General features: G+C 44.2%; 6 protein-coding genes and 1 long non-coding RNA gene across 8 annotated transcripts; 2 read left to right on the forward strand and 5 right to left on the reverse strand.

The window, feature by feature from the left end:
* The first annotated feature begins 4,369 nt into the window (after positions 1–4,369).
* TBCEL (tubulin folding cofactor E like) lies at positions 4,370–58,245 on the forward strand. Of its 2 annotated transcripts, none has more exons than XM_040425233.1 (8): positions 4,370–4,498; positions 32,525–32,666; positions 38,964–39,103; positions 44,544–44,725; positions 46,939–47,195; positions 48,543–48,669; positions 51,216–51,332; positions 56,701–58,245. In XM_040425233.1, exons 2-8 carry the CDS (start codon positions 32,534–32,536, stop codon positions 57,017–57,019), a joined length of 1,275 nt encoding a protein of 424 aa, XP_040281167.1. In that variant the 5' UTR covers positions 4,370–4,498; positions 32,525–32,533; the 3' UTR covers positions 57,020–58,245. The 2 variants fall into 2 exon arrangements, with proteins under 2 accessions (XP_040281167.1, XP_040281160.1); XM_040425226.1 differs by lacking the exon at positions 4,370–4,498 and adding an exon at positions 27,197–27,419.
* A 9,485-nt stretch (positions 58,246–67,730) lies between these two features.
* On the forward strand, positions 67,731–294,347 carry TECTA (tectorin alpha). Its single transcript, XM_040416053.1, has 23 exons — positions 67,731–67,881; positions 125,720–125,853; positions 128,257–128,544; positions 131,319–131,456; positions 133,791–133,956; positions 137,139–137,551; positions 146,897–147,467; positions 211,010–211,602; positions 234,166–234,739; positions 236,606–237,207; positions 242,316–242,877; positions 244,204–244,403; positions 246,240–246,623; positions 261,997–262,283; positions 266,562–266,842; positions 268,532–268,642; positions 272,059–272,261; positions 275,156–275,319; positions 279,316–279,564; positions 281,444–281,606; positions 283,316–283,403; positions 284,540–284,656; positions 294,213–294,347. The coding sequence occupies exons 1-23, from the start codon at positions 67,731–67,733 to the stop codon at positions 294,293–294,295; spliced, it is 6,522 nt and encodes a 2,173-aa protein (XP_040271987.1). The 3' UTR covers positions 294,296–294,347.
* LOC120995806 lies at positions 175,609–188,963 on the reverse strand. The gene is made up of 3 exons (XR_005777675.1): positions 188,951–188,963; positions 184,623–184,625; positions 175,609–175,714 (listed from the first exon to the last, which is right to left on the reverse strand). It is a non-coding gene; the product is annotated as an uncharacterized LOC120995806 (long non-coding RNA).
* Positions 294,348–303,546: 9,199 nt separating the features above from the next.
* LOC120995813 (nicotinamide N-methyltransferase-like) lies at positions 303,547–325,072 on the reverse strand. Its single transcript, XM_040425248.1, has 3 exons — positions 324,810–325,072; positions 314,779–314,986; positions 303,547–304,305 (listed from the first exon to the last, which is right to left on the reverse strand). The coding sequence occupies exons 1-3, from the start codon at positions 324,955–324,957 to the stop codon at positions 303,879–303,881; spliced, it is 783 nt and encodes a 260-aa protein (XP_040281182.1). The 5' UTR covers positions 324,958–325,072; the 3' UTR covers positions 303,547–303,878.
* Positions 325,073–333,219: 8,147 nt separating this feature from the next.
* Positions 333,220–356,957, reverse strand: REXO2 (RNA exonuclease 2). Its single transcript, XM_040425260.1, has 7 exons — positions 356,740–356,957; positions 351,694–351,777; positions 350,117–350,194; positions 345,655–345,766; positions 343,452–343,560; positions 334,781–334,834; positions 333,220–333,470 (listed from the first exon to the last, which is right to left on the reverse strand). Exons 1-7 carry the CDS (start codon positions 356,860–356,862, stop codon positions 333,383–333,385), a joined length of 648 nt encoding a protein of 215 aa, XP_040281194.1. The 5' UTR covers positions 356,863–356,957; the 3' UTR covers positions 333,220–333,382.
* Positions 356,958–373,463: 16,506 nt separating this feature from the next.
* On the reverse strand, positions 373,464–423,774 carry TREH (trehalase). Its single transcript, XM_040425271.1, has 15 exons — positions 423,310–423,774; positions 398,930–399,030; positions 395,990–396,137; positions 395,581–395,668; positions 395,380–395,480; positions 393,756–393,848; positions 392,277–392,393; positions 392,082–392,204; positions 391,355–391,404; positions 391,084–391,272; positions 387,622–387,839; positions 385,599–385,710; positions 383,858–383,970; positions 380,581–380,634; positions 373,464–373,809 (listed from the first exon to the last, which is right to left on the reverse strand). The coding sequence occupies exons 1-15, from the start codon at positions 423,402–423,404 to the stop codon at positions 373,669–373,671; spliced, it is 1,743 nt and encodes a 580-aa protein (XP_040281205.1). The 5' UTR covers positions 423,405–423,774; the 3' UTR covers positions 373,464–373,668.
* Positions 423,775–496,665: 72,891 nt separating this feature from the next.
* DDX6 (DEAD-box helicase 6) lies at positions 496,666–533,604 on the reverse strand. The gene is made up of 14 exons (XM_040425285.1): positions 533,394–533,604; positions 523,443–523,914; positions 517,879–517,942; positions 517,502–517,606; positions 517,287–517,416; positions 516,734–516,880; positions 515,324–515,418; positions 514,112–514,234; positions 512,138–512,266; positions 504,815–504,931; positions 502,765–502,828; positions 502,578–502,679; positions 501,095–501,274; positions 496,666–500,172 (listed from the first exon to the last, which is right to left on the reverse strand). Exons 2-13 carry the CDS (start codon positions 523,637–523,639, stop codon positions 501,102–501,104), a joined length of 1,446 nt encoding a protein of 481 aa, XP_040281219.1. The 5' UTR covers positions 523,640–523,914; positions 533,394–533,604; the 3' UTR covers positions 496,666–500,172; positions 501,095–501,101.
* Between the last annotated feature and the right edge of the window lie 43,112 nt (positions 533,605–576,716).

Consider the following 576,716-nt stretch of genomic DNA (forward strand, 5'->3'; position numbering starts at 1 on the left):
TCACACACTGGGCTCCATGCACATTACACACACAGCTCTGCTGCAGATACATCACACACTGGGCTCCATGCACATTACACACACAGCTCTGCTGCAGATACATCACACACTGGGCTCCATGCACATTACACACACAGCTCTGCTGCAGATACATCACACACTGGGCTCCATGCACATTACACACACAGCTCTGCTGCAGATACATCACACACTGGGCTCCATGCACATTACACACACAGCTCTGCTGCAGATACATCACACACTGGGCTCCATGCACATTACACACACAGCTCTGCTCCATATACATTACACACACAGCTCTGCTCCATATACATTACACACACAGCTCTGCTCCATATACATTACACACACAGCTCTGCTCCATATACATTACACACACAGCTCTGCTGCAGATACATTACACACACAGCTCTGCTGCAGATACATTACACACACAGCTCTGCTGCAGATACATCACACACTGGGCTCCATGCACATTACACACACAGCTCTGCTCCATATACATTACACACACAGCTCTGCTGCAGATACATCACACACTGGGCTCCATGCACATTACACACACAGCTCTGCTGCAGGTACATCACACACTGGGCTCCATGCACATTACACACACAGCTCTGCTGCAGATACATCACACACTGGGCTCCATGCACATTACACACACAGCTCTGCTGCAGATACATCACACACTGGGCTCCATGCACATTACACACACAGCTCTGCTGCAGGTACATCACACACTGGGCTCCATGCACATTACACACACAGCTCTGCTCCATATACATTACACACACAGCTCTGCTCCATATACATTACACACACAGCTCTGCTCCATATACATTACACACACAGCTCTGCTCCATATACATTACACACACAGCTCTGCTGCAGATACATCACACACTGGGCTCCATGCACATTACACACACAGCTCTGCTCCATGTACATTACACACACAGCTCTGCTCCATATACATTACACACACAGCTCTGCTGCAGGTACATCACACACTGGGCTCCATGCACATTACACACACAGCTCTGCTGCAGATACATCACACACAGCTCTGCTGCAGATACATCACACACTGGGCTCCATGCACATTACACACACAGCTCTGCTGCAGATACATCACACACTGGGCTCCATGCACATTACACACACAGCTCTGCTCCATATACATTACACACACAGCTCTGCTCCATATACATTACACACACAGCTCTGCTCCATATACATTACACACACAGCTCTGCTCCATATACATTACACACACAGCTCTGCTGCAGATACATCACACACTGGGCTCCATGCACATTACACACACAGCTCTGCTGCAGATACATCACACACTGGGCTCCATGCACATTACACACACAGCTTTGCTGCAGATACATCACACACTGGGCTCCATGCACATTACACACACAGCTCTGCTGCAGGTACATCACACACTGGGCTCCATGCACATTACACACACAGCTCTGCTGCAGATACATCACACACTGGGCTCCATGCACATTACACACACAGCTCTGCTGCAGGTACATCACACACTGGGCTCCATGCACATTACACACACAGCTCTGCTGCAGGTACATCACACACTGGGCTCCATGCACATTACACACACAGCTCTGCTGCAGGTACATCACACACTGGGCTCCATGCACATTACACACACAGCTCTGCTGCAGATACATCACACACTGGGCTCCATGCACATTACACACACAGCTCTGCTGCAGATACATCACACACTGGGCTCCATGCACATTACACACACAGCTCTGCTGCAGGTACATCACACACTGGGCTCCATGCACATTACACACACAGCTCTGCTGCAGATACATCACACACTGGGCTCCATGCACATTACACACACAGCTCTGCTGCAGGTACATCACACACTGGGCTCCATGCACATTACACACACAGCTCTGCTCCATATACATTACACACACAGCTCTGCTCCATATACATTACACACACAGCTCTGCTCCATATACATTACACACACAGCTCTGCTCCATATACATTACACACACAGCTCTGCTGCAGATACATCACACACTGGGCTCCATGCACATTACACAAACAGCTCTGCTCCATATACATTACACACACAGCTCTGCTGCAGATACATCACACACTGGGCTCCATGCACATTACACACACAGCTCTGCTCCATGTACATTACACACACAGCTCTGCTCCATATACATTACACACACAGCTCTGCTGCAGATACATCACACACTGGGCTCCATGCACATTACACACACAGCTCTGCTGCAGATACATCACACACAGCTCTGCTGCAGATACATCACACACTGGGCTCCATGCACATTACACACACAGCTCTGCTGCAGGTACATCACACACTGGGCTCCATGCACATTACACACACAGCTCTGCTGCAGATACATCACACACAGCTCTGCTGCAGATACATCACACACTGGGCTCCATGCACATTACACACACAGCTCTGCTGCAGATACATCACACACTGGGCTCCATGCACATTACACACACAGCTCTGCTCCATATACATTACACACACAGCTCTGCTCCATATACATTACACACACAGCTCTGCTCCATATACATTACACACACAGCTCTGCTCCATATACATTACACACACAGCTCTGCTCCATATACATTACACACACAGCTCTGCTGCAGATACATCACACACTGGGCTCCATGCACATTACACACACAGCTCTGCTGCAGATACATCACACACTGGGCTCCATGCACATTACACACACAGCTTTGCTGCAGATACATCACACACTGGGCTCCATGCACATTACACACACAGCTCTGCTGCAGGTACATCACACACTGGGCTCCATGCACATTACACACACAGCTCTGCTGCAGATACATCACACACTGGGCTCCATGCACATTACACACACAGCTCTGCTGCAGGTACATCACACACTGGGCTCCATGCACATTACACACACAGCTCTGCTGCAGATACATCACACACTGGGCTCCATGCACATTACACACACAGCTCTGCTGCAGGTACATCACACACTGGGCTCCATGCACATTACACACACAGCTCTGCTGCAGATACATCACACACTGGGCTCCATGTAGATTACACACACAGCTCTGCTCCAGGTACATCACACACTGCGCTCCATGCACATTACACACACAGCTCTGCTGCAGATACATCACACACTGGGCTCCATGCACATTACACACACAGCTCTGCTGCAGGTACATCACACACTGGGCTCCATGCACATTACACACACAGCTCTGCTCCATATACATTACACACACAGCTCTGCTCCATATACATTACACACACAGCTCTGCTCCATATACATTACACACACAGCTCTGCTCCATATACATTACACACACAGCTCTGCTGCAGATACATCACACACTGGGCTCCATGCACATTACACAAACAGCTCTGCTCCATATACATTACACACACAGCTCTGCTGCAGATACATCACACACTGGGCTCCATGCACATTACACACACAGCTCTGCTCCATGTACATTACACACACAGCTCTGCTCCATATACATTACACACACAGCTCTGCTCCATATACATTACACACACAGCTCTGCTGCAGATACATCACACACTGGGCTCCATGCACATTACACACACAGCTCTGCTGCAGATACATCACACACAGCTCTGCTGCAGATACATCACACACTGGGCTCCATGCACATTACACACACAGCTCTGCTGCAGATACATCACACACTGGGCTCCATGCACATTACACACACAGCTCTGCTGCAGATACATCACACACTGGGCTCCATGCACATTACACACACAGCTCTGCTCCATATACATTACACACACAGCTCTGCTCCATATACATTACACACACAGCTCTGCTCCATATACATTACACACACAGCTCTGCTCCATATACATTACACACACAGCTCTGCTGCAGATACATCACACACTGGGCTCCATGCACATTACACACACAGCTCTGCTGCAGGTACATCACACACTGGGCTCCATGCACATTACACACACAGCTCTGCTGCAGGTACATCACACACTGGGCTCCATGCACATTACACACACAGCTCTGCTGCAGGTACATCACACACTGGGCTCCATGCACATTACACACACAGCTCTGCTGCAGGTACATCACACACTGGGCTCCATGCACATTACACACACAGCTCTGCTGCAGCATGGCTTCAGTACATGTATGTTACACAGCGCAGCACTCAGGCTCCTTCCCCTCGTGCCCTGTATGGTCACATGATCCTGACTCCTCCTGAGCATGTGACTAATCACATGACCCTGACGTCATCCCAGGTCCTGGAGCCTCCAGCTTCTCTTCGCTGCTTTTATGTTGCACTTTCCTTCCTCTGTGTGTGACACAGGAGCGGGCAGGATCTGTCACAGCGGCGCCGGCGGCAGTAGTGCAGTGTGAGTACCGCTTCCTCCTCAGTCCAGCCGCCTCCTCCTCCTCCTGCTGCACACAATGCACTGCACGGGCCCAGGGGCTGCTGTCATTGTGTATGCCCCAGAGACACCTACCGACACATCCTAATACCTACCTACCCCTGTGTGCAAATACAGACACATACATGTATACAGTACAGACACATACAGAACATACATGTATACAGTACAGACACATACAGAACATACATGTATACAGTACATATACACATAAAGAACACATGTATACAGTACATACACATAAAGAACACATGTATACAGTACATACACATACAGAACATCCATGTATACAGTACAGACACACATACAGAACATACATGTATACAGTACATACAGAACATACATGTATACAGTACATATACACATAAAGAACATACATGTATACAACACATACAGAACATACATGTATACAACACATACAGAACATACATGTATACAACACATACAGAACATACATGTATACAACACATACAGAACATACATGTATACAACACATACAGAACATACATGTATACAGTACATACAGAACATACATTATACAGTACATACATGTATACAGTACATACATACAGTACATACAGAACATACATGTATACAATAGACACAGATACAGAACATACATGTATACAACACATACAGAACATACATGTATACAGTACATACAGAACATACATGTATACAGTACATATACACATAAAGAACACATGTATACAGTACATACACATACAGAACATACATGTATACAATAGACACAGATACAGGACACACACATAAAGAACATACATGTATACAATACAGACAGAAACACAAATACACGTACATAACGACACATACTAATACATGTACATAGACACACAGAGACCTCCATATATACACACACGCTACATTCAGATACTGTACATACATATACATACATACATGCAGACACATACAAACGTGGCTGTAGAATGCGGACCCCGGACCCACTGAAGTCATTACGTCTGCAAAACATTCGGATGCAACAGGGACGGTTATTTTGTGGATCTACAATTTGCGGACCACGAAATCCATAGGGCAGTGGGACTGGGGCCTAAGTGCGTATTTCTACAGTAAGGGGGTCATTTTTGACAGCTCCTTTAGAAAATAAAAGGTGGGATCTGATTGGTTGCTATGGGCAACTAAGCCACTTCTACTTACTGTAGAAATACGCACTTAGGCCCCGTCCCACCGCCCTATGGATTTCGTGGTCCGCAAATTGTAGATCCACAAAATACAGACACCGTCCCTGTTGCATCCAAATGTTTTGCAGACCTAATGACTTCAGTGGGTCCGGGGTCCGCATTCTGCAGCCACGTATAGGACATGTTCTATCTTTCTGCGGATGCCGCGAGCACATGGATCATCCTTGCGTCTTCCACATCCATATGTCCGTTCTACAGAAGAGAAGTTATTCCCCTTTTATATGTACACTAATATGCCTGCCACATTAGTACAAATCGTGAAGAGCTGTCCCTTTATGTCGCCCCTGTGTGTGGCACGGCACCAGCTTTAGTTGGAGGATAGACTCAGTGCGCGGCTAGACTCACTTGTCTGACTTTATTCCATCCGTTGGTCGCAGCGACCAGTGGACCACACTGGGTTCTGTTGGGTTTCGTCCAGCATTTTGAGAAAAATGATGTAATCTGCGACAGAGGCTACAAAGGGTGTGAACATAGCCTTACCTAGCAATCAACTGCCGCACTGTACGAGGGGAGAGGACCAGGGCTTTCTCATTGCCAGTTAGAGCATACCCATACTATACCTTACTGGGTTCCTGTGCATTGTGCTATCCACAGACACAGTGGGGGAACTTTATCACAAGGGAAATTTTTAAAGGGAATCTGTCAGCAGTTTTGTACCTATGACACCGGCTGACCTGTTACATGTGCACTCGGCAGCTGAAGACGTCTGTGTTGGTCCCATGTTCATATGTGCCTGCATTACAAAAAAAATAATTGTTTAAATATATGCAAATGAGCCTCTAGCAGCAACGGGGGCGTTACCGGTACACCTAGAGGCTCAGCTCTCTCTGCAACTGCCGCGTCCTCTGCACTTTGATTGGCAGAACCAGGCGTGATCACATTTACACTGCCTGGCCCTGTCAATGAAAGTGCCGAGTGCAGCAGTTGCAGAGAGAGCAGAGCCTCTAGGTGTACTGGTAACGCCCCCGTTGCTCCTAGAGCCTCATTTGCATATAATAAAACATCATGTTTCTCAGCAATGCGGGCACACATGAACATGGGACCAACACAGACGCCTTCAGCTGCCAAGCGCACATGTAACAGGTCAGCCAGTTTCAGAACAAGAACACATTCATGCATAGCTTTTAGTAGACATTTTTTGACACCTTTGCATTTTTTGTTGTTTTTTGCTCCAGTGTTTATAAAATAAAAAAAAACGCCATAGCAAAATTCATATGTGTAAGGACCCTCATACTGATCCTGTCTTATTTACGCTTGAGGATCTCCCTACGGCAGTGTCTAATAGGCCATCTATGGAGGCCCACGGCAGTGTCTAATAGGCCATCTATGGAGGCCCACGGCAGTGTCTAATAGGCCATCTATGGAGGCCTACGGCAGTGTCTAATAGGCCATCTATGGAGGCCTACGGCAGTGTCTAATATGCTATCTATGGAGGCCTACGGCAGTGTCTAATATGCTATCTATGGAGGCCCACGGCAGTGTCTAATAGGCCATCTATGGAGGCCTACGGCAGTGTCTAATAGGCCATCTATGGAGGCCTACGGCAGTGTCTAATAGGCCATCTATGGAAGCCCACGGCAGTGTCTAATAGGCCATCTATGGAGGCCCACGGCAGTGTCTAATATGCTATCTATGGAGGCCCACGGCAGTGTCTAATAGGCCATCTATGAAAGCCCACGGCAGTGTCTTATAGGCCATCTATGGAGGCCTACGGCAGTGTCTAATAGGCCATCTATGGAGGCCTACTGCAGTGTCTAATAGGCCATCTATGGAGGCCTACGGCAGTGTCTGATAGGCCATCTATGGAGGCCTACGGCAGTATCTAATAGGCCATCTATGGAGGCCTACGGCAGTGTCTGATAGGCCATCTATGGAGGCCTACAGCAGTGTCTAATAGGCCATCTATGGAGGCCTACTGCAGTGTCTAATAGGCCATCTATGGAGGCCTACGGCAGTGTCTAATAGGCCATCTATGGAGGCCTACGGCAGTGTCTAATAGGCCATCTATGGAGGCCTACGGCAGTGTGTAATAGGCCATCTATGGAAGCCCACGGCAGTGTCTAATAGGCCATCTATGGAGGCCTACGGCAGTGTCTAATAGGCCATCTATGGAGGCCCACGGCAGTGTCTAATAGGCCATCTATGGAGGCCCACGGCAGTGTCTAATAGGCCATCTATGGAGGCCCACGGCAGTGTCTAATAGGCCATCTATGGAGGCCCACGGCAGTGTCTAATAGGCCATCTATGGAGGCCCACGGCAGTGTCTAATAGGCCATCTATGGAGGCCCACGGTAGTGTCTAATAGGCCATCTATGGAGGACTACTGCAGTGTCTAATAGGCCATCTATGGTGGACTACGGCAGTGTCTGATAGGCCATCTATGGAGGCCCACGGCAGTGTCTGATAGGCCATCTATGGAGGCCCACGGCAGTGTCTGATAGGCCATTTATGGAGGCCCACGGCAGTGTCTAATAGGCCATCTATGGAGGACTACTGCAGTGTCTAATAGGCCATCTATGGAGGCCTACGGCAGTGTCTGATAGGCCATCTATGGAGGACTACTGCAGTGTCTAATAGGCCATCTATGGAGGCCCACGGCAGTGTCTAATAGGCCAATTATGGAGGCCCACGGCAGTGTCTAATAGGCCATCTATGGAGGCCCACGGCAGTGTCTAATAGGCCATCTATGGAGGCCCACGGCAGTGTCTAATAGGCCAATTATGGAGGCCCACGGCAGTGTCTAATAGGCCATCTATGGAGGCCTACGGCAGTGTCTGATAGGCCATCTATGGAGGCCTACGGCAGTGTCTGATAGGCCATCTATGGAGGCCTACGGCAGTGTCTGATAGGCTACCTGTCAGTGTGAAACTGAAAGTTATAAAGCAATCAAAAACTGCATGCATCCAAAAAAAAAACAACAGAATTAAAGGGTTATTCATCTAGTGTATTGTTAAAAGGTATGCCCTATCCACAGGATAGGATATAACTATTAGATTGGTGGGGGTCCTACCGCTGGGACACCCAACAATCACAAGAACAGGTACACTGTACCTCTCCGGGCCCCTCTGCGGAGCGGCTGGATGGGCATGCGCTCAGCCACTCCATTCGTCTCTATGGAAATAGCTGAGTGCTGTACTTTGCTGTCTCCGGGGACTGCCGTACAAATCAATGGAGAGGCAGTGCTCATGCCCGACCTGCGGCTCCGTTCATTTTGGGGGCTCTGAGAGGTACCCATTCTTCTGATTGGCTGTTGTAGGACACCCACCAATCTAATAGTTATCCCCAATCTAGTGGATCTGTGTGAGGGGCCCGGGTATATTTGGGGCTGGGGGGGGGGGGGGGGCATTATAGGCTTTGGATGACCCCTTTAATATCAGATCCGGGGGTCTGACAACCAGCACCCGGGACCCCCACTGATCTGATATTGATGACCCATGCGGTGGATAGATCATCACCGTGGGGAAAGCAGAAAACCTTTTTAACTACCAGCGCTCTGTGTATGTTACTGAGCAGAGAGGGGTTAAAGTAGCATCTGGCAGCATAAAAAATGCAGCAAACACCAAAAAAGACAATGGGTCAGATTTATGAACGTGTCTAACAGTAAAATCTGTCTTTGTTGCCCATATCAACTAATCACAGTGCAGCTTTCATTTCTATTTGTGCTCCGAAAAAATGAATGCTGCGCTGTGATAGGTTGGTACGGACAATAAAGACAGATTTTTTCAAAAATCTCCCCCTATGTGTAAAAACCAGCCTGATGGGCCAGGACCTCTGTATTACACGGCCAGTCAGCAGCATCAACCCTTCTATAAAACTGAGCTCCTCACATAGAGGTCGTCAGTCTACAGGCGTCTAAACCTCCCAAAAGAGCGGGAGATCGGCTCTGAGGCTGCACCGCAAACTGGTTTTACCTGCCGCTGCGCATTTCATCAGGAACATGAATGGTCCGGGCGGGGGGCACTTACTGTCGATGAATTTTAAACAATGGAGACAAACTGTAGCTGAGCCCCATCCTGGAGACACAGCACGTGTGTAATATAACGGACGATGGTACAGAGATAAGCGGTACCACATAGGCGCTGCTCTTCTCCTGTCACACATCACATTACTACAAATCTGCTTTTTCTGTGCCAACCACTGACGGACTCTCATTTAGTATTCCTTCACTTTTAGGCTACTTTCACACTTGCGGCAGAGAGATCCGGCAAGCAGTTCCGTCGCCGGAACTGCCTGCCGGATCAGGCAAAATGTATGCTAACTGATGGCATTAGTAAGACTGATCAGGATCCTGATCAGTCTTAAAAATGCCTGATCAGTCGAAAAAATGCATTGAAATGCCGGATCCGTCTTTCCGGTGTCATCCGGCAAAAACGGATCCGGCATTTATTTTTTCACCTTTTTTTCAGTCTGCGCATGCGCATACCGGAAGGACGGATCCGGCACTAATACATTCCTATGGGAAAAAATGCCTGATCCGGCATTCAGACAAGTCTTCAGTTTTTTTAGCCGGAGATAAAACCGTAGCATGCTACGGTTTTCTCTTTTGCCTGATCAGTCAAAACGACTGAACTGAAGACATCCTGATGCAAACTGAACGGATTACTCTCCATTCAGAATGCATGGGGATAAAACTGATCAGTTCTTTTCCGGTATAGAGCCCCTGTGACGGAACTCTATGCCGGAAAAGAACAACACAAGTGTGAAAGTAGCTTTAAGAAGAGATTCTTCAGCAGCTGCAGCGTTTAATACCGAGTGCTGTGCCCCATATACCTGTATACACAGTGCTGTGCCCCATATACCTGTATACACAGTGCTGTGCCCCATATACCTGTATACACTGTGCTGTGCCCCATATACCTGTATACACAGTGCTGTGCCCCATCTACCTGTATACACAGTGCTGTGCCCCATCTACCTGTATACACAGTGCTGTGCCCCATCTACCTGTATACACAGTGCTGTGCCCCATATACCTGTATACACTGTGCTGTGCCCCATATACCTGTATACCCAGTGCTGTGCCCCATATACCTGTATACACTGTGCTGTGCCCCATATACCTGTATACACAGTGCTGTGCCCCATCTACCTGTATACACAGTGCTGTGCCCCAAATACCTGTATACACTGTGCTGTGCTCCATATACCTGTATACACAGTGCTGTGCCCCATCTACCTGTATACCCAGTGCTGTGCCCCATATACCTGTATACCCAGTGCTGTGCCCCATATACCTGTATACACTGTGCTGTGCCCCATATACCTGTATACACAGTGCTGTGCCCCATATACCTGTATACACTGTGCTGTGCCCCATATACCTCTATACACAGTGCTGTGCCCCATCTACCTGTATACCCAGTGCTGTGCCCCATATACCTGTATACCCAGTGCTGTGCCCCATATACCTGTATACACTGTGCTGTGCCCCATATACCTGTATACACAGTGCTGTGCCCCATCTACCTGTATACACAGTGCTGTGCCCCATCTACCTGTATACACTGTGCTGTGCCCCATATACCTGTATACACAGTGCTGTGCCCCATCTACCTGTATACACAGTGCTGTGCTCCATCTACCTGTATACACAGTGCTGTGCCCCATCTACCTGTATACACAGTGCTGTGCCCCATCTACCTGTATACACAGTGCTGTGCCCCATCTACCTGTATACACAGTGCTGTGCCCCATCTACACAGTGCTGTGCCCCATCTACCTGTATACACAGTGCTGTGCCCCATCTACCTGTATACACAGTGCTGTGCCCCATCTACCTGTATACACAGTGCTGTGCCCCATCTACCTGTATACACAGTGCTGTGCCCCATCTACACAGTGCTGTGCCCCATCTACCTGTATACACAGTGCTGTGCCCCATCTACCTGTATACACAGTGCTGTGCCCCATCTACCTGTATACACAGTGCTGTGCCCCATCTACCTGTATACACAGTGCTGTGCCCCATATACCTGTATACCCAGTGCTGTGCCCCATATACCTGTATACACAGTGCTGTGCCCCATATACCTGTATACCCAGTGCTGTGCCCCATCTACCTGTATACACAGTGCTGTGCCCCATATACCTGTATACACAGTGCTGTGCCCCATATACCTGTATACCCAGTGTTGTGCCCCATATACCTGTATACCCAGTGCTGTGCCCCATATACCTGTATACCCAGTGCTGTGCCCCATATACCTGTATACACTGTGCTGTGCCCCATATACCTGTATACCCAGTGCTGTGCCCCATATACCTGTATACCCAGTGCTGTGCCCCATATACCTGTATACCCAGTGCTGTGCCCCATATACCTGTATACACAGTGCTGTGCCCCATCTACCTGTATACACAGTGCTGTGCCCCATCTACCTGTATACACAGTGCTGTGCCCCATCTACCTGTATACACAGTGCTGTGCCCCATATACCTGTATACACAGTGCTGTGCCCCATATACTTGTATTCACAGTGCTGTGCCCCATATACCTGTATACACAGTGCTGTGCCCCATATACCTGTATACACTGACCCTACACCTCGTATACACAGTGCTGTGCCCCATATACCTGTATACCCAGTGCTGTGCCCCATATACCTGTATACCCAGTGCTGTGGACCATATACCTGTATACACAGTGCTGTGCCCCATATACCTGTATACACTGTGCTGTGCCCCATATACCTGTATACACAGTGCTGTGCCCCATATACCTGTATACCCAGTGATGTGCCCCATATACCTGTATACCCAGTGCTGTTCCCCATATACCTGTATACTCAGTGCTGTGCCCCATATACCTGTATACACAGTGCTGTGCCCCATATACCTGTATACCCAGTGCTGTTCCCCATATACCTGTATACACTGTGCTGTGCCCCATATACCTGTATACACAGTGCTGTGCCCCATATACCTGTATACACTGACCCTACACCTCGTATACACAGTGCTGTGCCCCATATACCTGTATACTCAGTGCTGTGCCCCATATACCTGTATACCCAGTGATGTGCCCCATATACCTGTATACCCAGTGCTGTTCCCCATATACCTGTATACTCAGTGCTGTGCCCCATATACCTGTATACACAGTGCTGTGCCCCATATACCTGTATACCCAGTGCTGTTCCCCATATACCTGTATACACTGTGCTGTGCCCCATATACCTGTATACACAGTGCTGTGCCCCATATACCTGTATACACTGACCCTACACCTCGTATACACAGTGCTGTGCCCCATATACCTGTATACCCAGTGCTGTTCCCCATATACCTGTATACACTGTGCTGTGCCCCATATACCTGTATACACTGACCCTACACCTCGTATACACAGTGCTGTGCCCCATATACCTGTATACTCAGTGCTGTGCCCCATATACCTGTATACCCAGTGATGTGCCCCATATACCTGTATACACAGTGCTGTGCCCCATATACCTGTATACACAGTGCTGTGCCCCATATACCTGTATACCCAGTGCTGTGCCCTATATACCTGTATACCCAGTGCTGTGGACCATATACCTGTATACACAGTGCTGTGCCCCATATACCTGTATACACTGTGCTGTGCCCCATATACCTGTATACACTGACCCTACACCTCGTATACACAGTGCTGTGCCCCATATACCTGTATACCCAGTGCTGTTCCCCATATACCTGTATACACAGTGCTGTGCCCCATATACCTGTATACACAGTGCTGTGCCCCATATAACTGTATACACAGTGCTGTGCCCCATATACCTGTATACACAGTGCTGTGCCCCATATACCTGTATACACAGTGCTGTGCCCCATATACCTGTATACACAGTGCTGTGCCCCATATACCTGTATACACTGACCCTGCACCCTGTATACACTGTGCTGTACCCCATATACCTGTATACACTGACCCTGCACCCTGTATACACTGTGCTGTACCCCATATACCTGTATACACTGACCCTGCACCCTTTATACCCAGTGCTGTGCCCCATATACCTGTATACACTGACCCTACACCTCGTATACCCAGTGCTGTGCCCCAAATACCTGTATACCCAGTGATGTGCCCCATATACCTGTATACTCAGTGCTGTGCCCCATATACCTGTATACCCAGTGATGTGCCCCATATACCTGTATACACAGTGCTGTGCCCCATATACCTGTATACACTGTGCTGTGCCCCATATACCTGTATACACTGACCCTACACCTCGTATACACAGTGCTGTGCCCCATATACCTGTATACCCAGTGCTGTGCCCCATATACCTGTATACACTGACCCTACACCTCGTATACACAGTGCTGTGCCCCATATACCTGTATACACAGTGCTGTGCCCCATATACCTGTATACACAGTGCTGTGCCCCATATACCTGTATACACAGTGCTGTGCCCCATATACCTGTACACACAGTGCTGTGCCCCATATACCTGTATACACTGACCCTGCACCCTGTATACACTGTGCTGTACCCCATATACCTGTATACACTGACCCTGCACCCTTTATACCCAGTGCTGTGCCCCATATACCTGTATACACTGACCCTACACCTCGTATACACAGTGCTGTGCCCCAAATACCTGTATACCCAGTGCTGTGCCCCATATACCTGTATACACAGTGCTGTGCCCCATATACCTGTATACCCAGTGCTGTGCCCCATATACCTGTATACACAGTGCTGAGCCCCATATACCTGTATACCCAGTGCTGTGCCCCATATACCTGTATACCCAGTGCTGTGCCCCATATACCTGTATACACTGTGCTGTGCCCCATATACCTGTATACCCAGTGCTGTGCCCCATATACCTGTATACACAGTGCTGTGCCCCATATACCTGTATACACAGTGCTGTGCCCCATATACCTGTATACACAGTGCTGTGCCCCATATACCTGTATACACTGACCCTGCACCCTGTATACACTGTGCTGTACCCCATATACCTGTATACACTGACCCTGCACCCTTTATACCCAGTGCTGTGCCCCATATACCTGTATACACTGACCCTACACCTCGTATACACAGTGCTGTGCCCCAAATACCTGTATACCCAGTGCTGTGCCCCATATACCTGTATACACAGTGCTGTGCCCCATATACCTGTATACCCAGTGCTGTGCCCCATATACCTGTATACACAGTGCTGAGCCCCATATACCTGTATACCCAGTGCTGTGCCCCATATACCTGTATACCCAGTGCTGTGCCCCATATACCTGTATACACTGTGCTGTGCCCCATATACCTGTATACCCAGTGCTGTGCCCCATATACCTGTATACCCAGTGCTGTGCCCCATATACCTGTATACACAGTGCTGTGCCCCATATACCTGTATACCCAGTGCTGTGCCCCATCTACACAGTGCTGTGCCCCATCTACCTGTATACACAGTGCTGTGCCCCATATACCTCGTATACACTGTGCTGTACCCCATATACCTGTATACACTGACCCTGCACCCTGTATACACAGTGCTGTGCCCCATATACCTGTATACCCAGTGCTGTGCCCCATATACCTGTATACACTGACCCTGCACCCTGTGTACACTGTGCTGTACCCCATATACCTGTATACACTGACCCTGCACCCTGTATATACTGTGCTGTACCCCATATACCTGTATACACTAAGCACCAAAAAAGACAATGGGTCAGATTTATGAACGTGTCTAACAGTAAAATCTGTCTTTGTTGTCCATATCAACCAATCACGGTGCAGCTTTCATTTCTAATTGTGCTCCGAAAAAATGAATGCTGCGCTGTGATAGGTTGGTACGGACAACAAAGACAGATTTTTTCAAAAATCTCCCCCTATGTGTAAAAACCATCCTGATGGGCCAGGACCTCTGTATTACACGGCCAGTCAGCAGCATCAACCCTTCTATAAAACTGAGCTCCTCACATAGAGGTCGTCAGTCTACAGGCGTCTAAACCTCCCAAAAGAGCGGGAGATCGGCTCTGAGGCTGCACCGCAAACTGGTTTTACCTGCCGCTGCGCATTTCATCAGGAACCTGAATGGTCCGGGCGGGGGGCACTTACTATCGATGAATTTTAAACAATGGAGACAAACTGTAGCTGAGCCCCATCCTGGAGACACAGCACGTGTGTAATATAACGGACGATGGTACAGAGATAAGCGGTACCACATAGGCGCTGCTCTTCTCCTGTCACACATCACATTACTACAAATCTGCTTTTTCTGTGCCAACCACTGACGGACTCTCATTTAGTATTCCTTCACTTTTAAGAAGAGATTCTTGAGCAGCTGCAGCGTTTAATACCGAGTGCTGTGCCCCATATACCTGTATACACAGTGCTGTGCCCCATATACCTGTATACACTGTGCTGTGCCCCATATACCTGTATACACAGTGCTGTGCCCCATATACCTGTATACACAGTGCTGTGCCCCATATACCTGTATACACAGTGCTGTGCCCCATATACCTGTATACACTGTGCTGTGCCCCATATACCTGTATACACAGTGCTGTGCCCCATATACCTGTATACACTGTGCTGTGCCCCATATACCTGTATACCCAGTGCTGTGCCCCATATACCTGTATACCCAGTGCTGTGCCCCATATACCTGTATACACTGTGCTGTGCCCCATATACCTGTATACCCAGTGCTGTGCCCCATATACCTGTATACATTGACCCTACACCCCGTATACACAGTGCTGTACCCCATATACCTGTATACACTGACCCTGCACCCCGTATACACATTGCTGTGCCCCATCTACCTGTATACACAGTGCTGTGCCCCATCTACCTGTATACCCAGTGCTGTGCCCCATATACCTGTATACACTGTGCTGTGCCCCATATACCTGTATACACAGTACTGTGCCCCATCTACCTGTATACACAGTGCTGTGCCCCATCTACCTGTATACACAGTGCTGTGCCCCATCTACCTGTATACACAGTGCTGTGCCCCATCTACCTGTATACACAGTGCTGTGCCCCATATACCTGTATACACAGTGCTGTGCCCCATATACCTGTATACACAGTGCTGTGCCCCATATACCTGTATACACTGTGCTGTGCCCCATATACCTGTATACACTGTGCTGTGCCCCATATACCTGTATACACAGTGCTGTGCCCCATCTACCTGTATACACAGTACTGTGCCCCATCTACCTGTATACACAGTGCTGTGCCCCATCTACCTGTATACACAGTGCTGTGCCCCATCTACCTGTATACACAGTGCTGTGCCCCATCTACCTGTATACACAGTGCTGTGCCCCATCTACCTGTATACACTGTGCTGTGCCCCATATACCTGTATACACAGTGTTGTGCCCCATCTACCTGTATACACTGTGCTGTGCCCCATCTACCTGTATACACAGTGCTGTGCCCCATCTACCTGTATACACAGTGCTGTGCCCCATCTACCTGTATACCCAGTGCTGTGCCCCATATACCTGTATACCCAGTGCTGTGCCCCATATACATCTACCTGTATACCCAGTGCTGTGCCCCATATACCTGTATACCCAGTGCTGTGCCCCATATACCTGTATACACAGTGCTGTGCCCCATATACCTGTATACCCAGTGCTGTGCCCCATATACCTGTATACACTGACCCTACACCTCGTATACACAGTGCTGTGCCCCATATACCTGTATACACAGTGCTGTGCCCCATATATCTGTATACACAGTGCTGTGCCCCATATACCTGTATACACAGTGTTGTGCCCCATCTACCTGTATACCCAGTGCTGAGCCCCATATACCTGTATACACAGTGCTGTGCCCCATATACCTGTATACACAGTGCTGTGCCCCATATACCTGTATACACAGTGCTGTGCCCCATATACCTGTATACACAGTGCTGTGCCCCATATACCTGTATACACAGTGCTGTGCCCCATATACCTGTATACACAGTGCTGAGCCCCATATACCTGTATACACTGTGCTGTGCCCCATATACCTGTATACACTGACCCTACACCTCGTATACACAGTGCTGTGCCCCATATACCTGTATACACTGACCCTGCACCCTGTATACACTGTGCTGTACCCCATATACCTGTATACACTGTGCTGTACCCCATATACCTGTATACACTGACCCTGCACCCTGTATACACTGTGCTGTACCCCATATACCTGTATACACTGTGCTGTACCCCATATACCTGTATACACTGACCCTGCACCCTGTATACACTGTGCTGTACCCCATATACCTGTATACACTGACCCTGCACCCTGTATATACTGTGCTGTACCCCATATACCTGTATACACTGACCCTGCACCCTGTATACACTGTGCTGTACCCCATATACCTGTATACACTGACCCTGCACCCTGTATACACTGTGCTGTACCCCATATACCTGTATACACTGACCCTGCACCCTGTATACACTGTGCTGTACCCCATATACCTGTATACACTGACCCTGCACCCTGTATACACTGTGCTGTACCCCATATACCTGTATACACTGACCCTGCACCCTGTATACACTGTGCTGTACCCCATATACCTGTATACACTGACCCTGCACCCTGTATACACTGTGCTGTAGATGCTGGTGAGTGAAAGCCCTGTTCACCGCTCACTCCCCGGCCCGGGCCTCATTACATGGTGTGGGACTGTGGGGCCACAAGGAGGCATTACCATAATGTGTGGGGGCAGCACGGAGACATTATACTGTACAAGCCCCATCCAGTTTAATGTCTCTTCGTAGCCTTTATAGGACAGACAGGGCAGTGGAAGTTGAAGGAGGCTGTCACCAAATTTCCAGCATGTTTTCAGTGTTTTTTCCTTCTCAATTGGGTATTTATGGCAAATATATATATATACCGTTATTATGATAAATTTCTTAATATCGTTATCGTGGGAGTATTTTTGATTTCGCCCAACCCTAGGTGGGCACTGGCTCCGCTATTTTCAGAAGTCCCATAGCAGTGGATAGAAAAAATGCCATGAATGAGCAGTGGGCTCTTAAAGGGGTTGTCTCCCCTCAAAATGCCACCAAGATCAGATAGGAGCAAGTCCCACCCCAGGGACTCTCGCCCTCTATAGATTTGAGCCTCCAATATTCAAGGGAGTGCTCCTCGCATGCATGGTCGTCTTCCATTTATTTCTACTGGAGCGGTGAAAAGAGCTGAACGGCGCAATCTGCAATTTTCGTAAGTCCCATATAAATGAATGGAGAGAGCACAGCGCATGCGTAGCCAGCGCTCCACTTGCTTCTATGGAATCGCCGGAAGTAGACGACTATTTTTGGCTCTCCCATAGAAATGAATAGAGGCCGGCCGCGCATGTGCGGTGCTCTCTTGTTCTCTATGGGATCTTTATCCTAGAAATAGGTGCCAGTCCCAGAGGTTGGACCTGCACCTATCTGACATTGGTGGCATATTCTTGCGGTATGCCAGCGATGAGGGGAGACGACCCATTTAAAGGGAATGACCTATTTTTTTAAATCAGGTTTTGATATTAAACAGATTTTTTTTATCAGTCTTTGTAATTGTTTATTGTTTAATTTTGTAAATTTTTTATTTTTTATTTTGCCATGTCACTATCTATATTTAAATAAAAATCCTAAAATCCTGCAATTTTCACACTGACCACTAGGCCTAAAATATAGATTTATCTCATTAGCCAGACTACGTCATCTGTGGGAGGCTGCCCCCACCGGTGTGGAAGCGCCCACCTGCCGTATAATTGATAGGGCTGGACATCCCACCCGACCCCTTTAATCTCCTGCCTGTTCAAATTCGGCATCGGGGGCAGCTATTGTGTATATGCTGCTACACGTCCTTGTGCAACCTCACCCATTCATTTCTGTGGCGCCATGCACACATTGGTATGTTTTGTGGATCGTGTGGCCATTCCGCAGATTATAGAACCAGATTGCGGAGCAGAGTAGTCCTTTCGATTGACAAAAATAAGAATGCACACAGAAGGTGTCTGTATTTTGCAGGTCTGTGATTTGCGGTCAAATATACGGACACGGTCATGGGCATGTAAACAAACTGAAGTGGGCATACCTTGGCCCACATCACCTGGCTATCCCAGTCACCAGTAACCACGGAGAACCGCACATGGTTGCATTCAAGATATTGAAAATCTCTGATTCAATTTGATCATACATTTGATGTGTTTTTTGGCCTTTTTTGCTTCTGCCATTGATATGGTGAAACTGAGCATGTGCGGCCATCTCAGTGAGCAGGACAAGGAAATAAGAAAATCAAACAAACACTAGGTGGCGCTATACAGATACATTTTATTGAATAGCTCAGTGGCTATGCGAAATGTTTAATTACATGAAATTACAAAAGTATTCAGATCCAGGGGGCTGGTTTGAAAACTGTAGAATATTTTTCATGGGACAACCCCTTTAAGGTTTTTATTGTTCGGAGTGCGAAGACCCCCATGATCGCTCGAATGAGACAAGAGAAGCGCTCACATGGAGGACTCTTTCTTGTCGCTGTAGAGGAACTGAAAACGGGCTGATAGACTATTTCTATTGATCCCATCTCCAGCAGCCGCTTCTTTCTCCTCGTTTTAGTGATTGCTGGAGGTCTCAGCACTCGGAATTTAGTTAAACGTACAGGAACACTTTCAGTACAGTATTATATGAATAGTACTCCTCCCACTGACTCCAGATCAGTCATCTGGCTGCCCGCAAATTGACAGTGGAATACATTGGGAGGTCTTCTTCTGGAGTCCTTGCCATAATGTACGCATGCTCATAAGCCCCCTCATTGTCCACTGCCGGTTTGTGGATGCACAACAGGTGAACAGGCCTGAGTATCGACATATAATTTGTGATCAGTGCCCGATACATGCCTGTCAATGGATGGTAGTATTCTTCTTTCACTGTATGGTTCTGTATGAAGTACTATTCTGTCAATGTTTGGTAGTATTATTCTGGCATGGTATGGCAGTACTATTTATTGTCACTGTGTGATAGTATCATTCTGTTACTGTTCGGTAGTATTATTCTGGCATTGTATTGGAATCCTATTCTGTCAATGTACGCTAGTAATATTCTGTCAATGTATACTAGTATTCTGTCACTGTATGGTAGTATATGGGACCCACTCCTATCGCCAGAATGCCCCCCCCCCCCCCCTCGAAGTGAAGATAGAGCAGCGTGCACGGCCATCCTCAGTTCACCACTATGGGAGATCCCAAATTTTCAAAACTCCTACAGCAGTGAATGGAGAGCACGCTGCAAAATCATACATTTATCACCGATCCACAGGACCTCCACCAATCACAAGAACCACGGGGACCCCGACCATGTTCTGCATTTGAATGGAGTGGTGGTCATGCATGCGTCCTGCTGCTCCATTCAAAGCCTGTGGGACTGTTAGACATAGCTCTCTCCATGAGTCTTAGGCTCCATTCACACATCCGCAATTCCATTCCGCATTTTGCGGAACTTCCGGGTCCGCAATTCCGATCCTGAAAAAAATAGAACATGTCCTATTCTTGTCCGCAATAGCGGACAAGAATAGGCATATTCTCTTAGTGCCGGCAATGTGCGGTCCGCAAAATGCGGAACGCACATTGCCGCTGTCCGTGTTTGGCGGATCCGTGGATCCGCAAAACACACACGGATGTGTGAATGGACCCTTATAGGGATTGAATATTGCTGTAGAAGGCGTGCATGACGACCGTTTAGACGGGGACACAGGACTCCCACTTCTTGTGATCTCTGCGATCATAAATTCATCAATATCTTGTGGATTGGAAATGTCTTATTTTTCATGGGTCAGAAGGAAAAAAATGGCAGCGGCGTTCTGTCCATCGCAGGAAAACACTGAAGTTGCTGTGGCAAGGGACACCAGGATGAGGAGGCCTGTCTGGTGTTTGTGTGGCCTTGCAACTTCGATTATAGAAGAAATCTCTTCTAAGGACCTATTCACACGTCGACAAAATTCTGGCGGCAGCCACATGTTGGCGGCCACCCATTGTTTTCATTGGGAGGCAGCACGGCCGTTCACACGGCTGGCAGTTTAAAGCCGCAACTGCGCCAATAGGGGGCATGTCCCTTCTTGAGATGTTGTCCACTCATGGTTTAACTCCATTCAGTGGGGCTAAACCAGGTGCAAGCCTACATAAACTGCGACGGAGTAAGCGGTGGATTTTCATAGTGTGAATGTACCGTAAATGGTATGTGCACACGGCAGTGTAGTTTATATGGATTTTCATGCAGATTTCGCTGCATTTCCGCACCAAAATCCGCACGTGTCGCTTGTGGATTTTGCCACAGAGATCTCACCCTTTGCCATGCAATCTGCCCTGAAAAGCCACACAAACAATTGACATGCTTCAGATTTCGAAATCCGACAAGGGGCATGGCTTAGCAGAAAGGGGGCAAAACTTTACAGGAAAGCAGCGTGCCTAAAATGCGCCATATTGCGCCACAATTCTGCCATAGAAATCTGTCTCACAGGAAGCCGACCATCGGCTGGTATAGAGTCAGAGAAAAGTGTCTGTCCCTGCACCAGACTTCTCCTCCAGCCTGAGCCCCTGAGATAAATCCGCCGCTGGTCTAGACGCCGGTCTAAGATTACGCCATCTACAGGATTAGTAAATTTGGGCTACCGTACTTTGTACTTGAGATTTGGGGTTATGCTATGATGTAAAAAATTAAAATCAGATACCATATAGTACCTGACTGTACCACACATGGATCCAGAGATCTCCACATTCCCTTTAGCCCAAGTTCACACTTCAGTTACTTGGTCAGTTATTTCCATCAGTTATTGTGAGCCAAAACTCCCGTGCGCACGATGTATGCCGCTCCGGGACATATGGTCCGCTCACGGAGCGTATGTCTCAGAGGACATACGGTCGCGTGCAAGAGGCCTGAGACCGGACGGCCCATATTGCAGGCTGCAGACAGCGGGTCCACAATATGCAGGCACTGGCCACGTGCTCACCACATTACTGATGCAGACCCGTTCACTTGAATGGCTCCGCAATCCAGAAGGTGCAGTGTGGAGCGGAGGCACGGAAGCACTACGGAGTGCTTCTGTGGAGTTTCTCTCCGTGCCTCCGCACCGCAAAAAAATAGACCATGTTCTTTTTTTTGCGGTGCGGACAGATCACGGACCCATTTAAGTGGAATGGTTCTGGAGCAGTGGCCGCAGCCACACGGATACTGCTTGTATGAGGTACCCAATGCACGGAACGGCCGTGTACATGAGGACTTATTCTGCTAGATTTACTTCAGGCTGGCAACCCCGGGGGCATGTCGTTTTTCAGGAAGTGTGTCCTTTCTACCGCAATTCTCTCCCTGTAACTGCCACAGAAGACACGGCTGGCGGCAGTTACATTTAGGCCTCATGCACATGACCGTAGTTTCGATCCGCATTTTTCATTTCAGCACCATGACGGCAAGAAAGTAGAGATTGACCCCTGACCTCTGTAGGGGCAGGAATAGAGAAAGGTTAAATTGCCCCCTCCCACCACCGTTCACCAGTGTGTTCCTGCCCCTACAGTGGCCAGGACAGAAGAAGTCTTCTCTGCCAGTCAGCGAGGTGAAGTGGATTTGAAACGTCTTTTGTTATTTTCTACCTGGGCTCTGCATCGGGGGTTTGTACTTCCCTTGCAGTAGATCCGGTGCCCGGGTATGTCCCCTGTCCTCCTCCAGCGGTTTATTCCAACGCTGGCAGGGAGACGGCAGGGTCACGCTCCCTGTTAATCAGGAGCCTACCCTGATGCTGCCGCGGCCTCCTGTCTCCAAGTGAAATCAGCTGGCTTAGGCCTCATGCACACGGTTGTTGTTTTGGTCCGCATCCGAGCCGGATGCGGACCCATTCACTTCACAGGGGCCGCAAAAGATGCGGACAGCACTCCGTGTTCTGTCCGCACCCGTTGCTCCGTTCCGTGGCCCCCGCAATTTTTTTTTAACATGTCCTTTTCTTGTCTGCGCTTTGCTGACAAGAATAGGCAGTTATATTAAAGGCTGTCCGTGCCGTTCCGCAAATTGCGGAACGCGCACGGACGCCATCCGTGTTTTGCGGCTACGCGATTTGCGGACCGCAAAACACACCACGGTCGTGTGCATAAGGCCTTAGACGCAGGAACCGCACTGAGGCTTGGTGTGCTGGAGGATGTCGGACCCTGAGATTCAGCCGCCTAGAAAGCTGGATGCTCCGACGCAGCAAACTGCGAGTTCCCCCATGCGGGGATACATTGGCAGAAGGCTCAGTAGTAGTATGTCGGGGACCATACTTTTGTACATAAGGCTACAACTCTTTTATTACTTAAGGGAACAGGATGGGTATTCCTCTATGTATGGTACCTCTATATACTCTCCTTTACTGAGTCCTTATGTCCTTGGGAGCATATATGTATACAAAGAATCCTGCACTGATAGAGCTGCTCTCTTACCATAGGTCTCTAAACAGGCTTTGAAGAAGCCGAGGAGGAGTACGAATCAAATTCAATGCTATGTTAAGCTTCCTGATCAATAATCTAAAAAAAACTCGGTAAAGAGTGTATTACCAAAATTGTAAGAGACGAACAGCCGTCTATCATGCAGGAATTCAAATCTATGATCCACGAAGAAGTTAAATCTTCACTGACATCATTCTGCGAGAAGAGCCTTGGCCTGCAACCGCCCAAACGCCAAATTGACGAGAAATTCCTCCTCAGACTCTGATGGTCTGGAAGATGAAGCTTCCTCGTCAAAAAGATGGGATGACGAAAATCCCTTATCAGAAGGGGTAGTAGTGGAAGAATCGGAAAGAAAAAAATAATTCCACTGAGAAAATGAACTACCTTTTCAAAGCGGTCAGGGGGATAGAAGATGTACAAAAACCCCATTCTATACAGGAGGAGATGTTTGGAGGTTTAAAGACCAAACACTCTAGAGTCTTTCTCATAAATGAGAACATCAAGGAGATGATTATGGATGAATGGGTGGATCCAGAAAAGAGATTGGGAATCTCTAGGGAATTTAAAAAGAGACTGTCATTTGATCCTACTGAGTCTAAAGTTTTGAAGATATACCTAAGATCGATGTACAGGTAGCGAAAGTTAATAAAAAGACCTCTCTACCCTTTGAAGACGCCACTCAGTTAGACCCCATGAAGAGAAAGGCTGATAGCCTTCTACGAAAGTCCTGGGAGGTGGCCATGTATAGTCTTAAAACCAATATTGCAGTAACATCAGTGGCCAGGTCGATGTACCTTTGGTTGAATGTGTACTATCATGTTCTGATCAGAACTCAGTCACAAAGATACCTAAGATTCGCCAATAAAAGTCCTATGGGAAATATAGTACATTTTCAATTTGTCGCTCTTCCCTTCGGAATTTCATCTGCACCCAGGGTCTTCACCAAGCTGGTAGTGGCGTTGATAGCTTTCCTGAGAACAGAAGGGTTAACAATAGTCCCCTATCTGGATGATTTTCTCATAGTATCAGACTCAGAACATCAAATAGAAACAGATTTAAACAGGTTTTGTCATCTTTTAGAAAGTCTAGGGTGGGGTGGGTGATAAACCAAGGCAAATCGTGCCTACTACCGAAAACAAGGGTGAAATTCCTCGGTATTCTCCTAGACTCTGCAAAACAAACATCATTTCTTCCAGCAGAAAGAATAGAAACTATACAAAGAACGACCAGGGAGTTTCTGAAAAGAAGATCTTACTCCATCAGAGAAGCCATGAGTCTTTTAGGTCAAATGACATCCTGCATTATGGCGGTTCCCTGGTGTTAGACCCACTACAGAACTCTCCAAGCCTGGTTACTGAGGAAGTGGGACAAATGCCAGACATCACTGGACCAGAAAATTCTGATTCTGGAACATGTAAAAAAAACTCTTCCCTCTGGTGGCTCCGTAGTGATCCACACCGATGCAAGCGGTACAGGATGGGGAGCAAAGGTCAACGAAAGTCTCTATCAGGGGGTCTGGTCAGCAGAGATAGCAGTCCAGTCATCGAATTATCGAGAGCTCAGAGCAGTCTGAGAGACCTTAAAAGCAGCCTCGGAAGAATTAAAGGGCCAACACATAAAAATGTGACGACGGTATCCTACCTCAGACATCAGGTAGGAACAAGGTCAGTAAGACTAGGAAATCTGTCAGGGAAAATATTTTCCTGGGCAGAAAGTACGGTGAAATCCGTCTCAGCTGTACATCTAAAAGGGAGAAAAAATTTGGTAGCGGATCCTAAGCAGGAAGAAAATAGATCAAGGAGAATGGTCCTTAAACAGGCAGATATTCGACATGATAGTAAAAAGATGGGGTCGACCATCTATAGACCTGTTTGCCTCGAAAGAAAACACATTTAACCTTTCTCTGTTCCTGCCCCTACAGAGGTCAGGGGTCGATCTTTACTTGGTTGCCGTCATGGTACATTCATGGAAGCTGAATTACCAGTAAGACTAATGCCTCACTCACACGTCAGTGTTTTTGGTAAGTGATTTCCATCAGTGATTTTGAGCCAAAACCAGGTGTGGATCTAAACACAAAGCAGGTGCAGATCTTTCCCTTATACCTTATGTCTGTGGAGGCTCCAGTCCTGGTTTTGGCTCACAATCACTGATGGTAATCACTGACCAAAACACTGACGTGTGAATGAGGTGTAGTTCTGTTTTTTTGCAGATCGGATGCGGAACCATTCATTTCAATGGGGCCGCTCCAAAAAAAGTAGAACATGTCCTATTTTTCTCTGTTTTGCAGACAAGAATAGGCATTTCTAACAAAGGGGAGGATGTGAGGATCCACGCGTTTTGCGGATCTGTTATTTGTGGACCGCAAGAACTATACGATGCAGTCGTGTGCATGAGGCCTTATACTGAGTGCGTGCAAACACCTGAGCGAGGTGGACTGAGAAAGAAATAAAAGAACAAACAGCAGGTGGCGCTATAGAGATACATTTTATTGAATAACTCATTGGCTATACTAAGTTTTTAATTACATGCAATTACAAAAGTATCCAGATCCAGGTGCTGGTTTGAAAAATGTAGAATATTTTTCGTGGGACAACCCCTTTAACTTTAGCTGCCTGTACTGTATTGTGCTGCACGAAAATCCATGAGAAAAAAATGTGTGTAAAACACATCATGTGCATATACCCTAATGGGGGGGCGACTGGGGCTGATAACTGGTCCGTCCACTATTTGGGCTGTCAGATGAGTTTCCATATTTACATCTTCCTCGTGAGCCGTTGAATTCAATGCTGAAATTCCATCCTGAAAGGTGATCCAGATACATGCTGTAGGTGTGTGAGCAGCTTTGTGTGGCGCTTTTATTTTATTATTTTTTGCATTTGCTGGTCTTTCCTGTTTTATTAGTCTTTATAGCAGGAAGGTCATCGATCCGCACTTTGGTCTGCACCGGTATGAGTGATCTTCATGATCAGCGCAGACCCTTGTGTCCCGTTCAGGGGGGCAGCTGCAGGCAGTATATGCTCTTTGTGCAGGGAGGGGACGGCTGCAGGAGGCTGAAGGGAGCGTGACGTCATTGTTTTGGCTTCTCCATGGTAACCACAGATCCTTATTTACTCTGCATGAGCTTCAACTGCCAAATTCAGATACATGAATATGTGGCCGGGAGCTCTCACGCACACAATGTGGTCCTGGTTAGAAGTCCTGTCCTGGAATATGGTAAGTCACAAGAGCTTGCACTCACTTCTCGGGAGACATTCTCTCGTAACACACGAGTAAACACTCGGGGAAAGTGACTGCTGCCATTTTTTGCAACTAGATCCGTCATTTCCTTGGACCGGTTTACTGTTTGTGTAGTGGAGGGTAGAAGGGTCACTCGCTGATCCGATCACATATTCTACGCTAGTTCTGTTAGGGCCCCTTCACACACAAATTTGCTGTGGCTTTTTTTTTTTTTTTTTTTTTACCAATGCAATAAAAAGTGCTTGCATTTTTTAAAAATTTTTCCAGATCAAATGCATTTTTAGTGGTGTTGTCGTCTTAAGGCTGCGTTCCCATAGGCAAAACCGGAAAAGTCACTGATTCAGTAGCGAAAAATAGGCACATTCCATACGGCATCACCAGATTACAAATGACTTCAATGTAAAACAAAAAAGGCAGCAATGGGCATATAGTGGTGTGTTGTTGTTTTTTTTTTTTTTTTTTTACGTACTGTACCTGAAATGGCATGTCACCACTTGCAAGCATTTGATGGTAGTTTTCCGTAGTAGTCAGGTAAAATTCAGGAGGTGTATGTAGAGTGTAATTGGCGCTGTTTATGCCACCAACAAGACCGTTTTTCAGCCACTGCATGCTCTACTCATCAGTCGCTGATTCTACTGTGGATTTTGCCATGTGAACCTAGACTAACGCATTTTAGAGTGTTGTGTTTTTAATTTTTTTATCAGCGATTTTTTTGCTTTACAGAGAAGGGACCAAAAAAGGCAGAAAAAAACTTGCTTCAACATACTAGATAAAAAAAAAGCCAGTAGCAAGAAAACACTTGTGTGTCCTACTCCAGCTGCTGTGAAACTACAGCTCCCAGCATGCACACTTACTAGGTTGTTCTTGTAAGGCCTCATGCACACGACCGTTGTTTTGGTCCACATCCGAGCCACAGTTTTGGCGGCTCAGATGCGGACACATTCACTTCAATGGGGCTGCAAAAGATGCGGACAGCACTCCATGTGCTGTCCGCATCCGTTGCTCCGTTCCGCGACCCCGCCAAAAAAATATAACACGTCCTATTCTTGTCCGCGCTTTGCGGACAAGAATAGGCAGTTATATTAAAGGCTGTCCGTGCCGTTCCGCAAATTGCGGAACGTGCACGGACGCCATCCGTGTTTTGCGGATCCGCGATTTGCGGACCGCCAAACACACCACAGTCGTGTGCATGAGGCCTAACTCCCATAGAAGTGAAAGGAGGATTCTGGGAGTTGTAGTTTCAGAACAGCTGGAGCGCCAGAGGTTGCTGATCCCTGACATAGACTTTCAGCTGACCTCAGGAGCTGCCGTTTATTTCAGCAAAAAAATATGCAAGTGGAAAAAAAGCCTCAAAAACCACAAAATTGCTGAAAAGTGCCCTAAAAAAAACTATGTATGAACAGATTCTTAGACCTTGTTCACATTTTTCACATTTCCGTTTTTCACTGACTGTTGTCTGCATTTTTAGCAGACAGTACACATGCCATTGATTTTAATGTGTTTGTTCACGCATCAGTGGTGTTTTCCACTGACCATGTCAGTAAGAAAATCACAGAGACATGCAGTACTTTGGTCCGTGATGTGGGCCAAACACGCCCAATATAATCTATGTGTCCGTGTGTTACATCCGTGTTTGGTCTGTTTTTCACTGACCACTGATAGGAGATGCTTTGGAAATTGATGTTCCTCTGAGCATAGTCCATGGAATACAGATGACACACAGAGGGCCAAACACGGACATCTACATGGATGCAACCCCTTTAACCCCTTAAGGAACGGGCTCCTTTTCACCTTACGGGCCAGGCCATTTTTTGCAAATCTGACCAGTGTCACTTTGTGTGAATAACTTTAAAACTCTTTCACTTATCCAGGCCATTCTGAGATTGTTTTTTTCGTCACATATTGTACTTCATGACACTGGTAAAATGGAGTAAAGAAAAAATCATTTTTATTTATAAAAAAATACCAAATTTACCAAAAATTTAGAAAAATTTGCAAATTTCCAAGTTTTCATTTCTCTACTTCTATAATGCATAGTAATACCTCCAAAAATAGTTATTAATTTACATTCCCCATATGTCTACATGTTTGGATCATTTTGGGAATTTTCCAAAACCCACTTTTTAAGGACCAGTTCAGGTCTGAAGTCACTTTGTGAGGCTTACATAATAGAAACCACCCAAAAATGACCCCATTCTAGAAACTACACCCCTCAAGGTATTCAAAACTGATTTTTACAAGCTTTGTTAACCCTTTAGGTATTCCACAACAGTTAATGGCAATTGGAGATAAAATTTTAGAATTTCCATTTTTTGGCAAATTTTCCATTTTAATCCATTTTTTCCAGTAACAAAGCAAGGGTTAACAGCCAAACAAAACTCAATATTTATTGCCCTGATTCTTTAGTTTGCAGAAACACCCCATATGTGGTCGTAAACTGCTGTACGGGCACACGGCAGGGCACAGAAGGAAGGTTTTTGGAAGGCAGATTTTGCTTGACTGGTTTATTTACACCATGTCCCATTTGAAGCCCCCCTGATGCACCCCTACAGTAGAAACTCCAAAAAAGTGACCCCATTTTGCGGGATGAGATGTCGGTTTGATTGGCACATTTTGGTCGCTTGCTATTACACTTTTTGTGATGTAAGGTGACAAAAATGGCTTTTGACACCGTATTTATATTGTTTTGCTGTGTTCACCTGAGGGGTTAGGTCGTGTGTTATTTTTATAGAGCAGGTTTTTACAGACGTGGCGATACCTAATATGTATACTTTTTTTTATTTATTTTACTTAAACACAATAACAGCATTTTAGAAAAATAAAAAAAATCATGTTGTCTCCATAGTCTGAGAGCCATATTTTTTTAACTTTTTGGGCGATTGTCTCATGTAGGGGCTAATTTTTTGCGGGATGGGGTGCCGATTTGATTGGTACCATTTTGGCATACATACGACTTTTTTGATCACTTTTATTACCTTTTTTGGGGAGTAAGGTGGGCAAAATTTCAATTTCATCATAGTTTTTATTTTAATTTTTTTATGGCGTTCACCGTGCGGGGAAAGTAACATGACCGTTTCATAGATCAGGTCATTACGGACGCGGTGATGTCAAACATGTGTAGTGCATTTTTTTTATATTTTTTTTTTATAAATGTGTTTATAAGATTTTCCAGATATCACAAGACACCTTCACTGGTCTTGTAGAGTTCTCCTCCTTGTCCGGTCTGGTCTGGGGGCACAAGGGGGACCTTAAAGGGAACCTCACCTCCAAAAACCATCCCAAGCCGCCAGCAGTACCAGACAGTAGCCAGCAGCATGTTTCCGATGATAATTTTCTTCCTGAAGGCCGATGCGGCTAAACGTTTTTTTATTCTCTGCCGGCGCGCTTCTCTAGTCATGCTGGAAGTCAATGGGGCAGCGGCCTCCTTGCTTCAAGTCAAGATAACCACGCCCCCTTCCCTGTGACTGACAGCAATTACGCAGAGAGTTTGGCAAAGCCAGCCGAACTGCCGGCTGTCTGTCACAGCGAAGGGGCAGGGAAGGGGGCGTGGTTATCTTGAGGCCGCTGCCCCCTTGACTTCCAGCATGACTAGAGAAGCGCGCCGGCAGGGGATAAAAGAACGTTTTCTGAGCTTTAGCCGCATCGGCCTTCAGGAAGAAAATTATCGTCGGAAACACGCTGCTGACTACTGTCAGGTACTGCTGTCGGCTTGGGATGGTTTTTGGAGGTGACAGGTTCCCTTTAACAGTATTCGGCAGGTGGTTTTTATGTTATGGCAGATCAGTGTACGGCATTGGCTTGTACTATATCTGTTTCCATATACAAGTAAAGCTTTTCCATTTCAGTGCACACCGATGTTTATTTGCAGATGAGCTTTGTCTCAGATGTTCTCTTTACAGCAAGAGAAAAATCAATGAAGCAAACAAGACATACCACATCCCCCATTAGTTCTCTGCTACTGACATCCCTGAACATGGAGGAGGAAGGTAGAAATAGCATATAACCGCCCAATGGCATCCTCCCTCACAGTATTTCTGCTTGACTGTAAGGGCTCCTGCACAGGACGGTATTTCTCTTCCTTGTGTTAAAGGAGTTATCCGATATCTAAAATATTCCCCCCAATGCCCGGGCCTCTTGTATGGATTATACTTACCTGCTCCTCTGCAGCCACGTTCCTCCGGATCCCTGCATGGCCGCCGCTGCATCTCCCTGTCTCTCGGATCAAAACATCTGGTGACAGGGGAAGCAGCCAATAGCAGGCTGCGACGGGGATGAGTCTCTTTTTGCTCATTCATTGGGTAATCCGCAGCATCTTTATACCGCCAGATAATCGCTAACGAGCTTTCCTATGAACGCTCGTTAGCAATTATCTGGCGGATTCACGGCCTGTGTAAAGGGGCCTTTACCCGTTTTTAAAACAGCACATTGACCCATACAGGTCAATAAAGCTATTCACACAGTAAATCCATGTAGCCGATCCAAGAAACTCACTGTAGGCCCTACTTATATCTGATTTTGTGGATGAGAATAGCCCTTCCTGTTGGTGAGAGTGAGAAAACAAAATGCGCACAGACAGGGGGGAGGAAGTACAGAGAGACAGAGACACATGCTGCCCATAGACATCTATTGACAGGGGAGGGGTGAGAAGAAGGTTGGAAATGCAGAGAGACACACACACACACAGACATGCTGCCCTTTGATGTCTATGGAGAAGGGAGTGGTGAGGAGGAGGAAGTGCACACAGACACAAAGAGACATGCTGCCCATAGAAATCTATAGAGAGGGGAGGAGGGAGGAAGTGTGCAAAGAAGCAAACACATGCTGCCCAAAGAAGTATATAGAGAGGGGAGGATTAGGGAGCTGCTAGAGGGAGAAATTGCATTTTTCTGCTAAGATATGTTACAAAGTTTCTTATATTCACCTGTACTATTAAGTTGTGCAAAGTTTGTTGAAACTACACTGACCATTTAAGCAACATCACTGGGGCAGTTTATGCCACACATTGTGTCATGGAAAAGTCAAGGTGCAGAACGTTTAGTTTTAAGCATAGTCTGTAATACTATGTACCATTGTTCTTCTAGGAAACAGAGATGGAACCACCTTGTGGACGGAGTTTCATGCAGATGCTGTGTGAGAAGTACAGCCCAGAAAACTTCCCATACAGGAGGGGTCCAGGTGCTGGAGTGCATGTTCCCCCGGGGCCACAAGTGTCACCTATGAAAGGTAACAGATGATGTTGCAGTGACCCAATGGATCACTGCTAAAAGGGTTAATGCTATAATGCTATGGTTCACCGCTAAAGTAATGTTATGCATCACTGTTAATGCTGTTAAAATCTTTACTGAGTTGATCTGTGCACTATGTTTCCCAAATGTCTATGTATGGGTGGGGGATAACTATCAGATCGGTGGGGGTCCTACTACTAGGACCCCACCAATCACTAAAATGGTAGCCCTGTACTTTGTGGAGCCCCCTGAGATGAACAGAGCGCCGGCTTGGACATGCACAGCGTTGCTCCAGTCATTTATATGGGAAAGCCGAAGATAGCCATGTACAGCTCTCCCATAGCAATTATCCTCTGAGGTAAGGAAGCACTGGATATTTACAGAAGGTTCAGGACCAATTTAAACCCGTGCTGGACTACGACAGTAAAAAAGGTAACACACGCATATGGCTTCAGACTTTACTGCACGTGGTTATGGTTAATTGCTTCAGCCGCCACGCCACACTTATGAGGACTGCCCATTCGATCTAGGACTGCACCCTATAGTTAGGCACTGCAGAAAGTTTGAGAGAATGCACACATTTGGTCAATTTGGGGAGATTGCTAGTACTTATACAAAGAGACTAAGGGATGACAACCATCATTAAGGCCTCCTCTTATATACAAGCAAAAGGGAAAAGCAGGCCTGGTTATTGCCTCCACCATCTGCCGGCCTTTTGCCTACCCTCCTGCCTTGCACCCTGCTACACATCCACCTAACGTCAAGCCACCACTAGGCAGGAGCCTTAAAAGTCCAGGGTGTGCCTCAAAGGGAAGAAGGGTTGCACCCCTCCGACCATTGCACATGCGGCCTGGTGAAGCGCTGGAGAGAGGGATTAGCAAACATGAAGATTACAACCACCCTCGCCGCCACCACTCCTAACCTCCTCTCCAACACTCCACCTCCACGCCTCCCCTGCAGTCCAATGTGCGGCAGTGTGATTAAATATTAATCTGCATTTTTCCTATTTATCTTTTCCAATTTTCTGTGTAACAAAAGGTGCACTGCAGCTGCCAAGCTACAGAACAAATGACTGTATTATATACAGTTAGGTCCATATATATTTGGACACTGACACAAATGTTGTTTTTATTACCTGTTTACTAAAACATATTCAAGTTATAGTTATATAATGGACATAAAGTCCAGACTTTTAGCTTTCATTTTAGGGTATCCATATTAAAATTGGATGAAGGGTTTAGAAGTTTCTGCTTCTTTACACGTGGCACCCTGTTTTTAAAGGGGCCAAAAATAATTGGACAAATGACTCAAAGGCTGTTTCGTGGGCAGATGTGGGCAATTCCTTCATTATTTCATTTTTAATTAAGCACATAAAAGGCTTGGAGTTGATTTGAGCTGTGGTGCTTGCATTTTGAAGATTTTGCTGAGAAGTAAACATGCGGTCAAAGGAGCTCTCCATGCAGGTGAAACAAGCCATGCTTCATCGGCGAAAACAGAAAAAACCCATCCGAGAAATTGCTACATTATAAGGAGTGGCAAAATCTACAGTTTGGTACATCCTGAGAAAGAAAGAAAGCACTGGTGACCTCAACAATGCAAAAAGACCTGGATGCCCACGGAAGACAACAGTGGTGGATAATGGCAGAATAATTACCATGGGCAAGAGAAACCCCTTCACAACAGCCAACCAAGTGAACAACACTCTCCAGGATATAGGCGTAGCAATATCCAAATCTACCATAAAGAGAAAACTGCATGAAAGTAAATACAGAGGGTTCACTGCACGATGCAAGCCACTCATCAGCCTCAAGAATAAGAAGCCTAGATTGGACTTTGTTAAAAAAAAATCTTAAAAAAACAGAACACTTCTGGCAGAACATTCTTTGGACAGATGAAACCAAGATCAACCTCTACCAGAATGATGGAAAGAAAAAAGTATGGCGAAGGCATGGCATAGCTCATGATCCAAAGCATACCACATCATCTGTTAAACACGGCGGAGGCAGTGTGATGGCGTGGGCATGTATGGCTGTCAGTGGCACTGGGCCCCTAGTGTTTATTGATGATGTGGCACAGGACAGAAGCAGCCGGATGAATTCTGGGGTTTATAGAGACATACCGTGTGCTCAAATCCAGCCAAACTGATTGGTCGGCGTTTTGTAATACAGATGGACAATGACCCAAAACATAGTCAAAGCAACCCAGGAGTTAATTAAGGGTCCATTCACACGTCCGAAGTGTTTTGCGGATCCGCAAAACTCCAGGCCGGCACCCCAATAGAAATGTCTATTCTTGTCTGCAGCTGCTGACAAGAATAGGACATGTTCTATTTTTTTCCGGAGCTGCGGACCGGAAGTTCGGGGCCGCGCTCCAGAAATGCGGATGCAGACAGCACACTGTGTGCTGTCCACATCTTTTCCGGCCCCATTAAAAATGAATGGGTCCGCACCCGTTCCGCATAATTCAACGGATGTGTTAATGGGCACTAAAGCCAAGAAGTGGAATATTCTTGAATGGCCGAGTCAGTCACCGGATCTGAACCCAATAGAGCATTTCACTTGTTAAAGACTAAACTTCAGACAGAAAGGCCACAAACAAACAGCAACTGAAAACCGCGGCAGTAAAGGCCTGGCACAGCATTAAAGAGGAGGGAACACAGCGTCTGGTGATGTCCATGAGCTCAAGACTTCAGGCAGTCATTGCCAAGAAAGGGTTTTCAGCCAAGTATTAGAAATGAACATTTCATTTACAATTATGTAATTTGTCCAATTACTTTTGAGCCCCTGAAGTGAAGGGATTGAGTTTAAAAAATGCTTTCGTTCCTCACATTTTTATGCAATCATTTTGTTCAACCCACTGACTTAAAGCTGAAAGTCTGAACTTCAACTGCATCTGAATTGTTTTGTTCAAAATCCATTGTGGTAATGTACAGAACAAAAATTAGGAAACGGTTGTCTCTGTCCAAATATATATGGACCTAACTGTCTATCCTATGAACTGTGTGGTCCTTAGAGATAGTACTGTGCAAGCAGATAACTGAACCCAACCAGTTAAAGGGGTTTTCAAATCTTTACAAATTATATTCAAGTGGTTTACATGCACTAAGATTAGTTACGTAGAAACTATAGCTGAGATGCCTCGGTCATACATGCAGTCACATCACCATGCTCCTGGTGTTTATCATCTACTTGTGTGACCTCTCGTACTCAGAACTCATGGTTATCTCCCTTCTCCCACTCCCTATAGCATGAGACATCACATATCACATGCCTCTTATCTCCACTGCTCCCTGCGTTTATCCCTGTCTCTCTGTCTTTGGCCTCATGCACACGACCGTTCTTGTGTTCCGTTCCGCAAAATGGGGTTCCGTTGTTCCGTAATCCGTTTCCGTGTGTCTTCCTTTTTTTTTTGGAGGATCACCAGACATGATGGAAAGTAAAAAACAAGTCTAAGTCAAGTTTGAAATTCAATGGGTCCGCAGAAAATCACGAAAAACGGAACAACGGACACGAAACACAACAACGGTCGTGTGCATGAGGCCTTTGGATGGGGAATGCATTACATGCTGGACAGCACATTGCACAATGTTCATTGAGCGGCAGAGCAGATCTGTGTTTTATGTGAAGCTAATGAGTAATTTCAGCACTATTTTGTACCCTGTGATGGAGGGACATGCAGCCAACTGCAAAGAGAGTCAATGTTTGTGAGAAAGGAGCGCAATCATGGGAAATATAGTCCTTCACATTGGTAATCCCACCAAAAGCAAGCCCTGGCAGTATCAAAACAAAGGTGCAGTAATGAACTAGGCTAGATAATGAAAATGAAAAAATAACTACTTCTGATCTATGTGGCATCATCTGGTGAGTCTTCAGATACATACAGGTACTTTTCTATAGTTGTAGATGCTCAGAAACCCTTTTAATTTACTGGCTGTTCTGGCAGAGGAATAGCTTGTCAGAGTTCATCATATTTGGCATAGCTGGATAATGCCAGAGCACCAATGGACCCCATTGACTAGAATGGGATCCAGCTGGTTTCTGCCATGGGTGGCGGGATTTGGCTGGACAAAAAACTATTGCTGCTCCTAGTTTTTGTCCTACCGAATCCCAGCACTCATCCTGGGAACCGGGTGGATCCCCGCCGGGACCCATTATATTCAATGAGCTCTGGTGGTGAACGGCAGTATCCGGTCATCTTTGGCAGGCTGTTCCAGCAGAGGCTTTAACGCGTATGTGAACGTAGCCTAATAGTCCCAATATGGGTACATTCAATTGTGCAGGCTGCATTTTAGAGGGCTGCAAGGTCGCATCATGTATAGTCACAGTGCAAGATGGAGTCGGTGCATTCTCTAATATACATGGGTTCTTGCAGACAGTATAAGAATTGATTGTGTTGTATTTTTTACTGCACAGTGTAATATTAAATAACCAGTAGGGGGCAGCATTATATCATCTATGGAAGGATGCCTTGTGGTACAATGTAACCGGGGCTTGCTTATAGCATTGCACTCACATATATTGTCTATATTTAATTACCATCCCTTCTAACACTTCTTCAAGAGGGGGAATTGATCATTTCATTATAATTCATGGGAGCTTTGCTGAAGAGGCCCCCCCTTTTAGGTTGATGGGAGATGTTGCTGCAATCTTAACTTTAATGGAACATTGGAGGCAAAACATACAGATTCCAAGAACATCACCAATGAGAAACTGTCATGGGTTCTTCACCCCAGGCCTTGCACTAGGTATTAAAGGGCTATCCGTTTTGCCTGGAGTGTTCCTTTAAATGCTAAAATGTATGGGTATGTCCAAGACCAGTTGGAATACTTAAAGGGATTCTGTCACCTCTTTTTACCCTATAGAGATGCGGACATGCACGGCTAGATCGCCGATTGCATGTCCGCAATATACCTGTCTGCAATATACCTGTCCCATAGCTCTGTGTGGTTTTATTGAGTGTAAAAAATGATTTTATATATATATATAAATCAGCCTGGTAAGGAGCCCAAGGGGCTGCACTAACCGTTCTGGAGCCCATCCACGCCCCCTGTGAAGGAGCCCAGCACCGCCTGCATCCAGGAATATCCTCCTTGCTCACAAAGTCAGATCGCCATAATCTCGCGGTTCAGTTCCTTCCCTGAGGCTGATGCCAGCACAGTTAAGGAACACTATGCCGGCACTGCGCATGTGCGAGATTACGGCAATCTAACTGTGAGCTAGGAGGAGATTCGGAGGACTCGGGCATGGATAGGCTCCAGAACGGTTAGTGCAGTCCCTTGGGCTCCTTACCAGGCTGATTTACATATATATAAAATAATTTTTTACACTCAATAAAACCACTTAGAGATATGGGACAGGTATATTGCGGACATGTTAGCGGCGATCTAGCCGTGCATGTCCGCATCTCTATAGGGTAAAAAGAGGTGACGGAATCCCTTTAAACCACAGATCTTGCCGCAAGTCTGTCACCCCTGCGACATTGAAAAAGGTGAAATCCACGACAAATCCGCCACAGAATGAGCATGATGTGGATTTGAAAATGCATAAAAAATATCAGCAGCCCGTGGCTGTTCCACCATTGTTTCATGTTGTAGAGCTCTTTTTGCAGGTCGTACTTAAAAGGGTTGTCCATATGTTTAGTATTGATTCCTTAGGGTAGGTCATCAATATCAGATCGGTCGGGGTCCGAATCCTGTCACCATCGCCGATGATTTTTTTGAGGAGAACGGTGAACACTGTGTCCTCCTCGCAGCTTACCATGCACAGCGCCATCCATTGTATAGTGGCTGTTCTTTGTATTGCAGATCAGCCCTTTTCACTGTGTGACTGATGAACGAGACATCACAGGACTAGGAAGAGGCTGCAGCACTTATGTAGTGCCGCTGTCTCTTCAAACAGCTGATCGGCGGGGGTGGCAGGAGTCGGACCTCCGCCATTTTGATATAGATGACCTATCATGAGGATATGCCATCGAAATGAAAATCTTAGAAACCCCTTTAAAGAGTAACTAAACCTGTGTTAAAAACACAAAGGCGCAGACACACTGCTCAAAGAATTTCCTCTGCTCAGCTTTTCGAGTGAGCGAAGTATGGATCCATACTCCACATGCTTTGGAGAGCCGAGCAGAGGCAACGAAAGCCGAAGGGCATGACTTGTGCCCCTTCATTTTTTTTGGCAAAGGTTTAGGTACTCTATAGTAGATATAATCACTACTTTATGTTATTTTATGCCCTTGATTATAATCACTACATTACTCTATTGATCCAGAGAGTTTACCTGTATAATCTTTGTTTTAGATCGCCTGAATCTTCCAAATATCCTGGTATTGACCGGCTGTGGTATCAGCCATGCTGGCGACGAGAGTGAGATCGCTGCGTTTTGTTCCCACGTTTGGGAATTGGACTTGTCTGGTAACAAGCTTGAAGACTGGCAGGAGGTAAGACAAGTGATCTTCTACATCATGTTTGCTGAGGACATTAACCAACAACTGCAGGCTAGCCAAACACAATAGATGGATGTCGGACGGACCCACCAATTTCAGCACAACCATCTAATGTGTATGGGGGCTTCCCAACGTGCCTCTAATGGCTGATGATGGGGAAGAGAAAGATCAAGCTGTTAGATTTCAGCAAACTGGACCCTCATGTTCTCTGGCGGAGGCTTGTTCCATACAACGTAAAAAGTGACATTTCTATTTAGCAGTTTGCAACTTTTTAATGCCAAAAAAACTAGTGCAAGTATCTTGGCATTTCATACACCAATCAGAAGCAGGTCTTTCTAATAAATTTGGTCCATCTTCTAGCAGTCCATGGTCCAGTAAAGAAAATCTGTACTATGATTTACAGTAGTTTCTGGTTTAAACTATAGTAAATGTGTCGGGCCACAAACTTTTTTTGAAAAGTGGCCAGGGTGGCGTAAAAATTTAAAAAGGCCTCTGCTTGTGCAAAAATTTGTGACTTTAGTGTGCCAAAAACCTGCTTACATCCTTTGATTAAGGCCTAGTTCACACAAACGTTTTTTTTGCGAGTGTACGGGCCGTTTTTTTGTGTTCCGTATACGGAACCATTCATTTCGTTTCCGTATTTCCGTTTTTCCGTTCCGTTGAAAGATAGAACATGTCCTATTATTGCCCGCAAATCACGTTCCATGGCTCTATTCAAGTCAATGGGTCCGCAAAAAAAACGGAACACATACGGAAATGCATCCGTATGTCTTATGTATCCGTTCCGTTTTTGCTGAACCATCTATTGAAAATTTTATACCTAGCCCAATTTTTTCTATGTAATTACTGTATACTGTATATGCCATACGGAAAAACGGAAACACAACGAAACTGAAAAACGGAACAACGGATCCGTGAAAACTATAAAAGCCATACTTTCGTGTGAACTAGGCCTAATTCCTCTTTGGGTGTTAGGCTACTTTTACACTAGCATTTTGGTTTCCGTTTGTGAGATCCGTTCAGGGCTCTCACAAGCGGTCCACAACGGATCAGTTTTGCCCTAATGCATTCTGAATGGATAAGGATCCGCTCAGAATAAATCAGTTTGCTTCAGTTCCATTTCCATTCTGCTTTGGAGGCGGACACAAAAAGCTGCTTGCAGCGTTTTGGTGTCCGTCTGACGAAACTGAGCCAAACTAATCCGTTCTGACACACAATGTAAGTCAATGGGGACGGATCAGTTTTCTATGACACAATAGAAAACGGATCCGTCCTCCATTGACTTTCATTGGTGTTTAAGGAGGATCCGTCTTGGCTATGTTAAAGATAATACAAACGGAACCGTTCTGAACGGATGCAGACGTTTGCATTATCTGAACGGATCCGTCTGTGCAAATCCATGACGGATCCGCACTAAACGCGAGTGTGAAAGTAGCCTTAAAGGGTATCCTGGTCAGGAGCAATTATCACCTGTCCAAGTCTATGGCACTGGCCAAACACTAGCAGTTCTTGCCTTTCCAGTGGACAGGAGATAATTACTTTTGGTGGACTATCCCTTTAGGGTACGGCCACACGGTCAGGTTTCTGCATGCAGTTTTGGAAGCCAAAATCAGGAGTGAATTAAAAAAAGAGGAGACATCAAATCTGTCCTTTTAGGCTCCTTTCACACGGGCGAGTATTCCGCGCAGATGCGATGCTTGAGGTGCACTGAATCCGGACCCATTCATTTCTATGGGGCTGTGCACACGAGCAGTGATTTTCATGAGCAGTGACTTGTGCGTTGCGTGAAAATCGCAGCATGCTCCTCTTTGTGCGTTTTCCACGCAACGCAGGCCCCATAGAAGTGAATGGGGCTGCGTGAAAATCGCAAGCATCCGCAAGCAAGTGCGGATGTGGTGCGATTTTCACGCACGGTTGCTAGGAGACGATTGGGATGGGGACCCGATCATTATTATTTTCCCTTATGACATGGTTATAAGGGAAAATAATAGCATTCTGAATACAGAATGCATAGTAAAACAGCGCTGGAGGGGTTAAAAAAAATATATAAAAATGTAACTCACCTTAATCCACTTGCTCGCGCAGCCCGGCTTCTCTTCTGTCTTCTTCTTTGCTGTGCACAGGAATAGGACCTGTGGTGACGTCACTGCGCTCATCACATGGTCCGTCACATGATCCATCACCATGGTAAAAAGATCATGTGATGGACCATGTGATGAGCGCAGTGATGTCATCAAAGGTCCTATTCCTCTGCACAGCAAAGATGAAAACAGAAGAGATGCCGGCTGCGCGAGCAAGTGGATTAAGGTGAGTTAAATTATTTATTTATTTATTTTTTAACCCCTCCAGCTCTTTTTTACTATGCATAATGTATTCAGAATGCTATTATTTTCCATTATAACCATATTATAAGGGAAAATAATAAAATCTACACAACACCTAACCCAAACCCGAACTTCTGTGAAGAAGTCTGGGTTCGGGTTTGGGTACCAAACATGCCGATTTTTCCTCACGCGCGTGCAAAACGCATTACAATGTTTTGCACTCGCGCGAAAAAAAAAATGGCGCATTTTCCCGCAACGCACCCACATCTTATCCGGGCCAAAAACATGACGCCCGTGTGAAAGAGGCCTTACAGTTTATCTCCTTTTAAGATTCACATCTGAATTTGGCCTGACCGCATGGCCATATTCTTACATCATTTTTTTTTTTTAGTCCACTTGAAAACCCCCCAGCATTGTGCCTCTTTTTAGAGGATATTGTTGCTTTTTTGTGGCATTTTATTACATCTAGTGTGCTTTACTACTAGCATTTTTCTTTTCAAGCCAGCATGTTTTAAAACGGGAAACAATGTACCCCCTTCTAATGTGACTTCCCTTGTAGATGCCACAAAAAAGTTTTTTTTTAAGCAGGGGCAAAAAGAAAAAACTAAACAAAAACAATGGATGTCTTTGGCACACAAAAAAACTCAATATTACTTCATTTTTCTTACTGACACACAACATGGACCTCTGTGTCGAATTATGTTTGAGAAAGAAGCTGGAGAATTTCTTCTATACCGGCCCTGTGATGTTTTATTGTTTTATTAGTTTATTTTGTCCGCCCGGGTTACATTCCTAGACCCGTCCCTGCTCAGTGGTGGAGTATCCCTAGCACTTGTCTATTGTCCTTGTTGTGCTGCAGTTTACCATTTCAATGAACCAATACCTGCAGTACAAAGGCTCTGTGTTTCTTTGTTTTATTCTCTCACTGCATTGGTTCGTGCTGCTTTCTCTTGTGTGTTTGCCGTCTTTTATTGTATGTAAATCCTGTATAAATAGAGGACATTCTCTGAGATCAATTTCTTCCCGTCTCCTGGTCTTTTACATATCTTTTAATCCAGCGTACAGTAGTTGCCATATTGAATTATCAGGCTGCCGTTAAGGATCGCTTAGATTTACAAATGTTTATCTCTGCTTTGGCCACATCCGTATCTAGATCAGGATATTTCGGTACTCCGTTTCGGCAGAGGAGCAGAATACCTGAGTTGCATAGATTAGGTTATACAGGTTGTCCGGGTTCAGAGCTGAACCCGGACATATCCCTTTCTTCCCCCCCGATTATGAGCATTGGAGCATTTCATGCTCCGATGCTCTCCCTTGCCCTGCACTCAATCGCGCAGGCAAGGGCTGTTTATTTTTTTTACTCTGCTAGGCGGAGGCTTCCGCCTAGCAGTGTTCCTGTTGACATCACTGGCTCTGATGGGCGGGCTTTAGTGCTGCCCTAGCCGTTTTACAGGCTAGGGCAGCGCTAAAGCCAACCCATCAGTGCAGGGTGACATCATCGGGCTCACTGCTAGGCGGAACCCTTCGCCTAGCTTTACCCATGAAGAGCCCGGCAAAAAAAGCCTTTGCTTTGCGAGATTCAGCATTAAAAATCTGTCTGTTTACAGAGTATCAGTTCTCAGTCCTGTCAGCTGACAGCTCATGTGAAGCCTTATCTCTGATCTCCTGAACTCACATACACTCATTTAAGCCATATTCTTCTCAGGTTGATAAGGGTACGGCGACATTGGTCGTGGCCAGGATTGCAGAGGAGCGGTAATCTTATGGAAATGACTAGGATTGCAGCGCGAGTCACAATAAAATCCACTCTAAGGCCCCTTTCACATGGGCGTCACGGACTTTGTCCGGATGCGTTGCGGGAAACCCACGCCAGTTTTGTCTGCGATTGCGTGGCGTTTTTTCGGCGTGAGTGCAAAGCGTTTTAATGCGTTTTGCACACGCGTGATAAAAAACTGAATGTTGTACCCAGACCCGGACTTCTTCACTGAAGTTCGGGTTTGGGTTCGGTTTTCTGTAGATTTTATTATTTTCTATTATAACATGGTTATAATGGAAAATAATAGCATTCTTTAATACAGTAAAATGTTCCTTGAGGGTTAAAAAATAATACAAAAATTACTCACCTCATCCACTTGATCGCGCAGCCGTTATCGCCTTCTTTCTTCTTCTTGCAGGACCTGCAAAAGGACCTGCACTGACATCACCACGCTCAGCACGTGGTGAGCGCAAATCCTTTTGCAGGTCCTGCAAGAAGAAGAAAGAAGACGATAACAGCTGCGCGATCAAGTGGATGAGGTGAGTCATTTTATTATTATTTTTTAACCCTCAAGGGACATTTTACTGTATTAAAGAATGCTATTATTTTCCATTATAACCATGTTATAATGGAAAATAATAAAGTGAATGGACCTCATCCCTATTTATTATGACCTCCTTAGCAACCATCCGTGAAAATCGCATTTCATCCGCACTTGCTTGTGGATGCAATGTGATTTTTACGTAGCCCCATTCACTTCTATGGGGCCAGGGCTGCGTGAAAAATGCAGAATATAGAACATGCTGTGATTTTTCACGCAACGCACAAGTGATGCGTGAAAAACATCGCTCCTGTACACAGCCCCATTGAAATGAATGGGTCCGGATTCAGTGCGGGTGCAATGCGTTCACATCACGCATTGCACCCGGGCAGAAAACTCACCTGTGTGAAAGTGAGATAAGCCTTCACTTGAGCCGTCAGCTGATAGGACTGAGAAGTGATAATCGGCAATCGGACTGATTGAAACAAAAATGGCTTAAAATTTTTAATAAAGACCAATTGAAAAGATGATTTTTAGCCCAAAATGAGTAAAATGTCATCATAAAAAAAAAAATTGCCCCGAAAGTATCCGTAGCCTTTAACTTCCATGAGGATCATGTAGATTGTAAGCTCTCGCGGCAGGGTCCTCTCTCTTAGTTTATTGTATTTGTATACATTATGTATGTGTATCCCCCTCTTGACGTACAGAATTATTGGCACTTTCTAATAAATAATAATAAACTGATACTAAATTGTGTCTTCTCAAAATATCAGTGCGTTACATCGAGTGCTTTCTTTTCTAAATTTGCAAAAGGTCAGCAAGATTGTGTCTAACGTGCCTCAGCTGGAGTTCCTGAACCTCAGCTCTAACCCTCTGCATGCATCCGTCCTGGAAAGGCAGTGTGCTGGAACCTTCTCTGGCGTCCGCAAGCTAGTCCTCAATAACTGTAAAGTGTCCTGGGAGACAGTGCACACATTGCTGCTGGAATTACCGTAGTAAGTATTTTGTCATCTCTCATGCCGCTGTCCTGTCCTGACAAGCACACTCGGAGAGTAGACCAAGTCGTACCTAAGCCTGGTTCACACAGCGAGGTTTAGTGCAGCGTTTCAGTGGATTCTAATACTGCTCTTTTATGTCCTTGATTTGACCCAAAAAAAAAAACTAAAAAACTGCACCTTGTGAATTTGCCTGTTAACATTTTTTTCCCTGGCTTGGCAAATTGCTCTCCTTTTGTATAGGCTGTAGGAAAATGACAGGGTTCGTAGCAGAGGCAGCACACACGGCACAGGTGGATGTAGCTGCTGTCAGTGAGGCTTTTAATACAGTGGGCTATGTTCACACTGCATTCGGTGTGTGCGTTTATCGTATATGGTAAGAAATGTGCAGCCACCCGGACTGCAAGGGGAGTCGTGGGGCAGAAAGAATAGGAGTTGTGGTTACTCGCGGTGGCAGTCCCTCTTCAGCACTCCCTGGGACTGAGTGTTGAGTGGTTGGAGGGCGCACACCTTTCTTCACACCCTGGATTTGGGGGCGTTTCATGCCTGGTGGTGGTTCGGGTTCCCTTGGTGTTGGTGGTGTATTGCAGGGTGCAAGGCAGGGTCCCAGTGCAGAGCAAAGCAATGTGGTACTGTAGCAATGGAGGTGCTGGTGCATGCAGTGATGAGGCCGGATTTGCAATAAACAACATTTGCAATAACCTGACAGTAGTTGTCAAAGTTCAGATGGTGCGTGGACTGGCAGATCTTACACAGGTTGCAATTTTCCTCAGTTCTATAGGCTGCAAAGATGGTAGACAGGCCCAGATGTTTCTTCTCTGAGTCAGTCTCCCTGTATCTGTACTTTGTTTCTGTGATTCAGCTAACAAAGGTGCAATATAGATTTTCTCTTTCCCTCTTTCTATCTCTCTCATTAGAATGCAGCACTACAGTGCCAAGCAAAGTCCCTTGGCAAATGGCTAGTCTTTGTATAAAGCAGGTCTGGGTGCTTGAGCTCACAATTATTCCATGGAGTCTAGAAGCTGTATGCAGGTTATCTCCACAGACTTCTTAGCACGCACCTCCTCTCAATGGCTGACACACTCCAATATAGTCTCAGTTGCTTCCTCCGAGGCTGATTTAAGGCTCTCAAGCTGGCTGGCTATTCTATCCAGGAATGCTTCTAGCTGGCCCTTTCCTCACTGTCTCAGCTCCAACTGATTAGGGGCCCTCATGGCTTTGGATGTGGCAAAAAAACCGCATGCAGTTTTTGCAACGACATACCTGTGGTTATGGTGCTTTTTCTTCTAACAAAGGGAAAGAAGAAAATCTCTTACCAAAACCAAATTACATCAATTACACAATAGTTATATTATTGTAATTTAAGTCTGCTGTGTGTATTCCCTTACTGGAAGAAAAAGCACCATAACTGGAGTGTTGTTGCAAAAAACAAATGTTTTTTAATGCGTTTTTTTTGCCGCATCCAAAATGCAGCACATCGGCAAAGTACGGCAGCACTAAGCCACTGCCTATGAGGAAGGTGTAACAGCCCCACCTAGCAACTGAGTCTCTAAGGCCAATTAACCCTTTTGCAGCTTATAGAAAGGAAGGAAACTTGTGCAAGAATATCCTAAATCCCACATTTTAACCCCTTTAGCAGTGCAGTATGGCGCAGCAGTGGGACACTGCAAATGCTTCTAGTCTACTCTCCAAATGTATCCTTAGTGCATAATGGACAGGAGTGTCTCTTTGGCATACGTGTGGTCTGTGTATGTCAGTATATTTCCTTTTTTTTTTCAGCTGTATAAGGGCTATATGTCTGATATATTATGTGATAGCTGGAACCGGCAGCAATGAGTGATAAAGTTTGAACAGTAATGGGGTTATACAGTAAACTCGGTCCTAACGACCACCTCTTTGAGAAGACCAACCCCTTATCCAGACCAGATTTAAATTCTCTTTTCATTCTTTATAATTTATATGCCGTAAAGACAAATTCCACCATAAAAGTGGATGCAGTAAACATATCTGCATAAATATTTGTCACTAAATAGATATTTCATTGGCGCCCTTGGGGTGGCTCCAGGAGATCCGTTCTCCTTCACCGTGGGAAGGGACAACTGATCTCTTGCAGGCACCATATACCTGTTCCTTTACCTAGTCAAAGAGCCATATATTCTATATCTTACCGTACGAGCACAGTGTAATATAATGACATCTTCCGTTTTTTTCAGCTTGGAGGAACTATTCTTGTGCCTTAACGACTATGACACCATAGTGAGCTCTCCGGAGTGTTTCCGTTCCCTAAAGCTTCTCCATATAACGGACAACAACCTCAAGGACTGGTCAGATGTCTGTAAATTGGGCACAATGTTTCCTTGTCTCCATACCCTCGTGCTCGCCAATAACAACATTTTGGCTATTGACGATTCGGGCGGATCACTACCCCGCCTGTTTCCAAATCTGCGCTCGATAAGCCTTCATAAATCAGGTAAGATCTCCTACATTTAGGTTTATTGTACTTTTGTGCAACCATATAATAGCAGATGGCAACAATAGGAAGCATTTGGCTTCCTGAAATTCGAGCTAAAGGCAGCATAGTGTGCGTCCGAAAATGCTGCCCTATATGTGACCTAATAGAATAGGTTTAAAAACGCTTGCATCGAAGAGGCGAATCTTCTCGCATTGGCAGCGCAAATTTTATTGTTATCGGTTTTTGTTTTTCATGCATGTGTACCACATCCATGAGATCATGCAAGTGGTTCTAGTATGTTTTGAGTTGATCCAAGCATATTATTCAGCCATTTTTTGTGTTCTTTTATTTTAAGCAGTTGTAGGGATTGTCCAAAATTTTAACACCCCTTTTAAGATTGAAGTTGGTGAGTATCAAGTTGCTAGTCTTTGCGCAACAATGGCGTGTGCCAGTCATCTGCAACTTTTTACAAGAGTTTACTGATTACTCAATCTGCCCCAACCTTCTAAGCAAAGGGCTGTTCAAGTCAGGGACAGCTTAGGCTATTGTGACATATTTTCAGTGACAGAAATCTCTAAGTAGTGTCAAAGGGACCTTCTATAGAGCCTTTTCAAATCAGTAACAATCCGAAATCACAGGCTCCACTATTGTCATTTTCTGGCCTATATACCGTAATATTTCCAAAAATCTTTTTCACTGGATTTAAAGGGTCCCAGTCTAAAAACAGTGTAAAATAATCAGTAAAATAATTCATACTCACCTTATCGCTCCTCCGATTCTAATCCTTCCCAGGTCTCACGCCAATCTCCATTTCCTGGTCCCTCTTGACACAGGAAACGTGACCGCTCGGTAAATCGGCAGCCGCCGTGGTGATCTGCCTTGGCCAATGATTGGCTGAATGGTTACATTTCTAGTAGAGACTGTCGGGGGGGGGGGGGGGGGCTGGGAAGCGTTGAATTGGTAATGATAGGGACCTGTAAGTGTGATTTATTTTTACTTTTTTGGGGGGGGGTTTTAAATTTGCTTGGCCGGAGAAGCCCTAAAAATTGCTCTCCTGTGGAATGAATGTGAAAAGGGCTACTTTTGTACATTTTATAAATGGCAATGGGCTCCGCTAAAGAATAATTGACACTGGCTGCAGAACACACAATAGGGCTCAGTTCTCTGCCGTGTAAGAGATGCACACGGTAGCGTCATGTTTATTTCATAAGGGAAATGGTGATGACAGGTTGTCTTTGAGTCCGTCGTCGCAGCCCATTACAGCTTTGTATGACGGGGATCGCCCTTATTAGGCGCAGATGACAGCTATGTCGCCTCGTGCGGCGCACAGATGTGAGCTATGAATATTTATCTCTGTTTCTTCAGGTATAAACTCCTGGGAAGACATTGAGAAACTGAACACTTTGCCCGTGCTGGAAGAAATCCGATTACTAGGTATACCTCTGGTGGAGCCCTACAGCACAGAGGAGCGTAGAAAATTAGTAATTGCAAGGTAATTGTTATATTTATACAAAATTTAATATTAAAGGCAATTTCCCCACATATGAACTATTTAAGGCTACTTTCACATCTGCGTATTTGCTGGTTCTGTCATAGATCAGCAAAAACGCTTCCGTCACGATAATACAACCGGCTGCATCCGTTATGAACGGATCCGGTTGTATTATCTCTAAAATAGGCACGACGGATCCGTCTCTAAAACCATTGTTGTCTTTTGTGTCTGAGAAAACAGATCCACCACCATTGACTTACATTGGAACCGTCTTGCTCCGCATCCCATGACACACTCAACAACGCTGCTTGCAGCAGTTTTGTGTCCGTCATGGGAATGCAATGAAACGGAACGGAATTCATTCTGGTGCACTCCGTTCCCTTCAGTTCAGTTTTGTCCCCATTGACAATGAATGGGAACAAAACTGAAGCGTTTTCTTCCGGTTTTGAGATCCTATGACGGAAAGGGAAAGCGTAGATGTGAAAGTAGCCTAATCCCAGTGTCCTCTAGTTGACATACAATGTATCCCAAGAATACCTTTATTTCCTTTTCTTGACTTTTATCGCCTCTGAAAAACGACTTTTGATCCCTTTGCAAATTAGAACAAGAAAACCCAAGGGTCAGTAGCCATCGCTGATGGACTCCAGGCGCTCCTCCCCTCTGCATCCTTTCTCCACCTCCCTCCACTCCGGACATCATCAAGCCACCTCTCGAAATCTGTGGCAGGCGTACAACCATTCTCTGTTCGGGCCTGTACGCTTCTGTGGTCAATGGTAACATCAAGTGTACTGCGCATACGCATGGCCAGAAGTCTGTGCAACACAGGCAGTCCAGAAGAGGAGATCCAGTGGCTCGAGATTTAAAGCGGTGCATTGATGACGTCTGGAATGGAGGGCGGAGGGGAGGAATGAGGCTCAAATCAAATAGGAGCGGCTAGGGTCCATCAGCGATGGCTACTGCCACTTGGGCTCTTTTCTTTTAATTTTCATAGGGATCAAAACTTGTTTTTCGGAGGCTATAAAAATCAAGAAAAGGAAATAAAGGTATGTTTGGGGTATGTGGTATGTCAACTACAGGGCACTGGGAATGGATTAAAATGTTATATATGGTGACATATGCAAATATGTAAAAGGAAATATCGAGACGGTTAAACTTTTTCTAAAAAGGTCTGATTGGCTTAAATTTTTTTTGAAAAGTGCACAAGGCTAGGTTCACATCTGCTGCAAAAAAAAGCTGAATAAAGTACTGCTGCTTGCAGAAGTTTTCCCTCCAGCAAAATCAAGGAAACCATAACTGAATCCCAACAGACCTGATTACAGCCAAGGGGTCCAGAAGTCCCTCAGGGGCTGTTGATGTCTGGGGAAGGCCGGATCTGATACTTCAGTTTTTTTTCTGTATATTTCTGTTCCCATGACGGAAAAGAAAAGCAGAAAATGAGGCTCATATGATTGTGAACCTAGCCCAACTCTACCTGCAACCTGAGTTCCCAAAGTGCCATTCTGCGTTACAGAAGTTATTAGACTGTATATCACTAGGGGGTTATGACAGCACCACTGGGCATGATGGGAGCCGCTCGAAAGGAAGTTTGGACCCAATGCAATGTTTTAATTTTTTAAACATTTTTAATTAGTTATATTCAGGTTTTTTCTATTTTGGCGGAGGAGGGCTTATGGTTTTTCATTCAAAAAAACCTAATGATAGCTCCTCTCTTAGAGGCTTGTCCCATGAGGAGGGCGTATTGGGTGTGTATATTATTATGAAAAAACAATAGCCCCCCCCCCCCCCCCCCAAAAAAAAAAAATTTTCAAAAATATAACGATTTAAAAAAAAAAAATCTGCAAATGGGGAGAGCAGCTCCCATCTTACCCGGAGGTATAAAATATTGCTGTACATAGTATTTATATAGCATTATATCGGGAACAGAGCTGCACCCCCGAAAGTTCAGTCCCAACTTCTTCAAAGTGTCAGCGTGCCCTAAAGCCCTTTTTTTCTTTTACATTTTTTTGGGGAGGAGCTATTGTTTTTGTAATAAAATACAGACCTGCACCCCCATGCTAGGTCACTTTAAGGGATACACTGACATTCGTGAAACCCCTGGTGATCCCCTAGCAGAGTACTAACATCTATGGCATATATATATAGTATAGCAAAAATTCTATACGGCCTTAGATGGTGCTGACTGAAGCTGGTGCACAGATTCTTATAGACTGGAGCTTTTTCCATTATCATTCATTCTGAAACTGACAGTCTTATCTCTTTCCGAAAAATCTCGAGACTCCAGTGATAACCGCATTCGTTTGCCAGAAGAGTCCCACAATCGCTCTGGAATTTTGGAGATGACCTGGATGATATTCATACTTTCTAAAGTTTCTTGCACGCAGTATTTCTATGGGGTCACTCTAGTGCATTTAAGTCTTTTGGCAGCGAGATCCCGGGAGTGAAAGCATATTGATTACATGGAAGACAGATCAGGGCATTCTCCTCTCCAGTTTTAATGCAGCGGAGTGATGGTCTCGCTAATCTTTCCCTCTCATATGAACTCCTAGATTGCCGTCTGTTTCCAAACTGAATGGCAGTGTTGTCACAGAAGGTGAAAGAGAAGACTCCGAGAGATTCTTCCTCCGTTACTATATGAATGTCCCAAAGGAAGAAGTTCCATTACGGTAAGACTATAGACAATGGGAAATAAAAAAGGGGTAATAAGACGGACACAATTTACTTTTCTTGTAGGGAAGCCTGAACACTAAATATTTGCTCCTGGGGCATAATGACCACCATTGTCCTCCTTAACTTATCTTCAGCTTTTGTCTAGGAACTTGTCACATCTAGTAAATGTGTTTCCCGGTGTACGTAAACGGGATAGCATTCAGGCGAGTGTATCAGTGTAGACTCCATTGCCCTACAAAGCCATCAGCAGAATACAGGCTGCCATTTAGCAGAGCGCAGTGACGTATTTCCCATACACGCAGATCATGTGATTGCTGCAGGTCCCAGCGCTAAACTCCTTCTTCTGTTCCCAACTTGAAAACACTGCATTTTCGTGCTTCCGCCACTAGGAGGAGACGAGTGCAGAGAGATTTTTACAGCTTCCTGTATTAATTCCTATGCAATGAGCTCCCCCTAATGGTGGCTGCAGGCAGCCAGTTTTGAAATATATATCATGTCTTTGGATGGGATTTATCAACGTAATTATGCCAACTGATCGCTATGGGGCCCAGGGGAGGGAGGGTGCCCAGTGCTAAACTCCTTCTTCTGTTCCCAGAAAATGCAGAAAACACTGCATTTTCATGCATCCGCCACTAGGAGGAGACGAGTGCAGAGAGATTTTTACAGCTTCCTTTACATTCAATTGTAACTGTATCAGTTCCTATGCAATGAGCTCCCCCTAATGGTGGCTGCAGGCAGCCAGTTTTTAAATATATTACGTGTTTGGGTGAGATTTATCAACGTATTTATGCCAGTTGACCGCTATGGGGCACAGGGGAGGGAGGGTTCCCAGCGCTAAACTCCTTCTTCTGTTCCCAGCTTGAAAACACAGAATTTTCATGCAGCCACCACTAGGGGGAGCCCTGTGTGAATAGATTTTTACAGCTTCCATTGCAGTCATTAGTAACTGTATAAATTCCTAGTGGTTGCAGGCAGCCACGTTTTGTAATATGTGTAAGGGGGAGATTTGTGAGTGTATTTGTGCCAGTTTTCTGGTTTAAATACATTGGAAATTATGTTCACCAAAAGCTCCATATTTTTGAAAAACTTAAAAGTTGGATAAAATGGATGAGACTGAGGCTATATTCACACAATGGTGGTGCTGCTGCTGTGCATGTGTTGCTGGTCCGCCAAACACAGGCACTTTCTGTGTGATCTCCACATCACTGTTTGCGGTCCACAACATGGGCACAATGGCACCACAGCCACGTGAATGTACCTGCTTTTTTTTTTTCATTAGTAACAATTTCTTGTAGATCAACACATACAGGGTGTATATTAGACGAGGAAGGGGATGGACCAGCGCGCCCGTCTCAGCCATCATTTTCTGCGCCTGTTTTAGGCATAGAAAATGGTCTAAATGTAAGACGGCTCATAAGCTGTCTTACATTTAGAACTGGCGCTGGATGTGCTGCAGTTATGTGGAGGCCGGCGCTTCTTTATAACTTTGGCGGATCCAGCGCAAAGGCTTATTAAGACTGGCGTTTGAAACACCAATCTTAATAAATGACCCCCATAATGTTCATTCTCGTGCTAAGTCCTTTGTAGCACCGACCTATTTGGTACGGTACAGAAATGTTCACACCTTTGGACTTCTGTCTGAATTTCTGCATCAGAAGAACAGACCGGCACTCACTTGTCGATGCTATCATGTATTCTCTATTGTCACTTTTCTTTTCTGTGACGCGTTTCGGCTTAGACTTAGCCTTCTTCAGACGTATTACAATCACCAATAAACAGGACATTTAAATAGCCCGCCCGACGTCACACTTGGGTTCCGGGTGGACTATTTAAATGTCCTGTTTATTGCATCGACAAGTGAGTGCTGGTCTGTTCCTCATATGCAAGCGGAGTGCCTCTCCTAGACGCGAGCCGCCCATTCTATTTGTACCGGAATGCCGACCTACATACACTATCTAAATTTCTGCATCAGTCAGCACTTTTTACATGGGCATAATTGGGATTGTGAGAAGCTAATTGCACAACATGCGGGTATAGGGGAGGTCCACCTTCACTACTAGTTTTATGGTAATTCCTTGTTCAATATATCGTAAAAGAGTAATGAAGCCATTTTGCAGCTTCTGTGCAGGATTATATGTTTCCATTGGAACAAATTACAAACAATCTGATGTAGTCTGAAGCCATGGCCGTCCATCTGAGCCTTTTACCAAAGGTAAAATGGCAAGAACTAGAGAGCAGATGATAGAGAGTTTGATTGCTAGATGAAACTACTCAGGTTTTGTAGCATAGGAACTGTAGACCCAAGCTAATGTCCCATAGGAGCAAAAGGATCAGGCATGTTGAGAACCAGCTGCTCAATCCATACATGACACCTCCATACTTGACTGGGTTCGGGTGACACTAATCTAATATGTAAGGCCATCTGTACTGTGGTGGGGCATAACAGGGCTATAGTCGAGGTAGACCTGAGGGCTACATAGGCCTCTTTGGTCACAATGGAAAATACATTAAAAAAGTATAATATTCTAATCACACTTGGCAACTTTGTAAAAAAAAAAAGTTTCTGTGTGTGGCCACGCCCATTTTGGAAGACTGCCCTTTTCAGGACTAGGCCACACCCTTTTGTGATGTCACTTCCCTTTCTGCGATGCATTAAGCGCCCCTGAGAGAACATATGGGTGTCAGGACTGAGTCTGATGACATAGCGTCCTGGCACCACACACAGGCAGAGCTTATGGTGGGCTCTTCATACGCTGTGCAGGAGAGTCACCAGATCCGTTTAATTCCGGTATTCAGATCTCAATATCGGAATTTATAATGCAAGTGTGAAAGTCGCTGTAACAGAATCGCTGTTATTGCCTGGACCAATGTGATTGGTTATTATGTTTGTATACTGTGGGAGGTCCTCTTGCAGGGAGACTTCCATAAAAGCCAGCGTGGCATCAATAAAGCTGGCTGCTACACCCTTCATCGTGTTTCGGCTGGTGCTTGGGTAACTGATCGCTACTTGGGACAATCTCAGCTACAGCATTTCACTTCTTTTGGATTAAACTGGCGGAGAAGCGAACAGTGGGCTATAATCACTCCGGCTCTCAGCCGTTTGGCTCAAAACCTACGAACCCCCTAGCTAACCACTTCCGGGTTCGTTACAGTCGCCTTAGCTGGTTTATGTAGTATGTGTATTTCAGCATATGGGTAGCATTCACTTCTTGGAAGAGATGCTGCAATAGCAATTCGGATTTCTTCTTTTCCTCACTGTTTGTTTCATAAAATAAGACATCACTTACAAATAGCATGCTACTTCAAATCCTGAGAGTCCGTGCAGAGTCCAAGCTCACTGCCGTCAATGAGGCCTTTGTCCCAGGCCCTCCATCTGTGCAATGTGAAAAAGAGACACCAATAGGTCTTGTGCAGTGATTAATGGCTGAGTCTTTCCAGTTCATAGAGCCAGTGTGCTATTCCAAACTGCCTGCCTCTCGGGTTGCAAGTGGCTGGGTCATGCTCCCCTGTGAATCCTCATGTTACTGGCCTACACAGCACGGGATCCCTCACATTTGTGAAATTTACTGTGAAGTTTCCCTTTATGCTGGAAATCTCGGCCCGTACCTCCAGGTTTCTTCACTTTCTGAGATATGAAAGGAGAAATTGGGATCTAAGAAGCATAAAGATTACAGTTCTGTAGAGTTTAATGAGGTAATCCGGCCAAACTGCAGTGTCCTTTGTGGACCTCCAAAAAGGTTCCCTGTAAAGTGGCACCCCTGGCCACTAACTGTGCGGGAAGCTGCAGCACAGCCCCATTCTCAGGATCAATGGAGGTCCTGGCATGTTTCCACTCATTACCAACAGGATTCAGCAGCCACAGGAACGTCAGCGTCAGAGGACCCCATTCCAGATATAAGTGCAGGTTCCAGAGGTCTGACTCACATCTATCAGAAATGTATGGCATATCCTGTGGATAAAGTCTAAGATCGGAATAACCCTTTAAAGGGGTCTGGGATTTTAGTATTGATGACCTATCCTCAGGATAGGTCATCAATATCAGATCAGCGGGGGTCCGACACCCTGCCCCCTTACCGATACACTTGTTTCCTATACAAGTGTATACTACAGAGCCGTCCCATAGAAGTGAATGGGACGTCTTGTAATTACACATGCACGCCGCTGTGATGTAGACGGCGAGCAGGTAAACGATGAAGGGAAGGGAGCGCTCACATGAGCGTGGCTTTCTCTTTAAACAGCTGATCGGCCGGGGTGCTGGGAGTCGGACGCCTGCCGATCTGATACTGATGACCTATCCTGAGGATAGGTCATCAATATTACAATCCCAGAAAACCCCTTTAAATATGTCGTAAGGTGCACCTGCCTCATGACAGATACCTGTTAACCCCTTAAAGAGGATCTTTCAGCAGGATCAACTCTAACAAACCAGGTGCACAGCCTGGTAGGGTTGACCCTGCTAATTCAAACGATACCTGTGCGGTTAAAATTGGTTATGCCGTTCAAGAGAAAAAAGTGTTTTTATTGTATATGCAAACAAAGACTTCAGTGCACCGAAGAGCAGGCACTCCATGCATGACGTAGTTTAAAGGGGTTTTCTGAGACTTATGATGACCTATCCTCTTGATAGGTCATCAATATCTGATTGGTGGGTGTCCGACGCCTAGGATCCCCACCAATCACCTGTTTGAGAAGGCCTTTTCTCTGCTTTTTTCCCAGCTGATCGGTGGGGGTTCCGGTCGTCGGACCCCCACCGATCAGATACTGATGACCTGTCCAGAGGATAGGTCATCAGTTTATGAGTCTCAGAAAAACCTTTTAACTAGTGTGTTATCTATGTTCAATGGCTTGTTGATATTGCAGCAGTGCCATATACTCTTTTTTCTGGCAATTAAAAAAAATATATATTATTTATTTTAATAAAAATTTATTTAATTTTACTAAACTTATCTAGCTTCTTTTATGCTTTGGAAGGCTTAGGTAGCTAAAGCTTTATTGCCTTTTTAGTGTCCTTGCCTGTCCACAATACTAGCTAGCACTATATATAAAATACACTAAAGGTGACCCTACACATCAGATTGATGTTGGCCAGACACCGATTACACCAGGATCCGCCAACCTTTTCATTTGTATAGGGTTGCCCCGACTTACCCCCAATGGCAGATGTCAGAGGAGGAGAGGAAGAGAAGGATCCTGCTTCTACATGTCCGATCCTTTTGGTTTTAGAGAGACAAGCCTTCGTCAGAGGTGTCTAGCAGCGGCGTATTCATTTCTCCCCATTCAGAACGCCCCGCCAAGCATGCATGTGTATGGGGGGGATTTACCAGTGTAATATCATATGTCTTAATGCTTTTTGTCTTCCACTAGTTATCAACAGCTGGTAAGGAAGTATGGCAAGTTGGAACCTCTGGCTGAGGTTGATCTCCGACCTCAGAATCAAGCTTGTGTTGACATTCACTATGATGAAAAAGTCCAGAAGATAAGTGTCCGACTCGATCAGACCGTGGCCGAATTCAAGAAGCAGCTTAAGACTGTAGTACAATTGTCCACAAACAACATGCGGGTTTATTACTTGGACCACGAGACCCCTTTTGGGCTGGAGGAGATGAAATTCAGCACACGGGCTTTACACTCGTATAATGTCCGCGATGGAGTCAAATTTTACGTAGAGCCAAAAATCAAATGACCTTTAAGTATTGTATGCACAGGTATAGCGATATATATGTGACCTATGTACAAATTATTTTTATTGTTTGTCTTTGTAAAGTTTTATTTCTTATCCCCCGTTATGCTTGCACAGCTATGCACTGTTGTCTCTCAGTTGGAGTCCTGCCTTTCATTTAGAATTCAAAGAGTTTTCCTGTTTTGTAAAGAGAGTCTGTCATCTCCAAAATCTATTTCAAAGTCAACGCCAGACGGGGTCAGTGCCCCAGAACATTACCAAACCTTTCTTTTGAAAATCCAGTCTTCTAGTCCTGAGAAATGACTCTTTTTATTTTTATGGGTTGGGACACCCCGCGCCACCCATTTCTTGTTTGATTGACAATTCCTGAGATTTCCGAGCTGGAAGCTTTCACCCAGGGGAACCTAGGAGTACAGAGGTGAATGGAGAGGTCCCGCCTATGGGGCACCGAAAACCTTATCTGCATTTAAAAAAAAAATATCAGCATTTCTCAAGATTAGAGGACCGGATCACCACAAAAAAGTTATGGTTATGTTTCAGGTCACCTACCCTAATGATTTGGAAGTTCACAGACTCCCTTTAAAGGGGTTATGCAGGCGTATTCCTCCTCCTGATCTAAAATCGGAGAAGCGCCACTGCACACTGGGCCGAGGCAACCATCCGATACCCAGTGAGGGTCCAATTCTAATTGTGCACAGGACTTGCTGGGCATCCCCCAATTGCTTGGCAACTGTCTCCCCCAGCAGTCAGTTGCATTTCTCCCTACTTAGGTGGGAGAGTGCACCATTACAAACCCTTTCATCATTATTAAATGGAAAGTATCTCTTTTAATCCCTAGACACTTTAAAAATCTCCGCTTGCAGTCAGTGAATGGAAAAAATCTCGTTCCCAGCCAAAGCCTAAAAACTGGCACTGGAGTAAGGCTTATTAAGCTATCAGAGCGTTCTCTTGCAATGTGTGCCACCCCCGTCATTTGGACATGACCAGGACAGGTTTTTTATTCACAAACAACAAGCAAAAATATTAAAAACTGTGAGGAACTGAAACACAAAGTTGAAGAATGTTATATTAGCTTTATGATTTACCGTGGTTTCACAGACATCTTTTTTGGAAAATGCTGCTGCAAATGTGTTTTTTAGAGCCCTAAATCAGAAATGGGTCCAACATGAAGGAGACTTGTTCTCCCTTTTGTATTTTCTATTCCTTTATAACCCACTTCTGCTTTTGCTCAAAAAACTGCACAAGTGGCATTTTTTCAAAAAATTGCTGCGTGAAATAACCCATAAAGAGGTTGTCCATTACGGTATTTTACAAGTGATTGCCTATCTTTAGGATAAGTCCTCACTACCTGATTGGAGGAGGTCCGACACGCTGTACCCCCGCAGAAGTTGGCACCAGAGCTCCACAGCTCCACCCATTACTGCAGCGCAGCTCCGATTAAAGTGAGTGCTGAAGTGACCACTGCACAACCGTCGGAGCTGTGTAGTTACGGCACTGACTTTTTGCAGAACAGCTAATCTGTGTAAGGTGTGGGGCCTCCGCCAATCAGATAGCGATGCCTTGTCCTGAGGATAGGTCATCACTTGTAAAAGTGTGGACAAACCCTTTAAGTTGCCATCTCTAGAGCACTTACAGTGGGGGAAATAATTATTTGACCCCTCACTGATTTTGTAAGTTTGTCCAATGACAAAGAAATGAAAAGTCTCAGAACAGTATCATTTCAATGGTAGGTTTATTGTAACAGTGGCAGATAGCACATCAAAAGGAAAATCGAAAAAATAACTTTAAATAAAAGATAGCAACTGATTTGCATTTCATTGAGTGAAATAAGTATTTGAACCCTCTAACAAAAAAAGACTTAATACTTGGTGGAAAAACCCTTGTTTGCAAGCACAGAGGTCAAACGTTTCTTGTAATTGATGACCAAGTTTGCGCACATTTTAGGAGGAATGTTGGTCCACTCCTCTTTGCAGATCATCTCTAAATCCCTAAGGTTTCGAGGCTGTCTCTGTGCAACTCTGAGCTTGAGCTCCCTCCATAGGTTTTCGATTGGATTAAGGTCCGGAGACTGACTAGGCCACTCCATGACCTTAATGTGCTTCTTCTTGAGCCACTCCTTTGTTGCCTTTGCTGTATGTTTTGGGTCATTGTCGTGCTGGAACACCCATCCACGACCCATTTTCAGTTTCCTGGCAGAGGGAAGGAGGTTGTCGCTCAGGATTTCACGATACATGGCTCCGTCCATTTTCCCGTTTATGCGAATAAGTTGTCCTGTGCCCTTAGCAGAAAAACACCCCCAAAGCAAAATGTTTCCACCCCCATGCTTGACGGTGGGGACGGTGTTTTGGGGGTCATAGGCAGCATTTTTCTTCCTCCAAACACAGCGAGTTGAGTTAATGCCAAAGAGCTCTATTTTGGTCTCATCAGACCACAGCACCTTCTCCCAGTCACTCTCTGAATCATTCAGGTGTTCATTGGCAAACTTCAGACGGGCATGCACATGTGCCTTCCTGAGCAGGGGGACCTTGCGAGCCCTGCAGGATTTTAATCCATTGCGGTGTAATGTGTTTCCAATGGTTTTCTTGGTGACTGTGGTCCCTGCTAATTTGAGGTCATTAACTAACTCCTCCCGTGTAGTTCTAGGATGCTTTTTCACCTTTCTCAGAACCATTGACACCCCACGAGGTGAGATCTTGCGTGGAGCCCCAGAGCGAGGTCGATTGATGGTCATTTTGTGCTCCTTCCATTTTCGAACAATCGCACCAACAGTTGTCACCTTCTCTCCCAGCTTCTTGCTAATGGTTTTGTAGCCCATTCCAGCCTTGTGCAGGTCTACAATTTTGTCTCTGACATCCTTGGACAGCTCTTTGGTCTTTCCCATGTTGGAGAGTTTGGAGTCTGCTTGATTGATTGATTCTGTGGACAGGTGTCTTTTATACAGGTGACTAGTTAAGACAGGTGTCCTTAATGAGGGTGACTAATTGAGTAGAAGTGTCTAACCACTCTGTGGGAGCCAGAACTCTTAATGGTTGGTAGGGGTTCAAATACTTATTTCACTCAATGAAATGCAAATCAGTTGCTATCTTTTATTTAAAGTTATTTTTTCAATTTTCCTTTTGATGTGCTATCTGCCACTGTTACAATAAACCTACCATTGAAATGATACTGTTCTGAGACTTTTCATTTCTTTGTCATTGGACAAACTTACAAAATCAGTGAGGGGTCAAATAATTATTTCCCCCACTGTATGAGGTCATTAAAAGTGATGGTAAGATCCAGCTGACTGTCTTGAGTGGGTAAAACCTTGGCACAGTTCTTTGACCTAAAACCAGGGCTGGATTCAGAAGAAAACTGCATGTGTGTTTCCAGCCTGAAGAAAGATTTTATGTTGTAAGGTTTTAAGCAAAAAGCTTCACCCTTTTTAGGCTAGAAGTGCGGAGTATGCAACTGATCACGCATGAATGGGTCACCAGTCACTTCATTGTTAAACCTCTGCCAGGGTTTGCAGTGCATTTCAGTATTTGCATTCTATATTTTTTTTATCTGTGCAGATTGCACCAGTAGAACCACCGCAGATCAGTCAGGTTGAAAAACGAGGTCAGATGGCAAAATTTTAGAATCTGTTTATGGCTACTAGTACACTATGGTGAGCCACAGTATGTTCAATTCAGCAGATCAACATGGGGTCAAGGTTCAGTTGCAGTCATAAGACTGACCCTAAAATGGCCTTAAAGGCTATGGACACCTTCAGACCATTTTTTTGTGACTGCATTTTACTCATTTTGGGCTAAAAAATCATTTTTTCAACTGGTCTTTTATAAAAAAAAAATAATAATAATGTTCAGCGGTTTCTGAGTTATAGGGGTTAAAAATCAGTCTGTTTGCAAGCTGTAACAGTCTGTTTTGAATTCCATGATCTGACAGTTCATTTGTAGCTCTATTATAGCTCAGTTCTTAACAAACTGAATAGAATATGGCTCAAATAAGTGTTTATGTAGTCAGGAGATCAGAGATAAGAACTACACATGAGTCGCTAGATGACGTGTTTCAAAGAAAACAAACTGACAGGTTGCAAATAGTGTTGAGCGAACTTCTGTTTTAAGTTCGGCGTCTAAAGTTCGGCTTCCGGTTAGCGGAGAATCCCGATATGGATTCCGAATTCCGTTGTGGTCCGTGGTAGCGGAATCAATAATGGCCGATTATTGATTCCGCTACCACGGACCACAACGGAATTCGGAATCCATATCGGGATCCTCCGCTAACCGGAAGCCGAACTTTAGACGCTGAACTTAAAACAGAAGTTTGCTCAACACTAGTTGCAAACAGACTGATTTTTAACCCTTCTATCTCAGAAATAGCAGAACATTTTTAATAAAGACCAATATTAGTAAGATGCACATAAAAAAGCTCTCGAAGGTGTACATAGCCTTTAAGAGAATAAATGTTGGTTGCAGTTCACTTGTTATTTTTTCTTGTTTTTGCTATAGACGTCCTTCATTAAAGTTTTTTCTTTGAGGTGGGGGCTCATATGCTGGAACCGCAAAAGTGAAATCCTCATCCTTGTGGCTTGTGCTCCTTCAGATTCTCAATGCACACATTGAGGGATAATAGCTCGGGTTGTTGCAAGACAATTCTGATAACTATACTGTCAAGAGCCCAGTACCTTTGTGTCCATCACATGACAGGAACAGATTTTTTTTCTACTCACTGTAAACAATGACTGCTCCTCGTAAATGACTGCAAGCAGTGATCTTGAAAACTGCAAGGAAGTGATGCAGAAAGTGTATTTGTTAAATGTAAATATTTTGTTAAAGAGGACCCTCCTCCTGTCCTGACATGTCTAATTGTATTCTTCACGAAATTACAATTCTTTTAACTCTTTTCTTTTAACTCTGCCTTGTGCCAGGAATAAATTGACAAATAAATGCTACCAGTTTGGGGGACAGTCTGATACGGTCTGCCATCCTAGCCCTAACTGATAACACCCAGATGTCAATACAGTCGAAAATTTCTGGGAGGAATAATAGAGGAACGGCACAATGCAGAATTTTAAGAAAAGATGCTTGGGGAATGCAAGTGTTTCCTAAAATGGACATGTCGGGAGAGGAGATAAATTATCCTTATCCTTTAGTTTGTCTTCAAATATGTAAAATAAATAATAATTATAATATTCTTTTATCTAAGATGGTTATATATGACATATATCATTTATTTATGCAGATTCCAAGAACTGGTTTTAGCCTCTTGTTTTTCCTCGCAGTCATTCTTTACGTTGCCTTATGCCGTATTCTCTCATAGATCTCTCTAGAAAAAGTTCTTTCGTTGACCTTTCCTTCAGTCTGAAAGCTTGAAAGTACAGTATCCGAGGCGACCCTCGCCCGAATCCCCGGGATCCCTCCCCAACCTATAGTCCCGCTTTCTTCTTTTACCTGCCAGCAGAGAACCTTTATCAGATTTTAATTAAACTCTCGTTGAGTTACCTCCATATGATTTCCTCTGCGGATTTCTTTCTTCTTCCCCTTTCTTCGACATTCCCGGTATATTTTTTTTACCTTCTTTCTGTGATGCACATGAAGCCTCTCTCTCTCTCTTTGACAGTGTTTGGAGGATTTTATTTCGTTCCTATTAAGTGAATATAACAAGGAACAATGTAAATTGTGAAGCTTCCTTCCCAGAGGCATTGCTCCAACTCATATTTCACTCAAAGGGGTCACATAAAAAAGAACTATTTAACAGAGAGAGACTTGCATAGGACAATAAGTACAAAGAAATATAAGAAATTGACGCAACGCTAATATTAGCTACAGCTCGATAGATCCTTCTACCTGCTTATGGATATATCCAAAATAAGAAATCGTTTGACCCCCACATTCTTTATGGAATATTGTCAATGACATACTTTTTACAATGGGGTAACATCCTGGAAAATATGTCAATGTTTGCTAAACTGAAATGAATAAAGGAACCTGAGCAACCAGTATGTGAATCAGTGGTTTTCTTTAGCTTCGAGCAGAATTTTCCTTCTCAATGTATCACCTTGAATGTTATTTTACTGCAGCCACATGGGCCATAGGAACCTGTAATTTGGAGATGACTCACTAAGGGCTCATGCACACGAATGTATCCGTTTTTGCAGGCTGCAAATCGCAGATACCGGCCATGTGCGTTCTGCATTTTGCGGAAGTCCAGCCCTCTATAGGACTGTCCTCTCCTTGTCCGTAATAGACATAGAATAGGACATGTTCTAGATTTTTGCGGGTGCCACAGAACAGACATACAGATGCTGACAGTACACAGTGTTGCTGTCCGCATATATCCCCATTGAAGTGAATGGGTATGCATCCAACACTCAGAAAAATGCAGATCTGATGCGGACAAAAAATACATTTGTGTGCATGACCGCTAACTTCTATGAGGAAGTGTTGTGCAGAGAAAGCTCTAAGACCTTTGCAGAAATCATTTTGCAGGGAGGGGGAGTGGATAAGCTGTGATCACCACTTATTGGGAATGGTGGATCCTGTGGTATCTTTCATTGTAATCCTGCCTGTCATGTTGAGATGACTACTAAAACATTTTCTACATAGGAACAGGACACGTTTAACTTTAATGGCTATGTACACCTTTGGGCAAAATGTTTTTTTTTTATTATTGCATTGTACTTATTTTGAGCTAAAAAAGAATTTTTTCAATTGGTCTTTATTAAAAATATGGAATCCTTCTTTCTGTACAGAGATGAGCTGCAATAGCAGCAGCCTGTGAATTTTCTGTCTTTTCCGTCATTTGGGGAGCTGATGGACTCCTTATCTCTGCTCTCTGACATTATAAAGACTCATAGCTCAATCCTTATCTTACTGATAAGAATGTGGCTTAAATAAGTGTTTATGACCTCTCAGTAGTTTAGAGATAAGGGTTATTAGATGACCGGCACAAAGTAAAAGTACTAGTCACACAGCTAGAAAAACAGTTAACCCTTTGTAACAGAACGGCTCAATATTTTTAATAAAGGCCAATTGAAAATATGATTTTTAGCAAAAAAAATTGTAAAATGCAGTCATAAACAAAAATTGCCTCCAAAGGTGTACATAGCCTTTAACTTTTAACCTCTATTTTTATTTAGCATTTTTTCACCACCTTCCAAAAGGCATAACTTTTTTTACATTTTTCTTTAAACATATGCAAATGAGGTGTTTTTTAGTTTTTTGCAGGACATTTTGTTTTTCACAATGGCATTTAGCTTTCTATAGGAAGTACTGAAAAAAGTGTGTAACAAATTAATTGTGTGGTGATATAAAAAGAAACTGTGCGACTGCGCCATTGTTTGTGTTTAGTTTTTATGTTTTTCACTGTGCACTATAAATAACTACATTGCTGATAGTATTGTCATATATCACCCGGCCAGTGGCTTCCACAACTGAGTGAAAAAGAAAAGAGCCATCAGTCATTCCACTTTTTATTAGATCATACCCAGGCACAACAAATGCCTTGTTGCTTAGTTCAGGATGTCCTAGAAAGTTCGGCCTGAGAGCCGAATGCAAGATAAGAAGTCTCCAAGGCTTTATTTACGCCTCCTTGTTTCTGATGACATCCATGACAAGATAGTGAATGTTTCATCTGTGACAATGACCTTGAACTGTCCATGTGTCTGGGTTTTTGTCCTCCGTGTCTCATCCGTTTTCCGTGTGTATTGCTAGGCCAAAAAAGGGGACTTCCAGAGCATCTCCTATTAATGGTCAGCGAAAACTGCTGACAGCTACACTTCATACAATACATCACAGTGGGGACTCAGATACAATTGAAACCATTGTTTTTTTAACTTCGCTTTTCCGGGTTCAAAGCTGAGCCCAGACATATTTCCCTACCCCATGGTACGAAAATGTTTTGGTATTTGATACTATACTCTACCTAGCGCAGCTCTTGATTACGCAGGCCAAGGGATTTAGAGGCTATGCATTAGTATTGTTCACTGTGACTTCACCGCCTCCTATGGTCAGGCTTTACCCCTATCTCGACCATTAGAGACGTTGACTTCACTGTAAGCAATGCTAGCCAGAAACATACGTCTATCATTCTCCATGGAGAGCCCGTTCCATCACTGTATTTCCCAAAAATGTCCTTTGCCCTTTGTGAATGACCACAGAACAAAGGAAAGCATTTGAGCATTTAATGGTGGTTTGTCCAGTTTAATGTATCAAACAAGGCAAACTAAATTATATAGTTTGTTTCTGGCAACAGGAGAAATTTGACGTCCCTCCATTATCAGTTTCGTCTTGGAATATCCACAATTTCCTTGATTGTTAAGGATACGCACCGTGCTTTGTGGGAGCAGTTGCATGCAGAATTTATACCACATCCAAGTAGGCAACAGTGGATCGAAATATCTGAAAAAGTTTGGGAGGTGTGCCAGTTTCCTAACTGTCTTGGGGCAGTGGACGGGAAACATATACGTATTATCAAGCCCCAAGGCACTAGTTCAGAGTACTATAACTACAAAAAAAAAATTTCAATTATATTAATGGCCATCACTGATGCCCAGTACCGTTTTGTGGCATTCGATGTTGGGGCTTATGGCCCAAACAATGATTCCATAGTCTTTAAAAATTCTGACATGGGGCGAAGGCTATACAATAGACAATTTGATTTTCCACCACCTCAACCTCTACCAGGTACTAAAGCTTCTCCCATGCCCTTCGTGTTGGTTGCTGGTGAAGCGTTTCAGATGTGTGGCAATATACTTAAACCTTATTGCAACCGCGGATTAAACAGGAGCAAACGCATATTCAACTACTGCCTGACTAGGGCACGAGTTACCGGTGACACAAAACTCTCAATGGTGGCACTAAACTTCAGATAGAGCGGCATGACGTAGGTTAGCCGCGCTCCTCCTCCGGCTGCCGTCTCCGCTCTCGCTCACCTCTCTCTGCCTCGCCTAGCTCTGCTCTGCTCCCTGATGCGCATGGAACGCCCCCTGGCCAGGCCTGGCTAGTCGATTACCGATGGAAGCCTGAGCTACCTGCCTGTTGCCTGCTGGGATCCGCCGTGGCCTCCGGGCTGATTGTTCCTGGCCCGTCGTCCGAGCCCGCTTGCCTGCAGGTACCTGCAGCATGATGATCTGTTTCCTCTCCTGCGGAGGTGCCGAGTGCTGGTGTTTGATCTTCTGCTCCCGCTCCTGCTCCTGCTGAGGTGCCGTGTGCCGGCCGGCGGTGGTAAGCCTCTGACATGCTGGATTGGGCTCCTGTTATATCTTGCCCTTTGCTGCCTCTTCAGTCGTTTGCAGTGCCCAGCTTCCTACTGTACAGCGCCCCCCTTGCTACGTCATTGTGTGCCCGAATACCGATGCCCGCTCCCAGCCGTGTCTTGTTGCGACCTGTTTCATGTCACCCTGCTGCCTGGGGGGTGTTAGGAGTTGGAGCTGGAAAAGTTAGGGGGTAAACCAGGTTGCTGCCCGCGTGGGAGAAGCAGGGGCTTGATCTCAGGCACCCCGCTGGTTAATTGGTTGATGTGACCCCAATACGGAGTGCTGAGGAGTTTGCTGATCCCCGGTGCGGCCGGGCAACGGTGGTGGTGTGGAATTCTCAGCCTTCTGTGTCAGCGCTCCTGTCCCCGTTGGTGAGCCTCGCGGATTGCGGTGGCTGGTTGCGGGACCTGGGGCTGATCGCTAGGGTCTGGGGCTGCAATATTAGTGCAACTGATGAATGTAAAGGCCCATAAAGCCTGAGCGGAACAAGTGGAACTAACTAAGAGGAACAGTAAAGTCCCATAAAGCTCCTCTTTAACTTTCAGACTCCCGGTCTTCAACCGTGGCTTTCCTGGATGGATTGGCGTCCCCTGGTAAACCCAGTCGCTAAGGGCAATTTGATTCCGTAACGGTATATTTGAAAAGCCAAACTCTGACCTTTCCATCTTAAACATAAGAAGGCTCCCCCCTACTGGGTACCCTCCTCCTGCACATTGTTTATGGGACATATTCCTTAAAACCGGCTCTGATATTTCGCTTCGCTTGGATACTTTGTTGTACTCTGATTTATGTTAACTTGATAATATTATGACCGTTATATAACTGCTGATCACCTCTTCTCAGCCGGCTAGTGGCTTATCTCGCCTAACCTCACTAGATAAAATTCAGGGCAACTTTATCAAGATGTTTAATTGGGAGTGGTAGCCAGTCAACTTGCACATACCTTGGGCTTGTGGCAACCACACCTAATTAGTGACTGCTTTATTCCCTGATATTATATGTGCATATTTGTCTGGTATTTGCCCCCTTTTTCTATATGCCAGCCTAACATAGATGGGTGCCCTGTACATATTTGTATATGAGTTATAGTCGTCTGGGAACTGTGTTCATAGTCGCAATATATTGGACCCCATAAAAATGCCGCCAAAATATCGTAAATCAGGAGGTCTATCCCCGCCAAAAAGTGGAACAGGGGGGAGCCCACAAGCTCGGTTAGATAAATTTCTGAAATCACCACCCCCCAAAACTAGAGGAGGGGTTCAGAGGTCTGCTCTTCAGGCTGAGATAGGACCTGACAATGCGGAGCGGTCAGAGCAGGGGCTATTAAAGACCAGCTCATCCCATAGTGAAGGTTTTGACAGTATTAACAAAAAATTGCAGGATATACTGGGAGTAGTAAATGCTACCAGTACTTCGGTTGCAGAGTTGGCCTCTTCCCTTGCAGTAGTACAAGGGGACGTCAATATAATAAGAGATGAAATGTCGAAGCTCAGATTAAAGGTGAACGAATTGGAAACTACAGTTAATTGTGTCAGTGTAGAGAATGGTATACTAAAGAACAGACTTAAAGAAGTAGACGAAGATCGTATATGGTTAAGAAGGAAAGTGGTAGAACTGGAGGATAGATCACGTAGGTACAACCTGCGATTAGTTGGGTTTCCAGAGGGGGCGGAACAGGATGATACGCCGAAATTTATCCAGAAGTGGCTGGTAGAAAATCTGGGGCCAGAGCATGATATGTCTACCTTCTGTGTGGAAAGGGCCCATAGGATTCCTTTTAAAAAACCGCCCCCAGGTGCCCCTCCTAGGGCAATTTTAGCTAAATTTGTCTGCTCAAAGGATCGGGATTGGGTCTGCAAACGTAAAAGAGAAGTATTAGAAACATATTTTGATAATAACCTGATATCGATATTCCCTGACTTTTCTCGAGAGACGCAAAATCAAAGAAGATCTTTCTTTGAGGTTAAGAAAAGATTGATCTCAGCTAACATTAAATATTCAATGTTATACCCCGCTAAATTAAGAGTGGTAGACAAAGATACTGTCCGATTCTTCTCTAGACATGAGGAGGTGGCACATTGGTTGGATTCCAGGGGTCTATGAATTACTATGAAGATGAGGTGGGGAGGGGTGTGGGTGAGGGGTGGTGGCGGGGGGGAGGTTTGGTGGAAGGTGAGAGGTTGATGGGTATTGTAAAACGCCTTGTCAACCACATAGGGGGGTTTCTGGGGGGGGGGTTTTAGGGAGGGATTGGCTGCCGTTCTCCGTCTCGTGGTTATGCGTGCCTCTCCGCTGAGATTGTAGATAATCTTACTCATACGCATGCCATGTAACATTTTATGTTGGAATGTGAGAGGGTTGGGAGACAGAGTGAAGAGGACTGTAGTATTTGACCTGGTGACCCGTCATTTGCCTGCGATTGTTGCATTATTAGAGACTCACGTAACAGAAGATAGGATTTACACACTGAAAAAGAAATGGGCCTCTCTGGAGTACCACGCTTGCTTTTCATCTTACTCAAGAGGTGTCAGTGTATACATACATAGAGGGACAGAGTTCCAACCGCTAGACAGTGCCATAGATAAAGAGGGACGATATGTATTTCTTCATGGGTTCTGGAAGGGGCAGGAGGTGATACTGGCTTTTATATATATCCCCCCTCCATATAAATCAAATGTTATGTCACACTTAGCTCAATATATTTCTACTAAAAATCAATGTGCCTTATTGGTGGCAGGCGATTTTAATGCGGTACCAGACCCTGAGCTGGATCGGTTCTCTGCACTCTCTGGGCGCGGTCGCAGCGGGTCCCCTTTGACTGCCGTGTGCCAGGAGCTGGCGCTGGTTGATATCTGGCGCCACCTCTATGGCAATAAAAAAAAATTCTCATGCTTTAGCCAGTCATACGGGTCTATGTCCCGTATTGATCTGGCATTTGCTTGTCGGGATCTGTGCGGACGTGTCCGGAGGATGAGGTACGAGCCTCATGGAATCTCTGATCACTCCCCCATGTTGATTGTGTTTGTGGAGGCTCCAACTTTAAGTAGAGCCTTTAAATTGAACTCACACTGGTTTGAGGTGATAGGGGAGCAGTCCGGTGTAGATCATGATATTCAGGAATTCTGGGGCTTCAACGTAGGCTCAACACACATCCATTATGTGTGGGACGCGCTGAAGGCACATATTAGGGGTCTGTACTTTAATAAAATTCATAGATTTAGAACGGAAATACGCCGTAGGGAAAAACAGTTGACAGACTCAATAAGGAGTTTGCGTGCCGCATTAATTAATTGCCATGAGGAGCAACTTGTTGCTCAATTAAAGGAGGCCAATTCTCAGCTTTAGACAATTTTATATAAAAAAGCACAACATAAGCTCTTCTTTCAAGGTCAGAACCGATTTTGTGAGTCTGGTAAAACAGGTAGATTTTTGGCCCGTTTGGTGGCCAACCAGAGAGAGGTCACTACTATAAAAGAAATCAGGAACTCCCAAGGAATTGGGGTGAGATCCGTAGAGGAGATAAGAGAGGAATTTGTGAAATATTACTCTACCCTCTATAAATCTGACTCTATGTTTAGACGCACGGATATGGATCAATATCTCCAACAATTGGCGCTCCCCCAGCTATCTACCCAGGAGAGAGCGATGTTGGACTCCCCTATTCTTTTGGAGGAACTCCAAGCGACTCTTTCGTATTAAAATTTAGTTCTTCCCCCGGTCCAGATGGGCTACCGTTTGAAACTTATAGATACCATGCCAAATCTCTTTTGCCAATTTTACTTTAAGTCTTTAATGAATCCTGCGCATTTGGCTCTTTACCATCATCATTCAGAGAGGCAGTAATTATCTTGGTCCTGAAAAAGGACAAGGACCCCTGCGATGTGGGGTCATATAGACCCATATCGCTCTTAAATACGGACTATAAGATCTTTGCAAAAATTCTGGCTAATCGCTTGAAGAGGGTTATAGCCGGTCTGGTCCACCCTGACCAGACGGGCTTTATCCCGGGTCGCCAAATTCAGACGAGCATATATAGGGTCTATCTGAATTTGTCTGTTGGGGGTGGTGTAGACCACTCCATCCTGTCATTAGACGCCGCAAAGGCGTTTGACAGGATGGAGTGGTCTTTTCTCTGGGCTACGATGTCCCATTTCGGCTTTGGAAATCCATTTTTGGAAATGACTCAGATGTTATATGCACAGCCAGTTGCACGTATTAGTGTCAATGGTATGAGCTCCTCTCCTGTGTCGATGCTGAGAGGGATGAGACAGGGTTGTCCTCTGTCTCCCCTTCTTTTCGCTCTCTTTATCGAACCATTGGCTTGTCGGATTCGCTTGGAGAATCGTATAGAAGGCTTCGGGGTGGCGGGAGTGAGCGATAAAATAAGTCTATATGCAGATGATGTGATTCTGTTCCTGGATCAGGGATGGAAAATCCTTCCTTATGTCATAGAGGTAATAGAATCTTACGGTAAATTATCAGGATATATGATCAACTGGACAAAGTCATCGCTCCTCCCGCTGAACCGGAAAGCTGTAGATGTGGGGAGCCGAGTCTGTATTTTGGCCCCTAATGATTCCTTGAACTATCTGGGGGTTAAGATCGGGGTTCCAATAAGTAGATTCTATGACTTGAATCTTGCCCCAGTTTTGAATAAAGTTAGAACTAAAGTTGGCGCTTGGCGGAAGCTAATATTGGCACAGACAGACCGAATCGCATTGATCAGGATGATTATTCTACCTATGGTCTTGTTCCCGATGTGTGCCTCCCCTATTTGGATTGACGACATCTTTTTTCATAGATTGGAGACTCTGATTAATGACCTAATCTGGGGTAGGAAGAGGGTTCGTATAAAGCAGAGATATCTATGGTTGTCGGAGGCAGATGGTGGGCTGTCACTACCCTTCTTTCAAGGTTATTATTTTTGTGCACAGATTCAGCGGTGTTGCCATTGGAAAGAGAGTTTATTATCACGATACTTGAATAAAGTTATTGACACACCAATAGAGGACATTTTTGTATGTTTGGAAACTGGTACTATGGGAATGAAGAGGTCCTTGCTGGTCCCTTACTCACTGCAGAGGGTGTGGAACAGGCTGAAGGAGATTCTTAAAGTCTCCGGTCCGCTTGGTTTCACTCCTCTGTGGGGGAACGGGGCGCTGGAGGAGTTCTTCAAAATTACAGATTTTGGTTATTGGACACGCAATGGCATCTACACGGTGTCTCACCTTTTTTACTTAGGTCGATTTAAATCACTTTCGGAATTTGGATTTAATTATTGTTCACCATTGGATGTATTTATGTATACACGTTTGAAACACTTATTTGAAGCCTCTAGGAATAGGGGTCGTATTTTCCCACGAGAGAATATATTTCTTGATTACTGTTATGCCTAGAAGGATGAGAAGGTGAAAATATCTAGATTATACTCTAAACTCCGAATGGCACTGGTGGCTGTAACACCTTTCAGAAGCCCAAGTAAATGGGAGCAAGAGTTGAATTGCCCCCCTTTACACTGGTCTACTATTTACAGGAACGTGAGAAGGGCGACAGTTTCCAGTGCACATAGACTAATACAATTCAAGATCCTCCATAGGCTGTATTATACGCCCCAAATTCAAGGAAAATTTCCCCAAAATAGGGGCCGGGACTGTTGTTGTCCTAAATGTGGACATGTTAACGCGAACTTTGTCCATTTGCTCTGGAGTTGCAATAAAATTAGAAAATATTGGGATGAGGTTTTCTCTGCTCTACAAAAAGAATCCTCAATGAAATATAACCCGGGGATATTGACAGTGATCTTAGGAGATTATGGTTCTGAAACAGAAGTCCCCCCCCAGGTTAGACGGATTTGGATGAGGGGTTTGATGGTGGCGAAAGCTATATTGGTGAAGTACTGGGGCTCAGCCTCCCAGCCCTCATCAAGGGAGTGGGATCTATACCTTTAACAAATTAAAATTTATGAGGATATGGAAAGGAAGCGGAGAGTAGCACGCAGAGCCACGTAGATATCTCTAAATGTATTTACTGTTTTGTTGTATCTGAAGAATTGAGGGGAACGACAGCCAATGAAGGGGGGGGGGGATATAAGGATATGTATGTCTGTTTTATTATATATACTGATTTATCTTAAATTGGTTTATGTATTAACTTTATGTACTTTCAAAATAAAAATATAAAGAATTTAAAAAATATATATAAAAAAAAAGAATCGTGGAGTGCGCATTCGGCATTCTGGTGGCTAAATGGCGGATTTTCAGAAAACCCATTCAACTGAAAATAGAAACTGTGGATGAGGTAGTATAGGCATGTGTGGTGTTACACAACTACCTCCTCATAAAAGAACTGCTACATGTCCAGGAGATTCCTGAAGACAGCGATTTGGCCAGTATGGAAAGTTTTGGACCAAGGACCACTGTATCAGTTTCCCTGATGAGAGACTCCTTTGCTGAATATTTCTGCTCCACTGCAGGAAGAGTGGACTGGCAGGACCAAAATATATAAAAAAATAAAATAAAAATTTTCATAAAAAATGTATGTCATTTGAATATATTCTAGATGCAGTTTGGTTGCGTAGTTATGTGGCTGGATACAGTGTGTTTATTGATTTTTCAAAACCTGTTTTGTAAAATTAGTTTCAGTTTATTAAACTTTTTTTTACACCATATACTGAATCTTTATGCATATATTGATCTCCCCACGCTGGAGGAGCAACAAATACTTGTGTCACTCCGCTAGCGTTGGGAGATTATGTCAGGCCTCTCTTCTCCACACTATTCTTCAACATACTCTCTCCACGCTGAAGGAGCGGCACATACTTGTGTTGCTCCGCCAGCGTTGGGAGAATATGTGAGCACTAAAGCCCTCCATGTCCCAACACTGGAGGAGCGACAAATACTTGAATATGTGAGCACTAGAGCCCTCCATCTTCCTTACACTGTGGAGTGACAAATACTTGTGTCGCTCCGCCAGTGCAAGGGAAATTTAAGGGTTCCAAAAGAATGCATTTTTTTATCCCCAACTTAAAAAAAACATAAAAAAAAAATGACAAATAGATTTTCAAAAACAAATAACATTTATTAAAATTTTTTAAAGAAATATTAATAAATAAAAACCATATTAAAACGTATTTACAATTGCCTAAAAACAGGCCTGGGGGAACTAGAAGACTGGGGGTGGAGGGCAGTGCGCGGGTTGGGACCCCTCAGTCCTGTTGCTCTTCTGCCACTGTAGACAAATAAGTACACGTTGGGTTAAGTACAACAGTGGGAGTATTTAACGTGGAGGATTAGGCAGGAGATGGAATTTGACGAGCTATGGAAGATGGAGTGGTGAAAGAGGTTGGAGGATAGTAATGAGGAGAAGAAGAAAAGTGGTGAGAAAATAGCTCGGGTGTTTGGGGATAGCGCTGGGAAGGGGGATGGGTGTGGGGCGGGGGATAGGTGTGGGGTGGGGGATAGGGCTGGGGCGGAGAATAGGGCTGGGCGGTGTTGCACTTGCCACAAGGCGCAGTCCACTAGTCTTCTGGCCTCAAACAATTGGTCAGGCGTAAACTGTTCCATCACGGGGACTAACGAATTCAGATAAAGTTGCACAGGACTCATTTGCAACATCAACACTGCCCCCTCCTGAAGACGACGCAAATTATCCTCCAATCTGGCAACTCTATTTATGAATTCCATCAAGGACTCATAAACGAGCCTTGTGAGATCCTCGTAGTCTGCCTGACGGCTCCTACCTGCCCTCTGGTGACAAATGATAGCCTCAAATAATGGGGCTAATTGGGCCATCGTTTTGTTGCCAGGGGGCAGAGGTAGGATGAGAGGGACCAGTGGTGGCCAACTCATCAGGGACCGCCTCCTGAGGAACTTCGGGCGCCCGAGTACTGCTTGATGTTCTGTAAAGCAAAGAAAAAAAAAACACAATTAGCAATTGGATTTTGGTGGAAAACCTCTGGAATAGAGATGAGCAAAGCGACTTCTGATGCTACATAGGAAGTTGCATCGCAAAAATTTTTTGGACAAATACTGTACATAGAGCACATACATTGTATTAGTGTACAGAAAAGTTTCTATGTACAGTATGAAATTTTTTTGTGAAAGCAACTTCACATGTATAATCTGAAGCATGCTTCGCTCATCTCTACTCCATAAAATACTATGTGGATGTCCAAGACAGAGTGCCAAATGACAGTCTGTCTGGGCCATAAACATAGATTGGATAACATAATTCAGAATCTCTATAAACCTAATCTCTTACCTTCACAGCTCTAGGGTTCTTCGTAGGAACCCCAAGGCGGAATCATAGCGATATTCCCTCCTTGAGGTTCCTCCAGATCCACTCTGGGCCTGAAGTTCCGCGTTGTAGTCTTTCTTGTAGCGGTCCCAGATGGACCGCCACCAAACCATGATTGTCGCCCCAGGAAAAAAAAATAAAAAATGGTTTACTATATAATTGATCTAGCCACAACAACACTGAAAATTCATTTGTTAAACTATCGGTGGCAGTGACCCACATCAACTAGACGGTAAACCACTTCTGAGCAATAAAACATGTGTATGCAATCTACAAATGAAATACTACACTGCGTGCAGAATTATTAGGCAAATTAGTATTTTGACCACATCATCCTCTTTATGCATGTTGTCTTACTCCAAGTTGTATAGGCTCGAAAGCCTACTACCAATTAAGCATATTAGGTGAAGTGCATCTCTGTAATGAGAAGGGGTGTGGTCTAATGACATCAACACCCTATATTAGGTGTGCATAATTATTAGGCAACTTCCTTTCCTTTGGCAAAATGGGTCAAAAGAAGGTCTTGACAGGCTCAGAAAAGTCAAAAATAGTGAGATATCTTGCAGAGGGATGCAGCACTCTTAAAATTGCAAAGCTTCTGAAGCGTGATCATCGAACAATCAAGCGTTTCATTCAAAATAGTCAACAGGGTCGCAAGAAGCGTGTGGAAAAACTAAGGCGCAAAATAACTGCCCATGAACTGAGAAAAGTCAAGCGTGCAGCTGCCAAGATGCCACTTGCCACCAGTTTGGCCATATTTCAGAGCTGTAACATCACTGGAGTGCCCAAAAGCACAAGGTGTGCAATACTCAGAGACATGGCCAAGGTAAGAAAGGCTGAAAGATGACCACCACTGAACACACAAGCTGAAACGTCAAGACTGGGCCAAGAAATATCTCAAGACTGATTTTTCTAAGGTTTTATGGACTGATGAAATGAGAGTGAGTCTTGATGGGCCAGATGGATGGGCCCGTGGCTGGATTGGTAAAGGGCAGAGAGCTCCAGTCCGACTCAGACGCCAGCAAGGTGGAGGTGGAGTACTGGTTTGGGCTGGTATCATCAAAAATGAGCTTGTGGGGCCTTTTCGGGTTGAGGATGGAGTCAAGCTCAACTCCCAGTCCTACTGCCAGTTTCTGGAAGACACCTTCTTCAAGCAGTGGTACAGGAAGAAGTCTGCATCCTTCAAGAAAAACATGATTTTCATGCAGGACAATGCTCCATCACACGCGTCCAAGTACTCCACAGCGTGGCTGGCAAGAAAGGGTATAAAAGAAGAAAATCTAATGACATGGCCTCCTTGTTCACCTGATCTGAACCCCATTGAGAACCTGTGGTCCATCATCAAATGTGAGATTTACAAGGAGGGAAAACAGTACACCTCTCTGAACAGTGTCTGGGAGGCTGTGGTTGCTGCTGCACGCAATGTTGATGGTGAACAAATCGAAACACTGACAGAATCCATGGATGGCAGGCTTTTGAGTGTCCTTGCAAAGAAAGGTGGCTATATTGGTCACTGATTTGTTTTTGTTTTGTTTTTGAATGTCAGAAATGTATATTTGTGAATGTTGAGATGTTATATTGGTTTCACTGGTAAAAATAAATAATTGAAATGGGTATATATTTGTTTTTTGTTAAGTTGCCTAATAATTATGCACAGTAATAGTCACCTGCACACACAGATATCCCCCTAAAATAGCTAAAACTAAAAACAAACTAAAAACTACTTCCAAGTTTTTTGGGTTCATTGAGAACATGGTTGTTGTTCAATAATAAAATTAATCCTCAAAAAAACAACTTGCCTAATAATTCTGCACTCCCTGTATATACAGGGAAGGTGTTATCTGTGATTGATAGCATTCTCTGTGTAAGGGCTCATGCACACAATTGTTGGGTGTTTTGCTGTCTACAAACTGCGGATCTGCAAAACATAATTACCGGCCACGTGCATTCCGCATTTTGCAAAACGAAAGAGCCAGGCCCCTAATAGAACAGTCCTATCCTTGTCTGTGATGCGGACAATAGTAGGACATGTTCTATTTTTTTGCAGAACAGCCATGTGGACATACGGACATGGAATGAACGCTGAGTGAGTTCCATTTTTTCTTGCCGCTCCATTGAAATGAATTGTACCGCAAAAAAAAAGGTAGAACGGACAAGGAAAAAATATACGTTTGTGTGCATGAGCCTCAGCTGATCGGCGGGGGTGCTGGGACTTGGACTCCTGCTTATGTGATAATGATGACCTATCCTTTCCCGGATAAGACCAGAGGTTTAAATGTCTAAATGACAAGTTAACTTTTGCTGAATCTTTTGACACAATACTGGGAATGGCTAGGATCAGACTTTGTGCTGTTTAAATTTAGGACCGCTAAACTAATGTCTTGAAAATTGTGAACAACTGAAATACAAAGAAGAATTTATCAAGGCTGGACTCGAAATCTATTTTACTCTTTTCCTTTTTTTTTTATCACATTGACCGAGTAGAATGCAAATTGCGAGTCGGAGATACCAAATACATGTAGTTTATTTATTTATTTTTAATTCATAGCTAGGGATGAGCGTTATCGACTTCAGATGAAACATCCGAAGTCGATTCGCATAAAACTTAGTTTCAATACTGTACGGAGCGAGAGCTTCGTACAGTATTATAATGTATTTGGCTCAGATAAGCCGAAGTTATTAATTCGCAAGACTTCACGTAATAACTTCATAAATTGATTTCCACTGTAATAAACCATTTCCCAAACTCAGGTTCATCCCTATTCATTGCCATTTTAGCCATATTAAAGGGAACCTGTCATCAACTTTATGCTGTGCAGCAGTATAACGTAGAGACAGGCGAGTTGATTTCAGCGGTCTGTCATTGAAAAGTTAAAAGTAAGTGGTTGCCGAGAACCAACATCACAATCATTGCAGACTGGGCCTAGAAAAGAGTCACGGCCATCTGAGAAGAGTCCTGGTTATTCATGAATTCCTGCTCTCCTGCCCACCTGCTGACGACTGACAGTCTTCTACCTAGCTGTCTCCTTTTCTATCTAGGAGAGAACTGCCAATCATCAGCAGATGGGCGAGAGAGCAGGAGATTAGGAATAACCAGGACTCTTCTCAGGTAGATTTGACTCTTCTCAGGGCCTGGGCTGCAATGATTATGATGCTGGTTCTTGGCAACCACTTACTTTTAGCTTATGAGTGACACAGCGCTGACATCAGCATTTCTGTCACTATTTTATGCTGCCCTCAGTGAGGTCAGTATAAAGTTGATGACAGGTTCCCTAAGATACTTTATATGGAAAAAGACATTCTGCGTGTTTTTTTTTTTTCCAAAAGACTTTGGCCCTGATTTATCAAGGCTGGCGTTTGCTATGTTGGCCTTGATGAGGACTGCACTGCTGGAGAAGACATGTACTTTACAAGGCGCAAACCTCGTCATAAACTACCTGCCTCCTCCAGCTTTCTGTGAGCCAGAATGAAATCGGAGCGGCCGTTGATTTTAGTTATAATTTACACAAGCTTCTGGTGTAAATAATGATGAATTAGCTGGGGCCGATGGCCTCACCCTCACTCCGCTCTTACCATACCCCCTTTTCATAGACTTGATGAGGGCAGCATAAAAGGCTTCTATACTACACTGCAATATTTTATGTATTATAGTGTATTATGCCTGTCAGTGAAATGGGCAGACATCCTATTATGGCCCTGCCCCTGGCTGCCAGTAATATAAATAAATTGACGCAGGAGTGGAACGGAATTAAACAAACTGATGTTTTTCCAAACCACGTCGGTGCAAAGTACGATTTTTAGCTATGTTGTCCAGAGGAGAACGAACAGGAGACAAGCGAGTCTGTGAGGGTTTACAAGAGCAGTATGACAGTATGGCCATGTTCACACATGATTTATTTGTTGGAGATTTAGGGCTCATACACATGACCATGTTTTTTTGTACGCTCCGATCCACATTTTTTGCCGGTCTGTCTGCATCCGTATGTCCGTTCCGTGGCCCTGCAAAGAAATATAACATGCCCTATTGGACAGGACTGTTCTATAGACGGCAGGATTTTTTATTATGCAAAATGGGGAACGCACATGGGTCGGTATCCGTGGTCTGCCGACTGCAAAAACAGCAACGGCCGTGAGCCCTTAGGATGTAGATTTCACAGTGCAGTACAATGCATATAAATTGACTTGTTTCCCTATTTACGATCTGCAGACATTTATCTGCGCAGATTTGAGGGCAGGTCTTATTGCACCCATTGGAACCCGAATCTTCTGCTCCAGATCTTTTCCTCAGTGGAAGTTTTCTGCTGAATACCCAAATGACCTAAATTATTTCTTCACAGAAGAGATTCCTAACAAGAATTTGCATCTTGGAGGTGAAGTCAGGATTCCAAACCATGAGATTGATGGAATTTTTCTCTTGTATTATGGGGTATTCGCTTTTCATAAAATGATGACGTTTATCACTTTATCAGATAGGAATAACCCTTTAAAGTGGGTTCTCTGAGACCAGGAACCACTTTTGATTTTGACAGGCAGGAGGCAGGTACTGAAAAGAAAAACCTACCCTGTCCCTGGTGCTCCGGTTTCAACATAGAGCATCCTTCTCCTCTGCTTCCAGTCCCCGGTGGACCGGAAGTGTGACCTGCAGTCTACAAGTACTTTACCACCTATGGCAAGTCACTGTCTTCAGATATGAAGTGTGCAGGGACCCCACGTGACCCCTGTTACCACTGAGGTCAGTGATTGGTCATCCTTAGTGATTTGTGTGTAGGCCAAACTGCATGTAGACTGAACATCCGATTCAGCGCGGGTGTTCAAACTGGAGCACCTGCACCCTGCCTGGCAATATCAAAAGGGGTCTCAGAGAATCCCTTTAAGTTTTATCATACAATAATTCACTTTTTATTGGAGCAGCCATGCTACCCAAATAGCACAAAAATATATATATATTTTTTTATAGATGTGAGGTAAAGTTATCCGGCAGGTTGTTCTGGCACAAGAACAGCCTGCCGGAGTTCACTGTATCCAGCCTAGCAGGATAGGGGTGTGCGCCATCAGAGCCCATGGAGTATAATGGGATCACCAGTTTTTGTCTGGCCAAAACCCTGCTCTGATGCCGGAAACCAGCCGAATCCCTTCCGGATCCCCTATTGTCTATGGGCTCCGGTGGTACATGGCCGTATCTGGCTAGGATAGCTTTACCGCAGGTGTGGAACTAGCCTTACCTCTCTAGGGATACTACTGTAATTACAGTCAGTTTTTTCTTACTAGTAACAGTGTAGTGTTTATTATAAGTATTCCATACAGGGTTCTACACCGGCCAAGTTCACACAGTGCAGTATTTTGGACGTGAGTTGTCTCTTTACAGAACTGTTGTCTGGGTCCTGAATGGCAATGCATGGAGGCCACGTGGCTTCATTTAGAGAACCGTATGGTCTATGAGCACTGCTGTGTATCTGGAGAACATTATGCCTTTCTCACTAATATAACCTTAATGAAATAATATTATAACGTAACTAAAACTTGCACTCCGCATCGGTTTTCAGAAACACTGTTAAATCTGCCATCTAGTGACCAAATCTGATAAGCACTAGAAAGCAATGTTTGACTGCGGCAGAAGAAGTAGTGAGAGGTGAAGGAGCAGCAGGAATTTGACTTATTTCACTATAAAATCATTACTGAATTGAACACATTCTGGGATAAAGAGGTTAAAGTAAATTGTGCAATAATTTGGATAGATTTCTGTAGTGTCTATTGCATTTTTTGGGAGAAAAACAAAAGAGTTGAAAGAGTGAACATGTAACTATAATTTCATATACACACAATGCTTTTTTTTATGGTTATTTCCGTGTGGTTTTGACCCTTTTTTTGTTTTCAAATTTGATATGGCATGAAAAAGAGCAACGTGTTTTTTGTGACTCTGCTGGTCGCTGCTCAGAATACATGGTCACAAAAAACTAAAATCTATAAACCGGTCTCTCAAGTCCAAAATGCCTTGATAGGAAAGGTGGGCCACAGAACTCCACTGTCAAGACTATGAGCAGTACCAAAAAATCTAGGGCACGTCGTATGGTGCCACAGCCGATTTGACCCACGCTGGAAACCAGAAGATAGACTCTTCAGATGTGATTCTGATTTGCAATGTCAGAAGTTCATGTTGACTATTGTTTCCTCCTTTAGTCTAAATATTGCGCGAGATTTGAGAAAAATGTGTTGATGTACAATTAAACTTCTTTGAGATGACCACCCAAAATTGCATTGAAAGTTGCCTTCTACGTAGGTGGTCTTCTCAAAGAAGATGACCAGTATGTAAAATAGAGTTTTTGGTGAAATTAAAATAATGTTCACAGGAAATCTGTTCTTAATAAGGAGGTGGTCCTGGGGAAAGGCTTCACAGTTTGATTTAAATAAGGATTTACAGGACAGGTTTCTCCAAGTCTACAATGAGCTATGTTTGAGCCATCAAAAATAATAATGCTCCTCCAATTCTTGAAAGTTATAAAGAGATTAATGTTTCCCCATGAGTTTAACCACCATAAACATAGAGTTCATGGTGGAAGAACCAGAAGAAAGCAAATTCCAATGATAGAGATGAGCGAATTGAAGTTGACGAAGGGGAATTCGATCTGCACCAAATCCAAATTTCCCCACTGTTAAAGGGGATATTAATTATTGATATTTATGTAAATCTCACTAATTAATATTCATAAATAGGCGTGAGTCATCTAGTGATGTCTCCGCTTATTTATGCCTATATCAACAACAAATCACTATTGATTGCCTTACGCTAATCACTAAACTAGCTGCATGCGCCTTAGTAACTACCGCTAGTAACCACACGTTACACAATAGATATAAATAACACAGTATTTATTAATCCTTACAGAACATAACACACGTAATGCACTAATAATACAGTACCAACAATACACTACAACTATTGCTGCGGCGCCTTGCTACTACAAAGGAATATATATATATTTATAACTATATATATCTATACCAAGGGAATAGATATATATATTTATAGCAGCACACAGCAATATAAGTACACACACTAATACGGTTCTGACTACGCTAACACAGTCCCAATTCCTCCCCACACTCTAGCTGTACAATACACATACATACATTCCTTAGAAGCCCACCCAAAACACACACTCAGCTGCTACTGGGGTAAGCAGGCAGCAGTGAAGGGGTAAGATTACAGGGCAGCTACAGGAGGAATGAGTTGGTGGCAGGGAAGGGGTGAATCAGGGCAGGTGTATTAGGGGTCTGGAGGGAAAGGGTTATTCAGCAATCTTCAGGGCCATGTGGCTTCTCTTCCTTTAGGGAGCAGTTCCCATGTGTCTCTGATTGTAGTCCAGGTTCCAAGAGGCCGCACCTCTGTCCGGCTTGGGCTAATATAGCCCAAAAGCAGGCCTTCCTCCTTCTTCAACAGGAGGGTGATGACATCATCGTGGGGGCGTGTGACGGAATGCTAGAACTGAAACAAAGGACTTCCTGCCCAAGCTGTAAGCCTCCCCCCCAGCTGCTACAACATAACATCACACACTCCCACGTCATAAACGAACCAGGCTGATCAATATATATATATATGTACCCATATACACACTACACAACCTGGGGATCATATATATCCACCCAACCTGGGGGCACTTAGGTATATACATCCATATAGATGTTTGGGGCACATCTACATTCATGTACATATACACAATATCATAAATGGGCAGTAATAAGCCCACCTGCATATGGATATATTATACATAGAGATGTATGCTGACAAGGGGGCATACATACATCTCCATGTATACATCCATACCACCTGGACCGGCCCATGCAAAAGGGCCAATATACATGCATATATGTAAGGGCATATATACATATGTATTTAAATCCAGCACTTCCCTCAACACCCACGCTTCATAGTAACGAATCAAATTTTTACCTTAAAATGGCTGCTGCACATGTTAGGACATGGAGCAAGGAACTCTGGGAAAGAGGGATCACCCACAATGCCATGCATGCAGCCAATCAGCAGCCAGCCAGCCTTGTGATGTCACAGCCCTATAAATAGCCTCAGCCATCTTAGAGTCAGCTATTTTCCAGTGTACTTAGTGCAGGGAGAAACGTCAGCAGGCGCTAGGGACAGTGGAAGGAAAGGCTTTAAAACTTTTATTTTGCTGTATAGAAGTTCAGGGAAAGTATAGGGAGGAATCATTGCACAGTATTGAAGCAGAACAGAGTTCAGTAGGGGAGGTTACAGCCTGGGTAATAGGAACAATCCTATTACACATAGCTGCACTGACTGTGGATCCAAATTGCCATTATACAGCTCTGTAATTCCAGCAAATCGTTCTTGTTATTGGTATGCAAGTGCTGTATAACGGTCACATCCACACACACACAGGGGGAAGGATAGTGACCACTGCGCTCCACCCTCACCCCTGGCCCTGCCTACTTGCCTCATGAGTCCTGATGACAGGGGACAACTGGATGACAGTCTTTTACTTAGGATATGTGCAGGGAAGACAGACAAGACAAAATACGGAACGTGAACGGACCAGGTCAGAACCAAGAGAGCTACGCAGTACAAAGGGTTAAGCAAAGAATGGTCAGGAGAAGCCAGGGTAAAATACCAGGAGAGTAGAGAAGTACCAGAGGAGTCCGCAAAGAGCAGTCAGGTGGGAGCCGAGGTCACAATACCAGGAGGGATGCGCAGTACAGGAGGAGCAGGCAAAGGATCGTCAGGGAACAGGATCAGGTAGTATTCAGTAGTGGCCAGGAGGCTGCCTGTATTTATAGTGGAGTCTGAGGGTCATGTGACGTGGCCAGCGTCACATGACCGACAGACAAGTCGAGCACCGAGTGATCAGCTTGGCGCTCAAGGCAGACCTAGGAGCAGGGAGCCTCCCAGCTAGCAAAGCCGCCCTGGGAATGAGGCCAAACACAGATCCTCGCTCCCGAAGCTAAGCAGCAGGTCTGCGGCTGATGGGAGACCGAGTGCGCCTTTGGCGCCCCGTGACAGTACCCCCCCTTTTACGAGGGGCCACCGGACCCAAGACTTCAGGCGATGGCCTTTCAGGGTGTTCTAAATGAAATTTTCGAACAAGTCTAGGAGCATGAACCTCCCTGGCGGGTACCCAAGATCTCTCTTCGGGTCCATACCCCATCAGGTACTGTAAGGAATTACGCACTCTCCTGACATCCACTATCTTAGACACCACATACTCGACAGCATCACTAACAAGAACCGGCGGAGGCGAGGCTTTCAACGGTACAACAGGTTCAAAATACTTTTTAAGTAGAGATTTATGAAATACATTATGAATGTGGAACGACTCGGGCAGCTCCAACTTAAACGATACTGGATTAATCACCTCCGTGATCTTATACGGTCCAATAAAACGAGGAGCAAATTTTCTAGAAGCTACCTTGAGAGATAGATTCTTGGAGGACAACCATACTTTATCCCCAACCTGAAAGTTCACCCCCCTTGAACGTCTCCTATCGGCCTTGAGTTTTTGAGAACTTTGAGCCTTTTCTAGGTTCGATTGAACCCGGGCCCAAACTGTGCACAGTTCGGAGGAAAGTTTATCCGCTTCAGGGTTAGAGGAGGAGACGGACGACCCAGAATGAAAACGGGGATGAAAACCATGGTTACAAAAGAAAGGGGAGACCCCAGCAGAAGAATTGACACGGTTATTCAAAGCAAATTCAGCCAACGGAAGGAATTTGACCCATAATTGCTGGTCATCAGCAACATACAACCTCAAGAATTGTTCCACAGACTGATTAAGGCGTTCAGTCTGCCCATTACTCTCAGGATGGTAGGCGAAAGAAAAAGACAATGAAATTTTACATCTTTGACAGAAGGCCCTCCAGAATTTGGACACAAACTGCACACCCCTGTCAGAAACAATATTTTCCGGGATGCCATGTAAACAAACAATCTCTCTCACAAAAATAGACGCCAGGGTTTTTGCATTCGGAAGTTTAGACAGGGGAATGAAATGAACCATCTTGCTAAACCTATCGGTAGGTCAGTTATAAAGTCCATTGAGATATGGGACCAGGGTCTACTGGGAATGGGTAGGGGTCGTAGGTTACCAGCAGGGCGAGTCCTAGGTGTCTTAGACCTGGCACAAACCTCACAGGCTGACACGTAGGACTTGACATCCCTGGTCAGAGTGGGCCACCAATAAGATCTAGAAACCAGATCCTTAGTGCCCTCAAAACCCGGATGTCAACAAAAGGCAGAATCGTGACACTCCCCCAACAGCTGGAGACAAAATTGTACGGGAACAAACAACTTATCTGTTGGGGTGGATGCGGGTGCCAGATGTTGTTCAGCCTTATTGCGAGCCGAGATATCCTGGTTTAGAGCCGCTAAGAAGATGTTTGCTGGTAGGATGGATTCAGGCGGTGCCTCAGTGGGTTGAAAAGCATGGAAGCTCCGAGATAATGCGTCTGCCTTCACATTTTTACTTCCCGGCCTGAATGTAATGGATAAATCAAAATGGGTAAAAAACAGAGCCCATCGGGCTTGCCGGGGATTCAACCTCTTAGCAGACTCGAGAAACATTAGGTTTCTATGGTCAGTGACAACAGTTACCCGATGCCTTGCCCCCTCCAAAAAATGCCTCCACTCCTCAAATGCCCATTTAATAGCCAGCAGTTCCCTATTCCCTATGTCGTTGTTTCTCTCCGTGGGAGAGAATTTCCTCGAGAAGAAAGCACACGGTCTCAGGTTAGTGAGGCTAGAAGGACCTTGTGAAAGGACTGCTCCTGTGCCGTCCTCGGACGCATCCACCTCCACAATAAAGGGTCTCTCCTGATCAGGCTGGATCAGAATGGGAGCGCTACTAAATGCCTTTTTTAATGTTTCAAATGAAGAAATGGCCTTGGTAGACCAATTCTCCAAATCCGCCCCTTTCTTAGTAAGGTCGGTCAATGGTTTAGCAATTACAGAAAAATTAATGATAAATTTACGATAGTAATTAGCAAAACCCAAAAACCGTTGTAAGGCCTTTAAGGATGAAGGCCTTACCCATTCCTTAATTGCCAAAACCTTACCAGGATCCATCTTAAAGGCGTGAGGACTCGGAGTCAGAACATGCCCTAGAAACAGTATCTCCTGTACACCAAAGACACATTTCTCTTGCTTAGCGGATAGCTGGTTCTCCCTCAACACCTCTAATACTTGTTTGACATGAGACACATGAGACTCGAAATCAGGAGAGAATATCAAAATGTCGTCAAGATAGACAATAATAAATTTACCTAAGAACTCCCTAAGAATATCGTTCATTAAGTTTTGGAACACAGCTGGGGCATTGCTGAGTCCAAAAGGCATCACCTGATATTCAAAGTGTCCTATCGGAGTATTGAACGCTGTCTTCCATTCGTCTCCCTCCTTGATTCGGATTAGATTGTATGCCCCTTTCAGGCCAATCTTGGAAAACCAAGTTGCCCCCAGAACCTGGTTAAATAAATCCGGAATCAATGGGAGAGAGTATCTATTTTAGACAGTGATTTTATTTAATCTCCGGTAATCAATACAAGGCCTAAGACCACCATCCTTCTTAACAAAGAAAAACCCTGCTCCCATTGGAGAGACTGAAGGTCTAATATGCCCTTTAGCAAGGCTCTCCTTAATATAATCTTCCAAAGCCTTGCGTTCGGGCTTAGAAATATTATAAATTCGCCCTTTAGGAAATTTGGCACCCTCTATTAGCTCTATGGCGCAATCATTAGGTCTATGGGGGGGGGGGGTAGAACCTCTGGAGTAGGGGATGAGAATACATCAGAATATGTCTTAATAACTGAGGGTAATGTATTAGACCTTACTGAAACCCCAGCCTGGACCACGGACAAGCATGAGTCACACTTAGGTCCCAATTTCACCAACTCTCCTTTGGACCAATCTATTGTGGGGTTATGTAAACGGAGCCAAGGCAACCCTAGTACCACCTCAACCGGTAGGTTCTCCAGGACTAAAAGAGAACATCTCTCAGAGTTGCACACACCCACGGTTAGAGAAATTTCAGAGGTACATGACCTCACCGTACCACCAATCAGGGGAGTAGCATCAATAGCCATGACATGGATAGGTGTAGGTAAAGCAAACATTGGAATACCCAATTTACTAGCATATTCAAAGTCAATAAAGCTGGCCGCTGAACCGGAATCAATAAAGGCCTTACCCGGCCACTTATTAACCCCCAGAGAAATTGTTATGGGTACCAAAAGCTTACCTTTAGAAAAATCAGGGTGTACCTGGTCTTTAGGTTGTCTTGCCTTAGGAGACTTGTCAGAGAGGACCCTCTTAGGACCCTTGTTGATCCAATGGCCAGGATCTCCACAGTAGAAGCACTCTCCGCGTCTGCGACGAAGATTACCCTGGGTCATGCCAACCTGCATGGGTTCCTCGGTGGAGACCTCAGTGTTGTCCCTGGAAAAAGCCTCTGGCTAGACCACCATCTGAGAACAGAACTGTCGTTCTTGTCGTCTCTCTCTAACTCGTCGGTTAAGTCGGACAACTAGGGACATCATCTCCTCTAAGGTCTCTGGAATTTGATAACTGACTAATAGATCTTTTAAATTATCAGACAGACCAGACCTAAACTGACTCTTCAGGGATGGTTCATTCCATCCTGAGGGGACACACCACCGTCTGAATTGGGTGCAATACTCCTTCGCAGGGAGATGGCCCTGAACCAGTGCCCTAAGAGCCGTCTCGGCTACCAGGGCCCTGTCTGGTTCATCATAGAGGGTACCCAGGGCCTGAAAGAAAAACTCCACAGAAGTTAGACAACTGGCCCCAGGAGGTAACGAGAATGCCCAGTCCTGGGGATCACCCTGTAGTAGAGAAATGATAATACCCACGCGTTGGCTCTCGGGACCGGAGGACACGGGGCGCAAACGGAAGTAGAGTTTGCAACTCTCCTTAACCACCTCAGCCCCCAGTGCTTAAACACCCTGAAAGACCAGGCCACTTTTTACACTTCTGACCTACACTACTTTCACCGTTTATTGCTCGGTCATGCAACTTACCACCCAAATGAATTTTACCTCCTTTTCTTCTCACTAATAGAGCTTTCATTTGGTGGTATTTTATTGCTGCTGACATTTTTACTTTTTTTGTTATTAATCAAAATTTAACGATTTTTTTGCAAAAAAATGACATTTTTCACTTTCAGTTGTAAAATTTTGCAAAAAAAACGACATCCATATATAAATTTTGCTCTAAATTTATTGTTCTACATGTCTTTGATAAAAAAAAAATGTTTGGGTAAAAAAAAAATGGTTTGGGTAAAAGTTATAGCGTTTACAAAATATGGTACAAAAATGTGAATTTCCGCTTTTTGAAGCAGCTCTGACTTTCTGAGCACCTGTCATGTTTCCTGAGGTTCTACAATGCCCAGACAGTACAAACACCCCACAAATGACCCCATTTCGGAAAGTACACACCCTAAGGTATTCGCTGATGGGCATAGTGAGTTCATAGAACTTTTTATTTTTTGTCACAAGTTAGCGGAAAATGATGATTTTTTTTTTATTTATTTTTTTCTTACAAAGTCTCATATTCCACTAACTTGTGACAAAAAATAAAAACTTCTATGAACTCACTATGCCCATCACGAAATACCTTGGGGTCTCTTCTTTCCAAAATGGGGTCACTTGTGGGGTGGTTATACTGCCCTGGCATTCTAGGGGCCCAAATGTGTGGTAAGGAGTTTGAAATCAAATTCTGTAAAAAATGACCTGTGAAATCCGAAAGGTGCTCTTTGTAATATGGGCCCCTTTGCCCACCTAGGCTGCAAAAAAGTGTCACACATGTGGTATCTCCGTACTCAGGAGAAGGTGGGGAATGTGTTTTGGGGTGTCATTTTATATATACCCATGCTGGGTGAGAGAAATATCTTGGTCAAATGCCAACTTTGTATAAAAAAATTGGAAAAGTTGTCTTTTGCCAAGATATTTCTCTCACCCAGCATGGGTATATGTAAAATGACACCCCAAAACACATTCCCCAACTTCTCCTGAGTACGGAGATACCAGATGTGTGACACTTTTTTGCAGCCTAGGTGGGCAAAGGGGCCCATATTCCAAAGAGCACCTTTCGGATTTCACAGGTCATTTTTTACAGAATTTGATTTAAAACTCCTTACCACACATTTGGGCCCCTAGAATGCCAGGGCAGTATAACTTCCCCACAAGTGACCCCATTTTGGAAAGAAGACACCCCAAGGTATTCCGTGAGGGGCATGGCAAGTTCCTAGAATTTTTTATTTTTTGTCACAAGTTAGTGGAAAATGATGATTTTTTTTTTTTTTGTTTTTTTCATACAAAGTCTCATATTCCACTAACTTGTGACAAAAAATAAAAACTTCCATGAACTCACTATGCCCATCAGCGAATACCTTGGGGTCTCTTCTTTCCAAAATGGGGTCACTTGTGGGGTAGTTATACTGCCCTGGCATTCTAGGGGCCCAAATGTGTGGTAAGGAGTTTGAAATCAAATTCTGTAAAAAATGACCTGTGAAATCCGAAAGGTGCTCTTTGGAATATGGGCCCCTTTGCCCACCTAGGCTGCAAAAAAGTGTCACACATCTGGTATCTCCGTACTCAGGAGAAGTTAGGGAATGTGTTTTGGGGTGTCATTTTACATATACCCATGCTGGGTGAGAGAAATATCTTGGCAAAAGACAACTTTTCCCATTTTTTTATACAAAGTTGGCATTTGACCAAGATATTTATCTCACCCAGCATGGGTATATGTAAAAAGACACCCCAAAACACATTCCCCAACTTCTCCTGAATACAGAGATACCAGATGTGTGACACTTTTTTGCAGCCTAGGTGGGCAAAGGGGCCCATATTCCAAAGAGCACCTTTCGGATTTCACAGGTCATTTTTTACAGAATTTGATTTCAAACTCCTTACCACACATTTGGGCCCCTAGAATGCCAGGGCAGTATAACTACCCCACAAGTGACCCCATTTTGGAAAGAAGAGACCCCAAGGTATTCGCTGATGGGCATAGTGAGTTCATGGAAGTTTTTATTTTTTGTCACAAGTTAGTGGAATATGAGACTTTGTATGAAAAAAAAAAAAAAAATCAGCATTTTCCACTAACTTGTGACAAAAAATAAAAAATTCTAGGAACTCGCCATGCCCCTCACGGAATACCTTGGGGTGTCTTCTTTCCAAAATGGGGTCACTTGTGGGGTAGTTATACTGCCCTGGCATTTTCCAGGGGCCCTAATGTGTGGTAAGTAGGTAAATGACCTGTGAAATCCTAAAGGTGCTCTTTGGAATATGGGCCCCTTTGCCCACCTAGGCTGCAAAAAAGTGTCACACATGTGGTATCGCCGTATTCAGGAGAAGTTGGGGAATGTGTTTTGGGGTGTCATTTTACATATACCCTTGCTGGGTGAGAGAAATATCTTGACAAAAGACAACTTTTCCCATTTTTTTATACAAAGTTGGCATTTGACCAAGATATTTCTCTCACCCAGCATGGGTATATGTAAAATGACACCCCAAAACACATTCCCCAACTTCTCCTGAATACGGCGATACCAGATGTGTGACACTTTTTTGCAGCCTAGATGCGCAAAGGTGCCCAAATTCCTTTTAGGAGGGCATTTTTAGACATTTGGATACCAGACTTCTTCTCACGCTTTGGGGCCCCTAGAATGCCAGGGCAGTATAAATACCCCACATGTGACCCCATTTTGGAAAGAAGACACCCCAAGGTATTCAATGAGGGGCATGGCGAGTTCATAGAAATTTTTTTTTTTTGGCACAAGTTAGCGGAAATTGATATTTTTAATTTTTTTCTCACAAAGTCTCCCGTTCCGCTAACTTGGGACAAAAATTTCAATCTTTCATGGACTCAATATGCCCCTCACGGAATACCTGGGGGTGTCTTCTTTCCGAAATGGGGTCACATGTGGGGTATTTATACTGCCCTGGCATTCTAGGGGCCCTAAAGCGTGGGAAGAAGTCTGGAATATAAATGTCTAAAAAATTTTACGCATTTGGATTCCGTGAGGGGTATGGTGAGTTCATGTGAGATTTTATTTTTTGACACAAGTTAGTGGAATATGAGACTTTGTAAGAAAAAAAAAAAATAATTCCGCTAACTTGGGCCAAAAAAATGTCTGAATGAAGCCTTACAGAGGGGTGATCAATGACAGGGGGGTGATCAATGACAGGGGTGTGATCAATGACAGGGGGGTGATCAATGACAGGGGGGTGATCAGGGAGTCTATATGGGGTGATCACCACAGTCATTGATCATGCCCCTGTAAGGCTTCATTCAGACGTCCGGATGCGTTTTGCGGATCCGATCCATCTATCAGTGGATCCGTAAAAATCATGCGGACATCTGAATGGAGCTTTACAGGGGGGTAATCAATGACAGGGGGGTAATCAATGACAGGGGGGTGATCAGGGAGTCTATATGGGGTGATCACCACAGTCATTGATCACGCCCCTGTAAGGCTTCATTCAGACGTCCGGATGCGTTTTGCGGATCCGATCCATCTATCAGTGGATCCGTAAAAATCATGCGGACGTCTGAATGGAGCTTTACAGGGGGGTGATCAATGACAGGGGGGTAATCAATGACAGGGGGGTGATCAGGGAGTCTATATGGGGTGATCAGGGGTGATTAGGGGTGATCAGGGGCTAATAAGGGGTTAATAAGTGACGGGGGGGGGGGTGTAGTGTAGTGTAGTGGTGCTTGGTGCTACTTTACTGAGCTACCTGTGTCCTCTGGTGGTCGATCCAAACAAAGGGGACCACCAGAGGACCAGGTAGCAGGTATATTAGACACTGTTATCAAAACAGCGTCTAATATACCTGTTAGGGGTTAAAAAAAACACATCTCCAGCCTGCCAGCGAACGATCGCCGCTGGCAGGCTGGAGATCAACTCTCTTACCTTCCGTTCCTGTGAGCGCACGCGCCTGTGTGCGCGCGTTCACAGGAAATCTCGCGTCTCGCGAGAGGACGCGCCGGCGCGTCCAGGAGGAATGAATCAACCACCTCCAGGACGCGTCTGTGCGTACAGCGGTCCGGAGGTGGTTAAAGGAGAGAAACCTCTTCCGGTCTCCTGAAAAGGGTTCTGGGAGCTTGATCTGGGGCTCAAAATGTGGACTGGAGGGCTGAGGAGTGGAAGAACCTTGCCCTAACTCAAAAGAACAGAGTTTCTCTCCTAGCTCCTGCACCATCTGTGTCAGGTTAGAGACATGGTCAATCAGGGTCACAAGAGGATTCATGATACAGTGGTTATTAGGCCTGTTAATCTGTAACGGTCACGTCCACACACACACAGGGGGAAGGATAGTGACCACTGCGCTCCACCCTCACCCCTGGCCCTGCCTACTTGCCTCACGAGTCCTGATGACAGGGGACAACTGGACAACAGTCCCTTACTTAGGATATGTGCAGGGAAGACAGACAAGACAAAATACGGAACGTGAACGGACCGGGTCAGAACCAAGAGAGCTACGCAGTACAAAGGGTTAAGCAAAGAATGGTCAGGAGAAGCCAGGGTAAAATACCAGGAGAGTAGAGAAGTACCAGAGGAGTCCGCAAAGAGTAGTCAGGTGGGAGCCGAGGTCACAATACCAAGAGAGAAGCGCAGTACAGGAGGAGCAGGCAAAGGATTGTCAGAGAACAGGATCAGGTAAGTATTCAGTAGTCCAACAAATAGCCAGGAACCTAGAATTAACAGGCAACCTGTGGCCAGCAGGCTGCCTGTATTTATAGTGGGGTCTGAGGGTCATGTGACATGGCCAGCGTCACATGACCGACAGACAGACAAGTCGAGCACCGAGTGATCAGCTCAGTGCTCAAGGCAGACCTAGGAGCAGGGAGCCTCCCAGCTAGCAAAGCCACCCTGGGAACGAGGCCAAACACAGATCCTCGCTCCCGAAGTTAAGCAGCAGGTCTGCGGCTGATGGGAGACCGAGTGCGCCTTTTGGCGCCCCGTGACATGCTGTTTGATACAGCCATTAACAGGATTTATTATAAGGAAATATTTATATGTCTTATTTGCCCTTGTGCGGTGCAGTTATATGTTTTAAAGCATTTTTTGGCTTGTATTAGTGGGAAAAAAAGGGCTTATACCCGTTGTGTGGTGAAGTGAGAAAATTACAGCCCTTTTTGGCGTGTATAAGCGGCACAAAAATATATATTATTTGCCGTTCAGCGGTGCAGTTATATGTTCTAAAGCCCTTTTTTGCGTGTATTAGTGGCACAAAAAAAAGTATTTGCTGTTGTGTGGTGAAGTGAGAAAATTACAGCCCTTTTTGTCATTTATTAGTGGCAAAAAAAATATATATTTGCTGTTCAGTGGTGCAGTTATATGTTCTAAAGCACTTTTTGGCATGTATTATTGCCCAAAAAATATATATTATTTGCAGTTCAGTGCTGCAGTTATATGTTCTAAAACCCTTTTTGGCGTGTATTAATGGCACAAAAAAAAAGTATTTGCCATTGTGTGGTGAAGTGAGAAAATGACACCCCTTTTTGGCGCGTGTTAGTCGCAAAAAATATATATTTGACGTTCAGTGGTGCAGTTATATGTTCTAAAGGCCTTTTTGTTGTGTATTAGTAGCAAAAAAATATATATTATTTGCCGTTCAGTGGTGCAGTTATATGTTCTAATGCCCTTTTTGGCGTGTATTAGTAGCAAAAAAATATATACTGTATTATTTGCCGTTCAGTGGTGCAGTTATATGTTCTAAAGCCTGTAGGAAGGCGCAAGGGCCAGTCATTGACGGAAGGTACGTGTCACCGAGGTTCCTTGCCTCGTGAGATAGGAACCGGTAATTTTGTGTGTCAGCGGCAGCTAGTGCTCGCTGACACAGTTTTTACTTAGTGTGGCTGTAAAGCCGATCCGGGCCAGTTCTTATTGGGAGCAGCCAAAGAGCAGTGTGGGTGGCTGTTCCCCACGTTCCAGGCCAGGTTTTGGGCTGGGATTTAAAAACCCAGCCAGCAGCTCAGCTGGGTGTGGAATGATCCTCCAGGTGATAGTGGAGCTGTGGAAGCTCTGTGTTTGGGAGCTGAGGAGTTCCGCCATGCTGCAAGACTGAGAGCCGCCTGCTGGGAGTCAGGCGTCCTAAAGCCTGCTGTGGCCTGCCAGGTGACATGTTTTTGTCACGGCTGAGGATGGGGAAAACCCTCAGCCGTGCGGTATCAGCAGATGGAGTCGCTGCAAGGCCAGGACAGAGAATTAGGGAGCTGGTCACCTCCTACACATCCCTAACTCTGACCCTGTCTCCTATCCGTATGAGCCAACCCTGAAGGTAGGAGGGCTCATACTCCGGAACCTGATATTCCTGCTCGTCCTCAGGTTGGCCCTGCACTAGGAGCAAGACGACCCGTTCCTCCTAGACACGGAGCAACAGGAGTCTCACTGGCCAAGCTACATAGAAAGGGAGAACATAAACAGACATATGGCAATGACAGGTAAGTGAGACTAATTCCACACTTACCTGCCACAGACACACAACCTGGAACCCACGTGCAAGTGCTGCTGTCAACAACCAACATAAAGGACACAGCACACAACAGACATCACACGGGAACCCAGTAAACCATATGCTGCAATAACAGATAAACCATAAACTAACACCAGACATAACGTTTATGACAACCAGGGTGGCCCTCACTGGCAGATGGTAAATAAGCAGGAGGATGTCTCCAGCAAGCATGGCTGAAGCACCCTACTGACTACTGCTATTCACTGAGGCTTTATAGGGCCAAGTAGCCACACCCACAGTCAGACACACCCAGTGCACACACACACTAGGAAGGAAGTTAACCCTTCCAACACCAGGGAAGGGAAAACAACAACTTAAAGGGGAAGTGCACACAACACGTATAACACCCCGTGCACACCGATAAAAGGCACACCTATAAAGAGAGGTTGCCAGGTGCAACCGCATGCCTACTGCAGCAAGCTGCCTAGCACCGCTCAGGCTGCTCTGCTGCCACATACACAATGTTGCCAGCGGCAACCACAGGTGAGGCAACATACTATAGCCCTCACCTGTGATTGACAACAACACCAAGACCGCAGGCAACTGCATGCGGTGACAGGAATCACAACCATGACCAAGGGTCATGACAGTTTTGTTCTGTGGACTCTTGCTGTGTGAATTAACACCAGGACCATGTAAAGTATTGTTTTTCTTTTATGGCTTTTTGTGTGAATAAACAATGAACTGTGGATTTTCAACCATGGTCTTGCCTCTATATTGCGTCCGCTTACCCTGCCTACCAGAGCAAATCCCTACAAGCCCTTTTTGGCATGTATTAGTGGCACAAAAAAAAGTATTTGCCGTTGTGTGGTGAAGTGAGAACATTACAGACCTTTTTGGCGTGTATTAGTGGCAAAAAATATATATATTTGCCGTTTAGCGGTGCAGTTATTTGTTCTAAAGCTCTCTTTGGCGTGTATTAGTGGGGAAAAAGGGCTTATTAGCCATTGTGTGGTGAAGTGAGAAAATTACAGCCCTTTTTGGGGTGTTTTAATTTCCTTTTTATTTATTTATTTGATCTAACAGTATGTCAGACAGAGAAGTGCCAGGCCCTGCACAGGGGAGTGGCAGAGGCCTAAATGTTTCTGGCGCAGGCACAGGTCGTAGCAGAGTAAGGGGGCATGGCAGCAGGAGTCGCAGCGAGAGGCCTGAGCTCCCGGTGTCATCTAGCTGTGGTGTCTTGACCAGCAACCCAGTGGTTCTTGAATGGTTGACTCGGTCATCCACTTCGTCCCAAGTGACATCAAGCACCCCCAGCCAAGAGTCGGTGGGTTCGTCAGACACAACCCTTAGTTGGCATGACCCGGGAGTAGGCCCTGTGCCCTCACCTGTCCTCAACCTGCCTCTGTCCTTTTCTGTTCCCTCAGACAGAGAAGTATTATATGCTGTGGGCTTAGCTTCACTATACAGCGAGGACGAGTTACTAGAGGACAGTCAGCAGCTACTGGCCAGCCAAAATGTGGAGGAGACATCTGCCGCTTCCTCCGGTAGGCAGGCAAGTAGTGATGAGGAGAATGGTGTGGGAGCTGGTTTTGCGAGCGGTCAGAGACCGTTGAGGAGGACATTAGTGATGTGCAGACAGTACTCGATGATTATGATGTAGCTGATTGCACTTGGGAGCCGGGTGAATTAGGGGCTTCATCATCGGGAGAAAAGGGTGGCAGCTTGCTCGTGAGGCAGCAGCGGAGCCAGCAAGTCGCTAGCGTGGCTGGGAGTCAGCAGGGGGCAGCAGTGGGAGGTCGGGAGCCAAACGTACCCGGGGTAGACCACCCGCTTCGAAGGAGCCTACCTGCCCAGAAAGTAGTGGTGCAGGGGTTCACGTAAGCAGCGCGGTAGCAGTCAGTCAGTGCGGAGTGTTGGTGGTAAAATCACCTACTCAGTGTGTAGTGTCCCACTAGTAAGGGTGGGCACTACACAAGGGTTAACATGTCTATTGCATTAATGTGATGTTTAATGTTCATTTCCCTGTGTTATCTGGGTGTCAGGCCTGTTAGGGTGTAGTTCAGCCTCCTAGACGTTAGAGGGAGCTAGAGAGCCCTGAGTATATATAGGTAGGCCCAGACAGGGAAGGGTCAGTGTAGTCCAGGTGGCTAGAAGTGCAACCTAGTCAGCCTGAAGTTCCTGAGTCTAAGCTTAGCTCAGAAGAAGTCACCTCAGTAGAAGAGAATTTGCCTCCTTGGAGAAACCTGCTGTACCCTCAAGCCAAGCAAGGCCAGTGTATCCAGCTAAGACAAGTAAGCTGATGGGCAGAAGAATTATAAAGTTAGTGCAAGGATAAATACGGGAGGAAGATCATTTGCCAAGGATAAAAGCCAGCATTTAGGCATACGGGCCTTGGGATACAGCCAGCCAGAATATCTGTGAAGTAGTGCAGCCTGGTCTGAGAAGCATTGGTCGTTTATCCTCTGAGTATCTTGCAAGGAATATACCTGCCATTATTGAAATAAGCCTGCTTGTGAAGCACTTGATGCAAGGGACTGTATTATCATCTTATTGTACAAAGTTGGACTGTTATCCAGTAAAGCAAAGTTTGGTTCACCATACCATCTGTGTACCTCAATTACTACTGCTATAAAATCGGTGTGCCACTGTTACAGGCACTGGCGTCACGATTCTTAAAGGGACCTTGCCTCAGGCACTCAAAACACCTGCAACATCCAGGGCACCTCATCCACCATCAGGCCTGGTCTCTACATACAGAGTGTGCCCCAGAGGAACTTTGTGTCAGCCTCTCCTTCACTGTCGCATGCCTGCCCAGGGTCTCCTATGAACAGTGAGTAACCCTCGATTGCCCATAACCGTGACCTCACTTCGCAATACCCTGCAGGTCTGGCGTGCTGCAAGTGGTGTAGCAGTTTTTTGTTAAGCCACCGGAGGAGGTGAACATGTACATTTGTAGAATCTGTGGGCAGAAGGTGAATCAATTTTTGCACCACGGCCCTGCGTCAACATATGCAGCATCACCATAAAGTGGCCTGGGAGAACCGTGGCTCCAATGTGGTGGTCCAGCCTGCATCACCTAGTGCCACGCACCAGATTTCAGGCAGTCAAGGCTCCACCACCTCAGCAGAAGGGAGCTGTCTGTCCTTCCCATTATCTGCTGATACTCATGCTCCTGCTCCTCCTCCTACTCCTCGTCAGTCATTCCATCAGCAATAGATCACCAAGGTGATTTCCAAGAGACAAGAGTATGCATGCACTCATCCAACGGCACAGAAGCTGAATTTGCTCCTGTCCAATTTGCTGGTGCTGCAGTCCCTCCCTTTCCAAGTGGTGGACTCTGCACATTTCAGAGAACGGATGGCTTGTGCTGAGCCGAGGTGGAGAGTCCCAAGCCGTCATTTCTTTGCCAAAAAGGCAGTACCAGCCCTGCACACGTATGTAGAACAGAAGGTGGGCCAGTCCTTGAGCCTGTCGGTGTCTGCCAAAGTGCACGTCCAGCGCCGACGTGTGGAACTGTAACTACGGTCAGGGACAATACATGTCTTTTATGGCCCACTGGGTAAATGTGGTTCCTGCACAGCCACACCAGCAACTTGGCCAGGTGATGCCGCTTCCGCCCTCACGTTCTCACGCCGTTGGTCCTGCAACAATGTCCGCCTCTGCCTCCTCATCCTCCACCGTTTCCTCAGCTTTCACAGTGCCCTCCAGCACCACATGTGCAGGGCTCGGCGGTGTCACGCTGTTCTGCACCTCTTTTGCCTGGGTGAACAGAGTCACACAGAGGAGGAACTGCTCCATGTCCTTAATCAAGAAATCGAATCCCGGGTTTATCCGCGACAACTCAAAATCGTATCCATGGTGACCGACAGCAGGAAGAACATGGTGTCCGTGCTGCGCCAAGGAGGGCTGAGCCATGCGCCCTGCATGGCACATGTGTTCAATCAGGTTGTCAAGAGGTTCCTGAAGTCTTCCACCCATCTGCAAGACATCCTAAAAATGGCCAGGAAACTTTGCATGCACTTCAGTCACTCGTACACCGCAAAGCACACCCTTCTTGAGCTGCATCGGCAAAACGGCAGGCCCAACATAGGCTGATATGCGACGTTTCCACCCGTTGGAATTCCACCCTCCATATGATGGACCGACTATGCGAACAGAGAAAGGCCATAAACTATTTCTTGATGATCCAAGTAGACAGGAGTACTCCCCTGTGTAACTTCGATGTCAGCCAGTGGTAGCTCATGCATTACACCTGCTCAGGCCCTTTGAGGAGGCCATGTTATTTGTCAGTCGTCAGGACTACGGGATGAACAACATCATTCCACGGCTTCATGTCCTGGAACAGATGATGGTAAATCTGGCTGGTCAGGGGACTGGTGACGTGGCACCTAGATCTCACGGCCACATGAGCCCTGTGGGGGCTTAACAGGAGGAGGAGGAGGACATTGGAGGACAAGTAATGTGTAGCGAAATGGGTGGTTTTTCTACACAGGTGACAGGAGAGGAGGAGCAGGAGCAGCCAGAGGAGCTACAGGGCGATGAGGAAGACGAGGCAGAGGACCCAGACAGTATGGAGTAAATGCAGTGGAGGCAGGGAGTCCCTCCAAGTCACTTGCACAAATGGCCCGATGCATGCTCACTTACTTGCGTAGTGACAGCGGAATTGTCACCATTCGGCAGAGGGATGACTTCTGGGTCTCCACCTTTTTGGACCCTCACTACCGGTCCAAAAAGGGGGCCTTTTTTACACCCGCTGAGAGGAAGGACAAACTGAACTACTATAAGACATCCTATGTAGTCAGTTGGCCGCTGCCTATCTCCACCATCGTCCATCCTCTTGCAGGTCTGACCGGGAGGGCCCTCTGCGCTCACTTTCCTCTGCCATAGCTGCTGTGGCAGGGTGGGGACTAGGAGCAGTTCCAGCTCCATTAGCAGCAACTTAAGTCTAGAGTCGCTGATGAGCAGCTTTCTTCACCGGCCTAGTGAAGAAACTACTCACCAGCAGCAGCTAGACCTGGAGAAGGATCTGAACCAGCATTTGGTGGCATACTTGGACAGCACCCTGCCACCCCACATTGAAGATCCGCTGGACTACTGGGCAGCCAAACTGGATTTGTGGTCGCAACTGGCAGAGTTTGCCCTGGAAAAGCTGTCCTGCCCGGCCAGTAGTGTGGCATCAGAGTGGGTGTTTAGTGCGGCGGAGGCCATAGTTACCTCAAGAAGAACTCGCCTGTCCACCCAAAATGTGGAGAGACTGACCTTTGTCAAGATGAATCAGGCGTGGATCAGCCAGGATTTCTACCCACCAATGCCTGATGCATAAGACTAGATCATCCATGGTGCCACACCAACACTTTGACAAAAGAGACTGGTTTCTTCTGGCTACCTGCCTCAGCTACTATTTTGATGCTGCCACCCGCCTGATGCCAAGTGCTCCTTCTTTCACCCACCATCTTCAGCTGTGACTGGTATTGCCACCCACCTCCCCACTCTGTCACCGGGTCACTCTGTGGTCTCCTGATGCTGCTGCCACCTCCACACTATGTCACCTTGCCACTCTGTGGTTTCATGCTGCGGCCACCTCCACACTATGTCACCTTACCACTCTTTGGTCTCCTGATGCTTCTGCCACCTGCACACTATGTCACCTTGCCACTCTGTGGTCTCCTGGTGCTGCTGCTACCTCCACACTGTCATTGTGCCACCATGTGGCCTCCTCCTGATGCTGCTGCCGCCACCTCCACCCTCTGTCATTGTGTTACCTTGTGGCCTCCTGATGATGATGCTGCTGCTGCCACCTCCACACTCTGTCATTGTGCCTCTCTGTGGTCTCCTGATGCTGCCACCTCCACACTGTCATTGTGCCACCCTGTGGCCTCCTCCTGATGCTGGTGCTGCTGCCGTCACCTCCACACTCTGTCATTGTGCCACTCTGTGGTCTCCTGAAGCTGCTGCCACCTCCACACTCTTTTATTGTGCCAACCTGTTGCCTCCTCCTGATGCTGCTGCCGCCACCTCCACACTGTCATTGTGCCACTCTGTGGCCTCCTAATGCTGCTGCTGCCACCTCCACACTGTCATTGTGCCACTCTGTGGTCGCCTCATGCTGCTTACATCTCACCACTATGTCATAGGGCCACTCTGTGGACTTCTCATGCTGTTCCCACCCTCCCACTTCATGACTGGGCCACTATTTTGCCTTTCGGCCTGGCTGACATCATCATTTATTTGACCCTTCTTCTGATCTGTCAGAAGAAAGGAAAAAATGAGACGCACAACAGATCCTGTTTATGTAACAGCTGTAAGGCCTGCATGACATGGTCCCTATTTTGCGTCAGAATTGGCTTATGATTTGGTAGCCAAAAGCAGGAGTGGGTACAAAACACAGAAGACATACAAATATTCCATCCACGTGTCATCCACTCCTGTTTTTTTTTACTTTAGCAATACTGGTTGATTAGTGACCGAATGCTGACCGATTGAAGGCGGATGCTCAACAGACAGTATCCATTTTTTGGGGGGTTATTGTTCTGACGGATCAGAGGAAGGGCAAAATAATCAGTGACGTGAACACAAACTTACTCTATGGGGAATCAGCTGACGACGGTGTAAAAGGAGTGCACTTCTTCTTGACGCTAACATCGACCTGTAAGGCTGAGTTCACACTTGAGTTAGTTGGTCAGTTTTGGCCCCGTAACTTCCCAAATTAGTGAAGTGTGCAGTGATTCTAAAAGCGACGCCTGTCATCTGCATGTCATACTGACTCACAGTATTGTTTGACTACCACAGCAGACTCCCTATGTGTGTAACTGCAAGGCACAGTTCTACACCACTATGAAGGCTCTCTGCAGCCAGGAAATAGTCATTTTTTAATGCGATTCGCCACGAATAAATTCAGATCGAACCAAATTGTTTCGAAAAATTCAGCGAACCGGCAGAATCAAATTTTGGAGAAATTCGCTCATCTCTAGTACCCAACATAGAATCCTGTCCTATCCATCTTCATCCTCAACCTCATCACTAGTACTTTCAGAACCTGAGTCTTCAGTAACAGGTAGTATTTACTGTTAGGACCTGTCTAACAAAGATCGCCTTGACGTACAGCAGACGGGCTCAGATGGTTTTGTACAAAATGCATTGGCCAAGCATCTCACTTTATAAATAAGCGTAGCATTAGTACTATAATTTTTGTGACTATGGCATTGTTGTACTTTATCTGATTTGCAGGGTGCTGCTGCATTGTCTCTTTTTTCCTCTAGGTCTTTGCCATGGCAGCGTGCACCTGCACACTGGGAGGTGCTGACTAACCCCCTTTTTTTGCAATGAACGTGACATCACTGGCCTAGGGTAAGCTGTGAGAAGGCCATGGTGCTGTCACGGACGTTCCTGCGACAGGTGGCAGGATATCGGTGAGACTGGCAACACGTGGTTTGATTTGACATGTTTTCCGTTTGGATCAAATGACTTCTGTGTTGTTTATGGTGCTTGCCACACCTTCTTTCTCCAGGTGTGGCTAATAGGGTCATTTAACCTTTTCTATTTATAGTTGCTTCTCCCACAATGCTGTGTGGTTTATAGCTTCTGTTTGGACCTTTTGGATAGATTGTGGTTGGATCTCGGCTGAGTTCCTGGTGCTTCCATTGCTCTTTTGAAGTTGTCTTTTCTTTCCCTTTTGTATTTTGTTTGGGTTCTGTGTGTTGCATTTCCCTATTGTTTGTAGGAGGCCTGAAGGAGACTCCTGTTCGTCCTTCCTTAAGGAGGAACAAGTAGTCTTGTCCCTGCCATTAGTACCAGGGTCCTATAGGGTTTGATAGGATTCTAGGTATTCCTGCGTATGAACTCACCTACCTTTGGTGTCTGTCCATACTGGTAGTCAATAGGAATGAAACCACGCACTCTCAAAGTAGTATGCAAAGGTAGATTTAATTTAATGCTCCTTAATACCGACTAGGTATATATCTCAGGAATGCAATCAAGAAAAAATAATTTTGAAATAAAAAAAAATTCAAAAATATTTTTTTTTCTAAATAATGAACAAATCTCCATATGTATTATAGATGAAGCAATTAGTATTGCGATTGCTTGGGGAGACGTTTCGGTCCGTAAGACCTTTATCAACTCATCGTTGCAAAGATAGTACAAACTGGATTCTAAAAATGTTGGGACACTATACAAATCGTGAATAAAAACTGAATGCAATATTTTATTCAGAATAGAACATAAATCACGGAACAAAAGTTTAAACTGAGAAAATGTACCATTTTAAGGGAAAAATATGTTGAATTAGAATTTCATGGTGTCAACAAATCCCCAAAAAGTTGGGACAAGGCCATTTTCACCACTGTGTGGCATCTCCCCTTCTTACAACACTCAACAGACGTCTGGGGACCGAGGAGACCAGTTTCTCAAGTTTAGAAATAGGAATGCTCTCCCATTCTTGTCTAATACAGGCCTCTAACTGTTCAATCGTCTTGGGCCTTCTTTGTTGCACATTCCTCCTGCCAAATGTTCTCTATAGGTGAAAGATCTGGACTGCAGACTGGCCATTTCAGTATCCGGATCCTTCTCTCACGCAGCCATGATGTTGTGATTGATGCAGAATGTGGTCTGGCATTATCTTGTTGAAAAATGCAGGGTCTTCCCTGAAAGAGATGACGTCTGGATGGGAGCATATGTTGTTCTAGAACCTGAATATATTTTTCTGCATTGATGGTGCCTTTCCAGACATGCAAGCTGCCCATGCCACACGCACTCATGCAACCCCATACCATCAGAGATGCAGGCTTCTGAACTGAGCGTTGATAACAACTTGGGTTGTCCTTGTCCTCTTTGGTCCGGGTGACATGGCGTCCCAGATTTCCAAAAAGAACTTCGAATCGTGACTCGTCTGACCACAGAGCAGTCTTCCATTTTGCCACACTCCATTTTAAATGATCCCTGGCCCAGTGAAAACGCCTGAGCTTGTGGATCTTGCTTAGAAATGGCTTCTTCTTTCAGCTGGCAACGGCGGATGGCACGGTGGATTGTGTTCACTGACAATGGTTTCTGGAAGTATTCCTGAGCCCATTCTGTGATTTCCTTTACAGTAGCATTCCTGTTTGTGGTGCAGTGTCGTTTAAGGGCCCGGAGATCACGGGCATCCAGTATGGTTTTACGGCCTTGACCCTTACGCACAGAGATTGTTCCAGATTCTCTGAATCTTCGGATGATGTTATGCAGAGTTGATGATGATAGATGCAAAGTCTTTGCAATTTTTCGCTGGGTAACACCTTTCTGATATTGCTCCACTATCTTTCTGCGCAACATTGTGGGAATTGGTGATCCTCTACCCATCTTGGCTTCTGAGAGACACTGCCACTCTGAGAAGCTCTTTTTATACCCAATCATGTTGCCAATTGACCTAATTAGTGTTAATTGGTCTTCCAGCTCTTCGTTATGCTCAAATTTACTTTTCCAGCCTCTTATTGCTACTTGTCCCAACTTTTTTGGGATTTGTTGACACCGTGAAAATTGGAATCAACGTATTTTTCCTTTAAAATGATACATTTACTCGGATTAAACGTTTGATCTGTCATCTACGTTCTATTACAAATAAAATATTGACATTTGCCATCTCCACATCATTGCATTCAGTTTTTATTCACAATTTGTTTAGTGTCCCAACTTTTTTGGAATCCGGTTTGTACAAATAAAAGCGTAATGGTGGAAAAAAAGAAAAGAAAAGAAAACTCAATAGTAAACTAAATCAGAGAGATCGTATAAGTGAGCTATAGTTCCAGGAAGCTAAGAAACAAGGTCCGTACGACACAATTGAGTAAAGGTAATATATAGCTAGAGGGCTGAATTAATGTCACAGGGCATAAGATATGCGTACAGGAGTAGAGGTGAAACAGAGAGGAAATACAGGGCTAGATCCAGTGGTAGACTGAGATACAGGGGTAGTGTATATTGTACAAGGAATTGATAGGAAGATCAGTAAGGTTAACAGTGTGGCAGAGGGAAAATGCGATTGCATCGCACTGGTGTATGTCGGTACTAACATGGGGCCTGTCAGGCATAAGGCTGTAGTCTTACCTTAAATGGGTGAGGTGGATTTGTAGATGGTGGCATCCCATGTGAAGGACGCTAAACCGGGAGAAGAATGCAGGAGGGGAGAGATGCGGGGAGATAAGTGCTCTCCAGACCGGATTTCCGGCTGCTGAGTGGGGACGGCGCGTGTGCGATGTAGTTGTGTAGTTGCGGTGGCCATCTTGGAAGTGGGCGCAGGAGTAATGGGGAGGTGCAGTGGCTACGGATCGGAGAAGTGGCCATGTTAAGAATGGGCAAGTGTGTGTCGGAATGTGTGACATGGTACTGACGGAACAGTAAGAGGGGAAAAAGTATAAACGATGCAGAGGGAAAGAGGACACCAAAGGGGAAAATATGTAAATGTGGAAATGATGTAGAGGGGGGAAATGGTACATAGAGGGAAGTAGGAAAAAAGGGCAGGAATGGGGTAATAAGAAAGAGAACTAAGGTACACAATAAGATGTAAGGGATATGTAGAAGTGAATAGTAATAGATTGGGGAAAAGGGCGGGTAGAGGAGAATGTAAGAGAGTAGAATGTGTATGAGAAAGGATAGGGAAAAATAGAGAAAAGAGGATGGGGGGAGGGAGGTGTTTAAGAATAATATATGGAGAATGTGTAAATGAGGATGTGGTGAAGATGTATAGGAAAAGAGGGGAGGTGTGTGTAGAAGGATATTAGAGGTGGAAGAGGGCTAAGTCAAGCGGCGACCATACCTCAGATGTATGTGCTGTGTAGCGAGTAGTGCTATGTATACTAGGATGAAAAAGGTGAAAGTAATAGAATAATGGGAGTGAAAATGAAGCATAGAAAATAGAACCAGAGAAAACGAGGGAAAAGAAAGAAAGAAAAAGAGAAAAAAAAGAAACAGGGACCTCATTTTTCTTTTCCTTTTTTTTTTCATGGGAAATAATCTCAATAAAAACATGTTGATAAAAAAACATTAAAGCTCATCGACATTATATAGGGTGGGATATGAAAAACAGACCCCTGATTTCCTTGTGTGGTTTGTACAAGGTGATGGATAATGGAAGACTTGCATACTGACCCATTACAGGAGATGCAGGTCTTATCATGTTCATCTTTTGCAATTTGCTGTTTTGGTTTGGCCACTGTCTGGGTATTAGCTTCATAAATCCTACTCTTCAGATAACCCCATAGATATTATGTCTTGTGACCATGGAGGCCACAAACCTTTGTTCACCATAGGTTTCTCTGTGAGTGACTCATGAACTTGGCAGATGGGCCCTTGTGACGTACGGCAAGTCAACTATCTTACTGTGCATAAAAATTGTTCCAAGATGTCCATGTAAGTGGCTGTGTTTACATTTTCATCCAAAAAAGTTAGACCCACAATCTGAGTGTGTGTGCAGGTACCTATTGTTCGGTGAATTAACACACCCGGTTAGACAGAACCCCGCTTCACTGTACATGATGTATTGCAACTGGTCCAAGTGTTCATCTTCAAACATATCTAATAGCCAAACACAATATTCCTGCACAAATGACCCTTTTATTATGTGATAAATTCTCAGGATGACTTCTTTTAAACCATTTTTTGACAAAACTGTTCTGATCTGCTGTCCACCTCATCACTGAAGGTGCCTATATACTGTACATTAGATGTCGGTTTCGCCAAAATCTCTTTCGACTCCCATGGGAGAGAGGAGAGAACTGCTACCAGACACCTCTGGCCACGGCCAGGGGTGTGCACAGATATCATAGGGCCCCATAGAAAAACTTATTAAGGGCCTCCCCAGTGAGATTTCTGATAAGCTTACAATTTTGATAAGTGGAGGAATAATTGTTATTTTTAAAAATCACACTCCACTTTACCCAACTTTTATGCTGGCATTCATTCTGAACACTATTTCTCAATGTAAATAGACATAACTGACATAAGCACATTAATAAATCTCCTCCATACAGCAATATGTCTCTTCAGTACATGATAAAACTGCAGCCACCACTAGGGGAAGCTCAGTACATAGGAAGTTATACAATTACCATTGAATTCAATTGCAGTTGTAGAAATCTCTTTGCATTAAGCTCTGTCTAGTAGCGGTTGAAGAAAAATGCCATGGTTCGATGTTGGGATATTGAAAAAGGAGTCCAGCACCAGTCCCCCTGTTACCATAGGCCACATATTAGTTGAAGGGCTTGCCTTCACAGTAGGTACTCCACTGGCAGCTGCTTATCTCCATGGAAAACAAAATGATTAAGCATTGAAATTCATCCATATAAGAAAAGTCAGGAGCATCTCACTCACATTAGGCTATTGGTCAGCCCTGCAGAAAATGGTGAGTTCTGCTCATAATAGTCTAATGTGTATGGGGGGCAAAACTATTTTTCTTACTCTCAAGAGTTGGCTGTATGGCAACATTGTTCTAGGGTGATTGCTACTAAATTGTAGGAGATTGTCTCTTTATTAAAGAGAACAGTAATAGACTTGGCATCTACAGGCTGTCTCTTGATGTCCAAGAAATGTAGGGAAGGATTAGAGTGTGCCATGGAAATTTTTATCTCAGGGTACATTGAGGTTCAGAAATTGAAAAATGCATGTAGCTCAGCAATTTCACCAGTCCAAATGAGGAAGTCATCATCTATATACCACCCTTACTATTTGAAAACTGTCTTAGAATTGTTAGACATTGCACCCTGTATTTACTGTTACAGTATGATTTCTACATTGCAACAGCTAGACACTATCGCCAATACACATTTTCTCCCACCTCAATAAAGCAGTCAATGGTTTTCCCTAGACAAGAGACTGCATTTAGTCACAAGACAGCTGCTACTTAAGTTGGCCATGCACTGTAAATTTTGGTGGGATCAGGCAACAATATGTGAAATGCTCCACTCTGCCTGGTAGTGGCTTACTCCTCTCTCCCCATTCAGAACATGTGGATGCTTGGTGGAAACGGGTGTGTATAGGTAATTGTTAGGAATAGGTTTCATTCAAAAAGCATCAACTAAAAAGGCATTTATAGATTTTTGAAATCTGATCGTCACTGATTCTTTAAAGGGAACCTGTCACCAGTTTTATGCTGCCCTCACTTTTAAATCCTAACAGCTCTAGCACATGCCAATGAGTCCTCATATTCATGGGATCACGGCTCTCCCCGCCCACCTGCCTCTTATTGACAGGAGAGGGAGGCGGGGAGAGCCATGAGCTCATGAATATGGGGACTTATTGGCATGTGCTCAAGCTGTTCAAGATTTTGGCAAAACGGCTGGGTCAATTAAAGAAAGTGACTCAGCATTTTGCTAAGGAGACTTGTCAATAGTTTATGTTGCCCTTATTTGGGACACCATACAACTGGCGACAGATTCCCTTTAAGAGTCTCATCTGTTTAAAATGATGTAATGGCTGGAGAATTCCTTTAAAGGGGATGTCTGTGATTAGAAAAATGTGTATTATTTCCATAAACAGCACCACTGGTATTACAGCTCAATTTCTTTGACTTAAAGGGGTTGTCTCACTTCAGCACACAGCATTTATCACGTAGAGGAAGTTAATACAAGGCACTTACTAATGTATTGTGATTATCCATATTGCTTTCTTTGCTGGCTGGATTCATTTTTCCATCACATTATACACTGCTCATTTCCATGGTTGCGACCACCCTGCAATCCATCAGTGGTGGCTGTGCTTGCACACTATAGGAAGTAATACTAAGTACTCCTATACAGCAGAAGTCTCTATTTTATTTTATTTGTTTAGTAACTGGCCATGCAGCTCTATAGCGTAGTGGTTAACATTCTTGGCTGTAATGTAGAAGGTTGTAAGTTTGAATCCCATCAGAAATAGAGGCTAAATTTAATTTAAACATATACTGTATATACATTTTTAGCCAGAATATACACTCACCTAAAGAATTATTAGGAACACCATACTAATACGGTGTTGGACCCCCTTTTGCCTTCAGAACTGCCTTAATTCTACGTGGCATTGATTCAACAAGGTGCTGATAGCATTCTTTAGAAATGTTGTCCCATATTGATAGGATAGCATCTTGCAGTTGATGGAGATTTGAGGGATGCACATCCAGTGCACGAAGCTCCCGTTCCCTCACATCCCAAAGATGCTCTATTGGGTTGAGATCTGGTGACTGTGGGGGCCATTTTAGTACAGTGAACTCATTGTCATGTTCAAGAAACCAATTTGAAATGATTCGAGCTTTGTGACATGGTGCATTATCCTGCTGGAAGTAGCCATCAGAGGATGGGTACATGGTGGTCATGAAGGGATGGACATGGTCAGAAACAATGCTCAGGTAGCCCGTGGCATTTAAACGATGCCCAATTGGCACTAAGGGGCCTAAAGTGTGCCCAGAAAACATCCCCCACACCATTACACCACCACCACCAGCTTGCATAGTGGTAACAAGGCATGATGGATACATGTTCTCATTCTGTTTACGCCAAATTCGGACTCTACCATTTGAATGTCTCTACAGAAATCGAGACTCATCAGACCAGGCAACATTTTTCCAGTCTTCAACAGTCCAATTTTGGTGAGCTCGTGCAAATTGTAGCCTCTTTTTCCTATTTGTAGTGGAGATGAGTGGTACCCGGTGGGGTCTTCTGCTGTCGTAGCCCATCCGTCTCAAGGTTGTGCGTGTTGTGGCTTCACAAATGCTTTGCTGCATACCTCGGTTGTAACGAGTGGTTATTTCAGTCAACGTTGCTCTTCTATCAGCTTGAATCAGTCGGCCCATTCTCCTCTGACCTCTAGCATCCACAAGGCATTTTCGCCCACAGGACTGCCGCATACTGGATGTTTTTCCCTTTTCACACCATTCTTTGTAAACCCTAGAAATGGTTGTGCGTGAAAATCCCAGTAACTGAGCAGATTGTGAAATACTCAGACCGGCCCGTCTGGCACCAACAACCATGCCACGCTCAAAATTGCTTAAATCACCTTTCTTTCCCATTCTGACATTCAGTTTGGAGTTCAGGAGATTGTCGGTGAGTGTATATAGTAGTGTTTGCAGGTCGGCACTGTTGCTGAGATTGCGGTGCACGTGTCTATGGGATGGCGTTCCCAAGAAAATACTGAAGAAAAGACCGGCACTCGCTGTAGATGATTATTCTTCTTAAAAAAATAATAATAATATGAGACTTCTGCTGTATAGGAATACTTACTACTAGTAAGTGTTCCTATACAACAGAGGTCTCATTTTTTTATAAATATTTTTTTTAAAGTAACTGACCATGCAGCTCTATAGTGTAGTGGTTAACATTCTTGGCTGTAATGTAGAAGGTTGTGAGTTTGAATCCCGCCAAAACTTTTCAGAAATAGAGGCTAAATTAGATTTAAATACACTGACTCGAGCATTGCACTCGAGCACACGCGATATTCGGCTGAGCATAGCGATGCTCGAGCCAAACTGGTGTTTGGCTAAGCATGTTCGCCCAACACTAGTCATAACCATGGAAACAAGCAGTGTATAATGTGATGAAAAATTAATAAAGAAAGCAATATGGACAATCACTATACGTTAGTAAGTGGCTTGTATTAACTTTCTCTGCATGAAAAAATGCCACTTGCTGAAGTGATTAAAGTATAATACCAGATATACAGTAGGCATGGGCAGTAGTGCAATAGTTTCTGGGGAAAAAAAACAGACCTTTTGTTTTCTAATCTCAGACAACCCCTTTTTAATGCCTTGCAAATGAGACAAAATGGATGTGGCTGTGTGACTATAGTCTTACATGCCAAGTTCCCACTTTATTCATTTCCTTTCTGTGGAAGATGAGAGAATAAAGAAGAAGACATTTCAGAAAATAAATGCAGCTGTCTATTTCAGGGTCCTATACTCTACTTTTTATTAAGGAAGGAGAAAATACAGATAAAATCAATTTGCTAAATTGTTCATGAACAAAAAGACCTCTATGCAAAGCTACCTTACTCATTTAAATGCAAACTTGGCTTCTTTTGTATGGTGTTTTAGACAAATGCAAATTCTGTAATTTAATAGCCAAGTTGTTTTTTTTTTGGAAAGGTGAAAGGGTTTTTCTCTGTTGTGTTCTTTAGATGAAAGTATTTCTGGTCAGGAAGATTAAACTAGTCCAAGGAGTTGACATTTTCATCTGACTTCTTTTTTTTAAGCAGGTAAGATTTCAGGGAAAGAACCCACTCTAATTTCACAGCCCAAAAAAAAGAAGAAAAAAACCCCTCCACAATAGTAGAAGCAACGTAATCAACAGCAATAGACGAGGGTCTTTGCTCTTCTCTCTGTGCCTTCGTATATCATCATACACACACACACAACGTATCATCTTCGAGCATAGGCCATAGGAATTACTTTTATTTTCACAAACAGGTGAAAAGGAGCCAGGAGCCGTGAGACTGGTGAAGTCCTACTCTTTAACCTGACCAGGTATGCAGTATTTTTTAAATCATTACTATGGTGCCATCACCTAGGAATTTGTAATGTATGGATGTATGCACCTATATGTATGTACTGAGAGTAATGTCTTGTGTTTAACAGCAAAGTAAAGGCATTCCCTTGTTTGCTTGCAGATGCTGTTTGTCACCAAGACAGTCAGGACTCTATTCCCTGTATTACACTGATTTGGCTACTGAAGTATGTATGGTTTATTTTTTTTAATTTTTTTACTAATGTGGAGTATTTAAAGGCTTAAGGAGATGTATCCTGCATACCTACTGTATATACGTACTGCCTATACATTGCATCTACTCTTTAGCAGTTTTAAAAGTGTCATTTCATTACTGTAAGATCTAGGCCTTTGTATTGGCTATGGAATGTAAGAAAAACAATTTGCAATTTCATTTATAGATATATTTCATTTCAATAATAATAATAATATATATAAGTACTGTACCTGCTGTAGGTAGTTAATATTTTACCTAGAAGTAAGCAAACTTTCATTCTTAACCAGTTTGTTTAATGTTATAAATAGTTAATAGATTGTCATACAATTATAGTTCACTTCACTGGAAACAGCAGTTAAGCAAAGTTTGGGATTTTTTAAGGACGGGAGATAGATCTATTAACTTCCCATAAAGATAAATGGCAAAATTTAAAATTTAGATTTTGAGTCATCCTCTGTATATTTATGGAGAATGGGGTTGAACATGATTTCTATCTCCACTGAATAATAGCAACTGGGAGATATATGGTCCATGTGGAACAAGAATATCTCTAAAGTATAAGAACTTAAGGTAATTGCAGAAAGTTAAGTGGTTGGTATTAAGTATATATTCTTACTTACTACAAGTTAATATTGGTGCAATAGAAATGACATACCAGTATACATTTTCTAGAAACCACTCAACTACTTTTTCCATTTTGGAAGCCATTAGCTATGTGTGTTTTAAAGATATTATTTAGGCTGGAATCACACATGTAGTTTTTGTGACAGTTTTTCATACATTTTTGACCAAATGGTTGAGTGCATTCAAACGTATTAGGAAATATAAAAAAAGAAATTATAATCCTCCTTCTAGCTGGATCCACTTCTAATGTTGGCTCAAAAGACTTCATCATATAATGTACAAAAACTGCATGTGTTTTTGTAGCCTTAAAAAGTCATATGGAAAGTTTCATTTGACATACTGTATATCTATAAGGTTATAACCATCCGGTTGTCAGTTGGTGAGAGGAAACTATGAAGACATACCATGATTGTATTTAAAAGCTATGTTATTATATTTGGCATTATATGGCTTTGTCATTTATCATTGGATTTGTATTGGACTTTGTTCTAGTTTGATCATTGTGCTTTCTATATGACAATTGTGTTTCTGTAGTTTAGGAGTTCTTAAGCTTGGAATCACACAGTAACGTAGTACTGTCAGCTTTTGGACCAAACACTGGGGTGAATACTGAATACAAGAAAGAGATTTATTAGTCTTTCTTTTATATGTTGCCTACTTTTAACATTCATCTATGGCTTAGGCTCAAAAACTGCATCAAGCTATCCTAAAGAAAACTGCATGTGTATTTTCTCTTGTTACTTAGGTTTTGGTTGCTATTCATTATCCCCATGATCATGATTTTTTTTGCAAATGGTGTAATGCTTCCTTTTAAATATATATCCCAGTTATGATAATAAGACTATGATTTAAATACTAAGAAATAATACTAAAATAATAAGACTATTACTCAAATACTTTAAAGGGGTTCTGCACTTTGTTTTAACTGATGATCTATCCTCTGGATAGATCATCAGCTTCTGATCGGCGGGGGTCTGACACCCGGGACCCCTGCCGATCAGCTATTTGAGAAAGTAGCGGCGATGGCAGTAGCGCCACGGCCTTCTCACTGATTACCGCTTGCCCAGTGACGTCACGAGTAGTATCAACTAGTGTGGGCGGGGTTAAGCTCTGTTCACTTGAATGGAGCTTAGCCCCGCCCACGCTAGTTGATACTAGTCGTGACATCACTGGGCCGGCGGTAAACAGTGAGAAGGCCGCGGCGCTACTGCCAGCGCCGCTGCCTTCTCAAACAGCTGATCGGCAGGGGTCCCGGGTGTCGGACCCCCGCAGATCAGAAGCTGATGATCCATCCAGAGGATAGATCATCAGTTGAAACAAAGTGCAGAACCCATTTAAAGGAAAATAATCTTCCCCCTTGTCTGCATGCTAGCTATACCATAATGGAGTTGAACTTTTGTATTGTATTACCGATGCAACCAACAAAATGGCTGCTTTCACTTTTGTCAGCATATATGACAGTTACACTTTAGGGAGATTTGGTTAGTGTTTTATGGATGATAACTCTCCAAGTAAGAAAAGGGAAAGCTCTATAAGACGCACCTAATCATAAGACACACCTAAGTTTTAGAGGAGAAAAATAAGAAGAAAATATTTTTTTTCGATTATGTTTAACATAAAATCGTGATTTCAACAATAGGTCATTTTCTAATGACACATTCCCTTTAAGCCAGTCAAGATAATGTCAGCTACATCTGTAACTGTATTTGTTTAGCAGAACTGCATGAGGACATTCCTAAAGGAGAGCAGATAGGTCCCCTTCAGCTATATGGACAGAAATAACCAAATTCAAAGGTCTTCTTTACTCCCTACCTGAATATAGTTACCATATCCAAGACACAATCAGGTTGTTTCACAAAATAATTTTGCCCCGGAGCTTTATTAGCCACTCTATGGATGTATACAGACCCCCTGCAAACCCATGTAGTGTGCACACTTCTGGACATACCTGTCACATGTGGATGACCCCTTAGATGACAGCCTGTGTACAGATAGTGCTTAATGATGGTCCCAGGAGGGTTGCTATAGCGGTCGGCCTATCAGTGATCCTGAACACCTAGCCAATGGCATCCAGTTGAGCTAGGCTAGGGCTTTAAGACAGGCATTTACTGTTCAAATCTGTGTTTTCATTTGACTCCTGGCTCTAGTTTGTTCTCTGTTCTCTGAGCAGTAGTGCCTTCCTGTTGGACCTTCCTGTGTTTTAGATATTGACCTGTCTCTGGATTTACCCATTGTCTTTGATTTGGATTCCACCTACTCTTCTGGCTTTGACCTCTTGGTTGGTTGTTTTCTGATTTTGCTTTTTTTTTACTCTCCTGGCTTGCACTACTTTTCTGCTTCTCTTAGGCATCTGATAGGTATGCCACCCATGCGCTTGCACCCATTTTCTGTTATCTACTCCGCAGATGTAACCTGGGTTCCTTGCAGTCAACTTCTGCCTTGCAGCAGACTCTGGTGAATACCTTAGATGTACTAACCGAAGTGGTGTAAAAAGATAGGTAGCCTGTTCACAATAGTGCTGCCCCCTTAGTGCCCCTTCATGGTAGTGTTATGTCCTCTTAGTGCCCCACACAAAAGTGCTGCCCCTTTAGTGCTCTTTCACAATAGTTCTGCCCCTTGCAAAAGTGCTGCCACTTTAGTTCCCCTTCACAGTTGTGCTGCCTCCTTTGTGCCCCTTCACACTAGTGCTGCCCTATTAGAGCCCCTTTACAATAGAGTTGCCCCTTAGTGCCCCTTTACAAAAGTGCTGCCTGCTTAGTGTCCCATTACACAAGTGCCACCCCTGTAGTTTAAAATATTAAAAAAAGACTACTCACCTAGCCCTCTTCCCCTGATGAACAGAGAACATCATCCCTAGACTGTGCTGTTCTCAGCAGGCACAATGTCACTTCATCACGCCTGATGCTGGGTAGTGGACAGGCCCAACTGTACCTACATCCTCAGGACACAGATACAGCGGGGCATTCCTCAGCCCTCGCAAAACAGTGGCCAAAATCTGGGGCTATCCGACCAGTACTGGGACGGTTGAGAGGTATTTGCAGAAATCCATGCACATGCTACAGAAACAACCCATTAACCCTAATATAAAATGTTTATAAAAAGCCATACTCCCCCTGACTAATCCTCCTGGTGCTGCTGTTCCAATGTTCCTGATCCCTGGTGACCACACAGAAAATGCAAGGTGATTGGCTGAGTGGGCCTTTCCCTCTGTTTTCAGATTTTCAAGCTTGGACCAGGAAGTGGAGAGCAGCATCAGAACAGCAGTGGGAGTAGATTGGCGAGTATGAGTATAGCTTCTTTTTTATTTTTATTCCACTGTTAGCCATATATAAAAATAATAAAATAATAATACTACTGAACATCCCTTTTCATATTAATAATATTTTAAAAACGCTATCCCTGGTTGGCCATTTTAGCCTGACATGTTGCTGAAGGGATTGTTCGTATAAACTTTCATCGCCTTGACTTTAGAAAGGGAGAAAACAGAATTCCTGAAGAATATATACAGGGTGGCTGATGAAAAAGTAGCCTGCCTCCAGGGATAGTATAACAAGATGATTGAGCAAGTATTTTTTTTTTTAATAACCCACAAGGCACAAAAGATACTGAAAGTGGTTCCCGTTCACGTCTATGTATCTTTGGGCACGTCGGATTATGTTGGGTGATACCATTTGCAGCTTTTCACCAGTGACGTCGCAGAAGAAAAAATGTCCTGATTTTCCAACAAAATGGGGCAACATGCCACACCCCACAGAACTCACTGGCACGGGTTCATGAACTGTTTATGGAGGAGCGAACTGGGAGCAAGAGATTATAGCCATCATGTTTCCCAGACTTATCCACGTGCGATTTTTATCTGTGGGTAAATTTAAAGCAGAAAATGTCCCCTAACAATCCACATCCCCTGAAGGAACTCAAGGAGAAGATCACAGACACTATCTGCAGCATCACAAGTAGTATCAGCCAACATCATCCGACGTGCCCAAAGAAGCATGGACGTGAACGGGGACCACGTGACTTGGGGGTAATAAAAAAAAAAAAACACTTGCTTGTTTATCTTGTCATACTATCGCCGAAGCCGGGCTACTTTTTTGTCAGCCATCCTGTATTACTAAGTTCTCTATGTCCCAATTACCCACTTTCCTATACTAACTATATATGTGAGGTGGCCAACTACTTGTATACTCATTTTATTAAATGCTCATCTTGTATAGCCTTTTGATCTGACTTTTCAAAAACATATTTTAGCCTTGTCTATAAGCGCACTATAAAATCAATCAATCAGATCATCAAGAGCACAAGTTCAATTACTAAAATCTAAATTCCATACAATATTTAGCCCTCATTTAGGATATATTGATAGGAAAAGCTTACGCATTTGAGATGGCAACAGATATAAAATTCTTGTGCTAATGTCAAAGCTCAAGTTACAGCAAAAAGATATAAACCTGCATATACATAATTTTCACAAAGTCTAGTGTTTTTGCCAAAATCATGATTTTAAGATTGCTTTAGATGGATCTGTAAAGGTAAGATCGGGTGACATACCTGTACAGTTCCAAATCCAAAGGGTCATTATTTTCTGGGACATTAGAAGAAGGCTGCAAGGCATTTACCAGAAGTATAGTTAAGGTGTAAGGTTCTGTTCACACTACAATTAATTGCCTCCATTGAGGGTTCTGTGGTGAAAATCGGAACTGGATTGGGTGGCGTTATAGGTGGAGACAGCAGTTGGTTCTCTCCTCTGGGCAATGTCGCTCATGGCTTTCCCGCTCCCCAGTGAGCTACCACAGTAAAAAACAGAGGTTGTGTACCCGGCAGTACTGTTTCCCAGCTGGTATTTTGATGTTGTACAGTGCAATCCCCAAATGAGTGTCCATAGAACAAAAGAGACACTCACAGAGAGGGAACAGGTTCAACTCTTGTTTTTTTTCCTTGAAATATCGGTTACACTTCTGTTACACAGAGGTTTTGACTGGCTTTTCTCCGTTTCACACAGTGTTTCAGTACCATACAACAGGTTACAACATGGTGGCCGTGGATCCTTTCCTATTTAGGCCTTGGTCTTGGCTTCTCTTGAATTTTCTGGCAAACGACAAGACATAGGGCCAGATTTATCATGACTCTGACAGCTCACTCCACTTTAACATATGGCAAAAGTCAGTTTTAGCCAAGTCAGATTTATGATCGGCCCTTTAAGACTGTAATAAATCTGGTTTGACGGTAGCAGTTTATCCGTCAGTAAGCAGCTTTACAAAAGTCGCACGTTTTTATGAAAAAGTCGCACGTTTTTATGAAAAAGTCGCATGTTCTATTAAAAAGTCTCATAAGATAAGCATGGTCCTCACTGGAGTGAAATTGCGACTTTTTTGCGACTTTTTAAATAGTCCCAATAGTAAATCTGTCTAGAGATTCATTTACATAAGAAAACACGCCCACTTTCAGAAAACTGGCGAGCATAGTGCAGAGCAGAAAAAAGTCGCAAATTTGTGCGCAGTTTTAGCGTTTGGGACTTTTTTTGGGACTTTTTCACTCCATTATTCTGACCTGAGCTAATGATAAATCTGGCCCAATGTCTTTTCTGCCCCTCAGGCTGCATATCATGGCTTGTCATTAGAAGCTCTGTCATTATCTGTCAGTTTCTACAGATAATGGCACCCTTACGCCGCATTCAGGTGACCATGGGTGGTACACAACATGGGCATGGTCCTACCACGGTTGTGTGAATGTGGCCTTAGTAGGACTCAATCTCATATACACTTTGCTTTTCCGTTCTGTGCAGAAATTTATCTGCCGCATGGATTTTGAACTCTGCAGCATGTCAATTCTTCGTGCAGTTCTTTTGTGTGGATTTCATCCTTTTCATTGCAAGGGTTAGAACGAAATCACATCAAATCTGCAATAAAATGCAAGAAACTCATGTGGTTTTTGATGCAGATTTTGTGCAGAAGCAGAGTTAGTCAGCCGGCCCCCGTTTCCAGGGAGCCTAAATCTGAATGCGTTATCTGTGTGCTTTGCGATGGACTTTTTTCTCAAATGTTCCTCTATTGCATTGCACAATATAATATCCAAGGTCGGTATGTGATCACACTTCCATGACACAATGGGCATGTAAGATATTCTGTGGATAGGAGTTTAGAAGTTTAAAGTGAAATATATCCATATATTTATATATAATACTAATCATTTCTCATTGAAATAGTTTTTCATCATAGACCTCCCGTTGCTTGCAAAAGAAGTTATTATGGAGAGGTGATAAATGTTTGATCACTAGGGATCCCCATCAGTCACTAAATCAGGAGTTCCTAGCCCCCGGTTGAAGAGGAGTTTGAATGGATCGGTGATCATATATCCTGCGACTCCAATCCACGTGTACCTTTGTCAGTTTTATAAACTTTGAATGGAGCAACAGCGCACATGCATGACCACTGCTCCATTCAAACTCCTCCAGAATGGGGCTTGGGACTCCAGTCTGGTGATCAGTGGAGGTCCCAGTGGTTGGGCCCCAGTCAGGACCAGATTATAGCAGGCCCCACTCTTTTGCTTACTCAAGGATGGCCCTGGGCCAGATGGAAAAGATTACTGTCCATCAGAAAAATACATTTTCGCTTACTGCCAGTTACCATAAACAATCCTTTTCAATTAGTGCAAAATAAGGTAATATGGCAAACCTGGTCAAATTGGGCTCTTGCATAGGGCTTCATGATTCAGGGGTAGCACTGAAATATGTTCTTATGTATTTTCTTGGATTTGTTTTATTTGCTGTTCTATAGGAACTTATTTAATAACAACTGTTCAAACATGACACCCTTGCATCATTTTTGGCTGCTTCTTACTTTAAAAACTAAGGGTACTTTCACATTTGCGTTTTTCTTTTCCGGCATAGAGTTCCGTCACAAGGGCTCTATACCGGAAAAGAACTGATCAGTTTTATCCCCATGCATTCTGAATTGAGAGTAATCCGTTCAGGATGCATCAGGATGTCTTCAGTTCAGTCGTTTTGACTGTTCAGGCAAAAGAGAAAACCGCAGCATCTGCCGCAAGTGTGAAAGTACCCTAAATATGAACAAACCATTGGTGTCAATTGTGAAATATCACCGTATATTTATGTACTGAACTTGGTTATGGAGCTGTATTTGTTAGATAAATGTTAATGGTGATGTATTTATGTTAGGTTTATACTTGTATTTATGTTATGAGCTTGGCTCTGGTCTTGTAGTTATGTACTAAACTTGGTTCTCCAGCAGATTTATGTACTGAGCTTGGTTCTAGTGTTGTATTTATGTCAATAGATTGGTTCTGATACTGTATTTAAATTATGAGCTTGTGGTACTATATTTATATAGTGAGATTGGTTCTGGCACTATATTCTGTTAGGACTACTCCTAAGGGCATTAGCTAAGTGCCCGCCTGATCTTCACCCTATACAGGGATCTGAACTCCACTACAGGGGAACCACCAGGCCGATACCTCTTGGAATGGTCTCAGTTCAGTAAACTGCTGACCCATGGGGGTCAAGAGACACTGATGCAGAACACCGAGGGTTCAAGCAAAACTCTAGTAATGAACAAGCAATCTAAAGTCAGTCCAAAGGTTAGGGCAAGCAGCTCAGGGTCAGTATGGAGATCAGATGGATGTCAGATCAGGCAGCAATGGCTCAAATACAGAGATTTTCATAATTTGGTAAACTGGAGAGTGAATCAAGACAGATAGTGCACCTTTGGAGGAAACTAGGGAACTTATTGCTTAGGCACCCTCCCACAGGGAAGGTGCCTTAACTACCCTAGGGAGGTCGGCATAGGCTGGAACTTATTGCTGAGTGTGTGCACTGGCCCTTCAAGAATTGAGAGAGGGTGTTAATGCACTCTACAGGCAGGAGAAGGCACATCAGCTAGAAGTAGGACACAGTCTATGTGGAGTGTAGCAGCGCTACTCCGGTGGCTGAGCCCATCCAAGCAGGAGAAGAGGGATGCCAGCGGGTCTGAACCACCAAAAACATAGAGCAGGAGAACAGATGAGAGATACGTGGCTGTACCCACCTAGAAATGAGCAGGTTGGTGACGGGCACAGACCACTACTATTATACTTACCTTGGTTCTGGTGCTGTATTTATATACTGAGCTTACTTCTAGTATTGTATTTATATTTTGAACTTGGTTCTGGTGCTGTATTTATGTTATAAGCTTGGTTCTGGTGCTGCTATTCTGTTATGAGCTTGTTTTAGGTCTGTATTTATACACTATGCTTAGTTTCCGGAATTTGAATTCCGTGTTTATGTGTTATATTTGGATCTGATAATATACCATATCTGGATACTTATATCTGTACACTTATATATACGGGGTGAAAAACAAATGCTGGGAGATTTGCCATGCATCCCATATATCTCTTACCCTCTTTTCGCAGTCTATATTCTGAAGAGATGTTCACGCCTACATTTATGAGCAAATTCTGTAGGAGTAAGTGAATAATTTGATGAGTGTAATGTAGTGAGTGCCGGTGGATAGGTATGTATGTAGATGTTAATATATCTATAGTATGGTGCATGCTGCAATAAAACTTCCTCCTGAAAGATCTTCATTTTGCTACCTTAGGCGTATGAATAATTACCATGAACAATCAGCCTAATGATAAATACATCTTTAGATTCACAAAACATATTCTATCCCTTCGATTTAGAGACTGAACCCCTTAGGCCTCTTTTACACATCAGTGAATCACAGACGTGTGCTACCCGTGTTGACACATGGGCAGCACACATACCTATTGACTTTAATGTGTGTATTCACACATCAGTGGTTTTCCATGGACTGTGGGCGGAAGCATGCCCTATTTTGTCTGTGATTATGGATCCCTCATGCCTATTATACTCCGTAGGGCCGTGAAAACCATGAACACAACATAGATGCCATCCATGTTTGGTCCATGGTCTTCATGGACCATTGGTAGGAGATGCTTTGGAAACTATGCTCTGGAAACTGGAATCAGCCTAGCAGTGAAATACAAATGACACATGGAGGGCAAAAAACGGACACACGGACCAAACACGGATTCTTCATGGACATCTCCACGGATGAACCACTGACCATCTTGGCACAGATGTCCTCACGGACAAGGACGTGTGAAAGAGGCCTCAGGATAGAGAACTCTTGGATCACTATAAATGGTATAATCAGTCTTGGAGATTAACATTTCCAAAAATGTGAAATTATCCTCAAACAAACCAACCAATGTGCTTCATTACTGCTTGTTTGCTGAAACACTCAATTTACCTATTGACGGTAACATAGGAAATGTTATACACTGGCAATTTACTTAATTACCCAATCATTGTGCCATTCATTGTGAGGACATCGATCACATTTGCAATGAATCAACGAACACTAAAGGCAATAGAAACATAAACTTCACTGAGTTATTTGTGAATTTGTTCTAATTAGTCCTGTGAAAGCCTGACAGTAATTAATGTTTCTTGTTCTAGAATGAATTATTCATCTCTGCTGGGATTGTGGTCTGCGCTTTGCTTGCTACAAGGTTAGCATACTGCTTAAAATAAAAGATATTATGTAATATTGGTAGGAATATAGCAAAATTCAGTAATTAAATGTAAAATGTGTTAAAAAAGTATGTTAAAAGGGTTGTCCAGCCTAGGAGTCAACAACCCTAATGGTGGCACCTATGGCCAATAAAATAAAATAAAAAACTCAGCTCGCTGCTGCCCCATTCTCAGCTGCTTCCAATCCCCACCGAACCAGAAGTGGTCCTATGAACACTGCTGCCAGTCAGTTCACTGGTCTCAGTAGTCATGTGCTAGAATGGCATGTCACTGCTAGTGATGTAATAGTGATGTGCCATTCTAACAAATGTGACCACTGAGACCAGTGATTGGCCGCATTAGTATAGGGCCAAGCCACTTCTGGAGTGGAACCAGAAGTGATCAGAAATGAGGCAGCAGGCTACAACCAGTTGAGATGTCAGCTCCTAGGCCAGACTAGCCCTTTAAGTAAATGGCTTGGAATACTTCAGTTATGGTTATTCTACATGTTCTGTTTAACTGCATCAAAACATCATTTGTCAAAGTACCCTTATGACTTAAAATCTGGTTTAATCCGTGGGTGCAGCCATAACCATTGCGAACAGTTGTCTAACATCTAGCATGCAGAACACATTCTCTATGGACAGCCAATTGCTTTAAATATGAAATAGAAATGTCTAAGGCTGGTCAAATACCAAGTAGTAGGTCACATAAACTCTCAAAACAGGCCCAATCGCCACAATTACCTACCATGGATGGCTACCCTTTTTTTTTTTTTTTTTTTACAACACCATCTTTTTCCTGACATTGTCACAGTGCCATGGTGAATGAAACACAACATCCACAAAAGACAAACACCTCTAACCATAGCAGTAACTAAATCCGGCTAGCCTAAAGATGGCCATACACCTTTAATAGCTGTGAACCCAAAAATTGTTTGGTAAACAGCTATTCCTCCTGATTCTCCCATACCCATGTATGCTTGGTTCAGATGAGCGTACATGTATCCTTAATACGAAGAATGGAAGAAGTCATGACCAGACACCTCTCATGGCTGCTTAGCTCTCATGGAAGAATGGATCGGGCAACAGTTGGCGCAACCCATACACATAATATAGTTGGTCAGCCCCAATAAAATCGATCAGTTTTTCTGACTTGGCTCTTGCCTCCTTAAAGAAGGCCGCTACCTACCAACAAACCCAAGCAGCCCATATTGGGACAGAAAAGGTAAAATGGGGACTGCTTGCACTGTAGGAGAATGGTACCTGCATTGACCTTTTTTCCCATCAATGTTCATACTGTCGTTAACTCCTCATCACTTCTTCCAACTTACATTCTTTTTGCCTCTTTGCCAACTTCTTGCCTGTTATCCAATCCCGACTCATTCCCACTGCATCCTACTTTTTTGCTGCCTCTTTTTGTGATGAATTATAATGCTAAATGCAAACCTACATCTTCACCCACCACCACTGCCCAATTTAATCGACCTCTGCAGCCATGTTCCAAAATTGAGTTGAACCCCTCAGCAGGGAAGGCAAGATAGTAGTGCAACAAGGAAGAGACCAGTGAACTCCCGTTTAAATTAAAAATCAATACAGGTTTTAGGACTTCTTCTTAATGAAATCACCTAGTTGTGGGTATTTATTTTAGTTAGGTAGTTACTATTTAAAGCTTTGGGTTTTGTACTATATAGATATGAGATACAAATATATCACATTAATAGATACGAAAGCTACGAAAGTGCCCAGTTCCCATTTATATCCAGCCTACCGGGTCAATATTGTGTTTTTCAAAAACATAAAGGTCAGTCATCATCCTTTACTTGACATCCTGAAACGTATAGTTGAGGCACAATACTATATCCACATACCACCCACCTTTAAAAAGGACTCATCATTGAGTATAAGTCATGTCTCAGTAATGATTGATACTGCACATAAAAGTGGCCTCATTTTATAAACTGAACTCTACATGTACACCCATAAGTTATAATCACCTACCTAATAATAGGTACAATAGGTCCTTCTCATACTGGCAAAACAGCTCTGGTCTTCAAGACATGGACTCTCCAAGACCTCTGGTGTCCTCTGGTATCCGAATCCAAGATGTTGCAGCAGATCCTTTAAAGGTTATGGACACATTTTTGTGCATTTTTTTGCGCAGTTTTAATAAAAATGTTTAACCGTTTGGCCCTTTGCAGCTTCTATGTATCACAGTATATAGCAAGCTGCAGAATGCAGTTTATAGTGAAATTCATCAAAGGGTGTTCTGATGGCCCCCTCTCCTAAATTACTTCTAAAGGTGAATTTACACTGCCCGATAATCAGTGAGCCGGTGATTAGAGATGGCCCGAACTATCCGACGGCGAACAGTTCCCGGCGAACATAGCTTGTTCGCGTTCGCCTCTGCCCGGCGAACACATGCGATGTTCGGTCCGCCCCCTATACATCATCATTGAGCAAACTTTGACCCTGTACCTCACAGTCAGCAGACACATTCCAGCCAATCAGCAGCATACCCTCCCTCCCAGACCCTCCCACCTCCTGCACAGCATCCATTTTAGATTCATTCTGAAGCTGCAGTCTTAGTGAGAGGAGGGAGACTGTAACTGCTGCTGATTTAATTGGGAAATCGATAGCTAGGCTAGTGAATTCAGTGTCCACTCCAGTCCTGAAAGACTCATCTGATCTCTGCTGTAAGGACAGCGTCCTGACAGCACCCCAAAAAGCCCTTTTTAGGGCTGCAACATTAGTCTGCTTTTTTTTTTTCCTTTATATACATATTGCAGTTGCCTGGCCTGCCTGTGTGTGAGGAGCTGCAGGCCCACAGACTGTAGTGTGCCCACTGCCAGTGCTCACCCCTGTCATTCCGTGTGGCACAGGACTTTGCTTAAAAAAAGGCACTTAATTTTTACACTTTAATCTAAGGTTAGTTGCCTGCCAGTGTGTGTCAGGCTGACTTCCACTGACTGTAGTGTGCCCACTGCCAGTGCCCACCACTCATACCGGCTGGCACAGGACTTTGCATAAAAAAGGCATTTAATTTTTACACTTTAGTGTAATTTCAGCTGCTTGCCTGCTGCTAGTGTGTGTCAGGCCGACTTCAACTGACTGTAGTGTGCCCACTGCCAGTGCCCACCCCTGTCATCCCGTGTGGCACAGGACTTTGCTTAAAAAAAAGGCACTTAATTTTTACACTTTAATCTAAGGTTAGTTGCCTGCCAGTGTGTGTCAGGCTGACTTCCACTGACTGTAGTGTGCCCACTGCCAGTGCCCACCACTCATACCGGCTGGCACAGGACTTTGCATAAAAAAGGCATTTAATTTTTACACTTTAGTGTAATTTCAGCTGCTTGCCTGCTGCTAGTGTGTGTCAGGCCGACTTCAACTGACTGTAGTGTGCCCACTGCCAGTGCCAACCACTGATACCGGGTGGCACAGTAGCTTGCCGATAAATAAGGCATTTAATTTTTAGACAGTAGTCTAAATTCAGTTGCTTGCCTGCTGCCAGTGTGTGTCAGGCCCGCTTCCACTGACTGTAGTGTGCCCACTGCCAGTGCCAACCACTGATACCGGGTGGCACAGTAGCTTGCCGATAAATAAGGCATTTAATTTTTAGACAGTAGTCTAAATTCAGTTGCTTGCCTGCTGCCAGTGTGTGTCAGGCCCTCTTCCACTGACTGTAGTGTGCCCACTGCCAGTGCCAACCACTCATACCGGGTGGCACAGTAGCTTGCCGATAAATAAGGCATTTAATTTTTACACTTTAGTGTAATTTCAGTTGCTTGCCTGCTGCCAGTGTGTGTCAGGCCCGCTTCCACTGACTGTAGTGTGCCCACTGCCAGTGCCAACCACTGATACCGGGTGGCACAGTAGCTTGCCGATAAATAAGGCATTTAATTTTTAGACAGTAGTCTAAATTCAGTTGCTTGCCTGCTGCCAGTCAGTGTGTCAGGCCCTCTTCCACTGACTGTAGTGTGCCCACTGCCAGTGCCAACATCATACCTGATCGTATACACACACTGGATGTTTTAAAGCACGTTATTCCAAACAATTTAGGAATGTTAGTTGATTTATGCCCTTTATGGATTAAAACCCGACTCTGCGTCCACTACGTAATTTTCCATGGGAGTTTTGCCATAGATCCCCCTCCGGCATGCCACAGTCCAGGTGTTAGACCCCTTGAAACAACTTTCTCATCACTATTGTGGCCAGAAAGAGTCCCTGTGGGTTTTAAAATTCGCCTGTCTATTGAAGTCTATGGCGGTTCGCCCGGTTCGCCAGTTCGCGAACATTTGCGGAAGCTCGCGTTCGCTGTTCGCGAACTGAAAATTTTATGTTCGCGACATCACTACCGGTGATGTCACCGAACACACTGCTGGGCGGAAGCCTCTGCCCGGCAGTGTGTTATTGTAACTAAAAAAAGGCCTTGCCCTGTGCGATCCTGGAGAGCATCGGAACATGAAATGCTCCAATGCTAACATCAGAAGGCTGCCTGGGTGAAAATATGGGTATGTCCGGGTTCAGCTTTGAATACGAACAACCACTTTAAGCTATCACATCACCCTGAAGAACTGATTGTTCACTTGCTTCCCCTTGAAGATGCCATTGTTACGAGATAATCAATGTTATTCATTCGTTAATGTTTTACCGTTATGGCTGATTGGTGTATATTCTCTTATTGCTTGTTAAGTTACCAAGACAGATCATATACATGAGGCCAAAATCAGTAACCTCTAAAATTATCTATTTAGATGTTTGGCTTTATCGCTTTATCTTCTGTGCATGCCCATGATAAATTGTTTTTGAATTTGTTACAGCTCAGTCAAAGACGATATTATATCCCTTCTGGCAGAATGACACTAAAACACCAAAGGTGGATGATGGGAGTTCTCCTGAAATTAAATTATCCCTTCCTTTTATATTTTTTGGCGTTCCATACAAAGCACTTTATGTAAGTATCTAAAAATGTGCAACTTGCCACCAAAAATTCAACAGTGCTGAACTTTTAGCTACTGCTGTGTTGGGCTGGTGTATGGACATGGGTCGAAATGTGACCCCATTGACAATAATTAGATATGATGCAATTTTCATGTTATGCAACACTTCATGGAGCTTGTTTGCTCTAGTTTCCTATGACAAAACCTCCGTACCTTGTGTGAACCTATATCAATGCACACATAATAACTGCTACTGTAAAAGAGGTTTTCTGGGATCCGTGGGTCCCACAAACCCACTTTAAAATTTACCATTGCAAAGTTTCGTGAATCAGCCTCACTGGAACCCAGACGTGACGCTTCTCTTCTGAAAATTCAGCTTCCACCAATGTCATGTCCTTTACCAGTGCTTTTTTTTTAGTCTGGGCTATAGACACGATGTTCTGCTGTGGGTGAGGCCAAAACTGGCGCATGCGCAGCTGAGGTGGATTCAGGAGTTTGTACATGTGATAGAGAGAGGAATAGTTCTGGCTCTGTCCACAATGGAAGTAATGTCCTGTCCAAAGACCAGGCTGAAAACCTGGTAAAGGACATGACTTGAGCTTTTCGGAAGAGTAGCGTAACGTGACCGGGTTCCCAAGACGCCAAGCCACGCAACTTTGGAACTAATACTCTGAAAGTATATTACCAACTGAGGTGTTATTAAGTTGGGCTTGTAGGTGGGTCATTTAAAACCCCTTTAAAACAGAAGAGGCCAGCATTCCTGACATGTCTGTTTTAGACAATTCTTGTATTCCTCATAAAATAACAATTCTGGAGCATCTATTGTTATATTAATAAAATAACTGGGCACCACCTCTCACCTTGTCAGTAGGTTGTTTCACTGTACAGTCTGATACAGTCAGCACTGGTTGAGCAGCACCTGGGTATATAGGTACAACCCTGCGAGAGCTACGTTCTCTTCACTGTTTACCTGCTCGCCCTCGGTATTGCAGCTAAATCACTTGAATGGAAGGAGCAGTTGTAGTTACACTCCGTCCATTCAAGGGAATGGGATGGAGGAGCTGTAATAACACCTGCTCAGCACCGACGGCAAACAGGTAAACAGTGAAGAGATATGATAGGTCATCATTACCAGAAACTGGACAACCCCTTTAAACTTACCAGCCTGTAGTTTCTGGGCTCACTTTTTGCAATACAATAGACATTAAAGGGGTTATTCAACCCCTATAATGACCCCCCTATTGCCCGGGCCCCTCAGATAGGTTATACTTTTACCCCAATCCCCGGCACCTGCGCCACCCCTTCTCCCCGAACTGCCGCCATGGCATCTCCCTGTTGCGCAGATCAAAACATCCAGTGATGGGGAAGGGGGCAGCCAATAGCAGACTGTGATGGGAACGAAACTCCCTAGCATCGGCAGCCGTGCGGGCATCAGGAGCAACATGGGTGCCGGGGACCAGGGTAAGTATAACGTAAATGAGGGGCCGGGCATTAAGGGGGTCATTATAGGGGTTGGATAACCCGTTTAATATCAATATTGCTGGGATATGCCATCAATGTACCTGTCTACATGCTGTGACTCCCACCAGAACAAAGTGGCAGCAGTCCTAGGAATGCGCCATGTCACTTTCTTTGTTGAGCGTGAATTTACGAATTGCACTTCGAGAATTCGTGAATATTTAGAATATAGTGCTATATATTCATATTTGCGAATAGTGTTGATCACAAATTTTTTGCGAATATCGGCACTTAGCAACATCCCTAGCAACCAATAGGAAAGTTGCCTACCCTTTAGTGTTGATCGCAAATATTCTAATCGCCAATTTTTATTGCGAAAATATTACATTGCCGATTTTCGCAATCAGGTAAATAATTACTGGAAATCACGAATTCTCGAATTTGCGAATTTATGGCAAATATTTGTCTAAAAATTCACGAAATATCGCTAATTAGAATATTGCCTATGCCGCTCATCACTACTGCACAGCTTTCTCTAGATGACCGCCTGGTGGGCCATTGACTGACAATGTACCAACAGCTATGCCGAGACAACCTCTTTCAGGATAACTCTAGACAGAGTTCATTTATGACAAGCTCTTTTTGCAGCCAAAAGCTGGCAAACATTTCTTGCTTTCAAAGTATCATATTGCCAGTGGTTTAGTGGCCAATAGTTTATAGACCCTTGACCTGCTTTTCTAGTGGTTTAGTGCCTCCAATTCTGGTGTTCTTGTTTCTTGTGAGCCTTCACCATATTCTCCAAGTCTCTAAAGCTGTCCTGTAGCTCAGTGCTATAGTTCCTTGTACTATAGTTCGTAGTAAATATGAGTTCCCCCCCTAATTATGTTTGCGTCTACAATTTTCAACTGGATCTTATGAATTTATGACGCTTGATTAATAACTTTCTTATTTTTCCCTAGGTCAACAACAATGGAGTAATCTCCTTCAATGTTCTTGTCAGCCAGTTTACTCCTGAAGCTTTTCCACTTGCCGATGGGCGTGCTTTCATTGCTCCTTTTTGGGCAGATGTCCATAATGGAATACGGGGAGAAATCTACTACCGGGAGACCACAGATCCTGTTATCCTGAAGAAAGTATCTAAGGAAATTAGAAAGCATTTCAGAAATCTTTCCTCCTTCTCTGCCACTTGGGTCTTCCTGGTCACCTGGGATGAGGTCACCTTCTATGGAGGAAGTAGCACCACTCCTGTAATACTATAAATCATATTATTGTTCAGTATATTAAAATATTTGTTATATTTTCAACACAGGTGAAACAAACCTCTAGGGCAGGCATGCTCAACCTGCGGCCCTCCAGCTGTTTTGCAACAGCTGGAGGGCCGCAAGTTGAGCATGTCTGCTCTAGGGCATTTGATTAGGGCCACGAGCCATGGCCTACAGAAGCCAGCTGTTAAAACCAAATGGGATAAATCATTGTGTTGACTTGGGTACATGGTCATAACTTGGAGCTTCTGGACCCCTGTGCAAAATGTGTAACAGGGCCCAAATGCACCTAAGCCCGGGTGCAAATGATATCTCTGCAACCCTATAGATATTCCCCTGCTAGGATACCTTATTGCCAAACCTATTCCTATTTCCCTATTTTTCAACTACATCAATTACAATATAGCATTAACTTAGATACTCCTGGAGTGCGGAACATCACCATTAAAGTCTTATTGTTTTTATAATATTCCTGATCATTTTTGGGACAAAATAATTTTTTTGAGAGATGAGCAAATTTATTCATCCCCATCCAATTTAAAGGGAATGTGTCATCAAAAAATGATCTAATTTTAAATGATTATGTTTAACATATTTTTAAATAATTTTTTATGTTTTTTTTTAATTTTCCATGTCAATATCTATATTTAAACAAAATCCATAAAATTCAGCAGTTTTCACACTGGCCAGTAACCCAAATAAAAGGCACCACTTCTTGGTCTGTACAGATCACTTTACTGCAGTTACCTGCTTATCTGTCATTCTAATCCTGCCTGTAATGATATCTCCTCTGTGTATAGATAAGAAATGATCCACCATTCACAATAGATGATTGTCGAGGCTTATCTATTTTTTTCTTGTACAATGACCTCTGCACAGGTCACAGAGCATGCCCAGAAAACTCTCCCATAGAAGTCAATGAGGCCCCATCCTGACGATTGTGTCAATGGACCATGTGGCTGCTGTAAAGAAATTTTCTTAATGCTTTCTAAATTATGTTAAAAACAACTTGGGAAAGATGGTCGCCCCATAATCATGTTCAGGAAATAGAATAAAAAAATCTGTAATCAGAAAATAAAAACAGATTACAAAAAAATGTTTGTGTTGCTATCTGATTTTAACTGGCAGATACAATTTTTGGTGACACATTTCCTTTAAGTGTTGTCATTTTACCTGATTTGCAAAGTTTGAAACTTACTTCTCACAAAATGATGAAAGTAAAACAGGTGGATCAGTTTAGCTTACTGACCCCACAGCCCTGTTCTGCACTACTGTTAAACAATGATCAATGTTTGTTAGCGAGAATCTGACATTCAACAGAATAAAGGGGCTGGAGTAGTTCTGTGTTCTATACCTGGCACAAATAAAATTTGTTACGAATTTACCAAAAATTCTAATTTTGGCAAATCAGAAACTTTTGGGATTCATCCGGCACAAATAGCTCAAAATGGCAGCCACCATTTTACAGTTCAGAAGACAGAGAAGACATTTTTGAATAGTTTTTTGACTTAGAAATAAATCTAACAGCAGAATACTTCCTTAGTGCTTTCACAGAATAGTACGTCCCCTAGTGCCCCTACACAGTATAATGCCCCTTTAGTGCTCCCATAGAACAGTAGTTATGCCCTCTTAGTGCCTCTTTCAGAGTAGTTATGCCCTCTTGGTGCCTCCACACAGTAGCTATGCCCTGTTAGTGCCCCCACACAGTAGACTGCCCTCTTAGTTCCTCCTGCACATTAGATATGCCCCCTTAGTGCCCCCACACAGTAGTTTTGCCACTTTAGTCTCCTCACACAGTAGTTATGCCACCTTAGCGCCCCATTCACAGTAGTTATGCCCCCTTAGTGCCCCCACTCAGTAGTTATGCCACCTTAGTGTCCCCACACAGTATTTATGCCACCTTAGCGCCCCATTCACACTAGTTATGCCCCCTTAGTGCCCCTACGCAGTAGTTATGCCACCTTAGTGCCCCATTCACTGTAGTTATGCCCTTTTAGTGCCTACACACAGCAGTTGTGCCCCAATGTCTACTTCACAGCAGTTATGCCTCCTTAGTGTCCTCACATAGTAAAATGCCCCCTTAGTGCCCAGGTTATGGCTGCTTCAGTGGTAGTTCTGCCCCTGAAAATAATCCATCACTGACAGCACCAGAGATTCCACTATAGCACTATAGTATGTAATGCCCCCTTCCAAATTACTTCCTCTGCTGTATAGAGAGAGATACAGCTATATGTTTCTATGAATTTGGAAGTAGGGACAAATAAATGAAATGTATCTGGTGACTGGTTGACTTCTCTATGAGATCACCATGCTGGTACCAAGGATGGACAGAGCAGGGAAGCTACTGAGCATGTGTGTCCACTGTCCACCAATGAATGCAGGTAAAGGTGGACCAAATTTTTGTCCACCAGATAAACAGTATAAGGTGCTATTAGAGAGTAAAATATAATGTACATAAAAAACAATATCTTTATTGCATGTATATCACAATAATTCTTCATTTGAAATGCTGTAAATGCATAGTAATATTTTTTATAGGATAACCCCTAATAGACTGCTAGCCATGTATACTGCTTTATATTAGCTCTGTATAGGCTGAGATGCATACGATAAAGACCCTAGATTTGAAGAAGCCCTTTGTCAAAGTAATAAGATGATCTCATTGTTCCACGGTCCTTATGTTTCAATGTTACCTGCCAATCTGCAAGAGACGACAAGGAAAGCTAAAGCTCTTCACGTTTCTTTCATTACGTTGACAGGTTAATACATTTCAAGCTCTGCTGATTTCGGATGGCACATCAAGCTTTGCAATGTTCAATTATGAGGAGATTACATGGACCACAGGGACCGCCAGTGGAGGAGACCCTCTTACAGGCTTGGGAGGTGTTATGGCTCAAGTAAGAAAATAAATGTGATTCAACTTCAAAGTTATACCATCCTTATACATGTCAAACTTGTAAACTTTAAGAAATAGCCAATTTCCCATTGAAAAATATGAGTTTAGATTTCTGCACTGCAGATTTGTTGAAGAACTTTTTGCACCTAGAAACCTGTTTCATACATCTGAGTGGGGTTGTTTCGGCGGCAAGCACATGGATTTCTGCAAACTTCATTCAGCCACAGACGTTGCTACAATGTGTCTGTGAATTCACTTTAAGGCTGGGTTCACACCTGAGCGTATTCGCTAAGCGCTTTTTACAGGCGTTTTTATTGGGCGTTTGTATCGGCCGTTTTTAATGGGCGGAAACAAGCAAACGCCCATTTAGGCGCGTTCCCGCTGAAGTCTATGGGCGGGAACGCCCCAAAGAAGCTCCTGTACTTCTTGGGGCGTAGGGCGTTTTACAGCGCGTTCGTACACGCTGTAAAACGCTCAGGTGAGAACCATGCCTATAGGGAAACATTGGTTTTTGCCTGTTGAGCGTTTTACAGCGCGTAGGAATGCGCTGTAAAACGCTCAGGTGTGAACCTAGCCTAAAGGGTCACTGAGTTTAAAAAAAAATATTTGATATGTCATAGAGACACGATCCCTAAAATGAGGGGAGATTCTAGGCCTTCTAACATTCTAAAAAAATAAGATGACATTTATAAATTGACTATATAAAGTAGACCAGTGGTGAATGCTAATTAATAACTATTTTGTGAGGTGTCATTATCTATCTTAAAATCAGAGAAATTTAAATTTAGAAAATTTCTATTTTTTTCAAAATTTCTGTAAATTTTCAATTTTTTATCTGAAATCCCTCCATGCAGTACCCGCCTATAGATTGTATAGCATCTTTCTGCTCAGCTTCATTGGAGTCAACATGAATGGGCTGCAATAACCCATACGGCCAGGTGAGGCACTGTTTATGGAACAAAACAGCCATGTGTACAGCCCCTATAAAAGGGGTTTTCTGGTAGTCATTTTTAAAAACTTCTTTCAGTGCAATGTTGAGCATCTTTATAAATGACTGGTACACTTTATAAAAAATTGTTGGTCTTGCCAAGATGCCCCATTCTCACCACATGACCCCCACCAGCTCTCTAGCTCTGCCGCCTGATCATGTGCCATTCATTTATTGGGCTAGCGTGTATACTCCCAAAATACACGTGTTGTCAATACTGATGTCACGTTCAATGACTAAAACACACATATACGGTAGGTACAAATTTATCTTTAGTTATTACTAGCATTTTGTCACGGCTGAGGATGGGAAAGACCCTCAGCCATGCGAAGGCAGAAGATGTTGGTCGCTGCAAGGCCAGGACAGAGATCAGCGAGCAGGTCACCTCCTATCATATTCCTAACTCTGACCCTGTCTCCTAGCCGTATGAGCCGACCCTGATGGTAGGAGGGCTCATACACCGGAAACCTAAGATTCCTACTAGCCCTCAGGGTGGCCCTCAACTAGGAGCAGGGTAAGACGACCTGTTCCTCCTAGGAACGGAGGAACAGGAGTCTCACTGGGCAAGCTACAAGAAAAGAGGGACATAAACAACTTATGGCAATGGCAGGAAAATGCAACAAGTATAGCACCTACCTGCCACAGACACAAAGCCTGGAACCCATGCAGAAGCGCTGCTGTCCACAAGAACACAAACGGACACAGCACACACCACACATCACACAGGAACCCAGGACCATAAGCTGCAATAAACAAGCATACCAAAAACACACCTTCATAACATCATGTATGACATAAACTTATGACCACAAGGGTGGCCCTCACTGGCAGATGGTAAATAACCAGGAGGATGACTCCAGCAACCATGGTTGAAGTACCCCTCAGCATCAGGTCTCCAGAAAGGCTTTATAGCCCAAAGTAGCCACACCCACACTCAGACACACCCAGTGTTCACAAACAAAGAAGGGAGTTAACCCTTCCAAAACCAGACAAGGGAAGACAGCAACTTAAAGGGGAAGTGTACACACAAATAACACAAGTTGCCTGAGACAACCGCCTGCTATGACAGCGAGCAGCCTAGCAAACAGCTCCAGCTGCTCTACTGCCACATACCTTATGTTGCCAGCGGCAACCACAAGTGAGGCAACAAACTAGCTGCCCTCACCTGTGATTGAACAACCAAACCAGACCGCAGGCAACAGCCTGCGGTTCAGGAGTCACGACCATAACCATGGTCGTGACACATTTCCAATGTTTTTGACATTGTTATGCTGAAATCTTTACATCAATGATGCCATTAGACGCCAAGTGAAAATACAAAAATAATGTTGTCTTATTTTGTTTCAGGCTGGATTTAATGGTGGAAATACTACAAATTTTTTCAGTGTACCTTGGTCCCGGTCACCTGAGATTGTCAATATTGAGGACAGTACAAATGTGAACATCCCAGGACGCTGGCTATTCAAAATAGATGGAAAGGAGATTGATCCGGCTAATGGCTGCAGCCTAAAAGGTATGCAGCTCTACGTGAAATCCAAAATGCAAAGCAATAACTTATGAAATGTATTATCACGAGTTTGCAAATAATTTCTCCATGGAAAAACTGTACAACTGGGTAAATGCCTCCTTTCATTCTTAAAGGCTATGAACCTTTGAGATGGAGAAAATAATTTGTACTCATGTTTGTGGTTATTTGCATCAAAGAGATTGTCCGAGATTTTGATATTGATGGGCTATCCTCAGGATAGGTACAGATTGATGTGGAATAGCCACTTGGCAACTGGACGGTGAACAGTAAATTGTAACTGTCCTATTAATGTATGTGGGACTGGTTTAAAAAAGAGTAAAGTCTTAGATACAGATGAGCGAAGTTTTGGAAAATTTTATTTGGCCAAAAAATTCGCTTTGTGACTAATTACATTTTTTTGTAAATAGTGGGTGCAATAATAGGGAGCTGCGATAGAGCTGCTTCCCATCATTGTACCCCTTAGATGCCGCGTTCATACATGATCGCTGTATCTGAGAGTAATAATACAGTGAAAAAAAATGAAATCATACTTACCGCCGCCATTTGCTCGTGACGGGCTGGCCGCTGCCATCTTGCTTGAAGATCTTGCACAAAATGCCACCCGGCCTGAGATGACGTCATCCAACCGGCCAGGATGGTGATGTCATACGTCACCGCGCACGGGATTTCGGCCTAGATCTTCAATCAAGATGGCGGCAGCTGGTCGTCGCAAGCAAAGGGAGGCGGAAAGTATAATTTTTTACACTATTTCAGGTTACATCGATTCTCTACCACGAAGCACGAGGAAATTCGCTCATCTCTAGTCTTGGACAATCCTTTTAAGGGATTGCTAATAGAATTTCCTAATACGTTATAAAGTGTGCCTATCTTCCAAGTAAATTGTACCAATACGTGGTTGGTTGAAAAAATACCTAAGTCCATCAAGTTCAACCATCTAAAGGGACGATTCTATCAAAAAAAAATTATCACATATTAACAGCCTATATGTGAATATTTTAATTATAAAAAAGGTGGATTTTTTTTTTTTTTTTTAAAGGTGGATTTTTGGTATATGATTTTTTAAGTCACTTTATGTATTCTACTTCTTGTCCTGGCTCTTTAGTTTCCTCTTAGTTTTTTTTATTATTATTTATTTCGCGCTTAAGCACTTTTAACACCATTTTTATAAAACATATTACAAAGGATTTACACCTTCCTCCCCCCCCCCTCCCCTCACGCACGCTATGGACGCCAGCTGGAAAAAAACGGAGAGATCTCCCTGTACTGGCTCAATCAGAACATTACTAATTACACTACTCAATGCTCTTCTACGGCAATTTTTATTTAGGCCTATCAGGAGAACAATAGAGCTGTCATACTTTTATCCCAATTCCCCACCTACCAGTATGATGAAGATCACCTTGCAGATTACATCTTATGCTCATATCAGCAGTAAACTAACTATTGGTTACCTATGTATATATATAGAGAGAGTTTTATCTCGCTGTGCTGACTGACTGCTACATAAGAACACTACTTTGTGTTTTCAGTGGTATAGCATTGCCAAAAAAAGCAAAACAGTTGAAATAAATTATTTTTTATGAATATTGAGCTAAAATATTCCTTTCTGATGGAAATGTTCCTATAATACTTACAAATACAAGTTGATTACATAGAGGTTTGTTTTGCCTTCCTCTGGATAACCGGGTTTTAACCATCATCCCCTCCCCCTTATATCTACTGTTTATTTTTTCCTGGTTGATCTTAAAGTGTGTCAACTTCTATAAAGACATTTACACTGTCAGCGCTGATTGCTAGCAGCCCATCTCTCCTCTGCCGCCCTTGCCTGCTCACTAACAATTAAGCAGTAGGAAACGACAAATAGGGAAGATAAAGAAGAGTTGGGCTGTCTTCAATCTGCACTGAAAGTCAGTATGATGGTTAAGGAGACCGGGAGAAGCAGTTTTACGGTACATATGGACAAATGTAGTTGTATATATGTATGTGGAAAGATGCAGGGAGAACAGAGGCAGGCTGAGGAGCTTGCCTCTGCATTTTCTTAGCAGCAGTCAGAGCATTGCTAATGGAAAACTTTAAAGACTGTTATTTTAAAAAAATCTAAAAAACTCCAGTTTTTTTTGTTTGTTTGTTTTTACAGACCCCTATACCATGTGGTACCTATCGAAAAGCTCATACCTACCTGTTCCCCAATGCTCCCTTCCAACTATATGGCTTCCTTCAAAGGTCTTCAGGTTCGTGTCCTGTAAACATGCTGACAGTCAAGGTTACATGCGCCACTGCAGCCAATGACAGGCCTCAGCAGGGATGTGTCCCCAAGTGATACAAGACCCAGTAGTGATATGCCACTGGACACGTCACTACTGAGTAGTGATGAGCGGCATAGGAAATATTCGAATTTGCGATATTTTGCGAATTTTTGGCCGAATATTCGCCATAAATTCGCAAATTTGAGAATTCGTGATCTCCAGTCATTGTTTACTTGATTGCGAGAATCTGCAATGTAATATATTCACAATAAATTTGCGATAAATTCGTGATTAGAATATTCAACACTATTCACGAATACGAATATATACAGTAGCACTATATTCTAAATATTCGCAAATTCTCGAAGTGGCGATATTCGCGATTAAAACTCGCGATTTGAATATTCGCACTCAACACTACTACTGAGGCCAGTCTTTGGCTGCAGTACTGCAATGGCCCCATCCATCCAGAAATGTACTGGAGAGGGACCAGAAGATCGCTAAAGTGAGCCAAGGAGCTGCAAAGAAGCATTGGGGGCAAGTGAATATGAGTTTTTCAACAGGTAGAACATGGTGCAGGACCACCCCTTTAAATTTACTTCTCCAACACATTAAAAAAGTGTCTTTTTCAGATACAGAATATTATGCATCTATGTGTTGTATTTCCAAATATAGGCATTTCTGGGAGTCCTATTTATCTAAATTATATACATTTAGCCTAACTGTTGCTAAAAAACAACAACATTTTGACTCTTATACTATAGTTCTAGATGTTTCATTGGATGCATGAAGGAACCAACAGTTTTTATTTCCACTTTCTTTTTGTGATTACTGTGTCGTCATGAGAATAATAGCATAAAATAACCCTTAATATATAAAAGATATAAAATAATATAACCCTTAATGTTTTCTTCTTGTCAGGTCAGTTTCTACGCCAGGGACAGGTGTTTTGGGAAAATGAAAATTGTACCACCAGGTGTCGCTGCCTTAATTTCAATAATGAAATATCATGCCAGGAATCTATATGTGGCCCGTATGAAGTCTGTGAGCCAAAGGAGAAATACTTCCAATGTCTACCAGTTGAAAGCAGCACCTGTGTGGTCTTTGGAGACCCTCATTATCACACATTTGATGGGCTTCTCTTCCACTTCCAAGGATCTTGTTCTTATCTTCTAGCACGGAACTGCAACCAAGGGAGTCATCTACCATATTTTAGCATAGAAGCAAAAAATGAAAACCGTGGAGGGTCTTCAGTATCATGGCTGAAAGACATCAATGTGGAGGTCTACTCACATAACATAGTCATACCCAAAGGAAGTTTTGGGAAAGTAAAGGTAAGAGCTAAAAATGTACTGCTGGGTGTAATCGAGCTAGTTGGAACAGAGGTTGTCACTGTGTTACAGCCACATATTGAATTTTTTTTTAACACTGGCACACTGAATAGGGAGCATATCAACTGGTTTGAGGCCACTAAACCACCAGCATGACATTATGCAGATGGGTTTACCATCTCGAACCTGCCCATATCAAACTATCTTCTCTATCTTGAATAAGTGAGCTGTTCCGTACCTCTTATGTCCTTTTTTGAACTGTTACTAGTTCTATTTTTCTTTAAAATGGTGCCCAAAACTGCATATACAAAAAGCAACCACACCAGTATTTTACAAAGGTGTAAAATAATGTAGCACATTTCTTTTCTTGAAGCCCTGCTTTTCCTAATGCAGATCAATATCTTGTCTACTTTGTATGCAGCAGCCTGGCATTGAATGTTTCATATTAGTATATTATCAATAATTATGACACATCCAAATCCTTCTTCCACTGGTGATCCTTTCAGGGTATACATAGCATGTATATTTGGCGCCCCAAATTGCATAACCCTATACTTTTAAATATTGAAACTGTTGTGAAGTCCAACTTTTAAATAATATCTAAACAGGGTGTACAACAGTGGTCCTAGGACAGATCCCAGGGATACTCCATTCAGGACTACTCTTTGAATTTAGCCTTTAAGCCAATTGCTATGGAATAAAAAATTGTATTAAAAGAAAAAAATAATATTGCTCAGGAATGTAGTCTAACAAACCAAAAACATTGCAATCTTAGGCTTTGTCCAATCCAATACATTTTTACTGTATCCCCCTATGTAGGAAAGCACAGCAAACTATTTTTTCCTGCACGGTAAATAAAAGGTATGTTGATGCATTTTGGTTCCCGTATCCCAAAAGGACACTCTTTTGGCATATGCTGGGTGCATAGGGATTAAGGTTGAGGGAACCAGTTTGGACCAAACAGAGTTCGGTACGAACTTTGCTCTTTTTCGGATGGCAGACAAACAGGAATCTTTCTGGGTTTGTTCTGGACGAATCCACTAAAACGGCACGTGGCGCCATTTTAATGCACATATCGGTGGAAGAAAAACACTAGGGAGGAAATGGGGGGGATCTTGCCCTGATTGGCTACCAGGCTGACGGACAGCCTGGATGAGCCAATCAGTGTTGCAGCAGACAGGGAGGTGCCCTAGCAGAATGAGCAGAACACTATTCTGTGCTGGGTTGTGAAAGAGGGTGTGACAGTGTCTGCCTGGAAAACAATCTTAGGGAGTCAGGGAGTTCCTCATGTTTCTCCTCCTTGCGGCTCCAGAGAAGGCTTTCAGTGGAGTCCTCCTAGTCTTCACTGCCCCTTCCTGCACCTTCCTTTTTCCTAGGAAGTGGCAAGAAAACCCCACCACACTGTATGGCAGATAGTCAAGAGAATCTCACGACTTGCGTGAGAGCAGTCAGTGTTTGTACTGCCATGAGGAGGAGGTGGAGGAAGAGGCTGCAGACCCCAGGCATAGCTGTGTTGTTGGTGGTAGTAGTAGTGGCCCCCATAGCTGTGCTATTGGCGTTGGGGGCAGCGACAGTGGCTGTCGGGGAAGAGCAGGGAAGAGGGGCCAAAGAACCCACCATGATATCCCACAGTCTGATAGAACCAAAAGGGAGGATGTGGACTCCAATGACAATTGTGTGCTGGACATAACCTGTTGTATCAGGGTGCTAAAGAGGCGGCAACATCAGAGGAGGAGGGTGATGGTGGCAGCAATAAAGAGCAGAGGCCATGTACCTCCCAAAGAACAGTCAGGGCCTTGTCTGCTTCGGGATCTGCTGACTGCAATCTGATAGTGTGCAGGCTTAATTCCCGCCTGGCCAAGTTGCTGGCGGTGCAGTTGCTGCCTTACCATTTAGTCCAGTCTGCTGCCTTTAGGGAGCTACTGGCATGCGGTCAGCCGACTGGGTCAATGCACTTCGACAATGAGGCCAGGTCCTTTTGACCCCCCTGCCTTGATTGTGTCGGCCTGGCTTCCATACCATGCAATTATCCGCCTCCTCCATGAACATGTTCCTGTCCCCAACAACAGCTGGGCACAGGGTCACTCAAACTATCCCTCCTTCCTATCACATGTGTCAGGTCAAATGCTGCCACGCCGTGTTAGAGCTGATCTGTCTGGCAAAGAGTAGCAAAACCGGCAAGCAGTTGCTCAAGTACATCAAGCAGCAAACATCTTGCTGTCACCCCACCAACTCCAATTGAGCAAGGTGGTTAGCAACAATGGGCACAACATCGTGGCTTCCCTGAACTTGAATAACACATGCTCCCTGCTTGGGGCTCGTCATCAACCTAGTGGTGCAGAGCTTTCTAAGTAAGTGCACTGGTGTGCTCAAGGTGCTGGTAAAGTCCAGGAGACTGTCCAAGCACTTTAGCCACTCTTACATAGCGAGGAACGCTCTCCTGGACCTGCAACAACAGAGCAGCCTGCTACTACTACACCGCTTAATCCGCGACATTCCAACTCTCTGGAATTCGACATTGCACATGCTCAAGCATCTGTATGAGCAGCAGATAGCCATGAATGATTTTGTCATGCACCAGACAGCCTCAGCAGCGGGAGCACGTGCTGCTTCAAGGTCAGGCAGTGGCAGCTCATCAGAGACGCCTGTCAGGTGCTGAAGCCCTTCGAAGAGGCCACAAAGTTTGTCAGCAGGGACAACTACGGCAATAACGACGTCATCCCCCTCATATTTATCTTAGAACAGATGCTGACGCTCATGCAGCAGGGGACCATGGCGGAAAGACACACAAAGGGAATTTGCTATGGACGAGAAGGATGAGGAAGATGAGGATGAGGAGCTGCCACTGCAAGAAGAGGAGGAATTGGAGGTGGAGGAGCAAGAGGACGTAAATGGGGATGGCACCGGCATAGACACTCAATCGTCTGAGTGGGGGTGGAGCCGGAAACAACTGGCTCACACAATGACAGGCGTACCGTTGACATCAAACAGTCTGATTACTGGATAGCTATGCTTTTAGACCCTCACCAAGGCAAAATAGGGGAATGCTTCCCTCTGGCAGAAAGGGAGGACAGATTACGTTACTACCAGGAAACACTGTGTACACAGCTTGCCGCGGCTTATGGAGGGCAGACGCTTGCCCCCAGCGTGTCTGAAAGGGAGGCCCCCTCTGCTCCCCGCAGAGTCACCCCCCCCTCCCACTGCCACAAGCAGCAGAAGCAGCAGCGATTTAAGTCTCCTCAACATGATGGAGCAGTTTTTCCACATGCTGCACCCGGCTAAGGCCAGTCAGCAAGCCGACAGCTCCTGCTTTAACACTCATGTTCAGGACTACCTAAGCTATGGCCAGTCTCTGTCGCATATCCAGTTCCCTGACCCCATGAATTTCTGGGCAGGCAGACTGGAACAGTGGCCCGAATTGACACAACACGCTCTCTATCTTCTTTCTTGTCCTGCTTCCAGTGTCATCTCGGAGAGGGCTTTCAGCACTGTGGGGGGTGTGGTGACACTCAAACGGACCAAGCTGTCCTCTGCCAGTGTCCAAAACATCACTTTTGTCAAAATGAACAAGGAGGATTTTCACACTCCTCCTGCTGATTCCGATGTATAGACCTCGCCCACCTCGCCTTTCTGGCAGTGCCCCATCTTGCCACTGTTGAGGTCTGTCGTTTGTCTGCCTATTATCACATTCTGTAGACCTACTGCGGCCTGCAATCATGCTACTAATGCCTCTCAATCGTCAGCAGGGGTGCACCACCAATGAGGCCAGGTGAGGCGATCTCCTCAGGCAGCACAAGGTAGGGGCAAGAGGGGGGCAGCATAAGGGCCATGGGTGATGAGCACTTTTATTGTGGCAATGGGGTTAGGTTAAGAAAAAGGGATTGGGGGGGCACCGTTTCAGTTTTCGCCTCAGGCAGCAGAAAGGCTAGGTGCACCCCTGATCGTCAGCTTACATGTATTCACTTTCCACACTGTTGAAATTTTATATCTTTTTTGGGGGGTTAAACTTAACACGGTTAAAATTTTAATATTTTTGTTTAGGGGGGTAAATTTCTTTAAGGCGTAGCATAGATGTACATGGTCACTGTATCAACAGTAACATTTTCTCTCACAATCTAGGAAAAGCTGAAGCCTGCAATGCATCATGCTACTTGCACTAATGCCTTAAAAATAATTTGGGGGCAAGGGTTTTAAATTGTAAAAAATGTTTGCCCCCTCCATAAATTTTTTTTTGAAGGTGCGGCATAATTTTTGTGGATTACTGCATCAGTACCGCCATTTTTTCACATTCCAGGCAGGCTGAATGTGATCAATAGACCTCTCCTTGCTGCCACATCTTGCCACTCTTGCTGTCTGTCTGGCTACCTACCATCATGTTCTGTCACTAATGCCACATGCCAATCTTCACATTCCCTCAAGCCATTTACATTTTTTATCTCATAACACCATGTGTGTTTAAACATCATCCTCCGCTGATAAGGGTCAATTTTTGAAAGCTTTGGAATATGAAAAAGCAGGAGACATGTGTCGGCGCTGTATATTAGCGCCGTCAAATGGGCGTTAAATCATAGCTATTTACGTCTGTGTCACTCATTATTTACTATTGTTGTCATTGCGTGCCAGAGCTTGGGGAGGGGGAGGGGAAGAAATCTTAAAAAAATTTTTTAAAAAAGATATCAAGTTTTCCAAAAAAAAAATGATGAGTCCTAGGAGGCTAGAGGGGGTTATATACCAACTTCAGGGCCCTGAAACAGACTCTGAAACAAATTTTGACTGGTTCGCCCATCTCTAAGAGGGACTTTCCTGGCCATACTCGCAACATGAAAGAAAACAGAGTCTGAACTAAGCTTTAGTTGAGTTGGTCATTTTACTTCATTATAAAATATAAAAAATTTTTTTTTTCAGAAACAACTCTTGCTGTTACACGTGGACTGTGCCTGGTATGGCATCTCAGCCTTATTCGTTGTACCAGGCACTATTTATGGGGGAAAATAGAAACATGTTTGGACAATTCCTTTAAATAATAACGAGGTTTGATCCCCACTAATCACTTATTAAAATTGAGCCATAGAGTTAAGAGGTTCATCCACATTCCTACCAGTACCATGCAGTAGTCAATAGTATGAGTTTGTGATACCCAAGACTTGCTACTCTAATACGCTCATTAAGTCAGATAAAGGTTTTTTGATACACATCCTTGTCAATTTACTTCAACAACCAGAATCATTTGGCTCTATTTAAAGTCTGTTAGCATCTATGGCAAAAGTCCAGCTTTTTCTTCCAAAGTGATTTTGTTACATCCTGTAACTTAAGGGTTCATTAGGGGTTACAAGAACAGAAGAGAAACAGAAAAGTGGGTTGAATCCTAACCAAATGATTATACAAAAATGGACAAAGAGGGCTTTTAAAAAAATGCCTAAAGCTCGGAGACATTTAACACCCCACTTCAATTATCTGAAAGATACGATAGAGAACTGCAAAGAATTTAGAGACGGCTGCGGCTATAATACAGTCCATGATAAATCTTGCCAAAATCTTGGAAGACAAATTAAGCTGCCATAACGATTTGATAAAATATTCGGCGGCTCAATGGTAGAACTATCAATGTCTTGCATCGTTAGTCACATTCCTTATTTTAGTCCCTTAATACTGATGGGATTTAGACTGTACTCAGTCTATGGCTAGCAGAAAAAGAGGAAGATTATGCTGTCCCCAGAATGCTTACCACTTCTATTTTATAGGATGTCGGAGCTATTAAAAAATATCTTGAAAGGGGAGTTCCTGCAGGATATATTTATTTCGATAAGGGTAGGAATGGGAAATTATTAAGCATTGCTCATCCTCACAAGTCCTCCGCCACTGCCGTTTCAACACTCACCCAATTCCCACTGGTCTCTACTTCCTGGTCCTGACTTGACACACAGGAAATGGCATGTGATGCCCACTCAGCTACTGATTGGTTAAGTGGACATCTCTTAACCTGTGGGAACCGAGTGAGTGGCAGAGGTGGGGACTCTGCGAGGGTGAGTAATGCTTAATATTTTTAACCCTCTATACTTTCCGCTTATTAAAAAAAAAAATCCCGCTAGAACACCTTTTTAAGTGGTTATTGACAGATGATAAATGGGGGTTCTTACCTGCAAATGCGCCTTGGACTTTGTTAAGGTGCCTTAGATAACATATTTTATTTTGTAGGCCTTATATAAGGGAAATACTGTATATAGGGGAAGTAAACTGAAACAAGAAAAAGTTTGGGTTTTTCTTTTTGGTTGTTTTCCTGAGAATTGGAAAATAAATTAGGCCAAATAAATATTTGTTTTCTTCTCCCACATATACAAGCCCTAGTAAGAATTCCAAAATCACCATGCCTAGAAGATGTTCATCCACATTTTTTCTTTATAGAAAATACACAAAGAACAGTATATGACACAAAACAAGGGGTTGTTTTGACAGCTGAACATTTTGGCTTTGTGAATTGTACCTCAAACAAATTAATGTAAATTATTTTAATTAATAGCATGTTTTTCCATATCAAGTAGAGAACAAAAAGTATGGAATAACCTTAGAATGTGTAACGGTGTAGTTCTGGAGCCAACTTCCAGCACTTGAGCTACACTGAAACCGCTAATTGGTCAGGGTGTGGGATGTCGGACCACTGCCGATTTGATAGTGATAGCCTGTCATACCTTTAAGGGTATGGTCATAGCAGCTACAAGACAGCCAAACAGACACAGCTATGATGCCAAAATTCAACCCAGTTTTTAGATAGATGGTTCAAAGTTGATTGTTAATGGTCATGCCGTTTGCTGTTTATCTGTTAACAGTCAACAATCATAAACAGTCAAAATCTATAACAACTTGCACATTGATGCAGGTTTTCGCTTTGTGGCTTGTCCTCAGCCGTGGCCACTGGTCACCACATGGGACAGTACCATAATAAGCTGTTGAACTTGGCTAACTAAAAGAAAATGTCACTGGACTTCCCAACAATTATGGGACTTCCTGCAATTATGGGAGAGAGAGCTAGCCCTTACTTTGACAGAAAAAGAGGCTTGCAGGCGTCCCATGCTTTTTTTCCATGTGTCCGCCTGCAGGAAAACTGCTACATGTTTCTTACCAGATGGTACAAAACACCAGAGCTGCTTTATGCACGTGGTTTGTCTAACTCCAAGGTATGCTGGAGATGTGGAATTGAGGTGGGCTCCCTCTCTCACATATGGTGGACCTGCCCTTTAATTTCCCCTTTCTGGTCTGGAAAATCTACTTTCCTTCTAAAATGAGACTAATTACACACCATATTGCGCTGTAAAAGCTTTGATTCCCCTTCATAGGCTCGATCCCCAGCCCCCTTTCTTTCAAAAATGAATTTCTAAGCTAAAACAGATCTGCCACTTTAAGGAACTCTCCACTTAGATCAGCAGATCTCATTAGAAATTCCAAAAAGTCTAGTCCCCTTGGAAGTCATTACACTTCTTTTTTCAGTTATACTTTTTTTTTCCCTCTCTTGTCAAAGTGTCAGGATAGAAAACTCAAAGCAATATGCCACGAAAATGTGTGGAACCCAGAGTCAATGTTTTCAACAGAACTGTAAGAAACTGTATAGAAAACCCCCAAAACTTCACTAATGCCTAAACAGAATGAAAAAGGTTGAGATAAAGAGACACCACCATAGCATAGCATAAGGATGACTGGGTAAAAATTATATTCTATGATGGATCACCTATTTACCTTGGCCAAGAAGATGATGCTGGGACTTGTCTGATGTTGCTGTAATGTAACATATAAAGATGGAGAACATAATCAATTGTCCCCAATTTTTATGATATGGATATGCCTATCAGGAGAAAAAGTGGAAGACATGGCAATTATTACTTCAACAGGCATGGCGTGGGAGAAGATAGAAATTATGAGCCCTTTTGAAACCAAGAAGAACGATGTCTGTCCCTGCATTCTTTCCTTTTTAGTTTTCTATTAAGATAGGTACAGGTTTATCCCAGGCATGTGTGTCACTTACTGTAGATTTTCCAACCATATCTGCTAGAGATTTAATTTAAGCATCTACAACTTTTTCAGTAAAATAAGATTTTCTGACTTTGCTTCTAAACTTCCCAACAAAAACAATATCAGGGGGAAAAAAATGTACTCATTTCATCCATACAAAATATTTTTGGTGATGAAGAAGTTATTTTTACAGAATTATAATGCATTTTGCCTCAGAGCAATAAGTGTTAAAGGGGTTGTGCACTATTTTCCAGACCTGTTAGAATGGTGGGACCCGCATTGCTGATCATACTTTCCTGATCCTTGGTGCTGGATCCTGGCTCATTTGCTTGCAGGCCTCCACTGCTTGTGTCGGGTACCTACATGGAAACTTCTTGTTTGACACCATTGCAGTCAATCACTGCTCATTGTTTTTCATTAGTGAAGTCCATGTCTCAAAGAGTTCAGGCCATTATAAACTCCGAGGAGAACCAAGTGCTATTTGTGATTTGTGATATCTTTTTTTTTTGGTGATGATTTTGTAATATTTTCCCTCAACAGAGAGAGATTTTTTTTAATTTATTTTTTTACTTAATTTGATCTGGAAAAAATATGCTGGCAAAATAATTAAATTTGTTTAAGGCATGTGTCATAAAGCCTGAATTGCTTTCTCTTTTGTCATATCTGAGATTTGCGTATTTGCTATGAAGAAAAATCTGGTTGAGTATCCTCTAATTCTGATGATTCCCAATTTTTTGCCAAGGGTTGTAGTGCTAACTAGAGATGAGCAAAGTTTTGAAAAACTCGATTTGGCTGATTCCCCGAAGTTCACCAAGAAATTAGATTTGTTCTGAATTAATTTGTTATAAATTGCTATAAATCAGGTATACCCAGGCCACCCAACCTAATCATGGCCACTGGATAATTGCAGCAACACTGTCCCTAGCGCATGAGCACTTGCCACATCTCTCCCTATGCTCAGCTCACAAGACAATGGCAGAGATCACGCAGGATGAGGCTTTTATATGGCTGTCACATCACAGGGGATGGCTACCTGCAGATTGGCTGTCGGCTTGCCATTATGGGAGATCTCATGTTCCCGGACTTCTTACTTTCACTTTGTATTATCTAGACCTCTAACAATACAATAGAGCTGTCATTAATTTTCAAACCTTCTAATGGTATTTGGAGGACTCTGCTTATTCTGACCCAGTCTATACAGCAAAGCCAGCAAGTGAACTGTAAAAAACAGGAATGAGCAGTATATTTTTTATAATAAAGGCCTGATTTAAATAATATGTCATGTTCGGATGATACATTCCCTTGAGAGTCACTTTTTAATGTAATGCTGTATTTTTCTTATTGCAGGTAAACGATTTGATATTTTCTCTTCCAGTAATTCTGGAACATGGGGCCATCAAAATATATCAAAGTGGTCTATCGACAGCAGTGGAGACTGATTTTGGTTTGTTAGTGATCTATGATGGGGAACACTATGCCTCTATATCAGTCCCTGGAACTTATATTAACTCTACCTGTGGAATGTGCGGCAACTACAACAAAAACCCAGAGGATGATACTCTCCGCTCAGACGGAAGGCTGGCTGTCTCTGTCATAGATTTAGGAGAGAGTTGGAGGGTGTATCACCCAGACTGGAAATGCTCTTCCGGGTGTGTAGACAATTGTAGCTTATGTGATGCTGCAATGGAATCGCTTTACTTTACCTCAGAATATTGTGGATTTATAAACCTTACAGGGAGTCCTCTTTGGGAATGTGGAACTGTGGTGGACCCTACTGCCTTTGTCCATAGCTGTGTTTATGACCTTTGTGGCTCCCGAGACAATGGCACTAGCCTTTGTCAGGCTATTCAAGCGTACGCTCTAGTATGTCAAGCATTGGGAATTACAGTGGGTGACTGGAGAACTCCAACTGGGTGCGGTAAGTACAATTTTAGTCATTTATAACAAAAAGGAATCCTTTGTACACTTTTATCAATAATTCTTTTATGTGAATATTCTATGTTTATTTTTATTTTAAAAAAAAACAAGTAGATGGTTTTCTGGATATAATTTTTTAAGTCCCTCCATGTATTCTACTTCATGTCCTTGCTCTTTAACTTCCTCTCTGTTTAGACTTTTAACACGGCAAACAGTTTTGTTTAACTCTCTCGGTCAGACCATTACTGTGACTAGAGAGAGAGAGCCCCTGACTCATAGTGACTCAAGTAGAGCATCACACATGACACTAATTAATGCAATGCTCTTTTATGGGAATTTACGGTATATCTAGTCATATCAAGAGGATAATACAACTGTAATACTGTTATCCCAATTCTATACCTACCATTATCATGAGGTTTACCTAGTAGATAACATCTTCCCTTCACTGCAACAGTAAACTCACAATGGATTACCTATTTCTATAGATGTTATCATTTGTGTACAGTAGAAGAATACTTTGTATTTGAACTTTAATGGCATAGTACTGCCTAAAAATTTGTTTAAAAAAAGTGTTTTCTTTGAATGATGAGTTTTTAAAAAAAAAATACCCTTTTTTGATGAAAGTGTCTCTCTAAAATGTATCACATTGTGAACCTTGTAGGTCATGAAATGAAAGTTCAGTTAGCATTCCGCTCAAAGCTGTGGATCACCTGTATAAGAAATAGCAATAGCCCAAAATAAGTTTGAGCTCAAGTAGCGTGCTTTATTTTTATTCTAGCATGCAACTTGGGGTGTTTTTGAAGTTACCTTTTTTTGAAAGCAACAAGTTGTTGACAGATTTGTCTTTAAAGGCTATGTACACCTTTGGGGGCATTTTTTTAAAATTATTATTGCATTGTATTTATTTTGAGCTAAACATCATTTTTTCAATTGGTCTTTATTAACAATATGGAATCCTTTTTTGTGTACAGAGCTGAGATGCTGTAGTAGCATCCAGTAGGTTTCTTGTCTTTTCCGTCATCTGAGGAGCAGACCGTCTCCTTATCTCGGCTCTCTCACATTATAAACACTCATTAAAGCTCAATCCTTTTCTTACTGATAAGAATGTGGCTTAAATAAGTGTTTATGACCCCTTAGTAATTTACAGATAAGGGTTATTAGATGAACGGCACAAAGTGAAAGTGAAAGTACCAGTCACACAGTTAGAAAAACTGTTACATCTTTGTGACTGAACAGCTCAATATTTTTAATAAAGGCCAATTGAAAATACGATTTTTAGCCAAAAATGAGTTAAATGCAATCAGAAAAAAATGTACATAGCCTTTAAATGTACTACAAGAAAATTTAGAATAGCACATTCATATTCATAGTCACAGGTGCATATCCATCAAGCAAATATGGTTGATAAAAAAAAAGCGCCTTTAAAAAAATCGCCTTTAAATGTGTCTAGAGAAGGTTCCTTAATTTGTACTCCACCCACTTATTGGAGTAAGGTTAGTTTCTCCAGTATGCTGTTATGGCAGACAAACAAATTGTCCAGAAAAAAAAATGCAGCAGTTTGTGTCCGGCCAACTCTCCACTTGTCTTCTGGAGCATCGTAGCGATCTCCGCCAGACCCCATTATACTTTACGGGGCCAGCAGGAATTCTATTTTTATTCGGCAGGCTGTTCTGGCAGACAAACTGAATATTGTCTGGAAACAAACCACAGCATGCAGCAGTTTGTGTCCAGTCAACTCTCCACTTGTCTGCTGGAACAGCTTACTGATCTCCACCGGACCCCATTATACTTTAGGGGGCCGGTGGGCATTCCATTTGTATCCGGCAGCGCTGGATCTGGAGGATTCCAGCAGGCGGTTCTCTGCCGGAACAGCCTGTCAGAATTCACAACGTAGATGTGAAAGTAGCCTAAGATTGCACAAAATATGTGTTATTAACCTTAGAACTGAAGCATACTATGGGTCTAATTTTCACCACACCTTGCATGTTATGGGCTTAGGGCTTGTGGACACAGTTGCATTACGACTCCATGCAACTTCCAAGTCCTAACATACTGCCCATGTCATATGGAAGCATGCTCCAACAGACACTGTATCATGGGGTATAGCATTTAGAGTAGGATATCCCTGTAATATGGTGCTGTAGGAAGACATTACATCTTGTCATATGGAGTGCCTACCGATCTCTAGTACCGGAATACCAGGTCTTTGTGCAGTCTCCATGCACACAGCTTTTAAAAAATGGAGATGAGTTTTACATTGAATATCATAAAATTTGGTAATATAGGCCTCATTTAGCTTTTCTCACTTTCCCAAAATTTTGTAACTGCTGTGACTATGTAAATTTAAAAGGGGTTGTCTCATTATCGCTAGGATATGCCATCAATGTCAGATCGGTGCCGGTCCCACTTCTGAGACTCGCTCCTATATCCAGAACAGGCCACCCGAAGTTAAGGAGGGCATACTGCGCAAACGCGGCCACCCTCTATTGACAGCTATGGGAGCTCTGAAAATAGCCGTGCTATTTCCTCCAGTTCCATAGCGGCAAATAAAGGGGTGGCCATACATGCGCAGTGTGCTCTCCATTCACCACTATGGAACTACCGAGAATAGCTGAGCGCGCTTGCTTGGTTATTTCCGCAACTCCCATAGAAGTGAAAGGAAAGCACACTCTACATGCACAGTGCACTCTCCTTGACTTTGGGGGCCCATTCTGCTAGAGATAGGAGCAGGGTCCAGAGGTGAGACCCACATCTGACATTGATGGCATATCCCAGCGACATGGCACCAATGTCCAAGATAGGTGTAACACTGGACTGACCCTCCTGTGTGAGGACTTCCTGTCTTTACATGACATGTAGTCTATGCTCACAAGTCTCTTGCTGGTAATACTAGTGGACAGTTCATTTAGAGGGTTTGTAAAGCTTTTTGAACTTTTTTGTCAGCCTGTTGTACCTGTAAAAAAACAAAACATAATCATCTGCTTCCCGCAGCTCCATTTTGGCTTAATGGCTGCCTTCAGCGGTCTTCCTGTCTCCATCCACTAAACTTGATGGATGGGGTCACATGCTCTGCTGCAGCCAATGACTGGCCTCCGTGGTCACATGTCCCCAAGCAGCACATGACCCAGCAGTGATCTGCCGCTGGGGACATGTCACCGCTAAGCCCAGTCATTGGTTTGAGGGATCTGAATGCTTTCCTGGAAGAAATAATATTGCAAGCTATGGTTACTAAATTACTGGAGATGGCCTATTGTTCCAGGGATTTATCCTGATATTTGGATTCAGGAAACAATTTGAGCTATTAGTGCCTTATGCCATAAATGTACCCAGTGCCGGATGTTACATCTGAGGGAATTATTGTGATTGACAGCCTCCACCTCACAGCAACAGATGAAAGCAGAGAAATTAAAAAAATTTTGAATAGTGTAATCAATAAAGATCATGATATTGCATGGGAGAGAGACTCCCTGTGACCATGATCACCAGCTCTGTAGATAGAAATCATTGGGGGAGCCAGTTTTAAGGGACACGTCTGGGTCTAACAAAAGGGCTGTCCTACCATAATCCCATGCACGGGAAGTAATGCCCTGCTATACATACAGTAGGCAAAAATAATAAAAAGCATTAAATAGCAATTAGTGAAAAAAGACACATGAAAAGTACACAATGAAAAAACCACAAAACATAAACAGAATGCATATTAGGTATCTTAATTGCAACCACTCGGAAAATAAATGTAAAACATAAATTAGGGAGTTTGGAAAACAGCGAAAAAGCTAAATATTTTAGGGGGTCATTTACTCACACCCCCAACTTGTTACCACACCTCTGTACATTTACTGCAGACTGCTGGGAATTCATTCATAACTTCTAGTAGAAATAATACAGAAATGGCACAACATAGAGCCATAAGAATAGTTGTTCCAGAATTGTTATTACATGGGGGATGCATGACACTATTAAAACAGACATGTCAGGAGTGTGGACAGGTCCTCTTTAAAGTGAACCTGTCATCAACTTTATGCTAACCTCACCGAGGGACAGAAATGCTGATTTCAGCGGTGTGTCACTCATGAGCTAAAAGTAAGTGGTTGCCAAGAACAAGCATCACAAACATTGCAGCCCAGGCATTGAAAAGAGTCAAATCTACCTTAGAAGAGTCCTGGTTATTCATATTCTCCTGCTCTCCCCGCCTATCTGCTGAATATTGGCAGTTCTCTCCTAGAGAGAAAGGGAGAATACTAGGTAGAAGACTGTCAGTCGTCAGCAGGTGGGCAGGAGAGCAGGAATTCATGAATAACCATGACTCTTCTCAGATGGCCGTGACTCTTTTCCAGGCCCAGTCTGCAATGATTGTGAAGTTGGTTTTCGACAACCACTTACTTTTAACTTTCAAATGACAGACCGCTGAAATCAACTCACCGGTCTCTACTTTATGCTGCCGTTGGTATGGACAGCATAAAGTTGTTGACAGGTTCCCTTTAACCAGTATGGATTTTCCAAAGTTGAAAACCCCTTTAATAGCCTATAGGTCGGGGTGTCTGGCTAATAGAACTTTATTTCTCTTTACTTGATCTCCTAACTGCCTTTAGGCTACTTTCACACCTGCGCTAGGTGCGGATCCGTCTGGTATCTGCACAGACAGATCCACACCTATAAATTCAAACGATGGTATCCGTTCAGAGCTTTTTCAGATGTGAGTTTTCACTATCATAAAAACTCAGATCCGACAGTATATTCTAACAGAGGCGTTCCCATGGTGATGGGGACTCTTCAAGTTAGAATATACTAAGAACTGTGTACATAACTGCCCCCTGCTGCCTGGCAGCACCCGATCTCTTACAGGGGGCTGTGATCCGCACAATTAACCCCTCAGGTGCCGCACTCCCTCCCTAGTATTAAAAGCATTGGTAGCCAGTGCGGCCCCCCTCCCTCCCCAGTATTAAAAGCATTGGTGGCAGTGGCCACAGGCTAACAACCCCCCCCATCATTGGTGTCAGCGGAGCGGCTTTTCCGATCGGAGTCCCAGTTTAATCGCTGGGGCTCCGATCGGTTACCATGGCAGCCAGGACGCTACTGCAGTCCTGGCTGCCATGGTTACTTAGCTTATACTTACATGCGCTGTCTGTGGCCGGCGCTCCTCCTACTGGTTAGTGACAGGTCTGTGCGATGCGCCGGCCACAGACAGCGCAAGTAAGTATAAGCTAAGTAACCATGGCAGGCAGGACTGCAGTAGCATCCTGACTGCCATGGTAACCGATCGGAGCCCCAGCGATTAAACTGGGACTCCGATCGGAAATGCTGCTCCGCTGCCACCAATGATGGGGGGTTGTTAGGCTGTGGCCACTGCCACCAATGCTTTTAATACTGGGGAGGGGGGGCGCACTGGCTACCAATGCTTTTAATACTGGGGAGGGAGGGAGGGGGGGGCCGCACTGGCCGCCAATGCTTTTAATACTGGGGAGGGAGGTGGGGAGGTGCACTGGCCACCAATGCTTTTAATACTGGGGAGGGAGGGGGGCCGCACTGGCCACCAATGCATTTAATACTGGGGAGGGAGGGGGGTCTGGCCCCTGCTGCCTGGCAGCACCCGATCAGGGGGCTGAGATCTGCACAATTAACCCCTCAGGTGCGGCACCTAAGGGGTTAATTGTGCGGATCACAGCCCCCTGTAAGAGATTGGGTGCAGCCAGGCAGCAGGGGGCAGTTATGTACACAGTTCTTAGTATATTCTAACTTGAAGCGTCCCCATCACTATGGGAACGCCTCTGTGTTAGAATATACTGTCGGATCTGAGTTTTCACGATCTAACTCAAATCCGATAATTCTAACATAGAGGCGTTCCCATGGTGATAGGGACGCTTCAAGTTAAAATATACCATCGGATTGCAGAAAACTCCGATCCGATGGTATATTAATAGGGACTCCTGACTTTACATTGAAAGTCAATGGGGGACGGATCCGTTTACAATTGCACCAATATTGTGTCAATGTAAACGGATCCGTCCCCATTGACTTACATTGTAAGTCAGGACGGATCCATTCTGCTCCGCACCGCCAGGCGGACACCAAAACGCTGCAAGCAGCGTTTTGGTGTCCGCCTCCAGAGCAGAATGGAGGCGGAACGGAGCCAAACTGATGCATTCTGAATGGATCCGCATCCATTCAGAATGCATTGGGGCTAAACTGATCCTTTTGGGGCCGCTTGTGCGAGCCCTGAAACGGATCTCACAGGCGGACCCTGAAACGCCAGTGTGAAAGTATCTGTTTGGGGGACAAACCCCACACTGTGCAGGAGCTGTGGACGGGCCTTGAACAACAGACCGATGAGTGGTTGGTGTGCGATAATGGGCCTGGTGGTGTGCGATAATGGGCGAAATCTCGTAGCAGCTCTGGGACTAGCCGGTTTGACGCACATTCCTTGCCTGGCGCATGTGCTGAATTTGGTGGTGCAGAGATTCCTTAAAAATTACCCCGATATGTCAGAGCTGCTGCATAAAGTGTGGGCCGTCTGTGCGCGCTTTCGGCGTTCTCACCCTGCTGCTGCTCGCCTGTAAGCGCTGCAGCGTAACTTCGGCCTTCCCGCTCACCGCCTCATATGCGACGTGCCCACAAGGTGGAACTCCACCTTGCACATGCTGGCCAGACTGTGCGAGCAGCAGCAGGCGATAGTGGAGTTTCAGCTGCAGCACGCACGGGTGAGTCGCTCTGCGGAACAGCACCACTTCACCACCAATGACTGGGCCTCCATGCGAGACCTGTGTTCATTGTTGCGCTGTTTCGAGTACTCCACCAACATGGCCAGTGCCGATAACGCCGTTCTCAGCGTTACTATCCCACTTCTATGCCTCCTTGAAAAAACTTTGCTGGCGATGATGGAAGACGATGTGGCACAGGAGGAGGAGGAGGAAGAGGGATCATTTCGTAGGGTTTCCAGCCAGTCATTCATAAGTGGCTCCGAGGGTGAATTCCTGCACCCACAAACGCCAGGTACACAATTGTCCAGCCAGGGCACAGTTCTGGAGGATGACGAGGAGGAGATGGAGGAGGAGGAACTATGTTCACAGCAGGGTGGCACCCAGACCAGCTAATGGCCATCACTGGTGCATGGCTGGGGGGATACAGAGGACACAGACAATACACCTCCCAAAGAGGACAGATTTTCGTTACCTCTGGGCAACCTGGCACACATGAGCTATTACATGCTGCAGTGTCTCCGCAACGACCGCTGAGTTGCCCACATTCTAACTTATGCTGATTACTGGGTGGCCACGCTGCTGGATCCCCGTTACAAGGACAACATACTGCCCTTAATTCCCTCACTGGAGCGTGATCGTAAGATGCGCGAGTACAAGCGCACACTGGTAGACGCACTGCTTGCGGCATTCCCACCTGACAGCAGGGGCACAGTGGAAGCACAAGGCGAAGGCAGAGGAGGAGGAAGAGGTCGCCAACACAGCTGGGGCACTGCCAGCACATCAGAAGGCAGGGTTAGCATGGCCGAAATGTGGAAAAGCTTTGTCAGCACGCCACAACAACCAGCACCACCAGCTGAGACAGAACGTCTTAGCAGGAGGCAGCATTTCACCAACATGGTGGAGCAGTATGTGTGCACATGCCTACACGTACTGAATGACGGGTCTTCCCCCTTCAACTTCTGGGTTTCCAAATTGGGCACATGGCCTGAGCTTGCCCTTTAGGCCTTGGAGGTGCTGGCCTGCCCTGCAGCCAGTGTATTATCTGAACGTGTGTTTAGCACGGCAGGGAGCGTCATCACAGACAAACCAGCCGCCTGTTCACAGCCAATGTGGACAAGCTCACGTTCATTAAAATGAACCAGGCATGGATCCCACAGGAGTTGTCCGTACCTTGTGCAGAATAGACATGTATAACGGCCTTAACCAGCCATTGTTATACTACAGCGCAATTGCTCATTCTTGTATTTTGGATATTTCACACTCATTTGGAGTGTACCCTAATAAAAAATTTAATTAAATTAAAATTAAAACCAAAAACCAGTGTTGGCTACCTCGTCCTCCTCCACCGCTGCTTCCACCTACACCGCTACGTCCACCGACCTCCTCAAACTCCTACTCCATATGGGCCTCCACCTCATAAATCAAGTTTTATTTTTTTTGTACGTATTTTATTTTATTTTATGTCATTTCACAAATTTGTCTGTTAAATTTTCGGGTGAAATTCACCAATTTTTGGGTGTGATATACCACTGCTATACCTAGTAGAGAGGTAAAAAAATTCACTAATTTGTCTGCTACATTTTAGGGTGAAATTCAGCAATTTTTGGGTGTGATATACCACTGCTATACCTAGTAGACAGGTAGCAAAAATTCACTAATTTGTCTGTTACATTTTTGTGTGAAATTCAACAATTTTTGGGTGTGATATATCACTCCTATACCTAGTAGACAAGTAAAAAAAATTCACTAATTTGTCTGTTACATTTTCGGGTGAAATTCACAAATTTTTGGGTGTGATATACCACTGCTATACCTAGTAGACAGGTTAAAAAAATTCACTAATTTGTCTGTTACATTTTCAGGTGAAACTCACCAATTTTTGGGTGTGATATACCACTGCTCTACCTAGCAGACAGGTGAAAAAAAAATCACTAATTTGTCTGTTACATTTTCGGGTGAAATTCACCAATTTTTGGGTGTGATATACCACTGCTATACCTAGTAGACATGTAAAATAAATTCACTAATTTGTCTGTTACATTTTCGGGTGAAATTCAACAATTTTTGGGTGTGATATACCACTTCTATACCTAGTAGACAGGTAAAAAAAAAATCACTAATTTGTCTGTTACATTTTCGGGTGAAATTAACCAATTTTTGGCTGTGATATACCCCTGCTCTACGTAGTTGACAGCTTAATAAATTTCACTAATTTTTCTGTTACATTTTCGGGTGACATTCAACAAATTTTGGCTGTAATAGACCCTTGCTCTACCTAGTAGACAGGTTAATAAATTTCACTAATTTTTCTGTTACATTTTACAATTCTTTCCGTGAATAAACCCCTGCTCTGCATAGGTGACAGGGACTGAAATTTTTAAAAATAATCTGTTCCATTGGTGGGTGACATTAACCCATTTCTGGCAATGAAAAACCCCTGCTCTGCATAGGTGACAGGGACTTACATTTCTAAAATTCGTCTTTAATCAGCCCTTTCATTTGATCCTTCTTCTTTAATAACTTGTCCCACTGTAACGGTCACGTCCACACACACACAGGGGGAAGGATAGTGACCACTGCGCTCCACCCTCACCCCTGGCCGGCGTCACATGACCGACAGGCCAACCAGTCGAGCACCGAGTGATCAGCTCGGCGCTCAAGGCAGACTAGGAGCAGGGAGCCACCCAGCTAGTAAAGCCGCCCTGGGAATGAGGTCAAACACAGATCCTCATTCCCAAAGCTAAGCAACAGGTCTGCGGGCAATGGGGGACCGAGTGCACCTTCGGAACCCCGTGACACCCACATTTCCGCTTCAGCCATTGCAGCCATTGACCTCCCTTGGATGAGGTCTCCCTTTCTCACGCTCCCCCTCTATGGTGTGGAACCCTGATTCGCCGATAACCGTGATCAACATGGTAGGCTCAGAAAAGAACATCGAATGTTGATAGAGAAGATATTCAAATGAATGGTGGACGTCACAGGGACGTGCGATCAGGCAGAAGTTATCTAGAGTCAACAAATCAGCAGCAGGGCCTCTCCTGGCTAACGTTTTCAAATCCAAATACCCCAGTGACATTCCCTATAATTTTTTATTAATCATTCCAATAACAGGGCATCTTAAGAGTCCTGTATTGTTATTTATCATCACTACCTCCTCGAGTCGGGAGTGGGTAATTGCCACGCGCCCCCTCCTTTCCTTAAATTCTTCTGCTTTAATAATTTGTCCCACATTTCTGCTTGATCAATATTAAATTTCATCCATTGATCTCCCTTGGATATGGTCTCTCGTTCTCACACTCCCTCTCCGGCGTGGAACCCTGATTCGCCGCTAACCGTGATCAACATGGTAGGCGCAGAAAATAACATTGAAAGTTGATAGAGCAGATATCCAATTGGATCGTGAACATCACGGGGACGTGCGACATGGTGGGGCAGTATGTTTGCACACGGCTACACGAACTGACTGATGGGTATGCCCCCTTTAACTTCTGGGTCTCCAAATTGGGTACATGACCTGAGCTTGCCCTTTACGCCTTGGAGGTGCTGGCCTGCCTTGCAGCCAGTGTATTGTCTGAACGTGTGTTTAGCACGACTGGAGGGGGTTATCACAGGTTATATTTCCTAATGTTTTGGAGTGTACTCTAATTTAAAAACATAAAAATAAATTTAAAACCAAAAAGCAGTGTAGGCTACCTCCTCCACGGCTGCTTCCACCTACACCGCCACATCCACCGCCTCCTCAACCTCCTACTCCATATGGACCTCATCCTCCTAGATCAAGATTATTAATTTTTATTTTTACGTATTTTATGTTATTTAAAGTAATTTCCCTAACCACATTTGTTTGCAGAGCAGTTGCCATGCTCTTAACCACATTTTGATGCCATTTGCAGCCCTCTAGCCCTTTCCATGACCTTTTTACAGACATTTTAGTGCTCAAAAGTTTGGGTCCCCATTGACTTCAATGGGGTTCGGGGTCAAGTTCGGGTCCCGAACTCAAACTTTTTAGTGAATTTCGTCCGAACCCGTCGAACCCGAACATCCAGGTGTCTGCTCAACTCTATTCATAAGCCTTTTGTGTCGTGTATAAGTGGAAAAAATAAAGGCCTATTTGCCATTCAGCAGTGCAGTTATATGCTCTAAAGCCCTTTTGTGGAGTGTATAAGTGGAAAAAAGAAAAATATATTTGCCGTTCAGCAGTGCAGTTATATGTTCTAAAGCCTTTTGTGGTGCGTATAAGTGAAAAAAAGAAAAATATATTTGACGTTCAGCGGTGCAGTTATATGTTCTAAAGCCTTTGGTGTCGTGTATAAATGGCGAAAAATAAGGTCCTATTTGCCGTTCAGCGGTGCAGTTATATGTTTTAAAGCTCTTTTTGTCATGTATTAGTGCAAAAGAAAAATATATTTGCCGATCAGCGGTGCAGTTATATGTTCTAAAGCCTTTTGTGGTATGTATAAGTGGAAAAAGAAAAATATATTTGTCGTTCAGCAGTGCAGTTATATGTTCTAAAGCCTTTTGCGTAGTGTATAAGTGGAAAATATATATATATATTTGCCATTTAACGGTGCAGTTTTATGTCCTTAAGCCTTTTGTGTCGTGTATAAGCGGAAAAAAATAAGGGCCTATTTGCCGTTCATTGGTGTAGTTAAATGTTCTAATGCCCTTTTGTGGAGTGTATAAGTGGAAAAAAGACAAATATAATTGCCTTTCAGCTGTGCAGTTTTATGTTCTAAAGCCTTTTGTGGAGTGTATAAGTGGAAAAAAGAACAATATATTTGCCTTTTAGCAGCGCAGCTATATGTTCTAAAGCCTTTTGTGGAGTGTATAAGTGAAAAAAATAAGGTCCTATTTGCCGTTCAGCGGTGCAGTTATATGTTTTAAAGCTCTTTTTGTCGTGTATTAGTGCAAAAGAAAAATATATTTGCCGATCAGCGGTGCAGTTATATGTTCTAAAGCCTTTTGTGGTATGTATAAGTGGAAAAAGAAAAATATATTTGTCGTTCAGCTGTGCAGTTATATGTTCTAAAGCCTTTTGTGTTCTGTATAAGTGGAAAAAAGGAAGGGCCTATTTGCCGTTTAGCGGTGCAGCTACATGTTTTAAATCCTTTTGTGTTGTTTATAAGTGGAAAAAATAAGGGCCTATTTGCCGTTCAGCAGTGTAGTTATATGTTCCAAAGCCTTTTGTGTTGTGTATAAGTTGAAAAAAATAAGGGCCTATTTGCCGTTCAGCAGTGCAGTTATATGTTCTAAAACCCTTTTGTAGAGTATATAAGTGGAAAAAAGAAAAATATATTTGCCGTTATGCGGTGCAGTTATATGTTCTAAAGCCTTTTGTGGAGTGTATAAGTGAAAAAAAGAAAAATATATTTGACGTTCAGCAGTGCAGTTATATGTTCTAAAGCCTTTTGCGTAGTGTATAAGTGGAAAATATATATATATATTTGCCATTTAACGGTGCAGTTTTATGTCCTTAAGCCTTTTGTGTCGTGTATAAGCGGAAAAAAATAAGGGCCTATTTGCCGTTCATTGGTGTAGTTAAATGTTCTAATGCCCTTTTGTGGAGTGTATAAGTGGAAAAAAAAAATATATAATTGCCTTTCAGCTGTGCAGTTTTATGTTCTAAAGCCTTTTGTGGAGTGTATAAGTGGAAAAAAGAACAATATATTTGCCTTTTAGCAGCGCAGTTATATGTTCTAAAGCCTTTTGTGGAGTGTATAAGTGAAAAAAATAAGGTCCTATTTGCCGTTCAGAGGTGCAGTTATATGTTCTAAAACCTTTTGTGGAGTGTATAAGTGGAAAAAGAAAAATATATTTGCCGTTCAGCTGTGTAGTTATACGTTCCAAAGCCTTTTGTGTTGTGTATAAGTTGAAAAAGAAAAATTTATTTGCCGTTTAATGGTCCAGTTTTATGTCCTTAACCCCTTAAGGACTCAGCCCTATTTCACCTTAAGGACTTTAAGTGCTGATAACTTTAAAACGCTTTGACTTACCCAGGCCGTTCTGAGATAGTTTTTTCGTCACATATTGTACTTAATGACCTGCTAAAATTGGGTCAAAAAAGTAAATTTTTTTGCATAAAAAAATACCAAATTTACCCATAATTTGAAAAAAATTGCAAATTTCAAAGTTTCCGTTTCTCTACTTCTGTAATACATAGTAATACCCCCAAAAATTGTGATGACTTTACATTCCCCATATGTCTACTTCATGGTTGTATAATTTTGGTAATGCCATTTTATTTTTTGGGGATGTTACATAGTTTAGAAACAAATTTAGAAATTTTTCAGAAATTTTCCAAATACCACTTTTTATGGACCAGTCCAGGTCTGAAGTCACTTTGTGAGGCTTACGTAATAGAAACCACCCAAAAATGACCCCATTTTAGAAACTACACCCCTCAAGGTATTCAAAAGTGATTTTACAAACTTTGTTAACCCTTTAGGTCTTCCACAAGACTTCATGGAAAATAAAATTTATGGACATAAAATTTAAGAATTTCGATTTTTGGGGAAAATTTTCCATTTTTATCAATTTTTTCCAGTAATAAAGTAAGGGTTAACAGCCAAACAAAACTCAATATGGGTTGCTTTGATTCTGTAGTTTGCAGAAACACCCCCATATGTGGTCCTAAACTATTTTGGAATTTCTATTTTTTAAAAAAAATTTCCATTTTAACCCTTACTTTATTACTGGAAAAAATGGGTTAACAGCCAAACAAAACTCAATATGCGTTGCCCTGATTCTGTAGTTTGCAGAAACATCCCATATTTGGCTAAACGGCAGGACATAGAAGAAGGGGAACGCCATATGGTTTTTGGAAGGCAGATTTTGCTGGACTGGTTTATTTACACCATGTACCCTTTCAAGCCCCCTGATGCACCCCTAGAGTAGAAACTCCATAAAAGTGACCCCATCTAGGAAACTACGGGATAAGGTGGTTGTTGTTTTGGGACTATTTTAGGGTAAATATGATTTTTGGTTGCTCTATATTACACTTTTTTGAGGCAAGGTAACAAAAAATTTAAAATGCTAAAATTGTTTATACATTCGCCATTTAGTTTTGTGGAACACCTAAAGGGTTAACAAAGTTTGTAAAGTAACTTTTGAAAACCTAGAGGGGTGTAGTTTCTTAGATGGGGTCACTTTTTTGGAGTCCATCAAAATCTGCCTTCCAGAAACCATATGGCGTTCCCTTCGTTCTATTCTCTGCCGTGTGGCTATATAGCCATTTACGACCACATATGGGGTGTTTCTGCAAACTACAGAATCAGGGCAATAAATATTTAGTTTTGTTTGGCTGTTAACCCTTGCTTTATTACCGGAAAAAAAGGATTCAAATGGAAATGTTACCAAAAAATTGGTGTTTTGGCACCGTTTTTATTTTATATTTTTAACGCTGTTCATCCGAGGGGTTTGGTCAAATGCTATTTTTATAGGGCAGATTCTTACGGACACGGCGATACCTAATATGTCCACATTTTAAAATTTATTTAGATTTTACACTATATTATCATTTTAGGAACAAAAAAAAATTATTTTAGTATCTCCATAGCCTGGGAGCTACAGTTTTCTCTTTTTTGGGCGACTATCTAATGTAGGGGCTCATTTTTTGCAAAAAGAGATGGTGGTTTTATTGGCACTAATTGTGGGTGCATATTACATTTTGATCGCTCTCTATTACACTTTTTGTGATGTTAGGTGACAAAAACTTGCTTTTTTTTTTTTAACGCTGTTCATCCAGGGGGGTTGGGTTAAATGTTATTTTTATAGAGAAGATTTTTACGGACACGGCGATGCCCAATATGTATGGCTCTCAGACTTTGGAGACACTAAGCAGGCATCCTCAAACTGCGGCCCTCCAGATGTTGTAAAACTACAATTCCCACCATGCCCTGCTGATAGCTGTAGGTTGTCTGGGCATGCTGGAAGTTATAGTTTTACAACATCTGGAGGGCCGCAATTTGAGGATGCTTGCACTAAAACTAATATTTTTGGGGGAGAAATTTGGTTTCGTGTCTCCAAAGTCTGAGAGCCATAGTTTTTTATGTTCTCTAGGGGACTGTTGGGGATTATAAAAATTTAGTACTCCATGGAAGTGTGATACTCCCTGAAGCAATCGATAACGCAGAGGCCCGGATGATCGGGGCAAGTGTCACACTGAGTGGTGGTGTCCTTCCGTATCCACCTCCTGTGCCACACTCTGCACTTTTTTTGGGTTCGTCCCTTCTTTCCAGTATGGTGGACCACAGCTGGAAAATGTTGGCCAGGGACGATCGGGGTGCCTCCAATTCCCGAGGTACTCCGGCCTGCTCTTTCCCGGTCTGAAAAACTCAGGTCCTTGAGGACTGCCTCATAGAATTGGAGGAATGTCCCTGTGCTGCCAGCACTTCGGGATAGTACAAAAGCGTTGTACAAGGCAACCTGTACCAAGTAGACTGCGGTCTGGTAGAGGATGTCCCCACTCTAGTATTGCCTGACACTGGGTTTTTGCACTAGACCCATGTGCAGCACGAGGCCCCAAAACGTCTTCATCTCGGCTGCACTGACCGGCGTCCAGCCACCGGGTCTAGCCAAAAAGGAGCCCGGCTGTTGAGCAACGAACTGTTAGGCGTACAGGTTCGTCTGCTCCACCATCAGATTCACAAATGGGTCACTGAAAAAAAAAAACTAAAAAAGTCAATTTCAGTGAAGCCGACTGTGGGAATCTGGATTCCTGGATTGCCAACAAAATCCGGAATCTCGGGCTCAAAATCCATTGGGGGACACCAGCTAAGTTCACCGGTAGGGGGCTCCGGTGGGCTTATTTGGTGGGCCGGGAAACCAGTACAAGCCCCAGGGCGGCTCGTACTGGTGTGGGCCACAGGGTCCCTAGCATGTGGGGCCCCTGGCTCCGCCTGGCGGCGTCCCCGCCGCCTTGGGGGCTCGTCGTCATCAGATGATGATGAGGAGGATGCGGATGACAAGAGGAACGTGGGGTCATTCTCATCCTCACTGGGGCTCTCGGAGTCGGAGCAAGCTGGGCGTATGCCTCCTCCACCAAGTACATCCGGCGGTCCATGGGTATGTGTGTGTGCGTGTGTATGTGCGTGCGTGTAAAACTTTATTGTATGTGTGTGTGTTTGGGGGCACGGGTGTTCACGTACTTTTTAGTAAAAAAAAATGGACAAGTGTTAGAAAACAAAAAAGTTCAAACTTGCTGATCCGCTGATCAGCTGTGGGGTGGGCGATACGCTAGTCAGCGCACGCAAAAAAAAGTGGTGGGGGGGCAAGTGGCAGCACCCCTGGGTGGGTCTAGGGTCTCACAGCTAAGTGCTGTGGACCCCAACCACCAGAGACCACCAGAGACAATAAATCAGATAAAGTTTTTTCCCTCCCTAACTAACTCTCCCTTCTATCCCTGCCTAATCGTGCCTCTCCCTCACTGACCCTAACCTACCTGGAGGGTGATGGGTGCAGGAGGGTGATGGGTGCCGACGGGGGGTTCGCAGGAGCTGGTGAGGACGGTGCAGGACGGTGCAGGTGCAGCAGCAGGAAGAGGAGGGGAGAGAGGAGCGCCGGGAGTTTGAATCTCCCGCCTCTCACCCCGCACCAATCAGCACCAAGGACAGCACCGCCAGCACCAAGGACAGCACCGCCTCCCCCAAATGCTCGGACTGTGATTGGTGGTGTGTAATCACACCACCGATCACCGTCCTTTTCCGGTTCATCGTGGAAAAAAATAAGGGCCTATTTTCCGTTCATCTGTGTAGTTATATGTTCTAATGCCCTTTTGTGGAGTGTATAAGTGAAAAAAAGAAAAATATATTTGACGTTCAGCGGTGCAGTTATATGTTCTAAAGCCTTTTGTGTCATGTATAAGTGGAAAAAAATAAGATCCTATTTGCTGTTCAGCGGTGCAGTTATATGTTCTAAAGCCTTTTGTGTTTTGTATAAGTGGGGAAAAAAGGGCCTATTTGCCGTTTAGTGGTGCAGTTACAAGTTTTAAATCCTTTTGTGTTGTTTATAAGTGGAAAAAATAAGGGCCTATTTGCTGTTCAGCGGTGTAGTTATATGTTCTAAAACCCTTTTGTAGAGTATATAAGTGGAAAAAAGATAAATATATTTGCCTTTATGCGGTGCAGTTATGTGTTCTAAAGCCCTTTTGTGGAGTGTATAAGAGGAAAAAAGAAAAATAAATTTGCCGTTCAGCAGTGCAGTTATATGTTCTAAAGCCTTTTGTGGAGTGTATACGGTAAGTGGAAAAAAGAAAAATATATTTGACGTTCAGCAGTGCAGTTATATGTTCTAAAGCCTTTTGTGTCGTGTATAAGTTGAAAAAAATAAGGGCCTATTTGCCGTTCAGCGGTGCAGTTATATGTTCTAAAGCCCTTTTGTGAAGTGTATAAGTGGCAAAAAGAAAAATATATTTGCCGTTCAGCAGTGCAGTTATATGTAGGTTTTAGCGAATACCTGGAAGTTCGGGTTCGCCGGGTTCGCCGGGTTCGGCCGAACTTCGCCGCAAAGTTCAGGTTTGGGACCCGAACTTGAACAAAACGTGACCCCGAACCCCATTGAAGTCAATGGAGACCCGATCTTTGGGGCACTAAAATTACTTTAAAAAAGTAATAGAAAGTGCTAGAGGGCTGCAAAAGGAAGCAAAATAGGGATAAGAGCAGGACAATTGCCCTGCAAACAAATGTGGATAGGGAAATTAATTAAAATAACATAGAATTAAAAAAAAAGTTAAAAATAATGATCTTGAACTAGGAGGCGGAGGTCACAGTGGAGTAGGAGGTTGAGGAGGCAGTGGACGTGGCATTGTAGGTGGACGTGGTGGAGGAGGAGGTAGCCAACACTATTTTTGTATGTTTTTTATTTATTTTTTTATTTTTTATTTTTTTAAATAAATTTTGGAAGAGCCCAAAACATTGGGAAATATAAAAAAGAAAACAAAGAGAAAGTCCGCTAGAGTATAGCAATATCTGGGTGCGGCCGGTATACTTTTCTATTCTGCACAAGGTACGGACAAGTCCTATGGGATCCATGCCTGGTTCATTTTAATGAACGTGAGCTTGTCCACATTGGCTGTGGACAGGCGGCTGCGCTTGTCTGTGATCACCCCCCCTGCCGTGCTGAACACACGTTCGGACAATACACTGGCCGCAGGGCAGGCCAGCACCTCCAAGGCGTAAAAGGACAAGCTCAGTCCATGTGCCCAATTTGGAAACCCAGAAGTTGAATGGGGCAGACCCATCAGTCAGTACGTGTAGGCGTGTGCACATGTACTGTTCCACCATGTTGCTGAAATGCTGCCTCCTGCTAAAACGTTCCATATCAGCTGGTGGTGGTGGTTGTGGCGTGCTGACAAAGCTTTTCCACATTTCGGCCATGCTAACCCTCCCTTCTGAGGTGCTGTCGTTGCCCCAGCTGCGTTGGCCACTTCTTCCTCCTCCTCTGCCTTTACCTTGGGCTTCCACTGTGCCCCCGCTGTCAGGTGGGAATGCCATTAGCAGCGTGTCTACCAGTGTGCGCTTGTACTCGCGCATCTTCCGATCACTCTCCAGTGACGGAATTAAGGACGGCACGTTGTACTTGTAGCGGTGATCCAGCAGGGTGGCCACCCAGTAATCAGCACTGGTTAGAATGTGGGCATCTCGGCGGTTGTTGCACAGGCACTGCAGCATGTAGTCCCTCATGTGTGCCAGGTTGCCCAGAGGCAACGACAAGCTGTCCTCTGTGGGAGGTGTATCGTCTGTGTCCTCTGTATCCCCCCAGCCGCGCCCCAGTGATGCCAATGAGCTGCTTTGGGTGTCACCCTGCTGTGAACACGGTTCCTCCTCATCATCATCCTCCTCCTCCTCATCCTCCAGAACTGTGCCGTGGCTGGACAATTGTGTACCTGGCCTCTGTTGGTGCAGGAACCCACCCTCCGAGCCACTTGTGAATGACTGGCCTGATAACCATGGAAATGATCCCTCTTCCTCCTCCTCTTCCCCCTGTGCCACATCCTCTTCCATCATCGCCCAAAGCGTTTTTTCAAGGAGACATAGAAGTGGGATAGTAACGCTGGGGACTGCATCTTCGGCACTAGCCATGTTGGTGGAGTACTCTAAACAGAGCAACACGGCACACAAGTCCCAGCATGGAGGCCCACTCGGTGGTGAAATGGTGATGTTTCACAGAGTGACTCACCCGTGCGTGCTGCAGCTGAAACTCCACTATCGCCTGTTTCTGCTTGCACAGTCTCTCCAGCATGTGCAAGGTGGGGTTCCACCTTGTGGGCACGTCGCATATGAGGCGGTGAGTGGGGAGGTCAAAGTTACACTGCAGCGCAGACAGGCAAGCAGCAGCAGGGTGAGAATGCCGAAAGCGCGCACAGACGGACCACACTTTCTGCAGCAGCTCTGACATATCGGGGTAATTTTTCAGGAACCTCTGCACCACCAAATTCAGCACATGCGCCAGGCAAGGGATGTGTGTGAGACCGGCTAGGCCCAGAACTGCTACGAGATTTCGCCCATTATCGCACACCACCAGGCCGGGCCTGAGGCTCAGTGTTACCAACCACTCATCAGTCTGTTGTTCCATGCCCGTCCACAGCTCCTGCGCGGTGTGAGGTTTTTCACCACAATGAGTTTCAAAACAGCCTGCTGTCGTTTCCCCCTGGCTGTGCTGACGTTGGTGGTTAAGGTGTTACGCTGACCAGATGAGGAGGCGGTAGAGGAGGAAGCGGAGTAGGAGGAGGAGGCAACAGGAGGCAAAGAGAAACGTCTTGGAATCCTCGGTGGCGGAAGGACATGCACCAAACTGCTGTCCGCCTCAGGCCCAGCCACCTCTGCATTTACCCAGTGTGCAGTTAGGGAGATATAACGTTCCTGCCTGTGCTTACTGGTCCACATATCGGTGGTTATGTGGACCTTGCCACAGATGGCGTTGCGCAGTGCTCACCTAATTTTGTCCGCCACTTGGTTCTGCAGGGCGGGGATGGCTCGCCTGGAAAAGTAGTGGCGGCGGGAACCATGTACTGTGGGACAGCCACAGCAATAAGTTTTTTAAAAGTCTCCATCTCCACCAGACGGAATGACAGCATTTCAAAGGCCAGAAATTTTGAAATGCTGGCATTCAGGGCCAGGGATTGCGGTTGGTTAGGGGGGTACTTCCTCTTTCTCTCCAGTGTTTGGGAGATGGACAGCTGAGCGCTTCCATGGGACATTGTGGAGATGTTTAGTGACGGTGACGGACGTGGTGGCGTTGCTGCCACATCCTCTGTTTGCAGGGTGGCAGGTGCCACTGTCACTCCAGAGGGGGAGGAAGAGGCCGAGACTGCAGCCGAAGAGGGACCTGGAGGAGCCTGAGATCTTTTGTGGTTTTGGAGGTGTGTACTCCACTGCAGCTCCTGCTTTGTATTTAGATGCCTGGTCATGCAGGTGGTGCTCAGGTTTAGAACATTTACTGTATGCCTCGCTTCAGGCTCTGTCTGCACAGCGTGCAAACCACTCGCGTGTAGAGATAGCCTTGCGGTTCGCCCGGCGTTCGTTTCGTGGCGAACTTTGCTTGTTCGCAATTCGCCAAATGGGCGAACATATGGCGATGTCCGCCGGCGCCATATTCTTTTACATTGTTAAGAACTTTGACCTATGACACATCTATCAGGTGGTACAGGACAGCCAATTGAGACGTTTCAGCACATGGACATACCCCCTACCTTATAAATAAACCTGATCTGGCCGCCATTTTACATTCAGTCTTTTGCCAGTGTAGGGAGAGGTTGCTGTGTGGAGCAGGGACAGACTGTTAGGGACACTAAATGCTAGATAATAGGGCAACAAAAGTACTTTTAAGGACTGGTATAGGTGTGCTATCGATAGGTGTGACTTAGTGAGGGGTGTAATATAATTATAATATACTTTCTAACATAGAAAGTATATTATAGTGCATTTGTATTGTGCAGCAGTTGTTTGCGGTTCTGCTGCTATACTGCAGCTACACAGAGGGACAAACGCTATTGGAACAAATATTTTCTACTGGTGGGATATACCAGTTGCCCCCTAAAAAAACTGATTGAAGCAGGGGTGTTATATACCAATAATATACTTTCTATATAGTGCATTTAGTTAGTACAGCATTTGCTTGCGGTTTAGCTGCGTTACCTCAGCTACACAGAGTGACAAACGCCATTGGAACAAATAATTTCTACTGGTGTGATTTACTAGTTGCCCTCTGAAAAAGCTGATTGAAGCAGGGATGTTATATACCAATTATATACTTTCTATATAGTGCATTTGGGTAGTGCAGCTTTAGTTGCGGTTTTGCTGCGTTACCTCAGCTACAGAGAGTGACAAACGACATTGGAACAAATCATTTCTACTGGTGTGATACCATTTGTACACTTTTACTAAGTATTTGGTGGCTGCAAATATGAGCTGATGGTTTTTCAGATTCGCCTGCCATTAAAGTCATCGGGGCCCGCCGCGCACTTGCTGTTCGCGAACATATGATCGCGTTCGCGAACATATGATCGCGTTCGCGAACCGTCCCGGCCGATGTTCGTCCATCACTGCTCGCGTTTTGTCATCATCACATTGTCTGAAGAACTGCCATGCCAGGGAACTCCTTGGAGTTGGCTTTGGCGGGCTCAGTCCTTGGGTGCGGTGGGCAGTACCAGGCATACTGGCTAGGGGACGGCCACTCTGCTTTTGCACACTGCTCCCTCTTTTGCTGTGCGGCTGGTGCTGTGTAACCATCACCTCTTCCTCCGAACTGCACACGTCACTCGCATGACCTTGATTCCATGTGGAGTCTAGGACCTCATCATCCTCCACATCATCTTCCACCTACTCTTCACCCCTGCCCTCCTCGCCGGTCTGCACACTGCAGAAAGCCGCCGCAGTTGGCACCTGTGTATTGTCATCATCAGAGACGTGCTGTGGTGGTCTTCCCATGTCCACACCCTGAAACATAAGTGATTGGGCATCAGTGCACTCAATCTCTTCCACTTATGGGGCAGGGCTATGTGGATGGCCCTCGGAAACTCTGCCAGCAGAGTTATCAAAAAGCATAAAAGACTGCTGCATGACTTGGGGCTCAGACTGCTTGGCTGATTTGCAAGGGGGTGAGGTGAAAGACTGATGCCCATGGGCTGCAGGTGCCAATTCTGCGCTTTCAGCAGGGGACCAGGTGGGAGACAATGTGAAGGAACTGGAGGCACTGTCAGCCACCTAATCTACAACCTCCTCTACTTGTTCTGGCCTCACCATTCGTGCCTACAAAATAACACTGAACGTTCTGTCGCCTACGTGCACCTGAAGAAGGTGTCTCATTTGGGCGTGTAGCTGGCACAGATCGACCACATCCTTTCCCTGCAACAGGAGCTCCACCAACACCAGCAGCACCACGACCAGGGCCACGTCCCTTATTTAATGCTCTCCTCATTCTTTAAGGTCACCCACTGTACTAACAGACGGATTAACTATATTAATTTCCCTGTCACGTATGCAGTGCAGGTGTACTTCACACAATAAATGGGTATATGACGTGCGCCTAACTAACAGACGGATTAACTATATCAATTTCCCTGTCACGTATGCAGTGCAGGTGTACTTCACGCAATAAATCGGTATACGACATGCACCTAACTAACAGACGGATTAACTATTATATTTGTGTGTCAGGGGTACAAAGTACAATGTTGCATTGCACCCACAAAATAAATCGCTGTAGGTCATCCACAGAATTAACAGCCAGATTTATGATTAGCTTTCTGTGTCAGGGGTGCAAAGATGGTGTATTGCACACACAAAAAAATTGCACTTTCCTTCACTTCAGCTGCCTGCTTTCTGTCCCTTCACTACTGAGAGCTGATGGGCGGTGCTACACATGATCCAGCTTATATAGAGGCTGGGTCACATGATGCACCGGCCAATCACAGCCATGCCATTAGTAGGCATGGCTGTGATGGCTTCTAAGGGCACACAGTTTAAAAGCTTGTTGATTGGCTGCCCTGCAGCCTTTCAACAAGCTTTATTTAATGCCCGAACACTGAACTCGAACCCAAACTTTTCCGGCGAAGTTCGGGTTCGGGTCCAGGTACCAAAAAGTTCAGTGAGGACCCGAACTTTACAGTTTGGGTTCGTTCGCTCAACACTAGTTAAAGTGGAAAAAAGAAAAATATATTTGCCGCTCAGCGGTGCAGTTATATGGTCTAAAGCCTTTTGTGGAGTGTATAAGTTAAAAAAGGAAAATATATTTGTCGTTCAGCGGTGCAGTTATATGTTTTAAAGCCTTTTTTGTTGTGTATAAGTGGAAAAAAATAAGGGCCTATTTGCCGTTCAGCAGTGCAGTTATATGTTCTAAAGCCCTTTTGTGGAGTGTATAAGTGGAAAAAAGAAAATATATTTGCTATTCAGTGGTGCAGTTATATGTTCTAAAGCCTTTTGTGTTGTGTATAAGTGGAAAAAAATAAGGGCCTAATTGCCATTCAGCGGTGCAGTTATATGTTCTAAAGACCTTTTGTGGTGTGTATAAGTGGAAAAAAATAAGGGCCTAATTGCCGTTCAGCGGTGCAGTTATATGTTCTAAAGACCTTTTGTGGAGTGTATAAGTGGAAAAAAGAAAAATATTTTTGCCGTTCATCGGTGCAGTTATATGTTCTAAAGCCTTTTGTGGAGTGTATAAGTGGAAAAGAAGGGCCTATTTGCCGTTCAGAGGTGTAGTTATATGTTCTAAAGCCTTTTGTGTTGTGTATAAGTGGGAAAAAAATAAGGGCCTATTTGCCGTTTAGCGGTGCAGTTATATGTTCTAAAGCCCTTTTTCGCGTGTATTATTGGCACAAAAAAGTATTTGCTGTTGTGTGGTGAAGTGAGAAAATTATAGCCCTTTTTGGATTATATTAGTGGGGGGAAACAAAGGGCTTATTAGCCGTTGTGTGGTAAAGTGAGAAAATTACAGACTTTTTTGGGGTGTTTTAATTTCCTTTTTATTTATTTATTTGATCTAACAGTTTGTCAGACAGAGAAGTGCCAGGCCCTGCACAGGGGACTCGCAGAGGCCTAAATGTTTCTGGCGCAGGCACTTGTCGCAGCAGAGTAAGGGGACTTGGCAGCAGGATTCACAGTGAGAGGCCTGAGCTCCCGGCCTGAGCTCGCAGTGAGAGGCCTGAGCGGTCGTGTCTTGAACAGCAACCCAGCGGTTCTTGAATTGACTCGGTCATCCACATTGTCCTAAGTGACATCAGACACCCCCAGACACGAGTCAGTGGGTTCATCAGACACAACCCTTAGTTGGCATGGCCCGGGAACAGGCCCTGTGCCCTCACCTGTCCTCAACCTGCCTCTGTCCTTTTCTGTTCCCTCAGCCAGAGAAGTATTATATACTGTGGGCTCAGCTCCACTATACAGCAACGGCGCAGAAGCTGGATGTGCTCCTGTCCAAGTTGCTGGAGCTGCAGTCCCTTCCTTTCCAAGTGGTGAACTCTGCACCTTTCAGAGAACTGATGGCACTCGCCACCTCGGCTCGGCACAAGCCAAGCCATCATTTTGTTGCCAAAAAGGCAGTACAATCCCTGCACACACATGTCTGTTAAACAAAACAAGCAATGCAACAGCTCACTGCAAATCAAATAAGGTACAAAATTGCATCATAATAGCAAATGCTGAACTAATAAGTTAGAGATACTTGGCAAATCGTTTTGTACAAAATTATTTGAGCCCGTCTGCCGAACGTCAAGGCAATCTCTAGTTAGACGGGTTCCTAACACTAAATATACCTGTTATGTGCCATAGCGGCTATCATAAAATTCAGAAAGTGTAGGTTCCACTTACATGCTGGATCCGCCTGAATTTCCGTCATTTTCGGTGCCAAAATGGCCTCCATTATATCCAGGGAAAGCAGTTACCAGCATGCACGCCGGGCCCACGCCACACCACCCCTGGCGCCACATGGTCACCAAGGACTGCAATGAGAGTCCACACACTATCTCTCTCCTGGTGCCAGATGGCTTCAGTGAGTGGGGGGGAGCAGGCCAAGCTAAATACTAACACTAATTAAAATCAACCTGTGGGACATGCACACACATGTAGACCAGAAGGTGGGCCAGTCCTTGAGCCTGTTGGTGTCTGCCAAAGTGTACGGCAGCGCCGACGTGTGGAGCTGTAACTACGGTCAGGGACAATACATGTCCTTTACGGTCCACTGAGTGAATGTGGTTCCTGCATAGGCACACCAGCAACTTGGCCAGGTAACAAAGCTTCTGCCTCCACGTTCTCACGCCGTTGGTCCTGCGACAATCTCTCTGCCTCCTCATCCTCCACCGTGTCCTCAGCCTCCACTGCAGGGACAATTCACAGCGCCCTTCCAGAATACCACATGTGCAGGGCACAGCGGTCTCATGCTGTTCTGCACCTGGTTTTCCTGGGTGAACGGAGTCACACAGGGGAGGAACTGCTCCGTGTCCTTCATCAAGAAATCGAATCCTGGTTTTCTCCGCGACAACTCAGAATCGGAACCATGGTGACTAACAACGGGAAGAACATGGTGTCGGCACTGTGTCATGGAGGGCTGGGCCATGCGCCCTGCATGGCACATGTGTTCAATCTGGTTGTCAAGCAGTTCCTGAAGTCTTCCACCCATCTGCAAGACATCCTAAAAATGGCCAGGAAACTTTGCATGCACTTCAGCCACTCGTAGAACAGCAGACCCCAACATAGGCTGATATGCCACGTTTCCACCCGTTGGAATTCCACCCTCCATATGTTGGACCGACTATACGAACAGAGAAAGGCCATAAACGATTTCTTGATGATCCAAGCAGACAGGAATACTTCTCTGTGTAACTTCGATGTCAGCCAGTGGAAGCTCATGCGTGACACCTAGTGATGAGCGGCAGGGGTCATATTTGAATTCGCAATATTTCGTGAATATTTTGTAGAATATTCGTTGAATATTCGCGAATTCGAATATTCGTTATATTCTCCGATTTTTTTATACTTGACAAGGTAATGATCGCGTAATATGCGAATTTTCGTAATGCTAATTTTTATTGCTAATTTTTCAACTGCCGAGTAAAAACATGATTCCTCCTTGCTTCTTGCTTGTGGGCCAATGAGTCATAGCACTATATTGAATATATTAGTTTTTTCAAATATTCGTAATATTCTAAAACAAGAATATATAGCAATACAGCGAATATTCTGAAAAAAAAACGAATGTAGAGCAATTTAGCTAATATAGTGCTATAATCTTTTTTTTAATAGTTATAATTTTTTTCCAATCTGAACTTCAGATGAGAAAAAAATTACAACTATTAAAGAATATTATAGCACCATATTAGCTAAATTGCTCTATATTCGTTTTTTTCGAATATGCGCTATATTGCTATAAATTCTTGTTTTAGAATATTACGAATATTCGAAAAAAACTAATATATTCGATATAGTGCTATATATTCATTTTTTTTAGAATATTCATCATTTTTCCCATTTAAAGTCATGATTCCTCTCTGCTTCTTGCTTGTGGGCCAATGAGTCATTGGCCCACAAGCAAGAAACAGGGAGGAATCATGTTTTTACTCGGCAATTGAAAAATTCGGGATAAAAATTCGCATTACGAAAATTAGTAATAAAAAAAATCTCGAATATTCAAAATTACGAATATATATTACTATATTCCAAATATTTGCAAATTTTCAAACTTCCTATATTCGCGATAAAAATTCGCAATTAGAATACTCGTGATCAACACTCAGGCCCTTTGAGGAGGCCACATTATTTGTCAGTCGCCAGGACTACGGGATGAAGAACGTCATTCCACTGCTTCATGTCCTGGAACAAATGCTGGTAAATCTGGCTAGTCAGGGGACTGGAGATGTGGCTCCTACATCTCATGGCCACATGAGCCCTGTGGGGGCTGAACTGGAAGAGGAGGACATTGGAGCACAAGCAATTTGTAGCGAAATGAGTGGTTTTTACACACAGGTGACAGGAGAGGAGGAGCAGGAGCAGCCAGATGAACTACAGGGCGGTGAGGAAGACAAGGCAGAGGACCCAGACACACTGTGGCATTATGCAGTGGAGATGGAGGCAGGGAGCCCTTCCGAGGCACTTGCACAAATGGCCCGATGTATGTTCACTTGCTTGCGTAGTGACAGCCGAATTATAGAAACATAGAAACATAGAATGTGTCTGCAGATAAGAACCATTTGGCCCATCTAGTCTGCCCAATATACTGAATACTATGACTAGCCCCTGGCCCTATCTTATATGAAGGATGGCCTTATGCCTATCCCATGCATGCTTAAACTCCTTCACTGTATTTGCAGCTACCAGTTCTGCAGGAAGGCTATTCCATGCACCCACTACTCTCTCAGTAAAGTAATACTTCCTGATATTACTTTTAAACCTTTGCCCCTCTAATTTAAAACTATGTCCTCTTGTAGCAGTTTTTCTTCTTTTAAATATTCTCTTCTGTTTTACCTTGTTGATTCCCTTTATGTATTTAAAAGTTTCTATCATATCCCCTCTGTCTCGTCTTTTTTCCAAGCTATACATGTTAAGGTCCTTTAATCTTTCCTGGTAAGTTTTATCCTGCAATTCATGCACTAGTTTAGTAGCTCTTCTCTGAACTCTCTCCAAAGTATCAATATCCTTTTGGAGATATGGTCTCCAGTACTGAGCACAATATTCCAAATGAGGTCTCACTAGTGCTCTGTAGAGCGGCATGAGCACCTCCCTCTTCCTACTGGTAATGCCTCTCCCTATACACCCAAGCATTCTGCTAGCATTTCCTGCTGCTCTATGACATTGTCTGCCTACCTTTAAGTCTTCTGAAATAATGACCCCTAAATCCCTTTCCCCAGATACTGAGGTTAGGACTGTATCACTGATTTTATATTCTGCTCTTGGGTTTTTACGCCCCAGGTGCATTATCTTGCACTTATCAACATTAAATTTTAGTTGCCAGATTTTTGACCATTCCTCTAGTTTTCCTAAATCCTTTTCCATTTGGTGTATCCCTCCAGGAACATCAACCCTGTTACAAATCTCTGTGTCATCAGCAAAAAGACACACCTTACCATTGAGGCCTTCTGCAATTTCGCTGATAAAGATATTAAACAATATGGGTCCCATAACAGATCCCTGAGTTACCCCACTAGTAACAAGACCATGGTCTGAATATACTCCATTGACTACAACCCTCTGTTGTCTGTCCCTCAGCCACTGCCTAATCCATTCAACAATATGGGAGTCCACGCACAAAGACTGCAATTTATTGATAAGCGATGTCTACTGCACCTCCGCCATCTATTACTTTAGTCACCCAATCAAAAAAATCAATAAGATTAGTTTGATATGATCTCCCTGAAGTAAACCCATGCTGTTTTTCATCTTTCAATCCATGGGATTTTAGATGTTCCACAATCCTCTCTTTAAAGGGGTTGTCCGGGATCAAGATTGTTTAAAAAAAAAACTTTTAAATCACTGTTAAAAGTGGATTGAAGGTCCCCCCAGATGTTTTTAGGTATTTTTGCACTTCAGCTGGGCTCCTACAGTCCCCCACTGATTGTTTACCTCTATGTTTATGTGTGCGGTATCTTCCAGCGCAGCATTGCGTTGTTTCCTTCGTGCAGTCCCCCTAATTCCTATGTTGCCTCCTGCCACAACTATTCCTCCCCCTAAACGCCTCCTGGCTCAGTCCCTCCATCCTTGCTAAGAATACACCCTGCCCTGTGATGTAACCGGACCAGAGGGGCAGGGCTTGGCGCAATGTGTTCCCGCCTAGTTTCCGCCAGGCTCCCTGCGAAGCGGAAGCAGAGGCTTCGCTCTGCAGAAAGGGACCCGGTACATCACTGAATCTTTGAAAAGTGGCACTTCCGGCAGAGAATTTAGGACAAGAAAATGGGGCATCAGAAAAGTCTTACAAAGGTATGACAGGACTGTATGTAATATTTATGTGCTTAGTGTTCTCTTACAGCAATGTCCCCAATCCCGGACAACCCCTTTAAGTATGGTTTCCATTAGTTTCCCCACTATTGATGTCAGGCCACCTGGCCTATAGTTGCCTGATTCCTCCCTACTACCTTTCTTGTGAATGGGCACAACATTTGCTAATTTCCAATCTTCTGGGACGACTCCTGTTGCCAGTGATTGGTTAAATAAATCTGTTAATGGTTTTGGTAGTTCACCGCTGAGCTCTTTTAATAGCTTTGGGTGTATCCCATCAGGCCCCTGTGACTTATTTGTATTAATTTTAGATAGCTGACTTAGAACCTCTTCCTCTGTAAAGACACATGCATCAACAGATTCATTAGTCTTCCTTCCTAACTGAGGTCCTTTTCCTTCATTTTCCTTTGTAAAAACTGAACAGAAGTATTCATTGAGGCAGTCAGCTAGTTCTTTATCTTCTTCCATATACCTTCCTTCTTTTGTTCTTAATTTGGTAATTCCTTGTTTTAGTTTCCTTTTTTCATTTATGTATCTGAAGAATGTCTTATCGCCTTTTTTCACTGACTGAGCTAATCTCTCTTCTGCCTGTGCTTTCGAAGCTCTTATAACTTGTTTGGCCTCTCTCTGCCTAATCTTATAAATTTGCCTGTCATCCTCGTTTTTTTGTTTTTTTATAATTACTAAATGCTATCTTTTTGTTTTTAATGATTTTGGCCACTTCTGCTGAGTACCACAGTGGTCTCTTCCTTTTTTTGCTTTTACTAACAAGCCTAATGCAATTTTCTGTTGCCTTCAATAGTGCCACTTTTAAGTAGTCCCATTTCTCCTGGACTCCATTGAAACTGTTCCAATCTGATAGTATACCACTAATCTAATTTTAGAAAAGTCAGTTTTTCTAAAATCTAAAACTTTTGTTTTTGTGTGGTGTGACTCTGTACTTATAGTAAACCACACTGACTGGTGATCACTAGATCCCAAGCTTTCCCCTACAGTAATATCATATACCAAATTCCCATTTGTGAATACTAAATCTAAAATGGCCTACTTCCGGGTTGGCTCCTCAACTACTTGCTGTAGAGATAATCCCAGTAGGGAATTTTGAATATCTGTACTCCTGGCAGAACTAGCAATTTTGGTTTTCCAGTTTACATCAGTTTACATCAAGAAGATTGAAGTCTCCCATAATGATAACTTCCCCCTTCAATGTCATTTTAGCTATTTCCTCAACTAGTAGATTATCTAATTCTTTGACTTGGTTAGGTGGTCTATATATCACACCTACACGAGTTACCTTATGATTATCAAGCTGCAAGGTAACCCAAATTGTCACCATTCGGCAAAGGGATGACTTCTGGCTCTCCACCTTGTTGGACCTTCACTACCAGTCCAAAATTGGGGCCTTTTTTACACCCGCTGAGCGGGAGGAGAAACTGAACTACTATAGAGACATCCTATATAGTGAGTTGGCCTATCTGTGCCATCGTCCATCCTCTTGCAGGTCTGACCGGGGGGCCCTCTGCACTCATGTTCCTCTGCCATGGCTGCTGTGCCAGGGTGGGGGGGTAGGAGCAGTTCCAGCTCCATCAGCAGCAACTTAAGTCTAGAGTCGCTGATGAGCAGCTTTCTTCACCCGCCTAGTGAATAAACTATTCACCAGCAGCAGCAGCTAGACCTGGAGTAGGACCTGAACCAGCAGGTGGTGGCATACTTGGACAGTACCCTGCCACCCCACATTGAAGATCCGCTGGACTACTGGGCAGACAAACTGGATTTGTGGCCGCAGTAGTCCAGCGGCCTGGAAAAGTTGTCCTGCCCGGCCAGTAGTGTGGCATCAGAGCGGCTGTTTAGTGCGGCGGGGGCCATAGTTACCCCTAGAAGAACTCGCCTGTCCACCCAAAGTGTGGAGAGACTGACCTTTGTCAAGATGAATCAGACGTGGATCAGCCAGGATTTCCACCCACCAATGTCTGATGCATTGCCGCCACCTCCACACTCTATCATTGTGCCACTCTGTGGCCTCCTGATGCTGCCGCCACCTCCACAGTCATTGGGCCACTCTGTGGCCTCCTCATGCTGCTTCCACCTCACCACTATGTCATAGGTCCACTCTGTGGACTTTTCATCCATGGTTCCACACCAACACTTTGACAAAAGAGACCAGTTTCTTCTGGCTACCTGCATCAGCTACTATTCTGATGCTGCCACCCACCTGATGCCACACATCTGATGCCGAGTGCTCCTTCTTTCACCCACCATCTTCAGCTGGTACTCGTATTGCAACCCATCTCCCCACTCTGTCACCGGGTCACTCTGTGGTTTTCTGATGCTGCTGCCACCTCCCCACTCTGTCACCGGGTCACTCTGTGGTCTCCTGATGCTGCTGCCACCTCCACACTATGTCACCTTGCCACTCTGTGGTCCCCTGATTCTGCTGTCACTCTGTGGCCTCCTGCTGATGCTGCTGCTGCCACCACCTCCACACTCTGTCATTGTGCCACTCTGTGGCATCCTGATGCATTGCCACCACCTCCACACTCTATCATTGTGTCACTCTGTGGCCTCCTGATGTTGCTGCCACCTCCACACTGTCATTGTGCCATTCTGTGGCATCCTCCTGATGCTGCCACCACCTCTAGACTCTGTCACTGGGCCACTCTGGGGTCTCCTCATGCTGCTTCCACCTCACCACTATGTCATAGGTCTACTCTGTGGACTTCTCATGCTGTTCCCATCCTCCCCACTTCATGACTGGGCCACTATTTTGCCTTTTGGCCTGGCTGACATCATCATTTATTTGACCCTTCTTCTGATCTGTCAGAAGCAAGGAAAAATTAGATGCACAACGGATCCTGTCTGAGTAGCAGCTGTAAGGCCTGTATGGTCCCATCAGAATTGGCTTGTGATTTGGTAGCCAAAAGCAGGAGTGGGTACAAAAAACAGAAGACATGCAAATATTCTATTCATGTGTCATCTCTGTTTTGGATCCAATCCTGTTTTTTTTTGGCATTAGCAATACTGGTGGAATACTGACCAAATGCTGACCGAGTAAAGGCAGATGCTCAACAGACAGGATCCGATTTTTGGGGGTTATTGTTCTGACAGATCAGAGGAAGGGCAAAATAATCTGTGACATCAACACAAACTTACTGCTGACACCCTCTCCACTCTGTCGGGGGGATCTACTTGTATAAGCGTTTAATAGAACAGGTTCTGTAGACATCTATGTGGAATCAGCTGACTACGGTGTAAAAGGAGTGCGCTTCTTCTTGGCGCTAACATCTACCTGTAAGGCTGAGTTCATACGTGAGTTATTTGGTCAGTTTTGGCCCCGTGACTGCCCTGATAAGTGAAGTGTGCAGTGATTCTAAGAGCGACGCCTGTCATACTGACTCACAGTATTTTTTCACTACCACAGCAGACTCCCTATGCATGTTACTTCAAGGCACAGTGTTCTACACCACTATACAGGCTCTCTGCAGCCAGGAAATAGCTGTTTTTTAACGTGACTTGGCGTGAATAAATTCGGATCAAACCAAATTTTTTCTAAAAATTCGGAAAACCGGCCAAATCAATTTTTTTTTAAATGTGTTGATCTCTAATAGTTATTATGTACAATATAAATGGTGTACATGAGAAAGCCCCTTCTCAACATGGTCATTACAGTATGACAAGCATCATTTTGACCCCTTTTCACTTAACCCTTTACAGGGCTGGCCTTAAAGACTTTTATCATAGCTTTCAGCAACACAATAATATTGTACAAAGGATACAGATCTTCAGCATTATCAGCAAAAATGGGCAGCATCATAGATGGACATTTGAAGCTTAGGTATAGTCATACAGTATATCATCACATATTCATACAAATGCAGTTCTGACCTATAAATCACATAACAGAAATGTGGATGGAACAGTTAATCTGGGTATCTGGCTGGTTTCATACCTTTGGTGGCTCTTTCAGATCTCCTGGGCTGTGTGTCGATCACAGGATCAGAAAGAGCATTATTGGTGACGTCGGCACTGGAACCACAAAGTTCACAGGTAGTGACCTTTTTGGTACCATCCATCATTCTAGAATTGAAAACCAGTTAAAGGGGGTCTCACTGACTGTGCTGGTTTTAATTTAATTTCCGGTAATACATTTTCAGTTGGTATGTTTTCTTAAGACGTAGGGGTTTATTCCCCAAGTTCCTTGAATAAACACAGCTTCAATTGATTACGGCGAACAATTTTTAGATCATCACCCTGTTTATTTATCTGATAGGTTTCAGCAGTTAGTAGGGCTTTTATCTTGTAGGGCACAGATTCCCATTTATTTTCCAGTTTGTTTTATCTGTGTTGTTTTTGTAACCACGCGTGATCTCCTACACATAGTGATTTAGCCTCAGCTTTGGCGTTATAGTCATCCATTTGTTTTGGTTGAGCCTCCTGGTTTGTTTCATTGGCTATTTGTTGGATCAGTTTGAGGCGCCTCAGTTGCTCTTTTGCCCAGTTAGTTTGTGGTAACGGGTTGTTATCATGGTCAGTTGGCACACTTAGCAATATGTCGGCCGGCAACCAACTTTTGTGTCCAGACATTAATGTATAGGGTTCTTGTTTAGTTGAACAGTGCGGTGTATGGTTATATAGCAAAGTCAGTTTAGATACCCATGTCGGCCATTTTGCTTTCTCACACTCTGGTAATTTACGCAATAGATTTATTATGTTTTGGTTCATTTTTTCCACATAAAGCATTGCATTGTGGGTGATAGGCAGTCATACGTATTTTTTTTATATTGTACAATGTGCACGTTTCTTGGAATAATTGTGACTCAAATGCTGATCCTTGGTCAGTCAGAATCTTTTCTGGTGGTCTGTGGACCCCAATAAACCTCTTTTAAACACATCCACAGTGGTTTGCGCTGATAAGTCTCTTACTGGTAGCACCATGGCATACTTGCTATAATGGTCAATGATTGGTAGAGCGTACACATACCCATCTCGTCTGGGTCTAAATTTTGCATGGTCCAAGGCAACAAACTCAAATGGCCTATGACTCTTAACTGGGTGCAGTGGTGCTTTTTGTCTGGGCTGGTCATCCCTATTGATGGCACAGATAGGACACTCGCGACACCGTGACTCTGTTTTATGGCACCCAAAATGTCCTGATTGATTGATTGTGGTATGCATCCAGGATCAGATGGGCATCCTGTCTGGGTACCGCAATCTGTTTAATACGGTAATGTGTCAGAGGATCAATAATGCGACGTTTGAGAGGTGTTTCCTCTGTCTCAACAGTTTAAGTTCCTCAGGGTCGGCTGGTTCTCTCTGATTTGGTGTAAGGCTCTTACCAGATTGTAGCACACGCCATAGTTCCTGTAGCACTCTGCTTTTACATTGTAATTGGGTCCAATCCATTCTGGCTGATTGTGGATGGATGGGATTTTGTTGACTGGCATCTCTGGCAGTTATAGTATCCTGCTTAAGCCCCAAGACGAAAAAGGATGGCATTTCAACGTCTTCCCAGTAGTTATCAGGTAGGTTGGCTGGTGCACCTATAGAAAACCTCGACAGTGCATCTGCATTAATATTACATTTGCCAGAACGGTATTTGATGGTAAATTTGTAATTAGCTAATCTAGAGATCCAGCGCTGTTCTATGGCACCTATGTTGTCTGTATAGGCCACAAATTCAGTAGCGGTCAAATATTCCCAACATTTTTCTGTAACCGACCTAGGTCTGACCGGGGGGCCCTCTGCGCTCATGTTCCTCTGCCATGGCTGCTGTGCCAGGGTGGGGGGGTAGTAGCAGTTCCAGCTCCACCAGCAGCAACTTAAGTCTAGAGTCGCTGATGAGCAGCTTTCTTCACCCGCCTAGTGAATAAACTATTCACCAGCAGCAGCAGCTAGACCTGGAGTAGGACCTGAACCAGCAGGTGGTGGCATACTTGGACAGTACCCTGCCACCCCACATTGAAGATCCGCTGGACTACTGGGCAGACAAACTGGATTTGTGGCCGCAGTAGTCCAGCGGCCTGGAAAAGTTGTCCTGCCCGGCCAGTAGTGTGGCATCAGAGCGGCTGTTTAGTGCGGCGGGGGCCATAGTTACCCCTAGAAGAACTCGCCTGTCCACCCAAAGTGTGGAGAGACTGACCTTTGTCAAGATGAATCAGACGTGGATCAGCCAGGATTTCCACCCACCAATGTCTGATGCATTGCCGCCACCTCCACACTCTATCATTGTGCCACTCTGTGGCCTCCTGATGCTGCCGCCACCTCCACAGTCATTGGGCCACTCTGTGGCCTCCTCATGCTGCTTCCACCTCACCACTATGTCATAGGTCCACTCTGTGGACTTTTCATCCATGGTTCCACACCAACACTTTGACAAAAGAGACCGCTCAAGACGAAAAAGGATGGCATTTCAACGTCTTCCCAGTAGTTATCAGGTAGGTTGGCTGGTGCACCTATAGAAAACCTCGACAGTGCATCTGCATTAATATTACATTTGCCAGAACGGTATTTGATGGTAAATTTGTAATTAGCTAATCTAGAGACCCAGCGCTGTTATATGGCACCTATGTTGTCTGTATAGGCCACAAATTCAGTAGCGGTCAAATATTCCCAACATTTTTCTGTAACCGACCAAGGCGAGTAATTCTAGTTTAAAAGAGCTGCAATTACAGTCATTCCTCTCAGTAGGCCTAAGTGAACGCCTGGCGTATGCAATGACTCGTTCATGTTGGTCCTGCCCTTGAGCCAACACTGCTCCCAAGCCCTTTTTACATGCATCGGTGTACAGTCTGAAGGGTTTAGTATAGTCTGGGTAAGCAAGAATAGGGGCTTCGGTAAGTTTCCATTTCAGATCATTAAAAGCTTTTTCCTTAGCATCAGTCCATACAATAGTCGTCTTATTTGAACCTTTTTTTATTAGGCTGGTCTTTTAACAAGTCCTGCAAAGGGGCTGCAATCTTAGTAAAATCTTGAATAAATCGACTGTAATATCCAGCAAAGCCTAGAAATTTCTTCACCTCATAGATATTGGTAGGTGCGGGCCAATTTTTAACTGCAGCAATTTTATTGGGGTTAGGGAGGACTCCTTGAGCACTGACCACATGCCCCAGATAGTGCACCTCAGACTGCAATAAGTGGCACTTGGATGGTTTTACTTTGAGTATAGCAAATACTTCAGACAGGTGTTGTAAATGGTCTTCATAGGATTTAGAGTATATAATAATATCATCCAGATACAATAGCATGGTCTCAAAGTTTTTGTGACCTAAGCAATACTCCATGAGACGCTGGAAAGTTGCTGGTGCATTACACAGGCTGAATGACATATAATTCAACTCCTAAAGTCCCATAGGTGTGGTAAAAGCTGTCTTTTTCCGGTCTTTGGGCGCCATGGGTAACTGCCACCCACTAGTTAAATCTAAAGTAGAGAAGAATGCTGCAGAGCCTAGGGTTGATAGGGACTCTTCTATTCTAGGCAAAGGGTACGCGTCTTTATGGGTGATGCTATTTAATTTGCAGTAGTCTACACAGAATAGTATTGTACCGTCCTTTTAACAATCAAGCACTAAGGGTGCGGCCCAAGGGCTATGGCTGTCCCGAATTACATTAGAGGCTTTCATGTCGTTCACTAGCTGTTTCACTTGCTGGTACATGGCTGCTGGTATGGGCCTGTATCTTTCTTTAATGGGTATGTGGGACCCAGTAGAGATGGTGTGTTGGATCACCTCTACTTTCTCAAAATCTGTGCGGTGTTTTCTGAAAGCAGCCTCATGATCTTTTACGACCTTCAGGACACCCTCCTTCCACTCAGTGGGGGTGTTCTGATCCCCAATGTGCAGTTGCTCCCACTAGAGACCCTCTGGACAGACTTCAGCCTGGCTGGCAGACTGCGTGGCTGGACAGTCGAAGTGGACAATATGATTGTTCCCAACATGTATTAATTTAGCAACAGTCTGGTATTTATTCAACTGAATAGGTCGGTTACTAATGTTTAGCATGCTGATTGGCACCCTGCCACACTTCACAGTAACTAGACTGCGGGCAGCGAGCAAATATTCCTTGCCCCCATCCAGTATAGGTTCCACAAGGGCCTGGTAAGTTTGCCCATGTGGTCTTATACGTGCTTTACACCAAAGTGATGTCTCTGAGTGAAGTTGTAACCATATGAGTTTATCATCAGTAACCCTTACATCAGTGGCGTACATATACTGTAGAAGTAAGGGCCCCATAGCAAGAATTAAACCAGGCCCTCCAGACAGGACAGAAGGGTTTCTGTCTAAACCTTTTTGAATGACCCTTGGGCCATTTTTCCACTGCCTCATTTGCTAAAAGTTGTTCCTTTAGAGGGTAGAGTCCTGACCAAGTTTTCACCTCCAGAAGAAGAGGGGATGATCCCAACTAAGACTGGGCCCCCTCTTGCCCTGGGCCCCATAGCAGTCGCATGGTCTGCCACTATGGCAGTTACACCTCTGCCTTACATTTCCAATCTCACCCTTGTGATAACTGAAATTTTTATGCCCTCTAAGTGCTGAATGCTGTAACATTCTGCAGCCCAGCAAAGGAGCTGTAACTAACTCTTGCTGGAGTATACACATCACTTCCTCCACACAATTTTGAAAAATATTCATTCCCAATACAACTGGGGGAAAACCCTCATCATGCACGTGCACAACTATTAACCCTTGCCTCTGTAATTCAGTATTACCAATTTGCACAGTGGGCTCCCAGTATCCCTGGGATGGTATGGGCTGGCTATTGCTGGCGATTACATTTATCTTACTCTGACTAGGATGGATAAGATGGTCTAGCTCCCAATGCCACTGATAGAATGCCAATTGCATAGTAGTGACTTGTGACCCAGTGTCCACTAAAGCAAGGCAGGACACACCACAAAATCTGACAGTAATTGTAGGACATTCACCAATATATGCAGAAACGTTTGGACCCAAGCAGTCTCCCCCTGAGGGTTGGTCCATTGCCCCAGGAGACACTAGTTTAACTTCTTGCATTACCGCTCCACATGACCAACTTTTTGACATTTACGACATATCGGCCACTGGCATCAAACTGGTCAGTGGGTAATCGACCATAATTCCTAGGATTACCATTAGAACCATATCTCAGTCTACCTCTAGGGGACCAAGTACCTCTATCAGGCTGGCGGCTTTGTTTCATGCCCTGTACCTCTTTTTGTAACACCTCAACATTTTTTGCAAAGCTGCAACACCAACTCCTTCAAGTTAACTTCGGTATTTTCATCACATTTCATAACATTAGACTCTACTGGTGTGCTCCTTTGTTCAGACATAATGGCACACTTATAACCTGGGTCTGAATTAGAACCCAGTGCCTTTACTGCAAGCTCCTTAAAGTCAAGGAATGGCATATTAGGGTGTTGAAATGCAAGAACTCTCAGCTGGGTTTTTACAACATCTAGTCTGGCACCCTCTACAAACTGGTCTTTCAGAGTCCGATCTGGGTCAAGTACCTTATGTGGACCCATGTGCTGGATGGCACGCAGAGCTTCCTGGAGACAGAGCAAAATCTCGCACGTTTTCACCCATCCTTTGTTTGCAGCTAAATAAATGCATTTTGAACTCTGATAATGTGCGCCTGTCAAACATGCTGGCAAATCTGTCTAATATTTGGTCAGCAGTACGCTTTTCAGTACTAGGCCATGACTTAACCTCCCTTAGGGCTGCTCCCTCCAATTGACCAATCAACATAGCGACTTTCTGGTCATCATTAAGGGAAATCATCTTGTAAATGGCACTCATTTAATCCCTAAAATCTTTGAGGCCTGTAGGCTCTCCTCCATATTTTGGTAACCATGGTGCACAAAAGAAAATATGGTACTGACAAGGGTATTGTTGGAGAAGGGCTAGAAACCCCAGAACTGGCAGGCATATCACGGTTTCCATCTACTGACATGGCAGCAAAGTATAGTAGCACTATTAAGGCAGTAACCCAGTCCCTCACTAGCAAATCTCTAGCTAATAATGCAGGACACAGTCTCACTAGTACAGTCACTTGCTTGTGGCAGACCCCACAAGGGGAACACTTACAGTACAGATGCTTATATGTTGCTGGTTCACCTCAGATACGGGCTGGGGCGTTCCTGTAGTTGCCACTGGCTGTCTTGATCCATTGGAGCTGGATCCACAATAACTGCTGGTGCTGGACCAGATCCTGTTCGTGACGCCAAATTGCAGTGGCCGGGTTTAGGGTGGCCCCAACGCTACACTGAGTCCCCCGGACACTGTCGAGGTGTCACCACGTGTTGCTGCTCTTAGGAAGGGATGGTAAGGCGTGGTGCACCCGAATGGGAAATAAGTCAAGAGAGTCAGGGTCTGCAGTAAACCAGGGTGCTTCTTTACTGGAGGAATTCAGAAAACAATACAGGCGAGGTATTGGGCTGGCTTTTCCAGTCTCCTCCCTGGCCGAAAAAAGGTTTGATGCTGAGGAGAGAGGCCTGAGCTAGCTATCCCTCTTTCTCTTCAGAAGGCTGGTACCCTGGTCCAAGGCTGGTGATCCAGGGTCTGTGGCAGCTTATCCCCGTCTCAGCATCTTCTTCTGGTCACTCAGTAGTCTGGCAGAGTCTCCTCTTCCAAGCACTGTTCCCTATCTGCAGCACACTAGGGGCTCTGACTGCTCTCCTTATATACAGTTTTTGCTAGACTAGAACCTTCTAGTGGGGGGGGGGGGGGGGGTGGAGTGGAGAAACTCGGCACAAACAGATACATTGTTTCAGCTCTCTTCTGGTATAGACTTACATTAGAGCTTCAATGATACTCAATGGCAATGGCACAGCAGGTTTTTCACACAAAAACAAGTTTCCAGACATAACAACATAGCTAAAACCAGACATTTAAAAGGTCAGGTTGTCTGATTTCTGGTGGTAAACAAGTCTGGATTTTTCCCTCCAAAACATGGTGGTAAGCAACCTCTGGGTTTTTCCCTCCAAAACATGGTCTTCTTTAAAGCCTATGGAAGCTGTGGAAAATTACCCTAACAGTCTCTCAGTATTAATTAACCCTTTCCACGGAGCAATGTAAATACAGTGAATCGCAACATATATATATAAAATGCAGTTACACAGTATTAGACAGTGCAAGTTAACCCTTTTAGGTGAAATAAAGTAAGAAGTTTTAACTTTGCATAGGGGAAATAGGCAAATGTCTAAAAATGCACCAAGTACTCCCTGCTCCAGGGCACTACAAATGCCATATCTCAATGCCGGAAATCAACAAGGCGAGTGTGAAACAGGCTGATGGTGCCTGATCCGTTTTTTTCTGCAACGAAAAAAAAAAAAAAAAAAAAGGATCAGGCGCCCATTGACTTACAATGATTTTCATGCCTGATCAGGTTTATTTTAATACAGTTATGATTTAATACAACAGGATCCAACCGAAAAGGATGTAGTAAATGGAATGGATCCCCTGCCGGATCTCAAAACCTGAATTAAAAAACACAGATGTGAAAGTAACCTTATGACCACAACCTCACATTTCAGAGAAAGGAGCAGAGGGCCCGTTATTGACAAAAAGAGATGATCCTGTCATAAACATGAGGGGATATTAAAGGGGACCTGTCACATCCATTAGGCTTCCCTTGCTGAGTGACACTGGAATCAGCGGTCTGTCACTTCTCTGGTAACGTTAAGTTGTTGCCAATTACTTATTTAATGAATTATAATTAAATATAATATAATTAATTATATATTTGAATTATTTTAATCCTGGCAGCACATGAAATAAAAAATCACTGCAAAGTTGTCAATAGCTTTTAAGAAACCCTTCCATCAAAAAATATATAATTAATAATAGCCTATATGTCAATATTCCATGTAATTTTTTAAAATAAAAAACGTGTATGGTTTTCTGGATATAATTTTTTGGAAGTTACTCCATGTATTCTGTGTCCTGGCTCTTTAACATCATCTTGTTTGGACTTTTGGCACAGAAGTCTTTGATAAGGGTAGGACTACTCGCCGGATTGGGAACTTAAAGTGGCCCTGGAAAAAAAACTAAAAGTGGCTCCATGTTGTAGGTGAGATCAAACTGACAGAAGACAGGCCAAAACAAGTAGGGACAACCAAAGTACGCGGGGCCTGCAATATTGTAGTGCAGCGTAGAATACCGCCCCAGCAGAACCAAATACCACAGGACAGCACAAAATACTGCAGCCCTCATCACAGTATTCAACTGTATGACCATTATGAGGACAGTAATACAGAAGGGCACCTGTAGTATCAGATCATTATGTACCTGGCCTGCAACCATCAAGAGGGCTTGAGTGGCCCCCTGGGCATCGGCCCACCGTGAAATTTCCCTGTAGGGTCTATGGCCAATCCGCCCCTGGCGACTTGTCACAGGATAGCAAGTGGCAGAAAAGTTGCGCAACATGAAAAAATTTACAACTCGTCTGCACGCAACTTACATTAAGGCTTGGGCTACACTGCGACTTTTTGTACCGCAACTGATTGATTTGAACTATTGAGTAACAGCTGCAGTCCACAAGATTGCATCCAAGGCCAAGGCCTAAGGGCTATGGAGTGAAAGTCACACGCGACTTGTGACATAAAATCCAGAATGTCTGGATTTTTTGCAACTGTTGCATTGTACTTGCAGTATGTCACGTGTTCCGATACCATTGACAATCATTACTTAAAGTGTTGCACAACACATGTCCCTGTGTAGCTGTACCCTAATAGTCAGACCATCACTGCGACCAGAGAGAGCCCCCCCCCCGTAGTGACTTAATTAGAGCTTCACACATTAAACTAATCAAAGCAATGCTCTTCTGTGGGCATCTTTATCTAGGACTATCAGGAGAACAATAGAGGTGTCATACTGTTATCCCAATTCTACACCTACTATTATACTAACAGTTAACCTCTTCCCCTCATAGCAAAAGTACACTGACAGTGAATTACCAAGGTTGTATCATTTGTGTTGACGGCTACAGAAGAACAATATTCGGTATTACATTTTTTATGGCATAGTACTGTCAAAATGAAAAAGAAAAACAGACAAAAACTCTAAAATATATTTTTTATGACTATTAAGTTAAAAAATACCCTTTTCTGATGGAAGTCACAGTGGATTCCGCCCCAAGATACGTAGGGCATGCTGCTTCTTCTTTCCAAGTGGAAAAAAAAAGCAAATGCTGCTTCCCATTGAAATGAATGGAGGATAGTTTTGAGGCATTTTTTTAAGCTGATTTGTGAACTAGCCCTGAGGGAGTAACTTCAAAAACCACTGCAAGTTATCAGGAGTCATTGTTTGCAATTAGAGTTGAGCGGACATCTGGATGTTCGGGTTTGGCAGGTTCGGCCGAACTTGAAAAAAAAGTTCAGGTTCGGGACTTGATCCTGGGCCACATCCTCTTCCATCATCGCCCTAAGTGTTTTCTCAAGGAGGCATAGAAGTGGTATTGTAAGGCTGATAACGGCGTCATCACCACTGGCCATGTTGGTGGAGTACTCGAAACAGCGCAACAGGGCACACAGGTCTCGCATGGAGGCCCAGTCATTGGTGGTGAAGTGGTGCTGTTCCGCAGTGCGACTGACCCGTGCATGCTGCAGCTGAAACTCCACTATGGCCTGCTGCTGCTCGCACAGTCTCTCCAGCATCTGCAAGGTGGAGTTCCACCTGGTAGGCACATCGCATATGAGGCGGTGAGCGGGAAGGCCGAAGTTACGCTGTAGAGCAGACAGCCGAGCGGCAGCACGATGAGGACGCCGGAAGCGCGCACAGACGGCCCGCACTTTACGCAGCAGCTCTGACATGTCGGGGTAGTTGTGAATGAATTTCTGCACCACCAAATTCAGCACATGCGCCAGGCAAGGGATGTGTGTCAAACCGGCTAGTCCCAGAGCTGCAACGAGATTTCGCCCATTATCGCACACCACCAGGCCGGGCTTGAGGCTCACTGGCAGCAACCACTGTTGTTCTATACCCCGCCACAACTCCTGCGCGGTGTGGGGCCTGTCCCCCAAACACATCAGTTTCAGAACGGCCTGCTGACGTTTACCCCTGGCTGTGCTGAAGTTGGTGGGGAAGGTCTGTCGCTGACCGGATGAGGAGGTGGTAGAAGAGGAGGAAGCCGAGTAGGAAGAGGAGGCAACAGGAGGCAAAGAATGATGCCCTGCGTTCCTTGGCGGTGGAAGGACGTGCGCCAAACAGCTCTCTGCCTGGGGCCCAGCCTCTACTACATTTACCCAGCGTCGCTGGCCGTGCTTACTGGTCCACGTATCTGTGGTTAGGTGGACCTTGCCACAGATGGCATTGCACAGTGCACACTTGATTTTATCCGATACTTGTTTGTGCAGGGAGGGCACGGCTCTCCTGGAGAAGTAGTGGCGGCTGGGAGCGACGTACTGTGGGACAGCAAGCGACATGAGCTGTTTGAAGCTGTCCGTGTCCACCAGCCTGAATGACAGCATTTCAAAGGCCAGTAGTTTAGAAATGCTGGCATTCAGCTCCAGGGATCGAGGGTGGCTAGGTGGGAATTTATGCTTTCTCTCAAAGGTTTGTGAGATGGAGAGCTGAACACTTCAGTGTGACATGGTGGAGATGCTTGGTGACGGAGGTGGTGTTGTTGGTGGCACATCCTTTGTTTGCTGGGCGGCAGATGCCAACGTTCCTCCAGAGGCGGAAGAAGAGGCCGAGGCAGCAGCAGAAGAGGGAGCAGGAGGGGCCTGAGCCCTTTCTTGGTTTTGAAGGTGCTTACTCCACTGCAGCCCGTGTCTCGCATGTAGATGCCTGGTCATGCAGGTTGTGCTAAGGTTCAGAACGTTAATGCCTCGCTTCAGGCTCTGATGGCACAGTGTGCAAACCACTCGGATCTTGTCATCAGCACATTGTGTGAAGAAGTGCCATGCCAGGGAACTCCTTGAAGCTGCCTTTGGTGTGCTCGGTCCCTGGTGGCGGTGGCCAGTAGCAGGCAAACAGTTTTGGCGACGGCTGCTCTGCTTTTGTACCCTGCTCCCGCTTTTGCTACACTGTTGGCTCGGTCTCACCACTGCCTCTTCCTCCGAACTCTGAAAGCCAGTGGCACGACCTTCATTCCATGTGGGGTCTAGGACCTCATCGTCCCCTGCATCGTCTTCCACCCAGTCTTCCTCCCTGACCCCCTTTTCGGTCTGCACACTGCAGAAAGACGATGCAGTTGGCACCTGTTGGGCAATATACTCTCCTGCCTAACGTGTCCCTGACACATGATTTCGGTGATCAGCTTGAATTAGGTCTATCCGGTACCGGGAGAATGAATCAGATAAAACACTGAAGACATGTCTAGTTCCAATCCATTCTGGTTTATTTCACAGTTGGCAAACAGTTATAATAGAGGGGGTTGAGCTTCCTAGACATCCAATCATATGTTAGCATTAGTATTCGACCTATGGTATCGATCACACATGAGCTCTGCATTAACATAATAGATGACTCATAGTAACAGCATTTGACCAATCAGGTATAGACACATAGGCCAGCAGACAGTTGAGCCAGATGACCTTATATGGTAGGACTGTTCAAACTTACAAACTAAGGAATGTATGGATATTCTTGAAACAGCACAGGAAGTTTCACACATTCCATAAGAGGGAGGGAGATTTTGTAGTGCACTGACCAAATGTAATACACGTTGCTGAATAAGACAAAATGGAGTTACTTATACTCCTTCAATCCCCTCTAAGAACCTTATATATATATATATATACCTTATACTATATGGTTCTTTCTCTGCTCTTCCTTGGTTTGCTTGTAATCCTTTTGGTATTCCATGTACCCTTCAGGAGTATAATCCTCAGGCTTTGTTGAGGTTGGGTTTACCTCTTCTACCTCTACCGGTGTATAGAGGAATGTTGAGTGTACCCCTCTTTCGGCCACATTTTTACATATGGCTAGAGGGGAGGGCACAAACTGTAGACAACAGCAGAGACACACTATTGCATCGATCACGGCAAATGCCACTCCTAAAACATATCTTATTTGACCAAAGTCAGGTATTCAGCCAAAAAGCCAGTCCCACCAACCTTGGTCAACATCTTGTTTTATATGTTTTCTCATCTCCTCTAATTGGCCTATTTTATCTTTTATTCCACGGGAGTGATCTGATAAATTGAAACAACACATCCCTGCGAACGCTGAGCATCCTATACCATGTTGGAGCAATAAATAGTCAATAGTTGCCCTATTCTGCAAGATAGCCTTTTCATACGATTGTATATCCAGCAGCATATCTTGCAGAATTGCACTAGTGATATTTATCTGTTTTACCATAAAACAGGCAGGTTTTGCTATTGTCCTGTGGTTATATATGGCCAAACCTGGTACTCCTATCATAGATACCCCTAAACTCATGTATTCTGCTCTAGAGAGGAGATTCACATTATAATCACAATTTTCTGATAACTGTAGAGAAGTGTCTCTCGTGTGTCGTGTCTGCATTGCTGGAAATAGTGGTATCATTGCTAATGTCAACCTAGCTATTGTACAGGGTCCCTCTGTAATATTGGCCGGTATGTACGTGTAACTAGTATTCCCACAGGCCAATAGCCATCCTGTTGGTAGAGGTACATGTTTGTCTAGGGATGGTACTGTTTTTGTAATATTACATTGCATATTCTTTCCTGATACTATCTTTTTACAACTACCTAAATCTCTATCACAAATATTTGGTTTAGTCTTGTTCTGCATTTTTGCTTGTATGCAGGGAGGCAATAGTGTCTCATCACAGGTGAAGTTATAACATATTTCTGCTGCTGTGACAAGACCTGTAATTATTTCTATCATATTACTCTGCAGATTCTCATATGTAGGACAGTCATAACAAGCATGATAAGGATTTACATATCCATATTTAACATCATGATCCTCCAAGTCTGTGTCATTCCATTGGGAACGTAGTAGCTCCGTCCATACATCTACTGGGGTGGGGACTGCTACCAGACATGTCTCCAAAATGTTAAATACAGATAAAGTGGTTTGGAGACAAAAGTCAGTTAAGTTCAGAGTTTTGGCCAGGTACAGCCATAAGTTCTCCTTTGTCTTCCACAGATTGTCTTCCCCTCTGCATTCTGTTTTCAGGTATATTTGTCTGTCCCACAGCCATGGGACAGTAAGTAGGAGACACAAAATTGCAATTATTAAGGCACTGCATCTCAGCCATCTCGAGGAATTTCCCGACTGCGTCATCTCGTTGGGGGTCAAGGCTGTCTGCCTCCGTTAGTACCTCTGGGCCTCGTTGGAGGTCAGGGCTGTCTGCCCCCGTTAGTACCTCTCTTTTCTTCACCAACTTAATCCTTGTGGCGTGGATCCACGTGGGTGACTGTTCAGTGAGGACTGCTGTTCTGGTGATCGCGACTACCTCGGTGGGTGGTCCGTAGGTGAAGCTTCCTGGTTCCTTTCCCTTCTTTAAGATCGTGATCATCACCTGGTCGCCTATCCAGAATGGACGGGTTGGTTCCTGTGAAAGAGAAGGAGACTTACAAGCAACTTATTCTTCAGTTTTACTGAGGACCTTGATCAGATTATAACTCCTCTCTGATCAGGTCCAAGTCCCCTTCCTGCACTACCAGGGGGCGTCTTGCCCATGGTGTGGGGAAAGGCCTACCCATGAGTATCTCAATGCTGTTTATGTCCTACTCTGTGGAAATGTGCTATTAAGATGGAAGCACTGTGTTGGGGAATACATAACTTCCCCTCTTCGCAGACTAATCCTATCTCAGGATTTTTCTGCAATACTGAATAACACCAGTCTTACTGTTCCTGTTCAGTGGCATACCACTGAAGATCAGTAAGCATTTGCAACATCTCAGGGGTTGGAGGTGCCAAACATGGCATCTCCCAATGGTTACACAAACCTGTGAGGTTGCATTTGGCCATTCATTTCGCCACCTTAACTGCCAGTGCATTGCCCTATGAGACATGATCCTTACCATCTGCTGCCGTAAATCCTCTCCTCTGCGCTGATTCTCCTTTCACCTTTTGTGAGGACAAAGCCCAAGTATTCAACCTGCATTTTACACCATTGCATTTTCTTAAGTGTCACTTTGTGACCACATCCTGACAATCATTATAACAGTGATAAACCATCCTGAATGCTGGCCTCCGCTGACATGCTACACAGTAACAAATCATCGACATATTGCAGCAGCACAGAACCTTGGGGGGTGTACCATGGCTCTAACATCGCTTGGAGGACTATGCTGTACACTACAGGTGAATCAGCATATCCCTGGGGCATTTCTGCACCAGGTCAGTTGACGTCTGTCAAAGGAAAAAGCAAAAAGTAGTCTGGTTATCTTATCAACTGGGATAGAAAAGAATGCATTTTTCAGATCTATCACACTGAACCAAACAGCGTCTGCTGGAATGGCAGATAATAATTAAGTGACATCAGGTACAACAGGGGCTATAGGCACAATGATGTTGTTGATGGCCCTTAAATCCTTTACAAAGCGGGTAGCACCATCTGCCTTTGTCACTGGATTCACGGGCGTGCTGTAGGGTGAGATCACCTCTTCCAGGTGTAGGGTGAAATCACCTCTTCCAGGATTCCCTTTTGTAGGAATTCTTCTATCATTGGTCTAAGTCCATCAAGTTTCTCTTTTTACAGCGGGTATTGTTTCTGGAACACTGAGATGACACCTGGTTTCACAGTAGCTTTGTAATGTGTGCAATCTATGAATCCTGTGTCATATTCATTTGAGGACCATAATGCAGGGTTAATGTTATTAAGTTCTGGGTGGTCCTGAATGTTTGCAAGAATCAGTGGCACTGGTGTAGAGACTGGAATGAGATCTAAGTGTACTCTTATGTCCTGATTCTTTGCTGATACCTGCAAGTCAAGCTTAATGAACAAATCTCTCCCTAATAGGCTGACTGGGCAATCTAGTATAATGCTAAATACATGATCTGTGATGTATTCCCTGTCCATGGTCTCGAGTAGTAGTGAGTCAGTTTTGAATTTTTTATTTTTTTTTCAAAACCCCATTAATTCACATAGAAGGCTCACATTTCCTTCCTCCCACTCTGAGTCATCTAAGTCCACCCCTCCTCTGTCTGCCATTAGTATCCTAGCTGTTCATACGAACAGAGCTCTGATGTTAAGCACAACACTTAACATGTAACATGTAACTGCAAACATTGAAACAAACAGATCTGACAATACAGACATGAACACACAAAGGGCCCATAAAAACTTTTCATTGACTTCAATAAATAAAAATGTACAGCTTGATCAATGCTGTTGGTACCAATAAAACCCCAAAACTTCCAAGAAAAAAATAAAATAAAATTCTCAATGCGCATATTTAACAACAAATATCGTACTCCATACGCATTCATATACATTTTTTTCATGTACTCTTTTTCATTAACTCATAACCACGCCCTTACACATAAAATATAAATTGCACACACAGCTCTGCTACGTACATACAACTCAGAGCCACACCCATTCACATTCCACTGAATCATGTATCTTTCACCCAATCACACAATTTCTTTGTTACATTCCAAAATTTGCAGCACAGACAAACACAGCTTTCCTGGAAACAGATAGCCACACCACACCCAGAATTGCTGATGGTCTGTCGCTGTAAAACAATATACATGTTATAATCATACAGTCATTTTGTTAAAATTCAAATCATCTTATATGCCATGTAGTTTTTTTGGTTTAGTGTTACACACATCGCCACTTATTCTATATAATTACCCCTCCCCCCATTTCCTTTGCCTTGCGTCTCTTATTTCAGGAATGTTCAAACAGGGGAAGTAAAGCAATACATCACAGGACGTTCAACTGTCCCAAATGTTCCTCAAACTTTTACTCATATCTGAATAAGGACTTGGGTGCAACCTTAGATTGATAGGATTGGACACTTCCAATTAGCATCATCACTGCAGGCACATTTTAAACCACCGGAACATACAATTTGGAAAGATCTAATCCAATACTGGAGCCCTGTCTGGAAGATCTTATAGATAACACAGGTTAGTATCTTCACATTCTGCTGATGCATTACCAATCACCAGCCCCCCTCCCCCCCAACCCCCATATGTAGGTTAGTTGAATTCCTGAGCACAGGAGGGGGGGTATGAGATGGGAGGGAGTTCTCTCTGAGAACACATTTCAGACAGAACAGAAATAACTCCTGTGGAACTATTTGAATTTACAGCAGATGTACTGGGGGAAGGGATGCCACATGGCAAACTTCTCTTTTCAATTATCAATACACTTATGCATTAACTGTCCATCTTTTAGTGCTGTAATCTCTAATCCTAGGGCTATAAATCGTCACTATTTAAACACACACATATCATTAGGGCAACAAAACTTAACCAGTTCATTTCTGAACGTTTAACACAAGCTCTTTCTGTTTGCAGACACTGAGGCACTTTTTTTTTTTTTTTTTCAAATAACTTCCTGACACTGCTGTGTTTTCTCACTCACCATAGCCCCCCTTCACAGGAGCTCTGATGTACACAATCTGTAAGCTTCTAACTTCACAGATTATTACAGCTTTTCATCCCTGTTGCCAGCCGGGCATAACATTCTGTTTCACATTTTAACTGTCAATTCTCACATCCTGCCAAATTGTCTACCCATGTGTTAACTAGGAAGTAATTTGTGGGACTAGACCGTGCAACATAAAGTGTACATGTTGGCAGTGATGGAAACAGAATGATTTCACAGTGGGATGTGACCGTACACTTACCACCCGGTCAACCTCTCACACAGACAGATAATCTTATCACTTCTAAAATACTTATACTATATATACATAAGAGTTAATTCAAGCTTGTAACCTTCTGTTCCCGGAACAGATTATTCATATAGTGCACTTTTTATATCTCACGATATGGACTCCCTGAGCCGCTTACAATCAACATTTGCGTGTCCCAGACATCGCAATCCACCGAAATCATAAATAGATGGTTCGACTCACTTAGATGAGATTTTGGTCATTGCTCCAGGTCCAAGAGGAGGACAAGAATTGATGTCTTTCACTATAGACCTGAAGAGGACCCTCCCAATCCCGGAACCGAGCCCCCAAGCTGTTGGGCAATATACTCTCATGCCTAACGTGTCCCTGACACATGATTTCGGTGATCAGCTTGAATTAAGTCTATCCGGTACCGGGAGAATGAATCAGATAAAACACTGAAGACATGTCTAGTTCCAATCCATTCTGGTTTATTTCTCAGTTGGCAAACAGTTATAATAGAGGGGGTTGAGCTTCCTTGACATCCAATCATATGTTAGCATTAGTATTCGACCTATGGTATCGATCACACATGAGCTCTGCATTAACATAATAGATGACTCATAGTAACAGCATTTGACCAATCAGGTATATACACATAGGCCAGCAGACAGTTGAGCCAGATGACCTTATATGGTAGGACTGTTCAAACTTACAAACTAAGGAATGTATGGATATTCTTGAAACAGCACAGGAAGTTTCACACATTCCATAAGGGGGAGGGAGATTTTGTAGTGCACTGACCAAATGTAATACACGTTGCTGAATAAGACAAAATGGAGTTACTTATACTCCTTCAGCACCTGTGTTTCGTCATCATCAGAGACGTGCTGAGGTGGTATTCCCATGTCCTCATCAGGAAACATAAGTGGTTGCGCGTCAGTGCATTCTATGTCTTCCACCCCTGGGGAAGGGCTAGGTGAATGCCCTTGGGAAACCCTGCCAGCAGAGTCTTCAAACAGCATAAGAGACTGCTGCATGACTTGAGGCTCAGACAGTGTAACGGTCGCGTACACACACACACAGGGGGAAGGGAAGTGACCACTGCGCTCCACCCTTACCCCTGGCCCTGCCTACTTGCCTCGCGAGTCCTAATGACAGGGGACAACTGGACGGCAATCCCTAACTTGGAATAAGTGCAGGGATGACAGACAGACAAACAACAGAACGTGAACGGACCGAGTCAATACCAAGAGAGCTACGCAGTACAAAGGATTAAGCAAAGAATGGTCAGGAGAAGCCGGGGTCAAATACCAGGAGAGCAGAGAAGTACAAGAGGAGTCCTAAGAGAGTAGTCAGGTGGGAGCCGAGGTCACAATACCAGGACGGATGCGCAGTGCAGGAGGAGCAGGCAAAAGGATGGTCAGGGAACAGGATCTGGTAAGTATTCAGCAGTCTAACAAATAGCCAGGAACCTAGAAATTAACAGGCAACCTGTAGCCAGCAGGCTGCCTGTATTTATAGTGGGGAGTGAGGGTCATGTGACGTGGCCAGCGTCACATGACCGACAGACCAACCAGTCGAGCACCGAGTGATCAGCTCGGCGCTCAAGGCAGACTAGGAGCAGGGAGCCACCCAGCTAGTAAAGCCACCCTGGGAATGAGGTCAAACACAGATCCTCATTCCCAAAGCTAAGCAACAGGTCTGCGGGCAATGGGGGACCGAGTGCACCTTCGGAACCCCGTGACAGACAGGTTCCCCGATATGCACGGGGGTGATGTGACAGACTGATGGGCATGGGTTTCAGGCGCCACCTGTGCGCTTTCTGCAGAAGACTGGGTGGGAGATAATGTGAACGTGCTGGATCCACTGTCGGCCACCCAATTGACTAGCGCCTGTACTTGCTCAGGTCTTACCATCCTTAGAACGGCATTAGGCCCGACCAAATATCGCTGTAGATTCTGGCGGCTACTGGGACCTGAGGTAGTAGGTTCAGTAGGACGTGTAGCTGTGGCAGAACGGCCACGTCCTCTCCCTGCACCAGAGGCTCCACCAACACCACCACCGCGACCATGACCGCATCCTTTATTAGATGTTTGCCTCATAGTTAGCGTTCACAAAGCAAAGTAAAAATTGGTTAAGTATGTTAAAAATAATTAACCGCCAATACAAAACCCTGATGTAGGGTATTGCACAAAATTTTTTTTTTTTAAACTCTATATGACTGCGGTATTTGTGGCCTAAATGTGACTGTATTCGATGTACGTTAAATCCAAAATGATCAGTATATGAACACACGGTTTATTTAAACCGCAGTAAACTAATGGCCGTATTTGTGGCCAAAATGTGACTGTATTCGATGTACGTTAAATCCAAAATGATCAGTATATGAACACACGGTTTATTTAAACCGCAGTAAACTAATGGCCGTATTTGTGGCCAAAATGTGACTGTATTCTATGTACGTTAAATTCTAAATGAGCAGTATATGAACACACGGTTTATTTCAACCGCAGTAAACGAATGCCCGTATTTGTGGCCTAAATGTGACTGTCACCTATGCACGTGTAATCAAAGATGACCAGTATATGAATACACGGTTTATTTAAACCGCAGTAAACGAATGGCCGTATTTGTGGCCTAAATGTGACTGTATTCTATGTACGTTAAATTCAAAATGAGCAGTATATGAGCACACGGTTTATTTAAACCGCAGTAAACGAATGGCCGTATTTGTGGCCTAAATGTGATGGTATTCTATGTACGTTAAATTCAAAATAAGCAGTAGATGAATACACGGTTTATTTCAACCGCAGTAAATGAATAGCCGTATTTGTGGCCTAAATGGGACTGTCATCTATGCACGTGTAATCAAAGTTGACCAGTATATGAAAAAAAAAAACATTTTTTTAAGCACAGTCAGCAAAAAATCTGTATTTCTGGACTAGCAGACATGCAGATAGATAGTGCTGGTGCACTATATGAAAAAAAATATTTTTTAAGCACAGTCAGCAAAAAAGCTGTATTTCTGGACTAGCAGACATGCAGATAGATAGTGCTGGTGCACTATATGAAAAATATATTTTTTAAGCACAGTCAGCAAAAAAAGCTGTATTTCTGGACTAGCAGACATGCAGATAGATAGTGCTGCACCAGCAGGTCTGCATAAAATGGCTGCTGATTAGGTATTCATAGTGACAAACTGAAGTTAAAAAAAAATGCGTTTTCAACAGATGTTGGCTCAGTGCAGGCTTAAAAAACTGTGCACTGTACCCACAAAACACATTGGACTGAGATCGCTGAGTTATAAGGCAGTTCTTCTTAGTATTTATCCCTGATCTGTCCCTGACAGCAGCAGCATCCTCTCCCTACACTAAGGGTCCATTCACACGTCCGTAATTTGGGTCCGCATTCGTTCCGCAATTTGCGGACCTATTCACTTTCAATGGGGCTGGAACGGATGCAAATCCACATTTCCTGGATCCGCATCCGCATTCGTTTTTTTGGGATCCGCATCCGTTTTTTCGGGATCCGTTTTTTCGGGATCCGCAATTTCGTTCCTGAAAAAAATAGAACATGTCCTATTCTTGTCCACAATTGCGGACCAGAAAAGGCATTTTCTATTATAGTGTCTGTGATTTGCGGATCCGCAAATTGCGGATCGCACATTGCAGGTGTCCGTATTTCGCGGATCCGCAATTTGCGGATCCGCAAAACACTTACGGACGTGTGAATGGACCCTAAGAATAGCAGAGTGACGTGCAGCGCTACGTGACTCAGCCTTATAGAGGCTGGGTCACATGCTGCAGTTGGCCAATCACAGCCATGCCAATAGTAGGTATGGCTGTGATGGCTTCTAAGGGCACACAGTTAAACGCTTGTTGATTGGCTGCTTTGCAGCCTTTCAAAAAGTGCCATAAAAATCGCCAAACACCGGACTTTTACGTAAATGTTCGGGTTCGGGTACGGGTCCAAAAAAAGCTAAAGTTCGGGTTCGCTCAACTCTATTTGCAATGTGAGTGGATTAAGTATATGGCAGATATGTGGAGTATACTATTCATTTTTTACCAATGTTCTGGTAATTTCCCTCATGAATTGGGATCTGATTCCTTTTGTGTGGCGGAGAAGGTGTCCTTCCCTGCTAGTATAAAAGCAGCATTGACTGTTTCCTTTTAAACCTGCATATGGTGGAGACATTTTCTTATTGTTTAGTAACCTTTGGTTATCCTTGTGGATTTTATACCCTAACTGCGCAAGACATTTAGCTGCAAATTATAATTATGTTTGGGTTACAACCCAAAATGATTTGGACCATATTGTTATAAACTGGTTTTGAAACTAGTTTTGCATGTGTCAGGGTGTAAGATGTACTAGGTATTTGGGTATCTTAATTGTTCTGGGTCTATAAATATGTTTTTTTTTGTTTTGTTTTTTTACCAAAATGTGCACATTTGTGAAAGGTTTCACACTTAAAAGGGATATTCCCATCTGAGACAATGGAGGCATATAGCCCCCATTGTCTGAAAGGGTGGGTCCCACCGCTGGGACCCACACCTATATCAAGAATGGAGCTGGGATAGTGGTGGCTAGAGGACCCCGGGTCGGGCCACCGCTAAGCGATCTCCCCATAGAAGTGAATGGGAGTGCACCGCACATTTTCCAAAGCTCCCATTCACTTCTATGGGCCCAATGGAAATAGCCAAGCCAGTGCTTGGCTATGTTGGCGACCTCATAGAAATTAATGGAGAGCGGCTGCGCATGCGCAGTGCGCCCTCCACCACTTTTAGGGCTCTGTTCTCAATGTAGGCGCAGGTCCCTAAGGTGGAACCTGCACCTATCAGACAATGGGGACATATCCTAACGATATGCCCCCATTGTCTGAGATGGGAAAACCCCTTTAACCATCATTGTTAGTTTTGCTACTTCTTAAAGGTCCAGTCTAGCAAACGTAAATATGTACCACTATGTATTTAGCAAACTCATTTTTTTTTTTACATTTTGATGGTAGTTACACTATCTGTAAAAAAACTATCTATAAAAATAATACTGTATATTAATTCTTTTTTTTTTTGAGCATACATAGTAGCAACTACAGAACACAGCTTTAAATGTGGTAGGGTGATTAGTTTAAGAATATTTCATTATAGGTTTAAATAGCTTTAGGTATCCTCACTGTCCTGAGCATTTTCTTAAATAAAAATGTAAACATTTATTGAAGGTCTCATGCTTATCCTCAGTGTCAGACAGGGATTCCTTTGGCCCACCAGTGTAAATTATTCTTGGGTGCCGACCCTATTATGTATAAATACTAACAGGTTTGTGTCAAAGAAATAGGCCCTAGAGGCAAGTGATTGGCTCCAAAGGAAGCTTCAAACTGGTTTATTTCTCTGGACCTTTGGGGCCCACTATGGTGTCAGGGGCTAGACCCACCGGAGGATCCTCTGGTACTCTGGTGGGCTAGTCTGACACTGCTTATCCTTGGATACCATGGCCACTTTTTGATTTTTGATACTTCCTGAGGGTCCAGTTAAGTAAGCTTAGATGTGTCAGTCACTATGCATTTAGTTTACTCTGTTCTTTTTACATTTGATGGATTTTGTGGTTGCAACACCTTATGTGTCTGACAGAGTGTGGTTTGTTCCATCTAACAAAGTATGGTTTGATCCTGATTTGTTCCAATACTGTGTTTGAGTTCATATTGTGGCAATTGTGGTACAGTGGCTAGTAAAGATATGCATAGTCTGAACATTTCTTAACTGCATTTTTTTCTGTAGTTTTGGGGTTTGAACCATTTGAAAATGTTAGATTATATCATTCAAAAGAGTGTTTCTTCAGGGAGGCACAAAAACACTAAACTTCCTGAAAACACAATTTGACCGGCTAAGCATTAGTTTCACTAACTGGGACTATGTCGTCGGAAATAAGAATGCAGCCACATAATGGGATGTTTTTAAAGGCATCCTAAACTATAAGTGTAAGAGGTACATACTGTATGGGAATAAAAGGGTGAGGAAAAAGAAAAAAAAAAACATTGTGGATAAATAGAAATGTTAAGGGAGCAATGAATGATAAAAAGAAATCATTTAAATTGCAAAAACAGGAGGGTAGCGATGAAGCATTGAAAAACTATAAGAAAAAAATACAATATGTAAAAGATGGATAAAAGCGGCCAAGCTGGAGACAGAGAGATTCATTGCCAAAGAGAGTAAAACTAACCCTAAAATGTTCTTCAATTATATTAATGGTAAAAAGTTTAAACCAGAGAGTGGGGAGTTGTAGAGAGCGATGAGGAAAAAAAAAATAATAATTCTCTTCTGTATTCACTAAGGAAAATGAACTGTCAGATGAAATGCAGAGTGTCAAAATAAACTTCCCATTAAAAGTTGCCTGTCTGACCAAGGAAGAAGTGCAGTGTCATCTTAAAAATATTCAAATAGCCAAATCACCAGTTCCAGATGGCATATACCCTTGTATCCTAAGAGAATTAAGTAATGTAATAGACAAGTTTTTATTTCTTATATTTAAGGACTCTATAGTGACAGGGAGTGTTCTACAGGATTGGTAAATGTGCTTCAAATAGGGGTCAAAAGCAGAGCTCGGAAACTATAGGCTGGCAAGTTTAACATTTGTTGTGGGTAAACTGTTTGAGGGTTTGCCAAGAGATGCTATTCTGGAATATCTCAATGAAAATAAGTGAATAACACCATATCAGCACGTCTTCACGAGGGATCGTCATGTCAAACTAATTCAATCAGTTTCTATGAGGAGGTAAGTTCTAGACTTGACCGCGGCAAGTCAATGGATGTCGTATATCTGGACTTCTCCAAAGCATTTGACACTGTACCACATAAAAGGTTAGTATATAAAATGAGAATGCTCGGACTGAGAGAAAACGTCTGTATGTGGGTAAGTAACTGGCTGAGGGATAGAAAACAGAGGGTGGTTATTAATGGTACACACTCAGATTGGGTCACTGTCACTAGTGGGGTACCACACAGGTCAGTATTGGGCCCTATTCTCTTCAATATATTTATTAATGATCTTGTAGAAGACTTGCACAGTAAAATATAATTTTTGCAGATGACACTAAACTGTTTAAAGTAATTTGTTACAATACTGTGTTTGAGTTCATATTGTGGCAATTGTGGTACAGTGGCTAGTAAAGATACGCATAGTCTGAACATAGTCTAAAGAGGACTGTATACAGCTACAGATGGATCTGGATAGATTGGAGGCCTGGGCAGAGAAGTGGCAGATGAGGTTTAACACTGACAAATGTAAGGTTATGCACATGGGAAGGAATAATGCAAGTCACCAGTACATATTTAATGGTAAAACATTTGGCAACACTGACATGGAAAAGGACCTAGGAATTTTAGTGAACCACAAACTAAGCTGTAGAAACCAGTGTCAGGCAGCTGCTGCCAAGGACAATAAGAAAATGGGTTGCATTAAAAGGGGCATAGATGCCCGTGATGACAACTAGTGATGGACGAACATCGACCGGGACGGTTCGCGAATGCGATCAAATGATCGAGAACCGAAAGTTCGCGGCAAGCCCCATTTACTTTAATGGCAGGCGAACCTGAAAAACCTTCAGCTCATATTTGCAGCCACCAAATACTTAGTAGAAGTGTACAAATAGTCCCACAACATGGACAACTGACATACTAGAGGGGGATCAATGACAAAAATTCTAACAGAAAATATGTATCTTAATCAGGGGACATTTTTATGCGTCTTAAAGGGAAATTCTCTGAAATGTGCCCTGTTGGAGCCTACAAAATTTATATTTTAGGCCACAGGAGTACGGGCCTTAAAAATTAGGCATTCTCCTTACATAAAAGAAATTGTGATTATGTGGCTCGAGGTACATTATGCGGTCACTGAATAACAATTTTACTGTACCACACTCTTTTTTTCACTTTTTTGGGGGGCAACTGGTATATCACACCAGTAGAAATGATTTGTTCCAATGGCGTTTGTCACTCTCTGTAGCTGAGGTAACGCAGCAAAACTTCAAACAAATGCTGCACTACCCAAATGCATTATATAGAAAGTATATAATTGGTATATAACACCCCTGCTTCAATCAGTTTTTTTGTGGGGCAACTGGTATTTCACACCAGTAGAAATTATTTGTTCCAATAGCGTTTGTCACTCTGTGTAGCTGCGATATCGCAGCAGAACCGCACACAAATGCTGCCCTACCCAAATGCACTATATAGAAAGTATATTATTGGTATATAACACCCCTGCTTAAATCAGTTTTTTTGTGGGGCAACTGGTATATCACACAAGTAGAAATTATTTGTTCCAATAGCGTTTGTCACTTTGCGTAGCTGCAGTATCGCAGCAGAACTGCACGCAACTGCTGCACAATACAAATGCACTATAAATCCATAAGGGCACAGCCTTATTTCACCTTCCTGCCCAGGCCATTTTTTGCAAATCTGACCAGTGTCACTTTAAGTGGTGATCAGTTTAAAACGCTTTGACTTATCCAGGCCATTCTGAGATAGTTTTTTCGTCAAATATTGTACTTCATGACACTGGTAAAATGGAGTAAAAAAAATTCATTTTTATTTATAAAAAAAATACCAAATTTTCCAAAAATTTTGAAAAATCTGCAAATTTCCAAGTTTCAATTTCTCTACTTCTATAATACATAGTAATACCTACAAAAATAGTTATTACTTTACATTCCCCATATATCTACTTCATGTTAGGATCATTTTGGGAATGATTTTATTTTTGGGGGACGTTACAAGGCTTAGAAGTTTAGAAGTAAATCTTGAAATTTCTCTGAAATTTTCAAAAAACAACTTTTTAAGGACCAGTTCAGGTCTGAAGTCACTTTGTGAGGCTTACATAATGGAAACCACCCAAAAATGACCCCATTCTAGAAACTACACCCCTCAAGGTATTCAAAACGTATTTTACAAACGTCGTTAACCCTTTAGGTGTTCCACAAGAACTAATGAAAAATAGAGATACAATTTAAAAATTTCACTTTTTTGGCAGATTTTCCATTTTAATATTTTTTTCCAGTTACAAAGCAAGGGTTAACAGCCAAACAAAACTCAATATTTATGGCCCTGATTCTGTCGTTTACAGAAACACCCCATATGTGGTCGTAAACTGCTGTACGGGCACACGGCAGGGGGACGCAGAAGGAAAGGAATGCCATACGGTTTTTGAAAGGCAGATTTTGCTGGACTGTTTTTTTGACACCATGTCCCATTTAAAGCCACCCTGATGCAGTAGAAACTCCAAAAAAGTGACCCGATTTTAGAAACTACAGGATAGGGTGGAAGTTTTGTTGGTACTAGTTTAGGGTACATATGATTTTTGGTTGCTCTATATTACACTTTTTGTGAGGCAAGGTAACAAGAAATAGCTGTTTTGGCACCGTTTTTTATTTTTGTTATTTACAACATTCATCTGAATGGTTAGATCATGTGGTATTTTTATAGACCAGGTTGTCACGGACGCGGCAATACCTAATATGCATACTTTTTTTTTATTTATGTAAGTTTTACACAATGATTTCATTTTTGAAACAAAAAAATCATGTTTTAGTGTTTCCATAGTCTGAGAGCCATAGTTTTACCAGTTTTTGGGCGATTATCTTGGGTAGGGTATGATTTTTGCGGGATGAGATGACGGTTTGATTGGTACTATTTTGGGGTGCGTGTGACTTTTTGATCGCTTGCTATTACACTTTTTGTGATGTAAGGTGACAAAAAATGGCTTTTTTTACACCGTTTTTATTTTTATTTTTTTACAGTATTCCCCTGAGGGGTTAGGTCATGTTATATTTTTATAGAGCCGATCGATACGGATGCGGCGATACCTAATATGTTTACTTTTTTTTTATTTATGTAAGTTTTACACAATAATATAATTTTTGAAACAAAAAAAAAATCATGTTTTAGTGTCTCCATATTCTGAGAGCCATAGTTTTTTCAGTTTTTGGGCGATTATCTTAGGTAGGGGCTCATTTTTTGCGGGATGAGATGACGGTTTGATTGGCTATTTTGGGGTGCAAATGACTTTTTGATCGCTTGCTATTACACTTTTTGTGATGTAAGGTGACAAAAAATAGTTTATTTAGTACAGTTTTTATTTTTTACGGTGTTCATCTGAGGGGTTAGGTCATGTGATATTTTTATAGAGGCGGTCGATACAGACGCGGTGATACCTAATATGTATTTTTTTTCCCCCTATTTTTTACCATTTTTTTTTTACTTTATTTGGGGAAAATGACGTTTTTGTTTATTTTTACTTGAAACTTTTAATTTTTGGGGGGGGGGGAACTAAATTTTTTCAACTTTATTTTTCACTTTATTTTTTGTCCCACTTTGGGACTTCAACTTTTGGGGGTCTAATCCTTTACAATGCATTCCAATACTTCTGTATTGGAATGCATTGGCTGTATGAGTAATACAGTGTGTATTACTCATACAGCTTCCGGCCTGTGAGATCGAGGGGGCTGGATCTCACAGGCTCATCACCGGAAGGCAGCGCGATGCCTTCCTTAGGCATCGCGCTGCCTTCCATGCCATCGGGTCCCCCCTATAGCCCCACGGGGACCCGATGGCACCGCCGCCCGCCGCAACATAAATAGGCGCAAACCGCAGGTCTGAATTGACCTGCGGTTTGTGGCGATCGCCGACAGGGGGGTCACAGGACCCCCCTGGGCATTGAGCCAAGGTGCCTGCTCAATGATTTGAGCAGGCACCTTGTTCCGATCACCGCCCGCTGGGCGGCGGCGATCGGAAATACACATGACGTACCAGTACATCATGTGTCCTGAAGAGGATAATATACTTTTTATGTTAGAAAGTATACTATAAGTATATTACACCCCTCAGTATGTCACACCTATCGATAGCACACCTATACCAGTCCTTAAAAGGACTTTTGTGGCCCTATTAGCTAGTGTTTGGTGTCCCTAACAGTCTGTCCCTGCTCCACACAGCAAACTCTCCCTACACTGGCAAAAGACTGAATGTAAAATGGCAGCTAGATCAGGTTTATTTATAAGATATGGGGTATGTCCATGTGCTGAAACGTCTCAATTGGCTGTCCTGTACCACCTGATGGATGTGTCATGGGTCAAAGTTCTTCACAATGTAAACGAATATGGCGCCGGCGGACATCGCCATATGTTCACCGAACCGCAAACGAGCAAAGTTCGCAGCGAAACGACCGCCGGGCAAACCGCAAGGCCATCACTAATGAGAACATAGTCCTACCACTTTGCAAATCACTAGCCAGACCACACATGGAGTACTGTGTACAGGTCTGGGCTCCTGTGAACAAGGCAGACATAGCAGAGCTGGAGAGGGTTCAGAGGAGGGCAACTAAAGTAATAACTGGAATGGGTGGACTACAGGACTCTGAAAGATCAAAATTACGGTTATTCACTTTAGAAAAAAGACGACTGAGGGGAGATCTAATAACTATGTATAAATATATCAGGGGTCAGTACAGAGATCTATCCCATCATCTATTTATCCCCAGGACTGTGACTGGGACAAGTAGAGATGAGCAAAGTTTTATAAAATCAGATTCGGCTGCTTTGCCGAATCTTACAAACAAAAATACGCTTTGCGACGAAATTACCATATTTTTCACCCCATAAGACGCATTTTTTCCCCCCTAAAGTGGGGGAGAATGCCCCAACGTCTTATGGGGAGAATAGTAATGAGCGCTTCCATTGTGCGCCCCAGTTCATAGCACAGCCGACAACAGGAGGAAGACAGAGCGCGGGCGGTGAGGAGCGGTAGCGTCCGGGAGCAGGCAAGGTAAGTGGTTTATTTATTTTATCTGGCATGAGGCTGGGGGCTGATCTGAGTCAATGGGGGTGATGAGAGGCATAAGAGCTGATTATGGGGGCTGATGAGAGGCATGGGGGCTGATATGGGGCTGATGAGAGGCATGGGGGCTGATGAGAACTATGATAAACTATGTTACTATGTAAGATCCATCTCCTTTCTACATTTGTTAGAAATATGAATTCTCCAGAAGCATGCAGAAAGAAGAGCTTATTTTGAAAACGTCTAGTTGCTGATTTCCTTACATACTGCCTTAAACCATAACCGAGTAAAAAAAAAAAAAAAGTTTGCATAATGGCTGGGCTTCTTTGTACAATCATAACTGTGAATAAACACTTATGGTTGGGCTTCACTAAAGTCACTTTCAGCCACATTATTCCCTTTATCAGCTGCACAGCTAGATGCATTTCATTCTGAAGCAAGGGGTGTCTCACTCCTGCCAGTACTGTATGAAGTGATCTCACTTCCCATACTTCTCACTATGTTTGTTTTCTTCTAGGGAGCTCAGAGAACAGATAAGGAGGGAGAAATCACACTTACAGAAAGCAGTTGTTTTATCAGGCTCACAATGTCAGCTAGCTCTGACACACTTTGTTACCATTGACGGATCTTGCCTGACGACAGGAAGTGGATTGCAGTGTAGGTGGAAGTGAGACCCCTAGTGGCCAAGGCTTTATGTCTTTTTTTCAGGTGGATGCAGGCATATTTTCTAAATGAAGTGATTTCGAAATTTGCTAGTTACACCATTCTGTATTAAATGAAGTAAAATTGTGTGAAAGCACAGTGACTCTAAGGCGTGAAGAACTAATTCTGTTGCATTTTGATGTGAGAAAAATGTGACAAAAAGGGACATAATATTTGCAGTGGTGTAGAAAACACAGCAAAATAAACTTTCAATCATTATATACACTAGCCACTCTAATTTATCCTGCAATATCTATAAAAATGCAAAAGAACAATATTTCATGTTTTAAGAAAGATAGCAAGTCAGTATCGGGGAAAGCCAAAACAGATGTTCTGCGCATGCGCCGAATGAAGAGTTAGCGGTACATACATTAGGATTACAGGGCCTGGGAAGAGGAAAGTAAGGATGCCTGGCCCTGTCAGTCAGTGGGAGAGGGGAGGCCGCTAAGGGTGGAAAGTGGAGGAGCTGAGGTACTGTGATGGGCTAGGGTCCACCCCTCAGTGTACTGAATCCCTCATTACCATAAATAATAAACGTCTGATTTCTCATAAACAGGGCCACAGAGTTTAACAAGAGAGGTATTGCTTTAATAAGCAGGATCAACCCTACCAGACAGTATGCCTGTTTTAGACTACTTGCATTGTTAATTCTGCCATTGAGATCCGGCAATCCATTATTTTTTCCATTGTTATGACCAGACACAAAACCGCAGCCTGCAGCGGTTTTGGGTCTGGTCACAAAGCAGAATGCTGATGGAATGGAAGACGTCCTGATGCATCCTGAACAGATCTCTTTCCTCTCAGAATGCATGAGGACTAAACGGAAATGTTTTTTTCCGGTATTGAGATCCTCTGCTGGATCTCAATACCGGAAAACAAGAATGCAAGTGTGAAACAGGCCTTAATGGGATTGATACTGATGACTTACTCTTTAAGAGGAAAGTTTTTTTTTTTAACATGGCTGATATGGATATGGATATGGAAACATAGCCCAGCATATGAAAGGTGTTATAAAGTTACAACGATAAAGTGACAAAGATGCTAAGTTTCAATGGCACTAATAGACCCATTCACACAAGATCTGTCTGTTAAAGGGATTGTGTCGCGAAGCATATTTTACATTTGTCAAACCAGCACCTGGATCTGAATACTTTTTTAATTGCATGTAATTCAAAATTGAGCATAGCCACTGAGTTATTCAATAATATGTATCTGTATAGCGCCACCTGCTGTTTGTTCTTTTCCTTATTTTTTTGTCCATCTGACTAAGCTGGTCGAACTTGCTCAGTTTAAATATTCAACTGCCACCAGCCATATGTTCTGTTAGAAGCTGTGGTGGTTACATGGAGAGAGCTGCAGCAGGGAGGACACTCTCTCGGAGCTGCCAGGCTGAAGATAATCTAGCAGAACAATTGGATTAGTGAATGTGGAAATCTCTGGATCCATGTGAGGTACAGGGCTGGTTCTAGCTTTGTTAGGAAGGTATTGTCACATACTATATGATGTCTGGTTTTCATTTTTTACATCAATCATGGATAACCCCTGTACTAGTGTGATATCTCCATTGATACTTATGCTATTCTGAGAAATGATATATCATATCTTTTTGTAAATAAGACAGATATGTTTGTGCCGAGGTGATGTAATGTAATTCATTTTACAGATTTCTTTTTTGTGCATTTCAGCCGCTTCCGTGCAATGTCCTGAGTTCAGCCACTATTCAGTTTGCACCAGCAGTTGTCCATCCACTTGTTCTGACCTCACGGCTTCTCAGCTCTGCAATACTCCCTGCACAGAAGGTTGCGAGTGTGATTATGGGTATGTACTCAGCGCAGATGCGTGTGTCCCCGTACACAAGTGCGGCTGCGAGATGGACGGGAAATATTACGCCGTTGGCGATTCGTTCTGGACAACAGCAGACTGCACTGTGCAGTGTTGGTGTGAAGATGGAGGGGAAGTATTATGCTTCAACACTACCTGCCGCGATGGTGAGATATGCTCTGTGGACAATGGATATCAAGGCTGCTACCCAAAAAGAGAAAGTGTCTGTCTGGTCAGCCAGAATCAAGTCATGCATACATTCGACTCCGTAAGCTTCCCATACCCTGTGGAATACTCTTATACTTTGCTAAAAACTTGCCCTGAGAAATCAGAGTTTATTGAGATAGACATCAGCAAGAAGAAGTCTGACTCTGGGCCTAACTGGCTGAGGCCTTTAAAAATCCACGTGGCTAAACAAGAAATAAGGATCGGTGGGGGCAGCACATCCGAAATTAAGGTAAGAAACTTTAATGTTATCACAACACATATGGAGGCAAGTTGCTTACGAGGGCATTCACCAACCGAGTGTTGGCACCTTCATCAGATGATTGGTGGCACCTTTAGTCTCTTTATTAAAGTGAACCTGTCACCTGGATTTTGGGTATAGAGCTGAGGACATGGGTTGCTAGATGGCCGCTAGCACATCCGCAATATCCAGTCCCCATAGCTCTGTGTGCTTTTATTGTGTAAAAAAAACTATTTGATACATATGCAAATTACCCTGAGATGAGTCAGAGCTTGAAAATATGACTCTTTTCTGATCACACAAGTAAGATATGACTCTTATGTTAATTTAAATAAAAGGCGGGAAGTACAAAAATGCATAATACTTTTTGAATTCGTCTGCAAATGAAATTAAACGTGTAATTTATATGTTTAGTGTAACACAATAAACATTTAGAAACGCTCAGTGGGGGTAGCATAGTAGAGGTGACAGGTTCCCTTTAAAGGGGTTGTCTGGGCTTTTAATATTGATGACCTATCCTCAGAACGCACAAAAAACGTAATATAGAGCAATTAAAAGTCATCTGTACCCCAAAATAGTACCAATAGAACTGGCACCTTATCCCGTAGTTTCCAAAAATGTAATATAGAGCAATTAAAAATCATCTGTACCCCAAAATAGTACCAATGAAACTGGCACCTTATCCCATAGTTTCCAAAATGTGGTCACTTTTTTGAGTTTCTACTGTAAGGGTGCATCAGGAGGGCTTTAAATGGGACATGGCATCTAAAAACCAGTTCAGCTAAATCTGCCTTCCAAAAACTATATGGCGTTCCTTTCCTACTGCGCCCTGCCGTGTGGCCATACAGCAGTTTACAACCACATATGGGGTGTTTCTGTAAACCGCAGAATCAGGGTAATAAATATTGAGTTTTGTTTGGCTGTTAACCCTTGCTTTGCTACTGGAAAAAATGGATTAAAATGTAAAATCTGCCAAAAAAGTGAAATTCTGAAATTTCATCTCCATTTTCCATTAATTCTTGTGGAACACCTAAAGGGTTAACAAAGTTAGAAAAATCAGTTTTAAATACCTTGAGGGGTGTCGTTTCTAAAATGGAGTAATTGTTGGGTGGTTTCTATTATGTAAGCCCCACAAATTGACTTCAGGCCTGAACTGGTCCTTAAAAAGTGGGTTTTGGAAATATTCCGAAAAATTTCAAGATTTGCTTCCAAGCCTTCTAACGTCCCCAAAAAATAAAATGTAATTTTCAAAATGATCCAAACATGAAGTAGACATATGGGAAATGTAAAGTAATACCTATTATATGAGGTATCACTATCTATTATAAAAGTAGAGAAATTGAAATTTGAACATTTGGGAATTTTTCTAAATTTTTGGTAAATTTGGGATTTTTTCACAAATAAAGGTGTAATATATTGACAAAAATTTATGACTATTCTGAAGTTCAATGTGTCACGAGAAAACAATCTCAGAATGGCTTGGATAAGTAAAAGTGTTCCAAAGCTATTACCACATAAAGTGACACTTGTCAGAGTTGCAAAAAATGGCCTGGGCAGAAGAGCGAAAACTGTCCCGGAGTAGAAGGGGTTTAGCATTTTAACACAAAGACAACATTAGCAATATCAAAGTGACAGCGACAGGGCAGGAGCAAGATATTTTGGTACCCTAGGCAGAGCAGGCAAATTGCCCCCTCCCAAATCAATTAAAAGGGAATGTGTTACCCCGATTTTGGACTATTATCTAGAATAATACACTGCTCAAAAAAATAAAGGGAACACAAAAATAACACATCCTAGATCTGAGTTAATTAAATATTTTTCTGAAATACTTTGTTCTTTACATAGTTGAATGTGCTGACAACAAAATCACACAAAAATTAAAAAATGGAAATCAAATTTTTCAACCCATGGAGGTCTGGATTTGGAGTCACCCTCAAAATTTAAGTGGAAAAACACACTACAGGCTGATCCAACTTTGATGTAATGTCCTTAAAACAAGTCAAAATGAGGCTCAGTAGTGTGTGTGGCCTCCACGTGCCTGTATGACCTCCCTACAACGCCTGTACATGCTCCTGATGAGGTGGCGGACGGTCTCCTGAGGGATCTCCTCCCAGACCTGGACTAAAGCATCTGCCAACTCCTGGACAGTCTGTGGTGCAACGTGACGTTGGTGGACAGAGCGAGACATGATGTCCCAGATGTGCTCAATTGGATTCAGGTCTGGGGAACGGGCGGGCCAGTCCATAGCATCAATGCCTTCATCTTGCAGGAACTGCTGACACACTCCAGCCACATGAGGTCTAGCATTGTTTTGCATTAGGAGGAACCCAGGGCCAACCGCACCAGCATATGGTCTCACAAGGGGTCTGAGGATCTCATCTCGGTACCTAATGGCAGTCAGGCTACCTCTGGCGAGCACATGGAGGGCTGTGCGGCCCTCCAAAGAAATGCCACCCCACACCATTACTGACCCAATGCCAAACCGGTCATGCTGGAGGATATTGCAGGCAGCAGAACGTTCTCCACGGCGTCTCCAGACTCTGTCACGTCTGTCACATGTGCTCAGTGTGAACCTGCTTTCATCTGTGAAGAGCACAGGGCGCCAGTGGCGAATTTGCCAATCTTGGTGTTCTCTGGCAAATGCCAAACGTCCTGCACGGTGTTGGGCTGTAAGCACAACCCCCACCAGTGGACGTCGGGCCCTCATATCACCCTCATGGAGTCTGTTTCTGACCGTTTGAGCAGACACATGCACATTTGTGGCCTGCTGGAGGTCATTTTGCAGGGCTCTGGCAGTGCTCCTCCTGTTCCTCCTTGCACAAAGGCGGAGGTAGCGGTCCTGCTGCTGGGTTGTTGCCCTCCTACGGCCTCCTCCGCGTCTCCTGATGTACTGGCCTTCCTCCTGGTGGCGCCTCCATGCTCTGGACACTACGCTGACAGACACAGCAAACCTTCTTGCCACAGCTCGCATTGATGTGCCATCCTGGATAAGCTGCACTACCTGAGCCACTTGTGTGGGTTGTAGACTCCGTCTCATGCTACCACTAGAGTGAAAGCACCGCCAGCATTCAAAAGTGACCAAAACATCAGCCAGGAAGCATAGGAACTGATAAGTGGTCTGTGGTTAGCACCTGCAGAACCACTCCTTTATTGGGGGTGTCTTGCTAATTGCCTATAATTTCCACCTGTTGTCTATCCCATTTGCACAACAGCATGTGAAATTGATTGTCACTCAGTGTTGCTTCCTAAGTGGACAGTTTGATTTCACAGAAGTGTGATTGACTTGGAGTTACATTGTGTTGTTTAAGTGTTCCCTTTATTTTTTTGAGCAGTGTACATGAGAAATACTCCACATATGGAGTCCGGATCACAATTTTTTATGTTTTCACTGCCTCCTGTTCTCACACTGTCAGCTCTCAAAGCTGCATTGAAATGCAATGTCAAGACTATGGTGCATGCGATCATGAGTTCTCTCTAATATTTTAGAACAGCACAGCGATCTTGACTTTGTATTTCAGTGCAGTTTTGAGGGCCGTCAACAGAGGACAGTAGGAACATAAAAAATAGTGATCTGGACTTCTTGTCTGCTGTACTACACATGTATTAATGTAGATAATAGTCCAAAAACAAGGTGACAGGTTCTCCTTGAAGTGATAATAAAGAGAATTAAACATTTAAAAAAAGCAGGTATGGGTATGACAAATCTAAATCCAGTGACTCACAGGTGACGTCTCCACTGATTTGAGTTCTTCACTTTCCTGTTCTCCATTTGGTCCAGACTAGGGATGAACAAACCCGACCTGTTCAGGTTCGGCGTTCAGGTAGTGAAGGAATTCCGTTATGGATTCCGTTAAAATGGAATATAACAGAATTTGTGACGGAATGCAAAACGGAAGCCTTGAAAGGGAACCTGTCATCAACTTTATGCTGCGCATACTAACGGCAGAATAAAATAGAGACAGGTGAGTTGATTTCAGCACTCTGTCTTTTATAAGTTAAAAGTAAGTGGTTGCTGAGAACCAACATCACAATCATTGCAGACTGGGCCTGGAAAAGAGTCACGGCCACCTGAGAAGAGTCCTGGTTATTCATGAATTCCTGCTCTCCTGCCCACCTGCTGATGACTGACAGTCTAATACCTAGTTTTCTACCTTTGTCTCTAGGAGAGAACTGCCAATCATCAGTAGACGGTGAGAGAGCAGGAGATTAGGAATAACCAGGACTCTTTTTAAGTAGATTTGACTCTTTTCAAGGCCCGGGCTGTAATGATTATGATGCTGGTTCTCGGCGACCACTTACTTTTAGCTCATGAGTGACACATCGCTGAAATCAGCATTTCTGTCACTATTTTATGCTGCCTTCAGTGAGGTCAGCATAAAGTTGATGACAGGTTCCCTTTAAGAGGCATTTCGTTTTGATCTGTCATAATAGAAGTCTATGGCCAAGCATAACAGATCAGTCTGATTTCAATTATGCAGGACTTTATTTTCCATCCATTAGACTGTATACAGCAACTAAAATATGTCAGGTACACTGATCTATTTAATTATTTTGAGAAATGTTCCAAAAGTCAGTTGTACAGAGTCCAGTATACTCTACTGCAACCGTCATGCAGAAAAAACATCAGACAGTACACTGCTAGCACACGGATTATTATTGTAGGATAGTTCTGTCTTTGATTATGAATTATGTTATGTTGTTTGGGCTAATTCACATTACTTTAAAAAAAAGTACTATAGCTTTAAATATTGCTATAGCAGTGTAATACTCACTTTAAATGGTAGGCAGCCTGACTGAGTTCAGTAACACATTACACTGTCCTGTCCCTAGCTAAATCCAGTCTGTCGGTCTAAATTCTTCCTGACACAAGCTAGTTGTATTCTGTGTTTAAAGATTTAGGGGTACATTTATAAAGACCGGTATATTGTATGCCGGTCTTGATTCCCCCTGTACTGCCGGAGGGTGCGCCAAATTCATGCAGAGGTGCATGCCTCTCATATATTTGGTGCATCTTCCGACTGTGCCAGCGACACACCTAAATCTATGGCAGCCTCCTAGCTGCCGTAGATTTAAAGAGGTTCTCCCATGACTAATGTAAAAAATGAAAACTAGACAATCTATAGTACATGACAACCTCTTCCTAACAAAGCTAGAACCAGCCCTGTACCTCACATGGATCCAGAGATCTCCTCATTCATTGCTCTGCTAGATTTATATCAAGCTGGAAGGTCAAGGGGAGTGTCTTATCTGCTGCAGCTCAGGGGGTGTGTCTCAGCTCTCCCTATTACAGCTCAGGGGGCATGTCCATGCTCTCCCTATCACAGCTTAGGAGGCAGTTAAAGGATGAAACTGAGCATGTGCGGCCACCTCAATGAGCAGGTAAAAAAAAATAAGAAAAAAACAAACAGTAGGTGGCGCTATACAGATACATTTTATTGAATAACTCAGTGGCTATGCAAAAAAAATTATTATATGCAATTACAAAAGTATTCAGATCCAGGTGCTGGTTTGAAAACTGTAGAATATTTTTCATGGGACAACCCCTTTAAGTCTTTATTGGCACTAGAAAACTGGCTTGAAGAAAGATAAATGTGGCAGGTCTATGGCACAACTTGCTCCCCACCAACGCCCCGCCCCCTGTTCTCTCCACTTCTGAAAAGTGGTGTAAAAGGGAAAATGTTGCAAATTTTGCACCACAAATGCCGTGCGGCACAATTTGCAACCTATGACGTAAATAGATTGGTAAATCTTCCCCAAAAATGTTTTCTTTATAGCTCTGTCAGACATCCTATCACATACATTTATAAGCCCAGAGTACACGGGGCTTGCCCGGGTGTGCCCTTATATGTGCATATGACACACATGTGTGTCATACCCAGGGCCATGTAACACTACCCAGGGCCATGTAATCCTCCATTTCTTCATCTTCCCTGCCCACCAGTGCTCTCTTGTGGTCCGTCTGAAATGACTCACAAAAGCTTCGGATTTTTTTGAATCTGAAGTTTTTGGAAAATTCGTAATGCTCTTGGTTCATTTAGAATCGATTCACTCATTTCTAATTGCTATCATTACAGTAGATACCAATGAAGTCTCTTAGGCACTAGTTCACACTTTCCATTTAATGCAAAAAAAATTACGACGTCCGTTTCTGTTGAATGAAATTCATAAAAAAATATCAAAGTGCAAACTATGAAGTGGGACTAATGTTATTAAAATAGGTGAGCAGTTTCTGCAAAATAGTAAGTTACACACTAGACCCCTTTTATATGACATAAGGTAGAGCCATTCTCTCGCACGTCTTTTGAGTTCAAACGGAGGATTGCAACACAATGGAGCCTCGAAACATTCCTTAGCGTTTCCTTAGGGAATGATTCCTGTCTCCTTTGTGCTGCAATGTGATCCTGCTTTGTGATCTAAAAAGACGTACATCACATGCAGATCTCCCTTACGTGATGTGAAAAGGGCCTAACATTCCTACATGACATCGAGCTGAACTATTGTCCGGTGAAGCGCAGTCTAATTCCCTAAAAGTGACATTATTTGGAACTTACAAAAATATTAGGTACTAACTATAGAAATTTCATTAGCGAAACCTCTTTCTTTCATATTTGTCATGATAATTAAGTAAACATTCAAATAAACTTAGTGAAAGTTAAGGCTGTATTAAAGTAGGGTTGCCACCTTTCCTAACAAAAAATACCGGGTTAAGCCACACCCCACTAGTGTGCCTCCCAGAATTAATAATGCTCCCATTAGTGCCCCCAGTAATATGAATGCCCCATTAGTACCCCCCAGAATTATTAATGCCTCTATTAGTGCCCCCAAGAATTAGTAATGCCCCTATTAGTGCCCCTCAGTAATATCAATGCCCCAATACCCCCCAGAAATAATAATGCCTCCATTAGTGCCCCAGTAATATTAATGCCCCCAATTAGTGCTTCTCAAAATTGAATGTGCCCTCATTAGTGCCCCTGTATAAGTAATGCCCCCGTTAGTGCCTCCCTAGTAATATTAATGTCCCAATTAGTGCCCCTTAAAATTAATAATACCCCCATTGGTGCCTCCAGTAATAGTAATTCCTATATTAGTGCCCCCAGAATTAATAATGCCCCCACTAGTGTGGTACCGGCCGGATGGCAACCCTATATTAACTCCTTCAAGCGACAGCCAGTTTGGACCAAATGCTGGAGCCCCATTTTTCAAATCTGACATGTGTCACTTTATGTGGTAATAACTTTTGAACGTTTTTACTTATCCAAGCCATTCTGAGATTGTACTTCATGTTAGTGGTGAATTTGAGTTGATACGTTTTACCTTTATGCATAAAAATATCCCAAATTTGCAGAAATTTGGGAAAAATTAACTATTTTCAAAATTTGAATTTCTTTGCTTTTAAGACAGATAGTGATAGTTCATAAAATAGTTATCACTTTACATTCCCCATATGTCTACTTTATGTTGGCATTATTTAGCAAATGTCATTTTCTTTTCTTAGGAAGTTAGAAGACTTAGGCCTCATGCACACGAACATATGTATTTTGCGGTCCACAAAAAATGGATGCGCAAAAAATACAGGTGACGTCCGTGTACATTACGTATTTTGCGGAACGGAACAGCTGGCCCCTAATAGAACAGTACTGTCCTTGTCCGTAATGCAGACAATAATAGGACATGTTTTATTTATTTACGGAAATACGGACATACAGAAACGGAATGCACAGGGAGTACCTTCCGTTTTTTTTTGCAGACCCATTAAAATGAATGGTTTCGCATATGGTCTGCAAAAATAAAACGGAACGGACACGGAAAAAAAATACGTTCGTGTGCATGAGCCCTTAAAAGTTTAGAAGCACATTTTGAAATTTTTATGAAAATTTCTAAAACCCACTTTTTTAAGGACCATTTCAGCTAGGAAGTCACTTCCTGGGGCTTACATAGTAGAAACCACCCATAAATGACCACATTTTAGAAATTACACCCCTCAAGTTATTCAAAACTGATTTTACAAACTTTATTAACTCTTTAGGTGTTCCACAAGAATTAAAGCAAAATGGAGGGGAAATTTTAAAATTTAATTTTTTTGGGCAGATTATCTATTTAAATCCAATTTTCCTGTAACACAGCAAGGGTTAACAGCCAAAGAAACCTCAAAATGTATTACCCTAATTCTGCAGTTTACAGAAACCCCCCATATGTGGTTGTAAACTGCTTTATGGGCACACGGCAGGGTGCAGACGGAAAGGAACGTCATATTGTTAACGGAGGACACATTTTGCTGGAATGGTTTTCAGGTGCCATGTCACATTTGAAGAGTCCCTGAGGTACCCCTAGAAAGAAAACCGAGAATAGTGACCCCATTTTGGAAACTACACTCCTCAAAAAAATAAATCTAGTGATAAAGTTAATGCTTTGACCCAACAAGCATTTCATAGAATTTAGAAACACATGGCTGTGAAAATGAAAAATTTACTTTTATTTCCAATATAAAGTTGCTTTAGACCCAAATTTTACATTTTCACAAGGGGTAACAGGAGAAAATGCACCCCAAAATTTGTAATGCATTTATTTTTTACGGAGTTCACCGCGCGGGATTAGTAATATTATACATTTATAAAACAGGTCGTTACAGATGCGGTGACACCAATTATGTGTAGTTTTTTTATTTATTTCATTTTAATTACATGAATGAACAGATATTAGAAAAGACAATTGTGGGCCTGATGGCTATACAGTGCATTGCAATAGTCATCTATTGCAATGCACTGTATAGTCTGTGCTACACTTACACTAAGGCTGATTAGACCCTCAGGGTCTGATCAGCCTTAGGTACATGGCAGCCCAGATGCCTTTGTAAGGCGTCCATTTGCCGCGGCATCTATGCCATAGCAGCAGAATGTCAGAATGACAGCCTGAAACCGGCATTTTTCTCAATGAAGTGCTTCGATTGGTTAGTCTGCAGAGACTAACAAACCAGAGAGCTTGCTGCTGGCAAGGAACCACTCTAATTGGTACCTTGCCGGCTTCCCCGGTGTCTCTGCTCTCTGGGAGAGCGGAGACTCCTGGGCTGTGACACTTTATTGTGTCACAGCCCCACTAAGCAAATTGGACGTGACTGTACGTCCAAATGCAGAAAGTCACTTGCAATTTGGATGTACAGTTGCGTCAAAATGCATGAAAGGATTAAAAGTGTTTCCTGGGAGCCAGGGGCCATGCAAGCCCACCATAATTACAGATATATTGCCTGTAGAAGCAAGATTCTAATATACTTTCTCTCTTAAATTGCGTGGATTGACCTCTTAGGAACCCAATCATTGACGCTCCTTTTCTGACAATCCAGCTTTCGTCGACGTCAAATTCATGGGCTATGGATGGGATGTTACCTCTGCTGTGAATGAGGCCAGAACTATTCGTGGCTCATGCCCAGATGAGGTGAATTCAGGAGTTTCCAGATCCACCAGGGAGAGGAATAGTTCTCGCCCTATCCACAGCAGAATTCATGAACTGGGAGAACCCCTTTAGGGCTGGAGGACGAGATTGACCTACTGAGCATGTGCTTCTGGTCTACGCATTTATTCCAATAATCCTTTTTGTTGCAGTCCAACAAACCTTAGGCCTCATGCACATGGCCGTATTACTGATCCATGTTGTGTTGTATGCATAGCTTGTTGTGGGCCCATACTGTTTCTCTGTGAGCCTCCAATTTTACTCAGAGACCCATAGTTTTTTTTTCCAGATTCATATGAAATCCATGAGAAAATTAATTTTGGCATGGTATCACAGGCCCGATTAAGTTAAGAAGGGTTGTCCAACCTAAAAACAAAATAGTCTGTAAATGGTTTAAAACACATCAGTTCTCTAGTGCAACAGAAGTTTAGATGACCTGTCTGTGGTCACATAACTACTGCAACCAATCCCTGGCCTCTGCAAAGATGTATGCATGAGCCTCTGAGCTGGAGTGGCTTTCTATTTCTTTTTTTGTTTGTTTAAACTGTTTCCTGCCTATGACAAATTTAATTTAATTTTTTATATTATAAAAGCTTCCTCATGCCCTATTTTGTAACATATTTTCTGGTACTTTTCTGCAACTACAATTACACCCCTAGAACTTTACAAAACCATGGCACAGCACACACACACACACACACACAGTTTCAAGTAAGCTTCTGTAAAAAATGGCACCAAAAATCTTTTAATCTTGTAATTGTATATTCCCTTAAAGAGTCACTGTACTGTCACACAATCTCATTTAAAAAATAAATCACTTCATTTGAAAAATATGCCTGCATCCACCTAAAAAAAGCTGTAAAGTCATGGCCACTAGAGGGGTCACTTCCACCTAATTTGCAGTCCACTACCGGTTGTCAGGCAAGATTCGTCCCTGGTAACAGAGACGGCAGAGAGGAAGGGGGGGCGTGTCAGAGCTAGTTGATATCCTGAGCCTGATAAAAGAACTGCTTCTATACAGCCTTTTCAAGATTATAGAATCCTCCTACCTTTCTGTAAGTGTGATTTTCCCCTCCTTATCTGTTCTTTGAGCTCTGGAGCCAAAAACAAACATAGTGGGAAGTAAAGAAAGGACGTCACAGCAGTACAGTGCTGGTAGATTTCACAGAATGCATATGCCCCCGCTTCTGTGTGAAATGCATCTAGCTGTGCAGCTTAAATAGGGAATAATATGACTGTAAAAGACTTTCGGGAAGCCCAAAAAGACATATTCCTTCATAGTTATGATTGTACAAAAAAGCCAAAAAATTAGAAAACTCATGTACACTTTAAGCGATTTTCAGTTTTTTCAGTTTTTTTTTTTACTTCCTGCCTTCCACAAGCCATAACTTTCTTATTTTTCTGTTCATATAACCAGGAAAAGTTGTTCTTTCTAATTGTACCGCTTTATATTGCATGCAATGTAGTGGAAAGCTGGTAAAAAAATCCAGATGAGGTGGAATTGGAAAATAGTTTTAATGCAGTTGTCATTTTTTTACTGGTACCATGTTGGGGTATATACAACTTTTTTGTTACTTTTTATTCAGTGGGTTTTCAGGGGGACAGTGCCCCCCTCCCCCCCCCCCCCTCCCTAAAAAAAAAGTAATATGGGGCATTTCTACTTTTTTACAATTACAGAGTTCATTGTGCTGGATAAATAGTTTTAGATTTAAATTTGTAATAATTTATATTTAGTTTGGACATTTTTTGACACCGAAATAATATTATTATGCTTTTTGTATTGTTTTCTCTGATCACAGACACTGACTGCAGGTGTCTGCAGTGTAACACAGTTACCTACCTGCTATGGCATGGGCTCAGCTCCTGAGATGGCACCATATTAATACTCTAGAGCAGGGGTGTCAAACTCAAATTCATCGGGGGCCGCATCAGCAGTTTGGTCACCCTCAAAGGGCCGGTTGTATCTGTAGGACTATGTGTCCACTCTTTATTATCATAAATTATTGTCACTGCATTCAATTATTACAGTTTTTTGTAATAAAAAATAAAATAAAATATTGTGTGGCACAGTGTAGGCTATATGTGTATAACAAACATATTTCACATGAAAACTTACAGTTACTTGGCTTGGCCCTTGGGGATCTCGGATGCCACTTCCACACTTTGGCCGGGGGCTCGGTGGAGCTGATGAGGTGTTTTATCCTAATGAGAAAGATTTCATAATAAGTATTTGGAGAAAGGGCAGAGGGATAGCAGAGCAGGGAGAGGCTGGTGCTGCTACTAGGGGGTCATACCATGGGGGAGTAATAAAGCCCACCATAATGCCCCCCCCCCCAGTAGTAATAATTCTCCTTATAATGTGACAGTGCAAAAAATACCACCTTGTAATGCCCCCATTTGAGCTAATGTCCTCATAGTGCCCCCATAATGTGCCAGTATAAAATACCCCTATATAGTGCCCCTAGTAAATGACCCCATAGTGCTTCACACCCTCCTTCCTCCTAGTGCCCCCCATAATGTACCAGTATAAAATGCTCCAGTAGATGCCCTCAGTGTCCCCCATAATTTGCAAGTATAAAATACCCCTTCTTAGTGTCCCCCGTAGATGATCCCATAGTACTCCTCTCCCCCCTTCCCCATAGTACCCACCATGTGTCCCAGTATAAAATTGTACTGTACAGAGAGCCCATATAAAATACCCCTTCTTTGTGGCCTCAGTAGATGCCCCTATAGTGCCCCCAATCATGTGCCAGTATTAACAGCCCCCCCCCCTGTGCCAGTAATAATAGCCCCCTGTGCCAGTAATAGCAGCCCCCAGTAATAACAGCCCCCAGTAATAAGAGCCCCTCTGTGCCAGTAATAACAGCCCCCAGTAATAAGAGCCCCTCTGTGCCAGTAATAACAGCCCCCAGTAATAAGAGCCCCTCTGTGCCAGTAATAACAGCCCCCAGTAATAAGAGCCCCTCTGTGCCAGTAATAACAGCCCCCAGTAATAAGAGCCCCTCTGTGTCAGTAATAACAGCCCCTCTGTGTCAGTAATAACAGCCCCCGCCAGTAATAACAGCCCCCCCTTTGCCAGTAATAACAAACAGCCCCCCCTTTGCCAGTAATAACAGCCCCCGCCAGTAAAAGTATTGTACATAATAAAAAAAATAAAAAAAAACACATACTTGCCTCCATGTCAGTGATGCGATGCAGGCCTCTTCTGGCCTGTGTCCCACGCTGTATGGCTCAGGCAGCGCGATGACGTCATCGCGCCGCCTGCGCCGGCCTCTGATAGGCTGCAGGCACTAGGCCGGCAGCCTATCAGAGGAAGGGAAAGGGACACGCCTCTCCCTCCCCTACCGCAGCACAGGCAGGCATCTGTATCGCTGTCCTGAGGACGGCGATACAGATGACTGGAGATGAGCGCTTCCAAAATGGAAGCGCTCATCTCCGTGTGCCCAGCCGCCAGCTCGCTCGCTGCGCGGGCCACATGACGAGGTCTGGCGGGCCGGATTCGGCCCGCGGGCCTTGTGTTTGACACCCATGCTCTAGAGGGTTTTTATATTCTAGAGTTAAATGATAACGTTTTCATTCACTGACAAGAAACTGACGTGAGGGATTGAAACACAAACTATATTAGAAAGTTTCCTTTCTTCTACACCAATGAAGCTTTATTTATATAAAACCAGAACTCAACTCTTGCATGTCTTGTACTAACATTCTTTATAAAGTATTACATATATGAAATATAGATTTTTTAAAATAATTATTTTGTTATTATTACATTTTTGGTGTATAATATAATACAATAGAGATATAACAAAACATTATCAGAAAAAAGTGACACTCCTCCAATATTATATATACAGTATATCAAAAGACAAAAAGAATAGAAAAAAATACATCAGACCAGAGAGGTTAACAAGACAAAACACAAAAGGGAAAGGAAAGAATGAAAGATCTCTTAATATTAAAGTTTGGCAAGTAATCCAATCGGTATCCCACAGTCTTCAAACCTCATTAAAATTATGGAAAGATATGTGGATAGCTCACCACCCTCCTCAGTAGGGTAGGGGTGCTCTAGCCGATAAGACTGCTCACTCGATCAGTCCAAGAAGATAAATAAAATAGGAAGAAAAACGGCTGGCACTCACTATGTGGTATCACATCAAACAACAATTTATTAAAGCTGTATCGCTATTTAAACAGTAAAATACATATTCAATAAAAACAAAATAGTTAAAAATCCCCCTAAAAAAATAAATAAAAAACAATATACTATTTAATTGGATCTAAAACCGCACAAGAGTAAAGTCTCTTCAAAAGATATGATGTTTCTTTGTCTGCTTGTGCAATATATGTCCAATTGAGTATAACAGGAATACTGTCGTTGTAAATGCAATAGGAAATAAAGCCAAGTCCCCACGCTGTGTTGGTAACTGCTGGGATATAGTCTCTACTTGTCTATGGTTCACTTCAGCAGTTGTTATTTAAATAAGTCATGTAGGTTTCAGTTTTTGGATATATCATTCCTTTGCAGGGTAATAATGTAGCTTACCCACCAGGACGAAACTCCGGCTGTCTACTTCACTCGCCGCCGCTTGCTCTCGGCATCCCCCGCTCTCCGTTGTTTGGCACGTGATGTACCTGGGTTATCGCGGGATTTAGCAATTCTAATCCGAAGATCTGGTGAGAGCAGAGCGGAACTCCGGCTGTCTGTTTAGTTCGCCGCTGCTAACTCTCGGCGTCCTCCGCTCTCCAATGTTTGGTACGTGATGTACCTGAGTTATCGCGGGATTTGGCAATTTCAATCCGAAGATCTGGTGAGAGCTGTAGAATAAGTATATGAGTGGAGCGCTCCACTTGTAAAAAATACTTCAAATTTCGTTGATCATATCCAGAAGCTCCTTATTGGCAGGGATATAACGCTAGACGCGTTTCGAGGACTTCAATCCTCTTCCTCAGTAGCTATATCCCTGTCCTTGAATCTCCTCCTTTTATATCCTCCTCAGCAATCTCCAAAATCTGGGCTGGAATTATTTTTCCTCCTGATGCGGTTTTTGATGCGTTTCTGATGCGGTTTTGAAATCGCATATGCGTTTTTTGCAAAATCCAAACCGCAACCTGTTGTTTAATATAAATCTACCCAAACGCAGTCATTTATCAATATAAAAATACATAATAATAGTCAATATATTAAATTTATAAAAGTTGTTAAAAAACAGATTTCAATGCATCCCAGGAGATCAGAAGTTTATGCATAATCAAATATATAAAATAATGTATAACAAATATGAGCTTGTTCATGACGTCTGTATAGTAAAGGGCCTCATCCTCCGTAAATTCTATTCCTATCTCTCTTACGATATTGATAGCACGCTACCTCTGACATCACTCTCCTATATGAATATCAATATCGTAAGAGAGATAGGAATAGAATTTACGGAGGATGAGGCCCTTTACTATACAGACGTCATGAACAAGCTCATATTTGTTATACATTATTTTATATATTTGATTATGCATAAACTTCTGATCTCCTGGGATGCATTGAAATCTGTTTTTTAACAACTTTTATAAATTTAATATATTGACTATTATTATGTATTTTTATATTGATAAATGACTGCGTTTGGGTAGATTTATATTAAACAACAGGTTGCGGTTTGGATTTTGCAAAAAACGCATATGCGATTTCAAAACCGCATCAGAAACGCATCAAAAACCGCATCAGGAGGAAAAATAATTCCAGCCCAGATTTTGGAGATTGCTGAGGAGGATATAAAAGGAGGAGATTCAAGGACAGGGATATAGCTACTGAGGAAGAGGATTGAAGTCCTCGAAACGCGTCTAGCGTTATATCCCTGCCAATAAGGAGCTTCTGGATATGATCAACGAAATTTGAAGTATTTTTTACAAGTGGAGCGCTCCACTCATATACTTATTCTACAGCTCTCACCAGATCTTCGGATTGAAATTGCCAAATCCCGCGATAACTCAGGTACATCACGTACCAAACATTGGAGAGCGGAGGACGCCGAGAGTTAGCAGCGGCGAACTAAACAGACAGCCGGAGTTCCGCTCTGCTCTCACCAGATCTTCGGATTAGAATTGCTAAATCCCGCAATAACCCAGGTACATCACGTGCCAAACAACGGAGAGCGGGGGATGCCGAGAGCAAGCGGCGGCGAGTGAAGTAGACAGCCGGAGTTTCGTCCTGGTGGGTAAGCTACATTATTACCCTGCAAAGGAATGATATATCCAAAAACTGAAACCTACATGACTTATTTAAATAACAACTGCTGAAGTGAACCATAGACAAGTAGAGACTATATCCCAGCAGTTACCAACACAGCGTGGGGACTTGGCTTTATTTCCTATTGCATTTACAACGACAGTATTCCTGTTATACTCAATTGGACATATATTGCACAAACAGACAAAGAAACATCATATCTTTTGAAGAGACTTTACTCTTGTGCGGTTTTAGATCCAATTGAATAGTATATTGTTTTTTATTTATTTTTTTAGGGGGATTTTTAACTATTTTGTTTTTATTGAATATGTATTTTACTGTTTAAATAGCGATACAGCTTTAATAAATTGTTGTTTGATGTGATACCACATAGTGAGTGCCAGCCGTTTTTCTTCCTATCTCATTAAAATTATCCCCTTTGTTTTGGATAAGGGGTCAGTGATATTCCATAGTTCAGACATTTCTAATTCTAGCATATACAAATTTAATATAGAATGAGGAGAAGTCTGTTTTCAGTGACATGCCTGAAAGCCGACAATTCTAATGCACCTAGCCTAAAAAAAATAAAAAATAAACACACCTGTTCACGGGCCCACTGTGCCCATGCCGTTGCTCCGTTCCCATCCACTTCCAGTCCCCTGAAGACCAGGAAGTCACTTGATCCTGTGACCACTGCAGCTAATCACAGGCCTCAGTGGTCACTAGAGTTGAGCGAATCGAATCCAACAAAGTAGAACTTGATTCGAATTTGAGGATAAATTCGATTCGCCGCAAAGCTGAATTTGTTCATGCTTCGTAGTAGTGAATCGATTTAACCTGAAATAGTGTAAAAAACTACTTACCTCCTCCATTCGCCACCATTTTGATTGAAGATCTTGGCCGAAATCCCATGTGTGGTGACGTATAACGCCACCACGCCGGCTAGCGTGACAATGTCATCTCGGGCCGAGTGAGATTTTGCACCAGATCTTCAAGCAAGATGGCGGCGGTCAGCCCATCGCGAGAATATGGAGGCGGTAAGTATGATTTCATTTTTTTCTGTTAATTTTATCGCAGCTTCCTGTCATTGCATTGGTCATTGGTTGGTTGCCATGGGCTTGTCGGCTCCTAGGGCGGGCAACCCCTTTAAGTTATGTGCACCCGTTTAAATGTGAATGAGCAATCTAGCATGCTTCATACCAAGAAGTATGGGAAGAAAAGATAAAGAAGTTAAGTACACAGACTCAGGGGCATAACCATTCCAAAAATTTGTAGAATAAGTAATTGGACCTCTGACCAAAAGAAAAGAGACCTATGAACCAATGAACTGTCCCAAAAAATGTGGAATAAAGTACCTCTCAGTTGGTCACACCTCCAGCACATAGGTGAGAACTCCAGATTGAGCCTATGGATGATCTCTGGAATATAATACCAAAAAAGAGGATCTTATACTGATTCGTATTGTGGGTAACACACATAGAAGTTTTGGCTGCACTTTTCCCCTATAATGTTATAGTCCCCATCAGACAATGGGTTCCTCACATATCCTTTCATTACACCATATAAGAGCATTTATGTAATTGGTCAGGGAAAGGTTAAGCCCCTAAGTGGAGAAACATAACCTGCGTAGTCTTTCAAACGTAGCGGGGTGGAGATCTGGTTGCTTTGTTCCTTAAGATGAAATTCACTCTGGAGGTAGTTGGTATTTAGCCTAAAGATCTGCAAAAGAAAACAAAAGAATATATTCTTCCAAAACCAAATTAATGCTAGAAGTAAGACTATTTGGAAACTGAGGGTGCAACAAACCAAGGACATTGTTCAGTAGGATGAGGACAACTTAAACCAGACCCTCTAAATATCCCTTGTAAATGCCCTAGGTCCCAGTAGCATGTGAGGTTGTGGACAGTAAAAATTATTTCAATAGAGGGAGTTGGGGTGGACAGGAGCCAACCACAGCTTCTCTATTTCCAAGTGAGTTGGCAGTCAGTAATAGATTATATTTGGCACAGCCAAGCCTCCAGTAATGTTGCTATCCAACAGGACTGGTTTAGCAGTGTTCTGACACTTATAAATCACAGCACAGCTGCCTGAATGGTCCTAAAGTCTCTATGAGGGATTGGGACCCATAGTGTCACAAACAGTTGCAATACTTTTGGCAGGAATCATTTTACAGTGGTGCTTGAAAGATTCTGAACCATTCAATATTTTCTATATTTATGTATAAATTTGACCTAAATGTATTTAGATTTTCACACATGTCCTAATAGTAGATGAAGATAACCAAATCAAACAAATGAAGCAAAAATATTAGACTTGGTCATTTATTTATTGAGTAAAATGATCCAATATCACATGCCGGCGAATGCCAAAAGTAACTATGCGTACTTTTAGGATTAGCTGATAATAAGCTGATATTAGGGTCAGGTGTTTTCAATAAATGAAATAACACTCTGGTGTGTCTAGGCGACCAGTTTTGTTTTTTAAGAATAGGGATATATAAAAGTCTGATCTTCACAACACATTTGTAGAAGGATATCACAGCAGAAAAAAAAATGATATTTCTGAGGACTTCGTAAGAGGAGTTGTTGATGCTCATCAGGCTGGAAAATATTACAAAACAATCTCTAGGTATTTGGAACTCCACCAATCCATAGTCAGATAGATTGTTCACAAATGGAGGAAATTCATGACTATTATTCCCTCCCCAGAAGTGGTTAATCAACAATGATCACACAAAGAGAAAGGAGTGTAATAGATGGCAAGTTCACAAAGGAACCCAAGGTAACTTCTTGAGTCCACCATCAGGAAGACACTGAACAACAATGGTGTGCATATCAGGACTGCCAGGAGAAATAACATTGCTGCATCTGCAGTTTACTAAATATCAACTGGATAAACCAGAAGGCTATTGGGACAATTTTTGTGGACAATTAGACCAAGACAGAACCATCATTAATGGAACAGTAAATTCTGAATTATAGCAGAAAATTCGAAAGGAAAATGTCAGGACATCTGCCTGTGAGATGGATCTTAAGAGAACATGGATCATCTAGCAAGACAATGACCCTAAGCGCACAAGTCACTTTACCAAAGAATGGGTAAAGAAGAATAAACTTTAAGCTTTTGAATAGCTAAATCAAAGTCTTTAATCCAATAGAAATTTTGTGAAAAAGAACCTTAAGTGAACAGTTCATGGGAGAGAACCGACCAACATAACAGAGCTGAAGCTGTTGTATATGGAGGAATTTGCTAAAATTCTTCCAAGCCAATGTGCAGGACTAATCAACAATTACCCAAAACGCTTAGTTGCCATTATTACTACACAAGGGGGTCATACCAGATACTGAAAGCAAATACCCACAGTACCTTTGCCACAGACATGTGATATTGGATCATTTTCCTCAATAAATACATTATCAAGTCTAATCATTTTGACTCATTCAATCGATCTGGTTATCTTTACCTAGTTTTAGGTAAAGTTTATGCAGAAGCATCGAAAATTCTGAAGGTTTCAAAAACTTTCAAGTACCATTGTAATTGCAAAAATGCAGTGGAGGCAGCCATCTACTTAATCACCTAAGGCTACATGCACATGACAGTCAAAAACGGACATGTGATGTATATTTTTTTTAACGGCCATAACATGTCCATTTTAAGACCAATGGTAGTCTATGGGCTTATTCACACAGCAGTTTTTTTAACGGTCAGTGAAAAAAGGATGTCAAAAAATAGAACATGTTCTATCTTGTCCGTTTTTCACTGACAGACTGCCCCCATACAATTGAATGGGTCCGATTTTAATGTCTATTTCTCAGAAAGGCATCAGTGAAAAATACGTCCGTTAAAAATGTCAATTTTTAACGGAAGTTTTTTTCACTGTCGTGTGCATGTAGCCTAACGGTTTTCCATGAGTCTAGCTCGGGCTGTGGGAAAAGTAGTTAACTGTTCAGGCAGAAATTGGAGGGGGGCGGCTGCTTCAGATGTTGCTATCTCTTGAATGGTAGCAGCTAGAAACATGCAACTGGTCTTATTTAAAAGCTGGCATTCCAGGCTTTCATACACAACCAGCTAAAGACCAGCTAAAGTCCAAGCAACAGAGGAGAAATAACTGTTAGAAATTGAGTCGGGAACAATCGCGGGTAAAACCTACTTTTACTTTCAATAGAAAAGAGAAGAGTCCAGCTTCCAAGTAACGTGGAATCTTTGAATTATTCAGTGCAATAAAACCATGTACATCCAGGTCTACGCGTTTCAGATCTTTAACAATATAGATCCTTACTCATGACTTTTACTTTCACTTTCAGCTGCATTCACAGCATCCCGATTTCTATCAGTGCTATCTTCTCCTGTACTGAACATATTTATGTAATTCTGGTATTCTCTGAAAGCTTGGAATGTCAGCTTTCAAACAATACAAACAAAACCAGAGATATGAGCAGTTAAAGCAGCTGCCCCTCTCCATGTCAGTCTGAAGGAGAATGAGGGAGCAGCTGACAGCTGCAGGAGGAGAGAAAAAACTGTAAAATATATAGAAATGTGACATTATCATCATGGAGTGACTCAGATAATAAAATTATATTTTTTTTGCCACACAGTGATTGCCGTAAAAAAATCCACAAAATAATGTAAAAATTGCAGTTTTTTTATCTTTCCCCCTAAAAATAAAATAATAAAAGTTATTTAATATATATACCCCAAAATACGTAATAGGAAAAAATACGGCTCTCACCTGCCCCTTCTCTGCTGTGAGCATGGAATTACCGCACCAGGATGCGGATAACTTGAAGTCTAAACGAAGAGCAAAAATCCAGTTCAGTTCCGCACAGGTTAAAATGGTACTTTATTTAAGCAGTTAAAAATACATCCAGTATAACCAGTCTTAGTCTACGCGTTTCGGGCTACCAGTAATGTAAGCCCTTACTCATTATATGATAAGACACAACTGAGTGCAGCAGATATAGTGGGTCCACACCTGTGTCCCTAATTGGGCTGTCGTGTGACCCAGAATAAATGCTGCCATCCACATGTATCAAATCTTCAAATAAAAAGCCATATGCTTCATTTACTAAAAACATGTCTGTATTCGACAATACATTTAAGATGGGAAACATATATTACTGTATCTGATTACATTATTGCTGTAGAATTAGATCCAGTCTAACGACTCACTGTTGACGGGGAAGCATATGACTTTTTATTTGAAGATTTGATACATTTTTAACTGCTTAAATAAAGTATTATTTTAACCTCTGCGAAACTGAGCTGGATTTTTGCTCTTCATATACCCCAAAATGGTTCCTAAAAAACCTACAACTAATCCTGCAAAATAAAAATAAAAAACATTTAGAAGAAAAAATTAAACAGTTATGATTGATAGAACACAAAGGGGGGAAATATAAGCGGTCCTTAAGGCTAAAATTAATGATTTCCCTAAGGGGTTAAATATGCAATAGTGTCCCCTGAGTTGTGCGCCAACAAGATTTACTGCAGATACACATTAAAAATCTACAATAAAAAGTGACATTTTTGGGAGTGTTTTTCCAATTTTAACGTGACTGTTAAGAGGTTAAAAGTCTCTAAATATCTCTATACAGAGCAGGATAATTACTATTATACAAAGAGGAGTATGTACAAGTAAAATTTATAAAGATTCCCTTAAATATTTAATATAATGGTCACACCACTGGTAAAGGAAGTAAGCTTTTAACCAACCTAAATGAGGAGCAGGAACAATGGAATATACATTTTAGGTATTTTGTCATATTAAGGAAACCTGTCAACATCTACATAGTAGGTTTTGTAATACAGGTAAAGCATATTCAACAATGTAAATATGCATTGGTTCAGATGGCCTTATTTCTTGAGCGGACCCTATAAGATTTCTTGGAAATCGATTAAGGGGTATTGCTGATATGATGAACGTGGTTCCACGTTCATCATATCAGCAATACCCCTTAATCGATTTCCAAGAAATCTTATAGGGTCCGCTCAAGAAATAAGGCCACGTTACGTGGATGTGAATGCAGATAAAAAAGATAAAGAATAAGGGAAACACATGCCTGTCATTGAACTCTCAAATTGGTTTATAACTTAAATTGTACTTTTTGACAAAATGTATGAAACTCTGACTGATGATCATTTTAGAGAATTCTTAAACTCAGTTCCTGCTTTCTTATACCAATGTTATTTTGTTTATGTTATAATTTCTATTTGAAAAAATTCTAATAAAACTTAAATTTACAAGAAAATGCAGTCAAATCTTTAGGCATCATGGAATGGAGCAGGAATATCTAAGCAGATTGATATATCATTTTGTGGGTGAAGGTTCAGTATGATTTGTTACTATATTAATTTAAACCTCCACTCTATTCTATGCCTAGAAGTCCAGTGGGTGGTCCTACTCAGTGATTCTCAGTCTTCCCTCTCTTTTGACCGAAATGTTCTGTATTATAGGAGCATCACTTGATATTGCATGCTTATTTCATCTGGACCCCATTGTTCTTAAATGCATTAATAAAATTATTTTCTGCTCTTGAAATCAGGTTGAGTATTGTGGTATTACCTAGTTCTCGGATTAGGCATTTGCCCTCCACTGGCATCACAAATTGAGTGGAGTGCAGGCTTCTTGTGACAGTCTTCCCTTTTCACTAAGTAGGACCACCTACTGGACACCTAAGCCAAGAATGAAAATTTATAAAGAATCTTTCCAACAAATCTGCTCAGTTCCTCCCACTCTATGCCATGTTGCCTGCAGGTTGGATAGCATTTTCTACTTCACGAGCCACCTTTACATTCACTTCTCATTTCATAAAATAAATGTGTTTCATGTTTCCTTTTTTGCTGTTTTTATGCTTTCACTTGTGTTAACTAGTGCTTCCATGATGTCCTAGGTTAATGGCTTTCAAGTTGAACTTCCATATTATCTGCCATCTGGTGAATTGGAAATGTATCGTAATAAAAATGGAACAGTGATTGAGTCTGAAGGACTTGTGAGGATACAGTATTCAGACCAAGGCCTGCTTTACGTCACCCTCTCTACATTGTACTACAACTGCACCGGAGGCCTATGTGGTTACTTCAATGGAAACAGTGAAGATGAATTCTGCTTCCCAAATGGTAAATGTACAGACAACGTGGCTGTATTCTTAGAAAGCTGGACCACATTTGATGAGATTTGCAATGGAGAGTGTGGAGATTTGCTTAAGGCTTGCAATAATGACTCTGAACTGCTCAAGTATTACAGAAGTCGATCAAAGTGTGGAATCATTAATGATCCAAGCAATAGCTCTTTTCTGGACTGCCATGCTGTGGTTAATGTGTCTGCTTATTATAGGACGTGTCTATTTCGTTTGTGTCAAAGTGGAGGTAACCAAACAGAACTTTGTGACTCGGTCAGCCGTTATGCCATGGCTTGCCAAAATGCTGGGGTAGATGTTGGCCAGTGGAGGAATAGAAATTTCTGCCGTAAGTTTGAATATTTTAATTAAAAAAAATAAATTTTTTGTTCACATAAGTGGAATTTATTTAAAGACTATGATCACTTTTGACAGGGAAAATATTTTTCATATTGTATGTTATTGGTTATTTTGCATTAAAAAGTCTGCACAAAGTTTCAGGCTGCAATCCTCATTCATTCCTGTTCATACCATATGTTGTGTTTAATCTCAACCTAATTATACTTGGCTCCAGTTGGTGTATCCATCCCATTAATGCATGCTGGATGTGAGGTCTGTGTGTACATGATGCTGCTGCCTTCACTAGCTCCCATACATCAGCACTGTTCGATTTCTGAACTGCTTTTCCCTTACTTTCCTCAGTTTCAACACAGGTCTGTCCTCTTTCTGATGCTGCCTATATGATCTCACCTATTCCACCTGCAGATACTGCCCAGGGTTCTCTCTTCTGTCATTCTCCTAAAGTCCCGTTACATATGTCCAGAGATCCGGTTTTATTTCCCTATTTTGTGCTATTCTTACACCTCCTATAAAATATATTTGGCATCTGATGCATCAGCTGTGATTCTGGACATCTCTGACTTCCAGAATAGTTTTGGCTTTGGTTTCCCTCCTGAGTCTCTTTACTCTGGCCTGACACACATGATATATGTGACCCTACCTTGTAAGTAAACATGTACAGTAAAGGGGTTTGCGCATGAGAAATATTTTTTTTACCTATACATGTTATTCAGGAGGTGATGATTGTATCATGACTGGGGGTCTGACTGCTGGGACCTCAACCAAACTCTAGAACAGAAGTCCCAAGTCTCAATTCTAAAGAATTTTGAATGGAGCAGTGGTCATGCATGCACACCACTGCTCCATTCAAAGTCAATGGGACTGATCGACATTAGCTATCTTGGTCATTTCCATAGACATTGAATAAAGTGGCTGTGTGCAAGCGTGACCAGAGCTCCATTCAAACTCCTCCAGACCCCGGGTTAACCATTCCCACTCTAGTGATAGATGGATATCTCAGTGGTTTGATCCTCAGTGATCATACAATCATGTGCATATGTGATAAATATTTCTTGTGGACGAACCTCTGTAAAGGGATTTTTCAGCTTTGGCACTTTTTTACATTTCAAGCCCAGACTGCTGTACCTGTTGAAAAAAAAACATACTCACCAACTGCCTGCTGCTCCTTTCTGGCTCCCTTGCTCCCTTCTGTGGTCTACAGGTCCCCATCTCGTAAACTTCTAGATGGATGGACTTACATGCACCACTGCAGCCAATCACTGGCCTGAGTGGAGCAGTGAAGCACCACTTAAAGGACACATCGCTGCTGAGATCAGTCACTGGCTTCAGTTGCACGTGCGACCCGGTCCATCCAGAAGTATACAGGATGGGTAACAGAAGACCGCAGAAGGGAACCAGGGGCCTATGGAGCCATAGATTTTTTTTTTTTACGGCAGGCTGGTTTTGACATTTTAAAAAGTCTGCATTTTTGGACAATTTTAAAATATTTCATGACATTTGTGCCATTTTTATCAAGATAAATGTAAATCTGCATGAAAATAATTTTCTTGTATACCCTTTTTCATTCTGACTTCAACTTTAACAATTTTATGCTGCAAGTATACATGGATGAAAAAAATAAGTGAAAAACATACCAAATAGGATAAAGACTCATAGCCGCAAAAAACATGCTGCCCATTTAATATAACTTTAATATACAAAAATGCTGCTAAATATATATATATTAAATATCAAATGTCCCTATAATTTGGTTATGAATTATTATTATTATTATTATTATTATTATTATTATTATTTTAATACAATTATTTGGCAGAGATAAAAACATTATTCATAATTCTATTTAATGTTTCAGCTCTCATGTGCCCAGAAAACAGCCATTTTGAAGAATGCATTACCTGCACAGAAACTTGCGAAACACTAGTCACAGGCCCGGTCTGTTCGGATAGTTGCACAGAAGGATGCCAGTGTGACGAATCATTTGCTTTGCAGGGTACTGAGTGCGTTCCAAAGAGTGAGTGTGGCTGTAATTTTGAGGGCCATCAAGTTTCATCTAATGAGACTTTCTGGATTGACCTGGATTGCAAATCCCTTTGTTACTGTAATGGGTCAGACAACAGTGTGTACTGCGAGACAACGCCGTGCAAGGATGAAGAGTACTGTATGGAAGATAATGGACTCTATTACTGCCAGCCTCGCACAGATGCATCATGTATTGTCTCCGGATATGGACATTACCTTACATTTGATGGACTTCCATTTGATTTCCAAAGCAGCTGTTCTCTAATTCTTTGCACTACAGTTACGAATTCCAAAGCAGACACCGTCCCGAGATTTACAGTCGCTGCCAAGAATGAGGACAGAGATGCGTCTCTTGCACTGTGGGTAAAGCAAGTGGAGGTAGAAGTCTACAATTATAACATAGTCATCTATCGTGCATACAAACACACCGTGTTGGTAAGTGAACCCTATGGAGGGGGAATTATTATGAGGGAAGTGTTTGCAAAAGTTTTTAAGTCTAATGCTTCTGTCTTGAGATTTTTCTCCATTTCCTACTTCACCTTGGAGAAACAGTGCAACCATTAGCTCGACTGGCTAACCAGGCCTATTTTCTCATCCACTTCTAAAATTGAGTGGTGTAAAAATGCTAAATATCAACAAAAAAAATACAAATAAGCTCAAAATTTTTTAAAGGGGTTGTACAGCCCCTAATATTGATGACCCATCATCCTAAATGGGTTGTCACATCTGGGACATTTATGGCATTTATGGCATATTATGACATTTATGGCATATCCGCAGGATATGCCTTAAATGCCCGATAGATGCGGGTACCACCAATTGGTGCACACTGACTTTAAAGTAGTATTGAAGTAAATGAAGAGAACCATAAATGCCAGGTGCATCGGGGACCCATTCTGGAGATAGAAGCGGATCCCAGACATTTATGGCATATTCTGTGCATATGCCATTAGTTTGGCAGATGAGAATATCCCTTTAATTCTCCTTTATTCTTCAGAAAGAATACATAGACTGTATATATTTGTGTGATATCAACCAAACATATTAAAATGATTAAAACCATACTAGTAGTGGTCTGCATACATATTATGTCATAAACAATAATGGTCAATAATTCTGTCCAACCTTGCCTCGTAAAGGTGGCCATACACATTAGATGAATGTTGGTGGAACTTGCCAATTTCAGCGAGACTGAACAACATTTAATTTTCAGTATGTAGATGTCCTGACACTTCGACGATAGCAAAAGTCAAGGGAAAAGATGGCCAATAGCCATTGAAGGTGTAGTGCCCGCTTTGAACTATGGGCATTGTACAATGTGAGCAATTAAAAACAAGTGGACTATAAAGAAGAGCTGCATGGCTACTAACCTCTATAGGCCACCACTCAAACCATGACATGTAACTAGTAGAGATTAATCAATTTTCCAAAATTTGTTTTGGGTCCCATTCGGTCGAATCGCCTATCTGAGTAAATTCAATTCAAATAACTTTGGCCCGAACCAAAAGAGCCCCTGTATGACATTCAGAGGTCTCCTAGGACTGTATCCAATCCATCTCAAGCTCATTAAAGGGGTTATCCCATGACTAATGTAAAAAATGAAAATCAGACATCATATAGTACATGGCAATCTCTTTCTAAGAAAGCTAGAACCAGCCCTATACCTGACATGGATCCAGAGATCTCCACATTCATTGCTCAGCTAGATTTATATCAATCTGACAGCTCAAGGGGAGTGTCTTTTCTGCTAAAGCTAAGGGGGCGTGTCTCAGCTCTCCCTATCACAGCTCAGGGGGCGTGTCTCAGCTCTCCCTATCACAGCTCAGGAGGCAGTTGAAGGATGAAACTGAGCATGTGCGGCCATCTCAGTGAGAAGGACATGAAAAAAAAAAAAAAGCAGGTGGCTCCATGCAGATAAATTTGATTGAATAACTCAATAGCTATGCCAAATTTTTTATTACATGCAGTTTCAGAAGAATTCAGATCCAGGTGCTGGTTTGAAAACTGTAGAATATTTTTCGTGGGACAACCTCTTTAATGCCAAGACATCATTAGTAATGTCAGAGCCTTTCATTTTTCACAGCTCCTTTGGAAAATGAAAGGTGGAATCTGATTGGTTGCTTTGGGCAAATAAGCCAGTTCTACTTTACACCAGTTTGATAAATCTCCCCCTATGTCTCTTGCTGCTACATGTACTACTGTTCCTATCATCGACAGTAAAGAGAGACTTTATTTATTGCAATCAATGGGCCTCATTATTATCTACACTTTTTGCCTACACCTGCATCCACGCTCCTGGCTTGCACTCAGCCAAACTTTCTACTTTACACCAGTTTGATAAATGACCCCAATAGTCCCAAGCGCAGTGTAACATGCTCCTAATAGTATGTAGAAGCAACAATGACGGTAGTTGTAATACTCCCTTACGCTCTCTAAAGCGTTCTTTACAGTCTCTCAACAAAACCCCCGGCATGCAATGAGGTTCTTGTTAACTCCTTCTGCAGTTCACGGACTGAGGGGTGCAGAAATGTAGGTACGGATGGAGTAGAGTTAACACTCCTGTTTTCTGAGATTTCTGAGTTGTGTTATCTAATCTAAGCAAACACCTTCAATTGCTTTCCAATGGCTTTTGTCTCAAGATAACGCGATGAGTTAAGAAATTTGAGTTAAGAGCTGGAGTGCTAACCCTGCTACATCTGTACGAGTGACCAATCTGTCTCAAAGTATGGGATATGCTTAAGCAGTGTTCCTTTCCACAGCAGCAAAGTCTTTCTGGCATAAACATGCACAATACCTTGCTGTCTGAGTCCAATGACCTTCTAAGATGTCTGGTTACATAAAATAAATCTTGTGTTGAGCAGCACTACTGTTACTGTACCTCACTGACCCTTGCAGGAATGCAACAGCTCATCTACAACTCCAGATTCAAAGGCAGTTCATTAGTAGGTATTTAAATACAGGTTGACGGCAGCATGTCCATGCAAATTTCTTTATTTATAGTTGCTCCATGAAAAGACGGCCAATAAAATGCAACGTTTCGACTACGCAGTAGTCTTTCTCAAGCATAATATGAAGTGATACAACCAGGTATATATAGCGTGTATAGTACCGCCCCCACCACACCTGTGCATACCCAACCAATTAGATACTCATTATAATCTCTGGTTTTGAAAAGCCACCAATAAGCATCAACTACTGTGCACTTGTCATCACCAACAACCAATATAAAACGACCAGCCTAGTATTACGTCATGGAGAATGTCCGCAAATGGATCACTAAAACCACTCACATGGAGTCTGCTTTCTGACGTAACCAAACCACGTGACCCATCTGCGGCCACGTGATCACAGCTCACATTCACCTGATCTGGCCGGATATACAAAAAGCGTCATCGTCGCCCTGGGGACCCACAGTCATTTACCATACTGTCACAATATATTTCTCCCTTATACAGTCAGATCCATAAATATTGGGACATCAACACAATTCTAACATTTTTGGCTCTATACACCACCACAATGGATTTGAAATGAAACAAACAAGATGGGCTTTAACTGCAGACTGTCAGCTTTAATTTGAGGGTATTTACATCCAAATCAGGTGAACGGTGTAGGAATTACAACAGTTTCCATATGTGCCTCCCACTTGTTAAGGAATATAACTGTTAAAAAGTATAAATCTGAAGGTGTCAGCCCTTTAAAGAGTATTGAGGGTGGAGTCGCAGAGAGCGACGAGGAGAAAGCAAAGCTGTTAAATATTTTTTTCTCCACTATATTCACTGAGGAAAATAAACTGTCAGATGAAATGCTGAATGTTGAAATAAATTCCCCAAGGCAATGTGGACCTGGAGCACAGCGAGGAGCAGAACCTGGTGATCACCCCTGGCAACCGCACTCTGACAATCTGCACTAGGGTGTCAGAGGCTGCAGGACAGTGACTGGCAGCAGGGTGGCACACACTTGTGTACAGGGGTCAGGGCACACCTGCTGCTTGACTAGGGGCCATAGATTCTGACTGGCACAGGGTGCCCAGCAGTGGCACATGGAGCCTAATAGGTGGCACAGACTGTCTAAAGGGCTATGAATGGTACAGGGTGCAGGACAGTGCCAGACTGGCAGAGGGCACAAGGCAGCATACTGTTTTATGTTGCCCTGGTGGCACAAAATTTCAGACAGTGGCTAAATGGCGCCTGGCAGTGAATAGGTGGCACTGCTCGTGTTTGGTGTGCCAACCTGCTGAACAGCGCAGAGTGATTGGCATCACTGGGATGGTACTAGGTGGCAGACAATGGCTGGATATTATATATACATGACCATAGTCATACTGGCACAGGGACACGACCATAGTTAAATGTTGCATGCAATAGGTGGCTGAAAAAGGGGCGGAAAAAGGGGCAGGAAAAGGGATGTGGTCAATGGGCGGAGTCAAGGGGGCGGCAAAATTAGCTTTTGCCTAGGTTGGCAAAAATCCTTGCACCAGCCCTGGATCTCCTCTCAATACTTCATATACTTCTCCATCATCTAACTGTCCCCATATCTATGTATTTGTGAGTGTCTATAAGTACCACAGCTCCCCCCTTGTCTGCTGGTTTAACAGTTATTTGTTTGTTATGTTCAAGGGACTTAAGTGCATTACTCTCCTGTCTGTTGCAAAAAAAACTTTTAGTCGTAATAGTCTAAAGAACCGCTGTAAATCAAGTTCAACGTTAAACCAATCACATGATGATGATGGACAAAAATTCAATCCACGACTTAATACACTTACGGTATCTGATCCCCAGTTAGCTCAACAGAGGAAATGTTCACCACCAGCTGATTTAATTCTTTGGATTGCGCCTCGTTGATCTTTCTTGTGTCTCCTTCATCCAACCTGTATTTGAATACCTTCTAAGATGTCTGGTCTCTCTCCTTCAGGGGTACTTTGGTAGCACTGTTGCTTCCTTGGGAGCTGTAGTCTCAGAACAGAGGTTCTATGAGTCTGAGCCTAGTCCATGCAGGAGCTCTCAACACACACATCTCTCCTATAACTTCTCCTCAGATAAGCCTATACTAAAACTACTAACCGGGGCAGAACTAGTCCAGCACCTGGCAACCTAAACACAGTCTGCCAATTTTTTAACTGTTACTTTGCCAATACATTGCTATTGAGTTTACGTAAACACAATATATCACAACATTTAACTTAAGGACATTGCATTTACTCTTTTAACATTGCTTAACCCTTTGCAGTAGTGCTCTTGGGTACTGCGCATGAGGGACAAATCCTAAAAAGTTTGTATTTAGGAAATTCCTAACAAATCTGATTAATTTAGAAATGATTCGCACCTCTAATCAATAATCAAATCTCAGATGTGCCCGTGATACATCTTTTTAAATTGCCTTACTCTTGTTTTAAATGGCTTTGCATATTTTTGTACCGTAAAATTGAACAAAGTTTATATTATTGGATTTCTAACTGTGGTCTAACGAATTGTTAACCTTCTTCTCACATGTAACCTTCTTTAATGTCACACAATGTGTTATGTGCTCTTCTCTTGGCACAGGTAAATAATGAAAGGCTATATCTGCCCCTGAAGTTGAGTCATGGAAAAGTCAACATTTTTGCCTTTGGTTTTCATATTGTAATCGAAACCGAATTTGGCCTAAAAGTTGTATATGACTGGAAGACGTTCCTCTCCGTGACAATACCACGTTACTTGCAAAACAGCACGTATGGCCTTTGTGGAAGGTACAACGGCAACATGGAAGATGACCTGCAGACTTCTAGTGGCTTCATAAGTATGAATGTCAATGAGTTTGGCCACAGTTGGGTAAAAAGAGATGCCTTCTGCCAGGTTGGCTGTGGAGATAGATGTCCGACCTGCACAAAGGTGGATGGTTTTTGGAAAGCTCAGCAGCTTTGTGGCTTTATTCCCAACAGGAATGGGGTATTTTCTAAGTGTCATAGCAAAGTAAATCCCAGATTTTTCTTCAAAAACTGCTTATTTGACTCATGCATTGATGGAGGTACTGTGGAGACTGCTTGCAGCTGGCTACAGAACTATGCAAGTACATGCCAGACTCAAGGAATTGCTGTCACTGGCTGGAGGAACCACACATCGTGTTGTAAGTGTCAGTTTTCTTCATTTAAGGTAGTAGGTAATCAGAATATTACCTACTGTTTATGTTAAGCATACTTTTAAGAATTTTGGGTGATTTTTTTTTATTTCCATGTTACAATCTGCATTTAAAGGGGTTGTCCAAGAACATGGCTCATGCTCCTCAGTTTCAATGGAGCAGTGGTCATGCATACACGTTGCTGCTCTTTTCAGCTCTATGGGGAAGCCAGAACTAACCAATATACATGTATGTCTGCTACTCCAATCATCTCCATAGGACTGCTGGAGACAGCAAGTGTGGGCCCCCAATCTGATTAACAGGGACCCCAGTGATCAGACCCCCTCCAATCAGACACATCCGCTATCCTTTGGATAGGGTGTAAGTTGTCTTAATGGGAAAAAACCTTTATATTATCCTAAAATGTTGTAGTTTTCACACTAGTCACTAAACCTAATAATAAGATGACATCCTGTTCTGTAAAGGTCACTTCTTAGTAGTCATCTCATTATCAGTACAGGCAGGATTACAATGAAAGATGATAGATAGATAGATAGATAGATAGAATCCACCATTCACAAGAGATTATGTAAAAACGGATCTTCTCCCCCTCCCTGAATAAGTCACAGAGTATGCCCACTACACTCTCCTATAGATATCAATGAACATCTCCTGTTTGTGGTCCATATTGTAAAGCATATCTCTGAAGGCTGTTAAGAGCAGTTCAGGCAAGATGGCTGCCCCCCATAATCATGTAAAAATGAAATAGATTAGAAAAATATATGCTTCATTATAAGGATATACGGTAATCAGTTATGATAAATGCAGGTGATACATATAGATGATGTAGTCTCCAACCTGTGGCTCACCAGCTGTAGTAAAACTACAAATCCCTTATGAGTAGCCATAAGATGATGACAACGGCTTATACCATGACTAATGTAAAAAATGGAAATTCTAACACCGCTAGAACCAGCCCTGTACTTCACATGGATCCAGAGAACTCCACATTCATTGCTTCAATTGTTCTGCTAGATTTATTTCAAGCAGGCAGCTCAGGGGGCATGCCCTTTCTCAGGGGGAGCGTCCTTTCTACTGCAGATGGTGTCAGTTGGAGGATGGAACTGAGCATGTGCGTCCACCTCAGTGAGCAGGACAGAGAAATTAGAAAAAGAGCAAACAGCAGGTGGTGCTATACAGATAGATTTCAGTGAATTGCTAAAGTATTCAGATCTAGGAGCTGGTATGAAAAATGTAGAATATTTAATGTAGCAGAGAAGCCATAGGTACGTCTCACATAAGCATTGTATAACTTTTCGCCTGTGTTACCTGCAGATATGACTTGCCCGGCATACAGTCACTATGAGAGCTGTGTCAGTGTGTGCCAGCCTCGCTGTGCCGCTATTCGACTTAAGAGTGACTGCAATCATTACTGCGTGGAGGGCTGCCAGTGCGATGCTGGGTATGTTTTAAATGGGAAAAGCTGTATTCTTCCACATAACTGCGGCTGTTACGCTGATGGCAAATACTACGAGGTAAGAGCTTCAATCTTTCTTATTACATTTATTCCAAATAGTCAAGTTTATTGAAGATGAAGGCAGAGATTAGACTTCATATAGGCGTTTTCTTGTTGCCTAATTCCTACAATTTTTGACCTACGCAAGCACTCTCCAGCACCCAACTTACTTCCAGTGCCTATAGTAGTATGTGTACCTAATTTACTTAGAAGTTTATACCCAACATTGGAGCAGAATTCTGCTACCTCTACTTAGAAATGTGAAAATCACATCCACTTAGCTTCAGATGCTTCAGACGTTGGTCTACTGCCTTGTACAACCGATGTAAATACAGAGACCTAAGGATGGATTCAGGTCTGGGCATGCTAAAGTTTCTCCTTGTGGGGATCACCAAGTTGGCGTAGGGAGTCTTATAGGCCAGGCAATGGAAAAAAAGATATACAAAAAGTGAGGAATAAGGACAAAGGAAAACCCCCTCTCTGGTGCCACCTACTTAATGTCTGACCTTTTAACATGTCTAAGGATTTAATAAGCCAAATCAGAGTCTTCTTCCTCAGGAAAGGAGTCCCATTTGTAGAGTGTGGTTTGGGAGTTATTGCCGCTCGCCAGTGCAGATCATGATACTGGTTAGCTTGGTGAGAGGCCTTTTACATTAGTCTCCAACCCAGTCAACTAGCACCCTGCTCTGCACTGATGCGGGGCAATAATCCCGAAACAACTGTCTACAGATGGGTCCCTTTACCTTATGGAGAAGATTCGGGTTAACTTACATTCTTAGTCATATTACAAGGTCTCTTAAAAGGTCAGACATTGATTCATAGGGAAGCCACCCTCCCAGTGGGTGGCACTAGAGACACAGTTTTTCTTCGTCCTGGAGAAGAGCTAGTCTACAAGGCCATATTCACACACCGGATGTTGCAGTGGTTTTATGTAAAAATTGTGCCAAGATGTCACTTTAAATACTAGAATTTTTGTTTGTGCAGTTTTTGGGGCAGCATGGCGTCTTCCAATAGATTTCTCTATAGCAGAAAAAAATGTGTGTGCTACTTCTATGACAAAATTAAAATTGTCACGAGAAACGCATGTTGCTTATGGAAAAAAAAAAAGGAAAAACTTAAAATCCATGATGTTTTATTCAAGAAATACTTAAATGCTAAAAAAAAATAAAAATAAAAATTGTGTGTGATGGATTCTGACCTTATTCTACTCAGTAATAACCAATAATTAGCAACTGCCATGTCTGGAAGTATATAGTTGTATCATGGTTTTTATGGGTTTCTATCATGGGTTTTCAGTGAAGTCATTTGTGCATGTCCATGTAGAATAGGTTAATTCAGATGACTGTTACACTTTGCAGCACACATAGTGGCCACACGTGGGCAAGTTGTGGCTGCAAATGCCGTTGAAAGTTGCCCTGACATGCGAGTTTACCGCAAAATGGTGCAGGTTTCAAACTAATTGTTATTGGTTCTGCGGTAAAACTGCATTGTGGCGCTATGTGTGGACCCAACTAGTGAGCATAAGGGTACATCTACACGGCGATTTTGGGTGCAACGTGTTGTGCGGCCAAGTATCGCAGTATACTGGGGCTGCAGTGTGACTCTCAACGCGTGAATCGCAAAAATCCAGCTATGTTGAATTTCTTGAGATTTGCATGTTGCGGTTGCAGCAAACATGGGAGTCACACTACAACCCCATTTATCCCTAAGGCAGCACCTCAACACGGTGATACCTGGGTGCAACAAGGACGTGCAAAACAAAATGGCTGTGTAGATCATCCTAATAGGCATAGAAAGTTTGAAGATCATGTAGCTGATAATTTGGACATAATTCATTTTCTTCTTATCTCTTTAGCCTAAGCAATTATTCTGGAATAGTGACTGCACCAGGCGCTGCCGCTGCTTTGGAAGGAATCTCATCCAGTGTGATCCAAGACACTGCAAGTCCGATGAAGAATGTGCTCTAAGGAACGGAGTACGAGGCTGTTTCAGTAAGAAGAGCTCCTACTGCATTGCTGCGGGAGGTGGTGTCTTCAGGACGTTTGATGGGGCTTTTCTCCGTTTTCCGGCAAACTGCGCATTTGTATTGTCTACTATTTGCCAAAAGCTCCCAGATATCTCCTTTCAGCTAATTATCAATTTTGATAAATGGTCTTCACCAAACTTGACTGTCATATCCCCGGTTTACTTTTACATCAATGAAGAGCAAATCCTCATTAATGATCGCAATACTGTTAAGGTAAGGTTCTTTTATTTATTGTTAAGATGTTGCCATTAAAGGTATTTTTCAGTCCTTCTGTATTGGTGGTCCATCCTCAGGGCAGGCCATCAATATCTGATCTGCGGGGATCCAACACCCGGAACCAGCTCCGAACATCTGCTCTGCAATAGCTCTGTCTCTAGAAGTTGGCGCTGGAACTACAGTTCCTTCCATTGTGTGTAGTGAACGAAGCTGGTAAATGCATCACTTCTTCCATATAACAGTCCACAACACAATGGATGGAGATGTACTTCTGGTGCCAACTTCCAGAGACAGAGCTACTGCAGAACAACTGATGAGCAGGAGGTGTCAGGAGTTGGACCCCCATGATCAAATATTGATGGCCGATCCTGAGGATAGGCAATCGATTTAAATAGACAGGAAAACCCTTTTAATACTTCATGTGTACCTTGAAACATTATTGGATAAGGCCATATGATACATATGTTTGTTTTTCACACTGATATTATTGGTGCTAAGTTCTGTACTTCTGATCGATGGGGATCCAACTGTCAGAACCCTGTCGATCCTCAGGATGAACTCCTGCACAGGCTTGTGTGGAGAACCACATAACCGTCTTCTCTTGAATGTTATGTTGCAGCTCAATGCACAGTGGGTGGACAAAAGCGTCATAAGAAAAAGGCTTAGTTATTTTGACTCACAGATTTGTGGGGGAAACCCCTACAAATTATAATTACAGATGAGCGAATCGAAGTTGACGAAGTGGAATTCGATCCAAATTTCAGGAAAAATTTGATTCGCACCGAAGCCGAATTTCCTCACGAACTGGTAATGAATTGCATTTTTCCTAAAATGGCTGCTGCACATGTTAGGACATGGAGCAAAGAACTCTAGGAACGAGGGATCACCCACAATCAGCAGCCAGCCAGCCCTGTGATGTCACAGCCCTATAAATAGCCTCAGCCATCTTGGATTCAGCCATTTTCCAGTGTGCTTAGTGCAGGGAGAGATGTCAGCAGGCGCTAGGGACAGTGCTAGGAAAGACTTCAGTGTGCTGAAAAAATTATTTACAAGTTCTGGGAAAGATTAGTCAAGGTGTAGGGAAAGACTAGGGAGGCATCATCTACACTATAAAAGGAGAACAGGGTGCAATAGGGAAGTGTACAGCCTGGGTAATAGGAGTGATTCTATTACACCTTGCTGCACTTATTGGGGATCCAAATTGCTATTATACTGCTGCTTTTAGGTTTGCACTATATGATACCTCTGTAATTGCAGCAAACCTTGTTTGTTATTTGGGTGCAAGTGCTGTGTTGCAGGGTGTATTTATAGGAAATATATGTAAGTCACATTAACCATTCTGCAGTGCATTTAAAGAGGACCTTTCACCTGGAAAAACATTGGGAACTAAGTATCCTGACATATACAGCGGCGCCCAGGGATCTCACTGCACTTACTATTATCCCTGGGCGCCGTTCCGTTCTCCCGTTATGTCCTCTGGTATCTTCGCTCAGTAAGCTATAGTAGGCGGAGACTGCCCTTGTTCTGTGGGCGTCTCCTTCTCCTAGGCTGTAGCGCTGGCCAATCGCAGAGCAGAGCTCACAGCCTGGGAGGTTTTTTTCTCCCAGGCTGTGAGCTGTGCGCTGCGATTGGCCAGAGCTACAGCCTAGGAGGAGGAGACGCCCAGCAGAACAAGGGCAGTCTCCGCCTACTATAACTTACTGAGCGAAGATACCGGAGGACATAACGGGAGAATGGAGCGGCGCCCAGGGATAATAGTAAGTGCAGTGAGATCCCTGGGCGCCGCTGTATATGTCAGGATACTTAGTTCACAATGTTTTTCCAGGTGAAAGGTCCTCTTTAAATTGTTCTTTTTTTGGGGTGTGTTAGTGTAAAAAAAAGGACGTCTTATTTGCCATTCTGCATTGCAGTTACATTGTACTACAGCCTTTTTTGGGGTGTGAAAAGGTAAAAAAATACATCTTATTTGCTGTTCTGCTGTGCAGTTACTTTGTACTACAGCCTTTTTTGGGGTGTATAAGTGTAAAAAAAAATTATGTCTTATTTACCGTTCTGCTGTGCAGTTACTTTGTACTACAGCCTTTTTTGGGGTGTATAAGTGTAAAAAAAAGTACGTCTTATTTGCCATTCTGCGGTGCATTTACTTTGTACTACAGGCTTTTTTGGGGTGTATAAGTGTAAAAAAGTACATTCTTTTTGCTGTTCTGCGGTGCAGTTATTTTGTACTACAGCCTTTTTTAGGGTGTATCATTGTAAAAAAAAGTACATCTTATTTGCTGTTCTGCGGTGCAGTTACTTTATACTACAGCCTTTTTTGGGGTGTTGTAATAGTATAAAACGTATGTCTTATTTGCCATTCTGCAGTGCAGTTACTTTGTACTACAGCCTTTTTTGGGGTGTATTAAATGGAAAAAACAAGTACGTTTTATTTGTCGCTCTATGGTCAACTTACATTGTTCTACAGCTTTTTTGGGGTGTATTAATTTCCTTTTAATTTAATTATTTTATCTAACAGTATGTCAGACAGACAAGTGACAGGCCCTTTAAAGGGAACGGGCAGTGGCCAAAATGTTTGTCGCAGGCAGCAAAAAAAGGGTGGGGGGGGGTGGCAGCAGGAGTTGCAGCGAGAGGCCTGAGCTCCCGGTGTCATCTAGCGGTCGTGTTGTGACCAGCAACCCAGCAGAGCTTGAATGGTTGACTCAGTCTTCTAATTTGTTTCAAGTGACATCAGACACCCCCAGCCAAGAGTCAGTGGGTTCTTCAGACACAACGGTTAGTTGGCATAGCCCGGGAGCAGACCCTGTGCCCTCACCTGTCCTCAACCTGCCTTTGTCCTTTTCTGTTAGCTCTGCTAAAGAGATATTTATGCCGTAGGCTCCACTCCACTTTTCAGCGAGGACAAGCTACTAGAGGACATTCAGCAGCTACTGCCCAGCCAAGATCTGGAGGAGAGATCTGCCGCTTCGTCCGGTAGGCGGGCAAGTAGTGATGATTAGTGATGAGCGGCAGAGGTCATATTTGAATTCGCAATATTTCGCGAATATTTTGTAGAATATTCGTCGAATATTCGCGAATTCGAATATTCGTTACATTCTACGATTTTTTTGCTTGAAAAATCGACAAGGTAATGATCGCGTAATATGCGAATTTTTGTAATGCGAATTTTTATCGCAAATTTATCAACTGCCGAGTAAAAACATGATTCCTCCTTGCTTCTTGCTTGTGAGCCAATGAGTCATAGCACTATATCGAATATATTTGTTTTTTCAAATATTCGTAATATTCTAAAACAAGAATATATAGCAATACAGCGAATATTCGAAAAAAAACAAATGTAGAGCAATTTAGCTAATATAGTGCTATAATCTTTCTTTTTAATAGTTGTAATTTTTTTCCAATCTGAACTTCAGATGAGAAAAAAATTACAACTATTAGACAAAGAATATTATAGCACTATATTAGCTTAATTGCTCTATATTCGTTTTTTTCGAATATGCGCTATATTGCTATAAATTCTTGTTTAAGAATATTACGAATATTCAAAAAAAAACGAATATATTCGATATAGTGCTATATATTCGTTTTTTTTAGAATATTCATCATTTTTCCCATTTTAAAGTCATGATTCCTCCCTGCTTATTGCTTGTGGGCCAATGAGTCAAGAAGCAGGGAGGAATCATGTTTTTACTCGGCAATTGAAAAATTTGTGTTAAAAATGTGCATTACGAAAATTCGCAATAAAAAAATCTCGAATATTCGAAATTACGAATATATATCACTATATTCTAAATATTCACGAATTTTCAAACTACCTATATTCGCGATAAAAATTCACTAGTGATGATGAGAGTCGCGTGGGAGCTGATGTTGCGAGCGGTCAGGCTCCTGGTCCTGAGACCATTGAGGGGGACATCAGTGACGTGCAGACAGTAGCAGATAATGATGAAGCCGATCACACTTGGAAGCCGGGTGAAGAAGGGCTTTCATCATCATCAGGAGAAGAGGGTGGCAGCTTGTGCGTGAGGCAGCGGCTGAGCCAGCAAGGTGGCAGCGTGGCCGGAAGTCAGCAAGGTGGCAGCAGTGGGAGATCGGGAGCCAAACATGCCCGGGGTAGACCTCCCGCTTCGCAGGAGATCACCTGCCCGGGAAGTAGCGGTGCAGGGGTTCACGGAGGCAGCGGTAGCAGGCAGTCAGTACGCAGTGTTGGGGGGAAAATGCCATACTCGGCGGTGAGGCAATATTTTGTTAGGTCGCCGGAGGAGGTGAACATGGCCATTTGCCGAATTTGTGGGCAGAAGGTGAAGCTTGGGCAGGGTGCCAATGTTGGCCCCACAGCCCTGCATCAAAACATGTAGCGTCACCATAAAGTGGCCGTGGAGAATCGTGGCTCCGATGTGGTGGTCCAGCCTGCCGCAGAAACCGCTACATCACCCAGTGGCACGCACCCAATTTAATGCAGTCAAGGCTCCACCACCTCAGCCAAAGGGAGCTGTCTGTCCTTCCCATCATCTGCTGGTCCTGATGCTCCTGCTCCTCCTACTCCTCCTCAGTCATTCCGTCAGCAATCGATCACTGAAGCAATTGCCAAGAGACAACATTATGTGTGCACTCATCCAACGGCGCAGAAGCTGAAAGTGCTCCTGGCCAATTTGCTGGTGCTTCAGTCCCTCCCTTTCCAAGTGGTGGATTCTGCACCTTTTAGAGAACTGATGGCTTGTTCCGAGCCGAGGTGGAGAGTCCCAAACTGTCATTTCTTTGCCAAAAAGGCAGTACAAGTTCTGCACACATATGTAGAACAGAAGGTGGGCCAGTCCTTGAGCCTGTCGGTGTCTGTCAAAGTGCACGGCAGCGCCGACGTGTGGAGTTGTAACTACGGTCACAATATATATCCTTTACGGCCCACTGGGTAAATGTGGTTCCTGCACAACCACACCAGCAACTTGGCCAGGTGACGCTGCTTCCTCCTCCACGTTCTCACGCCATTGGTCCTGCGACAATGTTCGCCTCTGCCGCCTCATCCTCCACCGTGTCCTCAGCCTCCACTGCTGGGACAATTCACATTGCCCCTTAAGCATACCATGTGTGCAGGGCACGGTGGTGTCACGCTGTTCTGCACCTAGAACTTCTCTGCGTCCTTCATCAAGAAATAGAATCCTGGCTTTCTCCTCGACAACTCAAAACCGGAACCATGGTGACCGGCAACGGGAAGAACATGGTGTCGGCACTGCCTCAAGGAGGGCTGATCCATGTGCCCTGCATGGCACACGTGTTCAATCTGGTTGTCAAGTGGTTCCTGTAGTCTTCCACCCATCTGCAAGACATCCTGAAAATGGCCATGAAACTTTGCATGAACTTCAGCCACTCGTACACCACAAAGCACACCCTCCTTGAGCTGCAGCGGCAGAACAGCATCCCCCAACATAGGCTGATATGCGATGTTTCCATCCGTTGGAATTCCACCCGCCATATGTTGGACCGATTATATGAACAGACAAAGTCCATAAACGATTTCTTGATGATACAGGCGGACAGAGGTGCTGTTTGCTCGGGCCCTTTGAGAAGGCAACTTTATTTGTCAGTCGCCAGGACTATGGGATAAACAACGTAATTCCACTGATTCATGTCCTGGAACAGATGCTGCTAAATCTGGCTGGCCTGGTGACAGGAGACGTGGCAACTACATCTCACGGCCACATGAGCCCTGTGGGGGCTGAACTAGAGGAGGAGGCGGATATTGGAGCACAAGCAATGTGTAGCGAAATGGGGGGGTTTTCTACACAGATGACAGGATAGGAGGAGCAGGAGCAGCCAGAGGAGCTACAGGGTGGTGAGGAAGAGGAGGCAGAGGACCCAGACACACCATGGCAGTATGCAGTGGAGATGGAGGCAGGGAGTCCCTCAGAGTCACTTGCGCAAATGGCCCGATGCATGCTCACTTTCTTGTGTAGTGACAGCCGAATTGTCACCATTCGCCAGTGGGATGACTACTGGCTCTCCACCATGTTAGACCCTCGCTACCAGTCCAAAATGGGGGCCTTTTTTACACCTGCTGACAGGGAGGACAAACTGAACTACTATCGAGACATCCTTGTAGTTAGTTGGCCGCTGCCTATGTGCACCATCACCTATCCTCACACAGGTCTTTCCGGGGAAGTGGGGGCGCTCATGTTGTACTGCCATGGCTGCTGGGAAGGAAAGGAGCAGTACCAGCTCCATCAGCAGCAACTTAAGTCTAGAGTCGCTGATGAGCAGTTTTCTTCACCTGCCAACTTAAGAAACTACTCACCAGCAGCAGCAGGTAGACATAGAGCAGAACCTGAACCATCAGGTTGTGGCATACTTGGAGTACACCCTGCCACCCTACATCAAAGATCCCCTGAACTACTGGGCAGCCAAACTCGATTTGTGGCCACAACTGGCAGAGTTTGCCCTGGACAAGCTTTCCTGCCCGGCCAGCAGTGTGGCATCAGAGCGGGTGTTTAGTGCAGCGGGGGCCACTACTATTCTGATGCTGCCACCCGTCTGATGCCACACCTGATGCCAGGTGCTCCTACTGCCAGCCACCATCTTCAGCTGGTACTGGTATTGCCCCCCACCTCCCCACTCTGTCACTGGGCCACTCTGTGGTCTCCTCATGTTGCTGCTACCTCTACACTATGTCACTGGGCCATTCTGTGGTCTCCTCATGCTGCTGCCACTTAACCACTATGTCACTGGGCCACTCTGTGGTTTTCTCATGCTGCTGCTACATCAACACTATGTTACTGGGCCACTTTGTTGTCTCCTCATGCTGCTGCCACATCACTACTCTGTGGTCTCCTCATTCTGCTGCTACCTCAACACTATGTCAATGATCCACTCTGTGGTCTCCTCATGCTGCTGCCACATCACTACTCTGAGGTCTCCTCATGCTGCTGCTATCTCCCCACTCTGTCACTGGACCACTCTGTGGTCTCCTCATGCTGCTGCCACATCACCACTCTGTGGTTTCCTCATGCTGCTGCCACCTCCCCACTCTGTCACTGGGCCACTCTGTGGTCTCCTCATGCTGCTGCCATTTCCCCACTCTGTCACTGGACCACTCTGTGGTCTCCTCATGCTGCTGCCACATCACCACTCTGTGGTTTCCTCATGCTGCTGCCACCTCCCTACTCTGTCACTGGGCCACTCTGTGGTCTCCTCATGCTGCTGCCACCTCATCACTATGTCACTGGGCCACTCTGTGGTCTCCTCATGCTGCTGGAACCTCACTACTATGTCACTGTGTCACTGGGCACTCTATGGTCTCCTCATGCTGCTGCCACATCACCACTCTGTGGTCTCCTCATGCTGCTGCTACTTCCCCACTCTGTCACTGGGCCACTCTGTGGTCTCCTCATGCTGCTGCCACCTAACCACTATGTCACTGGGCCACTCTGTGGTCTCCTTATGCTGCTGCCATTTCACCACTATGTCATTGGGCCACTCTATGAACTTCTCATGCTGTTCCCACCTTCACCACTTCATGACTGGGCCACTATTTCGTTTTTTTGGCCTGGTTGACATAATCATTTATTTGACCCTTCTTCTGATCTGTCAGAAGGAAGGAAAAATGAGACGCATAATGGATTCTGTCTGTGTAGCAGCTGTAAGGCCTGTATGACATGGTCCCCATTTTGCATCAGAATTGGCTTATGATTTGATAGCCAAAAGCAGGAGGGGGTACAAAACAGAGAAGACATGCAAATATTCCATTCACGTGTCATCTCTGTTTTGGATCCACTCCTTTTTTTTTGGGCTTTAGCAATACTGATGGATTACTGACCAAATGCTGACCAAGTGAAGGCTGATGCTCAACAGAAAGTATCCATTTTTTGGGGGGGTTATTGTTCTGATGGATCAGAGGAAGGGCAAAATAATCAGTGACGTGAACACAAAGTTATTGTATGTGGAATCAGCTGACGACGGTGTAAAAGGAGTGCATTTCTTCTTGACGCTAACATCGACCTGTAAGGCTGAGTTCACAGTTGAGTTAGTTGGTCAGTTTTGGCCCCGTAACTGCCCAAATAAGTGAAGTGTGCAGTGATTCTAAGAGCGCGCCTGTCGTCTACATGTCATACTGACTCACAGTATTGTTTCACTACCACAGCAGACTCCCTATGCGTTTTACTACAAGGCACAGTGTTCTACACCACTATACAGGCTTTCTGCAGCCAGGAAATAGCTGTTTTTTAACGCGATTCGCCACTAATAAATTCTGATCGAATCAAATCTTTTCAGAAAATTTTACGAACTGACCGAATAGAATTTTTTATAAATTTGCTCATCTCTAATTATAATGTTATAGCATATCAGCGATATTATATCACCAATTAAGCTGCAATACAGTAATCTGTAGCCCTTAATGGAATGTGAAAACCGCAGACCCACGGAAACACGTCCAAAAAAAATTCCCAAAAATGTGAGCTTTAGAAATCTTTTATAATTCATCATGTTAAAAATTACAGTGATAGTTCAAAAACCTACATATTTCAGGCTACACAAGAGCCATACCCTCAACCAGGGAGGATTCAAACACAGCTGGTGTTTGGATCAAACATGTAGGCTTTTGAACTATCGCTGAATTTTTTTATATGATGAATTAATAAAGACTTTACAAAAAAATCGAAGATTTAAAAATCTATAAAGTTATGGCATATCCTAGGGATAGACCATAGCATTATAAGACAGAAATACCTTGTTAAAGGGGATTCGACAGCTGTTCATGTTCAGGCTCAGAGTGGAATGAAAAACATAAGAAATCTTATTCACCCCTATAGATCCCCGTTGTTCTCCTCGGGAGCCTCCCACTCCATCTTAACATACAGGAAATGCCCACTCAGTCAATCACTTGCTGAGGCGGGTCACCACTGTAGCCAGTGAGTGGCTAAGCAGACATTGTGTGTCGGGAGGTACCAGGAAGCGTTCGAACGACAAGCAATGGATCAGTGGGAGGTTGTAGTAACTATTTTGGGAGAGAAAAAAACGTCATCTTAGGCATTCATATTGAATTTTAACCCCTGGTCAATAAGGCATTTGGGGCCTTAGTGACCAAGAAAATTTAGCATTTTTGGATTGTCGCATTCCAAGAGTATAACCTTTTTATTTTTCCATCAATGTAGCTGTATAAGGGCTTACTTTTTGCTGGACAAGTTGTAGTTTTTAATGGCACTATTTTGGGGTACACATAGCTTATTGTTAGCTTTTATTAACGCTTTGTGCGGGGGACAGCAATACTGCTATTGAGTTTTTACATTGCAAACATTCACTTTGAGGCATAAGTAACATGATAACTTTATTTTCTGAGCCTGGGATGATTACAGTCATACTAAAAATATATATAATGTGTATATACACTGGTCAAAAAAATAAAGGGAACACAAAAATAATACATCCTAGATCTGAATTAATTAACTATTCTTCTGAAATACTTTGTTCTTTACATAGTTGAATGTGCTGACAACAAAATCACACAAAAATAAAAAAATGGAAATCAAATTTTTCAACCCATGGAGGTCTGGATTTGGAGTCACACTCAAAATTAAAGTGGAAAAACACACTACAGGCTGATCCAACTTTGATGTAATGTCCTTAAAACAAGTCAAAATGAGGCTCAGTAGAGTGTGGCCTCCACGTGCCTGTATGACCTCCCTACAACGCCTGTGCATGCTCCTGATGAGGTGGCGGACGGTCTCCTGAGGGATCTCCTCCCAGACCTGGACTAAAGCATCTGCCAACTCCTGGACAGTCTGTGGTGCAACGTGACGTTGGTGGATAGAGCGAGACATGATGTCCCAGATGTGCTCAATTGGATTCAGGTCTGGGGAACGGGCGGGCCAGTCCATAGCATCAATGCCTTCGTCTAACAGGAACTGCTGACACACTCCAGCCACATGAGGTCCAGCATTGTCTTGCATTAGGAGGAACCCAGGGCCAACCGCACCAGCATATGGTCTCACAAGGGGTCTGAGGATCTCATCTCGGTACCTAATGGCAGTCAGGCTACCTCTGGCGAGCACATGGAGGGCTGTGCGGCCCTCCAAAGAAATGCCACCCCACACCATTACTGACCTAATGCCAAACCGGTCATGCTGGAGGATGTTGCAGGCAGCAGAACGTTCTCCACGGCGTCTCCAGACTCTGTCACGTCTGTCACATGTGCTCAGTGTGAACCTGCTTTCATCTGTGAAGAGCACAGGGCGCCAGTGGCGAATTTGCCAATTTTGGTGTTTTCTGGCAAATGCCAAACGTCCTGCACGGTGTTGGGCTGTAAGCACAACCCCCACCTGTGGACGTCGGGCCCTCATATCACCCTCATGGAGTCTGTTTCTGACCGTTTGAGCAGACACATGCATATTTGTTGCCTGCTGGAGATCATTTTGCAGGGCTCTGGCAGTGCTCCTCCTGTTCCTCCTTGCACAAAGGCGGAGGTAGTGGTCCTGCTGCTGGGTTGTTGCCCTCCTACGGCCTCCTCCACGTCTGCTAAAGTACTGGCCTGTCTCCTGGTAGCGCCTCCATGCTCTGGACACTACGCTGACAGACACAGCAAACCTTCTTGCCACAGCTCTCATTGATGTGCCATCCTGGATAAGCTGCACTACCTGAGCCACTTGTGTGGGTTGTAGACTCCGTCTCATGCTACCACTAGAGTGAAAGCACCGGCAGCATTCAAAAGTGACCAAAACATCAGCCAGGAAGCATAGGAACTGAGAAGTGGTCAGGTCACCACCTGCAGAACCACTCCTTTATTGGGGGGTGTCCTTTTAATTGCCTATAATTTCCACCTGTTGTCTATCCCATTTGCACAACAGCATGTGAAATTGATTGTCACTCAGTGTTGCTTCCTAAGTGGACAGTTTGATTTCACAGAAGTGTGATTGACTTGGAGTTACATTGTGTTGTTTAAGTGTTCCCTTTATTTTTTTGAGCAGTGTATAAAGAAGAAGATCCGCAGCACTCCTTGAAAGATAAAATGTGCTCTTTATCCACACATATCAAATATTGACAACGTTTCGGTTCTCTCACAGAACCTTTCTCAAGTCAGGTGCCTATATATGTGTATATATATATATATATATATATATATATATATATGAAAATGTTGTGGGTATGATGGTAGCGGGGTGCCTGCGGCTGCGGAGGCGATCCAACATCCAATAAATAAATAAATAGTTCCACGGCACTCCCAGGAGGAAATCTGAAGTAGTGTTCTTTAATCACAAGGCAGCGATGTTTCAGTCCTCTTTTGGGACTTTTCTCAAGCAGAGAAAATACTAATATAATATTACATCAGAGTGAGGGCTTGGTCCATATATAATGCTTGAATCTATATTATTAAGTGCATTATTATCTTTTTTCTGTAATGTTTTTCATGAATGTGGCCAGGGACATCCGCACATTTATCTATCATACCGTGCAGGATGTTTCTATCTTTGTTTTTTCAGTGATTTTTCTGTTTATGTAGTGAATGCTTGAGGGAGTGGCACCTTCAAGTGTAAATGCGCTCCTATTTTATCTTGAGAGTAGCATTCCTTTGCACTTTTGCCCTTCCTATCCAATAGAGCGCCTTGATTAGGTGGTACATATGGGTGTGCGTGCTCCTCCTCCCATCAGTTGCTTGATGCTCATGGACTTGACTAGGAGCAGCACACCATATGTGCGGCGTCTGCGCTCCTGAACATAGAAGCCCAACGGCCTAGGTAGGTTTAGCGTAGGACCCACCTGACCTGAGACCACCTTGGTGCTTGGTAGGCGGGCTCAGATGTGTTTTGTTTTATCTATCATATCGTGCAGGATGTTTTTATCTTTGTTTTTTCTGTAATTTTCCCATTAGAGCAGGAGTCAAGTTGTCACTGGGCTCCTGCTGTCTGCTGCATGGGAGGCCAGCCGTTGGCCTAGAATAAGGTCCATTAATGATTACCATAAAAAGGCGTATCAGTGGTGATTAAAGGGTTAAATAAAAGAGTTTGTCTCATCAGAGAGGTTAGCATGTGGCCACCACAGTGATCAGGTGGCCTCACCAGTGGAAGTCTTGTCTGTGTAGATATTTTCCCTGCAGATATATGGTTCTCAGTGGTGGCCCTTCAGATTATTGGTCAGCTTGAGTCCACCAGAGTGGGAGATGCTTTCACTGAGTTGTGCTCTGTTGTGACTCATAAAGGGGGACTCTGGGTTATTTTAACATTATAACGAATGAGATTACTCCACATTCATGGCTATATTTTCAATAATAAGAAAAACGAGAAAAAGAAACGACTTAGCAAATCATGCAAATTATGAAATCATTTCAAGAAATTCTAGTGAAATCAGTTCAAGAAATTTCAGTGAAATCAGTTCCTACTGATGGTAGTAAGTTAGTAGCCATTTTTGATATAACAAACCAAGATAAATCACATATCTAACAAGTATGTACAGTGATGTACCTGTAATGGTGGCTACCAGGCCTGGAGGGAGGAGGGCCCAGTACTAGATTCCCCCCCCCCCCCCCTTCTCTTTCCAATGCATTATCATGCAGCCACCACTAAGTGGAGTTCAATGCAAACCTATGATTAGAGCTTCCATTTCAGTCAATTATAAGTGCATGAATTCGTAGGCACTGAGCTCCCCCTAGTGGTGGCTGCTAACTATGTAATAGATGTGAAGTAGATTTATCAATGTATTTATTCCAGTTGTCTGGCGGGACTACATTAAGAAATACGGTGCTCAGAATAAGCGCTATATTTATGAAGCACCCATTCAAAGTAGATGAGGCCAAGGGTGATTTTTTTTCCAGTTTTTGTATTTAAAATAAATAAATAAATCAGAAATCTGTGACATTGTGGTTTGCATTCTGCATTGCCTGGGAGTGTTTGACACAATCATACTGTAAAACTAGGTAGGGTGGAGGGGGGGGGCATACTAAGTTTGGCTATGGAGCCCTATGAGATCCGTGTACGCCCCTGATAGGAACTTTTCAGCAGCTTTAACTAGAATTGTGATTTAGAAGAAGAGCTGGGTGTCCGGAGGAAAGGCTTCTCTACACTATTAAATGACATAGATTCTAATCACAAAGGATAAGTGTCAGTTTAATGAATAGGCAAGAAAAAAAAAAGTGAAAATTCTGTGGCTCTTTTAAAGTCCAAATGCTAAACCCCTAGAAGATCTGTGCCGAGGACTGTAGATTGGAATCCATGGACAATCTGCTGCCAGTTTCGAAAAAGAAAAGAGTGGATAAACACTATACCATCCCATTGTCTAAAGTTGGAAGACTCTCCTCATAAGTGGCTCAAGGCTCAAGGCTATTCTTCTTTTCAGCTGTTCTCACAAGCATTAAGGCATTTTCGTTCTTAAAGGGTTTAGTCTGAGTTAAAATAAAAACTGATAAATGGCAAGGAAGGGGTTAAAATAATATAACAAGTTATACTTACCGGTTCAAACCCCCTCCACTCCTGCTCGCCCATGGCGGTGGTCCTCCCAGCCAGGCTTTGCTTTCATTGCTGCAGCCTTGACATGCCCTTCTACTGCGTGACAGGCAGTCACTGCTCTGAGCGGTATATGGCATGACACCACTGAGGCCAGTGATTGACTGCAGCAGTCACGTACGCTATACGGGCACGCCATCACTGCAGCTAGGATCACAACGTCATAGCTGCAGAGGCGGAGAGGATTGGAGCAGGGGCGCTGGAGCTGAAGGGGTTGGAACCAGGAACTTGTTTTATTTTTTTAACCCACTTCCCTGCCATTTAGTAATATTTATTTTAGCTTAGACAACCCCTTTAAATACATTGAAGTTATTTCTCTTAATTGATCTTTCATCTCAATAGTACAGTTAGTGTAGATGCAGTACCCCAGAGGACTACTTCAAAAGGGTTATTTTACAACTTAATGGGTTAATGTCTATTGTTAATATTAGTGTATTTTTTCTATATCTATTTGCTTGTAATCCAAGAGCTGAAATGGGAACACTATTTGGTTATTTTTCCCTGCTCAGTGGGGAGGGGGCCCTTCTCCTCTGGGTCAGGAGTTTAGTAGGTACGGTAGTTCAAACAGTCTAAGTGCGAGGAGATATCTGTATGTGCCTGTGCTGAAGTGAGGTCTGCTGCAAGGAACCCTCATCCTTGCATCCCAACAACTACCACCATCCTCTGGGGAAAAAAGGAAAGAATATACAGACTGTGGAAGGTCAGTTTGAAGGCAATATGGATTACTGCTATTACCATTCAAATTTACCATGGATTAGCTACCCACTGGAAGATCTATACCCCGCTGTGGGAACTGCACATGGTGCACCCTTTTCGTCAACTTGGAAAGTAGTTTGGATCTGATAGTTAGAGCGTGACCCATCTCACTGGTGGTTGCCTCATGTTCAGCTTGCTACCTCAGTAAAGAGCAGGGGCGAACTGAAACTAAAAGTGGCCCTGGAAAAAAAAAACTTGGGCCTATGTTGCAGGCGGGTCCAAATTGACAGAAGGCAAGGTAACATAATTAGTCAGGGACAACAAACGTAGGCAGGGACAAAAGAAGTAGGCAGGGGCCAGCAATACCATAGTGCAGAGCAATATACCATCCCAGCTGAACCAAATACTGAGGACGTCAATACAGTTGCATTCAGGAGAGCACCTGTGGCTGCTGAACAGGTGCGTAGGAGACAATCAGATCATTATGTACCCAACTTGCTCCCATGAGGAGGGCTTGGGTGGTCCTCCTAGGCATCGGCCCACTGGGAAATTTCCCTGTAGGGTCTATGGCCAATCTTCCCCTAGTAAAGAGCACTGGATTTGTTACCCCTACACTGGCCTGATCATTGCCTTGTACCATTGCCAATATCTGGCCCTGTTCTCGCCCTCCTGCCTAGCATCCTGCCGAACGTTCGCCATCAAGGGCACCTAACCAGTGCCAGACACTGCATCATCAGACGCGGCCCAGGGGCACAAACATGTATTGATGGGGATTAGGGCTGTAAGAAAGGGGCGGGGTGTCATAAGGGTGAGATATCATAAGAAAAGAAGCCATACATGTAAGAAAAGGGGTGGAGTAAAGACTTCTGAAGCGTGATTTCGCACCCAGCACCATCCATGGTTGCCAACTGTCCTGAAATTGTAGGAACTGTCCCTGATTTTCAGCGACAGTTCTGTCAAATTCGGGCTGTTCCTGGCCAAAAAGTGGGGACCGCCAGCCCATAAGTGGATGCCGCGATTTTACCAACCTAAACATTGGTAAGTATGCACCATCCCACAGAACATATAATAATACAGTTTTCACACTTTTAACGTCGTTTTTGTATACGTCTCGTCTTGTATGACTGCCTTCTTACAGGACAGCGTAATACAATGTGTAACTTTGAAAGTGATTGAATTTTTTGTGATAATTACAGGTAAATGGAACACAAGTGACAGTCCCGTTTGTTACCGGACTGTCAACAAAAATATACAGCATGGAGGGATTCTTGGTCATTGACACAAGCCCCGACATCCAAATTCACTACAACGGATTCAACATCATCAAAATTACCATCAGTGAGAGACTTCAGAACAAAGTCTGTGGCCTCTGCGGTAACTTCAATGGGGATCTCACCGATGATTATGTCACTTTAAGGGGGAAACCTGTTGTAAGCAGCGTCGTGCTGGCACAAAGCTGGAAGACAAACGGCATGCAAAAAAGGTAAGGCATGTACCATGTGAGCTGCAGGTCGCACAGAACAGAATTAGAGATAGCGAACTTACTATTTCAGATTGTCCTTGTCCTGTTATTATAGACTGCAATTTTTTAAGTAAAGCCTGTCTTACACAGATGGATTGAGCAAGCAAATGTCGCGAAGGAAGCGCTCCCTCCCAGCAATCGCCTGCTATCTAGCGGAGGAAACCGCTGCTATTACAGTCAGGTCCATAAATATTGGGACATGGACACAATTCTAACATTTTTGGCTCTATACACCACCACAATGGATTTGAAATGAAACGAACAAGATGTGCTTTACCTGCAGACTGTCAGCTTTAATTTGAGGTATTTACATCCAAATCAGGTGAACGGTGTAGGAATTACAACAGTTTGCATATGTGCCTCCCACTTGTTAAGGGACCAAAAGTAATGGGTCAGAATAATAATCATAAATCAAACTTTCACTTTTTAATACTTGGTTGCAAATCCTCTGCAGTCAATTACAGCCTGAAGTCTGGAACGCATAGACATCACCAGACGCTGGGTTTCATCCCTGGTGATGCTCTGCCAGGCCTCTACTGCAACTGTCTTCAGTTCCTGCTTGTTCTTGGGGCATTTTCCCTTCAGTTTTGTCTTCAGCAAGTGAAATGCATGCTCAATCGGATTCAGGTCCGGTGATTGACTTGGCCATTGCATAACATTCCAGTTCTTTCCCTTAAAAATTAGTTCTGAAGCATTTGGCTAAATATGAGCAGATAATATTGCCCGAAACACTTCAGAATTCATCCTGCTGCTTTTGTCAGCAGTCACATCATCAATAAATACAAGAGAACCAGTTCCATTGGCAGCCATACATGCCCACGCCATGATACTACCACCACCATGCTTCACTGATAAGGTGGTATGCTTAGGATTATGAGCAGTTCCTTTCCTTCTCCATACTCTTCTCTTCCCATCACTCTGGTACAAGTTGATCTTGGTCTCATCTGTCCATAGGATGTTGTTCCAGAACTGTGAAGGCTTTTTTAGATGTCGTTTGGCAAACTCTAATCTGGCCTTCCTGTTTTTGAGGCTCACCAATGGTTTCCATCTTGTGGTGAACCCTCTGTATTCACTCTGGTGAAGTCTTCTCTTGATTGTTGACTTTGACACACATACACCTACCTCCTGGAGAGTGTTCTTGATCTGAAGGGTGTTTTCTTCACCAGGGAAAGAATTCTTTGGTCAACCACCACAGTTGTTTTCCGTGTTCTTCCGGGTCTTTTGGTGTTGCTGAGCTCACCGGTGCGTTCCTTCTTTATAAGTATGTTTCAAACAGTTGTTTGGCCAGGCCTAATGTTTTTGCTATCTCTCTGATGGGTTTGTTGTGTTTTTTCAGCCTATCGATGGCTTGCTTCACTGATAGTGACAGCTTTTTGGATCTCATCTTGAGAGTTGACAGCAACAGATTCCAAATGAAAATAGCACACTGGGAATTAACTCTGGACTTTTTATCTGCTTATTGTAATTGGGATAATGAGGGAATAACACACACCTGGCCATGGAACAGCTGAGAAGCCAATTGTCCCATTATTTTTGGTCCCTTAACAAGTGGGAGGCACATATGCAAACTGTTGTAATTCCTACACCGTTCACCTGATTTGGATGTAAATACCCTCAAATTAAAGCTGACAGTCTGCAGGTAAAGCACATCTTGTTCGTTTCATTTTAAATCCATTGTGGTGGTGTATAGAGCCAAAAATGTTACAATTGTGTCGATGTCCCAATATTTACGGACCTGACTGTACATGCAGCGATCTCCTCTAAAGCACGGGGAGGAGCAGTTGCTATGAAATCTCTCGTCCCCGTACCGTCTAGTGGTTTGCCGGTGGCAGATCGCTATTAGACAGCACTATCTGCCACCGGCAAGCTCGATGAATGAGCTTGATATAAATCTAGCAGAGAAATGAATGGGGAGATCTCTGGATACATGTGAGGTACAGGGCCGGTTCTAGCTTTGTAAGAGATTGTCATGTGCTATATGATGTCCGATTTTTATTTTGTACATTAGTCATGGGATAACCCCTTAAAGTTTTATTCAGCCTCTATTTTTAAAGTGTTTCTGCTGGGATTTGAACTTATCACAATCTACATTAACGACAAGACCATTAACCACTCAGCTAAAGAGCTCAACGTTAAACTGCCTCAGATATATTATGGCTGAAAACCTCAGTAGTAGTTTCCCCATGTATAATCTATTCATATCTAGCCAAAGTATCATTTTATATATTTTTTAGTAATTGCAAATAATATTTATGGCACAAAATAATTTTGGAATTACTAAAAAAAAATTATGCATATGCAATTACTAAAAACAATATAAAATGTAGATTGTGATGAGTTTGAATCCCAGCAGAAACAATTCAGATATAGAGGTTGAATAAAACTTAAATACACAGGGTGTCCCTAAGTATCTTGACAATGCTTGGGGATGCCCCCTTCATCTTCATAGCACTGACTTCGTATATGGACACAGCCATATATGGAGTCAGAGCAGGGACTCCAAAACAGCTGGGATGCTGGCACCCACTGCGCTCTGTTCCTTCCACTTCCTCAGTCGGCCGCTTAGAAGAGTCTGACTGAGGAACCATTGAAGCTGATGAAATTACCGGCAATGATAATTGTTGGTGAAAAAAAATATCGGTACCGGCATTCTTAGCAAAATACTGGCCTGGCAGGTGTAATACCGTTAAACAGGAGGTATAGAGCAAGTAATGTCGCTGTCACCACCGCCTAATAAAAAATTACACTGAATGACTGTCACTGATATTTAGGATGCACAAACGTTATACAGGAGGTATAGCGCAAGTAATGTTGCTGTTACCATTGGCTAATAAAAAATGACACTGAATTAATGTCACTGATATTTAGGATGTGCACACGTTATACTGGAGATGTAGCACAGGTAATGTCGCTGCCAACAGCAGCAAAAAAATTAGACTGAATGTCACTGATATTTCGGATACGCAAACATTGTACAGGAGATGTAGTGCAGGTAATGTAACTGTCCACAGCAGACACCGTCTACAGAGAACGTACACTGGATGTCACAGATATTTTTAGGCTGCACACACGTTACACAGGAGATGTAGCGCAGGTAATGTAAATGTCCGCAGCGGACACCGTCTACGGAAAAAGTACACTGGATGTCACAGATATTTTTAGGATGCGCACACATTAGACAGGAGATGTAGCGCAGACAATGTCGCTGTCTGCAGTGGCCAAACAATTGCAAGCTATTTAGCGCAGGTTGCGCTAAAAATATATATTGCTGCCAGATACAACAATAGTCCTTAAAAGGACTATTGGGTCTCTAACAAGTTTTAGCAATTTAGCGCAGGTTGCGTTAAAAAAATATATTGCTGCCACACAATAGTCCTTAAAAGGACTTTTGGGTCTATAACAAGTATACAAACTAAAATATTCCTATTTCACTCCCTACACTATCTCTCCCATCTGCTCTCCAGCTCTCCCTGACTAATACTGAGCCGAACACGTGTCATCGAGTGCTATATAGTACCAGAAGACACGTTCCGGCCAGCCAATCACTGTAATGCCAGTAACCAAGATGGCTACAGCATTACAGTGAATGGCAGCACTTACCTGCACGTTTATTGGCTGTGAAGCAGCCAACAAACGTGCGGGGAGGAGACTCGAGCATCGCACTCGAGCACACGCGGTATTCGGCAGATCACCGCGATGTGCCGAACATCTCGATGCTCGAGTAAAATTAGTGTTCGGCAGAGCATGCTCGCCCAACACTAGTCCACATGTCTACTGTACCTTTAGGTAAATCCAGCCCTGCTGGTGTTGCAATGTGTTGGCCAATAATTATGTCCATATAGATCCTATTTATCTTTCCTATACATTATTAACCTGTGTACTGCTGGCAGTTTGCAAAGAAAATCTAACAATCATAAGGTAAAACCTAAAAAACTGAAAACCTTGTTGCAGTAATTCTTAGGGTAGGTTTACTTCATGGTTTTGTCTTACGTTTAACATATACATGGAGGGGGGAAAGGATTCAAAAGCGTAATACACTTCACTTATCCATCCAACAAAAACTTATATATATTTTTTTTTTTTACAATGGAGCTCTATGGTGACGGATGTCACTGTATATGGTCATACTGTATAGGCATCTGTTGGAGGCATCTATTTATTGTATACTTTTTTTTATATGCATTAAACGCAAGTGTGATGTGAACCTGGCCTTACTAATGGAGAGATATTGTTTTTCAGCTGCAATGAGCTGCAGTACTCTCAGTATGCCTCTACTTGTGACAACGTCCAAATCCAGAAGCTTCAGAGTGATGGATACTGCCTGAAACTGACCGACATGAAAGGCTTCTTCCAGCCGTGTTATGGTCTACTCGATCCGGTTCCCTTTTACGAGTCTTGTTTTTTGGATGGATGCTACAACACCAAGAAGATTCAGTTGTGTGGCTCTTTAGCCGCCTACGGAGAAGCGTGCAGGTCCTTCGGAATCCTAAGCACGGAGTGGATTGAGAAGGAGAATTGCTGTAAGTCTGAGAGATATTGTAGTTTTTGGGAATATTAAGACGGTAAATGGGCAATTAATATAAGTTTTTGTAATAATAATTATTTATAAAGCGCCTACATATTCTGCAGCATTGTACAAATGGGTAGATGACAGAGGACTAATGAACAATGACGCAGAGGGAGAGGTCTCTACCCATAGGAGCTTCCAATCTATGAGACGGAAGGAACAATTGTCACTTGAATTCTTGTATAATCGTTCGAATTTCTGAAATTATCGTCACGTTATAGCATGCAGCAATCAAACAAGGAATGATTAATCCTTCATTTTCCATGGATCGGTCAAATCACCGCCACATTCCCCTGTCTAATCAGAAATTTGCCAGTTGTTAGCAGTGTAAATGCTCTAGGGCGAACGAGCAACAATCGCAATAACGAGCAAACATCGAAAAATATTTAGTGATTGTTGTTTCTTGCAATTGAATGTTCATTCTCGATCAGTGCCCGCTTGTTATCTGTATTTACACGCTGCAGTGGTCTGGGGCTGAACGACCATTACGATTATTATCTTCAGTGGGAGCAGCGCTGCAGTGACGAGCTCAGTCCTTTACAAGATTGACAGAGCTGTCTGCTTCCAGCCCTGGACCTCCTTCCAGTTGATCGGCAGGGGTGCGGGGCACCGGACCCCCGCCAATCAGCTAGTGGTGGCCTATCCTGAGGACCTGTGGACAGAGATTTAATACTACCACTTTACAAAGCTTTCGAATATGCAGTTCAGTTCTGGGCACCAGTCCATCAAGGATGCCCTGGAGCTGGAAAAAGTGCAAAGAAGAGCAACTAAACAGATAAGGGTCTTAGTTATTGAAAGATTAAAATAATTAAATTAATTTAGTCTTGAGAAGAGACATCTAAGGGGGGACATGATTAACCTATACAAATATATAAATGGGCCATACAAAAAATATGGTGGAAAGCTGTTCCATGTAAAATCCCCTCACAAGACAAGGGGGCACTGCCTCCGACTGGAGAGGAAAAAGTTCAGTCCCCAGAATCATCAAAGCTTCTTTACTGCAATTACTGTGAATCTGTGGAATAGACTTCCTCAGGACGTGGTCACAGCAGGAACAGTGGACAGTTTAAAAACGGTTTAGATGAATTCTTAAAAGTAAATAACATTAACGCTTATGAAAATGTGTAGACGTTGGAGTCACACTCGGCTTTTCTAAAATTCACATCCCCACCTATCCCTTGGTTGAACTTGATGGACTTATGACTTTTTTCAACCGTATTAACTATTTAACTTAATAAGTAGTGCAGAAATATGCCCTATGTTATCCTATGGGGTTGAAAAGTCTCAGTCTCAGTCCCTGCCCTGTGTTCCGCTGCAGAATAACATTCTGCTGCATAAATAATGAGGTGCTGCAGATTTTCTAAAGCAGAATGTCTCTTCATTTCAGTGATGGATTTAATGCACAGAAATCTGCAACAAAATCTGCACAGAAATCCGCAACATAATCCACATGTAATAATCCGCAACAAAATCCACACAAAAATCTGCACCTGCGTAATCTCGGGCTGGTTTTTCTGCCACATGTGAAGTGATCATTAATTTTAAAAATACTAACTACACTACTGCTAATACAAGTAAACTATAACATTGTGTCCATTTGTGCAACAGTCTAATATTGTCCTGTACATGTTTTCATTTATAGCAGGAGTGATTGAAGACCCTTGTGTAGGTGCAGACTGCCCCAACAGGAGTTGTGAAGTGGACAATGGAGGAGAGCTTTGTGGCTGCATGGATCCACCAGTCTATGGAAATGGTACAAGAGTTTAATCCCATCGCTAGGTCTTTAGACTTCTTTAGGATCCATTATTGTTATATAACATCTATTAAAGGGTTTTTTCCGAGAGTAAGACATTTATGACTTATCCTTAGGATAGGTCATCAATATCAGATGGATGGTGGTCTGACTCCTTGCACCCCAGCTGATCAACTGTTTGAAGAGGCTGCGGTGCACCACACCTTACCATCCTCTCTGGAGAGCAGCAACACAGTGTCTGGGGGACCGGGGGACTCAGCGTAGTGTTGGGACTGCCCCAAACCCAGTCACTGTAGCTGCACCACTCACCAGCACACAGTGGCCTCGCTAAACAGCTGAACGGTTGGGGTGCTGGGAGTCTGTCCTCCAACGATCAGATATTGATGACTTATCCTGAGGACAGGTCATCAATATTGTACTCATGGAAAAACATTTTAATGCATACCTCCAGACTAACAATGATGACTGGACTGTTTGGATTCCCATGTACTGTAATTGTGCTCAGTTTTTCTCTGAGCTTGCACGTTTGACATGGCCTTTTCAGAGATGAGCCATCCTGGTAATCAAAAAAACTCCTTGGTGGTTAGCTGTGATCACTGGGAGGAGTTGCAATAATCCACACATTTCCCTGGCAGTGGCTATATGACCACAGAGTCCTCAAAAGTGGAAGCTGCTCTCTACTCTTGATAAGAGGACACCCAGAACCACCCAGAAGCAACATTATAGAGAGGATCGTGCCAATTAGCCCCTATGGTGATCTCACTTTCTCATTTTCTAATGTCAATGCTACAACACTATATTGTTTGCCATTCTGCAAAGTGTATCTCCAGCTACAAACAAGTTTTCAGAAATTAATAGTACAGGTGAATATAAGGAATTTTGTAATATATCTAATTAAAGAATTATTCTCCTCTCCTGGGCTACTCAGGCTGCTTTCCTTCTCTTTCCCTTCACTCAGCTTCTTATCTCTATTAGCTTCTCAGTCTCCAGCCTCACACACAAAAGTCTATAGAGAGAAGAGGAGGGATGAAGAGCCTGCTACTAAGTGATTTATTACCTCACTTTGAACAGTGGTAGAGCCTTATCATACTAGAAATAGTAGAATCAAAAGTGCTGTGTACTAGAGCTAAGAAACTGTATTTTGCGTGTTTTTCATCCAGCCTCCTCCTCCCCCTCCTCTCTCCATAGATGTCAATATTTAAATCGGGAAAGAGCAAAGCAGTTTGAAAAAAGACGATTGAAGTCTTTTTTCTTTAATATGATATATTACAAAGTTTCTTATAGTCACATGTACTATTCATTTATGGAAAGTTATTATTATAACTGGAGGTACGCTTTAAATAGGAGCTCCAGTAAACCAGTATTAATTGTTTATTTATTATACTCACTAAGGCTGGGTTCACATCGCATTTTTCCCATCCGTTTAACGTATACAATAAACGTATACGTTAAACGGATGCCTCAGACTGATGCCATACAGTGACATACATTAACCAGAAAGTTCCACTGTAAAAAAAAAAAAAATTATAAGTTTTTTCAAGCGGACTCTGCAAGAAAGTGGTGTGCTGCATTTTTGTATCCATTTTGTTCTAACGTATACTTCAAACGGAGGCATAAAACGTGATGTGAACCCACCCTTATATAGATACATATTCTGCGGCGATTTACAATCATCATTAACACTCACTGTCCTCAGTGGAGCTCACAATCTAAGTTTCCTATCAGTATGTCTTTGTATTAACGGTTTTTATGAATGCAAGTGCAGTTTGGGCACTAGCAAAATTGCCTTTACACCAAATGTATGATCCGGACTTCTGCAACTTCTCCATGATCCACGTTTGCCTTTGACTCCAATTGTAAAAAAATTACAGTAGAAAAAGCCAAAAATACAGATGTAGCATCCATTAAATGAACAGCAGGCACACTCTTTTAAGCCATTCCACTACAAAGTGTATGGAGGGTGGGCCAAGAAAATGTGGTAGGTACAGGGCCCCGGACACTCTGTGCACCCTTGCTCCTCCAGCTTCCTCTGCCAGCCCCTACCACTCCATTTTGATTGACAGGGTAGGGTTCTTGCCTGGTCCTTTCAATCAAGAAGTAGGGGGAGCGACTGGCAGAAGAAGTAGGAGGAGGAAGGGTGCACAGAGTGACTGAGGCCCACCCTAGATGCACTTACTTGCACATGGATTAAAAGTATTTTTTTCCAGAATGTAGCAACGGATAACTAAGCGAAGGTATCATTACATTCAGCTGAGCTAGTCCTACAAGGCATCAGTGAATGTCCTGGTGACAGTTTCTCTTTAATGGCTGCAACATCTATATGTCAAAACGACATTATTTTGGCATGCATAGAAGCCAATGGATGTGGCTGTCAGTCATATATGTTCGGAACATCAAACGCATTATACTTACTTGGATCACCGCTCCCTGCGTCGCTCCTGGTCCCCGCACCGCCGCTGCTTCTCCCTGTACACAGATGAAAACATCCGGTGTCGGGGGGGGGGGGGAGCAGCCAATGGCAGACGGAGACAGGGACGACCCTCCCTAGCGTCACCCGCCTGCCCTTGGCGGCTCCCCCTGACACCGCAGCGGTGGTGCGGGGACCAGGAGTGGCGCAGGGAGCAGGAAGCCAGGTAAGTATATTCCGTGTGGGGGGCCCGGCACATGGGAGGGACTGTTTATGACATTGAATAACCCCTTTAAGTATCGTGAAGTTCCCTTTACTTATCACAGCCTGGTGCTGACATGTTACTTTTTAGACCAAATGTCCAAAAGGCTTTTGCTATTTGTCTGGTAATCGTATAATCATAGGAGTACAGCTATCACTGAGTCATTTGAAATCCACCAGTTAAACAGGACCTCTAACCTCTCCTGACATGTTTGTTTTACAAATTACATTCCCCATGTAATAACAATTCTGGAGCATCTATTCGTATGACTCTGTGTTGTGCCATTCCTCTATTATTCCCGCTTGAAGTTTTGAATGAAATACTAGCAGTCTGCAGTATAAGGTCCATATGGAGGTTACCAATTGGGCGTGTGTCCCTGCACAGTCTGACACTGGCAACACTGATCGGAGAATGTCAGACTGTGCAGGGACACGCCTCAACAAGTGACACCCATCTGGACCTCTGTTGCAAACTGCTGGCAATTCTTTCATACCTTTCTAGCAGGAATAATAAAGGAGTGGCACAGCATAGAGAAACAAGAATAGATGCTCCAGAGTTGTTATTACATGGGGAGTGCAAGTAGTTAGTAAACCAGACACCTCAGAATAAGGGACAGCTCCTCTTTTAGAGAAAGTGTTGCAAATCATGTATATCATAGTTGTAAAATACATAAAGGGGTATTCCGGTTTTGGCAAAGCATTTTTTCAGGATCTCATTTAATGGTTAGTTCTCTATGTGCCTTTATAGACACCCATGACATCATTGATGCCGAAGTGACATGTAAAGCTGCTCAAATGGAAGTGTCCATATCAAAATGCAAACTGTTCCAGCTTGGTTTTGAGAGGGAAGGCGTGCGGATTAATGACAGGCACTGCCCCGGCATCGAGGGAGAAGATTTCATATCTTTCCAAATAAATAACACAAAAGGCAACTGTGGGAATATCGTACAGGTACAGGACAACGACCTCTTCTGCATAACCATGATTTCTTCTCCTTCCTCCTATCAGCCCCTGGTTGTTCAAAGTCTAACCTGACTACATTTTTTTTTTTTGCCCTGGCATAAACAGGGTCATACACAGTGACAGGAGGATAGGAGTAGTGGTAGAAGTAGTGTGTGTCCCTGTGTATACCTTCTGCCCTGGCACATGAAAGCAGTGGAACTACTACTCTAGTCCTACCTGTCCTTTCCTATCGTCAGGTGTAGCAATCTTTAACGTTTCAAATGTAGCACTGCATATCCTGCTAATTCCCTTACCATTATAACTGCGTGCTAAAACATAGCAGGCTGTCTGACAAGTTAAAGTGTAACTGTCATGTCTTTTTATTTGCTAGTTTATTAGAGCTAGGCATGTATACCTGAGTTAGTCTGTCAATGATTGTCAAAAGATCTGTAATTACCTTATAATAACAGCCTTACTTAATGTCCCCTGTTCTTCCACTGGTCACTTAAAAGACCGTTGCTAGGGCTTGTCTGTCTTCCCTTTAATATAAACAGAAGACAGAGGGGCGGTCCTTCACACTGCATGCCTGCATTAGGCTTCAGAGTGAGGAGGCGTGTCTCTCAGTCATTCAATCTGATTGGCTGGCAGGGAGCTGCTGCTAAAGCAAGTGTGTATGTGGAATGAGGGAAGGCAGTTTTGGCCTCAGAGAACTGGCAGAGGAGTCATCTTGAGAAGATCTTCATATTGTAAGGATTAAAACAGCCGTAACTAAGGGAAAAACTCAAGGAAAACAGTGGTATGTGAAGAACCTAAAAATTGCTTTATGCATAATGCTGCAGCAGCAGTAACATATGCTAAGATCAGGGGTGCACTTAGCCTTTCTGCTGCCTGTGGAAAAAAACTGAAACGATGCCCCAACCCCCCAATGCCAATTTCTTAACCTAACCTCTTCCCTCCATACCATACCCACTGTGCTTCCCAATACTATACTGTAGAAACAGATAATCCCCCTCCCTCTTGCCCCTACCTGGTGCTGCCTGAGGCAATCGCCTCACCTCAGTGGTGGTGCACCCCTGGCTAAGATTGATTTTTATTTATTTTTTTGTGAAAACATGACAGTTATACTTTAAGGATTGCTACATCTGTAAATCTGTCCTAAGTAAAATACATGAAATGACAAAAAAATGACAATCATATTAATGATTTCTGAGTTGGCGGCCGATTTGTTGAATCGAGAGGGAAGCAGAGATGACGGGCACCCAGTCTGAACAAGAGTTTTCCCTCTACTAACAATGGTAGCAATGGGCGCTCTGCCTTAATTAGCGCCAAGTCCTCCACCATTGGTCATCCATGTCAGATTTTACATATTTAAGGGTACAACCACACGGGACAGATACACTGCAGATTTGCAAACACAGTATTGATGATATTTCATCTACAAGCTGGAACACAGTGCAATTTGACCTGTGGTGTGAATTTTAGGGATTGTCCGAGATATTGATATTGGTGGCCTAGCCTCAGGATAAGTCATCAATATTTAATCGGTGGGGGTCCACCCGCTGATCAGATGTTTGAAGAGGACGTAGTGCTCTGACCCTGCAGCCTCCTCACAGCTTACCAAGCACAGCGCTCTCCATTGGATAGTTGCTGTGCTTGGTATTGCAGTTCAACCCCATTAACTTGAATGGGACAAAGCTGCACCGTGACTGATGAATGTGACGTCAGTAGCCTAGGAAGAGACCGCAGCCCTCACTGGAGCACTGCTGCCTCTTCAATCAGATGGTCGGCAAGGGTGCCGGGAGTCAGATATTGGGGGCCTCCTGAGCATAAAACATCAATATCAAAATCACGGACAACTCCTTTAAAACTGCAGCATGTTAATTTATGCTGCAGATTACCAAGATTCAAGTCTTTGCGAGGCAAATAGTGTAAACCACGGCAAGTAAGCAGCAAAATTGGCAACAAATCCACATGTAACACCTGGATTTTGTGTAAATTTTGCTGTGGAAATTCCGTCCCCTTGTGGCCATACCCTTAATCTAATAGGAACCTACTCCATGTTGTTGGTCCCTGTTAAAGGAAAAAATGTTGAGAAAAATGATGTTTTTATATATGCAAATGAGTCTCTAGGAGCAAAGGGCACCTGTCAGCAGTTTTGTACCTATGACACTGGCTGACCTGTTACATGTGCACTTGGCATCTGTGTTGGTCCCATGTTCATATGTGCCCGCATTGCTGAGAAAAATTATGTTTTAATATATGCAAATGAGTCTCTAGGAGCAACAGGGGCGTTACCGTTACACCTAGAGGCTCTGCTCTCTCTGCAACTGCCGCGTCCTCTGCACTTTGATTGACAGTACCAGGCAGTGAAAACATCATTACGCTTGGCCCTGAATTCTCGTAAAGTGCAGAGGGCACAGCAGTTGCAGAGAAAGCAGAGCCTCTAGATGTAACGATAACACCCCTATTGCTCCTAGAGACTCATTTGCATATATTAAAACATAATTTTTCTCAGCAATGCGGCACATATGAACATGGGACCAACGCAGATGCCAAGCGCACATGTAACAGGTCAGCCAGTGTCATAGGTACAAAACTGCTGACAGATGCCCTTTAAATTAATCTGAACCCGCTCATCTTAATCCTTATTTTCCTGACATACAACAAGATCACTATTTCAGCCCCCAGTCTTTTATATATGAGAAATATTGCTCTAAATAAGACATTTGCCAGTTGACGGATAGTCCGCCATTTATTAGTAACATTACAAATCTGTATAGATCGCCATGGAACAAATACGACTTGCATGCCTCATATCCAGAAATATTTCCTCTGGATCCTCATTTTCCTGTCCTATTACCGTTACCCAGTAGAATTGTGACCTGTTCTGCATTACCTTACAGTCTAATGGCACTCACATCATGTACAAAAATACTGTGTGGATAGAAAGTGCAAACAACACAGGTAACATAATTACCCGGGACCGGACTATCAATGTGGAATTCTCCTGTGCGTATGAATTAGACATCAAGATCTCGCTGGATTCTGTCATACGGCCTATGCTCAGGTAAATTCTTATATCATACTTAGGGTAGGTTCACATCGGCGACAGGTAAATCTGGTAGTCTGTTCTGGCAGAGGAGCAGACTTCCAGAGTCACCGTATCCCACATAGGTGGACTCCAACGCACATTGCCGGGTACTCCCAGATTTCTATACACTATAATGGGATTTTATGTAAGGGGATACAGAGGGTAAATGTCAGCATTTACAGCAAAAATACAGCTACATGTAGCTGTATTTTTCCAGCTTAATGACAGGAAACCTATGGGATCCCCATCAGTTCCCATTATAGTGAACAGGAATCTGGGAGTACCCGGCAGTGTGCGTCGGAGTCCGCCTGTGTCAGCTACAATAATTATTTTAGTCTGCTCCTCTGCCAGAACAGACTACCGGGTTTACCTGATGCAGATGTGAACCTGCCCAAAATTCTTAGTAATATACACAGTATAAATGTGAATTTCTGTTGTTTCCAAAAATACATTTTTTACTACAGTTTAAAATCCAAAATAAAATGACATAGTGCCATGGAATGAATGCTGACATTTTGATAATTTAATCACCAAGAATGCTGAAGCTTCATGCTATTTAGGACCTCCCAGTTTTGCCCCTGGCTCTGCCAAAGATTACTCCTAAAGGGAAAATTGCAGGGCAGAGGTTGACAAATCCAATTTCCTATTAAGTCCCATTTAAGATTCTGGAGCAGGAGCATCTGGTCAGCTATGGCACATTATATTAGTTGTATATTAGCACATACTATTTCTGTTGTATGACATCTATACATATTCATGCCCGAACCAATTAAAGACGGATGTGCTCAAAAAGATAATGGTGCAGATTTAATAACCCTGTCAGTGTAATCCTAGACCAGGTCGTCTCGTCACAGGATGCGCCAGGTTTATCCCGGTGGCTGATGCTGGATGATACATTTGGTGCATCTTGCTAGAGCTTAAATACTTTCCCCTAACCTCTCACCACCTATGTGTTGGCATACTTTGGAGTCATTTTGCCACACCTGGTTGCACTTTAAGCTAGAACCCTTTCCACCAAATTACACCCATTGTCTAGCGATGAGCAAAAAAGCATCTAAATTACATAATAAATGTGGCGCAAGGCATGTATACCAGTTTTTTTCTGCAAATTGAGCCAGAATTCTTGAGCATTTAGCTTAGTAAATCTCCCTGATATAGTAATAGACACAGAAGAAGAAGCAGCAATACAAAGATCATGGCATAGAAATACTATACAGTTAAAACACCCAAAATTGCTTAGGGGTCGGTCCTCTTAAAGGGGTTGTCTGCAATATCTCATAGGCCCAACGCCCTGAAGTAGCTTTGTTCTATCCATTATATAGTGGACAGAGCCGATTACTGCAGCGCTGCTCACATTTAAGTTAAAGGAGTTGCACCACTAATATAAATGTATCCCGACCAATGTATATCGCTGTTCCCAAAATACCACCATTTTTTACTGAATCTTCCTTGTCAAAAGTTATCAGCCTACCATTGCACCCTGTGGCAAATCAGTTTTGATTTTTAGTTTCTGTTGGTTATGTCCTGCATTGGAGCCTCGTAATGTAGGACTTAGGAAGCCTCATTGGTAAGAACAAGGGGCGTGGTTATTGTCACATGATCTGCCGATGTCGGGACACATTTCACTGCCCTAAGGCATGATGGGACAGCACATGACAAACTTTAAAGTAGGATTCAAGCATGGGAGATAAGAGAAAACTGCAGACGAGGTAAATGTGAAAAAAAAATTAAAAAAAATTCAAGGAGGAATGTCCTAGAATAATTGATGGGAATAAACTTTTGAGTGAAAAGTTGTTTATGGCACAAACCTTTTAATGAGTGCAGCACTGCCATTGCAAGCTCCATTCACTGTGGAATAGACGGAGCTGTGTGCTACCGGGGCAAACCTCTGGTCCCACAGCTACCCTGAAAGAGCGGATCGGCAAGTAGGGTGGCAGACCCATGTTGATCAGATATTTTTGGCTTTGCTGCAGACAGGCCAATGGTAGTAAAAATTTGTCACAGACAAATCTAGGCTAGATGGGCATGGTCTTCTCAATGAGATGCCATATGCTATATGAATGCTGTTTCTGTCTTTTTTCTTGTGGGACAGAATAGCATAGACTACCACACTGTTCTGTATCGCAAAAAAGAAGGAAGTGAATGGAAAGTAGGCCAAATGGAACCTAAAGATGAATTCTTTGGCCTCAATTTGCTACATTGTAACAAATGCATCCGCTGCGATATGTTTAAATAAAATCTTTTAGTTATTCAAACATATACTCCTGATGGAAAGCCCAGCGGAGGGCTACATATAATGAGTCTTCATAATAGTAACAGCTTACACAGGTACAGATGTGTCCTTCCTTACCTTTCTTCTTGGCTCGACATGTCCTGATATGTGTGTCACGAGGTGACCAGCTTTTCAAAACAACATGATTTTGTGATATTGTGTCACGAGATGTCTATCCTATTCATGGCCACCCAGTGGCAGTCTGACAAGGGTTTGCTAGTATTGAACTGAATGGGTTTCACGAGAAATTGGAGTCTTTGCCAAATTCGAGCTAAGGACAAGATTGACACATCCATATGAGGATTAGAAGAAACAGCGAAGGGATGTCAAACTCGTGGCCCTTCAGCTGTTGCAAGAGTACAACTCCAAGCATGCCCTGAAAGCTGTAGTCTGTCCAGCATGATGGAAGTTGTAGTTTTTCAACAACCGAAGGGCCACTAATTTGACATCCCTGAGTTAGGGTGTTTTTGGTGGACATGAGAAAAAATATTATGGTGTCTCTCCAGGGTAGATGACTGCGTATGCAGTTCTCCTAGATACCGCTCAAAAGAGTAAAGCACAATTGGAGAAGGGGAGCAGTAACAAATAAAACTTAACTTTTAATATGTCAATTCTCCCAGGCCAGGGAGTTAAAGACCCCTTACAAACATGAAAACACATAAAGACAAACTAGAATCCTGGATTGGTGTGCCGCATAAATTGTCTGCACACCAAATCAGGTGTCGTCCTCCCTAGGACGGTGACAGATGTCACGAGGGCTCACGGGGGACAAACCGTAAAATCACTTTGTCCTGATCCCATGGGAGGGTATCCGGACCAAGAGGGAGAAATGAAATGGTCTTACCAGTTCTTAGAAGGCCTCACTTGTTAGCCACGTAAAGTGGGTTAGTACAGGAGGTGGTCACGTACAGCGGGCTGGTCATTCATCAGATGTCCCGTGGATAAAAGGATATCCGTGATATCAGTCAGACCCAGTATTAGAGTAGCCTCAAAAGAGAAACTTACCCTAGTACCGCCCTGCTTGACCTAATTGGCCCTGGTGACCTAACACGGGGTCCGTGCCCCGCAAGGGGTGGCCCCGTCCGGAACCTTGCCCTGATAAGGAGTCCCTATGTGACCCTATCACAGGGTGACCGGGGACTAACCCCGAATTATAAGGCAAGGGGAGGTATGATAACCGTAATTAAATTGCGTATACCGCAATATGTTAGTGTGTGGAGATAAATGGTAAACAACCGCAATATGGTTGCGCGTCTTGTGGTATGTAAACATGTCCCAACGCGTTTCATCAATCTAACATATCCTAAGACCGCTATTCATAAACATGAGACCCCATAAATCATCAGGGGACACGGGGCCTACTGTTATGGCTCCTACCTGTCTACCTATTACAAACAGATGGGGGTATTATAACGAATAGCCCCTCAAAACAAGGTAGAGAGGTGACAGAGTGAGGCATGTGGTATCATACACATTACTTGCTGGAGCGGCGTATCGCAGATGTCCAGAGTTGTGGGCATAGAGGTTCACCATGCCAAACACCACAAGTGCACGCCTTTTTGGTGGACATGCCCTTTGTATAATTATACAATTCCAAAAATGTGAAAAGTTTTAATTACATTTTAAACCAACAAATAATGTAAAATGGAATCTTTTATGAAAATATGTCAAAAATGATGACGCTTTATCTAATGTTACAGTGTAATAAATCTAACCGTCCCCACTCAAGAAGGAAGTTTTACCACCAAGATGGCATTGTATAAAAATGCATCATATAAGCATCCATATCGTCAAGGGGAAGTAGTGCTTACAACTCGAGATGTCCTCTTTGTTGGTGTCTTTGTGGTCGGAGCAGACTCTACTCATCTGATACTGATACTAAATAAATGCTATGCAACTCCATCAAGAGACAGTAACGACAAGCTCCGCTACTTCATCATTGAAGAAGGGTGAGTATATGACATACATGGTGTGTGATAGGACTGTATAAAGGCTGAATTGTAAGATACAAAAGGCTTAAAGGCTATGTATACCTTTAGAGGTAATTTTTGTTTATGATTGCATTTTACTAATTTTTGGATAAAAATCATATTTTCAATTGGCCTTTATTTAAAATATTGAGCCGTTCTGTCACAAAGAGTTAACTGTTTTTCTAACTGTGTGACTGGTGCTTTCATTTTCACTTTGTGCCGGTCATCTAATAAACCATATCGCTAAACTACTAAGAGGTCATAAACACTTTTTTAAGCCACATTCTTATCAGTAAGATAAGAACTGAGCAATAATGAGTGTTTATAATGTCAGAGAGCAGAGATAAGGAGCCCGACAGCTCCCCAACTGACGGAAAAGAGAGAAAATACAGAGGCTGCTTCTAGAGCATCTCAGCTCTGTACAGAAAAGGGACTGAGTATTTTTAATAAAGACCAATTGAAAAAATTATTTTAGCTCAAAATGAATACACTGCAATAATAAAAGAAAAATTGTCCCCAAAGGTGTACATAGCCTTTAAGTCAAAATTCTGACTTTCTTATATCAGAAACATTTATTTTTGTGTAATTTTTTTGTTATAGGGTTCTTCAATGTTATGCTTTTTACATTTTGCCATCTGTCTTTACAAGAATGATATTACAGATAATAATTTATGTAAAATAACTAGATATAGGTGATGTGAAGTGGCACAAAGGTTATTGGGTGTGTATTGATGGGCATTAGGCAGAGTTAGAGGCATGACTTAGTGTAAAAGAAATTACTGTGTTAGTGGGGTGTACAGGAAAAGTTGCCAAAATGATGCCCCTCTTTCATGATATCACTTGCTGTAACCTGCTCTGCTAGCCCCCTGCATTCACTTCATGCCAATTATACCGTTAAAACTGAGAGTCCTTTTTCTGTTTTCTGGTACAAATGCAGGAGGAAACATGGAAATAAATATTTCCCTATTACCAGTATAACGTGCAGACTGCATGCAGGGCGCAGGCGGTGCAGGAAGTCTGTGACATGAATCCTCAGCCAATAGCTGCAGAGAATTGAGTAATGTCAGAGAATGGGCATCATTTTGGCAACTTCTCCAGTACTGCCCAGTAACGGGCAGACATTTTGTTGTTTCCTGTGGTGTTACAGGACTATAGTGTACTAGCACCATGGAAACTTGCAGTTAAGGTGACGATAGTGAAGTTATTAACAGCCCTGGTATCTCATATGACCCTAGTACATCCATTTTACTAATTATGTCCGTACTTACAGACATCTTGATTTATCACATGTCTTTCATAACATTTTTCAAAGTGTTTCCTTAAAGGGAGTCTGTCAGCAGTTTTGATCATTCTAAATTGCTGACAGCACTAGCAAGGGGCTGGAAACAGCAGGGCAAACATACTTTTTGTGGAGCTTTAACCATCAGGAGTAGTGAGAATATGAAGTTTTATTCGGCCAGATTCTTCTTTCCTAAGTGCCCAGTAGATTCCCTATGAAGTGCTCTCTGCTTTAATTTGCTTCACAGCCCCTCCTCTCTGCTACAAGAAACAGTTATAGTGGTCTCCTGGTTGGATGCTACAGCTGTCACTCAGGGCAGAGGGGAGGGGCTGTAAAGCAGCTAAATACAGAGAATGAAAGCTCCACCTCTTGGGCACTTGAGAGATGAGAATCTGGCAGAATAGTTCATATTCACACTACTCCTGATGAGAAAAGCTCTACAAAAGGTAAGTTTGTTCGGCTATCCCCAGCTCCTACCCAGTGCTGTCAGCAGTTCAACACTATGAAAACTGCTGACTGACTCCCTTTGTTATATCAATATTTCATAAGAGATTATTAAAATTACATTTTATTAATCAGGTGTCCAAATATCAAAGACAACACCATTGGAATAGAAGAGAATGGGATTTCTCTAACGTGTCGCTTTCACGTCACGGTTTTTAAGTTCATAGGCGATTATGATGAAGTTCATCTCCATTGTGCTGTATCTTTGTGCGACTCTGAAAAATATTCCTGTAAAATTGTAAGTACCAAGCTGTTGTGGTAATATAGGAATCAGGCTATATCCTCTTAAAATCAACACTATGGACGAGCATGTAATACATGGTCACACTGAGGGTCTTCAAGGTGGGAGATGGTTTTTCCAGTAGTTTTGGTTCCTGAGGCTCGCTAGCCTTGTTACTTTGTGTGAATTTAATTAATAAATTGATAACTTCTTTCTCTAGTCATTTTATCATTTTCATATCCTAAAATTATTTTAGATGTGGTTAGTTAGACTAACATCACACTTGCAGCAAAGCTACCCTGCAGGCTATTCTCTGGATACGGCAAAGCCGATAGTGCCACGTGTCCACCAGACCCTTTTGACTATGATGGGATCCAGCTGCTCCCCTGGTGAAATGCCAGGATTTGCCCCAACAAAAACCTTTGCATGCAGTGATTGTTGTCTGGCCGAATGCCGCCATTTATACCGGGGAGCATACATATCTCTGACAGATCCCATCAATGGGCTCCAGTGGCCACTCGGCACTATCCGGCTATGCCGGACCTGGAGAACATCGGAAGGCTGTTCTCTGCCAGAACAGCCTGCTGGATAGCTTTGTCGCAAGTGTGAAGTTAGCCTTAGGGCTCATGTACACGGCCGTATCCTTCTGAGACATACGGTCAGTGAGTGGGCCATATGTCCCGGTGCGGCATACATCGTGCGCAGTATACATCGGGCTGCCCGCGGGGCTATTGTCCCACACTCATTGTCCCGTGGGGAGCCCGATGCGCACAGCATCATAGTAACCTATGATGCTGTGCGCTCCCGTGCGCACAATGTATGTCGCTCCGGGACATATGGCCCGCTCACGGACCGTATGTCTCGGAGGGCATACAGTCGTGTGCATGAGCCCTCAGTGGGGTTATCCCATAAATGTAAAACTCTTTTTTACTTATGTATCTGGAGAACTTTCTTGCCTTTCTGTGGGTGGGCAGCAGCTCATTAAGCACCTGCATCTAACAGGATGCATTACAATTAAGGAAGGGTTTTTACCAGCGCTAGGAATTCCGTTATAGTGTTCCGTTATAACAGAGTTATAACGAAATATAACAGAATTTTAGGATGGAATCCAAAACGGAACCCTTTAAGAGGCATTCTGTTTTGCTCCGTCCTAATGCTTTTGTATGGGGGCACATAACGGTTCTGTTTTGTTCCATTATACATGACGGAAAAAAAGTTATGTCGACAGGTCTTTTTTTTTCAGTCATGTAACGGAATTCCTACTGTTGGTGAGAACCCGCCCTTACTCTTGTTAACCCCTTCCTCCAGTGCATAGAATATAGTCCCTCACATATAGCCACCAAGATACATATGGTATGAAATGCCTCCACAAATTCCATCTCCAATGAATGAATGAATGAATGAATGAATGAAAGGGGTCTGGGCAACTTCTCTATGAGATCACTACACCAGCACTGAGAGGAGGGGAGCAGGGAAGCTACCGAGTATGTGCGTCCACCACTAAATGGCCTAGGAGAAGCTCAGTCCCATTTAAGTGAATGAGGCTGAGCGCGATACCAATCACAGCCACTATACAATGTACACCGCTGTGCTTAGTGAGCTGCGAGAAAGCACAGGAGCGCTGGTGTCTGCTCAAAAAGCTGATCGGCGGAGGTCCCAGGTGTCAGACACCCAACACCCAGGACCCCCTTTTAAATAATTAATTCCATATTTTATTACTTTGGCAGAACTGTCCACAGAATTCTAGAAGTGCCATTGATCATGTGCAAGATTCCAAGGAGCAAATTATTTCTGTTGGTCCAATTAGAAGAAAACGTCAGTATTTTCTACTCTTTCTTTTAATTTTGTTTTTATCATCCCTCCTTTTCTAGTGATAATGTGATGTAGCTTTACAATTTAATTCTGTTAAAAATTTCCTTAAAATTCCCTGGTCAAACGCTCAGAACCTTAGCCTATTTAAAAAAAAAAACATTTACTCTTCCACCCGGTTCCACAACACTGCCTGTTCCCGGCTGCTTATAGTTCTTTCTTGTCCTGTGACCGCTGGAGCCAGTCGCTGGTCTCAATGGTCACAGTCCTCAGTGGTCGCATCACTGCTAGTGACTGATGTGCCGTTCTAGCGCATGTGACCACGGAGGCCGTTGATTGGCCACAGCAGTCACAGGACAAAGATGAGGGGATCAAAAGCAGCCAGGAACAGGGCACAAGACAACAGTGGGACTTTGGGGGTTTTGTTAGTTTTTTTTAATTGGGAACAGGTTCTGACCCTCCTCTTTGGATCTATTGCCAAAGATTTGCGTGTAAATCTTGTTAGATCGATTTCACACCACAAGCATGCGTTCTTTTATGCAAAATTCTGATCTGAAACACGTTTGTGCTGCACCGGGGGCTATTGTAGATCTATGTAAAATGACGATCTATGATAAATTCCCCCTTTGCGCAGTAGGTGACCCTGCCATTTTAGCAACAGAATAGCCTTCTTCATTATCAAGAGGTCAGAGAGAATTAAGAGAGCCAAGCAGAGCAATCAGAGCCAAAGAGGCACAACACATAGCTGAGACAACCTAGTTCGGCTATTTTCAGAAGTCCCATAGCAATCAATGGAGAGAACGTTGCACATGCACAGCGCATGCACAGTGTTCTCTGTTCATGGCGAGACTTGTTCTTGAGATAGGAGTTTGGCCCCGCACCTGTCGGACATTTATGGTATATGATTTTATCGATATGTTATAAACTTTCAGATGAGAATATCCCTTTAAAAAACATTTCCACGTTCATAACCGAAACAAATAGATAAAATACATGAATCTCTGTGCAAGTAGTGGAAATTGTAATACAGTATATTCACTTCTATTGTTCCACACTCCAGTGGAGCTTACAAACGACATGTCCTAAATAAACCCATGATCACAATGTTATACAATTAAGACCAAATTCTTATTATCTCGTAGGTTTGGACTGGTGTGAGGACAATGGAGGGTGTGAGCAGATCTGTACAAGTAGACTAGATGGACCAATCTGTAGTTGTGTGACCGGGACCCTTCAGGAAGATGGAAGAAGTTGTCGAGGTAAGGCAAGCAATTTACCCTTGGCCTCCTATGAAGTAAATAAGCAGCTGTCTTTGCTAATATCTTAGGCTTTGTTCATACTTGCTTTAGAACATTTCACTGCAGATTCCATCATATCTGGTGGGAAAAATAGCACTGCATGCAGGATGAAGGACGAATATGGTAAACCTCACTGGAAGTGGTATCCAGCTAAAATGAAAGCCAACAATGTGAACAGAGCCTTAGGCATAGATTTTAGAATAGTATTCCTGTATAATTAGTAGTTATGTTCATAAAATTATCTTAAGTATAAATGTGCTCCTAACTGGAAATGCAACTCTTTACTCAAGATCCTACAGTACCTACCATACAGACAGTCAAACTGCTGCAATGTTGCTCGTTGGAAGAAGAGAAGACTCATCTTAAGCCAGCCTCTTCCCACTACTTCATGGATGGCGTAAACCTGATCAAGGTCCTCTCTTCACGGAAGCCACAATCTTAGCCATCATGCACACGACCATATGTGTTTTGCAGTCCGCAAAACACGGATACCGGTCGTGTGCATCCCTCACTTTCTCATTCCACAGTTTTGTAGAAATGCCCACGGCAATCATACAGCATATATGTCCCATACACATCACACATTCAACTATAAATACATTAATATAAATTAAAACATAAGAAAGAGAGCGGAGATAACCAATGGCCAAGGCCTGTTTATTAACTCATAAATAACCAGTAACTAATAACACTTTTTAGAGCCTAGTCATAAACTCAGACTCAAACCTCTTCAGAGTCCATCCTATACACAGGATGACCTATGTAAAACCACCCATACAGGTCAATGACCATCCTTTTCCAGAAAAAGGGGCGTGGGTACAGGCTTCACGGGCTGTAGCAGACAAAAGGCAAGCCAGCCCGCGGAGCCAGGACAATTATAGCCCCACTCCTGAACCCCCCACCAATCAGGCACTTGTTGCCAGGGTCCGGGTATCTCTACCCGAAACCCTGCAACCAGACAGGCCCTAAACTTTAGCCAATTACGGCCATCACTGGGCAGAATATCCACCCTGCCCAGTGACCACCGCAAAACGGCGGGAAATTTTCCCTCCAAAACCCATACTAAAAATAGTATCTCAATCACTGGGCAGAAATCAACCTCAGCGCAGTGAAGGAGACACTTAACATGGGGCAATGCTGATATGGCCTTGTGTATCCCTCCTTAATGTCTGGGATCCAGCCATTCTTGTCTGCTAAATCGACAAGAATAGGACATGTTCTATTTTCTTTGCTGGACGGACATACGGCCACATGGATGTGGACAGCACAAGGATGACATTTTTTGTGGTCCATAGAAATGAATGGGTCTGTGTGAGTTAATGTGGGTCAGATGCCCACTGAAAATACAGTCTTGGAAAAAAAACAGCAGAGGAACCGGATTACGAAGATAGGGAAGAAATGGCATGATAAAAACACTGGAGCTCCACGTCTGTAGGACTAAGCCTAGCCAGACATATAACATGGCTATTGGCCAACAGATATCACTCATGATCCCCTCATAAACATACCTGCTAGCTGTGGCCGAGCAAATGTGTGTTCTCAGTACGAAGAGGCGGAGGAAGCCACTGCTAGACTCCTCTGACAGAAGCTCATGTGTCCGAGAACAAATGGATCGTGCACTTGAAATCCAAACTGCCCGACATTTACAATCGGGGGAGGGTCGGGAGGCCTCAAAAACATTAGACGGTGAGCCGGTAACTCCAAAATCAGTGGGTTCAACCAGGATAGTTCTAGTGTGTCTTAATCCACTGTAGAACTTCAGGACAAAGCCAGAGTTTAGAAGGTGTGAATTCATCTAAAAATGAAGCCAGAGTTTAGAAGGTGTGAATTCATCTAGAAATGACTTCCCAGTGGTTTTGCTTATCAAAGAAATTCTGAGATTGTTTTTTCTTCACATATATTGTACGATATATTAGGTTGCTATGGTGTGTCTTGATCTGCCAGTTGGTACACATTTCAGCCTCTAAGAGTGAGCGATTGTCTTCTAGGATGAACATATGCATTAGATAAATGTCAACCAATTTCTGTGGGATAGGCCAATTATCTGTGTATGGGTTTCCCAACTCTCTCCCAATGCCAGTTATAAGAAGGATTGTACATGTTGGATTTTAGCATCCACTCAGTATTCATAGGAAACACATTTTGTATTGAATTTTTGGCTGTTTTTATTTTTTTATTTCGACCATCCCAATGAAAAGTCCACCACGTACTGTAAGTGCATGCGGCACTGGGATCCTAGTGCATTGGAGGCAAACGCAGAACAAAATCGGCAGGAAAATGCACAAAATAAGCGGAGCGCTGTATGAAGGGGTGTGTCTATGCACAAAAGAGGCAGGGCTCTATACATAATGTGTAAAGGCAGGCTAAAGCCTGTATTAGACAGGCAGATTTTCCACCAGATGATGGCTAACGAGCGTCCATAGTGACCTTCGTTGACGATTATCTGGCAGTGTTAGTGCCCATGCAAACGAAAGTATTTTTTTTCCGTTTCAGTTTTTTTTACAGGTCCATATACTGAACCATTCACTTCAATGGGTTTGTAAAAAAAACCAAACAGAAATGACTCTGTGTGCATTCCGTGTCCATATGTCCGCATGTCTGTTTGCAAAAAAATTGAATATGTCCTATTCTTGTCTGTTTTGCAGACAAGGACAGGCATTGTTACAATGGACCTGCAAAAAAACTGATGCAACACGGACGTCACACGGATGTCATCTGTTTTTCTTGCAGATCCGTGTTTTGCGGACTACAAAATACATACGGTCATGTACATGAGCCCTGATACTGCTGCCGACTACCCGATGAACGAGTAAATGCTCGTTCATCGGGCAATCGTGATCTTTTTCTATCAGACCCCCATTAGACTTCCACACCCCCATATAAGACCCCCATTAGACCTCCAGACCCCCATATCAGAACCCCATTAGACTTCCACAACTCCATATCAGACCCCCATTAGAATTCCACACCCCCATATCAGACCCCCATTAGACTTCCACACCCCCATATCAGACCTCCAGACCCCCATTAGACCTCTCAGATCCCCGAGATCAGACCACAGATCAGACTTCAACATAAATAAATTAACTTACCTCTCCTGGTACAGCGGTCTCTCCAGCTCTCTTCTCACTGCACAGTCATCTGGCGGCCTGCAGCTTCAGGTCACAGTGTGCTCTGTACATCCAGATGCTGCAGGCAGCCAGGACACTGCAGCGCGGGCCCTGAGAAGAGCGAGCAGGAGGAGGGGTAAGTACAGCGTTCACAGCGCTTCACTCCCCCACCTCCTGCAAACCAGTGAGCGCGTCCATAATGTGAGCACTCACTACTATTCCCTTTATAACATGTGCTGCATCCTATATAGAGAAATATACAGCACCACAACCGCTGCGACCCAAATAACTAGCAGCTACCTGGTGAATACAAGATAGGGATCCGTGCCACCCACAGGGACCACACAGGGTTAAATAGTTAGGTTGCTAAGTGGGATCACCCCTGTTGAGGGAACTATTTTAATGTAGGCAGGACTCCTGCAGTTATACATTTCATGCAGGGCAAATTTGCCATCGAATAGCTAGCGCCAAGTCTTCCGGGGGGTGCTTAGTTTGCTGGACAGATTATCTGTATCCCATCAGTTCCATCACGTCCCGACTGTGTCTACCCCTATGTCTGATATTCTTCATTGGCCTGTGCAGAGAAAATTACAGGCCATTTTTAATGGATGCTTGTTACAAAACACTATGTCGGCATTCTTCTGTATTGATGAATGTGAAAAACGGATGGCATACTAACGCCAAGGAGAAAAAAAACTGATCAATGGAACATAGCAGGAGACCAAACTGATTCTGCGTGGATGTAAAATTGTCCGTTTTTAGCAAACAGAACACAGGTAAGTTTTATATCTCTCATCTGAATTTAGCCCTTATGGTATGTTCACACAGTGGCGGAAATACAGGGCTAAGTTTCAGATTTCTTCTGCACATTTGTAGTTTGCTGTGCCGCGGAACTGGCCATGGTTTGCTGTCAAATCCGCACCAGGAATGGACAGGTCTCTTCTTGAAAGAAGGAAGGAGAGTAGGAAAGAAGAAAATATATAAAACATCCCAATATAGTTGGTACACTCATGTGCATGCTAACCTACAGTCGTGGCCAAAAGTTTTGAGAATGACACAAATATTAGTTTTCACAAAGTTTGCTGCTAAACTGCTTTTAGATCTTTGTTTCAGTTGTTTCTGTGATGTAGTGAAATATAATTACACGCACTTCATAGGTTTCAAAGGCTTTTATCGACAATTACATGACATTTATGCAAAGAGCCAGTATTTGCAGTGTTGGCCCTTCTTTTTCAGGACCTCTGCAATTCGACTGGGCATGCTCTCAATCAACTTCTGGGCCAATTCCTGACTGATAGCAACCCATTCTTTCATAATTACTTCTTGGAGTTTGTCAGAATTAGTGGGTTTTTGTTTGTCCACCCGCCTCTTGAGGATTGACCACAAGTTCTCAATGGGATTAAGATCTGTGGAGTTTCCAGGCCATGGACCCAAAATGTAAACGTTTTGGTCCCCGAGCCACTTAGTTATCACTTTTGCCTTATGGCAAGGTGCTCCATCGTGCTGGAAAATGCATTGTTCTTCACCAAACTGTTGTTGGATTGTTGGAAGAAGTTGCTGTTGGAGGGTGTTTTGGTACCATTCTTTATTCATGGCTGTGTTTTTGGGCAAAATTGTGAGTGAGCCCACTCCCTTGGATGAGAAGCAACCCCACACATGAATGGTCTCAGGATGCTTTACTGTTGGCATGACACAGGACTGATGGTAGCGCTCACCTTTTCTTCTCCGGACAAGCCTTTTTCCAGATGCCCCAAACAATCGGAAAGAGGCTTCATCGGAGAATATGACTTTGCCCCAGTCCTCAGCAGTCCATTCACCATACTTTCTGCAGAAGATCAATCTGTCCCTGATGTTTTTTTTGGAGAGAAGTGGCTTCTTTGCTGGCCTTCTTGACACCAGGCCATCTTCCAAAAGTCTTCACTCCTCACTGTGCGTGCAGATGCGCTCACACCTGCCTGCTGCCATTCCTGAGCAAGCTCTGCACTGGTGGCACTCCGATCCCGCAGCTGAATCCTCTTTAGGAGACGATCCTGGCGCTTGCTGGACTTTCTTGGACGCCCTGAAGCCTTCTTAACAAGAATTGAACCTCTTTCCTTGAAGTTCTTGATGATCCTATAAATTGTTGATTGAGGTGCAATCTTAGTAGCCACAATATCCTTGCCTGTGAAGCCATTTTTATGCAACGCAATGTTGGCTGCACCCGTTTCTTTGCAGGTCACCATGGTTAACAATGGAAGAACAATGATTTCAAGCATCACCCTCCTTTTAACATGTCAAATCTGCCATTTTAACCCAATCAGCCTGACATAATGATCTCCAGCCTTGTGCTCGTCAACATTCTCACCTGAGTTAACAAGACGATTACTGAAATGATCTCAGCAGGTCCTTTAATGACAGCAATGAAATGCAGTGGAAAGTTTTTTTGGGGATTAAGTTAGTTTTCATGGCAAAGAAGGACTATGCAATTCATCTGATCACTCTTCATAACATTCTGGAGTATATGCAAATTGCTATTATAAAAACTTAAGCAGCAACTTTTCCAATTTCCAATATTTATGTAATTCTCAAAACTTTTGGCCACGACTGTACACTTTCTGTATACTACATGTTAAAAAAAAAAAATTCTTTGATTTTGTACCCCAAAATTAACATTAATTAGTGTAGGGATCTGCTAATACTGCTGAGATATAGTGTATCTAGCCTCTTTGCCCCTGCTGATTTGCTGCAGAAACCCCCGAGATTAAGTACAAGGTTTGTTTTGTAAACACAGTGAGTCAGAGCCGTGAGGGACAGAGCTGCAGGAAGGAGACATCTTATGTCTCCAGAAGTCTAAGCAAGTGGCATGTGTAATCTTTATAACTAGGAGGAATAGATAAGCAGAGCTTCGAGTGTCTATATCCTTAAGATCAGCTAGTGAGGCTGGAGTATATAAGAATAGATTGCCACCTGCTTCTCTTTATCTCCCTCACACAGAGCCGGTGGTTTTGCTCTGTGTTACTTATATATTCACAGAATCTAGCTAGTAATTGGAGTTAGGGATCAGTATATAGTTCAGGATAGTGATAGGTTAGGCTTCCGACGGCCAACTAGATAGTTAGAGGCCCGGTTGCACTAGTAGATTAGTTGGCAGGTTAAAGGGGTTGTCAGGGTTCAGAGCTGAACCCGGATATACCCTAATTTTCACCCAGGCAGCCCCCCTGAGCCTAGCATCGGAGCATCTCATGCTCCGATGCGCTCCCTTTCCCTGTGCTAAATCGCGCAGGGCAAGGTCTCTTTTGTTTTCAATAACACACTGCCGGGCGGAAACTTCCACCCTGCAGTGTGTTCGGGGACGTCACTGGCTCTGATAGGCGGGCTTTAGTTCTGCCCTAGACGTTTTACTGGCTAGGGCAGCGCTAAATCCTGCCCATCAGTGCCAGTGACATCCTACCCCATGGAGAGCCCCGGTACATCACCGGATCTAAAAAAAAATGCCTTTGCCCTGCGCAATTTAGCGCAGGGAAAAGGAGAGCATCGGAGCATGAACTGCTCCGATGCTCAAGTCAGGGGGGCTGCCGGGTTGAAAATGGAGGTATGTCCGGGTTCAGATCCCTTTAAGGACTCAGTGTTAGGGTAGTCAGGCCTGCATCTACTACTGTTGCTGCTGCCCTGTTTGCTGCTTGGAAGAAATCCTTTCATCATCGTCGTCTTCTTCTGATCGGCTGTCTGTCATCTGAGAGTCCTGGATCTACAGTCATCCACAGGGGCCCCTGATCATCTCTTCTGTTGTCTGGAGGTATCATGCACAGGACGCTTTCTACAGTATATATATATATATATATTGTAGGAAGGCGCAAGGGTCCGTCATTGACGGAAGGTACGTGTCACCGAGGTTCCTGGCCTCGGTGAGATAAGAACCGGTTAGCTAGTGCTTGCTGACACTGTTTATTCTTAGTGTGGCTGAAAAGCCGATCCGGGCCGGTTCTTATTGGGAGCAGCCAAAGAGCAGGGTGGGTGGCTGTTCCCCACGTCCAGACCAGGTTTTGGGCTGGGGTTTAAAAACCCAGCCAGCAGCTCAGCTGGGTGTGGTATGTTCCTCCAAGTGAAAGTGGAGCTGTGAAGGCTCTGTGTCTCTGGGAGCTGCATGAGAGCCACCAGCTGGAAGCCAGGCCACCTAAAGCCTGCTGTGGATATCCAGGTGACGTGTTTGTTTTGAGTTCTGTGGACTTTGGCCGTGTGAAATAACACAAGGAATTCCTGTGGTGTGAATTAACACCAGGACTCTGCAAAGTGTTTGTGTTATGTTTTTCCTTGGGTGTGAATAAACACTGAACTTTTTGCTTTACTACCGTGGTCTTGCCTCTGTATTGCGTCCGCTTACCCTGCCTACCAGAGCAAATCCCTACAATATATATACCCGGGTATATAACTTAAGATTGTTGCAGGATCTCTGGTTGTTGCAATACTGCTGCGCTCTCAGTATACTGCATGTATGTACTATTATCATTCTTACCCTTATAAAGTTACTGTTATAACCTTATGTGGTATCTATATGTATTCTTCAGACTGTGAGATTAGTACAGTAATCCTTGTTAAGGCTGCTAACTATACTTCATATGTAAATCCCAGGAAGAGATCCTCCCTGTAATACGGAGGCTCTAACCTGGGTGAAGGCACTGATATACTTTACTTATGTTCCCACTCTTCCATTCAGCGAAGGCTCTAGGTCCCATTATACACACAGATTGGCGCCAGAGTCTGTTGTGGGAGGGATATTACTCACCCCTCACCCCCCCAATAGTGCTACATTAGAATGAAGGGGGTCATTTATTAAGACCGGCCCGTCTCCGCCACGCCCACTTTTTTTTTAGACCTGGCGTAAGTGGGGACGATTTGCAGATATAGGCGTATTTCTGGATAGTGAATGATCCCCGAAATGCTTATGTAGTCACACCTTAAAATGGTATAAATACAAAGTACAACTTTTCTTGCACAAAACAAAGGCCTCATTCAGCCGCGTAAACACTAAAATAAAAATAAAGTTATATGCGCGAGAGCACCAAGATGAAAAACATAAACAATTTGTCTGGTAGTTAAAGGCTTTAACACCTTCGGGGCAATTTTTTCTGATTGCATTTCACTTATTTTGGGCTAAACATTTTTCAATTGGTCCTTATGAAAGTGTTCAGCCATTTCTGAGATACAAGGGCTAAAAATCAGTCTGGCTGCAAGCTGTCACAGCCTGTTCTCTTTGAATCCCATCCTCTGTGGCTCATGTGGAGCTCTTATCTCTCATCTCCTCTCTCAAAAACACTCACTATAGCTGAATTCTTACCAAACGGATAAGAATATGTCTTAAGTAAGTGTTTTTTATGAGGTCATGACATAGGAGCTACGCATGAACCGTCAGATGATGGGATCCAAAAAAAACTGACTATGACAGCTTGCAAATGGACTGATCTTTAACCCTTCTAGCTCAGAAATGGCTGAACAATTTTAATAAAGAGCAACTGAAAAAAAATTGTAAAATGCAATTTAGAAAAATGCCCCCTGAAGATGTGCATAGCCTTTAGGTCAAATATGACCTGATCCTTAAAGAGGACCGTTCACCACTCCTAACATGCAAGTTTTAATAGCTTCATAAATTACGCATGTAATAGTAATTCTGGAGCATCTGCTCTTATGGCTCTATGCTGTACTATTCTTTTATTATTTCAACTAGAAGTTATGAATGAATTGCTAGCAGTCTGCAGTAAGGGTACAGAGGGGTGGTTACCAGTTGGGGGAGGCGTGTACCTGCACAGACTCACTATCCAATCAGTGCTGCCATTTTCAGATTGTGCAGGTACACACCCCCCAACTGGTTACCTCCCCTCTGTACCCTTACTGCAGACTGCTAGCAATTCACTCATAACTTCTAGTAGAAATAATAAAGGAATGGCACAACATAGAGACATAAGAATAGCTGCTCCAGAATTGTTATTACATGGGGAAAGCATGAAGCTATTAAAACAGGCATGGCAGGAGAGGTGACAGGTCCTCTTTAAGGGGTGATTGGAGTCAATGACCGTAGTATGAGAAAGGAAAGGTAAGGTATAGTATATGGAACATTACATTATGACTAAGGAAACAGTCTTCACCACTCACAGTTCTCAGGCATTTGAACTCCAGGTTTCCAGGTCTCACAATTTCCTTAAATTTCCTTCCTTTTGTCTCTGGTTCTTTACAAGAAACGGGATCAGATTCTCTCTTCATCTTTGCCCCGAGCACTGAACCGTCTTACAAGTTGGCTTGTTACCAGACCTATTAGTAGCGGCAGCAAGAATCTGATTTCTTTCTCTTTAGAGATTATTAGAGCCTTATTTAAAGGTTATTTATCATCATGCCAGATATGTGTGACCCTGTGTTTGCTTCTTATTTTATTCTAGTGTCCAACTCTTCCCCAGACCATCATACCTGGCTGTTCTACCTACTTGTACACCAGATCACTGTGCTTGGATTTTATTTATAAAACTGAAAATTTTACCAAGGGACTGAAAACAAAGATTTTGGGAAAACGCAGCCCCAGAAGCAAAATTCTGCAAGACGAAAGAGCGAGAAAAGAGACATTCTTACAATGTATACTTCTAATTAAAAGCAGTTTGAGTGATTTTCTGTATGTGTAACCTGTTTAACCATGATATGGAAGCCTTGCCCAACCCCTGTGCTTCAGGTTACTCTATCACATTTCACTGACAACCCGTCTATCTATACTTTACAGTCAAGACCTCACGCAGCATTCATTTATTTTTATTTTTTTTACTTATTATGGTAATTTAACTCTTGGGGTGCTTTTAGCCATCTCATTGCTTCTCTGAAATCATGTATGGAAACAATAGTCTAAAATCTACAGAATAGTCGAAAACAATGTAAATTAGATCACAAATTCTTGGCCTCTTTTAAGTTTGTCTTAATATAATAAAACCATTAAAACATTATATAACCAAAAAAAAAAATGATTTAAGAGGATGGAAGCTGCCGTTAAATCCGAGAATTTCTTAGGACTGATGGAAACTTGGAACGAGTCTGAAGTTGTTTGCTCTATGATATCAATATGTGACTGTAAGGAAACTCAGGAAAATCTTGAACTTACACCATATAGACATCGCCAAAAAGCGTTAGAATATGATGAAATTTCATTTTAAGTAATGATACTATCATTCAGATAAACTCAGTGACAATGGCGGCTATGTTAGAGTATAGTACACTTCAATTTCTAACAATTTTTGAAGTCAAGTACAAAAAGTTATTGTTTTAATTGCATCTGCAAATGGCAAACTAGACTTCTAAAAAAATACACAAGAAAATACAAATACCCAAGACGGGTCAAGATCCTATGCTGTAATAATTAAGAGAAGCACCTATATTATAGAATTACACCTACTACCGCTACTCTGTGCCGCAATAGAGGGGTTGGCAAAAGAATTTGAGTTCCTACATCGGAGGAAGAAAATACAAGTATTGTGCCATAATGTGTAAATATCATCACGACATCTGGTATTTATTGCTTTTATGTGCAGTTTCTTATTTTGGCAAAAAAAATTAAAAATCCTACTTAACGCTGCAAGTTCACGCTTCAGAGTAAAACCGTATGATGCAAATGTGCCATTATCTTGATTTTAAATGTTAAATTAATAAAAAGAAGGCAAAAAAAACATTGTCTTTCATTATTTAGATTAGATGACATTAAAGAGGACCTGTTGGCAGAACCCTAGTAAACCAGCCATACACATCTTTATCGCCTAAATCCATACTGCTTTTGCAGAGATATTGTCGTTTTCATTTGCCGTATTTTTCGATCAGGCCAGCAATCAGACACCCAATGTTAATCAGACCTCAACTGACAGCCCCAATCAGACCCACAATTTTAATAAGACCCTCAATCAGACCTCAGATCAGACCCCCAATGTTAATAAGACCTCAGTAAGACCTCAGATCAGACTCCCATGCATCAGATCAGCCCCCCATGCCTCAGATCAGCCCCCATGCCTCAGATCAGACCCCCATGCCTCAGATCAGCTCCCCATGCCATTTATTAGCCCCCATTATGAGCCCCGGTGCCATTTATGAGCCTCCATTATGAGCCCCCATGCCATTTATCAGCCCCCATGCCATCTATGAGCCTCAGTGACATTTATGAGCCTCCATTATGAGCCCCCATGCCATTTATGAGCCCCCATGCCATATATAAGCCCCAGTGCCATTTATGAGCCCCATGCCACAGATCAAATAAAATAAAAAAAACACTTACCTCTCCTGCTCTGGACTCCGCCGCACCTCACCTCCAGCGCGCTCTGTCTTCTTCCTGCTGCGGCTGTGCTGTGACCCGACGTGAACAGCGTGAGATCACAAAGCGCTCTCACGCGGTGCGCAGCCACAGCATAGCCGACAGCCGTGGACCAGGAAGCGATGAGTACAGAGCCTTCAATGCTTCCTGGTCCTCCGGTACTAATGAGAGCTTCCATAATGGAAGCGCTCACTAGTATTCGCTTTATAAGATGCACTTTTGGGGGGGAAAAGTGCGTCTTATAAGGCGAAAAATACGGTAAATGCTAATTAGGGTTTCCGTGGGGCATGCCCACTGCTACTCCAGTTTTCCTAATTAGCCACATCACCTCCCCTTCACTGACAGGGTCAAGCATCTTCATTATGCTCTTGGCTGACCCTGTAATCCTACACAAATAAAGTGCATCTGTCATATGTTTTATGCATATTAAATCACCAGCATAGCTGAATAGATGTTGATACCTTGCATACCTTTATAGAATCTGTTCTTTAGCCTTTACTTAGCTTAAAAAAAAATAGAAAAATTTTAAGTAAAACACTTGTGGGGGCCCAGAGTGTCAAAAGAGGTGTGGTAGGGGGTCCTCTGTGCCCTCCAGACCGTAACACCTCTCCCATGTGAAGTCACGCCCGCTCCTTTGGTTGACACCAACAGCTCACTTGACAGCGACGTGTTGAGATCCTGCACATGTGCCATGAATGGGTGAATGGGGATTGCGGTACACAAATGTGGAGTCTGTAGGAACCTGAGACTGTGCATGCACCGCAATCCCCATTCACAGCGCATACAGGATGTGTGTGTGTCAAAGAAGATGCAGGCATGAACTCACAGGGCAGAAACAATGGTGCTTATAGAACAGACTACACAGTGTAGAGGTATACTGTATATTGTGGGGCACAGTGTAGCGGTATACTGTATATTGTGGGGCACAGTGTAGCAGTATACTGTATATTGTGTGGCACAGTGTAGAGGTATACTGAATATTGTGTGGCACAGTGTAGAGGTATACTGTATATTGTGGGGCACAGTGTAGCAGTATACTGTATATTGTGTGGCACAGTGTAGAGGTATACTGAATATTGTGTGGCACAGTGTAGAGGTATACTGTATATTGTGTGGCACAGTGTAGAGGTATACTGTATATTGTGTGGCACAGTGTAGAGGTATACTGTATATTGTGTGGCACAGTGTAGAGGTATACTTTATATTGTGTGGCACAGTGTAGCGGTATACTGTATATTGTGTGGCACAGTGTAGAGGTATACTGTATATTGTGGGGCACAGTGTAGCGGTATACTGTATATTGTGTGGCACAGTGTAGAGGTATACTGTATATTGTGGGGCACAGTGTAGAGGTATACTGTATATTGTGTGGCACAGTGTAGCGGTATACTGTATATTGTATGGCACAGTGTAGAGGTATACTGTACATTGTGTGGCACAGTGTAGAGGTATACTGTATATTGTGTGGCACAGTGTAGAGGTATACTGTATATTGTGTGGCACAGTGTAGAGGTATACTGTATATTGTGTGGCACAGTGTAGAGGTATACTGTATATTGTATGGCACAGTGTAGCGGTATACTGTACATTGTGTGGCACAGTGTAGAAGTATACTTTATATTGTGTGGCACAGTGTAGCGGTATACTGTATATTGTGTGGCACAGTGTAGCGGTATACTGTATATTGTGTGGCACAGTGTGTATAACATAAACATATTTCACAGGAAAACTTACAATTACTTGGCTTGGCCCTTGGGGATCTCGGACGCCACTTCAACACTTTGGCCGCGGGCTCGGTGGAGCTGATGTGTTTTATCCTAATGAGAAAGATTTCATAATAAGGATTTGGAGAAGGGGCAGAGGGATAGCAGAGCAGGGAGAGGCTGGTGCTGCTACTAGGGGGCTCATACCATGGGGGAGTAATAAAGCCCACCATAATGCCCCCCCCCCCAATCGAAATTATTCTCCTTATAATGTGCAAAAAATACCACCTTGTAATACCCCAGTTGAGCTAATGTCCCCATAGTGCCTCCATAATGTGCCAGTATAAAATACCCCTATATAGTGCCCCCAGTAAATGCCCCCATAGTGCTCCTCTCCCCCCTTCCTCCTAGTGCCCCCCATAATGTACCAGTATAAAATGCCCCATATATAGTGCCCTAGTAGATGCCCTCAGTGTCCCCCATAGATGACCCCATAGTACTCCTCACCCCCACAGTACCCACCAAAATGTGTCCCAGTATAAAATGCTACTGTACAGAGCCCCCCATATAAAATATCCCTTCTTTGTGGCCTCAGTAGATGCCCCGTGCCCACCAATAATGTGCCAGTAAAAAGTGCCCCCAATAATGTGCCAGTAAAAAGTGCCCCAATAATGTGCTAGTAATAAGTGCCCCCATAGATGCCCCCCAATAATGTGTCAGTAAAATGTGCCCCCATAGATGCCCCCCAATCATGTCTCATTGTAACATCTAGCGTGAGGGTTTAGCCTTATATTTTCATTTGCATATATTGTAGTGCACCTTTTGCAGTGATTTGTCTTAACATGTTACCAACCACCCTGCAGCGGAGTCTTGATAGGTGGATTGATTGATCATTCTGCTGACACAGATACACCTTCGTTTTCAACTGGCCTACAACCCTTCAGGCTCTCTGGGGCAGTTGTCCTCCTAGAAGAGCTGCCTCTGTAGTCCTCACGGCCTGGAGGTGTGGGAGCTGGATTGCAGGCTCCCTCACTCCTCACTCTCCTCTCATCAACTCCAAACTGCCTCTAACTAGCTCTTCTCCACGTGTGGAAGAACGTCACACCAGCCCACTCCTACTAAGAGGGGAGCAATCAGATGGTAAGTACAATTGCTGTTGCCAAACACTGCCAACCATACCCCATCTGCTGGTGTACAAGGTGTATTGCATGAAATGTGACATAACATGAACAAAACATACAAAGCGTTACATTACAAACCAATTGTGGTATCCCCAGGTCTAGGGTACTACATGCGGGGTTTACAGGGCCAGGCAACAGCACACCGACGATGCCTGGTTCTACATGTATCAGTCAAATGAAGGGGATATTGCTAAGTAGGGAAAGTGAGGGAGCTGTGGTGCACCAAGGGGCTAGGGCTAGGACTTGCCCCTTTGTGCACTGAAGCCCTAATTAGGATATTAATGAAAAGCAAGATAATTCTGCAATGGCGCAGTATAGTTTTAGTCAGCAGTATCGACCCTACCAGGCAGTTGATTCTGCTGACAGGTCTTCTTTAATGTTTCTTTATCATGTGTTTTGATAAATATTACTAGGTATGAAGGACGGAGCCCTGCACATGGAGGCTGTACAGAGGCACAAGTAGTTCCTGCATCACAGTACTACAGAGCCGTAGGTTTTAGCGTTCAGTGTATGGAGCCTTTAGGACAGAGCGATTGTCTCCTAGGGGGTGAATAGCTCTGTACCATGGCATCCATTGCAACATATTCTGCCTGAAACTAATTCGACCTAAAAAAAAATGTATGGGGCTTATACACAAAGCCATAATATGGCAGCATTCTGTACAGAGCCACAGCAGACGTGCATAGTCCTCTACTCTACCTCTGTATGCCTCCCATTTCATACGGAAGCATAGTATGTTGATTTGCATCCAAATTCAACAGAGGACTCCATTTATATGAAAGTATTCTCCCCTAAAAGCAGTATCTCCGTGCACATTTCGAGAGTGCCCATTCAACAGTTCACCATGTTCTCCTTGCTAAAGAAGCCACATAGGCTGCAGATACCAGTCTCAGGCTTTTGCATGAATCCTTTCTTTGTATTATTTAGCTAAAAGAGAAGCCATGTTATTAAAGGGGTTGTCCAACCCAACACATTTTTTTTTAAAAAACAGCTTGTCGGGGTATAAAATAACAAAAAGAGTAATACTTTATCACCCCCCAGCTGCTCTACTGCCGACCTTTCCTTGGTGCCCCACCAATTGCTGTTCTTCCTGCTCCAGAGATGACTTGTTGACATGACATGCGACCGCATCTACACAGGAGTGACCTCAGATGTGTGGGCACGTCACCACTACAGCAAGTGACTGACTGGAGTGGTCACGTCATGTCAATATGTCATTGCTGGAGCAGAACAGAGACCAGTACGCCGTTAGTGAAGCATCCAGAGAGTGGTAAGAGGACTATTACTCTTTTTGATACTTTAAAGCATTTTAGGGTCCATTCACACGTCCGCAATTTCGTTCCTCATTTTGCGGAACGGAATTGCGGACCCATTCATTTCTATGGGGCAGCACGATGTGCTGCCCAGATACGGAATTACGGACCCGCACTTCCGGGTCCGCAATTCCTTTCCCGAAAAAAATAGAACATGTCCTATTCTTGTCCGCAACCACAGCTCCATTCAAAGTGTGATGGTCATGCTGGGGTACTGCAGCTCAGCTCACATTCACTTCAATAGAAGCTGAGCTGCAGTAACCTGGCATGGCCACTACTTTTTAACGGAGCTGTGCTTCTTGTTCCATTCAAGACCTAGTTCCAGCGCTAGAAGCTGCAGGGAACAGCTGATCGGTGGGAGTGCGGGGTGGCAGAATCTTACCAATCAAATATTAATGACCTATCCTAAGGGTAGGTCATCAATATAAGCAGCCATTTACACACTGGCGTTTTGGCTCTCCCTTTGTGAGATCCGTTCAGGGCTCTCACGAGCGGTCCAAAACGGATCAGTTTTTCCCTAATGCATTCTGAATGGAAAAGGATCCGCTCAGAATGCATCAGTTTGCCTCCGTTACCTCTCCATTCCGCTCTGGAGGCTTGCAGCGTTTTGGTGTTCGCCTGGATCTGACAAAATATGGCACAATAGAAAACGGATCCGTCCCCCATTGACTTTCAATGGTGTTCAAGACGGATCCGTTTTGGCTATGTTACAGATAATACAAACGGATCCGTTCTGAACGGATGCAGGCGGTTGTATTATCTGAACGGAAGCGTTTGTGCAGATCCATGCCGGATCCGCGTCAAACGTGAGTGTGAAAGTAGCCTAAGTACACATGTAGCAAGCCCAGGAGAGGGGAGAGGAGTGGAGGTCAGGAGTGGGGTTGCAATATTGGTGGTAGAAGTCACTCACAGTAGCGACCCTCACTCCCTAGTGCAGTGGTGGCAAACCTTTTAGAGACCGAGTGCCCAAACTGCAACCCAAACCCCACTTATTTATCGCAAAGTTCCAACGCGGCAATTTAACCTGAATACCAATATAGTATATCTTCCATGTACTTTATCATTTAGCTATAATAGCCCGACTACATTCAATGCGCTGCCTGTGCCGTTCATAGCGTCATGAATGGCAAGAAAAGTCTAAGGCATATTAGTACACCATAGACTTTTTCCAGGGCGTGGGTGCCCACAGAAGGGGCTCTGAATGCCCCCTCTGGCACCCGTGCTATAGATTGGCCACCACTGCCCTAGGGCCATGAAGTGATGACAAGGGCGCACCCATTCTACTCTTCAGGACACTCCCTGGCTTTGGGGTTCTCTTGCCTGATGTTAGTTGAGGTGCCCTTGGTGAAGAAGAATTTAAAGGTGCAAGTTCCAGTGCTGTACAAGGCAAGGCTACCACCTTTGATAATGCAGGTGTTGATGCACACAATGGAAAGGCCGGTGTTAGTGCAAACATTTCCCTGTACTTTACTGAGGTAGGTATATTATTCACACAGGCACTCTCAAATACAAGCACAGTCGATACAGGTGGCTTCAGGCGATTTTCTCCAAGGTTGTTTGTATGGGAGGATAGGTAGTTTGCTAGTCCCTTTTCTCTCTAATCAGCTTGTATAACCTCTCTTCTCTGGCCTAAAGGGTGCCCTTTCTTCATCTTCAGGTTTATATATCCACAGTACCCTTAACAGTCTGCAGTCTCTTCCAACAGATGGCCAATCTGTATTTTCAATGTGGTAAGGGCCCTGAGATATATAATCCCAATCACTATGCAGGAAAGTCTATAGCCAAAAATGCAGGTGTTACATTTTCTGACATATATTTCCAGTGCTTTCCCTTTGTAATGGTCTCTAAATGCTCTGCAATCTCCAGCAGTTCTTTCCCTCAGGGTCTGGCTCATATACTGTTGGCTGCTCTCAGTTTATTTCTCTCTGTTTCTTGCTGCTTTTCTTTCTCACAGGCTATACACAACTGAACTACTTTCCCCTCTAGAGAAAGTGGGTGGAGGGGCCACCACCAAACTTCTGTTACTAAGGGCTGACAAGTTAACTCCTACTCCCCATACACAACCTTTGGGGCACAAGGTGCATAATGTTACTACATTAACCCCTTATGCAGTGGGCTGCCAGCGCACTGTACACACATGTACTTGAGTACAAAGTGAAAACAGGGCCGTGTATATTCATCTAAATTCAATAGTGATAGGAGGGGTATTCATTTTTATTCTTAGGAAAACCGATTCTTCAGCTTTTGGACCTAAAATCAGAAATTACACATGCATTGTGTTAAATGGGTAATGCTTAACTGGTATTTACATGTTATTAAACAAAATAGCCAAACGAAGAGAAAAAAAAGTTTATTTTCTTATCTTAACCAGCCATAATCAAAAGCAATTCACATATACAGTATATAGATTCATTGACAAAAAATTATACACTAAGAAGGAGTTGTAGAAACTGAATAGAGCTTTCTATGCGTGAATGATAATATATGGAAGTGATTACAATATTAAAGAGAAAGTAGTAGTTTGCTGGGAAAAACTGTACAATTGAGGGAAGGCTCTAGGACCCTGTTGGGTGCCTCTAGCCTGGACACAAGATGGGATAAAGACTCTAGCCTGGATACAAGACGAGAGACGGCCTCTAGCCTGGATACAAGAGAAGGTATGGCCTTGAGCCTGGATACAAGATCAGATACGGTCTCTAGCCTAGAAACAAGATGAGATACAGCCTCTAGCCTGGATACAAGATGATATACATCCTCTAGCCTGGATACAAGATGGGATACGGCCTCTAGCCTGGATACAAGATGAGATATGGCCTCTAGCCTGGATACAAGATGAGATATGGCCTCTAGCCTGGATACAAGATGAGATATGGCCTCCAGCCTGGATACAAGATGAGATAAAGCCTCTAACCTAGATACAAGATGAGATAGGGCCTCTAGCCTGGATAAAAGAGAAGGTATGGCCTTAAGCCTGGATACAAGATGAGATACGGTCTCTAGCCTAGAAACAAGATGAGATACAGCCTCTAGCCTGGATACAAGATGAGATACATCCTCTAGCCTGGATACAAGATGGGATACGGACTCAAACCTGGATACAAGTTGAGATACGGCCTCTAGCCTGGATACAAGATGAGATACGGCCTCTAGCCTGGATACAAGATGAGATATGGCCTCCAGCCTGGATACAAGATGAGATATGGTTGGGCATGGAGACATACAGGTTCTGTATGGTATCCTGCAGTACATTTGCCCACAGATGTTACAGCTGGGCCTGTAGATCCTACACACTCGTAGGTTGCTGAAGCTGGCGTCTCAGCTGATCCCATAAATGCTGGATTGGCGATAAATCTGGTGACCGGGCAGTCAAGGAAGTGTTGGAGATATTCCTGGGAAATCATACTGAAAAATACCAGTGGGAAGCCCTAGCATGACAATGACATTTCTATCTGGGTGCTTTATGTTTTGTCAATGAGTTTACATTTGTATATAGATAGGTACGGTATTTTCTTTAATCTATGCTCTGTGGTAGGATACAATTGAGCTAGTTTAATTTTTACAACAAATAAACTTATACTTTTTGAGCATGAACAAAATAGAAGCCCTCATAATCAGAGGCGTCAAAGTCAGCATTTTCCGGCTTCCCGAAAGACACCAGTTGTATGATCTCATAGCCACTTTCGCTAATGACTTTTTTCAGAAACTTCTCATTAACAGGAAGAGAGAAAACTTTATTGGAACCAACTTCATAGTAATTGGCCCCAAGGTCTCCTGCCATTAGCAAGTGTCCCTTTGGTTTAAGAAGATTGGAGAGATTCTTCAGAGCCGTCCCGTAGGACTCATAATTCTTGCAAGCAGCTTCCAGGCAAACAGTTGTAAGGAGGCAATCAGCTTTGGGCACTTCATGTGGTGACAATGGATTACTCTTACTGACATCACACATGAAAACTTTTTTTATTTTTCCTTTGAGTTTCTCCTCCTTCTCCTTCTGGCCCATGCTGCAAAGAAAATTTTAAAAAAATTCTTACGTTAAATCTATAAGACAAACAGTTTTCATATAACTATCTTTATTATGTTGCGCTACAAATGTGAGAATCGATTTGTCTCTTTTGTTTGTGAAGTCCCCCCCCCCCCCCCAGCCATATGATTGATAAGGCCGGACTTCGCACCTGTGCAGGTTACCATTGAAAAGGACCCAGTGCTCGCATGATCACCATGATCTCTGCAATCAGCTGATCGGCAAGGGGTGCAAGGAGTAGAATCCACCCAATCTTATATTGATGAGCTTATGCTGATAGGTAAACAATATGTGTAGCCCCCAAAGCTTTTTTAAAAAGATTGTCTGACCGTAAAACAAATTTTGCTAATTGATTTCCACTTTGAAAAATGCTTTGAATTCCAACACAGGTGGAACATATTACGCATGTCAATACAAGTCTATGGAGAGGCCAGCGGGGAGGAGTGAGCAACAGCATGTGTGAGATGGGACTCAAAGAGAGACAATAAGGAAACTGCACAGCTGCATAGGAAAGTTATCTTCCAGCACAATTGCTAAATTCACAAACTATACAGTACTTCTCTGTAATGTCCTTCATGATCCTGGCGCACACTGATTGAGTAAGAGAAGGTTGGGAAGCAGCTTCTCCTCTACATTCTGCGTGCAGTGGATGGCTCCTAGTCTCCACCCACCATCTCTGAGAGATCTGCAAATTAGATTTTTAGAAAGTACAGCGGAAAACTGCTAAAAAATGCCACATACCAGCGATATAAAGGCCAGAAATAGTGTTATTCCTTAAGTACACACACTGTACTACTGAATTATCCAGAGTTTGTTAAAGATTGATTTTTTTTTTATTTCTTTTTTTATTGTAATGCATTAGAATACTTATGTACTGCTACTATTTATCCATCACTGGCCACAGCAAAGGCCTCAGTGGCATTGACAGGTCGCCACTACAGCAGTATTTATTCTACTTGTAGGCTTAAACATAACTTAGAAGGCTGCTGCTCCTTTTTTGCCAAGCCAAAGATTGCATGTATGCTGCATGATAAGAAATCGCAACACTTTGTACTGTAAATCAGAGTTGGACAGGACTGCTAAAGAATCATCCAATGTGCAAGCTACAGCATCTGCAATAGACCCTATGTAGTCCACTCCACCACCAGACAACCGAAGCAATTATTGGTGCTGTCACTTGATGACCTCTACTGAGGTTTTCACTTTATCTGAGTTACTTCACCCAATAGTTCTTACTGATGATATGACCGGTGGGTGCAGTGATAATGACGCCTTAAGGCAAGTAAAGTAGAGATGCTCTGAGTTTGTTTAACTGTCTGGGTCTTCAATCATTTCTTTTCATGGGTCCAAACTATCCTCGTCTGACATTGCCAAAAACTACAAAGTTATCCACAGGACTTGTTGACTTTTGCACAACTATTGAAGAGGTCACCTCTGATGCAATGACAACACAAGGTGACTGCTCTTATCAGGTCACATTCCCACACTGGCATGCACCATGGTGTGTACCAGAAGCTTCACAATAGTCAACAAAGGTTATTTCTTTGAAGGTCCATACATACACAGCATGAGTGATCAGTGGTTAGCACTGTTTCCTAATGGCATTGGTGTCCTAGGTTTAAATCGGCTAAGGATGACACCGGAATGTAGTTTGCATGTTCTCCCCATCTTTGCATGGGCTTCCTCCCACGCTCCAAAAACATACTGTTGGGTTAATTTGGTTTTTGGATTGTGAGCCCCAATGAAGACAGGGCCTGATGATGATCTCTCTACAGAGCTGAGGATTATATTAGCGCTCTATAAATTAATATAATACAATATTGCCTGGATTGTCATTTTGAGAGATACATGAACTCTGCTCATCCTATCTTATGACCTAACCACAGTAATCCTTAAAGAGTTTGTCTAGGATTTTGATATTGATGGCCTCTCATCAGGAGAGGCCATCAATATCAGATACTCAAATCCCTGACGTCCTGCACGCCCACCAATCAGCTGTTACCTTGTGGCTCCAGTGCTGGAGTTACACAGCTCCATCCATTGTGCAGTAAACAGAGCTGATAGCTGCAGCACTGCTCTCATTCACTGAGATGGGAGCAGTTCTGCGGTTAACAGCCCCATCCACTATGTAATTCCGCTGCCGAAACTACAATGTATCAGTTTAATATAATCAGCGAGGGTGTCAGACCCTCGCTGATTAGATATTGATGTCCTATCCTGAAGATAGACCATCATTATCAAAATCCTGGACAACCCTATTAAGGTGATAGATGTCTGAAAAACTCAAAATTCTATGGAATCAGTTCTTTTGACCTTTCTCCTAACATCATTCCTGTGCACAAACTTGTCATCTAATCCTATTCTCTCTGACCTACTTTACCCCTAGAAGTCACATACCAGTCAGATGGATCTTTGAAGGACTTCTTCAGTTGCATCTTAATTTCTCCCATGCTCTGTCTCCACAGCTGTACCTCAAGCTTCAGTCCTTAGCCTGCCACTGTTTTCTATCTTCTCCAAAAAGTTTGGCAAACTTTTCTCTTCCTTTAGCCTTCAATATCACCTCTGTGTTGGTGATATCCAGATCTCCCAGACTAAGTTAAGCCCTGTTCTCTCTTCCTCTATTCCTCTGTGGCATTACATCTCAGTTTCCGAGATTTCTTAGATAATCTGAAAAAGTAACCTTATTGTTTTACCCCATTCACTTTCTAAACCTCTTATTGATGGCTCTTTAACAGTAAAGTATCCTGTTATTCTTCTCCTTTTCTGTGCTGTCCTTTCAGCAATTCCAGTGATTTCACCCTCATGTCTTATAAGCCAATGCAGAGGTGATTATATTGTTTGTACTATGGGAGAGTTGCTATAGGGGATGCACAGGTAGCAGTTGCAGTACCCACAGACCTGGGGGTATCTACAAAGTTTGGTTTGTTATATAATGTTTGTAATGGTTTTGTAATGTACTTTGTGCTCAGTGTGCTCAGCTTGAGCTAGATATTGCCAGGACTAACAATCTCTGGAGCTTAGGGTGTGGGCTGGCCCCACCCCCTAGTTCCAGACTATTCTAGTCAGTTTAGCTGTAGAGAGGGGTAAGGAGCAATCTCTATGTATTTCTCTCCTCCAGACTCCAGCACCAAGCCCTGGAGCCCCGTCACCGCTACGAGCTCCAGGAGATGAAAGCAAGCAAGAACTAAAGGATTTGCATGGCTACAGGGAGAGAGAGACAACAAGGTAAGCCATCTTAAGGCAATCCAGACCCTGCTGCTGCAAAGGGGAAAAAAGTTAAGACACCCTATGCACCCAGACTAGTGAACACTATATCCACCGTTGCTAGATTGTAGTTGCTAGCCAGCGATTCTAAAAACAGGGTCTATAGCAAAAGAAAAAGTAACCAGAGGGCCATTGCTGAAACGAACTGCCTAGCCCTAGTTCATTCTTGGACATCTGGGAGGAATTTTCGCTGTATACAGATAACTGCTGTACTACAACTCCTATTGTGCACACAGTAAAGAAAGAATTTTGTTAGGTTCAATTTGGCCTCGTCTGACTCTTAACACCACACACTGGCCATTGCATTTACATCATGTGCTCTGCCTTGAACCCACAGGAGAGCCCATGGCTACAGGGAGTGCCCTGAGGGAACATAGGGTGCCCCTCCTTCACTGCACTGACCCCAGGGAGCAACAGTCTTAGTACACCATAACACATCATCATTAGAGCCACTACCCCTTCCATCCTCTACTACCCCTCCTCAGGGGCTCAATGCACAGTCACTTCTAGGCCCCTCTGTGGGCCCAAATAAAAATACCCTAGTGTTATTAAACGACACATGACAAGTGGTGGTGGTTTCCTGCTAAAGGGGTTGTCTGGGCTTTTACTATTGATGACCTATCCTCAGGATAGCACAAAGATGAAGGTTGACGGCAGCATATCCAAGCAGATTTCTTTTATTTACAATGGGTCCATAAAAAGTGTGTATACAAACACCAGAATAAAGTGCAACGTTTCGACTACGCAGTAGTCTTTCTCAAAGCATAATATGGAGTTTACTGTATCATGAGGGTTTATATAGTGCACATACCACCCCCTCTCATTTAATCAAATCAATTAATCATGCTAATTCATCATTTCACCGCCTTCACCTTAATATAAACCAATCACAGTATCCAACAACATGATTGTCAGTGCCACTTACCAATCTCTAAAGTATATAAAATTGGGACCTCATGGGAGATGGACCTCAGAATCTACATCATGACTCCAGGTGCCGGCATCTCAATTGTGTTACTGCGCATGACTATGCGCTCTCTCCACCTCCAATGTCCATGTGATCCACCCCGATCACATGATCCATAACGCGACCTTATCTACGTCACTGTGATGTGACCAATAGCCCGCCTCTCTGTGTGTCGATAGCGCACGCCCAGATGGTGGAGCGTCATATTACCACAGTGACCCCCCAGCCGCGCAGCGCCACAACAGTGTGTCAACTGTCGCTCCATTGTGTCACAATCCATCAGCCTCATACAGAGATCGGCGTCACTCACCTCAGAGTAAACAAGGGCAGTGGAGATTAACATAACCTTACTGAGAATATATTATTATATATATCATCACTATAATTATGTCCATATTCAACATAATCATACTGCATGATGAAGATTCCATATAATCCAAATCCCACCTGTCACAAAAAACAAAATAGTAATTAATAAAATATCTTAAAAACAAACTCCATCATACTGGTGTTATTCAGACATACAATATTATTCTATACCATTTACATTGAATTCAAAATTTTACCCATGAGGTTGCAATGCTCTCAAATCATGGATCCATCTTAATTCCTTTTTCCTCAAAATATTCTCTTTGTCACCTCCCCTCCTCAAAAAACCAACAGAATCGATCACCCTAAATCTCAATTGATTCATCGAATGTCCCTTTTCAATAAAGTGTTTCGCAACAGGCTTATCCAACATCTTTTTTCCTAATAGTGCTTTTATGTCTATTAATCCGTTCCCGGACTTCCATAGTGGTTTCTCCCACATAAATCAAACTGCAAGGACATTGTATCATGTAGACCACATCACGTGATCTACATGTATAATCATTTTTAATGTTGAATACATGAGTATAAGGATGCGCAAACGTGTCACCTTTAATCATATTGCCACAATTGCAGCAATTTAGGCAGGGGAAATTACCCATTTTACGGGGGGCTAAATATCTCTGTCTCTCAATCTCCTTACCACCAATATCCGTCTTATTGAGTCATATGTAGATATTGTTACCAGAAGTATTAAAGCATTGAGAGAAAATGATGGATACGGAGAAATATATTAGAGAGGTATGTAGACAACTGGAGGATCAAGAGGTGTATAAGGTGCTGAAGACGGATCCTAAATGTGAAATTATGGGTGCTATAGTGGTGATGGTTGATGAGGCCCAAGTAAATGGTATTATCGATGAAGAACTGGGTGAGTTCTTAAAGGTACAACATCCTATAACCCCATTGCTATATATACTCCCTAAGATCCATATAAGCTTGGAGGATCCCCCGTGGAGACCAATTGTTTCGAGGAGAGGATCCGTCTTTAGCACCGTAGCTATATTCCTTGATAGATTATTGAGGAGATATGCTATAGAAGCCCCCTCATACATTAGGGATACGAGTCACTTCCTTTTGAAGTTAAGTGATATTGTCTTACCAGAACAATTTTATTTTGTTTCTTTTGATGTAGTTTCTCTATATACATCTATAGAACACGAAGATGGACTGAGAGCAGTCCGTGTGGCACTTGACAGCACAGGGTTCTCTTCGGCTGGTGCACGTTTTGTCCTCCAACTCCTGGAGGTGGTCCTCAGAAGGAATTATTTCCTCTTTGGGGACCACTTCTACTAACAGAAGCGGGGGACCGCGATGGGGTCACATGTGGCCCCCACTTATGTTAACATCTACATGGCTAGAGTGGAGGACAGATTAGTGTACCAGTCAGAGTTTATGGAGAGGACCCTGTGCTGGTGGCGCTACATCGACGACATTTTCTTGATTTGGGGAGGCACCTATATGGAGCTGGAGAGCTTTCATCAGCATTTGAACAGTGCTATTCCTGGTTTACATTTTACTATGACGTCATCAAGTAGCGACTTACAATTTTTGGATGTTAGAATATATGTTGAGGATGGAGACATTAAGACTGACTTATATGAAAAAAACGACGGATAGGAAAAATCTATTAAGGTATGACAGTGCACATCCACGACGAATGGTAGAATCACTTCCCTGGAGTCAACTCCTTAGAGTTAGGAGAGTAGTTTCAGATGATAGGATTCTTGATAAGCGAATAGATGAGATGTGTCACAAGTTCAAGAATAGGGGTTATCCTCGGAAATTATTGCAAAGATCATGTAATAGAATGAAAGAGGTTGATAGGGAAACCATATTGCAGACGAGTAAGACAAAGGAGCAGGGTGCATATAGGATTCCGTTTGTATCGACTTTTGGTAAATATAGTGCCAGAATATCAGAGATCTTGAATTGAGAATGGGGTATTCTACAGAAGGGTTTTCCCTCAATAAGTGAGTTTCGTGTACCCCTTCTAATGGCATACAGGAGGAAAACCAATCTGAGAGATAGGTTGGTTAAGACGGATATTGGTTGTAAGGAGATTGAGAGACAGAGATATTTAGCCCCCTGTAAAATGGGTAATTACTGCAACTGTGGCAATATGATTAAGGGTGACACGTTTGCGCATTCTTATACTGGTGTGATCTACATGATACAATGTCCTTGCAGTTTGATTTATGTGGGAGAAACCACTATGGAAGTCCGGGAACGGATTAATAGACATAAAAGCACTATTAGGAAAAAGATGTTGGATAAGCCTGTTGTGAAACACTTTATTGAAAAGGGACATTCGATGAATCAATTGAGATTTAGGGTGATCGATTCTGTTGGTTTTTTGAGGAGGGGAGGTGACAAAGAGAATATTTTGAGGAAAAAGGAATTAAGATGGATCCATGATTTGAGAGCATTGCAACCTCATGGGTTAAATATTAAATTCAATGTAAGTGGTATAGAATAATATTGTATGTCTGAATAACACCAGTATGATGGAGTTTGTTTTTAAGATATTTTATTAATTGCTATTTTATTTTTTATGACAGGTGGGATTTGGATTATATGGAATCTTCATCATGCAGTATGATTATGGTGAATATGGACATAATCATAGTGATGATATATATGATAATATATTCTCAGTAAGGTTATGTTAATCTCCACTGCCCTTGTTTACTCTGAGGTGAGTGACGCCGATCTCTGTATGAGGCTGATGGATTGTGACACAATGGAGCGACAGTTGACACACTGTTGTGGCACTGCGCGGCTGGGGAGGTCACTATGGTAATTTGACGCTCCACCATCTGGGCGTGCGCTATCGACACACAGAGAGGCGGGCTATTGGTCACGTCACGGTGACTGATGCACATGTGACGTAGATAAGGTCACGTGATGGATCATGTGATCGGGGTGGATCACATGGACATTGGAGGTGGAGAGAGCGCATAGTCATGCGCAGTAACACAATTGAGATGCCGGCACCTGGAGTCATGATGTAGATTCTGAGGTCCATCTCCCATGAGGTCCCAATTTTATATACTTTAGAGATTGGTAAGTGGCACTGACAATCATGTCGTTGGATACTGTGATTGGTTTATAGTAAGGTGAAGGCGGTGACATGATGAATTAGCATAATTAATTGATTTGATTAAATGAGAGGGGGTGGTATGTGCACTATATAAACCCTCATGATACAGTAAACTCCATATTATGCTTTGAGAAAGACTACTGCGTAGTCGAAACGTTGCACTTTATTCTGGTGTTTGTATACACACTTTTTATGGACCCATTATGAATAAAAGAAATCTGCTTGGATATGCTGCCGTCAACCTTCATCTTTGTGCTATTCTACTGACCGTGTGGATCTGTGGTCAAAGGACGAGCTGTTGCATTCCTGAAGCAAGTCTCAGTGGTCACTTGTGTTGCTCTCATACGAATATTTCTACTATCCTCAGGATAGGTCATCAATATCACATCGGCGGGGGTCTGACACCCGGCATCCCCACCAATCAGCTGTATGAGGTGACGGCCAAAGATCTTCATGCTATGCCTCTGGACTGGTCCCTAAACTTGCAAAGGTTTAACCAAGCAATGGTAGCTAAAATGTAAATAGTGTTGGGAAGGTCTTCTCTGCCAGTTTTCTGGTGTAGAAATGTGGCACATTCCAGCAGATAGGATCAGTATATATACTGTGTACTACTGGTATATACTCTGCTGCACTAGCTCTGGATACAATATAGAAAGCAGGGACAGGAGGTGGGGGCATGAAAATGATCATTTAGATGGGGAGGCACACTCGTGAAATACACTGGCCCCACCAAATCTGTAAACAGTCTTTGTTATAGTCACAAAGTTTGGCACAGGGGCAAGACGCCTGGTATTTTTTTAAATATACGAGCATGTTACCCTTTGAATGAATAATTTTTTGCAGAAATATGAATGCATTGGAAAATTGTCCAGCCTCTAGCCCTAATGCCAAAATGCTTCATTTTGGGGGTTTGGAATTAAATATGGGCCTCACTAAATCAGTCAGACTCAGACCCTACTGTTCAGCAGACAATTTGCACCAGTTCCCCTAATACAGCAGGATAAGGCCCTGGGCACACTGTGAGCTCACAAAAATGTACACCCTGGCATTTTCTCAATATTGATCTTTTTTTCTTAAATATGATCCCTGAGATATACATACACATTTCAGATTTAGAAGGGGAAGTTTTCAGCCATGTCATGTGTGGGTTGTGTCATGGTTTGTTTTCCCTCATCTCAGAATATTTATTTATTGTATGCATTTATATAGCGCTACTATATTCCACAGCGCTTTACAGACATTAGCATCCAACTGTCCGCAATGGGGCTCACAATCTAAGTTCCCTATCAGTATGTCTTCGGAGGAAACCAGAGAAAACCCACGCAAACGCGGGGAGAACATACAAACTCCATGCAGATGTTGTCCTGATTCAAACCCAGGACCCCGAGGCACCAGTGCTAACCACTGAGCCACAGTACTGCCCATACAATTTAGTATCTGCTATGTACATACTATTTGTGCAATGCTTTATAGTATCACTGCTTATGTAAAATTTCAATAAAAGGAGAATATACATAAGTATGCCAGAGCACTGCTCCTGTTTCTCACAGCTCTCTCTGCTCTCCCCCTCCCTTCTCTCAGTATTAGACTTAGCAGGAGTAGGAGGTTGTACTTGGCAGATCAGAGTGTGCAGAGAGAATTCAATGAGGGTAGCTCACACAAACTGTAGATATGGAGGAAAGCACACACAAGTCACTTTGCAGTGGGAGAATCACACGAGCTACTGTATGTACAAGTGTAACAAGCACCCACAGTAAACTCCTTACTCTATCAGGACTAATCAGTCCAGGAATGAAATTGTGCTGATACATAAGAGCTGGTGAAGACAGCAGCATCCTGGGCACACAGATCTCACATCCATCATGTATTACAGGGTGGTAGACATCCACATGGGAAAATTAAGAAAATCGGAGCAGGTTGTAAGCGCAATATCAGGGCGTCTGAATGAAGGAATTGGAAAAAAATTTAAGCCTGAAACTTAGTGCAATTTTTTTTAAACTAAATGTAACCACTAACATATGTTAACCTTTAATTGAATTTGAGTCTTGATGTCATTCAAACTTTAGTGTTTTACTTTGCATTCAATTTTAGTATTATTTAAATACACTGATGTCTATGGAGTGTGATACTGTAAGCCTCTAATTCCAAACCTTATTACCATAGGGGAACCCCTTTTCCAAACCTCATGTGGGGAAGGGCCGGTAAAGCATGCTGTAATTCTAACCTAGCACCATATCCTTACTGAGATAAATTTGAAAAGTATCTATGGTTAGATACTAGTTCACCATCTGTACTGTATAAGTGACAGTTCTTTGTTTACCCAGTGTTTAAAGGGGTTATCCAGGCCTTGAAAAGACCTCAGAGAGTGGCTGACCCTTGGTGGTTTTTATACTTGCCTGGTCCCTGCCTCTGGGTTCCGCTATATTGCTCCCCGGCCATCTCTCCTTCTCCGCGGTGCTCTTGCATCAACATCCTGTAGACGGTCACCACATGACCGTTGCAGCCAATCACTGGACACAGTGGTGGCACATCACTGGGTCATGTACCACATAGTTGACAGGCCATTCCTACGTCCACTCATTGGCTGCAGAGGTCACGTGGTGCTGCAGTGATGGCCTGGGAACATTAGAGCTGGAACCCAGCGGTGGGGACCAGGTAAGTATGAACCCCAGCGGGGCTCGGGCACTCTCTGAGGGTCTTTTTAAGTCTTGGATAACCCCATTGACTCAGCGAGAGGACTTCATACCAACCTTTTTCCTTCTATTTCACAGACGTGTTTCACTACAGATGACCAGTCAAAGGCGTCAGCTTCATTATTCAGCCATTTCTGCAGCTCTTTTAGCTCTCTGTTAGTATGCCAGGTGACTGTAATATCATCAAAGCATTCACAGGCTGAGAGAAGCTGGTAGATGGAGGGAGCGGTGCCAATGTCAATGAGTGTAGATCCTTTCACAGCGCCTGAGAAACAAAATGAACGGTTATAGGCCCTGGAACGTAAAGCATTGTAAGAAAAATCTGATTTTACATAAGAAAAACCTCACATTTGTTCCAAAAGGGAAAGCTTTAGGGATTAGAAATGGTAATTGAAGATGCCCTCATACACCTTAGTTAAATGTTGTAGGATTTCTGCAGGAGAGAAGGATCAGGCATGTTGCATTTCAACATGTCTGATCCGTTATTGCTCCCATGGGATACAAGCTACTTTTTGAAAGGTCAGACAGAGGCTTGTTTCCCCCTCCTCCACTGAAAAAACATGCACTGGCTAAGTCATACCCAGCATGGGAAAGGGTACCAGGGACAAGGATGGGAGTGGTAGTCCAAACAATGGTGGGAATCCCTCTCTGGAGCTCCTGAAGAGCCACATGCACAGCGAGGAGGGGGTGCGCAGTTTCCCCCGGGACACACCCTAATGAGAACAGTCTCCTGCCTGATGTAAGATGGGATGTCCTTGGTGTTGGGAGTTGTAATGAGGGGCAGGGTAGGGATGAGAGGTAGTGCATACACTCTTTATGTATTACTATGCTTAACTTTACTCCAGCCTGTTGGTGCAATACTCTCCCAAAATATGGGTCTACAATGCCCACTGAGGGTGCAGTCCTTTAACAGACTTGTAACCTGTCTATCTTTCTTATATGACTAGGGACCTTAGGCCTTTACACCTAGTCAAAATACTGTGCAGTCCATAAGCCAAAATATGTGCGTTACTTTCACAGGCAATAGTCCTCACACCAATCACTACAGGTAACTGTCATGTTTTCATCAAAAAATAAATTTTAGCATATGTTACTGCGGCAGCTGCATTATGCATAAGGCAATCTTTCGTTTTTTTTACATACCACTGTTTTCCTTGAGTTTTTCCTTAGTTACAGCTACTTAAAAGCTACAGCTGTTTAAACATTTGCAATATATGGACCTTCTCAGGATGGCTCCTCTGCCAGTTCTCTGAGGCCAAAACTGCTTTCCCTCACTACACATACACACTTGCTGTAGACAGCATCTCCCTGCCAGCCAATCAGATTGGATTACTGAGAGACACGCCTCCTCACTCTGAAGCCTAATGCAGGCATGCAGTATGAAGGACCACCCCTCCGTCTTCTGTTTATACTAAAAGAAAGACAGACAAGCCATAGCAACGGTCTTTTAACCACTTAAAGAGGACTTTTCACTTGTAAAAACTATGTGAACTAAGTATGCTGCCATGTAGAGCGGCGCCCGGGGATCTCACTGCACTTACTATTATCCCCGGGCGCCGCTCCGTTCTCCCGTTATGCCCTCCGGTATCTTTGCTCCTTAAGTTATAGTAGGCGGGTCTTCCCTTGTCCTGTGGGCGTCTCCTTCTCCTAGGCTGTAGCGCTGGCCAATCGCAGCGCACAGCTCACAGCCTGGGAGAAAAAAAACTTTGGATCATTTTCGTTATGCGAAGTGCGCATGCGCCGGCCGGCGCACTTCGCTAGAACCTGCCTTGGCCCCCCGATTACAGCCGGGGGCCAAGGCAGGTTCTAGCGAAGTGCGCCGGACGGCGCATGCGCACTTCGCATAACGAGGCCGCTGCCAGGAGTGAACGATGAACTGAGGTAGGCGGCTCTAATGGAAGGGAGGGCGGAGATTTCAATTCAGAAGGCGGCGCTGGGCACCGAAAGGAGATGGCTTCAGCGGGGCACCCTGCATCGTGAGATGTCCCCTTGGACACATTTTGACGTGAGTGACAGGTTATATAAACCTGTTTTATATGATTATAGAGCCACAGGCGCATTTGATAAGGTCACTTTAGGATTCTGTGTATTAGTAGGGACCTCGCCATATGTTTAGGTTATAGGCCTAAATTCTGATGACAGAATCCCTTTAAGGTGAAATAGGGCTGAGTCCTTAAAGGGTTAAGGGAGCAGTGGAAAGGGACAGGGGACATTAATGAAAGCTGTTACTAGAAGGTAATCACAGATCTTTTGACAATCATTGACAGACTAACTCAGGTATACATGCCTAGCTCTAATAAACTAGCAAATAAAAATAAATATGACAGTTACACTTTAACTTTCAAGTGAGTAGCTTCCTGTACTCTTAAAATGGATGGGTTGCTGGGAGATCACTTAGGTCCCAATTTTATGTCTGACTTGCAGCGGTCAAATGCTGAGGCCAGTGATTGGCATGAACTATGAACATTACCACTCCAGGACCAGCAGGGATCATGGTGGTGGCCCGAGAAAAGTGGGACTTTTTAAAATGGAGAAAGTTTTTTTGTTTGTTTTTTATTTTACACAGCCCCATGATCTGCCTATTTTTTTAAAATCTTAGGTGACTCCTTTAGTTGGTTCTTTTATCATATATTTAGTAAGTGTGATCCTGTTACTGTAACTTTGCAGTAAACTTTGTTCTGTTACCATTTCTATGCAGTAAGCTTAGCTTTGGCACTGTAGTATAAACTTGTTTTTAGTGGGAATATTAAAAACTTTTGAGGTCCATGTTTTCCAGTCTTTGATAATGTGATAAGTGTTTTTGTGTTCCATTTTAATTTTCTTTGCAGCTAGGATATGCCACCTCTGGGACTGGCTCCTATCTTCAGAACGGGCCCCCCAAAGTGAATGAAAGAGCACTGGGCATGCACGGCCACCTCTATAGGACTGGCAGAAATATGCAAGCCAGTGTTCAGAACTCACATAGAAGTGAATGGAGGGTGGATGCGCTTGCGCGGTGAGCTCTCATTCAGTTTGGGGTGGGGCCATATTCTGGAGAGAGGAGCGGGTCCCAGAGTTGGGACACGCACCTATCTGACATTGGTGGCATATCCTAGCAAGATGCCACTGATGTAAAAGATGAAACAACCCCTTTAACCCCTTCCTGACAGTCATTGTTCACCTCCCGGACAACTCATTTTTGGAAATCTGACATATGTCACTTTATGTGGTAATAACTTTGGAACGCTTTTACTTATCCAAGTGATTCTGAGATTGTTTTCTCCGGACACATTGTACTTCATGTTAGCAGTAAACTTGGGACGATATGTTTTATCTTTACTCATAAAACAAACAAAAAACAAAATTTCTAGAAACTTTTAAAAAATTTGCTATTTTATGTTGCCATCATTTTGTAAATGTAATTTTTTTTGTGTTTAGGGCCGATTTACATCAGCTGAGGAAGAGGCTCTAGAATTCAACGGATACGGATGCACAGCTTTTTGTCTAGCCGAAGCCAGCACTTATGCTGGAAATCGGCCAGATCCTATTGTAGTCAATGTGGTCTGGTGGTGCACAGCCTGATCCAGTGAACCCCTCTGCCAGAACAGCCTGCAAAATCGGTTAAATGCAGCGGTGAATCAGCTCTGAAAAAAATTTTAGAAGCAATTTTTCCAATTTTCAAGAAAATTTCCATAAAAGACTTTTGTAAGGGCCAATTCAGTTCTAAAGTGACTTTGAGAGGCTTACATAATAGAAACCACCCGTACATGACCCCAATTTAAAAAGTACACCCCTCAAATTATTCAAAACTGATTTTAGAAACTTTGTTAACCCTTTAGGTTTTCCACAAGAGTTAAAGGAAATGGAAGTGAAAATTCGAATTGTTTTTGCAGATTTTCCAACACAGCAAGGGTTAACAGCAAAACAAACCTCAATATTTATTACCCTAATCCTACAGTTTATAAAAAAACACCCCATATGTGATCATAAACTGTTGTATGGGCACACGGTAAGGCTCAGAAGGGAAGAAGCACCATATGGCTTTTGGACGGGCAGATTTTGCTGGAATGATTTTTGGATGCCATGTCACATTTGTACCCTTACAGTGGAATCCCCTAAAAAGTCACCCCATTTTGGAAACTAACCCCCTCAAGTATTTTATTGAGGGGTGTAGTAAGTGCTTTGACCCCCCAGGAGTTTCATTGAATTTAGAAACACTTGGCTGTGAAAATGAGAAATTACATTTTTTTCTAATAAATTGTTGCTTTAGCCACAGATTTTCATTTTCACAAAGGGTAACAGGAGGAAAAGAACCCCAAAATTTGTCGCTCATTTTCTCTGGAGTATGGCAGAAACTGGTGTTTGGGCACACTGCACAGCTCAGAAAAGAGAGAGCACCATGTGTATTTGAGGCCTAGATTGGTGACCACATTTTAAAACCACACCCCTCACAGTATTTACCAAGGGGTGGAGTGAGTATTTTGACCCCACAGGTAACATAGTAACATAGTTTATAAGGCTGAAAAAAGACATCTGTCCACCAGTTCGGTCTGTTATCCTGCAAGTTGATCCAGAGGAAGGCAAAAAAAAAAACTGTGAGGTAGAAGCCAATTTTCCCCACTTTAGGGGGGGAAATTCCTTCCCTACTCCAAACGGCAGTCAGAATAACTCAGTTTTTTTTTTTCTTTTATATGCTATCAATCACCGACACCATGGCCCTGTGTGCAACTGAAGTAAAAAAGAGCACAGAATTAAATGTGTAATTGACACTTTCGTTGAATCTTTACCCACAAAACTATATATAAATCTGCTCATCTCCTCCTGCTCTATTGCATGATGCTTTTTGTTTTGCAATGAATTCACAGTAGATGGTGTAAAGAAAAATGTAAATTTTTCCACAGATATGTCATTTCAGTGCCCAATAATGTGTTCTGCCCATTGTGTGTCAGTGTGAAAAGTCAGCCCTCATATTATTATGCTGTCCTTCCTGGTTTTATAAACACCCTACATGTGGCCCTCTTTTGCCTGGACATACCATAGGGCTCAGGAGCATAAGAGCACCATGCACATTTGAAGCGCATTGTGGTGATTTACGCATCTTGAAGCTGTAGAAGCTCTGGGGTGAAATAATTAATAAAACCCTTGAGAAGTGACTCCATTTTGAAAACTTCACCACTCAAAACATTCAGGGGTGGAGTTAGCATTTTGATGCTGACCACAGGTATTTTACCGAAATATATGTGCAGGTGACCATGCAAGTGAAAACTGCAAGTTTTCCACAGATGTGGCATTTTAGTGCCCAATATGTTGTTCTCAGCTGTGCCATCTGAGACTCACACCACACTACTTGAATTCATAGGCAGGATCTACTGGGTATGGAAATGCCATAAATGTAGATGTAAGCTGCTGTATGGGCACATGGCAGGGCTCAGAAGGGAAGGAGCGCTTTTTGGCTTTTGGAGCATGGATTTTTTGCTGAGAAATGTGTCATCTAAATTTTTTTCTGCTAGCTAAAACCAGATAACAACACATAACCTTTTTTTCTAATCTGTTTTTTAGTTTGTTTGTCTTTTATTTCCAGTACATGATTGTGAGGGCGGCCATTTTGCCTGAGCGTTTCTTAACAGCATTTAGAGATATGCTTTACAGCAGCCACCATGGGCCATAGACACAGTAATCTTGTCTCGCTGACTATTTTGACTCACTGAGATAGTTTTCTAGGTATTTTACAAGGAAGGAGTAGATAAGATGAAATATCACCTATTGTGAATGTTGCATCCTGCGCTATCTATATATAGGTCACATTGGTCATTGTAATTCCCCATGTAATAATAATTCTGGAGCATCTATTCTTATGACTCTAGGTTGTGTCCTTCCTCTAGTATTACTAATAGAAGTTTATGAATGACTTGCCAGCAGTCTACAATACAGGTCTATCTGAATGTTACCAGTTGTGGGCATGTCCCTACACCAGGGATGCCCAACCTGCGGCCCTTCAGCTGTTGCAAAACTACAACTCCCAGCATGCCCTGACAGCCTACAGCAGGGCATGGTGGGAGTTGTAGTTTTGCAATAGCTGAAGAGTCGCAGATTGGGAATTCCTGCCCTACACTGTCTGACACTATCCAATCAGTGCCGCCAGTGTCAGACTCGGCAGGGCATCTGCCCCCCCCCCCCCCAACTGGTAACACCCATCTGGATCTTTATTGCAGACAGTTGGCAATTTATTCATAAACTTCAAGTAGGAATAAAATAGGAACGTTAAGACAAGTTGTTCCAGAATTCGTATTACCTGGGGAATGAAAGTAGTAACTAAAACAGACATGTCCGGAGGTGGGACCGGTCCTCTGTTAAACAGATCCACTTTTAGATTAGGTTCTTACTATTACAAATTGCTAAGGGCCCATTCACACAACCGTATTTTTCATTCCGCATCTAATCTCCAATTTTGCGGATGCGAACCCATTCATTTCAATAGGGCCACATAAGATACAGACAGCGCACTGTGTGCCGTCCGCATCCTCATTTCCGTTCCGCGGCCCCATAAAAAAACATAGAGCATGTCCAATTCTTGTCCATTTTTTGAGGACAAGAATTGGCATTTCTATCATGGAGAAGGACATTCCTATCCGCAAAATGTGGAGCGCCCACGCCCGTTACCTGTGTTTTGCAGATCCGCGATTTGAAGTCTGCAAAAATGGATACGGTAGTGTGAATGAGCCCTTACTAAAATAAAATAGCTTGGCGTTTTTCAAGGGTTATATAATCTGAGTGTGACGTAACATTGCTAGGGGGACAAATATTAATTGTGCGCTAAGGAATTAGATTTTAAAACCGTCTGCGTAACAATCTAGACTAGTGTACCATTAAAGGGGATGTCCCAGCTCATCCACAGGAGAGGTGATAAGTGTCGGATTGGTGGAGGTCCAACTACTAGAATCCCTAAGAATCACAACGGGTCAATCATGTCTATGGAACTGGCGAAGATAGCCGAGTACAGCACTTGACTATCCCCGGCAGTCCCATAGAATTTGAATGGAGGTGCAGTGTGGATGCTTGACTGCCGACCCATTAAAACAGGGGACACCGGAGCCCCCTTCTCATGACTGTGGTGGAGTTGTCATTCTGGGACAACCCCTTTAAGAGTCGGTGAAAAGCTGAGTGACTATACTGTTTATTATTAGTTCTTGTAACATAGTAACATAGTTTATAAGTTTATATTATTGTTAAAGGGATTGTCCAAGATTTTACTATTCATAGCCTGTCCGCAAGATAGGCCATCGATATCTAATTGGCGTGGGTCTGACACCGCCACCGATCAGCCATTTCAGAGTAGCTCCGGCGCTGTAGCTACTCCACATCTCTGTCCACTGTGCAGCGGATGGAGCTGGTAACCGCAGCTCTGTCCATTATACAATCAGGGGCGGACTGGCCATAGACCCTACAGGGAAATTTCGCTATGGGCCGATGCCTAGAGGGTCACCTAACCCTCCTCTTGGCCAAAAACCAGGTACATAAAGATCTGATACTCTCAGCATTGATTAATTTAGGCACTATTTTGTGCTGCACTGTGGTATCTGGGGCCACCTTTATGTTTTTTTTTTCCAGGGTTCCCAGTCCGCCCCTGTATACAATGTATGGGGCTGTGTCCGAAACAGCTGACCCCTGCCAACCAGATATTGATGGGTGTTTATCCTGAGGATATGTCATCAATAGTAAAATCCTGGAATACCCATTTCAAGTGGACCTTGGGTCTCTGGAGTTTATCCCTTTCCTTCATCTGCATTCCCTCCCGTCCCTTGGTAGAACTTGATGCACAGATGTCTTTGGTTAACCGTATTATATAACTTTTCAGAATGGAGTTCTGTTTTATATTACAATATTTCTCTACATGGAAAAATAATAAATAATAAAATCCAATATCTACAGTACTACAACTACCCTGCTCCAGACACAAGAATGGTCAGATACTTTCAGATACCAGACCATACACGTAGATGCTTCTGGATGCGATAACTTAATATTATAATACTTAATATAATATTTAATTTCAATTGTAATGTATACAGGATATCAAAGATGATAAGATGACTTCCCAATCCAGTCCCGAGGACAATCCATACAATGTATGACGACTGACGGGACCTTACCCTTGACGTTAGAAGCTAGCCCTCCTAAATAATGACCACAAAACAAGAGCCGTCACTGGTGGGATGTAGGTGAGTATTATCAGTGTAGCTGGCAGTGGACACGGCTCAGATCACGACAATAAAGGTAATTACAGAACCTGTTGTAACGAGGACGACAGAGGTTCATGTAGGGTTGGACACTTTGGTGGGCTCCATTGGAACAGGACCATCAACAGAAGACAATCCCTAGAACTAAAGTTTCCCCTACACTTAAAGGAGTTGTTCCTCAAAAATATTCTACATTTTTCAAACCAGCACCTGGATCTGAATGCTTTTCTTATTGCATGTAATTAAATATTCAGTATAGCTACTGAGTTATAAAATGAAATGCATCAGTATAGCGCCACCTGCTGTTTGTTCTTTTTATAATTTCCCTGTCATGTTCACTGAGCGCATGCTCAGTTCCATCCTACAACTGCCACCAGCTTCAGTGGAAAGGACACTCCCCCTGAGAAGGTGCATGCCCCCTGAGCTGCCAGCTTGAAATAAATGTAGCAGAATATTTGGAGCCAGGCATGGGGATGTCATGTACTAGACCAGTGATGGCTAACCTCCCGGCATTCCAGCTGTGGTGAAACTACGACTCCCAACATGCTCCATTCATTTCTATAGAGTACCAAAAACAGCCAAGCAAGAGTGCATGCTGGGAGTCGAAGTTTTACTACAGCTGGAGGTTAGTGCATACATATTTTTACAGCTTCCATTGAGTTCAATGGTAGCTTTATAACTCCTTCTGCACTGAGCTCCCCCTAGTGGTGGCTGAAGGCAGACAGTTTTATCACTAAAATAAATCTTTGTCAAATAAGTAAAATTTTAGTAACAAAATCTCCAAGAAAAAAAGAATATCATTTGGTGTGTTTCCCCCCCCCCTGCTGTGCATTTGCCGTAGAAATGCTGATTTTTGTGGTGTGGACGTACCGTTCAGGGGTTGTGGGTTTTGTTATAGAAAATGCTTCTGATTCCACACTTTGCATTGGAAAAGGGTGAAATCTGCAATGAGGATCCACAACATAATTTGACATGCTGAGAATTTAAAATCTGCACCACAAGTGACTTTTCATTGCAGATTTATTTCTGCAGTGTGTGGATGACAATTGCTAAACACTCATCCACTTTGCTCGTTCTGTACCAGGGGTGCACCGACCAATGAGGCGAGGTGAGGCGATTGCCTCCGGCGGCACCAGGTAGGGGCAAGAGGGAGGGGGAATCAGAAGCGCTCATTGAGGAAGCGCTCATCAATACATATTCAACTGCATCGCTGTACTCAGGACAATAATACAGTTGAATGCTGCAACGGGGCACGGAGGCGATGTCTTCCTGGCCCGCGGCTTCCTCTAACAGTTCCTGTAGCCTATCAGAGGCCGGTGTCATCATTGCCGGGCTGCATAGAGCTCAGGGCACAGACTGGAAGAGGTCTGTGTCTGTTTGCATTTGCAGGAGGGAAGAGGTTAGGTTAAGAGATTGCCATGGGGGGGCGCCGTTTCAGTTTTCGCCTCAGGCAGTAGAGGTTCTGTACAATGCATGAAAATCTGATATGGCAAATCCGCAGCATTTGGGTCACAAGTGGTCGTACCCACCAGGCGGATATGCTGCTGATTGTTAACGGCAGAATTGTGTGTAAAATCTATGGTATAACACAAGGGCAGCAAAGTGGATGCAACGTTGAAAAATCTCATCCACACGTTGCAGAAAATTTCCACAACGGAATCGGCGCGTCACCCGATCTACGGTGTGGATTTTAAATCTGTCGGGTTTTCTCTTTGCAATGCAGAGAGTGAATTATGCAGCAAACCCCCCGTTTACCCCATGAATTCCACACCCCTGCCACTTCAGACTTCCTGCACATGCGCTGTGGATTTTTTCCCGTTCCGATTAACCCTATGAGAACCTATACTTTATCCATCATTTTGGATTTCATACCTGATTTGAAAGTCTTGTTGAAATTGTCAAGGACAAACCTCAGGAAATCATCGGCCAGGCTTCCAGATCCCAAATGGAAATAGGTTTCTAGATACAGTCGTGGGTCAAACTGCTCTTCATATTCTCTGGTATTTGTGAAGTCCGACATACTGGTTCTGAGCGATGTGACTGTCGCGCACAAGCAATGTCGGCCAGCTGTGGACTGAGCTGATCCTGTGTGTTACGTCCAAAGTTCTGCTGAGAAGGCGTTGTCAGTGTCTGGCATGAATTCGTGTGGAATGTGGGGGATGCACGCCAGAGGCTTGTGCAATAAACGTCTACAATATAAACATCCCTTACTGCTCATGAGGGGGGGAGTGGGGAATGCACAATAAGGCCTCATGCACACGACCGTATGTATTCTGCGGCCTGCAAAAAACGGAGCCGCAAAAAATACAGATGACATCCGTGTGCATTCCATATTTTGCGGAACGGAACAGCCGGCCCCTAATAGAACAGTCCTAACCTTGTCCGTAATGCGGACAATAATAGGACATGTTCTATTTTTTTGCAGAACAGAAATACGGACATACAGAAACGGAATGCACACGCAGTACCTTCCGTTTTTTTTTTTTTTTTGCAGACCCATTGAAATGAATGGTTCAGTGTCCTTTCCGTTTTTTTTTTGCAGACCGTATAAGAAAATAAGTTTGTGTGCACGAGGCCTAATGGTCTTTACTAATGAGGCCGGGGTTAGGTTTAGGTTGGAAATGCAGAGGCATATTGAATAAAAATTCTACTCCTATCCTTAGGGCTCATGCACACGAACGGGGTGGGTCGGCCGGGTCCGAATTGTGGCCCGCAAATAGCGGGTCCGCAATATACGGGGCACCCGCCATTTGTGCATCGCATCATGGATGCAGACTCATGCACTTGAACGGAGGCATGGAACCACATGAAGGCACTACTTCTCTCCGTGCCTCCGCACCGCCAAAAAATAGAACATGTGCAATTTTTTTGCGGTGCAGACCGTTCACTGACCCATTCAAGTTGAATAGGTCTGCGGCGGCCACACGGATGATGCCTGTGCATTGGGGACCGCAAATTATGGTCCTCAATGCATGCAACGGCCGTGTGCATGAGACCTTAAAAGGATTTTCTAGGATTTTTATAGTCTGGATAGGACTCATACCTCCCAACCATCCCGGATTTTGGTAGCTGTCCCATGGTCCCAGAACGGCTGAGGTAGGTCCAGCTCTCGCTTCACCATTCCTCTCGGCTGCCGGCGCTCCCCAGTGGCAGCATGATGCGGTCACACATCACACTGCTGGATATGTAGGAGGAATTGAGGAATCAGCCTCGGTTACTCCTACACAGCAAGCGCAATGTGTAACAGTATCCTGCTGCTGAGGATCATTGGATCCGAAGCTCGCCTCGCTCATCCCTAATAGTTATGCTTTAGGCAGAGTTATGAAAAAAATTGCCGCAACGCACATATTGTCCCTCTTTATAATTTTCTATACTTAGGAGGTATGCATCATTAGCTGATCGTGGGGGTCCAACGCCCGGGACCCGTGCCGATCAGCTCTTTTAGGAAGACACCAGTGCTCCTGTGCGCGCCGCTGTCGTTTCGCAGCTTACCAAGCACAATACATTGTATAGCGGCTGTGCTTGGTATCACACTCAGCCACATTCACTTCAGATACTGATGACCTATCCAGAGGATATGTCATCAGCAAAAAAAATCTCGGAAAACCCCTTTAATATGAGCTGTGTAAACCGTTAATGGCGGGTTCAGGCGACAAAAGACTAATGTGTATGACGAGCTTTACATGGGAGCGGAGCTTGTACTTCCGGCTCCGTTCTCTGTATAGTTTCCAGTGCCAGCCCGAAACAGCTGGTTGGTGGGGTGCCAAGAGTTCACCAATCTCATATTGATGTCCTATCAATATCTATGTACTGGAAAGTACTTTAAGGGGTTATCCAGGATTTTTTTTTTTTTATGTTTAATGGTGCATCCAACACGACAGTATGTACGAGAATAGGTCGTCAGTATCAGAAATCCCGGAAAACCCTTTTAAACATACAACAATCTGATTGCTGCAACAGTCTTCTACAGGGACGTAACTAGAAGTGACTGGGCCCCACAGCAAATTTTTGTATGGGGCCCCCTCCCCCCCAAGAAAACTACTGATCGTTACACAAAAAACAAGCCCTAACATAGATCAAAATATAGAAAAGTAATTTTTTTAAGTAATTAAACCAAATAAAAACTATACATGTTTTGTATCGTATTGAGCCGCAGAATAAAGACGTCATTTTTAGTGAACGCCGTGATGTCAAAACCTCAAAAACCTTGGCGGAATTGTGTGTTTTTTGTTTTATTTTTTTAACCCACAAAGAATCAATTTTTTTCCTGCTTTCTGATACAAGACATGGTAAATTAAGTGGTGACATTTAAAAAATGCATCTTGTCCCATACAAAAAAAGCCCTCATATGACTATGTGAATGGAAAAATAAAAAGGTTATGGCTAATGTAAAAATGAAAATGGGCCCGGTCTTTAAGGGGTAAAAGGTATCAAACTACAATGTTTTATATTGCTTGCTCTTTTTGAGAGCATCAGGGTTTTTGCACATTTTACATACACAGCTCTGCTACATACACAGCTCTGAGTGGCACATTATACACTCACCTAAAGAATTATTAGGAACACCTGTTCTATTTCTCATTAATGCAATTATCTAGTCAACCAATCACATGGCAGTTGCTTCAATGCATGTAGGGGGGTGGTCCTGGTCAAGACAATCTCTTGAACTCCAAACTGAATGTCAGAATGGGAAAGAAAGGTGATTTAAGCACTTTTGAGCGTGGCATGGTTGTTGGTGCCAGACGGGCCGGTCTGAGTATTTCACAATCTGCTCAGTTACTGGGATTTTCACGCACAACCATTTCTAGGGTTTACAAAGAATGGTGTGAAAAGGGAAAAACATCCAGTATGCGGCCGTCCTGTGGGCGAAAATGCCTTGTGGATGCTAGAGGTCAGAGGAGAATGGGCCGACTGATTCAAGCTGATAGAAGAGCAACGTTGACTGAAATAACCACTTGTTACAACCGAGGTATGCAGCAAAGCATTTGTGAAGCCACAACACGCACAACCTTGAGGCGGATGGGCTACAACAGCAGAAGACCCCACCGGGTACCACTCATCTCCACTACAAATAGGAAAAAGAGGCTACAATTTGCACAAGCTCACCAAAATTGGACTGTTGAAGACTGGAAAAATGTTGCCTGGTCTGATGAGTCGCGATTTCTGTTGAGACATTCAAATGGTAGAGTCCGAATTTGGCGTAAACAGAATGAGAACATGTATCCATCCTCTGATGGCTACTTCCAGCAGGATAATGCACCATGTCACAAAGCTCAAATCATTTCTAATTGGTTTCTTGAACATGACAATGAGTTCACTGTACTAAAATAGCCCCCACAGTCACCAGATCTCAACCCAATAGAGCATCTTTGGGATGTGGTGGAACGGGAGCTTCGTGCCCTGGATGTGCATCCCTCAAATCTCCATCAACTGCAAGATGCTATCCTATCAATATGGGCCAACATTTCTAAAGAATGCTATCAGCACCTTGTTGAATCAATGCCACGTAGAATTAAGGCAGTTCTGAAGGCAAAAGGGGGTCCAACATCGTATTAGTATGGGGTTCCTAATAATTCTTTAGGTGAGTGTATATCACTGTGTTGCACATTTTACATACACAGCTCTGCTACACACACAGCTCTGAGTGGCACATTATATATCACTGTTTCACATTTTACATACACAGCTCTGCTGTGCACATTATACATCCCTGTGTCGCATACAGCTCTGCTACATACACTACACACACTACTGTGCTGGATTCACACTATACACCTATCCAGGGCCGGTAGCAAATCTACATTTGGGCAAATGTAACATTTCTGCCCCTCATGATTCATCCATTTCTTCCCCCCCCCCCCCCCCCCATGTGCCAATATCATAGTGCCATCCTCTCCCCCTGCCCCCTAATGTGCCAGTATCAAGTGCCTCTCCTCCCCCTTCCATGTGCCAGTAAAGTAACAGTCCGGTATTTAAAAAAAACACTTTTCTACTTACCTCCATGTCAGCGATGCGATGCAGGCCTCTTCCTGTGTTCCCAGCAGCCTCTAGTGTTGAAGATTTGGAGCTCATGTTCCTATTTAGCCTGTCTTTCAGAAAAGTTTAAGATGGGATTCGAACCCATGACCTTCTGTATCAGACGCAAAGCACCTAACCACACAGCTATGACAGCTGTACAGCTAGTTACTTCTACGGTAGATAACTTTGATACCTAGTATACAACCATACACATGACAGTTGCCCCAACACACCCAGCTCTGCTACATCCATACACAGTGTGCTGGGGCAGCTGTCATGCGTATGTACACTAGGTATCAAAGTTACCTACAGTAGAAGTCTTATTTTTATTTTATTTTTTTAAGTAACTAGTAATACAGCTGTCATAGCTGTGTGGGTAAATACCTTGCCTCTGATGTGAAAGGTCGAGAGTTCGAATCCCAGGAGAAACTTTTCTGAAAGACATGTTAAATGAGATTTAAATACAAGGGTCTCGTAGCTCAGAGCGTGTGCCTCAGCCTGTCGGCTCTGCAGGGATAGACAGGACACGCTGTCGGGTGCCGGGCCCCGAAGCAGTCGCTTCCCCGGTAGTTACGCCACTGGTCTTCTATATCAGTGTATTACACTGTTAGGCCTCATGCACATGACCGTATGTATTTTGTGGTCTGCAAAAAATACAGATGACGTCCGTGTGCATTGCGTATTTTGCGGAACGGAACAGCTGGCCCCTAATAAAACAGTACTATCCTTGTCTGTAATACGGACAATAATAGGACATGTTCTATTTTTTTGCGGAACAGAAATACAGGCATATAGGAAACGGAATGCACACAGAGTAACTTCAGTTTTTTTTTGCAGACCCATTGAAATGAATGGTTCCGTATACGGTCCGCAAAAAAAGCGGAACGGACACGGAAAGAATATACAATCGTGTGCATGTGCCCTTAGGGTCCAATCAGACGTTCGTAGTGCATTGCGGATCCGCAATACACCCGGCCGGCACCCCCATAGAACTGCCTATTCCTGTCCGCAAAAAGAATAGGACATGTTCTATTTTTTCCCAGACCTGCGGACCGGAAGATCGAGGGCGCGCTCCGGAAATGCGGATGATCCAGTCCGTCCCCATAGAGAATGAATGGGTTCGCACCTGTTCCGCAATTTGCTGGATGTGTGAATGGAGCCTAAGATTTACACTGACATTTGGCCTAATCATCCTCTGTCTTTGTTAGGGCCTGGCAGGCTTCCGTACATGGCAGGCCCAGAGGAGGTGCCGTGGCAATCATTGGGACCCTGTAGTCATGTCACAGGGGGCACAATGTGGGAGAGAGGGATCTCACTCCTCCTGTGAACCCCTTGGATGCAGCAGTCACTACTGACCGCTACATCCAAGCGGTTACATAACTAGGATCAGACCTAGCACTAATCTCAGCCGTTGCAGCAGGTTGTTAGCTGTATGTTACAGCTGTCGGATGCCGGCAGCTCTGTTCCTGAGCCCTGCCATCTACATGTGGTAAATGTAAGGCTACTTTCACACTAGCGTTTTTTGCAGATCCATCTTGGATCTGCAAAAACGATTCCGTTAAAATAATACAACTGCATGCATCCGTCATGAATGGATCCGGTTGTATTAGGTCTTCTATAGCCAGGACGGAACCGTCATGAACGCCATTGAAAGTCAATGGGGGATGGATCAGTTTTCTATTGTGCCAGAGAAAATGGATATATTCTCATTGACTTACATTGTGGGTCAGGACGGATCCACATGGCGGACAGAAAAACACTGCAGGCAGCGTTTTGGTGTCCGCCTCCAGAGCCGAATGGAGACTGATCGGAGGCAAACTGATGCATTCTGAGCGGATCCTTTTCCATTTAGAATGCATTCTCAGAGCCCTGAACGGATCTCACAAACGGAAAGCCCAAACACCAGTGTGAAAGTAGCCTAAGGCGTAGTGCGTTATGTAAAGCTTGACATGCCATGCATTTACAGTATAGAGCAGGAAGGTGTTAATAATGGTTGACAGTTTTTGTTCTACTGCCTTCACTTTCAGTGCATCTGCAGATGATTTTTTTTCTGGTTCTCAGTGAATCCGACAGCTTATAAACACTAATTTTAAGCCATAAAAAATTCTTTACATTGCAATATTCTGACATCCAACCATAACCTTTTTAGATTTCTGACTAGAGAGTTGTTGATCTGTAATTTCTATTTATACCATTTTGAGGTGAGTCTGACTTCTTCCTAACTTTTTATTTAGTTTATTTTGGGAGGCTACACAACCATAATTTTATTTAACCAGTTGTCACTAGTCTCTTGTAAAAATACATGTTGGTTTCAACCCAGCGGAGAAAAGCAAAAACCTTAAATGCTATATGATAGTAACATCAATACTCACCAGCGTTTAAAACCAAGGCACCACCATTAAAAGGGTTGTACCACAAAAAATATTCTAGTTTTCAAACCAGCACCTGGATCTGAATACTTTAGTAATTGCATGTATTATTGCATAAGTTATTCAATAAAATCTATCTGTATAGCGCCACCTGCTGTTTGTTCTTTTCCTATTTCTTTGTCCATGCTCAGTTCCATCCTTCATCTGCATCCTGAGCTGTGATAGGGAGAGCTGAGACACGCCCCCTGAGCTGTGATAGGGAGAGCTGAGACACGCCCCCTGAGCTGTGATAGGGAGAGCTGAGACACGCCCTTTGAGCTGTGATAGGGAGAGCTGAGACACGCCCCCTGAACTGTGATAGGGAGAGCTGAGACACGCCCCCTGAACTGTGATAGGGAGAGCTGAGACACGCCCCCTGAACTGTGATAGGGAGAGCTGAGACACGCCCCCTGAACTGTGATAGGGAGAGCTGAGACACGCCCCCTGAACTGTGATAGGGAGAGCTGAGACACGCCCCCTGAACTGTGATAGGGAGAGCTGAGACACGCCCCCTGAACTGTGATAGGGAGAGCTGAGACACGCCCCCTGAACTGTGATAGGGAGAGCTGAGACACGCCCCCTGAACTGTGATAGGGAGAGCTGAGACACGCCCCCTGAACTGTGATAGGGAGAGCTGAGACACGCCCCCTGAGCTGTAATAGGGAGAGCTGAGACACGCACCCTTAGTTGCTGCAGAAAAGACACTCCCCTTGAGCTGTCATCTTGATATAAATCTAGCAGAGCAATGAATGAGGAGATCACTGGATCCATGTGAGGTGCAGGGCTGGTTCTAGCTTTGTTAGAAAGAGATTGTCATGTACTATATAATTTTTTACATTAGTCATGGGATGACCTTTAAATGAATGGCCATCCATGTAATGCATGGATACATCAGAGCAGCTGTCTTGACACAGAGGGGAAGTCCATGTCCAGCGTGCTGTGGATTTGAGGATCTGTATTATGCACCGATTTTCAAGCAGAAATTTTCCAGTACATATTGAATGGCATTTAGAAAACCCAGTCCAACTGTATTGCACTGTAAATTGCTGCAGATTTGCGGTGTGGAATTCCCACCTGTGTAGCAAGATATTTCAGTGGTCCTTTGCCCTTTAATTCCTTGTAATGTAGTTGGTTAGTGGTACCAGGCAGAGTTCCTGAGGTCTGAAATAACTGTACAATGCATACTGAAGGCGGGGCTAGGGAGTTAGAAAACAGGTAGGTATGTAACAATGAGGTTATCTCCATTGAAGACATCAGGATAAGATGTATCTTGCTACTACCAACTCATATGGGCATCTACCAGGTGTCAAGTTGGTCAATGTGGAGCTGGGTCATTTGTCCTCTAGTGTAAAAACTGCCATTTCTTCATTGTTTAACTGCTCGCCGTCGCAACTTACACCTATGTTGTCCCATTCACTTCTATGGGACGGCTTCTTCCTATTCAAGTAAATTGGAAGGAGCTGTCCCATAGAAGTGAATGTGACAGCGAGCAGGTACACAATGAAGAGAAGGCAAGGCTTGCATTGTCGGGGGTGCCAGGAGTCGGCCCCCTGCCGATCTGATATTGATGAAGTACTCTGTGGATAGGTCATCAATATAAATAAAGAGGACAACTCCTTTAAGCCTATTTATTCCCGGATCTCAGAATTCACAATAATACAGCACCACAAATCTGCGGCAGATACACTACATTGGAACTTGACCTTATAAGTGAATGGGGTCCACAAAGTACTGTGAACACGCTTCATAACAAATCAGTGCTGTTGAGCAAGGCCACAGTTATATAAAAAATAAAAAATAAAAAAAATACTGGTAATAAGAATGGGAAAATTTAAAAATAAAAATAAACAAACAAATAAAATTCAAATAAGCAAGTTTATTAAATAGGTAAAATATTCGATTCCTGTGCTGATTCATCCACAACACCCACAGAACTTTGGTCTTACAAATGAATATGCAGAGCAACCCTGCTGAGCCCCTGTACTGGACGTAAAGTAAAATGTAGAATAACTCCCCGTCTTATTCCATGTCATCTGTTGCCTTCTTAAATATGCTCTGCCTGTAAAACTGAAGCTCCTTAATGCTTTCTCTGATATCATCCAAAGCTCTGAAAAAGAGGGGGAAAAAACAGTCACTAAGCGCCCAGTTATCAATACAGGAAAGGTGCAATCCCATGTCAGTGTTATAACATATCCATAGGACCTCTGGAAACCCCATCAATCATAGCGGTGATTGTAGCCCCGAGAAGAAAAGGGAACTGCAACTCATTGAAGTGAGCCCCAACTTCACACTAATTTCCCAAAAGAGGGAAGCAACCTCACATTTCGTTATCTCGACTAGGATAGAATCCATTTTTTTTTAAAAGAAATATGCAAGTGGAACAAGAATTACAAACGTGTTAAAGCCCTGTTAGGAAATGTCTGGTACACTGCTGACATCTAGTGGGTATTTTAGGAACTTCATGTTATGGACAACGCTAGAGACCTGCAAACTGATTTACTGCTACTTCCTAACTGGGGTCACTCGATTGCTATTGGATGTAACAATATGCACTGGTGACCATGCTGGCACATCTCTAGGGGTGAGGCTATGTATTCAGCTTTTTTGTGCAGTTTTTGGAGCCAAAATCATGAGTGGGACAAAAAAGGATACGGATATGACTTTTTAAAATCCGCTTCTGGTTTTGGCTTCAAAAATTGGATAAAGCTCAACACGTGGAAGCAACTTTAATAGGTTAAAAATCTGGATTAATTTTTTTTATTGCAAAGGGTGAAATCTGCAACAGTTCAGTGGCAAATCCTTGTCAACGCGTCTTACATGCAGATTTCGCGGCGGATTTGAGCACGGAGTAAAAATACACCACGTGTGAATCCCCCCCTACAGAGGCTAGTGCCTAGTTTTTTTCTGATACAGAGCTCCAAAACCCCTGTATGATCCAAAACAGGGATGTCCAACTTCTGGCCCTACAGCTGTTGCAAGACTTCAACTCCTAGAATATCTGTAGGCCAGGGATCAGCAACCTTTGGCACTCCAGCTGGTGTAAAACTACAACTCCCAGCATGCCAACGTGCTCAGCTGCTCTTCCAACTGTCATCGAAGTGAAGCATTTTGGGAGTTGTAGTCTCAGAACAGCTGCAGTGCCAGAGGTTGCCGATCCCCAGAGGTAGGGACTTTGTGAAGGAAACCTCAGGGCCTGTTTCTCTCGAGTAGCCTCTAATAGACTGCTGAAAGGTTTTTGGGCAGGCAGTGATCAATACGAAGAGTCAGGAAACAGTGTGGGCCGAAGCCAAACACCTTTAGACATCAGCAAGGACCAAAGAACCTTGTCCTTGTACTAGGACATTCAGTAGGAAGCCACTAGACATGGCAGGAACATTACGACCCATGGAGATGGTGGTACGGAGATGTTGCACCTACCTATGAGAAGCGGCTTTCTTTGGTGCACATTCATATTCCACAGGATACCAACGTCTGAAAGAAGAGGAGAATCGCGGTAAACTTCCAGATGTATTATGTATCAAACTCAAAGATTGAAGCAAATCTTCATGCATGTGTTCAATAAGAGGGGAGTAGATTGGGGCAGACGCCTCAGGCAGTGGTTTATCTCCCTTGAGAACAAAGGATCGGGCATATTGTATTTCAACAAGCCTGATCCTTTTGCTCTCGAGGGAGATAAACCCTTCTTTCCGCCACGACATCTGTTGCAGGGGTGAGAGTTGGGACACCACCATACACGTTAGATCAAAATCAATAGGTCCGGCCAAAGTTCATCTAATGTGTATAGTCACCTTCAACAGTCTCCACAACAGGACAACTGAGAACCATAATCTTTAGGGAGGGACTACTGCCTGAAGGACCTTACATCCTATTGCATCTAACGGCCATTAATCCTGAGCCCTGCCTCTGGGCCTCGGTAAAGAAAGTGGATCCAAGAAATGAAATCAGACTTCTAGAATACTTTAGTGCTGGAGCACCTACCAGCGCATCAATAACTCAGTCTTCCAGATACACTGGCAGTTGGACAATTAAAGGGAATTGGACAGCAAGATATTAGAGTTAATTACTCTTACCGGTAATTGGATTTTCCAATAGCCTCCACAACGGCACTCTCAGGAGGGTCTCCCCGCCTCCCCAGGACAGGAAACAGCGTAGAAGCTCAAGTTTAAAAGGCCCCCTCCCTTTACCCGATTCAGTTAATGACGCAGGACTCGTTAGTATTGAAATATTCAACAATATAATATTACATAAATCATGTCATAAGAAACACAAAGAGTGGTTGGGAAAGCTCCAGTGCCTTTGTAGAGGCTATGGGAAAATCCAATTACCGGTAAGAGTAATTAACCCTTTACCCCGGCGCCTCCACAACGGCACTCACAGGAGGAATAACAGAATTATTTTTTTAGGGTGGGACTACCGCAGATAATACTTCTCTGCCAAAAGATAAATCATAATTATGGAGCACATCCAATTTGTAATGTCTGAAAAAAGTACTAGGGTTTCCCCAAGTGGCTGCATATTTGATCCACAGATGCAGAGGCATGGTCTGCCCATGAGGCAGACATTGCCCTAGTAGAACGCGCCTTTATCCCTTTAGGAAGAGTCAAGTCCTTCTGAATGTAGCAGAATTCAATGGTATTTCTTATCCATCTTGTGATGGTACTCTTGCTTGCTGCAGATCCTTTATGGTGACCCTGATACTGCAGAAGAAGATGGTCCGAGTTTCTGAATTCTTTGGTGACGTCTAAGTTAGTATGCATCTTCTTACATCCAGATTATGGTATTTCTTATCTAATTCGGAGGATAGATCTGGACAGAAGGAAGGTAGGGATACCTCCTGCTGTCGATGGAATCTGGAAACAACTTTTGGCAAAAACATCGGATTATGCCTGAGAATAATGCTGTCTTCTAAGAACGTGAGGTAAGGTAGTCTGCAGGAAAAGGCTTGGATTCCCCCAACTCTTCTAGCCGATGTAATTGCCAATAAAAAGGTGCTTTTAAATGTCAGAAGTTTTAGCGGAATATTCTGTAAGGGTTCAAAGGGCGTATCCGTTAGAACATCAAGCACCAGATTTAACAACCAAGGAGGTATATTAGAATGGACAAATGGAAATAGTCTTTGCCCCTTTTAGGAATCGTTTTATTAGGGGTAGATCCGCGAGTTTTGTTTCTAGAAAGTTACTTCACGCTGAAACTTGCATCTTAAGGGTGCTTGGTCTGAGCCCTTTATCTAGACCTGCTTGTAGGAATTCCAGTATTAGGCCTCATGCACACGACCGTGCCGTATTTTGCGGTCCGCAAAAAACAGAAGCCGCCCATGTTGCCTTCCGCAATTTTCAGAACGGAAGCCGGCAATATAAATGCCTGTTCTTGTCGCAAAGCGCGGACAAGAATAGGACATGTTATATTTTTTTAGCGGAACGGAGCAACGGATGCGGACAGCACACTGAGTGCTGTCCGCATCTTTTGCAGCCCAATTGAAGTGAATGGGTCCGCATCCGAGCCACCAAAACGGCGGCTCAGATGCGGACCCAAACAACGGTCGTGTGCATGAGGCCATCGGGGAATATCAGGATCTCGATAGTGACACCATCTATTTCCTGCAAATATTAAGAAGGCTTTCCATTTTCTTGTGTAGATCTTGGACGTTGTGTCCTTTTTACTCAACAAAAGTGTGGATATTACAGGATCTGACAGACCCTTTTGTTTCAACATAACTTGTTCAGTCTCCAAGCTGTTAGGTGTAATTGAGACACATGGATGAGATACTGGACCCTGATGCAGAAGGCCTGGATATGATGGGAGAATCCATAATTCCCCCGCTACGAGGTCGGAAAGGAGGCGTAAGGGTGCCATCAGAATCATCTGCACTTTTTCTTCTATCGCCTTCATCAGCATTCTCGGTATTAAACTGAAAGGTGGACATGCATAAAGGAGGCCCTCTGGCCATGGGGCGGATAGAGCGTCCACAAACAACGGCTAATCCTTTAAGGAGAGGGAGCAGAATTTTCCTACTGGTTTGTTCTTTTGGTTTGCAAACAGGTCTATGACCGCAGTCTCCCACTTTTTCGATATCTGATCGAACATATCGGGGTCTAATGACTATTCTTCCCTCTTTTAAATTCTCTCTGCCGAGATAGTCCGCTACTAAGTTTTCCTTGCCTTTGAGATGGACGGACGTTTTTAGATTCTTTTCTGCCAAGCAAAATATCTCCCCCAACAGATTTCTCAGAGCTCTGCTTTTTGTCCCTCCTTTCCGGTTTAAATAGGCCACCGTGGTGGAATTGTCAGACAGAATTTTTACATATTGGGATTTTACAGTTGATTGGAGAGAGAGGAGTATTTTGAAGACTGCCATCAGCTCTTTTAGATTTGAAGATGCTTCTGCCATTTTTTGACTCCAAACACCTAGTATTACCTGATCTTTGGTGTGGCCTCCCCATCCGCGATTGCTGGCATTGGTAGAAATAAGGACTTCATTTGTGTGTCGCCTGACTGAAGATTCTTTCTTATTTTCCACCACAGGAGAGACTGCTTTACCTTTAAAGGAACTTTATCCTCTTGTCTAGGGTATTCTGATTTCCATCCCAGTTCTCCAGGAGAAATGATTGTAGTGGCCTTGTGTGGTGTTGGGCCCACCGCACTACTGGAATTGTGGACGTCAAATGGCCTAAAAGCGTCATGATGTCTCTGAAGGATACTGTTCTGGACTTGCAAAACAGAGAGACCTTTTGAGATAGAGAAATCTGTTATTCTAGAGGAAAAAAAAAAAACGACATGCGATTGCGAGAGTTTAACTTGACCCCCAAAAATATTTTCTCTCTGCTTGGAACTAAGCCTGACTTTTCTTTGTTTAGTAACCAGCCCAATTCCCGCAACTTCTTTTGAACCATCTGTAGATGTAACTGGAGAATTTGGAGGGACGGAGCTCTAATCAAAAAATTGTCCAAATACGGAACGATTAAGATACCCTTGTCACTTCTGCCATGACCTTTGAAAAAATTCTGGGAGCTGAGGACAACCCGAAGGGAAGGGCCTGAAACTGAAAGTAACGCTTCTCTCCTTTCAGAAATATCGCCAGTCTGACATTTGATAGTTTTTGAGAATGGGCACATGGTAATATGCATCAGAAAGGTCGAGAGTTACCATTTAGAAATCTTGAATCAGGAGATTTACTGTTGGCCTGATTGTCTCCATCTTGAATTTTTTGTAGACTATGCTCTTGTTCAACCTTTTCGAACTAAAAAGACTGGAGAATAAAACCCCGTTCCCTCCTGATCTTTTGGTACCGGAACTATGACTTGTTTTTGTAGCAGCAATAATATCTCTGATTCCAGAGCCTGCTGTTTTTCTAGTCGACTCAAAGGCTTGTTGCTGGTGTACAAATCTCGAGGAAGAGTAGCGAACTCTAGCTTGTAACCTTCTCTTATGGTATTTCTTTCCCAAGGGGAGGTAGAAATGTTTTCCCAGGCCGAGGCAAATCTTTTTAATCTGCCTCCTACCTGAAATATGGCGTCATTGAGAAGACTTTGCAGTGGATTCTGGGGTGAACAAAAAACCTTTCCCCTTACATCTTGAGGATTGCCATCTTCCAGAAATGTCTTTCCTCCTTTGATCTGATCCTATTTTGGCTCCGAAAGGACCGTCTGTTGGAAAAATTTTGAGTCTGAAGGGCAGCCTTTCTTCCTGTCTGATGCCTTCTCCAAAATGTCATCTAAGGCTAAACCAAACAACTTATCCCCCTCACACGGAATAGAGCACAGACGACTCAACGAGGTAGCATCCCTGGACCAGGATCTGAGCCATACAGCTCAACGAGTGGCATACGATAAGGCAGCAGACCTAGCCGAGAGCCTTACTAGATCCGCCGAGGCATCTGACAAAAAATTTGAAGCCTGCTTCAAAATAGGGATAGGCCAGGATCTCATCTCTGGGGGTACCTCCCGCCAGGTGTTCCTCCAGCTGGGTTAACCAGACCGATAATGATCTGGAGGTACAGGGAGCAGCTATACTAGGCCTCAGCATAGCTGCATTGGTCTCCCATGCCTGCTTGAGAAAACCTTCACATTTCTTATTCATTGGATCCTTTAAGAGGCCCATGTCCTCAAAAGGTAAAGAAGTCTTTTTTGATATGCGGGCAACTGGAGTGTTGATCTTGGGAACTTTATCCCACGAGGATGAGTCTGATTCTGCAAAGGGGTATTTTCTTTTAAAAGGCATTCGTAATTGTATTTCGCTTTTCTGGATTCTTCCATTCTTTAGCGATCAACATTTTAATGTTATTATGGACGGGGAAGACTTTCCTTTTCGCCCAATTTTTGAAACATTTTATCCTGAACGGATTGACATTCCTTTACGTCCTCAATGTTCATAGTAGCTCCTATTGTTTTGAATAATTTTTCCGTATCTTCGGGTCTACAAAAAGGCTTCCCTGATTTGTCCTCAGAAGATTCGGACTCTGCCAGTGAAAATATTTCACCCTCATTCGAGTCTGGATCACATGGGAATTCCGCTATCTGTGATCTCTGTGAGGTTGACGGTTGGGGGGCACCTGGTGGTAATCACCGCGCTTACTTCCTCCTTGATAATATATTTCTTATGGATTCTAGGAAGGATGGTGATTCTTCAGTTATTACTTTGTCTGTACACCTAGTACAGAGCGTCTTTTTAGACTTAGACGGCAGGGATTTTTTGCACATTGCACATTTTCTCAGTGCTGAATCTCCGCTAGAGGTCTTTACGGTGCTGGCCTCCCTGCCCTATAAAGTAAGATGCATTTTTGGGCCAAATTAGCAACTAAGAATTTTAAATGAAGGCCAGCACCAACACCAATGGGAGAGAGAAACAATATAACTGTGCTCCCTCTACCCCCAAATAGAGGTAACATGTGAGACACAACTGTTAGGCTACGTTCACACGGGCGAGATTTCGCCCGCACTGAATCCCGACCTATTCATTTCAATGGGGCTGTTTCACGCAACGCAGGCCCCATAGAAGTGAATGGGGTTGCGTGAAAATCGCAAGCAAGTGCGGATGCGGTGCGATTTTCACGCATGGTTGCTAGATGACAGTCTATTCACTGTATTATTTTCCCTTATAACATGGTTATAAGGGAAAATAATAGCATTCTGAAAACAGAATGCTTAGTAGGTGATCAATTGAGGGTTAAAATAAAAAAAATAAAAAATTAACTCACCTTCTCCTCTTGATCGCGTAGTTACCGGTCTCTTTACTTCTTTAATGATGAGCTGTGGGCTAAAGGACCTGTGGTGACATCAGATCACATGCTCCAATCACATGGTCCATCATTAAAGAAGTAAAGAAGAGACCGGTAACTACGCGATCAAGAGGAGAAGGTGAGTTAATTATTTTATTTTTTTTAACCCTCAATTAATCACCTACTAAGCATTTTGTTTTCAGAATGCTATTATTTTCCCTTATAACCATGTTATAAGGGAAAATAATAACATCTACACAACTCCTAACCCAAACATGAACTTCTGTGAAGAAGTTCGGGTCTGGGTACCACAGTCAGTTTTTTATCACGCGCGTGCAAAACACATTGCACCCGTCCGATAAAAACTGAACATCGGAACGCAATCGCAGTCAAAACTGACTGCAATTCCGTTCCTACTCGCGCGGGTTTGCTGCAATGCACCGGGACGCATCCGGACACGCCCGTGTGAACCCAGCCTTAGGAGGAGGCTTACCGGGCTCTGGGCAGAAGAAGGATCCACAGGTCTGCAGGACATGTCAGGAACTTCCAAGGGAGCGGACATGCTGCACATGCAGGACGCCGTTTACTGTACTCCCTGCTCCTGACATTCCTCTGGTATCCGCCAGGTCTCTGACGTCATGTGCTGGCGGAAGTGACGCGCAGAGACCTGGCAAAGCGGAACTCTGCCCAGAAGTTCCGGCCTGTTAGGCGCATGCGCGAGTGATTCATCGCTTCCCCAGGTACCGTCACCGGGGAAGCAGAGGCCCGGGGCCGCCTTCACTGAAGGGCTTACGCCAAAGGAACGGGACAGAGGCGCAAGGCCCTCTTCAATCCCCGTCCCCTGCACAGACCCTCCCGAATGGGGCAAACTTAACAGGCCGTGCGAAACTTCACTTGTACTCCCGACACTGCAGGAGCGGCTTCCACTCTATCCCTTGAGGACAGGAAACAACAACTGAAGCAGGTAAAGGGAGGAGGCCTTGTAAACTTGAGCTTCTACGTTGTTTCCTGTCCTGGGGAGGCGGGGACACCCTCCTATGAGTGCCATTGTGGAGGCGCCGGGGAAAATTTAACTAAGCCCATAACCTTGTCTGTCCAAGCATGTTGTCCCTCATGGTGTCCTTGTCTTGATTTTGTATACAGAGAAAATAATCTGTATTCAGCCCTCCCGCAGTAAGGAGTGTTTTCAAGTCAAGAAGGCTGGCTCTTTCATCCTCAGTCAAGCTCACCATGCCTAGATCCTGCCTCCTGCCCCATGATTGATGTTTCAGAGCTGTGGTTACATCCTCCCCTAGCCTCATGCACATCTGGAGTAAATGCAGTTTGACCTCACTATCTGGCGCATGCACAGTGAAGCCAGGAGCTGTAACACCCAACTTCACAGGCGCTGTTGGGGAGAAAGACTGTCTGCATGAGATGTGGAGCAGTGAGGGGTTGACGTAACCACAGCTCTGAAAAGCTAGTGTAAAACTATTTTTTTTAAAGTTGTAATTAATCTGGCTTAAAAGCTATGTACACCTTCGGGACAATTTATGATTGCATTTTACTCATTTTGGGCTGAAAATCTTTTCTTCAATTGGTGTTTATTAAAAATAATGAGCCGTTCTATCACTTTTTGCTTTTAATAACCCTTCTCTAAATTAGTAAGAGGTTATTTAAGCCATAAAGTCTGAGAGCAGAGATAAGGAGCCCGTCAGCTCCCTGCCTGACGGAAGAGAGAGAAAATTCAGATCCTGCTAATAGAGCATCTCAGCTCTGTACAGAGAAAAGGGAAACATATTTTTAATAAAGGCCAACTGGAAAAATTATTTTTACCTCATAATAAGAACAAAGCAATAATAAAAAAATAAATTAAAAAAATTGCCCCACAAAGGTGTACATAACCTTTAAGTCCACTCAACAGGCTAATCACGACCACTTTTCCACCCACTTTTAAAAACTGGAATAAGTGATGTAAAAGTGCTGTGAAATATTTGCGCAAATAAGCTCGAAAAATTAGATAGCCCTATTTAAAAACTTTTGGACGCCAGAAATCTGCTTGATAAATTCTTCCCAAAGTGTTTTATACAAATTCCACACTTCTTGTGCAGGATCCCTTTGGGTTTAGGGGTAGGCTCCAGGTGTTCATAAATACAAATATGTGACAAGGAGGCAGATGCAAAAAACAGAAGGTTACAACCTGCCCTCAATTATAACAGGGCATATTCTCATTGGACCTGCTTGACTAGCTCTAATTTTCATAGTGAGAGAAGTGTCCTGGGATCTTTCAGTATCCTTCTGATCCTTGGAAGTGTACCACTCTGCAAGTCATCTTGTGGGATCTTGACATAGTCCTCCACTGAAACCCACCACAATACTCATATGACTATGACATGGCACCAGCCAAAGGAAAGGCCTCATCATCTCTGTGGTCCTAGACTGCGCTTCAAAAACTCCACGTGGAGACCCATAGGTCAACCATAAAGAGGGTTTCAACAGTCAAAACAAAAGAGGATAAGGGAAAGGAATCCTTTGCATTTCCAAACCACAGCTGCTATTCTCATTTCACACATTTATACAGCTTATCCACACATGACGAATGTCTGACAGATAAGAGGGCCACTCTTCGAACTGGTGCCCCCTGACCCTGTGCCACCTCACCCCATCCCGCTCCCTGGATGCAGCGGCCATAAGGCAGGACAGGGAAGACAGGTTTGAGCTCCAGAGCATGTGGCATATCCTGTGGTGTGATACCCCCGGCCCTTGGCTTGTATGCCTCTGAAGGGAAACACGCTGAAGGTAGGTGCTGGAGAGGGGACCTGTCCCTTACAGAGGTGAGCACTCTCAGGGGTGCCATCACAGAGACAACCAGGTCAATGAAGAATAATCTGTTACCTGCATAACTCCTTCACGGTACTGACATCAACTATCCTGTAATGCAGGTGTCTCATAAACTGCGGCATATATTTGTTCAGAAACTGTTTATCCACGTGCACAGAATTTCCTAAGAAAAAGAAAAGAAAACGCATTATACTTTCAAGGTTTCCATCATATTAAGAAAAAAAAAAAATTACTGCATCAAGACGTAGGTGAATTTGGCCTACACTGCCCCAAACATTGCATATAGGCTATAGGGACACCTTCACATCCCACTAATCAGGGCCAAAGTGGTCCTGCAATTTCCCAGGAACCTTCACAGAATCTGCTCTGGTGTACAGACATCCCACGTCCCCCATCAATGGGATTAAGTTACGGCTATGTCCACAGGTTGGATTAAAATCCAACAGGAATCTCAGGGTGCGTCCTTCGGATGGGGATTTGCTGCAGATGTGCAGTGCATCTTCAGCATAACCGCATAAGGATCAGAGCTGCTGTTCAATAGGGGCTAAGCCGCTAAACCCCATTCACATACACAGAAGACAGATATCGCACAAGACCGAAAACAGCTTGTAAATCCAGGACCCCTGACTTTGATGAAATAATATCCAAAATATAAAAAAAAAAAAAAAAAACCTGGCTACAACATCCACAGGATAGGAGATAGTCAGGGACCCAACCCTTGGGGTCCCTTGTCCATCATAGGAAGGGGAGTCTGTCCCACCTCCAAGACCTGTCCTATCTCCTGAACAGGTCGTTCAACCCCCGCCCCACCTGGTGAGGCTGCTGCTGGCCGTAATAAAATGGAAAGACGGGCAGCTCTCTCCATTCCTACAGAAACAGCTGGGCACGCTCACTCAGATCCTATAGAAGTGAATGGAGTAAGCTGTGAACATGCACACACCTGCATCATCCCCTGAAGACGCTGTGTAACAGCGAAACATGTCGGGATGCAGTGTGTGTGAGAGTTAGTTTTTTTAGGCAGTGATATGCGGGAGAAGCTCTAACTACTAGTAAAATAAAGATACTTTTATAGCAGCAGCGAACCATAGGGCTTAGATCTAAATAGATGCAGTTTGCATAGAAGGCAGTGGTTATAAGGAGTGTATAGGAGATGGAGAGAGATTTATATGAAGCGAGAGGAGGAATAAAGTAATATTAGGTGACACCACCAGTGCACCAGCACTATACATGTCCCTATATACCTAAGGGAATGATAATAAATAATAGATCCTGACGCTCCGCTAACATATTGTATCCCTTGAGAGGGTAATAAATAACAGAATCACCTCTCCTCACCCTCCCCTCCCCCTGTTCTCAATACGAATAGGAGAAAAAGCCATTTTTTCAAGAAGGTCGCATGAAATGCTATGTACTACTATAAGAATATATATAACCAAGAGCAAAGAATATAGAGCCTTCCCGCATCACAGATATTTTTAAACACGTATTTAGCATAGTAATAATATGGATATTTGAATAAAAGGTCACTATTTATTAATAAGACTTAAAAGTGAAGTTTTAAAAAGAAAAACAGTACTTGATCCGAAAACGTAAATAGGTCCCTAGGGACCACTAGCTAGTAAATAGCTGTGAACATGCACACACCTACCTCTCCATTTATTCCCCACTAGGATGCGGCGGTGAGGGCTGACTAGGCATGATGGGCCAAGACACCCATGTTCTGGAGATACATGTGGGCCCTGAAGTGCCTGTGGGTATGGCATAATTGTCCAAGATGCAAATACCTTTAAATGGGTTCACCAATAATGATTTAAAATGCCACCAGCAACCTGTCCTAGTATACAAGTAGGACTGGTTGCCACCACTTGCAGAACTGCCTAGGGAGGGTGAAGGGACGGGGCACACTACACACTGCTTTACAATAGATGTTATGATGAGATCCTGCGTATCATGTGCCATCATGGCTGAGCAGCCTGACAGGAACGCTCACCAATGTGAAGTTTATGCATGCACCAAAGCGTAGTATGTAGTGAGGCCCCATGTCCCTCACCCACCCAGCCAGCTCTGCAAGTGGAGGCAACCAGTCCTGCTCACATTCTTGGACTGGTTGTTGGTGGCCATTTTACATAATTCCTGGAGAACCCCTTTAATGTTTAGATGTATGTATGCAATTGAGAGGTAAAAGTAGGAAGAAAGCAAGTCTAGTCAGGACACCCCTATATAGATAACATGGCATGCGATAAGGGTCAATGCCTACCAGCCAGAGGGCAGAAGCCGGGTGGAGTGTGTTTTCTAATGAATGACAGGAACTCGTACTCCGCTTGTGCTAATGATATTTTGCTGTCCCTCACGGCTTGGGTAAGGCCAGACTGCAATTAGAAAATAAAAACTTAAGTTATGGTCGGAACAATGAGAATGAACACACTGAGATTTCCTCGGTACAGTAAATGAGCGGTAGAAGAATTAAAGGGGAACTGCAGGTAGAGTCGTGTTGTCCTGACCATAGGCAGCATGAAATAGCAAAAGACTCCCCCTCAATAGAAGCCAAAGAAGGGGGCGTCCAGCATCCCAGACTCTGCTTAAAACTATGTAGTCTCTGAAACAATGCAGCATTAGAGTAAAACTGCGTTCTTCATAGTGAGGCTACGTAATGCTGCTCTAGTTAGGGATTTGCTCGAGGTTAGACAGCTCATGATCCATGTGTCGCTCTGCGCGGGAAGGGGCGATCCCCACACTCAATGTCAGAGTAATACCGCATGTTGCTCTCAGCAAGGTATAGTCTTTATTTTCATATCCAATAAAATATTCTTATCGGATATGAAAATAAAGAACATACCTTGCTGAGAGCAACACGCTCTAGGTTAGGGAAGCATGAATCTAGCCTTAAAGGGACCTCAGAGCTTCCAATAATGCTGCTGCCTGCCATGGGAGAGCACTGCGATCTCTGCAAGCAATAAGAAAGCTAGGTGAAATTACAGAAACACACAAGCTAGTCTAATCCTGGAACAAACCATTAAAGAGAACCTGTCACCTCCAAAAGTGATAAAAACTGCCAGCATTACCTTATAGCAGCCCCCAGTCTGTTATTGATCATGTGTGCGAGCCAGAAATTCGATAATCCATACTTGAGAAAAACGCCTTTTTAATCTCCGTTTCCTATGAGCTTGAAGTAAAGGGGGCAGCAGCCTCCTTGCTTCAAATCAAGCAAAGCCCGCCTCTAACCCGTCCCCTCTTGACTGTAATTTACATATTTTCTATTCCTTGGGATCGCGCAAGTCTGGCGCCTGCGCGGTGCGCCCTTTGTGACTGCACGATCCCGTCTCGGGCTCCCGCAGTCAGCTGGGCATAATTTTCTCACCGAGCGTGCGCCGGCAAGAATCAGCGTGCGCGCCCGCACCGGCGAGGTATATTCACAGCGCGAGCATGATCACTGGCTTGAGTTCTCCTGCAGCCAGTGATCACACTCGCGCTGTGAATATACCTCGCCAGCGCGCATGCCGATTCTTGTTGGCGCGCGCATGCACACACCGAATCTAGCCGGCGCATGCGCAGTGAGAAAATTTATGCCTGGCTGACAGATCTACTCCCAACCCGTCCTCCAAGAGGTCATAAATAAAAACTTTGGGGGACACAATCATTTCTTTTTCTATTTTGCACTTTTCCACTATAACTGGGGCATCCATAGTAGCCCTAGTTACAGAAGAAAGCAGCCCACTGTCCTGTCACCAGTCGCTGTCAAAGGTGATCCATGTCTGCTAAGACCCATCATCTCTGCTAGGCTGGGTCCAATAAGAGCAGCGACATTGCCCCATCCTCCATTCACTGCATGGTGGCGCTCATTAAGCACTACTAGGTAATAAACTACTTCTGTCTTCTATGCGGTGTCCGCAACTGCCTGTGACAGCCTGACCTGACCTCACTGCAGGAGCTTTAAACCTACGGCGTACATTTACAAAAATACAGGTTTAAAGCCCAGGATCAGCTGCGGCCCAAGTAAAAAAAAATAAAAAAATTCAAATGGTTAAAATTTAATTGCATGGCTAGAATTTTCCTCTAAGGCCAGACACGCACATAAGCAGGTTCAATGCTTATCCTCTGACAGGATTGCAAAGCATTACTATGAAAGTCCTGGAATCTACTGGATGACAGACATAATGCTGAGCGATCCTGTCTGAGGAGGGGAGGACAGAATGGGAACTTACACTGACACACGCTGCGAGTTTCTCACATTGAACTCCGTGTGCCTGGCCTGATATCTATGGGAAGGATGGATGCAGCTGCCGTGAATATTTGGTGCTGCTGAAAGGGCAGGAAGTGGATAAGATGGAAAGTAGAAACTTTGTCTGCAGGTATCCATACCGAAAAAAATTGTAGGATCTAAAAAGGAAAACAAAGGCCATCTCGGGACATACTACAGTCCTGATCAAAAGTTTAAGACCACTTGAAAAATGGCAAAAAATCATATTTAGCATGGCTGGATCTTAACAAGGTTCCAAGTAGAGCTTCAACATGCAACAAGAAGAAATGGGAGTGAGACAAAACATTTTTTGAGCATTCAATTTAATGAAAACAACGAATAAACTGAAACGGGCTGTTTTTCAGCTGATCAAAAGTTTAGGACCTCACCTCCAAAAAAAAAAAAACTAAACCCCCCCAAAACAGAAATCCAACTTCCAAACATGAACTCAGTAATGAGTAGCTCCGCCGTTATTGTTTATCACTTCAAAAATTCGTTTCGGCATGCTTGAGGCAAGCGTTTCCATGAGGTGAGTGGGAACATTTCTCCAAGTGGTGAAGACGGCCGCACGAAGGCCATCTACTGTCTGGAACTGTTGTCCATTTTTGTAAACTTCCCTTGCCATCCATCCCCAAAGGTTCTCAATTGGATTTAGATCAGGGGAACACGCAGGATGGGCCAAAAGAGTGATGTTATTCTCCTGGAAGAAGTCCCCTGTCCTGCGGGCATTGTGTACTGTAGCGTTGTCCTGTTGAAAAACCCAGTCGTTACCACACAGATGAGGGCCCTCAGTCATGAGGAATGCTCTCTGCAACATCTGGACATAGCCAGCGGCCGTTTGACGCCCCTGCACTTCCTGAAGCTCCATTGTTCCACTGAAGGAAAAAGCACCCCAGACCATTATGGCGCCCCCTCCACTGTGGCGCGTAGAAAACATCTCAGGTGGGATCTGCTTGTCATGCCAGTAACGTTGGAAACCATCAGGACCATCAAGGTTAATTTTTTTCTCATCAGAGAATAAAAAACTTTCTTCCACCTTTGAATGTCACATGTTTGGTGCTCTCTTGCAAAGTCCAAACGAGCAGTTCTGTGGCGTTCAAGGAGACGAGGTCTTTGAAGACGTTTTTTGTTTTTGAAGCCCTTCAGTCTCAGATGCCGTCTGATGGTTATGGGGCTGCAGTCAGCACCAGTAAGGGCCTTAATTGGGTCCAGGATCGCCCAGTGTCTTGACGGACAGCCAATTGGATCCTCCGGCTCAGTGCTGATGAAATTTTTTTGGGGTCTTCCACTTGACTTTTTTGTTCCATAACCCTCAGGATCATTTAAGAAATTCCAAATTACTGTCTCACTGCGTCCCACCTCCGAAGCAGTGGCGCGCTGTGAGAGACCCTGCTTATGCAGTTCAACAACCCGACCACGTTCAAAAAGGGAGAGTTTTTTTACCTTTGCCATCACAACGTGTGTCTACCTGACAGAAAATGACAATGAATCCACATCTTTGCACAGATTTGGCCTTTTAAAGGCATGTGGTCCTAAACTTTTGATCAGCTGAAAAACAGCCTGTTTCAGTTTATTCGTTGTTTTCATTAAATTGAATGCTCAAAAAATGTTTTGTCTCACTCCCATTTCTTCTTGTTGCATGTCGAAGCTCTACTTGGAACCTTGTTAAGATCCAGCCATGCTAAATATGATTTTTTTGCCATTTTTCAAGTGGTCTTAAACTTTTGATCAGGACTGTATGTGCAGATTTAGCACAGATTTCACATTATGCATTGCAAAGGATTAGATCCACGGTGAAAAACAAAAATCAATCAGTTACGCACAGGAATAAAAATGATTCAGATTTGAAAATCTACAGCCTGCTACGATTTCTACACAAATCCCAGCCACGTGTAATGTGCTGTGCAACGCTGTGGATTTGCAGTGAGGAATACGCACAGCAAATCCGCTGCACTTTCACCATGTCTGAACAGGGCCCAAGGCTTTATTCTCTTTACAAGGGATCCGATTGTTTCCCTGTATCTCCTGTATCTGCGCACGTAAATGTGACAGAGCCAATCAATCACCGACGGACCCCACTGTGTTCAGGATAGGTCATCAATATGAGATGGGTGGGGGTCCGAATCCTGAGCCCCTCGACGATCAGCTGTTTGAAGAGAACACGGCGCTTGTACAAGCATTGCGTTCACTCCACTGTTTATCTGCGCGCCGTCAACACTACAGGATAATTGCAGCTGACGAGCGCTGCGTTCTCTTCAAACAGCTGATCTGATACTGATGACCTATCCTGAGGAGATGGGAAACCGGACAATCCTGTTAAAGAGATCAGTCAGGGTTTCAATAGTCTCCACTGCAAGAATAGTATAGCGCTGCAGACTGTAATATCATGCAAGTAAGAAATATAAAAATCCTAGCAAAAAAAATAAAAAATCCAAAACGGATCCCACAGAGTCTGACATACTGCGTAGTATATACACATTACCTTTCCATGATGCTCCTTGCACCAGTTAGACATGCTATCCAGTAACTCATCCGGCTGTTTAATTATCAAATTGGGGCCCTGCAGAAAAAATTTAAATAAAATATTTGTTATTGTTCAGATATACTCATAAATCAAATACAAATATTCTGACAGATCAAAGATGGCTCCCTTGCTCACAGCAGACTATGTACCACCATATCTGCACCCAGAAACCATGCTTCAAGAAGCAAAGACCTTCATGATAGCATCCAATGGGATGTGGTAACATTTTTCTGTAGAAGATTATGGTTTATTTATTAAAGAGGTTTCCCGAGACTTTAAGGTCCCATTCAGACAAACGTAAGGCCTCTGAGTCACGTGTTGCGAACCACAAACGGCAGGTACGCAATACATAGGCACCAGCCATGTGAACTCGGTGCTTGACCTGAATGGGTTCCGCAATCTGCAACATACGGCAAAAGACAGAACATGTCCTGTCTTTTGAAGTGCAGAGGAACGGACCTGGAAGCCCACGGAAGGTCTTCCGAATGTTTCCATGGGCTTCCGATTCGTGCCTCTGCTCCACAAAATATATGACATGACATCTTTTGCTGCATCTTGCGGATCGCGGACCCATTCAAGTCAAATGGGGCCTTGTCTTAATGGGGCCTTATAATGATGACCCACCCTCTGGATAGTTCATCAGTATGTGATCGGTGGAGGTCCGACACCCGGGACCCCGCCAATCAGCTGTTTGAGAAGGCACCTGCGCTCGCAGTAGCACCATAGCCTTCTCTCAGCTTTCCGTAGGCCGCGTAACATCAGGTTTATCGGTCACGTGACCTAGGCGGACTTCAGACCCATTGAAGTGAATGAGGCTTAGCGGGATACCAAGCACAGGCGCTATACAATGGATGGCCAATACATGGATGAGAGAAGGCCACTCCGCTACTGCCAGTGCGTTCTCAAACAGCTGATCGGCAGGGGTCCCTGGGGTGACCAGATAGGTCATCCGTATAAAAGTCTCAGAAAACACCTTTAACACTTTAAATGGGTTCTCCATGAGGATTTTATTTATTTTTTTATCTGCCCAGACTACCCTCAACACTGCATATTTTTGCCCCATGTCTCTAATGCCAGCACTTTCCTTCCCCTGTTCTCAGCATCACTGCCTCCTGGCAGGATGTTGACATGCAGGACTTCCTGTTTTCCTCAGCTTCCTGCTGGATTTTCTAACCATCATGTTTCTCAGGGCTTTCTCCGCCTGCCATACTGTTCCCCCCCCCCCATCTGACGGACGCATGCGCACTGCTGTAAAAGAAGCCGATGCCCTCAGTGGTTATTGGGAGTGCACATGCTGGGCCTGGTGGTGAAATGCGCTCTTGAGGAATCTCGGCAAGAGAGGATGACGTAGCAGCATCACAGGGCTGGCCAGACACAAGAACACCGCCCCATGGGCACTTGCCCTCATTTGCATACGTGTATAACCTCGTACCATTGCCATCATGTGTTTGTGTCCATGCACGCAACAGCAGCAGTATAAAACATGGAAGGTTGGTGACATACTCCATGATAACCTGGCTTTGGCACGCACTTACCTCAGCGAGTATGTTGAGCTCAGAATCCGTTATTAAACAAGCCATCTCAATAATCTCATCCTTCCTGATGTCCAGTCCGGTCATCTGCAACACAAAGCAAACATGAACTATAGGATGAACCGGTCATTAAACCAAGACAATTGATACATTGTGAGGCTCAAAACCGACCAAATGAGATTCTCGTAGGCCTCTACGTGAGTTCAGTAGAATATTGGGGCCCAAGAATTACTCTCCAACTGCCTGGATGCCACGGTCACTAGTGACCACAGCATCTAGGGGTTAAACAGCCGGGATTGAAGCGATCTAAAGCCTTACAGTATGATCCAGGCTCTGGTGACAGCTGGGCTCCTGCAGGTTTCGTGTGGCCCGATATTAGAGTCCGCCTCTTAACTGTGGCGACTCTAACGCCAACAGGCCACAGATTAAGATTGTCATGCCTCCCTAATACAAGTCCCCCAATGTCCTTTGGTTTTTAGACCTTTATCCGATTTTCGTCCTCATTATTTTATCCCAGGAAGGAGATCTGGACCCTGGACGTATGGCTGGAAATTGAGACAAGGGCCGAGACCATTCAGTCATAACAGTAACGTAGAGAAATTGTATATTCGGTGAATACTGCACAGAGTAAAAAGACCCAAAAAGTATATGGCAACTGGCCTAATTCTGATACATGGGGAGGGGGGGGGCAGCATTATATTCTACTGTCACCACCAGCGATGTCAGTTTTGCTGATAACTTCAGAGTCCGATCGGTGGAGGAAAGCCCTGCATGATATCAGGAAGACAGACTGGGAATGGAGATCTTCTGGATTCCCTAAAAAAAAATAAAAAAAAATCATGCAGTTACCAAACTGCCTCCAAAAGGAAACTTGTGTCAACAACTGGGGTGGGGGGGGTTCATCTTCTGTCACCACCAGTGATGTCCACAGTTGCACTGAGAGCTCCACTAGATTATGATCTGTGGAGGAAAGGCCTGAAAGATACCTCAAGATCGTGGAGATAGACTAGGAATGGATATCTTCTTGACACTACAAAAGAAAAGTGAAGGTTCCCAATGGCCTCTAAAAGAGTAACTGGTGTCAAAAATGCAAAAATTGGGGGTTGGGGGGGGGGGAGCAGCATTTTCTTTTTCTCGTCACCACCAGTGATGTCCACAGTTGTGCTGAGAGCTCCTGAGCCCAATCCAAGAAGAAAAGTCCTGCATGATATCGGGATATCGTTGCAACAGACTGGGAACGGAGACCTTCTGGATACCACAAAAAGCATGCAGGTTCCCTATAGGGGGCAGTATTTTCTTCTTCTTTAATTATCTGGAGTGATGTCCACAGAGATCTCCAGTCAGACCTGTGGAGGAGCGGCCTGCCTGATTTTAGGACATCATGGAGACAGAATGGGAACGGAGATCTTCTGGATACCACAAACAAGGTAGACTATGTCAAAAACAGGGAGGAGGGGGGACGGACAGCGTTTTATTCTTTCACCAGCAGTGATATCCACAGTTGAGCTGTGAGCTCCATCGTCCGATCAGTGGGGGAAAGGTCTGCATGATACTGGGACAACAGGGAGACAACTAGGGTCGGAGACTGGATATATTATGCGCGTAACCCTATAACTTACAATTGGAAATAACACGTCGTAGACATCAATGTGTCATCAGTTTGTCGTGATAACTGTTTGGGTCCAGGGTTCTAGGACCGATCGCCTTTCCTTGGGGTCAATAAGGATTTTTTGTTCTGTGGCGAAGTTTTTTGCCTTCTTCTGGATCAACAACTTTAGGTGTAAGCATCATCATGTTAACAATTCAAATCTCGGCGTCCTCTTCATTCTTTAATCCCCTGAGGACACGCACCGTACATGTACTCCACATACCATCACTTTAAAGATGGTGCCCACTCAAAAGCGGAGTGGGTTCCACAGCCTGCTGTTTCACACAGCAGACGCCTCCAAGGTTAATGTCTGTGATAACGCCAATCAATTGTGACCATGGCATCTGAGGTGGCTTTCCCCAGGAGTGTAGAGCTCCTGGGCCCGAACGGCTTCCCCATGCAGAGATTGGCAAAGCTGTTAACTTGTGTCAGGCTCCATTCACACATCCGTAATAATGGGTCCACATCAGTTGCGCAAATTGCGGAACGGTTGAGGACCCATTCATTCTCTATGGGGACGGAATGGATGCGGAGAGCACACTATGTGCTCTACTGCATCCACATTTCCGGAGCGCACCCCCAATCTTCGGTCCGCGGCTCCCGAAAAAATAGAACATGTTCTATTCTTGTCCTCAATTGCGGACAAGAATAGGCATTTCTACGGGGGGTGCCGGCCGGGTGTATTGCGGATCCACAATGCACTACGGATCTGTGAATGGACCCTTAATAGCATTGGTCTCCCCGAAGAGTTCCAGACTATTAGACCCCTAGCAGACTAGCGTGTGCAGATTAGGTCCGGATGCGTTGCGGATGCGTTCAGTGAAAAATGCGCGATTTGCAAACAAGGTCATTCAGTTTTGTCTGCAATCGCATTCAGTTGTTCAATTTTTATCGCGCAGGTGCAATGCGATTTAATGCGTTTTCCACACGTGTGATAAAAAACTAAAGGTTTGCAAACAACATCTCTTAGCAACCATCCCTGGAAAACGCATCGCATCCACACTTGCTTGCGGATGCGATTTTCACGCAGCTCCATTCACTTCTATGGGGCCAGCGTTGCGTAAAAAAATATCGCAGAATATAGAACATGCTGTGATTTTCACGCAACGCACAAGTGATGCGTGAAAATCACCGCTCATCTGCACAGCCCCATTGACATGAATGGGTCCGGATTCCGTGCGGGCGCAATGCGTTCACATCACACATTGCATCCGCTCGCAATATTCGCTCGTGTGAAAGGGGTCTTACAGTTGTAGTCCTTATGGAGGCCTGCAGGTGGCAGGGCTCCATAAGAAAATAGCATCTCTGCCATACACTGCAATGCTATGCAGGCCGAAGCAATCTGAAGATTGGGTGGGGAAACTTAAAAAAAAAAGTCAAAAATAAAAAATTCCCCCTTTCCTAAGAATAAAAATAAACAAGAAAAAACAAAGATCAGATGGGTCCCAAAACGCACAAACTATTAAAATATAAACATATGTATCTCATACAGTTAACACCGTAATGGAAAAAAAAAAAAAATCGAATTAGCCGATTTGCCGTTTTTTCATCACTTCCCCTCCTCCCCAAAAAAATTTAATAAAAGTAATCAAAAACTCTCCAAAATGGAAAAAAATATAATGGTAAAAATACAGATCACGCAGAAAAGTTTTGGACATAGAGGTGTCCGTGCACACAGCGGTTTGTGCCGCATGCCCAAGAACGAGGCAAAAAAAAAACAAAAACTGGAGCACATGCCTTGTGCCAAATTTGTTGCGTTTTTGTGGGTTTTTTCCAGAAAGGGGCGTGGCTAAGACATCCTAAAACGAGCCAAATTTATGTTGTGAGGCTCCATATTGTCAGGGTCCGGGGGACGTCCTCTCGTCGCGTTGTTAGAAATTATATTTTATTTAGCGGTTTCTTTGTCCTATCTGTTCCTGGGAGAGCTGGGTGGTAACCAGCACTGCCTCCCTAGGCTTCTGTTATGTGGTATTACACAGGAGCAGGGACTGCTGAAACATGGTCACTTTTTTCCACTGACTGACAGCAAGCAGAGATCTTCTCCTGGGCACCCCACTCCTACACCTGTCAGTGACAGACGCACAGAGCACAATGCCTGTATCGGGGTGGGGAGATCCACTGCTGCTGGCAGGACCAGGGGGCACACAGGCTGGGCATGGCAACCTCCAGTCACAGACGGGCACCTCCTTATTCCAGTGTATGCCACCAGGGTGCCTGGGCAGTGTCACCAGACCAGACACTGGCATCCCTATACTGCACAGGGTGGCATCACCGCTGCCTGAGAACAGGATGCTACAGGGTCATGTGACTGGAACCTCCCTTGAAGTCTGGTCATGTGACCGACAGGAGGGGCACTCAACACTTTTCATGTGATTGTGCAATGCATGCTGGGGTTTGTAGTACCACAAGGTGCCTGGGATTGTAAAGCATATCCAATATGTCTGCCAGGCCAGTCCTGGTCACGGAGTGGTCAGCACCCATGGACTCACCGGCCAGTTACAACCTCACGTGACATCTGTTTGGATTGGGAACCTGCCTGGTGATGATCAAAGCCCTGCTGGGGGTCCGACAGTCCTACATAAAAGGGGTAGTCATTGATGGCTATCCTCAGGATTGGTGGGGGTTTAACACCCTGCACCCCCACCAATCAGGGGATTATACAGTGAATGAAACCGAAAGCAGACAGCGCCATCCACTGTGTAGTGGCCATGATGAGGTACTGCAGCTTCTGTTCAAATGAGCAAATCAGCTGCTGTAGGCCGATGGGGGAAACCACAAAGTGGACAGAGACCTCCATCCGCTGTATAGGTCCTGTCGTCGGTGGCTGCTCGGGGAGGATGCAGGGTGTCGGACCCCCAGCAATCCAGAGAATGGGCCACCAATAACTGAGTACTGGAAAACCCCTTTAATTGGAGGGTGGAGGGAATACATTGTACCAATGGTGCCCATATTCCCATAGTTGTGCAACCAACTACTGCAGGACACCTTCTAAGCTAATCCAAAAGAGACAACCAATATGGCGGCACTTCCCATTATCGCTTTTGACGCATTTAAAGTTTGCTGCCAACTGGGGGGGGAGCCTCTGTCTGTGACAGCGCCAACCCCCCCAGAAAGGGTGCCTGCACATCCTTTACAGGGGGTTGACTGACCCCTGAGTGGCAAATAGCACCCTAAAAATTCACTCTACACCCACTACCCTAGCTGATAGGATCCACAATCCCCCTTCTTTAAGGTTAGGTGGTAGAGTCCAACTGATGGGACCCTCAATGTACCCCCCCCCCCCTTAAGGTAAGGTGGTAGAGTCCAACTGATGGGACCCTCAATGTCCCCCCCTTCTTTAAGGTAAGGTGGTAGAGTCCAGCTAATGGCAGAAATGATGGTGACAGTGGTGGACCGCTCACCTCCAAGTCCACCCACACCATCCTCTGCTCCATGCCCTCCGACATGCTGCTCCGCCGCCTGACAGCCGGGGACGACAAACACCGAGACACAAATCTGCTCAGCCCCGAGCGAGAAACCAGCATAACGGGCGCTGCTGCTATGGTTACACTGCGCCCCACACCATGCCTGCAACTGAGCAGGCACTAGCAAACCGGAAGCAGCCCAGCCGGCACACGCTGGACTAAGCCACGCCCCCTTCTCTCTGATTGGTCTGTAGGCTGAGGGTGACGTCATCAGCCCGCTCCTTTTGATGATCCCATGCGCCGTAAGGACCTTGTCGTCGCGTAGGTCACGTGACATTCACCGCCTTTATTCTCAAAGTGACCGTGCGCCTCACCCCAAACGCTATCGTTAGGGCTAGTTATTAGTATTTTTGTATAACATTACTAATTTTTATTACCGCGACTGCTTCAAACCCGCGTGACTTTAGCATGTCACGTGACCGTATGCCATCACAAGGTCCTTACGGCGCATGGCGTTTAAATGCAATTCGTCTTTGATGTCATCTGGCTGGGGAAGAGAAGGGGGGGGGGGGGCAGGGCAGGGGAGAGTTTAGTCCAGCCATGGCCAACCTGCGGCTCTCCAGCTGTTGTAAAACTACAACTCCCACCATGCCCTGCTGCAGGCTGATAGCTTTAGGCAGTCTAAGCATGGTGGGAGTTGTAGTTTTGCAACAGCTGGAGAGCCTCAGGTTGGCCATGCCTGTCTCTTGTCTGGCTTTCACTGTTCTTTGGACTCTGCTGGTCATGAAGGTGGTGGCGGCTGTTCTGTTTAGGGGTCAGGATTAGGGATGAAACATCCGAAGTCGATTCGCATAAAACTTTGTTCCAATACAGTATTAGAATGTATTGGCCCTGATGAGCCGAAGTTATTGCTTCGCGGAATAACTTCATAAATTAATTTGTACCGTACCACATGGAACCGAACCTGAGTTCGGGAAATTGTTTTTTTTACAGTACAAATTAATTTCTGAAGTTATCGCGGGAAGCAATAACTTTGTTTCATCAGGGCCAATACATTCCAATACCGTACACCGCTCCTGCTCCATAAAGTATTGGAACTAAGTTTTATGCGAATCGACTTCGGATGTTTCATCTCTAGTCAGGATAATAATTAGCTGAGAATTGCCAGTTAAATATTATTTATCATGCAGACAAAGTTAATACAAGGCGCTTACTAATGTATTGTTATTATCCATATTGCTTCCTTTGCTGGCTATATACTACACACACACACACTATATACCGCACACACACTATATACTACACACTCGCACTATATACTCCGCACACACACACTATATACTACACACACACTATATACCGCACACACACTATATACTACACACACGCACTATATACTCTGCACACACACACACACACTATATACCGCACACACACACTATATACTACACACACGCACTATATACTCCGCGCACACACACACACTATATACCGCACACACACACTATATACCGCACACACACACTATATACCGCACACACACTATATACTACACACTATATACTACACACACACACTATATACCGCACACACACTATATACTACACACACACTATATACTACACACACACACTATATACCGCACACACACACACACTATATACCGCACACACACACACTATATACCGCACACACACACTATATACTACACACACGCACTATATACTCCGCACACACACACACTATATACCGCACACACACACACTATATACCGCACACACACACACTATATACCGCACACACACACTATATACCGCACACACACACTATATACCGCACACACACTATATACTACACACTATATACTACACACACACACTATATACCGCACACACACTATATACTACACACACACTATATACTACACACACACACTATATACCGCACACACACACACTATATACCGCACACACACACACTATATACCGCACACACACACTATATACTACACACACGCACTATATACTCCGCACACACACACACTATATACCGCACACACACACACTATATACCGCACACACACACACTATATACCGCACACACACACTATATACCGCACACACACACTATATACCGCACACACACTATATACTACACACACACTATATACTACACACACACACTATATACCGCACACACACTATATACTACATACACACTATATACTACACACACACTATATACCGCACACACACACACTATATACCACACAGATACACACTATATACCACACAGATACACACTATATACCACACACACACACACTATATACCGCACACACACACTATATACCGCACACACACACTATATACCCCCAGAATGCCTATCCGCTCTAGGAGTTAGTGGGAAACTAGTGTTGGACTTGCTGCACCCACTGCTAGATAAGGGTTACCACCTCTAAGTGGATAACTATTATACCAGAATACTCCTATTCAAGTCCCTAACTGCCAGAAGTACTGTGGCTTGTGGCACAGTGCGTAAAAATCATAGAGACCTCCCTAGATCCCTGGTAGGGCAACCACTGAGAATGGTTGAAAGTAGGGCTCTCCTCCAGGATAACATGCTGGTGATTAAGTACAAGGACAAGAGGGACGTCCTTGTACTTACCACCATTCACACTAACGCCAGCTCCCCTGGTCCTGTACGAGATACCACAACCACTACCCCCTAACCAGTTTGTATCCTGGACTACATCAGGCACATGGGAGGTGTGGATCTTTTAGATCAACTTCTGAAGCCCTACAGTGCCTCACGGAAAATGAAAGTGTGGTACAAAAAGCTGGCCATGCACATTGTACAGGTGGCAATGTGCAATGCGTACGTGCTATTTTATTCTGTAGGCCACACAGGAACTTTCCTTCAGTTCCAAGAGGTTGTTATCAAGGCCCTAATTCTCTAAGACAGGCCGGGGAGGGTCCCAGTACTTAAGGAAGTTACGGTCCCCGTGTTGTACCAGGGCAACATTTTCCAGGTCAAGTCCCCCAGACAGCAAGGAAGTGAAGGACCCCAAAACTATGCAGGGTGTGTTCAAAAAGGGGTATAAGGAAAGACACCATTTACCACTGAAAAACCTGGCCTGTGCATGCAGGAGTGTTTCAGAATATACCACTCATCCATGGAGTATTCATTTAATTTCATCCTATATGCTCCCTGTAATTTTTCTACTTTATATCTCTGATTTAGTCCACCTCGCTTGCATATCCACTTTCCAACAACCACTACACATTATTTTCTGTGAGACAACTGTTAGGTCAAAAGTGCCCTTTCCACCCCTTAAAATGTTCGTACGGGGGTGCTGTTTCCGAAATTGGGTCACTTCTTGGGGCTTTTCATTTCTGGTGACCTCAGGAATTTATTTAATGCGACATGACAGCTAAAATCCATGTCTGCCAATTCAGGTCTGCAAAATCCATATTTAGCTGTTTGACTTTAGAGCCCTGCCATGCGCACATAATTTTTTAAGCACATATGGGGTGTTGGCGTATTCGGGTGGAAATGGGGAACAAAATGTGGGGTTCATTTTGTCCTGTTACCCCTTGTGAAAGTAAAAAATGTGGGTGTAAAGCTACTTTTTCTGGAAAAAATGTAAATTTTTCATTTTCACAGCCAAGCGTTTCCTAATTCTGTGAAACGCCTGATTCGTCAAAGTGCTCACTACACACCTTGAAATATTCCTTGAGGGGTGTAGTTTCCGGAATGGGGCTCACTTTTTGGAGGTTTCCATTGTAGGGCCTCCTCAGGGTGTCTTCATATGCGACATAGCTCCCAATTACCATTCCAGCTAAATCCGCTCTCCTAACTCCATATGGTGCTCCTTCCACTCTGAAGCCTGCCATGCGCCCATACATCAGTTTTTGAGCACACATGGGGTGTTTCTGTAAACTCCAGTTTCAAGGTAATAGATTTTGAGTTTTGTTTGACTATTAACCCTTGATGTGTTGCAAAAAAAAAGATTAACATTTTTAATCTGCTAAAAAAAAGTAAATTTCATTACCATTGTATTTTTATTTCTTGTGGGGCACCTAAAGGATTAGCAAAGTTTGTAAAACCAGATTTGAATAGCTCGAGGGGTATAGTTTGTAAAATGGGGCGATTTATGACTGGTTTCTAATATGTAAGCCCCAGAAAGTGACTTCATAACTGAACTGGTACTGAAAAAGTTGGGGTTTGGAAATGTTTTTAAAAATTTATAGGATTTGCTTCTAAACTTCTAAGCCTTCTAACGTCACAAAAAAATAAAATGTCATTTTCAAAATGATCCAAACATGAAGTAGACATATGGGAAATGTAAAGTAATAAGTATCTTTGGAGGTATTAATATCTATTATAAAAGTAGACATTGAAATTTGGACATTTGCAAAATTTTCCAAATTTTTGGTAAATTTTGTATTTTTTTATAAATATAAATGAAATATTTGGACTCAATTTTACCATTGTCATGAAGTACAATATGTGACGAGAAAACAGTGTCAGAATGGCCTTGATAAGTATAAGTGTTTTAAAGTTATTACCACATAAAGTGACACATCTCAGATTAGCAAAAAATGGCCTGGGCACAAAGGAGAAAAATTGCCCGATCCTTAAAGGTTTAATAAGAATTGTAAATAATGTTCATATTTTTTTTTTACCAACAGTAATGAAGACATTGAAGGCCACTGTGGCAAAAATGCAGAAGGAGCACCTCCAGGATATGCAGGCCATGGAGGAGAGGCACCGCCAGGCCATGAAGGGGGTGCAGGAGATGCTCCTGCAATTGGAAAAGTTGCCTTAAAAGTTTTTTTTTCTTATATGTTATATAAATAGTTTATACAGTTATAACGTGTATTTTTGTTTTTTTAATATTGCTCTGTTTTAGTGTAACGGGGTAGTATAAGTCCTACACATAGCTCGGCCTAATTCAGCCAGAACTGACAGCAGCCGGTAAGTACATGTCAAATACATATGTTTAATGGTCCATTCACACATCCGTTATGGTTTTGCGGATCCGCAAATTGTGGATCCAAAAAACACGGACACCGGCCATGTGCGTTTCTGCATTTTGCGGACCGCACATGGCCACAACCATGATATAAATGCCTATTGTTAGTAAATGTTCTATTTTTTTACTGGAGCCACGGTGCGGACCCATTCGTTTTTTCAAATTTTAGCAAAATTGATGAATGGATGAGGACCCATTTTATGGACGTGTGAATGGACCATAAGGGGCCATTCACACGTCTGTAAAATGGGTCCGCATCCATTCTGCAATTTAGCGGAACGGTCGCAGACCCATTGATTTTCAATTACAGCAAAATTAGGCGGTCACAGGATAAATATGTAACTGTCGGCCAGTACAGGCCCAAAAATTAGCCAATAGGCTTTCACCTGACAGTAAAGAACTTTGGATTCTGTGGCTGGAGGTACATTAGGCGGTCACAGGAGAAATATGTAAGTGTCGGCCAGTACAGGCCCCAAAAATTAGGCATTCAACGGACGTAAAAGGCCTTTTATGCCGCTGTATTTACCTAAGACAGGGACCATGATTTGTTCTGGGTGGTGGCGGATATTTGTGGGCTGTCATGAGGAATTTCAATCAAACATGGTCGACTCGTCACATGTGTTGAATTCCTCTGAGATCCATGCCTCATTCATTTTTAGAAATGTGAGGTAGTCCACACTGTCAAGAGCTAGGCGAGTGCGCTTATCGGTCACAATCCCCCCTGTTGCGCTGAACATCTTTTCGGACAGGAAACTGGACGAGGGGTAAGCCAACAGTTCCATGGAAAATTGTGCAAGCTCTGGCCACAGGTCAAGCCTGTACACCCAGTAGTCCAGGGGTTCATCGCTTCTCAGAGCGCCCACATCGGCCGTTAACCCGATGTAGTCGGACACCTGTTGGTCTAGGCGTTCCCTAAGGCTGGATCTGGAGGACGGCTGTCGATGGGTTGGCTGCAAGAATGATCTCATATCCTAAGTGACCAACACATCTTCAAACAGCCCTCTTCTTGCAGGTGCTGTTGGATTGGTACCCGCAACTGTTTCTCTGTGAGTGAAAATTCCTCTGCCAGTGCCCTCAAAAGCAGAATGCAGCATTTCTCGAAGCAAGGCCTGGAAGCGCTGCATTCTGACAGCCCTCTGTGATGGTGGTAACATTTCCGCCATTTTGTGTTTGTACCGGGGGTCTAAGTACGTTGCCACCCAGTACTGGTCCTTGCCCTTTATGCTTTTTTTTACGGGGGTCCCTCTTAAAACACTGGAGCATGAAGGCCCCCATTTGCACTAAACTGGAAGCGGAGTGGCTTGGCTCCTGCTCATCATGTCTTCCTCGTTCTCCTCCCCCCATCCACGGACAACACCAGGGATCCCAGAAACGTTTAAAGCCTGCTCTTCTTGCTCCTCCCCCCAGGCACCATCCTCCTCTGACTCCTCTTCAGACTCCTGTTGTTGACTTGTCTCAGATGGAGTAGCCCCCCCCCCCCCCCCCCCCCGGGAATTCATCCAGCATTGCTTCCTCATCTTCCAGCTCCTGCTCCTTGACGGCTTGATCAATGACACGACGCAATGCACGCTCCAGAAAGAAGACGTAAGGTATGATGTCACTGATGGCGCCCTGGCTGCGACTGACCAGTTTGGTGATCTCATCAAATGGCCGCAGAAGTCTACATGCGTTGTGCATGAGCAGTCACTGGCGCGGTGAAAAAAAAACAAGCTCCCAGAACCTGTACTGCTGCAGAGTTCGTACAGGTAGTCATTAACTGCACGTTTCTGCTGGAGCAGCCTATCGAGCATATACAAGGTGGAGTAACATCGCGTCGGGCAGTCACAAATCAGACGTCTGACGGGCAGGTTGTGTCACCGCTGAATGTCAGCAAGGTGAGCCATGGCCGTGTAAGATCTTCAAAAATAGCCAGAGATTTTCCTGTCCTGCCGCAAGATGTCCTGGACCCCGGGGTATTTGGCAACGAACCGCTGCACGACTAAGTTCAGGACGTGTGCCATGCACGGCACTTTTGTCATTTTGCCCTGTTTCAGCGCGCGCAGCAGATTGGCACCGTTGTCGCACACCACTTTACCAACTGTCAAATTGAGCGAGGTTAGCCACTGATCGGCCTGTGACCGCAGAGCTGAAAGCAGTGCAGGACCGGTGTGGCTCTTGGCTTCCAGGCACAACAGACGCAGCATAGCATGGCAACGTCTCACCTGGCACGTCGAATAGGTTATGGGGAATCGGATCTGGGCGGGCGCAGCGGAAGAGACGGTAGCAGCGGAAAAGGAGGAGTCAGCCGAGGAGGATGGAGTAGGAGGAGAAGAAGAGGCAGGCCTACATGCAATCCGTGGCGGTAACACCAAATCTACACGGGTTACATGCTTGGCGGCCGTCAGAAGGTTCACCCAGTAGGCAGTAAAAGTTATGTACCTTCCCTGCCCATGTTTGCTAGACCATGTGTCTGTGGTCAGATGTATCTTGGCACCGACACTGTGTGCCAGAGATACATTCACTTGCTGCTGAATGTGGCCATATAGCTCTGGGATGCCCTTCTGGGAGAAATATTTCCTTCCAGGGACCTTCCATTGCGGTGTTCCAATGGCCACAAATTTTCTAAAGGCCTCCGAGTCCACCAGTTTATATGGCAGTAGTTGGCGGGCTAGCAGTTCCGACAAGCCAGCGGTCAGCCGTTGGGCAAGAGGGTTATCCGGCGTCATCATCTTTTTACACTCGAACATTTGGGCCACGGAAGCTTACCTTGTGCCAGATGAACACGAGAACGGCACGGTGGAAGGTGGAAGGTGGAGTGGAGGACAATTGAGAGGAGAAGGAGAAGAGGCCGGACGTGGAGCGCAGGGAGTGTGGCTTTGTGGGTTCTGACGGCGTTGCTCCCACTGGGCTCGGTGATGGGAGGCCAGGTGCCTTCTCAAGGCGATCGTCCCTAGGTGAGTGTTTGGCTTACCGTGTCTTATGCGTTGACAGCAAAGGCTGCAGATGGCAACACTATTGTCAGCAGTGGACACGTTAAAAAAAGCCCACACTGCAAAGCTATGTGCCGGCGTCCTGGGAGCGCCAGATGTGACCGTGCATGGTCCATGGCTCGCTCCTGATACATTTGCAGACTGCTTTTTGCCTCCTGTGCACTGCGAGTTTTGCCTGCTTCTCATCCCTATCTGCTGCTCCATCTCTCCATCTGAACTCCCCTCCTCTTCTTCTCTTGTGGGTACCCACGTGGCGTCCATCGACATGTCATCATCGTCACCTTCCCCACCACTAACATTAGAGATCTTGGAGTAGGCAGCAACAGCGGGGACCACCCTCCTTGGCCTGATCTGGGTACTGTCGTCAGACCGCTGCTACCTTCTCTTCCTGATCCGATACCAAGAATGGCTGCGTATCGGTAAGGTCTTGTAATGGATGGGAAAATAATTCCTCTGACTCGAGAGGAGGGGATATGGTGGTGGTGGTGTCTTTTGGGGTGCACACAGCAGAGAGTGAGGAGGGTGCAGATGGAGAGGATGAGGAGGGTGCATAAGCGGAAGACTGAGTGAGCCACTCAACCAAGTCTGGTGCGTCCTTGGACGTAATCACACGCACCTTCTGCAACTTCCCACTTAGGCTCTGGCCTGGTGCACCTGCCCGACCCCTACCACCCCTGCGGAAGGACCTGCCTCTTCCTCTGCCTGTGATTTTTTTTAATGACCCTGTGACAAAAGTCTCTATAGAAGAGCAGCATTTGTGGAAGAAGGTATTTAACACCCTGCTTCAATCAGTTGTTTTGGGGGACGACTGGTATATCACTCCAGTTACTGTATAACAATTTTTTCCAATACCGTTTGTCACTGTATGTAGCAGAGGGAACGCAGCAAAACAGCAAACAAATGTACACTATATAGAAAGTATCTTGGTATATAACACCCCGCTTCAATCAGTTTTTTGGGCGGGCAACTGGTATATCACACCAGTTCTAATTAGTTATTCCAATATCGATAGCACACCTATACCAGTCCTTAAAATGACTTTTGTGGCCCTATTAGCTAGCGTTTTTGTCCCTATCAGCCTGTCCCTGCTCCACACAGCAACCTCTTCCTACACTGGCAAAAGACTGAATGTAAAATGGCGGCCAGATCAGGTTTATTTATAAGGTAGGGGGTGTGTCCATGTGCTGAAACGTCTCAATTGGCTGTCCTGTACCACCTGATGGATGTGTCATGGGTCAAAGTTCTTTACAATGTAAAAGAATATGGCGGGCGCGAATATCGCCATATGTTCGGCGAATTGCGAACATGAGAAGTTCACAGCGAGCCGCAAGGCCATCTCTAATCTTTCCATTACACCTGATCTCTGTCTCCTGGCTTTGGCTCACAATCACTGCCCAAATAACTAAAGTGTGAACTCGTCCTATGGCCTTATGCACACGACCGTATGTACTCTGCGGTCCACAAAACACAGATCTGCAAAAAATATGGATGACGTCTGTGCGACATCCGTATTGCATCCGTTTTTTTGGTTGGATCTATTGTAACAATGCCTGTCCTTGTCTGCAAAACATACAAGAATAAGACATGTTCTATCTTTTTTGTGGAACGGACATATGGAAATGGAATGCACATGGAGTCACTTCCGTTTTTTTTTTTTGCAGCCCATTGAAGTGAATGGTTCCGCATAATGGCCGCAAAGAAAAACACCGAACGGACACGGAAAGAAAATATGTTCGTGTGCATGATCCCTAAGACTGTTCACAGTCAATTATCTTCTGGTGTAAATGTAACTGATTCCCTGTGAACGATCTATCACACGATGGCGCTCACAGATGCGTACACGATTCTCTGTGCACCTAAGGGGTTGGAGTTCAAATGTTTACGACTCGTTTGTCGCTCAGTCGAATCCGTTATTTACACGTGAAAAGATCTTTAGACCGTTGTGTAGACCTGCAGCGGATATATCGCCGGGGACGCTGGCTGGGAAATGTGGGACGGGGATAGATGTCTTATACTATTGGTAGGCTTACTTTCAGACAGATTTTTGCGCCGGAATGGCACCGACATTTGGCATAAATTGGCGCGTCTTAGGCCCGCTCACTTTACAATGAAGCTCTGCCCACGTTCTGCTAATCATGCGCCCCCTCCTTGTCGAGCATGTTGGAAGAAAGTGTAAAGAAGCTACATGATGTGCCGTTTGTGTCGCTTTTTTAGACAGACACATTAGTAAAGCCTCATTCACACGTCAATGTTTCACGGACCTGTGCTGTACGTCTTCTCCACGGACAGCACGTGTCCCCATTCATTTTAATGTGTGTATTCACACATCAGTGTTTTAGCACGGTCCGTGGGTCAGTGTTTTTAGCACGGACGCATGCTCTATTTTGTCCGTGTTCACGGATCCATCACGTCCATTATAGTCGTGTTGCATTCGTGTTTCACGGATTATTAGGAAGAGATGCTTTGAAAATTATTTTTCATCTGTTCAGTGTCAGTGAAACACAGACAGCAAAAAACGGACACACAGACCCAACACGGATCCTTCACGGACAGCTTCACTGATGCATCACTGACCACCTGCAAACAGATTTGAGCACGGACACGGACGTGTGGATGAGGCTTAACTCTGAGCCTGTATTCTGTGAGCTGCAAGACACAGCATGTTGTATTTTGTATCAGTGTTCGACCACTGGATTCCGTTACAGGCAGCAGTGCGGCAGGTGGGACCAAAGCTCCAAAGAAAAGGGCGTTCTCCTACAGTGCCTTGAAAATGTATTCACACCCCTTGAACTCTTCCACATTTTTTCATGTTACACCCAGAAATGTGTTTAATTTAGATTTTTATGTGATAGACCAACACAAAGTAGGAGGTATGTGTGAAGTGAAAAAAAAATGATAGATGGTTTTCATTTAAAAAAAAAAAAATCTATAAAGTGTGGCATGCATTTGTATTCAGCCCCCCTGAGTCAATACTTTGTAGGACCACCTTTCGCTGCAATTACAGCTGCAGGTCTTTTGGGGGATGTCTCGAACAGCTTTACACATCTAGAGGCTGAAGTTTTTGCCCATTTTCTTTGCAGAAGAGCTCACACTCAGTCAGATTGGATGGAGAGCGTCTGTGAGCAGCAATTCTCAAGTTCTGCCTTAGATTCTCAGTGGGATTTAGGTTTGGATGACTGGGCCAGTCTAACACATGCTTTCATCTAAAGTAACCACTCTATTGTAGCTCTGGCTGTAGGTTTAGGGTCATTGTCCTGCTGGAAGGTGAACCTCCGCCCCAGTCTCAAGTCCTTTGCAGCCTCTAACAGGTTTTCTCCAGGATTGCCCTGTATTTAGCTCCATCCATCTTTCCATCAACTCTGACAAGCTTCCCTGTCCCTGCTGAAAAAAAAGCCTGATGCTGCCACCACCACCATGTTTCATGGTGGGGATGGTGTGTTCACGATGATGTGCAGTGTTAGTTTTCTGCCACACATAGCATTTTGCATTTAGGCCAAAAAGTTAAACTTTGGTCTCATCTGACCAGAGCACCTTCTTCCACATGTTTGCTGTGTCCCCTACATGGCTTGTGGCAACCTGCAAACAGGGTTTCTTATGGCTTGCTTTCAAAAATGGCTTTCTTCTTGCCATTCTTCTATAAAGACCAGATTTGTGGAGTACACAACTAATATTTGTCCTGTGGACAGATTCCCCCACCTGAGCTGTGGATCTCTGCAGCTCCTCCACAGTGACCACGGGCCTCTTGGCTGCTTCTCTAATTAGTGCTCTTCTTGCCTGAGGTGTCAGTTTAGGTGGACGGCCATGTCTTGGTAGGTCTGCAGTTATGCAATATTCCTTCCATTTTGGATGATGGATTGAACAGTGCTCTGTGAGATGTTCAGAGCTTGGAATATTTTTTATAACTCCTGCTTTACACTTTTCCACAACTTTATCCCTAAACCTTACTGGTGTGTTCCTTGGTTTTCATGATGCTGTTTGATCACTAATGCTCTCTAACAAACCTCTGAGGCCTTCACAGAACAGCTGTAGTCATACTGAGAATAAATTACACACGGGTGGACTCTATTTACTAATGAGGTGACTTCTGAAGGCAGTTCGTCACACTGGACTTTATTTAGGGGTATCAGAATACAGGGGACTGAATACAAATGCAAGCCACACTTTCCAGATTTGTATTTTTTTTAAATTGTGAAAACCATGTATAATTTTGTTTTCACTTCTCACATTCTTCCTACTTTGTGTTGGTCTTTCACATAAAATCCCAATAAAATACATTTAAGTTTGTGAGTGTAACGTAAAAAAATGTGGAAAAGTTCAAGGGGCATGAATACTTCTTCAAGGCACTGTATGTCCTGTTGCTGGCATCTTTAAAGGGGTTGGCAACAGGGGTCGAGTCGAGGGGGAACGCGTGGGAACGGCGTTCCTGCACTTTTTTCATGGCAGGAACGCCGTTCCCTTTCATCATGGTCTGTGTGCGGCGGCAGGCACTGAGATGAGCGCTTCCATTGTGGAAGCGAAGCGCTCATCTCCATGGTGATCTGTTTCTGTTTATATCGCTGTCCTCAGGACAGCGATACAAACAGAAGGCTGCGGAGGAGCAGGGCAGGGAGGTGTGTCCCTTTCCTGTTCCTCTGATAGGCTGCCGGCACTACTAGGCCAGCAGCCTATCAGAGGCCGGCGTAGGCGGCACAATGACGTCATCGCGCCGCCGGCCTGAGCCGTACAGCGCTGGAGTCAGGACACAGGCTGGAAGAGGCCTGCATTCCATCGCTCCAAAGAGGTAAGTATAAGTGTTCATTTTTTTATTTTTTTAACTATATTATACTGGCACATGATTGGGGAATTTGGGGGGGCCCTGGTATTATACTGGGCTGGCACATGATTGGGGAATTTGGGGGGGCCCTGGAATTACTGGCACAGATTGGGGGGGGGGGTGTCTGGTATTACTGCCATATGATTGGGGGGTCTGTCTGGTATTACTGGCACATGATGGGGGGGGGGGGTCCGGTATAGTGGCACATGATTGGGGAATTTGGGGGGGCCCTGGAATTACTGGCACAGATTTGGGGGGGGGTCTGGTATTACTGCCATATGATTGGGGGGTCTGTCTGGTATTACTGGCACATGATTGGGGGGGGGTCTGGTATAGTGGCACATGATTGGGGAATTTGGGGGCGCCCTGGAATTACTGGCACAGATTGGGGGGGGGGGGGTCTGGTATTACTGCCATATGATTGGGGGGTCTGTCTGGTATTACTGGCACATGATTGGGGGGGGGGTCTGGTATAGTGGCACATGATTGGGGAATTTGGGGGGCCCTGGAATTACTGGCACAGATTGGGGGGGGGGTGTCTGGTATTACTGCCATATGATTGGGGGGTCTGTCTGGTATTACTGGCACATGATTGGGGGGGTCTGGTATTACTGGCACATGATTGGGGGGGTCTGGTATTACTGGCACATGATTGGGGGGTCTGGTATTACTGGCACATGATTGGGGGGGTCTGGTATTACTGGCACATGATTGGGGGGGGTCTGGTATTACTGGCACATGATTGGGGGGGGTCTGGTATTACTGGCACATGATTGGGGGGTCTGGTATTACTGGCACATGATTGGGGGGTCTGGTATTGTACTGGCACATGATTGGGGGGTCTGGTATTATACTGGCACATGATTGGGGGGGTCTGGTATTATACTGGCACATGATTGGGGGGGTCTGGTATTACTGGCACATGATTGGGGGGGTCTGGTATTACTGGCACATGATTGGGGGGGGTCTGGTATTACTGGCTGATGAGAGGCACTAGGGGGGCAGATGAGAGGCACTGGGGCTCTTATCTGAGGTCTGATTGGGGGTCATTCATATTGGGGTCTGAGCTGAGGTGTGATCTGAGGTCTTATTAACATTGGGGATCTTATTGGGGCTGTTAGCTGAGGTCTGATTAACATTGGGGGTCTGATTGGTGGTCTGACCTGAGGTGTAATGAAAAATATTTTTTTCTTATTGTGCCCACTTCCAGCCCGGAGCCCAGCTGCCCAGAGCACTGATCCGGAGCAGCTTGGAGAAAAAGGCCTCACAGTCCCACACTCCTTCTGCTTGGCCAAGCCAGCCAGCACCTCAGGCAAGCCAGCCAGCACCCCTGAGTCTTCAGAACTGTAAGTAAATTATATATAAGGGGAGTTTTTGTTTTGTTTTGATCACAATGTGTACATTTGGCTCAGTCCGCAGCGACACAAATTACAGCATGCTAGATTTTCTGTGCTTTTTTTTCCCCCGCTACACGTAGCTTTCAAAAGCCCATTCACATGTATTGTATTTTAAAGGGGTTTTCCCATCTCAGACAATGGGGGCATATCGCTAGGATATGCCCCCATTGTCTGATAGGTGCGGGTCCCACTCCCTATATATATTTGTTTATTTCATGTTAATTTTGCAGTTGTTTGTGTAAACTGGCGCTTTACAATAAATGTTGCACTGAATTTTCGGCGAAATATATATTTATTTTTTTTGGGGGGGGGGGGGGTTTGCAGTGGATCTTGGGTGAGTTCCCACACTTTTTTTCCCAGGACTTGACCCCTGGTTGGCAACCCCCGCTCCTGGGCAGAGTGCGCTGGCTCCCAGTTCCTGCACTCTCCCACCTCCGCTCGGGTCCCTGGATGTAAAATCCCATTTTGACGCCAGTGCAGCAAATCGCTGGCCGCAGTGATGACCTGCTCCCCTGGCATCACGTGACAATTTGTCATGACGCAAATGGAGCAGGTCACCAGCCATGGTCAAAATACATCCAGGGACCTGAGCTGAGCAGTGGAGGCCGGAGAGCACAGGAGCTGGGAGCCAGCAGGGTGGTATGCTACCTGTTGTAGGTCTGCCCAAGAGGGGGGAGTTTGCCAAACTCAACCCCCCACCCCCAAACGTGCACAACCCCTTTAAAGTGCTTGAGGGAAGATGTTGGGGCCCCTTTTGCTCTCCCCATCCTGAAACACGTCTCTATTATACAGAGCTGAGCACAGATAAAATATTTTTGTTGCTTTTTATTTATTAAGAAATTTAAAAATTATATGAAAATGTTACACAGTGCGTATTACAGTGGAACATGGAGTAGAAAGCAGATGAGAAGTACACATGGCATCCCATTTGTGTAAACTGCGCCAAGTTTAGGCTACTTTCACACTAGCGCTTGATCGGATCCGTTCTGAACGGATCCGATCATATTAATGCAGACGGAGGCTCCGTTCAGTACGGATCCGTCTGCATTAATAACTTAGAAAAATTTCTAAGTGCGAAAGTAGCCTGAGCGGATCCGTTCAGACTTTCAATGTAAAGTCAATGGGGGACGGATCCGCTTTAAGATTGAGCCATATGGTGTCATCTTCAAGCGGGTCCGTTCCCATTGACTAAGGCTACTTTCACACTAGCGTTCGGAGCGGATCCGTCTGATGTTTCATCAGACGGATCCGCTCCGATAATGCAGACGTTCGCATCCGTCCAGAATGGATGCGTCTGCATTAAAACTTTGAAAATTTTCTAAGTCTGAAAGTAGCCTGAGCGGATCCGTTCAGACTTTACATTGTAAGTCAATGGGGAACGGATCCGCTTGAAGATTGAGCCATATGGTGTCATCTTCAAGCGGATCCGTCCCCATTGACTTCCATTATAAGTCTGGACGGATCCGCTCGCCTCCGCATGGCCAGGCGGACACCCGAACGCTGCAAGCAGCGTTCAGGTGTCCGCTCACTGAGCGGAGCGGAGGCTGAGCGCTGGCAGGCGGATGCATTCTCAGTGGATCCGCCTCCACTGAGAATGCATTGGGGCCAGACGGATGCGTTCGGGGCCGCTCGTGAGCCCCTTCAAACGGTGCGCACGAGCGGACACCCGAACGCTCGTGTGAAAGTAGCCTTACATTGTAAGTCTGGACGGATCCGCACGCCTCCGCACGGCCAGGCGGACACCCGAACGCTGCAAGCAGCGTTCAGCTGTCCGCCTGGCCGTGCGGAGGCGAGCGGAGCGGAGGCTGAACGCCGCCAGACTGATGCAGTCTGAGCGGATCCGCATCCATTCAGACTGCATCAGGGCTGGACGGAAGCGTTCTGCTCCGCTCGTGAGCCACTTCAAACGGAGCTCACGAGCGGACAGCAGAACGCTAGTGTGAAAGTAGCCTTATAAAGGCCACCGCATACCTCCAAATACAAAATGCAGGAAATACACATCTGTCAACATTTCTAGCTGTCTAAACCTAGTCCGTCACTGTAAATCCGAGTTAGAAGGTAGATTAAAGGGAATCTCCAAACTTTTAATATTGATGACCTATCATCAGGATAGTTAATATCAGATCGGCGGGGATCCGACACCATATAAAGGGAACGCATGTGTGCACGTGGCGTCTCCCGTCGCTGCTGCTATATCTATGGCGAACAAGAAGAGAAAAGGAAGATGGCACATGCACACTGCGTGCGCCTTCCCTTTATACAGCTGATCGGCGGGGGTGCCGGGCGTCGGCCCCACCGATCTGATATTGATGACCTATTCTGAGGATAGGTCATCAACATTAAAAGCCAGGAGAACCCCTTTAATGGGGTCCATGTACCAGAAATGCGGACGATTTTCAGTGCCAAACTGTGCATACAATATCCATAGCAGAATATACTGTCAGCCCTGTGGATGAGATTTGAGCAAACCTCACCCACATGCTGTAGACGTTTTCCCTTTGGAAATTAAAGGAGTTGTCCAGGATCAGAAAAAGATCTCTGCTTTCTTCCACAGTTTGTGCGTGGTATTGTAAACTGTGTGAACTGGTATGTTCAGTTTTGTGGGATATCTCCATTATAAATAAGAGGAATACGCACTAAGCTCGTGTGAGAGAACATTAGACAGTCAAGCGAATTAGTCATTGAGGGTGGCAAGTGGTGGTCCGGGGGTCATATCCAAAAAGTAATGATTAATATAGGTAGTGTGAAAAGTAGCCCAGAGAAGGTGGTGCTGGCGGCAGAGCTTGTCAGGCGCGATCCGTAGAGGTCCAGCAGCTGTATAATCACTCCATTGGTCCATCCGAAGCCCAACTGTGGAGAAGAAGAAGACTGTGTGGTGAGAGGATCTATACCAGAGCTACGAAGCAAGTCCTTATAATGAGTCACTTTAACCACCTCAGCCCCCCTAGCTTAAACACCCTTAATGACCAGGCCACTTTTTACACTTCTGACCTACACTACTTTCACCATTTATTGCTCGGTCATGCAACTTACCACCCAAATGAATTTTACCTTCTTTTCTTCTCACTAATAGAGCTTTCATTTGGTGGTATTTCATTGCTGCTGAAATTTTTACTTTTTTTGTTATTAATCGAAATTTAACAAAATTTTTGCAAAAAAATGATATTTTTCACTTTCAGTTGTAATTTATTTTAAAAAAAACGACATCCATATATAAATTTTTCTCTAAATTTATTGTTCTACATGTCTTTGATAAAAAAAAAAATGTTTGGGTAAAAAAAAAGAAATGGTTTGGGTAAAAGTTATAGCGTTTACAAACTATGGTACAAAAATGTGAATTTCCGCTTTTTGAAGCAGCTCTGACTTTCTGAGCACCTGTCATGTTTCCTGAGGTTCTACAATGCCCAGACAGTAGAAAAACCCCACAAATTACCCAATTTCGGTAAGTAGACACCCTAAGGTATTCGCTGATGGGCATAGTGAGTTCATAGAACTTTTTATTTTTTGTCACAAGTTAGCGGAAAATGATGATTTTTTTTATTTTATTTTTTTCCTTACAAAGTCTCATATTCCACTAACTTGTGACAAAAAATAAAAACTTCCATGAGCTCACTATGCCCATCACGAAATACCTTGGGGTGTCTTCTTTCCAAAATGGGGTCACTTGTGGGGTAGTTATACTGCCCTGGCATTCTAGGGGCCCTAATGTGTGGTAAGTAGTTTGAAATCAAAATGTGTAAAAAATGACCTGTGAAATCCTAAAGGTGCTCTTTGGAATGTGGGCCCCTTTGCCCACCTAGGCTGCAAAAAAGTGTCACACATCTGGTATCGCCGTACTCAGGAGAAGTTGGGCAATGTGTTTTGGGGTGTCATTTTACATATACCCATGCTGGGTGAGAGAAATATCTCGGTAAAATGCCAACTTTGTATAACAAAATGGGAAAAGTTGTCTTTTGCCGAGATATTTATCTCACCCAGCATGGGTATATGTAAAATTACACCCTAAAATACATTGCCCAACTTCTCCTGAGTACAGCGATACCAGATGTGTGACACTTTTTTGCAGCCTAGGTGGGCAAAGGGGCCCACATTCCAAAGAGCACCTTTAGGATTTCACAGGTCATTTTTTACACATTTTGATTTCAAACTACTTACCACACATTAGGGCCCCTAGAATGCCAGGGCAGTATAACTACCCCACAAGTGACCCCATTTTGGAAAGAAGACACCCCAAGGTATTTCGTGATGGGCATAGTGAGTTCATGAAAGTTTTTATTTTTTGTCACAAGTTAGTGGAATATCAGACTTTGTAAGAAAAAAAAAAAAATCATCATTTTCCGCTAACTTGTGACAAAAAATAAAAAATTCTAGGAACTCGCCATGCCCCTCACGGAATACCTTGGGGTGTCTTCTTTACAAAATGGGGTCACTTGTGGGGTAGTTATACTGCCCTGGCATTCTAGGGGCCCTAATGTGTGGTAAGTAGTTTAAAATCAAAATGTGTAAAAAATTACCTGTGAAATCCTAAAGGTGCTCTTTGGAATGTGGGCCCCTTTGCCCACCTAGGCTGCAAAAAAGTGTCACACATCTGGTATCGCCGTACTCAGGAGAAGTTGGGCAATGTGTTTCGAGGTGTCATTTTACATATACCCATGCTGGGTGAGAGAAATATCTCGGTAAAATGGCAACTTTGTATAAAAATATGGGAAAAGTTGTCTTTTGCCGAGATATTTATCTCACCCAGCATGGGTATATGTAAAATTACACCCTAAAATACATTGCCCAACTTCTCCTGAGTACAGCGATACCAGATGTGTGACACTTTTTTGCAGCCTAGGTGGGCAAAGGGGCCCACATTCCAAAGAGCACCTTTAGGATTTCACAGGTCATTTTTTACACATTTTGATTTCAAACTACTTACCACACATTAGGGCCCCTAGAATGCCAGGGCAGTATAACTACCCCACAAGTGACCCCATTTTGGAAAGAAGACACCCCAAGGTATTTCGTGATGGGCATAGTGAGTTCATGAAAGTTTTTATTTTTTGTCACAAGTTAGTGGAATACGAGACTTTGTAAGAAAAAATAAATAAATCATAATTTTCCGCTAACTTGTGACAAAAAATAAAAAATTCTAGGAACTCGCCATGCCCCTCACGGAATACCTTGGGGTGTCTTCTTTACAAAATGGGGTCACTTGTGGGGTAGTTATACTGCCCTGGCAATTTAGGGGCCCTAATGTGTGGGAAGTATTTTGAAATCAAAATGTGTAAAAAATGACCTGTGAAATCCTAAAGGTGCTCTTTGGAATGTGGGCCCCTTTGCCCACCTAGGCTGCAAAAAAGTGTCACACATCTGGTATCGCCATACTCAGGAGAAGTTGGGCAATGTGTTTTGGGGTGTCATTTTACATATACCCATGCTGGGTGAGAGAAATATCTCGGTCAAATGCCAACTTTGTATAAAAAAATGGGAAAAGTTGTCTTGGCAAAAGACAACTTTTCCCATTTTTTTATACAAAGTTGGCATTTGACCAAGATATTTATCTCACCCAGCATGGGTATATGTAAAATGACACCCCAAAACACATTGCCCAACTTCTCCTGAGTACGGCGATACCACATGTGTGACACTTTTTTGCAGACTAGATGCGCAAAGGGGCCCAAATTCCTTTTATGAGGGCATTTTTAGACATTTGGATCCCAGACTTCTTCTCACGCTTTAGGGCCCCTAAAATGCCAGGGCAGTATAAATACCCCACATGTGACGCCATTTTGGAAAGAAGACACCCCAAGGTATTCAATGAGGGGCATGGCGAGTTCATAGAAATTTTTATTTTTTGGCACAAGTTAGCGGAAATTGATTTTTTTTGTTTTTTCTCACAAAGTCTCCCTTTCCGCTAACTTGGGACAAAAATTCAATCTTTCATGGACTCAATATGCCCCTCACGGAATACCTTGGGGTGTCTTCTTTCCGAAATGGGGTCACATGTGGGGTATTTATACTGCCCTGGCATTTTAGGGTCCCTAAAGCGTGAGAAGAAGTCTGGAATATAAATGTCTAAAAAATTTTACGCATTTGGATTCTGTGAGGGGTATCGTGAGTTCATGTGAGATTTTATTTTTTGACACAAGTTAGTGGAATATGAGACTTTGTAAGAAAAAAAATAAAAATAATTCCGCTAACTTGGGCCAAAAAAATGTCTGAATGGAGCCTTACAGGGGGTGATCAATGACAGGGGGGTGATCAGGGAGTGCATATGGGGTTATCACCCCCCCTGTCATTGATCACCCCCCTGTAAGGCTCCATTCAGACGTCCGTATGTGTTTTGCGGATCCGCGGTGTCCGTGTTTTGCGGATCCACGGATCCGCAAACACATACGGATGTCTGAATGGAGCCTTACAGGGGGGTGATCAATGACAGGGGGTGATCAATGACAGGGGGGTGATCAGGGAGTCTATATGGGGTGATCACCCCCCTGTCATTGATCACCCCCCTGTAAGGCTCCATTCAGACGTCCGTATGTGTTTTGCGGATCCGATCCATGTATCCGTGGATCCGTAAAAAACATACGGACGTCTGAATGGAGCCTTACAGGGGGGTGATCAATGACAGGGGGGTGATCAATGACAGGGGGGTGATCAGGGAGTCTATATGGGGTGATCACCCCCCTTTAATTGATCACCCCCCTGTAAGGCTCCATTCAGAACTCCGTATGTGTTTTGTGGATCCGATCCATGTATCCGTGGATCTGTAAAAAACATACGGACGTCTGAATGGAGCCTTACTGGGGGGTGATCAATGACAAGGGGGTGATCAGGGAGTCTATATGGGGTGATCACCCCTCTGTCATTGATCACCCCCCTGTAAGGCTCCATTCAGACGTCCGTATGTGTTTTGCGGATCCGATCCATGTATCCGTGGATCTGTAAAAAACATACAGACGTCTGAATGGAGCCTTACAGGGGGGTGATCAATGACAGGGGGGTGATCAGAGAGTCTATATGGGGTGATCACCCCCCTGTCATTGATCACCCCCCTGTAAGGCTCCATTTAGATGTCCGTATGTGTTTTGCGGATCCGATCCATGTATCCGTGGATCCGTAAAAAACATACGGACGTCTGAATGGAGCCTTACAGGGGGTGATCAATGACAGGGGGGTGATCAATGACAGGGGGGTGATCAGGGAGTCTATATGGGGTGATCACCCCCTGTCATTGATCACCCCCCTGTAAGGCTCCATTCAGATGTCCGTATGTGTTTTGCGGATCCGATCCATGTATCCGTGGATCCGTAAAAAACATACGGACGTCTGAATGGAGCCTTACAGGGGGGTGATCAGGGAGTCTATATGGGGTGATCACCCCCCTGTAAGGCTCCATTCAGACGTCTGTATGTGTTTTGCGGATCCGATCCATGTATCCGTGGATCCGTAAAAAACATACGGACGTCTGAATGGAGCCTTACAGGGGGGTGATCAATGACAGGAGGGTGATCAATGACAGGGGGGGTGATCAGGGAGTCTATATGGGGTGATCACCCCCCTGTCATTGATCACCCCCTATAAGGCTCCATTCAGACGTCCGTATGTGTTTTGCGGATCCGATCCATGTATCCGTGGATCCGTAAAAAACATACGGACGTCTGAATGGAGCCTTACAAGGGGGTGATCAATGACAGGGGGTGATCAATGACAGGGGGGTGATCAGGGAGTCTATATGGGGTGATCAGGGGTTAATAAGGGGTTAATAAGTGACGGGGGGGTGTAGTGTAGTGTTTGGTGCTACTTATTACTGTGCTGCCTGTGTCCTCTGGTGGTCGATCCAAGCAAAAGGGACCACAAGAGGACCAGGTAGCAGGTATATTAGACGCTGTTATCAAAACAGCGTCTAATATACCTGTTAGGGGTTAAAAAAATCGCATCTCCAGCCTGCCAGCGAACGATCGCCGCTGGCAGGCTGGAGATCCACTCGCTTACCTTCCGATCCTGTGAACGCGCGCTCCTGTTCACAGGAAATCTCGCGTCTCGCGAGATGACGCATAGATGCGTGACTCTGCCTGGAGCTGCTGCCTCCGGAACGCGATCCTGCGTTAGGCGGTCCGGAGGCGGTTAAAGGGGTTATCCCACAAATAATATTCTACATTTTACAAACCAGCACCTGAATCCAAATACCTTTGTAATTGTATGTTATTAAAAATTTAGTCTGGCCATGGAGTTATTCAATAAAATGTATCTGTATAGCGCCACCTGCTGTTTGTTCTTTTGCTTACTTCTATGTCCACCTCACTGGTTGCAAATGTTCACTTCCATCCTCCCACTGCCACCAGCCATGTTTTTATGTTAGAAGCTGTGACAGAACTACCACAGAAGGGACACACCCCTTGAGAAAGGATACACACCCTGAACTGTAATCAGGAGAGAGCTGCAGCTGAAAGGACACACCCCTGAGCTGTGATAGGGAGAGAGCTGCAGATGAAAGGACACTCCCCAGAGCTGTCATAGGGAGAGAGCTGCAGATGAAAGGACACTCCCCAGAGCTGTGATATGGAGAGAGCTGCAGCTGAAAGGACAAGCGCCCTGAGCTGTGATAGGGAGAGAGCTGCAGATGAAAGGACACACCCCTGAGCTGTGATAGGGAGAGAGCTGCAGATGAAAAGACACACCCCAGAGCTGTGATAGGGAGAGAGCTGCAGATGAAAAGACGCACCCCAGAGCTGTGATAGGGAGAGAGCTGCAGATGAAAGGACACACCCCTGAGCTGTGATAGGGAGAGAGCTGCAGATGAAAGGACACACCCCTGAGCTGTGATAGGGAGAGAGCTGCAGATGAAAGGACACACCCCTGAGCTGTGATAGGGAGAGAGCTGCAGATGAAAGGACACACCCCAGAGCTGTGATAGGGAGAGAGCTGCTGCAGAAAGGACACACTCCTTGAGCTATGATAGGAAGAGAGCTGCAGCAAGATGGAAATGCAGGCCTGAGGATAATCTAGCAGAAGAATTGGAGCAATGAATGGGGAGATCTCTGGATCCATGTGAGGTACAGGGCTGGTTCTAGCTTTGTAAGGCCCCATGCACACAACCATATGTATATTACGGTCCACAAACTGCAGATCCACAAAATACGGATATCGTCGGTGTGCCATCCACATTTTTTTGGCAACCAATTGATTTTAACTTTTCCGTGGATAGCATTTTGCGGACCAGGTAAGTAGGAATTTTCTGTTTCAGCAGGCAGGCTGCAGGTACTTGCTTAAAGGGGTTCTTCGGGGCTTTTTATATTGATGACCTATCCTCAGGATAGGTCATCATTATCAGATCGGCAGGGGTCCGGCACCCCCACCGATCAGCTGTATGAAGGGAAGGCGTGCGCAGTGTGCATGTGTCGTCTCCCTTCTCTCTTCCTGTCGGCTGCTGCTATGTCTATGGCGAGCAGGAAGAGAGACAGGAGAAGGCACGCCGCATGCCTTCTCTTCATACAGCTGACCGGCGGGGGTGCCAGGTGTCGGACCCCTGCCAATCTGACATGGACTACCTATCCTGAGGCTAGGTCATCAATATGAAAAGTCCGGAGAACCCCTTTAATGGCCGTTTAGCGAGATTCCTTGCTGGTCACTTACCTGTACGTCATATTCCCCTCCTCCACCTGGTTTGCCATCACCTTCAACATTATACTGCAGAGAGACAAGGAAAGCAAAGCTTCGCATCAGTACCATTTTCCAGTGGACTCATGACCATGTACTGCAGTTTATATTGGGGTCTTAGATCTCTGTGGTGTTTTTCTTTTTCTCACGGAGATCCATGATGTCTTTCAGTCAATCCTGGGAAAGGTAAGCAGATTAGCTGTCCACCAGAAGATAGAAAACTCTCTACAGCAGGGATGGCCAACCTGCGGCTCTCCAGCTGTTGTAAAACTACAACTCCCACCATGCCCTGCTGTAGGCTGTTAGCTTTAGGCAGTACGGGCATGCTGGGAGTTGTAGTTTTGCAACAGCTGGAGAGCTTCAGGTTGACCATCCCTGCTGTAGAGAGGTAACTTTACATGTGAAGACACCGGGACCAGAACTGTGTTGTCCAATAAGCCCTTTCATTTTCCTTCATAGAGATTGAGTGTTTGCCCCGATTTCATGGTAACTGCAGCCTCAATGTCACCAAAGTGCCTGAATAGACACTAACACGGAAGAGGAACCACCAAACCACATGGCGTGGATCTCATTAAGCACGTGAATGCTGTGGCCGGTGATTGGCCGGATGGTCAAATACTGGTACAGAACATCAAAAAGCTCCAGACTATGTGACCCGAGGGAACATGAGAACGGTATCTGACAGCTCTGGAGGGGCAGGGGATTAGAAGGTATTGGCTTCCTTTCGGTAAATGATGCCAGGTAAAATTGGGATTTTAAAGGGTTTTTTCCACAATGAAACATTACATTTTGTTTGGCGCCACCTAGTTTTGTTTTGATAACCACTCAGAACGTCCACCTGTTGTGTTCAGTGCTGGTGGTCACACATGAGCAGTTGCTCAGTTCCATTGCTTGGATCCTCATGTACGTGGGCGGCAAAAGGTTAAAGGGGTTATCCGATATGTAAAATATCCCCCCCCCCCCAATGCCCGGGCCCCTTGTATGGATTATACTTACCTGCTCCCCAGCACCTGCGTCACTCCGGATGCCAGCACGGCCACCACTGCATCTCCCCATCGCTCGGATCAAAACAACCGGCGACGGGGGGAGCAGCCAATAGCAGGCCACGATGGTGACCAGCCTCAAGGGGGCGCATCCCTATCGCTGCTTGCTGTTGGCTGCTCCTCACATCGCCAGATGTTTTGATCCAATATTAACTTCCTGTTTGTGGCACATTAGTATATGTGAGGCGGGAAACTTTTCAAGATGGGTGGTGACCATGGCGGCCATTTTGAAGTCGGCCATTTTGAATCCAACTTTTGTTTTCTCAATAGGAAGAGGGTAATGTGACACATCAAACTTATTGGGAATTTCACAAGAAAAACAATGGTGTGCTTGGTTTTAACGTAACTTTATTCTTTCATGAGTTATTTACAAGTTTCTGACCACTTACAAAATGTGTTCAATGTGCTGCCCATTGTGTTGGATTGTCAATGCAACCCTCTTCTCCCACTCTTCACACACTGATAGCAACACCGCAGGAGAAATGCTAGCACAGGCTTCCAGTATCCGTAGTTTCAGGTGCTGCACATCTCGTATCATCTGAAGGCAATCATCTATGCTGTGAAGATACGAGATGTGCAGTACCTGAAACTACGGATACTGGAAGCCTGTGCTAGAATTTCTCCTGCGGTGTTGCTATCAGTGTGTGAAGAGTGGGAGAAGAGGGTTGCATTGACAATCCAACACAATGGGCAGCACATTGAACATATTTTGTAAGTGGTCAGAAACTTGTAAATAACTCATGAAAGAATAAAGTTACGTTAAAACCAAGCACACCATTGTTTTTCTTGTGAAATTCCCAATAAGTTTGATGTGTCACATTACCCTCTTCCTATTGAAAAAACAAAAGTTGGATTCAAAATGGCCGACTTCAAAATGGCCGCCATGGTCACCACCCATCTTGAAAAGTTTCCCCCCTCACATATACTAATGTGCCACAAACAGGAAGTTAATATCACCAACCATTCCCATCTTATTAAGGTGTATCCATATAAATGGCCCACCCTGTACTATACCTACTTGCTTTATGAGCAGCCATATTACAGATTCATGAAGTAGACACCTGTAAAACAGCACCCATTGACATACATGTGCTCACATTGTACCTTCATGTATCAATGGCTTTATATTACAGAGCTGCAGGGCCTCCTTGGACTGATCTTAGATAGCCAGTCCATTTCATAGTGTGGCAGGCACCTGAGGCAATTAACTACCTCCACAGAAGTAAAGTCTTTCATGCCATAAACAAGCGGTACCTTACTGTCTGAATCTACTGCATGGCCTTGGTGGTTCTAGACCTTCTATGGTTGTCTGTTCTCTTTCCCTAAGGCAGGGATGCCCAACCTGCGGCCCTCCAGCTGTTGCAAAACTACAACTCCCAGCATGCCCGAACAGCGCTATCAGCTTACAGAAGGGCATGATGGGAGTTGTATTTTTACAACAGCTGGAGGGCGGCAGGTTGAGCATCCTTGCCCTAAGGGATAGTCTCTCAGTTAAATAGCTTTTCAGTCTCAGAGTGGTATCTTCTGGATTAGGCTTCTCTCTGGGCCTAGTTTGCAGGAGCTCACACATGTACACATGTAGGTCTTGGCTTTAGCATCTCTCAGCTAGGACTCTCTAGTCAGGGAGTGGATGAAGTCCATCACCCTGGTAACCTAACCAACTCTACCAGTGTTAACTACATATTGCCCATACATTGCCATTAGGTATACATAGTGCACAAAGAAATAAGTGATTTAACATGTAACTTAGTAGCACAAAATTAACCTTTCGCAGTGCTTCTCTGGGGCACTGCAGTTGCAGGTAGCATGTTATCAGGCAGGAGGAGCTGAGCAGATTGATATATAGTTTTATGGGAAAAGATTCAGTAAGGGAACTGCCTGCCGGATCCTCACAACGCAAGTGTGAAAGTACCCTAAAACGTGTGTTTCATTTATTTCAATTCCTGCTCATTGTGGGCCTTGAAGTCCAGGAGGTGGAGCTATCAGTGATTGACAGCTATCTGTGTATACACAGTCATAGAGGGCAGGCTGTCAATCACTGATAGGACCGCCTCCTGGACTACAAAGCCCAGAACGTGAAGGAATTGAAATAAATGAAACAGAAGTTATACTGAATCTTTTCCTACAGGACTATACAACAATCTGCTCAGCTCCTCCTGCTCTATAACATGCTACCGGAAGATTACATTCCCTTTAAACTGACAACTTACCTTTTCAAACATAGCTTTGTATACATCATAAGCCTTATAGTTGACTGTCACCCACTTTTGAGCTAAACTAAATGCAATGTCCTTTGCTTTTTTAGATTGGGTCTTCTCCAAACCTGTCAGAGATGAGACAATGAGTTGGCGTACATGTCACACTTGAAGGATATGGTAATAAACCCCACTTAAATTTCTGGAACACATTTACTTTCACATGTGCTAAAGTTATCTGGCAGTCTGTCCCGGCAGAGAAACAGCCTGCGCATTGACTATAATGGGATCTGGAGGGGATTTGGCCAGTTTCCAGTATGAGCTCTCAGATGTTTGAGATGGCACCGGAGCTCCTGTGAGCGCTGCGGCTTCCTCACAGCTTTTCATAGCCATTGACGACAAGTTCATCAGTCACATGGCTTAGGAGCAGCTCAGCCCCACAGAAGTGAATGGGGCTGAGCGCAATACTAAGCGCAGCCACTATACAATGTACGGCGCTGTGCTTGGTAAGCTGCCAGAAGACCGCGGGTCTCACAGGAGCACCAGTGCCTTCTCAAACAGCTGATCGGCCGGGGTCCCGGGTGTTGGACCCTACCCATCAGATACTGATGACCTATCCAGAGGATAGGTCATCAGTTATAAAATCCTGGAAAAACCTTTCAACTCCTGCTAGATAGCTTTAGCACAGGTGTGAAACTAGCCTTGCACTTCATGTTACGAGTCAGGAGGAGTTGTACTGAATTAGAAAAACATGGCTGCTTTCTGTAAGAAGCAGTGCCACCCGTTGTCCATGGGTTATGTCTGGTACTGCTGCTCAGCTCTATTAAAGTGAAAAGAGGTGAGCTGCAGTACCACGTACACCATGGGGACAAGGGTAGCATTGTTTTGGAAGAAAGCAGCCAGTTTTTTTTGAGTCCTAGACAAACCCTTCATGTGGCATCCACAGGACATGCCATAGGAGTCTGATAGGTGTGGGTCCCATGAGGCAGCCATGAGATGGGGCCCTGTTATCAAGATAGCTGCCGGTCTTACCTGTTGGACTTGCACCTTTTAGACATCAGATATGCCATAAATGTCCAGAGGGGAATATAGCCCCCCACTAGCAACCATACTTTACATTATTATTCCTCAACTGGCAGCTCAAGAGTGATGTGGCTTTTGATGCTCCACTAATTGATTAGTCTGAACTTAACTGATGTAAACACTCAACTTTGAGAAGTATTGGGTGTGAGACTGCAGCAAATGATGCAGCAGATCCACTGTGCCTTCTTGACAGCCCCTTTCTGGCCCACGGGGGTTGATAAATTTCCCCCATGGCCTTTACCATCTCATCTATGGAAGCTTGTAACTCCTTCCAACTTGTCTTTGCTCTCTCAGTATCTTCTCTCATTGGTGCCATCCATGCTAATCATGGCTAAAGGTGGCCAAACACCTTCCGTAGCTGAATGTTCAGCCAACATGGCCAGTATTGCTGTAGGCAAATTGACCATTTTTGTACTGTAAATGGACTTGTCTGTGCTCAAGGGATGTTTACTGAATCAATCTTCTGACTGGTACTTCTCCATAATTTGGTCACAAATATGAGTCGTCTAAGACTATGGTCTTCACAGGGTTGTTTCTAATAGGACATGACTCAAGTGGACCTTCCAATTACCAGGACGCTGACTGAACAGTAAATGTACCCGACTATACCATGACATCTTAACTGAGAAATATCACCACAAATATGACACATGAAGCGTTACGTGCTTCTCACCTTCAATCACTATGTGCTGTAAAGGCGGCCAGGCATTTGGAAAATCCCACTGCTCACCACTTTCTTTAAGAGACGTTGGAAGTCCATTCTGATATGATAGTGCTCCACTTGTCTGCAAATTATAAAGAAAGTAATATGTAGAGGATACGGTTGGCCCTGCTGTAGGTGTGGGATTTAATTTGGGGCTGCACTGATCGAATGTGAGTAGTGGTGGTGCTCAGCATAAAAAAGAAGTAGTATTTGCAAAAAAGGAGAGAAAAGAAAAAAGAATGCGGCACTCACCAAAAAATACTCTTTGCAGCTTTATTCACATAAAAAGGTCAGCGTCATGCGGGCAAAACACAGCTAGAAGGCAACAGACGTTTTTCAAAACCCGCAACAAGCGCAAAACGGCTGTTGCCTTCTAGCTGTGTTTTGCCCGCATGACGTTGACCTTTTTATGTGAATAAGGCCTCATGCACACGACCGTAGTTGTGGTCCGCATCCGAGCCGCAGTTTTTGCGGCTCGGATGCGGACCCATTCACTTCAATGGGGCTGCAAAAGATGCGGACAGCACTCCGTGTGCTGTCCGCATCCTTTGCTCCGTTCCGTGGCCCCGCAAAAAAAATATAGCATGTCCTATTCTTGTCCGTGATGCGGACAATAGGCATGTCTACAATGGGCCGCCCGTTCCGTTCCGCAAAATTGCGGAAGGCACACGGAGGGCTTCAGTTTTTTTGCGGATCTGCGGACCGCAAAACACACAACGGTCGTGTGCATGAGGCCTAAAGCTGCAAAGAGTATTTTTTGGTGAGTGCCGCATTCTTTTTTCTTTTCTCTCCTTTGTTCTAGAGAAAGATAATCACAGACACACATAGGGTCACATATTCTTTTATATTCTTTAGGAAGTAGAGAGGAGCACATCTAATTTGAGCCAAATTTTTCCAAAAATACGGTTTGAAACCGAATCCAAATTTTTGGCAATATAGTTGGGCTAAATTTCTAAAAATGAGGTCAGCTATTTTACAGACCAGAAGACAGGAAAGGTGAAGAAGGAGGATAACATATCCCCGGGAGGTGTCTGTGTATACATACTGGCAGGCATTTGCTGTTTAATAGCGAACATTTTTGGATTATATTAAAAAAAGGACTAAATCTAAGTTATTAACCCCTTAGTGACCAAGCCTGTTTGGGCCTTAATGACCAAGCCAAATTTTGGAAATCTGACATGTGTCATTTTTTAGCTTAGAATAACTTTGTAACGGTTTTGCACATCAAAGTAATTCTGACATTGTTTTCTCGTCACATATTGTACTTTACTTAGGTGGTAAAATTCTACCGATAAAATATGCGTATCTTTATTAAAAAAGTGAAAATTTATGAAAATTTATAAAAATTGGCACATTTTCCTATTTTCAACTGCAATATTTCACATACGGTACATAAATACTATTCAATATTTTTATCAGAAATATATTTCCACATCTTTACTTTATTTTGGCTGCACTTACATGAGAGGAGGGAGAAAGTTTAGGGAGAAAGCTCCGCTGCCGGCATTTTCTGTGATCGCCGTGATAAAGTGTATCACGGCGATCACGTGATCAGAGACCGCTTGTCACGGTCTCTGATCACTGCCCCGAGCCCTTAGCTACCTCCGGTAGCTGTGGGCACGGAGCTACAGCGATTGATTTTATCGCTATCTTGGGCTGAAGTACCGCCGTAAAAAGGTGGCGCTCCAGCCCAAGGCCCCTTAGTGACCGCCGTAAAAACACGTATGGGTGGTCACTAAGGGGGTTAAACAGGCTACTTGTTACCACCGGTTGCCATTCGTTTACTAATGCTGTCTTGGCATTGAAGAGCTTAAAGGGGGTTGGATACAGTCCTAGGAAACCCAAACGCGTCATCCACAACTTGTCAGGGCAATTGGAGCACTTTAGATTTGGGTCAAAATTATCGGTCGACTAAAACGGCTGAATCGAATTTCAGGAAGTTCATTCATCAATAGTCAGATGCATCAGTATTAATAGAAGAAAATGAACAAACCTCCAGATAGGAGACAGCTTTCTCTACAACCGCTGTGTCTGTGTAACATGAAGCCCAAAGTGGAGACAGGTTGGTAGGGTAGAAGTTTTTATTTCTACTAGTATTATTTGTATTATAGTCCAGCCAGATCCCTAGACTCTCATCCCAGAGTACAGCCTGTACAGCTTCAACTCGCTGGTTCAGGGCAGTTGAAAATTTAGATGCCTCATCAGGCATATCTATAGTAAGAAACAGACAATAAAGCAAGTGATTATACAATGTAAAAAGAAGTGCAAGTAAGATTTCACAGAACTGCAGTGTACAAGTACCGTGGAAAGAACCTTCCATTAGGAGATTTGTCAATGCACTGACAAATGTAAGTTCATGAATGCTATACTCATTGACAAAAAAAAAGTACCAAGAAGGAGTTGTTGGAATAAAACTATCTCTGTGTGAATGCAATGATGATATATGGAAGTGATTACAATATTAGAGCAAAAGGAGATGTTTATTGATAAAAACTGTACAATTGAAAGGAGTCTCTAGGACCCTGTTGGGCACCCCTAATCTGGATACAAGATGACATACAGCTAGCCTGGATACAAGATGAGATATGGCCTCTAGCCTGGATACAAGATGAGATATGGCCTCTAGCCTGGATACAAGATGAGATATGGCCTCTAGCCTGGATACAAGATGAGATATGGCCTCTAGCCTGGATACAAGATGAGATATGGCCTCTAGCCTGGATACAAGATGAGATACGACCTCTATCCTGGATACAAGATGAGATATGGCCTCTAGCCTGGATACAAGACGAGATATGGCCTCTAGCCTGGATACAAGAGGAGATGCGACCTCTAGCCTGGATACAAGATGAGATACGGTTTTAGCCTGGATATAAGATGAGATACGGCCTCTAGCCTGGCTACAAGATGAGATACAGCCTCTAGCCTGGATAAAAGATGAGATACAGCCTCTAGCATGGATACAAGATGAGATACAGCCTCTAGCTTGGATACAGGATGAGATATAGCCTCTAGCCTGGATACAAGATGAGATATGCCCTCTATCCTGGATACAAGATGAGATATGGCCTCTAGCCTGGATACAAGACGAGATACGGTTGGCCTTGGAGACATACAGGTTCTGTATGGTATCCCGCAGCACATTTGCCCACCGATGTTACAGCTGGGCCTGTAGATCCTACACACTCGTAGGTTGCTGAATCTGGTGTCATAGCTGATCCCATAAATGCTTGACTGGTGATAAATCTGGTGACCGGGCAGCCAAGAAGTGTTGTAATCTGGTGGAGACATTTCTGGGAATCCCTTGCTGTGTGTGGTTGAGCATTAACCTGCTGAAAACTGCTAGTTGGAAGCCCTGCCATGAAGACAATGCATGTGGCCACAAGATGTCCTGTACATATCACTGAGCTGTTAGTGTCCCTCATTTCACTACTAGGGGTAATATAGTAACATAGTTTGTAAGGCTGAAAAAATACGTTTATCCGCCCAGTTCAGCCTGTTATCCTGCAAAGTTGATACAGAGGAAGGCAAAAAGAAAACATAAAGAAGACAATTTTTCAAATTTTAGGGAACAAAAATTCCTTCCTGACTCCAATCAGAATAACTCCCTGGATCAACAACCTCTCCACAAATCTAATAACTATAACCTGTAATATTATTACACTCCAGAAATACACCCAAGCCCCTCTTTTAGTGAGTTCACCATCACTACCTCCTCAGGCAGAGAAGGGAGTGTGAATAAAGGTGCCACCTGTGTCTGGATGATGGACATCAAAAATGTGTGAGCTACTTGTGCTTGTTAACATATGAAACTATCCTCTCTACTAGTGGGCTGTCTGGGTAATCTGCAGCCTGTTCGCTTTGTGTGCGTGCCCTCAAGTATTCGCTGATCCTAACACTTCCTAAAAGACATGTCAGAACAACCTAGATGGTGGGCAGTTCATCATAATGACCATCCTGCTTCTCTCAGTGCAATGATGTGCCCCTTCTCAAAGTCTGTCAACCGGGAAAAACGTCTTTGAGTGCGTTGTACAGGCATGTCTAGCAGTCAACGATCTCTCACTAAGAGGTACACTACCCAAAAGTAGCATCTGGGAGCCTTTTTATAGGTTAATGGGGGAACCCTTTTTATGCTTTCTTGTGCCAAGACCCAATGTCTAATCAGACCACAACTGTAATATTTTACATGCCTGTCTGAGCCATAACTGCATGTCGAGTCTTGCAGCAATCCGACATTTCTATCTGGGTGTGGTATTTATTTATTTTTTATCGATAAGTGTATATCCTTTTTAATCCCTTAAAGGGATATTCCCATTCTCCATTCATGACTGCATTTTGAATACTCAGAAGTAGCTGGGGTTATGGAAGCAAAGTAGGACAGGCTGCTCTGCCATTTCCATACCCTGGCCACCTCTGGCCGCCACATAGGATGAGTAAATGGCTGAAATGAGAAAACATTTTAGGAGACACAACTATAAATAGAATAATCAAGTTGCCTAAGCAGGCATCATGCCCATCAAGTATCCTATTTATTAGAATAAGTCCTGTGCATGATACTCGCTGGACATCGGACAGTTGCCGCAGCAGTTGAACCTCTGCATGGCCCGTGTCAGATCGGAACGGAAGCTCTGCCTTTGAAAAACCTGTTAATGAAAGTCTGTCACCTGCAAAATCGAAGCCCTTTCCAGCCTTGTGGAGGTCCACAATTTTGTCTCTTGTGTCTTTTGACAGCTTTTTGGTCTTGCCCATGGTAGTAGTTGGCGTCTGACTGACTGTGGGGTGGACAGGTGTCTTTAAAGAGCTCAGACAGGTGCTACCAAGTTAGATTAATGAGTGGAGTAGAGGTGGACTTTTTAAAGGGCAAGTAACAGGTCTTTGAGAGCCAGAATTCTTGCTGTTTCTTAGGTGTTCAAATACTTATGATCAGCAGTGCAAGACAAATAAATTATAAAAAAAATCATACAATGTGATTTCCTTTATTTTATTCTGTCTCTCAGAGTGGGAATGTACCTACAATGTGAATTTCAGACCCTTCCATGATTTCTAAGTGGGAGAACTTGCAAAGTCGCAGGGTGTTCAAATACTTCTGTTCCTCACTGTATTCGTACCATCGCTCCATCATAATGCCAACCAGCACCTCCCCGCTTGTTTAATTGACAGACCCTGAGATTCTAGTGCCATTAGCAATGACACGTAGGAAGCCAGGTTCACCAAATGGAGCGGCCTACCCATGGTACAGCACAAACCTTAAGCATTTCTTAGGATCAGAGGTTCAGATTTTCCCAAGATTATGCTTTGGAGCACCTACCCTTCATGGCGGTATACTGATTTTGGAGGCAAAAGTCTCCATTTAGAAGACAGAATGTTGCTAAAACACCCTTCTTCCTCTGACCCTTGTCGCTTTACACATCTCCTTAGTTCAGGAAACAATTTATTAGGTTAAGAGGTGTCTTACTTAAATCGGTGTAAAATTTAGCCATTAATCTCTCAACCCGACATAAGATGGCGTTGAGTTCCACAGGAATCATTAAGCTTGTTTTCGTGTCCCTCAAAGTGTTCGTAGAACCAAAGAACCAGCGTGACGAGAAATCCCAACCAGACTCCGCAGCTGCTTTCAGCTCTGAATATAAAGACTGATCTGCACCTAAAGAAATAGAAAAGACTTAGTGACAGCCCTAAAGAATAATATAACGTCAACATAGAAGAAAATGTGAATAAGGTCATACCTGCTGTGAGGTTCACAGCCAGCTCATAATCCTTAGAATATGACTCTGGCCTAAAAAATAGAATATTTAGAACTAAGTAACCATCATTTCCTCTTAGCCGGGACAAATGCTTAGATTTGATGGGTCAAGAAAATCCTTATGTCTGTATTTACATTTTAAATGTCTTTATCGGATTAATAAAAATAGACATAATAGTCAATAACATGTTCCATCTCACCCTATAGTGCAGTATAATGTGCCCAAGTACCCCAGCAAAGCGTTTCATAAATAATATCAATTAAACTCTTAAAGTGAGTGTGTCATCAGAAAATGAGCTATTGTTTAAATCAAGAGGGTCATTTATTAAGACCGGCGTTTTAGATGCCGGTCTTCATAACCCCTATATCTGTTGGTGGATCCGCCAAAGTTCTGAAGAGGTGCCGGCCTCTTACATAACTTCGGTGCATCCAGCGCCAGTCTAAATGTAAGACTGTTTCCTTGCTGTCTTACATTTTGACCATTTTCTACGCCTAAAACAAGCGTAGAAAATGTTAAATGAGACCGCCCTGCCGGCCCTTCCCCGCCCACATCGCGCCCACTTTTTTAGACTTGGCGGGGAAAAGTCGCAGATCGCAGTGCAAATAACCTTTGCGCCACAATCTGCACCATAAATACGCCTAATATAGGCGTATTTCTAGGTAATAAACGCCCCCAATATGTAGAGAAGCACAGCCATAACTCATCCTACCTTGGTCCCCCTGCTGGTACATAATATCGATTTAGTGTATACTTCTTGCCATTTTGTTCCACTGAAATATTCCGTTTAGTCATCCAAAAGTCATATTCTTTCTTCAGAAGGTTGATTTTTTCCCTTAGGGAGGAGAAACTTTATGTTATTACTGCTTGAAGTCTGTTGCCTACTAGCCAATTGATATGTGAGTACCTGAGAAAAGTCATGTTATTCTGACTGTTCATATAGCTCTCCATCATCAAGGTTAGGAATGGTGGTTGACTCCTATTCAGATAATACACCCTGCCTCCATTGGGGATAAATCCGTATCTGTGTGGACAGTGAGTAAGAAAAATATTTCTTCATTGAAAACTACTAGTGGAATAGTCATAAAATAAAATTTGTCTTTTTATTTTAATGTGTAGACTTGTGTGTATTATGTTGTAGTTAAATCATCCACAGGTTGGGCTGTGGTTTTTTAATTTTATTTTTGACCATTTCTTAAAATATATCTTTATAACAAAATTTCATTTTCTGATACAAAGCCCCAAATCCCCTGCAGGGAGTTAAGTGATAAAATTAAGGCTTCTTACAACCACCACTAGAGGGGGCTAAGGAGCTTATTTTATACTGTTTATACTTTGGACTCAATAGTGCAGTGGCTGGGTTTGGATGTGGTGTACCCCAATGGGAAATAAGTCCAGAGAGTCAGGGTCTGCAGTAAACCAGTGTGCTTCATTGGAGGAACTCAAGTGCAAAACAATACAGGAAAGGTACTTGGCTGGCTTCTCCATTTCCCTACAGTGCAGAAGAAGGGTTCATGCCGAGGAAAAGCCCAAGCTCGTTGTCCCTCTGTCTCAGAAGGCTGTCTCCCTGGCCAAATGCTAGTGGCTCAGGCTCTGTGGCTCAGTTGTCCAGTTGGCTCCTTGGTCAACAGGCTGGTAACCTAGGGTCTGTGGCTCAACATCCCCATCTCAGTGTCTTCTTCTGGTCACTCGAGTCTGGCGGAGTCTGGCTTACAAAGAACTGGTCTCTATCTGCAGACAACCAAGGGCTCTGAATGCTCTCCTTATATACAATTTCTAGCTGAACTAAAACCTTCTAGTAGGGGGAGGGGGGTGAAATGGAGAAGCACAGCCTAAACAGAAACATTGTTACAATAGACTTGTATAGAGATTCAATGCAAGTATATGGGAATGACTAAGGCTACTTTTACATCTCCGGTTCGAATTCCAGCAGGTTTTTCTGGCAGAGAAAAGCCTGATGGAATTCTCGGGATCCAGAGCTGCCAGATGCAGATGGAATGTCTGCTGGCCCCATTAAGTATATTGGGCTCTGGAGGAGATCCGTACACATTCCGGCAGACAAGCGGAGAACTGGCTGGACACAAACCACTGCATGAGAGGCCTAAGTCTCTTTCTTCCAGAATTCCACAGGAGCATGTATGGCCTATAAGTCTCCTCACGCCGATTAAGGCGCTCTCTCCCCAAGGAGAGATAGTACCCCCCAAATCATTATTTAACCTGGTATGTATGTAGGCAGGGTTTTCGGAGCTCTGCACCAGAAAAACTAAGTTACAACCCCTATCAAGATATTCAAATATTGCCTAACACAAAACAGTGGATTCTTTCAATATAAAAATGAGTCCCTTATTCTGCTTATTTGGATGCATTTTTTTTCTCCGTCCGTCACCTGTCCACGATGTACAGGAAGTTTTCTATCATGCCTCTGGCTGTGTCGTACATCTCTGACAATAGGAGTCCATTGATCACCCAGTATGAATCCCTAAGGACATTTAATAATAAATAGTCATAGTAATAATAATTATAGTATTTTAATGGTTAATTAAAAAGTTAAATTGTAACACTTTTTTTTGTAATGTGTAGGGATAGTGATACTAACCATTTTTATAATATACTTTAATTACTGAAATCGTACATTTATATTAGAAAAATGTCTCTAAAGTGGCTCATTTTGAGCCTTAGCAGCGCTCCATGTCTTCTGTTTACTTAATACAGTCAGTGTTGAGCAGGAAGCATTGCTTTAGAGCTATTTGTCGAACAGAAATGTCTGATTTCAGTAATTAAAGTATATTACAAAAATGGTCACTATTACTGCCCCTACACATTAAAAAACAAAAAAAATTACAGTTACACTTTAAGTAACTATATAAAATTTATAAGTTTCCTATGCTCAGGGAATGTCTTTTCCTGAGCTCTTCTCTTAAATAATTGGACAAAATGTAGAGGAAGCTTTCTGCCTGATCATAGAGAAAACTGTGCGGCTGTTCAATTACAACTGCACAGTTCTCTCTATGCCCGCCCTGCATCCATTTCTATAATGAATGCAGGGAGGAAACAGGACACTGAAAAATAAATGTTCAGCTTCCTGCTATGACAAAACGACTAGAAGGTAGCCTAAGATTGCAGTTGTTCAAAAATCAAACCATGTCATTCAGCCCTACATTGGAAACGGTACACTTTGCAAACCTTTTTTGCTATTTGCTTCCATTCAGAACCTGCTTTAGCTAGAACATAGAGTTGTTTCATGCTCTATTCTTTGGAGGATCTCTGGCATACACAGCAATCAATGTATACCCTTTCTTTTCTAGTGTTTTTTTTGTTTTTCTTTAGATAGCTGTTGCTGAATGCCTGTTCATCTAAAGCAGTTTTTTCAAACTCCACCATTATTTTTTAAACGGGAAGAGCGGAATAAGTCGCGGCCAAATTGCCCTGGTAGCTGCTTATTTCTTGAGGGAATGATGAAATTCTGCGTTACCGATCCTTCACTCCCATGATATCTGCTGTCAGGAGACACCTATACCCATTATATAGTCAAAGAAATCTATGGGTTGCTCTCTGGTTCCCCAACTAATAATAATACATTTTGGGGGCTACCAGCAGAAAAAAAATTACTCATGGGGGCATTTAATTTAAATAAGGCTTCTCCAAAGCAGAAACCCCTTTTAGGCCAGTTTCACATTAGCATATTTAGGCTGGTAAACATACTTTATGTGACAGGTATATTTCCTCACACTGCTCCTCTGAAGAGAACTCACAGCATCATAATGATTTATGATGTTGGGTGTTACTTCTCAACCATCGGTCTGCTGAGCATTAAGTGAATACAGTTCAGTAGGCTCACAGTGAGATGGGAATTCACAGCACCTTAAAATCATTATGATGCTGTGAGTTCAACTTCAGAGGAGCAATTGGAAATTCTACTCCCACAAAGATCTTGTTTCCTGGATTGAATACACTTGTGTGAAACTGGACTCTAACTATCATTCAGACCTTAGAGCAGATCTTCTACCCACCAGTAGTAAAATTCTCTGAATCGGCCTCCTGGTACTATAATGGGGTTTGGAACGTAGATTTGTGAGTGAAGTTCTGGATGATCCTTTACATCTTGACTTATCTGGAAGATATATGTGGAAGACACTTTCATATGATATACATTTAAAGCCATGTCATTGGGTGTTTTCTAGAACATTGCAATTCTGATTTTCTTTGGTTACCTTCCTCCCCAAAGACTTCCAGAGATTATTAAGGTCTGCAGCCCATGCGCGCAGCTTCGAATCAGCAATTTGAGACAAGAATTTAGGACTGTTGGCAAAAAAATAAAAAAATAAAATTATAAAATAAAAATATTTAGAATTAGTTTCAAATCCTTTAAGGGAACCTGTCACCTTGCAGTCTGCAGGCATCATGTTATAGAGCAGGGAGAGCTGAGCAGATTGATATATCATTTTGTGGACAAAGATTCAGTATAACAACTATCGGCTCATTCTTCGTTTTAGCACAAAACAATCTGCTCAGCTCCTCCTGCTCTATGACACTCATGTTGGCAGATGGTCATGGTCAATGTGACAGGTTAGCTTTAGGTTAGGCTAAAAGTAATTACACAAATTGGCTTTCAGTCTGTACCTTTTATTCCAGTCCAGTGGGTTCCACTCTTTAAATTCTGCTCCAGGATTAGTAAATGATGTGTTTAGAAACTGAATAATCTGATTCCGATCAACATCTCCACTCGAAGAGCTGTTCAGTAGAGCCTGGAACTTTTTTATTGTTTTCTCTGGAATGATGACATGTATTATATTTGGCACATTAATGTCTTCATCGTTGCATATAGTATGTTATTTTCCACAATTAGGGCTTATATACCTAGAAATATTATGGCTCTCTCCGAGCTTTGAGTTTAATGGGAACTCGTCACGTTGAAATGTAGTCAGGTCTGGAGGTGTCATGTTATAGAGCAGATTTATATAGAGACTGAATGATGTTTTATTTTAATTCCTGCTCATTCTGGTTATATGAGTCCTGTGGGCCGTCTTATCTAGTGATTGACAGGGTTCTCCGTACACACAGTTATACAAGGAAGGCTGTCAATCAATAATAGGAGGGCCCTCTGGACTCCTAAGCATAGAAAGAGCAGAAGTTTAGATCAATGAAATACAAATGTTACAGAATATTTTCCTACAAATTTGTAAATCAATCTGCTCAGCTCCTCCTGTTTTATAAGGTGATATCTACAGATCGGACAGCATGTTTAGTGTGACTGGTTCCTTTAATACATCCCCCATAGTAGTCCGTGGGATCATATTGTACCTCCAAATGTCTCTGATTTAATTTTTTTTCAGTATTAGGGTTAGACTGACCCTCCAGAGACCCAAAGGATCCAGACTCTAATACCATAGTGGGCCCCAGAGGTCCAGGAGAAAAAACAAACAAACTATTTGGCTTCCTTTGGAGCCAATCACTTGCCACTAGGGTCTATGTCTTTTATTCAAAATCTACTAGACTTTATTAATGATGTAGTAGTTGGGCCTCAAGAATAATTTCCACTAGTGGGCCCAAGGAACCCCAGTCTGACACTGTTCAGAATGATTTATATGGAACCCAACAGAAAAAGGAAGGCATGCCCCATTGGATGTTGTAGTACAGAGATATTGTATGCTCACCTAAAAGTATTGCTTAAAGGGGTTCTCTACTTTTGCTATATTGATCACCAACCCCAAGGATAGGTGATCAATATCAGATAGTCAGGGGCCCAACTGCCGGCACCACCGCAGTTGTTTGAAGAGAATGCAGTGCTCGTACGAGCGGTGCCACATTCTCTTCAGTGTTTACCTGCTCGTCATTGACATTGCAATGATGGGCAGTGTAATTACAGCTGCTCCATCCCATTCACTTGAATGGGAAGAAGCTGTCCCAGTGAAGTGAATAGGACAGCGGAGCTGTAATTACACCTGCTCGCCACTGCAATGTCGATGTCAAACAGGTAAACACTGAAGATAATGTTGTAACGCTTGTACGAGCACTGCATTCACTTCAAATAGCTGGTCAGCCGGGGAGCAGTCACTCCGACCCCTACCGATGACCTAGTTTTTCCCTTTTTATACCTAGGAAAACAGACATAAACGATAAATGAGTCGGAGGTGATAGCTCTGCTCACACCATGCTCCCACTATGCCCCATTTTTGGAAAATGGTAAGGGTTGTGTAGAAACATCATTTGCACCTAAATGTAGGCGCAGTGACATTTAAAAAGTCTCAAACTCGCAGTTTGTGACTTTTTTTACACCAGTTTCTGGATTAGGGGGTCATAGTAATTGACCCTAATTATGTGCAAAAATACTTCAAAACACCTTAAAAAATTCAACAAAAAAATCTGACTTTTTCCAGTAGATTGTAACTTTGTAAGCCCTCGCGGGCAGGGTCCTGTCTATTTCTGTACCAGTTTGTAGCTTGTCTTGTTCATTATTATTGTATCTGTTTAGTATTATGTATGTGCACCCCTTTTCAAATGCACAGCGCCATGGAATGAATGATGTTTTATTAATAATAATAATAATAATAATAATAATAATAATAATAATTTAGGGCTTTTTTGCATTTTTTGAACAAAAGTATGTGTGAAGAAAAACTAAGGAGGTAATTTTCTTATCCTGAAATACGCCTATATTAGGCGCATTTCAGGCGCAGATTGTGGCGCAACGATTACTTTTCCCCTCTCACGCCAGGTCTAAAATAGTGGGCGTGTCGTGGGCGGGGACGGGCCGGCAGGAAGCTGGCTTACATTTAGACTGGCGCTGGATGTGCTTTAGTTATGTAGAGACCGCCTCCTCTTCATAACTTTGGCGTATTTACCTCCAGATATAAGGGCTATTAAGACCGGCATCTAAAACACCGGTCTTAATAAATGACCCCCTAAGGCTTCCTTCTCAGATGTTGTTTTTTTTTTGACCTTTGTCTCTGCACTGGTGGTGGCCCCATGAATACTATTTATGAGATGGTCCTCACACTTGCTGGACTTTTTCAGGCACCCTGCAAACATCTTAACAGCAATTGAACCTCCCGCCTTGAAATTCTTAGTGATCCGATAAATGGTTGATTTAAGTTATGTGCAGTCATACAAGCAGCAATGTCCTTGAATGTGCAGCCTTTTTGAAGCAAAGCAACCATGACTGCATGCTTTTCCTTGGAGGTAACCATGGTTAAGAGGAGAAGACAACGATTTCAAGAACCACTCTACATTTTAAAAGCAACCAGTGTGCTCTTCTAATTCAATCAGCTGCTTTGTCCTCATTAACACTTTCTCCTGAGCTGATGAGAAGATCACTGAAATAATGTTAGCAGGTCATTTTGTGGCAGGGTTGAAATGCAGTGGAAATTGGGTTTTTGTAAGTAAGTAAATTTTCAATGACTTTGCAATTCATTGTAATTCATTCAAAACAATGTAGAGCTAATGTACCATGAAAGGTGAAGCAGCAAACTTTGTAAAAACCAAAATTTTCCGTCTCAAAACCATATATTATATAAAATACATAATTATGATAAGCATATAGAATCCCAAAATGGAACTAACCAGGTGTATCCAGGAGACCCATGTCTACAAAATGTTTATCATCGCTGAAAATCTTGGCCAGCTGGACATGATGAAGGATTTCTCCTGTGCAATAGATGTTACTGAGAAAGGAAGAATTGAAGAGAAATGCTGAAGTGGATGACAAGGTTAATAGAGGATGGTGGTGATGGAGGAAGAGATGGGCAAGAGCAGACAGAATCTATTAAGTGGCATTCATAAGGAATTATAAGGAAGACATTTTTAAGTGAATAACAAGTTATTATTAAATGGTCAGGAGACAGGAGTTTAATACAGAAATAGAAGTAGGAAATGAAGACACAGAGAACACAATTAAAATATAATTCCAGTTTATATGGTTTCAGGGAAAAAAACACATTTAATTATTAGCATTGAACATTGACAGAAGAGGTTTTTCGGACAGTTAAAGGGGTTGTCACTTCAGAGCTCCCACTGTCCACCAGAGAGGCTTGAACTTTTTCCTATAGTGTGCAAGCACAACCACCACTGATGGATTGCAGGGTGGTCATAACCATGGAAACAAGCAGTGTATAATGTAATGGAAAAAGGAATCCAGCCAGCAATGGAGGCAATATGGACAATCACAATACATTAGTAAGTGCCTTGTATTAACTTTCTCTACGTGATAAATGCTACTTGCTGAAGTGACAACCGGGCAGAATGCCTTAAAATCTTTAAAAAAAAAGTAATACTCCATTACCGATTCCCCCACTGCTCCCGTTCTGATACTTCCTGGGTCCCTCTTCCCGTGTCTATCTCCTGGTACCTCTCTGACCAGTACCTCAATCACTGGTTGAGGTGTGTCACCATTGCACATGATTGGCTGAGTGGTCACACCATCTGTGTCAGAGAACGGCGGGTGACCCAAGAAGTGTCAGAACGGGAGCCTCAAGGGATCGGTGAGGTATTTCTTTTTTTTTTTTTTTAAGCCATTCTGACCAGGGCTGTGAATTTGGAGTCAGTTTTGGATGGAGATGGTACCGATGACAACTCCAGCTTTAAATTAAAAATATTAAAGGGGCTGTCCCATGAAAAATGGGCCTGGACCTGAATACTTTTGTAATTGCATGTAATTAAACATTTAGTATAGCAAGTGGGCTATTCAATAAAATGCTTCTGTATAGCGCCACCTGCTGTTTGTTCTTTTCTTATTTCTTTGTCCTACTTACTGAGATGGCCGCACATGCTCAGTTTCATCCTTTAACTGCCTCCTGAGCTGTGATAGGGAGAGAGAGGACACACCTCCTGAGCTGTGATAGGTAGAGAGCTACATACGAAAGACACCCCCCCCCCCCCCCCCCCGAGAAAGGACACTCCTCTTGAGCTGTCAGCTTGATATAAATCTAGCAGTGCAATTGGAACAATGAATGGGGAGATCTCTGGATCCATGTGAGGTACAGGGCTGGTTCTAGCTTTGTTAGAAAGAGATTGTCATGTTCTATACTGTATGATGTCTGAGTATCATTTTTTACATTAATCATGGCATAACCCCTTTAAATATAAATTATGAATATGACAGTATTAAAGGCACAGCCTGTTGCATATTTACTTTAATGTGAATTTAGGAAAGTTTAGAAATTTGAATTATATAAATATATTTTATTACCTAGCAATCTAAAGGCCCTATTCTTATCAGAAAATAGTGATGACTAGTCAGTTCTGGGTGGTTGGTGTTGGACGCAGTCAGAGCATTAACCCTTTACTTCCGCAGACAGTTTTGACCTTAATGACCAAGCATATTTTCAAATCTGACATTTGTCACTTTATGTGGTAATAACTTTGGAACGCTTTTACTCATCTAAGCCTTTCTGAGATTGTTTTATCATCACACTTTGGAACTCATGTTAGTGGAAAATTTGAGTTGATATGTTTTACCTTTATTTATAAAAAAAAATCTAGACATTTTTATAAAAATGTATCAATTTTTGGAAATCTGAATTCCTCTGATTTCAAGATGTGATAACTCATAAAATTGTCATTAATTAACATTCACAATATGTCTACTTTAAGTTGGCATCATTTTGTAAATGTCATTTTATTTTTTTAGGACGTTAGAAAGCTTTGAATTTGAAAAGCAGTTTTTAAAATTTTAGAAGAAAATTTTCAAAATCGACCTTTTTAAGGACTGTAAGAAGCTGATATAATAATGACTCCATTTTAAAAATCACACCCCTCAAATTATTCGAAACTGATTTGAAACTTTGTTAACCCTTTAGGTTTTCCACAAGAATTAAAGGAAAATTTAAATTTTTAAATTTTAATCCATTTTTTCTTGTAGCACAACAAGGGTTAACAGCAAAACAAACCTCAATATTGATTACCCTGAGTCTGCGGTTTACAGAAAAAAATATATGTGGTTGTAAACTGCTGTATGGGCACACGGCAGGGCACAGAAGGGAAGGCGCACAATATTGTTTTTGGAGGGCAGGTTTTGATGGAATGGTTTTCGGGCACCATGTTGCATTTGAAGAGACCCTGAGATACCCAAACAGTGGAACCTCCATTACAAGGAATTTATTGGGGGTGCAGTGAGCGATATGACTCAACAAGTATTTCAAAGAATTTGGAAACATTAGGCTGTGAAAATAAAAAATTAAATTTTTTTAAAATAAAATATTGCTTCAGCACCAAATGTTTATTTTTCTCAAGGGCTTACAGGAGAAAATGCACTCCACAATTTGCTATGCAACTTTTCCTGAATATGGCAACACCTCAGCAGCATTCAGAAGGGAAGGAGCTGTACCTGGATTTTCTAACATGGAATTTGCTGTAATCTTTTTAATGGCCATAACTTTTTTATTTTTCTGTTTCCTGTTCTGTTGACAAGGTGTAGTTTTTATTTGTATCATTTTGAGGTACATATGACTATTTGATCACTTTTTATACAATTTTTGGGGGGTGAAGTGTGCAAAAATTGCAATTCTGACAATGTTTTTTTAATTTTCGTTTTTACAGTGTTCACCACAGGGTCAGGTAATTGCCAATGCAGCAATACCAATTATGTATATATATATATATATATATATATATACAGTGGGATGCGAAAGTTTGGGCAACCTTGTTAATCGTCATGATTTTCCTGTATAAATCGTTGGTTGTTACGATAAAAAATGTCAGTTAAATATATCATATAGGAGACACACACAGTGATATTTCAGAAGTGAAATGAAGTTTATTGGATTTACAGAAAGTGTGCTATAATTGTTTAAACAAAATTAGGCAGGTGCATAAATTTGGGCACTGTTGTCATTTTATTGATTCCAAAACCTTTAGAACTAATTATTGGAACTCAAATTGGCTTGGTAAGCTCAGTGACCCCTGACCTACATACACAGGTGAATCCAATTATGAGAAAGAGTATTTAAAGAGGACCTTTCACTTGTAAAAACAATGTGAACTAAGTATGCTGACATATAGAGCGGCGCCCGGGGATCTCACTGCACTTACTATTATCCCCGGGCCCCGCTCCGTTCTCCCGTTATCCCCTCCGGTACCTTCGCTCTGTAAGTTATAGTAGGCGGAAAAAACCTCCCAGGCTGTGAGCTGTGCGCTGCGATTGGCCAGCGCTACAGCCTGGCAGAAGGAGACGCCCACAGGACAAGGGAAGACACCGCCTACTATAACTTACAGAGCAAAGGTACCGGAGGGCATAACGGGAGAACGGAGGGGCGCCCGGGGATAATAGTAAGTGCAGGGAGATCCCTGGGCGCCGCTCTATATGGCAGCATACTTAGTTCACATTGTTTTTTACAAGTGAAAGGTCCTCTTTAAGGGGGTCAATTGTAAGTTTCCCTCCTCTTTTAATTTTCTCTGAAGAGTAGCAACATGGGGGTCTCAAAACAACTCTCAAATGACCTGAAGACAAAGATTGTTCACCATCATGGTTTAGGGGAAGGATACAGAAAGCTGTCTCAGAGATTTCAGCTTCTGTTTCCACAGTTAGGAACATATTGAGGAAATGGAAGACCACAGGCTCAGTTCAAGTTAAGGCTCGAAGTGGCAGACCAAGAAAAATCTCGGATAGACAGAAGCGACGAATGGTGAGAACAGTCAGAGTCAACCCACAGAGCAGCACAAAAGACCTACAACATCATCTTGCTGCAGATGGAGTCACTGTGCATCGTTCAATCATTCGGCGCACTTTACACAAGGAGATGCTCTATGTGAGAGTGATGCAGAGGAAGCCTTTTCTCCGCCCACAGCACAAAAAGTGCCGCTTGAGGTGGGCTAAAGCACATTTGGACAAGCCAGCTTCATTTTGGAATAAGGTGCTGTGGACTGATGAAACTAAAATTGAGTTATTTGGCCATAACAAGGGGCGTTATGCATGGAGGAAAAAGAACACAGCATTCCAAGAAAAACACCTGCTACCTACAGTAAAATATGGTGGTGGTCCCATCATGCTGTGGGGCTGTGTAACCAGTGCAGGGACTGGGAATCTTGTCAAAGTTGAGGGACGCATGGATTCCACTCAGTTTCAGCAGATTCTGGAGACCAATGTCCAGGAATCAGTGACAAAGCTGAAGCTGCGCCGGGGCTGGAACAACAAGACAACGACCCTAAACACTGCTCAAAATCCACTAAGGCATTTATGCAGAGGAACAAGTACAACGTTCTGGAATGGCCATCTCAGTCCCCAGACTAAAAAATCTGTGGTGTGACTTAAAGAGAGCTGTCCATGCTCGGAAGCCATCAAACCTGAATGAACTAAAGATGTTTTGTAAAGAGGAATGGTCCAAAATACCTTCAACCAGAATCCAGACTCTCATTGGAACCTACAGGAAGCGTTTAGAGGCTGTAATTTCTGCAAAAGGAGGATCTACTAAATATTGATTTCATTTCTTTTTTGTGGTGCCCAAATTTATGCACCTGCCAAATTTTGTTTAAACAATTATAGCACACTTTCTGTAAATCCAATAAACTTCATTTCACTTCTGAAATATCACTGTGTGTGTCTCCTATATGATATATTTAACTGACATTTTTTATCGTAACAACCAACGATTTATACAGGAAAATCATGACGATTAACAAGGTTGCCCAAACTTTTGCATCCCACTGTATATTTTTTTTTTTATCAATTATCAATGAGCGGATATAGAAAAAAGCTATTTTTTTTTATTGGAATTTTTATTTTATTTTTTTAAAAATGGATATATATTTTTTTCACTTTTTTACCAATTCCCACTTGGATCTTGAAGATCCGGTGGGTCTAATCGCTGTACAGTGAACTGCAATAGTCATCTATTGCAATGCATTGTACTGTCAGGAGTGTTGAGCAAACCCGAACTGAAATGTTTGGGTCCGTACCGAACTTTGCGAGTTCAGGGACCCAGACCCAAACTTTGCAGCAAAAGTTTGGGTTCGAGTTTGGTGTTTGGGCATTTAATAAAGCTTGTTGAAAAGCTGTAGGGCAGCCAATCAACAAGCTTTTAAGCTGTGGGCACGTAGAACTTAGAAGTCATAACAGCCATGCCTAGTAATGGCATGGCTGTGATTGGCCGGTGCATCATGTGACCCAGCCTCTATAAAATCACGTGTAGCTCCGCCCATCAGCTCTGAGTAGTGCAGGGACAGGAAGCAGGCAGCTGAAGTGAGGGAAAGTGTTAGGAATCTCATCTGGCTATTTATTCTGTGGGTGACCTATAGTGATTTTTTTGTGGGTGCAATTCACCATCTTTGTACCCCTGACACAAAAATATATTAGTTAATCTGTCTGTTAGTTCGGTGGGTGACATATACCCATTTTTTGTGTGAGGTACACCTGCACTGCATATGCAACGCCCCGGACGCGCGACTAGGGTCATTTTAAGATGTGGTAAATGTAATTTTTTGTGACGCCAGTTGCATTTCAGCAATGAGGGACAGGGTCTCCCTATGTAGAAGGTGATGGTGGAACCCAGGTGTAGGAATGCCAGAGTGGTGTAAGGGTTGCTTATAGTGTCCCTTTAGGTGTTGTGGCTTGTGCACCTGTCACGGTGCTCCTACATTGACATCCGGAACCCCAGGCATCGCCAGAGAAAGCAGAGCAAATATGGAGGATAGGTAATAGAGAAGATGATTGAAGAGATTGAGCCACGACTTTGTATATAGTTCTACTGCAACTTTACTTTGCAGAAACATTTCTTCAAACAGTTTACAGACTTGGTCTTGGTTTCCAGCAAGTTTTAGCTTGAAAATAACAGGCAAACACATTTGGCTCTGCACAGAGGGTTGGGGGGGGGGGGGGTTAGAATGGACTGGAAGGTTCCATTCTATTCTATCTACTGCTCTGCCATATTTGCTGCCACCTGCTGATGAACCAGGCACATTGCATTTGAATATAAACAGATGCATAACAGGAAATGCACAATATATGGGACCTGGAAGAAATGTATAAAATGACATTGAGATTGCATACCCAGATAGAAACAGGGCATAGGTGTGGTAATGTCACTCGGCCATTACACATACGTGACAGGGAAATTAAAATAGTTAATCCGTCTGTTAGTTCAGTGGGTGACCTAAAAGAATGAGGAGAGCATAAAATAAGGGACGTGGCCCTGGTCATGGTGCTAGAGGACGTGGTCGATCTGTGCCAGCTACACGCCCCCCAAATGAAACCCCTTCCCCAGGCACGTAGGCGACAGAACGTTCAGCGTTATTTTGTAGGCCCGAATACCGGTGTACAAATGGTGATGTCACGCTTCGGTGTGGGAAGGAAACACCACACCGAGCATAAGAGGGAAGGGGGGAACAGGGAATCAGGCCTGAGAACAAAGGAAGGAAGATGGACACCTCCTAGTAAGACTCTAACCAAATCCTGACTGACTACCAGTATGAACAGACCCCAGAGGTAGGTGTGTTCATACGCAGGAATACCTAGAGTCCTATCTAGCCCTATAGGAGCCTGGTACTAATGGCAGGGACGAGACTACCTGTTCCACTGAAAGGAATGACGAACAGGAGTCTTCAACAGGCCAATACAAACAATAGGGAAATGCAACACACAGAAACCAAACAAAATACAAGAAGGGAAAGGAAAGACTCAACTTCAAAGGGGCTATGGAAGCACCAGGAACTCACCCGAGATCCACACACCAGCAATCCACAACTTAAACTGAAGCTATAAACCGCACAGCATTGTGGGAGAAGCAACTATAAATAAGGTTAAATGGCCACATTAGCAACACCTGAGGCAAGGGGTGTGGTCATACCAGAAACAACACAGATGCCTATTGATCCACAGGGAAAACCTGTCAGATCAAACCACGTGTTGCCAGTCTCACGATCTCCTGCCACCTGTCGCGGGAATGTCTGTGACAGGTAAGGCCAGAACAAGTAGAGGCGGTAGTAGATTGGGTGGCTGACAGTGCCTCCAGTTCCTTCACATTGTCTCCAACCTGGTCCCCTGCTGAAAGCGCAGAGTTGGCACCTGCAGCCCATGGGCATTGTCACTACCAGAGCTTTGGGACGTTCTCACAGCTCTGTTTCTCCACCCCTATGATGATGTCACTACTAGAGCTGGGAGGAGTTCTCACTGCTCTGTTTACTTTTGGTTTCCTTCCTCCCAGCTGTTCCTCATGCGTTTGATTTCCCTCTCTTTATATCACCCCTCCTCCTATTGTAGGGCGTGGATTATAGTTCTCATTTCAGTTGTAGCTCTTGCTTTAGTATCTTCACTTGTAGCTATCAGTTCACTGGACCTGTGTTCTGCTGCAGCAAGCACTCCGGATATTGCCAGCTGTCCTTGGATCCGTCTTCTCTGCGGCTGCAACACCTTCAGCTAAGTGTACAGACATTGTTGTGTACCTGATTATTTTCTGACTGGATCTGAGGTGGCCACGGTTCCCTCCATATACTGAGTAGGGCACCGGTGGCCGTGCCCCTTCCACTATTGTAGGGGTTACAGTGGTCATCAGTCTTAGGCACGTGGGCATGCCTCGTTCCGCCATTTGGATCCGGGCATGTGCTTTAGCAGAATAGGGAGAGCTTTGAGGGTCTGACAGGGGTCACCCTTTATCCTCCCTAGTTTGGGTCCGGTCAGTAGCTCTTTTACTGTGTATACTATTGTTGCTCACATACAGCCGTGACATTATAATCCACCAAAACGGTCCTTTTTTGACATGGATCCGCTTTCTGGCCTGGTTGACCGCATGCAGGGTCTTTCTTTGGAAGTAGCGGATCTCCGTCAATCTATGACTCAGCTTCAAGCATTGGGCTCTGCTCCGGCTCATGGAGTCTGTTGCGAGCCAAAGGTCTCACTTCCGGAAACGCTCTCCGGGGGCAGTGAGAATTTTGTTCGCTTAAGAGAGGCATGCAAACTCCATTTTTGCTTGTGTCCCTACTCCTCTGGTAAGGAGGAGCAGAGGGTGAGGATTGTCATCTCCCTGCTCAGGGGTAATGCTCAGACTTGGGCTTTTTCGCTGCCATCAGGGGATCCCTCCCTTCGATCCATGGAAAGATTTTTTGTGGCCCTGGGGCAGATTTATGATGACCCGGATCGTGTTGCTCTGGCCGAATCTAACTTACGTGTTTTATGCCAGAACAAACTGTCTGCGGAGCTTTATTGTTCTGAATTTCGGAGATGGGCAGCTGATTCGGGTTGGAATAATGCTGCACTCCGGAGTCAGTTCTGTCATGGTCTCTCAGAGAGATTGAAAGATGCGTTTGCTTTCCATGAGAGACCAACGTCCTTAGAGTCTGCCATGTCATTGGCGGTACGCCTTGACAGGCGTCTAAGAGAAAGAAACGAGACCTCTCTGTCCAGCCATTGTCAGTCTAGGGGCAGTGGTGCGGACTCATTCAGTGTGCAGGGGCCTCATCCTGTCTCGCTCCCCTCTGAGGAGGAGCCCATGCAGCTAGGTCGACTTGCCCCTGATAAAAGAGGATTTAGTCCTCAGAGTATGGTGTGTTTTTGTTGTGGGGGCATAGGTCATTTGGCAAATGTTTGTCCCTCTAGGAGATTCTTGAACTGTACTAAGAGCGATAATAAGACAAAAACCTCAAAAGGTAAATCATCAAATTCTGCTTCATCTGCTACTTTGGGCAAAGTTGATGTAGGAATTGATGCTTTTCCTCTGACCTGCAGTTCCCGTTTTCTCCTGTCTGCCAGGGTGGCGCTAGAGAGCAAAGTCATTTCTTGTGAGATTTTTGTCGATAGTGGAGCGGCCGTCAATCTTATTGACACTCAATTTGTAGCCATGCATGGTTTTCAGGTTTGCACATTAGAAAAGGATATACCTGTTTTTGCTATTGACTCTGCTCCACTCTCACAGAGATCTCTGAAGGGCATTGTTCACAATATCCGGCTAGCTGTAGGTGACACTCATGTGGAGGATATATCTTGTTTTGTCCTTAACGGATTGCCTTCTCCTCTAGTTTTGGGGTTACCCTGGCTCACTAGACATAACCCCACTATTGATTGGCAAGGAAGGCAAATAAATGAGTGGAGTGACTTTTGTAGAGAGAATTGTCTCACAGCGACTTTTGCAGAGGTGTCTACTAAAACTGTGCCATCATTTCTCTCTGATTTCTCGGACGTGTTTTCCGAGAGCGGTGTTCAGGAGCTACCTCCTCACCGGGAGTTTGACTGTCCCATTAACCTCATTCCCGGCGCCAAGCTGCCAAAAGCACGCCTCTACAATCTCTCACAACCGGAAAGAATCGCAATGTGAACTTATATCTCCGAGAGTCTCGAGAAGGGGCATATTCGTCCCTCAAAGTCACCTGTGGCCGCGGGTTTTTTTTTTGTTAAAAAAAAAGATGGCTCTCTGAGACCTTGCCTAGATTTTAGGGAGCTGAACCGTATCACGATTCGCGATCCCTATCCCCTTCCTCTGATCCCGGACCTCTTCAACCAAATTGTTGGGGCCAAGGTGTTTTCCAAATTGGATTTGAGAGGCGCGTACAACCTGGTCAGGGTCAGAGAGGGGGATGAATGGAAAACGGCCTTTAATACCCCTAACGGGCATTTCGAGAATCTCGTTATGCCTTTCGGCCTGATGAATGCTCCGGCCGTCTTTCAGCATTTTGTTAATAGTATTTTCTACCATTTAATGGGGAAATTTGTATTGGTGTATCTTGATGATATTTTGATTTTTTCCCCTGATGTTCAGACCCATCAGGATCATCTTTTTCAGGTTCTGCAGATTCTGCGGGAAAATAAATTGTACGCCAAGCTGGAGAAATGTCTTTTTATGGTATCGGAGATTCAATTTCTGGGTTTTCTCCTCTCTGCTTCTGGTTTTCGCATGGATCCGGAGAAGGTCCGTGCTGTACTTGAGTGGGAGCTTCCTGAGAATCAGAAGGCATTGATGCGCTTTCTGGGTTTTGCGAACTATTACAGAAAGTTCATTTTGAATTATTCCTCTGTTGTCAAACCCCTTACTGACATGACAAAAAAGGGGGCGGATTTTTCCTCTTGGTCGGAGGAGGCGCTTGCAGCCTTTTCTAAGATTAAAGAGAGTTTTGCGTCTGCTCCCGTCTTGGTGCATCCCGATGTTTCCTTACCTTTTATTGTTGAGGTGGATGCTTCCGAGGTGGGTGTGGGTGCGGTTTTGTCCCAGGGCCCTTCTCCTGCCAAATGGCGACCCTGTGCCTTTTTCTCTAAAAAACTCTCCCCGGCAGAGAGAAACTATGATGTGGGAGATAGGGAGTTGTTGGCCATCAAGTTGGCTTTCGAGGAATGGCGCCATTGGTTGGAGGGGGCCAGGCACCCTATCACCGTTTTTACCGACCATAAGAATCTGGCATACTTGGAGTCGGCCAGGCGTATGAATCCGAGACAGGCCAGATGGTCTCTGTTCCTCTCCAGATTCAATTTTGTTGTTACATTCCGACCTGGGATAAAAAATGTGAAGGCTGATGCTCTCTCTCGCTGTTTTCCGGGAGGAGGAAACTCCGAGGACCCGGGTCCCATTTTGGCGGAGGGGGTAGTTGTTTCTGCTCTATATTCCGATTTGGAGGCCGAGGTCCAGGCTGCCCAGACTGAGGCACCTGCCCGTTGTCCATCTGGGAAGTTGTTCGTGCCTCCTGAGCTACGTCACAAACTCTTTAAGGAGCATCATGATACGGTTCTTGCTGGTCACCCCGGGAGTAGAGCCACGGTAGATCTCATTGCTCGGAGATTTTGGTGGCCGGCTCTTCGTAAGTCGGTGGAGGGTTTTGTGGCTGCTTGTGAGACGTGCGCTCGCGCTAAGGTCCCTCGTTCACGGCCTTCAGGTTCCCTTCTCCCGTTACCCATACCTTTCCGTCCTTGGACACACCTGTCCATGGACTTTATCACGGATCTTCCTCGTTCCTCGGGGAAGTCGGTGATCCTGGTGGTGGTGGACCGTTTTAGCAAGATGGCTCATTTCGTACCTTTCCCTGGTTTACCCAATGCTAAAACGTTGGCGCAAGCTTTTGTCGACCATATTGTTAAATTGCACGGCATTCCCTCTGATATTGTTTCCGATAGAGGCACGCAGTTTGTGTCCAGGTTCTGGAAGGCTTTCTGTTCTCGCCTGGGGGTTCGGCTGTCCTTCTCTTCTGCTTTTCACCCGCAGTCGAATGGTCAGACTGACGCCTCAATCAGAATCTGGAGACATATTTGCGCTGTTTTGTGGCAGAGAACCAGGAGGATTGGTGTTCATTTCTCCCTCTTGCTGAGTTTGCTCTGAACAACCGTCGTCAGGAATCTTCTGATAAGTCACCATTCTTTGGTGCATATGGGTTCCATCCGCAGTTTGGGACATTCTCGGGAGGGGCTCTTTCTGGTTTACCTGAGGAGGAGAGATTTTCCTCGTCTTTGTCTACCATTTGGCAAAAGATTCAGAGTAATCTTAAAAAGATGAGTGAGAGGTATAGGCGTGTGGCTGATGAGAGACGTGTGCCTGGTCCGGACCTGAATGTGGGTGATCTGGTGTGGTTGTCTACAAGAAATATTAAACTGAAGGTTCCCTCCTGGAAATTGGGTCCCAAGTTTATTGGGCCTTATAAAATCTTGTCAGTCATCAATCCTGTTGCCTTCCGTCTTGATCTTCCACGGGTTTGGAAGATACATAATGTATTTCACAGATCTCTCTTAAAACCATATGTCCAGCCCACGGTACCCTCCTCTTTGCCTCCTCCTCCGATTTTGGTTGATGGCAATCTAGAGTTTGAGGTTTCCAGAATTGTGGACTCTCGCATTGTTCGCGGTTCTCTTCAGTACCTCGTTCATTGGAAGGGTTATGGTCCTGAGGAGAGGATGTGGGTTCCGGTGTCGAACATTAAAGCCACTCGCCTCATCAGGGCATTTCATAGGGCTCATCCTGAGAAGGTGGGTCCTGGGTGTCCGGAGTCCACCCGTAGAGGGGGGGGGGGGGGGGTACTGTCACTACCAGAGCTTTGGGACGTTCTCACAGCTCTGTTTCTCCACCCCTGTGATGATGTCACTACTAGAGCTGGGAGGAGTTCTCACTGCTCTGTTTACTTTTGGTTTCCTTCCTCCCAGCTGTTCCTCATGCGTTTGATTTCCCTCTCTTTATATCACCCCTCCTCCTATTGTAGGGCGTGGATTATAGTTCTCACTTCAGTTGTAGCTCTTGCTTTAGTATCTTCACTTGTAGCTATCAGTTCACTGGACCTGTGTTCTGCTGCAGCAAGCACTCAGGATATTGCCAGCTGTCCTTGGATCCGTCTTCTCTGCGGCTGCAACACCTTCAGCTAAGTGTACAGACATTGTTGTGTACCTGATTATTTTCTAACTGGATCTGAGGTGGCCACGGTTCCCTCCATATACTGAGTAGGGCACCGGTGGCCGTGCCCCTTCCACTATTGTAGGGGTTACAGTGGTCATCAGTCTTAGGCACGTGGACATGCCTCGTTCCGCCATTTTGATCCGGGCATGTGCTTTAGCAGAATAGGGAGAGCTTTGAGGGTCTGACAGGGGTCACCCTTTATCCTCCCTAGTTTGGGTCCGGTCAGTAGCTCTTTTACTGTGTATACTATTGTTGCTCACATACAGCCATGACAGGCATCTGTCTTTTACCTCACACCCTTGCAAATCAGCCAAGCAGTCTGAGCACCAAGTCATGCAGCAGTCGCTTATGCTTTTTGATGACTCTGCTGGCAGGGTTTCCGTGGGCCATCCACCTAGCCCTGCCCCAGAAGTGGAAGAGATTGAGTGCACTGATGCCCAACCGCTTATGTTTCAGGATGTGGACATGGGAGGACCACCGCAGCACGTCTCTGATGATGACGAAGCACAGGTGCCAACTGCTGCGGCTTTAAAGAGTGGGTGTAAGATGATGCGGAGGATGATGAGGTCCTAGACCCCACATGGAATCAAGGTCATGCGAGTGACGTGTGCAGTTTGGAGGAAGAGGTGGTGGTCACACAGCGCCAACTGCACAGAAAAAGAGGGAGCAGGGTGCAAAAGCAGAGTGGCTGTCCCCTAGACAGTACGCCTGCTACTGCCCACCGCACCCAGGGACTGAGCACACCAAAGCCAGCTCCAAGGAGTTCCCTGGCGTGGCAGTTCTTCAGACAATGTGCTGACGAGAAGACGCGAGTGGTTTGCACGCTGTGCAATCGGAGCCTGAAGCGAGGCATAAATGTTCTAAACCTGAGCACCACCTTCATGACCAGGCATGTAAATGCAAATCACGAGCTGCAGTGGAGTAAACACCTCAAAAACCACGGAATATCTCAGGCTCCTCCTGCTCCCTCTTCTGCTGCAGTCTCAGCCTCTTCCTCCCTCTCCGGAGTGACAGTGGCACCTGCCACCCCGCAAACAGAGGATGTGGCAGCAACTCCGTCACTGTCACCAAGCATCTCCACACTGTCCCATGGAAGCGTTCAGCTGTCCATCCCCCAAACACTGGAAAGAAAGAGGAAGTATCCCTGGTAGTACCCCGTCCATTGCACATACAATGCAGCCCAGGCTGCAGGGCGCAACAGGGGCACAAAGGGGCTATCGGAGGCAGAAGGGGGGGCCATACCTTATTTCAGGCTCTGATTTCCAGAGTTGAGATAAGAGCCTGAAAACGGCATTTTAACACTACGTATGCACGATTGGCTAATCTGTACTGCTCTCGGAGACTCCGGGCTGTGACGCTTTTTAGTGTTAGGAGTTTGGACGTAGCTGTATGTCTGATTGCAGCAAGTTACATGCAATCTGGACGTACAGCTACGTCCTTTGCATGGAATAAAAGTGCTGGAGCCTTTTTATGTTCATAAGTTTAGTGGATACTGATTATTTGTTTTAACCTGTGTAAGGGATCACTCGCCCTCAGGGGGTCACAATCACAGACGTCTCGTCAGACAGCGGATTTACAGTCCAAATGATCATTTATTTTGGCACCAGCACAAACATAGCCATCAAAATAAACACCTGCCCGTCTGGGCTCTAACTAATACATAGTACTTTTCCCTGACTCACCTCTAAGCACAGCTTATACACATGGTCTTAAGCTCCAACCCTTAGCAGATTCGCTCACGGAACACAAGTCTAGATAGATGCGGCTACACGTAGCCTCGTGGCCCCTCAGCCCTCCTGACTTAGACCACCTAGAGCCTCTCTAGGCCTCTTTTTCCAAGTTTTTCTCTCCCCAGACTGACACACAGAGGGTTGGTTTTATCCCTCCTTGATTACAGCAGGCCTCACCTGTGATGACCTCAGGTAAAAGACAACACCCAATTGGAAGGGTGTGGACTGGCAGATCCCACTACCAAACCTATGACCCAGTGCAAATGAAATCCAGCCCAGAACAAAATGTAAACAAAACTGTCTCAGCAAACTACGCTTTGCTGAAACCCCTGCAGCTTTCTGGATTTTATTTATCTCACCCAGCTGAGGTATCTGGGTGGGATATACACACCTTCCAGCACTTATACTGTACACATCACCACACCTGTTGAAGCAACTTAAAGGAAGTAGAAAGCATTGTTAATGTTCTAATAAGTTTATTACAAGTATAAGTATATTAAAGTACTCTGGGAGCCTTTGGGGGCTGTTTTTTTGTGATAAAATTAGCAAAGCAATAGATAAACTGTATTAGAAAAATTATTTTTGCCCATTTCTAACACTTTGAAAAAATTAAGTAAACGTTTAGGTACCCTTTGAGTTTACAAAAAGTTAAGTAAACGTTTAGGTACCCTTTGAGTTTACTAGTTACTATAAGTTTGTGACAATTATTATACATTTATTATATAAGTTTATTACTGTTATTATCTTGTTCCACCCAGACTCATAAAATAGGGTGTGTATTCATAACTTCAGATTAACCAGACTGTGCATCATGTTCAGGATTTTTGATTTACACAAGGACACATAGATTAACTTGTTTATAGTTAGCTTGAGAATCTAGACTGTGATAACATTTAGAACAAACACAAGGGCAAAATAAGCATGGGTAATAAATATGATCGGTGATTTAAAAAAACGAATTGAATGGCCCCGTGGAAAGCTTTAGACACACTACTTGTTTCGCAAGTTAAAGAGAACCTGTCTATCAGCACCGTAGGCAGGAACACACAGTCCTAATTGGAACCCAGCCCACTTTCCCTGCCTAATTGCAATGCAAGCCCTAGGCAGCAAGACCGCAACTGGACAACATTCCCTAGTCTGCTAAGTGTGAGACAGACCCACACACAGAACAACACAGAAAAGTGGTTGTAAGGGAATGGGTCGGAACCAGGCGGACTATACAGTACCAAATCAGAAGACAAAGGGTAGTCAGAATAGCCAAGCCAAAGTCAGAACCAGATGGGAATCACAGTACCAAATCACGAGACAGAGAGCGGTCAAAGGCAAGCTGAGGCCAATATAACAATTAGGGATGAGCGAATCGACTATAACTGGCAAGGGTGTATTGCCAGCAGGACATTTAAATAGAGTGCAGAGTCCCTGGATCAGAACCTAATAGGTCCATGGACTCAGCACCCCATTGGACCAGAACACAAACTGCCCAGAATAGGCAGACTAGGCAGTCACTCAGCCTGCATTATATCCATACGCACCTAAAGAAAATAAAAGGCACGCTGGGGGAAGAATAGAGCAAGCTCTCCATTACTATGGATGTACTCGAGTCACAAGGAGGCATGAATAAGCCGCGCATCACATGGGACGGGCCCATAAGCATCTCTCACCCATCGCGGCCGCGCCGCAGCCCCAGAGCGCATCGCTGGAACCTGGGCAGGTACGTTGGTGACACTGTCAAGGTACTTACACTGCCCGAACTATAGACACCATAAAATACTGACTGGCTCCCTTGTTACGAACAGTTGTGTTTTGCTCTGGAATGCTGCACCATTTCTGAGAAAGCCATAGTCTGAAAACAACCTGGGAATGGAAAGAATAGTCACAAATGACCTGTCAATCTGGCCAAAACCGCTGGGGTTGAGCCAGTGGGGAGCCACCCAGATGACTCTTCTTCTCATTCACAGCTATTTGTATCAAGGAAGCCTGTTGCCTTTCATGCTGCCCAACTTATGTACGTGCATTGAAACAAACTCATCTTTCTCTGAAGCCTGAGTCCCTGAGATCAGCACTTGAGGACTGAACAGACCATAGCATATGCTAGAAAGTTATGGAACTAGAACTTTGTACCATGTTCCTTTACTATAACCTTTAAACCACTTTAGCTACATACTTGCATACTATCAAGATAAAGCTAAAAACATCTTCTGAAGGGGTTGTCTGGGATATTTAAAACTCCAGCAGGCTACTGGCGTGTGTGACACAGAGGACCGCATGGGGTATGTCACCATTCCTTCTCCATTACTATCGCATCACATCTCTCCTCCCACATTGTTAATGATGCGCACATGTATCCGCTTATTGTTTACTGCACTTTATGATGTAATATGTATGTTTTGTACTGTACACATGTTGTAATGTCATTGCGGGTTGGCCGCATATGAGAGGTGCACATCTAACATGTATTCACAATTTTTTATGCACTTTTTGCACTTTATTTTTGTATTAATTGTTGATTGATTTTATTATGATGAAATAGGGGTTGGACTATATATACCCCATAATGCACTGTGTTTATTGCTTGAGAAAGGCTCTTGTGTGAGCTGAAACGTTGCCTTCCACATGGGTGAATAAACATCAATTGCTTTTTAACTGGAGTGCTGTCCGCTTTTCGTCTTTATATATATATATATATATATATATATACAAACCGGATTCCAAAAAAGTTGGGACACTATACAAATCGTGAATAAAAACTGAATGCAATGATGTGTAGGTGCCAACTTCTAATATTTTATTCAGAATAGAACATAAATCATGGAACAAAAGTTTAAACTGAGAAAATGTACCATTTTAAGGGAAAAATATGTTGAATCAGAATTTCATGGTGTCAACAAATCCCAAAAAAGTTGGGACAAGGCCATTTTCACCACTGTGTGGCATCTCCCCTTCTTCTTACAACACTCAACAGACGTCTGGGGACCGAGGAGACTAGTTTCTCAAGTTTAGAAATAGGAATGCTCTCCTATTCTTGTCTAATACAGGCCTCTAACTGTTCAATCGTCTTGGGCCTTCTTTGTTGCACCTTCCTCTTTATGATGCGCCAAATGTTCTCTATAGGTGAAAGATCTGGACTGCAGACTGGCCATTTCAGTACCCGGATCCTTCTCCTACGCAGCCATGATGTTGTGATTGATGCAGAATGTGGTCTGGCATTATCTTGTTGAAAAATGCAGGGTCTTCCCTGAAAGAGATGACGTCTGGATGGGAGCATATGTTGTTCTAGAACCTGAATATATTTTTCTGCATTGATGGTGCCTTTCCAGACATGCAAGCTGCCCATGCCACACGCACTCATGCAACCCCATACCATCAGAGATGCAGGCTTCTGAACTGAGCGTTGATAACAACTTGGGTTGTTCTTGTCCTCTTTGGTCCGGATGACTTGGCGTCCCAGATTTCCAAAAAGAACTTCGAATCGTGACTCGTCTGACCACAGAACAGTCTTCCATTTTGCCACACTCCATTTTAAATGATCCCTGGCCCAGTGAAAACGCCTGAACTTGTGGATCTTGCTTAGAAATGGCTTCTTCTTTGCACTGTAGAGTTTCAGCTGGCAACGGCGGATGGCACGGTGGATTGTGTTCACTGACAATGGTTTCTGGAAGTATTCCTGAGCCCATTTCCTTTACAGTAGCATTCCTGTTTGTGGTGCAGTGTCGTTTAAGGGCCCGGAGATCACGGGCATCCAGTATGGTTTTACGGCCTTGACCCTTACGCACAGAGATTGTTCCAGATTCTCTGAATCTTCGGATGATGTTATGCACAGTTGATGATGATAGATGCAAAGTCTTTGCAATTTTTCGCTGGGTAACACCTTTCTGATATTGCTCCACTATCTTTCTGCGCAACATTGTGGGAATTGGTGATCCTCTACCCATCTTGGCTTCTGAGAGACACTGCCACTCTGAGAAGCTCTTTCTATACCCAATCATGTTGCCAATTGACCTAATTAGTGTTAATTGGTCTTCCAGCTCTTCGTTATGCTCAAATTTACTTTTTCCATCCTCTTATTGCTACTTGTCCCAACTTTTTTGGGATTTGTTGACACCATGAAAATTGGAATCAACGTATTTTTCCTTTAAAATGATACATTTACTCGGATTAAATGTTTGATCTGTCATCTACGTTCTATTACAAATAAAATATTGACATTTGCCATCTCCACATCATTGCATTCAGTTTTTATTCACAATTTGTTTAGTGTCCCAACTTTTTTGGAATCCGGTTTGTAGATATAGATAGATATATGTACATATATACACACTTGCTTCATGGTTCACAAGTTAACAGAGATTGTGCAGTTGCAGGAGCCAGACTACCCATAGAGAAGGCAGACACAGTTTATTACCATCTTTGCCTTCTTTTTAGCTGTATACACAATGCTAAGCCATGACACTTCCGGCTTCCATTTCGGTGATCATGTGATCACCAGGTAACTACAGGACCTGCTGGGTCTTATCAGACCCAGATTAGCTCTGCAGGGAGGCTCCAGAGACTGTATTCTCAAGTAACTGGGGCTAATATGTCAGCCCCAGTTACAGAAGAAATGTAAATATGTAATGGTAATACCCCCTGAGGTCCTGTATGACCTTATTGGGGGTCACAAAGTGTAATATAAAATAAATACCTAAATAAAGACAAAAGAACAAAAATGTTAAGAAAAATACAAAAAGAACACCACTACCAGCCCACATCGTAGGTTCTTACAGCGATCATAAACTATATATACTATACTTAAAATAACCGCAATGGATAGGGGACACAATTTTAAAAATATTTTACTTGCACTTAATGCTATTAAACAAAAAATTCTAAAATAGGAAAAACTGACTTTTTTAAAACTTTTTTTTACATTTTCCTGGGTAAAAAATAAAAACAAAAAATTCTAAAATAAAAATGGCATAAAAATAAAGCTAATTTCTGGAAAAAAAACTCATTTCTTTTGTAACCACAAGTACTAAAAAAAAAACGTGTCTGGTCATGAACAGGGGAAAATATACAATTTTACACAGCATTTTTCTATATACTGTACATATACCGGTAATTTATTTTTTATATTTATATTATTTTATGTGTATATTTTGTTTTTTTGATTCTTTGATAAAAATTATAGTGTGTATATATACAGTACAGACCAAAAGTTTGGACACACCTTCTCATTCAAAGAGTTTTCTTTATTTTCATGACTATGAAAATTGTAGATTCACACTGAAGGCATCAAAACTATGAATTAACACATGTGGAATTATATACATAACAAACAAGTGGGAAACAACTGAAAATATGTCATATTCTAGGTTCTTCAAAGTAGCCACCTTTTGCTTTGATTACTGCTTTGCACACTCTTGGCATTCTCTTGATGAGCTTCAAGAGGTAGTCCCCTGAAATGGTTTTCACTTCACAGGTGTGGCCTGTCAGGTTTAACAAGTGGGATTTCTTGCCTTATAAATGGGGTTAGGATCATCAGTGGCGTTGAGGAGAAGTCAGGTGGATACACAGCTGATAGTCCTACTGAATAGACTGTTAGAATTTGTATTATGGCAAGAAAAAAAGCAGCTAAGTAAAGAAAAACGAGTGGCCATCATTACTTTAAGAAATGAAGGTCAGTCAGCCAAAAAATTGGGAAAACTTTGAAAGTATGGGCTATTTGACCATGAAGGAGAGTGATGGGGTGCTGCGCCAGATGACCTGGCCTCCACAGTCACCGGACCTGAACCCAGTCGAGATGGTTTGGGGTAAGCTGGACCGCAGAGTGAAGGCAAAAGGGCCAACAAGTGCTAAGCATCTCTGGGAAGTCCTTCAAGACTGTTGGAAGACCATTTCAGGGGACTACCTCTTGAAGCTCATCAAGAGAATGCAAAAGTGTGCAAAGCAGTAATCAAAGCAAAAGGTGGCTACTTTGAAGAACCTAGAATATGACATATTTTCAGTTGTTTCACACTTGTTTGTTATGTATATAATTCCACATGTGTTAATTCATAGTTTTGATGCCTTCATAGTGAAAATAAAAAAAACTCTTTGAATGAGAAGGTGTGTCCAAACTTTTGGTCTGTACTGTGTATATATATATATATATATATATTTTTTTTTTTACCACATCAAGAAACCGCTTTGCAGTAAATATAAGTGAGGGAAGAATAATTATCATGCACTAGAACACCTTCCCAATTAAAATATACCTTTTATTAATAATGAACTAAAATCTGGCCTACAGCCGGACTACACATAACAGGAGAGTCAGCAAGACATACAATACAATACTATAATCAATGAGACAAGGGGTACACTGGTAGTACATATAACATAACAGACACACTAAAGAAAACAAAAGAAAAAAACACAAATCCCAACGTTACGTTTCCCCAGCCAGTATGACTTCTGACTGGTTCGTCAGGGGAAGTGGAGATGAATACTCCAACATCTAGTCATCTATTGCCTACATCTGGGCTCCTATTCCTGGAGGGTCTCGATTAGAGACGCTAAATTGAAAATCTCCATTGTGAGACACTGCTGTTGGAGTATTCATCTCCACTTCCCCTGACGAACCAGTCAGAAGTCATACTGGCTGGGGAAACGTAACGTTGGGATTTGTGTTTTTTTCTTTTGTTTTCTTTAGTGTGTCTGTTATGTTATATACTATTGGTTAATGAGGATAGGGGCATACAGGGAGAGTCAGATTAGGCACAAGGACAGGGAACCTCTACCTTTAAGGGGTGTCCCTGGGCTGAGCTTAATTAGGGTCACGGAGGGATTCATGTAGGATAGGATTTCACTGACTATTGGACATCACGTCTCTGAGCTGCACTAATATTACGGCCTCTGGACCATCCTGGTTAACAGTAATGTTAAATATCTACCTGATTGCTTCATTCACCAGTGTTGGTTCCCCACCTGGCTATTGAGAATTACACCCACTGACATCTCAGCAAACCGTTAAGTTCTATACCTACTGATATCTCAGCAAACCGTGAGTAACCACTAAACCTTTTTCAGTATTTCAGCAACACGTGAATTTTCATGGAATATATGCATATTAATTCAGCAAACCGTGTAGAACCGCGGAATATATGTCAAGTCAATTGACCATATTGCATTACTGTTTTTTTATGATGACCCCACCAATATCAGGTCATCATTGAGCTATAATATCGTTTATTGTATCGTAACTGATTCATAGAAACATAGAATGTGTCGGCAGATAAGAACCATTTGGCCCATCTAGTCTGCCCAATATACTGAGTACTATGGATAGCCCCTGGCCCTATCTTATATGAAGGATGGCCTTATGCCTACCCCATGCATGCTTAAACTCCTTCACTGTATTTGCAGCTACCACTTTTGCAGGAAGGCTATTCCATGCATCCACTACTCTCTCAGTAAAGTAATACTTCCTGATATTACTTTTAAACCTTTGTCCCTCTAATTTAAAACTATGTCCTCTTGTAGCAGTTTTTCTTCTTTTAAATATTCTCTCCTCTTTTACCTTGTTGATTCCCTTTATGTATTTAAAAGTTTCTACCATATCCCCTCTGTCTCTTCTTTCTTCCAAGCTATACATGTTAAGGTCCTTTAATCTTTCCTGGTAAGTTTTATCCTGCAATCCATGTACCAGTTTAGTAGCTCTTCTCTGAACTCTCTCCAAAGTATCAATATCCTTCTGGAGATATGGTCTCCAGTACTGCGCACAATACTCCAAGTGAGGTCTCACTAGTGCTCTGTAGAGCAGCATGAGCACCTCCCTCTTTCTACTGGTAATGCCTCTCCCTATACACCCAAGCATTCTGCTAGCATTTCCTGCTGCTCTATGACATTGTCTGCCTACCTTTAAGTCTTCTGAAATAATGACCCCTAAATCCCTTTCCTCAGATACTGAGGTTAGGACTGTATCACTGATTTTATATTCTGCTCTTGGGTTTTTACGTCCCAGGTGCATTATTTTGCACTTATCCACATTAAATTTTAGTTGCCAGATTTTTGACCATTCCTCTAGTTTTCCTAAATCCTTTTCCATTTGGTGTATCCCTCCAGGAACATCAACCCTGTTACAAATCTTTGTGTCATCAGCAAAAAGACACACCTTACCATCGAGGCCTTCTGCAATTTCGCGGATAAAGATATTAAACAATATGGGTCCCAGAACAGATCCCTGAGGTACCCCACTGGTAACAAGACCATGGTCTATATATACTCCATTGACTACAACCCTCTGTTGCCTGTCCCTCAGCCACTGCCTAATCCATTCAACAAGATGGGAGTCCAAGCCCAAAGACTGCAATTTATTGATAAGCCTTCTGTGTGGGACAGTATCAAAAGCCTTACTAAAGTCTAGATAAGCGATGTCTACTGCACCTCCACCATCTATTGTTTTAGTCACCCAATCAAAAAAATCAATAAGATTAGTTTGACATGATCTCCCTGAAGTAAACCCATGCTGTTTTTCATCTTTTAATCCATGGGATTTTAGATGTTCCACAATCCTCTCCTTAAGTATGGTTTCCATTAATTTCCCCACTATTGATGTCAGGCTTACTGGCCTATAGTTGCCCGATTCCTCCCTACTACCTTTCTTGTGAATCGGCACATTTGCTAATTTCTAATCTTCTGGGACGACTCCTGTTGCCAGTGATTGGCTAAATAAATCTGTTAATGGTTTTGCTAGTTCACCGCTGAGCTCTTTTAATAGCTTTGGGTGTATCCCATCAGGCCCCTGTGACTTATTTGTATTGATTTTAGACAGCTGACTTAGAACCTCTTCCTCTGTAAAGACACATGCATCAAAAGATTCATTAGTCTTCTTTCCTAACTGAGGTCCTTTTCCTTCATTTTCCTTCGTAAAGACTGAACAGAAGTATTCATTGAGGCAAGCGTAGATAGTCAGCTTTCAGATAGGATCGAGCTTACATCTGTAGGTTCTACCCAGTCTGAGTTATAAAGAGTTAAAATTGCCCTTCACCGGGCTGTGATCTCAACCAACCTGGAAAGGAAGGGGGGGGGGGGGCAGAGGCTGCAAAAGGATAGAAGCAGTATCTTTCCTCAGCCGTCTTCCATATACATGTCAAGGATTCCTTTTTTTGGATATTGTCACATGTACTACCAGTGTACCCCTTGTCTCATTGATTATAGTATTGTATTGTATGTCTGGCTGACTCTCCTGTTATGTGTAGTCCGGCTGTAGGCCAGATTTTAGTTCATTATTAATAAAAGGTATATTTTAATTGGGAAGGTGTTCTAGTGCATTATATATATATTTAGCAAGAAATCAAAATATAGGCAAAATAATATAAATACATATATTGTGTATATAGATAGATATGAGATAGATAGATAGATAGATAGATATCTTAACACCCACTTCCCCCTGCCCCCAGCAGTCACATAAAAATTGGAAAAACGCTCCTGAGAATGTCAACAATGTTTACTGTAGATTTTGATTGATGGGTGAAGGGAGATTTATAACATGCACAGAAGTCCATATAACGTTCCCAGGTCATGTACAGGTAAAACAGGTGGAAAGATACTGCTTCTATCCTTTTGCAGCCTCTGCCCCCACCCCCCCTTCCTTTCCAGGTTGGTTGAGATCACAGCCCGGTGAAGGGCAATTTTAACTCTTCATAACTCAGACTGGGTAGAACCTACAGATGATCAGCTTTAAAACAAGACCAAAAAACTGTAGTCCAGTGACAGCCTAAGATATAGCCCTCATAATTCCCCCATTCCCATTCTGCATACAAACAGTTCCCAAGCAGTGTTTGTTCAAAACAGTATTTTCCTGCCTGCACTAACACTGTTTGGAATGAACAGTGATTGGAGGGATGTTAAACAAATTTCTAATTAATATTTCTAGTAGAAATTGCAAATGATGTTACATATTTACCTGTCACATGGAGGAGGAAGATCTTCAGTACGAACATTTTTCCCTAAGGCACAGAGTACCACCAAGAATGCCAGCCACCCTCTTGTCCATTCCATGTTATTCCTCAGACAGTGCAACAAAATGAAAAACAAGTTCCTTCTGAAAAGCCGCTGTGCGAGTTATGACCTATGATTTCTTTTGGCTTTCTTCCCTGTGTCTACTTTCTAATACACCCTGTGCTCTGTCATTTTTTTTTCTAGACAACCTGATGTTCTGATCTAAGTACAAAGTTTCAGGGTAATAAGATGGGCAGATATTTTTTCTTTAATGGGTAGAGATCTACGATTCTGCAAGTTGTTTCCATTCAAAACAGGTTCAGTGACACAAAACAATAACCACTAAGCATTTTTCACTGTTTGCTCGTTTCTGCAATCGTTGCTTGTTTGCTCCTAGAGCATTTCCACACTGCTAATGATTGGCAAATTTCCGATTAGATGATTTAGTGTTAACTAACGGTCATCTTTCAGTCAGGCAGATTGGTCCAGCTTCACGGTATTAAAGGACTATCCTCATGTTTAGAATACTGGGCTGGACTTAATCAGAACAATATTTTTTGTGGGATTAACCCCTGTAAGTAACCCAGGGTAGCATTGATTAGCATTAGTGTAGTGAGTGGTTATTGGGGCCCAGTTGCAACTGTGATCTCGATAGCTCCGATACTGGGGGGGACGGATCTCTAGAGGTCACTGACTTAATAATCTGGAGAGTATATCACTGTGTAATTCTCAGGAGGTGGAGGGGACAGAGCAATCTTTTGCATCTTGATATATCTGCACATGTAAAATTCATCCCATCGATAAGGAAAAGTAGAATTTATTGGAAGGCGCAGAATAAATCCATTTCCTCCTCCTTCATGAACACTCAGGATTTGGCCTCAGGAAACATAACGTTTGGAACCAGAAAGATTTTCTCCAGACATTAGGTAATGATGACCCACAAACAATTAAAAAGCCAAGAAGAAGTGGAGAAGTTGTGTGGACGGAGAAGTCGCCATTATCGCAGCACAGTGGACCTTCAGAGCGTGGTGGTGCCTGGTGGTTTTCTCATGGATGGTGGACAGTGTCCTAAATGCAGAAAGTGATGGAGATTACAGGGTACTTCAAGGTTCCACTGCAGGGGGTGGGGGGATCAGTGGCGGGGCATTGTTTTGGGCCTTCTAATGATTAACATAATGGAGTGATTTGGGAGCTTCTAATGAGTAACATAAAGTTGTGTTAAGTAAGGTATTTTTATTGCCAGAATCCAAGTGGCTGAGAAGTAATAACCTGGAACACCAGAGACACTTGACTAAAAATAAAACTTGAAAACCCAGCAGTAATAAACTTTGTGAAAAACATTGGAATTTTGTGTAATAGTCAACTTCAGCAGTGTAATGGATTATCCTTTTATGTTCAAAGTCCACCACAAAGTCTACAACATTGAGGAATATTTACAGAGCTAAATGTGCCAGAATTTTAGCCTGGTTTTCCAATCGTAAAGAAAATCTGTGATGTCTGACTGCAGATCATCCAGATCATCCGTGACTCCAGCAATATGTTTTACTTTCTTTTAGCCTCTCCTGGAGCTCACAATCTACAATCAGTATGTCTTTGGAGAGTGGGTGAAAACCAGAGTACTCACCAAACTCCATGCAGATGTTGTCCTTGGACAGATTCAAACCCATTGAGCTGCACTACTTCTGGGCAACAAAACTAATGACCGCTGGAGACATGCAATATGCGTTGGAGTTCTATGAGGACATGACAGGTCTTCTATAACTGTATATGGACAGAAGTAGCTCTTAAATCATTGAATTCAGGTGATTCATTCAGTCCCGTTGCCACAGGTGTATAAAATCCAGCCTCTAGCCATGCAGTTTGCCTTTACAAACATTTGTGAAAGTATGGCTCCTTCTTAAGAGCTCACTGAATTCCAGGATGGTCCTGTAATAGGACAGCTGCCACAAGTCAGTTTGTGACATTTCTTCTGACCTAGATATTCCACCATCAACTGCGAATGGTATTATTACAAAGAGGAAACATTTAGGAACCACAGAAACTCAGCCACACAGGAGAGACCACGTATATTTATAGAGCGTGGTCACCGAATGTTCAGTAACATAGTGCATAAAAGTCACCAATGTTCTGCTGACTCCATAACTGCAGAGTCCAAACCTCCCCTGGCTGTAACATCAGCACAAAAACTGCTCTGTGCCTGGAGCTTCATGGCATGGTTTCCATGGCCGAGCAGCTGCATGCAAGTCTTACATCACCAAGCACAATGCCAAGAGTCAGATGGAGTGGTGTAAAGCCTGCTGCTACAGGACTCTGGAGCAGTAGAAACATGTTCTGAATTTTTTGTAATGAATCACACTTCTCTATCTGGTAGTGTTATGGACTGGGCTTGGTTTAGAGAATTCCAGGAGAACATTACCTTCCTGACTGCATTGTGCCAACTGTAAGCTTTGGTTGCAGAGGGATAATGCTGTGGGGGTGTTCTTCAGGGCCTTGGCCCCTTAGTTCCAGTGAAGGAGAATCTTAATTCTTCTGCATACCAAGACATTTTAGGCAACTGTAGACTTCCAATTTTGTGGCACCCATTTGGGGATCATCCTTTTCTGTTCCAGCATGACTGTGCCCCATTGCACAAAGAAAAGTCCATAACGACATGGTTGGGTGAGTTTGGCGTGGAAGAACTTGACTGAATCCTGACCACAACCCCATCCAACACCTTTGGGGTGAACTAGAATGGAGATTGTGAGTCAAGCCTTCTCATCTACCATCAGTGTCTGACCTCCTCTGAATTAATGGTAAAAAAAATTCACCTAGACAATACAAAATCTTGTAGAAAGCCTTCTCAGAAGAGTCTAAGCTCTTGTAGCTACAAAGGGGGGGCTAACTCTATATTAATGTGTATGGATTTAGAATGGGATGTCATAAAAGCTCCGGTAGGTGTAAAGCTCCATATAGTATATACAGGGGTGCGCCTAGCCTTTTTGCTACCTGAGGCAAAAACTGAAACGGCCCCCCCCCCCTCCCCTTGCCAAATGCCAATTTCTTAACCTATCCCCTTTGCCACAATGAAAGCGCTCATTGCCCATGGCCCTTCCGCTGCCCCCTCTTGTCACTACCTGCTGCTGCCTCACCTGGCCTCATTGGTGGTACATCCTTGAGTATATAGTAAAGTAAAGCTCCATATAGGTAAGCTATGCCATCACTTTATGATCAGTGGTGGTCTGACTTTTAGAACTCCCACCAATCCTAAAAATTAAAATGAATAGCACTGGTTTAGTGATGCATCCACTTCCTAGCAATGCCTCTCAGGGTGCCGCTGTGCCCTGAAAATCGTTAAGGGGATCTGCATTCCCTTAATTCTCATAACTGGCGGTGGTCCCAGAGGTCGGATCCACACTAATCATAAAGTCATGGCATATCCTAGCAATACGTCATCACCTTATAATATAGAAATACCCCTTAAGTTCTTAAGTTAAGCAGTAAAAGCACGCTGGAAAGATCGAATAATCATGAATACATATGCAATACATATATACATTGCAGAAATGTATGCAACTGAAAAAACAATTCCATGAATCTGAATGGGGTTGTTTCTGCAGCATGGTCATGGATTTCTGCAAGCCCCATTCAAATCAGTAGGACAGCCGCAGAAATTTCTCTAACAATTCTATCAATTTGTACAAAGTGGGGGTCATTCATTTTTACTTCGGTCTTTCATAGCCCCCGGGCGATGCCAATTTATGACAAGGTACAGGCCTTGTCGTAAATTAGGCTCGTCCTCCGGCAGTTTGTGTGTCTAAATTGAAATCTACTCCAGCCCCTAGCTGTTATTTACATCTGTAAACCGATGGCCCACCACTCCCCAGTGGCAAGGATGAAGTAAAACCGTCATGTGCGCTTAAATTTAGGCACAAAAAGTTGCAAAATAGGTTCTTATGACTTTTTTAATGCCAAAAACTGGCATAGGGGGTCATGATAAATGACTCTCAGTGTGTTCCATAATGCACTATAGACTTTACAATGACATAGGGCTGCAAACAAAAATGTTATAAAACGAAGTTAGCGACACCTCGAAAACATAACAACGGCAAAAGTGCTCTAAAAAAAACTATGTGTGAAATCACCTTGTTGCAGTGATCTTCAACCTCTCTCCACCATCTATTGTGAACTATATTTCCCAGCATGCCCTGACAGCTGCAAGCTTTCATATATTCGGAGCTTCACGCGTACCGGTAGTTTTTTTTAGTGGTGTTTTCTTCATTTTTGCATTTTTGGTTCTGTTTTTTGCAATTGTATTTTTGGTCTCTCTTTTTGCTGTAAGAACGCCAGCTCCAGGTGTTAGCTGAAGGTCTATGGGAAATATGAAATGTAGGACACACAAGAGTTTTTTTGCACCTGGTGTTTTTATTCATTAGGAGGCGTTTTTGTCTTTCTGGCTTCTTTTAAAAAACGTAGAGTGCTGAAGCTCTTGGTGTTTTTTAAAAATGTTTTGCTGACAGTGACACCGTCTCTATAGTAGAAAAAAAAAGCTGTACAGAGGGGTAGAGGACCCTGCCCGCAAGAGCTTACAATCAATAAGAATGTACTCTTAGTAGCTCACTTATCACTGTCATTAGAGATGAGCGAATTTCATATTTTGAAATTCGTTCACACTTTGTTGGTAAAAGGTGAATTGTGTTATGGATTCTGTTACCACGGACCATAATGCAATTCTATGACAGAATGCATAACGGAATGCCTTTAGATCCGTTTTCAGCTTATAGACTTCTATTGTAACGGAATGCCTCTAAAGGCCTCAATATTCTGACAATGTGTTGTGCTCAATGGCTCCATGTAACAATGACAGCCTGTATTGAACTGTGTACTTACTTCAGACTCTCATCAGACAGTGATCAATTCAGCTGCTTAGGAATGTGTGAAGAATCCAGATTAATTTATTCAACCTGAAATCTTGTAGTTATGCACCAAAACAGTAAGTGAAAAGATGATAATTTGGCAGAGTTGAGCAACACATGTAAACAGCAGTGAAGATAACATAAAATGGCTACTACTATTGTCAAGAAGGAGGCAACAAGAATAGGGCAACATACAGGAAGACAAGAGGGATAAACTTATGCAGGAATACAATGCAATACAAAAATTACACTAATGATAATGAACCATGAGACATTGGACATGACACTCCCCGTCTGAAATCTTTGGATGTTACTATAATGTATGTGAGCGAAATCTTCTATATAAGTCTCTGAACTTAGAACAAGAGAAAAAACATGAAATAATAACAGTATATATAAAAACAAAATGGCTGCACACCAATATACATACAAACAATAGAGCTAAGAAATGGGGGTCATTCTAAATAAAAGTGGTACAATACTGACTATAAATGAGTTAATGGAAGCTCTTAGCGCACATATTTAATCAAACGTTTGTCGGGCCCATCTACCAGGTGTCAAGGTGGCTTCCGCAGATGGGTCCCTAACACTAAATATACTGCCTCTCTTTGGACATACCTAAGTCTACAATATTCATGGCAGTGTAGAGACCAGCTACATACGTACTCTGCTGTCTGTAGACTTAGGTAAGTCCAAAGAGAGGCAGTATATTTAGTGTTAGGGACCCATCTGCGGAAGCCACCTTGACACCTGGTAGATGGGCCCGACACACGTTTGATTAAATATGTGCGCTAAGAGCTTCCATTAACTCATTTATAGTCGGTATTGTACCACTTTTATTTAGAATGACCCCCATTTCTTAGCTCTATTGTTTGTATGTATAATGGTGTGCAGCCATTTTGTTTTTATAATTATGTTTGCTTCATGGATATGCACCTGTGATTCTGAAGGTTCTAGTCTAAATTCTCTTGTAGTATAATAACAGTATAGTCACACTCTGGAACAACAGTTTCTGAAGAAGGTAATCCAGTAGGGTAACAAGTTCCAAGGAAAAACCCATCTTCAGATTGGGAAAGTTGCAACATGCCAACACTTCCATCAACTCACCTTGTAATCCAATGGTAAATGTTTTGAAGTACGATGCAGCTGGAAGTTCCTTATGGTAGGCTTCCTTCTTCAGGTGTCATTCTCCTTATAGTAAGTTCTTTACTGTTTACACTGACTAATGACTTCTTCTGCAAGTTTAATATCTGCAACTGAAGGGTGGTCCTTAAAGATGTGCCAACCGCGGCAGCCAAAAGACGTGTCCTGTGCATCGATCAATGTGGATTAGACGAGCAATAGCTTGTACAAGAGATGACCATCTTGAGAAATGCTGAAAGCAATGTGTCTTGAGCCTTAATTTAGGAATCACTGTAGTATAGAGTGTAGAGTTTATAGGTCTAATTTTGTGGTCAGACTCAGGTTCCACCAATTCATAACTGGCATCAGCAGGTAATGAACTGCTGAAACAAGAAACTTGGGGTGACAGCAATATGTAATCAACGAGGCCTGAAACAGGAGCAGACCTTGTTCCGCGGTCCGCTAGATTGAGGTCAGTGGAGATGTAATGTCACTGTTTAGGAGTGGAGAAGCTTCTGATACGTTCAGCTCTATTGTAAATGTATGAGTAAAATTGTCTTGTTTGGTTGTATATGTATCCAAGTACAACCTTACTATCGGTGTAGAACGTAAATGAATCAATAGTAGTGTCCATTTCATCCTTTATTACCTCAGTCATTTCTATCGCTAGGATGGCTACGCAAGGTTCGAGTCTTGGAACAGCGTGTGCAGGCTTTGGAGTTAGTTTGGCCCTTCCCAAGAGAAATCCACAATGTGGCTTGCTGTTAACTTCAGACACCCTCAGGTAGGCTACTGCAGCTACGGCCTCAATGGGTGCATCCGAGAAGATATGAACTTCCTTTCTGACAGCAGCTGTAAGGGAAATGGGAACATAGCAACGTGGTACTTGAAGTTGCTCCAACACTTTTAGACTTCTTCCATGCCTCCCATTTGTGTTGTTTTTCAGTAGGTAGCGGTGTGCCCCAGTCTACATTCTCTGCAGTTGACTGTTTCAGAAACACCTTGCCATGAATCCATCTGAGCTATGAATCCAAGAGGATTGTAGAAACTATTCACAACAGACAAAATTCCCCGCTTAGGCCTCTTGCACACGAACGTCCACCGTGGGGAAGCCGCAGCGGATCGCGGACCCATTCACTTTAATGGGTCCATTAACCGGCCGTTCCACAAAAAGATAGGACATGTTCTATCTTATTGCGGAACAAAGGTACAGGACGATACCACACGGAAGCACTCCACAGTGCTTCCGTAGGGTTCCGTTCCGTGCTTCCGTTCCGCACCATTCCACATCTCTGGATTTGCGGACCCATTGAATGGTGCCCGTGTATTGCAGATCCGCAAATGCGGTCCGCAATACGGCAACGAAGTTCGTGTGCAATAAACCTAAAGATAAATAAAGTGAGAGGTTTGTCACAGGCCGACACTTGGAATGTGAATGTATCTTGCGCACAGCAAACCTAGGCTGCATTGAATAATAGGGGAATCAGAACCAAGATGTTTTAATATATGTAAATTGACCTCTAGATGTAACGGGCTTTTCCTCTGCTTTCTCTGCAACTGCCGTGCCCTCTCCACTTTGATTGACAGTTCTAGGCGTGATGTTTTCACTGCTGGTCCCTGTCAATCAAAGTGGAGTGAGTACAGCATTTGCACATATGCACAAGCTAACAGTCTGTGTCCCTTTTTTCTATGTGCCTCAGTTTTTGTAAAAATTTACTTTTATTTTATGCAAATGAGCCCCAGTGAAACGGCTAGGGCAGCGCTAAAGCCCGCCCATCAGAGCCGGTGACGTCACCGAACACACTGCCGGGAGAAAGCTTCCACCCGGCAGTGTGTGATTGTAAATAAAAGAGCCCTTGCAAAGGAGAGCATCGGAGCATGAACTGCTCCGATGCTCAAGTCAGGGCGGCTGCCAGGGTGAAATTATGGGTATGTCCAGGTTCAACTCTGAACCCGGACGACTCCTTTAAGCAACAGTACATGCATGGGCTGATCTTTCTACAGAAAGTGTTGCTAAAGAAACTGTTAAGATAGAGAGAGACAAGATTGAGTTCATGGTGACTTCTCTCACATCACAGTTCCAGTATACAGTTGCAAGAAAAAGTATGTGAACCCTTTGGAATGATATGGATTTCTGCACAAATTGGTCATAAAATGTGATCTGATCTTCATCTAAGTCACAACAATAGACAATCACAGTCTGCTTAAACTAATAACACACAAAGAATTAAATGTTACCATGTTTTTATTGAACACACCATGTAAACATTCACAGTGCAGGTGGAAAAAGTATGTGAACCCCTAGACTAATGACATCTCCAAGAACTAATTGGAGTGAGGTGTCAGCCAACTGGAGTCCAATCAATGAGATGCGATTGTAGGTGTTGGTTACAGCGGCACTGCCCTATAAAAAACACACACCAGTTCTGGATTTGCTTTTCACAAGAAGCATTGCCTGATGTGAATGATGCCTCGCACAAAAGAGCTCTCAGAAGACCTACGATTAAGAATTGTTGACTTGCATAAAGCTGGAAAGGGTTATAAAAGTATCTACAAAAGCCTTGCTGTTCATCAGTCCATGGTAAGACAAATTGTCTATAAATGGAGAAAGTTCAGCACTGCTGCTACTCTCCCTAGGAGTGGCAGTCCTGTAAAGATGACTGCAAGAGCACAGCGCAGACTGCTCAATGAGGTGAAGAAGAATCCTAGAGTGTCAGCTAAAGACTTACAAAAGTGTCTGGCATATGCTAACATCCCTGTTAGTTAATCTACGATACGCAAAACACTAAACAAGAATGGATTTCATGGGAGGATACCACAGAGGAAGCCACTGCTGTTAAAAAAAAAACATTGCTGCACGTTTACAGTTTGCACAAGAGCACCTGGATGTTCCACAGCAGTACTGGCAAAATATTCTCTGAACAGATGAAACCAAAGTTGAGTTGCTTGGAATAAGCACACAACACTATGTGTGGAGAAAAAGAGGCACAGCACACCAACATCAAAACCACATCCCAACTGTGAAGTATGGTGGTGGGGGCATCATGGTTTGGGGCTGCTTTGCTGCATCAGAGCCTAGACGGATTGCTATCATTGAAGGAAAAATGAATTCCCAAATTTATAAAGACATTTTGCAGGAGAACTTAAGGCCATCTGTCCACCAGCTGAAGCTCAACAGTAGATGGGTGTTGCATCAGGACAACAGCCAAAAGCATAGAAGTAAATCAACAACAGAATAGCTTAAAGGGCTTCTGTCACCCCCAAAACACATTTTTCATTTTTGGGCTTGTTAAAATCCTTATTGAATCACTATTCCCTATATAAGGCCCTTACCTTGGTCTGTGGCTTCCTTTCATTAAAAATCGATCTTTTAAAATATGCAAATGACTTCACTACCAGCAAGTATGGCGTCTACTTGCTGGTAGCCGCCGCATCCTCCTTTTACAAAAAAACGCCCCCTCCTCCTGTTGATTGACAGGGCCAGCGAGCGCTCTCCTCCTCCAGCTGGCCCTGTCAGCATTTCAAATCCCGCGCCTGTCTTCATTCGGCGCAGGCGCTCTGAGAGAAGGACGCTTGCCTCCTCAGCACTCCCTCAGTGCGCCTGCGCCGATGACGTCACCGAAAGAGCCAATTACTTTCCACATGATCTGTTTCTTTAATTCAAAACCTATTAGACATAATTGATGATTTAGGATTGGACTATGAGAACAGTATCCTCTGGTCAACCCAAGAAACCCTAGTCTGACACTGGTGGATGACAAATAGCAAATCTTGAGTAGTCAAGGCAGAATGCTGGCGCACAGAATAACTTCATGTTCTTGGTTTTGTTTTTGGATTTTTGATGGTGGATACACTTCAGGAGTTTGATCCTCCCACAGCATCTGCAGTGGGATTGAAAAGAAACCCAAGGGTACTGCTATAGAGAATGAGATGTTGCTCAAAATGATTCACTGGTTTAATTCTAAAGCAGCTTTAGGCCTACTTCAGGGAAGGAGGGAGAGAGGGAAGATAATCTTGAGTACAAGAAATCATACTAGGAGGAGATAACACCAGGAGCATGGTCATATGATTGCATTCGAGACTAGATTACAGAGGCTTTTGAGCTACCGACAGAAGATTAGGAAAATACCTTTTATCTGGGCCAATGATCAAGGCAATTATCGGAAAGAAGCATTTCTTGGAACGTTCCTTCCCAAATGATAATTGTCCTGTGTAAAAGTGCTGCTGATCACACAATGAACAAGCAAAAGCTTGTTCAGGTGAAAGCATCATTGTGTGGTCACCTAAATCATCGGTTCTAGGCAGCAGATCACTCTAATCAGTGATCTGCTCCCCAGAAACAATGAATGTGTATGGAGATTAGAAATCATTCTAGCTGTGTCGGCCTTGTGCCTTAAGTGATACGTCTAGGTACTGCAAATTTTAAAGATCTGAAAACCTCCTTTAGGGCTGAAAACCTCAGATGAGCGCTGTAAACAGGGCCGGATTAAGTCTGGTGGGGGAACCCAGAATTTGAGTCTTTATTATAGCTGGGAGAATGAGGGTGTCCCTGAGCTCCATGTCTTTCTGCTGCTGACACATCCCCTAACCTCCACCTGCCAAAGTTGCTGTTTGTCCAGCATGGTCGCCAGTCCATAGTCTAGTGTAAATGCTGCCATCAGTCAGTCCATAGTCTAGTATAAATGCTGGGGTCAGTCAGTCCATAGTCTAGTGTAAATGCTGGGGTCAGTCAGTCCATAGTCTAGTGTAAATGCTGTCATCAGTCAGTCCATAGCAGGGGCGTTGCTAGGGTCTGAAAAGATCTGGGGCCCAAGCCCCAATAAATATGGCCCAATTCTCTAAGTTGACACTCAACAGCTCCCCTCCTTCCCCAGCACACCGCATTTTACTGTACTTGCTATACAGCAGCACATGCCTGTCACATCCAGGGCCTACAGGTGATGCCTCCTCCGATGTAGAGCTTCTCTGTCATCATCTTATCTATTCGGTCCGGACAACTTCTCTCAGCCGCCTCCTCTCTGCAGAGTGTGATACACAGACATCTTAGCTTCCTCACATTTCTATCATCATCCCCCAACCTGGAGTTCCCACAGTGTTATCCTGCTGCTCGCTTGCTCCCCAATACCCCCAAATACTATCCTAAAGAAATATGAGTACCAAACAGATAGCCCCCCCCACCAGTAATAGTGCTCCTCATAGTCCCACCAATAGCAATTCCTATGTAAATAACATCAATCCCTCCCACAGCCGCCATCAACATACAGCTCCATGTAAATAGCATCACCCCCTCCCACAGCCGCCTTCTACAGTCACATGTAAATAACATCACCCCCTTCCATACCTGCCTTTAACACACAGTCCCATGTAAATATCACCCTGCCCCAACCACCTCCAACATGCAGCCTCATGTAAATACCATCACCCCCTCAACATTCAGTCCCATGTAAATATCATGCCTCCCTTCAGCCCTTATATACAGTCCCAGTTAAATAACCACAACTCCCAGCATTGCTCTGCCTCTCCCTTCACTTACCTCTCCTCGTGTACAGACCTCACCACAGCTTCTTCCCCACTATTCTCATCTTCACTGCCGTGCTCTCCTGCAATGGTCACATGATAGTGAGTGATATCATCGCAGGTCCTCAACCACTGCTTGTTTTAGTGGTCACATGACCTGTGATGTCATCACGGGTCCTTCAACTTTTCCAGTGCATTAGATTCAATTGAATTGCCTTCCTGGGACAAAACATCAGGGGCCCAGGCCCCAAATGTTTTAACCTAGCAATGCCCCTGGTGTAACAGTACAGCCTGGTTCACAGCAGCTCCCTGTGATGATACACTGGCTTACGCTCCAGCGTGAAACGCAGTGGCCGCTGGGCCGTCCTGTGACTCCACCCACTTACCTCCGGGCTTTAAATAGAAGACAGGTGCTAAGCAGGGTGTTCCACTAATGGAGTGCGCACCCTGCTAGCTCCATTGCATCTGAGGACTCTGTCCACATATCCAGACCTGGATCCCTAACAACATTGTGAAGGACTGCCTACCTTCTTGCCACTGGCTTCCCCACTGCTGGCTTCCTAGCCAGGACCAACTAACCGCAAGTATATGCCTGTTACCTGCTCTGATTAAGCTCCTGGAACTCAGAGTGGGGTGGTTCCTGCTGGTGTGAGGCGATATTCCCAAACCAACTCTGAACTCAGGACATGCTTTACAAACTCTGAACCTACTGCATATTATATACTAAACTGTGGTCATGCTATACTAACTCTGAACCTGCTGCATATTATATACTAAACTGAGGTCATGCTATACTAACTCTGAACCTGCTGCATATTATATACTAAACTGAGGACATGCTATACTCACTCTGCAAACTACTGCATACTACATACTAAACTGAGGACATGCTATATACTAACCCTGAACCTATGGCATACTATATACTAAACTGAGGGCATACTACATACTAACTCTGAACTGTGCACAAGCTGATACTAACTTGTGACTCCTGTAATACTGGGGAACCTTCCTTTCCAGCAGTAACTAATTGATGGATAGCGGTAAATGATTTTGTTACCCCAAACTCTCCGCCCAAGACTGAGAGAGACGCCTGGGGTACATACTGAGTAACCGCGAATCCCACAGCCAAAAACAAGGGCGGTGGGATAATAGTGGATGTCCATTGCTTCCGCAGTTGAGATCCTAACTGATCAACTAGGTGCGTTACACCTGGTCCCCTGCTGTAATCAGTCAGTCCATAGTCTAGTGTAAATGCTGTGATCAGTCAGTCAGTACTTAGTCTAATGTAAACGTTGCGATGTTAGTTCATAGTCTACTGTAAACACTGCAATCAGTCAGTCCATAGTCTAGTGTAAAGGCTGCAGTCAGTCCATAGGTTTGTGTAAATGCTGCAGTCAGTCCATAGTCTGATGTAAATGCTGCAGGCAGTGCACAATTCAGTCTAAATGCTGCAGTCAGTCTATAGTCTAGTGTAAATGCTGCAATCAGTCCATCATCTATTGTAAATGCTGCAATTAGTCCATACTCTAGTGTAAATGCTGCGGTCAGTCCACAGTCTAGAGTAAATGTTACAATCAGTCGATAGTCTAGTTTAAGTGCTGCAATAAGTCCATAGTCTAGTCTAAACGCTGCAGTCAGTCCATAGCCTGGTGTAAATGCTGCAGTTAGGCCATAATCCTAGAGTACACTCTGCTGTCACTCAGGATTCTCTTGGGGGCACAATGCAGCAGGGCTCTGTGGGGGGAAGTGTTGGTGTCACGGTGGGGAGTGGGGGAAACCCCCCACCGTGCGGTGTCAAAGGGAATCAGCCTGGCCAAAAGGAGTAATAAGGGAGCAGGTCACCTCCTAGGGCGACTCATACTCAGGATTCCTAGAGACCCTAAGTCGCCCTGGTAATCCCTCACCAAGGAGCAGGGAAGAGACGACCTGTTCATCCCAGTAATGGAAGAACAGGAGTCTCTATCTGAGGCCAGGCTGCAAGGAGAGGGGAACACATACAGCATAAGGAGATGGCAGGTAAGTGAAACCAATAACACACTTACCTGCCACAGACACACTGACTGGAACCCGTGCACTAGTGCTGGTGTACACACCAACATTAAAGGACATGGCACACACCACAAACCACACAGGAACCCAGGACACCCATAGCTGCAATAAACATAAGACAGGGGAATGTCTAGTAAACATGCTGGACACCAAACACCACCAGACATGTAACACCAAACTAGACATACCAACACCCTGAACATAACCCACTCTATACAAATAGGGACAGGAAGGGAAGGAGACACCAGGATAACATTGATGACCACAAGGGTGGCCCTCACTGGACAGATGGAACACCCTGGACTGGAGCAGAGCTCCAGCACCAACCACAACTGAAGTACAACTGACTCCAGCCAGGAAAAAACAGAAGATATAAGCAAAGTGACCACACCCAGTCAGGGAGTTAACCCTTACAGCACCAGACAGAGGGAGTGTGGCGGAACCCGCCTCGCCACTGGGCATTGGAGAGGCCTGGCTACCCGCCTCCTACCTACTGACTATGGCCCCTGGTGAATTTGTACGTTGAATGCAATTTGGGCATGTGGTATTTTGTATTGCTGTGTGTTGTGGACTGTATATATCTTGCTCTTGCTGTAATGTTTGCTAGGTTACAGGCATGGCTGTTCTGTGCCTCTTCTCCTCCCCCTTTTTCCTGTCCCATTGTTTCCCCCAGCAAGGTGTTGTCTCAGGGACACTGGGAGACCAGTAATCTAGCTGCTCTGTCCCTCCTCAATCTCCCATCAGCCCTTTCTATTGTCTGGCCCCACCCTTCCTGGTACCAGAGTCCTCTAGGTGCCCTATTGTATGTAAATGAGGCTGTTGGGGGGTTTAAAGTGGTGTGCTATGTCTAAATAAAGTGAGTTCCTGTTTTAACCCTCAAGGTGAAGTGTCGTCTCATTCTTGGGGGAGGATTGATTGCATGCTGTCCCAGTTTGACTGCTAGGAGTGTAAACCTATTCGTATGGTTTCCTATTCAACTGTCTACAGCATTCATATGCTTGAAGAGGATTTATATGCTTCTTCGGTTCGGTGATGGTGGTGTCTGCCAGAGTGCTTGGAAACCTCAGGAAAACGCTAGGAGCATCCGTCAACGGAGGTACTCAGTTTAGGGGTGCCAGGTGATCCGTTACATTGGTGGCAAGCAGTGGGATGGCGTCCTGGTGGGAGAGGAACAACACCCTAGAGACACAGGTATTATTATGGAGCGGCATAGAACCAGCGAGCCCCTGGACAACGCTCGAGGTAGAAAATGAATGTAACCGGAGGTTACAGAACCTCTGGGCACCACTGGTCAAGCCAATAGGAGAGGCAACCAGGTTGGACTGCAGAGAGAGCGCCCGACAAGAGATGTGGGAAGAAACCCTAGAAGGTGTCCAGCGTTGGCGAGGAGAGCATCTTCCCAGCAAGGAGCAGCGGTTACAAGCCAGAGTAGCCCTACGGATACCTATGCTGGGAGAACAGGCCCAGGAGGAATTGGTGATGCAACTTAATTCACTGGCATGGAGGGAACTGGGTCTCGGTGATGCATACCAAGCGCTACGTTGGTACGCGGTTCAGCGGGTTCCCGGAATGGCCAAATTTGACAAACCCGAGGGCAAGGATTATAATGGCCCTGGCTTATTATAGGGGGCCTTTGCAGAACCGGAATTTGGGAGTGTGGCAGAGTCACGGCTTTGGGACATATTTGACTACAGAGAGGCCGTGCTGGATCTCCCTATGGCCGAAGACCTAAGGCCAGACCTGATTGAACTGGCTGTCCAGGAATGGGAACTGGAGCAGGACTACCAGCACCTGGTCAGCTACAGTCAGTCACCCTATACCCTGCAAGTACCACCAGAGCAGTGGGAGATCGAACAGAATTATGCGGACTTATATGATCAAGTGACACCGCCTGTCTCTAACCTGATGGGGTTTATGGACTGTACACCATTGGGAGCGTGGAGTTTCGTTCCCCCTCCCCAACAACTAAGCCCGTCATCAGGAGACCTGCATTCGGTACCTCCTACTCCCCAACCAGCCCCAGAAATGAGGGACCTTATCGACTGGTCCTGGGAAGACCCACAGATGGCAGGTGGAGATGGGACCGAGATCTCTCTACCGGCCCTACAGGGATACTGGGCAGCCGGCCTAGATCTCCAACTCCAGATGGGGGTAATACAGGGAGAGAAGTGTGTCGTCCTTCCTTCCCAGCGGCAGAGTGCTTTACAGGGAGGGGAGACAGCCGGTTTCACTCCCCAGCGGCAGTGTGAACTACACAGAGTGGAGACAGCCGGTCTCACTCCACAGCGGCAGTGTGCTTTACAGGGAGGGGAGACAGTCGGTCTCTCTCCCCAACAGCAGCAGTACCAGGAGGAGGAGGTAAGCAACCCCTCCCCTCCACAGCCAACTCCAAACCAGGTACTGGGGTCAGTAGATGAGTCGTTAGCCCCCTCTGGCCCCCTCCCAGCAGAAGTGCTGGCATCTGGGCAGAGCACTGCTGGCCTCTGCCCTACTTGTCCCCTTACTACCCAGCAGGACTGTACTCCAGTCCCTCCAGCAGAAGAGCTGGCATCCGGGCAGAGCGCTGCTAGCCTCTGCTCCACCGACCCTCTTGTTACAGGGCTGGCTTGCACCCCCCTCACCCCAGCAGAAGAGCTGGCATCAGGGCAGAGAGCCGCTAGACTCTGCTCCACCGACCCCCTTGTTACAGGACTGGCTTGTACCCCCCTCGCCCCAGCAGAAGTGCTGGCATCAGTGCAGAACACCGCTGGCCGCTGTTCCCCAAGTAGCCCCAGCGGTTTGCCTAGCTGCACCAAGGGGAGACATTAAGCCCCACAACAGTGCAGATGGGACCGTAGTCTCTGTACCTGCACCACTGGAGATATGGACAGTCTGTCCTGGTCCACAACAACAGGACAATGTATTGGAAGGAGAGGCAGTCTGTTTTCCCCTACAACAAGGGAGGGTGGCGCAAAGAGAGGAGCCTGTTACTCCTTCCCCCCAGCAACAGCTTTGTTCAACCAGGGGAGAGGGCACCCTCGTTACCTTCCCCCCAAGCCATGGATCTACAACTGGGCACAAGCGGCAGGGGGCCATAGGGACAACTACACCCTTTGAGAAAGGCCGGCTGACTATCAGAGCCCCAGACCGACTGGAGGTCTGGAGTCTGGATAGTCTCAATGGGAAAGGGGAGAAATGTGGCGGAACCCGCCTCGCCACTGGGCATTGGAGAGGCCTGGCTACCCGCCTCCTACCTACTGACTATGGCCCCTGGTGAATTTGTATGTTGAATGCAATTTGGGCATGTGGTATTTTGTATTGCTGTGTGTTGTGGACTGTATATATCTTGCCCTGGCTGTAATGTTTGCTATGTTACAGGCATTGTTGTTCTGTGCCTCTTCTCCTCCCCCTTTTTCCTGTCCCATTGTTTCCCCCAGCATGGTGTTGTCTCAGGGACACTTGGAGACCAGTAATCTAGCTGCTCTGTCCCTCCTCAATCTCCCATCAGCCCTTGCTATTGTCTGGCCCCACCCTTCCTTGTACCATAGTCCTAGGTGCCCTATTGTATGTAAATGAGGCTGTTGGGGGGGTTTGAAGTAGGTGTGCTGTGTCTAAATAAAGTGAGTTCCTGTTTTAACCCTCAAGGTGAAGTGTCGTCTCATTCTTGGGGGAGGATTTATTGTATGCTGTCCCAGTTTGACTGCTAGGAGTGTAAACCTATTCGTATGGTTTCCTATTCAACTGTCTACAGCATTCATATGCTTGAAGAGGATTTATATGCTTCTTCGGTTCTGTGATGGTGGTGTCTGCCAGAGTGCTTGGAAACCTCAGGAAAACGCTAGGAGCATCCGTCAACGGAGGTACTCAGTCTAGGGGTGCCAGGTGATCCGTTACAGGGAGGCTACAACTTAAAGGGGAAGTGCACACACAAGCATACCAAACACGTAACCACCGGCAACAGCATGCATGGCAACCATGTCACGGCAATCACCCAGAAGGCCGAGACACTGCCACCTCATGCTCTCACAGCAACACGTTGCCGCGGGCCACCGCAAGTGTGGCAACAATGTCACAGTGTACACCATAGGCCGTGACACTTGGCAGGGAAACTGAAAGTGGCATGTATAACCGCCTCAGGTAGTGCGATCCTGCAGGCAAGTGGGGGCGGAAGCAGGACTGAGGAAAATGAGCGCTTTCATAGTGGAAGCGCTCATCTCTCTATATTCAACCTAAGGACGGTGATACAGCTAGATACTGTATTTGGGCACGGGAGCAACATCTCCCTGCCCCATTCCTTCTGATAGGCCTAAGTTCTGGTGCCTGTAGCCTATCAGAGGCCAGCGCACGCGGCACCATGACATGATCATCATCTCGCTGCCGGGCCGCATACGGCGGGGGACACATGCTGGAAGAGACTTGCACTGCTTCGCTGGCAGGTTCATGGCGGTAAGTATTTTATTTCATATAGAACCATGCTGTTGGGCCACAATGGGGAAAGGGGGAGAGGAGCACTATGGGGGCATCTACTTGGGGCGCTAAATAGGGGTATTTTGTACTGGCACACAGAAGTGGGCAGTTTTCGTACTGGCACATATTATGGGGGCACTATGGGGACATTGGCTCTACTGGAGGCACTAAGAGAAGGTATATTTGTACTGGCACACAGAATGGGGATATTTTTTGTATTGGCACACACTATAAGGCGTCTTTTTTTACAGGCACACATTTACCCTCCTAACAGTCACATTAAAATTTGAAAAACCCTCCCAAAAATGTCACTTTCTTATTGTAAATTTTTAATATGTGTCTGCAGTAAATCTTGTTGGCGTACAACTCAGGGGACACAATTGCATTTTTAACCTCTTAGTGACATAATTAATTTTAGTCTTAAGGGCCAATAATATTTCCCCCTTTGTGTTCCATCAGTCATAACTTCCCTGAGGCATTCAGTGTGTGGTAAAAATAATATAACTTTATTATGTGGGTCCGTACAATGATTATAATGTTACATTTCTATATATTTTTATTATTTTCCTTTTCCTCCTGCAGCCTGTCAGCTCTGAAACTGCTACCCCTCCTCTTCTAGACTAAAGGGGAGGGGGTGGCAGCTGCTTTAGCTGCTCAAATCTCTGGTTTGTTAGCAGCTAGCAACTGTATTGTTTGAAAGCTGACATTCCAAGCTTTCAAACAATACCAGAATGACAGCATTATCTTCACTACATAGGAAGCTATCACTGTTAAAAATTGAGATGCAGTGAATGCAGCTGAAAGTGAAAGTAAAAGCAGGGTTTACCTGGTTATTCCTGACTCGATTACTAACAGTGATATCTCCTGTTTATCTTGGTCTAATGCTATCATTATCAAACAAGACCAGTTCCATGCTTCTAGCTGCTACCAATCAGAAGATATCAGCAGCTAAAGCATCCCCACTTCTGCCCGAGCCAAGCCAGTTAGGTGGTTAAAGAGGACCTGTCACCACTCCTGACATGCTTGTTTTAATAGCTTCATGGATTCCCCATGTAATAACAATTCTGGAGAATCTTTTCTTATGGCTCTATGTTGTGCCATTCCTTTATTGTTTCTACTAGAAGTTATGAATGAATTGCTAACAGTCTGTAGTAAGGGTACACAGGTGTGGTAACAAGTTAGAGGTGTGTCCCTGCTCAGTCTGAAAATGGCAGCACTAATTGGATAAAGTGAGTCTGTGCAGGTACACCCCCCCCCCCCAACTGGTTACCACCCCTCTGTACCCTTACTGCAGACTGCTAGCAATTAATTCCTAACTTCGAGTAGAAATAATAAAGGAATGGCACAACATAGACATACGAATAGATGAGAATTGCTATTACATAGGGAATGCATGACGCTATTAAAACAGGCATGTCAGGGGTGGTGACAGACTCTTTAAGGGGGGCATTTTTGTACTAACACACATTATAAGGGGGTATTTTTTGTACTGGCACACATTATAAGAACTATTACTACTGGGGGGCATTATGGTGAGCTTTATTACTACTGTGGGACTAAGGGGAACATGATTACTATTATGGGCACTATGGGGGCATTATTACTTCTGGGCATATTGGAGAGAGATATGAAGAAACCTTGCCTGTGTCTCCCAAACATTTCTCCTCTCCTCCCCTCAGATCTCCTCCTCACTGATGACTTCACACGTCAGTGCGCGCAAGATTTGGGACTTTTTTTTCAATGAAGATGGCCATGATTGCAGAAAAAATTAATTCGCTACCATGAAGTGCGAGGAAATTTGGCCTAGTGACAAATCAAATTTTTCCTGCAATTCGGATCGAAGTCCACTTCGTTAACTTCGATTCGCTCAACACTAATGGTCATAAATGGCGTACACCCACACGGCAGCTTATTCTGAAAAGTTACCTAAAACAACAGTCACACTTTCAGAGCATCTGTAACTAATGCTTTGTGCAGAAAGCAAAAAAAAGCTTAAAAGGTAGTGTCAACATAATAAAATACTTGTAATTTTTAAGATTGTGATCTAGGGACATTTCAAATGACACTGTCAATTTAGGTCGGCTGGGCTACTTTCTAATGTGTATGGGAGGCTTCTGACTTTCCTCCCACAGATGATGTCAGGGGAAAGAAGGATTGGGCAGTTTGCCTTTTAAGAACCAACAGTGTGTGTGTACAGGAAGGTGGCCACTGAAAATGCATGTGTAGAGGGAAGTCGGGAGGTACAGCTGTTTTGCTGAAAGCTATTGTAGGTACATGGGCACCTTAAAGGGAGTCTTTCACCTAATCTGAGCGTTTTAGACCGCTTAGATCAGGTTATAGACTCTTTGACCCTCATTACAATGGTACCTTTGTTTTCTGTGTCCCTCGTCCAGATCATGAAAAAAAATGGGAACTGACCCGCACCTGCGCACTACTCTGCCCATTATAGGCAGTGGAACAGCTTTTCATATTGCGCATGCACCGGCCAACTAAAGACAGCCGGCCGGCGCATGCGCAATATGAAAAGCTGTTACTCTGCCCATAATGGGCAGAGCAGTGCATAGGCGCGGGCCAGATCCCAGCCTGACTTCTTCTCTTGCCGCTGGTGACGTCTGCCGGCTGGAGGTAATAATAGGACAGAAGGGCGGGCCAGAGAGCTGAAAGAGGTGTGTTTTTCTGGGCACATCGCCCAGTAACGCCGCCCCTGGGCACCTTCAGAAGCTCATTTGCATACGTTTAAAAAGTGGTTTTTTTCATGATATGGACGAGGGACACAGAAAACAAAGGTACCATTGTAATGAGGGTCAAAGAGTCTAAACCTGATCTAAGCAGTCTAAAACGCTCAGATTAGGTGAAAGACTCCCTTTAACCTGCTCAGGACCGCCGAACGCAGGATTGCGTCCTGGCGGCGGCAGGTTTATTCCTCTTGGACGCGCCGATGCGTCCTCTCGCGAGAGACGCGAGATTTCGAGCATAGCCGGCCCGCGCATGCGCAGTGCGGGCCGGGAACTGTTAGAGGAGAAGTTCGTCACCAGCCTGCCAGCCAATGATTATCGCTGGCAGGTTGGTGACTTTTAAAAAATCGAATCACAAGCCATCTAACACCTTATATTTATAAATATAATGTGTTAAATGGCTTCTGTGCTCTCTGCTGGTTCCTTTTCGTCGGTTGGTTCCAGCAGAGAGCACACATCACTGTAAGTACACAAAACACTATACATTTAGCCCCAGATCACCCCCCATCACCCCAATTAACCCCTTGATCACCCCTGTCAATCACTAGTGAAAGGGAAAAAAGTGATCAGTGTAAACTGTCACTTTTTTTTCCCACTAGTATTGACGGTTAGGTTTTAGGATAGTTTAGGTCCCTTTGGTAGGTAGTTAGCGTCGGTTAGCGCCCAGCCCACCGCACCGCAGTCACTGATTCGCTGATTAGCGTATTGCTAATCAGCATTGGTACTTTTATAGTATCTGTAAGTGATCAAAACTGATCACAGTCAGATCTATAATTGTATTAGTGTCACCTTAGCTCGCCCTCCACCCAAAACGCAGTGTTTGCCCGATCATGCCTGCACGGTCGCCCACACGTGCGTTCACCCACGCCCGCGGCGATAAAAAAAATCAGTTTTGATATTTTTTATCAATCGCAGCGGCTTCCTGTACTTCGCTAGCCTCCCATTTGTAAGACAGGCTTGCTTTTTTTCTTGGGTAGTCTCAGGGAATACCCCCTAAATTTAGTTGACCAAATGGCAAGTAAGGGGTATTCTTCTGAAGAGGCCTACAGGCTTCTGACACAGTCGGGTGAGGAATGGGAACCCTCATCTGACGAATCCAGCGGATCAGAATACGAACCTGTAGAAAGCAGTGGCAGTCTGACCCAAAGTTCGGGCGATGAGGTTGAGGTCCCTGATACCACCAGGCGTACCCGGCCCCATGTTGCTAGACCACAGGTTGCGCAAGGATCCGCTTCAAGGGCAGCAGAGTGGGGCTGGCACTGTCGGATTACGTGGTGAGGCATACACCAGCAGCGCAGCCCATCCTGGACCTAGTACCAGCACTGCCGTACAACATGGTGAAGTGGCGAGCACAAGAAGGGCAGTTGAAGCTGGTACGGTGGCACGTGCATTAGTTCCCCCGTCGCAGCCACCGCACAGACAGGGCCGTAGAGCCCCTAGAGTCCCTGAGGTGCTGACAAACCCTGATTGGCAGCCCCCAACTTCAGCCGCACCAGTAGTTCCCCCTTTCACCGCCCAGTCTGGAGTTCGGGTTGAGACAGCTCAGATCGGATCGGCACTGGGGTTTTTTGAGCTGTTCTTGACTGCAGAGCTCTTGGACTTAGTCGTGGCAGAAACAAATCGGTATGCCACTCAATTTATAGCCGCCAACCCGGGAAGCTTTTATGCCCACTCTTTCCGGTGGAAACCCATCCAAGTTTCTGAATTTAAAACTTTTCTGGGCCTTCTCCTCAACATGGGCCTGACAAAAAAGCATGAATTGCGGTCATATTTGTCCACGAACCAAATTCATCACATGCCCATGTTCTCTGCTGCCATGTCCAGGACACGATTTGAGACCATCCTGCGTTTCCTGCACTTTAGTGACAACAGCACCTCTCGTCCCAGAGGCCACCCAGTTTTTGACCGGCTCCACAAAATTCGGCCCCTCATAGACCACCTTAACACCAAATTTGCAGATTTGTATACCCCTGAGCAAAACATCTGCATAGACGAGTCCCTGATACATTTTACTGGGCGCCTTGGCTTCAAACAATACATCCCAAGCAAGCACGCCCGATATGGGGTCAAATTGTATAAGCTCTGTGAAAGGGCCACAGGCTATACGCACAAATTTCGAGTCTATGAGGGTAAAGATCAGACCCTGGAGCCGGCCGGTTGCCCTGACTACCTGGGGAGCAGTGGGAAGACAGTCTGGGACTTGGTGTCACCCTTATTTGGCAAGGGGTACCATCTTTATGTGGACAATTTCTACACAAGTGTGCCCCTCTTCAGGCATTTGTTTTTAGAACAGATTGGCTGCTGTGGCACCGCGCGACCTAGTCGCCGGGGCTTCCCCCAACGGCTCGTTACCACCCGTCTTGCAAGGGGGGAGAGGGCTGCCTTGTGTAACGAAGAACTGCTCACGGTGAAATGGAGAGACAAGCGTGACGTTTACATGCTCTCCTCCATTCACGCAGACACGACAATCCAAATAGAACGAGTGACCAGTGTCATTGAAAAGCCCCTCTGTGTCCACGACTATATTTTGCTCATGGGAGGGGTGGACTTCAATGACCAGATGTTGGCTCCTTATTTACTTTCCCGCAGGACCAGACGCTGGTATAAGAAGGTGTCTGTATTTAATTCAATTGGCTGTCTATAATAGCTTTGTTCTCTACAGTAAGGCTGGGAGAACAGGATCCTTCCTCAAATTTCAGGAAGAGATCATCGAGAACCTCCTGTATCCAGGACGTTCCGTGGCCCCAACCACCAGTGTCGTTGCTGGTACCTCAACCCAACCGCCACCCGAAAAAAATGTTGTGTCTGTAGCAGGAGTGGAATAAGGCGTGACACCCGCTATTTCTGCCCTGACCATCCTGCCCTATGCTTAGGGGAGTGTTTCCGGAATTACCACACACAGGTACACTTAGTATAGGGATTGCGTGACACAGGACAGGCACACAGGGGTCTTAGGGCCCTTTCACACAGAGCTGCTGCAAACCTCTCCTTTCACCTGGGACAAAGTGCATAATGTACTTCGCCACATCTCTGGGCGATTTGCGTTTTGCACATTGTCCCATGGGGAAGGAGAGGTTTGTCCTATAAAGGTAAAAAAAAAAAAAAATCACTGGTAAGCAAAAAAGTTAATGTTCTGTTCCAAAAGTTCAATAAAGTTTATAAAAGTTAATGTTCTGTTCAAATGTTATATAAAGTTAATGTTAATAAATTTATTGCGTTGCGGCCTGTTTTTTTTTTACCTTCCAGGTGGACCAACCGATGAACCAGCTGCAGCACTAATGTGCATTCTGACAGAATCATTGCGCTGCTGTCAGATTACACAAAAGTCGGTGTATGCGGCGCTGCAAGACGAGATTTCTCCTCTGCAGTAAAAAAGATACGTTTGCCGAGGCTTATGAGCCGAGGGGCGGTGTTCATATGCTTTGGCAAACATTTTTTATAATAAAAAAAAAATTCCCGGCAATGATTTATTCATCCACATCGACTGATGTGAATGGAGAAATCGGGTTTGCCAGGGCATACGGGCTGAGTGGCTTTGAATGTTGGGCGGAGCTCCTATGTCCTGGCAGACGCCTTTCCCCTCCTTTTTTTTTTTGCACATTTTTTGGCAGAGATTTTTTCATCCACATTGATCGATGCGAATGAAAAAATCTGTGCCGTTCATTTTTTCTTTCAGCCCAGAGGCTGAACGGAAAAAAGAAATCTCATTACCCGTATGCTCAATATAAGGAGAATAGCAGAAACTCCTAATGCTGGCCATACATGTAATGATTGTGGAGACCCTCAAATGCCAGGGCAGTACAAACACCCCACAAATGACCCCATTTTGGAAAGAAGACACCCCAAGGTATTCGCCGAGGGGCATATTGAATCCATGAAAGATTGAACTTTTTGTCACAAGTTAGTGGAAAGGGAGACTTTGTGATAAAAAAAAACAAAAAAAAACAATTTCCGCTAACTTGTGCCAAAAAAAAAAAATCTTCTATGAACTCGCCATGCCCCTCACGGAATACCTTGGGGTGTCTTATTTCCAAAATGGGGTCACATGTGGGGTATTTATACTGCCCTGGCATTTTAGGGGCCCTAAAGCGTGAGAAGAAGTCTGGAATCCAAATGTCTAAAAATGCCCTCCTAAAAGGTACTCATTGGAATTTGGGCCCCTTTGCGCACCTAGGCTGCAAAAAAGTGTCACACATGTGGTATCTCCGTACTCAGGAGAAGTTGGGCAATGTGTTTAGGGGTGTCTTTTTACATATACCCATTCTGGGTGAGAGAAATATCTCTCTAAAATGACAACTTTGTATAAAAAAATGGGAAAAGTTGACTTTTACAGAGATATTTCTCTCACCCAGCATGGGTATATGTAAAAATACACCCCAAAACACATTGCCCTACTTCTCCTGAGTACGGCGATACCACATGTGTGACACTATTTTGCAGCCTAGGTGCGCAAAGGGGCCCAAATTCCAAAGAGTATCTTTCCGATTTCACAGGGCATTTTTTACGCATTTGGATTCCAAACTACTTCTCACGCTTTTGGTCCCCTAAAATGCCAGGGCAGTATAAATACCCCACAAGTGACCCCATTTTGGAAAGAAGACACCCCAAGGTATTTCGTGATGGGCATAGTGAGTTCATGGAAGTTTTTATTTTTTGTCACGAGTTAGTGTAATATGAGACTTTGTAAGAAGGAAAAATAAAAATTAAAAATCATTTTCCGCTAACTTGTGACAAAAAATAAAAACTTCCATGAACTCACTATGCCCATCAACGAATACCTTAGGGTGTCTACTTTCCGAAATGGGGTTATTTGTGGGGTGTTTGTACTGTCTGGGCATTGTAGAACCTCAGGAAACATGACTGGTGCTCAGAAAGTCAGAGCTGCTTCAAAATGCGGAAATTCACATTTTTGTTCCATAGTTTGTAAACGCTATAAATTTTGCGCAAACCAATAAATATACACTTATTGCATTTTTTTTTTTTTCAAAGACATGTAGAACAATACATTTAGAGAAAAATTTATATAGAAATGTAGTTTTATTTAAAAAAATTTACAACTGAAAGTGAAAATTTCGATTAATAAAAAAAGTTAAAATGTCAGCAGCAATGAAATACCACCAAATGAAAGCTCTATTAGTGAGAAGAAAAGGAGGTAAAATTCATTTGGGTGGTAAGTTGTATGACCGAGCAATAAACGGTGAAAGTAGTGTAGTGCAGAATTGTAAAAAGTGGCCTGGTCATTAAGGGGGTTTAAAGGGAACCTGTCACCTGCAAAACGCATATTAAACCGACCACAGTACCTTACAGTATCCCCCAGTGTGTTGCTAATCATGTTTTTCTTTCCTCTTTGTGTTTCTTCATACTTGTTAAAAACGCTGTTTTAATGTCGGTTGGCGCTGTCTCCGAGTCAGTCTTGAAGTCAAGGAGGCAGCGGCCTCCTTGCTTCAAGTAAAGCTAAGCCCGCCCCTTACCCCTCCTCTCTACAATTAGATGGACATGCTGCCGTGAAACCGGAATCGCGCTCTTCTAGCGCATGCGCGGTACGCTGCCTGTTACAGCGCAATCCTCACTCAACCGCCTGCATTTTGCTGACTGCGGATGCGCCGGACAGTTCGATCGCGCGCGCGCACGGCCGTCACGCTGTAACAGGCAGCGTACCGCGCATGCGCTAGAAGAGCGTGATCACGGCAGCATGTCCATCTAATTGTAGAGAGGAGGGGTAAGGGGCGGGCTTAGCTTTACTTGAAGCAAGGAGGCCGCTGCCCCCTTGACTTCAAGCCTGACTCGGAGACAGCGCCAACCGACATTAAAACATCGTTTAAAAACATGATTAGCAACACACTGAGGGATACTGTAAGGTACTGTGGTCGGTTTAATATGCGTTTTGCAGGTGACAGGTTCCCTTTAAGCGAGGGGAGCTGAGGTGGTTAAGACAGGACAAGAATTTTTTTATTACTGAGCAAGACAAAGTACATTAAGTGCTGAACAAATCATATTAGAAAATCAACTAACAGCAATAAACAGCAAGATCAAGGGCACGTGTAATCACAGACTAAGGGCTTGTTCACGCGAACGTGAGAAGACCGTGCCCGTGCTGTGGACCGCAAAATGCACAGCCACTGACTGTGGCCCAGCCACATGGGGATCGCTGACCCATTCACTTGAATAGATCCACGATCCGTCCGTTGCACAAAAAGATAGAGCAAGTTCTATCTTTTTGCGGTGCGGAGGCATGGAACGGAACCCCACGAAGCACTTCGTAGTGCTTCCATAGTGTTCCGTTCCGTGCTTCCGTTCCGCATCTCCGGATTTGCGGACCCATTGAAGTGAATGGATCCGCATCCGTGATGTGTAATGCACACGGAACGGTGCCTGTGTATGGCGGATCCACAAATGCGGTCCGCAAAACGGCAACGGGCAGCACACGTTCGTTTGAATGAGCCCTAAGGCCTCTTGCACATGACTGTAAGGCTTTTTCAGTATTTTGCAGTCCGCAAAAAATGGATCTACAAAAAATGCAGATGACGTCCGTGTACATTCCGTTTTTTGTGGAACAGAACAGCTGGCCCCTGATAGAACAATACTAACCTTTTCCGTTATGCAGACAGTAATAGAACATGTTCTATCTTTGAACGGAACGGAAAAACGGAAATACAGAAACGGAAGGCATACAAAGGAACTTCCGTTTTTTTTGCTGATCCATTGAAATGAATGGTTATATATACGATCCACATACGAAACTCAAAATATGGCACAGAAACGGGGGAAAAAAAACTTTTGTGTGCAGGAAGCCTGAGGCCATATTGCCTCCGTCGCTGGCTGGATTCATTTTTCCACCACATTATACACTGCTCGTTTCCATGGTTACAACCACCCAGCAATAGGGTGGCCACTGGCTTCACCCTAAAAAGCCAGACCTCACCGGCCACACCCCCAAACTTCTAAACCACGCGCACGTTCTTTTCCGTGCTACGTTAAGCCACGCCCCATCACCGAAAAAAAAGGTGGGGGGGAGAACTTTCAGACCCGAAGGTGAGCTAGGGGTAGCCCTCAGTCAGCCATGTCTGCAGGCTCTAGTGACTGACTGAGGGTGAGAAAAGCCTGTTAGTGAGCCAGTTTGTGCTGGCAGCTCACGGTCAGACATCGCAGTGCTGCTGTCTGAGTGTGAGCTACTGAAAAGGAGGACATCCCTTCGTCCATCCAGGCCCTGCGCCGGACGGAAGACAGGGAGTCTGAAAACCGAACTGTCCAGCCTAAAACCGGACGTCTGGCCACCCTACTCAGCAATCTAGCAGCGGTGGTCATGCTTGCACCCTCTGGTGGCCGGGACCACGGGAGCTCACATAGGTAGGTGCTTTTTCCTATAGTGTGCAAGTACAGCCACCGCTACAGGATTGCAAGGTGGTCGTAACCATGGAAACGAGCAGTCTATAATGTAACGGAAAAATAAATCCTGCCAGCGAAAGAAGCAATATGGACAATCACAATACATTAGTAAGTGCCTTGTAGTAACTTTCTCTACATGATAAATGCTATTTGCTGAAGTGACAACCCCTTTAAGGATGGAATGCAAAACAGGGCCCTAATACTGTTCTATGGGTACAAATAACGGTTCTGTTTTGTTCTGTTATGTAAAACGAAAAAAATATCCTGTCGACCGCTAATACACTCTGCCTTCAGCAGGCTGTATTATCATGCCTGCCACAATAACTATCCACTGTAATACAGGAGTATTAAGCCTCCGTGTCCGTGCTTATATCCGTGAAAAGGTGGTCAGTGATGCCTCCGTGAAGATGTCTGTGATGGATCCATGTTGGCTCCGTGGATCCGTTTTTTGCTGTCCATGTGTCATCCGTGTTTCACTGGCACCGCATAGCTGAAAAATAATTTTCAAAGCATCTCTTCCTAAGCATCCGTGGTTTTCACGGACCCATAGACCATAATGGCCGTTGGATGCACAAGGACAAAATAGAGCATTCATCTGTGCTAAAAACACGGACCGTGATAAAAAAACTGATGTGTGAATACACACATTAAGGCTACATGCACACGAACGTTGTTTGTTTCCGTTCCTTTTTTTTTGCGGATAGGATGCGGACCCATTCATTTCATTTGTGAAGGAGGCTTTACAATGCATAGTATTAGCGGCACTGACTGGTGTCCTTCAGAAGGGTTCTGGAGTACTTAGCACCCAGAAATTGCATTTGTGGGGTGTTAATCGGAGGACAGAGGTAGCTTGCTCCCTCTAACTGCTCAGATGCTGCAGTCCCTATTGGTGAGGGTTTATACTGTCGGGATTGGTGTTACTTCCAATCCCAGCAGTGAGAGTCAGGTGCCTGCTGTATACAGCCACCACTCACAGGCAATGGTATAGGCCCATCTCCTGAGCTCACGCCACTGCCCTGGCATACTATTACGGCGCAGAGAGGGAACAACCCTGCTGCCATGATATAATAGTACGTCATGGAGAACTAAGGGGTTAAAGGGGTTGTCCGGGTTTAGAGCTGAACCCAGACATATCCCCATTTTCACCCAGGCAGGCCCTGTGATATGAGCATTTCATGCTCTGATGCTTTCCCTTGCCTGGCACTGGATCGCGCAGGGCAAGGGCTTTTCTGTTTTCATTTTTACACTGCTAGCCGTTTTACAGGCTAGGGCAGCACTAAAGCTCACCCATAAGTGCCGATTACGTCACCGGGCTCAATGTTAGGTGGAAGCTGCTCCAAATCGTCCACAGACTTTAAACATCTGGCCAGTCCGCATTAATTTCTGCAAGGACATTTCTAAACGTCTTTGCAGAAATGCATGGCAATCTTGCTGCTGCAAGAGTGCAGAACCTGTTGTCCGTGACAGGCAGACTCCCCATAGAGATGGAAGAGTCCGTTTTTTGCTGTCCCTATCTTCTCCATCGCTGTATACACAGAGCTCAATGAGGGCTGTGTAAATAGATCAGGCCACTTTCTGTCTTTTCGGAGGGTTGGCGTCCACCATTCAACACTGGGCAGATTTACTAACCCTGTAGACAGGGTAAACGTATGCAGTCTTAAAAGGAACCTGCCACCATGAAATGCATTGCAATCTGCAGGCAGCATGTTATAGAGCACGAGGAGCTGATTCAGGGGGGCGGATTGGCCGTAGACACTGCAGGGGAATTTTTCGGTGGGCCGATGTCCAAGGGGGCCCCCGGAGCCCTCCTCACAGCTGCCAGCCAGATAAGTAATGATCTGATGCTCCCCAAATTAATTAACACTGGGAGCGGCAAGTACTGATGGTACATGTCCAGCAGCCGCAGGTGCCCTTCTGAATTCAACTTTATTGCCATTGAGGCAACTGTAATAGGAGGGCAGAATGTGGCATCTGGCACTGGCCACCACAGAAGGGCAGCTTCTGGGGAGGTACTTTGTGCTGGTGGGGCAGTATTTAGTGATTCACTATGGTATTTAGTTCTGCTGGGGCAGTATATTGTGCCGCAATATGGTATTGCTGGTGTAAGCCGTGTACCGGGATGGGCTCCCCAAGATACATTGAAGTCACGAACGAGGAAAGCAACCCCAACACCAGCGTTTTCCAAAACAGAATTTTACTTAAATGTGGCAATAAACACAACCACAAATGCTGGGAACATACACCCGATTTACGTACACCCAGCCCGAAGGCTGAGACCCCTGTGCTGCACAGCACGGCGCCCTCCGATAGATGAAGGAGGAAAGTGCAGTAATTTACCTACTGGCGGACACAACTAAACTACCACATATTACCTGTTATTACCCTAAAAACAAGAACCACTGTATGGGTGTGTGTTATGGGCTAGCCTGCGGTGCAGCACAGCAGCTTACAATCTTACCAAGTTCTACAGTATTCCCCCTCCCATAACTGGTCCTGTAGCACGTGCCTGAGTATTCCCCCTGATAAAGAAAACGCCAGCCTGGCTTGAGTTTGTAAGAATTTTATCAGCTCTGCAATGTGAAATGTCACTTTAAGTTATGGAGTCCTTCAAATGAACAGTAGTAGCACTTGTGGCCTGACACAAACAGAAACCCTAAACCCAGTCTGACACTGGTGGATGACAAATAGCAAATCTTGAGTAGTCAAGGCAGAATGCTGGCGCACAGAATAACTTCATGTTCTTGGTTTTGTTTTTGGATACAGTTGGTTTTGATGGTGGATACAGTTGATCACTTCAGGAGTTTGATCCTCCCACAGCGTCTGCAGTGGGATTGAAAAGAAACCCAAGGGTACTGCTATAGAGAATGAGATGTTGCTCAAAATGATTCACTGGTTTAATTCTAAAGCAGCTTTAGGCCTACTTCAGGGAAGGAGGGAGAGAGGGAAGATAATCTTGAGTACAAGAAATCATACTAGCAGGAGATAACACCAGGAGCATGGTCATATGATTGCACTTGAGAATAGATTACAGAGGCTTTTGAGCTACCGACAGAAGATTAGGAAAATACCTTTTATATGGGCCAATGATCAAGGCAATTATCGGAAAGGAGTATTCTTTGAACGTTCCTTCCCAAATGATAATTGTCCTGTGTAAAAGTGCTGCTGATCACACAATGAACAAGCAAAAGCTTGTTCAGGTGAAAGCATCGTTGTGCGGTCACCTAAATCATCGGTTCTAGGCAGCAGATCACTCTAATCAGTGATCTGCTCCCCAGAAACAATGAATGTGTATGGAGATGAGCAATCATTCTAGCTGTGTCGGCCTTGTGCCTTAAGTGATACGTCTAGATACTGCAAATTTTAAAGATCTGAAAACCTCAGATGAGCGCTGTACACAGGGCCGAATTAAGTCTGGTGGGGGAACCCATAATTTGAGTCTTTATTATAGCTGGGAGAATGAGGGTGTCCCTGAGCTCCATGTCTTTCTGCTGCTGACACATCCCCTAACCTCCACCTGCCACAGTTGCTGTTTGTCCAGCATGGTCGCCAGTAGTGGCATCGCTACAGGGGGTGAGGGGGGGCAATTGCCCCCCCTATGTTATTCTTTGCCCCCCCCCCAGGTGCTCCCCCCCCCACCCCCCCGCTGATTCCCCCCAAAGCAGGCCGGTGAATACTAATGGAAGAGCTCATTAGTACCGAAGGACCAGGAAGCGGTAAACACTCTGTACTTACCACTCCCTGGTCCTCGGCTGTCGGCTGCGCAGGGCTGCGCACAGCGTGAGGGTGCACTGTGACCTCACGCTGTGCGCGCCAGTTCAGAGCACAGTCGACTGAGGAGAGAGAAAATTGCAGGTGGCGTCCAGGAGCAGGAAAGGTAAGTGGTTTTTTACTTTATAAAAAATGTGGCTGCTGGGGGCATAATAGGGGCTAATCATGAGAGGCATAATGGGGGCTAATTGGAGGTATTGAGGGCTAATTAGAGGCATATGGGGGCTAATGAGGCATATGGGGGCTAATGAGGCATATGGGGGCTAATGAGGAATATGGGCGCTAATAAGAGGCATAATGGGGGCTAATTAGGCATATGGGGGCTAATAAGAGGCATAATGTGGGCTAATGAGGCATAATGGCTTATAATGGGGGCTAATGAGAGGCATGGGGGCTGATATGGGGGTGATAAGAGGCATAATGGGGGCTAATAAGAGGAATAATGGGGGCTAATGAGGCATAAGGGCTTATAATGGGGGCTAATGAGGCATAAGGGCTGATATGGGGGCTAATGAGAGGCATGGGGGCTGATATGGGAGTGATGAGAGGCATAATGAGGGCTAATGAGAGGCATAATAAGTGTCATCCACAGATGCCCCCATAACAGTGTGTCTTCCACAGATGCCCCCATAACAGTTCGCCTGCGCACTGACGAGAGACAGAAAGAAGGGGAAAGAATCCGCGGAAGCGAGCAGAGGACGGCACAGCAGACGACGGAATAGCTTCTTTTGTAAGTAAATAGTTTTATTATAAATGTATCCCTGCATGCCGCAATTCTCTCGTATTTTGTAATCTTATTTATATATACTTATTTTGTTTTTGCCCCCCCCCATTTTTGACTGTGGTATCTTTGTGCCCCCCCTATATATTGTTCCTAGAGTCGCCACTGGTCGCCAGTCCATAGTCTAGTGTAAATGCTGTCATCAGTCAGTCCATAGCAGGGGCATTGTTAGGGTCTCAAAAGATCTGGAGCCCAAGCCCCAGTGAATATGGCCCAATTCTCTAAGTTGACAATCACCACATGACAATCCCTGAGCCTTTCCCTGACTGCTGACAACATTAGCAAATCCTTAAAGGGATTCTGTCATCAGAATTTAGGCCTATAACCTAAACATATGGCGAGGTCCCTACTAATACACAGAATCCTAAAGTGACCTTATCAAATGCGCCTGTGGCTCTATAATCATATAAAACAGGTTTATATAACCTGTCACTCACGTCAAAATGTGTCCAAGGGGACGTCTCACGATGCAGGGTGCCCGGCTGCAGCCATCTCCTTTCGGTGCCCAGCGCCGTCCTCTGAATTGAAATCTCCGCCCTCCCTTCCATTAGAGCCGCCTACCTCAGTTCATCGTTCACTCCTGGCAGCGGCCTCGTTATGCGAAGTGCGCATGCGCCGGCCGGCGCACTTCGCTAGAACCTGCCTTGGCCGCCCGATTACAGCCTGAAGTACAGTGGCAATTGCGGGCATTATCTTGGGCTAATGCTATCATTATCAAACAAGACCTTTATTATTTCTACTAGAAGTTATGAATGAATTGCTAACAGTCTGCAGTAAGGGTACAGAGGGGAGGTAACCAGTTAGGGGTGTGTCCCTGCTCAGTCTGAAAATGGCAGCACTGATTGGATAGAGTGAGTCTGTGCAGGTACACACCCCCCCCCCCCCCAACTGGTTACCTCCCCTCTGTACCCTTACTGCAGACTGCTAGCAATTCATTCATAACTTCTAGTAGAAATAATAAAGGAATGGCACAACATGGAGCCATAAGAATATATGAGAATTGCTATTACATGGGGAATACATGAAGCTATTAAAACAGGCATGCCAGGAGTGGTGACAGGCTCTTTAAGGGGGAAATTTTTGTACTGACACACATTATAAGGGGGTATTTTTTTGTACTGGCACACATTATAAGAAGAACTATTACTACTCGGGGGCATTATGGTGAGCTTTATTACTACTGTGGGACTAAGGGGAACATGATTACTATTATGGGCACTATGGGGGCATTATTACTTCTGGGGCATAATGGAGACATAACTGTTGGGGGAACTATTACTACTAAGGGTACTTTCACACTAGCGTTTTTCTTTTCCGGCACTGAGTTCCGTCAAAAGGGCTCAATGCTGGAAAAGAACTGATCAGGCATATCCCCATGCATTCTGAATGGAGAGTAATCCGTTAAGGTCTTCCATTCAGTCATTTTGACTGATCAGGCAAAAGAGAAAACCGTAGCATGCTACGGTTTTATCTCCGGCGAAAAAAACTGAAGACTTGCCTGAATATATTAGTGCCGGATCCGGCATTCAAAATCCCGGAATGCCGTATCCGGCATGCGCAGACCGAAAAAAAAGGTGAAAAAAAATGCCGGATCCGTTTTGCCTGATGACACCTGAAAGATGGATCCGGCATTTCAATGCATTTTTTTGACTGATCAGGCATTTTTAAGACTGATCAGGATCCTGATCAGTCTTGGTAATGCCATCAGTTAGCATACATTTTGCCAGATCCGGCAGGCCGTTCCGGCGACGGAACTGCTTGCCGGATCACTCTGCCGCAAGTGTGAAAGTAGCCTAAGTGCACTCTTGGGAGCATTACTGTGGGGTGAACCCTGGCACAGTATCAGGTTAGCACAATTATTTTTGGGGTACAATATGTTTACAACACTATTAGGCCTCATGCAGATGACCGGTTTTGTGGTCTGCATCCGAGCCGCATTTTTTGCGGCTCGGGTGCGGACCCATTCACTTCAATGGGGCCGCAAAAGATGCGGACAGCACTCCGTGTGCTGTCCGCATCCATTGCACCGTTCCGTGGCCCGCAAAAAAAATATAGCATGTCCTATTCTTGTCCGTTTTGCGGACAAGAATAGGCATTTCTACAATGGGCCGCCCGTTCCGTTCTGCAAATTGCGGAAGGCACACGGGCGGCTTCTATTTTTTGCGGACCGCAAAAAACGGCACGGTCGTGTGCATGAGGCCTTAGTGTCAGGGCCACTATTTGCTGGGCACAGTTATTTTTACGGCACATCCTTTCCTTCTTTGATCCTATTTTGTCTCATACTGTAATACAATTGGAGAGAGATATGAAGAAACCTTGCCTGTGTCTCCCAAACATTTCTCCTCTCCTCAGATCTCCTCCTCACTGATGATGTCACACGTCAGCGCGCGCAAGAGTTGGGACTTTTTTTTTCAATGAAGATGGCCATGATTGCAGAAAAAATTCATTCGCTACCATGAAGCACGAGGAAATTTGGCTTAGTGACAAATTCGGATCGAAGTCCACATTCGTTAACTTCGATACGCTCAACACTAAGGGTCATAAATGGCGTACACCCACACGGCAGCTTATTCTGAAAAGTTACCTAAAACAACAGTCACACTTTCAGAGCATCTGTAACTAATGCTTTGTACACAAAGCAAAAAAAAGCTTAAAAGGTAGTGTCAACATAATAAAATACTTGTAATTTTTAAGATTGTGATCTAGGGACATTTCAAATGACACTGTCAATTTAGGTCGGCTGGGCTACTATCTAATGTGTATGGGAGGCTTCTGACTTTCCTCCCACAGATGATGTCAGGGGAAAGAAGGATTGGGCAGTTTGCCTTTTAAGAACCAACAGTGTGTGTGTACAGGAAGGTGGCCACTGAAAATGCATGTGTAGAGGGAAGTCGGGAGGTACAGCTGTTTTGGTGAAAGCTATTGTAGGTACATGGGCACCTTAAGACAGGACAAGAATTTTTTTATTACTGAGCAAGACAAAATACATTAAGTGCTGAACAAATCATATTAGAAAAGCAATTAACAGCAATAAACAGCGAGATCAAGGGCACGTGTAATCACAGACTAAGGGCTTGTTCACACGTGTGAAGCCCGTGCTGTGGTCCGCAATGCACGAGCACCGACCGTGGTCCGCGATCCGTCCCTCCAGCAAAAAGATAGAGCAAGTTCTATCTTTTTGCGGTGCGGAGGCACGGAACCCCAGGAAGCACTCCGTAGTGCTTCCGTAGTGTTCCGTTCCGCATCTCCGGTTTTGCGGACCCATTGAAGGGAATAGATCCGCATCCGGAACGGTGCCCGTGTGATGCGGATCCGAAAATGCGGTCCGCAATACGGCAACGGGCAGCACACGTTCGTGTGAATGAGCCCTAAGGCCTCTTGCACACGACCGTATGGCTTTTTCAGTATTTTGCAGTCCGCAAAAAATACAGATGACGTTTTTTGCGGAACGGAACAGCTGGCCCCTGATAGAACAATACTAACTTTGTCCGTCATGCGGACAATAATAGGACATGTTCTATCTTCGAACGGAACGGAAAAATGGAAATACGGAAACGGAAGGCATACAAAGGACCTTCCGTTTTTTTTGCGGATCTAGAGAAAAGAATGGTTCCATATACGGTCCGTATACAGAACGCAAAAAATGGGACGTAAACGGAAAGGAGGCCTGAGGCCATATTGCCTCCGTTGCTGGCTGGATTAATTTTTCCACCACATTATACACTGCTCGTTTCCATGGTTATGACCACCCAGCAATAGGGTGGCCACTTACTTCACCCCAAAAAGCCGGACCTCACTGGCCACGCCCCCCAAACTTCTAAACCACGCGCACGTACTTTTCCGTGTTGTTAAGCCACGATCCCACTCCATTAAGCCACGCCCAATCACGACAAAAAAAAGGTGGGGGGAGAACTTTCAGACCCGAAGGTGAGCTAGGGGTGAGCTACTAAAAAGGAGGACATCCTTTCGTCCATCCAGGCCCTGCGCCGGACGGAAGACAGGGAGTCTAAACCAAACTGTCCGGACTAAAACCGGACGTCTGGCCACCCTACTCAGCAATCCAGCAGCGGTGGCAATGCTTGCACAATATAGGAAAAAGTTCCGGCCCCTCTGGTGGCCAGGACCACGGGAGCTCACATAGGTAGGTGCTTTTTCCAATAGTGTGCAAGTACAGCCACCGCTACAGGATTGCAAGGTGGTCGTAACCATGGAAACGAGCAGTCTATAATGTAACGGAAAAATAAATCCTGCCAGCGAAAGAAGCAATATGGACAATCACAATACATTAGTAAGTGCCTTGTAGTAACTTTCTCTACATGATAAATGCTATTTGCTGAAGTGACAACCCCTTTAAGGATGGAATGCAAAACAGAGCCCTAATACTGTTCTATGGGTACAAATAACGGTTCTATTTTGTTCTGTTATGTAAAACGGAAAAAATATCCTGTCGACCGCTAATACACTCTGCCTTCAGCAGGCTGTATTATCATGCCTGCCACAATAACTATCCACTGTAATACAGGAGTATTAAGCCTCCGTGTCCGTGCTTATATCCGTGAAAAGGTGGTCAGTGATGCCTCCGTGAAGATGTCTGTGATGGATCCATGTTGGCTCCGTGTGTCCGTTTTTTGCTGTCTATGTGTCATCCGAGTTTCACTGACACCGCATAGCTGAAAAATATTTTTTAAAGCATCTTTTCCTAATGATCCATGAAATATGGATAGCATCCATGGTTTTCACGGACCCATAGATAATGGCTGTTGGATGCACACGGACCAAATAGAGCATTCATCCGTTCTAAAAACACAGACCTACGGACCGTGGTAAAAAACTGATGTGTGAATACACACATTAAAATGAATGGGTACCTGTGCTGTCTGATGTGACAGTGTGAAGGAGGCTTTACAATGCATAGTAAAAGTTATCAAAACATCTCAGGTTGTATTACAGTGTACATTGTGACGGCTGGAGTCAGTGTATTAGCGGCACTGACTGGTGTCCTTCAGAAGGGTTCTGGAGTACTTAGCACCCAGAAATTGCATTTGTGGGGTGTTAATCGGAGGACAGAGGCAGCTTGCTCCCTTTAACTGCTCAGATGCTGCAGTCCCTATTGATGAGAGTTTAAACTGTCGGGATTGGTGTTACTTCCAATCCCAGCAGTGAGAGTCAGGTGCCTGCTGTATACAGCCACCACTCACAAGCAATGGTATAGGCCCAGCTCCTGAGCTCACGCCATTGCCCTGGCATACTATTACGGCGCAGAGAGGGAACAACCCTGCTGCCATGATATAATAGTACGTCATGGAAAACTAAGGGGTTAAAGGGGTTGTCCGGGTTTAGAGCTGAACCTAGACATATCCCCTTATCACCAAGGCAGGTGAATGGCACTGGATTGCGCAGGGCAAGGGCTTTTTTGTTTACATTTTTACACTGCTAGCCGTTTTAACCACTTCAGCTCCCCTAGCTTAAACACCCTTAAAGGGTTTCTATCACTTCGTATCACATATTTAGGTGTCAGACACTAGCGATCCGCTAGTGTCTGCTCTAACAAACCATCCTAATATGATAGGTTTTGGGGCAGCCGTTTCGCTAAAATAAGAACTTATATCTATATGCTAATGAGCCTCTAGGTGCTATGGGGGCGTCATTAGCACCTAGAGGCTCCGTCTACCTTCATAAACTGCCGCCGCCCAGCGCGTCCCTCCAGCCCGCCCATCTCCTGCTGAATGCGATCCTCCCCGTGCGCGTCTCTGTTCGGCGCATGCGCAGTGAATGTCTGACCGCTTCCCTGCACAGACATCTCCACTGCGCCTGCGCCGATGACATCATAGTGCTCCGAGGAACAGGCGCAGTGGAGATGTCTGACCAGGGAAGCGGTCAGACATTCACTGCGCATGCGCCGAATACAGATGCGCACAAGGAGCATCGCATTCCGGAGGAGATGGGCGGGCTGGAGGGACGCGCTGGGCGGCGGCAGTTTATGAAGGTAGACGGAGCCTCTAGGTGCTAATGACGCCCCCATAGCACCTAGAGGCTCATTAGCATATAGATATAAGTTCTTATTTTAGCGAAACGGCTGCCCCAAAACCTATCATATTAGGATGGTTTGTTAGAGCAGACACTAGCGGATCGCTAGTGTCTGACACCTAAATATGTGATACGAAGTGATAGAAACCCTTTAATGACCAGACCACTTTTTGAAGTTTTTATTTTTTGTCACAAGTTAGCGGAAAATGATGATTTTTTTTTTTTTCTTACAAAGTCTCATATTCCACTAACTTGTGACAAAAAATAAAAACTTCCATCAACTCACTATGCCCATCACGAAATACCTTGGGGTGTCTTCTTTCCAAAATGGGGTCACTTGTGGGGTATTTATACTGCCCTGACATTTTAGGGGACCTAAAGTGTGAGAAGAAGTCTGGAATCCAAATGCGTAAAAAATGCCCTGTGAAATCCTAAAGGTGCTCTTTAGAATTTGGGCCCCTTTGGGCACCTAGGCTGCAAAAAAGTGTCACACATGTGGTATCGCCGTACTCAGAAGAAGTAGGGCAATGTGTTTTGGGGTGTATTTTTACATATACCCATGCTGGGTGAGAAAAATATCTCTCTAAAAGTCAACTTTTCCCATTTTTTTTATACAAAGTTATCATTTTAGAGAGATATTTCTCTCACCCAGCATGGGTATATGTAAAAAGACACCCCAAAACACATTGCCCTACTTCTCCTGAGTACGGCGATACCACATGTGTGACACTTTTTTGCAGCCTAGGTGCGCAAAGGGGCCCAAATTCTAAAGAGCACCTTTAGGATTTCACAGGGCATTTTTTACGCATTTGGATTCCAAATTACTTCTCACGCTTTAGGTCTCACCCCACAAGTGACCCCATTTTGGAAAGAAGACACCCCAAGGTATTCCGTGAGGGGCATGGCGAGTTCCTAGAATTATTATTTTTTTGGCACAAGTTAGCTGAAAATTATGTTTTTTTATTTTTTTTTCTTACAAAGTCTCGTATTCCACTAACTTGTGACAAAAAATAACATTTTAACTCACCATACCCCTCACGGAATACCTTGGGGTGTCTTCTTTCCAAAATGGGGTCACTTCTGGGGTATTTATACTGCCCTGGTATTTTAGGGGCCCTAAAGCGTGAGAAGAAGTCTGGAATCCAAATGCGTAAAAAATGCCCTGTGAAATCGTAAAGATACTCTTTGGAATTTGGGCCCCTTTGCGCACCTAAGCTGCAAAAAAGTGTCACACATGTGGTATCGCCGTACTCAGAAGAAGTCGGGCAATGTGTTTTGGGGTGTATTTTTACATATACCCATGCTGGGTGAGAGGAATATCTCTGTAAATTGACAACTTTGTATTAAAAGATTTAAAAAGTTGTCATTGACAGAGATATTTCTCACACAGTATGGGTATATGTAAAAATACACCACAAAACACAATGCCCTACTTCTCCTGAGTACGGCGATACCACAGCCTAGGTGCGCAAAGGGGCCCAAATTCCAATGAGAATCTGTACGATTTCACAGGGCATTTTTTACGCATTTGGATTCCAAACTTCTCACGCTTTAGGTCCCCTAAAATGCCAGGGCAGTATAAATACCCCACAAGTGACCCCATTTTGGAAAGAAGACACCCCAAGGTATTCCGTGAGGGGCATGGCGAGTTCCTAGAATATTTTTCTTTTGGCACAAGTTAGCGGAAAATTATTATTATTATTATTATTTTTCTCTTACAAAGTCTCATATTCCACTAACTTGTGACAAAAAATAAAATTTTACATGAACTCGCCATGCCCCTCACGAAATACCTTGGGGTGTCTTCTTTCCGAAATGGGGTCACATGTGGGGTATTTATACTGCCCTGGCATTTTAGGGGCCCTAAAGCGTGAGAAGAAGTCTGGAATATAAATGTCTAAAAATTTTTACGCATTTGGATTTCGTGAGGGGTATGGTGAGTTCATGTGAGATTTTATTTTTTGTCACAAGTTAGTGGAATATGAGACTTTGTAAGAAAAAAAAAAAAAGAAAAAAAAATCAATTTCCGCTAACTTGTGACAAAAAAAAAAAAATCTTCTATGAACTCGCCATGCCCCTCAAAAGTGATCTTTTTATAGCGCTGCAGCGATTTTACTGTGTTTTTGCAGTGATCAGAAAAAAAATAATTCTGTCACTGCGGTGGGGCGGACTGAACACAAGTGTGCGCACAAGATTAGGCCTGATCGCAAAATTTTCTATATAGTCCTGGCAATGTGCGGATCCGCAAAATGCGGAAAGCACATTGCCGGTGTCCGTGTTTTGCGGATCCGCGGTGTCCGTGTTTTGCGGATCCGTGGATCCGCAAAACACATACGGACGTCTGAATGGAGCCTTACAGGGGGGTGATCAGGGAGTCTATATGGGGTGATCACCCCCCTGTAAGGCTCCATTCAGACATCCGTATGTGTTTTGCGGATCCGTGGATCCGCAAAACACATACGGACGTCTGAATGGAGCCTTACAGGGGGGTGATCAATGACAGGGGGGTGATCAGGGAGTCTATATGGGGTGATCACCCCCCCGTCATTGATCACCCCACTGTAAGGCTCCATTCAGACGTCCGTATGTGTTTTGCGAATCCGCGGATCCGTGGATCCGCAAAACACGGACACTGGGGATCCGCAAAACACATACGGATGTCTGAATGGAGCCTTACAAGGGGGTGATCAATGACGGGGGGGTGATCACCCCATATAGACTCCCTGATCACCCCCCTGTCATTGATCACCCCCCTGTAAGGCTCCATTCAGACATCCGTATGTGTTTTGCGGATCAGTGGATCCACAAAACACATACGGACGTCTGAATGGCGCCTTACAGGGGGATGATCAATGACAGGGGGGTGATGTGTTTTGCGGATCCCTTACAGGGGGGTGATCAGGAGTCTATATGGGGTGATCAGGGGTTATTAAGGGATTAATAAGTGACGGGGGGGTGTAGTGTAGTGGTGTTTGGTGCTACTTTACAGAGCTGCCTGTGTCTTCTGGTGGTCGGATCCAAGCAAAAGGGACCACCAGAGAACCAGGTAGCAGGTATATTAGACGCTGTTATCAAAACAGCGTCTAATATACCTTTTTGGGGTTAAAAAAATCGCATCTACAGCCTGCCAGCGAATGAACGCCGCTGGCATGCTGTAGATGTACTCGTTTACCTCCGGTTCCTGTGAACGCGCGCTCCTGTGTGCGCGCGTTCACAGGAAATCTCGCCTCTCGCGAGAGGAGAAATAACAGGGCCGCCGCCAGGACGCAATCCTGCGTACGGCGGTCCTGAGCTGGTTAAAGGCTAGGGTAGCGCTAAAGCTCACCCATTAGTGTGATGAGGTGCGTGCACGATCTTACCGACCGGGGTCTGCTTTGCATCTGCAGATGACTCTGAACAGAACAAACGTCTCTCCAGCAAGCATGCGGTACCGCAGTGTATGTTGCATTGTTCCTCTGCTCTCATCAGCGTTCCTGGCAGAAATCCTCCTTCCTCTCGACAGAATCAGGATCTTGGACACGATCAGCTTCACTTAGCTGCAGCTCTGGTCACTGAGGGATTGCTCTCACACCTGGATGCCATCAGATTCTCTGCTCACACAGTTCCTTAGTTTCACCTCCCTCAAAGATGGCTGCTCTCACCTTCTCTTCTCTCCAGACTCTGTGTAAACCCCACCTCTCTCATGAATATGGAGATAGATGTGCAGTCTGTAGCTGTGTTTAGGAAACAGCGGCATCTTGTGGCCAAACAGCAGAATGTCAGTCCAGAACATTTAATTTAAATCACACAGTGTTCAGACAAGGAGAGCTGTTTCCCCATCTCACACTGGCCCCTACTTGTGTTGGCCACGCCTTCTGTCAATTTGGACTTACCTACAACATTGGGGCCACTTTTCGTCTTTTTCCGGGGCCACTTTTCGTCTTTTTCCAGGGCCACTTAAAGTTCTAAGTCTGCCCTGAGCAGACTGATATATAGTTGTACAGGAAAAGATTCACGAGAACTGGTAATTTAGGCATTAAACCTCTGTGACTGACAGCTAATTCTGCATGACTAAGCATACAGGGCAGCTGTCAATCACTGAGTAGGACCACCCACCTGACTCCTATGCATAAAAAGAGCAGAGGCTTAAATGTATAAATTTCAATTTTTCCCTGCATCTTTTCCTGTAGAACTATATGTCAATCTGCTCAGCTCTTCCTGCTCTATAACGTGCTGTCTGCAGTTTGTGCAATTTTGGCTCATGTTAGGCCACACCGCTATATCCCAATTGGGTCCAGTACTTAATACCCCTTTCAGTCCATAGCTCATAGCCAAGTAGATGCATCCATTCTGGGAGTTTTGGATTTCTTTATAAGGGTGTTAGGTGACTAGTCCCCACCTCCACCACTCTCTCCGTATGCCATAGCAAAAGCATTCCAGATGGCTACCATTGCTTTCATAGTGGACGTAAATAATAACAAGCTGGGTAAACTTTCCATTTGTATATTACATTAGTAAGAGCTTCATAGGAACCCAGTAGGGCAACCTCCAGCACCACAGCTACATTGCTGCTATCAGCTCTAATCCACCTTGCTATATCACCGCATACTAAGCATACATAGTAGGTAGGGATAGCTCTCCCCAGTCATAGGGTGCCTTTATTGTGCCTCGCACTAATCTGGGGGTTTGGTTACCCCACAGTTGCCCTTGGGTAGAAAACTGGGGGCTATTCTACATAAATATAACAGGGTAATAGTACCATGTTTAAAATATAGTATTTATACAGTCTACAATGTACAGACTTCCGCATGGCAGAGGGTGAGAGGGGTTTGAGAGAGGTAGCCATCTTGGCCATATGTGCTGCACCCAGGGGCGCACCTAGCCTTTTTGCTGCCTGAGGCGAAAATTGAAAAATTGCCAAATTCTCAACCTAACCTCTTCCCTCCTAATATTATATACAGCACTACAAAACATGTAGGGTAATACAGCGCCACATACCTCTTACAGTTGCAAGAAAAAGTATGTAAATCCTTTGGAATGATATGGATTTCTGCACAAATTGGTCATAAAATGTGATCTGATCTTCATCTAAGTCACAACAATAGACAATCACAGTCTGCTTAAACTAATAACACACTAAGAATTAAATGTTACCATGTTTTTATTGAACACACCATGTAAACATTCACAGTGCAGGTGGAAAAAGTATGTGAACCCTTGGATTTAATAACTGGTTGAACCTCCTTTGGCAGCAATAACTTCAACCAAACGTTTCTTGTAGTTGCAGATCAGACATGCACAACGGTCAGGAGTAATTCTTGACCATTCCTCTTTACAGAACTGTTTCAGTTCAGCAATATTCTTGGGATGTCTGGTGTGAATCGCTTTCTTGAGGTCATGTCACAGCATCTCAATCAGGTTGAGGTCCGGACTCTGACTGGGCCACTCCAGAAGGTGTATTTTCTTCTGTTTAAGCCATTCTGTTGTTGATTTACTTCTATGCTTTGGGTTGTTGTCCTGTTGCAACACCCATCTTCTGTTGAGCTTCAGCTGGTGGACAGATGGCCTTAAGTTCTCCTGCAAAATGTCTTGATAAACTTAGGAATTCATTTTTCTTTCAATGATAGCAATCCGTCCAGGCCCTGATGCAGCAAAACAGCCCCAAACCATGATGCCCCCACCACCATACTTCACAGTTGGGATGAGGTTTTGATGTTGGTGTGCTGTGCCTCTTTTTCTCCACACATAGTGTTGTGTGTTTCTTCCATCCAGGTGCTCTTGTGCAAACTGTAAACGTACAGCAATGTTTTTTTTGGACAGCAGTGGCTTCCTCTGTGGTATCCTCCCATGAAATCCATTCTTGTTTAGTGTTTTACGTATCGTAGATTCGCTAACAGGGATGTTAGCATATGCCAGAGACTTTTGTAAGCCTTTAGCTGACACTCTAGGATTCTTCTTCACCTCAGTCTGCGCTGTGCTCTTGCAGTCATCTTTACAGGACGGCCACTCCTAGGGAGAGTAGCAGCAGTGCTGAACTTTCTCTATTTATAGACAATTTGTCTTACCGTGGACTGATGAACAGCAAGGCTTTTGGAGATACTTTTATAACCCTTTCCAGCTTTATGCAAGTCAACAATTCTTAATCGCAGGTCTTCTGAGAGCTCTTTTGTGCGAGGCATCATTCACATCAGGCAATGCTTCTTGTGAAAAGCAAACCCAGAACTGGTGTGTGTTTTTTATAGGACAGGGCAGCTGTAACCAACACCTCCAATCTCATCTCAGTGATTGGACTCAAGTTGGCTGACACCTCACTCCAATTAGCTCTTGGAGATGTCATTAGTCTAGGGGTTCACATACTTTTTCCACCTGCACTGTGAATGTTTACATGGTGTGTTCAATAAAAACATGGTAACATTTAATTCTTTGTGTGTTTAAGCAGACTGTGATTGTCTATTGTTGTGACTTAGATGAAGATCAGATCACATTTTATGACCAATTTGTGCAGAAATCCATATAATTCCAAAGGGTTCACATACTTTTTCTTGCAACTGTACATCCAGTTATGTCTCCTCTGATGTAGACATTCTCTGTCCTCATCTTCTCCTTTCAGACCAGACCACCATGATCAGCCCTGTCTCATCTCTGCAGAGATTGACAGACATCTTAGTTTCCTACTTTTCCATCATCCTCCCCACCTTCTGAACACCTCATCCTGTCATCTTCCAATACTGTGCCCGCTGTGCTCCCCATTACTATACTGCAGAAAAAGAAACAGCATATAAATGCCCCTTATAATGTGTGTGTCACGCCGGTGACAGGTTTGAGAAGCTCTGAAAGAATATCTGCACATTAGTTATCTGACAGCCTCTTTTGGTTTCACTTTGTCTGTGTGTTGCTGGTATGTCCACACCTCCTGTTCAGGTGTGGATCGTGTGACCTTCACCTCCCCCTATTTAGTCTGACTTTACCCATCACTCCTTGCTCTGGATAGCTTAATTTGGTTTTTGGAAGAGCTGGAGTGTGGTTCATGGTGAAGTCCTGTTCGTCCATCATCCATCAGCCTCAGAAGTTAAGTGTTCCACTTGTTGTGTTTTGTATTTCCCCCCCCACCTTTGTTGTTTACTAGGCCTCAGCGAGACGCTGGTTCCTTCACCAGGGAAGGAGCGGGTTGTCTCTGCCCGGTCATTACTATGAGGGCAACTGAGGGCCACCAGGGTTTTCTAGGTTCCTGTGTATGGGCATTTCTACCATCGAGAGGTGCCCATACGGATAGGAGTTAGGGCCAGAAGCAGGGTTTTATAGGTGGTGACCCTTTTCCTTTCCTAGCGGTGAGGCCTAGTGTCTTTTCCCTTCCTTCTTGTTGCCCTTTGGTGTTCTCCCCTACAACATCTGTGAAAGTGTGCCAGTACAAAACAATGTCCCCATAATGTGTGCCAGTACAAAAAAAATGCTCCCATTGCGTACCAGTACAAAAAAAATGCCCCCATAATGTGTGCCAGTACAAAAATACCCCCTCTTAGTGGCCCCAGTATAGCCAATGCCCCATAGTGCCCCCATAACGTGTGCCATTACCCCCTTGTGTGTGCAAGTGTAAAAATACCCCCTCTTAGTGCTTCCAGTAGAGTTAATGTCCCCATAGTGCCCCTACAATGTGTGCCAGTATAAAATACTTCTATATAGTGCCCCCATAATCTGTGCAAGAATAAAATTCCCTTATAAAATGCCCCCAGTATATGCCCCCATAGTGGTCCTCTCCTCCCTTCCCCATAGTGCCCCCTCAATCTAAGACAGAATAAAATTCCCCTATATGGTGCCCCCATAATCTGTGCCAGAATAAAAATTCCCCTATATATTGCCCTCAATAATCTGTGCCAGAATAAAAATTCCTTGTACCGGATAAAAACAGATGAACCTTTTCTACGGGCGCTGCCAAGGATACCATATAGATGAAGCGTGTAGTTAAAATGGCTTTAATACGTCTACGCGTTTCAGGGGTGAATTACCCCCTTCATCAGGACAGTAAAACAAGTTTAAAACAAACAGAACATATATATGTATGCTTTCCAGGTAGTGTTTTTGGTGCCAAGAAACAACTGTGGGGGGGGGGGGATTTTCGATGAGGTGTGTCCACAGCAGGGGCTTTTCTATTGTGTAGCTACTAATAAACAAGTCCTAGATGTAGATCCCATCAGGGCTATGTTGATGGTTTTATTTATTTCTTTATTTATTTTCTATAGGTGGGAAAAAGGCTCCCCGGCGCCCGGAGTGTGGGGGGGGGGCGGGCCGTGGTGCCGAGCCGGCCTTTCCTATATCGGGCGTGGTTACGGTTCCAGCCTCTCTTCTGGGAGAGCGCTATTGGTGAAGATTCTTTCAGGGGGTGACGTCATGGCCACGCCTCCCATTAGTGTCCGGAGGCTGCAATGTGTCTGCTGTGCTGCGCCGCCTTTATCTGACCCATACTCATAGCACAAGCGGGCGCTATATGCAGTGGCGTGGTACATGATTAGCTTGTCGCTGGGGCATAAGAGGGTAATAGGATATATGTATTAAAGTCTTATTGTGCGGTCATTTTTACATTCCTGCACATGGATAAGTATGGCAATAACTAATGGGGTTATATAGTGATAACTAATCCTGGGCTGGGTGTATATAAATAATAAATAATAAATTATGATTTGAGGATTTTTGATCTTCTTGATATATATTAAGTTAATCAGGTGATTGCCTGGTTTTTACTTTAAGGACCCATTATAAATATTTTTATTAGTGTTTTTATGTATACATATACCCGCTCCACCTATATAGTACACCTATATTATGAATTGATATAGATAAAACTTCTTTGATTATAGGTTTTGATTAATTTACATATATAAATGAATTTAATAAGTATTTGGATGGCAAAGGATGAAGATTTCTCAACTCTATAAAAACTTACTTATAGCACGATTTAGAGATATTTGCTCCTCTGGACAGAGGGCTTGGCAAAATGAATGTTCAGTGATTCACTCGGATGATCAGGAGAATCTAGCTCAGGATTTAAAATTGGTTTCACATAATTTTAATCATGTTTTGGTACAGTTTAATATTCTACATAGTTTTGGTCCTGTGCAGAGCGCATTGGGTTCCTTTGGGGCCTTTTTTAAATCTGTAGTAATGAGGTCAAAGAAAGTGGGAATGCAGTGACCCTGGCTTTGCACTGGGAAGAAATTTGATTTGGGACGGATGTCTTGATATTTAAACTCCTCCTTGTCCGTGAGTGATACATTTTGACTGTTAGTGGGATCAAGGTCAAAATGTCTCCTAATAGTGAGGTTGCGTAAAAATTTTTGAATGTCAATAAACAGCTTGAAGGGGTTGACTTTATTGTATGGGCAAAAAGATAGTCCTTTCTTTAGTAGACTGTTTTACGATGTGGTCAATATGTGACTGGATAAATTGAATATTTTTACAGTTTCCGTGGGATTGTTACTGGTGGGTTGTGACACTTTATTTAGGTGCTTAACGGGGAGCTTTTTTTCTAGCTTGCCTCTTTTGTTGTCCTCCTCTTGTCCCACAGGTTCTAATTTTCTTTTTTGTGGCGTGGATTTGAAGTATTGTGTTATACGTGGGTACCCCTTTATCGGTGGAGGTTCTTTTACTTTGTCTAATGCTAAAAAAGACGTATTGGTGGGGGAAGCGGGGGTGATACCCTTAGGGATTAGTTTTAGAAAGGGCACAAGCCCCTCTCCCCCGGATCCAGTGTTATCGATGGTGGTAATGTTCTTGTTTTTCTGGTGGTTAAGTTCACCATCCGTAGTTAGAAAAATGAGGCTGATGCTCTCATTTCCCTCTGAGTTTGTATTGTGATGTTTGGCTTTATACTCAAGGTATTTTTTCTTAAGTGTTTTAAAACGCTCTTCAAACAAATACATCCAGGCGACCCTCAAAAAACACTGGCACATACTACTTCACGATCCCTATTTAGCAAAGCACCTACCAAAGACACCTAGGATCACCTATATACGGGCACCCACCATTAAGAGCGTTATCGCCCCCAGCAAACTAATACAACATAAAAAGAAACAAAATGAGGGCAAGATAAAAACATGCAAACCCTTAAAAGTAGGTACTTACAGATGTGGAATAAATAGATGCCTGTGTTGCAAAATTATTACACACAACCAAAGTACTTTCACATCTAAACATAATGGTACAATATTCCCCATCAAACAACGAATGACCTGTCAAGCGAACTATGTTATCTATCTAATAGAATGTGGATGCGGCCTACAATACGTTGGCCGCACCACACAACCTTTACATTGCCGGATGAATCAGCACCGGTACAATATCCAGAGACACTACACAAAACATGGTCTGTCCAGACATTGTACGTCCACCCTAGAGAAGGAAAAACACCCAATCCGAGTTACACCCATCGAACAAATACCAGAAAACCCCTTTAATAGGTTTGATAATCTTCAAAAGAGAGAGGTCTTTTGGATCTATCAGTTGGACACATTGGCCCCTTTTGGGCTAAACAAATTAAATGAAACTATACTATAAAATCCTCCCTGTTTATTCGCATACAAACCTAGATAAAGGCACCACACTAGAGCCAGACATTACACACTACTATTTACACGTTTTATCGTCGCCTACTATCTATTATCTGACATATATGCTGTAGTCATTCACCATTATTACATGTTTTTTTTTATATATATATTGTTTATATATTTTTTTATATGTTTTTTTATATTCATATATTTTTTTCTATATTTATCTTTATAACACATTTCATTTTTTTATTAATATTTTTTGTAAAAAATTTTTTTATCCCACCATATTTATTTCATATATGCAACTTTTTAACTTTCTTTATTAAGAATCCAATATTAACAGTCAACTTTATACAAACATATAGATATTAACATCTTTTTGAACCTAAATACCCCCCCCCCCCCCCCCCCACGATGCATCCTCCCTTCACCACCACCCCTCCGTAACCTGACCGAGGGAGATAGGGAAGGATGGAAAAACAGATGAGGCTCTAAGGATTCCAATCTCCCCATATTCTAAACCATTTTATCTCAGTATTTCTTTGCTTATACAAAATATATTCATATCTCTTATTGGTATTTACTAGATTTAGCCAAGTATTCATACTTGGAACATCTCGCGAAAACCAAGAACGTGCTATCAGAAGTCTTGCCAAGAACATTATCTTGAACAAAAGATTTTTTTTAATGTGGCTGACAGCCCACCTTGGCAAGATCACCCAGTACCCAACATTCAGCAGTAAAAGGAATCTGCACATTCAATTTTCCCTCTATATAATTATGAATAATCCCCCAATATTGTTTCAGTTCTCCAAAGTTTTTATAGAGTTGAGAAATCTTCATCCTTTGCCATCCAAATACTTATTAAATTCATTTATATATGTAAATTAATCAAAACCTATAATCAAAGAAGTTTTATCTATATCAATTCATAATATAGGTGTACTATATAGGATTATAGAGGTGGAGGGGCTATATGTATACAGTGCGCCTGCGCCGATGACATCACCGAAAGAGAAGACGTCATCGGCGCAGGCGCACTGAGGGAGTGCTGAGGATACGAGCCTCCTCATCTCAGAGCGCCTGCGCCGAATGACGCGAGGCGCGCGATTTTTGAATTACTGACAGGGCCGGCCGGAGGAGGAGATCACGGCTGGCTCTGTCAATCAACACGGCGAGGGGGCGGATTTCTGCAGCAGCTACCAGCAAGTAGACGCCCTACTGCTGGTAGAGCCCTCATTTACATATTATAAAAGTTCGTTTTATAAAGAATCGGCCGCATGAAAGTAAGTAAGAGCATTATATTCTGCTATATCGCACTATGAGCAATCTAACTATCCAAAAAAAAAAAAATGAGTTTTGCAGGGTGACAGAAACCCTTTAATTCTACGTGGCATTGATTCAACAAGGTGCTGATAGCATTCTTTAGAAATGTTGGCCCATATTGATAGGATAGCATCTTGCAGTTGATGGAGATTTGAGGGATGCACATCCAGGGCACGAAGCTCCCGTTCCACCACATCCCAAAGATGCTCTATTGGGTTGAGATCTGGTGACTGTGGGGGCCATTTTAGTACAGTGAACTCATTGTCATGTTCAAGAAACCAATTTAAAATGATTCGATCTTTGTGACATGGTGCATTATCCTGCTGGAAGTAGCCATCAGAGGATGGATACATGTTCTCATTCTGTTTACGCCAAATTCGGACTCTACCATTTGAATGTCTCAACAGAAATCGAGACTCATCAGACCAGGCAACATTTTTCCAGTCTTCAACAGTCCAATTTTGGTGAGCTTGTGCAAATTCTTGCCTCTTTTTCCTTTTTTGTAGTGGAGATGAGTGGTACCCGGTGGGGTCTTCTGCTGTTGTAGCCCATCCGCCTCAAGGTTGTGCGTGTTGTGGCTTCACAAATGCTTTGCTGCATACCTCGGTTGTAACGAGTGGTTATTTCAGTCAACGTTGCTCTTCTATCAGCTTGAATCAGTCGGCCCATTCTCCTCTGACCTCTAGCATCCACAAGGCATTTTTGCCCACAGGACTGCCGCATACTGGATGTTTTTCCCCTTTCACACCATTCTTTGTAAACCCTAGAAATGGTTGTGCGTGAAAATCCCAGTAACTGAGCAGATTGTGAAATACTCAGACCGGCCCGTCTGGCACCAACAACCATGCCACATTCAAAATTGCTTAAATCACCTTTCTTTCCCATTCTGACATTCAGTTTGGAGTTCAGGAGATTGTCTTGACCAGGACAATAAATGCATTGAAGCAACTGCCATGTGATTGGTTGACTAGATAATCACATTAATGAGAAATAGAACAGGTGTTCCTAATAATTATTTAGGTGAGTGTATATCAAGAAGATCAAAAATCCTCAAATTATTATTTTTTATTTATTATTTATATACACCCAGCCCAGGATTAGTTATCACTATATAACCCCATTAGCTATTGTCATACTTATCCATGTGCAGGAATGTAAAAATGACCGCACAATAAGACTTTATAAATATATCCTATTAACCTCTTATGCCCCAGCGACAAGCTAATCATGTACCAGTCCACTGCATATAGCGCCCGCTTGTGCTATGAGTATGGGTCAGATAAAGGAGGCGGAGCACAGCAGACACATTGCAGCCTCCGGACACTAATGGGAGGCGTGGCCATGACTTCACCCCCTGAAAGAACCTTTACCAATAGCGCTCTCCCAGAAGAGAGGCTGGATCCGTAACCATGCCCCCCCCCTCACTTGACGAGCGCACCAGCCCGATATAGGAAAGGCCGGCTCGGCACCACGGCCCGCCCCCCCACATTCCGGGTGCCGGGGAGCCTTTTTCCCACCTATAGAAAATAAATAAAGAAATAAATAAAACCATCAACATAGCCCTGATGGGATCTACATCTAGGACTTGATTATTAGTAGCTACACAATAGAAACGCCCCTGCTGTGGACACACCTCATCCAAAATATCCAAAATCCCCCCCCCCCCCCCCCCCCCCCCCCAGTTGTTTTTTGGCACCAAAAACACTACCTGGAAAGCATGTATATATACACTGCTCAAAAAAATAAAGAAAAAATGTGGGGGGTTGAGCCCGCACAACCTGTCTGCAGGTGCAGATCACTATGGCGAAATTCATATACAAACGGAAAATGCAAATGTGATCGCACACTACATCCAGCACTCCAGGACAGATTGACTGGTCAGGTGTGCTTGACTCAAAGGAGATCGCCACGCCTCCAATATATGCTACAAAGAAAAAATGTGGGAGGTTGAGCCCGCACAACCTGTCTGCAGGTGCAGATCACTATGGCGAAATACATATACAAACGGAAAATGCAAATGTGATCGCACACTACATCCAGCACTCTGCCCTCCATGCTGGATGAGACATTGGTGTACATTTTGGCCAAAGCGTAATAAGCCACTCACCGCGTCAAGGTCGTCTCATTTGAGTGGCCCCTAACTCTTGTTCCTACCTGTTTATGGGCCATGACAGCCACATAAAGTCCAGGGAATGCAGGTCAGCATGCAAGCCAAGTACACTCTGCTTTTAACCCCGTCCGGTGCCATTACAGCTTTCATCGGATCCAGGGATGCAAGTACCAACATGCATGCTGAGCCCACCATATACTTCTCCTGGAGCCAAATGGCTAATGGTAGGTTCTATATAAGCAGACTCAGTTTTATACTGACTTTAAAACCAGCCTCCAGGACAGATTGACTGGTCAGGTGTGCTTGACTCAAAGGAGATCGCCACGCCTCCAATATATGCAACAAAGAAAAAATGTGGGGGGTTGAGCCCGCACAACCTGTCTGCAGGTGCAGATCACTATGGCGAAATACATATACAAACGGAAAATGCAAATGTGATCGCACACTACATCCAGCACTCTGCCCTCCATGCTGGATGAGACATTGGTGTACATTTTGGCCAAAGCGTAATAAGCCACTCACCGCGTCAAGGTCGTCTCATTTGAGTGGTCCCTAACTCTTGTTCCTACCTGTTTATGGGCCATGACAGCCACATAAAGTCCAGGGAATGGAGGTCAGCATGCAAGCCAAGTACACTCTGCTTTTAACCCCGTCCGGTGCCATTACAGCTTTCATCGGATCCAGGGATGCAAGTACCAACATGCATGCTGAGCCCACCATATACTTCTCCTGGAGCCAAATGGCTAATGGTAGGTTCTATATAAGCAGACTCAGTTTTATACTGACTTTAAAACCAGCCTCCAGGACAGATTGACTGGTCAGGTGTGCTTGACTCAAAGGAGATCGCCACGCCTCCAATATATGCTACAAAGAAAAAATGTGGGGGGTTGAGCCCGCACAACCTGTCTGCAGGTGCAGATCACTATAACGAAATACATATACAAACGGAAAATGCAAATGTGATCGCACACTACATCCAGCACTCTGCCCTCCATGCTGGATGAGACATTGGTGTACATTTTGGCCAAAGCGTAATAAGCCACTCACCGCGTCAAGGTCGTCTCATTTGAGTGGTCCCTAACTCTTGTTCCTACCTGTTTATGGGCCATGACAGCCACATAAAGTCCAGGGAATGCAGGTCAGCATGCAAGCCAAGTACACTCTGCTTTTAACCCCGTCCGGTGCCATTACAGCTTTCATCGGATCCAGGGATGCAAGTACCAACATGCATGCTGAGCCCACCATATACTTCTCCTGGAGCCAAATGGCTAATGGTAGGTTCTATATAAGCAGAACACTTAAACAACACAATGTAACTCCAAGTCAATCACACTTCTGTGAAATCAAACTGTCCACTTAGGAAGCAACACTGAGTGACAATCAATTTCACATGCTGTTGTGCAAATGGGATAGACAACAGGTGGAAATTATAGGCAATTAGCAAGACACCCCCAATAAATGAGTGGTTCTGCAGGTGGTGACAACAGACCACTTCTCAGTTCCTATGCTTCCTGGCTGATGTTTTGGTCACTTTTGAATGCTGGCGGTGCTTTCACTCTAGTGGTAGCATGAGACGGAGTCTACAACCTACACAAGTGGCTCAGGTAGTGCAGCTTATCCAGGATGGCACATCAATGCGAGCTGTGGCAAGAAGGTTTGCTGTGTCTGTCAGCGTAGTGTCCAGAGCATGGAGGCGCTACCAGGAGACAGGCCAGTACATCAGGAGATGTGGAGGAGGCCGTAGGAGGGCAACAACCCAGCAGCAGGACCGCTACCTCCGCCTTTGTGCAAGGAGAAACAGGAGGAGCACTGCCAGAGCCCTGCAAAATGACCTCCAGCAGGCCACAAATGTGCATGTGTCTGCTCAAACGGTCAGAAACAGACTCCATGAGGGTGATATGAGGGCCCGACGTCCACAGGTGGGGGTTGGGCTTACAGCCCAACACCGTGCAGGACGTTTGGCATTTGCCAGAGAACACCAAGATTAGCAAATTCGCCACTGGCGCTCTGTGCTCTTCACAGAGGAAAGCAGGTTCACACTGAGCAGATGTGACAGACGTGACAGAGTCTGGAGACGCCGTGGAGAACGTTCTGCTGCCTGCAACATCCTCCAGCATGACCGGTTTGGCATTGGGTCAGTAATGGTGTGGGGTGGCATTTCTTTGGAGGGCTGCACAGCCCTCCATGTGCTCGCCAGAGGTAGCCTGACTGCCATTAGGTGCTGAGATGAGATCCTCAGACCCCTTGTGAGACCATATGCTGGTGCGGTTGGCCCTGGGTTCCTCCTAATGCAAGACAATGCTAGACCTCATGTGGCTGGAGTGTGTGAGCAGTTCCTGCAAGACGAAGGCATTGATGCTATGGACTGGCGTGCCCGTTCCCCAGACCTGAATCCAATTGAGCACATCTGGGACATCATGTCTCACTCTATCCACCAACGTCACATTGCACCACAGACTGTCCAGGAGTTGGCAGATGCTTTAGTCCAGGTCTGGGAGGAGATCCCTCAGGAGACCGTCCGCCACCTCATCAGGAGCATGCACAGGCGTTGTAGGGAGGTCATACACGCATGTGGAGGCCACACACTACTGAGCCTCATTTTGACTTGTTTTAAGGACATTACATCAAAGTTGGATCAGCCTGTAGTGTGTTTTTCCACTTTAATTTTGAGTGTGACTCTATGGGTTGAAAAATTTGATTTCCATTTTTTTATTTTTGGGTGATTTTGTGGTCAGCACATTCAACTATGTAAAGAACAAAGTATTTCAGAAGAATATTTAATTAATTCAGATCTAGGATGTGTTATTTTTGTGTTCCCTTAATTTTTTTGAGCAGTGTATGTTCTGTTTGTTTTAAACTTGTTTTACTGTCCTGATGAAGGGGGTAATTCACCCCTGAAACGCGTAGACGTATTAAAGCCATTTTAACTACACCCTTCATCTATATGGTATCCTTGGCAGCGCCCGTAGAAGAGGTTCATCTGTTTTTATCCGGTACAAGTTTTACTTCCACTCCAGCACCCATATACGTTTTTGGGCGCAGGCAGGAACCCAGGCTGCAGCCAAGCACCCGTCCGCTGGTCGGGATATACACCAGCAAGAGCCTATACAGCTGTTGTGACTATCTCACAACAACCTCTGGTAAGCGAATTTTATACGCATATACATCAATATTGTCAGCAGTACCAAACATGAGGCGCTGTCCTCTCTCTCTTTTTTTCTCTCCTGTTTCATTAGAATAAAAATTCCCCTATATAGTGCCCCCCATAATCTGTGCCAGAGTAAAAATTCCCCTAGTGCCCCCCTTAGTCTGCGCCAGAATAAAGTTCATTTATATTGTCCCCCCATAATGCTCCTTTACCCCTTCCTTGACAAAACTGCAGGGTGTCAAATAAAAAAAATAAACACACATGCTACCTCCATGGCACTGTCAGCAGTGCAATGCAGTCTGTGTCCCGTGCTGTATGTTGCCCGGCCCAGGCGGCGTGATGATAATGACGTCATTGCGCCGCCTGTGCTGGCCTCTGATAGGATACAGGCACGAGGCCTGTAGCTTTCCGCTGTATCACCGAGGACGGCAATACAGCTGAATATAGAGAGATGAGAGCTTCCACAATGGAAGCTGTCAGCCACCAACAGATTAGAGTTCTAGAAAATTGGTCCACTTGTGACTTCGCTAGGGATGGACTTGCTCCGAATGACCTGCAGACCAGTATGTTGCTGGTACGAATTTTGGGAATTGAGAAGTAATCCTTCAGCTTTGGGGTGTGTGGCCTAGCCAGCATGGCGTAAAGATGTGTTGAACTTGACATATATCCTGACAAGATTTCTGATCATCTACCCAGTTTTTTGTCCCTTCAGCCACCACCTACTGGAAGGATCTGCTCCCCTGAATCTTCTGCTGCATGAATGAAGCATGTGTATCTAATGGCATACCGCTGTGCCGCTGCAGGCTCGGGCCTGCTGAGCTGGCTCCTGCCTAGCGCATCTCTGTGTGGGCTCATCCTGGAGTTGTAATGCCCGCTCCTGGATTCTCAACAGCTATACTCAACCCTCTGCCCGATGAGACATCTCTGACCCTGAAGGAACAAGCTGGACTGCACTAGAGTGCACAGACTTCCGTGTAGTAGCGGGTGAGAGAGGTTTAAGAAAGGTGGAAATCTTGGCCGTGTGTGCTGCACCTCCTAAGAAGCAGTTGCCGGTGTGTTTTCACACTGGTAATACATAGTTCTTTCATCTACTGCGGCTCTGACGAGTGGATTGTCCTCTGGTCATCTGCTGCACAACAATAGAGGGCTTTAGTGGTGGCAGGAAGGACTGAACTGACACTCACTACAGGTTACTCTCCCTTCAGTATTACCCCCTTGATTCGCTCTTCATATATTGCCTCTGCATTTTCTCATTATTCCTCCTGTACCCCTGAAACACGCTACTCCTCTAGTGTTTCTGGATTTACTGTATGGGTTGAAAGACTAAACTGGCCCTATCTTAAACTCCCAACAAGATTTTGATAGATGGCATGAGTCAGATAGAGGAAGAGCCCATTGATACTTTTCTGGCTTCAACTGAGCCTAATATCACGAACATCATGTCTGCCATTGCTGCATGCCAAGCTGCTTAACCGCCAAAATTAGACACTTGAAGATAGACATCAACTGTCTCAGACATAACACTGACAAAATGAGATCCTGCACGGCAGAAATTGAATGCAGACTGGAGGACTCTGCTCCCACTACTTCTGACATTATGAGAACGCAACAGGTCAAGTCCCTTCAGGCTAGAGCAGAGGATGAGAAGAACCGCAATAGGCATAATAATGTGAAGATCCTGGGCCTACCAGAGCCAGTTGAAGGCACTCGTCCTGAAGCTTTTGCTGAGAAATTGATCCAGAAGGTCCTTTCTTCACTACTTCTATCACAATGTTTTGTTATAGAGAATATGCATAGGATTACCACTTAGCCTTTGCCCTTGGGCTCTCCACCTTGACCATTTCTTATGAAAATTCTGAGATCACAATACGATCCTAGCTGCAGCTTGACATAAGGAGCTATTCACTATGAAAATGCAAAAGCTTCCATTTACTTGGACTTTACCTCTAAAGTACAGAATAAAAGAAGGCAGTTCACTCAGGTCTACAGTCGTGGCCAAAAGTTTTGAGAATGACACAAATATTAGTTTTCACAAAGTTTGCTGCTAAACTGCTTTTAGATCTTTGTTTCAGTTGTTTCTGTGATGTAGTGAAATATAATTACACGCACTTCATACATTTCAAAGGCTTTTATCGACAATTACATGACATTTATGCAAAGAGTCAGTATTTGCAGTGTTGGCCCTTCTTTTTCAGGACCTCTGCAATTCGACTGGGCATGCTCTCAATCAACTTCTGGGCCAATTCCTGACTGATAGCAACCCATTCTTTCATAATCACTTCTTGGAGTTTGTCAGAATTAGTGGGTTTTTGTTTGTCCATCCGCCTCTTGAGGATTGACCACAAGTTCTCAATGGGATTAAGATCTGGGGAGCTTCCAGGCCATGGACCCAAAATGTCAACGTTTTGGTCCCCGAGCCACTTAGTTATCACTTTTGCCTTATGGCACGGTGCTCCATCATGCTGGAAAATGCATTGTTCTTCACCAAACTGTTGTTGGATTGTTGGAAGAAGTTGCTGTTGGAGGGTGTTTTGGTACCATTCTTTATTCATGGCTGTGTTTTTGGGCAAAATTGTGAGAGTGAGCCCACTCCCTTGGATGAGAAGCAACCCCACACATGAATGGTCTCAGGATGCTTTACTGTTGGCATGACACAGGACTGATGGTAGCGCTCACCTTTTCTTCTCCGGACAAGCCTTTTTCTAGATGCCCCAAACAATCGGAAAGAGGCTTCATCGGAGAATATGACTTTGCCCCAGTCCTCAGCAGTCCATTCACCATACTTTCTTAAGAAGATCAATCCGTCCCTGATGTTTTTTTTGGAGAGAAGTGGCTTCTTTGCTGCCCTTCTTGACACCAGGCCATCTTCCAAAAGTCTTCGCCTCACTGTGCGTGCAGATGCGCTCACACCTGCCTGCTGCCATTCCTGAGCAAGTTCTGCACTGGTGGCACTCCGATCCCGCAGCTGAATCCTCTTTAGGAGACGATCCTGGCGCTTGCTGGACTTTCTTGGACGCCCTGAAGCCTTCTTAACAAGAATTGAAGTTCTTGATGATCCTATAAATTGTTGATTGAGGTGCAATCTTAGTAGCCACAATATCCTTGCCTGTGAAGCCATTTTTATGCAACGCAATGATGGCTGCACGCGTTTCTTTGCAGGTCACCATGGTTAACAATGATTTCAAGCATCACCCTCCATTAAACATGTCAAGTCTGCCATTTTAACCCAATCAGCCTGACATAATGATCTCCAGCCTTGTGCTCAACATTCTCACCTGAGTTAACAAGACAATTACTGAAATGATCTCAGCAGGTCCTTTAATGACAGCAATGAAATGCAGGGGAAAGGTTTTTTTGGGATTAAGTTAATTTTCATGGCAAAGAAGGACTATGCAATTCATCTGATCACTCTTCATAACATTCTGGAGTATATGCAAATTGCTATTATAAGAACTTAAGCAGCAACTTTTCCAATATTTATGTAATTCTCAAAACTTTTGGCCACGACTGTACATTCTATATCTGCCAAGACTCCAAATCCAGGACAGAGCCTATTTTTTTCAAACCCCTGAGGAGTAGTCTTATTGACTAGATGTCCATCATTCGAAGAGAACATGAAGGACTTTCTGATCCCTCAAATAAAAAGTGATACAAAAAGTGATACATTCTTCACCCTTGAGACTGTACACTTTCTGCTACTCTCCTATTAATAAGTACATTTTGTGTGCCTGTTTTCTTTCTTTCCTCTTTACAGTGGCTGCCCTCCCAAACGCCAGGTCAGCCTGGATTGCTCAGTAATTAGAGCATCTGCCTATGTTCAGAGGATCAAGAGTTCAAGTCCCTGTTGGGTTCACTCATTCTTTATGGGCTTTATCTGGTGTGGTCATGGTGATTTGACTTTTTAGTTCAATATGCTGCATACACCCAGCAATGGTGCCCTCTACTTACCCTAGGTAAGTATGGCAGACATTGTCAGAATATTTATCACAGCTGTGTTCAATCCTCTTAGTGATGTCTCTGCTCTGGCAATGTTGGGTTGCCTTCACATTAGGGATTGACCGATATAGATTTTTTTAGGGCAGATACCGATAATTTGTGAACTTTCAGGCCGATAGCCGATAATTTATACCGATATTCTGGTAATTTTCATTTAAAAAATAAATAAAAAATCCTACACAAATCTGCTGAAAATTAATATGTTTATTGTTAACGAGTATTTTATTTTTTTTTTTTAAATCTTTCTTTCATTTATACTTAATATATATTATTTTTTTCCACTAACTTTTAGCCCCCTTAGGGACTAGAACCCTTGTCCTATTCACCCCGATAGATCTCTATCAGGGTGAATAGGAGCTCACACTGTCCCTGCTGCTCTGTGCTTTGTGCACACAGCAGCATGGAGCTGAACATGGCAGCCAGGGCTTCAATAGCGTCCTGGCTGCCACGGTAACCGATCGGAGCCCCAGGATTACACTGCTGGGGCTCCGATCGGATGAGCAGGGGAGAGGGGATCCTGTGGCCACTGCCACCAATGATTAATACTGGGGGGGGGGGGGGCGCACCGCGCCACCAATGTTTTTAATATGGGGATGGGGGGCGCACTGCGCCACCAATGATTAATACTTGGGGGGGGGCGCACTGCGCCACTAATGAAGAGAAATCTCTCATTAATTCATATACAGGAGGTGGGAGCTGGCTGCAGAATCACATCGCCGGCTCCCGACCTCTATGAGCGGTAGCTGCGATCCGTGGCACATGAGGGGTTAACTACCGCAGATCGCTGCTACCACTCATAGAGGTCGGGAGACGGCTATGTGATTCTGCAGCCAGCTCCCGCCTCCTGTATATGAATTAATGAGAGATTTCTCTTCATTGGTGGCACAGTGGCCATAACCCCTCCCCTTCTCTTGTCCTCCTTCCTCTCACTGGCTGCAGCGGCAGCAGCACAGGGTGGAGGGAGACACTGCTTCCTTCTCCCCTGTGCTGCTGAGGGAATGAGGGAACACGGAGAGCGCTGACAGCAGCACGATATGTGTTCCCCATACGTTATCGGAATATCGGCAAAATAGATGCCGATAACGGTCAAAATACTGAATATCGGCAAAACCGGTAATCGGTCGATCCCTACTTCACATGCTGCAGATTTTGTTGCAGAAAGTCGCGCTTTGGCAACCCGTGACCATACCGCGTCTTCTGAGCTCGACGTAGGTGATGTCAAGCTGGCACGAGGGGTGGTATTCGTCACAGCCCTGCCTTCTGTCAATTTGGAACCACCTACAACATTAGAGCCACTTTTGTTTTGTTTTTTCCAGGGTCACTAAGTTCCTAGTCTGCCCCTGATAGCATAAAGCTTGTCAAAGGGGATGGGTGCCTTGAAATTTTGCAGATAGCAAGGGCGGTAGGTTGGTCTGAATGCTTGTGAATTGCTCAATCTATACCCCAAGCTGAGTGCACGTTGGACGTTGAATGCACGGCGAAGCTGGCAGTTTGACAATCCATATGTCTTCCATTATTTTATCGATGTAAGGTCTCTTTTACTATTATTTATGTTGAATGTATTTTACACATTACCTAGTGAATAAAGAAGGTAAGGATATGTTTTTTGTGAAAACAGATAGAGACCCGTTGCACTCAGGTTCAGAGAACTCCTTCCAGATGGCAGTTCTTCAGTTCCATCAGGGATTGTTGGAAAAGTCAGTATTAGGCCTCTTGCAGACGACCGTATGGCTTTTTCAGTATTTTACGGTCCGCAAAAATACGGATGACATCCGTGTACATTCAGGTTTTTACAGAACTGGCCCCTGATAGAACAGTACTATCCTTGTCCGTTATGCGGACAATAAGACATGTTCTATCTTTGAAGATATAGCATTCCCTGGACTTTGTGTGGCTGTCATGGCCCACAAACAGGTAGGAACTAGTGTTAGGGACCACTCCATAGAGGCGACCTTGACGTGGTGAGTGGCTTATTACGCTTTGGCCAAAATGTACACCAATGCCTCATCCAGCATAGAGGCAGGGCAGAATGCTGGTTGCAGAGTGCCATTGCATTTGTGTCTTTTTCTTTGTATATGTATTTCGCCATAGCAATGTGCACCTACATATAGGGTTGTGCTGATTGAATCCCCCACATGTTCTATCTTTGAATGGAATGGAAACGGAAGGCATATGTAATACCTTTTTTTTTTGCGGATCCATTGAAATGAATTGTTCCGTATACAGAACGCAAAAAACGGAACATAAACGGAAGAAAAAAAAAAAACGTTCATGTGCAAGAGGCCTTTGAAGAGGTGCCATCTTCACAAATAAATTCTAAACGAGGACTATTTGATCAGTAATGTGTTTTGGAGGGAAATGTTTTTCTAGTCACAATACATCTCATGGAGGTCTACCTGCACGTTCCCATGTTGGCCACAGGAAACTTGTGTGATCATAGTGCATACAAATTCGAGCATTTCTCATCTGCAATTCACTTGTCTCCTTCCTTTTTCTTATCTCACATTAGATTTAATCCATCCGTCATCTCATTGAATTTTCAAATCTGTTTTTCACTTCAGTGGCTGTAGCTACAACCACTTTCGTTTACAAATGAAATGTTCTATTCACACCACTAATTTAGGGATCAGCTGCAATGAACTGCTTCACTCCATTTACTGCAGGTTCATATCCACATTGTGTGGTGTCACTGCAGGATTTAGTATCAGGGATCTTATTGGTTTAGGACCATCATTTTGATGGTTTGATTTTATGTTGCTTTTATTCATTAGGCTATGGCTACACAGCGACGTGTCATGGTACAGTAGGACACAAAAAGGCGATTTTTTGTGAAACTCACCTGTAAAATCTTTTTCTCGTCTTTTCCATTGGGGGACACAGACCATGGGTATAGCTTAGAGGTAATAGTAGGAGGGACACTATGCAAATACAAAAGAGCTCCTCCTCCTCGGGCTATACCCCCCGACTCCACCAGGAGAAACTCAGGCGTTGCAAAAGCAGTAGGAGAAGGAGACAAGAAAAAATAATGGAAGCCATCAGACCAAAGCCCATGAGGTCCAACCACAAACAGAAACTGAAAACCCCTCCTGCAACAGGCAGAATGGGTGGGAGCTGTGTCCCCCAATGGAAAAGACGAGAAAAAGATTTTACAGGTGAGTTTCACAAAAAATCTCCTTTTCTCTTACTTTTTTCCATTGGGGGACACAGACCATGGGATGTCCTAAAGCAGTCCATGGAGTGGGAAAAAATATCAGCACCGCCAGGAGGAACATCCAACGGTCAAACAGGAACCACAGCCTGCAAAACCCTGCGGCCAAAGACAGCATCAGCCGAAGCCAGTGAATGCCACTGATAAAACTTCGTAAAGGTATGTAAGGACGACCAGGTGGCCGCCTTACACAGCTGAGACGCAGAGGCATGATTGCGCCTTGCCCAGGAGGCCCCAACCTCCCTAGTGGAGTGAGCGGTAATCCGAGCCGGGGGAACCCTACCACGAGCGCGATAAGCCGCGGAAATAGCCGAGCAGATCCATCGCGCAACAGTGACCTTGGAGGCCGCCAGACCCTTACGAGGTCCCTCGGGAATCTGAACGGCGGACTGAAGCGGTAGCCGTGAGATACACCTTCAGGGCCCGTACGACATCCAGGGAATGTAGAGCGCGTTCCTTGGGGTTTGCCGGAGAAGGGCAAAAGGAGGGTAGGACAAGATCCTCGTTAAGGTGGAAGGGAGAGACCACCTTGGGCAAAAAGGAGGGAACCGGACGGAGCACAACCTTATCCTGGTGGAAAAACCAGAAAAGGCGCATGGCAGGAAAGAGCGGCCAGCTCCGACACCCGTCTGATGGAAGTTATGGCCACAAGGAAGACCACCTGGAACATACGGGGGAACCGAATGTGCCACCCCCTGAAGAAAGGTCTTCACAGGACCCACAAGAGCAAGGGACTTCTGAAAAAAGACGGCCCGCGCCGAAACCTGACCTTTCAGGGAACTCAGCGACAGTCCCATCTCAAGCCCGGACTGAAGAAAAGAAGGCACTGTCGGGATGGAAAAGCGAAGGGGAGAGAACCCCGAGCTCTCACAAAAAGTCAGGAAGGCCTTCCAGGTACGATAGTAAATCCGGGAGGAGGCCGGCTTCCTCGCACTGATCATGGTTCTAATCACTGAATCCGAGAACCCCCTCTTCTTCAGGAGGGCGGTTTCAACAGCCACGCCGTTAACGAAGAGACCGTAAATTCTGGTGGAAGAGCGGGCCCTGAGACAGTAGGTCCTTTCTGTCGGGAAGAGGTCATGGGGCGTCCGCCAACATCCGAGCCACGTCTGAGAACCACGCGCGGCAAGGCCACTCTGGGGCAATGAGAACGGTTGGAATCCCCTCCGCCTCGATCTTGCGTGGAAGTAGAGGAAGCGGAGGGAAGACATATAGGAGACTGAAGTCCCGCCACGGAGACACCAGCACGTCCACCCCGTACGCCTTCGGATCCCGGGAGCGAGCCAGGAACACCGGGAGCTTGTTGTTGAGCCTGGACACCATCAAGTCCACCTCCGGACGGCCCCATCTGCGGCAGATTTCTTCGAACACATCTGGATGCAGAGACCACTCGCCTGGATCCACCTTGTTGCGGCTTAGAAAGTCCGCTGTCCAGTTGTCCACTCCTGGAATGTAAACTGCTGACAACACTGGAACGTGTGACTCCTCCCCCGTCAGAATTCTGGCCACCTCCTGCATCACCATCCGGCTGCGGGTCCCGCCCTGATGGTTGATGTAGGCCACAGCCGTGGCATTGTCCGATTGAATCCTCACTGGAAGGCCCGCAAGGAGAGTCCAATGGGAGAGAGAGTGGAAAATCGCCCTCAGTTCGAGAATGTTGATCGGAAGGCGAGACTCTGCCGCCGACCAAATCCCCTGAACAGTGCGAGACTGGAGAACGCCGCCCCAACCCAGGAGGCTGACATCGGTGGTGACCTCTCCCCGACCTCAGGTTCATCGGAGACGGCCACCAAGGGAGAGCTGCCCGAACTCGCTGAGACAAGCGGATGCGATAGTCTAGACCCCGAGAGGTCTTGTTCCAGAGAAAAAGGATCTCCTGTTGCGAGTGTGGAACTGGGCATATGGAATGGCCTCGAAAGAGGCCACCATAAGACCCAGGACCCGCATGCATTCCCGTATGGAGAGGAACTGGGAGCGCAGCAGATGCAACACCGCCCTCTAGATCTGGGAGGACTTGGAGACTGGCAGGAACACTCTGGCGGCCGAGGTGTCCAAAATCATCCTCAGGAAGGAGAGCTTCTGGGATGGAAGGAGAGAGGACTTTGGAAAAATTATTATCCAGCCAAACTGCTCCAGAGTCTGAACAGTGATCCGGACGCTGTCCTCGGCCTGCGGAAGCGAGGGGGCTTTTATCAGTATATCGTCCAGATAGGGCAGCAAAGGAATGCCCCTGGTACGAAGAAGCGCCATGATCGGTGCAAGTATCTTTGTAAAGACCTGAGGGGCGGTTGCCAACCCGAAAGGAAGGGCGACAAACTGATAGTGACGACCACCAATGGCGAAGCGCAGGAATCGTTGGTGAGATTCTGCAATCAGAACATGCAGATAAGCGTCCTGGATGTCCACGGACGCGAGGAACTCCCCTGGAAGAAGAGAAACAATAACGGAGCGGAGGGATTCCATTCAAAACCTCCGCACCCGTAGAGACTTCTTGAGCAGTTTCAGGTCCAGGATCGGACGCACCGACCCCTCCTTCTTTGGGACCACGAACAGGTTTGAATAGAAACCCGTGCCCTGTTCCTCTGGGGGAACCAGGGGTAATAACCCCCCGGTCCAGAAGGGAGGAAACTGCCGTTAAGAGGTCCGAGGCTCTGATCGGATCCCCCGGAACGCGAGAAGGGGAAAAACGTTCCGGCGGTCTGGACGCAAACCAGGCGTTACAATCTCTAGAGCCCATGCGTCCTGAACATGAGCCCTCCAAACCTGCTGGTTCAGTAGCGGCTGAGATGAACTCATCCAGTTGAGCCCCAAAAAGTCTGGAACCCTCAAAGGGGAGGTTAGCAAGGGAACGCTTGGAGCAACCGTCGGCGTCCCATACCTTTAGCCAGACCTCCCTGCGCTGCATGACCGAGAGGGCTGAAATGCGGGCAAAGAGAGAAAAAATGTCCATGGAGGCCTCGCAGAGGAATTTGGAAGCCCGAGACATCTGGAGGACCAAATCCAGTGTGTCAGCAGACGCATCCTGCTCCGCCAGGTCTCGGTGGTGGCGCTGCAACCACATTGAGAGAGCTCTGGCCACCCATGCCGAGGCAAAGGCAGGTCGCAGGGACGTGCCCGCCAGTGAGAAAATGGATTTGGCTAGAGAATCTAGGCGCCTGTCCACAGCGTCCTGCAGAGAGGAGCCGTCCAGGACCGGGAGGGCCGTGTTTTTGGCTAACCTGGCCACTTGATTAGGACGGTCCCAGGCCTTGGATACGACCACGGAAAATTCCTCATGGACCGGAAAGGCAGCAGCCTCCGGTTTCTTGGGAGGAAAAAGGGCGAACTTCCTCCTAGTGGAAGGAGGAGAATCCCCTTGGAGGATAAAGGTGTCCCTGACAGCCGCTACTAAGTCAGCCACCATAGTGGAGAGCTTAGGCGGAAGGTCCCGTTCCGTGACCTCTTCCGAGTCGAACAATTCCACTTCAGACCTGCGCTCCCTAGGGGGGGGGGGGGTCCGAACATGCCTCTAGATGAGGGGGGGAAGTGGAGTCATCCGAGGAGGGATGCTGCCGCTCACGCTGCCTCTTAGTAGTCAGGCATCCTCTGCGGGAACCACTGTGAGGAGACGGAGTGGTTGGCGCCGCAGGATTGGAAACTGCCATACGCTCCATAAAGAACATGGCTGCCTTGGCGAATAGAGCCAAATCAGCGGCCGCACTGGACATGGCGGATGCCCAAGCGGGAGCCGCGGACTCCACAGTGACCGGAGGGGGGCTAGTTTGGGCAAGAGAAGGGGGAGAAGGGTGACTCTGTCCAGGGGCAGGGCAGGAGGCACAGGTACCAGTGACCGAAAGTGGGAGAAGACACTCTATACAGGACCCTATTGGGGTCTGAGAAGAGGTCTTAACAGACTTTGGTTGCCATCATGCCAAAACCTAAGAGATCTATAGCTGCAGCTAGAAGCTGACAATCCTACCACCTAGGCACAGCACAGGAATCACCAGAAAGGAGCAGGGAGCAGAGCAGCCGCCCGGCAAGAGGAGAGCTCACAGTAGACAGAGGAGGGAGCAGGAGCGAAGCGCTAGGCTCCACCCCCTAGACGCATCACAGAGGCGCGAAAAAAGCACGCGCTCCAGTCCCAGGGCTACTGATGAAAAGGCCCCCGGCGCCGAACATAGCGTTGCAGGGGTTAATAAAAGGTATGGCCGCTCATGCAGGGGGAGGCAGAGGAGCTCAAAAAGCGGGTGTGTGCCGCTGTGTTATAGGGAGCGGCACTGGCGCCGCTCTAATCAGACGTGCCGCATAAAGAGAAAGCCAGACCAGGGGGGACTATGGCGCATGCTCTTAATAAAATGCCTCCAGATTCCCTCGGTGTCAGGAGCGCCCCAGACAGAATGAGTCACCCAAATCCCCATTCACCCAGACGGCCCAAAGGTCTCAAGCATAGAAGGGGGGGGAGGGAGGGGGCACAAAGGATGCAGCTTCATACTTATCTGCTCCTGCAGTCTTCTCCCTCTGTCCTGTACCAGCAGGGTTCACCTCTTCAGACATCTGACTCACCTAAGTTCAGTGCTCTGGATGGAGGGCAGCGACAGGTGACCCAGGAGCTGGTGGGATGCCGGAGCTGACAGGTCGAGCCCGGATCCACTTGCCTTCTTGGGGGATAATGGAGGCAGCCAGGCAGCATCCAACAGCCGGCGGCGGGCACTCCATGGGGGACCAGGAAGGCGCCATGCCGACCTGCGTCCCCATCTAGAAAAAAATAAAAAGGAGACGAATCAAGAAAGTGTCAACCTCCTTCACCAGACACTAAGCAAAGACTGAGTTTCTCCTGGTGGAGTCGGGGGGTATAGCCCGAGGAGGAGGAGCTCTTTTGTATTTGCATAGTGTCCCTCCTACTAATTCCTAAGCTATACCCATGGTCTGTGTCCCCCAATGGAAAAAAGTACGAGAAAGTAGCATGCCACAGAAACACGTACGACTACTTTAGAACTGTGAGGTCACATGTGGCGTGCGAATTCCATTGAAGCCAATGGTAGAAACGTTCACAGGTCCTATTTTCAAACAGCTCCAACCCCTAACTGCAGGTTGATATTCAGATTTTGTAGTTTCACTGCAGGATTCAGTATGCAGTAGGTGGTCTTATTTGTTTAGGAATATCATTTTGATTTTATGTTGCTTGTATTCATGTTAGACATTATCCTCAGCGAGGAGCAGCAGTCTGTCCTTGGATTCATTCTATTCTCCACAGAGTTGTTCCAGACCTGGAATGGCAAGACATCTCCCTGCACTTTATTGTACCACAGAATCAACTCCATGGAGCAGCATTTGGTTTCTATGCATTTTATATTGCTACTTTCCAGCTGGGGCACACTAGACTGGGTTTACTGGCTATATATACACTGCTCAAAAAAATAAAGGGAACACTTAAACAACACAATGTAACTCCAAGTCAATCACACTTCTGTGAAATCAAACTGTCCACTTAGGAAGCAACACTGAGTGACAATCAATTTCACATGCTGTTGTGCAAATGGGATAGACAACAGGTGGAAATTATAGGCAATTAGCAAGACATCCCCAATAAAAGGAGTGGTTCTGCAGGTGGTGACCTGACCACTTCTCAGTTCCTATGCTTCCTGGCTGATGTTTTGGTCACTTTTGAATGCTGGCGGTGCTTTCACTCTAGTGGTAGCATGAGACAGAGTCTACAACCCACACAAGTGGCTCAGGTAGTGCAGCTTATCCAGGATGGCACATCAATGCGAGCTGTGGCAAGAAGGTTTGCTGTGTCTGTCAGCGTAGTGTCCAGAGCATGGAGGCGCTACTAGGAGACAGGCCAGTACATCAGGAGACGTGGAGGAGGCCATAGGAGGGCAACAACCCAGCAGCAGGACCGCTACCTCCGCCTTTGTGCAAGGAGGAACAGGAGGAGCACTGCCAGAGCCCTGCAAAATGACCTCCAGCAGGCCACAAATGTGCATGCGTCTGCTCAAACGGTCAGAAACAGACTCCATGAGGGTGATATGAGGGCCCGACGTCCACAGGTGGGGGTTGTGCTTACAGCCCAACACCGTGCAGGACGTTTGGCATTTGCCAGAAAACACCAAGATTGGCAAATTCGCCACTGGCACCCTGTGCTCTTCACAGATGAAAGCAGGTTCACACTGAGCACATGTGACAGACGTGACAGTCTGGAGACGCCGTGGAGAACGTTCTGCTGCCTGCAACATCCTCCAGCATGGCATTGGGTCAGTAATGGTGTGGGGTGGCATTTCTTTGGAGGGCCGCACAGCCCTCCATGTGCTCGCCAGAGGTAGCCTGACTGCCATTAGGTACAGAGATGAGATCCTCAGACCCCTTGTGAGACCATATGCTGGTGCGGTTGGCCCTGGGTTCCTCCTAATGCTAGACCTCATGTGGCTGGAGTGTGTCAGCAGTTCCTGCAAGACGAAGGCATTGATGCTATGGACTGGCCCGCCCGCCCGTTCCCCAGACCTGAATCCAATTGAGCACATCTGGGACATCACGTCTCGCTCTATCCACCGTCACGTTGCACCACAGACTGTCCAGGAGTTGGCAGATGCTTTAGTCCAGGTCTGGGAGATCCCTCAGGAGACCGTCCGCCACCTCATCAGGAGCATGCACAGGCGTTGTAGGGAGGTCATACAGGCACGTGGAGGGCCCACACACACTACTGAGCCTCATTTTGACTTGTTTTGAGGACATTACATCAAAGTTGGATCAGCCTGTAGTGTGTTTTTCCACTTTAATTTTGAGGGTGACTCCAAATCCAGACCTGCATGGGTTAAAAAAATTTGATTTCCCCTTTTTTTGTGCGATTTTGTTGTCAGCACATTCAACTATGTAAAGAACAAAGTATTTCAGAAGAATATTTAATTAATTCAGATCTAGGATGTTATTTTTGTGTTCCCTTTATTTTTTTGAGCAGTGTATATTCCCCTGAAAATATCCTACTGGGTTTGATCATTTTTTTTTTTTTTGAGTACTAAACACTGTAGGATTTTCTACTGGCTTCTTATGTTTTATGCTAGGAAATCAATTCCTCTGAAATGGAAACTTCCTATTTTGTATATGCGTAGCTGGTCTGGGATATGTATATTATTACACATTTCTTTTGAAATCACAGTTTCCACTGACTCTTGATCCTTTAGCACCATAAGAAGAGAATACTAAGTGTAAGCGTTTTTTTTGTTTTTTTTAAATATACTTGCAGATATTTGAAAATCCAAATAAAACCTATTAAAAAAAACTCCAGCTTGGGCTCCAACTCCTCTTTTTCCTGTTTATCCTCCCTGTGTCAATGCCTAAAGGGTTTCTTTTCCTTGGATGGAAAATAAACTTTCTTCTTATCCAACTATTGGTCTAACTGACAGATCGTCAAAGTTAGAGCCCAACATGTATCAGGTTTTGAGCCAAAGGGCAAATTAAAAGACCATACAGATATCCTTAAGCCATTTAATATAAAATTCTGCGGTTTCTTAAAAGGGTTATCCAAAAATCCAATGAAACCATTAAATAAGACCTTTCACCTCTCCTGCCATGCCTGTTGTAATAGCTTCATGCATTCCCCATGTAATAACTGTTCTGGAGCAGCTATTCTTATGTCTGTGTGCCATTCCTTTATTATTTCTACTATAAGTTATGAGTGAATTGCTAGCAGTCTGCAGTAAGGGTACAGAAGAGGGGAGGTAACCAGTTTGGATAGTGTCAGACTGTGCAGGTACACCCCCCATCAGTGTTGCCATTTTCAGACTGTGCAGATAACACCATCCCCAACTTGTTACCACCCCTCTGTACACTTACTGCAGACTGCTAGGAATTTATTCATTACTTCTAGCAGAAAAAAAAATAAAGGAATGAAACATACAGACATAATAGATGCTCCAGAATTGTTATTACACAGGGAATGCATCTAGCTATTAAAACAGGCATGTCAGGAGTGGTCTAAGGCCATCTTTAACTCCCATTTTCTACCTAGAAGTGATATAATAAAGATTTTTACCTTACTATTATGCTTTTTCATTACCCCTGGCCACAATCCACCCACCAGTCCGGAGTGGTCGTGAGCCAATTGGATCACAGCCAGCAGCAATGCCATTTATTTAAATAATGAAGACTACACTGTATAGCCAATCTTCATTAGTTAAATTAAAAGCCGCTGCATCCTAATTGGCCATACGGTTCTCAACCACAACATGTGGTCATACCCTTCCCGGACTTTGGGTGGACATTTCATACTAAAACGTGTTTGCCTCCTCCCTATTGTTTGTTTTAGCCCCACCCACTTCACCCATGTGCTAGTTCACAACCAGATGGTAGGGGTGAGCGGCGCACATTCATCAGTGCACGGATGGATGTGGTCTGCTTCACCGCAGCAGAAGTAGCTTGCATCTGTGAGAAGATTCCAGGCATATGCTCTACACATTTAGCACCACCCGGCCCAAGTACATCCCATCACTGATGACATGTACATATGAGGGGGGTGTCTACAGCAGCAGAACATGTTTAATGTACAGCACATGAAATAGAAGTTAGTGGGTGGAAGTGGAGAGGTCATGTGGTGAGGTCATGTGGTGCAGCTCAGAAGTTAGTGGGTGGAAGTGGAGAGGTCATGTGGTGCAGCTCAGAAGTTAGTGGGTGGAAGTGGAGAGGTCATGTGGTGCAGCTCAGAAGTTAGTGGGTGGAAGTGGAGAGGTCATATGGTGCAGCTCAGAAGTTAGTGGGTGGAAGTGGAGAGGTCATGTGGTGCAGCTCAGAAGCTAGTGGGTGGAAGTGGAGAGGTCATGTGGTGCAGCTCAGAAGCTAGTGGGTGGAAGTGGAGAGGTCATGTGGTGCAGCTCAGAAGCTAGTGGGTGGAAGTGGAGAGGTCATGTGGTGCAGCTCAGAAGCTAGTGGGTGGAAGTGGAGAGGTCATGTGGTGCAGCTCAGAAGTTAGTGGGTGGAAGTGGAGAGGTCATGTGGTGCAGCTCAGAAGCTAGTGGGTGGAAGTGGAGAGGTCATGTGGTGCAGCTCAGAAGCTAGTGGGTGGAAGTGGAGAGGTCATGTGGTGCAGCTCAGAAGCTAGTGGGTGGAAGTGGAGAGGTCATGTGGTGCAGCTCAGAAGCTAGTGGGTGGAAGTGGAGAGGTCATGTGGTGCAGCGTAGAAGTTAGTGGGTGGAAGTGGAGAGGTGATGTGGTGCAGCTCAGAAGTTAGTGGGTGGAAGTGGAGAGGTCATGTGGTGCAGCTCAGAAGCATGGAAGTGCAGAATTCAGGACTAGGTTAAAGAATAAAAACAAAATAAATCCCAGATAAACCCTTTAATAGTAGGAAGAGTTGCTCTCTAGGGGTCTTCAAAATTGTTCTAACCAGACCAGCAATGATGTGTCTAATATTGGGCACCAATTCTACCTAGCTTTTTGAAAGAAACCATCAGCCCATTAGGTATTTTTACAAATTACACATTCACAGGGCAGCGAGGAAACCTTAGAAATAGGAACCTTAATTTCAGAAGGCTGATCACAGGAGGCTTTCCTTCTGCAATGGTCAGGTTTTAAAAACGTACTTACTGTCTAGGCCTGTGAACCTGGCTTTCTGTACTAGATGGGTTTCTTTCATCTCTTCAACTTTTAAAAAGGGACCAGGGTACTGTGAAAACTGATCAGTATCTTGCTGTTGAACAAGGGTTTACCATATTTGGCGTATATTTTGGAAAAAAAGGAGGAATCGCCATTATTCGCAGAAGAAAGATCTACATAAAGCAGACTTGTGTGTGTTGAGTAGTCAATCTAAATAGTGGTAGTGTCCATAAGCTGCCCCGTGCATATTCCACAAGTATTTATTTTTGTAAATTCTCAGCCCGCACTCACAGGAGTAAGGGCTTTTTCACACGAGAGGATGCCGTGCGTGTAATCCGCTGCGTGAAAGACAGCCAAAGCTTGCTCCAGACAGTATGACACACGGAGCATTAACATGATTGATAATGCTCTGTGGATCTGTGACCTTTTACTACAAAATCACAGTGAGATAAAGTTGTCACCGTGATTTTGTAGTATAAAGATCACAGAGGCAGAGAGCATTATCAGTCATGTTAACGCTCCGTGTCTCTGCTGTCCGGAGCAGGGTTTGGCTCTTTCACGCAGCCGATTATCCACACGGCATCCTCTCCCGTGAAAGAGCCCTAAACCAAACCGACCTCTGGCCGCAGCATTTTGTGGTTTTGAAATGCATTACCACGACCTACCAAATGTAGGTTTGTCTGTAATCGAGCTGACGCATACAACAAAGAAAAACCAAAAATGTGATTTCCAGTGGGAATTTATTAAGATAACAGAAAAACAACCTCCAGATTTCTCTTCCATACATCGGTCTGACCGTCTTAACCAACAAAGAATCAGAAAAAAAATAAAAAATATCCCACTGGGCCATTTTCTCATGTTCTATAGGAAGCAGTGATGGTAGCGGCTTAGTTAACTCCTGATGGAGAAGTCATTCCGCTTCAGGACTCAGACTAATTGTCCAGTGGTTAAAGCTAAGCGGCTACCAAATCACAGAAATTTGATTGGAAAATGGCATTTGTATCCTCTTGTGGCTGCTATTCCGCAGGGCTGCAGCACCAGGAGGATACGGTGCTGAAATCAGGGTTCACAATTTGTCTGCCATCAGATGTTAAACTGCTTTGCGTAAACTGTTGACATACAAATGGTTATTGCCCACCCCCCGCCCACCAAATTAAAGGGTACAAACTAGTTGCTGTACCTACCCACATCTTGGCCCATTAGATCTGACAAAACATATTAGGAACAATTTATTTTTTTGCTTCTCCACATAAGGAGGGTTTTAAGGAGTTCTCGCTGTTTAGTCAGTAAACCGAAAAATAAGAGAACCAAGGTATCCCATTGCTCGCATGTTTTTTTGATTTTCTTTAAAGAAAAATAAAAAAAGTTCATTGGTACCATTTCACTCTTCTCAATGGAGTCACTTCAGATTTGAAAAAAAAATAAAAAAATGCAAATTTCAAAACTGATCCCAATATGTTTAAGTTCAGCTCCTAACCATATCCCAGAACCCCCTCCCCCCCCCCCCCCCCCCCAAAAAAAAAAAAAAAGAAGAAAAAAAAAGAAGAACAGAATGAGATGCTAAACCTGTTCAATGCCTAGACGAGAACCTGTCTCAGCACTGAACAGTAATACCTAGCCCGGAACCGAATGCTCCATAATGAATGCTTACAACCTTTTAGCACTACAATTGAAAGATGCTCCCATCTCATTCTGGGAGGAAACTAAAAAAAAACAAAAAAAGGGGAAAAAATAATATTCCTTGCTCCCATACCCAACGTTGGGATTAATCCAATTCAGCCGTTTAAATTTTTGTAGTATAAGGTGGAGCCGTACAATACGGTCTGGTTTTGGAAGCTCCTCAGGCAGACCTGGAATCAACTCCGCAACTCATGCTGCCATTTTGCGCTTAATTGCAGTCATGTTCACTTGCAAGATGCATATTGGGATTTCTGCCAAAGCTTGGAAGACTGCAACCAATAAAGATTGAGGTATTTTATACATAAGGAAAAAAAGGATTCAAACTTTTTTTTTTTGGTATTTCAGAGCATCTTTCAATTATTTTTTTTTCTGCGCCGATTTATAGTGTAACAAGCACCTGAACTGAGACAGCTTTTTCCAAAGCGCTGCCCACCTAATTCCAATGGCGCTTGATAAGTCAATCCCTCCTGTGCAGTGTAAAACGCATGTACAGGGAATTGACACTTCTAGCATGGGTTTTTTGTGTTTTTTTTTTTAAAATAAATGGATATCCCTTCATATAAGGATCATGGATTTAGCACCAGCATAACACCGCATTTCACAAAGTGCGGTGGCACCGAATTTGCACAATGGCAGGTGCAGTACAAATAGAACTGGGCAAGAGGAAGTCACTTATTGCCCCATGACCCCACATGAAAAAGATTACCCAATAACCCCCTTCAGTAGCAGAGCAATCAAGTAAATTTTAAATAGAAATATTAAATAATCTACCCCCTTTGCTAACAATTATATATATTTTTTTAAATGCCAATTGTCCTCGTGCTTTACTGAAGGTTTGGGGTCCAAATGGGTTTTATTTTTGACAAGTAATATGTGCTTCTACGTGCACCTGGATGTGCAATATTAAATGCTAGAGTCTGTGCTAGCCAGCTTCAACTAAACAATGGGACATGCTTTATTATGGGCACGACGAATCCCGCACGATCCAGGTGGTTCAAATATAGGGACACAAACTAAAATCAACAAGTGATGGTTCCTCACTCACTTTGCCTGTAGATAAGGCCGAGCATCTAGCATGCTGGGAGAGGCTCAGTTCAAATTAACATTTCCCATCTGTCCACCCAAAAAAAACTAAAAAACTAACTGTGCCACTTTCCAAGAACGACACGTGGCTTCTTCAGCGCCACCCCCCCCCCCATCGATTTATACATTTTTTTTTTTCGTATGGGCGGTCTAACAAAAGTAGAGACGCAGAGGAGGAAAATCCACACAAGTCAAATGACTCAATCCGTATTGGAACACTGGATTGTACGTTACCCTCCTCAATTTCAGACCGCTCTCTAAAATGTCGCCATGAACTGAACCTCTCTCAACTTAAGCTGCAATCCTAAAAACACAAAGAAACCTTCAACAAACCATCATAAACAAAAAATAAAAATAAAAAAATTTCGTCCACCCCTCCCACCCCCCCAACCAAATTATTTACATTTTTATACAAGTATACACAAGTTTCTTAAGATTACCCCCATACCCCTCATGCAAGGGAATTGTTTAAATTTTTCTTTAGAGGGGGTATAGCTTTGGAAAAAATCTGAAATCATATCTTGCTGCAAATTGGAAAGAGAAATAAAAAAAAAAAAAAAAAAAACACCCCAATTAGTGTTTAACTGGAAACAAAACCTAAACCAGCATCTGCCTTAAGGACGTTGAATAAGTGTCTGGAACTTGCACTTTATAGCCTGTTTTCTGACTGGCTTATTTTTTTTGTCTGTGTAATGACCAGGTACCTATTTACAAGCTACTGGAACCCCCGTACAGGCAAATCACTCGCATTCCAGATGAAATTAGTGAGGGGACAAATATACAAGTGGAAGATTTTCAGGGCTAGCAGTTTTGATCGAAAAGCACCAGCTTAGTGATCTGCAGATGTTAGATGTGGTTAAAAAAAACAAAAAACGCAAAGGAAGTGTATTGTCTCGTAAGGGCTGCAGTGAAGAGAACCTTGAATGGTCTTGTAGCATAAGGCACTTTGCACACGTAAAACAGTTCGCTTTATGGGGAGAGGAAAAAATAAAAGTAACGTTAGACGTGAACTCCACACTGCCACAAGAAAATGCACAAAAAACCCACTGGTGTTAAGTACTTGTAACCTCTAAGAGAAGGGACCGAAACGCAGTATTGCATCACTGAACCAGGTGAGTGTAAATGGGTCTGGGGAGTGCACACATATGAAAAGCCTATAATAGTGCAAGGGTCTTCAGCAGTAAATCGAATAGCAGATTCCAAGACTCTCCTCTTCTTCCAAGGGAATAAAGCGTGAAAAATTAAGTGCAACAACATGAATCCTGTGGGTGCACAGTGCAAACAAATGGGATTTAAAAAAATAAAAATAAAAAAAAATAATTGGGAAAATATCTTTAGGCTTGAAATTATGCTGGTAAATGTTCCAGAAGGCAGAGGGAAAAAAAATGATGGGAGGCAGGTGAGTGGGAAAGAAACCCTCATCAAAAAAGGATGCATGGTCAAACTCTTCTGGGGGTCAGTTAAAGCCTGCAACAGAAAGAAAAGAAAAAAAGGTCATGAGCCGCTCATCTTAAGAATCCACTGTGGAATTTTACTTCAGTTTTGAAGTTAAGCATCATCCCTATATTACTCAATGTAACCCAAGGCTGTCAAGTTGGAGTAAGGGCTCCTGCACACAACAGTCTTTTGTTTGCAACTGATCCGCAATGGGGCTGCAAAAGAGGCGGTCAGCATCCATGTACATGACCCCTAAGTTGCAGGTGGACATTTACAAACAGCAGCTTTAAAATAAATAAAAAATTTGCCCAGAAACTATGGCAAAAAAAATATTTCTACCCAAGCAGCCTGACTACACAATGGTGATTTTGCTACAGTAAATTTGCCATTACTAATTAAATACAAGCCATTTATGTTGGATCAGTGTGGAAAAACAGGAGATAATTTGCTTAAGGGCATCTGTCAGCAGTTTTGTACCTATGACACTGGCTGACCTGTTCCATGTGTACTTGGCAACTGAAGACATCTGTGTTGGTCCCATGTTCATGAGACCTCCTTGCTGAGAAAATTATGTTTTAATACATGCAAATGAGCTTCTAGGAGCAACAGGGGCGTTTCCATTACACCTAGAGGCTCTGATCTCTGCAACTGCCGTGCCTTATGTACTTTGATTGCACTTTGACAGGACTGGGCAGACATGATCCCTTTTACACTGCCTGGCCCTGTCAGAGGAGGAGGCAGTTGTAGAGAGAGCAGAGCCTCTAGGTGTAATGGGAACGCCCCCGTTGCTCCTAGAGGCTCATTTGCAGATATTAAAACATGTTTCTCCGCAATGCGGGCACAGATGAACATGGGACCAACACAGACAAGTTTTAGAGGTACAAACCTGCTGACCGATGCCCTTTAACGCCACAGGCCTTGGGTTAAAAAAAACAAAACAGAAAAAACTCACATGCAGATTAACGCTTCTCTTCTCCAGATTCGCTGTGATATTCTGCCACGTACAGGCTTTTGTCGATACTGCTGGGTATGGGCTTGATTTCTGTTCCCAACTGTTCTTCAATACTTTTAAGGTTAAATCTGTCATCGTAGGTGATCAAATTAATGGCAAGTCCAAGATGGCCAAAGCGACCTGAAAAAGAAAAACCATTGGAGTATGAAAACTAATAATATATGAGCAGTATTGAAACATGAAGGGGGGAGTACAGAGACCTCCCTGAGGGGCAACAAACTGCAGGCATGCAAGTCCTCATAGGTACTAATCAGCAGGATTTACTACTTTCTGGGTTTACTGTAGAAGATCATTGTGAAGTACTAAATGTCTCGCATGTTTCGCTCCTTTATACACTGGGTGTATTGATCTTATAATCACCTAAGGATATATATTGTACTAAATCGTTTATACTTACCTTTGTGTAGCTGCTGGGTTATTATAAAAAGTAACCTGCCTGTACTTAAAGTAGAGTATACAAAAAATACCAATAAAACCCGCACTTAGGCCTCGTTCACATCACCGTTTCTCCTTTCAGTTCTCCGGCTCCGTTGAGGAGCAGGAAACTGGAAAGGACGGATTCTGCAGATAACAGACCTAACTGAGCGTAACGGAGCGTAACGGAGCCTAAAGACCCCATAGTCTATAATGGGGTCAATTCAGTGTCCGCTCAGAATATGATTTTTGAGCGGAGACGATTTGGCAATGGCATGTATAAAGTTATTGGGCTAAGAGGGGTTAATCGGGGCACCTGTGATTTGGTATGTATAAAGTTATTGGCACGGGGTGGGGTTAAAGGGAGCACCTGTGATTTAGCATGGAGGGGCTGATTTGGGGAGTGGGGGACATGGTGGATGGCATGGAGGCACTGGGGACATCATGGCAGCCAGTGAACTCCGGCAGTCTGGTCCTCCACTGGAACATACTGCCAGAGTTCACAGTATAACCTTAGATACACATTCTGGCAGAAGAACAGCCTGCTGGAGTATACCGTATTGGGTATAGCCGGATACAACCAGATTTATGCTCTCATTGACTATAATGTGGGTCAAGGCCATCCCGCCATGTTCCGGCATACATGCTGGGTATCGTCCAAAGCGTTATTTTTTTTCTCTAACAAAACCCAGCTGAATGCTGTAACAAGGCCGGACCCCATTACAGTCAATCGCTGCAGCAGCCGGCAGAATCCAGATATACCCGATACGGTACATTCCGGCTGTTCTTCTGACAGAATGTATATTGCAGCTGTGAAAGGAGCCTTGTGTGCGCAATTATTTGCTATACCACTGTAATAACTAAAAATAGTTTTTATAAAGGAATACGTTATTTTAAGAAGGTTTTTCTTATTAGATTACTTGATTAATCGCAAAAAATAAATCGGTAGAATTCTCTATTACTAAAATAATCGTTTACTGCAGCCCTACTGGAGTCCATCACTTCTTACCTGATCTGCCTATGCGATGAAGATAGGTCTCTGCCAGCTTTGGAAAGTCAAAGTTTATCACCACATTCACAGCTTGGATATCAATACCACGGGTAAACAAATCTGGAAGAAAGAAAGGGTCACACGTTGAACAGAAAATGCACAGCAAACTCAGCTGAGGTGGGGGATGAGAGGGCATGTATCTTACCAGTGCAAACAAGGTTACGGCACAATCCATTTCTGAAATCATGGAACACTCTATTCCTGTGTTCCTGTGAATTGAAAAATGCAGGAGTATGAGAGCCTTACTTGTCCGGACAGTGCACAGGTCCGCTACTTGCATGACACCGGTAAAGACCTGTCTGCAGGTAGCAACGTAGAACTTGTCAAAATGGACTGAACAAACCTAGTGATTTTACAGTAACTTAATATTTAGAACTTATCCTAAAAATGTTGACGTGAGGACTTAGGCTACTTTAACACCTGCGCTAGGTGCGGATCCGTCTGGTATCTGCACAGACTGATCCGCACCTATAAATGCAAACGATGGTATCCTTTCAGTACGGATCTGTTTGCATACACTTAGTCAAAAAAAAGTCTAAGTGTAAGTCAAACGGATCAGTCCTGACTTTATAGTGAAAGTCAACGGATCCGTTTACAATTGCACCAATATTGTGTCAATGTAAACGAATCCGTCCCCATTGACTTACATTGTAAGTCAGGACGGATCCGTATGGCTCCGCACGGCCAGGCGGACACCAAAACGCTGCAAGCAGCGTTTTGCTGTCAGTCTCCAGAGGGGAATGGAGGCGGAACGGAGCCAAACTGATGCATTCTGAACAGATCCGCATCCATTCAGAATGCATTGGGGCTAAACTGATCCGTTTGGGGCCGCTTGTGAGAGCCTTGAAACTGATCTCACAGGCGGACCCTGAAACGGCAGTGTGAAAGTAGCCTTATCCTGACTGGATGAGAGCGTGCGCTATAGTACCATTTACACCCACCACATAAGGCTAGTTCCACAACAGCGCTTTTAGATCTGGCAGGGAACTCTCTGCATTGCTGGAAGCTTCTGCGTTGCCGTCCAGCACCATTAACTATAATGGGCACCGGCGGAGATCCAGCCACAACCCGGCAAGAATCTGCCGGACGAAAACCTGTTTGCCAGGTTGCAGACAGATCTCCGCTGGTCCCCCATTATAGTATCCGACAACGCATGATCTAAGGTTGCACCAGGTATCGAATTATCAATACCCAATCGATACTTTTGTACCGGTATCAATTAGATACCGGGATTTGCCTTTTACCGATACTAGGCTGCGCTACTGTGCAGCCTAGTATCAGAAAACGGAGTGTGCTGCTATCAGCGCGTGCGCCATATTCCCTCAGCAACACATGGGAGAAGGAGTCACTCTCCCCCACCCCCCTGTGCCGTTGCTGCCAATAAGGAGAGAAAGAGGGGCGGAGGAGGAGAGGAGGGACTGAGGGGTTAACTGCTGCTGATCGTAGCGCTCTGTCATAGAGGCCAGGTGCCGGCTATGCGATTCTGCCGCCGGCACCCACCTCCTGTATCTGTATTAAACGTTAATTATCACTGGTGGCGCAGTGACTGGAACAAGTAAGCAAAGCAAATTAGTTTTTCAGCAAAGTCTTTGAAGCCGTGGATGCCAGTGAGTGCAATACTATTGAAGAAAATCACAGAAAGTATATATATGGACACAATCCTCACTCTGATATGATAATATCTGAGACACTTAGCCAATATATTTTAATCAAAACACATCTGTGCCCACCTACCAAGCGACAAGGTGGTCTCTGGTCAGGCGGGTCCTACGCTAAACCTACCTAAGCCATTGGGCTTCTATGTTCCGGACCGCAGACGCCACACATATGGTGTGCTGCTCCTAGTCACCTCCATGTGCATCAAGCAACCAATGGGAGGAGGAGCACGCACACCTATATGTACCACCTAATCAAGGCGCTCTATTGGATAGGAAGGGCAAAAGTGCAAAGGAATGCTACTCCCAAGATAAAATAGAGCATTCACACTTGAAGGTGCCACTCCCTCAAGCAAATACTACACAGACAAATGTAGTTTTTTTGTCTGAGTGCAATACTACCTTCGATCCTCCCCTCTAAAGCACTGGAGACATCAACTTACAGGATTCTCAATATGCAGAGAAGCTAAACATACAATACTGGGGGGGGGGGGGGGGGGGGGTTGGGAAAGAAACAACAAAACTTTAATATGAACAAACCTGTCTCATCTTTGCATGGATATAGAAGCAGGAATAGCCCAACTGAGAGATTTTCTTGGCCAAGAGCTCCACCCGCTGAGAGGAGTTGCAGAAGATTATGGACTGATTTATCTGGAGCTATAAAATAAATTACAAGATACAGTAATGTAACAAGCGTACAATTATCGTGCAGTTTCAGAATACAGGTGACTGCATTACAGGTTATCACACAAACCAAGTGCCGCACGTGGTAGCCATGATATCGACTGCCCCATTTTCACTTGCTCTTCTCAATATCACTTTTGTGGCAGAAGCAGATTCAAAAGGGAGATTCCGGTTTCGCCAGAAAACTGTTTTATTCTACAGTACGCTGAAAATAGGACTCTCTCTGCTTGCAGTCATTCAATAGAAACCCTCACAGTTGAAAGGGATTCAGTCAGCACTAGGGATGAGCGAACTTCTGTTTTCAAGTACACAGTACAAGGTTCGGGTTATCTAAGAATTCCATTATGGATCCCGCTACCACGGACTGTAACTTATGGTCTGTAGTAGCCGAATCCATAACTGAATTCATAGATAACCCGAACCTTGTACTGCGAACTTGAAAACAGAAATCCGCTCAACACTAGTCAGCACGATTTTTCATATTAAGCTGCCAACAGGTTAATGGAGGTCTCCTCGAGTAGGTTAGAAATATACTTGTCTCACATATGAATGCTGTGGTGTATATATATATGCCAATTAGGGATCATGCACACAAACGTATTGTCTTTCCTTGTCCGTTTTTTTTGCGGCCCGTAAGCGGAACCATTCATTTCAATGAGCCCGCAAAAAAAAAAAAAAAAACGTCTGGTACTTCATGTGCATTCCATTTCCGCAAAAAATAGAACATGTCCTATTGCCAGCATCACAGACAAGGATAGGACTGTTCTATTAGGGGCCAGCTGTTCCGTTCCACAAAATACGGAATACACACAGATGTCATCCGTATTTTTTGCGGATTCATTTTTTGCGGACCGCAAAATACATACGGTCGTGTGCATGAGCCCTTACACTGAGGAAAAAAAGCCCAAGGGGCTGTCCTGGCGGTTAGTGGAGCCCAGCCGCACCCATTCTGACTGAGCCCCGCACCACCCCTCATCCTGAAGTCCCCTCTCAGCTCCTCTAACTTCAGGCAGACCAGACATGAAGCACACTCATTGTTGCCCTGACTATGTATTTATACTCTATATACTAAATAGGGGAGCACTGTATATGTACTATTGTATATTCTGCATATATGTGCAAAGTATGACCGCTGTTACCCAGCTTTTTCCCAGACTGTTGGATTCCTATTTAGTGATAAAACCACTTTAAAAACAGACCTTTGTTTGGGGTGCTGGGAAAGCTGGGTGACAACACTCAGGAGCAGCATGCTGTCCACAAGCTGCGTACACTGTCCTGATACTATATATGATGGATTGCAGCATTGTGTGTATTTTATATAACAAATATGCCCTCCACCACAGGCCAGCAGAAACCAGGTTTTGGATGGGACCATCCACCAGTAACCATCTTTAGAAAGCAGCGCTGGAAAGTATGCAGATCTGCATGTGCAGCGGTCATCATGGCTGGCAGGTCTTTGCCGTTTCAAACAGCAGTAACCCGCAGCTAATTACCGCAAGATCACAGCATCTAAAGGGTGAAAAACCCAGAAGCTTGCGCTTCCAGGCTTCTTACCAGCATCCTCTGCTGCCAATGAGGATGCCGGTTATTGATTTAAATACGATGAGTATCATTGAAGAGACCTAGTGCATTTAAGCTGCAATTCTTATTTTGGCCAGCAGGTGGCAGGTCAATATAAGAAATGAGCAATTCTGACATTTAAATGGAAATAAAATCCATGAATGTTCAGAATTCAAACAATTGGATTTTGTAGGCAAAATAAAGTTAAAAAAAAATCTAAACATATAAAAAATAAAAAGTTTTAATCACCACCCCCTTTCCGTATAATAAAATACATAAGTAACAAAATATAAACATCATGGGTATCACCGTGACCGAAAACGCCTGTATTAAAATATAAAAATATTTTTCCAATATGGCGAATGGCATAACGGGAAAAAAAAAAAAAAAGGGGTCAAAATGGCAAATTTGACATTTTTTCATTGCTTCTCTTACTCTTCCTCAAAAAGGTAAAATTTATTTTTACACTATTTAAACAAAAAAAAAAACTATACATATGGGGGTATCGTAATCCTACTGACCCAGAGACTGAAGGGCATGGGTCAGTTTTGCCACAAATGTAGCGCCAAGGGAAGTGAAACTGGAGGAGTTGCTTTTTTTTTTTTCTAATTAGAAATTATAACTTGTCCCGCAAAAAAAAAGTCCTCCTACAGCTTGTAGCACTTTTCTCCCAAAGGCACTTTTCTCTGAGTCAAGATGCAGTCTGCAAGGTCTAAAAAAAGGTATGGGGAGAGCTCCAAGTAGCAGCTCTGCATATCTGGGCCAGAGAAGCATCGCTCTCTCCGCCCAAGATGTCGCCACAGATTTGGTGGAATTTAGGTTAAGGGAAGAATAAGCCAGGGAAATAGAATTCCTTACCCATCTAGCAATAACACTAGTAGAGACTTTGTGCCCTCTAACTTTTCCCAAAAACTGAATAAGGGGATTCTCATCTATTCTCCAAGATGATGTGGAGTCTAGGTAAAATACTAAACACCTTTGACATCCAGGCAATGGAATCTTTCTTCTAACGTATTGGTTGGATTTAGACAGAAGGAGGGAAGAATCACATCCTGACCTCCATGAAAAATCGGAGACCACCTTAGGCTGAAAGGATGGAAGCGGTCTAATAATCATCTTGTCCTCTAAAATGGTAGTATAGGGAGGAAAGGCAGAGAAAGACTGAATTTCTGAAACCCGCCTAGCAGATGTTCTAGCTAAAAGGAAGGGCATTTTGAAAGTAAGCATTTTAATAGAAATCTCACTTAATGGTTCAAACGGCTTTTGCGATGGGGCCAAAAGGACAGTATTCAAATCCCAAAGGGGAGACAAGGGTCTTAAAGAAGGGTGCACTCTTGATGCTGCCGACAAGAATCTTTTAATCCATGGATGATCTGCTAATCTGGAATCAAAAATAATTTAAAGCAGCTACCTGAACTTTCAATGTAGATTCTTTAGGATTCCTGTCTACCACCGATTTAAAAAAACTCTAGGATCTTTGGTATTTCAGGGGACTTCAAAGGGTCTGAAGAAGGCTTAAAAAAAACATTCCAAACGTTGTTATATTTTCTTGAGGTAACCACCTTCCTGCTCTTCAGCATAGTGGAGACTACTTTGGCAGATAATCCCCGTCTAGACCAAACTTCCCTTTCAAAATCCACACCGAGACAGAGAATTTCTGGGCTGGGATGGACTCTTTCAATGGAAGGGGCCATGGAGGCTCTGTCAACTTTAGCAGACTGGAGTACCAGGACCTCTTTGGCCACATTGGAGCCATCAGATAACCGAGGTCCCCTCTCTTTCTATTTTCTTCAATACTTGGGGAATAAGGCAAAATAGAGGGAAGGCATACCCCAACTCCTGTGCTAACCCGTCTATTGCTAACAGGCCGTCCAAATGGTTGAGGGAGACGAACCTCTCTAATTTTCTGTTGGCTCTTGAGGCAAAAAGGTCCACTGTGGGAAGACCGTACCTCTGAACCATTTGCAAAAAAAGTATTTGTTCAGACACCATTCTCCTTGTTTTAAGGAGACTCGACTTAGGAAGTCTGCTATGACGTTCTCCTTGCCCTTCATATGCACTGCTAACAAAAAGCTTTCTCTCCTCTGCTATATAAAAGATCTTTTGTCATAGAAGTAAAAGGGAAGGGACTCTCGTTCTCCCTTGACTGTTTATGTAGGCCACTGTTGTAGAAATGTCGGAATAGAAGACAATCTTCCTGTGTTTTACCTCTGGTATAGACAACTTCAGTGCCATCTCTACTGCCTTTAACTCCTTGAAATTGGAGGATGCTTTCCTTGTGTTCAAGTCCCATCTCTCCTGCCAGCACCTGTTCTGGGAGTAGGCCCCCAACCCCAAGGGCTGGCGTCTGTGGTAATTATAGTTGGGTTTACAAATGTCAATGGAACCCCTGCGGATAGATTCTCTGGAATTGTCCACCACAGCAGGGAGAGTCTTGTCTTTGAAGAAAGGTGGAAACTCTGATACAAGGAATAAGGGGAGCACAGTCCCATGATTTTAGGATGTTTGCTTGAAGCTCTCTGGAGTGGATCTGTGCATAAGGTACTGCTGGAATCGCTGAGGTCATCTGCCCAAGCACCGCCATTGCTTCCCTGAAAGTACACTGTTAAGAAAGGAAGACTGACCATACTTGTTCCCTAATTGATTCCTTCCTTGGAAGCGGAAGAAAACTTCTTGCAAATGGGAGTCCAGCTGAATTCCTAAGAAAATGCAAACTTGAGAAGGAATTTGGTAAGATTTTTTCCAATTTATTTTCCATCCTAGATTTTGCAAAGTGGAGCAGAGGAATTTTATATATCTTTCTAGTCTCTTAATTGAGAGACTATAAAAAAAAAAAAAAAAAATTGTCCAAATAGGGCACTAACGCAATTCCAGACAGTCTTACAAAAGCCGCTTCTTCTGCTACTACTTTGGTAAAGACTCTGGGAGCCTGAGAAACCCCGAAGGGCAGCGCTCTGTATTGGAGATGCAGTAACTCTCTCTGGACCCAAACTGTTGTTCTTAAAAACTTTTGGTAGAAAGCATGGATTAGAACATGGTAATATGCATCCTCCAGATTCAAGCTTGCCATCCAGCAATCCTGGAAGAGGAGATTTACAGTTGATTTTATAGTCTCCATACAAAAAATGTTGTAAACCAGAGATTTGTTTAATAGTTTTTTTTTATTATTTAAAATCACTCTGAATGTTCCATTGGGTTTCTTCACCAAGAATAGAGGGGAATAAAACCCTTTGCCCCTCTCTGTTTTGGGAACCGGGCAAACTATCTTTTTGTCTAAGAGGGAGTTAACTTTTAACTCCAAAGCGTTTCTTCTTTCTGGATTTTTGGGACAAGCCGTCTGGGCAAAAAAAATATAATCTGGTGGATGAGAAAGAAAATGGATTCCGCCTGGAATTCTTATCACACTTAAGATCCATTTGTTCTGAGAAATGGCCCTCCAAGCTGGGAGAAACTGAGACAGTCCCCGTCCCCCTCCACCTGAGATCTGGCATCATTGTTGTTTGCCCTTTGTCCTGGGGCTTGAACAAAATCCTAAATCTTTTAGGAAATTTCTCCCCGTCTCTCCTGTCACCCTGCCTACTCCTTTGTCTTTTAAAACTGGCCTGGGAAGCTTTCTGAGGAACCGGGAAACACCTCTTATCTGAGGCCCTCTCTAGGATTTCATCAAGCGAGGAACCAAACAACCTAGAACCCTCACATGGAAGAGAGCAAAGTCTAGACTTAGAACCCTGATCCCCCTTCCGTGATTTAAGCCAGATAGCCCGTCTAGCTGCGTTAGACATGGCAGCTGCTCTGGCAGAAAAACGGATCACATCAGTAGAGGCGTCCGCCAGAAAGTCTGCGGCTTTAGAAAAGGTAGGGAGGGAAGATAGTAATTCCTCCCTAGGTCTTTTGTCCTTAATATGCAACTCCAGCTGATCTAACAATAGCCTTAAGGACCAGGAGACCCAAGAGGCGGCAATGGCCAGCCTAAGACTTGTTGAAGCAGACTCCCAAGCACGTCTAAGATAGACGTCTGCTTTTTTATCTAACCGATCTAAGCAGCCTAAGTCATCAAATGGTAGAGCAGATTTTTGGGCTAATTTAGCTACCAAGGCATCTACCGTGGGGGCTCTGTCCCAGACACCTGCTACCGACTCCTTACAGATATTTTCTTTTTACAAAATTAGGAATGAAAAATTTTCGAGCAGGATTTTTCCATTCTTTTCTGATGAGGGCTTCCATATTTTTACAAACGGGGAAAACTATGCCTTTTAGGGCCGAGACCCTCAAAAACTCAATAGATTTAGGTTGTTTTACATCCTCTAATTGCATGGTGGTTTTAACAGCTTTAAGTAAAGGCTCAGTATCTTCTGGTGGAAAAAGAGCCCTCCCCGCTGAATCATCATCTGAAGAGAAGAAATCATCTGATGTGGCCTGGCCGGATTCTCGATCCTGGTCTTCCCCAGAAAAACCCAAATCAGAGTCCTTATTATAGGTAGACCTTTCTGGAGACCTTGGGCGACTTCGACCAAATGACTTAATAGAAGATTTAACTTCTGACCATACCAAGGCCTTAATATTTCTGGATAAGCTGGATATTTCTCCATAACAAACTTATCTATACATGCTTGACATAGAGGTTTAATATAAGAGGCTGCTAAGGCTACTCTACATCCTCCACATTCTTTGTTTAGTCTTTCCGGATGATTTCTTTGGTGTTTTTGCTACCTATAACAATAAAGCAAAACACCCAAAAATAAGGCAGTCCCGGAGCGCATGCACAGAACACAAGAGAAGCGCGCCCCGCCATCTTAGAAGCAGGACGCCGGGCACCCCGCTGTAATGGACCAGGAGCCGCCTGAACACTGCCACAGCTGCTCCTCAATGAGGCTTGAGGGGAGGCAGGAGGAAGAGCAGGCTCGGGCAGCGGCTCCCACAGGAGACGGACGCCACCAGGGATAGGTCCCTTTACAGTGTAGTAGACCCGGACCTCCCCAGCCTCCAGAGGTGAGAATCAAGCAACAGTAGGAGCCAGAGCTCCTCAGGTACCTCCTATCTGGAGGACAGGAAACCTGAACTGAGGTGTGGTGGGGGTGTGAACCATTTTATCTCTTTAGGTTTCCTGTCCTGGATGGGAGGTCCTAGTCACATGGGTGCAGTCATGGGTGAGGGGGAAAAAAACAAAAAAAAACTGGTAGCCTAAAGGTTAATCCATTGGATATTTGTGTTGGTGCTTTAATAATGCCTGTTGACAGCACATGTGCAAACAGCAATATATAGTGACCAACTCTTAACACCGAAGCTTAACAGAAGTCTGTTTCGCCACATAAAAGCGCTTCCGTACTTTCACTACGGAGTGAAAACTTAAACCCACTTTGAGTAAATCCTTACACAGCAGATCGACCACATGACATTTTAGCTGTGTACTGCAATTATTTCTGCATAACTCACTGTACAAACAGGAAACCAGATAAGCTAGTTTTATAACGGTTACAACGCATAGTTACTTTCAATTACATTCTGAATATGCAAATTCCACACCACAGAGATCTGATCACAAAAGAGCTAAAGCTAATTTACATACATCTTCATACAGGAAAATCGTGACAATTGTTGACACCACACATTCATACTTACTCTTGAAAAAAGTGTATTCAGGCAGTGAACTTTTTGCCTTTCTGTCACATAGGCATAGTATTGCGTTACCCCCTTGAGTGTTAGTTCCTCCATAAGGTTAATTTCATATGGTTTTTGCAAATGAGAGGACTACAATGGGAGAAATGGCAAAGATTAACAGACTGGACGATTGTGAAAATTCAGTAATTTAGGACACCAAGTACCTTAAAGGCTATTTACAACTTCACCTTTTAGATATTCATTTACATGTATTTTGGCCTAAATACCTTTTTGCTATAGGGTTTAATTAAACACTGGCTTCTGCAGCTTCTTTGTTTTACGGTACATAGCAAGCTGCAGAATACTGTTGAGTTGTGAATGACAGGCTCATTCTCCAGCCCCTCTGACCTCTTGATTTGGTCACAAATCAGCTTAGAATTCTTTCAGGAGAGTAAAGGGGCTGAAGAATCAGTTATCAGACCAGATACATCACAGAACAGCCTTCCGCAGCTGCTAAGCACTGCGAGATCTAGAAGCTGCAGAAGCCAAAATGTGTCAACATTCGATGCAACAGAAAGAGCAGGTGGCACAATACGATCACCACTTCCGGAGTATCTGGGGATAATTTTAATAAGTGTAAAAATATTTGTAATTATGGACTAAACTACAAGCGTTAGTTTTCATAGAACAAGTAGTTCATAATTAAAGCTCCAATTCGGAGCCAACTGCTCCCACACAGGTGGAGATTTGCACCATTATATCACTGCCACCTTTATGAGGTGCAGTGTCTTAGATGACCGTATGCTTGAATGGTCTCACCAGTTGTGCTCCGTCCACTTTATACAATAAAGTCAGAAAGATAAATTGAGATACCAGGACCGCCTCAACCAATGGTTAAAGGGGTTCTGCAGTTTGTTTAAACTGATGATCTATCCTCTGGATAGATCAGCATCTGATCGGCGGGGGTCCGACACCCAGGATCGCCAATCAGCTATTTGAGAAGGCAGCAGCACCGCTGCCTTCTCAAACAGCTGATCGGCGGGGGTTCCGGGTGTCAGACCCCAGCCGATCAGATGCTGATCTATCCAGAGGATAGATCATCAGTTTAAACAAACTGCAGAACCCCTTTAAGAAAGGTAATAACTTGTATGAAGGTACGATTTCAATAAGATTTACTGTAATAAGATTTAATTAGTGATCACAGTAAAATAATGCATGTAGCAAGAAAATCTGACAGAAAATAAGATTAAAGGGGTTGTCCGCTTTATTTATATTGATGACCTCAACTGAAATGAATGGAACAGCTTTGGTGTCATTACACTGCTGCGGCGGCAAGCAGGTAAACAATGGAGAAGGCAGCGCTCGTACGGAGCGTGGCCTTCTCTAACAGCTGATCATTGGGGTGCCGGGAGTCAGCCCCCCACCGATCTGATATTGATGACCTATCCTGAGGATAGGACATGAATATAAAGCTGCCAACCACCTTAATGTCATGCTAAAATTTCTTGCTACATGCAATATTTGCAATTATAAAAAAAAAAAAAACATTGAACCCTGGGTCCTTGTAGGTAGCCTACTTGCCGTACCTACTAGTAAAAAAAAATCTATTAGATGTCCGATAATGTCCACAAGATATCCACTATTGATGGACGAATAGAAAGGACACCTCCCACCAAGTATTCTCCATAAAACCAGGATTGCAATTTTTTTTATTTAATATATCTTATTTTATGTCAAATTTTTTTCTACATGCTTTGTTACCTTCACTGTAGTCACTAATCAAATATTATATTACATTTTATTGCAATCATACCTTATACTACCACTAATTGCCTTTACTAACTCTTGGTTGAGCCGTTCCTGGCATTTCATATCTTAAATTGTATTTGAGGTGGACGTTTTGTGGGCCAATGTGAATAATTTACTGAAAAGTCTACGGTTTCAATTAATATGCATTTCAAACAGACAACTGCTGCAAAGAAAAACAAAACCTACCATAAATTTCTGTACACTGAGGGGAAAAGTGGCTGAATAAAGAAGAATCTGCCTGTTTTTAGGTAGCGTACTAATTATATCTTCCATTATCTGCACAAAATCTTGAGAAAGCAGTTTGTCCGCCTATGAAAAAATAAATAAAATAAGTACCGGTAATTTAAGGATTAAAGACAGCAAGAACAAAACAAGCAGTGAACCCGACCTCCACACTACATCAGCGTACAGCACATGCATATGAACCAGGGTACTTGCAGTCTATTCAGTTTATCTCAGTTATACGCTACATTAGGAAAAAACTGAAAAGCCATAGCGTATTTTTCGCCATATAAGATGCACCTCCCCCCCTCCCCCCCAAAGTGGGGGAAAAATGTCAGTGCGTCTTAGGGGATGAATTATGGAGGCACTTGTTGGTACGAGAGGACCAGGGAGCAGTGAATGTAGCGCTCCCTGGTCTTCTCCTGCAGGGCTCTGCACAGTGAAGACGTCTGCACGCTGTGACCTGACAATGTGCGACGTGGGGTCACAGCAAAGCACGCCAGGAAGAGCGCTGCATATCAGGAGTGGTAGCGGGAAAAGGAGGGCGTACGTTGATTTTTTTTTTTTGTCCAATCTGAGGTCTGATTAAATTTCAAGTCTTATTAGCTTGGGGGTCTGACTTGGGGGTCTTAGGAAGAGTCCTGATCGGGGACCTGAGCTAATGCTTGATGGAAAAAAGAAAAAAAAAAAGTCTCAAAGCACGCTGCTGAAGATGAGACTTTTTAGGATTCCCCCACCACACAGAAACCACTGAATATAAAAAGATAATATGGAGGTCCCCCTCACAGCACCCCCCCCCCCCAAAATAAAAACCCACACTGTTGCGCAAGTAGACTAGCTCTGATCACACACAACTTCATATCTTTGCACTTTTTTGTTTGCTTTTTAGATTGAGACCCAGTGCTATTCTAACAAAACCTTCACTAAACATAAACCTATTTTTTCCTCAATGATTTATATCTGTAATGAATCCAGTAGAATAACACCGAGGAGACTGGCAGAGCATACCTATACGCCGCATGAAACCATTTACACAGAATGACAAGCTTGTCACGCCGTATACAACCCAAGTTAAGGGCTGTAAAAACAATAAAAGGACGCATTAAAAGCTGAAAACATTTTGTTTATGGCACAAGATGGAACCATTAACAATGAAAAGGTTATAGAAATAATTACCTCATCCAGAACTATCATCTGAATGTGGTCAACTTTAGCTACACCTTTTTTGATAAGATCCAGAATCCTCCCTGGAGTAGCAATCACCACATGAACTGCGGGGAATAAAAAGAAAATGTTAGACAGTCACAGAAGACAATTTAAATCCCATTTTAAAGTGGATCTACCGGCCTTATACGCTTCCTAAGTAGCGGCATATAACTACGGGTCTCTACTACAAAAACCGCGCTCTGTTCAGCTAAAATGATCACTAAAAAAAATCCGGTGTAATCATAAGGAGCGCACTCCCCCTGTATGCACTTTTATCAAGCTTTTGATCAGGCAGCCAACAGCTTTTTATAAGAAAATTACCTATTTACATTTTTTTCCACATGACTGTCTATATTTACAAAAAAAATTTATAATTTTAAATTCTGCAGTTACCACTAGGGTTAATAACTTCAAAAATGAATTCTACTGTAAAAACAACTTTTACAGAACTGAGGTCTTTTGAAAGTTTTTTTACAGTACAAATTCATTTATGAAGCTATTGCGCAGTCTTTCGAGACTTTGCGAAACAATAACTTTGGCTCATTGGAGCCAATACATTCTTATACTGTACGAAGCTCCTGCTCCGTAAAGTATTCTAACAAAGCTTTTGCGAATAGACTTGGGATGTTGCACCCGAAGTCGATTTGCTCATCCCTAGTTACCACACTGGCCATGGGGACTAAAACATGTCAATTCTTGTTCTGTACAAGTAACTTTTCAGCAGCCATCTCATTGTAACCACAGGCAGGATTACAATGACAGGTATAACATATGTATAGATAATGCAGGTGATATCACAGCTTGTCTGCTCCCTTCTGATCCCTGAACAGATCATGCCTAGAGAACCCTACCACAGCAAATATTGACATATTTTAAGTCTAGTGGCTGCTGGGGAAACTGCAGGATTTAAAAAAATTTTTTTGCTATAGATGACCCAAAAAATAAAAAGTTTTACATAAAAACTCAATTTAAAATAGGTCATTTTCTAAATAAACGTTCACATTAAGAATTAGCATCATTTGCTGCAAGAGCCTTAATTAACCCAAGTCAGATAAAGACCACAAAAAAAAAAAAAAAGTCAAACTTAGTAGTGTCAAAAAACCCTCCTCTAAGCCTCATGCACAAAACAGTATCAGTTTGCATCCTGCACTTTCTGCAGCCTCTGTGAAAGAATTGCCTATTCTTGTCCCCAAAACGGACAAAAATAGGACATTTTATTTGCACAACAGCCTCTAGGATCTACAGACTGAGGGTCACATTTTTTCCCAGCCCCATTGAAATGAAAGTGTCCGCATTCGAACGGCAAAAATAAAAATATGGATCGGATGCATGGGGCCCAAATGACAACTCAGTGGAGCAATTTCAGTTAACAGAAAATACCTGTATCATCCAGCCTCATTATGTCATCTCTTAAATTGGTGCCCCCGGTTGTTGCCATCACTTTGACTCCGCCCATATGCTTGCTGACTTGGATGCAGATCTGACTGACCTGAAGAGCAAGTTCTCGAGTGGGTACAATCACCATTGCTGTAAAGGGAGAGAAAAAATAAATAAAATAAAATTGGAGAAGTATAAAGTTTTTTTTTTTACACGACATTGCTGTCAAATATTTTTGGACTCCCAAAGGGAGAGTTCACACCACTTATTTTTCAGCTGAACAGAAAAAAAAAAAAAAAAAAAAAAAAGCCTATCCATTTGAGCCATTTCCCTCATATGATTTTGTTTTTTAGAAGGAAAAAAAAACCCACACACAGATCTTAGATGGAAATGGCTAATATAGATGCAAATAAGCATAACTGATGCACAGGATCCTTTTTTCTACAGGATCTGTGTTCTACTTTATTTTTCTGTTCTTTTGATGGATCAGGAGGAAAAAAAAAAAAAAAAAGAATAGTGATGTGAACTCGGCCTTACTTGGTAGAGCGATTCTAACCTTGTATGTAGTCTCTCTTTAGATCTATCCGTTCAAGTAAGGGAATGAGGTAGGCGCCACTCTTGCCAGTTCCATTTTTTGCTCTAGCCAAGATATCCCTACCAGACAATGCAATAGGAATGCTTTCCTCCTAGGAAAGAAAAAAGTCACATGGTAAAGACCGTTGTTTTTCTGTCTAAACAGTCTATTTAGTTCTTTGTTTTTCTTCTTCAAACCTGAATTGGGGATGGTTTCTCCCATCCCATTTCGAAAATCCCCATGAGCAGCTCTCGCTTTAAACAGTAATCTTCAAACTCATTGCCTTTTGTGGAGGTGACATCCTGGAGACAATATGAATGTGTTCATCAAGAGAAAATAGAGAAAAGAAAAAAAAGAATTCCCATCAAAATGTAAAAAAGACATTTCACAAGGAAAACATGGAGGCACAAAGGTAATGCATAGTAGAAGAACTGCAGCATGTCACAGGAAAACACCGCGGCCAGTGCACGTGCTGGTCTGTGCTTACAGGCGACTGGCAATGGGAACAAAGCAGCTATTTTGAATAACCTAAATCCATTAATAGGATTGGTCTCAGAAGTAAATGCAGTCTTACCGAAGTCTTTATTCGAAGATCTTTTGGTGGGAGTTTTAACGTCTTCTTCCAGTCATCACCAGGTCTACAAGGTAAAACAATGACATGTTACTGTGTTCGATGACTTTCAACCAGCTCAGGGCTCCACATTACTCTTCTCTGAAACATGACACTTTCCTAACATACCGTATTTTCTGCCTTACAAGACGCACTACCCCCCCCCCCCCCCAACCCAACCCAAATCGGGAGAAAATGTTAGTGCATTTTAAAGGGCTGAATACTAATGAGCGCTTCCATTATGGAGGCACTCATTAGTACAAGAGCACCGGGAAGAGGTGAAGGCAGCACTTCCCAGACTCTGTACTCACCGCTTCCTGCTCCTCGGCCACACGCTGCGCCTGTGCACAGTGCTGTGACCTCACTGTGCGGCGTCCGGTCACAGCACAGGGCATAAGAGCCAGAGCTGGATCCCCAGAGCGGAAGCCGGAGAAGCATTTATTATTTTTGTCTAATCTGAGGTCTGAATAGGTGTCTTACCAACATGCCGGTCTGATCTGAGCTCTGAATAGAGGTCCTAACATTGGGAGTCTGATCTAAGGTCTAATTGGGGGTCTTATTAACATTGGTGGCTGAGCCGAGGTTCTTATTTTTCTTCTCTAAAACCCCAGGTGTGTCCTATGGGCAGTTTCATCTTATAGGGGGAATAATACGGTAATAATCCTTACAATTAAACCAGTCCTTGAAACACATTAGAAAGTGATCAATGGTTGTTTTTCAGAAAGGAAAGCCACCAAATAACCTAACCTAGGGAACTTATTCTGTCTTAAAGGATAAAACTAAGAAAAATTTAACTCAAAATAAAACGTTTGGAGAAAATTTACAGTAAACATTCCAAATTGCCTACATTAACCCTTAGGATACCGGAGGTTTTTTTGTTTTCATTTCTCTTCCTTATTTTCCTAAAGGGTACTTTCACACTAGCGTTTTTCTTTTCCGGCGCTGAGTTCCGTCCTAGGGGCTCAAATCTGGAAAAGAACTGATCAGTTTTATCCTAATGCATTCTGAATGGAGTGTAATCCGTTCAGGATGCATCAGGATGTCTTCAGTTCAGTCTTTTTGACTGATCAGGCTTTTCAGAAAACCATAGCATGTTGTATTTTTACCTCCGGCCAAAAATCCTGAACACTTTGACTGAACGCCGGATCCGGTTTTTTTCCCCATTGACTTGCATTAACGCCGGATCCGGTCTTTTTCCCCATTGACTTGCATTAACGCCGGATCCGGCGCCATGTGTTCAGTCAAACCGGATACGGCTTTTGCATGTTAAACTCGAAAAATGGGAAAAACAATAAAATAAAAGTCCATAAATGGCGGATCCGTTTTTTCCAATGCATTTTTTCATTGTGATCAAAATCCTGATCAGGATTCAAATGTAATCCATTTTCACACGTTTTTCCGGATCCGGCGGGCAGTTCCGGTGTCTGAATTGAACGCCGGATTTAAACAACGCTAGTGTGAAAGTAGCCTAAGCCATAACTGGTCACACAGCTGTATGAGGGCTTATTGTTTGCAGGACAAGTTCTACTTTCTAATGCCACTATTAATTAGGACAAAAAATGTAGCGGGAAGCTGTAAAAAATTCCAAATTGGGTGGAATTAGAAAGAAAAAAAAAAACGCAATTCCTCCACCATTTTACAGGTTTTGTTCAGACTGCGTTTCGTTTGCGTCAAAACTGACCCATGCCCTTCATTCTCTGGGTCAGTACAATTACGATACCCCAATATGTTTAGTTTTTTTTATGTCTAAATAGTGTAAAAATAAATGTAAACTTTGATAAACATTTTTTTACATCACCATATTCGACTTTTGATCACATTTTATTACTTTTTTCGGGTAAGAAGCAATGAAAAAAAAGGCAAATTAGCCTTTACCCTTTTTCCGTTAGGCCATTCACTGTATTGGATATTTTTTTTTATATTTTAATAGTATGGGCATTTTCGGTGGCAATGATACCCATGATATTTATTGTTTAGGTATTTTTTTAAATATACGGAAAAGGGGTGATTCTAACTTACCTATATAAAAAAAATATATATACATTTTTGATTTTGAAGCTCATATGAGCTTATAAATAATGTTTTTTGATTTTTAATTTTGTTCCATCAGGGATCTGGTGGCCAAAATAAGAATTGCAGCATGAACACTATAAGTTTACACATGGCACCAGCGCCTTACATGTACGGCGCTGCTAGCGAACGGGTTAAAGAGGTTGTCTGGGATAAAGACATGGATGACATCCTCAGGATAGATCATCAATATCAGACCAGTGAGGGTCCGACACGCGTTTAGGCAGCCCTGGCAGGAAACTAGATTGAACTTCCTGACTAACCATGGATTTGAACAGGCCAGTGGATTCAGATTTAACAACCGATGCGGTTTAGTCCCAGAAGATGGAAGACATTTTGAAGACAAGCCGCACTTCCTGGCCTTAACCTTAATAGAGGAGGAAGACTCCTTTTTCCCCTGAAACATATAAGGGATAGAAGGGTCACCCACTACAAGGTAACAACCATACATGAAGGGTGCCTGACACAGGCTACTCAGTGGACCCTGGGTAGTGGGAGGCTCCAATCCTGAGCCGGGTGTCGTAGGGGCACTCATCGTGAACAGGTGCCGTCCACCAGAATGCCAAAAAGCACAAACAGGGGTGAAAACCGCCGGGCGCCATCTTAGAGTCTGCATTGCCCCATTATATCCACTGTGCATGCGCCGAGACGAGCACCGGCATGATGTCAAAACGCAAAGTCACGCCCCCACTCCGTCAGACATCAAAAGGCGGCTGGTGGGAAGTGCGTCCTAGCAATCGCTCCAGCTGCCATATTGCCACTCCGCATATAGCCCTCCTGGACCGCCACAGGAGGGAACTTCACTGGGGCCACCAACATCGCTAGGGGCCCGGGCACAGACCATGCAGGAGGAGGGAGAGCCGCACAACCGGTACAGACCTCCTGTCTATACAGAAAAAAGCCTGCTGAGGTACGGACACTGCCAGGAACCCCATAGAACTCCCAGCACCTCTCTGGTCTTCCTTCCCTGGCAGGACAGGAAAAAAACACTGGTGATGAGGGGTAGGGGGTGGGGGTTTTAACCTCTCCGTTTGTTCCTGTCCTATCAGAAGAAGTCAGTCTCAGGATGTACAGTCATGGAGACGACTGGGGAATAAAAAAATCATTCAACAGGTCCCCCCTGGTCAATTTTTGGCATCTTCCAGTCTGCGGCCTTCTTACTTCTGGATAGGGTCGTGTGCAGCTGCAGCCAATGACTGGCCTCAGCACTGATGCGTCCCTAAGCAGCAAGTCACTGCAGGGACATGTGCCACATGGGGACACATCAGGGCAGAGGCCGCAGCAGCACAAGACCCCATCCAGTAGTAACAAGGCCACAGCCAAAATACAGCAGAAGGGAGCAGGTGAATAATTTTTTCTCATTATCTACCTTAGGCCGAATGCACACGGCCGTGTTCCGCGGCCGTGAGCGGTCCGTGGTATGCCGGCGTGGATTCCTGCTGACCGCAGGAGCGCACGGCGTCATTTGTTGCTATGACGCTGTGCACTTCATGCCACCGCTGCACTACAGTAATACACTCGTATAGATCATATGAGTGTATTACTGTAGTGCAGCGGCGGCATGAAGCGCACAGCGTCATAGCAACCAATGACTCTGTGCGCTCCTGCTGTCAGCAGGAATCCAGGCCGGCATACCACGGACCGCTCACGGCCATGTGCATTCGGCCTTAAAGTGGTTTTCCTGCTTGCAGTAGCACCGCAGCCTTCTCTCTGCTTTTCCTAGGTCAAGTGACGACACATGGCTAGGCGCAGATCAGCCATGAAGTGAATGGGGGTGAGCGCCATACTAAGCACAGCCACTTTACAATGTATGGCGCTGTGCTTGGTAAGCTGTAAGAAGGTTGCGGCGCTCACAGGAGCACCGGTGCCTTCTCAAACAGCTGGCTGGCGGGGGTGCCGGGTGTTGGACCCCCAAACGATCAAATACTGATGACCTATCCAGTATTTAAAGGGGTTGTCCCAGTTATTTTTTTGTTCTGTTTCTAACTAGGCATATGTTACAGCTTTCCAATTAACTCACTTTATCGCCAGTGGCTGGTTTCTCAGATTTCACTGAGGGTCACATGACCTGTGATGTCAGCTTCTCTCCCTGCTCTGATAATGATAGTGCACAAGCCTGAGAGATTGGTCACTGTGCTGGCCACGCCCCCCTGCACTGCGGCTGCTGCTTATTGCTCTCTCCCAGGATTCTTAACCCCTTCACAGACTCAGGGCTGAAGTGTTTACTCTGTAGCTGCAGGCAGTGAGAAGACAAATGCTGGGCACAAGAGCTGAAGTAGAAGTTCTGCAGAGCATTGCAGGTAGGGGGAAGATCCTGTGTGTATCAGCAGTGTTATTATACAGCTGGGACTTATAGTCCTACACATACAACATGCTGCTGAGTCTCCCAGCAGGCAGACATGTCACTCAGGGCAGCACTTGTATTCACTCCCTTAGCAGTGCAGGGGGAGGGGCACAGATAGTTGTTTTTGCAAGTAAACAAAGGGCCAGAAGAGAACCAGGGAAATGAGGAAAGATTTTTTTGCCTAAAACTTGCTTAGCTATATATCGCTGACCATCCGATTTACAGTGCTATATATTTTTTTTTCCATTAACTCAGACAACCCTCTTTAAATCCTGGAAAACCCCTTGTGCGCCACCATACAACAAAATAAAATCACACGAGCACTGGATTTTATTTTATACAGATTTACGTGCATATATTTGCTGCATCTCTGCAACTGATCCAGGATTTTTTTAGGCTTTTTACATGCAGATTTTGTTATGGATTTGACGAAAATTTTCACCCCATTCATTGCAACGGGTGACATCCGTAAATGAAAACGGAGAGAAACTTCACACGTCGTGAATTTCAAAATCTGCACCACGGGTCACTTTACATGAAGAAAATTTCTGCAATCTGCAGATGAGATTTTATCTGTTCTCATTTACTTAGGCAAGTTTCACATTTGCGGTAAACCACAACAGCCTGCTGGATCCGTGAATACCAGGGGCGCAAAGGAGATATTGTCCCGCCTCATTCGCTATAATGGGGGCTCAGCAGAGATCTGGCCGCAACCCAGCAAATAGGCTGAGGAGCAGCCGGATAAATACCACTACACGCAGCAGTTTTCGTCCAGCCGCTTATCGGGATATTTGCTGAGTAGCAGCCGAATCTCTGCCGGTCCCCATTATAGTGGATGGGGCCGGACAGTATCTCGCCAGCCATGGTATTCACGTATCCGGCAGGCTGTTCCCCGTTTACCACAAATGTGAAACAGGCCTTCACAACTAAACAAATCCACATAATACACATCCTGTGTGCATAAGGCCTTACAATGGATCGAACAGATTCACAAAACGCCATCATACCCGAGCTAGTCGTCATACCTGGCCATGGGTGATCAATTTTATGATGCCTTGGACAATAAAAACCTGGCACATGCACAAAAAAAATAGCCTGCTAAGCGTATACTCACTTAATAGCGCTGCTCATGCTCTGTGCTTGCTGCTGACTTCCGTTATTGATTGTGCTGGCGTTTTTCAGCTGGCTTATTTGCTGTGTCTGCATTCCCCCACTTCCAGGCCCTTGGTTTGGTTTCACTGGGCCTCTCAATTGCCCATTCTGACTGGACAGACCCATTAAAACAGGGTTCTCTGTTCTTGTGGTGCTCATTTTGTTTTCTATTAAATTGTCCCTTTGAAAGTTTCTTCAACTTCAAAGTTTTGAGAGTCAGTACAGAGACTGTAATAACAGTTTATAGGACTCTTCAAAATGAAGAGATAAAGTCTCGCTCAATAAATGAGTCCTTGTTATTGCAACGCAAACAAGTGCTTGTTCTTGCTAAAGTCTTTGAAGTCACTTGTTCCGATGCACCAAATCAACTTTATATATATATAAAAAAAAAAAGCCCCCGGATGTAGATTTGACTTTAGATCTGTCAAAGCAACCTATAAGAAAGGGAAACAAATGTTAGTGCAGGAATTCAACGGATCCTTTGTATTCACTTACTCCAAAACCTACTGGGATGGTAGTTTTTAGTACACGATGGGGGAGGGGCATTTTTTGCAGACTGCATGCGGACCTGTTCATTTCTAGGATGTCATCTGTGTACTGTCCGCATCAATGCGGTCATGTCTGTCCCGCCAAAAATAAAAATCCATTTTGCAGACAAGAGGCGGCCTTTTTACAACAGGGTGGGACGGAAAACAGCGGGATGCACGCAGTCGGTATCCACGTTTTGCAGATCCAGTTTGCGGAGCACAAAACAGATACTGTCGTGTGCACGAGGCCCAAGAAAGATTACAGTTTTCCATTCCCAACTGCGCTGAATGCCTGAAAAATCTTTGTTCGATAGAAAGTTTTATTTTAAAGACATCTGTCAAAAAGAAAGAAACTCATCTGCTCAGAAGTGGCCACCAATCAGAATAGTGAAAAACAGCGCTTACATGGCTCCGTAGCACACCTACACATGAATGTAACGGTACCTTTGTTATTTTCTTTAGACTTGCAGAAGCAGGAAAAACAATGCTTAATTCATATGTAAATGAGCACTCGCAAGTGCCCAGGGGCGGAGTTCTGTGTGTAGGCGCCCAGGCTTCTCTGCCTTCTTTCTGCGTTACTCCTCCCCAGCCTCTTCCTTTGCGTCATCCCCAAGTCTGGCCGGGATCTCGCACCGGCACACTGCTTCGCCAGGCCATGCACACTGTGATGCCCATTGTGGGCACAGCATCGATTCAACTAGTGCTCATGCGCCAGCCTGGCGAAGCAGTGCGCAGGCGCGAGATCTCAGCCAGACCTAGATACAAAATGACAGCTAAAGTCCAAGTAACAGAGGAGAAATCAGTGTTAGAAATCAAGTCGGGAATAAGCGAGTAAAACCAGTTTTTGCTTTCAGCGGCATTCACTGCATCCCGATTTCTATCAGTGATATCTTCCCCTGTGCTACACATTTTGCTGTCATTCTGGTATTGTCTGAAAGCTTGGAATGTCAGCTTTCAAACAAGACCAGCTGCATGTTGCAGCTCAGGAGGTAGCAGCATCTAAATCAGCCTTTCCCCCTCTAATTAGCTACTTTTCCCACTGCCTGGAGCAGTCTACAGGCAGCAAGGCATAGAGCTGAGCAGACAGATGTATAGGTTTATGAGAAGAGACTCAGTATATCCTATATTTTATTCATTAAAAGGGTTATCCTGGAAAAGATAATGATGACCTATCAGGATAGGTCATCATTAACACATCAGCAGGGGTCCGAGTGTCGGCAGCCCGGCCAATCAGCTGTTTCAGGAAACCGTGACACTCACCGAGCACAGCGCTCTACATTGTATAGAGGCTGTGCTTGGTATTGCAGCTCAGACCCATTAACTTGAATGGGGAGCTGCAATTACGGTGACATTACATGGCCTAGGAAGAGACCGTGGCGGGGTGCCAGTCCCCTACAGATCTGATATTGATGACCTATTCCTATGTAAAAAAAAAAAAAAAAAAAAAAAAAAAAAAAGCCCCCTCAAAAGGCTATTCACATGGCTACAATATGCCATCACTATAATTAATGGGCGTTTTGCCTCTGGCGCATGCACCTATTCTGAGAATTAAAGAGACAGCACTTTGTCCGCCTGCTGAGGATGGAGCACTAAACCAGTGCCACGTGCTATAGAGTTCAGACACCCACAGATAATGTAATCACATATAGTCATATGCAATCACTTTATGAGACGGGGAAACTGCCTTTAGAAGAGGGTGCATGCTTTATATTTAAAATGTCCCTAAAGCCCAGGTAACAAAAAAATAAAAAATAAATAAATACTACAATTTCCTGCCATTTCCAGCGCTGGCGCTCTGGTCCTCATCTCCAGTCACAATATGTATAAGTAGTATTGGGATGCATTGTAAAGGGGATCAGACCCCCAAAAGTTGAAGTCCCAGAGTGGGGAAAAAAAAAACATTGTTTTCAATAATTTTTTTTGTTTCAAGTAATAAAAAAAGTGTGCTAAAAAAACTACATTTTTTTTGTCACTTTACATCACTAAAAGTGCAACACCGAGAGATCAAAAAGGCGTATGCCCCCCAAAATAGTACCAATCTAACCATCACCTCATCCCGCAAAAACTGAGCCCCTACTGAAGACAATCGCTCAAAAAACTATGGCTCTCAGACTAAGGAGACACTGAGGATAGGTCACCAATATACTAGAACTGCACAACTTTTCTAACAGCAATATATACACTAAGGGGAATTTTATTCATGAACCCAGCCGTTAAAGGGATAGAATTTTGTGTAATCTAACAGACGGGCAATATTTCACCTATATAACAGATTGTGGTCACGAATGAGGGGTTTCCGAGTCCCTCCATGATGGTCCACCACTGCCCCGTCTACGTCAGCCCCAAAGAAGTGAATGGACTGACGAGGAGACTCCAGGACCCTCAATCTCAGAATAGTGGGGGGTCTGAGCGGTCGGCTCTCCCATGATCTGTTATCCATCATCTATCCAGTGGAGGATCTAGTCAATAAAAGCACAGGCTAGGTAATGGCTGCTGCGACAACACACAGACCTATAATTTTGTGACTACCTCACAGGGCAATGGCAAGGCATTAGAAACCTAATTAAAGAAGCACTCCAACAAAAATTGTTGTCCTCTGACCTGTTAGAAAAGGTACACGATGTAACCAGTAGGGAAGATAATCTTAGCAGTGACTATTTGTGCATTATAACCTCCCTGCTGATGCTCAACTGTGTCATGTGACCAACACTCTGACTCTCCAAATAACACAGCATCTTGTGTGTGGACAGGAAGCCAGTTTGTATTCCTGTGAGCCTCAATGTCAGTCTCATAGGAATGAATAGAAAAGTAACTGACTTCCTGTCCTGGGTCAGTTGGAGATCAGAGTGACGGTCACATGACACAGCTGAGGATCAGAAGGGAGGGAGTCACCGGTAGGAAGATGACCTTCACTACAGTTTACATGCACCTTTCTAACAAACATTTTTGCGGGAGTGCTACTTTAAAAAACAAAAAAGTACATTAGAAAATGCCACACACAAGCAGAGATCCTGTTGTGTCTCACCAAAGGGGAACCTCAACTTCCACAAACTCCCCAACAGTCTTCTAGCTTCACCATAAACCAGTAATCCGGCAGATATTTCTCAATAACCATCTCCTATATATAAGAGCGCCGATTTACTAGGCTAATCAGGCCAGAATTCATGAGCCTTCCGTGGGCACCACATATTATGTATTTCTTGGGCTAGACAAGGGGAGGCTTAGCAGAAAAGAGCGCGACTCGATGGCCAGCATGAATCAGTATACATGATCCCGCACCTTCCAAGACAACTACCTTCTCAGTCAATATAGCTGTATGAGGGCTGCTTTGTTGTAGGGAGAGTTGTATTTTTTAATGATACCATTTAAAAGGGTTTCCTGAGTTTTTTTTTTTTTACTGATGACCTGTCCTCTGGATGGGTCATGAGTATCTGATCGGTGGGGGGCCGACACCCAGGACCCTTGCTGATCATCTGTTTTGAGAAGGCATTGGCGCTCCTGTGAGTACAGCGCCGTACATTGTATAGGGGCTGTGCTTGGTATTGCATCCAATTGAATGGGGCTTAGTTGCTCCTAGACCACGTGAACGATAAATGTGATGTTACTGGCCTAGGAAAAGCAGAGAGAAGGCCGAGCACCAGCGCCTTCTCAAACAGCTGGTCGGCGGGGGTCCCGGGTGTAAGACCCCAATCAGATACTGATGACCTATCCTGAGGACAGGTCATCAGTAAAAAAAAAAAATTATAAAATAAAAATATATATATATATATATATATATATATATATATATATATATATATATATATATAAATGAAAACCTCCCTTTAAATACCATATAACTTATTGGGAAACAATTGTTTGCACGATTGAATCAGGGGGGGAAAAAAAAAGTCATTGTTCTTTGAGTTTTGTTTTTCTAGAGTTTGCCGTGCAGCATAAATGTCAGCGAGTCAACACAATTACAGCAATACCAAACTTAGTTTTTTTAAACCAGTAAAACCTGACCAAAAACTGCTTCATGCTGCAATATTCTGACACCCGGAGGTTATTTTTCCATTGATGAGCCACGTGGCCGGCTCGGTTGCAGGATGAGCTATCAAGGTTACAATTTTTTATCTAGCGGATGTCAGTGCGGGATAAATAATGCCATCAATGACCTCAGTGTCCAAAAAAGTCTTATTGCGCAAATTATTTATCTGCTAAATGGCAGTGGTGGTGGGGAGAGGTTAAACTATAAAAACAAAAATTTTTAAAATGACAGATGCTTACATTTTTTCAGTCCAAATAATGCTCTGACCACACGGCACAGTCGTGTCCCGCTTGTGACTAGTGTTGAGCGAACTTCTGTTTTAAGTTCGGCGCCTAAAGTTCGGCTTCCGGTTAGCGGAGAATCCAGATATGGATTCCGAATTCCGTTGTGGTCCGTGGTAGCGGAATCAATAATCGGCCATTATTGATTCCGCTACCACGGACCACAACAGAATTCGGAATCCATATCGGGATTCTCCGCTAACCGGAAGCCGAACTTAAAACAGAAGTTCACTCAACACTACTTGTGACGTCCATACAGGCCGCGGCTGGCTTTTGCACCGTTTAGTCAGTCTGCATTGCTAATGGCCCCGTGGTATTGAAGGTGCCGACTACACACTGCGGTCTCATTAGGCAGCCCGTACCCGCAACACGACCACACGGTGCAGTCACACCTTTACTGCGCATGGTGCAGATTTAAAAACAAAAAATCCGCTTTTTTTGGTGTGGACTTGATGCGGTGTACATGAGATTAGTCTAGTCTCATACACTTTGTTGGTTCTGTATCACTCTGTGGTTTTTCCACGCAAAATCTACGTGAAAAACGGCGTATTCCGCAACGTGTGCAGGTAGCTTTAGGGACTTTAAAATGCGATCATCTGAATAGTGCAGGGTCCTGTGCTCCTCTGTCTTACACCTATTCGGAGGACGGTTATAACAGGCCTTCACCAGGCCCCTCACTGCCATGACAAACTGTCCGCACAGCACAATGACACTGCATGGGTGATGGGGGCACGGGATTGAGCCCCCTCCCTGTCTAGCTTCTTCAGTTAACCCGACCATTACAGGCATATGTCAGCTGTATAACATTGCCAGCACCCACGCCACTCCCTTCACACCGCCATCTGTTCATTGGGCAGTCTACTGCCGCCAGTCACAAGAACATTTGGATAGAGTGGTGGTTATGCATGTCTGGTGCATTAGGGTACGTTCACACTTGTGTTTGAGTCCGGCAGGCAGTTCCATTGTTTGATCAGGAAAACTGTATGCAAACGCATGTCATCCTGATCAGTCTGACAAATGCATTGCAATACCAGATCCGTTTTTCCAGTGTCATCCGGAAAAACGGATCTGGTATTTATTATTTTTCACATTTTTTAAAGGTCTGTGCATGCGCAGACCTGGAAACCGGATCAGTTTTACCGACACACTTGATACCAGATCCGGCATACTTGCTCAAACGGATTGCTCTCCATTTAGAATGCATTGGGATTAAACCGATCAGTACTTTTCCGGTATTGACCTCCTGTGACGGAACTCAATACCGGAAAAGAATAACGCTAATGTGAAAGTGCCCTTATACTAACTGAAGACGTTATACTGCATGGGGCACTGGGGCAGCCACAAGGAGACACTATACTGTATGGGGATAAAAAAACAACTCCCCTTCTACCTGGCAGTGACGCTCTCCGCTGCGATTGCACAGCGCTACAGCCAGGGGAGAAGGAGACGCCCATGGAGAAAGACAGTCTCCTCCTCGTTGCTCCGATGCTAAAATTAACATACCAGGCGGGAGAATACAATGGGGACCACAGCAGGCAAAGAGAACAGCGCCCAGGAAAAATATTAAGTGCAGTTAGATCCCTGCACTAAGCGCTACGTATCCTGATACTTCGTTTATAATGCCTGGACCCATGAAAGGTCCTCTTTAAAGGGAACCTGTCATCGGGATTTTGTGTATAGAGCTGAGGACATGGGTTGCTAGATGGCCGCTAGCACATCCACAATACCCAGTCCCCATAGCTTTGTGTGCTTTATTGTGTAAAAAAAAAAAAACGATTTAATAGATATGCAAATTAACCTGAGATGAGTGCTGTATGTGAGATGAGTCAGGGACAGGTCTCATCTCAGGTTCATTTGCATATGTATCAAATCGTGTTTTTTACACAATAAAAGCACACAGAGCTATGGGGACTGGGTATTGCGGATGTGCTAGTGGCCATCTAGCAACCCATGACCTCAGCTCTATACACAAAATCCCGGTGACAGGTTCCCTTTAAACAAGCTGTGTGTCAGTTCTAGGGATCGGCCGATATTCAGGATTTTGTACATTATCGGTATCGGCATCTAACCTTGCCGATATACCAATAATGCGTATAAAGCTAATTCTAGTAAGCACTTCAATTATGGAAGCGTGCACTAGTATGCATCGGGTGCCGGGAGCGGAAAAGAAGCGCAGCAAACGCTTTCAATACTCACTCTCCCTGGTCTTCTTTGATGGGGCCCACGCTGCACTGTCCTGACCCCATACAGCGTCAGGACGTAGTGCGCACACTATGACCTGACACTGCACGCTGTCAGTGCAGCGCGGGCCGGAGAACACAGGGGAGCGAGACGCCGGACCAGGAGATGAAGAGGAGCCGCTGCGCAGGAGAGGTGAAGCATTTTTTATTTTATTCATCTGAGGTCCGATGGGGGTTAATAAAGGGCTGATCTGAGGTCCGATGGGGGTTAATAAAGGGCTGATCTGAGGTCCGATGGGGGTTAATAAAGGGCTGATCTGAGGTCCGATGGGGGTTAATAAAGGGCTGATCTGAGGTCCGATGGGGGTTAATAAAGGGCTGATCTGAGGTCCGATGGGGGTTAATAAAGGGCTGATCTGAGGTCCGATGGGGGTTAATAAAGGGCTGATCTGAGGTCCGATGGGGGTTAATAAAGGGCTGATCTGAGGTCCGATGGGGGTTAATAAAGGGCTGATCTGAGGTCCGATGGGGGTTAATAAAAGGGCTGATCTGAGGTCCGATGGGGGTTAATAAAGGGCTGATCTGAGGTCCGATGGGGGTTAATAAAGGGCTGATCTGAGGTCCGATGGGGGTTAATAAAGGGCTGATCTGAGGTCCGATGGGGGTTAATAAAGGGCTGATCTGAGGTCCGATGGGGGTTAATAAAGGGCTGATCTGAGGTCCGATGGGGGTTAATAAAGGGCTGATCTGAGGTCCGATGGGGGTTAATAAAGGGCTGATCTGAGGTCCGATGGGGGTTAATAAAGGGCTGATCTGAGGTCCGATGGGGGTTAATAAAGGGCTGATCTGAGGTCCGATGGGGGTTAATAAAGGGCTGATCTGAGGTCCGATGGGGGTTAATAAAGGGCTGATCTGAGGTCCGATGGGGGTTAATAAAAGGGCTGATCTGAGGTCCGATGGGGGTTAATAAAGGGCTGATCTGAGGTCCGATGGGGGTTAATAAAGGGCTGATCTGAGGTCCGATGGGGGTTAATAAAGGGCTGATCTGAGGTCCGATGGGGGTTAATAAAGGGCTGATCTGAGGTCCGATGGGGGTTAATAAAGGGCTGATCTGAGGTCCGATGGGGGTTAATAAAGGGCTGATCTGAGGTCCGATGGGGGTTAATAAAGGGCTGATCTGAGGTCCGATGGGGGTTAATAAAGGGCTGATCTGAGGTCCGATGGGGGTTAATAAAAAGGGCTGATCTGAGGTCCGATAGGGGTTAATAAATTCAGAGGGGGGATGGTGTGGAAAATGGCATTTGGCACTAGTATATTATAAATGTACATTATAAATTGACTGCCAACTAAGGGCTTTAATAATTTACATTTATAATATACTAATGCCAAATGCAAATTTCCACCACCTCAGTGACTACCAACTAATACATATATTATGAGATATAAAATATCGGTATAAATTATTGGCCATCGGCCTGAAAGTTCACAGATTATCGGCTCTAAAAAAAAATTTTTAAAAATATATCGGTCGATCCCTAGTCAGTTCACACATTTTGTTCAATAAACGCAGGTCAAAATCTGGCAAAAATTAGAAAAGAAAAAAAAAGTTAAACCAGATGAAGCTCTGTATTCAGACAGAGGTCGTGCTTCTGTTTTACCACCAACTTCAGCAGTTTTAGGCCTCATGCACACGACCACGTGCTGGCCGTGACTGTACTGCGGTCCACAATATACGGGCACCGCCAACGTGCGCACCGTAGCGCACATCGACTTGAATGGGTCCGCAATTCGGTGCGGAACAGCGGCACGGATCGGAAGCCCACTGAAGCACTACGGGCTCTGTGTCCGTGCCTCTGGACCGCAAAAAAAAGAAGGGCACGCGCTACTTTTTCACTGTGCCAACTGATGCGGACCGCGGACTCCATTCAAGTGAATGGATCCGCTTCCACAGATAGCGTGCAGACGTTCGGGGCCCCTACATGGTCGTGTGCATAAGGTCCTACAGGACTTTTCCCGATAAACACTTACCCCCTATCACAGGCCAGGAGATGGGCGTCCACTGCCAGTGCTCCGTGACCCCCTACGGGCCGCTCCGTTCGACTGTACGGAACTGCTGGAGATAGGCGAGCGCTTGTCCTCAGCGGTGGCAGTGCGCCACCGCCGAGGACAAGCGCTCGCCTATCTCCAGCAGTTCCGTACAGTCGAACGGAGCGGCTCTCCACTCCTAACAAACGGGACCCCCCTCTGATGAGACTCTTATCCCCCCGTATCCTGTGTACATGGGATAAGGGCTTGTCACCCCTTTAATGAGCGTCACATCCGTTACGCTCCGCGCAGTGAGCCAGTATCCTGTTCAGTAAGACGCCGGACTCCATTACAGCCAATGTGACTTGTGCTGGGCTTGACAGTTCTATCGCTCCCATATAACGTAGGGGGAAACCGCACTGGTGTGAACACAGCCTCAGGGGCTGCGATTTGTGGTGACACAACCAGAGGGGTCCCTGTGGGGTCACGGGGCCCAGGGTAAACATGCAGCCCTCTCTATAGACTGGTCGCAGGAAGCAACTACAACCCCTATCGTGTCCTGCTAGGCCGCCGCTGTCAGGCCACGCTGAGGGTTACATTTCAGACCAGCAGGAGATATATATACAGACAGACACAGCCCACACATCTATAAGACCCCCCATAAACCGACCATCGCCAAACAGCACTCCCACACAACCAACTGCGCCAGCCGCCGTGCAGACGGACTACGCCGCCATCATCCTCCTCCTCCTCCTCCTGGGGGCCCCACCGGCTCCCCACAGCCAGTCCTCCCTCCCGCTAGGCCCCACTCCACCACCCCGCCCGCTCCCCCGATTCCATCCCCTTCCCCACAGGCCTCACACAACGCACCCCGCGGCCCGAACTCTTCCGATTCCTCAACAGCCGCGATGTCCTCTTCTTCAGACGGTGGCTCGCCGTTGATGGATTACTTCTCACTATTGGTAAGGTTTTTTTTCCCTAGTTTTTCTTCCCTTTCTTTTATTTATTTATTTTTTTGTTTCTTCTCCGTGCGTTTTTCTAAGTCGAAGCTCCAAAATGGCTTCCTTCCTCCTTTAAACCCTCCCCGCGCCGCGCGTCTGGATCCTTCCGCCTTGAAGTAGGTTTCGTTGGCTTAGCGGCACGTCACCAGTACGTGTTACTGCGCGGACTATTTTTTTCCCCTTCAGTTAGGAACACTTCCGGAATAAACCAAACGAAGGTTGTGTGGGGGTGGGGGTGTTGTTTGTTTTCTGTTCATGGCGTGCGGCTGGTAGAGGTTTTTAATTTTAGGATAATATAATATGGAGGTTTTGTCAGGCACTTTTATCACGCAGGCAGCTTGTTTCTTTCATGTACCTATTAGACTGTATTAGGGGGTGAGGCTAAATGGCGGCTCCTTAATATGGTGTAATGCGACCAGTAGGGGGAGTTATGAAGCTGGCCAATAGGAACAGCATATGTGGACCATAGCAACCAATCATAGTGCAGCTTTCATTTTGTATTCTGCTCTTAAAAATGAAATCCGCGCAGTGATTGGTTGCTGGGGGCTACAAAGGCCTTTTTTTTTTTTCTTTTTTTTTCTTTTTCTTTTAGATGGTCTTTCATGACCATAGGTGGGCAGGGTTCTCATGGTGCTGCCATGCTGCTGTATGAGGGTATAAGTGTCTGACTCCTGGGGCCCAAGTTACCAGAACAGGGGCCCCCCCGCCGATTCCCTGACGTCACGACGAGTATCAATGGCCTGGGCGGGGCTAAGCATCAGTTTAAAAAAAAAACCTGCAGGACCCCTTTAAGCCTCATTTACACGTCAGTGATTTACGGATGCGTGCTGTACGTGTTCTCTACGGACAGCATGCGTTCCCATTCATTTTAATGTGTGTATTCGCACATCCATGTTTTAGCCTGTTCTGTGGGTCCGTAGTTTTGGCATGCAACGGAAGCATGCTCTATTTTGTCCGGATCCATCACACCCATTATAGCCTATGGATCCGTGAAAAACACAGACGCAACATGGGTGCCATCCATGTTTCACAGACCATTAGGAGGAGATGCTATGGAAACACATTTTCAGCTATCCAGTGTCAGTTAAACACAGAGAGCAAAAAAACAGACGCACGGATGAATCACTGACCATCTTATCCCAGATTACATCACGTACATGGACGTGTGAATGAGGCTTCACGTGACTGGCATCGCAATCTGAAGATGGGGCCATCACAGTATATTAGGAAATGAGCAATCGCAGGACAGCGAAATATATATGAGAAAAACTGGACAACCCCTTGAAATCCTTCAGCAGGCTGCAGCTTATAAACACCTGACATCATTGAGCAGTAAATTCAAAAAGGGTAAATGTGATGGCACGGTCCACGTAGCGGTGACCACGTTGGGGATCATTTGCTAACATACCTACGCCAGTTTATAATAAAAAAAAAAGTTACAAGACCCCTGTTTAAGACTTTTTAAAAGCCTGTGCGACAATATTTTGCTGCGCAGGTATTTTTACACCATCCTTGCCACTTTGGGGGGGGGGGGGGGGCTGAGACCAAATTAACTAAAACACTGGTCTCTGTAGATGACCCCCCATAGTCTCTCATTTCTAGTCATCCACGCAGCTGATGTGTTCTAGTGATGAGCGGGAGGTGCCATATTCGATTTCGCGATATTTCGCGAATATTCGAATGAATATTCATATTATTTTAGTCGAAATCGAATATTCGTAATTATTTTATTTTGCTCGAATAATATGCAATTAAATTAATCGTACGATTTTTTTTTTTTTTTTATTCCTGTATAAGGCAACGTTCCTATGACTATGGCTAGGCTAATATGTGTATTTTACGAAATTTCTTAATATTGCTCTATCTTCGTCTTTTAGAATATTCGTAATATTCTAAAAGACGGAGTTAGGCCTCATGCACACGACCGTTTTTTTTTACGGTCCGCAAAAACGGGGTCCGTAGGTACGTAATCCGTGACCGTTTTTTCGTCTGTGGGTCTTCCTTGATTTTTGGAGGATCCACGGACATGAAAAAACAGTCGTTTTGGTGTCCGCCTGGCCGTGCGGAGCCAAACGGATCCGTCCTGAATTACAATGCAAGTCAATGGGGACGGATCCGTTTGACGTTGACACAATATGATGCAATTTCAAACGGATCCGTCCCCTATTGACTTTCAATGTAAAGTCAGGAGTTAATATACCATAGGATCGGAGTTTTCTCCAATCCGATGGTATATTTTAACTTGAAGCGTCCCCATCACCATGGGAACGCCTCGATGTTAGAATATACTGTCGGATATGAGTTACATCGTGAACCTCATATCCGACAGTATATTCTAACACAGAGGCGTTCCCATAGTGATGGGGACGCTTCTAGTTAGAATATACTACAAACTGTGTACATGACTGCCCCCTGCTGCCTGGCAGCACCCGATCTCTTAGAGGGGGCTGTCATCCGCACAATTAACCCTGAAGGGGTTAATTGTGCGTATCATAGCCCCCTGTAAGAGATCAGGGGCTGCCAGGCAGCAGGGGGCAGACCCCCCACCCTCCCCAGTTTGAATATCATTGGTGGCCAGTGTGCGGCCTCCCCTCTCCCGCCCCCCCCCCCCCTCCGTCGGCCCCCCTCTATTGTAATATCATTGGTGGCCAGTGTGCATTTTTCACGCAACGCAGGCCCCATAGAAGTGAATGGGGTTGCGTGAAAATCGCAAGCATCTGCAAGCAAGTGCGGATGCGGTGCGATTTTCACGCACGGTTGCTAGGTGATGATCGGGATGGAGACCCGATCATTATTTTACTATGCATTCTGTATTCAGAATGCTATTATTTTCCCTTATAACCATGTTTTAAGGGAAAATAATACAATCTACAGAACACCGATCCCAAGCCCGAACTTCTGTGAAGAAGTTCGGGTTTGGGTACCAAACATGCGCGATTTTTCTCACGCGAGTGCAAACGCATTACAATGTTTTGCACTCGCGCGGAAAAATCGTGCATGTTCCCGCAACGCACCCGCACCTTTTCCCGCAACGCCCGTGTGAAACCAGCCTTAGGGTATGGAACTGATTTTCAGTTCCACAAAATTTGCAGTGTGTGAAGGCGCCCTCACTAAGGGCTCTTTCACACGAGTGGATGCTATGCGTGTCTTCCTCAGCATGAATGACAGCCAAGCACCGCACTGTACAGCAGAGACACGGGGCATTAACATGATTGATAATGCTCTTTGCCTCTCTGTGATCTTTTTACTACAAAACCATGGTGACAACTTTATCTCACTGTGATTTTGTAGTAAAAAGATGACAGAGAGGCACGGAGCGGGGCTTGGCTGTCATTCATGCTGTGGATGACACGCACGGCATCCGCTCGTGTGAAACAGCCCTAACTGGGTACAATAATAAGCTGCAATAAGCTACTCATGTATCCAGCCAGCAAGCGCACATACGCTCCTGAATTCAACTGCTGTGGTCGCATCTCACCTCCAAAGCTCCCTGCATATTTTATTTAGAGACAACTATAGGAGGTGGACAGAAATGGCATCTATTGATGGCCACCACAGAGGAACAGATTTTGCTGCAATACATGGTGCTGCTGTCACGGTCCCTCAGGTGACTGATGTCACGAGATCAAGGAGACTGGCTGAGCATGGAGGAATCTAAGAGCCTTCTTGATTTCTCTTGATTCAGTGTTGATAGGGTTAATGACCACTTCCCTTTTCACAGCTGTTGCTCAGTGGTCATCACTTCTACCCTTTATAGTCTGAACCCACTCTTCTGACTATGCGGTAGATAGCTTCATTTGGGTTTGGCTGAGCTGGTGTGAGGCCGTCTCTGGTGTTCCTGCGCCTCCATCTCTACAGAAGTTAAGTGTTGCGTTTGTTTGTGTTTGTTATATTCCCTGTTGTTTGTATCTGGGCCTGAGACAGAGACTTCCATTTGTCCTTCTGGGGAGGAATGTGTTGTCTCTTGTCCTAACCTTATCCCAGGGTCTTATAGGGAAATCAGGGCCTAGGTATCCTGCATATGAATATTTCTACCTTCAAGGTCTATTCATATTGATAAGTAGTTAGGGTCCGGATTAGGGTTGTCTAGGAGGTGACCTGTCTTTTCCCTAGTTTCCAGGCCCAGTTACTGTTCCCCTTCCCTCCTGTGTTCAGCGTGGAGTTTCCCCCACACTGATCGTAACAGCTGCACTGTGGTACAAGGTGCTGATGGGACGATATTTTGCACTATGTTATTGCAGACTCTGCCTACTTTTGTTGCCCCGCCTTCCATCAATTTGAACCCGCCAGCAGCATGTGGCCACTTTTAGTTTTTTTTCCCAGAGCCATTTTAGGTTCCCAGATTGCCACTGCTGGTTGGTGTAGTTTTTTTGTCAAATTTTTACAAAAATTGCTGGGGCCCTGCCTTTGCCCCCATCCCACTTATCTGTCATACTTGGCATAAAAATGCTGTACAACAATATATTGTCGCATAGACGTTAAATGCCTTTGCGACCATTTTTACGCCAAACGATCTTAATAAATATAATAAACATCGGGATAATCACCGAAATTTCTACAATATACACAATATGGTCAAATGTACTAGGACACACTTCCAGGAGCTTTTATGACATCTCCTTCTGAATCCATAAACTGATGACATATCTTCAGGATAGATCATCAATATATAATCGGCGGGAATCCGACACCCAGCACAACCTCCGATCAGCTGTTTGAAGAGGAGTTGGCGTTCCATGCGAGCGCCAATTCCTGGTCTTTACACTATGCGTCGTCTCCTGTGGAGCGGTGGCGTAGTGTAATTACAAGTACTTACTCCATTATCGGAAGTGAAGTGTAATGAAGAGAAAGCAGCGCTGCCTCCTCTTTAAACAGCTGATCAGCGGGGCTGCCAGGTGTCGGACCCCCGCTGATAAGAAGTTGATGACCTATCCTGAGGATAGGTCATTATTACAAACGGCTGGACAACCCTTTTAATATGGAGTTGGTCCCTACATTGCAGTTAAAACAGCTTCCACATTCCTGGAAACATTTTCTACGAGATTTTGGACTGTGTCTGTGGGAATTTTTGCCCATTCATCCAGAAGAGCATTTGTGAGGTCAGACACTGATGTTGGAGGAGAAGGCCTGTCTCATAATCTCTGTTCTAGTTCATCCCAAAGGTGTTCGATAAGGTCATGGCTCTGTGCAGCCAGTCAAGTTCTTCCACACCAAACTCATAGTATCATGCAACTTAGGGATCGACTGTATTTAAACAGTAGGAAGAAGGCATACCTATTTATACCTGTGCAAAAGGGTCACCCCACCAGGTGTATTGAGATCTATGGATGCAATGGCGTATATGTTGAACATAGGTCCAAATGTGATGTGAACAGACCCTAAATGGGCAATAGTCTTGTGGGCCAGTTAGCTGCAATGTGGAATGGCTGAGTAGTATAGGCAGGGAAAGTTCTTGACAAGTGGTACACTGATGGGTCGTACTGCTCTCACGTGAGCCACTCGGTCTCTGCTGCTTTCTTGATGCTGCTTGCGCCGCTGCCTACTTCAGCTGCTCCTCACTTCTCCTCTCCCATCCCACATCCTATACCCTCCTACCCCGATCCGCCCCCTCCTGCACCCCCACTCCGCATGTCGTACACTAAGTCTCACGTCAACCACCAAATGCAAGTCTTGTGCAATTATGGCCTGTGACTTATCTTTAATTTTGTCTTCTTTTTTTTTTACAGCCAAATTAGATCTTTTTGGTCATGCACAACCAAAGTCACCATGTAGCCCTAGCCTTAGATTCAGGGCATAGAGCTGAGGTGTACCCACATCACCAGCTGAAAGGGCCAGGATCAAACACAGTTGGTCTGAGGACATTTGTCAGGCCTCAACTACAACAGCACCCTGCCTTCTTGTTATCTGAGGGCTAGGGGGTGACAAAAGGGGTAAACCATCATCCGCGATCCCGACCATTTCAAATTGATTGTCAAATGTACATTTCTGCCAACACCCGCTGCTGATGATACAAGCAGCCATGCGCTATACAGGTATGGCACAGTGTAGGAAGGTACGGGCCGATTGTCAGGTATTAGCACCCACTGCACATGTGAGTTGGATGTAACTAGTAGGAGTAACTCCGCTTTCCACTCTCACTCTTACACCAATCTTTCGTAGCAGGCTACAAACGAGTTAAGCGCACCCCAAAACCAGATCATGCAGTCAGCAAAATTCTGGCACACACTGCGATTTCTAGCATCAACCAGGTCAGCTTTCAGCACACTGGCATTTAAAGGGTTAACAGCGCTAAGCAATACTTTTTTTATATTTCAGGTTGTTTGGTTTAATATACAAAAGTACACAGCTTATAGCGTACCTATCATTTCAGATGACTTTGAAAAAAAGCAGCTGTTTGTACATGAGTGATAGCATGTGATGTCTCCCTATCATATGACGCATCTGGTAGTTTAAGGCCCCTTTCACACGGGCGAGATTTCCGCGTGGGTGCAATGCGTGAGGTGAACGCATTGCACCCGCACTGAATCCGGACCCATTCATTTCTATGGGGCTGTGCACATGAGCAGTGATTTTCACGCATCACTTTTGTGTTACGTGAAAATCGCAGCATGTTCTATATTGTGCGTTTTTCACGCAACACAGGCCCCATAGAAGTGAATGGGGCTGCGTGAAAATCGCAAGCATCCGCAAGCAAGTGCGGATGCGGTGGGATTTTCACGCGCGGTTGCTAGGTGACGATCGGGATGGGGACCCGATCTTTTTTATTTTCCCTTATAACATGGTTATAAGGGAAAATAATAGCATTCTGAATACAGAATGCATAGTAAAATTGGGCTGGAGGGTTTAAAAAAATAATAATTTAACTCACCTTAATCCACTTGTTCACGCAGCCGGCATCTCTTCTGTCTTCTTCTTTGAGGAATAGGACCTTTGATGACATCACTACGCTCATCACATGGTCCGTCACATGATCCATCACCATGGTAAAAGATCATGTGATGGACCATGTGATGAGGGCAGTGATGTCCTCAAAGGTCCTATTCTTTAAAGAAGAAGACAGAAGAGATGCCGGGCTGCGCGAACAAGTGGATTAAGGTGAGTTAAATTATAATTTTTTAAAACCCCTCCAGCCCTATTGTACTAAGCATTCTGTATTCAGAATGCTATTATTTTCCCTTATAACCATGTTATAAGGGGAAATAATATAATCTACACAACACAGATCCCAAACCTGAACTTCTGTGAAGAAGTTCGGGTCTGGGTACCACATTCAGTTTTTTATCACGCGCGTGCAAAACACATTGCACCCGCGCGATAAAAACGGAACGCAATCACAGTCAAAACTGACCTTATCCGGACACTCTCGTGTGAAAGAGGCCTAACAGTTTTCTCCTTGACCTACTGCTTCTCTGTTAAAGGAACTATTAATTATTAATATTTTGGCTTACTATTAATATTTATAAATAGTGTGAGGGATTAGCTCTTTTTCGTGGGTCATTCTCACAATTATCTCCACAACAGCCGGTTTGCAGGTCCAAACGTCAGGTTTATTTTCACAACAGTCAAACAAAAAATTACAAAACCAACCCCTTACCCGTCTGGGCTCTAACTAAACAGGACTAATCCTACCTCACTTGTAGCACCCGTTTACACACAATACCAACATGCGGCTTTTCCAGCCTATACTCCATCACTTCCAGGCTGTAACAAAGTCCAGTACATTTGGGGGATTGTGGCCCAGAAGTATGCCTGACTCTGGCCTAGCGACCGTCGATTCCCATACCTCGCGGAGTCCCCCAAAGTTCAGGCTAACACCTAGCCCCGTGGCCCCTCAGCCAGCCCGGCTGAGACCACCCTTCCAGAGCCTGTAGCAGGGCCTCTGTTGCACCAAGACTCTCTCTCTTGACTGACAGTCTGGGCTGGGCTCTTATCCCAGACTGATTGTGGCACCTGGTGCTGCCTCAAAATTGATGACTGACGGGGAAGACATGGAAACTCCTGCCATGAATCTCCCCTAGCAGCCATGAGGCCCGTCACTACCTCACATACCCCTCCCCCTTTGTTCAAGCCCGTTGGGGTGAATACTAGCATCAAATACACAAATCCAGATGCTCGTGAATGGGCATCGATCTGGCCTACAGTCTTCCCCTTATTCTGCCAGACCCAGGACAACAGTGCTTGGTTTGTCACCCTCATGAGTTTATTACAGAGCCGAAAAAGACCAATGAGATTTTCTTGCCCATCTCATGAGCCGGTACTCTCTTTCTAGATTTTCTAGCTTCTGCACATGCTCCTCACGTCCTTTCTTGGACTGCTGCAACTCTGGACCGAACAGGTCCCAGTCATGGTTGTGTCCCAACCCTTTCTCCTTTGCCTTGCGGAGCTCCTTAAGCAGAGCAGGCTTATCCGCATTCGCTTCTTTTACGTGCCTCCGATTCATGTTTTCCTTCTTTTCAGCAATTGTTTCTCCTGCTTTGGCGGCAGTTTCTGAGACCTCTGCTTCTTTAGTGGTCTTTGCCACTTCGGTAGCCGTTCCTTTGGTCACTGCAGCAGCCGAGGACTTCACATCCTCCCACACCTCGGCCTTAACTTCTACAGCCTTGGTTTTCTTGGACCCTGCATCATATACTTGCCCTCTTAAGCTCTTTTCCTCTTTCTCACCGAGGTAGGAGGTACCGGGGACCCCAGGGACTCCACCAGACTAGTCGACTTCTGGCATTTTCTCCAGAGGCTCACTTAGGACACGGTTCTCCTTTCGAGAAGCATTCTGGAGAGTCGGCCCATCGTAGTAAACAGGATCCACATACTGTTCGTCTCCTGGTACTTCTTCTCCAGCATGCTGCTAGCTACTTGGAAGGTCTTATAGGTGGAGGGGACATCTTTTCTGACCATGAGCCTCTTGGCCTCTACATCCATATTAGCCCCATCAATGGGTTCAGCAGAAAGCTATTCCATCTTCTCTGACTCGGCCGGCACTGCAACGCCACCATCTCCAGACCCATTCTTAACAGCCTCTGGCTTAGACTTCTCCAGCTCATAGATGTTCTTCCCGACGTCATCTTTTGAGTTCATGAGACCCTCCATCTCTGCTCTAAGTTGCTTGTTCAGCCTCTCAAACTCTTCTCGCTCCTCAAGCGCCTCTTCAAGGGCTTTAGCCAAGGAAAGCGCCTTGATCTCCTTTTCCCGAGCATCAGCCTCCGCTCAGTCATGTTCTTCGGCATATCGAGCGGAGATGTATTTCTTTTCAGCCAGGAGCTGGTCAAACTTCTTCTGTTTCTTCCCTTACTTAGACACAATTTGTCTCTGGTGTTCCAGGTCCACCATTCGATCATGTAACTCTTGGTTAAGTTGAGCAATCCTGGCTTCCAAAAGTCTTTTCTCCTCCACGAGAGCCGATTTTCCTGAGATGCTGTTTGAGACCTCATCAGCCAGCTCATCCCTTTCCCGCTCCGCATGACGTCTGGATCGCTCAGAAGCTGCAAGTTCCTCTTGAAGTTCGAGAATTTCCGCTTCTATTTGTGACTCTACAGTCGTGGCCAAAAGTTTTGAGTGACACAAATATTCGTTTTCACAAAGTTTGCTGCTTAACTGCTTTTAGATCTTTGTTTCAGTTGTTTCTGTGATGTAGTGAAATATAATTACACGCACTTCATACGTTTCAAAGGCTTTTATCGACAATTACATGACATGTATGCAAAGAGTCAGTATTTGCAGTGTTGGCCCTTCTTTTTCAGGACCTCTGCAATTCGACTGGGCATGCTCTCAATCAACTTCTGGGCCAATTCCTGACTGATAGCAACCCATTCTTTCATAATCACTTCTTGGAGTTTGTCAGAATTAGTGGGTTTTTGTTTGTCCACCCGCCTCTTGAGAATTGACCACAAGTTCTCAATGGGATTAAGATCTGGGGAGTTTCCAAAATGTCAACGTTTTGGTCCCCGAGCTACTTAGTTATCACTTTTGCCTTATGGCACGGTGCTCCATCGTGCTGGAAAATGCATTGTTCTTCACCAAACTGTTGTTGGATTGTTGGAAGAAGTTGCTGTTGGAGGGTGTTTTGGTACCATTCTTTATTCATGGCTGAGTTTTGGGGCAAAATTGTGAGTGAGCCCACTCCCTTGGATGAGAAGCAACCCCACACATGAATAGTCTCAGGATGCTTTACTGTTGGCATGACACAGGACTGATGGTAGCGCTCACCTTTTCTTCTCCGGACAAGCCTTTTTCCAGATGCCCCAAAACAATCGGAAAGAGGCTTCATCTGAGAATATGACTTTGCCCCAGTCCTCAGCAGTCCATTCACCATACTTTCTGCAGAAAATCAATCTGTCCCTGATGTTTTTTTTGGAGAGAAGTGGCTTCTTTGCTGCCCTTCTTGACACCAGGCCATCTTCCAAAAGTCTTCGCCTCACTGTGCGTGCAGATGCGCTCACACCTGCCTGCTGCCATTCCTGAGCAAGCTCTGCACTGGTGGCACTCCGATCCTGCAGCTGAATCCTCTTTAGGAGACGATCCTGGCGCTTGCTGGACTTTCTTGGACGCCCTGAAGCCTTCTTAACAAGAATTGAACCTCTTTCCTTGAAGTTCTTCATGATCCTATAAATTGTTGATTGAGGTGCAATCTTAGTAGCCATAATATCCTCGCCTGTGAAGCCATTTTTATGCAACGCAATGTTGGCTGCACGCGTTTCTTTGCAGGTCACCATGGTTAACAATGAAAGAACAATGATTTCAAGCATCACCCTCCTTTTAACTTGTCAAGTCTGCCATTTTAACCCAATCAGCCTGACATAATGATCTCCAGCCTTGTGCTCGTCAACATTCTCACCTGAGTTAACAAGACGATTACTGAAATGATCTCAGCAGGTCCTTTAATGACAGCAATGAAATGCAGTGGAAAGTTTTTTTTTGGGATTAAGTTAATTTTCATGGCAAAGAAGGAATATGTAATTCATCTGATCACTCTTCATAACACTCTGGAGTATATGCAAATTGCTATTATAAAAACTTAAGCAGCAACTTTTCCAATTTCCAATATTTATGTAATTCTCAAAACTTTTGGCCACGACTGTAGATCCTCCAGTTCATTCATCTCTTTCTGAGTCTCCTCTGGAGCTTTCTCCAGTTGCTCTGTGAGACCAGCTAGTCCCTTCTCTAGTGTATCTAGGGACTGTGCGGGGCGAGCAAAAACATCTTCAAGTTTGTAGCTGTACTGACCTGGCAGGTCATTTACCATGGCCTGGGTATGGGTCTCAGACACTAGGCTGACATCTCCCCACTTAACTCTCGTCATGTCAGATACAACTGTTATCTGGTTGCTACTAGTAACCACCTCAAATTCGCAAGACTTCGACCTGGTAGCTTCCCTCTCGGAGTTGCTAATGGTCACAGCACATACGTCACGTGTCGTTATTAACGCTGACCTCGTAGTTGATTTACCCGGTACAGCATCTCCTGTTGAACCACAAAACGGGGGAACATAGACTCGGCCCCCAATTGTTGCGCCTCACCCTCAACTACTACCACATTTTCCCAGGCCCGAGATAGAGTCGGGTCCTGGTGCTGTGCTGTACCAAAATTGTCTCCAGAGACGTTGAAGTCTGCCAATTCCGGACCCGACGGCAAATCCTCCACGTCTCCCACCATTACATTCAGTGGGGTTGTCTTCCCCCCCACAGTGGCAGCCACCCCTACTGCTGGCCCTTTGGTCTCAGGTTCCCAGAGTTCTGGTTTCCCCCCTGAGCAAGGCCATTCTATTGGGGTTGCTCCTGCCCTATGGGTATCGGTGGTTCTCACCTCCGGCCACAGTGACGGGAAACCGGTGAAGTCTCTCCCAATTATTAGTTCATAATGTAACTTTGTGGTGACGGCCACCTCATGAGTCCAACTGCCGGCCACCGTGGATAGAGACACCAGGGTGGTGGGATAGTCCTTTTAGTCTCCGTGGATGCACACAACGCCGACTTTTCGGCCAGTATACTCGGCGGGCTGCACCAGGGCAGCTCTTACCGGGGACACCAGGCTCCCTGAGTTCAGCAACGCCACCGCCAGGGTATCTCCCACTTGCACCTGGCACAGGTAACTATTGTCTCGGGGGTACCGGTTGCACACAGCCTCCTGGCATACATCAAGGGCCGGTAGCCATAGTTAGTGTCCATGGGTTCCCCCACGATGAGGACAGTTGGCCCTTATGTGACCAGGCTCTTGACACCGCCAACAGACCACCGAAGCTGGATCTGCAGGGAGTACATCCTGAGCGGGCCTTGCTGGCACCAGCCGCCTAGTCGAGGGTGGAGATTTCCGGGGTTTAACTGGCCCCCTCCCAACAGAACCCCCCTGTAGATTTCTGGTGGCTTCATAGCGCTCCACCAGGTCGACCATCTAGGGCAGTGATGGTGAACCTTTTAGAGACTGAGTGCCCAAACTGCAACCCAAAACTCACTTATTTATTGCGAAGTGCCAACATGGCCATTTACCCTGAATACTAATATAACATATCTTTCATGTACTTTATCATTTATCTATAATAGCCTGCCTACATTCAGTGAGCTGTCTGTGCCATTCATTGCATGCCCTGCGCTGATGAATGGCAGAAAAAGTCTAAGGCATAGTGTTAGACCTTGGACTTCTTCCAGGGTTCGGGTGCCCACAGAGAGGGCACTGAGTGCCGTCTCTGGCACCCGTGCCATAGGTTCGCCATCAGTGATCTAGGGCATTACCAAGAGACACCTGGCCGATCCAGTGCTGGAGAGGGTATGGCAAAGCTCTCCAGAACACATCAGCCAACAGACGGTCCAGCATAGCAGTGGGACTCAGTACGTCAAGCTGCAGCCATTTTTGCAACCGGTGTAGCAGATCATAATACTGTGGTCTGGCTGGTTCAGCCGGGTTAAATTCACACTTATGCACCCGCTGGGCCCGGACCAATACATTCACCCCCAGTCTGGCCAGAATCTCACCCTTTTACAGTCAGGAAGTCTGCCGCTGACCATCTGGTAAGTCGAAAAACACCTGCTGGGGTCCAGACGCCAGGAACGGAGTGATGATCTCAGCCCATTGGTCTCAGGGTAACTTCTCCCTCACGGCCACCTTTTTGAATAGCGCCAGATAGGTCTCGACGTCGTCCGAGGGGGTCATCTTAGGGATCGCCACACGGACAGTTTTCCGGGCATCGTGGACGTACTGGGACCATCCTGCCGCTTGTAACGCCATCACATGCTGTAATAGCAGCTGGTTGGTCTCCTGCTGCTGCTTGTTAGCCTCCATGAGGGCTTTCACGACCGCCTCCATTTTGTCATGGTACACAGGTCGTAACCTTGCCGGCTTGATATAGGACATACACCCGTGCCCTGGAAAAAAAAAATAAAAAAAATGTTTTCGGCCTCACTGCGTGTGCATGCATCCTCCACCAATTGTGGGGATTTTGCTCTGGTAGACAGGTTTAGCGGACGCAGTATAGCAGCAAGGAACCAGGTTGTAAATCAAACTTCAGTGTTTTATTCACACTCAGCAAAACATAACAGTCTTGGTGCTTGTTCACACACAGCAAAAACAAAACAATGTTCACCTGGAATCCTAGGTGTCGGTTCACACCTGGCTGAATGCTCAGCCACAGAATAGTTCACTGGCAGGCTTCCAGGCGGCCTGCACGCCTGTTTGCAGTCTTCAGCCTAGAGGATTCCAAAGCTTCACTGTCGGAGGAAAATCCACCCTTTCAGAGCCTCATGTACGAGCACCTTAACATCAAATTCACATCTTTTGCAAAAATTGACATTGTCATTATGTAGTGTCAGTGCCCCTGTTCCCTATATTATCCTGTGTGAAGAGAACGACGCCCCTTTTCACCGCATTGTTCCTTTGCCAGCGGAGTTGCCTGTTTTTTTCCTTGCAAATGTAGTGTTTGTTGTATATGCCTGCTTTGCATTTTTGTCTTTCAGGTCACAGTGTCCAGCTGGGCGGGCCCCCTATGTTGCGCCGAGGTCGGGCAACCTCAAAGTAGCGGGGTATGTAGTGTCCCACTACGTAAGGGTGGGCACTACACAAGGGTCAATTGGGTCACGTTGTTCTCCACCTCCGGTGGAACATGGTCATGGTATTTTATATTGTATTGTAATGTGTATTTTCATATTGTCTCCTGTGTAGCAGGCCTGTTAGGGGTGTAGTTCCTCCTCCTAGGCAGTAGAGGGAGCTAGGGAACCCCCTAGTATATATAGTCAGGTCCAGTCCAGAGAGAGGGAGAGTGTGGTCAGAAGCCAGTGTGCACTTTAGCCAGAAGATAGCTGGGGAGCAGCTTCTGACATGCAGCTAGATAGCCCAGGCTCCTAGCTTGCCACCAGGAGAAGAAGTTACCTCCTGAGGATATATAGCACCTTTAAAAGTACAGAGCAGAGCCAATTTTATCCAGCCAAATAGAAAGCTGAAGGGCAGAAGGATATTTACAGCAAGAAGATATATACCAGAGGAAGTTTTCCCTACCCAAGGATAAAGCCAGCAATAGGGCATACGGGCCTTGGTGAAAGCCAGACAGGATCTGAGGAAAGTACAGCCTGATCTGTAAGTGTTATACCCTCTGAGAATCTTGCAAAGACTTTGCCTGCCAATTGTATGAAGCCTGCCTGTATTCAACATTATACATATGGAACTAACTGAAGACTGTAAATAGTTGAACTGTTAAGTAAAAAGAAGTTCTGGTTCACTGCAACTGTGTGTACCTCAATTCTTCCTACAATAAATCGGTGTGCCACCGTTACCGGCACTGGCGTCACGGACTTTAAGGGATCTTGCCACAGGCACACTAAACCTACAACACCCAGGGCACCTCACCTACCACCTGGCCTGATCCCTATACACAGAGAGTGCCCCAGAGGATCCATGTGCCAACCTCTCCATCACTGCTGTACCCCTGCCCAGGGTATATAAAAACTGTGAGTACCAAGAGCAACCTTCGGTTTATTAACTACCCCTGTGACCTCACATTCGCTCACCCTGCAGGGCTGCATACTGCATATTTTGGCGTCACGAACAGGATGTGATTATTCCTACTTCATAGTGGAATCTGAACTGTGTGCCAATATTGCCTATAAAGTGATAAATTCCCTATCTGTTTATTTGAAAATTGTTTGGCCAAAGAACTGTGAAAAATCACGGTGTGAAAACTGTATATTGTGGACTGTTTGCCGCTTCCTAAGTCACCGCTTGCTGTCAGTGAATTGACAGCCTTGTGCTTAAAGATGGCCGCATAAGCTGACTGGAATTATTGCTGCGCCATCGCTGTATTTTGTTGGCGAGAAGAATTTGGCGTCTTCTGCTGAAAAAGCGGGAAGGACTTTATGTTCGCGCCACCGCCTTATCATCTAATTTGCATGTCTGCCAAGATGGACTCCGCCTCCCCCATATTGGAGTACCTAGGGGGCGGCCTCCCGGAGCAGTGGGAGGTCTTGTGTGAAGTACTGAGAGCCGCCCTGTTATACGCAGTAGAGGGATCGAGCGGGTTGGAGAGGGTGGATTTCTCTAATCGAATGGCTTCACCTACTGTCAAGATGACAGAGCCTGCAATGTTCGAGGAGGAAGAAGCACCACCCGCCTATACTCCGGGACCGGAGGGGCCACCTTGCATCCCACCGCGGTCGCAGCCTGAGCCGTGCCCTGGATCGTGGGGTGGATTTGCCCAGCCTAGTGTGCAATGGCCTTTGCTGATGGCCGAGATACGCGCCGCGGCAATACGAAAAACTACTGAGAAAAAAATCTACTTCGAGGAGCTCGCGAAGACTGTATACGAGCGCCACTGGAATACTCAGCCCCACCTGGAGAGAAGGATGGGAGTGGTGGTGGCGTTTGACAAAAGTCGGGGGTTCGGGTTCATCAAGGACTTTTCCACAGGCCGAGACCTTTTTGTGAATCAGAGGTCTGTGAAACGCAGTTACCTACCCGAACATTTGCATAACCTCCGCGAGGGAGAAAAGGTAGAATTTACCCCCGCCGAGGGCCTGAGGGGTCCATATGCCACGGCAATTACTTCAGATTTGGGAAAAATTCACACTATACTATTAAAAAAATACTATAGCACTATATTAGCTAAATTGCAGTCTATATGTGTATTTTATGAATATTCGCTATATATTCTTGTAATCTTGTTTTAGAATATGACGAATATTCTAAAAAACAAAATTATAGCAATATATCGAATATATTCGTTATTTTGAATAATCTTTTTTTCGATGTGTACTGTTATTTCACTTCGGCATACTGCTCCCTGACAAGCGTCCCGTCACCATGGGAACGGCTGTGGGTTAGAATATACCATTGGATCTGAGTTTTCCCTGCAATTGTGAAAACTCTGATCCGATGGTATATTCTAACCCACAGTTGTTCCCAGGGTGACGGGGACGCTTGCCGGGAAGGAGTATGCCGAACAACTGTACTGGTTGAAAAAAAAAAAAAGAATATTCTAAATAACGATTTTTTTTCTCTCGAATATTCGCTATATAGAAAGAAGTAGGGTGGAATCAATCTTTATATTCGAATTCCCGATTTTTACCCGAAAATCGGAAATGTTATGAATTATCGCGTGAGGACGCGATAGTATGACGTAATCTCATCACATGACCTGGTTTCGGTTTCGCCTTGGTTAGTGGATTGGCAGTCTTCCGAAAATAAATTCGTAAAGATAAAATGGTGTGAAAAACCTTTAATGAGGATAAAGAAGAAGTTATTCTCACTGTAATATTGTATTACAGTACTGTATTTTATTACATATTGCATGCCAGAACAATATTTTACAACACTCGAACAACGTATAAATTATTCATATGTAGATTGATTGTTGCAAAATATTCGTGTATGCCAATAAGAACTACATTGATACGTGTCCCCCCCCCCCCCCAATAGTAGATATTACAGATTGGTGCACTATGTCAGTAGCATGTATGCATGGACAACAGATAAATATCTATCACATGCACATAGCACGTCCGTTTTCCTGCCATACAATATATACCACACTATATATCATACACACAATATACAAAATATAGATCTATATGTATATATAGATTTAATTTTATGTCCATGAGTTTTTTTTGTTAGACCAAAAGTATTTGCTGGTTTATTTAGCGTTACCCAGGGTGCACCACGGGGATGCAAACCAATTGAAATACAATCCGATCTTATAACGGTAACATTAAATCTAATATTTCCCCTTCAAAGGCGTAACTACTTTTTGCGTATTTGTTGAGGATATTTTTTTGAATATTTGTATATTAAAACAATGGGGATTATATGCTTTCATCTTTATCCTTCAGCGCTTTCTGGAGCGGGGATATCATCTGACCCGGAAACACAAAGAAAAAGAACGGATCATAATGTCTGTCCGGACCGAACTGTATTTAAAGCATGGGAAAAGGCACAAGAAGGAAGCCATACAAAATAAGTTTTGCGACCTAAATCGCCTTTGTAACGGCATACAAGGGAATGCTCCAAACTCCGAACGGAACCTCATGAAAAGCTGCTAGCAGACGAATAGGAAACGCACCCAAGCGGCTTACACTCCTAGCAATCAGTCTCTAACAGTATACAGTGAATCCCCCCAAGAACGAGACCAAGCTCTGTGTTGAGGGTAAAGCAGCCAGAGCTGTGTGTTTATTGTTCTTATACACATTCTTACACATTAGTACCACCCACAGGGTTTTGTAAAACAACCAGTAAACATGTACAGTCGTGGCCAAAAGTTTTGAGAATGACAAAAATATTAGTTTTCACAAAGTTTGCTGCTAAACTGCTTTTAGATCTTTGTTTCAGTTGTTTCTGTGATGTAGTGAAATATAATTACACGCACTTCATACGTTTCAAAGGCTTTTATCGACAATTACATGACATTTATGCAAAGAGTCAGTATTTGCAGTGTTGGCCCTTCTTTTTCAGGACCTCTGCAATTCGACTGGGCATGGGCATGCTCTCAATCAACTTCTGGGCCAATTCCTGACTGATAGCAACCCATTCTTTCATAATCACTTCTTGGAATTTGTCAGAATTAGTGGGTTTTTGTTTGTCCACCCGCCTCTTGAGGATTGACCACAAGTTCTTAATGGGATTAAGATCTGGGGAGTTTCCAGGCCATGGACCCAAAATGTCAATGTTTTGGTCCCCGAGCCACTTAGTTATCACTTTTGCCTTATGGCACGGTGCTCCATAGTGCTGGAAAATGCATTGTTCTTCACCAAACTGTTGTTGGATTGTTGGAAGAAGTTGCTGTTGGAGGGTGTTTTGGTACCATTCTTTATTCATGGCTGTGTTTTTGGGCAAAATTGTGAGTGAGCCCACTCCCTTGGATGAGAAGCAACCCCACACATGAATGGTCTCAGGATGCTTTACTGTTGGCATGACACAGGACTGATGGTAGCGCTCACCTTTTCTTCTCCGGACAAGCCTTTTTCCAGATGCCCCAAACAATCGGAAAGAGGCTTCATTGGAGAATATGACTTTGCCCCAGTCCTCAGCAGTCCATTCACCATACTTTCTGCAGAAGATCAATCTGTCCCTGATGTTTTTTTTGGAGAGAAGTGGCTTCTTTGCTGCCCTTCTTGACACCAGGCCATCTTCCAAAAGTCTTCGCCTCACTGTCCGTGCAGATGCGCTCACACCTGCCTGCTGCCATTCCTGAGCGAGCTCTGCACTGGTGGCACTCCGATCCCGCAGCTGAATCCTCTTTAGGAAACGATCCTGGCGCTTGCTGGACTTTCTTGGATGCCCTGAAGCCTTCTTAACAAGAATTGAACCTCTTTCCTTGAAGTTCTTGATGATCCTATAAATTGTTGATTGAGGTGCAATCTTAGTAGCCACAATATCCTTGCCTGTGAAGCCATTTTTATGCAACGCAATGATGGCTGCACGCGTTTCTTTGCAGGTCACCATGGTTAACAATGGAAGAACAATGATTTCAAGCATCACCCTCCTTTTAACATGTCAAGTCTGCCATTTTAACCCAATCAGCCTGACATAATGATCTCCAGCCTTGTGCTCGTCAACATTCTCACCTGAGTTAACAAGACGATTACTGAAATGATCTCAGCAGGTCCTTTAATGACAGCAATAAAATGCAGTGGAAAGTTTTTTTTGGGATTAAGTTAATTTTCATGGCAAATAAGGACTATGCAATTCATCTGATCACTCTTCATAACATTCTGGAGTATATGCAAATTGCTATTATAAAAACTTAAACAGCAACTTTTCCAATTTCCAATATTTATGTAATTCTCAAAACTTTTGGCCACGACTGTACAATACACTCAGACACTCCCACACAAAATCCTCCCCTCTGCCTGTGATACAATTACCTTACACAATGGGTTAATGTAATTATCACAGGCAGGAGAATACACAGTGTTACACAATGTCTTCTGTCCTGGAGCCAACCGAGGAGTAATTATCTCTCAGGACAAAGGGTTAATACACACGTGGGGACAATAGGACAGAAATCACTATTCAAATATACAATGTCACAACCATTACAGTAAACATAGACATTTAACATATCCAAAAATGGCACGAATTAGACCAGGGGTTCAAAAGTTAGTAAAAGTCCTTTGTGAACAAAGGAAGCAAGGCTTTTCTGCCCAAAACCAGTTTTTACAGAGTTAGGGCTCATTCAGACGGCCGTATGCTGTCCGCAAAAATACTGAATGCTATCCGTTTTTTTGCGGATCCGCAAAAAAAAACGGATCTGCAAAAAAACGGATAGCATTCAGTATTTTTGCGGACCCATAGACTTCAATGGGGCCATGTCCTGATTTTCACGGACAAGTATAGGACATGTTTCATTTTTTTTGCGGATCCGCAAAAAAACGGATAGCATTCAGTATTTTTGCGGACAGCATACGGCCGTCTGAATGAGCCCTTAGGCTGTGTGAGATAATTAGCTTAACTGGGTGTGGTAAGCCAACTAGGTACAGAAAATACTTCTATTCACAACAGCAAAACTACACAAAAATACATAACTCCTATCAAACTGAACAGAACCCCCCCCCCCCCCCCCCCCCCCCATTCAACTTATCACCAGATGGCTTGAATCTGAGTGCTCAATATATCCAAACAGCGCTCAGATGCCACAAACTCAGTCGAATCACCATGGGGTTTAAGTTTAGCATGGGCTGATGAGAGGGCCCTGGGGCAAGAGGCTGGCAACCAGGCTTCTCAAGCACCCAGTGGCGAGGTTGGTTTCGCCACAGCCCTCACCCTGATCTTGTCAACGAATATAGTCGGCCATTATGCCCAGGTATAATGCTTACATGAATTTTGTATCTCTCTCTACAACACTCTGTAATGTATATATTCAGTAATGCTGCTAATCCGTACAGATGTAGTATGGTTAACACACAACCTCTCAAATTTATTAATTCATCCCGTAATCTTGAAACAAAAGCCATTTTAAAAAATAGCTTAACGCATTTAATTGCATTAAGTTTACATAACAAGTCTCATAAAGCATGTGTGTTAACTCTACTACATCCGTATTTCATCCCTTTTCAAATGGATTACTTAATACCGGATGTGACATGTACAAAATCTTCTGGTTACATCATACATCTCTACCTCGCTGAGATTGTATATATATAGTTATACACACAGCGCGGTACAGATGTATGATGTCACCGGATGATTTGATAAGCTTCACACACATAAATATATATATATAGGTCTTTTTGTTTATATCTACATAAACTGCAAACATCATTTAGTATTCAGGTCAAAGTCCCCGACCATTAAATACTTCGCCCACGTAATTTGCATGGGATTCAAGAATATATATATATATACGTACTGTATGTATGTATTTATGTATGTTCCTCAAAAACGCAAAAATCAATTTCAATGATTCTTGGTATACACATTCCTTGCTACCTAAAAAAAATGACCTGCATTAGCCAATGCAAGCCTGCCAGCCTTTCACTTAAATCCTAACTGCCAACTGACGGGTGCTGTAGAGTTCACAGTTAAAGGGCTGGTCACTGTGAAACTCACTTTTAAAGGGCCGGTCACCGTTAAAATCACTGTTAAATGGCCGGTCCCCGTGAAACTCACTGTTAAAGTGGCGGTCTCCGTCAGTCACTGGTAAAGGGGTGGTCACCGTGAAACTCACTGTTAAAGGGCCGGCCACTGTGAAAGTCACTGTTAAACGGCCGACCATTGCTAAAGTCACTGTTATTTAATATAAAATTGCTATGAATAAATACCCGAGCAACGCCGGGTCATTGACTAGTATATATATTGTAGGGATTCCCAAATGGTAGCCTTCAGATAAATACACAGCAGCCTTTTTCTGGTGAAAGCTTAAAATAACAAGTATCCTTTATTGTTGGCACACAAAAAATCAACAAGCAGCAGTGATCGGCTTACTCCAGCCGACACTTAAAGAAAAAACAATCACACAAGTAAGGCACAGTACAGTAAACCCCACAGAGTGGAGAGGTATCTTGCATTGTCCTCTGTATCCCAGCAGAGACCCTCTGGTCTTTCACTCAGCTCCAAACACAAACACCCAGCCATCCAGAGCTCCACCGTCAGCCATGTAATCACCCCCACCTGACCCTGCTGGCTGACTTTTGTAAGCCATTCAAAACCTGGCCTGACTTCCGGTTCCGGCGCCAACATGGCAAGTCGCGCTGAGTAAAGCTCCGCAGCAGCCCCCACTTTGCTACCCTGACTCCCTGCCTTACCAGACTTGACGAAGCTCAAGATCTGGGTCTATCTCACGCAGAGACCTCCCGGTTTCGTATGGACCGGTTTTTAGTTACAATGGGGAGCAGAAACAAGCAGAAGGGACCACTGAAGGACACCAGATCGCAGTCTGTGGCGCGAAGCATGGCGGATCACACCCTCCAATCGGCCCTTACAGAGACGCCACTGATACAATCAGAAGAGGATCCCGGAGTAGAGTCTGATCAACCAGAAGATTTTGCTGTAGATTACAAGCAACTGGCTCTAGAGGTGGCGGCACGCATCCTCCCAGATTTACAGGAGTCTCTCTCCACTACGGTCTCGGCCTTCCTGTCACAGATCCACCAAGACCTGACAGAACATGGCCGCCGCCTGAATGAAGCAGAGGGGAGAATTACCTCACTAGAGGAAGACCAGAACCACTACCGCTCCGAATATTCCAGACTCCAACAAGAAAACAAAAGAATCTTGCTGAAATTGGATGATTTGGAAAATCGTTCGCGAAGGAACAATCTGCGATTAGTGGGAATAGCCGAGACAATACCCCTGCACGAATTGGTAAAGTTATGTGAGCAAGAACTCCCTCAGGCACTAAACCTACCTACCCACTGCAAAGTGGAGAGGGCTCACAGAATCGGACAGGCGCCGTTGCCAGCAGGGAGACCGGACCGAGAATCATCATCACATGCGGCTCTCAATCAAAGGCTGAGGCAGGTGATAGTGCGTTACCTCGACTACTCAGAAAAAGCGGCCTTTCTCAGAGCCTACAAAAGTAGCAGGACACCACTGATGTTAAGGGGCTCCCGAGCTCTTCTATTCGAAGATTTCTCAGCAGAAGTCACCAGACGAAGTTGGGAATTTTCTTCACTTTGCTCGGATCTTTACAGTGCTCAAGTGAAATTCGCCCTACTCTACCCCGCGATCCATTGCTACAATTCGCCCTACTCTACCCCGCGATCCATTGCTACATATCATGATCCTCAAGAAGCTAGGAGCGCCTTGCATCACATACTTCACAAAGAGGGGGAACGTTCTCAACGAGACAACAACCGAAGACGCGCATCCCCGTAGCGCAAAGGTCGGTACACAACTGAAACCGGTTGTGCCCTGTATAACTCTTTCACAGTCAGAGGTAAAGTGAGTTCCAGACTATATGTTAGGAAGTGTCTGTTCGGACTCGGTCAAAGTACACCCCGGGACTGGGTCATTTGGGACATACTCCGGTATTCGACATGCTCACTTTATTCAGACTTGTTTGTTCGTTTATGACTAACGAGGCCTTTGGTGCATACTTTCACTTCTTCACAGGGCTATTTGCGGACTAACGATTTAGTTCATTGCCTCAGCGTGATAATGACTCGCGCTATAATGCTGTGTTGGGAAGAAGTGAGGTCCGGGTTTTACAATGTTTGGTCTGTTACTGGGGGGGGGGTGCATGGGGGGGGACATTGTTTATTGGGGAGCGTTTTTTTTTAATTCAGGAAGCTGGAGGAGCAAAGAAAGATTAGGAATAAGGAGTTGCTGGACATCTAGAAAGAACTCCAAAGTTTGCCTTAGAGGCCTTTATTTTTATATTTTACATACTTTCTATTTGTAAATAAATATTTTATTGCGTTTAATCGTTTGCTTTCGTATGTTTGAATTGTTATTTAACCCCTTCCCGACCTTTGACGTACTGTTACGTCATGGGAACCACTGAGTTCCCGCAATTTGACGTAATAGTACATCATAATGATCGCGCGGGCATCGGAGCAGTGCGCGTGCGATCACTGCAGGGGCCCGGCAGTCAGTGGTAGCCGGGCCCCTGCTGTATCCGCCGGCATCGCTGTAAAAGCCGTTGCTGGCGGATTAACCCCTTCTATGCCGTGGTCCGCGCTGACCGCGACATAGAAGAGGTTTGTGTCAGGTGAACAATCGCATCGAGTCCCCGCACTGCTGTGGCGGGGACCCGATGCGACACAAGGCAGCCCGATACCGTGCAGAGGCTGCCCAATGCCTTTCACGGCATCAGGAACTGCCTTCTACAGGTGCCGAGGAGAATCAGCCTCAGGCTGGGTCTCCTAGGCAACCTGTTAGTGTACTACTCCGTGTCATACACTAACAGGCAATGCATTACAATACAGATGTAGTGTAATGCATTGCAGAGGAGATCAGAGCCCCAAAAGTTTATGTCATAAATAAAGTAAAGTAAAAAAAGTAAAAAAAAAGTATTTTTTATAAAATTAATAAAGTAATAAAATTAATAAAGTAAAAAAGAAAAAAAATTGCCCCTTTTCCCTTATTTTATAATAAAAAACAGAAAAAGAAAACAAAAACCCACACATATTAGGTATCACCGCGTCCGTAATGACGGCTCTATAAATATATCACATGATCCACCCTGTCAGATAAACACCATAAAAATAAATAAATAAAAACAGTGTAAAAAAAAAGCCATTTTTGTCACCTTACATCAAGCGATCAAAAAGGCATATGCCCCCCAAAATGGTATCAATAAAACCGTCACCTCATCCCGCAAAAAATGAGCCCCTACCTAAGACAATCGCACCAAAAAAATAAAAAAACTATAGCTCTCAGAACATGGAGACACTAAAACATAATTTTTTTTTGTTTCAAAACTGCTATTATTGTGCTAAAGTCAAATACATTAAAAAATATATACATATTAGGTATCACCACGTCTGTAACAACCAGCTCTAAGAAAATATTACATGACCTAACCACTCAGATGAACACCGTAAAAAAAAAAAAAAAAAACTGTGTCAAATAAAAAGCCATTTTTGTCACATTACATCACAAAAATTGCAACAGCAAGTGATCAAAAAGGTGTATGCCCCCCAAAATAGTACCAATCATATTGTCACCTCATTCCGCAAAAAATGAGACCCTACCTAAGAGAATCGGTCAAAAAATAAAAAAAACTATGGCTCTCAGACTATGGAGACACTAAAATATGATTATTTTTTGCTTCAAAACTGCTATTATTGTGCTAAAGTGAAAAAAAAAAAAAAAAGTATACATATTAGGTATCGCCACATCCGTAACAAGCAGCTCTATGGCTATGGCTCTCAGACTATGAGACACTAAAATATCATTATTTCGGTTTCAAAAATGCTATTATTGTGTAAAACTTAAATAAATAAGAAAAAGTAGACATATTAGGTATTGCCACTGGCGTAACGATCTGCTCTATAAAAAAGTCACATGACCTAATCCCTCAGGTAAACACTGTAAAAATAAAAAATAAAAGCGGTGCCAAAACATCAATTTTTTTGTTACCTTGCCTCACAAAAAACGTAATATAGAGCAATAAAAAATCATATGTACCCCAAAATAGTACCAATAAAACTGTCACCTTATCCCGTAGTTTCCAAAATGTGGTCACTTTTTTTAGTTTCTTCTGTAGTGGTGCATCAGGGGGGCTTCAAATGGGACATGGTGTCAAAAAACCAGTCCAGCAAAATCTGCCTTCCAAAAACCATATGGCATTCCTTTCCTTCTGCGCCCTGCCGTGTGCCCATACAGCGGTATACGACCACATATGCAGTGTTTTACAGAATCAGAGCCATAAATATTGAGTTTTGTTTGGCGGTTAACCCTTGCTTTGTAACAGGAAAAAATTATTAAAATTGAAAATCTGCCAAAAAAGTGACATTTTGAAATTGTATCTATTTTCCATTAATTCTTGTAGAACACCTAAAGGGTTAACAAAGTTTGTAAAATCAGTTTTGAATACCTTGTGGGGTGTAGTTTCTAGAATGGGGTCACTTTTTTGGAGTTTCTACTCTAGAATGCATCAGGGGGGCTACAAATGGGACATGGTGTCAAAAAAAACAGTCCAGCAAAATCTGCCTTCCAAAAACCGTATGACATTCCTTTCCTTCTGCACCCTGCCGTGTGCCCGTACAGCGGTTTACGACCACATATGGGGTGTTTCTGTAAATTACAGAATCAGAGCCATAAATATTGAGTTTTGTTTGGCTGTTAACCCTTGCTTTGTAACTGGAAAAAAATTATTAAAATGAAAAATCTGCCAAAAAAGGGAAATTTTATTGTATCTCTATTTTCCATAAATTCTTGTGGAACACCTAAAGGGTTAACAAAATTAGTAAAATAAGTTTTGAATACCTTGAGGGGTGTTGTTTCTAGAATGGGGTCATTTTTGGGTGGTTTCTATTATGTAAGCCTCACAAAGTGACTTCAGACCTGAATTGGCCCTTGAAAAGTGGGTTTTTGAAAATTTCTGAAAAATTTCAAGATTTGCTTCTAAACTTCTAAGCCTTGTAACATCCCCAAAAAATAAAATGTCATTCCCAAAATGATCCAAACATGAAGTAGACATATGGAAAATGTAAAGTAATAACTATTTTTGTAGGTATTACTATGTATTATAGAAGTAGAGAAATTGAAACTTGGAAATTTACAAGTTTTTCAAACTTTTTGGCAAATTTGGTCTTTTTTTATCAATAATTTTTTTTTTTTTTTACTCCATTTTACCAGTGTCATGAAGTACAATATGTGATGAAAAAACTATCTCAGAATGGCGCGGATAAGTCAAAGCGTTTTAAAGTTATCACCACATAAATTGACACATTTCAGATTTGCAAAAAATGGCCTGGGCAGGAAGGTGAAAACAGGCCCGGGGTTAATACATAAACTAGCTGTTGACCCGGCGTTGCTCGGGTATTTATTTCTTGGAAATTTATATTAACTCCTTAAGGACTCAGCCCTATTTCACCTTAAGGACCAGGCCATTTTTTGCAAATCTGACCAGTGTCACTTTAAGTGCTGATAGCTTTAAAACGCTTTGACTTATCCAGGCCATTCTGAGATTGTTTTTGTCACATATTGTACTTCATGACACTGGTAAAATGAAGTAAAAAAAAATCATTTTTATTTATAAAAAAATGCCACATTTACCAAAAATTTGTAATAAATTGCAAATTTACAAGTTTCAATTTCTCTACTTCTATAATACATAGTAATACCTCCAAAAATAGTTATTACTTTACATCCCCCATATGTCTACTTCATGTTTGGATCATTTTGGGAATGATATTTTATTTTTTGGGGATGTTACAAGGCTTAGAAGTTTAGAAGCAAATCTTGAATTTTTTTTAGAAATTTTCAAAAACCCAATTTTTAGGGACCAGTTCACGTCTGAAGTCCCTTTGCGAGGCTTACATAATAGAAACCACCCAAAAATGACCCCATTCTATAAACTACACCCCTCAAGGTATTCAAATCTGATTTTACAAATGTCGTTAACCCTTTAGGTGTTCCACAAGAATTAATGGAAAATAGAGATACAATTTCAAAATTTCACTTTTTTGGGCAGATTTTCCATTTTAATAATTTTTTTCCAGTTGCAAAGCAAGAGTAAACAGCCAAACCAAACTCAATATTTATGGCCCTGATTCTGTAGTTTACAGAAACACCCCATATGTGGTTGTAAACTACTGTACGGGCACACGGCAGGGCACAGAAGGAAAGGAATGCCATACGGTTTTTGGAAGGCAGATTTTGCTGGACTGTTTTTTTTTTACACCATGTCCCATTTGAAGCCCCCCTGATGCACCCCTAGAGTAGAAACTCTATAAAAGTGACCCCATCTAAGAAACTACACACCTCAAGGTATTCAAAACTGATTGTACAAACGTCGTTAACCCTTTAGGTGTTCCACAAGAATTAATGGAAAATAGAGATACAATTTCAAAATTTAACTTTTTTGGCAGATTTTCCATTTTAATAATTTTTTTCCGGTTACAAAGCAAGGGTTTACAGCCAAACCAAACTCAATATTTATGGCACGGATTCTGTAGTTTACAGAAACACCCCATATGTGGTCGTAAACCGCTGTACGGCACACGGTAGGGCGCAGAAGGAAAGGAATGCCATACGTTTTTGGAAGGCAGATTTTGCTGGACTGTTTTTTTTTTTACACCATGTCCCATTTGAAGCCCCCCTGATGCAACCCTAGAGTAGAAACTCCATAAAAGTGACCCCCATCTAAGAAACTACACCCCTCAAGGTATTCAAAACAGATTTTACAAACGTCGTTAACCCTTTAGGTGTTCCACAAGAGTTATTGGCAAATGGAGATGAAATTTCAGAAATTAAATTTTTGGGCAAATTTTCCATTTTAATAAATTTTTCCCAGTAACAAAGCAAGGGTTAACAGCCAAACAAAACTCAATATTTATGGCCCTGATTCTGTAGTTTACAGAAACACCCCATATGTGGTCATAAACAGCTGTACGGGCACACGGCAGGGTGCAGAAGGAAAGGAATGCCATACGGTTTTTGGAAGGCAGATTTTGCTGGACTGTTTTTTTTTGACACCATGTCCCATTTGAAGCCCCCCTGATGCACCCCTAGAGAAGAAACTCCAAAAAATTTGCCCCATTTTAGAAACTACGGGATAGGGTGGCAGTATTGTTGGTACTTGTTTAGGGTACATATGATTTTTGGTTGCTCTATATTACACTTTTTGTGAAGCAAGATAACAAGAAATAGCTGTTTTGCCACCATTTTTATTTTTTGTTATTTACAACATTTATCTGACAGGTTAGATCATGTGATATTTTTATAGACCAGGTTGTCACGAATGCGGCGATACCTAATATGTATACTTTTTTTTATTTATGTAAGTTTTACACAATGATTAAATTTTTGAAGCAAAAAAAATCATGTTTTAGTGTTTCCATAGTCTGAGAGCCATAATCTTTTCTGTTTTTGGGCGATTACCTTGGGTAGGATATGATTTTTGAGGGATGAGAGGACGGTTTTATTGGCACTATTTTGGGGTGCGTGTGACTTTTTGATCGCTTGCTATTACACTTTTTGTGATGTAAGGTGACAAAAAATGGTTTATTTAGCACAGTTTTTATTTAAAATTTTTTACGCTGTACATCTGAGGGGTTAGGTCATGTGATATTTTTATAGAACCGGTCGATACGGACGCGGCGATACCTAATATGTATACAGTTTTTTTTAGTTATGTAAGTTTTACACAATAATATCATTTTTGAAATAAAATTTTTTCCGTTTTTGGGCGATTATCTTAGGTAGGGTCTCATTTTTTGTAGGGGGAGATGACGGCTTGATTGGCACTATTTTGGGGTGCATATGACTTTTTGATCGCTCGCTATTACACTTTTTGTGATGTAAGGTGACAAAAAATGGTTTATTTAGCACAGTTTTTATTTTAAATTTTTTACGGTGTTCATCTGAGGGGTTAGGTCATGTGATATTTTTATAGAGCCGGTCGATACGGACGCGGCGATACCTAATATGTATACTTTTTTTTTTATTTATGTAAGTTTTACACAATAATATCATTTTTGAAAACAAAAAAAAATCATGTTTTAGTGTCTCCATATTCTGAGAGCCATTGTTTTTTCAGTTTTTGGGCGATTATCTTAGGTAGGGTCTCATTTTTTGTGGGATGACATGACGGTTTGACTGGCACTATTTTGGGGTGCATATGACTTTTTGATCGCTTGCTATTACACTTTTTGTGATGTAAGGTGACAAAAAATGGTTTATTTAGCACAGTTTTTATTTTTTATTTTTTACGGTGTTCATCTGAGAGGTTAGGTCATATGATATTTTTAGGCCCCTTTCACACGGGCGAGTATTCCGCGCGGATGCGATGCGTGAGTTGAACGCATTGCATCCGCACTGAATACCAACCCATTCATTTCTATGGGGCTGTTCACATGAGCGGTGATTTTCACGCATCACTTGTGCGTTGCGTGAAAATCGCAGCATGCTCTATATTCTGCGTTTTTCACGCAATGCAGGCCCCATAGAAGTGAATGAGGTTGTGTGAAAATCGCAAGCATCCACAAGCAAGTGCGGATGTGGTGCGATTTTCACGCACGGTTGCTAGGAGACGTTCGGGATGGAGACCCGATCATTATTATTTTCCCTTATAACATGGTTATAAGGGAAAATAATAGCATTCTGAATACAGCATGCATATTAAAATAGCGCTGGAGGGGTTAAAAAAAAATTAAAAATAATTTAACTCACCTTAATCCACTTGATCGTGGAGGCCGGCATCTCCTTCTGTCTCCTTTGCTGAACAGGACCTGTGGTGAGCATTCATTACAGGAAAATGACCTGTGGTGACGTCACTCCGGTCATCACATGATCCATCACATGATCTTTTACCATGGTGATGGATCATGTGATGACCGGAGTGACGTCACCACAGGTCATTTTCCTGTAATGAATGCTCACCACAGGTCCTGTTCAGCAAAGGAGACAGAAGGAGATGCCGGCCTCCGCGATCAAGTGGATTAAGGTGAGTTAAATTATTATTTATTTATTTTTAACCCCTCCAGCGCTATTTTACTATGCATTCTGTATTCAGAATGCTATTATTTTCCCTTATAACTATGTTATAAGGGAAAATAATACAATCTACAGAACACCGATCCCAAGCCCGTACTTCTGTGAAGAAGTTCGGGTTTGGGTACCAAACATGCACGATTTTTCTCACGCGTGTGCAAAACGCATTACAATGTTTTGCACTCGCTCGGAAAAATCGTGGGTGTTCCCGTAACGCACCCGCACATTTTCCCGCAGCGCCCGTCTGAAAGAGGCCTTATAGAGCTGGTCGATACGAACGCGGCGATACCAAATATGTATACTTTTTTTTATTTATGAAAGTTTTACACAATAACAGCTTTTTAAAAACAAAAAAAATTATGTTTTAGTGTCTCCATATTCTGAGCCATAATTTTCTTAATTTTTTGGGCGATTGTCTCAGGTAGGGGCTAATTTTTTGAGGGATGAGGTGACGGTTAGATTGGTACTATTTTGGTGGGCAAACGCCTTTTTGATTGCTTGCTGTTGTACTTTTTGTGATGTAAGGTGACAAAAAAATGGTTTATTTAGCACATTTTTTTAATAAATTTTTTACGGTGTTCATCTGAGGGGTTAGGTCATGTGATATATTTTTATAGACGGCGATACCTGATATGTATACTTTTTTTTTCCCCCTATTTTTTACTAATTTTTTTTTACTTTATTTGGGGAAAATGAAGTTTTTGTTTATTTTTACTTGAAACTTAATTTTTCTAGGGGAAAACTTAATTTTTCCAACTTTTTTTTTCACATTATTTTTTGTCCCACTTTGGGAACTTTTGGGGGTCTAATCCTTTACAATGCATTCCAGTACTTCTGTATTGGAATGCATTGGCTGTATGAGTAATACTGTGTGTATTACTCATACAGTTTCCGGCCTGTGAGATCCAGGGGGCTGGATCTCACAGGCTCGTCACCGGAAGGCAGCGCAGATGCCTCAGGAAGGCATCGCGCTGCCTTCCATGCCATCGGGTCCCCCCCACAGCCCCATGGGGACCCGATGGCACCACCCGCCGCCGCCGCAACCGCAGGTAAAAGCCGCAAACCGCAGGTCTGAATTGACCTGCGATTTGCGGCGATCGCCCCCTGCGCATTTAGCCGTACAGCTTCCGGCCTGTGAGATCCAGGGGGCTGGATCGCACAGGCTTTTCACCGGAAGGCAGCGCAGATGCCTCAGGAAGGCATCGCGCTGCCTTCCATGCCATCGGGTCCCCCCCCACAGCCCCATGGGGACCTGATGGCACCACCGCCGCACCAGGTAAAACACACACACATACATCCTTTTTTATATATATATCTAAAGTTATCAGGTTGCAGGAAGGCCCCTTGAGTCCTAGTGCAAAGTCATACGGATCAGGACAGACAGCAGCAGCAGCAGCAGGTTAAGGTAACAGTGGAGGGTACGGTCTACACTAAACTCAATATGATCAGGACAGAAAGAAATTATGCTAACAATATGAACAATATGAAAGAATGCAGTTAGACATTAGAACAGAACAAAAAAATTATTTATTAACAAACATGCCTCTATGGCAATTTTTTAAGTTGTTTATAAACCATAAACATGTCCCTCGTTTGTTTGAGGTGCTGTGCCTTCATCTTGGCCATCAGCCTCTGCATTTCTCGCATCCTGGCTGTAACGGGACGCCGAAGGCGCACTTGGTCTCCCATCAGCCGCAGACCTGCTGCTTAGCTTCGGGAGCGAAGATCTGTGTTTGGCCTCGTTCCCAGGGCGGCTTTGCTAGCTGGGAGGCTCCCTGTTCCTAGGTCTGCCTTGAGTGCCGAGCTGATCACTCGGTGCTCGACTTGTCTGTCTGTCGGTCATGTGACGCTGGCCACGTCACATGACCCTCACTCCCCACTATAAATACAGGCTGCCTGCTGGCTACAGGTTGCCTGTGATTTTCATCCTATAGGTTGTGTACTTTATTGTTATTTAGCTACCTCTGGAATTGAACCTCGATCCGCCTCTTGGCACCTCTTCTGCCTGCTCCCTGTACCTTGATGCTACCTCTCAGATTTTGACCTCGGCTTGTTTACGGATTTGTCTTTGCCTCTTCCCTTGTTCTGACATGACCTCCTGGACTGACCTTGGCTAGTTGACCCGCCTCGCCTTCCGTTTTTGTTCTACCTCTTGTCCGCTTATTGTAACTTCTCAGTGGCTGTCCTCTTCCCTGCTGTCTCTTTCGCTCTGCTTGCACTTAGTAGGTTAGGGACTGTCGCCCAGTTGCGCTCCGTCACCTAGGGCGGGTGGTGCAAGTAGGCAGGGACAGGGGACCGGGTGGCAGCTCAGGGGGTGCACCTCCGCTCTATCTTGATTCCCGTGACTCTACCCGTGACAGAATCACAGGCCCAAATTCAGCATGGACCCTATACAGAGCCTCACCGAACATGTGCAGGGTCTTGCTCAAATAGTACAGGAACTTGGGAAGAGACTACAAGTTCAGGAGACTGTCCGAACTCCCCCTATTCTTGCTCCCGCCACCGTTCAGGTGGAACCTCACATTAAATTGCCCGATCGGTTTTCGGGTGACCGCCAAAGTTTTTTAGCTTTCAAGGAAAGCTGTAAACTTTATTTTCGACTACCACCCCACTCCTCCGGCCCTGACCCACAGAGGGTTGGTATTATCATTTCCTTGCTTCAAGGGGACCCCCAGGAATGGGCCTTTTCTTTACCACCAGATTCCCCTTGTCTTAGCTCTGTGGACCTCTTTTTCCAGGTGTTAGGGGTTCTTTATGATGAACCTGACCGAGCCTCTGTGGCAGAATCCAATCTTAAGGCCCTCACTCAGCGAAATCGTCCCGTGGAGGATTATTGTACGCAGTTTCGCAAGTGGTGCGTTCCTTTGGGCTGGAACGAACCCGCGCTCAAATGTCAATTTAGGGCAGGCTTGACTGAAAAGCTAAAGGATATGTTGGTTTGTTATCCCTGTCCTGACTCTTTAGAGACCATGACGCTAGCCATCAGACTAGATAGACGGATCAGAGAGAGACAGCGGGAGCATTTGTTTTCTCCTCATACCCTTCTTCAACCTGAGACTCCCCCCCTTGAACCCAGGAGGGAAGCCCACTTGGACGAGCCCATGCAACTCGGGATGACGCGAAGAGAACTACGTCGTCGTCGCAGCTCTTGTTTTTATTGTGGGGATCCCGAACACTGGATCCGTCAGTGTTAGGGATGAGCGAACCCGTACTGTATACATTTTCGTAAAAGTCCGGGTTCGGTGTTTGGCGCTTTCTTGGCGCTTTTTGAAAGGCTGCAAAGCAGCCAATCAACAAGCGTCATACTACTTGCCCCAAGAGGCCATCACAGCCATGCCTACTATTGGCATGGCTGTGATTGGCCAGTGCAGCATGTGACCCAGCCTCTATATAAGCTTGGGTCACGTAGCGCTGCACGTCACTCTGCTGATACAAGCGTAGGGAGAGGTTGCAGCTGCGACGTTAGGGCGAGATTAGGCAGATTAACTCCTCCAAAAGACTTCATTCAGTGATCGATCTACAGCTGTGGATCATTGAACTGCTTCTATTCAATTGCTCAGTGTTTTTAGGCTGCCCAGAGCGTTTTTCAGTCACTTTTTTTCTGGGGTGATCGGCGGCTATTTTGTGGCTTGTGGTGCGCCAGCACAAGCTACCACCAAGTGCATTTAACCATCAATAGTGTGGTTATTTTTTGCTATATCCTACATCAGGGTCAAGCTTTCATCAAGTGCATTTAACCATCAATAGTGTGGTTATTTTTTGGCCATATACTACATTAGGTGCAGGCTGAGCCTGTGTCACCCAAGTGCATTTAACCATCAATAGTGTGGTTATTTTTTGGCCATATACTACATCAGGGGCAAGTTGAGCCTGTCACCCAGCGCCTAAAAAATAGGCCTGACATTTATATTCATCCAAATCTGTACTGTTTTAGCTGGTCCAGTTATTTTTAGTGACCGTAAAAGCACAGTTTTTGTTCTGGGTTTAAAAACAATTCCCAAATTTGCAATTCTCAAAATTAGTGGTTTCTGCTGTATCAGACCTACTTTAAATCTATCCCTAAAAGGGTATATTAGATTCAAGGTGCTGATAGGGTCATTCTGAAAAACTTAACACACACGCTACAGTGCAGATACAAGTCTAATTCTGTGATTAAACGTATACTTGTCACACAGCGCCTAAAAAATAGGCCTGACATTCATATTCATCCAAATCAGTACTGTTTTAGCTGGTCCAGTTATTTTTAGTGACCGTCAAAGCACAGTTTTTGTTCTGGGTTGAAAAACAATTCCCAAATTTGCAATTCTCAAAATTTGTGGTTTCTGCTATATCAGGCCTACTTTAAATCTATCCCTAAAAGGGTATATTAGATTCAAGGTGCTGATAGGGTCATTCTGAAAAACTTAACACACACGCTACAGTGCAGACACAAGTCTAATTCTGTGATTAAACGTATACTTGTCACACAGCGCCTAAAAAATAGGCCTCACATTTATATTCATCCAAATCAGTACTGTTTTAGCTGGTCAAGTTATTTTTAGTGACCGTAAAAGCACAGTTTTTGTTCTGGGTTGAAAAACAATTCCCAAATTTGCAATTCTCAAAATTAGTGCTTTCTGCTGTATCAGGCCTACTTTAAATCTATCCCTAAAAGGGTATATTAGATTCAAGGTGCTGATAGGGTCATTTTGAAAAACTTAACACACACGCTACAGTGCAGATCCAAGTCTAATTCTGTGATTAAACGTATACTTGTCACACAGCGCCTAAAAAATAGGCCTCACATTTATATTCATCCAAATCAGTACTGTTTTAGCTGGTCAAGTTATTTTTAGTGACCGTAAAAGCACAGTTTTTGTTCTGGGTTGAAAAACAATTCCCAAATTTGCAATTCTCAAAATTAGTGGTTTCTGCTGTATCAGACCTACTTTAAATCTATCCCTAAAAGGGTATATTAGATTCAAGGTGCTGATAGGGTCATTCTGAAAAACTTAACACACACGCTACAGTGCAGATCCAAGTCTAATTCTGTGATTAAAGGTATACTTGTCACACAGCGCCTAAAAAATAGGCCTCACATTTATATTCATCCAAATCAGTACTGTTTTAGCTGGTCAAGTTATTTTTAGTGACCGTAAAAGCACAGTTTTTGTTCTGGGTTGAAAAACAATTCCCAAATTTGCAATTCTCAAAATTAGTGGTTTCTGCTGTATCAGACCTACTTTAAATCTATCCCTAAAAGGGTATATTAGATTCAAGGTGCTGATAGGGTCATTCTGAAAAACTTAACACACGCTACAGTGCAGATCCAAGTCTAATTCTGTGATTAAACGTATACCTGTCACACAGCGCCTAAAAAATAGGCCTCACATTTATATTCAGCTAAATCTGTCATTACTGGTGTGCCTGTATTAGTGTAATACGGTACCTAAATAGATAGCCAGACAGTGTTAGGTGTCTGTAAAAAAAGGCCTGAATTTTAATTCAATACATTGGCCCGAATAATATTTTTCTTATTGTGGTGAACGGTAACAATGAGGAAAACATCTAGTAAGGGACGCGGACGCGGACGTGGACATGGTCGTGGTGGTGTTAGTGGACCCTCTGGTGCTGGGAGAGGACGTGGCCGTTCTGCCACAGCCACACGTCCTAGTGTACCAACTACCTCAGGTCCCAGTAGCCGCCAGAATTTACAGGGATATTTGGTGGGGCCCAATGCCGTTCTAAGGATGGTAAGGCCTGAGCAGGTACAGGCATTAGTCAATTGGGTGGCCGACAGTGCATCCAGCACGTTCACATTATCTCCCACCCAGTCTTCTGCAGAAAGCGCACAGATGGCGCATGAAAACCAAGCCCATCAGTCTGTCACATCACCCCCATGCATATCAGGGAAACTGTCTGAGCCTCAAGTTATGCAGCAGTCTCTTATGCTGTTTGAAGACTCTGCTGCCAGGGTTTCCCAAGGGCATCCACCTAGCCCTTCCCCAGGGGTGGAAGAGATAGAATGCACTAACGCACAACCATTTATGTTTCCTGATGATGAGGACATGGGAATACCACCTCAGCACGTCTCTGATGATGACGAAACACAGGTGCCAACTGCTGCGTCTTTCTGCAGTGTGCAGACTGAACAGGAGGTCAGGGATCAAGACTGGGTGGAAGACGATGCAGGGGACGATGAGGTCCTAGACCCCACATGGAATGAAGGTCGTGCCACTGACTTTCACAGTTCAGAGGAAGAGGCAGTGGTGAGACCGAGCCAACAGCGTAGCAAAAGAGGGAGCAGTGGGCAAAAGCAGAACACCCGCCGCCAAGAGACTCCGCCTGCTACTGACCGCCACCATCTGGGACCGAGCACCCCAAAGGCAGCTTCAAGGAGTTCCCTGGCATGGCACTTCTTCAAACAATGTGCTGACGACAAGACCCGAGTGGTTTGCACGCTGTGCCATCAGAGCCTGAAGCGAGGCATTAACGTTCTGAACCTTAGCACAACCTGCATGACCAGGCACCTGCATGCAAAGCATGAACTGCAGTGGAGTAAACACCTTAAAAACAAGGAAGTCACTCAGGCTCCCCTGCTACCTCTTCTGCTGCTGCCGCCTCGGCCTCTTCTGCTGCTGCCGCCACCTCGGCCTCTTCCTCCGCCTCTGGAGGAACGTTGGCACCTGCCGCCCAGCAAACATGGGATGTACCACCAACACCACCACCTGCGTCACCAAGCATCTCAACCATGTCACACGGCAGCGTTCAGCTTTCCATCTCACAAACATTTGAGAGAAAGCGTAAATTCCCACCTAGCCACCCTCGATCCCTGGCCCTGAATGCCAGCATTTCTAAACTACTGGCCTATGAAATGCTGTAATTTAGGCTGGTGGACACAAACAGCTCATGTCGCTTGCTGTCCCACAGTATGTTGTTCCCAGCCGGCACTACTTCTCCAAGAGAGCCATGCCTTCCCTGCACAACCAAGTATCCGATAAAATCAAGTGTGCACTGCGCAACGCCATCTGTGGCAAGGTCCACCTAACCACAGATACGTGGACCAGTAAGCACGGCCAGGGACGCTATATCTCCCTAACTGCACAATGGGTAAATGTAGTGGCGGCTGGGCCCCAGGCGGAGAGCTGTTTGGCGCACATCCTTCCGCCGCCAAGGATCGCAGGGCAACATTCTTTGCCTCCTGTCTCCTCCTCCTCCTACTCAGCTTCCTCCTCCTCTTCTTCCACCTGCTCATCCAGTCAGCCACACACCTTCACCACCAACTTCAGCACAGCCAGGGGTAAACGTCAGCAGGCCGTTCTGAAACTCATATGTTTGGGGGACAGGCCCCACACCGCACAGGAGTTGTGGCGGGGTATAGAACAACAGACCGACGAGTGGTTGCTGCCGGTGAGCCTCAAGCCTGGCCTGGTGGTGTGCGATAATGGGCGAAATCTCGTTGCAGCTCTGGGACTAGCCGGTTTGACGCACATCCCTTGCCTGGCGCATGTGCTGAATTTGGTGGTGCAGAAGTTCATTCACAACTACCCCGACATGTCAGAGCTGCTGCATAAAGTGCGGGCCGTCTGTTCGCGCTTCCGGCGTTCACACCCTGCCGCTGCTCGCCTGTCTGCGCTACAGCGTAACTTCGGCCTTCCCGCTCACCGCCTCATATGCGACGTGCCCACCAGGTGGAACTCCACCTTGCACATGCTGGACAGACTGTGCGAGCAGCAGCAGGCCATAGTGGAGTTTCAGCTGCAGCACGCACGGGTCAGTCGCACTGCGGAACAGCACCACTTCACCACCAATGACTGGGCCTCCATGCGAGACCTGTGTGCCCTGTTGCGCTGTTTCGAGTACTCCACCAACATGGCCAGTGGCGATGACGCCGTTATCAGCGTTACAATACCACTTCTATGTCTCCTTGAGAAAACACTTAGGGCGATGATGGAAGAGGAGGTGGCCCAGGAGGAGGAGGAGGAGGAAGAGGGGTCATTTTTAGCACTTTCAGGCCAGTCTCTTCGAAGTGACTCAGAGGGAGGTTTTTTGCAACAGCAGAGGCCAGGTACAAATGTGGCCAGACAGGGCCCACTACTGGAGGACGAGGAGGACGAGGATGAGGAGGAGGTGGAGGAGGATGAGGATAAAGCAGGTTCACAGCGGGCTGGCACCCAACGCAGCTCGGGCCCATCACTGGTGCGTGGCTGGGGGGAAACACAGGACGATGACGATACGGCTCCCACAGAGGACAGCTTGTCCTTACCTCTGGGCAGCCTGGCACACATGAGCGACTACATGCTGCAGTGCCTGCGCAACGACAGCAGAGTTGCCCACATTTTAACGTGTGCGGACTACTGGGTTGCCACCCTGCTGGATCCACGGTACAAAGACAATGTGCCCACCTTACTTCATGCACTGGAGCGTGATAGTAAGATGCGCGAGTACAAGCACACGTTGGTAGACGCGCTACTGAGAGCATTCCCAAATGTCACAGGGGAACAAGTGGAAGCCCAAGGCGAAGGCAGAGGAGGAGCAAGAGGTCGCCAACGCAGCTGTGTCACGGCCAGCTCCTCTGAGGGCAGGGTTAGCATGGCAGAGATGTGGAAAAGTTTTGTCACCACGCCACAGCTAACTGCACCACCACCTGATACGGAACGTGTTAGCAGGAGGCAACATTTCAATAAGATGGTGGAACAGTACCTGTGCACACCCTTCCACGTACTGACTGATGGTTCGGCCCCATTCAACTTCTGGGTCTCCAAATTGTCCACGTGGCCAGAGCTAGCCTTTTATGCCTTGGAGGTGCTGGCCTGCCCGGCGGCCAGCGTTTTGTCTGAACGTGTATTCAGCACGGCAGGGGGCGTCATTACAGACAAACGCAGCCGCCTGTCTACAGCCAATGTGGACAAGCTGACATTCATAAAAATGAACCAGGCATGGATCCCACAGGACCTGTCCATCCCTTGTGCAGATTAGACATTAACTACCTCCCCTTAACAATATATTATTGTACTCCAGGGCACTTCCTCATTCAATCCTATTTTTATTTTCATTTTACCATTATATTGCGGGGGAACCCAAAGTTGAATGAACCTCTCCTCTGTCTGGGTGCCGGGGCCTAAATATGTGACAGTGGCCTGTTCCAGTGGTGGGTGACGTGAAGCCTGATTCTCTGCTATAACATGAAGACTGATTCTGTGCTGACATGAAGCCAGATTCTCTGTTACGGGACCTCTCTCCTCTGCCTGGGTGCCTGGGCCTAAATATGTGACAGTGGCCTGTTCCAGTGGTGGGTGACGTGAAGCCTGATTCTCTGCTATGACATGAAGACTGATTCTCTGCTGACATGAAGCCAGATTCTCTGTTACGGGACCTCTCTCCTCTGCCTGGGTGCCTGGGCCTAAATATGTGACAGTGGCCTGTTCCAGTGGTGTGTGACGTGAAGCCTGATTCTCTGCTTTGACATAAAGACTGATTCTGTGCTGACATGAAGCCAGATTCTCTGTTACGGGACCTCTCTCCTCTGTCTGGGTGCCGGGGCCTAAATATGTGACAGTGGCCTGTTCCAGTGGTGGGTGACGTGAAGCCTGATTCTCTGCTATGACATGAAGACTGATTCTCTGCTAACATGAAGCCAGATTCTCTGTTACGGTACCTCTCTCCTCTGCCTGGGTGCCTGGGCCTAAATATGTGACAGTGGCCTGTTCCAGTGGTGGGTGACGTGAAGCCTGATTCTCTGCTATAACATGAAGACTGATTCTGTGCTGACATGAAGCCAGATTCTCTGTTACGGGACCTCTCTCCTCTGCCTGGGTGCCTGGGCCTAAATATGTGACAGTGGCCTGTTCCAGTGGTGGGTGACGTGAAGCCTGATTCTCTGCTATGACATGAAGACTGATTCTCTGCTGACATGAAGCCAGATTCTCTGTTACGGGACCTCTCTCCTCTGCGTGGGTGCCTGGGCCTAAATATGTGACAGTGGCCTGTTCCAGTGGTGGGTGACGTGAAGCCTGATTCTCTGCTATAACATGAAGACTGATTCTGTGCTGACATGAAGCCAGATTCTCTGTTACGGGACCTCTCTCCTCTGCGTGGGTGCCTGGGCCTAAATATGTGACAGTGGCCTGTTCCAGTGGTGGGTGACGTGAAGCCTGATTCTCTGCTATAACATGAAGACTGATTCTGTGCTGACATGAAGCCAGATTCTCTGTTACGGGACCTCTCTCCTCTGCGTGGGTGCCTGGGCCTAAATATGTGACAGTGGCCTGTTCCAGTGGTGGGTGACGTGAAGCCTGATTCTCTGCTATGACATGAAGACTGATTCTCTGCTGACATGAAGCCACATTCTCTGTTACGGGACCTCTCTCCTCTGTCTGGGTGCCGGGGCCTAAATATGTGACAGTGGCCTGTTCCAGTGGTGGGTGGCGTGAAGCCTGATTCTCTGCTATGACATGAAGACTGATTCTCTGCTGACATGAAGCCAGATTCTCTGTTACGGGACCTCTCTCCTCTGCCTGGGTGCCTGGGCCTAAATATGTGACAGTGGCCTGTTCCAGTGGTGGGTGACGTGAAGCCTGATTCTCTGCTATGACATGAAGACTGATTCTCTGCTGACATGAAGCCAGATTCTCTGTTACGGGACCTCTCTCCTCTGCCTGGGTGCCTGGGCCTAAATATGTGACAGTGGCCTGTTCCAGTGGTGGGTGACTTGAAGCCTGATTCTCTGCTATAACATGAAGACTGATTCTGTGCTGACATGAAGCCAGATTCTCTGTTACGGGACCTCTCTCCTCTGCCTGGGTGCCTGGACCTAAATATGTGACAGTGGCCTGTTCCAGTGGTGGGTGACGTGAAGCCTGATTCTCTGCTATGACATGAAGACTGATTCTCTGCTGACATGAAGCCAGATTCTCTGCTATGGCATGAAGAGACTGATTCTCTGCTGACGTGAAGCCAGATTCTCTGCTATGGGACCTCTGTCCAATTGATATTGGTTAATTTTTTAATTTTTTTATTTTTATTTTTATTCATTTCCCTATCCACATTTGTTTGCAGGGGATTTACCTATATGTTGCTGCCTTTTGCAGCCCTCTAGCTCTTTCCTGGGCTGTTTTACAGCCTTTTTAGTGCCGAAAAGTTCGGGTCCCCATTGACTTCAATGGGGTTCGGGTTCGGGACGAAGTTCGGGTCGGGTTCGGATCCCGAACCCGAACATTTCCGGGAAGTTCGGCCGAATTTCTCGAACCCGAACATCCAGGTGTTCGCTCAACTCTAGTCAGTGTCCTAAAGCTCCGTCTTCTGGAAAATCATCTAAGTCTGAGGGATTCAAGGACAAGGTACTCCCGGAGGTGCTAAGAAGTAAACTATTGCTGCCGGTTTCTATTACCATTGGGGTCTTAAAGGGGTTAGGAAATGCCTTTGTGGATTCAGGGTCAGCTTTTAGTTTTATTGATTACAAATTCGTTGATCAGATGGGAATTTCTATACTAGAATTACCCACCCCGATCCAGGTTGTCGCTATCGATTCTACCCCTCTGCTAGGGGGCACAGTAAAACTTCGTACTCCGGAGGTTACCCTATCTGTAGGGATCTGCCACTCTGAGAAATGTTCCTTCTTTGTTTTAGAGAATCTTCCAGTTCAGGTAGTCCTTGGTATGCCCTGGCTTCAGCAACACAATCCGGTCATTAACTGGAGTTCGGGCGAGTTAGAGAGATGGGGGCCTAACTGTAATTCTTGCTTTACCGTAGTTCAAGCTGGGGTCTCATCAGATATTCCTCATTTTATTGCTGATTATTCAGATGTTTTTTCCACCACTGAGACAGATACTCTCCCTTCCCATAGGTCTTATGACTGTGTTATTGACTTGATACCTGAGTCCAAATTTCCTAAAGGACGGATTTATAATCTGTCCGGTCCTGAGCGCAAGTCCATGAAAGACTACATCCAGGAGAGTCTCAAGAAGGGACATATTAGGCCCTCCACCTGCAGCGTACTCAAGTTGTGTGTAAAGGTGTTCCTGGGTGTAGTAGTGCAATAGACACTAACCTGAGACGGCTGACTCTCTGCATAGGCAGGTGATGGTAGAAATTGTTCGTGACGCCAGTGCCAATTAAACGGTGGCACGCCGTTTGCGGATAGCAGGAATAAATGAGGAACACCGTGAGGTTAAAGCAGAACTCCAACTTTAGTAGGTTTCATAGAGACAATAATGGAATCGCAGTTCCGTGGCATACAGTCGATTTTGCAATACAGTTGATGCAGGCAATACAGATTGAGCAAGGTGATTACAGAGTGTTAAACACAGGACTTGCAGTACAGGAGCTTGCACTCTATCTCTGACTGATCCTGGAATATAGCAAATCTTCTCCAAGGCCCAATAACCTAGCTCTGGCTTTATATCCTTGGTTTTAGCTTTCTAGAGTACCTCCTCTGTTCTCTTGAGTACCTCTTGCTTCCTTTGATCTTTGCCTCTGTCTCTCTCAGCTTCCTTAGGCTCTTTAACTTCAGTATTCCTGTTTCTGCATAAGGGAATTCAGGAGGGGAACCTTCTCCTGATGGCAGGCTTCAGGCCTGGACTGGTTTCTGACATTGTCTAATCTCCAACTGTAGACTACAGACACTAGACTCCGTCTCCCTTTCACTTCCCTGACTGGGCCTTATATAAACTAGGGCCCCCTAGCTCCCTCTAGTGACTAGAAGCTGGAATGACACCCCTAGCAGGCCTGTACATGCAAGTGTCATAGTAACAGGGAAACACATAGCATTGCATTACATGACATTTTATAAAACTGACATATACCAACTTCCCCATAAATAAGGGGGGACGACAGCACACCAAGTGACACCTTTGTAGTGACGGGTATTACAGTCCCCGTACACTACATACCCCACTGCTTTAAGCTGAGTACGACCTCGTACTCCATCAGGGCTCGCCCAACTGGAATCTCTACCTGAAACAGAAAATAGAGACATGCAGGCATACAGACATGTAATTCATCTGCATTTACATTCACATCAGGTCCAATTGGCTAAGGTGAAGTGTGGTGACAAGGGGCGTCGTTCTCTTCTCTCAGGATAGTGAATGGAACTGGGGCGCTGACCTGGCACAGCGTAACATTATAACCAGGATAGTCCATGACA

Source organism: Bufo bufo, chromosome 1 (assembly GCF_905171765.1).
Source record: "Bufo bufo chromosome 1, aBufBuf1.1, whole genome shotgun sequence".
Lineage (NCBI taxonomy): Eukaryota > Metazoa > Chordata > Amphibia > Anura > Bufonidae > Bufo > Bufo bufo.

What these genes read in the sequence shown, in the direction of transcription:
- TBCEL (XM_040425226.1), top strand. Translation starts at nt 27,351, where the DNA reads ATGAATATGTGGCCGGGAGCTCTCACGCACACAATGTGGTCCTGGTTA. An exon ending in AAGTCCTGTCCTGGAATATG is followed by an intron (nt 27,420 to 32,524) that starts GTAAGTCACAAG and finishes TTGTTCTTCTAG; the next exon opens with GAAACAGAGATGGAACCACC. An exon ending in AAGGAAGAAGTTCCATTACG is followed by an intron (nt 51,333 to 56,700) that starts GTAAGACTATAG and finishes GTCTTCCACTAG; the next exon opens with TTATCAACAGCTGGTAAGGA.
- TECTA (XM_040416053.1), top strand. Translation starts at nt 67,731, where the DNA reads ATGTCGAAGCTCAGATTAAAGGTGAACGAATTGGAAACTACAGTTAAT. An exon ending in ATGATCGCAATACTGTTAAG is followed by an intron (nt 246,624 to 261,996) that starts GTAAGGTTCTTT and finishes TGATAATTACAG; the next exon opens with GTAAATGGAACACAAGTGAC. An exon ending in TACTTCATCATTGAAGAAGG is followed by an intron (nt 279,565 to 281,443) that starts GTGAGTATATGA and finishes TTTATTAATCAG; the next exon opens with GTGTCCAAATATCAAAGACA.
- LOC120995813 (XM_040425248.1), bottom strand. Translation starts at nt 324,957, where the DNA reads ATGTCGGACTTCACAAATACCAGAGAATATGAAGAGCAGTTTGACCCA. An exon ending in CAACAAGACTTTCAAATCAG is followed by an intron (nt 314,987 to 324,809) that starts GTATGAAATCCA and finishes TTTGTTTCTCAG; the next exon opens with GCGCTGTGAAAGGATCTACA. An exon ending in TGTGAAATAGAAGGAAAAAG is followed by an intron (nt 304,306 to 314,778) that starts GTTGGTATGAAG and finishes TTTTCTTTGCAG; the next exon opens with CATGGGCCAGAAGGAGAAGG.
- REXO2 (XM_040425260.1), bottom strand. Translation starts at nt 356,862, where the DNA reads ATGCTGGTTTCTCGCTCGGGGCTGAGCAGATTTGTGTCTCGGTGTTTG. An exon ending in TGGTGTGGGTGGACTTGGAG is followed by an intron (nt 351,778 to 356,739) that starts GTGAGCGGTCCA and finishes TTTGTGTTGCAG; the next exon opens with ATGACCGGACTGGACATCAG. An exon ending in CGGCTTCTGCCCTCTGGCTG is followed by an intron (nt 343,561 to 345,654) that starts GTAGGCATTGAC and finishes TCTTTTTCTTAG; the next exon opens with GAAATTCTGTGCACGTGGAT.
- TREH (XM_040425271.1), bottom strand. Translation starts at nt 423,404, where the DNA reads ATGGAATGGACAAGAGGGTGGCTGGCATTCTTGGTGGTACTCTGTGCC. An exon ending in TTCCTGTACATCGTGGACAG is followed by an intron (nt 392,394 to 393,755) that starts GTGACGGACGGA and finishes CTGTCCACACAG; the next exon opens with ATACGGATTTATCCCCAATG. An exon ending in TAAATTTTACACCGATTTAA is followed by an intron (nt 387,840 to 391,083) that starts GTAAGACACCTC and finishes TTCTTACTATAG; the next exon opens with ATATGCCTGATGAGGCATCT.
- DDX6 (XM_040425285.1), bottom strand. Translation starts at nt 523,639, where the DNA reads ATGAGCACCACAAGAACAGAGAACCCTGTTTTAATGGGTCTGTCCAGT. An exon ending in AGATGATAGTTCTGGATGAG is followed by an intron (nt 514,235 to 515,323) that starts GTAATTATTTCT and finishes ATTTTTTCATAG; the next exon opens with GCGGACAAACTGCTTTCTCA. An exon ending in TCATCGCATAGGCAGATCAG is followed by an intron (nt 501,275 to 502,577) that starts GTAAGAAGTGAT and finishes TTTCTTTTTCAG; the next exon opens with GTCGCTTTGGCCATCTTGGA.